General features: G+C 37.8%; 1 protein-coding gene across 2 annotated transcripts; it reads left to right on the top strand.

Moving 5' to 3' along the window:
- The first annotated feature begins 44,034 nt into the window (after positions 1–44,034).
- Positions 44,035–274,084, top strand: BNC2 (basonuclin 2). 2 transcript variants are annotated; one of them, XM_036403396.1, is made up of 9 exons: positions 44,035–44,149; positions 119,128–119,147; positions 135,481–135,488; positions 145,156–145,175; positions 149,599–149,630; positions 160,826–160,928; positions 177,862–178,097; positions 250,681–252,647; positions 273,424–274,084. In XM_036403396.1, the coding sequence occupies exons 1-9, from the start codon at positions 44,050–44,052 to the stop codon at positions 274,082–274,084; spliced, it is 3,147 nt and encodes a 1,048-aa protein (XP_036259289.1). In that variant the 5' UTR covers positions 44,035–44,049. The 2 variants fall into 2 exon arrangements, with proteins under 2 accessions (XP_036259289.1, XP_036259288.2); XM_036403395.2 differs by lacking the exons at positions 119,128–119,147; positions 135,481–135,488; positions 145,156–145,175; positions 149,599–149,630 and having other exon boundaries at positions 44,035–44,145.
- Positions 274,085–455,155: the final 181,071 nt, after the last annotated feature.

Below are 455,155 nucleotides of genomic sequence, written 5' to 3'. Positions count from 1 at the left end.
TTCATTCACAGCTTTCTTGGGTGTTTCTCCAAAAACTAGCTGTGAAAGATAGGCAGGCACTGAATTCAAAGGAAAACTTTGGTGCCCTGTCAAACACTAGCTTGTTTGACATCTGTTCTTTAATTCACTCAGCATTCACAGGTTTTCCTGTGTCTATCTAAAGCTGAGTGCTCCTGTAACTGTATATCAAGCACCTGTTGCTTCCTAGTGGCTTTACAAGTCCCTGAAGGGAGTGTTGAAATGTTGAGATCAATGTGGTTCTCACTCTGTAATCAGTTAAGAGTGATCAACAACTTAAAATACAAATGTCATCATTCACTTGTTAGAATCTTCATAGAATCAAAAGACTCAGGATAAGCAGAATCTTCAGATAAACTTGGTGGTAGTGAAAGTAAGAAGTGAAAATCTTTGGAGTTTTTCTGCTGCCGCAGAAGGGACCTAACAATGCATATATGCATCTCATGCCTCTTTCCCTTCTACATGATAACCTCCACATAAGCTCAGATATGCTGGGAGAGAATAATTGGTTTCATTCTTCTGACCCTTCAGTTGTTTTTTTATTGTTCCATGCCATGGTTTATATCTATTGCTTCTGTGAAGTGTAGTGAAAATTTAGGCAGTGAAGATTCTAGCATATGGTTTGGGTAAGAGTTTGAAAGAATAAACAGTGCTTGTTAAAAAAAAAAAATAGATTGGTTTCTAGATTGTGAAAGAAAATGAAACCTGAGTTCTTTAATATTATTATGATGTTGGTGACCTCTGTGCAAATTATAGTGGTGTGAAGCTTGGTCCACAAGCATGCATGCTGATGTAATGAAACTAGCTCACAGAGCACTGAAGATGAAGCTCTTTCTGTCTGCCTAAGTCGGGCCAATTGATGCATTTACAGTGATTTTGCCTCCCCATGGAGTGGTGTAAAGTCCTCAGTAGTTCTGCTTAGGAGGGAGATGCTGGAGTGATTTACACCTCAGTAATGCCTCCAAAATGCAGGTGAGGTCTGAATAGGGAAGATATGTACTGGGGTTTGTGTGTCTGTATGATTCTTCTGCTACAAACTTCACTACCATGGTGGCTGCAGTTACTACCAGGCAAGTGAAAATTAGTCCAGATAGACCTTAAACAAGAAGCAGGCTATCATTAAAAGAGATACAGAGATAGTAGGTCAGAGAAGTTACTGAAGGCTTTCCCAACACTGTATTATACATCTAAAGTGGCAATTAAACACATGAATGCAACAGAGAGGTTAATTGAAAAATACATGGAAGAGCTTAATGGTATGATTAGCAAAGAAGCTTGGGGTCCTGAAGTGTGCTGACAAGTAGAGACCTGGCTTTGGAATTACCTTCACCTGATCAGGTCACTTCTAACACCATTATTTCATGTTTTTTTACATGGTCTGCTCTCTGCAGAACATCTTTTGGCACATCCAAATTACAATTGACTGCAGTTGTTTTCTTCTGCAAATTCTAAAATTTACCATACTATCATAGAATCATTTCAGTATTTCATTTTATGCAAAACACTATTTCACTAACAAGATATTTAAAGCGCATGATGAAAAAAGAGATGATTTTTAACTTGTTAAACTATTTCATTTATATGGTACAGTGTGTGCTTGTGGGGAGGTCACAGGACATGTAAAATCATTATGACATGGGAAATAAAATTCCACTAGCAAATTGTACTAGCAAAGTTTTAAAACTGTGTTCACCCATCAGCAGGCAGCACAGAAAAGCTGTTTCTATTTACAAGATACTTTCATTTGTCTATCTGATCTGCAGAGAAATCACTATGCCTTTAACGTTGTTATGACTCAGTATTAACAGTTATAGTTGTATATTTGCAATACCAATGAATACTTAGGTGATGATATACTGAAGATAACACTTTATACTTTTCAGTTTAGTGGACAATGCCTTTATACAGATGCCTCTTAGTTTTTTAAGGTCTAGTTTGGACATATGAGATTGGAGGTACAGTCTGGTAGTCTTGTACTAAGATACGGTTTTCCTTTTTTTAAACCTAGCTGTTAAAAAGTGTTCATGTAATGACAAAGTTTTTGAAACTGTAATGCTTGAAAAAGGGGAGGAAATAGCTAGTGGACCTCAAATTGAGATTAACACTTGTATATTTTTGTGACTTTAGTCACATATCAGATGTGGATTCAGACTTAGTTGTATCTGTGAATGAGTTCATATTTAGAAGATTGGATCACAGTTAAAAGGTATTCTCTGTATCTTCTGTTGAGCACTGACATATACACAGAGCCATGCTACCATTCTCTGAAGTCAGGCTGTCATAATTTTTGACTCAAATACAAGTTTCTGGTCTGGAAACATAAATTTCCTGATTTCAGATACTTGATACTATTTAGCTCTTCTAAACCTAGTCATTGGAAAGTTATGCAGTGGCCTTCAGGTCAGCTTTCCATTTCCAGGTGAATGATCCTTGAGGAAACAAGGAAGTGATTAGACAGTGAAATGTGCAAATTGACTTCAGTCAGTCAGTATGTAAGAAAAGCATATCTCTTTCTGACGGGAAACTGGGTGCTGGGGTCTGAGACAGCATAGGTCTGAGGCAGAAAAGAATGCAAAAGACTCTTAGATGTAGGCCAAACTTGTAGTCTGGGTATAATGCTTCAAGAGGGACACATGACAAAATTAGGATAATCCTGCATGTTCTTGTGTTTAATATTATAAATCTGCATCCTATTCTTCTCATTTGCATTGCCTCTTTGTTTCAAGTGTGTCTTCTCATATCTCTGAATCACAGAGAGGTTATGGTTTTAATTTTGCTTCAGTCTGAAAATAATCAAGGAAAGTAATCAGCTCTACAAAAGATAGTCTAGTTTTTGCCTGCTAATTAACCATAGAGAAATGACAGCCATTGACTCTGCTGGCAGATGGTGGCCATTTTGCACAGGGAGTTACAAGAAACCTGACTCCTTTTTGCATGGCTAGCAAAAAATCATATCCAAGTACATTTAGGTGTGATAAAATCATTATAGTGTTCTTATAAATATGATTATAAATGGATCTCTGTTTCTTTTCTGCAGTGGAATGATCTAGTATTTGACGAGGAACAGGCTGGATATCCTATGCTGAGGCCTTCCTCCTTATGTTCTCTCTATCCTATTTTCTTGCTCTTTCTCCCATTTCATTCTAACTGAGTCTTGCTGAGTCTTTTGGAGTGGTGTTCTTTCAGCTTGCATAATTCTTATCCCTTGTATTTGTACATGCATATTTTCATGAAAGACTGTATATACATAGGAAAATTAGTGCCCAGAGAAAAGGTTGTGGGTTTGTGTGTGTTCACATACATATATACTTATTTCATAAATAACCAAGTTTTACAGGTGGATAATGCTGTGATGAAATATCTGCAACATCTCTTTTTTAAAAAATAATGTTGCCTGCCAAATGGTGAATGATAATTGCTTCATAGTCTATATTATTTATCACTACCTGAAAAGCTGTTATAATCCAGAGTCATTGTAATGGAGAAATTAAGGTTAATACAAACTATATTGCCTCTTACCATAAAAAAAATTAAGTAGATATCTAAGTCTAAGTTAATTAATCTGTAAGTTGTTCAGTTACACTAAATATGATTTTTGTCTTCTTTGATATTATGATCCTGGTTTTACTCTTCACTAATGGAAAATTATGTTGAACTTGATTTTTGCTCATGATATACTTGAAAATCCTATCTGTGCATTGAATGTTGGAAAATTGTAACTATAAAGCAGTACACAGCAATGCAATGATATTTCTGTTGCTAAATTTTTTTTTGTTTTCTGATGTGGTTTTCTCATCTAGTACTTTGATGTAGGAAGGATTCTCTGTGGAAGAGTAGGATGAAATATTCTGGGGCTCTCGTTACTATTAATCCTTGAAAATCCTCTACTTAACTAAAATTATATTTGCCTACAACACCAAGGAAGTGATAATAGTATGTTATAACTGGCAATGCAGTTGTGTGTTGTTTGTTGAGTGACAAAATTTTCAATATTTTATGTTGTAAGTGACATTTCTGGATTTTTTTCTCTTTTGGTAGACAGATGTTGTGGACAAAAAAGAAAAATCAATCTCAATTTGTGAAATTTTAATTAGTTTATTATCAATTATCATAAACTTTTAATTATTGAGTCTGATACTAAACATAATGACAGAAATTTAAAGAAACACTTGGATAAACATGCCTCAGCTTCCCTCTGCTTCCCTTTTGCTGGTCCACACAGTCACTTGAGCAAGGCAATGGCAAAGCAGGAGGCTGGGTTTTTTTGTAAAGGTTTCTTTGCTTCTTACACAGCTGCTCAGGCTGCAATCCTCTCACAGGTGGACTTCCTCCTGTGTCTCCCCTCTGTCTCGACTCATACAGCCTTTTGCATCAGCACTGGTTGGGTCTCTCTTTGCCCACCCCCTACTCAGCAGTCTCTTTCCTCTAGCCACACTCAGCTGTCTCCTTGCTCTCACCTTGTTCAATTGTCTCCTCTTGTTCTTCCATGTCTCTTTTCCTTTCTCTGAAGGAGGCAGAGGCACCACGTGCACTCTGGTAGGCACAGTTTGGCACATGATGGTGCATCTGGTCTTGTCCCCCTGAGGCAGGCTGAGGAAAGCCCCTGAAGCTGTTCAGCAGAGGCCATCCCAGACTCCCAGGCTCACCTCCAGCGCTGGCTGGATGTGCGCAGCGCAGCAGATAAATGCCAGAAGGATGGCAAAAGTCAGGCTGCCTATGAGCACACTGCCTTTTGGAGAAACCTTCTGTATCTTATTCATGCTTCGTTTCTGAATGAAAAGCCGTGTCACTAAGACTGTATAAACAACTTGCATGTATTCTTGTTTTCTGTGTTCTTTTAAGAGAGAATAATAATGGAACATATTTTTAATTTGTCTCTTATCTTCTTCAAAACTACCCAGTTTTGAATTTCCCCCCTTTTTCTCTTTGTAAAAACTTGCCTGTCTCTTTTCCTGGGTTTAACTTTCATGTTCCCTTTTTTTGTTTTCAGTAGAACTTGATACATACCAAACATAAACTAGTTGTTTTAAAAATAGTTAAATGTTTTTCCTCCTGTCAGAAGATGTTAATACACTTAGTTTTTTGAATGTGGAGATTGTACCATTCTTTCATCTGAAATCCCAGGGAAATAAAGGAACCTTGTCATTTGTCTTCTCCACTCAATCACCTAATTTGGGGTTTATCAGAATATTTTGTACTGAAACCACTGAAAAGTAATGTTAGTAATTGAATTGTACTGTACTCTCATCTGTGCCCCATCCTCTCACTTTGTTCTCCTTTGTTGTTATCTGCATTACCGTGTCTTCCACTGTTCTGTATCCATTTCCTCTTACCTCCGCTGTCTACTTTACTTTCTTCCATTATTATTACTCTTTGCATTGGCTCCCTCCTTGTCTCCTTTGGAGCTTAGTGTCACCTTGCAAACCCCTCCAGTGGACTACTGACTGCTTTTCTCATCTCAGTAAAATGACAAAATGTGGTGCTTCCAAGTAAGCATGGCAGCCTTCTGATGGTGCCAACTTGAAGATACCTGTTGGGACTGGCAAAGTGAACAGAACTTTGTATAATAACCTACCTCCATTTCCTTTTAAGAAGTGGCTAATGGAATATAGAATAGCATATTTTCACAGAGGTTCCCTTGAGATGTCATTACAGGCTTCTGGTGGTATTCATAGAAAATTTCTGAACAACCTTCACACGTATAAATCATGAATTGCTGTTTGGACAGATGTGTCCTGAATAACTTCCTTTTGTCTCTCAATAGATCTAGTTTTGTATCAAATGTCTTTTCTAATTATTCTGAATGTTTTGTCACTGCATCTTTATTAAATACTTTTGAAATGGAAATCAGGTTGATTTAGAGAACACACCTGTCATCAATCAAAAAAAATTAGAATTGGTATTTTAATATTGAAGTAATACTAGACATCTTTAAAATTTGGATAATCTTGCTTCAGTGTGTGTATTGTGGAACCTCAGTGGTCACTTTTTCTTCAAAAAAATGGCAGCAATGATATTCACTTCCCCTTTTCAGAAGGCCGGTTTTTGCCCACTTAACCATCTGAACACAGAGGTTGTTCTTTCCTACTGACTGATCAACCTACCAGTATTTGTTTAAAGCTACTAAAATTTATATACATGTGCTCCTTTAAGAGCACATGTATTTAAATTTTACTTATCCATTCAGAAAAGGGACTAAATTTCATTATTGAGGCATTTCTAATAAACATGCGTTGGTATGAAATAGTCATGTCTTTTTTACATGTAATACCTTGTATCCAGATATCCGCTCTAACTGCAGATGGAGTTGAAATTATATCTCTCACTAAAAGCTGATCACATTATAGGCTACTTGCAGTTGACTTATCTGTGTGTGATTAAGGTGAAAGAGATGAGACCAGATAAGAGGGAGTGATGAGTTCTCAGTGCATACTGCACCAGATTATTCCAGTATGAAATGTATGTTAATTTACATTTGTCCAAACTAACTTGGAGTGAGCTTTAAAAACAGCATTTTGCTATTTAATTGATCTGGGAGGCAGGTATTAGCATCATGTTTCCTAGTATTTTCTTCACAATTTCTGTAGAGAATGGTCCCTGTGAAGGAAATATTTAATCCGGCCATCAACATTGCATCATCCTGTATCTAAGCATCTGGTTTATACTTTAATGTGTTCTTTTTATCCTTTACTGTCTTCTTTCCTTTTATGTATTTGTAGAAAGCCTTATTATTCTTCACTATATTGCTTGCTGTCCCCTCTGATACTCTGCTTTTCTCCTGTGTAATTTTCTTTTTTCACTCCATCTAGCTCCCAACATATATTTTTCCTTTAAATCATTTCTTCTTGATGGTTTTAGTTGCATCTATACTGCATTTTTCATCAATATTTCTTCCATTGCCTCTTTACTTTTGCCATTTAGTCATCTTGGGATTTTTGTCCCCTTAAAAAGGATGCCGTTCCATTAGACATTTGTTAGTACATCTTTGAAACAAATCAATTCTTTTTCCACGCATTGTTCCTTTAAAGTTAATTCTTGACTTTGGTCACCTGCTATTTCTTTTGTCCTTAGAAACCTGTGATTTAAAAATTTCTCACTGTTTTGTTACCCTTCGCATTCTTCTTCACTTGAATTATGATGGAAGAATTGAATGTATTTTGTAGAGTTGTGTTTTCTTCCTTAATGTGTGGAGCATCAGACTGCAAGAGCAATCCTGTAGTCTGAGTAAAATCACTGCAAGTATGGGAGGAGTGGAAGCTAACAGAGACTTGTCAGCTTGGTCTGTCCTGGACCATTATGGCCTTTAGTGTGATGTGATGACATATTAGTTTATGCTGGCCTCTGGCCATCCATGACAACACTTAGATTTCCTGAACAACCCCTCCCATGCTTGAGGCTTTGAAGAGCATGGCACAGTAGTGCCATGAGCTGATTCTGTGATAGTTGTGGAAATTCCTTTTTATGCAGAGGGAATTTCCAGTGATCCAGTTAAACTGCTTTTATGTTTTTTAAGCTGGACTGGTGCTCACTTAATTTAGAATTTATTTTTGTATAAATTTTCTACGCTGCCTTCTGTACTGGGACTGTGACTGAGGACTTTAAATTATGCAGTAATGTAAATAGAAATAGGATCATGACAAGACATGGCATTTGGGCAAACAACTTTTGTAGGACATTTTTCATATGGGTTTGCTAATGGGCAATTTGGGAGAGAATTGTCACCTTAATGGCATTATAATAAAACTAAGTTCTTATGTTTTTTTAAGCCTTCTGTGTGAATTAAACTCATTCTTGATGTTTCTCTACTGAAATCAGTAGAGTTGGTGTACTACCAGCTTTTTCAAAAAAGTAAAAATACTACGGTAGGGAAAGTGTGAGGTGTTCTTTTTTTCTTCAGTGAGACACAATGCTTTCCTCTGAAAAAATTATCTTAATATTGAGAATGTTGACAGTGCAACATAAATTGCACTACCATAAATATTTTTTGTGTATATGTTTATCTAAATGCATGTTTAATGTTATATTATAGTGTGTCCAACAAAGTGATTTACTGTGGGAACCTGAAAAAGCAATTGTAAATGTAAGGTTCTGTTCACATGTAATATGCTAGGTGTTATGTCCATAATCCACAATTACAGATTAATGAAAAAAATTATACTATACAGTATATCTCTTCTTGCATTGTATAGACCAATAGCACTTTGGTCTACTAAGTTCTTCAAGTAGTGTTAGGTAATACAACATTTTGTGCAACCAGTACTTACGGTAGCTACACAGACCTGAACTTTGTCTGTCACTACAGTGCATGTCTTTGTGCTTTACAGATTGTGATCCTTTCAAAGCTTCATAGGGAAATCAGTGTATGGCTAATTCCTTTTGAAATACAGATCTTACTGTAAATCCTACTTCTTGTCTAAAAGTGGTATGAAGCATGTAGTAGATATCTCATCTTTTGAAAGACAGAGCATCAAAAATTCGATTTAAACAATATATGTGTTTTGATAGAGTGAAAAGTTTCAATGAAAGTGACACTTTTTGATTTAAGGAAGGCTCTGAGAGTGACCTGACTGTTCAAGGAAAAGAATATGTTACGTGTCAGGGCTGAAAGATCTGGATAAATTGCTGTGTTTTACTTGCCATGCAGAAGTAGATGGACCTTTTTAGTCAGTCACTGGTATTAGTCTTCCTGCATCATAATATTTGAATTTGATGTTGCTTTCAGGGGATACTAAAGGCAAATTATAGCCATAATTTTTGCCTGCCTGAGATTCTGTGGTACTGCGTTCTCTGTTCAAATATTTCACATGTCTCGGTGGATCTTTTTTGTTCCTTGATGAGCCATACTCATGAAAAGTGAGTATTACTTGGGAAGAATTTCTGGGTTTTGATATCATTGTTACTTTTAGCCCAGTAGGACAACTCATCCAAAGTGACAGTGAAGACATTTGAGGCTTAAACTTTGTACTGTATGAAAAGGGTCTTCTCAGTCATGCATTACATGAATGAAAGATATATCTTAGCAAGCCAACTCCTACCCTGCCAATTCCTCAGGTCTGAAGAGGTTTCTTCTGGGAAAAAAAAAGACAATAGGCACAGATATAGACAGATCTCACCTTCACCAGTATATAGCTGAAAGTATTACATGCCTTCTCATTCTGATTATAAATCCTCATGAACTTCTTCAGGCCATTGTTTGCAGACCTAATGAAGAATCACTGACTGGTTGAGGTTGGAAGGGACCTCTGGAAGTCTTTTGGCTCAGTGCCTTTGCTAAGAGCAGGGCCAACATAGAGCAGGTTGTTCAGGACTATTCATGCCCAGGACTATTCATGAAAATGACATTGCTTTGCTACATGGAGGGAAATCTCCCATGCTAAGGTAATTTTGTTCAGATACTGAGTATCACTGTCATTCAGCAGATGAAGGAAAATCACAAAATAAGTCCTAGTTGGCATATGGTCTGTGAAAGAAAAATCAAAATATTATATGAGATTTAAGCCAGCTCTGCACCACATGATCTAAGAGTTGTTAAGAGGACAAAATTAACTGTTTGCAACTAAGAAGGTTAACTTTCCATCTACTTTAGAATTCTTACAGTTCTTCATAGTAATGAAGCTTCAGCCCTGTATAATAGTGCAACTCTCTGTAGTGGTATTCCATGACAAGTCAGCCTCACAGCTGATGGATATCCTGCAGTAGCACGTAGTCTTCAGACTAAGAATCTCTCTTAATGATATAGTAGCTGCTCTGGTTCAACAAGTTTCACAGCATTGCCTTTCAAATACATTACTACTTTTTGTCTGTCTGTCAGGATCTATTTTTGTCTTGCCATCACTTCACAAGGACTGCTTTCTGAGCAAGGCAGATATCCATGAAAGAACCTTTCTTTTGTTACTATGATGACAAAATGTTTCCTTGAAAGTGTGATTTTTTTTTTCCACCTCATTTTCAAATTTTCTTTTTTCAAGTTCCCTTCTCATGCATGAAGGTGTTGTTCCATACTGTATAAAACCTTCATCCTGTAGCATAATCTGGCTTTTTAAAATAGTGTTTGAGATGCATAGTGATTTGTCTGCACCTAAAGTTTATTTTGATTGGTGAAGTGGGAAATAGGAGTAGTGATCTATTTTACTTAAGTTAATAATGTATGCTATTAGAAGAAGGTATTTCTGATTGACTTCCCATTCCTATAGCAAGTATCATCATGGAATGAACTGAATCATTCAAGAACAGTTTTTCTGCAACTGCTGTTCTTGAATTTTTATTCCCAAGTAGCTGAATGTGTAGACAAACTCTCAGTTAAAAAGTCAGTCTTCTGTTATCCCTTCTCCTAAAGTGTTTAAGTGTCTGGGGGACATAATGTATGTGGGTAGATAGCTGAGATGGTGAAGTACATAAGACATCAGTTAAATCAGATGGAAAGAAAGTAAAACTATTTTCAAAGGTATCACTCTGAGGAAAAAAGGTCCACTGCTCTGTAAAGGACACATCTGCTCTTTAAGGAGTGTCTGTGAACTAAAACAGCATACAGATCTTGTTCAGTGCTGATGGATTCTTTGGAAAAAGATATAGTGTATATGTTGAAAAAGTGTATTCCTTTTTGTTGGTTTTTTGTTTGTTTGTTTGTTTGTTTTTTGTTTTTTGCCCTTGAGCAAGAGTTCCCCATTTACTTCTACACCATCTTTAAAAAAAGACAAAGGAAAACACCATTGTCCATTTCTGTTGATATATGAGTTAATTTATATCTGTAATGAGTTAATTTATATCAATGGCAACGTGCAGAAATGTGACTGGAAGCAAATAATTCCTTCTTATCTTGGAGCTTCATTGCATATAATCTAAACTGGCCTGGAACCTGAATGTGAACTGATGTGTGTAGTTATGTTGGAATAAAACAGCATTAAGTAATGAAATATTGTAAAATTATATAAAGTCAGAGTAAAAATCCATTTTCTGTTGTCCACAGTATGCATTTCATATTTTTTTTTTTTTTTGTGAATGCTGCAAAGTCTAGTCTTTTCCTGGGTTTTTGAGAAGAAGAAAAGTTGAGCCTTTAAGTCATAATTAATTTGATTATGTTATCCTCCAGTTTCTCAAAAGAACAGGTAGAAGCCAATGTAAATCAGACTGGCTACACTGACATCAGAACAACTCTGTTCATTTACAAATCTAGGAAACTGTCTAAAATATGTCTTGAAGTTGTTCTTGTTTGGTGCTTGATCTTGCTTTGTTAAAAGGCTTACAAACCTTATAGTCTGGCTTGGACTCTAGTTAAGTTTGTGTAGTTTTTCTGTTTGTAAAATGATCAGAATTTATTTAGGCCTGAAAAGTAATTCACATTTGAACTGCACAGAACTTTGAATCTGGTTTTTTTAGGAAGCATTGGTTCAGAAAAAATCATTCTTTGGAGACTTGTGTTTCTCTCCTTGTAGTTTTCAAAGCACCAGATTTTTCTAAATGGGTATTCATGCCTTCATTAAAAAAAAAAAAGTCCGATTTTTTAAATACTTACATTTTAAAAATATTTAATACAAGTTTTTAAAATAATTTAAAAATGCAACTGAAAATAGTTCTATGATATCTGTGATCTTCTGTATTTTCATCTGTATATATACTGAGAAAATACACCAGAAAGAAGCACATGGAGAAGCTTTGCCAGCTGAAGACAGGCATCTCCTCTTTTGAGGTTAGTTAAAAAATAGCTGGATACCAAAGAGTAGACATTCAATAAGATTTTGGCTAGCTTCAGTAAGCAATCCTTCTTGAAATCTCACAGATTTTATCATGTGGACAGCAGCAACAGTGCAGCTCAAAAAGTCCCATCAGCTGATCTGTAAATTCCTGTCTATAACATAATGAGTTTAATGCATAGATAGACCAAGTTTGATGTGAATTTTTCAGACATTCTCATACCCAAGGGCAAGTTATATTTCATTTTCCCTAATGAAATCTTTGGTTATTAATTTGAACTTGAATCTAATGCATCGACATTCATAATTTTAACATATTGATTGTCTTGATTGTATGATTGCTTGATGGGAAGAGGAGCTTTTACAATTATGTTTGTATTTGGATTTAATTTGTATGGTAAGTTAAGTATGACACTTACAGAGAGCAATGTGAAGAATGTTTTATTTACTCTTTATGAGTACATTCAACCAAAATTTGATCTTTGTAAAACAAGTTCAGAAAATAAGGCATAACTTGATGCTAATGGTCTCCCTTAATAGCATCTTCTCTCTGGTTATTTGCTGGTTCTATATTTAAATGATTTCACTAAATATTACTTGATTTCTGGTTGTATTTTTTCTTTCCTGTGAGGTACCTATTGCATATAATATCTTTGTTTTACTTATGTATTATCAGTGTCCTGTTCACGTGAAAGACTATACATTTTACATTTTTTGGGTTGTGTTTGCCAAAATGAATGTATTTTCTTCTGTCTGAGAAGCCATAGAAAAGACATAATAATTTAGTTTTTCTATGTGGACAGATATGACATATTCTTTCAATCTGTTGATGTTTTGTAATTTTTTTTTCTTTTTTCTTGTGGTGCAAAAACAGTGCTTTGGAGCTAGGAGTCATAAGATGCCATAACAGACAGGTTCTAGCTGTTCATAAATAGTGCCTTTCACTACCAATTGTAATAAAAGAAAAATATGATTCTTCAGCCATATCAGATGCATACTTTTATTTCTAAGAATAACAGTTCTGGACAGATTCCTTCTATCTCTAGGCAGAAGAGGTTACTTGTCATTTCCCCACCATTTTGCTACCAGAAAAATTTGTATGAATGCTGTCATATTTATTTCAGGCAAGATTATCCAGGCTTAAGTTAATATGGCAGTTGGGGGTAGACCCATTATGCTTTTATTTGTTTTACGTGAATGAAGAACAGCCTTAGAATTTATTTGGGGAGCAGAGTAACTTCCCTTTCAGAGCTGATGGCATCATTCTGGAAGGGGATATCAGTGTATCGCCTAAGATTACCTTCTTTCCAGTTACGCATGAGGAAATCTGGAGGAAACTGGAAAATTATATCTTAATTCTGTGATTGATTAAGACACGTCTGAAGAACCTCTGTTTAAATACGTACAGTAATTTTAGAGGAATTAAAGTGGTATTTAATATGGGACCTTTATATTCTCAATAACCTTAGAAATTTTTTGTTTCTATAACTGCAGACAAAATGAGGCTCCATTTCTTGTCTTAGTGTGGCGATGAAGGAAGGATGAGGGGAGGAAGGAACCACTGCATTATGTGGGTGAAATTTGTTTATCAGTGTTATAGGACTAAGTGGATGTTGACATATGTGCATTTTTTAAATGTAAGGTTGTACCTGATTTGGCTGGGGTAGAGTTAATATTCTTCACAATGGCTGGTATGGGGCTGTGTTTTGGATTTGTGCTGAACACAGGTTTAATAATGTGGAGATGTTTTTGTTATTGCTGAGCGGGGCTTACCCACAGGCAAGGCCTTTTCTGCTTTTCGTATTCCATGCTGGTGAGGAAGTTGGGGGTGCTTGGGATGCTGGGAGGAGACAGAGCAGGGGCAGGTGACCCAAACTGACCAAAGGGACATCAGACCCATGATGCAGGATATATGGCATCATGCTCAGTGTATGAAGTGGGGTGAAAAAGGAGGAAGGGAGGACATTTGTGGCGGTGGTGTTTTTCTTCCCAAGTCACCCTAACCTGTGATGGAGCTCTGCTCTCCTGGAGATGGCTGAACACCTGCATGTCCATGGGAAGCAGTGAATTAACTCCTTGTGGTTGTTTGGCTTGTGTGCATAGCTTTTGCTCTGCTGTTAAACTGTCCTTATTCTAACCCATGAGTTTTCTACCTTTACCTTTCTGATTTTCTCCCCAGTTGTGCTGATGGGGGAGTGAGTAAGCAGCTGTATGGGCTTGGTTGATGAGTGAAGTTAAACCAGGACAAAACTAAGGCAGGCTTCAAGTCACACAGAACCTAGCTGAAATGGTTCAGTTAAAGGCCAGGTAAAATTATGGCGGGAATCGTAGAGAAACTTAAGAATGGCCACTTAGAGCAGGGACTAACTTGCTTTGGCAAAGAAGCAGCATTTGTGTTATCTAGTGTAGCAAATTTCACATTCACTTTTCAGTGTTTTCCTGTAGTTTTTGGAAGACTTACAGTTTACTAAGATTCTCTGAGAAGAATTGTATTGCAAGTAGAATTTGATCAATTACTATATAGATATGATTAAAAGTAGTGAAGGGATGACTTAAGCATGACTTAGTCTGTAGTAGAGACCTACTCCATAAACCATTTTGCTACAGGCCCTTAAAGCCCCATTGTCTGTTGTGGAGTAAAGCAGGGCTTCATGACTAACCTCTGGAGTGGAAGATACATTTTTCTTCCAGATAAAATTATAGCAAATGAGTTAGAGGTGTTCAACCTAGGGAGATCAGCAATCTTAATGTGTCCATTGGTCATGATGAAAGTGGAAATCTGGCTGAAGCTGCTCAACTGAAATGCTGTGTAAAAGTGAAGTTTAGATCTTTTGTGTTAAGCTGGTTGAGAAGACACTCTGAATGCTTTCATTTATAAATCTAACCTAAACCAGTCTATAAGATATACCTCCCTGCCAGGTGAGTGAATGTATCAGTATGGAAAAATGTGTACTGGGAGAAGGGCATGCATTCTTAAGGTAAAGATGGCACAACACAGGAAGAACATGTTTGTACATGGAAAATACAGACAGGAAGCCTAGAAAGACTTAATTATAATCCACAGAAGGTGCATAATACTTGCAGAAAATATTGTCAGTGGGTTGTTTGTTATTTCTGAAAATATTTATCCCACGTTTATAATGTGTATAATGTCATATGTCTGTTGGCCAAATTTGCCACTCAGAGAGTATTCACATTTCAAAGAAACTTGAATTTATTTCAGGAAAGAATTCAGCCCAAAACATTACTTTCCAATTTAATAAATATCTTTTATAGATTAATCTAGTGACTCAGGAGAGGAAATGAAAGGTTAATTATACTTCAGTCTTGTTGTTTTAGAACAACTCTACCTCTACCTGTTGTATTGTTCTGTCATCTTATACATAATACCATTTTTCATAAACAATCAACAGCCATATATATGACACTTCTGTATTGCTTAGCAGAAAATGATTTTGTGTAGCTTCTTCATTTGTTCAATGGCATACACTTTCTTGATGTGCATTTAATCCTCATGTCTCAGTTTCCTAGCTACAAAACAGGGTGGATAAGACCTTTTTTTCCCCCTTCTTCCTATGTCTCATCTGTCTATACCGGTTGCCCTTGGCAAGCAGGATTTCCTTTGTTCTGTGAGTGAAACCTAGAAACATTAGGGTTCCTTCCTTGATATTTCTAGGCACCTGCCACTTTTCTGAAAGCATATACAGTCTCCCAGGTAATATCTAGAGGAAAGCTTTCTGTATCACCTATGCTTTAGCTTCACATTTGGCATTTAAAAAGAATTTTCTTCTCCCTCATAGGTTTCTCCACACACTTTTTCTGTGTTCAGCTGGTAACATACTTTTTCTGTGTTCAGATGTATCGAGTGCTAAATCAAATATAAGGCATATATTTTTGATCTATGTTAGTAAACTAATAGTTAGGTCTTTCACATACCATACAGTAACTTTCTGTTACTTGTGCTTGGGGTTTGGGGCCTTCAGCTGGAGGTGGCAGTAACATTTTTCTTAGATGAATAAAAGGGTAAGACCACAAAAAAGTTAAAATGTAAAAAGGCTTCTTGCTTATAGTCTGTTTGACATGAGGTTCATGAAAGGTGAGAATAAAGCACATTAATTAGTGGCTAATAAGTAAACCATTGACTTGATAGATAGGAACTCTGAGACTTCATCAAACTACCCTCACAAAATCTCTTACAAAGGGACTAATTTAGAGAGCTGTAGACAGTAACAAAGTATTTCTGTAATTACTTTTGAGAAAAGTCCCTTGTTCTTTGCTGCTGTCACTGAGAGTAGTAATTCATGATGTTTTAGGAAGTCTTGTTTTTGTTTTGTTTATTCAGAGCAAAGTTTTTTGCTTTCTGATGACATCACATTTGTGGTCCTTTTCTACTGTCAGCAATTAAGCAGTGTTATCAACTGAGCAAAAAGGCTTTGTGACACAGGGAACATTTGCCTGAAATGCTCCCATGCGAGCCATGGGCTTGGTTACATGCTGAACAGGTGAAAAAAACATGACTTTTGTTAGAATGACAGGCAAGCAGCAGAAGCAGTTTAACCCAAATCCTTTTGTATGTATTGGAAAGTCATAAGCCTAGAGATGACACTGGCACATTCAATGTGCTGTGTGATCTGGGACTCTGTTGCTTGTATCACTGTGTGAATGTGTGTACAGTGTAAACATTTTATGAAGTGCAGTTTCTGATCCATCGGTCTGTCTGGGCAAGAATGTCCCTTGATACTAAAAAGAACAGCAATCAGGACAGAATTGGTCAATGCGGCATGTCTAATGGTAGGAAGATATTTGAAAGACTCACTACAGACACAATAGGCTCTCTAAATAGCCTCTTTGCACCCGGAGTCTTATTGCAAACAGGTTCATTAAGGAGAGACATTCTGACACACAGCATCACAGTAATGAAAGTAGCTCTGTTTTTCTAATATTGTGTCTTGCCACTTCAGTTATGCTGCTGGTACAAGATTTCCCTTGTGTTGTTGTATATTTCTCTAGAAAAAGAATCACTCTTCATAGAATATACAATTATTTTGTACAGGAATATATAACTCATACCTAAGAATCTGTCCTTCCTGTTTATGTGCACTAGTGCAAAAATAATTGGCAATCACATCTTCAAAACCAAAAATGCTTTTACCTTTGATTTGAAAGGCTTATATATGTTAAAATGGTTATAACTCAAAAAATATATATACATACAGTTGTAATATACTTTTGTGAATATACAAAATCAGATAAAATGTTGTTCATGACCACTTATAAAATGAATATTAGTAAACTTTTTCCCCTGTGAGGTACCATGGTTTGTTTTGCTTCTTTCCTTTAGGCTCTAAGTTCATAAGGAGGAAAATCAAAAGGTTATAGTTTATCCTACTTTACATATAACTGGTGTGTGACTTAAGGTGTTGGATTGGCATAATGTATACTTTGAACATTATGACCATGGGGGGAAAAAAAAGGTAATATTGGTTTTAAAGTGGATATGGAAAATTTAATGTGCTCAAGTGGGAACAATGGCATATTAAAAAAAAAAAAAATTCATGACACAGATCTAATAATTCACTTGCCCCTGTAGGAATGGGGTATCGGCTCTGATGCTGCTTGGTAGTTTATTTTTATATACGCTCCTGGTCCCTGCTGTATATCCTTCGTATGGGTTCCAGAGAAAAGAAAGAAAATAACCTGTAGGGAAATCAGCTTAGAAACCTTTCATTAAATACATTGTGTTTCATATCATGTCGTTCACAAAATCTCCAAGAAAGATAGAAAGTGTTATCAGACTGCGTGTGTAAAATACTATATTTGAATACTATAATTTGCTGTAAGATTAAGGACCAAGGGTATAGACATATTCGTTATTTCATTATTCACTTATGCTTGATAGATAATGCTTCAGGGGTTCTTTTCATTTTTTCTTGCCTAGCACAGATACGCAGTTTTAACTTTTTATTTGATGCTGCAGAAAACACTCCTGTTCCCCTAAGCTTTACTGTCCTGCTTGTTTGCTTTTTAGTGGTGTGATTATTATTCTTTTGGAGGGGTATTATATTGCTTTTAAGTTTGTTTCTTTCTTTCTTTCACAGGCATATGCATTAGTTAACACATAGCTAAATTTTACCATGTAAAAGAAATTTAGAATTATTTCTTTTGGCAAAAATAGAGATATGGTCTATTTGTGGTTGCAAGTAATTTTTTGTTTCATATCAAGGCAAGAAAATTGTAATACTTTTATTAGTCTGTATTGAAAAACAAGGTTGTCAGAGTATGTTTTATAGGGCCTCAAAAATTTGTAACCATTATTTTCACTTTTCATGAAGCATTGCTTCATAAAGCAAAATTTGGCTTGTGTATGCCTTCTGCACATAGAAAAAGTTCACTGAACTGCCAAAAGCAAACTTAATTTGCTGAATACATGATAATTTTTTTTAAGTATTATTATATGTTAAATTGTGCATTTTCTTACATGGATATAGTGGATGCAGAAATTCAGCTGCATTTGCGCAAAAGGCAGTGCTTGTATTACTGTTGTTTTAGTTTGTGAAGGGCTGAAAATGCCTTGGTGTTGTAGTGGTGTTACTGACAATAGGCTTCAAACTCCTCCCCTATTTTTCTTCCCACTTTTCCCTATCTGCTTATATGTAAGTAGATTTCACTTCTTATTTTGCCTAATTTAGTATTCATCAGATGCTCTCATACATAAGGAGTGGCACAAACTACAGAGTTTTGTCATTCCAAAGACCACAGGCTCAAACTCCACCTAATTCATATGGAAAAGGTGGCTTCCCTACCTGTTACCTCCTCTCTGGCTGAGTGGTATTTTCTACCATGTAAGTTATGATTCTATAACAGTTGTTTGAGCTCCTCTGCATTTTCTTCATTATGTAGTGCTGCAGGAAAGAAAATAAAAAAGATGTGCCAACATGCATGGGAGATGTTTTGTGCCCTCTTAGGTGTCCTGGTCTAGAAGACTGGTATCCTTTGAAGAATAATCATGACAGATGAAAAGGGAAGTAGTCTCCTCATGTCTCCAGAGCTTTTTCCCCAGCAGTAGTAATACTGCTGAATTCTGTTTAACCAGATGTTTGTCATCATCTCAGTTACTGAGTAATTTCCATGACTCCTCTGTTTAGCCATCTATATTGTTAAATCATTGCAGTGGAAATTAAATGCCATAAAAATTACTCTTTGTGTACTAGCAGATTGGTAGCGCTCTATCTGTGAGTTAGAAGGACATGGAATCTTTTTCTTCTTTTTTTTTCACCTGTGTAGGTTTCTTTGGTCTTTCATTGTATGAGAAAGGTGATCTCCAAGAAGCCAGCATTGTGTTTGGTGTAGTGAGACTCGGGCAAGTCTGGTTACTTTTACTTCCATGTTTGCTAGCCAGCTTCCAGGGTTTCTTAGTTGAGAATGCACACATTTTTTCCTGCAGACATTGACTGTCTATAGTAATAGATGCCTGCTAAAACAACCAGGGGAATTCTGAAACAGGTACTTGGACTGCTCAAACTTTAACATTATATTTAGTCCAATATTCCTTTGAGAAAATGTGAGGGGGGAACTACCTTGAGGTACTCTTAACAGTCTGTGCTAGTAAACTGACAAATGCTGTATTCTGTGATATATGTAGCTTAAGTATTTGGGTTTTAAATATACTGTGTTACTTGTCCCTGTGTTATTCAAATCAAGTCATTCATACAGAGGGCTAACCAGATGTACATAGATAAAAAGTCCCTGCAACATTCTGTGTGGGTATTTGGAGGCAGCAAGATGGAATTATAAAATCATGGAATAGCTGAGGTTGGCAGGGACCTCTGGAAGCCATTTTGCCCAACCTACCTCCTCAGACTTGCATCACCAGCATCCTGAACATCATGGTCACTGCAGACAAGGATGCCTGCAACCTTCACATCTCCTGGTGGTGTTACCTTTCCTTACGTGTGACTATGAGGTCCAGCACAGCACCTATCTATGTTGGCTCCTCTATCATTTGGGTCAGATAGTTTTTATCAGTGCTCCCCAGAAACCTCCTGAATTGCTATTTTGTTCCTCCAGTAGTTATTTGGGAAATATCTTTTGCATGAGGACCTTATGACTGTGATGCTCTTTCCAGCCATTTGTTGAGGTCTTCATCTACTTGTTCTTCCTGAAGGCAGCCTGGAATGGACATCTACTACAATGTCCCCTATATTGTCAGCTCCAGGCAGCTGGCCAAGCACCTTTCAGCATAGGCTGACAGTCTGTCAGATTACATAAAGTGTGTGCCTTTGCTTCGCAGCATGCTAGCACTCTTTTTAAAAGTTAATTTAACATCAGTGTTTTATTATGCAGTTGTTGCTTTCATACAAGTCACAGGAAGGCAGAAGGCTCTTTGCACCTGCTATAGCAAAATGATATTTTAATTTGTTTATTGCTGCTGGTGTAGATTTTTTTTTTTTCAATATCAGAAAAGGCAGTTGTGTGGGCTTTTAATTCTTGTGTAAAATTCACCTCTGCTGTGCTTACTAAGTGGAATTGACAACTGATAATGACAGAGAAGGTGGGAAGCAATAGCTACTGGTGATTATGCAGGTATAGCTTTTCTTTTCTCACATTACTACCATTCTACTTCTCTCTACTCCTTCTATTTCCTGTCTTCCTTTCTTTCCATTCCTACCTCCTCTATCACCCATCCTTCCTCTCTTTCTTAACTTTCCTCCTCCTCTCTTTTTCTGTTCTCCTCTTCACAGAATTTCAAAATTACAGACTGCTTGAGTTTAGAAGGAAAGAATCTCTGGAAGTGATCTGGTCCAAGGCACCCATACAGCCATTTAGCCAGGACCATATCCAGATGGCTTTTCAACAGCTTCATCCCTTTAGATAACGCTGCAGCCTCCCTGGAAACCTGCTCAGTCACTTCGACAGGTGATAGAGTGATTCCTGATGTTCAGAAGTAACATCCCATGTTTCAGTTTGTGCCCATCACCTCTGGTCCTGTAGTTGGGCACCAGTGAAAAGAGTCAAGCTCCATCTGCAATGTGCCTTCATATCAGCTATTCAGATGAATTCTTGAGATCTCTTCTGATCCTTTTCTACTCTAGGCTGAGCATTCCCACTTCTTTCAGCCCTTCCTCATAGCAGAGATATTGCAGTCCCTTAACTGTTTTGGTGGTCCATGCATTTCCGTCTTGTACCAGGAAGCTCAGACCTGGCCCCTGGATTCAGCAGTGCTGAGCAGAGGGAAGGTATTCCCCCTGTCTCCTGACAGTGCTTTATCTAATGCAGTACACCATAACCCTTTTTTGCTGCAAGGCACGTTTCTGACCGATGGTTAATTTGGTTTCCACCAAGACCCTGCAGATCATTTTCTGCAAAGCTGTTCGCAGCTAGTTGTTCCCTAGCATACACTGTTGCAGGTGGTAGTTCCTCCTGAAGTGCAGGACTTCGTATTACCCCCCTTTTGAACTTTGTGAGGTCCCTGTCAGCCCTTTTCTCCAGCTTGAATTTGTGCTGTATGGCAGCACAACCCTCTGGCATATCAGCTGCTCATTCCAGTTTTGTGTCGTCTGCAGCTTGCTGAGGGTACCTTCTGCCCCATCACCTAGATGATTAATTAAACAATTACACAGGGTAGGACACAGCATTGACCCATGCAGTATACTGCTATTGTTACCCTTCTTTTCATCCCACTTTTTCTTCCCCAACATGCCCCTTCCTAATTTCTCTCATCCCCTTATACCCTTTCTCTCCTGCTTCACACTCTCCCTTTTCCTTTCCTTACCCTTCTCTTTCCCTTTTCCCCACTTGATTTCCATCTGGTCCTAAGCTGTGAGGTCTTTGATAACACTTAGTGTTCGTGCAGTGACTCGTACTGCTCACATCTTTGATTTAGGATGCTTGACTTAGGCACTACTGTATTACAACAATCATCAGAACATCAGTGTGAAAGTCTGCTTTACATATGCTGCCTTGCAGCCTGATTTAGAGAAGCCAGGGGTTTAGCTGTCTAGGCTGGGAGCAAACTTTTAGAGTATTATTCAAGAGTTCTGTATTGGCATTTTCCCAAATCTTTTCACATTTTCTTTTTCCAGCACCTTGGTTTCCTTCCATTCACTGTCGCCAGTGGTAGTCAAGACATTCTGAAAATGTTTGCATAGAGTGGGAACAGGTTAATGATTGCCTACTGGAGCAATCAACTAAGTAGTTACTCTTTAAAAAATTCTTCATTTGACACAGTATGGACTGGTGCAGCACTAACACCAGGAGATCTGTTAAATTATACTGGAAAAATCAGAGCAAGAGGGGCATCCTTTCCCAATTTTCCTCATCGTTTCTGTCTTTTGGAGACACAGTGAAGATTTTCCTGTAATATGTTTAGTTTGTATGTGCCCATATATAAAAAGACATTGTTGTACTTTTACATTATGTGTACTTTAGAGGTTCTGCCCCAAGCTGGTACTAATAAATACTGCTGTAATGTAGTTGTAAGGGGTCTTTCACTATTCTTTTTTAACATGCTTTTCCCATCCTCTCATCTTCAGATGGTGTGGTGTCAGACATGTCTTTAAAGGTGTCTAAATTAAATCATGTTGTGTCTTACAAAACTTGGGGATGGCCCCATCTGTTAGTAAGATTAGAAGACACTTTTGGTTTTTGAAATAAACTTAAGCTCTTCAGCAGGTGCAAGAACCCTCAGTGCTCCAAGGGGAAGTTTATGAAAAGTTGAAAGAAATTACCCTCAATTGAAGGGAATATTGATTGATAGTTACAGAGTTAAATATGATACATTGCTCAAGAAAAAACTCTACGTTAAAAGACTGTTAAATTTCTGATGGAAAATACTAAACTGAAGAAATTTGCCACAGAGAGTGAAATGTAAAATTGTTTACATCTCTTTCTATTATTTAATAGAAAACAGTACAGAATTAGTTAAAAATATCCCCTATTGAGACAAGGTATTAGGATTCTTCAGGGTGTATTCTCACCTTGGTTTGCTGAAATCTTGTTGCTCTGCATCATTAAATATGTTAAACAGAAAATCTGGACCCCTTCAACTCTGAATATCTCTTTTGTGTTTTCCTTTAGATTGTGCTTAGTTTCTTAATTTTTTTCCTCTGAGATAAAATTCTTTGAAGTTCTGTAAACAAAAAATGATGGTTTAAGCATATGGTTATCAGTCATATAAGGAAATTATCTACTGGACAGAAGAAACAATCACTTATATATACAATACATATGGGTGTGACTGGAACCTTAGAACTTCATCTGTAATTGACACCAATTAGTCTAATCAATTGGAGAACACCAAAATAATCACTTGCCTTTGACAACCTAAATAGTCAGTTAAGTTCAGTATTTGTCCATGTGGATTGGTGATAACAGGTAACATTGTTCATACATTCACTTTCAATACTTGTGAGGCAGGCACTGCTCTGCTGCATCATCTGCTGACAGGTTGTGTTCAACAGAGCATGTTTTAGGTAGAAGCTTGCAGCTATGCACAGTAAGCTGTATCAAAAGCACTGTCCCTTTCTGCAGCCCAGGAGATAGCTCAGCCAATCAAAATCTAGAGTTGGTATTTTTAACTATTAAATGTATTGATTTCTTTTGAAATACATGTACTCAATTCTGATTAAAAAGTGAATGTAAGTAGGATAAAGAGGTTCTTTTGACTCCCTACTGTAAGAATCTGCTGTTAAGATTGGGAGTCAAGGACTCATCTTCTCCATTGGGAATCTGCAAGTTTTGAATTTTTTTTTCCCCTCTGACTCTGTCTAGAGCAAAGAAGAAATAGAAGTGATAATTCCTTTGGAAAGCCACACTTCACAACCATCTGTTAGGTGATAATGCATGTGTTCCCAGAGAATTAGCATGGTTGAATCCCATTGAGTGGAATGGCACAGCTATAAGCTCAATGAAACCTTGCTATAAAAAGTGACAGTCCTTTGAAATGTAAGTGGTGTGATGCTGTTTGTTCAGTTCATTTTAAGTGGAGTTTCTTTATGGTAATTTAACATCAAAATGTCTTATAATAACTCAGCATTACATAGAAATATCTTTATTTATGAGAAAGTCCTTAGCCTTTGCAGACAGGTGGTTTTGAAGGCCAGAGTAATTTTTAGTATACTGAAATGAGGCCCCATAGTGACAGAAGAGTGTATGACATAGCTGTAATAAATCTGCAAGTTGTGAAGCAGAGCACAAATGTTTACAAAATTAGAGTAGAACTGTAAATTGAAAATTGTCTTCTGTGTGTTAGTCCAGATTCAAGAAACTGAAGAATCTGAACAGAGACAATGTTTCATGGCAAAAGCAGGTGTTCTGCTCTGTCTTTCAAGAGTGGCTGATGAAGCTTTCAAAGTTCAAAGAGGGTTAAAATATGTGTGGCCAGAACAGATTGGGGATTAAGTTAGTATGTATGTATGACAGAAATATTTATTATTTGAAAAGGTAGCAGGGATTGTGGTAACAGCATGATGATCTGCCATGACCCATGTCAGTGCTTTCTGTCAGAGCAGGCAGCAGGTTATGCCTAAGTACTAGCATTGATAAAGCAAAGGAAAGCAGCCAGGAGGATTTTGTGTTTAGTGGTCAGGACTTGAGACTTTCTCTCTTAAAAAGAATGAGTTGGGAACAGTGGGAGTAGGGCAGAAAAAGATGGGGAAAGACAGAAAGAGAGAGAGAGAGAGAGAGAGAGAGAGAGAGAGAGAGAACGTCAGGGAATAAAGAATCTGAGACACTCTTGTTATAACTAACTTTGCTGCTATAGATCTGTATCTGTGATTTTCCCACAGCTGTAGGAAACCATTTGTTTCCATGACCTTTCTGCCATCTCTTTTCCGAGTCTCACCTAGAAAGTAGTGGAAAAATTACTTTTCTCAGTGTGTTGGAACAACTTTTAGAGTTTTCCATTGCTACTGTTCATCATCTATCTCCTGGTAAGCACTTAAATACTGCAAGCTTGATGAATGTTGCGTTTTGTACAGTTGAGTTTCTGAAGCAAGAAGGTGGACTGTTTGGCCTTGACTGTCAACTGCTCAGATACAACCTTGCTAGAAAACTGTGAACTTGTTATAACGTGTTATGAGTGTCTTTGCTTCACCTGTACTGACAGATCAGTATTACTTCAGATGGGATGTTTTCTCTGCATGCCTGCAATTGGCCTTTGAGGCGCCAGTGGTAGCATCTCCAAGGCAGGCAGGAAAGTAGGGGGGAATGGCAACCCTCCACTGGAGCATTGGCAGTTAGCTAAATCTGGATTCCAAAAAAAGTTTAGGAATCTCACAAACTGCTGTATGATCTATGTACTTTATTTAATTTTCTGTTATTTCAGTTGAACGAAATTTGAGACGTTATTAGACAACAGTGTGTTTTCTATGGTCACAGTTTAAAACTGGCAGTTGCAAAACAAACCGAATAGAAATATGTTTCAGGTAAAATAATAAATCATTAGGTATATGGAGGATTTGAGACAGATACAGCAATGCAACTATAAAAGAAAATATTCTAATGGGTTAAAAATTTCCTTATAAGTAAAAAAAAAGTATATCTGAATAATCTTACACCTGCAAAGTAATGGATTGAATAGCAATGCATATACATGGGGATATGGGTGTTTTTGCACTTTTTTTTTTTAAATAGGGAATGTTATTTCTGTCAGCACTTAGGCAAAAAACACAGCCATCTGCCCAACTGTCCATTTTCATGTGCTTTGTGAATGTACATCCAAACTTGTGCATGTAGCTCCCACAGCTTTACCCTCAATGTACATCGTTCTGTTTTCAATGGAAAAAACAAATGTTTAGAGGCTAAGAGTTCATAGTATATTAACTGAAAATAAAATTGACTTAGTTCTCTTAGATGAATTAGGGGAACATTCTGTGCTGTGTCTTTGTTTTCTATAAGCAAAAAAAAAATCTGCAAGCCCATTGGAGTTTTAAATATGATATAAATGTCATACATAATCATAACAAATATGCAAAATGTTTTCAAACATTTGTATTGTATGGAAGCAATTACTGGCAGGAACTGTATCACACACCCCTCTGATGGGCTAAGGCCAAAAGAAATGAAGGTCTCTAAACAAAATTACTTTGTGTAGGCGGGAAAAGAGTGAGTTTTAACTGTTATTGTGGAGCAACACAGAGTCATATTTTAATGAAAATCACATACTCTATAACACAGAGAATACTAAAAAAAAATACTCCATGTTAGGTTCCTGTTACTTTTTCTTGTCTTTCTTGTCATTCTCTTGCATTCTCTTGTCAAAATACTTGCAAAGAAATCTCTAGCTTTTTCATAGTAAAAATCTTTAAGCTATGAAGGGTATAAATACAAATCTAGCAGGAAGTTACTTCTCTATTTGTTTTGCAGCCAGCTCTCTTGTTGCTGAGATAGTACATTGCAATTTTTTCTCAACATGTTAATTTTACTTCTAGTAAACTAGCACTGCCTCTCATGCTTCCATTTCATATCTGTAAGTTATTGTGATTGTTCAGTGATGCATTTGCAATTGTGGGTGTTCAGGGCAGCCTTCTGAGGAGTTCTGCTTTCTGACACCAGTGAAACTGTCTGTAACACATGGTTTGCACACATGGAATGGAAACAAGTACTACATGTTTTCTGCTTCAAATAGATGCTTATTTTCATTCAGAGAAATAAGTTCTCGTGTGTTAACTGACTCACATTCATTACATAGCTTCTTCCTCCAAACTTTGTCTCTTGCTGATCTTTGTGAGCTTCTAATGCTTACTGTCTTAGTATTCATGGCCCTTGAGAAGCCTGAATGCCTTGCGAACATAAATTATGTCCCCTTCTTCCATGTCAGGTGGTCTAATGAAGGACATAGCCTTTTCTGACAATTTCTCTTTTTCTGTCTTTTAAAAGAATGAGTCTGTCTCTCCTCACGTTTTGCCCTCTTAATTGTTGGCAGCTGTGCTACCTTATTGCACACACAACAAAAGCCTCAGGAGTCAAACTCAGAACATTTTACCAGCTCCTTCGTAAAACTGCATCACTTCTCTGAGGAAATACTTTTTCAGGGTCTTTCCTGCTGTGACTTGTCATAGTAAAATACTGACAGTTGGGATTTTCCCCAAAAAGATGTAACTGCAGTGTTCTTGCTTTCATGCACATGCTCTCGAGTCTTTATGCTGCCCCTTTGTTGTCAGGTGTGATCATGTGTGGGGTATGTTCTGCATGAAGCAATGTACCAGGTGAATTCTGAATAAGGGACTTCATAGTGAAACTTCAAAGAAATTGTTAGATTTTGTTCCCTAATGTTTCCTGTGACAATATAAGTAATGTAATAAATCTTGATATGACGCTCATGATTCGTTAAAATCAACAATTAGGAATTCACAAGCAAAGGGCATTGTATGTCTTGACCTGTAGGTTAGTGGAGCAGCATCTCTCAATGCTGCTACTGCAGGCAGAGGACCTTTTCAAAGAAAATGCAGCAGTAGTGGGTGTCATGAACACTGTATGTCTGTGGAGACATAAATAAGCACTATGGTTAGAAAGTTTTGGATAAAATAGTTTTGTGACTACAGATTATGCATCTGAATACAAACTAGAAAGCTGAATTCTTTCAGAATTCTCAGACTTCTCAGAATAGAGAAGAAGATGAGTACTCCTGTTATTCATACAGAATATGTACCTAGGGCATGAGGTGCACAGATGAGATTGCAATCAGATTATTTTACACTGATACACTATTTGTGTGTGTATGAGCATTAGGAAAGTATGTGAGGATATAATGTCATACTGAAGACTACACTTTTGTGATTTTTGTGATCATCAGAATCCCTGAAAGTCTGTAATTTAGTTACCCATCTCAAATTATCAGAAACTATATAGAGCAGTGCGGGTAAAACAAAGAGTACAAACCCTTGTTCTGCCCCCTCAAAATTCCTTCTGAGCTTCAGGGTGAATTCCAGTTAATAAAAAAATAATAATAAAAAAAGGCACTCAAAAGCACTCCCTTTTGGTTAGAAAAGAGAAATTTTAACTTGTGTATGAGTGTCTGTTAACAGTCAATGGTGCTGTGTGGATGCATGTGCAAACACACATATTTTGATACATGTATGCACAGACAGATGTACTCACAGACACACGGGTTGGGCAGATACTGGAGTAATGCTGTTGAATTTTTTTCTAAATTTGGTGTGGCAAACTATCTGTGCTTTCTCTAGGGTAAAATACTGATTAAAATAATTATTAAATTGTTCTTAAAGTAATATTTGTCCCTTGCACAAGTAATTTTCATGTAACCATTTTTTTTGATGTAAATATGTATCTGTGTTAGCTGAAGCATAATTCTGACTTTATATACACCTTAAAGACACTTCCTCAGAAGTGACTTGTAAATTTGGTTTCCTGATTTAGGACCTGTCAAGCTCTGATTATTTTAACCATTCACCGCTGCGACAGAAGTCAGCTGGAACAGCAAATCAGTACCTACGAGTGTTCAATTAGGCTCCCCAAAACTGAATCCCTGTAGGAGAGATTCTGTATTTTTCTCTATGAAGAGGTTGCATGATATGCTATTAAATTGGCCTGGATTAGAATATGAAAATGTTTATTTCTTGGTTTCTTAATCTACTAGAAAAGGTACCTCACTGAAATATTTTTCTGTAGCTTCCATGCATACCCATAATGTTCAGGCGTGTTCTTACTGTCTACAAACCATTTTAATTGCGTGCAGTTTCATGATCATGTTATGGCAAGTGTGGTTGGATTTGGACTTATACCGTGGCTTTTCTTCCGTGCTCACATAAGAGGGAGTGCCCGTGGCAACTTTGTGAATGAAGAAGAAATTTGCTAGTTAAACAGTTTTGCTTCCTATATGATTCATCGATTCTGGGTATTTTTTCCTTTTTTTCTGAGGTAGTAGGGCAGTAGTGTACTGAATGTACAGTAAGTATTGGAGTTAAATTAATTTTATGCTAATAAATGATGTGTAGTAACACATCAGCATACAGAATCTTAGTTCTTTTTCTATTTGTCCTTGGATTAAAGTAAAATCTGGACCAGATTACAATTAACAGTGAAGTAACTGTAATAGTATAATAGTCTAAGAATTAGGTCATTCAGATTGTAATATCTTTATTGTCTTTAATGCTTATAAAGATAGGAAGTGTTTGGATGGTCAGCAGACCATTTTTTCCCTTTGCAAAAATCTGCTTGTCTCCTCGTGGGGTTAACTTAAAAATACGAACAGAAAACAGTTTTATTGATCTTTTTTCTCAATGAATAGATTTTTATGTCTGAGGTAAATTTTCTGGCAACCATCACCACCTGTACTAAATTTTGTAAGTTCAGTTATTAAGGTGAATAACAGTGATTATTATATTGCTATCTTTGATAAGCTTTTGTTGCTTCTCTTTTACAATTCAGTCCTTAGCAGCCTTCCTCTAACTGCAAGGTTCACTTCATTGAGCCAAAAAAAATGAGACAAGGAAAGGTAGAGAAAACGTTCATAATTGAAAGTTTTATAAATAGATTTTATATAGATGCATATGTATATTTAAAAAGCTTGACCAAATGATGACTTTGACAAAGATTTAACAAACCAGGAGTGTGAAGCTTTCTGTAGGCTAACAGTTTTAATGGGTTTATCTTAGACAGTTCCTCAGTTGTGAAAGTGTCAGTTAATAATTTACCCATCCCAAGACACAGTGGAAGCAATCACACTCTGGAGCGAGGTACTCCTGGGCCTGTCGCAGTGCTGCAGCTCATCTTGACTCCAGAAATGTGCCATTCAGTGCGACATCAGCACTGCATCTGCACTTTGACAAATGAAGTCTTGTAAGGCCTAAATAACGCATGGGAAGTTTCGGAACAGCAAATAGCTCTTCAGCTGATTTCTGCAGCAATGAATTACTGTAAATGTCCATCTGCTGCACATCAGAGGCAACATGGGTTAAAATGAAAGTATTAGGGGCTTTTTGGTACCATGTTTTGGGATGGGTTTGCTGGTGTCTTTTGTTGTTGGCCTGTTTTTTTTTCTCTGAAAAGCCCCCAACCTTCCTCCTCCTACCACCCCTGCCAAAACCCTACCAGAAGCTCCCAAACCAAAAAAACAAAAAGAACCCCCAAAAATCCCTAAGAAACCAAACGTACTTCCCACCCCCACTCAAAGAAAAAAAAAACCCAAACAAACAAAAAACTACAACCAAAACAAAATCCAATGTAGAAAGTATTTCTGAAGTGCAGAGGAACAGTTAGCAACATTTACATGGTATTTGGAAAGTAAATTTTCTGCTTTGATGATATATTGCAAGAGCCAGAGTTTTCTACCAGAAATGTGAATGTTTAACATAAAAAAGCTCTCAAATATAGTATGTTTACCATCACCCTTTACCATGCAATTTGTTCAGATGCAGTTGTTAACATGAAATCGCAATAGATTAGGCAATATTTATGTGAATTTTATTCCAGCATTTACTCATTGAATTATCCTGTACTACCAGGATGGTAAGTTCTGTAATTTGCTTTCCTCTACATGAAGAATGCTTCTCCACAAATATTCACTATTGCATGCATATTTTTTTATTAGAAATTATGCCATTCTAAAGATTTACAGTTACTTAATAGTGATTTATTACAGTAACTTATCCTGCCAGCTGTGGCACACTTTTACTGGAATTTGTAAATCAAATGTGTATTGAAATTCACTAGAAACATGCATTTCAGATTCTAATGAAATGTACTTCAAAATTGTTTTTAGAAGTGGGCATCTATATGAATGAACTGCAATTTTCAGTTTGTATTGTTGCTTATAACTTTTCATCCACCTGTTTTATTTACTTAGCAGTCTTGGATATTTTACCTACTACAGGTTTAGTGAATGTTGATGCTGCTGTGTGGAACAAACAGCAATAAAACTGTAGAGTCATTGACTTGGTCCTCTAAGGCATCAATATCAAGTCATGCACCTGACCTGCAGTGATCAAGTTGCATTAAGGATTAGGAGGAAAACCTGGGAGCAGTTTCCGGTGTACTTCTAATTGCTGTCTCTGTGTTGTGATAGAACTTGTATGTATTGAATTCGGTGAATCATAAGAGACACTGAGTGAAATTAGTATTTGAGGTGACAGAAAAATGTCTGTATGCTTGGGGTGGGGGTAAAGAAGGAAGAGAGCAAGAGCATCAGTGAGATTACAATATTTTGTAGAATGTTAACAATATTGTCACAAGAGTATTGTTTCATTTTCAGCTTAACTATAAACTCTACATTGATTTCATTTAAAGCTCTGGTGAAGCATCATGCCAGTAACTCTTTTCAGTTTGTATTCTGATACCTGCTATTCTTGGCTCTTTGAAAATCTGTTGTGAACTCTGGGTGTGAAGCACTTTTTAAAATTCCAGCTCTATGTATCAGTTTCCCAATAGTAAAAATCAGGATGAGATAATTCCTTTCTTCTATCTGTTGTCTCTTTTGATTATTCAGGCTATAAACCTTTCTAGACAGGAATTCTCCTTTCCTTTTGCTTGTACCGCACTCAGCACAGCTGGAGCGGGGAGATGGGATCAGCCTGGTTTTAAGTCTCTTAGACTTCACTTTAATACATGTAGGATGTAGCTAACAGCAATGAAGCCATCTCTCAGTTCTTGTGTAAGTAACCATGAGAGAAACTGTCTAGAAGTGAAAATTCAAAATATCTCAGCTTCTTAGAGAGTTTTATTTTTTGAGTTCAGTTCTGAACTACAAAAAAAAAAAAATCATATGTTGGTTCATACCTTGTGAAAATCAGCTGCTGATCATTTGTGTACAATTATAGGACTCCAGCTTGCCAGATAAACATGTTTTCTTGTTTATCAAAGATCAGAAATAAACTTTGAATGAATTTGATAAAACATGTTGGGATACTGAAAGATTGCTTTTTATTTTTTTGAAAGTAAAATTGTCATGACAGGTTTCAAAAGAAAGAAAGAATGGGAAGTATAACATTCCTAAATGAGTAGCCGAAGATGTTAGTACTATCTCTGAAATCATGAATACATTATAAAAATGCATAAGCAAAAAGATAATTTAAGTACAGTCACAAAAAAGCAATTCAGTATAAAAATAATGGTAGGTCACTGATTGAGAAACATTTAGAAATCTGTTCCCATTTCCTGTATAGGGATGAGATTACTTCTGTAGTGTAATTGCAGGAGCATTCCCAGTAATATGGGAGCTGAGTGTTCAAGGTTAATTTCTTAAATAATTTTTAAAAATGATAAATTTATTATTTTAAGGACTCTGCTTTATTTGACAGGAAACAACTGATTTTTTTTTCTATGCTTTCTAGGTGTTCTTTTTACATCAATTGCTTTTATGCATTTCTTCCTTTAAGTGAAGCGTATGACACTATATAGTCTTCCATGTGTTTACATTAATGCTTATCATGTATTCCGTTTGAAAAGTGACCTGCAAAGCAAATAAACCTGCTTGTGGTCTGATTTTGCTTGGCTTAGCATTTTTTTTTTCCTCAGGTCTTGTTGTATTAATCTTGTATGTGAGAAGGGAGTAAAAATACGGGAAAAGTTTTCATTGTTCAAATTTCTACATTGCTTTACTGTTTCAGTCTCTTTGATTTAAAACTCACCGAGATTTTTCTACTTTGGAAGGCTCAAACCTAGAGGATCAGCTCTCCAGAACAGAGAGAAAAGGCAATTTTTGGTATTTGAAAGTCAGATTTTCCATCTCCATCCAAATTTGCTCCTAAGACAAATTTCATCCTTTAAGCAAAACAGGACATATCTTCCTTTATTGCAGTTTTGCTTAAGATGATACTCTGTGTGCATCCAAGACTCCCTCTAAGAGTGACAAGAGAATTATCATCCACCTGCAAAAATTCTTCCTTTTCCTAAAATGAATCTAAGTTGAGTTTTGGATTGGGTTTTGGTTGAGTGTTGGAGTTGGTTTGGGTTTTTCATGATTGGCTTCTGACATGTTCTCAGGTATCCTGGAAGTGAGTTGGATGAAGGACAGCTGATGATAGTTATAATACTATAACGATCCTGTGCTCTAATGGCTGTCTCTCTAATTCTGTTTTCAGCATACAACCAGCCAATAAAACCTACACTAGTGTTTCTAATAGGTTACTCATTTTCTTGCTCAATACTGCTTTTCTCAATGGAAATCAAAAGAGTGGCATTAATTTTTTGGAAAAGGAGGGAGAGCACTGGCATCTAACTGCTGGCATCCTGAGGGAGCTTGGTAATTATCACTTATGCTCAGCCATTTCCTTTCCCTGAGTCTTCCTCATCTTTAGAGAATTAACATGACTGAGGATGAATGCCAGCTCTGGGTGAACTTCCTTCACTTCATATCAGCCAGCTCTGGGATAAATCTGTTGATGTTAGTGTCCTTCCTTTACATTTTCCAAGTAACCATCTTTTTTTGGGAACTATCACTCTTTGCTATGATTGAACCTTGCCAGTGTTTCCAAGATGTATTTGGCATAAAGTAGAAGAGGCTCTCTTGCAAAATTGGAGAGTTTTTGAAGGGACATTTATGTATCCCACAGGAACGTGCAAGCCCAGTTTTCAGATTAAAAGTAGTAAGAAAAGTAATTTAAACTCAGGTCATAAAATGTGTATATCCAAAAGATGAAGCTTCTGTTTGGTATACAGCACAAGTAAAAGGATGAAACAATCACATTTCAGGGGAAGAAAAAGATGAACAGGCATAGCCTTTTGGTTTAGGATCCATTAGCACACAATGGGAAATCTTACAAAAATTCAGACTAAAGTAACTTGAAAGTACCTGTCTTTCCTTGTTTGGTTTCAGAAATGTCTGAGATTTGTCCTGCAGAGGACAATACAAGGTATTTTAGTAAGGAGAGAGACATATTATTTCTTCTCTATTGTACATGTAATAAAGTTGCAAACACTATTGAAGTGTGGCACAGAGTTTTATTGTGAAATGCTGGTTAGAGCTGCCTTTGTGCCTTTTAGGTGCAGGCTAAACAGAAGAGGAATGTTCTACAGAGGAGAATTTAAGGACCAATGCTATTGTCTGGAAAACACTGCACTCCCTATTTCTTCCATCCTTTAACCCCATCCCCATCCCGAACCCCACCCCTCAAATCCTTGGTATTTCCATGACTTGTAGATACTTCTTTGGTGCCAGCCCTGTAAGTCTGTTGCAATTACTGTAAAAACAAAATCCAGTTTAGTCTTTAAATAGTGCTTTTAAGGTCCCTGTGGGTCAGCTTGTCCCAAGTAGGCTGTATGAGAAAGCCAAGGCAGGAACTGTCCATCATAATCTTCCTTTAGAGCATGTTTGCCCCTTTCCTCAAACACTCCTATTCTCTCTTCAATTGTGTGAATGGTGAAAACCTGAAAGCTTCAAATTCAGGTCTAGGTCCTAAAGAAAACCAGCATGGTTTATTTGTGGGTTGGGAATAGGGGTTTGAATTGGCATAGACTTGTGGGTGCTTTGGGGCTGGAGCACACACAGCTGTGGGTTCCAGATGCTTGCTATCCAGTATTAATGTGGCTTGTCTGTGAAACCATGGCCTCCGCAGTACTATACAAAGGTCCATGCCTGTGGTGGTTTGGGAACTACTCCCAGCAAGAGAATTTCAGTTTTTAAAGTTACTTAGAACAAATTTACAGACTTCCATTCAGAATAGATAATTGTATTCTAGCAAAATTCTGTTTATGTGTTTAATTTTAAGAGAGATTCAGACACTAGTATGTGTGAAAATTTCAGACTCTTGATACAGAGCATTTTGTTTTGCAGGTGAACTAAGGAAGAAACAAGTTTATTTGCCCTATAATGTCTTAAAATTATAGGAGCTGAACCTCCTACATTGCTGACATAACCAGCATGCAAATATTGTAGGAATATATTTATAGTGTTTATATGCAGCTACTGTGTCTTTGTCTGCTATGGTAGGAGCACAGAGAACATATTGTCTATTGGATGGAAAAGAGAACTACATATGCCCACTTTCTTCCAAATGTGCTAAACTTTTTCAGGTATATTTGCCTTTAAGAACTACATGATTTCCACAACTTTTGAAAAGTGAGCCAACTCATGTCTGGTTTTTTTGAAAGTATCAATGAATTACTAAAATTAGGAATATTTTTTCATTCTATATTGAAGCCATTTCTTAAGAAATTCACACAGCCTTGTATATTAAATTTAACAGAATAGGAAGTATTTCTAGATCACTTTTTATTGTAAATTCTGCCCCTGCAGTTGTGTGATTTAATAAAGAAATGGCTTTGTATAGTATCTTTTGCACAAAATTTATCTCCAAAACACTATGCAGAGTTAATAAAGTTAAAAGTTTTTTTGCCTTTTTACTAGAAGTTAAGAGACCCAGACATGAGAACAGAGACATATTGTTTCCAGATGAAGGCTGAAAATAGATGGAGAATTAGGGAGAGAAATGCAGCACGGTGGTTCCAGATGGCAGGCATTGCAGAGGAGAAGGTTCTTGCAGCCATGTTGGCCAGAGTATACAAAAGGACAAAAAACCAGTCTGATGCCAAGCAGAGGAAGCTGAAATATAAAGTAATGAAAGTAATAATGTAGGAAACTCGTCAAATATTTTCAAAGCAATTAAGTTTTCTTTTTTTTTTTTTTTTAACTGAGTGAAGAGCTGGATTTTTTTTTGTGTGTGTGTGTGTGTGTGTGTGCAATGAGGATATTTCACGTGAAAAGATATTATAAGACCTGAGTTTTACTGATGTTCTGTACTCATTAGGTGAGCAGAGTTTTTTGCTTGGTTGGTTGGTTTTGGTATGTTTTCAAACAAAATAGTAGCTTGTAAGTATTTAAAAGTTTATTGAGTCTTATTGCACTTCTGAGTATCTTATAAATTATTTAATTGTCTGATGGATATGTGGCTATCTAACTATAGGGCATGAAATATGCTCCGTTCCTCTAATACACTAGAGGAGAGACCTGTTTATAAAGTATTTAGTATTGGTTTTATAATGCACTGTTGTCAACAGGAGACCACGGAGCTCAAAGATCAATCTCATTTTGACCCACAGTATTAATGCTGCTTTATGAAACTCTGTGACAGGTCACTTAGACAACAGCTCTTAATGAAAGGACCTTGTGCCAGTGTGTGGTCGTGTGACTGTCTGTTAGTAAGGCATACTTCAGTCGCTGCCAAGGCTGCAGATGAATCTCTTCGTCCAAGTCCCTGAGGTGACTTTGTGGCTGCTGCTGCTGCTGGCCAGGTGATGGAGCTCATCATTTCCCCAGTTCTCCAGAGAGAAGTGAGACAGAGAATGCTGAGTTCTTACTAATGCAGCTTTTCCTAATTGTCCAGAGAGATAGTAGGACACTGGGCAGTTCAGGCAATTCTGTGTACTGTGAATGAGTCAGTAATTAGAAAAAAATAGCTGCTCTTAATTCAGTCTTGCATTTGTGCATGCAGTGTCTTTTCAGCTATCTAATATTCAGCTGTTCTATATGCTACCAACCCGTCCCCTCTCCTTTTTAGGTAATTTTAATTATTTAATTATGACAGACTTATTTTTTAGACACCAAATAATTGCAACTAGGAAATGGCACAATGGATTATACTATGAAGTAATTAGATCATAAACTTAGCCTACACTTAAGCCCTTTAGGCTGTTGTGGGATCCAAAGGCCTTGCTTTTTATAGACAGTTTACTAAAAGGATGAGAGTAATGAAATTAGCTACCAAAGAATAAATCGCTTTGTAAAGGTCTTGTACTAAGCTAGCATCCAATGGACAATTTCCACAGTTTTAGGTTGTTTTTCAGAAAATAAAGTTTCAGAGTTTATTATTAAAACAATAAACCTTGCTTAACACAGATAATCAATAGCTGAAGGATACTTTAATATAATAGTATACCTGTATAATAATATAGCAATAATCTGTGGATGTAAACCTATGTAAATGTGAGGTTTTTCAGACTGAAGTGTTTGAATTGTTTTTCTCAATGATTTACATAAATGAGGTTGATGTGGGTTTTTTTAACCATTGCTGTGAGCTTGGTAATATTCCTGTTGAATTTTGAACTTAAGTTCCAGCAGATACAACTGGTTTTGAAATATTTTATTTTAAAGGTGAAATACAATTATTTTTTGTGTTATACAACTTCCTATATTATATGGCATGTCAGGTGTCCTCTGTCTGCTTAATTCTGCTAAATCAAAACAGAATGACTAAATACCACTATTATTTCAGTGATGAGTTATATGGACAGTTCATTAAATGCACAGTTTAAATCAAAGTCTTTTGCATCTACTCTGCTTTGAACCAGATTCTCATACCTTAACATTGTTATCTATTACCATTTGCTGTAAACAATTAAGTAATAAATAGATAGTTTCTTGTCAGAAAAAGACACTGAAAAAACCACTGATGTGTCATGAAGAATGGATGTGAAACTGCCATATGTGCTGAACAAGCTGCCCTGTTTACCTGCCTGCAAATTAAGGAGTTTGCGCCAAATTTTTGCTGGACATGTAAAATTCTTTTGAGAAAAGCATGGACTTTTTTTTGTTTATTGCTTTATCCATATATATGTAGTGATTATTACTAGTTGAAAGCCATGCTCATGTGGAGAATACCTTTTAAACAGCAACTAATCACTTCCGAGATTTAATTGGTATATTCAGCAAACTGCTATAACTTGGCATTATGTTTGTTTTTATCAAGTTATTTATTTTTCTAACCTTTTGCATCTTCCATTTCACCTGCATTTTTCACTTATTTATGCGTAGCTACTGTAATTGTGATTCTTTGGTTCCTTCTGCTTCACATGTGTACTCCTCTGTTGTTGAGCAGACAAATTAATATATTTGACACATCTCCCTTACAAAGTAGAGAAACATAGATGTGAGCTCCCTATAAAAAGGAGTTGCAGGTGGCCTGAACTTCCAATATTGGCTTGTTTAAATAAAAAACCCAAACCAAACAAACCCACAAACAAACAAAATGAAACAAAACACCCCACAACCAAAGAAAAACAAGAAATCAAACTTGTGTGTTACTAATCACTTTAAGATTACAAGAGCTTTCCTCTAGTTTTTGTAATATCTGCCATATTTATGTTCTTCCCCCTCAAACCAGCAAGTAGTCTCCAACATCATGTTACATACTCAAGGACAACATACATAGATGTAATTGTCTTCTCAGTGTGCTTACTTTTCTGGATTTCACTTTTCTTTTTTTTCTTTTACTTGCTAAAATGTGGCATCTGCATGACTAAGATCACGATAATCTCTGTTTGATGTTTTATCTGCCAGCAATAGGTCACAGTTTTCCCCTTATGTTTGCTAGTGCCATGTCTCCATAAGGGCTCTGTGGTATGGAATGCTGATACTTAGTTTGGCAAAGATGTGACTAGGATTAGTTGCAGTGTGACAGCTTGCTAGGAACTACAGCTCATAACAGAAAGACTCATGATCAAAAGTTGTCTTTGAGGATAAGTGTCCTGTCACATCACATACTAAAGAAAAGGCTGAATAACCAATTTAGAGTAAATAGTGTTTGAAAATATGATTTTTAATTAAAGCAAAAATTCAGTTGAGGTTTTGCCATGCTTCAGTTCAACTTGAAAATTCTTCCTAACAAAAAACCAAACAAACAGCAAAAAACCAAAACAACCAAAACCAAAACAAAAGAAGAGATGTAAAATATAGATGTGGACACTTACAAATCAAAGTGAAAACCAGATTCATAAATGCACAATAGTTTAGATAAGATAGAGAAGGATTCAGCAAGGACATTTGGAACACAGGGCAGGGGACTTAAAGAAATTCAGTCTCATTGTTGCATGATGACATAATCAGTCCAATGCATTTTGGCTGAAAATCAGAAGGTGCCTATTAAAACTTACAGAAAAATGTTTTACAAAGTAAGGATGACAGGTCTCAGAGACAATACAGTGCTGTCAATATTTTTTCTTTAGAATGTGGAAATTTGGGTGGATTATCTGTTCAGAGGAGGTTTCTTTTATTATCCCCTCTGCCTTCTTCTTTTTTCATTTTAGACATCTGTTAACATTTCATAGAGTCAAACAGATGTTGCAGAGTGAGTCCCTTATATAATTCTTAGGGAGAAGGAGTTGATAAAGAATGACATTACCACGGGTGATTCACCACTTCTTTGAATATGAGCATCAAGATGGCTTTGCATAATTTTCAAGTATGAGATAATATTCCTGATAGGACACAATTCACAACTTCATTGTTATCCATGGATAAAGTATTTAATGTGATTGTTACAGTCCCTGCTTACACATTAAGGAGAAGAATTATTTCATACTTGGTCAAATATATACTTTTTTGGAGGCAATGTGGAATAGTTAGCTCCAACATGTCTTTAAAACAACCCCAACTATATAAGCTTAGTTGTTTCAGCACAAGCAAGGGCTGATTGTCATGCGATGTAGAGGACCATTTTCATTATTTTGGCAAGAACAGGGACAGTTTTGTCCTGATGAGCTGTTAGATGAATAGCAGAATGTGTCACATGAAAAACCACTGATCTTTAACCCAGCTATCTACTTAACCAAGCCTAGAAATGAATAGTGAATGTGGGAAGAGCAAAGGCCAGTTTGCTGTCATTACAAATTAGAGAAACTGTTAATATCTGCAGCCAAATGAACTCTGGGAGTTACAGGTACTAGACAGTAAACTGGTTGAGGGTAGAGACACTTAGGAGAGAAGTTCAGTAACTGTGTATGGTGGGAGTATCTATCATTATTATTGAAGATTGGTACATTTGTATAAAAAGACAAAGTTTTCTAAATCTTCTCCTGGTGACTTTGATGAATCCAGTGAATGAACATCAAATATAAGGACCTCTCCTTTGGAATAATCGATTGCTTTTTATCTTTAAATAGAATTGCAAAAACTAAATTAAGAGAAATAATAAATCTCTGCTCAGTGTTTTATCTTTTTTTTTCCCCAGGAGTCGTCTCGGGGACACTGCTTCATGTACAGTTAATATAAACATTTATACTGAACTCCTAGATGTTTGAAAAACAAATACTGTAAAGATCAGTAACATTTTAAAATGATCAGTTATGGGAATTAATGCTTACAGAAAAACACCATTCTTTCTTGCCCTGCGAGTAGAATCACATTGTCTCCCTACAGTCTTGTTAGCTCATACTAACTGAAATGCAAATTCTTTCCAACTAATTGGACCTCGTTGAACGTACATGTACAGTACATAGTTATATGCATGTAGATTTTTTTTACTAAATTCCTCTGTAATTATTTTCTTGATTAATATCTAAAGCAGAGACGTGGAACAAAAATCTCTTTAAAGAGTTTACATATTATTGAACATTAAGGAGATAGTAACTGTTGCATGTTTTAACAGCTTAATTAATAATAGAGAATAATTGGAACAAAAAGAAGAAAATATTTTTTCAATGTTTAGTCATTTTGAACTATTTGCATTAACCCTTTGAACTAATTAACACTTAAACTGTCAGAGTAATGGAAATTAGAAAAAAGTAGGATACATATACATTATATAGCATATTCTGCTGGCTAGATTTTCTTCTTGGCATCACCTGGATTTTCTGTAATCACCTTTCCTATCCTTTCTTGCCATATGGTGCATTTCTGTACCAGTAGTTTTCAGAGGAGAGATGAAATCAACAAATTATATTTTTAAACGATTCAGAAAGTCATGCATATAATGTAATTGTCTTTGAAAGTAAGTAATAAGTATTATTTAAAAGGAAAAGAATAAAATACCCTTAACACCACATACAGTCCTTTCAAAAAACACAAGCAGACAACTGCAACTGCACTCTGTTTTAAGTTCCATTAGAACGTGGATTCTGTAGGCACCTCTTCTATTCAGCATCTGGATATTCCCAGGAGGTGAAAATGTAAAATAATTCCACAGATCCTTTTATCTGTCAGCACAAATGCCATTGGATAGCAGTAAAATACTTGCAGAACATACTCCCTGATTAAAAATCTATTGAAAATGAGATATTTTTTAAATGCTTTTAAAAGGATTTTTTCAAATTCTTTTAGAGCCCTTACGTTGACTATAGTGTTTCAGATTCTCATATGAGCTAGCCAAAGAGGAGAGAAAATGCTTAGTTTGTGCCAGACTTGTATACTAAAGTTGTGGGGTTTGTTGGTTTGTTTTTTTTTTTTTTTTCCTCCTCTCCTTCTTTTCTTTCTACCCTCCCTCCTTTCGCCCTTTTCACCCCAATCCCCAAACTCATTGCTGTACAGTTAGGTGAGGCTTAAACTGCTACTTGAGGAGGTTGGCTTCTGTTGTATTTTTCCTGCTTGGTTACTTTTATCTCCTTATTGACTGCTACTTTTCATATCCCTGTTTGAAATTCAGGGATTTCTTGTTTTCTTGAATTCAGTATTTCTTGTTTTGGTTTTTCTGTGCTGGCATTATTTTGCCAAGCAAGATGCAGTAGAGACACTAAATTTAAGGATGACCTGAGCTGGACTGGGTCTGACAGAATAAATTTTGTTTCTTCTCTGTCATGTTAGTGGGGTTGGGGGGGGGTGGGGGGAATATATCTTTTTGAAAACGTTCTGAAGCTGGGATGTAGAAGTCACACATTTGACAATTAAATGATAGTCCTCCTTTGATACAGTGATATGAATGAGCTTAGATTTCTTCTAAGGTTGTATCATTCTGGCCAAGATTTCTGCTTGGGAAGACCAGATTTGGATGTATTAGCTAGTCAGCCTAATAACCCTGTACAGACTGTATTGATTTTCTAGGAGAGAGTTTATGAACTAAATAAACTTGGAGTTGGTGTCTTAATAAACTGCTTCTCTCAGTCTGTCACATTTCGTTACTTAGCTCTGCAGTTTAGGGGAAAAAAAGGCTAATTCTGTTACAGATTGTTCACAGCAGGGTCTCCAAATTAGCCCTTTGTTTTGTAATGCCACCTTGCTTGGGCTGGCTTTGAGCACATTTCTCAGTTTTACCCTAATGAGTTGCAACACTGATAATGTGGCTGATGATCTTTCATTGATTTCACTATCACTTGCTTGTCTGGTAATTGATCCGTTGCTGAGCCTCTAGTTAATTATATCGGCTTTGACATGGCCCGATCCACTGGGAATTTCAAGTCTTGCAGAATAACAGTTTTAATAAAAGAGTCTATTACTGCAGGTGCTTGCTGCTGCACTCCAGTTGATTTTGTGTGTTTGTGTGCACACGCATGCATGCGTGTGTGCATGGATGTGGGTGTGGGGGTGGTTTTTTTATTCTCTGGGAGAGGAGAGGACTGCAGGACAGGAAAACGATGCAGGGGGAGGGGGGGGGAGTGGGTAAGAGATGGAGATAAAGACTGTGAGCGAGAGCACACAAGAGATGCAGAACGGAGAGGAGGAAGCTTGCTATTGACAGTGTCCTTAAGCCTCCCACAAATAACAGCCATTAGTGGGAAGGTCAGAAGCTGAGCATGCAGCTTGACTGAGGCACTGAGTGCCACTTCAGAAATGAAGAGGCTGGCAAATTTTAGAGGGAGTTGGAGGGGCTAATAGCTAGCTGTAAAGGTACAGCCACTGTTGGTACAATTGACTCCTAAGTGTCATTTTCCCCTCCCCAGTAGAGAATATTTTTATTGACCACAAGTGGACTTAATATATTTTAAAGCAACAGTTCTTGGGGTTCTTCCTTGTTTCTTCTTGGATATTGAATTTGCTGCTTCTGAGACTTTTTTTTTTTTGTACTTAATGGTGCTGAACTGAAGGAAAGTTTAACAGAAAAGCTTTCAAGAGATGTAGGGTCTAGAGGGGAAGGCACATTTGTGTCAACATAGTGTACATCTTCTCATCTTTTCTCATTGCACACTAATGACACAGAGCTGCCACTGAAGCTCTCTTCTGTTTCTTTTGTTGTTTCAGAGAGTGAGGTTTATTGTTATTCCTGAGTTAAGAAAAAAGCAGTGAGTGGTACATTTGTCCTCCTAAATTTGTAGATTTTATTAGAAGATGAATGTTCCTTATGTTGGAAAGGATACCTTTTTTTTTTGTTTTGTTTTTTAAACTCTGGCCATTTTTTATAAGGTTGCATGAATTTTGTTTTATTTATGAAGTTTTTGCAGAGTTATGATTTCTGTATATAAAGGATGAAATGGGTAAGAGAATTTTTCAAATGAGATTAATTTTAGAAAGCCTTTGTAATTAAGAGCAGTATTGCAATAGTATTATTTAACTTGATGTATAGTACTGTACCTTAAGTACAGGAGATCTTAAAGGAAAAACATTGGTTTTTTTGCATTACTTTTTAGCTGTGTGGGACCAGATTCTTTTTTGCTGTGGTTAATTTCTTTGTTCTTTACTATTTGAAAGGTGTATTGTATCTGCTTCAACCAGCTTCTTAAAAAAAAAAAAAAACCTAAAAAACTACTTTTGATCTTTTGGGGGAGGGAAAGGAAAGGCTAGCTTTGTCATTTTTTCCATCCTTTCTTGCTCTCGATTCTGCTTAAGACTCTTAGCAGTGGGCAACAAGAGAGAGGGGTGTGAGAGATGAAATGACTGTGTGACTTTCTAGTTTTATTTCAAAAGAAGTTGGATCATGTCTTTTTTCCCCTCTTGGGTAAGAGTTTCTTTTGGGATAGAAGCTAACTTCTGCAATTCTTTTCTGACTAGTATTTAGAAAATAATCAGGCCAACTTTTATGTTTTATGTGTAAGTTAATATTGAATGTATTTAATTGCTTGCTTTCTCGCTTTTTCTTTTTTTTCTTTTCTTTTTCTTTGGATTTGCTAATCCTGTGTGGTAGGCAAGTGTCAGATATAACATGCTGTACATGACAGCATTGTTGAGAAAAAACAGAGAAAGACAGAGAAAGGGCCACAGCCTTTTTTTTCCTCCCAATTCACTCTAATCATTGTGCTTCTTAGACAGAATGTGCGTGTGTGTGTATCTGTGTATCTGTAGACTGAAGGGTTAGTGCAGGATGTCATTTGGTGCCTGACAGTGGAGCAGTGCAGTTGACTCTTTGCTCTGCTATCCAATGACATCCAGTGGCTGAGAGTTTGAAGCTGATGGTTGGGTCTCCTTAGTGCTGCATGCACACCTGACAGGCAGCTGTTAAACTGAGCAAAGGCGAGCTTGGGGAGTCACAATCTATGCATAAATGATAGGGGTCTCTCTGCTGAAGGTGCGAAAGAAGCTCTGACCCTCTCCCCTGAATCCCCCCTTCCCAAATGAAATGCAGAGTGCAGCTAGCTTCTTAACTACACTACACTCCTGCTACTCGCTGCCAAGAGGCTCAAAAAATCCACCTTCACTTTTCAGTCAGAAGAGGCAGAAGTGGATGTGAGAGACAGACACACACAGAGACACAGAGAGCGAAAGAGGGCAAGAGACTTGACTTTAAGAGACTCCTGCACTGACAACTCCATGCAGTTCGGAACAAGAACGGCAGCGACCGACTCTGGTTTCATGGGGACATGGCAGAACACTGACACTAACCTCTTATTCAGAATGTCCCAACAGGTACGTTACTTTCGTTTATTTTAAAACATGGAATTTTTGTGCTTTTTCCCCCCCTCCTTTTTCTCTTTCTTTCCACATTTCATTTTTGTTTCATTCATCACTACATAGTTAGCCTCTGAACTGTCATAACTATGTCATTGGAATGTGCATGGTTACTTCATTTCTTCCCTAAGGGCTCCTTTTTAAAAGAAGAAAAAATATTAAAGCCTTAAGTAAAAGCAGAGCATTTGTTTTAAAGTTTCCAAATGGAGCTTTGCTCTGAGTAAGATTGTTTTTCTTTCTTTCTTTGCTTTTGTTTTGTTCCAGCATTTTCCCCTTTGCTATCCCCCCGTCCCATAAATAAAAGTATCTACTATCCCAGGAAAACTCCTTTTTCTTCCTGAGTGCATAAGCCCCCAAAATCAAACTGATACTAAATTTAGGGAGCCCCTCAGAACGGCATAATTGACTTCATGTGGCAGAACACAGTTTTATTCAGGGGGAAGGAGCGATGAGCTGTCCTGCTGGAGCTGCTGCCAGCACGGAGCTGAGGGTCGTTAGAGGAGACAGTTTCAGTCCTCGGGTCTCTCTTCTCCCGCTCCCTCTCCCCGCTTGCTCCCTCTCTCGCTCCCCCTCTCTCTGCGGAGCTGAGCCTTGGCGTCCTCCCCAGAGCTGCTCCTTCACCGGGGGCCGCGTTTAAGGCAGCTTGGTATGCCGGTTCTGACGGGAAAGCGAAAATGTTACTGCAAGGCCAGTTATAACTGATAATTAATCACAGGAGCCAGTGTCTCTGTACCATGCACTTGGTGATACGCGCCTTGTGTGTTACAGTAAATTTTGCACAATTGCTTGGCTCTTCTGGGTGAAGGGGAAGGGAAAAGGGATTAAAAAAAAAAAGGGGGAAAAAAAGGAGAGAAAAAAAAAGAAAAAAGAGAGGGACAAACTTTCAGCTTGGATGGGGCTCAAGCAGGGGAGGGAAGTTCAACCTGGAGGTTTTTAACAGGGTGACTCCCGACCAGGAGATGTTTTCCCCTTCTGAAAACTAGTTTCCAGTTATGGTCTGACACTGATGGATAATAATTGAAATATTGTGTTAGCCAGAAGAGGAGTTAATACATTTTTGTAGTAATATTTGACTTTCTTTTAATGCTGGATACAAAATCGAATTAATTAATTTACCTGAGAGGCGTTGTACCATAAGAAAAGAGAGGGAAAGTAAATAGGTTTTTCTAGTCTAAAGGAACAAAGCATGCCTGAATACTGACCATAAAACAATATTTTAATATTAAAAAAAAAAACAACTTTAAATCCAAGAAAAACTCAAAAGCAGATAGTTTTTAACCAATAGCGGTTGTCTATGGGTGACCATTTAAGCAGTATAGCTCAGGACAGGATGAAGGCATTTGAATAAGGAATATTTTGATATATCCTGTAGAGGGACCCTGATTACTGCTGATACAGTATGCTGGTATAGAATGTAATCAACGTAAGGCAAATAAGCAACTCTGTTCAATTTCCCATTCTTGAAAGTAAGAAAGTTCATTTCCTGGTAGAGATGCACATTTCAAAAACACTGCTTGGCACTAGGAAGTGTGAATTGCTACCGCACTGCTTACAAACATTATCAGCTCTATGCCTGTCTGTGATACATAACATGTTTGGTTTCACTGATATTAGGCAATGGCATGGAAAGCAGTTATCCTAATTACCTGCTGTATTCTTTTAGCAAAAAGTCAGATTAAATTTTAGGGGTGGAGGAAAGGTTCTTTACATTTCAGCCACAAAAGAGTTAACATAACTAGATCCAGATAACAATCAATTAATAAATGATGATTGAACCACATAGATAGCACTAGAGTGCCTGTTTAGTATTAGATCTTTTTCAACAGATTTAGACTGTGTGGTCTTTTAAATACCAGAAAATGTTCAACACTGACAAAGAAAGAAAACAAAACTAAATAAAAGAGCATCACAAGGTGTAAGGGGGTAAAATAATTTGAGACAACTAGCTTATTAAACCAGACCAAATATGTATGCACTTAAGCTAGGCTATTTGGTTGCCATTTTTCTTTTTAAATAATATTTTTATGTACTAATTCTTGAATATTAACTGGATTTTGTACACTATTGAACATGAATGCTCATATATTCTGTATAGAAAGTGAGAAGTAATGTACTAAATGACTAAATGTGTGGTAGATGCTGCATCAGTGTAAATTGGCATACATACACAGTAGCACTGAAAAGGTGGTAACATCGAACAGATTTATTTCTTAAAAGTCTGCTCATGACACATTTGTATACTTGTTAATCTCCTTGTCATATTTTGTTTGTTTGTTTATCATGTGCTAAACAGATCCAGTGCAAATATGCTTTCATCATGCTTTTAAAAGGAGGATAAATTATTTTGCTAAATTCATTTCTCCCCTCTTTAATGATAGCATTTTTGCCTTAAATTTCTGATTTGTTGGGACTGTTGTAACTTGCTGGCTTGCACATACAGTGTGCAAGTGCAGTTGCGAATTTGTGTCTAACTTCCAGTGTTTCTTTGTAAATCACTAAAATTTTGAATATTGTTTTCTATTATCTATTTTCATTCATTTGCTAGTCAATTATTTTCAGTCCATCTTCTGGAAATGTAAGTATTTTTTCAACTTTTCCTATGCTTTAACAAAAATTGTTTTCACGAGTACAAATAACATGAAGTTATGAAATGTGCATAAGTTGCAAGCAAAGTTTGGCATGGTTTGAAAGAACTGTTTAGTGAAACTTTTCCAGCTATACACAGTAATGCTAGGGATATTTGTCTTTAAAATTTCTAAGTGTAATGCTGCTTTTCCACATATTTTTAGAAGCAAACAAACTCTGAGCACCATCACTTTTCCTTGGAACTGTAACTTAATCTCAAGCAGGTTTTTAGTGGAAAAATTGAAGCATAGCAAGATTTATTTAAAATAAAACAAAACCTTTCAATTCTTCCCTCCTCTTACCTCTCAACTCACACTGCATTGCTATTTGCATAATATAGGAGTGAATAACTTTCCTCAGAATAAAATCAACTTCATTGTGATATGTGTCTTAGAAAAATTAGGATTGATTGTACAAGTTTGGGCTATTGAAAACAAGTGTGATGGTACTTACTTTTGGACTATTTTCGTTCGCAAATGAAAGCATAAAAAATGGTATCTCCACATTCCAGAGTGCATTTAGATTTTGGTGGGGTGAGAGGGGAAAAGGAATACTATCCTAAATTACCTGTGAGAAGTTTATGACATGGCCACTTGACTGCATTGTTTTACCTATGTACCTTTTGTCAATGTAAAAGTCTGTGATTTGCTTGAAAGGGGTCATCCTTTCTGTATACAGAAGAATGTCTGATAACCTCAAGGGGCGTAAATCTTAACTTTTAAAAAGGAGTGCTTCTTTGGGTCACTTTGATCAGTGACAGGTCGAGAATGAGCAGAAACCCTTGGCTTCTTTTCCATGCTCATCTGGTTAGGTCCAGGGCACGCACTGCCCATTCTAGTTCTGGCAAGGAGTTGTTAACAACAGAAAAGAAGGTCTGGGCTTGATTGATTAAAAAAAAAAAACAAAAAACAGGCTTTTGTGATTGTCTGCTTTCATAAATGTTTTGTGCATTGGTCAGAATAAGAAATGCCATTTTTCTTCATCCACTTACCTTAAGGGCTGTAATGTTCTAAAATACTTAAAAGTCATTTCAGAAATGACACTGTAAGAGAAATGGCTGTAACCCACAGTGACACAAAATGCCAGAACCATCCACCTTTTTGTTGAGAAAAAGGTATGCTTAATCCATTTCAGATAAAAAGGTAATAGCCTTTCCAGAAGCTATTTTCAACATGAGAGTGAAAAAGCAGTATACAGAATTATAAATGGATCTGTACATCATTATATTGTAATTTAGGATTCACTCAATGATGTAACAAAATTAACAACATAATTTCATTGTGTAACTGTATCTTATTAAAGAACAACTGTCTGACATTCTCTTACAGTTGCTTTATTTAACTTCATGCAAATATTATTAGTAGTGACATTTCTCTATTGTACATTAGATTCTCTCATTAGCATGATGTGTTAGTTATCACCAGAGAAATCACTTCTAGATAGGTGAGCGAGAAGCCAAGAAAACGAAAAATTAAATCAATGATGTATATTAATATAGACGCATCTGTTCACAAGAGATATGGTACAGTAAATGCAGCTTTTTTTCCTTGCATAAATGCATGCTTATTCCAAGGAAAACTAAATAATACTTATAATATGTGGAGTATGCACTTATATTATTAGAAGTATTAAATTGCAGACAACATGCACTGCCTGTTTTGAGCTGTGCTTGTATTCCTGCATCTGATAGTTCCTAGCATTGATATAGGCATAGGCACATAAACTGTTTATTGAACCTGTATTTAAAAATAGGAGAGTAGTGTAATGTCTAATGGATTGAAGGTGAAAGCTTTTTAAATGTTTCCGGGTTGCTGGTCATAGAGGTTGTATGCAATTTTAACATTTATTAAGTAATTAACTGTTTTACTGTAGCATATAACTACGTACATGTGAAAAGAGTTCAAACTTAATTTGACAACAGGCTGTAATACCATACATTGATTTACTATGAACATTTTGAGAGGAAGATAGGCTTTGGTAAAACGCATTTCATAGCTTAAAGTAGCTAACAATCACCTTTGTAAGAATCAGCAAATATAATAATCTTTTAATTTTATATATATGTCACACCATTCTAAAGAATAGCTGAGCCCTGGTGGGGTTTACTCCTTTTTTATGCTGTTTGTGATTGAGTTCACTTGCTAATATGAATTTAGAAGATTTATCGGTTACATTGTCTTATTTCAGACACTTGCTTTAATTTTTTTGGGTATTTTGGTAAAGCATGGTTTAAACATGTACTTGTCCTTTTATCAAATCAAAAATATTTGCCTTAAGAATTTCTTGCTGTTTCAAATATACCTCAGAATAGAAACATTGGGAGATATTGTACCTGACAAAAATGCAGGATGTTTTGTGTAGCATAGACAACTAGACATACAAGTACATGCAATGATAGATACATAGCTATGTGCATGATACATGATCAAAAGTAAAAACTCCATTTTAACAGCTTCTCTCACTGTGTTCAGCATTTAAAGGAGAACTAAAATACAGCACATTGTTTCCTATTCTTTTCTATACATATTAATCTTGAACATATACATATACAGTGTTTGAACATATTTGAGCCATTCTATATCTGTTGATGATGTGCTAACACTGTCAGAGCTTTGAGATATGTATGCACAACATTGTAAAATCTGCATGAATCATTGAAGCATATTAAATCACATGTTTAAATATATATTATGCAATAAGTACTAGTGTTTAACAATTTAAAATACACAGTTTCATATTTTTTTATTTCTATTTTAGTAGTTATTTATTCATGTATAGTTTTATAGGGATTTGATTAATGTAGTGACAGAACAGATTTGGTATCAAACAGCAGCAGAGTCTCCTGCTCTTGTGTCAGGGTTAAGAGCCAAGGCAAATCTTCCCTAACTAATTAGATGCTGAGTAAGGCATCTTAGTGAAGTTGGGGCAAAAGTGAATGGGTCACAGCTGAGGCAAGATTGCAAGGACTGTAGTGATAGTGAAAGCATTCGCATTTGCCAGGTCATTGTGACACTGTGCTGATTGCTAAGGAACACCCTGTTCACTGATACAGAACTGCCGTCATAAAGTAGAATCAGAAACAAAAGCTTTAAAGAGCATTTGCTTCTTACTAGAAATGCTCAAAACCTATGCTGTGTGTGTAGCTTCCTTTGCTCAGTTATTTTTTTTGAACAATAGTGCTTGTGCTATTGTAAAAGGATTTGCTTTGTAGACTAATGTTTCTTCACAGTTTAGAAGAATTTCCAAACTTGGGGCTCCTAGTATACCCAGGAGGTGATGAATCATGCTGGCTCAAACAGGAGAAGGCTGAAACAGAGAAGAGGGAGAAAGGGAGAATTCCACTGTTACTGTCTCAATCATTTAGTTCAGAAAGAGAACCAGTAATGCAGCTTTTTGCTATAATTCAGAGAGTGTAAAGGCAAAATTTCAGCATCTAGAGAAACTCTGATCAAGGGGTTTATTTTATGCCCGGCTGACCTGTAGAAAAGAGTAAACTTAAAAAGTATTTTTATATAATGAATTTCTGTGTGTTTATGTACAGTTTTTCAGTGAGTTAAAATGTATTCTTTAGTTTAACATTAGTCTGTGTAACAAATGTCCAAGATTGTACATCAGCCAATGGACAGGCATCTGTTGCTTTACTCTTCACCCCACTCATTATCGTAATGCCCTAATACCTCCTTTCCTTTATTGAAATACTTGACAACTGTTTTCTAAATTATTTTAGTTCACTGACAGAGAAAACAGTGCCACTTACATGACTGTGTCACACAATATTTTGTCACAGAAAGGCCATCTCTTTTGGAGGGTGGGGAGGTGAGCATCTCAGAATTGCTTTGATCAGTGTGAACTTGCCAACAGTATACCATTGATGCTATTCTGACTCTCTCGGGAAGCCATTGCATCCCCATCCTCTACTGATGATGCGTATCTGTGCACTTGTGCAAAGGAAAGGAGAGTGTCATCTGCCACTTAGAGAACATGGGAGTTCAGAAAAGAAAATGTCATGATTACGATCGTGCTGTTCCCTCCCATGCACCACACAGAACTCAGCAATCTGCTCTTACAAAGTGAATAATAAGCGGTACTTCAAGAAGTTTTATGGAAAGTGAGAAAATTTATTCTGAGCTTGTCATTAAAGTTGAAATGTACTGTAAGTGGCAGGTAAACTTACTGTACTATTTGAGGTGGTTTTTATCTGAAAATGGACCACAACACAAATACACCAGTAGAGATTTGTGCTGCAGTCTGCCTACCTGTGGGATTTGGACTATTTCCCTTATAAAGGAAGTTGAGTGACGTGGTAAATGCCTGTCTATTTTTTGTGATAGCTACTGTAATTAATGTTGAAAACAGTGTTTTAATTGTTTTCCTCAGTAGTTTTTAACAACCCAGGGAACAACAAGACACACCTAAATGAACACAATTTGTTTATTTGTGGTATTTCTTTTCAAAATTTATTTTACCAGAATTCTAGGGAAAGAGATAGATTACCTGAATCTCATCATGTGTATTCTTTAGTGTATTCCTTAAAGATTGGTGTCTTTAAAATGCAATACTTCTAGCTTTGAACAGTTTAGTTCTTTTCATCTGAACAATTCAACACTTGGTGTGCTAGTAAGAAGAAAACAGAATATAAAGGATCACATCCTCACTGTGACCTAAGCATGTGTTTTCCATTCATGTCATTGAAGGCTCTGTCATGCATCAAGGACAACATATAGTTTACGTACAGAATCACAGATAGCAGTGTGCTAGCCTTCAGAGCAAGCTGTAAGCAGAGCTCAATTCTATAAGCCTTCTGTACATGCGTAACTTTTATGGAGCTAAATGTGCAGGTATTTTGCAAGACAAGATTCTGTGGTGGTAGAGAAGGTTGCTCTTGTGTATTTTAATCTCTTCTATTTCTTAGACACCAAGGAAAGGAACAAAATTAAAAAAAAAGTAAAAGAGCTATTGCACTTTCTTAAGGAAATCTAAACCTGCTTTCCTGGTTTATTAAAATCCAGAAATTAAACAAGGTTCTCTGTTAAAGTTGGGTCAGGTGTGAGCTTTTAGACATTATGGGCCTCTATATGGCTTTATGTCTCTTTTACTGAAAGCTCAGGTTTTTTGTGTGTTACCTTGGAAGCTACCAGTGCAAAGTTATGGTTGCTCTCTGTTTGTTGGTGAACTTTTGCATTTTTCCAACCGGAAATCACAGAATGAAATTTGGGCAGGGTAATTCAACATGAAAAAAATTGTAGAAGAAACATTTACAGGACTCTTTGCTAACTGAAATTGCAAACTTTTCCAAAGAAAAAATAGCAACAATAAAGGGTGATTTAATCGATAAGGTAGCATTTTGACAGGAATTATTTTGGTTTACATAAAAATTTGGCTTCCCAAAGTGTTCTTTCTTCTCTATTTTCTCATTAGAAATATATATGTGTAAAAACAAACCAGAAGATGTTATTGTCAGATCTTTTTATGCAGATTGATTTTCTTTTAGCATATTCATTGCCCTTTGCTTGCACAGAATACAAAACCTTGTGTACTGTACTGCAGTTTTATTGCTGCTTTCAGAGGGATGTCTTGTGAGATGTTGCGGCTCCTGCGGAAGTACAACGGCAAAATGTCATTTTATGATAGATCATTATTGATACCCTTTATTTATTTATGTCTTTCCTCATTTTTCTTTCCCTGCAGTTTTTCTTCCTCTGTATCTATATCTGAATATGTATTAAAAGAAGACCTCTTCTTGGTAGTAATTGAATAATTAAAGCAATCTTGATTATAAGGGTCTGTAGGAAGACATAAGGGGCAGAGAGGAGAAGCATCACTTCCAAGGATGGCTTAATGTAAATGCTGACATGGAGAGTTCAGTGTTGTTTTATTTTAGTATGTCTGCATGCAAAAAACATGGTAAAAATGTGTGATTTGCTGGATTATCACATGGAAAATGCTGAAAAGCATTTCAATTTGACCTCTACTTTGTACAATTTCTTAACCAAGGCATTGCTAATATTTGAAAAAAAAACCTCATTGTATTTGTAGTCTCAATATATCAAATATGTTTATTTTACAAAGAAAATATCAAGAAAAATGGGAAAAATTAAACTCATGCAATACTTGAATACTATTTTTTTCCACACAGACTTAGTAGACAAAAATAAATCAGACTGGATTTCAGTGAGTTATTCAAAAGCAAATTAAGCTGTTCAAATCAAACCTACAAAGCTCTATCACTGTGTTCAGAGTTAATTCTTAATTAAAAATGTGCCTTTTCTTTCTTGCAGGAATTCTCTAAAAATTTTATGGCAATCTGTAAAGTGCAATTCATAGGAAAACAGTCTCCTCGGAAGTGGTAGCAGAGTTTTTCTGAGTAGTGGATGTGTTTTCACACTTTGTGTCATAACTTTTAGTAGCTGTTTGTTCCCTGAACAGTTTACTTTTTAAAATACATAAATTTGATAAGAACATCTGAAATAGATGTCTTGGGGAGGAGGGAGGTAAAAACTAATGAAGAGTATGCAAGGGAAAAATAATTGCTTCCAGCTGGCTTTATATAATAAAACTACTATTAAAATGAGGAGCTCCATTAGCAAGGCTTTAATTATATATTTTCTTACATTTCTAAACAAACAGTCTAGTCTTTAAAAAAATAAAACTTAAATGAGTAAAGTGTGACAGCTCTTACAATAGCCAGGGAAAAATATTAAGAAGTACCAACTCATCTACCCTGCCTTAATGCCCCACAGCAGTTGACATTGCTGGAATGCCTCCTGCAGCTGGTGGCATATGACTGTCATTTGCAGGCAGGATATACGGAGAGTTTACACAATGGAGGCATTCATGAAAGTGTTCCTCATCTGGGACTCCTGCAAGCTCTCATTTTATTGACCCTGTCAGAATTTAACTGGTAGGCTGTCAAATTATGTGTTGCTTTATCTAATATTAGTTTTTCTTTTAAATTAGAATGCGCAGAAGAAAGAATTGTGGAAAGCAGGTATGAAAAGTAAAACCAACTTCTGGCTTACTGTGACTAAAACAGGAAAAACATAACTGTAAAAACTCTATTATTTGTTCTGAAAATTGTAGGGATTCTGTATCTTGCTCATGATTAAATAATCTTGCTTATTTATGGATTTTTTTCAGGATTTGGAGTAGAGGGTTTTTTTTTTTACCTTTCAAAGCCTTGAACAGAAATCCGTTTTCTGAATTACTGTTCCTCAAGTGTAACTCAAACATTGGTGTACAAACAGTTTTATGAAACAGCTCATTTTAATTGCTCATGTTCTTAAAGATGGCAGGAAAAGTGCTCTTTTTACAAACTTCTCCAGAAAGAGATTTTTTCATATGCTTTTCTGCATCTTCATGCAGAATGGCATAAAGAAATGCCCAGCGAGAACTACCCATTAGCAGTTTTGATTATGTTCTGTAAACAATGTAATAATCTGAAAGTTGATTGATGATTTTAAATATGTTATTTATATCACAGATTGGCTGCTTATTAATTCAGTGGTGTTGAGACATGACCTCTCCAAAGCCATAATTTGCATAAAAAAAATAGAATGCATGCACAGCTTCATTGATATCTGGGAGAGAACCAGTTACAGCAGCAGACAGCACACCAAAACATTGGCTTCATGCAGATGGAGCATACTGCAAAGGAAGTACCTTACACAGTGAGTTACTCATTTTAATAGATCCTCCTATCCGCTAGTCCATTGTTAATGCAATGTTGAAGTTCAGTTTAGGGTGGAGAGGGGAAGAGAGAGAAAGGGAATGAGTGAATGGCCAGATCAGAAGAAAATATATTTTAACCTGGGGTCTATCAATGGCTTCCTTTCTGCTAGGAAAAAAGCCCTCAACTCACCCTATATTTTTTTTTTTCATGTATAGAAATAAGGGACATCTGTCTGTCTGACATGGGATCTTATTATCATACATTTTACCTACAGCATTTTTTTATAATTGTGCTATTCTTTAAAAAAAGTTGGATTTCTACTGTAATAGTGACAGCTGAATAGTAAACGCTGTTTTAAATTTGTAAAATGTGTATGACTGGCTGTGTTTGTTCTAGTGTATAATATCCACTGTATTCATACTTTGATTTCCTCCTCCTATAAAACAAAATAATTTTGTCACAAAAGACAAAAATAATCTAAATAGAATGTTATTATACTATTTCAAAAGACCTCTTAAAATATTGCTCGGGAACCTACTGAGATGTTGATTTTTCTCTGCAGGGATAAATAAGAAATACAACTGAAACATTTAAATTTAGTTGAAAATGTGGGGTTTTTTAACCTTTAGATACAGCATTCTGAAGACATTGTTTCCCCTAAATATTACAAAAAATTGTTTGTATAAGCTGCAATATTAAATTAGTGTTTAGATAATTTATTTACAAGATAATTTATTTACAAGAACTTGACAAATGTATAGTCTCTCTCATGAGTGAATTTTCATTTGAAAGAAAATGGTACTTCTCCAGTTTTGGCATTGCAATTATTGTAAAGTGGCATTTTTTGTTTTCATTAAAGATTGAGAAAAAATAAAGCTGGTGCACATGCTAATGTATTTTTTTTTTTATGAGGGTAGTTTCATTAGTGGCTTTCCAGTCTGATTGTCTAAGAAGTGATGCAAAAGCTGGGGTTTAGAACATGGGTGAGAATATGGAAAATATTCAGACAATAATAAACAGGGCTAGTATTTTTTCAACATTGTCAGACCCATCTGAAAATTTATTTAAAATAATTTCTATCTATTTTCTTGTGGTGAAAGCTTCATTGAGTTAGTCACCATGTCAGTACACAATTATAGGTGAAACCCCAGGTATCTCAAAATTTTCTGCTTATGCAAAGGTTTTCTGTGGAAAACCAATCCTTTACAACACTAGAAGATTGTAATTTTAAGTGCCTAGTCCTTTTCTCATTGAAATCAATACAAGTATACTTCTATAATCACAGACTTGTTGTGAGGGTTTTGCTCACTGTCTTTCCTCAAGAAAAACATAATTCAGGTTTTGCTTCTTCTGTGATGGAGCATGTTAAATATTGAATGAAGAAATAATTGTAAAAGTAAAATTTGGGGAACAAATTGTACTCTAGTTTCAAATAATGTATTATTTGTAAAAGCATGACCTTTAAAGTCTAGATTCTTCAAAATTTTAATTATACACTTACAAGAGACTGTGTGGTATATCTAGTTTAAAAAAAACAATCCTCTGATAACTCAGTGCTCAATAGCTCTGATAGTTAATACATTTTAAAAATTTAAAGTGCAATTTTAATCTTGCATAAAAATGTATGGTTTCTTAATCTATTTCTTCATTTATGAAATCTTTCAGAAGGCAGTGGAAGAAAATTATTTAACTCATAGCATAGACAGCAATGATGTTAAAAAGGAAAACATCACAAACACCCAAAACAAAACTCACCCAAATTTAAACATCTTTAGTTGATATTTATGTAACTGTTGCATGAAAGGGCTTAGACATAAAATTATGTCTTTCTCCATATGCTTATTTTATTTTACTAATACTTATTGCTTTGTTTTAATGCTGAAGATAAAAAAGTCAGGTGTGAAAATGTTAAAGCAATTCCATCCATAAGCAGTTTTATAAAGAGGAAGTTGAAATTTGGTTATCTACAAAGAAACCCAAATAAATCATGATTCCTATGAGTTTTGAAATTTATGTTTTGAATGGCTTTTTTAATGATACCAAACTGAAATAAAACTCTTCTAACATGTAAAGTTAATGAAATACCTAAATTTGTAAATGCATAAGTAACACTGTAAACAGGGGACTGATTTTAAATGACTGTTTGTTTTTGGTTTTTTCTGAGCCTGTCCTTTTTATACCACATCCCTATCCCTTCCAAAATCCAGCAGTGGTCAGGTGTGGCATTTTTTTTCTATTTACTGACTTACATATGCATGTTTATACACCTACAAACTGTAAAAAGAAAACGGACTAAATGTGGCTTCAGGGAAAAGAAAGGAGTGGTGGGCGCAGATACCAGCTGGAGCTTGATGCATGTGTTCTCTTCTGTGGCACTGTTTTGTTGTTGATGTGGGAATGTAGCTAAACAGTGGCTACAGATGCTCCACTAAATAAGGATCCACATAAATTCCAGCTGTGAACTCGTGATTCATCCTTCCCTGCACAAAAGATATGTTTCCATATGTCCCATTATGTTCCATATTTGATTTTTATCACACACTGTGTGCCAGTCTGAATCTCAACTGCATGCTTTTTGTGAATTCTGTAACCCTTTCTTTCTTTTTCCTTTGAATTAATTATAACACACTCCAGTCTCCATGCAAAAATCCACATTGCAATCATACAGTGTCCTTGTAAATAATTTTTTTACTAATAAAGTATGTAAATAATGTATCCATGTAACCACTGTAACACTGAGACTGGACATATCTAAAAACATTATACTTTCCGCTTGGAAATGTCTCCAGAAGCTAACTCTGTGGTCCTTAAAACAATCAGAGTCCTAAATAATTCAATCTTAAAAATTGTCTGTATCTTGCTTTATCTACTATAAATGCATTTTTCTTATATTATCTTTAATAATTTCAGGTAGCTAACATACATAGCCTCTTTATATTTTTAAAGCATGTAATTGATTAATAAGGAATTTCATTTTGAATTATGAGTAGTATCAATTGTTAACTGTTTATGCTCTTTGAGACTCACTGAAAAGAATGGCAAAACCATCAGTGGTGCCACAGTACCAAATAAAATATGTAAATTCATAATTTTTTAAAAATATTGCTCTTATTCATGATATTCTTCAGATTAGAATTCAGGGTATTTTTCCTTCTGCTACCATATTGTAGATATGGAAATTGGCTTCTAGAAATTTAGGTATCCAGGCCCCAAGAGTATAGAAATTCCTGTAGTTTAAAATACTAAAAAATAAAGTGAGGGTTTGAAAATGCTAGCTGAATTTCAGTGTAGGCTTTTGGGTCAACTTTCTATAATATAGTTAGGGGAAACATGTTCCCAGAATTCTACTTGGACCGAAATATGTTTGCTGGTCACCTCTATAAGGAACAGTAGTGCGAGAGCTTTGCACTAAGTTTCATTTGTGATAGTCATTGACTACCATGAAACCACTCAAAATGTGAAGCATTATTTGCTAGATAGATATGGTCTAGAAAGTCACTGTCTTGGTGAAGATAAAACCTTGCTGTAATTATTAAAGTCATTATTAAAGCACTAAATTCGGTCATTGGTTTTTGCAAGTTGTTGCAGCCAATGCTTTTAGCTCCAGAAAAATTTTAAAATTACATCTCTGGAACTGGATGAAATGCTCTCCATCTTCAGAAGTGAAGTTACTGTGCAGATGTTACAGCAGTGCTGTAATTTCCGTACAGTCAATTACAGCACACTTGCTCATATAGATAGCTGTAATTCTGTTGACTGAAGAAAAGTGTTATGAGAGTACAGTTTTCTGAAACAAGGTATATCAAAACAAATACTGATATATGCTGTAAGGAAGCATCATTTAGCGGTGTGCAGAATTTGATGTCCAATGCCTTTTTTGTCCATTGTGTTCAGGGAAAGATAAGTTCTGTTCATAATTGAAAATCTCAAGGGAAGCCAGGTATCAGCATTATACCAACTTTTTTAAAAGGAATGGATAGTTAATTAGTTTGTAGTTTAAACTGAATTTGTTTGTGTTAGAGATTTCAATAGGAATGAAAGGGAGAATATCTAAATAAAATGATGAATAAGTGGGGTCTGTTCTCAGCCTCAGTACCTCTGTCTGAGGTACCACTGAGTTGAACCACTGGTCATTGTGAAATTCCAATCAAAATGCAGATAAGTTTAAACATAATAAGGTGTTGCTGTGTTTCCAGGACTGTAAAGAAGACTTTAACTGACAAAGAAGCTGGAGACTTTCAGTTTATTTTACAGCTAGTTTAGGAATTTCAAATCAAATGAGTGGTGCTGCTTGTAACAAAGCATCTGCAAAGTGTGTCGTGTGACATTGATATTCTGTGTTCAAGAAGTTTGATGTCAACACAGCTGTGACTTACCACTTTTAGCAACCTTCTCAACTGGGAATTAGATAAAATACTTTTAATTTGGGCATGAGGTTGGGTGAGAGTACTGGGACAGGAGTATAATTTCAGATGCTATTAATTTTCATAAAATAACATTTGTGTGCTTTGTCTTGCCAGATACTCTACAATGCTTTTCCTCATTTCATGTGCCAGGCTGTTTTTATGTTATCATTTCCTTCTCTGCTGTGTTTATCTTTTCTGAAAATGGTGAATGTAAGCTATTACTGACTGGGTGGGTGGCACACATTTTCACAGTAACTTTTAAAACACAGAGCAAGCATTTTATTTGGGTTTTAAAAACCACTGAGAGAACTTAATGCAGCTGCTTTCATGGCATCAAAGTGAAACATGTAAAAATCTCACTTTCTATTCTAAATAACCTTAGGGCTGTTGAGTCAGATATTTCTGGGTTGACATGTTTTGCACAGGAGTGACAGTGGCATTGAGTATATATAGTAAATCCTAGTGTTCCACTGAATCTCTTCACTCTTTCATGAGCTTCACAGGGTACTCATCCTTAACAAAATGTCAAGTTAAAACATGTCACTTTGCCATAGTTGAAATTACTTACTTGTTTTTAATCAAAAAGCAACTCTTAATGGGCTGTTTTACTGTAGGCAGTAAGGAAAGGAGCTTTTCAGTTTAGCAGCAAGTAGTTCCTCTGACCCATTATTTGCTGTCATTTCTACTTCTCATCCAACAATGTGAAGGAGATTAAAATCTGAGCATGCTGAATCAAGATGCTGGTGCTGCAAATCCTACACCAAATAGGATTAATGTTTTTAGGGAAAGCTAAGATTTTTTTAATGCATGTCTTTCTATACTATTTAGGAGTAGTCCTGAGTTTCCTAGGAACTTTACGGTATCTGTGATATCTGTTGACAGAAGACACTGCTGATAGTAAAAGTGATTTGTGGTACAGTGCCTCTTTGATTTTAGTTTTCCCAATCTCAGGATGAATCTAAGATGAGAGGTGCCATATATTCAACATAATCCTTGGATCATGTCCTGTGAAGTGGAAGGCTTTCGTAACCTTAGTCACATGCTCAGGCTGCACAGGTTCAATGAATTTAGTTCATATTCTTTTTAAGACTGAAATGGCTCTTCAGTTTCTAGGCTAGCTAATAATCCTCCTCTTAACTATGCTGTACATATCACAGATGGTGCTTGACAGACTAGTCAGTGTCTCAAAGGTCACCACAACACTATTAGCTAGATCACTATGCCCTTTGTTTCTTGAGGATGCTTCTGCTACAGTACTTGTTTCTTGAAAAAATTATAGGAGTAAACTTTGGGGTTTGTTCTAAAGGGAAACCTTAACCGCTTCTCTCCTCACCAACAAGTGCTTCAAATATGGAGGTTTTTGTTGTCAGTGAAGTGCTCTGAAGTTTGGCATTCTGCTAATCCAGGTATGGTCGGTGGTCTAGTCCTGTTCTTTGCTGTTCTTTTGTGAGAAGATGTAACACTGAGAATGACTGATATTTTAATTTTTTTATTATAGCTTCCTTTTAGAGCTTTCATTGTGTTTTGAGGGCTTATTACAGCACCTGACAAAGAGGAACATTTAAAGCCTTCTAGAAATTCTGGTGTCCAAAGCTGTATGTGTTCATTCAGTGTAGTTTGAAAACACTGAAATGACTAAAGGGTGTTTTCAAAGCAAATAGGAAAAAGTGAGGCTTTAAACACCATTGTTGTTGCTTTATTGAAATATTTACAACCATAGCCATAAAAATCAGCACACCTTTGTCATAGGTGCAGAAACATACCGTGAAAAATCTCATTTCTGTTTTGGGTAATGCATGTTTATGAATGTATTTTACAGCAAAAAATTTATTATTTCTACCTTGTAACTAAAAGTTTGCACTTGTGTGTTATATTATTTTCAAGGCCAGGCTCAGATTTGGAGAGATAGCTTGCAAATTCCAAAGCTACATTTTTTTGATCTGAGGCAAAGGCACTTCCTGAGGCAAGTTCATCTATACTGTTTATATAACTCTTACAATTTTTTTGCTCAAACTGATTGTGCAATGTGAGTCTTAATTTTAAAGTTTTCATATTATATGACTGACATGTTGCTTTTTCTGTTGCATTTAAGAAGTCAAGTGAAAGTATAGTCTCATAGAAATATTTTGTAGTCATTTGTGCATTTTCAGTAATACATGTTCAAGTACTTCTATGCTTCATTTTTTTTGGTGGGCACTTTAATTTATTTTGGATGTCTTGTTTCTGTAGTCTCCTTTTTTCCTAATTTATTACCTTTGATACCAGCTGAAACTCCATTTTTATATATTGTTTTAATTTGTTTTGTTTTTATGTTAGCAGTAGGAATTGCATTTGTCTGTCAGTCAACAAATACTCAGGAAAGACTTGATCTCTTTATGGGATTTCCATTGGTTTCCAGATAGTTAAACCATTATTAGAATTTAAAATTATTTTGCGAAGTGAGCAGTGCCATCCTGGATGAAAGAAATTTCCCATATACTAAAAATAAATTGAATACAATGGATGTCATTTCCAAACAGAAACACAAATGTTCTTTTGTAGTACATGATCTCTGTCATACAGGGAAGCATGCTGTAGAAATGATTTTTTATGTACATGAAATATACATTAAAAAAATGCAAATTCATTTAGCAAGCAACTCTGTAAATATTTTTAAACTACTTTTCCAGTGTAGGAAATTTCCATTTTAATTAGATTGCTACAGGTTAATAGAGGGATGTGAGAGATGCTGGAAGTTAATTTGTATCCAGGCAAACTCAGCTAATTTCTTATATCTTTATACTGCTGCATCTCTTTTTCCATCCTCTTACTCCTTTAAATTTCAAGGTTCCAGGAATATCAAGAAAATACTTAATATTTCAAAAAATATTCAGTCTTCACACAACTATTTGAATTGGCATTTCTTAGTGTCCTTGTCCCCACCCCCCGCCACACAGCTGTCACTAACGGAGGAAAAGGACTGGGGGGAGGGAATGAGGGAGCCCTGCTAAAATCGTGTCACGTAGCACTAATTCATCTGCTCTCATTAGAGTGAGCGAGGGACAGCAGTGATGGCCAAGAGCTGCACTCCACACATGACACACGAACAGTTTGGGGAATAGAAAATTGCTTTCTCAGGAAGCCCAGCCAATTAAGGACTTGACCATATTGAATGTCAAGTGTTAATTTAGGTTTTTCTTCATTTTCCCAGTAGTAATGCGGGTCCTGTGATGAGCAAATACATGTCAAGTAAAAGTTGATTGCATGAAGGACCTGGGTATTATATGTCACTGACAAGTCACAAATGTACTCTAGTCTTTTAACCCCTTAGGTGAGTCTAGAAAGGAGGGGAGGGGAGTAGTGGAGGGGGATTAAATGTACTATAATGATAAGAATAGATAGCTTATATTAGGGAGAAGTCTGGATGGGACAGACAGGATTAGAAATTTGTGCAAGAGGCTAGGATGCAGACTTTCTGCAATCAGTGCACATATGTGGTACCTTTCTGGGTTATAATTAATAAACAGACCTAAAGACCCCCTCAGGATCCTTTCAGGTTTTAAACAAGCCTATGAAGCATGCATGTTATATCCTTCATAAGGTTTCATGCAAGGAGAAGGAAAAGAGGTACACAGTGCCAAAAATATGAAGTGCTCCTTAAGGGATTTTTGTTTTGCAAGAAAATAATTTTGCATTCTTCATGGAAAGGAAAATATGTATTTCCAAGTTCTTTGTTTTAAAAAAAGTAACCAGAAAGAAAAGACAAAGCACCCATATGAGAGAATGAAATTATGAAACATTTTTCAGTCAAAACTAGATTTATTTTCCAGTTTCTGTACTTCACCAGGTTAATTTCACAATTATCAGAAATCCCCTGAAAGGCCACCTACCCTTATCTTATGTGGTTCCTGCCTCTACTATGGAAGCAAGGGATGGCAAAGGCGGTAGTACTGAGGTCCATTTAAGTGAAGTAGCATTTCCATTTACTAGATGTGGCTACTTATGTATCATCTATAGCATCTAATTTCCATTCATCAGCATATTATTTACATACGAATGTTCTGAAATTAAGAGAGTGTCTGTTTCTATTGCAATTGTATAATTGACCAAAAAAAATTTCCTACAACAATATATGTGTTGTGTAGTACCAATATAAGGAAATATAAATGGCAATTATGCAAGCACCTAGAAAGTTGTCCATGACTATTTAATTTAAGCTGAAATGGTACAAGACACTTATGCTTTCCAGGAATTTTTAGAAATTATTTCCTCTGCCTAAAATTTGTTTTGTTTGTTAATATCTAACCTACAGATGGGTAACTGTTTGAAGCTGGTCAGAAAGCACTATATCTTTTTGTAAAATATTACTGAGCTGATCCTAATTAGTACATGTTATACCTATTGCTCCTTCGGATTTTGCTTCTCTGCATTATGATGAAGATATTTATGTGGCAAGGTACACTGCCCCTGTCCATGATATATATGTTCAATTGACATAAACCAGACTTCATTCTCATGCGGGTAGCTTGACACTTTAAATTAATGCAAAGTTTACCAATAAATATATAAATTAAAAAAAAAACAACTTGAAAGAGACAAACAAAAGCAATTTAGCTTTGATCTGTTTTCTGGGCTGACATTCACTTCTCTCTGCATATGAAACAGTGTTGTCTGTGTAATTGAAACAAACACATCTTTTGTCAAGAAATAGTTTCAAGATCCCGACCTCAAGCAAATCAATAATACTTTTCTTATGACAGTTCCACTTCAAGTTTGCATAGAAGCTCCTTATACATACATGCCATCTCAAAATAAACCCAACTTACTTCTCCCTCCCCAGCCTCCTCTCCTTTGTATTTCAAGTAGCATCTGTAGATCTCAGCTGGCATTTAGAACGGCATTTTAATCGTGGCAGCTTCTCTTCTGCTAGGTGTGCAGAGGGATTTTGCCAAGTTTCCTTAAACTAAATTCCGATGATGGCATCTCAGGTTGCTGATTCAAGATTTTGCTGCTCTGTGGTGTCACTTTTGACGGATGGCACCTAATGCAATCAGCCACCACTAAGGCAAGGCCTTCGTTTGACCAAAGGGTCCAAAGGAAAAAAAAGGAAAAAAGAAAAAAAACCCCTCCAGCCGTTCACCCAACAACAAAATAGGGCAGACTGTTCCTGAATCGCTATTTCCCAATGCTTTAGCAGAAGATGCCTCCCTTTGCGCATGTTTTTGATAAATTTAAGAAGTCAAATCACTGACACAGATGGATAATCCAAGTGTATAGGGTGAAGAGTTATAAATTAACACATTATTCCCTCTTAATGTGAAATACTTGAGAATGCATTTTCTCAGTCCCCTGACATCTACCCAGTGAGGGCTCGCATTGTACTTTTCAAGTGGCATTGATTTGTTAAAGCGCTGAATTAGCATCTCAGGCCAGCTGCCTGTTCCACTGTTGTGTTGTTGGGTTCATTCTCTTTCTCTCTGCCTTGCTTCCCGCTGCCTTGGCCACACACAGGGCTTCAGCCTGCTTACCCCAGCTTTTCCCCTCTGTTATTTTAGCTAATCCACACTCACCAAATGTGCCTTGCCGTGCTAAGTAAATTAACATATTTCTCATTGCATAAAGCTGCTAATATGCACGTGTGTGTATATCTGTGTGCACATATGTGTAATATTTTTTTTGGTTGGACTGGGGAAGGAATGAGCAGGGGGCAGAGGGGAGAAGGCTACAAGGATGAATGTATGCATTTATCAGCCTAATTCTCTATTGAAGTTACACATTGTTCTTGTATTTAATTTGTGTTGTGACGAGGTCTTCTGTACAGCAGCTGAGTCAAAGGGAAAAGAGGAGTAATATATGTCAAGTCAGAAAAGCTATTGAAATGCAATATTAAACTGCATACCTTAGGTCTGAATTTAAGAGCCTCTATTACTTTGTCTAGTTGATCATTAGTGAATGCCTACTTGGATCTAAAGGCAGTTTGTGCTTACATGTTTGTATTGAAATATGTTATTTATAACTGGATTTTTTAGTCTGATTGTTATTATCTGGTTTAAAGACTTTCTTATTCCCATCCTTCATTTCCTCTCTCAGCCTGTCCCTATTACTGCTGCCTTGCTATTCACTTTTAATATTTTCAGTGTAACTCCCCATTTTATATTTCTCATGGTGGCACCTGATTTGTAGCTTTGGCCTAATTGACTTAATTGCACCAGTAATATGTATGTTGCAGTAATGAAGATTATGTACATGAAATTAATATTATATTTCATTTAAGATGACTAATAAAATGCTCATATTTTTATCTGTTGTTCCTTGGCATAGATGAATGAGACTTCTAGAGTTGAGTAGTGAAATGACATTCTTGCATACTGCACATTCATTATTCCTGTATTATTTTGATTATCTTTTCCTTAGCATTTTTTCTGGTGATAGTTTAAGGTAATTTCCTCACAAAGCTTTGCTTCTGATAATGGGAATTTCAGGAATAATCAACAGAAATTTTCCTTTCTGTCTTTTTATAGCATGACAAATTCTGTTGTTTGGAGCACAGTACTTCTGGAAAACATTTTCTTCTTGCAGTGATACATTTTTCTAGACATTGGAAACAGAGTGTGAGCTGGGTTTGGAGTCTCAAATAAACTGAATAAGATCCATGTGGGTCATCTATTTTGTTAATATCCACTAGCATAATCTTCTAATAATTGTATAATATTTAAACTAACTAAGAGCCAAGTTTTGTTAATCTTAATTGCCATTATCACAAAGAGACATTTCAACTGCATCGAAGTCTAGATTAGGTTTGTTGCCTATTTATCTTTTTATAGGTTTTGCATCTATTGGGCTTCCAACACAGTCAAACCAGAGTATTTGCTATTTGCAAAACATATATCACTTTTCAAATATAGATTCAAAAGTGTTTTTTGCCTTGAGATGCCTACATTTAAAACCTAAACTCAACAGACAAAGATTAAAATAATGTCCTGTCTGAGTAACCAGTCCAGATTCCATAGAGTTACTTTCTGGTTGATAGGCGTATTAGATTTATGGCTTCATAGAGATGAGGGGATTAAACAACTATTGTCTTTTAAACTGTGCTGTCAGATGTGAACTGAAACCACCAATAGAATAGAAACAGAAGACAGTGTGTCTCAGTAGCATGTTATTACTTTCTTCAGAGTAAAGTGCAGTGCCGGTATTGCCACTGTAACTTAGTGCAAGCTGCAGAGGACAAACCAAGTGTGCCCTACTGTATTTACTTTATGTAAACCAGAGTTGCTGTGCTGATGTGCATCTGATACATTGTGGATGCAGATAGATAAATTTCTACTTTTTTAGGCAAAGACGGTCTCTGCACCATTGGAGACTGGTTTAATTGTGCAAGTGGTACACTCAGCTTAGGGGCCCTGCAAAAATGAATGTTGTGTAAGTGATCTCAGAGCACCTAGTTTCAGTTAAGGCATAATTTAACCTTTAATAAAGGTTTTTGTGGAAGCTTCTGGATGCTATTTGAGGAAAAGGTGAAATAAGAGTAAGGATGTACAGGACTAATGAAGAAGTACCAGCTAGAAATAAAGCTACTCACAATACAGATACCAAAAGTTGAAAGAGATCAGTGTCTCCTTCATTGTCCCAAATTTGGTTCAAATCTGCAATATCTGATCTTTCATATCTGCAAGTCATATCATGGGTTAAAATAAAGCTACACATACCATCTTGCCATAGAAAAAAGGGTAAGATATTTGGCATTTGTTGCAGCCACAGATTTTAAGCAGGCTCTTTCTTGAGGCTGTGGAGCAGTGTCCTGATTGCAGTTTCCTATCTTCAGTAGGATTATTCCTTGCACTGGTTGAATCGAAACCTCAGTTGGTGCTGTGCTCATGCCTTCTGTTGTCATATTAGAAATCTATGCAGTCTTGTCAGACTTTAAAATTCAATGGGAGCACAATAAAGGAACAAGAAAATGTGGAGAATGAACTACATCTGTAGATAATCTGACTATAAGCAAGGCTGGAGTGGTCATTCCATACAATTAAAAAGAAAATTTTAAAAATTCAGTTTATAAGAAAGACTTCAATTCAATTTTTATGAGACACACATTAGAACCTGGACTGACTAGAATGAGTAAGCTACATGCATTTGACTGGAGATATATATATATGACCCATTTCACTTTTAAGAAAGAAATAGTGTTAAATAAATCTGTGTCATAGTACTTTATTTCTTGTGGAAGCTAGCACCCAAATAGAGAACTAAGTTACTTCCCTGAGTACTATGGCAAAGTAGAAACTGTATTTCTACGTGACACACCTGTTTGTAACCAAAGGAACTGGTATGTCTTTGTAGAGAATTTAGTATGAGGTATTGCTATTGCTCCACAATTAAATTCTTCTGGTTTTTAATATATTTGTGCATCATTTTTTTGCCAAAGATGCCAGGATCCTTACGAGTCCCCAGTAAGGGGAACAGTTCATAACTGGGGCTGTGAAATAAGAAAAAATTATGAATGTCAGGTTGAACTGCAGCTCTTTTGTCAGACTCTTCTCTACATTTTAGTTATTGCACTCCACAAACCTCTTTTCAGTAACAATGATTCTTCACCTGCCTTCTGAAATGAATGTCAGTTGTGTCAGGCCATGATCTGGTTCCACAACCCTTAGTGATTTGAAATAGATGCAGGCATGCATATTGACTAAGTTTTCAGGTTGAGACCCTGATCTAATGTCATGATGGAAGGACAAAGGAAAGGAGTGCTGGTGGCCAGGCTTCAGATAAAGAGTCTTTCGTATGAACTGCCAAATTTCCTGAACACACTGTGTGAATATCTGTGTAGGAGTCAAAGGGGGTAGTTGATGGAAATAGCAGAGTTCATGTAGCAGTCTTTCTGTGCCCAAATTCCCTATTCCCAATTTCCAGAGCATGCAGCCATTTTCTAGCATGTCAAATAAAGGCTAGTTTCTTCCAGAATTACGCATTTGTATGAATGTTTCTACTAATTTTGCCTGGGAAGAAATCTGTATTGAACCTCGTGGGAGGACTTTGTGCAGATGGTGATGTGGGATCCCCCAGAGCCAGACCCTGGCCACTGAATAAGCTGCTTCTTCCAGGTCTTTGGAGGAACAGAAGAGTTGTACTAGTTTGATACCTCAGCATCCATGCCCTATGAACTCAGTAGAAGACTGTCGTTTCAGATGCTTCTCCAGAGATACAGGAACCTGAACAAACAGCCAGAAAACATTTAACTGAAGATGTGAATTCACTCATTTGCTGCCTTTTTTAGGACTCTGCAGCTGTCTCCTCTGGCACTAGCTGCTCCATTGATTCCAAATCCTAAATAGCAAAAGATTCTTATTGTTGTGGAGGAGGAGCAGACAGGCACCCAGATGTTAATTCTCTTGCAACTTTCACTGCGTTTTTGTTTGTGCTAAATGTCCATCCTCCTTGAAGGCATTAATGTGATTTATATTTCTTAGAGATACTACCTTAGCTTTTCAGTTCCAAGGAGTCTGTTTGCTTTCTTCAGACCACTATCTTACTTTCTCTGGTTTTGTGCCAAACTCGCAATACTCAAGGCAACCTCCCTCAGAAAAATGGTTGAACTTTTTTTTCCCCCACCCCGTATAGCCCTGCTTTCTCACATATCCTGTATGGGCAGAATTCTGATGGACTGGGTTGATTTTCTGATACTGTAATATCTCTTTTTTACCCTGTCAGCAATATAAAGGTTAGTGGAGCACAGATATTTCTAGACATTTAGTACCTGCTTGCTAACTTCATCCATTCTATAATTCAAGGATTCATCAATTAACTTAGAGAAAATATAGCTTATAAAATGCAAGCCCATGGACAGAACTTAATATGTCAGGATCGCAGGATATTTTCTTTCTCAGTGGAAAGAAAAGGATTATTAGGAACAGCTCAAACCAAACCTTTTGTGAAACATTTAGGAAAAAGTAAGATTCTTGGTATGCTGTAGAAGTGTGTACACAATGGATACCTTTGATGAACTTTCTACAGAGAGAAGCTTCAGTAGAGATCCTTTGTCTTTCCCAGATGGACATTTTGTCATCTGGCAGAATGTGCAGGGAAATATCACTTTTTTTTTCCCTATCCTGCATCATGTTAATTTTAACTCCTTGAGAAATACTGAGGGACCTGAAAAAAAATAGATATGGTGCCTCATAGTATCTTTCTAAGCATTTTGTTTTGTTTTGGCTGGCCTAATGGCTTCTTGGCACTTCTTTGTATTACTTCATGATGTCTAGAAGGTCAAGGGCAAATAAACCACTCCTAAAATAGAAAAATCAACTGATTCTGTAATTACACTGAAGTTGTATCTAAGTCAGTCCATGAGAATGTCTGTCTGAAGTGAAGGCAGGAGTGTATGACTGAAATTCTTAAGGTATATCACCACCCATAGATGTTCTGAGCTATGACTTAGAGAGCCATCAGCTTGTGCTGTATATACATTCTTAAATTTTTGTTGCCATACAGATGTTGATATGATAAAAGTCCTTATTTCAGTAGTTGCAAACAGACAATTTTTGCATCTTTTACTCAAAATTAAATTGTATTCTTCAACTCTGCAGCCCTGAAAGACCTCTTGATCCCTCTGCAGCATAGTTCTCTCCATCTGTAGTCTACATGCTCCTTGAGATTTGTGTCTAAGCTGCCTGTGAAAGATAATTAAGGGAGGCAGATCATATATCCTAGAGAGCAGTCTGTATCTGTTTATACACTCACTGTAAGAAAATTTTAGGCATCCATAGGAAAAAAAATCAGGTTCAGTACTGGTAGTCTAAATTACTTGGGTATATATTAGAACCAAGTGACAGTTTTGTCACAAGCAAATCTAAACTCTACTACCTCTCAAGTAAATTTTACTCCAAGGTGTTTTGCAAGCACTGTTTGTTTTGCTGCTTTTTTGAATGGATACTATACAGCAGAACTGTATGAAACAGGGGCAAATCTGCTCTGCTATCTACCCATTACCCTCCTTTCTCTCAATGGATATAGTAAAATAAGGAAGCCCCTCTAGCTGACTAGTCTGTGCTATAGTGAACTGTTAACAGAATAATTTAATGGAAGAGCAGGGATATTTCTTTTAGGTGAAAGACCATTAGGAAAGACTCAATAGAGCTGTATAAAGCAGAATTTAGTAGAAATTAGCAAGTGCTCATTATCAGAACTGCATGAGAAGAAACCTTTTTTAAATGAGAAGTGATTATAGGCACAGACAGGTCATATTGAGCACTAGAAATCCAGGGCTACTTGTCTGTATATGAGCTTGCAGGCATAGGTTTGTGGAGTTTACAAGCCTTCTGTATAAATGCTGAATACACTTATTCTAGGCGAAGTTAAAAGGAGGTCTTTTAAAATGATGGCAGGTCTTTTACAGTTCATGGGTTTGGGTCATTTAGCTGTAGAAAATTTTCTAAATTGCAGAGTGTACCTCTAAAAGAACAATTATGGATTTCTAGCAGATTTTTCAGAACAGAAAAACAGTTTCTGGGAACTCTGTGTTCTGAGTCACTATATTATCTTCCATAGACTAAATTTAAAGGATTGTTTACCTTCAGCTGTGGAACAGCTTTGACTGCATATATGCATGCTTTTGTCTTTGCTTCAAATTAAATTCCTCATGACCAGTTACATCGCTGTATTACATATTCATGATAAGCATAAAGCAAACTTGACTCTTTACATCCAAGCATATTGGAAAATACTTTGTTTGTGTAAGGAAGTACTTTTTTTACTTCCATATTGCCTAACACAAGTACTAATTGCGATTTAAATGAAGAGTCAAGATTATTTGCTGTAATCAGAAGGAAATTCTGCAGACACCAGAACAGTATTTGCAAAGCAGAAGCTTTTCTCCCCAGATTATCTACATCTTCACATCATGCCATAAACCAATCCATAACAGGGTGGAGATTATAAAAATCTGTTCTGTGGGCAATCTAGCCTATGTTTGTCCAATAGTGGATTTCTTTCTGTGAAGTATGTGGTACTAACCACTGTTCACTGCGGTTGCTTTGGCATTTATAAAATCTCTGACATTCTAGAAAACAGCGAATCAAACTTGAATTTCCTATAAACATACACTTTATTCAGACAAACCTGGAGTCAAGAGGAATTGCTGCTTTCTTTTCAATTCTGGAAACATGATTCTCAATGGGAAATCACAGAAAAATTATTTTAAATGCCAATGACACAAGACATTCTTCATCAGCAAAGCTGTTAATCTGTTGCAGCACTTGGATGTTGTGAATTGATGGTATATCATTCTAACCTGTGTTTGTTTCCCCTGACTTCTGGGTGATTACATGTGAAGATATGGTTCCAGATGTTATGATGTAGGAATGAGATACTATCTGACTAAAGCATATCCCCTGGGCCTTCAGATGTGGTAACCACTTTCTCTTCCTCCTCCTCATCTATATGCACCCTATACTTGGTGAACAAATGCTAATGTCTCATTCCCTTTGTAAACTCCTTGGGCAGAGGGACCTATCCTCTTGGGTCATTCTGTAAAGCATCTGTGGAACCACAATGGCATGTCAATAATTATGATAACATTATAATCAGTCACGAGGGAGTGCTAGTTGACTCTCATGAGTTACAATCAATGCTGTGTACTGCAGAACTAGGAATGCTTTTATCTCCTTATATGGTTTACAGACATCTGTAATAATGGACAGACACCTGTATAAGGGACATAACAAGAGCACATGGTATCAGTGGTATCAGTTCCCTTTTTAGAGCAAATGCCAAAATGGCTAAAGGTAAAGTTCCAGTTTTTTGAAAATGTTTCCTTGCTTGTTTGTTCAGTGCACTCTGTCCACTTAAAGCAAAGGTAGTTCAACTGCAGAGGAATTAAAGGGAGTAATAAAGAAGGGTAAGGATCACCAAAATTCTTTTTGGTGAAGTTGTCTCTGCTGCTTGTCACTCAGAAGTAAGTACAACAAAGTAAGTAAATTCAGGTCTTAGAACTCTGTGTTCACTGTTTCAAAATCAAAATGACAGGTAAAGACTTCTTGAGTTTTCACTGGTGCCTTACAGTTTTTGCAGCAATCCTGTTACACAAAAGCACTAACAAAAGGCAAATGAGATACTCAATGTTTTCCTATTGACATCATCATTCTTTGTAAATCATCAAGGAAATGCTTCTGTCTTTTCTTTTTTTCTTCCACTTTTCTTGAATTGCCAAAAAAAAAAAGTAGGCCTCATAGTCACTGGCAATTGGAAAGGTTGGGTGGGTTTGGGTTTTTGTTGATTTTTAATTTTTTTTTTCCTTGGATGGAAGAGGGTGTATAGTTGCTGAAAGGTCTTTGGATTTAAAGAGAAGACATTCAACAGTAACAATAGAGTATATGTTAAAAAAAACTGCTGGAAAATGTAGGAAAAAAGAAGACGGGGGAAGCAACCACCCTCTGGCAGATGTTCAAGTGCGTGTTGAGACAGAGCAGCAAGTCAGTGAAAGGCAGGAGTTGCCTGCTCAGTGTTGTGACTCTGCAGAAGTCCTGAAGTGACACATGCATCACAGGGCTGTCACAGTGCTGACACAGGCCAGGGGTCATGGTTAAGAGCTGGGTGTTGCTGGAGAAGGCTGAGGAAGCAGAGGTGGCCCCTCTGTGCTCTGTGTGTGGGTCTGTGTACTCCTTTCCCGTCAACGCTGGCCCAGCACAGCCAAAAAAGCGGTTCCTTGGCAGGGCTTAATGGCAGGATGATGTAGTCTGTTGTGACTAGTGCATTCCTTTCAGGTTAAACTAGGGAAATGGCATTGTGTTAAAATTCCAAGTCGCATGAATGTTTTATTGCCACAAGTGCATTCAGGCCTCAAGGGGAGTGTGTGTGGTGGGGAAAGGAGGAGGGAGGGTGACTTAGTGACTCGAGAACTATCAGAAGAGCACTTCCCCTGGAAAATTTTACCCAGCAGCACGAAGCTTACGGGCTGCAATAGTCACTTAGACAGGTTTCACTTTTCCTAAGCTGTGGCTGTTTAAAATCTCTCAGTCCAGACAATTAGCAGCTGAAGAAAATATGACAAGACACACGCAAAGAGATTGGGAGGTAGAGGGAAAGGAATGCACTAGGAGGGAGCTGGGTTGCCTTCTGTAAACTGCCAGACCTCTCCCCCATCCCCCTCCTGCTCTGCTGCCCCAGCCCATGGCCTGGGACAAGGAGGGGGAGGTTTTTTCCCCTCCTTGTCTGTTGATGGCCAGGAATGATCTGTTAACTGTACACCCCTGGCTGAGAGGCCAAAGCAGCTCATGGTACTGTATGTTACCATTACTACTCCCTCATTCCTTCTTACATTTTTTAAACATCTCTTTGTATTAATGGTTGACATGACTCAGGAGGATTTAATTTTAGACTGCAAAAGGACTAAGTAACAAAACATAACAATACTGCACATTTGTGAGATTTTATTTCTTTAAGGGAATAAGCTTATCCTTCCAACTGGCGTTAGTTGTAGTAATAACTTTTAAGCAAAGTTTAAACAGGACTGTTTAGTAGAGCAAGAAAAGGCAACTTGGAACTAGAGTCCTGCAGATACAGTCCTTGGAAAGAAAGTTTGTCTTGAGTCATACTTGATTTTTTCAGTATCTCTGTGTTTTTATATGGTCTCAGGCTACTCAAGTCATGTGCCATGTGTGATTTTTTAACGGATTTTTAAAAATAAATTACTGTGAAGTCTTCAGAGCTCTTTGTCGTATAAAATTATAGTATATGTAATACATTAATTGGTTTTATGCACAAATTACTGGTGATTAATGTGAACGTATTCTGTGTGGCTATGTATATGGAAGTGAAGTTGGAACCTCTGTGACATTTGTGGGTTATCTCAATCTCTAAAAATCAGACTATTTTTACAAAATTTAGACACCTGTATTTGGCCAGTTTTGCCATGGAATTTGTGCACATGTGCACACAAATAAGCCAACTCCCTTGGCTTTTTGCATGTACTCTTGGGAAATTACTGAAGTCAAAGAAGCAGCAAAGATGTAAATAAAGACTTATTAGGTCTCCCATGTGACAAAATGTTCTAGATATTTATATATATTTATCTAAACATCTTAGGGTGGAAAAATTCAGTATGCATATTTTTGTTTACAGAAAAAATGACACAAGTGATGTGATGGGTTTTAGTTTTGCAAGTGAGAAATGGCCACAGAGGTCACAGAGAAGATTTAGTGTCTTGCAGTCACTTGCAATAACCATGTCACTTCAAAGGTTGTCTATGGTCTTAAGTTATTGTTGCTCATGTTAGCATTTTTACTGCTAGATGGTTTCCTTTCTTGCTAGGGTTCATTCAGGCCATGTATTATGTAGATATATAATTGATTTCTGAATGATATGCTATCAGTGATATCAAACTTTGTATGCAGGAGTAAATAAAAACTAATGATGCTTAATACTGACAGGTTAGCATGAAAGCATGAAAACAGTGAAAGCCTACAGTACTTAAAATAAGAAAAAAATTAATGAATAAAAATAAGAGGAACTTCTTTTATCTTATGTAAGTATGTATATAGTCTCTCTGTACAGATGTACAATTTATTCTTCCAGAATTTTGAAGGTAAAAATTAGTGAAGTACATTTTAGCAGCAAAGAGAAACACAAGACTTGTTTGAAATGTTTCACAGTATAGAGCAGATGCACACACTGTAATTTCTTATTTTTCCCTGTATCTCCCAGAAAATCCAGTTATACTCGACATCTTTCCTTTAAAGAATGTAGCACTAGGAAAGAAAAGAAATCCCTAAACAACCTATAATAAACTATATCCTGTGTTATATATTGCATAAGAGCTGTTAGGACATCTGTATTTGGCTTTACGCTTAATTCTTCTGCTTGCATAAAATGAGAAAGCTTTATCAATTAAAGATGTTAATTTGATTACTTCCCATTTATGAAGGTTTAGGGCTGGTGTTTTTAAACAGTTGAATTGACAAGGCTTATGGAAGGTTATAAACTCAATAAGCAGTCAGCCATAAAGGAAAATAATGATTCATAGATAGAATAATTACTTCAAATTTAAGAAACCCTTATTAGCACCTTTCATAAATTCTAAACAATATGCATTTTTAATATAATAGAAGTTTCAAACTATATTCAGAACAAACTCACTAAGAGTTTGCGGATGATGGCCTGCAAATTAAAATTTTAAAATTACTCTTATTGAAGATATATGGTGAGTGATCTATGATCATATAATGTATGTAAATATATTTATGCTACTATAGGTAACTGTTAAAAGTAGTTTTCCAAGTCAATTGCAGAGAATGGTAACACACTTCTATAAACTGTGGTGAAGAGAATTTTGGAAATTCCCTGCAATCAGATTTCTCAAATGATTCTTAAAAGAGGTAATTTGACAGAAGGTCAAATTTAGCTACAGGTCTGATGTTAAAATAAAATAAAGATCTTTGATAGTTTTTAAAACAGAAGATGCATTTTCTCTGTTTGCAAAACAATGTGAAAGTACAACTAACTTTCTACGTAAAGCAGAGCTAGCACTACATTCATTTTGCAGTCTTGTCTCAGGGTGAAAAATGATAGAGAACCATTTTGATTTTAGTGTTATATTATGAAGGGAATAATTGCAATACACGATGGTTGGGAATTTAGGAAAATGCTAAGCATTCATTGCTAAGCATTTTTTGGATTTCCCAAAACAATGATACTGGTGTAAAATGAAGTCATTAAAATATTACATTTCAGATGAATATTTTTGCTTTTTGATACTTTGAAATACTCTAAGTTCAGACTTTTATACTTTGGCTTGCAAATATAAAGTAGAAATTAACCCTGTATTTTACACTGATGCTTCCAGTAGTTGGGTCATTGTGCCGCTGCCCTGTCAACCCCCAACCAAAAAAAAAAACCAAAAAAAAATTCCAAAAACTTAAACCAAAAAGAAAAAGGTAATTTGAGGAATATACATGACCTAGCATGTATCTGTATATACACATCTATATACAGATCGGTAAGGTCTGTATATCCATGTACATACTCATCTAATTATGCTACTATAAGCTCAGCTGTAGGCTTACTTGTTTAGACCTGTTTAAATTTTGGTATAACTACATTGAACTAGACCAGTAATTCAATGAACAATGACTCAAAATATGATCTGGTCTTGTAAGTCTGCTGAGCCACACAAATTAAGTCCATCTACTTAGCACAACAAATGTGAAGTAACACATGTAAGCAAAGCCCTTCTGTCACTGAACTTTAATTGTCCACATTTTACCTCAAGATTACAGTGGGTGATAAATGCATGTGCCTTTAGGTATCATTGTTAAGCTGAGATGCAACAATTTTTTAAACCGTGATAATATGTATGAACTCAAAACTAGATTTATACTAACGTGAGTAGATCTTATCTAAATATGTCTAAATTATGGTTTTGAACTACTGTAATGATCCATTTTTAGATGAATTCATGTATTTTGATGCAACCTTCCTAATAAAGACAGACCTCCAAAGATGATAAGTTACATTATACCTATATTAACTTATAATCATTACAAATGTTATTATTTCTATTAATAAGACAGCTTAAATTGTCATTTTGAGCATTTTTCTTAAAGGGTCTTGAGATATCATTTAAGGATGAGTTTTTTTATCTCTCTCATGTTTGTGGTGTGCATATCATGTCAAGACAAGTTGATCAAAAGAGAAAGGTCTTGAAGGCACAAACCTGAATATTACCAGTTGTAGAGTTATTCCTTTAAGTGGGACTTTAGGTTCAGTCTTCATATACCATGACAAAACAAATTTAAAAAATCAGTGACTTCTTATCACTTAGCTATATTTGTTTTCCTGATTGCATCTCTGTTAAAAATGTGGGTTGTTTTTTGTGTTTTCAGTATATTCTTTTACACTTTGGTTAAAGTAGTTCCAGCTGGTTTATAATGTCAAAGATTTGCAATATTTTTTTCCCATATAGCTCAATCCCCACAACAATATATAGCTTTAAACACTGTTATGTAAATAATTCTTGTTAGCAGGTTCTTTCAAGGCCAAATTTGAAAAAAATTATTTGGATATTTGGACTATGAATAAGCAAAGCATTTATACATAAAGTGATGTTTCATATGTTTACACTTACATACTTGGCTTATAAATGTAATCTGAATTAAGAAAGAAAATGAGAAATAGACAAAGCAATATGTATGTGTATCTACAGGAAAAGTTTGAAAGGTACATAAATGATTTGTTGTTTCATTGTTGACTTTGTAGCAATATTGTTAGTTTGTTAGCTTTGTTAATTAAAAAAATTACCATCTGACTGTGCCTGCAAAAATCAGTGGCAAAATGAAACAGTTGCAAGGCCTAGAAATAAAATGTAAACTGGAGCAAGCATATATGCTTTAATTTCTTTTAACTCTATTTGTTCTTAACTCATTCAGAAAAAAAAAAAAAGACTGCTTGTAGGTATATTTAGAGTATTAGGAAAGATAAAATTTCCACAGTGGTTTTTGAAAGTTTCCGATTATTGCCTTGTAGAATTGTTCCAAAACTGCCTTAGAATGTAGACTGCTTGCTGGTGAACTATTTAGTTACTTATTTGGCCTGTTTCTAGCTGTTTTCTTGTACTTTTAGGTAAGCACATAATCTCAACCAAATAGTGGACTTTTAGATCCCCATAGAGGACAGTGTGGACACGGGGGCAGACCTAAGTGGTATCCTTTCATACAGGCAGTATGTTTTCAGCAGATTAGTCCTCTACTTTCTAAGTCTTGGATGTGAAGTGGAAGACAGAAATACATACATCTGCACCTTCTGAATATGGACTAAGCTTGATGCTCCTTGGCACTTGCTGACAAACTATTAAGGCCACTTTCAGACACTACTTTTTACCTGCACAAACCCTGACCCCCACCCATTCCTGTTTTATTAAAAGGCCTGTAAAAACATGTTTACAGCAAATAAATGGGTTTCTCCAGGGAGTAGGCTGATCTTAACAAAGAGAGAGAAGCAAACCAACAGGTTGCTCATTCCTTACATGGAAATTGAAGAATGGTAATAAAATGCTTAGAAATAAATTCATGTAGTTCTTGTTTTGATTTGCACATGAGATGGTTTTTCACAGCAGAAATGTTGCATAAGCACTGCCACTTGATTAGTGTTATCTGTGGTGGGATAAGCAGGGATAAGGACAATAAAACATGTGCCAAGTTGCACTGATTTACAGAGTAATGTATATTCCTCCCTTTTACATGTCTAGTGTTATCTAAAGGAATAAATTGCATGTTGAATGACTCAGGGTATTAATATTTAGTTATTTATCTAGCTAGCCTTCCTTTCCTCTCTGAAAAACAGTGGATGCTTACCTCAGTCTAACATTGAGTTGGTTGATTGGCACAGAACATGGGAGCCACCACATCATGCTATCACAAGTGTAAATTACTAGCCTCTTTAAGTTAAAAAAAAATACTTTTATTTGAAAACACTTAATAAATCTTCAAGAATTTTAATTGAAAAGAGCTATGTGTAGAGCTTAGAATAACAGAAACATAGGAAAAATAGAAATGCAGAGAAAAAAGAAAGAGAAGTCTGATCTAACATCTAATGTGAAGATTCTGCATAATGCTCACAAAAAAAAAAAAAAAAAGAGAATCCACTGGCTGTACTGATGTACTGTTGGAGAATTTTCCTGCACTTCTGTTCCATCTGACAGCATTTAATCTCCTCAGCCTTTCCAGGTGTCCCATTAAATTTTGACCAAGAATATAATGACAATTTTAGAAAAAGTAAAATACTTCTGGGTTTAGGCCTGAAAAGTTTTTATAATAGAGAAGAAAGTGTTTTTATATAAATGCCCATATTCAGTAATCAAGAAGTGTATTGGCAATGTTCTTATTTCTTATACAGCAAATCATATTCGCTCTCTTTTTTCTTCCTTTATCCACAACCAATTCATTCCTCCTTCCTATGGAGTAAACTACCTTAATTTATTGATCTTGCTCTAAGGACTGTATTTTCATATTCTGTCACTAATAACTTGTTGATTTAATGTTAGGATTTTACTTACATGCTGCCCATTTCTTAGAAAATTGCACTAGGAAGGAAGTTGGGTAATCATCTATTGAATTTTCTTGCAAAGTATGCTTTAGATAGTAACATTTTGTAATATTTTATATAACACTAACATGTAAAATAGTTGCATATTTGGAACCAGCTGGAAGTATAGCCTTTAACAATATATTTGTCACAACAGTGTTTCTTGAATCAAAGATTTTTTTTTTTTGTCTCCATGCTTTGTCTCATGGGATTTTTCTCTTCCTCCAGGCAACAACTTCTGTTGTAATTTTCTGGTACTGATGAAAACATTGTATACTCCATTCAGTGGCTCTCCATCTCAGTCATTAGTGCGTGGATATCCAAAGTGTCATTACACTACTGGTGAAATAGTATTCTTGCCAAAGTCCTTAAGCCTTACCCGTAGTTGTACCTGAGTTCTTTGGTCTGCACAGGTGTCTTCTCTGACTGTGTGTCATAAATGTCAGAACTAAGTAAAGTAAGTGCTGCAAGCTTTGCCTTCTGCTTCAGAAATCCTCTTCTTGAATTTTTTTTGTGCTACTCATATGAGTGTATGGACTGTCTGCTGATTTATCCTTATATTTGCTCTGTATTTCTGAAGGCATGCATGTCTCTCAAGGGTTCTGTTGGTGCTAATGAGCCACAGCAGAACCTTTAAATGAGGAAAAAAATCCCACTAGCATCAACCTTCATTCTAGCATGGTTTAGGTAAAAAATAAAAATTATTAGAGGGAAAGGACAGAAATTGCCTTTATGAAATAGGGAAAAATATTGAAAAGAAGACTGTACTTCCATCTTTTCCTGAACTTGCATCTGGTTTCAGTATCCAGACTCTTGGCACCATCTCTGGGACTGAAGAACATGCACTGCTTCCACAAGAGTTTCAGGGTTGCCTTCTGGTAGCCCTCAAATCCCTTTGAACTACAGAAAAATTTCCACAGTGTCAGTCACATTCCCACTCTGGTGACATGTCTTTGATCTGTCCATTGCCTGTTGCAGATTTTCCCTATGACCTGTTAAAATTCCATAATTCTTAACCTTTCCTTGACAGTCACTGGCTCTGGCCTGAAAAGGCATTCTGAGTCTCATTGTTATTTACAAGAAACATCTGGCTCTGGGCGCTTTCCATTAGCTGCACCAGTCATTGAAGTGTCTTTCACGTCTACCTCTTGTCACTTCTTCTCTCCCTTTGGCCTATCTTTTCAACTCCTGGTCAGAACATCATCAGTCCTATTTTATTCCATGTTCTTATTGCCCCTGGACAGCCTTAGTATGGAAAGGCAATGTGTATATGTGTGTTCATATCAGTGTGAGGAGGGAAGGAGTGAAGGATTTGGCAGATATTTCTCCCATAGCTCAGAATAACTCTTACCTCAAACACCCCTAGTTTACATAAAAGGGCCATGCCTCTACTTTCCTCTCCCCTTATTTCCTATATGGGTGGGAGGGATAAATGTCAGGAGGGATAGACAGGGCGAAATGCCTTTATGCTTCTTGTATCTTTTGTTTCTGCTGATGATACACAAGGCAAGTTGTAAATAGCTCCTTCAGATAGAGTTGTTATTCCTTTGAGAGAGATTCTACACAGTAGCTGTGCTCTCAGCACTGCTATGCCCCAGGGATCAGAGAGGGACACTTTAAAGATCTTTTCATTCATTTCTGCATTTTTGACAGAAAGAAATTTAGCTTTTTATCAGACAAATGTCATCCAATCATTAAAGCTTGAACATTATTTCAAAATTTTTAGTAGCAGTCAGCACAATATCAAACAATGTCAAACTATGAATTTGCATGACACTCAGAATCCAAAGCATTTGAATCCTCGTACACTGCCTGCCATGTAAAACATAGCACACAAATAAAAAGAACCAAAGAAAAAAAGACAGCTCAGGTACCAATTTTATCAGAGTAATAATGGGGTTTTATTCCATTTATTCACCCATCATTCAAATAAGGTTCAGAGACCTGGATAATATTAGAATTCATGAAGTGAAAGACACTAAATGCTTGGCTAATTATACTTGTATTCAACCTGGTTTTAATATTTTTACCACTTGGGAAAATAGATGACAAAGCAGATTGTAGTGTACATTTCTGTATTACATTTATTAGAGAATACTTTTGTCATTCCTGGGAGATCAACTTTATCTGACAGCTTTTTGTGTGACTTAAAATGTGTTAAGGGAGCTTCTGTGTGTACAGGTATCTATTTGCTAACATTCAGAGTAATAACATTCTTGTCTTCCTTGTTCTTGAAATATAGTGTATATGGTTGTATATTTAAATTTTAAAGTTTAAAATTGAAATCCTCAGCTTTTAATATATTTAAAACTGATGCAAAACTTATCATCTGCAACCCTGGAGTTCAGCAGATACCAAGCACCTTTCTGGAAAATTAAGGTCTAGTTCAGACCCTAATGGAATGGATCATTGGATATAATAATTTGGAGTGGAGGGAATCCATTGAGCCTGGAGAGCTAAGGTGAAGAACAGGTTCTAGAAATTACTTTGCGCTCTCATTTGTTGTATTGCTGTTTATATTAATTTGAACAGTTACAGTGATGATCATGAGTGGAAAAGTAAGATGGAGTCGCTTCCAGAGTCATTAATTTTTGATGATCTATGGAACACTTGCTGCTGGCTTACAGTCATCTGACTAGTTCTATGGTGTTGACTTTCTTCTTTGATTTCCGCTGCTGCATTGCATGCACACTTTCCTGCTTGTAGTCTTCTAGGACTCTGGACCACTCTGGAATGTTAAGTAACAGCAGGTGGGAGGGGATCCACATGACCATGAATGGGAGGAAAAGTTTTCCCACACAGCATTTTGTCTCTTAAGATGTTGTCCAAGCTCTTAAGCAGAAAGAGAATCCTTGAAGCATAGGAGAAAGGAAAGCTTGACTATAAATGCAGATGTTTACATAGGAGACCGTAGTTATGGAAAAACAGAAAGATGCAGAAATGGAAAATAAAAAGTCACTGAGGTTGAACTGGCCACACAGCAGAGGAAAGAAAAAGCTGAGACCTGGAGAAAGCTGACTTAATGGCTTGAAAAAGATAGTGAAGAAAGTCCCACATTCATAGAACAATGAAAATAGAAAGATAAAAGGACAAATAAAAGAAGTCAGGACTAAGACCATGCTATTTACTATTTGCACTGTGTTAAAATACATTGTCAAAATGAGTCATTGGAGTAATTTTGGATCCCTGGAAATTCAGATTTCTGCCTCCATGAAGACATTCAAAACTAGGATGGCAATTTCAAATCAGATATAGGTCAAAATCAGAAACTGAGAACAATGATGCAATATTAATCTGCTTTCTGTTTGGGATTCAGTGTTTTGGTCCTTATTAGATCAGAATGCATTGAGCTAGACTGTGACTCCAAAAGTGAGCAGGATGGTAACCAAGATAACCTAAGATTTAAGACTCAGAAATAAATCTGTGTCATATCACAGATTGAACTGACCGTGGGATGATAAGGTACAGGAGCTAATCATCATGCTAAAACCCACAATAGTCTCATTCTGAAGAGAGCAAAGCTTGTGACTCTGAGGCTGTGAGAGTTGACTAGACAAGAAAAATAACAACATCCTATAAAAGTCTGTTGCTCATTTAGGAAAAAAAGAAAACAACTCAATTTACTTTTTACAGTTAATAGTGTATCTAAAATCTTTTGGAGGTCTTGAAAAAGGTATTTTTTTAAATAATCTATGAGGAAATTTTAAATTCCACAAATGTTTCATTTCAAACCTGGAATTTTGTCTGTGCAGTATTTTTCTGGAAATTAAATACATTTTCTAGATTAAAGAGGTCAGTTTTAGTTGCCACATTGCACTTAATAGTGAGTTACCATTGTCAATGTTTCAGACGTGTGACTCCATTCTGTGATACGTTCTCGGATTTCAATTGGTAGACTGCCCAAAATGGAAGGGCTTTCATGTGAATGATGGATTCTCTATCCTTTTAGATGAGTTCTGAAATGAATTTTTTTTAGCTGTGAAATGGAATAAATGGTGGAGAGGGCAGGTGTTTAACACCATTTATGCAGAATAACATTCCATCCATAACAAAGGAAGCTGACTTCTAAGGCTGGAATATTACGACGGTATATCAGGTCACTACTACTTTTTAGTTCCTTCTGAGGTTAAGAGTTCAATGTAAACTAATGGTTTATGCAGAGGAAGCATAAACATTCAGATAGGACTTGGTACTATGTTTTAGCCTTCTTATCAAACTGCATTTCTGCTTTCATTTCATTGTGATAGCTCTGGAATTCCTTTATGTCCTTGCCATCTCTGTGTAGGTTTCTGTCCATGTCTCTGCTGTATAAAATCTCCAAAGCTGTTTGAGACATGTTATCCTTGTGTAAGTGCCTTCCTAAAAAGCTTACAAACTCAAAGAAACCCCCAAAATTATCACGACATGAGAATGCAGAAGGAAGTTGCCTGAAGATATTCTTTTTTCAGTTTCACAGTGTAAATTGTTTTTAGCTATTTTTCTTCCAGACTTTTAAATTTTTTCGACATGACAGGTCTCTTGCACAGTTGATACTTGACAAAAAAATGACAGTGAGAAAAAAGCTATCTTGCCTTCATATTTTGTTTTCTTTTTTTTTTTTAAAGGTGTAACATTTCAACTAAATTCGGTTCTAGCTTTATTTTCCAAAGGACTCCCCAGTCTTGCTCTTTTATTTCAGTTTTCTTCTTACAGGTGGGACTAAGATTATGTTCAGATCATCATTTTTTTTCTCTTCTAACATCTGCTCAATAATCCTGCTGCTAAGGACAGAAGATTGTTCTACTTTGATTGTTCTATATTTGATTGTTCTACTTTGATTGTTCTATATTTGATTCTAAATCTCTTAAAAATCCTAAACAGCACAGCTTTCTGATTCTTGAGAATATTTCAGCATAAATACTATCCTGTTAAGGCATCATTTACATTTAAAATTATTTGAACTCTTAAAAAAAATATAAAAATGTAACAGCCAATGATAGAAAGATTTATTTGTAGAAAAAGGATTTAAAGTATTAATGATGATTTTAAAAGAGTGTTTTATTGAAGGGTAGTTAGTATACCTAGCACTGTGTGAAAGAGCAGTAGTAGATGGCCCTCTCTTGTAAACATTCATAACTGAAACTGATGTTCAGAATGGTCCAAGTGTGAAACACTGGCCCTAGGTGAATGTCTCTCTGAGCTCTGCAGTTGACATTTTATGTAAGACACAGGCAACTTTTTCTATGTCACTTAAAGTCTTTGTGCTTTACATAAGAAAGCAGTTGTTTTAAAGGATGAGTGGATTGCAGGAGAGGAGGATTGCTGTACAGGTGTGAAAAAAGACATGGAAGACAAGAGATAGCTAAATAGGCGAGGGAGGAGGAAGGCTATTGGCTGCAGGGAGTAGAGTGAAAAGAATATGATGGAGAACAGAAACATAACCAGAAGCAGGGTTGTTCACAGCCTTGAAGTTTAGCATGAAGAGCCTGGACTTGAATCAGTTTCCTTTACCTTCCACATCAAAGAAGGGAGTGACATGATCCAGGCAATAGGTGAGAAAGCTCTTATATTACAAGTTTCATGCTACATTAATAGGAAACATACTTAAAAACTGAGGCATTTACGAGAGAGGGGGAAATAAAAGAGTATTAGCAAAATTTTCTGTAGGTGAGAAATATTAATTTGACAATCAAACTGCAGTTTAGTTAGTAGCCATCTTTTGTTTAGCACTACTTTTGTGGCAAAAGCAGGCCTGCACAGTAATGTTGACTACTGTACTGAGTGTACAGTGGAGAAACAGATCCACAAGACATTGATTTTATGAGGTGAAAAACCATGCAATGCACTGGCTTTGGGAATGTGGTGTGTTTTCTGTGTTGTTTTATGCTCAGAACCAGAAAGGGTAAATCATTAAAAAATGGACACAGCCTTCAGTTTTGTTTTAGCAGCCACTGGCTTTTAGCAGGTCACCAGCTTTTTGTTTGTTTGAAAGCAGCTTGAATAGTGTGTTTCAGTTTGCCTGTGTGGTAGTGTTCCTTGTATTGGAGTGATTCAAAATAGCTTACAGCCCAAAAAGCAGCCCAACAGCAAGTTCACAAAGCTCTGTGTGGGCTGCTTCTCTCTAGAGCAAAATTAAGTAACATATTCTGCCATTAGAAGGCAGAACTCATGGCTTCAGAGTTATTCAAGATGTTTTCTTCGCCCAAGTTCATTTCTGTCTTAGCTCTACTATCCCTGCATGGCAACCTGCAGTGTAGAGAACTCCAACAATAACTTTAAAATATGATTTGAGATGATAAAAAGATAAGTACTGCTTGGGACACACATGGTTTGAATTTTGGCAAAATCTGTATGTTTCATTATTTCATTCAATGGAGAGGATTTGTGCTGGACATTTGGAAGGATCTCGCAAGCAGAATCAGAGCTGGCAGTTTTGAGTGCGTCAGAAAGGAAAGCAGTGGGTTAGAACCTTATTTTCTCGGAGTCTTTGTTGGTGTTGCCCAGTGAACATTGTGAGCTGGGTCTGCAATTGTTGGAAGCTGACATTGTTTCCACTAAAAATAACAAAATATTTTCAGCACTGATAGAGATATGAATGTTTCCCTTGATCCAAAAGTCACCATATTTTAAAGGCTATTTTAAACTTAAGCTAAAGGTTTTGTCCAGCCCTCTCTTTGCCCTATTTGATACTTTTATGAAGAAAAAAACCAACACGAATAAAGCAAGAGGAAAAAACCAAACACCACATCAACTAATGGGCACATATTCAGTTTACTGGAGACTATTTGATTTTGTGATCCTCCTTAGGTAAGAGAATGCCATCTCTCTGTTGTCAAGCAATGATCAAGAAAGAGTATGTTCATAATGGACCTGAGACTTTCAATAAAGACATCACGTTTACTAAAATAAATGTTTGTGTGGGTGGACTTAGTGAGTGTGCTCCAGGCCTTATTTGTTTTCCTTAGTGGCTTAGGAGAGCTTGGAGATGATGCCACGATAGCTAGTGGCATTTCTTCCTACTTAGATTACTACACAGGACAGCAGAGAGCAGAGAGCAGAGTAAGAACCATAGAATCATTGAATGGTTTGGGCTGGACAGGATCGTAAAGATCCTAACTTTCCAGTTCCAACGTAACCTCCAGTTCTTAAAAACCTAAGTATCCAGTTCCAACCCCCTGCCATGGGAAGGGACACATTGCACTAGACCAGGTTGCTCAGAGACCTATCCAACCTGTCCTTGAACTCTTCCAGTGATGAAGCATCCACCACTTTGAGAAACCTGTTCCAGTGCCTCGCCACCCTCACAGTAAAGAATTTTAAAAAAGCATATCTTCTTTATCTTAATATGTCAGTGAGTGCATATATAATGTTTTATTAGTGTATAAAAGCAAACATAATCCTGAAGTGCAAGCAGAATGGCAGACTTGCAACAGTCATTAAAGTTTGCTTCCAGCTGAAATAGTGACCCTGCTGTCTTTACAGGACATATCTGGTAGAATAGTTGTTTATTAATGTTTAGACAGTTTTTTGAAGGTGGAATGCTTTTATTAATTGTTGAACATTGTCACTGTTACTTATCTCTTACTGTTATGTGTGGCTTTATGTACAGCTAGTCAGGGGGATCCACCAGCAAAAAATAATTGATTCCATTTGTATTTCATACAATCCTAATAGTGAACTTTTTGGTGTAACGTGTTATTTCTAATGCTTTATTCCTGCTTGCTGTGAAATTTTCAGAATTTTCTCTAATAGAAAACACATATTTTCTCCATCCTGGCTTCTGTACACCTTTGCTCAAACACCATTCCATTGCTACTAACACAATTGTTCATTGGGCTATGCTGCAAACTTGATCTCTGGAATGATCTGAGGTGAAATCACCTTCTTTGATGTTTTGGGAAACCATTTCAGGCTAAATAATCCCTGGAGTTATCTTTTGTCATATTTTGTGATATTGAAGTATTAGAACAAAGTTAAACCTGTTTTTGAGGCTCCCTACATTGCCAGGAATAATGATTCATGTAAATTTGCACTCTGAGGCCTATATTTGCAATTGTAGTGAGAGTGAGATGATAGCTCAGAGCATAAATGGGATGGGTACAACCACCATCTGATATATAGCTAATTGGTGGAGGAGCACTGAACGAAAGCTAAATCAGCAAATTTGTTTATTCACACATAGAAAGTAAAAGAGAAAAAAAAAAAGAAAAAAAGAACCTCTGTGCCCCAATGCTTAGTAAACTGTGTGTTTCCCTCCCATACCCACATGTGTGGAAGCATTTTCTTCCCTGGTGCCCTGCTGCACTTGCTTATGCCAGAGAGACTTCATGATATGGTCTTATTGATATGCTGATACTAAGGAGCTTCCTGAAAGCATCTCCATCTCTCTGCCCCTCTTTTCTCACTGACTGCAAGTTTGGAACCTGAAACTCCATTGCACTGTGGAGGGTATCAAGGAGAGCACGAGCCAGTTGTGAAGGATGGGTGCAATTTGTGCAACACTGCGCACAAAAATACATATGTACATGTTTGTAGATGAAAATACTTATCTGTCTATCTCTTTGTCTGCCTATATCTTTATAGCCACAGGTTTGGGTATTTTTTCTTTTTCAATTAAAATACATTTTATAGCATTTTGCTGATGTTTACAACTCCTATGATTAAACTAAAAAGAGTTGCTTGAGAACAATATTTCATGGCAGTTTAACTCAGTAAATATAATTATTGCTATGACTTGATCTAAATATCAAGGCAAAGTTTTTCTTCCAGTTTGTAGGTATAGCATCTTGAGTGATTCAGATATTTGAGGTCCTTCCTCGTGTGACTGGAGTTCTTTTCCCAGGCATACTGAAGTACAAGTGCAAATTTCCATAAAATTTAAATAAGGTATTTCCTGTAATAATGAATAATTGTGGCTGCTCTCTGGTCTGCATTGTAATTAACCATGATCAGACTTGTTAGGCAGAGATATTGCTCCTGTTATAATTTGGCAGGCTACTGTGATTTTGCCAGCTTAAACAAACTGCAGCTTTTAGTTGCAGAATCACAGGGACAAGATGTGCTTCTGCTGCAGAAGTTTCTCCTTAAAAGCAGAGGAATAAAGTGATAGCTAGGTATGGAAAGCCACCAGTGGTACCAGTAGCTATTCAATTTTTGTAATGACATTTTCCCTAGGAGTATTTGTAATATTGTATGGTGTGATAGCAGTGAGTTAGTTAAATATGGCATTGTGGTTCAGGAAAGAGAAAGTGACCCTTTTATGTTTTATTTAGCAGATATTTCTGCAGGGTAAATCTCTATGGAAAAAAAACAAGGGGGCAGGGGAAGGTAGGGGAGGAAACACAAACAAAATCAAACCCAGAACTATAGAAGAATCATAAAAATAGCCCTAAATAAGTTTGTTTTTTTTTTTTTTAAGAAACAGCAAGTGACCTTGTGCTCAAATACACAAGGTCTGCTGCTTGCACTAGAATGATCTCTGTGGACTAAGTAGCACTGCATCTGGACACTTGGTCAGCCTCTGTTTCTCTGTCTTTCTCTTTTTGTGTTAAGAACTGTTTGAAACATTACTGTCTAGTTACTGCGGTGTCTTTCATTTAGATTCTGTTTATTGACTAAACCACAAGGATTCCTGCCCAAAGTACCAGGCAGCCTACGCTTGAATGATTTTGATTTTCTAACATCAGCCCTGGAGTTTATTTGAAAAATGTACATACACTGCAGCTTTAACAAGTCAAGTGACTGCATGATGTTGACCATGGATTAAAGTATATCTGAAGATCATTAAATTAAAAAAAAAAAGGTGGTGCAGGGAAATAAATGTAGTAGTCATTGTACTAGTACTGTGCATGTGTGACACATGTTTTTCGTCTTTTCATCTTCTACAAGAGCCAGAAAGTTTCCTGCCGTTCTCTTTCCAGCTATTGACAAATGATTGCCAGATGTGAGATCTTTGCTGTGCTCTTTCCCGTTCACAAACCTGCAGTGATGGGATATTCGATTCTCCCTTGCCCATTTCATCTCCTTTCCACATCTGCCAAAGATACACAGGCTATACATCCCTACATGAGAGTTTAAAGTTTATTCAGCTCCTCCACTCCCCCCCAGTAAAACATTTAGAGACAACAGAATGAAGTCCATGTGACTCTCCATAAATCTCAGTGCATTTCAGGGTAGGTTGGTTTTTTCCATTTGTACATATCTAGGCAACTTTGCTTTATTTTTGGCCTGTATTTCACATATAAACTTATACCAACATATGTATATAAATGCACATATTTTGTGGAAAAAGTAATGCCAGTTTGAGACTCCTCAGGAGTTCCTGTCATTGTCACATTATATGCCTCTCTCCTCCTCCTGAAGCTGAAGCTAAAGTGTAAAATTTTACAGGATTGTCTGATGAAGTTATTGAAATAAGCAACTAAAAGAAACTCAGTATGATAGCTGTGCTGTGAAAGATTTTAAAATACTTTGAAAAACGTAGATGGAAAAAAGTGTGTCTGTTACAGACTGTAAGATGATGCGTTAGCTCTCACTTTCCTCCAGTTCTACTACTGGATTTCTAGGAAAATTCTGAGGAGACTTTCCTTCAAAGTAATTTTTTGTAATCTAAGGAATGAACTAATTTTTACCGTAGCAGAAATAATTCTGGGGTGACCACACACATAATCAGACTCACGTACAAAAGTTTTCTGGCACTGCTGTCTAGAGTTTGTATTGATGGAGGTTATTTTTCCCTTCCAAGTCTGCTTTTACAAATGTCTAGTGAAAGGGAAAAAAAAAAAAAAAAACCAAAACCAAAAAACTCAAAGCAAACATGACCCCCCCCAAACAAACAAACAAAGGAATGAAAACAGGGAGAGAGACAGAGGGACAGGCTTTCCAGCTCATGATCTTCCTATCAGGTGGGCTAACGCAGGTGTCCTTTCTGTTTTAAGACTATACTTTCTGGCAAACTGAGCAGATCTTCAGTCCCTGAGACAGATCAGCAATTTCTTTTTAATTAGAAAAAAAAGTCAGTAGAATGTCTGCCATATGTGCTCAAAATAGTGGATGGAACTTCAGGAACAGAGCAGACTTACTTGGGTTTTAATATTAAAAATGCAAGACACTTGCTGTTTTGTTATTCCAAAGGTTGTTGTTGTACAGTTACTGTTTCTGCCTATGCCTGTTGAGAAATGATGGTATATCCTGATCTTTAGCATGTCCAGACTCACTATTTCACTTTTGCCCCTTCTAAGATCTTTAGATACCTCCCATAGAGAAAAATACTTGAAACTTATGAGAAGAAATCTGTAAGGGAAAATCATCTTCCCACTGGGCAAAACAGAACCCAAACCTAAGCTGAATGTGACTAAAACTTTTCTAAGACTCCAGGTTTTTTGCATTCTGCTTTTGAAGATGATTTGATAGTGAGATAACGTTGGTTAGAGATCATTGGCCTTGTGGTTACCATTTAAATTTCTCCTTTATTTTTTTTCCCCCATTGAAGAAAGGAAAAGTTATTTTTGAAGGAACACAGAAAACTTCTCACCTTCAAGATCAAGACAAACAGTTGTCTGTCTTTTCATGAAACAATCAGGCTTGAAACTCCACTAGGAGGAGATGAGATACATCAAGTTCAGAATGCTTCACTTAATTTGTCCTTACTAATGTGCTGACTGGTTTCTCATGTCTTCCTTCTTCTTTCACCATGGTTACTTGGGGAGGTAGAGAGGTGCTAAGCAATGGAGGTGTCATCCAGCCTGTGCAGTGAGGGAAAGTCCTTCAGAGGACGACTTGTCACTAGCCGTCAAAGAAGAGAGTGGCTTTGTGGTCTCTGAACATCTGGCAGCGCTGCACAGGAAGCTGAGGGGGTGTCATTAGTTGTGATGAAATAATTTAAACCATCAGGAATAAATGAGGCTGTTAAGCTAAGTTCAGATTCCATTTGCTGTGCACATGTGTCTAGCAGGCTGTGTGCAGTTAAAAAAAAGAAATGAATTATATTAGCTTGTGAGTAGAAGTGAAACAGATACTGTAAATGAAGTGAGTTACAGTGCGATGACATCATGTTGAGCAACATTCAGAGAGTGAGTTTTGTAAAATCAGCATGCAGGAAAGTGGCATGTTACTTTGATAAAGTTTTGCTTAAGATTGCACCTGATGATGAGGGTAAAGCAAGCAATGGTTTGGTGTATGATTTGCAAAACTTACCTTGTAGTTTCCAAACAGAAGCCTAGCTTGTGAACAGAACTTTTGCCTACAGATTTTAGCACAACTTACCCATTATTCTGTACATATCAGTCTGATACATTTAGAACTGGGCCATAGCAGAGATATTTACAAATAAGGGCTTGGGACCCCTGTATGAAGGGGTGCTTTTAAAATTTTGTCAGCTTCATTTTGTTGGAGGTAGAAGGGGCATTTACTGATGTGATATTTTCTTCACTTTTTGCCACATGTCCTAATAAATGAAGAAATTATACTGCACCAGATTTCAGAGAAGTAGGAAAACACATAATCTTGATCTTGTTGAAAAATGAGTAAAAGCATATTGGGTAAAAGGTCTCAATTTCCTTTTTACTTGAATGTTCCTCAAGTAAAGAACATTCAGCATTCATAAAAATACAGAGAAAATGTCTGTTAGCCAAGTTATTTCAAATAGTTGGTAAATTCAAATGCAATTGTTTCTAAAAATGGTAGATACAGACTGACTTTTGCTGAGCAGTAGCCTGAGAAAGCAGAAATAGTTGAAAGTGATAGTCGTAGGCATCTCTAAAGTTAAGAAAGTTCACAAATTTACAGATTCATCCCAGGCAGATTTTTGGCATTTGGAATAATTCTACAAGACTCTGGCTGAAGGTAGGACACCCAGCCAGAGGTCACAGCCCATGCTTTTACTGTTGTCAGCATATGTACTGGTAGGCTGCTTGCAGTGATACAGCTGGAAGGCTGCTTTAAATTCTGACAGTTACCAGCAAATTATTGTTGGGCTTTCTTCCTGTGAGCAAAAGAGACCATAGATACATGACTGGGACTTTCTTCTGCCTGTATTACAGTCAGCTTCTAAAATTGTGCTCACTTCTGTTCCATTGTCCAGTTGCCTGTTTGTGGAATTCCAGTTTTCTTTGGTCAGTTCCTGTTTGGAATAGAGTACTATAATATCTGAGTACATGAATTTGCAGTGGATGAGTTTTGGTTAGATAGGTCTGGCATCCCTGGTAAATTTTTCCATTTCCCTTGAAGGAGTCAGTGTCGAAAATAGGAATTAGAAAATAGACCTTTTTTTAAAAAATAAAATTTGGTTATTCTTTTGGACTTTAAAACTATTTTCATTGCTAAAATTGGAAGTATTTTGTGTTAGTCACTTATATTATGTTGTCTAAGGGTGCCAAAACAGGATGCAATGGTACAGCAGTTGGTGAAAAATGATATTTGGTCACAGGAAAGGCCATGTACAGAACACCAGTGTTTCTGGAGTATAAACCTCTCCTTGCATACCCTGTAGGTGAAGTAACTGGTTATTTTAGTATAGAAATACTAAGGAAACACTTGTGATAAAAAAAGTTATATCCATACAGCTTTGACTCAAAAGATTTTAAAATTTTCAGCTGGGAGTTCTGTACCAGTCTTTCCTTCTGCCTGTAACAAGAAATCTGTGTTTTGTTTATCAGCAAATTTAGGCTCATATCAGGGCAGTCTGTAGAATGCTGGGGAGCTGTTTAAGTGTGTAGGAGCAGGAGTCAGAAAGTGAATGCCTGGGCCCTGTAAGGAAACTGGCAGAACACTGGAACCTGGAGGTGCTCAGCACTTTCAATCCCTGCTGAGACTCCAGGTAAAATGGAAAAATGGTGCATGTCAGATTAAGGGATTTTAATATATCTCTAGATGCTGAACTGCTGGTCAGTGAATTTGAAAAGTTTGGTTTTGGACAGTTAAAATATTACCATTATTTCTAAATGAAAAGCATGTTAAATGTTTTTTTCCCTAGAGTGCTTTAATAGCACAGAATGTACCCCACTTTGAATATATTTGAAATGTTTTTGCAATCTATTTAGGTCATGTAGTTTGCTGACATGAAGTTGCAGAAAAAATGAAAAGTTTTTGTTTTAGATGATTCTGCCATATCTGAGATACTGGAATTCTCTACTCATCCTTTCAAAAGAACTTTTACCTTTTTCAAGGCCTCTGCAACCTCTGCATTTTACTTACTGGCCTTCTAGACTGTCACTTTCTTTCTGCCTAATCCCTGTCATACATCAACCACATTTGTTTTCATCCTACGTAAAGCCATAAAGAAACAATTCTTCAGTGATGTCACTAGAAAATGAATAAATAAAAGCTTTGTGTTACCCAGACTAGCTTCTTTGAGCTAGCATACACTGAGAGATATTTCTGTGAAACACTCTGTGTGTGTATTTTAGATTACTTAAATAATTGAGTTAAAATATGACACAGTAGAGGAGGAGTAAGAAGGAACAAAATAACTACAGAATGAACAGATAGTGCTGCAGGCATTGTTAAAATTTAGACTAAATCTGAAAGTAAACCCTGAGAATAGGAGGCAAGGGTGGCTGTACTAGATGGGTGTAAATGTTAGTGGGCTAGCTGCAGTGTAATGGAAACTGCTCAAATTACTTTAATAATTATAAAATAATATTTTATAATTTATCTGACAGAAATAAACAAGCCACCCCCTCTGTCTAGAATCATGTTAGGTTAAAAAATATTCAGAGATTTAAATTGAACCCATTTTGAGCATGGAATATAAATGTGCTTAAAAGGCAACTTACCTTGTTTTGTAAAGCTCCTCGGTGAGGTTTTTGATATAATAGCACAATTATTGTGATTATCAAACAAGTTTCTGTGCTATAATTTTGTGATCTGTTAGGATCTTTGGTTTTTTTGCCACTTCTTATAACAGAACTCTGAACAAAGTTGCTCAAACTTCTGGATAAGACAACTACATGCTCTACTCTTAATTACAGTTAAGTTTGTTTTTTTTTTCTTTCCTAGGATGGGAATTGTACTCTTTTAACCCATTGTTCCCTGCCTCATTAAGTACAAATACCCTCCAGACACTGCTTTCTCAAGGCACATCAAAGTTTATTATAAATGCAGCTCAACCTTTGTGGGCAGTGCTGTTTTGTGCTGCTTTGGTACAAAAAAATATTTCACTGGCATGTTAAGTTTATTAGATATTCCTTATGTAAACCAAAGAGGTGTTCTTTGATGTTTAGACAAATCATGGTTTTAGCAACTAACCATAAAATCACTAGTTCAGTTGTACAAGAAACTTCCCTCAAATGCTGCATTAGTTGATTACAGATTTCTTTTCATTGCTGGAAAAAACAATAAGTAGAAAACAAAATAAATGAATTTGAGTAAATGAGAGGTCCACAGAACATCTCTACATTTGGCACCAACACTTAGGCTTGCTCAGTTACAGGCTGGGACCTCTGCAAGGATTGGGGCCTGACTTTAAACAGGAGAGCTAATGGGTGCTAGGTGGGTCCTGAGTTTCCTGCACAAGACACTGATTAATTTCACTGAAACTTTGGAAGCCAGGAACTTATGAGAACCAGACCAGTAGGGTTAATCCACATTAAAAATAATGAAAATTGTTCTGAGTGCCATTTCAGTGGCAGCTAGTAGACAATAAACAGTGCCACATTTTTCTACATCCCTGTATGCATCTTTTGTGTGTCTGATTACATCCTCCCGGTGCTTTCCTACCATGTGAATATATTTTCTTTTGAGAAACTGGTTTGAAACGTGCTGTTTTCTATGGCATCAACAGGTATCATAAAACACATGTGATATACTCACAAATATTATTTTTATGAATTGAGCAATTAGTGTCTGATGTAGCAGGCATTTGTTAGACTTGTCCTTGATTGTGTTTGATTTATTCCAATTTACAGTGAATTGATGCAGTAGAAATCTGTACATAACGTGAAGGGTTCTTTTAAATTTATTCTGTGCTAAGAAATAAAAAAATGGCCTAACTAATGCTATTAAAAAAATAAAAAGTAGTTACTGGAAAATTTAAGCATTGAGGCTGTTGCATCTGTGTCTAGATTTTCTTCAATGAAGCAACATTTTAGTAATGATCTCTTGCTTAGCACCATCTTTATTATTAAGAATATGTCTCATTTGTGTTTGTGAATCAGGATGAAGATTTCTGAATAAAATATCCATGAGTTATTTGTTCAATGTTTTCCTAATGAAAAAAGAGGATAATAAAACCACATTACAATAAGGGTACAAATTAATTGTGGCATTATACCTGGACTTCTGTTGAAGTACCTTAAGCATGCCAGTGAAACAAAGCACACATTTTTCACTTGAGCCATGTAGACAAATCTGAATTAGATTTCATCTGCTTTCTCGAAGTTGGTGAGTCTAGCTGTTATTTTGCCTTTCCTGAAATTGAATATATATATATATATATATATTAGAGCTGAGGTTTGTAGTGGAAAATAGAATGGCATAAACAGGAAAGGGGGATTGGCAAAGTGGTTTTTCTTAGATCTGTGATTAAAAGTTAAACAAATAATTGGATAGATATCACTGCTGGAACTGGGAAAAAATAATCATTACTATAATAATTTTTTTAAGAAGTAGTGAAAAAAAAAAGGGAAAGAAGTCGGTCATTTGCCCACATAAGCCACTGTCTTTTCTTTGAATCTACTGATTCCCACCTGGTTTTCAATTTTTTTACATGTTTTCAAAGTTGAATAGATGTAGATACTTAATTTGTATGGTGCTTGAGTTCTGTTCCTTAGGTATACTTTCTCACACGTGTAGGTGTGCTTTGTTGCCCAGAAGGGAGGTTTGAGGGAGCAGGTAAACCAGGACGGATAGGTATCAAAAGTTATTTTCTAAAGAGGTGGCTGTCACTCTGCCGCAGCGTGGCAACAACCATGTTGTATCTCTCCATCATTCTGAGACTTGTAAGTAACCACCAGTAAGAGACAGAGACTCATTTAAGCTGAAAATGTCTGAGGACAAGGTTTTCTCTTAATAGAATCATAAAATGTCTCATGCTTGAAAGGACCCATTGAGATCATCTAATCTAACTCGCTTTTTGCAAGTAGGGATGCTGGAGACTGGTAAATAACCTGGGATGTTCTACTTGGGGCATGCTTTTGGGATCATACGGTAGCTAGCTGAAGGGGATCTGCATATGATTTTGCATTTCAGAGGTGGGTGATCGCTGCTAAATTTTGCAAATGTCTGACTTTGAAGATGGAATTATGTAAACACTCTTCATGAATTATAATGGGAGTGAGGCAACATGATTTTTTGTGGTTTATTTTTTGTTGCTTATTTTATTGATTTCATAGTGGAATACTTTTATTTATGCATTTATTTTCATAAATTACCAGGTAAGAGACAGTGGATAAGCAGATGAAACAAGATCAAAGATTAAGTCAGAAGGCCTTAGGGTGAAACTAAATTCTTTAATGCTGTATTCGCTTGTGTAGCTGCAGAAACCACACAGTGCTTTTTCTGCTCTTTTCTGTGCTGTACAAGGAGCAATGAGGAGTAGCCCAGAGTCTCCAAAACTGGAAGCAAATGTCAGTGCTGGATGCTGTCACCAGCTTGAATAACTGAGAGCACTACTATAGAAATAAGTTTAGCTGCTTTATAAAAATGTTATTTTTCTTTATTGTTATGACTGTGTTCATTATTTGTATTACAGTGGTGCATAGAAGTTTCAGCTATGAGCCAGGAGTCTGGGTATTGTATGAGCATAGAACAAACCTTATTTTTACAATGTGTCAGTTCTAGGGTGGGATGCTGCAAGTACTGTAAATCTTCATCCCAACAATTTGTGATGATTTATCAGGAACTTTATATGCTCACTGATCTAGAAATAAGGAGAGGACTTCAGAAGAAGTGGAGCAACGTTAGCTAAAATTGCATATGCTTGATTCAATTTTCATTTTGCTATGCACATTATTTGGAAATTTCTTCTGTCATGTCAATGATAGCCAAGCAGGAAGATGCTGAGGAAGGAAACTACAAAGGAGGCAATATACCTGATTTTTTGGATGTGTTTGGGAGTTTTCTGTTTGTCAGTAGTAGTGGTGGTTCTGTTTGTTTTATTCACACTGAAATTTAGTAAGTATTTAGAAGATCTATGAGAGAGAGCTATGAGAGCTATTTCTTATCAGATAACAGAGTCTGCCAGCAGAACCAAATACTGGTAAGAAGACATAACAAAATGGCATCAGAGGCTTGTGACACAACTTTGTAGGCAAAAGCTTCTGCAGACAAAATAGAATCTGATGTGCACTTGGGAGGAATAAGACGCCTCCTGACTTCAAGTGTACTGTGGGAAGATGAGATGGAAGTTTCCTTTGAAAATTGTTGACTCTCAGGTTTAAAAAAGTGAAATCTATAGCTTAATGTTTGCTTTGTATCTTGTTCTCTGCCATCCTTTATCTAGTAATAATGAATTACCATATTCAATCAATCCAGTCAATATATGAAGTATTTTATATACGCCATAATTACTATATGACCTAAAAATGTGAAATGTGGTTTATGAAGATCTGATAAATTTGAAAGTCTTTTAAATACTGAACATGTTGATACTGTGACTAATTCTATTCCCCTCAGCACAGTCAGATATTTTCCTTTGTATGAAAATTCTGGGAGCGGTTGTAGAGATATTACAATACCATAAGCCACTAGGTCAAGTTATTTAGATCCAGATTTGATCCATTGTCATATATTTTTCATTCATATGGTTGTGAAATATCACATCATTTTGGCAGAGATCTGCTCTGATTTAAAGTAATTTTTAAAATCTGAGAATCTATCAAAACCATATTTCTAGCTGTAGCAAAATGTATATTTACATTACAGTCTGTCCAACATGAGTAATGTCAACAATATTACAGTGTACATTTTATTCCAGCTAACAACAGTAGCTTTATCCAAGTTCCAATCAGAGGTACAGTGTAAACACAAACCTAAGTTTTATGTCTTTCAGTGGTAAGCCAGTCATATTTTGTTTTTTGGTTTGTTTTTTTTTTTTAAGGTTGGAAGTATGTGTGTATATAACTATTACAATGCTTCTTGCACATGCATTTTAGTTTATTTTTTTGTAGCCAATGACTTACTCTCAAATATTTTTGCATTTTAGTTGTAAGCATAGAAAATGTGGGTTTTTGTAGTCTACTCCTTTTTGAAACTACCTGTGAAAAGACCCTAATCAAGAGAAAGAGTTGAACCCTTTTTGATAGCCCTCTGTAGTCCATTCCACAGCAGGACATAGACTTGGTCAGGGCAGTGCACAGAAAGATAGCTGTAATGATTGTAGCATAACCTAACTTTCTAGTAATAACAATAGCAAAATTTAATAGGATGTGATAATTTTGCTCACTGGTTATTGACTAAAAACTCATAATTGGGCTAAAATTATGTGGTATGGCAAGTCAGTTATTTGCCCTTTGGCTAGCAGCTGCTAGAAATGTCTTCACTCCTTAACTCTCCTGGTGCTTACTTGCTAAGGGTTATGTTTCTTAGAGGAGCAATAATGCTCTTTGCATGTCTTAGACTGAAAATCATTATGACATTAGACAAATATAAGCAAACTGTCTAGCCCAGACAGAATAGTTTTCTGAAGATTTGTGGCTTGATGTAGATGATTCTTCTGTATTTTTTTAATATCAATTTTGTTCTCATCTAGTTGGGACAATTTTACAATTTTACAAAGCTCAAGTCCTCATTCCATCATGATAAAGTCCTTTTGAGGATGTTTCTGTGCGGACTCTGGAATCTTGGTGCATGATCTGACTGACTTAATGTTTCTCTGAACCTGGTAAACTTGGGTTCTACTTATGCTTTACACTGTAACAGTAGATCTAAAGTGAGCCTAGAATTACTATTTTAACAATACATAATATCTGTGCAAATTTAACCAGTGGAATATTATAAAAATGCATTATGTCAAGTTTAGTGAATTAGGATCTTTTGATTTAAAAAGGAAATAAAAAAAAAGAGGACTGGGGAAAGAGTCATTGCTGAAAATATTTTTGAGGAGTCTGCTTGGGTTAGATGAGAAATATTGTTCAGGATGAAAGGTTACCAATGATATTTGGAAAAAATACAATTTTGATATCTACTATGGTAACATGTCTTTTATTATCAATACAGCACATACAAATTCAAATAATCTGTTAATCTTATAATGTATGTAATTATTTTCTTATGCTTTGAGATCTGTTACATAGTAATTATGTCTTTTTAATATTTTTGACTTGCAGATAATAGGAAGTATGTCCCCATGACATGGCACACACACACATGCACCCAAATTAAGAGGAGGGAGTGGAAAGAGAGAAAGAGAGGGAATTTCTGTAAGCAACATAGGATCAAGGGATGCCAAAATTACTAGAAGGAAGGAAAGCAGAGAACTGAAGATGAGATAAAAATTAGGGTAACATGTAGAAATCAGAGCTCAAGAGGAAAAGTACATCTTCTGATGCAAGTGTCCAAGAACACTATAGTGATTTGATATATAACTTAAAATGAAATTAAATAGAATCCAATAAAAGCAAAAATGAATATGTAAAAGAAATGTGAATCTCTTAATTCTAAAAAGTGGAATAATATATCCCTGAAGTAGAAAATAAAGTGAAGTGAAATCCATAGTCATTATGAGGTTACCAAGTGATACAAATAAATCTATAGTAATTAAGGTTTCCACATACTTAAAATACGCACATATATTTCTGTTTCTGATAAGCATTACTCATACAGAAGACTAAGGTCCTTATCATAGACAAAAATTCATAAAAAGAATGCATAGAGCCTGGAGACCTGTACTGTTATCTTAGTGTATAAAGTTAAATATGTTTTTAAAACTTTACAGTATTGAGGCCTGGGCATGTAAAAAACAAAGTACAGCAAGAAAAATACCATAACAGATTTGCCAAATATATGGCATCAGAATAACCTGTATTAAAATTGTTTATTCCAAATGTATTGTTCAATTTCAATATAAAATGTGAAAATAAGTTTGGATCCAGACTTTTTTTTTTCTTTTTTTTTTCTTTTTTTTTTTTTACAGATTTACAATTATCTGTGATGTTATGGTTTGGGGTACTATCTACCAGATATCTAATTGCAGAACAATATGCTGTGGAAAATTGTAGAACAATATGCTGTGAAAAACAATATGCTGTGGTGCTAATTGTAGAACAATATGCTGTGGAAAAACAACATGCATGAAAAAAGGTTACAGATTAAAGCCTACTGGGATTTAAAGCATGTGTTAGAGATGTGCTTGTACATATGTTTTCTGCAAACCATGAAAGTCTGCTGCTGTATGAAATGTGAGTTGAATTTGCAGCGTACATGTTGTATGGCACATTTTGAAAAGCCAGTATAAAGCTTCTACAAGTTTAGAGACACTGTACAAAGTGCTGTTGTAGTTTTACACATTTCTGCTACCAGTCTCTACACCCTCACATTCCCCTTAAGCTGAATTTTGATTGAGGTGCATTGTTACCAATGACTTTAAATGTGGGAGAAGAATTACTCGTTTCAATCTGTAAATTGGCTTATTTCCTAGGAAGACCATGAATGGTTTGGACAAATTATGGAAAACCTTCTTCATTTTTCATGTGGTGTTTGCCTTCTGAAAATCAAAAGCAATACACTGATAGTTAGGAAGAGCAAGATAGAAAAGTCCTTTACTGGACTTTAATTGGCAACCAGTGAGTTCCATCTATTTCAATGAAAAAGAGTATGTGGGCTATTTTGGTATATTCTTTGTGAAGTATCATACTTATGACTTCCATGGGACTTTATGATAACTAAAGAAAAAGAATGTGAGAATTCTTGTTTTGGATCATTTTTATTTGTTTATTTGGAGGACAACCATATGGCAAATGCAGTTCTTTCCCTGTAGACAGCTCCAATTATGTACAGATTCACAAAGCTTGAGGAAAGAATTGGATCCGTTGTTGAAAGGGTCACAGTGTGTAGCTAGTTAGCCAGATTTCTGAAGAGTAAGGGAATCATTAGGAGTTTGACATTCAGGGCTCTAATTGTGGTTTTTGAGTATTAAGTTAAAGGATCAAAAAGTGATATTCTCCTTGGACCATCTGGAGTTATTCAGGCCAGCAGTAAATGTTCAGCAGATTTAGGATTGTTGTTAACTTTCTAACATTGTTTTCTGTGGAGTGGTTTGGGGTTTTTTTGGTTTTTTTTTTGTTTTTTTTTCCTCTGTTTATTCAGGGGTGGTCTTCAGGTCAGTAATAGTAGGTACTTCATAGAAATATTGGTGTTTTGGGACAGTGACATCATTTCTGTTGTGTGTGGGCAAGCAAGAGTGATAGTCCTGTGCTTTCCTCAGTGGGAGAAATCAGCAAGTATGGTATGGGCAGAAGGTCAGTTGTTCCTAGTAAGAAAGTGCTGACCCTTTGCAAGCTCATCAACATGACTTTCATTTGTAATGACTGTGCTTAAATAAGTCTTTGTTCATTAAAATATGCAAGCAAAGCTGCTTGTTCTTTCTGTGAATAGTGAGATGCTGATTTAATAAGGAACAGCAAAAGGATGTATGTGGAAGCTTGCCACTGTTCAAAATGGTGGGAAAGTGCCAAGGTGAACAATGCATAGAGCAGATGTGGTGATCTCACTTCTCCAAAACCAGTACGAATTAAAAGCATTTGCTCCAGAGTGTGCCTAATCCTTGATTGTCTTTCCTTCCCCCTTATCCTGGGCTTCTTCCCAATCAGATCTCATCCCCCAGCATTAAATCCAGCATAGAGGCTTTGATCTTGTGACCCAGACAATCTAAAATATATTTTGCATGCAGACATGTTTCAATCCCTCACACAATGATTGGTGGCTAACTGTTGTTAAACTACAATTATTGATCCACTGCTTTTGCATTACGTGGATGAGGATTGGCCTCTTTGTTGCTGACTGGATCGGAAGAAAATTTGGAGCTTCTCTAACCAATGTTCTTTTCATGATGTCTTTACAGTGATGAGTTACTCACCCGGCATTACAAGGTGTTTGGTTTGGCTGAAATGGCTAAATTAACATGAATGGATGCATTTGATGTACTCAGAATGGGTAATAATTGTCCATTGCACTTGTATCTGTGTTGGCTAACAGGTTAACTGCTGAGAAGTAGTGTACCTGGAAGAACAAGCCTGGTGTAAAACTCTTTCCAAGGCAAATATACCTGTGTGATATATGTTAAATTTTACTGAGGAAATGTTTCCACCCAAATTATGCTGTTAGACAAAACAAATACATACTGCATAAACCTTGATTGGTTCAAGACTGTCCAATTAATTTTGTTCAAATTATGTTCAGTTAACTGTTTTGTTAGTGCTCGTTTTGCTTTTGGGTCATATTTATAGTTTTAACAGAACTGGCCCAATAATTCATATTCAGAAATTGAGGAATTAATACTGGCACTGACTGTTGGTGACAGTGACCCACAGAATAAAATACACGGTTATTCTGTTATCCAAGAAAAACGGGGGGAAAAAAAAATATATATATATAGTGTATGTGCTTATATATAGTGTATATATTTATATATAATTTTTAAAAATAGATATGGAGATAGATAGATAGATAGATAGATAGATAGATAGATAGATAGATAGAGAGATAGATAGATAGATAGACAAAAATAGGTCATCTCCCTAAACTTTGTGTTTTAGCTTGGAAGGATGATGAACAAGAGAATCTAAGATGGAAAATTTGTTAAAAATGAAACCTGAAGGACTGAAACAAAACTGCAATTCTAATAACATTTTATTAGTGCCTGGGAGCCCATGCCTTTGCTACAACCCCCTGAATGTTTTATTTTTGTTATAATTACAGTATCTTGCCTGCACTTTGTCCCTCTGATCCTTTGTTAAAGCCCAGATCACTATGTGCAGACTGTGCTTGTAGGTGTGATTTATTGAGTGACAAGTAGCTGTAGGGTAGAACACACGCCTCTGTACCTGAGTAAAGTATTAGACATCACAGAGCTGGGGGGGGCGAGAGAGAGAAGAAAAGCACAGAGCAGTAACACAGCAGCTCCTGGATACAGATCAGACAAGAGGTTCTGCCACAAATCACCTAGAAACATGTCAGACGCTGCATGTTTGTTGTTTTACACTGAGGGCACAGCCGTAGTCCAAAAGTATTGATTCTTTTCTTTGTACAGAGACAGAAACTGTCAGCTCTAGCAGGCTGACCTTGGTATGGCTCAGACAACTATTCCCCACCCTGCCTACCATATGAACCCCACAGGAAAAGTCCAGGCAAGATATGCCAATGTCCGTTTCACATAAACAGAGAGAAACCCAAGCCTGCCGAAACAGCTCCCGTCTCACCCTCCAGAGGTCCATGGTAGCAGTTCTGCACCACATTCCCTATGACAGAGAATTTGATTTTTTCCACTTTTTCAACATTCAAGAAACATTAATTCTACTTAATCATTCAGGAATTCAAGAACTGTCTACAGAAAATAACAACAACAACAATAATAATAATACTAATAACAACAATAACATCTACTTCTCACAAAGAAAAAGCACTGGCATTGTTTTTATGGGCCTGTTGTGAAGAGTGAGAAACAAGCCCACTTTGCACTAATCACAGGCAGAAATGTTTTAATAGAATTGTAATTTTTTGTGTTAGTATAGTAAAATCACCTAGACATATTGTACATATAAAAACATCACTGTACTTCTGGGAAATATTTGAGTTAACTTTAAACATTATTTTGCATTTTCTTACAATGTATGTCAGTGCAGTAGAATTATGTGGTGTCTTTTTCAAGGCTTCACTGTTTTATTGATATTATTTCTCTCCTTTTTGTTCCCTGCCCCAGCCCTAACACCCTCATTCATTCTGTGACGAACAGAAATCAATATTAAGGAATACTATTGCTATGCAAAAGGTTAAATTGAGTAACAAATTTGATTCCAAGTATATATGGTTTGGTATCTGTGAAAGTAGGAAAGCTTTGTAAAGCCTTAATGTATCTGTAGTAAACCTTCTTCATCTGAGTTTTAATGCAGCTCCGTGTTCTGACATTACGCATCACCAGGTTCCATCATCCTTTGCTTAATGATTTTTTGCTGTGGGAGCATATAGAGTATAAAACTCACCATAGATATCTTGGTTAATGCTATTTTTATTTAAAATCCCACCTTAAAACACAATGCACTTGGTCCTTGGACTATTTCATAACTTGAGCAGTATTTGCTATCTATTTTTAAGGTGCTTTATAGAATGGAGAGAGAAGTACTGTGTACGAGCATTTTACTTAAATTTACTTAAATGGTTTACTTGTGTTTTAGTTAAAGCAGAAAGTTAATGTAGTTGACAGACGAAGAAAATCCAAAAGGATAAATGAAGAAAGGAGCATATAGAGCTTATATGTTATTAGAGACTTGCTTTAATCTATAAAAGTTGCTTATTTTCATTATTGCTGTTATTTAGTTATTTTTTTAACTTGAAGGTACATTCCATATTTTTGCAGCTTTCCAAGGAAGAGTCTTGATCCAAACAGATTAATTCAGCTTTGTATTATAAACTGTAAGCTACCTAAATCTATATTTCTGCTGAAGTCTGTCACTTAACCATACTATGTGATACGGAAGCATTAAATCACCAAGTTGGAGTGGTTTTGTCATGTCAGAAAAAGGTAAAGCAGATTGGTAATTGAAGTCCTTTAAGGATCCCAGCATATTACAACTTTTTGTAAGTCCTGCTAAACAAAATAACTTTTGAAACTTGTGAGTTCTGAAAATTCATACAATGTTGTACACTTAACTGAAACCCCACAGACTTTGGGAAGTGCTATCTGACATTTTGTAAGCATACTACCATATTAGTATGGCTCTTCATTCAAAAAATATGTTACTTACACTGAAAAAACCTCCTTGCTTCCAAGAGACATAGGGCCTCGTAATCACTGTCATTGATCTGTCAAATGATAGCTATTGCAGTAATGAAAATATATTGGCAGAAAATAGTTTTCTTCTTTTGGTATTATTTGCGTTGTGCTTTTTATAGTGGTTTTTGCATGTTTATTCCCATTTATAGTTATTTTCCCTTTTTCACTCAGTAACTGCAAAGAAGGCATTGCAAACAGTTTGAAATTGATCGAAATTTATCTAATTGCCTAGGTTTTTGAGAGAAGGATGCAAATGAAACTTCCTAAATTAGCTGTCTTGCAGAATGTGTCATTTCAATGCTTTATGTAGCATTCTGAAAACCTTCCAATCTTGAAGGAAATTTTCAAGAATTCTTCCATACCAAATTACTTCTGTCACCAGGAAAATGAATAATATTGAAGCGGAACCTATGGTTTCTCCTCTTTAAACTGTTTCTATTTGTTATAAAAAGCACAATAAAACTGGAGAGATACCTTTTCTATTCCTTATGCCCTCTCTAGTGCTACTGTAACTAAATGTATTTTTCCATATTCTAAACTAGTATTTAAAAAAAATGTTTTCACTGTAACAAAAAACAAAAAAAGGAGATAAAATTATTTGTAAGTTTTTGAGGCTATAGTAAAATTATTTGTAAGTTTTTGAGGCTATAGAATAATATAATTATGCTATTTTCAACCTATTGCCAGGTTGAAGAAAAAATTATTTAAAAACATATGAGTTTTTTTATTATTCCATGACAAAACATTGAGTGAGGGTAGTATTCAGAGATGTAAATGATTCCTAGATAAAAAAATTTCTTTATGATGACATGGATTCACAGGGTGGGTATGCAATAAGAAGAGTGTATAACTCAAGTATTACAGCATAGACATAAAAGGAGCAGAGACTATATTAAATTTTTCTGGAACACCAGTGATGCAAAACTAAAAATGGTAGTGCACTGGACATTGCCAAGTCTTGTGAAACCTGTGTTATACTCAAGAACAAGGTCGTCTTCCCTTCGTGTATGTCACAGTCACATGATGTACTTCGCTTTTCAGTACTGTCGACTGGGTTATGCTTTTCCTTGTTAGTATGGTGTCAGGACAGGATCTATAAATCACTAAATAATATGCAGGTCTTTTGAAAATGCACCAAAGGTTTATTGCCAGTAACAGACCAGTGGCCTTATGTGGACTTTACATGAATAAAACAGATTGATGAGCCATTTTATAGCATTACAAGCTGTATTACAAATATATCACCCTTTTCAGTAAATTAACGTGAAAAACAGTCTAATGAGCTACCAGTTATAATCTCCCAGAGAACTGAAAACACTACTAAGCTCATAGACCAAGAGATTCAATTTTAATTAAAGACTAGAAATTTAGAAGTTTTAAAACGCTTTTCCTTGTTTTGTGAGGGTTTTTTTCCTTCGTTTTTGAATATTATATTAAACAGGATATACTATCACAAATTGTGTATAACATCTTATAAAATCTGGCAGGTGTGGGGTAATGAGAGAGGATATAAGGAAAGGTTTCAACTTTGATATAACTATGAAATAGATTAAGTTTTTTGTTATATTTGACAAAATTTGCCAAAAGTCCTCAAGACTTATGTTGAAATATATGGATTCAAGCTATTTAAGAAAATCATTAGACAAAGGGAAAAAATGAATAAATAAAAGGAGAAAAACCAATGAAAAATAGCAAGTTTCTGTGAATTTTTTTTTAATATGGCTAGCAAACACACTTCTACATGAGTGCATTTTTTACTGGTTTCTTCTTTGTCCAGATTTGTGTAGTAAGATAGCAGGAGTTTCTGCACAAATATATAAAATCAGGACTTTGTTTTTGTCGTGACTGTTCATAGGCATAATAATTTTGGGCAAATGAGTATTCATGCAGTGCATGGGAGAAATTGCTTAACAGCAAACCTCTGACAATAGGAGCATACTACATACCAGGTATTTGTTTTCATGTATGGAAAATGCCAGTGAAAGGAAGTAGAAAAATTGTATGTGAAGGAGAAAGGACAAAAACAAATTGGCAAGCCTCTTGCCACACTTGTTCCTGTAAATTCTTTGTTGTTAACAATCTTTCTGTCCTGCTGGAATTGTTAAGTAATATGATCTTTTCAAACCTTTTTTTTTACTTCTCTTGATCTCTAACTTTGCTGTCAAAGATCTGGTATCAAATCTTGATTATATCAAAGTGACAACAAAAGAAAACTTTAGTGGAGTTAGTCAGTTTCAAAATTTATGCACAAATTTTTATCTGTAGAAATTATTTGCTTAGATCATATTATTTTAAATACAACTTTAAACTCAGAATTTAAACTTAATTTTTAAATAAAGAGATAAATTAACAATGTCATCTATTAGTTTAAGAGGTCCTTGAGAATTTTTGAAATTGGACTACAGTTTAGAAACTAGTGTACAGTTAAGAACTCACAGGTAGATTTTAATCTTTTTTTAATGTGAAGTGGACAGGCAAGCAAGCGGCTCAGCAGTTCACACATAAAAAAAGCCTTGGTTACATAGTCTAGAAGGCAAAGCTCTGAAAACACTCTTTATAGAATTTATAACATTATTTTGCATGATAAGCCTAAACATTTGAGCAATGGCCAGATCCATAAGTGTCTTTGCCAAGGACTTATATACTGCGGATCCATATTCTTCACATAATTCAAAGGAGATGCGCCATTAATATCCTATTTACCCCTTTAAAAGTGGTTGAAAAGTAAACTCCCTTTTTTACAACAAATCTGTGCATATCATTTATGTTTTGGATTTAAGACAGCCTTCCAGTTTTTATGTCATTCCATATTTTGTATTCTAGTCTGGTTTACAGTACAACTACACAGGGTATATGAAGGGTAAGGATAGTTTTCAGATCTAAGTAAATAGGGTAGATCCTGAAGCTCCATGACAAGCCCTCTGTTGCAGATCCCATTTGAAACAATGGGACCGTTACCTGAGCAGGAAAGCTGAGACTGGGAAACTAGGTTTCTCAATAAATAGTCTGTTTAGTCCTTCAGACTACTGTTTGAAATGAGGACTTCAGGAGATCTTTACATTAGCCAAGATGTTTTCTGTTATCCATAAATATAAGGGTCTTCAATCTATATTCATAAAAATCTTGTGCCTACTTAGGGTAGCTGTATTGGCCTGAGCTACTCACCTTGCAAAAACTATTAAAATACAAAAATCTCTAGCAGTACTTTGGACAGGTCAGAGTCATATAAAATTTTACACTAATCCTGTGTGTATTGAGGAAATTACAAGTCTTAGCATGATGTATCAGCATTTCAATGTTGTGAATGTATAGGGTGGTTCTGAAAAGTTTCAATATGGCACTAAACTGGGGGCAGTGGCTGATCCACCTGAAAGCTCTGCTGCCATTCAATGGGACCTTGATCAGCTGGAGGGTTGGGCAGAGAGAAACCTGGTGAGGCTCAACAAGGGCAAGTGCCAGGTCCTGCACCTGGGGAGGAATAGCCCCAAGTGCCAGCACAGGCTGGGGCTGAGCTCCCACAGAGCAGCTCTGTGGAAAAGGACCTGGGACTCCTGGTGCATCACAAGCTGTCCATGAGCCACCAGTGCCCCTGTGGCCAGGAGGACCAATGTCATCCTGGGGTGCATTGGCAAGAGTGTGGCCAGCAGGTCAGGGAGGTGATCCTCCCCCTCTACTCAGCCCTGGCGAGGCCATTCCTGGAGTGCTGTGTCCAGTTCTGGGCTCCTCAGCACAAGGGAGACAAGGAGCTACTGGAGAGGGTCCAGTGGAGAGCCACAAGGATGATCAGGGGTCTGGAGCTCCTCTCTCATGAGGAGAGATGCTGGGAACTGGGAATGTTTGGTCTGGAGAAGAGAAGACTGAGAGGGGATCTCACCAATACATAGAAATATCTCAAAGGTGGGTGTCAGGAGGATGGTGCCAGACTCTTTTCAGTGGTGTCCAACAGCAAGATGAGATGAATGACCATAAACTAAAGCACAAGACATTCTACCTCAACATGAGGCAGAACTTCTTTGCACTGAGGGTGGCAGAGCACTGGAACAGCTGCCTGGGGAGGCTGCAGAGTCTCCCTCTCTGGAGACACTCCAAATCCACCTGGATGAGTTCCTGGGTCACCTTCTCTAGGTGACCTTGTCTTGGCAAGGGGGTGAGACTAGGTGATCTCCAGAGGTCCTAACAATTCCAAGATTCAGTGACATTTTGCAGTAAAGGGCATTACTCTTTTTACATAGTGTTTTTTTCTTATTTCTTCAGTGTTTATTTGGCTGAAATCATAGGAATCTTCTTTGTGATGTATCTAGACTGTGTAAATAGGGAAACTTAAACAGACTTGTATGGAAAAGGCACAGAGCTGCTATACTTTAGAAACTTAATAACCTGTTATAATCACATTTCCTTGTGATGTCATATTTTTCCTGCAATAATTCCTGCAAATGTAGATTCCTACATTCTTGGAAATCATTCCTAGAAAGCTGCCCCTTAAGTTTGTTGTTTCTGCAGACCTTCATGGCAGAAAACAGTCTTCAGAAAGTAAACACAAAGGAGACATGAACAGACAGAGAGAATGTTCAGAAGCATATTGAGTAACTGTTCATAAAAACCTGTTAATAGATACACATCTAGTTTTGTTAAAGAGAATTTTGAAAAATGCAGTGTTGAGGGACATGATCTTCCCTAAGAATTACTGTGATGCTTGGACAGTTCACAGATAACAGTATCCACAATATTTAGTGGAAGTATTTCTTTCAACTTTTCTTCTGGTCATTAGTTCTAGTAAAGTGTTATTACTGATATTGCGAAGTGCTATTACAACCCATTTGTGTTCAATGACTGTTTACTTCATGACATATGATCCTAATCCTTACATTTCTAGAAAAATAAATTGTTTCTATGTTACTCTTTGTGGTGGAAACAAGCAAATGAAACCCCTGTAAATCCCAAACTAAATAGATGTTTGACTGAATGAGGAAGAATAACTTAATGTGACCATCTCTCTAGAGCACTTATTAGGGTATGTTTGTCTTTCTGAGCAGTGGAGGATGAGGAAGAAGACATGCCTCCATATCCAGAGAAGGCTTGGAACAGTTTTTATCTGGAACCGTGCAGATAGGGGACTGCAGATTCCCCTGCCCATGACATCCCTTTGTGTATTTGCAGTGAAATGGAGATGCTTTTTTAACTCTGTCACTGGTTGTCCAGAATGGCATTATTATCTCAGACTTCCAGTGCTCATTTTTTCCCTTTCACTTTTTTCTTTTAATTGATCTTCTTATTTCCCACATCTTTGCTTCTTTCTTTTGTGACATCATTATTCTTTCCATTGCTGTACCATTTCTTGTTACCCTGTTGGCTACTGTTTTGTGGCAAAAACCCCAAAAAATTTAAAATTAAAAAAAAAAAAACTCAAGTCTGATCTAGGCAATCAGCACAAGAGAGCAAACAGTTTCCAGCACAGTAGTACTGCCTCTCTTCCTGAAGACTTATAATGTCTGTTTTGCTCCTTGACTGAGGTTTTCTCTCTACCTAGCAGAGACCAGAGACTGTGCTTCCTTTGTGTTCATGCAGTATTTTCTCAGTATGAGGCCAGGGTTCTCTTTGGGTAGGTTCTATAAGATTGTACTGCCTTGTCTGCTATTACCCAGGTACTACCCAGGTTAAAGAATAATAGTGACAGTTTTCTTTCTACCCCTGCCTTCTTGCCCAGCCATGTATGCATCGCTGAAGTGATGAGGGAAGTGATGGTTATGCAGAGGGACATAGTATTTAGCAGAGCTGTAATTTACTTCAGTCATTTATTTCCACTACTGTGAATCAAAGAGGCATCTTGGTTTTGTTTCAGAAGCATCAAGACGGCTAAGGGATGGCTTACAAATAGGGGGAAATGTTAAGAAAACATTTCAGTCATGCTGATTGCCTAATTTCAACGTGTTTATCCCAGTTACTGAGTTCTCACTTCAGTAATGTTTTTACAAGAGTTCTTAGGACCTTAACAGAATCCACTCCCTTTTCTTTCCTCTTTAAAGCACCTGAGGAGATTGTAGAAAACATTACCTAAACCATAATGTTTTCTAATCATTGTCATCACTAGTAACTTTTAACAGAATTGATTTATGAACAGCTTGCTCTCTTTTTCATTTTGGTATTTAAGTATCTAAACAATGATAATTAATCACTTCAATTTTTCTATTCACACATTACTGTGCATAGGTCTGATTGTTTGTGTGTCCACTTGCTTTTAATCAAAACTTGTTTTGTAGAAATGACCAGAGAAGCAGAAGAGAAAAGTTAAAACTGCTATGCTAAGAATGTAATACAATGTAGAAGTGATCAATGCCCTTCTGCTAACTGTAACTGTGAGAAGAGTGCTGAGTGGGGGGGGTCAGTGTTTTTTTTGGCTTATGAAACAATTAAGATAAATCTTAACTGTGAAAAGCAGGTTTAAGCCAAATGCTACATGTTGCTAAGCAACGTGTTGCTTTTAATGTTTGCTTATGGCACGAGAATACATGGCAAATACAGGAAAGTTCTCTTTTTTTCTTTCTCCCACATATTTGAATTTTAGTAAAGACTATATTTGTGCTTAAAACAGAAGCAGGATGTTGCTATGGGGCTGAATGCAGTTGGGTGTACATGTAATAATTTAATGTATGTTATACAAAGGTTTAGGTTGTATCTGGTGTTTTTATAATATGGGTGGATTTCCTAATTCCATCACTTTCTAAGATCTAAGGCTCGGTCTTCAAGGCAGTATCTATGGATAGTTTTCTGCAACCATATTCATCCTGATATATAGATATATCAGGATGAATATGGTTTATATATATATATATATATATATAAACATCTTCAAGTATATAGAGGTTCACCATTTTTTACAGCTGAGGTGTCAATGGCTTCCATGTAGTCACTCTCTAGATGTACTGAATCCCTCAAACGAACTTCAGCACTCAAAGGAGAGATTTCTGGAGGACTTTTTTGTCTGTATACATTTTGGGGTCAAAAAGAATGCCTCCCTTCCTACTATCCAGCCAGAGACTTTGACAGAGAGAATAATTGCAGTCACAGTTTTTGGAGTGTTCAAAAGTTAATTTGCAAGTATCTGTGTTAAATCTCTTTCTTCATGGGGGAAAAAGTAGCTGAGTTGTTTTATTTGTTTGTTTGTTTGTTTTTTATAAAAGGCTGCAATTTAAAAATATTTATTTTGATTTACAGGATAGTTTCTGTAGAAGGGAATGCTGACAGTACAGCAGTTAATAATGTTAAAATACCACACAGATTAAAACATGTAGTCTTTTCTTAAATGTTTAAATGTTTTAGAATTTTTCTGATCTGAAAATATTTTTTAATATGCTAAGAATTAAGAAGGCTATTTAGAAATATTTAAAATTGCTTTTCAGATTGGTACAATCAACAGAAATTGTAGCACTGGATTATTTCACAAGGAAAAGATCTCCCTAGGAGGTGCTTTTCAGTAGAACAAAGGTATCATTATCATGTGGGTAACCACTCAGTTATTGTAACTAGTCCTGTTTATTCTACATAATTCTCATCATGAGGACAAATAATCCATCAGCAAGCAAACAGATTTCTGATTGCCTTGTTGAAAGGCTGATGTGGTGTGTAACTATGCCCATTGTATTTTTGCCTAGGATTTCCTGGACATAAAAATGTCTTCACATTCTCTGCAGCACATGCTCAATGAGTCTCGCGCTTCCAAGAAATGCCAGGCCTACTGCACGTGCATTGAGTCTCTGCAAAGTGAGGAAGGACAGTGCCTGTGGGACCTGTTGGGATTAGTGCATGTGAATAGACCACCTGTGCTACTGACCCTTCCTGAAAAGTCAGAGTAACTATGTATGAGTTGTGCAGTAGTTTTTGAAAGCTTGCCAGAGAGATAAATTGTCCTAAAAGCAATCTGTGAAGTACATATAGAATGGGGTTGATCCTACCTGGAGGTGCAGGACATGGTTATGATTTATAGGTAACCAGGCGGCCTAGCTGAAGCACAGAAGTAACCAACTGACTTTGGATTTATCACAGATAAAATGGGATTGCAGGTGTTATGGTGCTTGTAACTCCCAAGTTCTTATAGTGACACCTTTGAATAAATCTCTTAATGGTGAGAATATCGACAAATAATAGGGGGTAAAAACAAAGCATGATCAGAAAATGGCTGCTGTCTGACAGTGGACTTTGTGTAGCTGGTGGGAATGCAGCTGCAGTAGCTTTACTCTAGTTAAGCAAAAAGTAGGTCAGGGAACGTGAATCAGGAGAGTAATATGGAGAATTTCAGAAAATGGCCTTCATAGTATGCAAGCATACAGGATACTTAGTTTAGGCAGCTGCCTTCTGAGGTCCCACATTTCTTCCAGAGTAATATAGGTAACAATTAATTCTTGGAACTTTCTAATGCTTCTGTGCTTTTGAGGATTAGACTGTTCAGTATTGAACTGAATAATTTTAGGAGGTACTGTAAAGGGAGCGGCCTCATACATCTGTATGTGATTTACCTGCTCTCCTTTCATGTACTGCCACAGATTGGTGGAACTGAAGGGTGCTGGATATGAAAACTATCCATTTTAATTGTGAGTTTGACATCATCGTGTAGCTGCTTTCCTGTGCTGTTTCTGTAGAACCTCTGCACTATGATATGAGGAGAAAACACTTTACAACAGCACATGTGAATGCTAGCTTACAAAAATGACTAGGAGAGACTGAAGTAAGGGTGCAAAGCCTGTGATGGTTTCTCTCTTATGGGTTGAGTTCATGTTAACAATTTCACATTTCTGTTACCCTAACAGCTAATCTCAGCTTCTGCAAAAACAGTGCAATTCAGAAGTTCATAAAACAACAATACATTTACCCCATTTTATAGCCATATGTTAATGAGTATGTAGAAACTGGAATGTAATAATTACTATTTTATTGGCTTGAAAGAATTATATTACAGTAGAGTGACTAAGTGCAAGAATAGACTTAAATCTGCAGGTTTGACATTTGTTAAAATACAGTTTTTTAATGTAACAAAACATTGGGCTGACTGAAAGGGGAGATCATCATTGTAGTTTCCCACTCTTTAAAGTTCAGTAAATGCACATTTTAAATTATCTCCTATACTAGTTTTACATCTCTCACACAGGTAACTACTCACTGTTGCCCCTTTGCAATTTTTAAAAATTGACCAAATTAGACATTTTGAACAGAAGTAGATAGATGTCTATACTTCTGTTTCAGAGGATTACATATACAGAACACATTATTTCTATCTGTCTTGAGAATTAGACTTTATTTTATGGTAACCACTTGATGACATGCTATTCATCAAAGCAGGTTTATATTCATGGCTTTTTATATCCCTGACTATTCTAGACTCCTGGATTTTTCCTTTATACTATATGTAAGTGTAAAATTAATTGGAATGCATGCCAAATTAAGATTTTGGTTTTAACTGTAGTTTCTCCAGTAATGAACATGCTAATCTGAAAAGAATCAATAATCAACAGCCCAGTTTTGGCCATCTCTTTGGTTTTCGTCACCTTGAACTCATTAATGAACTCTGTGTGTTTGACATCTGTGTGCAGAAGTCAATGAGCCAAGCAGTGAGCTTTTGTTCTGGTTTTGACATTAGTAATTAGTAGCAGAACACTGAAATTAGAAGTTAGAAAAGTATGAACATACTTAAATTTTATGCCAGTAGTAACAGACTCACACAATAACAGTGAGAAGTCTGCCAGGTTTTCTGTATTAAATAGATCTGACCCAAACTGTATATAATTATCTGTGAAAACAACATGTGATTTTGTTTAGAATTTAGTGATAGCTACACAAGGAAAAAATATGATTGTTTATTGATATTAGATACGTATTCTCTGTGAATAGGAACTCACAAGTTCTCCAAGAATTCAGATTGCTATCTGAAAAATAAGTAATCACTATCAGTGATTACACCTGGTTTTATAAAACAGAATCAATCATGAGGTTTTCATCTGGAAATTAAATATTGTTTGAGACATTTGCCTGAACTGTCCATGTAAAGTGCCCATGCTAAGTAGCTTTCTGTGTACTGCCCATGTTAAGTAGCTTTCTGAATATCAGGAATCTCAGCATATTATGAATAGCTGGATTCAAAGCATCAGTAAAACAGGAACCAAAAATTTGTGAAGTTTTGGATAAGAAATTCTTAGAAATTTCACAGGATGCTTGATTTAATTGACTCAACCCAGAAATTTAGAGCAGTTTAGCTTTACATAGAGATAATTTGTAGATGTTTATATAGTGTGAGGATGATTTTCTACTTGTTATATTAGAATTATAAACCCATTGCGATGCTGTTTATAGGTCTTTTCATCACCTGTGTATAAAAGAAATTTGTCGAGTAAAAGGATCCATAAGAATGAGTAGTACCATTTGGTTTCTGGCTGTTCTCTCTCACTGATTTCTGAGTTTTCTAAATCTATGAAGTTGAACTTTCCTAATGGGACTTTGGTTACTTACTTGCAATTTCCATTTGGTATGTAAATCAAATCTGTAAATTGTGTTTGTCTTTTCAGCATTTTCAAGCTTTGAGTGATGCATGCTGTCTAATTGTAATTTGTTAATATAATACTTTATCCTGTTCATGAGATTTCTCATTTAAGAAAATGTATTCTTCTATAAGAAATTTTGAAAAGTGCCCTTAAAGAGTAATTTCATTGTCTTCAAGTTGTCAGCACTTTTCTTGCTATTCCTCCCTACATTTTTACAATAAATGCTGCTGTTGGTATTTACCAGCTCCCTTTTGCCTTGCTGGAGTGCAGATTTCTTAATGGCCCTTGAAACATGGGGCTGATGACAGAGCCTGTGTTTGGGAAAGCTGTCGGTCTTTGATAGATAAAAGTCGTGTCAGAAGGCAGGTTTTGAGTAGTACCTGGATCCTACACCCACCAAGTATTGTCTAGTAGCTCATTAGGTTTGTGAAACAGCTCCGTCTTCAGGAAGTGGCCAAACAACTCTGGCTGTCCCAAACTGTGGAGAACACATCAAAGTATTCTGTGCACCTGATGGCAGGTAACTGTTCCCTCTGCTTTAACTCGGATTCTGCTTTTGATGAATCAGTTGGTCTGGAGAGAAGTGCTGCCTCTGAATTATGGTATTATAAAGCACTAAGGCACTACAGTAATGTTTGGGCAACTGAAAGTCTGTTTTGTTTACATAAACAGCACCACCTCATCTGCACCCAGGAGAGGTGTTGTTCATGTCAGTGTTGGCTGTCCCTTATACTTCAAAACCTTCCTCTTCATACTGAAGTGTCTGTGTTCAGGCAGTGTGAAGTAAGCCCTACAATTCAAAAAATTTTGTGTAAGTATTTATATAGTGGTCAGTAATTCAGTTATTAATCCTTGTTGGTCAGAAAAGTAGGCATAAAAATATCCTCATTTCTGGAGTCTGTGAAAGTGAGGCAGCTGGGAATTCTTGACTTACCAGAAATCTTAGATAGTCCACAAATTTGGAATTGGAACAGGAATTCCTGGCTCTCCCTCATGTTCTCAGGCAAATAGATTGCATCTCACTGAGAAGTGTGCGAAAGCTGATAACATTATAGTCCAACTGATAACTCTCTGGGGAGAAGGAGAGCTCTGCCTTGAAGTTCACCAGATGTTTGGGAGTTTACATTGTATGTGAACTATGAAAAATTGTATCCTTAATACAAGCTTTCTCAGTTGTATGGAATTATGTTATAGGTAGGAATTATGATATAGGTATTTATACACAGAAAGACTAAGTTTAAGATTTTAGCAATGTTGTAATTTTATATGAATTAATTCTGGTTTTCTAAGAAGATTTCGTCTAAGTTGGTGAGCACTACCTTAAAATAGCATTTCTTTTTTAATTTCCTTTTAACATTTGTTTTTCTTAGTTCATGGTTTTCATTAGAGTTCTCTGACTAGCTTATTAAGGTAAAATCCTTAAGCTTTTTTCTTATATCTTAAAGATTTAAATAAAGAACAGAGGAATGGGGTAGGCCTGGTCTTGCTGTAATAGCTTTTTTTATTTTTCTGGAAGTGCTTTTGTTAGAACTTGCTTTTTCTTCCTGCTAACTGATATATTAAACACTTTATAAACTTGAGAGTTTAATCTGGGCACAGCAAAAGAATAAAATTGCCATGAACTTCAAAAGGATCAGAATTGCAGCCTAAAATTTTACAGACCTGATAGAAAAATTATCTCTTTTGCCCTTAGCTTGGTAGAGAAATCTAAGTAAGCTTGAAATGTGCAAGAAGGCATTTATGTCTATCATTAGTATACAGTCCTCCATGTTTTCTGTTTAATGTATACCTTGTATCATGTCTAATGAAATGTAGAAGGTACCATAATTTTTAAACAGTAATACTGAAATGTTACAGAGGTACACAAAGTTATGATAAAATGTTGGACCATTTTGTGATTGTATTTCTTTGTGACCAGTTGGTTAATTAATTTTATATGATAGGAGCAGAAGTAAAGAGACTTATCATAAAGTAAACAATTACAAGTCATTAATAAATTAGATAAATAATGATGTTCATGCAGTGAATTGTTGTTATCAGCCTACGTTTGAAAAAACTTTTAGATGAGGATAATTTAGTGCACTAAATTCCAAAGAGGCCAGTCATCTTGTTACCAATATGGCATGGGATAAAATTAATCCCTTTTTAACTGCAGTGTGAATATTCAAATTGCTTGTTTCATGAGCTAAGTATCTTATTAAATCACAAGAATTGCACAGCCAGAGAGAGGCGAGAAAGAGCCTGCCTGTGTGAGAGCAGGGCAGAGTGTTCATTATTAAACACTGGTTGCTGCTAAAATATGGTTTCCATATGGAGCAGACTACATGTAATTTATGTAAACCACATTGGTAATAGTTTTTATCAAGTGGTGCTAAACACGAGCTAAATCCAGCATAACTGTTTATGTAGACTGTGTGTAAGTAAATTGTGGGTATTACTAGGGCTGGTGAGATATTTCAGGAAAATATTTCCTTTGCTGTCCCCATTATATAATAGCACAACTCACATCTGCAGCAATGCCTGCTTTGAATAAGATGATTTTGGAGCTTAGACAGGAAGTGAAAGAAACTGATTTGTAATAAACCACCAATAGCACTGATCTAAAATATAAAATATCTGTTAAACCTTCTCTGCACGTGAACTCATATGTTTTACTCTTCCTTCTGAAAAGATGGAATAAAGACATGGTAAAAGTTATTTACTCCAAACTATAATGAGGTACCTAATAGTGGTGGTCATTAAGAAAAGGCAAGAAATTAGGAAAGTGAGAAGAGGCAAGAAAAGGCGAGAAATTAGAAAGAAGATGCTTATACATGCTTTTGTTTTGGGAGAGAGTTTTGGACAATATATGGGAATATTCTAACTTAGGTTAAAAACTGTACAAGAATGCAGCATGAGATGGAAATAAATGTTCCCTTTTGAGGTGATAAAAAACTTTAGTATTAGCCCATAAATGTTTTGTATGTTCATTCTTTACTTGGAAAGGAGTACACAGGATTAGTTTGCTTCGCAGGTAAGAATAATGTGAAGTCTGTTTAAAAGACAGGAAAACACTGATTAGATAATAGTTTTTGATGGACTGAACTGCAAGCTCCTGGCCTCTGATTCTGCCTGCACCATCTCTTTATGGACAAGTTTTCCAAAACCCATGTTTATTTTTCTTACTGCAGATTGTAATTCTTAAAAAGTTAAGTAAAAAAAAATCTGTATTGGTAACATTTTAAAACTAAGTAAAAAGCAAAAACCATAATAAAATAATTTCTAGGAAAATTCAACCAGGAAAAACATGGAGCGAGCTGCTGAGAAGTATCCCGGCTTTTAGGACAGACTTGGACCACAGAACCTCCAGAGCTTCCTTCAATCTAAATTAGACTATGATTATAAAAATACCCAAACAAACCATTGAAAAAAAATACCAAAAACCCATACCAAAATAAACTGAAAAAAACCCACCTCCCAAAACTAATGGTGTATATATGTTACCTAGATCTGTTCTTGGGCAAAAGCACAAATTTCTTCCTGAAAACTTATATTTACACATTTACAATTAGGCAATTAGGAAGAAAAATCTTCAGGTTGGTGTTTTTGGTTTTGTTTTTTTTTTTTTCATTTAACTGTGAAGGAGCCATCAAAGTGTATATATAAAGGAACACAAACACAAAAAAAAACCAAATTGTAGATTTCATAGCACTCTATGGCTACTGTTTGCATGCCTCATTTTGAGCTGCCCATTCTGTTGCCTTACTAACATGTCCAGAGCACTGTTATGTCTGGGTCATGTTGAAGAAGAGATAGCCTCAAAGCATTCTCTACTGCCTTGGCTTCTTACTCCTCTGGGAGAGAAGGATAATTATTTCCAAAGAAACTCAAGGTAGACCTGAAGGTAGATTGGTTGGTGATTTTGATATGAATCTGCCCCTCAAAGAAGCAATGAGTAGTACTGTTGTTTCCAAATCTAAAATGATTATAATTATTTTTCTTAGAAAAAGTAATATGATTTTCATATATTGAATATTATCTAAGTACCAAAGGCAGCTACCACATTTTTATAATTGCTGCTCTTGATTATACTGTGGCCTAGTCAAACTGGTAAATTGTACTATAAATTCATTCCTTCCTTTCTATAAAAAGTGCATTAATGATTTGCAATTTGTAAAAATCATGCTATTGCTGGGAAAAAAACCCCAAAACTGTAGTTTTCACTTCAAACAGTCTAACCATCTCTGGAAATCACAGAATGAATTTTGCAGGTGACTAAGTCACATGATAGTGTTTTTGAATCACAGTTGATTGGATTAATGATTCAAAACTTTTTGTTGAGAAAAATATTTAGTTCTTCAGTTTAATTCTTCTCAGAAATTCTCCTCCTGTAATTTTTTAAGCATCTGAATGTAGAAAAGTGAACCATTAATTATAGGGTAGGGCAAACAAATAAAAGGAACCATTAATTGAAGTCAGGAAAACAGATTCAGATTTTTGTTCAGGGAAGTGTGCATGAATACATTTTGCTCTTATCAGGAAATTATAGTGGGGTGAGCTGACATATAGGGTACTGCACATTGTACGGTTATTTTTGAAATAATTTTAAATTAATTTTTATTTCCATAATATATAAATTTCAGAAAAAAATGGAAATGAAAATATTGTGAATATTATGAATAGGTGAATCATATGTTTAGTCAGTTCTTATTGTAGTAAAATGTAATAGGGAATTAGAATCAGCTGTATAATTGTACATGAAATTATAAGACACAGTGCAAAAGATATTCCTCCTGTGTTGATGCTGGATATTTCTAATTGTCCTCTCCCAGTTCTTTCTTTGCTGCTTGACTGATTTTGTTTTCTTTTGAATTTTAAAAATGAACGAGTCTCATTTTTGTACTCACAGAAAAATGATGCTCGCATTAGGAAGTAATGTAAATAGTAGAGCTAATTCAGTGATAGCTGCTTATTATTGTTATGACTATTCTTCTTTGGACTCTCCAAAGACCTCCTGAAGACCTTTTCCATTTTAAGAGGAAACATATTTTATTAGTTTTTAATTTGAGGTAAACCAGTAAATCATTAAAACAAAACCAACTTCTGCCCTAGAGTTAAAAAAAAGGTGATTTTTAAGTGTGTAAAGAGCTCAAGTTTTTTATTTCCTTTTAGCTTATGTTTACTAAAAGCATTAACAATTGATTGCTGCTGTTGCCGGGCTGATGTTAGGCTAATACACAAGATACCTTAAAGAACTTTTCTATTCTTTTCATAACCTGCTATATCTATTCCACCCAAAAACACCCCTTAGTATGCAGACCATCCAGTGCACCTCTTTGAAGGGCTTATGTCTGAGCTGTCTTCAGTCTATCTTATCAAGAAGGAGAAGATGGAGATGAATTTCAGCATCCTTTGATCACTCCTCCCCATTCCACTGCTGGTGAGAGCTTCAGTTGTACAGTAAGAACAGCATCAGGATTTTATTTGGTATAGGAAACTTGACTACAAATAGATTCACAGGCTGATATACATATAGAAGAAAGGGATGAATACAAATATCATGAAGGGGATTTGTTTACCCTCTGAAAATGGAGTAAGTTCATGCTTCCTTGTTGAATACATGGCTCATCTAGGAATGAACAGTCAGAGCAGTTCTTAAAATCATGAAGCTGTTTGGTATGTAAAAGCTGACTTGAATAATTTCTCATCACTTCTTAGTACTGTGAGTTGAAATTCTTTTTAGTTGTTTAGCTCCCTGATTACTGAAGCAAGTCTGTATAATTTGACTTGCAGTTCATGCATTACTCCTTGTATGTCAGCATGATATCACAGGTGCATTCCATAGGGAGAGATCACAGTCTGTGTATTTGTATATACTTCAAATGTATATTTAAGTACACATATTTTATATTATATTTATACTATAAAAAGTATATTTATTTGTAAACTTAAAATAGTTTTCCTACAAAGTATGTGTATACAAAATATATAATGTCATACTGCATTGAAGTGTTGTTTGCTCTTGATTGGGACTCTCTGAATAGCTCACTTAATGGCTTTATGGCTTGGGGAAATATGACCATCCCCAATGTGAAACAAAAGCCTGAAAGCTGCTAAACATGCTCACAGTGCCTTTGTGCACATATAGGCTCTGTACAAAAACCAGTCACCACAGGTAGACAGACTGCTGTAGGTTTTGGCCTTTCTTACCTGCTTCCCAATATATATTTAAGGGGGGATGTCTCTTTCTGCTGGAAAATCCTGTGATAGATGTGTGATGTACTGATTGCACTGTTCTCAAAAATCCATCATGAGACAATTACTTAAATCTATATTTTTTTCAAAAATTCTGAAAATTTATGGTTAATTTAAAATTTATTCCTTTAAAAAATTTCACCTTTTGCTGTGTGGATACTCTCTAAAATGCATACCTATGTGAGCTGTAAGGTAAAAAAATACCAGTCCTCCGCTTGAAATTTTAAAGAATATTAGGATTTATATCATGCATTTCTGCAGGCATGGAAACATGAACTGAGTTTTTGTTGAATGTGATAGGGGAGAAACAGGCTTCCCAATGTGATGTTCAGTACTTCTTTTTAATCCTGGGCTGGGAACACCAGACTTGCACTTCATAGCATTTCTACTTCTTATGTAAAGGAAAGCTACTCTAAGCCAATTATTTGTTGGGGTTTTTTTTGTTTTTTTTAATTGCCTAATTTTTTTCTCCAGCCTCTCTCAGTCAGCTACAGTAAGTTTATATTAATTTTCTTACCTGGACTTTCACATAGAGGAATCAAAAAATTGTCACTCTGAAAACTTGTAAAAATCTCTGAAACGCTGCTGGAAAGTATTCAGTAAAGTATGTGGCATTTACAGCACATAACATAGTTTGGTGGGCAATAGCTTTTACTGGTTTTCCTGTCAGGGTGATGTATGCAATTAGAGATTAATGAAATAATTTGTGAGTTTTGTGACCTTCCCAGATTTAATCTGATAAAATCTGAAGATCTCAAGCATCATTCTTCTCCAGATCCCTCTAGATTTGTGCAGAGAATTCTGTGCTTTTAAGTACAAACACAAATTTGTGGACATAGTGTGTTTTAAGTATACACGTGTCTTTTTCTGTGCTTTAAGCTGTTGTACAAGCAGAGCAGACGGGTAGATGCATACTCTGTCTCTTTAAATTTCCTGACTCGGGCTGCTTTGACAAAGACCTCCTTATCATTTTCTTGAAACGCAGTTTCCTGAATCAGCGGATTTTTTTCCCCCCCTTGAAACTTCTGAAACTCTGAACTCTGTCAAAACAACATGGCTGGCAAGTTTTAGGGACAGAGCAGAGACATAGACAGAGACAAAGAAGCCCCTGAGAAGGCAGACGGACTTAAATTGCTTGTGGTTTTTCAGTACAGCTGGTTTCAGATGTGTCGGCCTTGTTCTGCACTGGTTCCACTGCCAAAGCAAGACTGTCACAGCTGGTAGTACTTACTGCACTTGCGGGAAAGTATGTGATTCATTAGTTGGAACCGTATGTTTTTCACCAGTTCTGGTCATGTTTTTGTTAGGATGTGGTAAAAGCATAAGCAGGGGGTGAAGGGACAATGGAAATATGTGACTTGTTAAAGATTGGCCCCAACCAGTTATTAGCTAAATTGTATGCTGTAATAAAAAAAAAAAAAAAAAAAAAAAAAAAAAAAAGAAAGAAAAAAACCCACCAAAAAACAAAACAGCAAAACCAAAACAAAACAGAAAAAAAAAAACCAACAAAAAAAGGAAAAACAAAAAAAACCCAAAAAAAACCCCAAACCCACACTAAAACCAAAAAACCCCAAACAACAAAAAACTGTTGCTCTTATGACAAATGATTTCATTTTTTACTGAGGGTCACTTAGTCATATATAGTAAAGAGAAAAAAGAATTGTCACCATCAAATTCATTTTCTCATCTTTTCTGTGGAGTACCACAAACTTTTTAAATGAAAACTATAGTACAGGATGAAGACATGCAAGCAAAAAACAGTAATTTAGTAAAAAACCAGACAAACCGGCCAAAAAATTTGTATTTTTTGAGAGGAGGTAGTTGCTTCTACTGATAAAATACAACTGTGGCATGAAGGCTTGTGGCAAATGTTTGGTGTATTGAACTATTTGGTGAGAGCTGTAAGTGGCTGTTGCTGTGCCTACAAGTGATAAAACAGACCAGAATTGTAGGTGAGATGTAATAAGCTCTTTTGTTTATTTTTTTTTTCCTGAGTATTTTTGACTGCTGGAGAGGGTTTTTGTACTGATGTTTACTTTATCGCTGTTTGAATTTAAACATAATTGATGAAAGGAGAAAAAAAAGAGGGTTGTGGGAAAAACAGTTAATTTCAAAGAAACATTATTTTATCATCAAGCTGTTAATACAGTTCCCCCCACTTTCATAGCACCAATTACATGAAGAATTCAATTTCGTGTATTTTAGAAAGTACTTTCACACTTTCCCACTCCCCCCATCCCATTTTCCCTCCCAGCCTCTTTATATGTATACACAACCACTGGACTTTATAGAACTAGAACCAGGTCTGTCTCTGATAATTAGCTCAGTTGGCTGCAGCATAAATAAAGAAATGCACTTAGGGGCTGTAGTCTGTGACATGGTTTAACAGAGCATAAAAAGGTGCATCTGTTAACATGCCTGAATTCAGTCACCTTACTGTCACCCACAGAAAGATACCACCTCTGAAATCTGCCAATGCTATTTTGCAAACAAGAGGCCACTGTTGTATTAAATTAACCAGACTGTGAATGTGCAAAGTGCTGCCTCTTAAAAATCGTGCTGTCTTGGCTTACAGTGGTGTTGCAATGAGTCCCTCCAGTATCTATTAGGATGACCTGTGGCACTGAATACTTCAACACTCTTCTGGCTAGTATTGTTGACCTTTGTCAGCTTGATAAAAAAGCAGAGCCTAGAAATGTGCTTGTCATTTTTAGTGAACCAGGAGGCTGGAAAGTATGGGGAAGGGGAGGGGGCTGCAGGGAAGCACAGAGACGCCAACAGCCTGTTTTTGCTTAAATTAGGATGCTGAATCCAGGACAAAATTGCAGTCTGCTTCCCTTCTCCTCCCCAGCAGCCCCATGTCTCTCACCCCTTTCTTCCCCTGACTGTTGCTACTTGATTTGAGGTCTGAAATAATGAGGAATGTCTGCGTGATCAAAGTTACTGTCTGCCTCCTGATCTCCAAAGAAGCCCTGCTATATGTATTTGGTAGGCGACAAACAGCTTGTTGTAATGTATTTGAAGGTAATACAATCACACTTTTGTTATGTTCTTTGAACATTTATTTGCTTTCTAGTTTAGTAATCCTTATGAAAAAAATTAAAACTATGTAGGGTTTACTTTTATTTAGCTGTATAAAGATTTTCAAATTATTTGCGGGGAAAATATAATTTCAACAGGGGATACAGCCAAGCATACTTCACTGAATTTATAAGTTCTTAATTTCACAGACATGTAATTCCTTTGAAAATGTTGATGAAGATCTAGTTAGCTTTGTCCAGATACTTTAGAAGATAATAAGGTATCTGTTTTCAGTACACATTTGTGCTATGCATACTTTAATTTTCTATTGGTATGTATTATATATATATACACACACACACACATATATATATACTAAAACGTATTATTCAGATGGTCCAACTGTGTGTCTTATCCATTAGAAAGTGATGTAATGCCAGTGGGAGCTAGTCCCACACAACTTGAATCAAAATTTATTCCACTTGGCAGTAACAAAATGTGAATGACCAGGAGGGGTGATGCATTCTCTACTGTATTTTGAAGTTGTTACACTGGAAATATCCCACCCAGTTGTGCTTGGCCCTTTAGTCCTGACATTGGGCCGCACCTGCATTCCTGCTATCCAGACCCATCTTTGTTTTTGCCAACTGTCTTTACCAAGGAATATCTCCATGGAAAAAACTTAAAAATCTGAAAAAAGAACCCAGAAAACCCACACATTAACATTTACCTTACTGCTTGTAGAGAGAGACTGGGGAGGGAATGAAGTTGCTATCAAGAGAAATGATAGTGCTGCAAAATCCCTTATCTAAGTGCTGTGGAGTTATAATAAGCCAGCTGTAAAGCAGAAGAAAAAAAGTCACTAAGTTCTCTTCAGTTCTCTTGATTTTTTTTTCCCCAGTTATGACTTTTCCGTCTTTTTTTATTATTATTTTATTTTTTCTCCTCTCTTTTTAAGCTCTAGGGAATTTTGAGAGAAGCAAACCTAAAGGAAAAAAAAAAAAAGCTGAGGTTTATGTAAGAAGAAATTAAGGTTAATGATCATTGGCTTATTTTCCTAGTCCGTGGGCGTGGATGGAGGAGTAATCAGTGCAGGTGGCCTTGCCAGTTGGGAGTTTTTCTTTGTCATCAAGAAAATAAGGAGAGTGCAGGGATTGAATTACCACAACTATTTCAGGGCTAACCGTATTTTGTTTCCCCATTGGCTCAGATTTAAGGACAGAAAGCTGGCATTAATTTTATCCGAAAGAAAAGCACAGTTAATGCTCTATATATTCTGAGATAATTTGACTGGATATGTAAGAATCTGCTTGTTCAAATGCATGTCTAGTGTAATATTACAAATAATTTTGCATATAACACACTGAAAAGCAAAGTACTTCTCTTAATTTGTTCAGACAATTTATTCTTCTGTACCCAATTACCACTCACTTTATTGAATTTTTAAGAGCTGCTTATTAAAAAATGTGCTCCAACTGCTTCTGTTGGCTTCCCAGGTGCCTGTTATTACATGTCAAGATGCTCCCTTCTAAGTTCTAGACGATGTACAGAATTGAAGGAGTTCTAAAGAAGTGTGTGCCCTGAAACGATATCTAGTGGGCATTCATATCTTCTCCATGGAAGAGCAGTTCTTTTAAATAAAAAAAAAAATTATTGAAAAAGAATGAAATGACAGATAATTCAGGCAAACAATCCCTTGATAAATCCTACTTAGACATCTTCTACATCAATGATGTTTTGTGTATGCTGTTGCTGGAAAAGGTAATGGTCAAGAGATTTCAATTTCAAATACAGGAAAATGAGAAATAAAAGTCAAGGGGAGCCTGAAAAAGCTATAGAGTGGAGAAAACAGTAGTCAGAATGTTTTGATATGTTTGTGTGTGCGCTTATAACACATGCAGTTGCCCATCCATGCCCATCCATCCATGTTTGACTAGAAGGGGATTGTAACTACCAAATGGATAGTCTCACTTTCAGGACATGATGTAGCAACTTTCAGGACATCAGTAGCAACTGTTACTTTAGCACAAAATCTGTGTGAATTTTACATTACAAGTAATGTTGTTCCAGTTTAAAATAAAGATTTAAAACTGCTATGTATTTTCATTGTTGTGGGGATTTTAGTTTTATTTAATAAAGCTGATAGCAATCCCCCATTCACACTGTTAAAGGAACACCAGTGTTACAAATTTAGTTGCTATTATTCAAAATAAATTACAGCATGAGGAGGATTAAATTCAAGAATAGGGGTCCAGATTTTGGTTCCCTTAGTCCTCAGAGGTAAGTGTCAACATATAGCTGAATAGTCATGAGACATTCATTAATATGAATAGTTGGTCTGCTGCTGCACCTTACCATGGTTTATTAATAACTTATGGACAGACCACTCCCAGGCATGCAGAGGGCAAGAATACTTTAATGATTGAAGGATCCTCTCAGTAAAAAAGAAAGAATGAGATGTTTTATTTCAGCAGCACCATTTGAAAAGCTGTAGTTAAGATGTGTGTCATACACTGTGATTCAGGTTGTATCAGTAACGTTTGAACTACATATCCCAATTTTTTTTTCAGTGTTTAAAGTAGTATATAAAATTTTCTTCCAGGCTGAAAGATGACATAAAGAAATATTTGCCCTTAAGGAACTATTTTTTGGCCAAATCTTTTATCTTTTTTCTTTTTTTTTTTTTAACTCAATGAATGGAGGGGAAATAAAATGAATGTTACTATTTCAAGGCTTTCTTCCTCTTTACTGATGGAAGTCACAGGAAATTAAATTAAAACCAAAAATGCTGGCATATAGTCCATAGCAAGACCTAGTGTTTCTGTCACTGAAAAAGCAATGTTTCTTATTCATGCAAAAAGAAGTTTTTAAGAACTCACCTTCCGTTAAGTCACCCTGCTGTTGATAGATGATTGCAGTTATGATGCGTAGATAATCTCACTATAGAAGGAGAAAAACGTAGCAAAGATGGTGAATTTAGAATTTTTAAAAAAAAAAAGTTCTGCTCTTGAAAGCATTTAACCTTGGGCATATATTTTCTTAAGGTTTTTGAGATACTCATAGCATACTACTCAATAAGACTATGTAGTCGTATTTTGTAAATAGTATCTCCAGTATAAGCATATCATGCTTTCTTTCATCATTTCCTAGTCAGTTAGAAGCTTAGTAGTCTCTCAAGTAAAAGTACATGCTGTGATACTTGATTGTTATCCAGAATAATGCAACTTCAGTCACTTCAGAGAAGTAGTCAATTTTACTTTCTGTGTTACACTTTTACTCTAAGTTAGTAAGCGCTAAGGCTGTGTGGTGAACCCTCCATTAAGCTGAGAGTTGACAGTGTTGACAACACTGTTGTTACTTCTTCAGTGCACATAATTACATTCCACAGCTTGTACTAAGACTACTCAGCCTTTTTCCCATTTTTCCTTTTCCCTTTCTCCCTTTCTCTTCACTTCTCTCCTTCTCCTTCTCCTTCTCCTTCTCCTTCTCCTTCTCCTTCTCCTTCTCCTTCTCCTTCTCCTTCTCCTTCTCCTTCTCCTTCTCCTTCTCCTTCTCCTTCTCCTTCTCCTTCTCCTTCTCCTTCTCCTTCTTTCTCCTTTCCTCTCTCCCTTTTGTGTCTGTGTGTCTTTTAAAATTCTAATCCTGAAAGACCACTGACATAAATAAAAACTGAGTCATGAAGTGGAACTGAAGAAATTTCATCCATGAATCTATCCAACAACAGTGGGGAAAATATTCAAGAATTATTAAAAAGGTTCTTTTGTTTGGTGTTTCTCCCCCTAATTTTTGGCCTTGATAAAGTTAAAAGAGGATCATTTGGTAGAAGAAACTGCATGTTTTTTCATAAGCTTTAATTTTTTTTTTTTAGTATCTAGCATGCTACCTTCCAATGAAATCTCTTCTGGTACTGTAATGTTTCTTTTGTGATTAAAAGCACTGAAGTACCCTGGATCAGGGGATTACTAGTTAGATACAGATTCTTGCTGCTTTAGGTCACCAGTTTGAATTCAGTCCAGGCCATCATCAGACTGCTGTTAACATCTGAGAGCATCATGGCATTCTCAGACCAATTCCCAGTAGGCACTTTTTCTCCCTTCTTCCATTCTCTAGTCTTTCTCTCCTGGGTTGAATTCCTTGTGTTGGGAAATCATCCTGCCAAGTTTAAGTGAGTTCTGTCATCCATGCTTGGATCCAGTTTTCTTTCACCTATGAATAGTTCATCCACACTCACTTCTTTTATATTACTTACTCGGGCATGACATTACCATCATCACCATCATTGATGTGTCCTTTTCATGTTTTAAGACAGTGTGAAGTAGGCAGATACTTGCCACAGAAAACTGAAAAGGAAATAAACAAAAAAATGCCCTAAAATAAACAGTTCTCCCCTCTCCTTACTCCCCCCCTCCCTGAAACACAGCTGTGCTGTGTAGGGTTTTATGGATTAAATGCTTGGCAGAGGTGCTGGAGTTGATAGGATTTCTGTTTACAGTAAGACAGCCTCATCCATGGAACTCACTTAATTTCATTTGGCTGCCAGACTCTGGGCGGCTACCCTTCTGATCATTCTTATCTCTCAGGAAAGATGAGAGGGTAAAGTTAATATTAATATCTCAAGGGGAAGAGGCAATGGGGTAAAGTTAAAATCACCAGGTTTTTTGTATAGGACATGGGAATATTTCTCTTTGGATGCTTTTACAATCATAGAAAGTTACAGAGAATTTTTCTGTATCTTTGTGGAAGAAATAAGCAGAAAGACTTCTGGGTGATATTTGTGTAGGGCCACCCACTGCAGCCTTTTTATCGATATGACCATTATGTTATGTGCCTGTATCTCTGTATTTGGGTACAGACAAGAAATAAAAATAAATAAATACATTGGCTAAGTTGTCAGTAATCACAACAGGAGGCTGAAGGATGAAATGAGCCATGGAGGCTAAGCTACTTTTTCAGCCGTGAAATTGACCTTCTTAGGTCAGGGTTATGACATGCTGGTAGACCGAAGAGTGTATAGAAGCTGTACTGCTGCTGCCTGTGGTGGTAAAAAAAGGGGACTTGTAGTTCTGAGGTTACCTGTTCACCTCTTATTCAACCATTACATTTGCCCTTTACAGTCAGATTTTTTTTAATGCTGATGTTATTCTGAGCATTGAAGACATCAGCAGATTATTATTGGAAATGTTTTGTACAGGGCTAGGAAATATTAGGGAAATAGCCCAGTTTGGCAGCAGGAAGGCAAGGTGGTGTAATTGTCCATTCCTTTCTAGCATTTCTACGATAGATTTTATAATTACTGGGTATACTTCCCCCCCTCCCCCCCCCAAAAAAAAAAGAAAAAGTTACATCCTTTAGCATTAAAATAAATAATTTAGAGCAAGACATAATTGTGCTCTTAGATCTGAAAAGCAGAAGTCAGGTCCATTACTCTGCTCTGCCTATGTGTATGTTAACAGTGATGCCTAGACAGGATGGTGGGATGATGGAGAGTGGGACACAAAGATGGAGAGTGGGACACAAGTCTTTGCCCTGCAGGTTTAAGAAGAGTGCATTTCCTTTCCAGCTGCTGAGTTCAGAGTTTATTCACATCACAGAAACTACACTACACATCACTATATGCAAAGGTAAAGGGCATATGGGATAAGTATAGTTCTGAGTTTCCTGAAGTGTGACCATAATCTGAGTCTTAGATATCTACTTATTTTCTGGTACATATTTTGAAGCTTCCTAACTAAGTATATATTGCCTACATAATATTTTATTCTAAGAGCACAAGAAGACAGAGGCTATCCATGGTATGTTTGTCATACAAGATTTGTACCTGACTTCTTTGTCATGAATGCATATAAAAACCCCATATTTTTCCAAGCCCTTCGACTATTGAGAACTGGAAGTTATCACATATTTTTCTGTAAAATTTGGTTTTTTTCATGTCCCTAAGTGTTGCACAAATATTTTGTCACATACACTCTATTCTCTGATGCATAGTCAGACTCTTAGGGGTCAGAAGCGGGAGTATAGCAGTTTTACTTAAAATAACTAGTCTTAGAATTGCACTTGCACCACTGCAGGAGTAAAGTATATATCTAAATAGATACACAATTAAGTAACTGCACATTTAACAGTAATTTGCATAGGTAATGAGATTTTTTTGTAAGCAAACAGAGTAAGAGAAAGAGGATGAAGGGGCTCATGTCTGGTGCCCATCTTTAAAAATTGCTGCCAGAAATGTCTCAGTTTGCTTAGTGAGTAAGATTTAGCAGGATTTGTTTGGAATACTTGAGAGGCTGTAAACATACTACAAAACGATGTTAACACAAGATTATCTTATTAGACAAACCTCTTCAATTGCGTTGGAATGCTTAGTTTGCTAATACAAGCCAAAGTCTTAGTGTATTTATTTTTTTTTTTGCTATCCTTTTTTTTTCCTCCCTCTTGATACTGTTTTAGTGAAAGGGTGATTGAGGAAAGGGGAACCTCTTTTTTTTCTTAGGAAAAGGAATCTTGCCCTATTCCCTGACCACAGACAATGTTACAGACAATACTTTGTGAGTAGATAAAATTGCTCTCATGCTTTCTTTTTGAGGGTAAAGGCAATTGTGCATGGAGTTGGCCAGCCTGTGGCTGTCCACCATCTGTGTAAGGAATTCACAATCCCAGACAAAAGAAATTGGCAAAGTCTTCTTTCTGTCTGTTCTCCAGAGCCTCGAGATAGCCATAAAACACCTGGACAAAATCAGCAGGTGATGGCAGGGGAAAGAGAATGATCAGTCACAGGCATTGTTGAATCCTTTGAACATTACTTATAGCTTGGACACTGCTGTCACCAGACACAGTTTGATCTTTGGTGAGCTTTCTGGAAGTGTTTTTTTCCCTGGCTTTATGACAACAGGGGGAACCAGATAATACTGTGGAGGCAAAGCAGAATTTCCCCATCTTGCAATTTTTATCTCACCTTGTAACTTCATTTTTTTTGTTACCTGTATTTGTGCTTAAATAATCTTGCAGGAACAAAGACAGATTTTTATATGCAGGAAAAAAATGTATCGTATCTTTTTACCTGTGTTTCCATCCTGACAAGCAGTGTTTATCTGTGACCTGAAATGTAAACTTAAAAATGTCTTAAAAATTGAGATACATTACTGTATTTTTTTCCCTTTCATGCTGATTTGCACAAAATTGGAAATTATGACAATTTTAAATTTTCTTTCAATGTCTTCTGTTATCAAACTCACAGAAAACTCACTTTCTTATTTATTATTTCTTAGAACTTTTTGTTGATGATTAATTGTGATCTTTATGTAACTTCTGTGAAGTATGAAGTTTGTGAAAAATCTATGCTTTCATTCACTTAATGTTTTCTTGTACTCTTTCCACACCATGGGTATGTTTTTTGACCTGTGCAGATGTTAGCATAATAAAATTAATCTTAAATTTAAGAAGAGGATGAAGTGCGGTGACAGTTTAATATCTATAGAAGAGCATCTATACATTAAAAAAATACAGCCACAAGAACATGCCCCTTTTGACAGGAAAGGAAGAAGCTTCCTACCCTTTAACCTGTTGAATTGGAGTGAGAATTTCAGTGCAGGGATACTTAGCATTGAGACTGACTGTCTTCCCAGTGTCAAGGGGTAAGTTTCTAGCTGTTGTTTTGTTGCATTCCCAAAGTGAAGTCTAAACCATATCAAAAAACTGTTGGATCACTTCACACTTCAGCTGTCCCCTGAATCCTTCTCCCTCCTGGTGTTTTCTCTCTCTTGTCCCCTTTCTGTGCTCCTGTAAATACAACCCTTCTTCACAGAGCTGGTGTCAAGCTTCAGTGAATATAGCTCTGTCTTGCTAAGTGTATTAATGCTGCACTCTGCTTCAGACATGAACCTTATTGCTCACCATAAAGCCTCTGTGTGGGTTTGTGTGTGTATATGTGCAGGCATGAGTTGAGGTTGTTTGTTAAGGGAGGGCCTGAATGCTGCAATTGTTTGACTGTTTCTGTAGCCCATATTACGCCTTTTAATCAGCGTGCATGAACCTTAGGGAAATAAGGGCCAAGATTTAAGGTTAAAAAACGTTAATTAGAGAAGATTCTGTTATTTAACTGCAAGACAATTTGTGGGTAACTAAAACTAAGAAAACTTTATATTCATTCTGCTTTCTCAATGTGGATAGCATCCGTAGAATGAGTTACCAAAAAGTGTTAATATCTTTTAAAAGCAGTAACAATAATCCTTTCACTTTAGTTAATCATGTGCTAATCTCTTGGTAAGTCAAAAGTATTAGACCATTTTAAATTCATTGTGTCAGCTCAACTGAAGTAACTGGCACAGTAGTGTAAACATTTGGAAGAAAAATCCTTCAAACTAAAATAACAATGTCATAAAGTAAAGAATTTTGCTAGTTCTGCACAGGAATTCTAAAGATGTCTTTAGTTTCAGGTGCTGGAGAAAAGTATTTGAGTTTATACTGAAACAAAATACTGCTATTTTTTCCTAATGTGTACTATTTCTGAATTGAACTTCACTGTTTACTGCTTCTTACTAACCATAATTATTACCTGAAAGATTTCTCTACTTGTAATGTTTTTTCCTGTAAATGTATTACTGATGTTTTCATGAAGCTACTTGTTCCTGAGATTTTTTAAGTTTGTAACTACTGAGGGAATTTAGCATACATTATTTTCTTTTAAAATTTGTCTTGGTTGTGTAGCCTAAAAAAGCTAATACCTAAGCTTTTATCATAGAATCATAGACTTTTAAGGCTTGGGAGGGACCTTAAAGATCATCAAGACTCAACCCCCCTGCCTCAGGCAGGGACACATCCCACTAGAACAGGTTGCTCAAGGCCTTACCCAAGGCAGCTTTGAACACTGCCAGAGTTGGGGCACCTGCAACTTCCCTGGGCAACCTGTTCCGGTATAATGTGCCAGTTCACCACCCTCCTAATAAAGAATTCTTTCTCAATATCTAGCCTAGATTTCCCCTCTTTCAATTTGTACCTATTCCCCTTTTTCCTGTCACTACAATTCCTGATGAAGAGTCCCTCTCCAGCTTCCCTGTAGGCCCCCATCAGATAGGGGAAGGTTGCTGTGAGGTCTCCACACAACCTTCTGTTCTCCTGAACGGCCCCAGCTGTCTCAGCCTGACTTCATAGGGCAGGTGCTGCAGTCCTCTCATCAACACTGTGGCTCTCCTCTGGGCTTGCTCCAGCAGTTCCACATCCTTGTTTTGTTTGGGACCACAGAGCTGGATGAAGCACTCCAGAGAGGAGGAGAGGAGGAAAATCGCATTCTTCAACCTGGTGGCCACGCCACTTAGGATGCAGCCCAGGATTCCATCCTTTTGCTCAAGCTTATCTCCTTACAAATTGTTTTTGGATTTGTTTTTGTCCCATCTACCACTCTTCTTTACAGTATTCTTCAAATCATTCTCTGAAAAGCTAAATCAATTATTCAAAATCTTCATAATTAGTCTAGTCAGTTTGGACTCAATATAAATAGTGATAAAAGTTAAGAATTTAAGAATAATTTTTGCTCCCACTATGTCTTACATGAAAAATGGCAATATATTCTGTTTTATGTAGTTTTGCCTTTTGTAAAAGACTTCAGTGATTACCCATGTAGCAGTGAAAATCTCCTTTAAGGTATCAGAATGGTTAATACACAGGCTCTTTTCTATGTCTAAAACATTTTCAATGAAAACGCACATTCTGAGAAGAGAAATTGTGTTTCATATAGAAAATGTGAGTATATTATCAGAATACTGGAAATCTCAATAGGCCTGTTAGTAGGAAGTTATTTCTATGTTTGAAAAATTGTTTTTATATAATAAAATTGAAAATTCATTTTTTAAATTTTAAGTCATAAATTTGAAAAAATAATTTTAATTTCTTTTTATGTTCACCTAAATTTCTTCTCTGTCGAAATCATTCACATCATGTGCACAAATGAAGTTTGTGTATGACTGTAAAGATTTAGTGATATTTTAATTTCTATTTTGTGGGGAGTTTTTTGTTTTGTTGTTTTTTGGTTTTTTTTGTGTGTCCTGAGTATGTCTGAAGGGGCCACAGGTGACCTCAAGAAAAGAATGGATAATCATCTTACTTCTACTTGACTTAGCATGTGTGTGTTCTCTGGGTATACCATAACAGATAGTTGTATGTTTTGATTAGTTTTGATTGCTGAAAGCAAACAGAACCCACAGCTTGGACATGGTGCTTTATGTCTGTCAGGTCTGAAGCGCTCTAGGAATGAAGTCACTTTAGTTATTCTAATTTCTAGATGGGAAAATTGAGTGAAGGAAAGTAAGTGACTTGGCCAATGTAATCATGGTGGATTGTGTCAGGCATTATCCTTTGTGAAGCCTACAGTCAAATAAAATACTTGTAAACTTTCAGGTTTCTCTGTTTGCTGATCAGAGGTAATATTTAGATCTGGAGCTTGTAGGTGTAGTGAAAATGCAGATCATCTGAATCCATTTTGCTAAGTGGTTTAGTTAAACTATGATAATACTGTGCATGAGTGTTCTAATTCAGAAAGAGAGTAGCCTGAAGTATTTTTCTGTTTCCTTTAATGTCTAGAGTTGCATTCTCCCATCTCTCAGCATTGTTCATTCATTTGGCCGAAAGAGACTGTTGATGGAGCCTGATCACTCCTGCCTCAGTGTGCATACCTCAGCTCTCTGAGTTGTGTGAGAGGCTGACAGACAGAGATATGCTTTCAGCTTAGGCATGTTATGTTACTCAAATTATCCATTTATTTTTAAAAGCAGCATTTATTTAAGGGGTATGGAATTATGTATTTATACAAGAATGTGAGTTTAAACCAGTGGATATCTGAGAAAGAAAGAGAATCCCCTAAGCTAGGTACTTGGGTGACTTGTGCAAAGGTTGCCTGGATTGTAAACTTCTGTGTATGTGAAGTAATGGAAAATTATTAGTGACAGAATTACTTGTTGCAGTATTTACCAGGAGGTGAATGTTTGTAGTATGAGGGCTTCAGTTCGTAAAACATTAAATAAATGTACTCTGGTATATAAATATTTTTCAGTAGCTGTTATTCCCAGTTGATTCATGCTGCTGTTCAAGTGTCCTGTAAACAGCTCTAAATGGAGTAATAGTCAGTGTAGGATGAGCATGGAGGTTCAGGCACTTTCCCTACCAGCTGTCTCTCCCGACAGCTTCCCCCAGAGCCACTGCAGCCACGTGGCAGAGGGAAATTACACTCATTGATCAGCAGCTTCTGTTCATGTCCTGGTGAAAACTGGGACACATTTCTTCATCCTCAACTCTTTACTAGGACAGTAAATTATGGGAAAGTAAAAATGACAAAATACGGGTGGTAGCAATGTTGTGTCACAGCCTTTAACCAGTGAATGTGAGATGGATTTCTATAAAGCTGTATTTACCTTTACTGAGTAGAAATTATATTATGTAATATATGTACAGCTCAAGCAAAGCTGTATCATAAAAAAATCTACAGGTAAAATTTTTGAGACTAGAAGATGAGCTGAAAAAATTTTTCACAGAGCTTTCTTTACCTGACAGTGGGTAACACATAAAAAATACGTGGTATGGAAAGAGCGAGCAGTGTTTTAGTATGAGCTTTTGGTCAGAAGTGGTAACCAGGATTTGTTAAGTAGCTGACATCTAGCAGACACTTAACCTGCCAAATTGAATATTAATCATATTGAACAATTTTTCTAAGTCAGACCTCAGCACTGTAGAGTTTGTTTTTCCACCCTGTATTGGATGGTCAAATTAAAATATATTACAAACTGTCATAACTTCAGATATCTTCATTTGTAATTCAGAGACACAATCACAAAATAATACAACCTAGATCTGAAGTGTGAAGTGTGGTCCAGACAGTGATTTTTAGTGATTAAGGTGGAATAATTCTTTAGTTGTCCTACGCTTCTTTTGTTTTGTGAATATATTTATTTTAAAAGTGGAATACATTTTTTCTTCACCTTTGATTCCTAGTTAAATTAAACATGAATGGATATTCTTTAAAAAACCCCTTCTATATCTGGAAAAAGAATAGCACTACCATTAATGTGGGCACTGCGTCATGGAACAGCTACTTAATTTCAGGAAACAGTCTAATGAATATGAACACTTTAGAAATTAGTTGCCCATTTCATTAATTGTTTATCTGTGAATGAAAAGAGCTAGTCAAGCAAAGATACTGTTTGGTTTCTGGAAATTGCTCCACCAAACTATCTCCAGATGTTGGGGGAGATGGGGAAGGAGGAAACTTCATCCACTTTTTAATACATGAAACTTAAGTAGCATGCTCACAATTCATGACCTGTGTTTGGATGCCATTTTTGCTTTGTTTTCTGTGAAAGAAAGAAGGTCTTCCCTCTTTCCAGCCTTTTCCCAGCAAAGCAAAGTTTATAGCAAGGAGTCTGCAGCAATATGTTCTGCTGAATAGGAAGTATCTAGCTGGAGAAAAGAAACTTGTTGTTACATTTTCAATTTAAATCATATAAAATTTGAACTTTTCTCTTAACATAAATAATTGAAAAATTAATTAAACTTTATGATATTTTAGTGTAAATGATACGCATCTAACAAGAAAGGACAGATATCAAAATAATGAATTTCAGCAAAATACGTGGTAGAAAATGTATTTCTGGAGTGCCAGTGTGCTTTAAGATGGTCTCCTTCCAACTTCTTATTCAAGTGATTTCACTCTTAAAATAGATTTCTTTCTGAATATATGTAGGTGAACAAACAAGTCTGTGTTCTGTTTTCAATATTTCATTTATTTTTTCTCTTCCTTTTAAAAATGCAATTTTTCTGGACTGCGGGCTTAGATGCTTAGATTTTTTGTTACAATTTGTTTGCTCTTTTTTGTCTGAGCAGTATCTCATTCCTTACACACTTTACTCTTCCCAAAAGAAGAAATACAGCTTCTCACCATTTTTTTCTATTAAACATTAGGGGAACTCATTTCTGAGTGATAACCAGCCAAAAATAATACAGGATTTGTGTTCAGGGCTGAATTTTTCATATCTGTTAAAAAAAGCAATTGTGACACAGTTCACTTTACAGTTATTTTCCAGATTATTTTAAATAATTGAGCATTAGAAGAATCTGTCTATTCCCACAGGAAAAACTGTCCAATAAGCCTCTCCCTTCATCTAAGGGTCACAGAGGAAACCCTGGCTAGACGTTTTGGTGACTAATTTAAACTATCTGGCAAGACAATTGATAGCACCCTTCCTTTGTGTTGTGACAAATATATTTCGACTGCAGTTTATTAACATAATCCAGCACAACCACAGACATATTGTATGTATTATAGCATAGAATTAGAAACATTTTTTGCACATCACAGTCTTTATTCTCTCTCTTTTTTGACAAGGATCTGGATAATTGCCTCAGCAAATGAACTGCTGTGTTCAGTCTGTTTCTGTAATTCCATAAATTGTTTTCCATGCTAAAACTAAGCAAGCTTTTACTGAGTAAGTATAAAGAACCACAGTGTAATTACAGAGGCAATATTATTAAAAAGTGTGACAGAAATGGCATTTTAACTGACAACTACTTTTTCTTTGCTTTATTACTACAAATCAAATATCTTATGAAGTGCCAGTTAGTGAGCAACAGTGTCTTCTGCCTCTCTCGGTGTCTCTTAGCCTTTCATGCACACATGCACACATATACACAGGCTTTGAACTGAGACTTACCATAGAAGATTATCTCATAATCTGGATCATAAATTACTAGGTGAAGTTCCCACCATTCCAGGAACTTTTATTTAAAATTTAAAGTAAGAATGTTTATCTCACACTTACATAAGTTGAATATTTAGCTTTTGAGCTTTTGTCAGAATATATTGGTTCCCTTTATTGGTAAATGGAATCAGAATTATTCCCATTACATGGATGGAAAAAGTGAGATACAAGAAGTGATTAACTTTTCCCAGACTCAGATGCAGTGAATGACCAGGCTAAGAATGAAACTTAAATTTGCTGTCTTAATCATTGAACCATACTCCCTGCAATCAATATGGCCTTGATCCACAGCCCACTGAAATCAATGAAAAGGAAGGGTTTGACCAGGTCCTGTATGTAATGTAAAGTCCTTCCTTTAGTTTATTTTCCTTCTAATGATGTGGTTATTAAAGTGCAGTTTTTCCATACAATACTTTTGTAGGGAGTAATTAAATCAATCAGCAACAGTGATAGAATTTGAATTAGGAGTAGTGGCCAGCTTCCCTATTTCTGACTCCTGTCCTCTTAATTTATTTTAAGTGGGACACCTTTTTTTACATGAAATGTTTATATATTTAAAATCCATTCATTTTATTTAAATATGTGTGTATATAAAGGCACGTTTATATACATATATACATACACACACACACACACATTATATATGTAAGGAATCTGGTCTGCATTTCTTAATGGTTTCCAGGGTTCTGTATTCAGTCCTTTGCATTTAATAGTCCTCAAATGAGCACACATGCTGGTATGAACAACCCTATGTGAAACACTGGCATGTATCATTGAGTTTATAAAGTGTATGCAGGCTGGAGCAATGTGGGTTGTGAAGTTAACTTTACTAAAGAAAAAGTAAAAGGAAAAAAAAATAAAGGGTTTTGAGAAAATATTTAACTAAAAGCATGATGTAAAATTGTTTTTACTGATCTTCTGATACCTTAGAACATAATTATAGTTCTGAAGTCTGTAGCAAGTGTAATGTTTTCAACATTTTTCACAGCCTTTTTTTACTGTCTTTGGTGTGATATGTCCATAGGTTTTTATTAGTTTAATAGAATTGCTGCAAAAATGAGTGAGATTGTCATGAAAGATAAAAGGCCATTTCATTTATGTTTTGTAGTCTGAGAACAGGGAAAAATGAGAACAACTGCAGTACCTATTGAACTGAAACATAGTAATGGTATTTAGTTAATCCCCTCACAAAAATTACCTGCATGAAAACTTGCCTTGATTCATGTACTGGTCATTTGTGATCTTTAAAATTGGTTCACCTAACAGCTCAAGATCTGTGAAAACCTGAAATGATTGATCCTGTCTCATTGGTGAGTTCTGAGTTCAAGTGGCAATACTAAGGAAAGAGTTTAAACAGGTGTTCCTTCCAAGGAGCCTCCTGGTGAAATATTTTTAAACAATTTTTTTTGAAAATAACCTTTGAAACTTATATAAACATCTCATATACAAGTCCATAAATCTCTCTATTTTCTAGTAGGCTACTTCAAATGTGGTTTTAACATGTCTGATTTTACAGTTATATTTACCTTTTTTTGTGCAGTACTCAGAAACATATCTGGTGCTCCACATCTTGTTCATGTCTGGCAAAGGACCTGTACAATGTCATGTACTCAGGTAGTTTATTTTAGCATTTTTCTTAGATGAAGTTTGAGGTATTCTGAGTTCTTAGATGTACAATAATTCTTAGTTCCAGGCTTGGCATGATTAAAGGGATTTTTCTTTTCCAGAGTCGGAATTGAAATTTGAATTGCCTGTATCAGGCATACTGTTCAGTGAACAGCAGTGTTAGTGAAACCAAATCTACCGCTTTATTATTGTGCTGAAACTTATTAAACACATCTCTGATCTCCCCCAAAGCTTCTCTCCAGCCCACCTTCAGCAGCACTTGTCATCCAGAGCTACCTTTGCTTGGTTAAGGAAGATGTGTGGTGTGTCTAGGCAGGAGCTGCTGGTTGATCAGCTGCTATCTCCTCACTGTTAAGGATGTGCAGTGGAATTCCCTGGCTGGAAGTACCTGGCAGGCCAAAACAAAAGGGTCTAGGGAGTGCATGTAGCTTCTGGGCTATGTTTTGTGCTACTGTATTATAAGAATTAGGTACATTTACAAAGCCTGCTTTTCCACCAAGGACAGCAAAAGGACATTCAGGGATTCAGAAATTGTGGAAGGGTAAAAGGATTGACACATGGACTCTGGAACTGCTTAACTAGTATTTCCCTTGGAGACATAGTCAGATAGGTTGACAAGCCTTTTTGCTAAATCATGCTATAATTATTTTCTCAATTTAGTAGGACAAACATTTTCCACTTTTTGTCATACCCTGGACGCAAATGGGAGTTAAAGTATCCCTTTATCTGGCTTCCTTTAACCAACATGCAAGCTGGAGTCCAAGGGTCTTCTGGCTGAATCTAGTGGTTCATGGGGTGTATTTGTCCCATCTGCTCTCCATGCTGAGGTTTCATGCATGTGGAGTTTTGAGGAGTGTTTCCTATACCAGTTCATTATTTTTTGAGAACCTACTGTTCTGTAAAAAGCAATTCTTCAGAAAGCTGCTGATGTTGCTCCATTTTTTATATTCGTATTTTCTGTTCTTGAAAAGATCAGGAGCCTTTAGTTTATAAAAGGAATAATGTTTTATGAAGTAAAGATAAAGGATAAAAACAAAATACTTCTGGCCTTTACATAATTTTTTCTCAAAATATGAGTGGTTTTTTGACCTGGCAAGTTACAAGCCTTTTTGGAAAATTGTCCATCAGTGATACAGATAAATTCTCAGTAGTTAAACTCTTCTGGTTCAGAGCTGCACAGGTGAACCTCAAGAACTTGCAGGTGCATTACAAAATAGTTTAAATTAATTTGAGCTCCGGACATTTTGCTATAACCATTAGCTATCAAGGTAACATATGTACATGGAAAACACTAGAAAAATGTATTTGAAAGGAGTGTGTGTGTGTGTGTGTGTGTGTGTGTGTGTGTGTGTGTGTGTGTGTTTGGGGTATTTAGAAGTCATTAAAGTGAATTTCATACTTCCTCATTTGGTGATTAATGTCTGTCTGGATTTCAATAGGATGGATACACATGATGTGCAATGGCATGTTTTCACATGTGAGCTTTGCAGGGCTGTGGCAAACCAATCAGTTTGTTATTATGCCCATTACTCCCAAAAATGTGGTACTTAACCCTTAACGTATCAAATTTAAAATTCTTCTAAATCTGAGAGGTCAGTATTTCTGTCTAATTTTCCTCTAATATATTTTTTTATTTTTTCATATTTGCATCTTTGTTCTAGGTCTTTTGATTATTTCTGTCTCTATCCCTCCACCTTCTGCCTTTGTCCCTCCCTCCGTGTTTTTTCTCTGAATCTGAACCAGTGCTTTCCTTCACGTTTTACTTCCTTCACTATTGCTGGTGAGGTAGGTGTTCTGCTTCTCTCCACATATTTTTCACTCCCTTGAATTTTTACAAGGCAGTGGAATAGCTTTGCAACTTCTCCTTGTATTAAGTAAACAATTGAAAATTCATCACTTGCTCATAAGCAGTGATTTCCCAAAGCATGTCAAGTATTTAAGATTTAGGGTAAAAGGAACAACTTGGTATAATGCAAAATCTCACAGACTTTAAAAATTGTGCCTGACCAAAACCCCCCTGAAAACATTAGAAAAAATCACAGAATTAACAATTTTGTTTTGGGAAAATTATGTGAAAGTCTGTTCTCATCTGCCAGGATTCCCTTCAACAGTATTGAATTTGGATGCTGACTCTAATGAAGAATTTACAGGGCTCCCAGAATTACGGGTTTCTTTCAGTGGCATTTAATAATATTACTATCTAATTACTATTAGATACTGTCCTACTCAGTAATTGGGTGAGTGAGATGCCTTCTGAGTTAACATTTTTGCCAGTCTCCTAGGGAGCATCTGCTTTTCATCTTTCAGTCCTTACTCAATGGGGCCACTGTTTCAGAGAAGGGAAGAAATTTTTAAGTGAGGTGAAGAACATTACTATATATGCTTACAACTGAAAGGTGCATTTTAAACTGCTATACCAACAGACTTGAATGATAATTTTGAGAAGTAATACATCTGCATGAATGTATGGATATCTGCCAATCATGGCCTCCAATGGTTTCAGAGCAGTAGTTTTACAGAAGAGACCTCCTTTCTGCTGTTTAGTCAAAAATGGTTCTAAGCTTGCTTCTTTACCCTGCCACTGCCACTCACCCTCTAATGCTGCAGTGTTTCTCCAGTTCCTCAGTCCTGGTCCTCAGTTACCCTTTAAGCCAAGCCTAGCAGTTTTTACTGATGACTGCTGCTACCCCTGATTTATTCTTTCTTTTAGCCAGGCAAAATCCCAGCCTGAGAATTTCTCCTGATTCAGATGAAAACAGCTTTCAATCAAGGGTTCTGCTAGCTCTCCTTGTCTAATGAGCTCCTCCTTCAAACCCTGCCTCCTGGGAACTATCCACACTCTCTAGTCCCTTATCTTGTTTTTCTCCCTACTCAAAGGAGCCTTACATCCTGAGCCCTGACACCAGCCCAAGGGCTGACCAGCCTGCCCTGCTCTCCTGGGCAGGGTGGGATCTGCTCTGGGCAAGTTCAATTTCCCAAAAGAAGAGGTGTTTGAGAAAGAGGAGATGCCCTTCATGTAGCCAGAGAGATTGCCTTTGCACTGTAGCCCACTGTAGCCCATGGTCCCCCTCACCTTGTGTTCCCCTGCTTGCTGGCACAAGGTAAATCTCAAGATATCAGGGAAGGACAGAACTTGCATGTGGTTGGGAAAATGGGATAAGAGTGGAAGAACAGCACACACAGCAATGCCCTAGATGTAGCTTTTCAGACTTTGATCCTCAGGGTGTACATGGCTGCTTTTATTCTGTCTCCTAATTTGAGAATTTCTGCTTTCTAGATTTAATTCTCAGTCTCTCTTCCTGAGCTGGTAATTGTGATTGAAAGGAAGAGGAACTGAAGAAAAGATACATTAAGCCACTCAGGAAGTCAGTGAAATTGGTCTAGAAGCAACACCTTCATGCAGTCATGTGAGGGCCTGTTCCTTGTATTCATGTTTGGCTTCAGAAATTCCTTTGCTTTCTTAGCCACTGCAATTAGTAAGTGGAATTCAAACATGAGTAACAGGCTTCCAGTTTCTGTGTTGAGGACAGACCTGCTAGACTGATATTTTGTGCTGTGTGTCATGATGGCATCTCAATGCACTGGTCCTGTGCTGCTGGGAAATACCTGCCCTGCTTTTATAAAAAAATGCTTGGGTGCCAGAAGCAATGTGGCCAAATGTGTGTGGTGCGCTGCTTTTGCAAATCTCTGCAGAAGAGCTTTAAGAATTTCTCTATGGCATTCATTCCACTCTGCAATATGGTCATCACTGGCCCCCTTCCTGCCTCTGGCCCAGCCAGGCGATGAATCAATGTTTTCATTTCTCAGAAGTATGCTAACACCATGCTAAAGGCCACTGCCATCTTCTTGTGTAGTTCAGTCTTTGCCTAGGAAAACTGAGGTTACTCTCTGTACTTGGTGTTCTCACTCATTTCAAATTTGTGCAGATATATATATATATATACACAAAGAAAATAAGTAGGAAGGGAAAATAATATTAAATATCATTAATTTATATTTTTTTGATAACAAACAGATCAAGTTCTTTGACACAAAGACAAGAAAAAGTGTATCTAACCTAAGTTGGTAGGTCTTCTGTGACAATGTACTTCACTTAAACTGTTTAATGTACAGTTTAGCATTGAAAAAAAAGGCTAAAACTCAGAAGAGCTTATGTTTTCCTTATGTTTTATGTGGGTTTTTTTTTTTTTCAAATTGAAAAGGATTTACATTGATTTAAAGACATTTTTCTAGATTTTGCTTTGAAAACAAATCATGTCATAGAGCTTTGCCAAAATAAACTTGGCAGCTTACATTTTCTTTCCCTTTTTTTTTTGAGTGTTGGCATGTAATGAATATTAATGGTGCATCACTTCCTGGTTTTTGGAATGATACTTTCTTCATGTAAATACTGCTTTTTGAAATACCAAAAGCCCTTGTGCAGTTCAAGTCTTCAATTAAATTTAGATGAATTTATGAAGAATGTTGATTTTTTTAATTATGAATGTGTTGAAAATTTGTATTAATTTTGTTGAAAATTTAGGGGAAGGCAATTTCTTTAATTTGAATTCCGTAGCTACTTAGCACATCTTGTTCCTCTATGTTTGTGTTTAAACTCCTGAAGTTAAACTCCTTTTCTTTTCGAGGATTTCACAGCAGCAGGCACATTTTCAGCAACCAAATAATAATAGTGAGAAAAAGTGGATCAGTCTGAATAAAGTGGAACTGACCTGAATTTGATCCTCAAACTGAAACTAACCACAACTATTTTTTTTTTTTTTAGAAATTACTATCACACACCTCTGCACCATCTGGCTTTTCCTAGGAGTTGAAACAGATTTATCAACATACTGCAACAGACTCTGTTTTTGTGTTGTGTCTGGCAGAACTGTTACCCAAAAACTCTGGAATTCTTACCAGAAGGGTGGTTTTTAAGCAATTTCCAGACTAGTTTCCACACCAAAGAGTATTAGGTGGTAAGCAGAGTGGAGAAAAGAGCGTGTGCTTATGATTGCATCTTGTTTTTACCAATCACTAATTTGTGCTAGGCTAAATACTGCTTTTAATTATGAGCTGGTGGAACTCTAACAAAAAATGAGAGAAAAGTCTCCCATTTGTCTCATTGTGACTTGAACTTTTCATCATGAAAATCTGGTGGCTATAATGAGGTGACATATGAATTTCTTAGAGCTGACTTTAGTCCTCTCTGTAGTGCATGCTTGTTTAATGTTATCACGTTAGACCCCAAGGTCTACACAGAGGAACCCATTCCATCTGGTCTGTGCTTGTGTCCCACAGGAGAAAAAAGTTGCAGTTAAGGGTGGTGATCTAACTCCTTCTGCACACAGACAGGCATTTACTGTGCACCTAATAATGCTATACATGTATGTGTAGGTAGATGACAGCAGGAAATGGCATTTCTGATGGTGAGGATGGCAGCAAGAGCTCATCAGAACTGCTGCTGAGTTGGTCTGGGGAGGAAGGGCACTAGGGAGCAGCTACAGCAATGTCTGCAAATAAAGAGTACCAGCCATTTATACGTGCTATGATTACCACAGGTTTAAGCTTCCCTATGCAGCCTTCCTACCCTACAAGCATTAAAATGCTGAGAGCAGGATTTGTCCCCTCGGTTAGATAGTTAGGCTGATAGCTTTGTGCTTTACTCTCTTAGGCTGATAAATTTAAAGTGTACTAGAAACTATAATAATCCTCTCAATTTTATAGGTTGAGAGAGGGTAGGTTGTTACTGACACATTTTCCAGGTCACTATGTTTTCTCTTATTTCATAAAACAGTGAAAAAACCTATGAAGGGCTTACTTGCCTTTCAGTGAAACAGGGGAAAACGTCTTATATTGATTGCAATGGGAAGAGACTCTGGGCCAGTGTTTTGCATACACCAAGCCATTTCATTTTCTACCAGCCTGGTCTGCTTTTTCCACAAATGTGCACAGTATGTATATGTATTTTCTGAAAAGCGTTTGCATATTACATAGTGACCAAAGTAACTTTTGTCCTCTGATTAACTGGAGGGTGCTATGACAGGAGTAAATACAGGGCTTAGCATGAGCACAGCATGTTCTCATAAGTATACATGCTGGATTAGAGCCTGCAGGCTGGACTTTGCATAGGGAGTGAGAACATTCCTCTTTCTGCCGACTACACTTTGCGCTTGTGTAGCAGCAGGATTACTGTAGCTGGTGTTGCACTTGGCGAGGTCTAACACCAGCATGACAGAAGGCAAATGAAGGAAATACTAAACATGGAAGGAATATTGTATTCCTCTGGATGAAGGTGGGAGAGAGCTTGTAAAAGAAGCTGGGAATGCACTTAATTCACTTAACTTTGTCTATGAAGATATGAGTTGATTTTTAGAGGTGCTGAACACTGACAAATCAAAATGGACAGTCAGGATTTGATAAATATAAGGTACCAATGAGCACACTGTTTGCTTCTTATATTAAAATAAACTAGAAGATAAGTGAGTTCAAATACAATATATACTGCCAAGTGGGAAAACTTGCTGTTGCTTTAATGCAGCATATTAGAATACATTCTTTTGGATGGCGTAGCCTGATGGTTGCTGGGATATCTGTATAGCTGTTGTAATTTTTGGCTGAATGTGTGTGTCCAAGTAGATAAGTTTTATTTAATAAAAAAGCTTATGTTCAATTAAGAAGAAAAAAAAAGAAAAGAAAAAAAGAGAAAAAAACCAAGAAAATCTTCTTCATTAGTTTGTTTACTTTTTCTGCAGAATTTTCAAAGTTTAGATATGCTGGGAGTACAATTTTCCTTATTCCAGATCTGAGATACAGGAACAGATTGTCAAAACCAGGTCATAACTCCCATTGCCTAATCTGTCTTAGATCTGTAGATAAATGACACTTTATTTTTATTTTTATTTACTTTTATTTGTAGATAAATGACACAGGGTCCAGAGATAATATTTTAACATGCATTTCAAGGTATAAATTCACCTATTAGTGAGGAAGAGAAATGGATAACATCCAAGTCAGACTGGTGACCACTCCTGTCACTATATGATACACAAAAGCAACGGAAAATATAAGCAAAACAACTATGATTTTTTTTCCTTTGGTCCGGTGTAGCATCTGAGCTCTCAATTGATTTCAAATAAATATATGCAATTGCTAAGCTATTATAAGTAAAGATATTAGAAGAAAAACTGATTCTGTATTTAAACGTAAAATGTTCTGTGTGTTTATATGAAGATGCCTTCCTAATTGCAAAACCAGGAGAGAGCACATTGATCTTTCAAAAACAGTTTGAAAGTCATTTGGCCCAATTCAGGTACAATAACTGTGATCTGTGCAAGACGGTAATATTAAGGAGTTCAAGAAGCATTTGGACAATACTCTCAGGTACATGGTGTGACTCTTGGGGGTGGTGCTCTGCAGGGCCAGAATTGGATTCCATGATCCTTGTGGGGCATTCAGCATGTTCTCTGATTCTGTGACAAATTCGTAAGGTCGGAAGCAAGAAACGTAACATCTCTTGACTACCTACTTTGGTGCTCAGGGGCACGTTACTGTTACAGAAACTGTGGTAGCAGGCTAGCATGTCTTACCTAACACAGCAATAAATATGCAGGTGTAAAACAGGAGGCAATGGTATTTGTAGGACTGGTGACAAATATGAAAAGCATTGCAACACTGTGGTAAGCTTCATAGGCTTTGTTGTTCATCTTCCTGGAATTGTGCTTAAAAATGTGTTTCTCCTTGCTTACTGCTTCTTTTGTTTTAAACAGATACAGGATTTTCAGACTGCCATCAGTTAAAAAAATAAGAAAGAAAGAGTTTCTGTTCTCCCTCCAACACTGCCCCCAACATAAAATTTATTCTAGCTTCATTGTCAGCAAATTACTTTATGTTGTCTCGGGTATCACTCAGGACTATTGCCTTAAACTGCAGCCACCTGATTCTAATTAGTTTTATTTTTTGCACATGTCATCAACTGTTACACATAACATTATTAAAAGGAGGAGTGATAAGGAGAACAAAAGTTACTTAAGATCAACATCCTCAGAACTTCTGCAGGTATTGAAGGTCCTTTACACTTCCCAAAATTGAGCCCCAAATCAAACTGGATACTAAAAATTGGGAAGCATCGAGAAATAAATAATGAGGGTCACTGCCAATGATCTGGAATGCTTTCATTAGATAAAGCCTTTATCTCTAATTGTCTCACATATAATCTTTTTACACCCATTTAGTACAACTAATTTTAGTTTTCTAATTTTTTCTTTTTATGGAAAGTTGTTAAAAAGAGACATTGCTCACTTTTGCACATGACAGGACATTAAAAGGAAGCAATGTCTTTTTCAAATTGATTGGCATTTCCTTTCTGTGACTCTAGAAATTAAATGAAGGTTGTAGGTCAGGAAGAGGAAAGCTGCATTGCTGCATATTCATTGCAAAGATACTGTTTCTTCCATTTAGAAATATGACTGGGTCTGTTGTCTTCTACACAAAAAGGGTCATAATCTGGGATATATTGTCTTTGTTTCTCCTCACACTGCGTCTGAAATCTAGAAATAAAGTGATGTTTTAGCATAGGTTATGGATTTCAAGTCAAGACTGAGCTTCTATGTATCTCCTCTGCCCACCCTGAGACAGACAGACAGAGGTCACTGTGACAATTATGATGTACAGTGGTGAAGGTAGTTTCTGAGGATGAGTTTGTGTTACCTCCCATATGCTTTCAACAAAGACTTGCTGGCTGAGCAGATCCTAAGGATTGCATCAGCCAGGGCCACATGTCATATGGAATATAACTCCTATCCTGTGAAAATTACTTTTGTTACTGTGAAGAATGTTTACACTCAAAGGTCTGCTGGCACACGTGTTTCTCACTCTCCTAGCAGTTTGTGGATTTTAGAGTTAGTAAAATGCTTACCATGCATACACACATCAAGTCCTGTGCCTTTCATTAGTGTAGCACCCTTCCTCAGTCTGATGCTCAGTCTGATCTTACCAAACCTCCTAATTCTGAATGAGAATGACATTTAGTCAAGATCAGATTACTTTGACTTAAAAAAGAAAAAAAATTAAGTAATTCCACAGCCATTAACAACTCCCTTTTAAATGAAGTTATTTCACTGCTGAAAAAACACCTCTGTAGAGAAGATGGTTACCTCTGTGAGAAATTTACTCTCCAGCAATAAGGGAAATTAAAATTTCCAGCTCATGTGAAATTCCATGGGTTTTAAGTAAGACCTCCATGGAAGGTATCCTTAAAGGTCTTGTAGGAGAGACCTTCACCATCAGTGTTATCGTTTTCATTTGGCCTATGATCCTTTTCACAACCACATTGTGTGTCCTCCAAGCTAGGTGGCGCAACCTGGTGAAAATGCTGCTGAAAGAAATGCCAGGTAGTGTGGCTTGCTCTTCTGGCAGTTTTGAAGATGTGTGTTTTTACGGGAACTCCAGAAATGGGAATTCTTACCTGATTTTTTTGTGTGATGTTCTTAGTGCACACAATGATTTATTTAACGAATTGTGTGATATTTTTTCCTACCTGTATAGAATGCGAATATGAGTGTATGTAAAGAGCGATGGTGCAAGTATTTGCAGAATCAGGTGGTGCGGTTTGTTGATAGACATTAAGAAATAGTGGAGCAAACCATAAAAGACCTGGAAATATGGGTTTTTTTGCAAACTCTTACTTGTCTTGTACTTTGTTCTTGTTTGTTTGTTTGCTTGTTCAGATATTTTAACACATAGCTGTACCATATCATTATTGTATTAAAGATAAATGTTGTTGTATATATGACTTGGCAGTAGATCTTTGATTTCACATGTTCACAGAATAAATTAAATCTCTCTTTGTGTACACTACAAACATGTTTTGCCTGACAAAGCTTATGTCCTATCTTATATGAGTTGGACATTGTATGTTATAAATCTGTGCAATTAAAATAGTGCTTTTAAATGTATGTTACAATGTTTAATGAGACATTAACTTGATGATCAAAATTATTTAAATTTTAAGGTTGTGTAGAGGGGAGGCCTGGGAGAATAAAGATCTTCTGAATTCCTACATGGTACTGTAGGATGGAAACCAGCTTTGTACCAGTACATATATTAGGAAAACAACAACAATATCAACAACAAAAACAAAACAAAAGACCCTACCTTACTTGAAAAAAAGGACAGCCTGATAAAGGTTCTGCTTCAGATTACAAAAGCAAATAAATATATGTATATTATATTGTATTTTATCTATTTCTGTTCTTTAGTATAGCTAAAGGACAACTTCCCATGAAATAGTGCATTCCGTTAGAATTGCAGATTTTCATAATTCTTTTAAACATTCCTATTGTAACCTACATCAAAAGGGCAGCTATGTTTCTTGTGTCTGACTATACATATGCATTATAAAAAAGTGAGTCTACTGTAATTACCAGTTTGCAGAGCGAATTCCTGCAGGGTTTGTACTCTCCCCATTAGTAAAAGAGATAAGTTGAAATGTATTAAAATTTCACTGTACAACTGGGAGTTTTTGTTCACAGTAAATGTGGTAATGTTTCTTCATTGCTTGACTGTTTGTGTTTAAATTTAGGCAGTGTGCCCAACAGGGACAAAATTATAGGATAAAGCTATGTATAAAAGAAAATCCTTCTGAGAAAACCAATAACATTTCTCCCTCCACTGCCTGCCCTCCTTCTTCCTCTTTCTCTCTCTCTCTCTCTGGTTTTATTACATGTATGTATATATGTGTGTATATATATATATATATATATATATTTTTTTTTTTTTTTAATGTTCCATTCTGGCCAAAGAGACACATATTTCACACTTACTGGAATTCTTCTCTCTCCTAAATAAGGTGAAGGGATAGAATATACTTCAGCAAATATTCGTGAAAAAATATCCATTGCTTTGTTTTCAGGAAATACCAAAGAAGCAAAACTTAAAAGTTACATTAATAAAAGAAATGCATATTTAAGTAATTAATTACTTCATCTAATGAGGAGAACATTTTTTCACCAATTAGTCTGGCTTTTTGGGGGCAAGACAAAAAAATTGGGTGTTTTTTCTTATTATTATTTGCTTATAGTATCAGGTTAGTGGCTGACAGTGTTGGTCACTGAAGGAACAGTGCAGGATTGACTATTTTATTAATGTAAATAAGAAGTTATTGCTTTAGGGTATAACTTAAGAACAAGATACATAATATGGAGTTTTGACTTTGAAGAGAGAGAAAAGATTATTTTCTTTTTTGAATTATTTACAAAATTATAAAATCTTTCCTCATAATTCTTTTATTTCACTTCTGTAAAACCCATATTTATCTTCAGTGGCTAAAATTCAGCACAGTGCAGTGTAAATCCACACAATTCTTTTTGTCAAATTGAAATCCCATCATTTAGAATCCAGAAAGCAATAACATCTGAGAAAGAAAAAAAATCCTGAAAGAAAAACCTTCCTGAAGAGCAGATTAGACAGTAAACAATTTATTTGTGATTTTATTTAAGGAGAATTCCTGAATACATGGACAGAAAGAAACAGCTACTCCATGGGCCATGCTGCATTTTACTTTGTTTAAATCAGATCTTGCTTATTCTTTAAATTAATAGAAAAAAGATGGAAAATAAAAAATCTAACAGATTTTGCTAACATAATTTTGTGTGTACATTTACATTTTTTTATAAGGTTCCCTATTTACTTGTTAGAAGTGATATATTCACTTGTAATTTTTACTGGACAGACTAACTGAGATTGATCAAAACTAGTCTAGAGATTATGAGTTATCTGATCACCTTTAAGACTTTTAACATTCTCATCATCTTCTGATTGATTTGTGGAGAAACAATAGATGAATAATAGATATTAGGCTTAATAGATTTGTTATTTGATTTAATAGATTGAAGTAACTCCTTTTCAACCACTTAGTAATTACTGAAAAAATCCTCTTTTGTGGATTAATGACCCAATAGTCCACATAATGTTAAAAATTGTTGACAATTTCCTTCCATGTTCATGCTAGATCCACAGGTTCTATGTCTTTTTTGAAGATACTAGAGGTAAAAAACCCCAATTTTTTGAGCATATTTATTTTTAATTTTTACATCACAAGTTTTAAATTATTGGTTGACATACTTTATTCTGAAACGTCTCCTATAAGGCAGTAGAAGTTTGTTTTGAATGGCAAGGCTGATACCACACTATAAGAATATATATAGAGATATAATATATTTATAAAATATTACTTTACAGTAATCTATATAAAATAATATATATACACTTTATAGTATATATATATTCTTATAATGAGAACGTACTTTCTACAATTTAGTTGCCAGAAAGATCCACTTGTTTTCTGGAAAACTATCACCTGGACTTTTCATAGAATCATGGGCTGATGGAGAGGTTAGGGGTGGAAGGAATTTTTAAAGATCATCTAGTCCAACCCTCTGCCATGGGCAGGAACATCTTCAACTAGATCAGGTAGCTCAGAGCCCTGTCCAGGCTGACCTAGAATGTTCCCAGGGATGAGGCATCCACCACCTTTGTGGGCAACATGTGCCAGTGTTTCCCCACCCTCCTCAAAAAAATTTCTTCCTTGTATGTAATCTAAACCTACCCTCTTTCAGTTTAAAGCTCTTGTCCTTGTCCTGTCACTACATGTCCCTGTTAAAAGTCCCTCTCCAGCCTTCTTCCAAGCCCCTTTAGGTAGTGGAAAGCTGTCATATGTACTTTCTGGAGCTTTCTCTTCCCCTGTCTGAACTATCCCAGTTCTCTCAATCTTTCCTCACAAGAGAGGCATTCCAGCCTTCTGATCATTGTAGTCCTTATTTGGACTAGCTCCAACAGGTTCATGTCCTTCCTTTGCTGAGGACTCCAGAGACAAATGCAGTACTCCAGGTGGGGTCTCACCAGCGCAGAGTAAATCACAGGTCCAGGACAGGCCAGTAAAACCAGTGGAAGCAACTTGCCTCCTGTGGTCTCTAAAGGAGACAGTGAGTTGTGGTTACTTGAGGTGAGTGCCTGGGTGTAGCTTGCAGTGTCGTTCTCTAAAAGAGTCATGGTTAGAGAAGGGTTTCTGAAACATCCGTGCATGGATACCTATCTAACACTGACTGCTGCCTTGGCAACACATGTGGCTGAACTCCGGTGACTGACAATGTTGGTTTCATAGCAGAAATCTGGTTTTCATCTATAAGAACAAATATCTGTATTTGCTAACAGGCTCTTGGGCAGAGGGAATCTCATTCTTAAATCAACTGTGTTTTTTCTTCAAATTTTAAGCAAAGAAGCTCTTGTCAGTCTTAATTTTTTCAGTGCAAATAACTTTGATGCCTGAGACGCTCAGGCTAGTTTTGCATGCTATAGAAACATAGGGTGATACTTACCTGTAGTCTTTGTATAGGATCTGTAGGCAGCCCTGTGAGCTGAATGTCCAGAAGCAGCATAGAAGCTCTACAGACACCTCCTGAAAAATAAAACATATATTCGGAGTTATATTTCTCTAGAAAAGTCCAGGTAGCATTCCTTAACACAGGTTTCTACTTTTACAAGTGTCTGGGGTAGAAATGAAGAGCAGCTCCTAAATTAATGCAAGATTACAAACAATTTTTTTTCTTCTATTCTGATTCCCCATTCACTTAACCACTCTTTCTCAAGAAGACTTGAAAACAGTTTTTAGCATGCTTAGAGACTAGGCTTTCTTTACTCCAGGAAAAGCTGTTTTATCCTATTAACAGCTTTCTCTCTTGTTAGCATGCTTCCCTTCCTATTATATTAGTAACTGTTTTCTTGAATGCTACAGAGAAATATAACAATATTATTTGAAACAATATTTCAAATTGTATTTACTGAAAATAAATACAAGTAAGAAACAATACTAATGTAATGTGATGTGAAATTGCTAATAAAATACTGCAATGCAGTGAATAACTCAGAAGGTATTTGAGTATCTCTAAATGGGAGAGAGATAAAAAATATAATAGCATTACATGAATGTTTCAGACCATTCAAATGCAAAGTTAATCCCCCCTTGCTGTTTTTTGTTTTGGGCAAAGCATTGTTAGGCTAGTAGTATTGAAGTTAGTAGTGGTCATGTATCACGTACTGTCTCTAGGTGAGTCCTATGTATAAAATCATTCATTTCCTAATGATAAATCAAAGTGAACTTTTAAACTTTTATTATAAAAAAATCTGTAACATTTTTGTGCCAACAGAAAAAATAATAATGCTGAATGTTTCTGCCTTACCTGCTTCATCATTCCTCACCATGTTGTGTGAGCAGCTTATTAGTCTTATCTCTGAAAAGGTATAATATTAGCATTACCTATTATTTTCAGATTGGGCAGTTGTAAGTTGAGTGGTTAAGTGCATCTATTGGAGTGACAGACCTGGGTCGCTATCGAGGCATTCCCCCTCTTCCAGTCCAGTGTTTTGGTATTTTAGCTGAGTTTCAAAATTGTTATTTTTGTACCAGAATTGCATGATGAAGGAATAGTCATCCTGCATCATTCTGTCATCCTGCAGAGACTGAAATACTTCTGCATATTTCTGCTACATTCTGGAGAAAGTGTAGCAAGCATTTCCACCCCAATTTTTCCTGTTTCTTAGAAGTTAAGATGTAGGTGAGAAGGGGGATAATGAATCCCTGGTTTAATTTTGCTTGTGGGCTTTTTGCTTTACCTACCAAACTGTCTTTATCTCAACCCACCAATTTTTTTACTCCTCCTATTCTGATTTCTCTTCCCTATCCCACTGTGAGTGAAGTGAGCAAATGTCTGTGTGGGGCTTAGATTTCTTAGATAGCTGGGTTTAAACCAAAACAGTTCCCTATAATATTAGTCGCATTACAGGAAGGTGATATTGTGCATTTCCTAAATGTCAGTGTACAAATGATCCTCCTTTTGGCATTCATTTGAAAATAAATTGTATTCTGCCCTTGATTTGCCAGCTATTAAAAGTAGTGTAATTTCATTTGGATCTTTTTGCTATCTCTACAGCAGAATTTTTGCTGTGATCTTTTAAGTAAGTACTTAATTGGCAGGAAAAAAATGTTTATTTGGATTCATAAAGTAATAAAGAAGAGGAGTGACAGATCTTATAGGAGCTTTTTAAAGAACATATATGTGCTCTGAAAAAGAAAAGAAAAAACTCTGAACCTAAAACAATAGTATGGTACATTCCTGTCATATAGACATTATCTTCTTAGCTTTATAACAAAGAAGCAGAATGAAAAAATTAATGGCATAGGAGACTTACTGTTAATAAAGTGTTGGAACATTTGAAGAACTTTTCTGTTGTCTTCTACTTCATAACTTATTCTGTTGTCTTCTACTTCATAACTTATTCTGTCATGAGTCAACATACAGCAAAACAAGTGTGGATCTCTGTCTTACTCATTAACTTTGATTATTTTTGTGTGCCATCATGTCTCAAGATCATCTACTTTATTTAAAAGCTTAAAATTGTTCTTCTAATGACAGTGTTATTTACTTTCAATAAAATATTAATTGAAAATTATGTAATTTTTTATTTGCAATAGAGAGTAAAACTGTTTGACAATGGATAGAAAATGTTAATTTAACATGTTGTGTTTGGGTTTCTCTTAAAGTTGAGACATAAGCTGCAAAAAGTGCTTTTTGCTTCTAACACTTCCCATAGTTTCATGCAAATGTTTCATTCATTGGTATACAACACCCGAACTGTTATTAGTTTTAAAAACATAAATGAGACTATTTGCTCTGTCAATTAAATGTGGAAAGCTCTTGCCTGTATTACAAAAATACATAGAACTTGTGAATTGTCTTTATACAAAATCTTTACTGTACAAAATCTACATTTCAAGTATACATATGTGTATATGTATGTGTTTAAAACCCATGGCATCTTTGCTAACTAACATATTTGTGTAGAGTGCATACTCACTTAGTCTTATAGATTTTAATGCAGCTGCCAAGAACTGCACTTATGCACCAGTTTGCTTGTTTGCAAGTATCACTAAAAAATTTCACAGGACTAACCTACCTTCAAGCCTGATGCTTCTGTGGCTGGTAACAGTGGATTTAGATTAGGTAGCTCTGTGGTGTAAATGTACAGGAGATGCATTAGAAAGGTAGATGGAACATCAATGCAGAGAATGAGTATACTTTACTCCATTATGTATTCAGGTGCACAGTGATACAGACGTAGAAAGAAGACATTTTTAAATACCTTTTTAAAGGCATTTGAGAAAGGTGAGGCAAGGACACTAGGAATAAGACTCTTTAACCCTGCCACTGCATAGAAAGATGTAGTTGAGGCTTCAGTAAGATGCTATTCAACCTCACAGAACTCTTGAAGCCTCACCATGAGTTACATTACAAAGCTTTGTTGCAAAACTTACTCATCTCTCCAGAATGTTGCACCCTTTAAAATGGCCTCCATCTATTGTGATCAGTTGTGAGTAATCCAGAGAAGGAATCATATCTGTTCTTTACATGTTCTCCTTCTTCTCCCACACTGTCATTCCTTTCATGGCAGCTTATTGACTCTCATCTCTTGGAAGCTCTGCAGAATAGCCAGAAAGATTGATTTTTCCATTACTGCTGTAGGCTATTTCTATTAACATGTGAATAATAATTACTTTTTAGAAATAATAAAATCACCCAAACAATATTAAACTAATATCCTTGGTCTGGGAGAAACCCAGAGAAGTCAGATCTTTTAACAGCCATACAAACTTATGCATAGGTATACTGACATCATGCTTTAATATTAGGCAAACATCCTTTCTTTTTACATTATGATGCTCTTTACCGGAAGAGCATCTCAAAGAGAGCTGCAGGATATTTCTCAATGTCAATTTTAAAATTTTAGGATTTAGTCAGCAGTATAAACTATTTTAAATTATTCTACTGAAGTCAAGGCCATTTCCTGCATAGGTCCTCAAGGACCACTGTAATTTTGATACAAATACAAGAAGCAATATGTTAGGAACTCAGTGAAAGATATGTACTCCTGCTAACTGCGGGCCATCGACACATTGACATGGTAAAATATAACAGCATGTATGTTTCAAGGAGATGTATGTAGGAAACCATGTTTTGTTACGTACTTAAGGTGTTAACCTGCAGGTTGTCATCTAAATACATGATTGCTCATCAGCTAATACACAGGAGACTGTGTCTTCTGATTTTAGTATTCCTTTCACTATTCACTGGTTTCTTTGTGGCTTTCTTGGGGAAGCTCCTGAGGAAAATCTCAGTCAGGGAAAATTTCTGTTTCTTTTCCTAGAAAATAGTGTAGTATGTAAAGTCCTATTGCGTAAACTTTTTTATCAAAATCTTGAGAAGGCAGAATTACAGTGCATGACTTGTGGAATGCCTAGCTAAACTCTTTCAGAAGCATTTTCTGGCAAAATTCTAACATTGGTACACCCTTGGATTTTTTATACCTACACTTTTACAGGTTAGAACAATGATTGCAATATTCAGCTGCTACATTGAAGATCTTTTTATCATCCCCACCTCCCACCCCATCCCTTTAAAACTGAGCAGTTCCAAATGTCCAATTACAGTTAAACCAACCCACTCAGCTACCTACAGGAACACCAGCTACTGTACCTTAAAATCCTGCTGCTGAGGAATGGAGGTCTGCATACAAACTTTGGGTTCTTATGTTAATCTATGCCACATTCACCTTCAGCTGCCCTTCTGGCCTTCCTGAGCCTGTTGCACAAGCTGTCAGTGACTTGTATTCCCAAGTTAAGTAGTATTGAAAAACAGGTGAAAATACTGTTCATAATGGTGGTGCATATGTTTGTAAGGCTCAGTGAATTTGCTAGTTGCATTGTGGAGGTCTTAAAGCACAATAATTTCTTTCATGTTAATGAATGTTAGCGTTCTGATGCCATGTATACGATCACACACAGTTTTTGGCATCTTGAATCTTCCTATCACTGAGTTCCATTGGCTTCATGTTGGGTATTGTAGAGATCCCAGGTAGTTACAGTAATTCTGAATTAACTAACCAAAGTGAAAAAATAATCTCTGAAATAAAGAAAAAATTCTATTTGAGAGTTTCAGTAGTCTCTACTACTACAGAATGGCTCCAAATTTATGTCACATCTGCCCTGGCAACAATTAATGCCATTGTGTCTAGTTGTTGTTTAGGGAATGTGGGCATCAGGCTAACAAAATAATTTGCCCAAGATCATGCCAGAACATGAGTTACAATTAGTATTTCTGGTCCTAGATGATCATCTTCCAGCTTGAGGGGTAATCCTTATCATTCAGAAGTATGCATGGGATTCTCTGTAGTGGAATGGGAAACTACTGAAACCAAATTACATCCTGGCATCAATATACACCCTTGGCAGCAAAAGCAGCCAAGTAAGGCCAGGCTGAATATTTTGGCCATGCTAATTATGTTTTGATTTTTTCATACCAATTGGTATGAATTTATAAAAATGCATAGCTCTTTTTGAAGACTTTCTAATTTATTTATTGGAGGAAATAGCTAATATGTTCATGTTTCTAAAAAATGTTGGTGAATATTTTCAGCAATAGGTATAAAAGACAGACATCATAGCAATTAATTAGTTCAACACTTTACATCATCAATACTCTCTTTAATTCAGAGAAGAGGAAAAGGAACATGTAACCTCTAAACTTCCCCCCCAACCCCCCCCCCCCCCCAAAGTTTATAATCTATAGTGGCTAAATGGGTAATTTTTGAATGGGTGTAATGAAACATACTCTTAAGCTTCAACACTGTATTTCAGTGTATATTCAGGTCCAAGCTGAATCAAATTTTTACAGGCAACCTGTTGACCTCTAGGCCAAAAGCGGATAGGGTTGTAATGGAAATGCTGATGAGCCTTAATAAAGCAACTCTTCCAAATGTCAGAGTTTGATCTAGTACATGTACTGCACTATATTACACCTTTTACATGTACTGCAAATGACACATGAAGAAATCAAAATATCATCAAATACAAACAATGTATGTCATGTTGGTGCAGAGATCTGAAAAAAAAGTGGTGAATGTGAGAAAATTTTCTGTGGTAAAATAAAAATATCATTTTGAAAGACCTCCTTCTTGCAGTACAATTAATTACTGAGTTCATTAATTAATGAACATATTAGCAAAAGAACACCATTACTGACCAGTGTAGTCTTGATATATTACCAGGTCAATACACTATTGAACATGAAACAGGACCTTCCAGGAGATTTTTTTCCTCATAACCTACAAACACATATATTATTCCTGCACGGTCAGCACTTCTTTGGTACCCTTATATTTTGTATTACTAATTCTTTTAATCACGCATCCATAGAGCAATGCTTTATAACCTGGCTAATGAGTAATTGGACAGGTGACATTGGGACTGAGGCCCTGAAGTGTCAGGCATAATAGAGCAGGATTTTTTTCCCTCACTAGGTTTTTGAGAGTAAAAGGTTGTAAAGGAGCAGATAGGATAAGAGGAATAAAGGACTCTTTTAACAGAAATTTGTCAGAGAAATACAGATATTAAATGTATCCATGAACTATAAATGTCTTTACATTTCTTCTGATGCAGATAAATAAGTGAAGGGATCAAACATTTAAAATAGTTCTGAGGCTTTTTTATTTTCAGCAGCCAAGGAGCTTAGCCAGGCCAAGCTAATGCTGAATGTAATTTATTTAAAGTCACTACAGTTAAGATAATATTTTTTTTATGGAAAATATGTGTATTAATTCTTCGTAAAAGGCAAGAGTCTTCATAATTCTTTGGTTTCTCTGTGGCAATGCGTACCAAGCACCCTTCCCCCACTTTAGCCCCCAAGTAATCATTGATTGCATCTAATTCTATAGAGATACCTTTTCCTGGCAGCTCTGGTATTTACAGTAGATTGTTAATCTGTGAATGATCAGAATAAGCCTTTCTGTCTCAGAAATCTCCATGCAAATTACATCTAAATGCATGCCATAAATTTATCAGTAGCAGTTTGAAGTGCACAGGTCATCTTCTACACTGTTTAAAAACATATGTCTGTTACAGTAGAAAGAGTCTCATTCAATTTATATTCACTTTTCTGTGGCTGTAGCTAGCCCTTGTCAAAGTAAACCTGTGTAATTTTTGAAATAATTCTAAAAAGGAAGATGAGAAAGTCTGTTATTAAGGAAAGTGTGTTATTAAGCAAATTTGAGATCTCTGCATGGGACTGGAGTTTCACTATTCCTACTTTAAAACAGAGAAATGCATGTTTAACAAATGAGGAGTTTTAAGGGGTAAAAGGCTATTCCTAGGTATTGGCGAAAGTGAGAGATGTAAAGGCAAGTTACAGGATGTTTTTTGAACCAGTCCTATTCTTGTACCTTGATCAGTTTATTGTTTTGGGAACACATAAAATCCATGACTTCTTTTTTCAGAGTTATGTGTTAGGTGAGCCCAAAAAGGAAATTCAAAAATAACCTTTGGATTCCATGAAGGAAGGGGAGATATATTTGTAGTTTTCCTTTCCATATGTTTTTGCTTCCTAATTTTTATCTGGATTTGAAACTGGTATGCTGCTATGGGAAGACGTCCCTAGTTACTTTCTTTTCTTATGAAGTCAATGCAAAACCAGGATATTTATGGAACTCCTACAGCATCCTCATGCTACCAACTTTTTTTTTTCCTAAAGAAAATAGAGGAAATTTTTAAAATATTTCATGAATTTATTAATCTCCATGGGACCTACTGACATATGTTCTTGAAAGAAAATTAATTTCTACTTAAAGTAGGAGCTAGGCTTTGAATGTTAGAAGGCTGGGGTTTTCTGTGTAGCTCATATCATTCTAACTATCACAACAAATTTGTACATGCAGGAAGAAATACATTAACATGTGTCTTCTGTTTCTTTTTCCAGGCCATCCGCTGTACACTGGTAAATTGCACATGTGAATGTTTTCAGCCAGGGAAGATTAACCTGAGAACCTGCGATCAGTGTAAACATGGCTGGGTGGCACATGGTAAGAAATATCTGTTCTGGGCTTTTTTTTTCAATTCTTTCCATCCTTACCAGTATCTTTAAATAATAATAACTGGATTGATACATACAATAGTGGTACCTATTTGTCTACATATGCATGTGTGCACAATCTATGTTTGTCCTTATGTATGCATGCACATGCTTTTTTTAGAGCAATTTGTAGGATGTAAAAGTAAGAGTCTGTTATTCTGGCGACAGCTTCAAGTGCCACTTTCAAAAGCTTGTGGACAATTCAAAAGAATATTCTAGCCTCCAGAAAATAATGTATTTCCTGCAGGGCTTAACAGAAAGGTAAAAGGTTTACAGTACGGTTGCACAGCAGAGTTTGTATTGCAAAAAAGCATCAGCCAAGAAGTCATGGGGCCAAATGGAAATTTAAATTTACCAGTGTCAAACATTCAGATCTCACATGTTCAGAGTGTATCCTATATCGCAAAGAAAGTCTGCATATGTGATTTGTGAGCTAAACCTCTCTTCCCATGTTTAAGTATTGTAATAAAGATAGGAAGGATTAGAATTCCCAGATCAGGCATGAAAGGCACAATAGGCATAAAAATTCACAGAAGGACTTTCAATTTTATTTATCCTTTTCTACTTAATGTTCTTGGAAGGGTTTTTTTCTTGATAGTTATTATTAAATTAGCATGAGAGAGCAGGAGAGAGCTATATACACCATGAGAAAGCAAATAAGAAGGATACCTAAAATGATTTAATAAAAGAAAAATAGGGAGGGTTTGGGGGTGGGAGAAAGAAAGATTACTATATGTGTGGTAGAAATTGCTGTTGAAGTTTTCCTCTCATGCTCTAGAATATTCGTACCTAAGCAAGCACAGCTCTCATCCCCCATTTCTGTCAGACATTTGGGGGGTTATATTCTGTGAATTTGATTTTATTTTGATGAGAACTTTGGTGAAAGGTTAGTACTCTCCTCCTAAGATACATTTGATCTCTATTTATTTAGTTATATCTGTTTTGTGCTTGAGTATGCTGACATATGGTAAGTATGAACGCTGAAAAAATGCAACAGCATAGATTGACAGAGAAGTTTTTATTCACATGTATGGAAAGAAAAACAGGTATACAGGTACCATGGAGTCCCGTGTCACTGCCAAACATTGCTTCCAGACTGCCTAGAAATGCCCTAGCACCACTCATCTGGTAGCTGGTTACAAGTTTATTGTATATATGATTATCTAGGGACATAGTATATCTTTGTTTCCCAGAAAATGATATTCAGTCACTGTATAACCAGATTCACCTTTCTTAGAAGAATCACTAAACCTCACAAAATTTGTATGGCTCAGGCACTCTTCAGGTTTTGTGTAGAACCAGCATCTGAGGTTTTGATGACTGGAAAGTAGAGAAGCACTGTCTAGGTATTTTCCAGGGTGTCCTCCTGATAAGCAATAGAAACTGAGAGTCTAGCACTTAGATCCTGGCTCATGGCCGTCCTGAATTTTCTTTTTAAGGAGTACATTTTGGAAGAGTTTGGAAGAGAATAATCAGATTTTCCTCCCTGTGATGTGGTTCTTCTCTGTGAAGTGATTGAATTCAAAATCAGAATATTATGACAGTGATCTGAGATTACCACTGTGCATATAATGGAAATGTCCCTGTTTTACAAATCCAGAAAGTTGAAAGCGGAACCTGATGATTTGGAATACAGCACCTGCTCCATACCTAAATGCTTAAAATTCCAAAGAGAAAAAAATTTAAACAGCTATGCATTATAAGGAAGTGTTTATTTTGCTATTGTGCCAAGTGAATAATGCTCTTCTTTTTAATTTTTTTCTTTTTTTTTTTTTTTTTTTTTTTAGCGCACTTTGTGTACAATCATCTGGAGTACTTACATTTTATGGCAGAGTGAGACAAGTCAGATATATGTTTCACATCCATCAAGCATGGTCTTGTAAATTATTTTCTGGAGACAATTATGTAACTACTTCAATTCTTGATCTTAGCTGTTTTTGAGGATTATGAGGGCAGCATTCAGGAGACAGGTCAATTCACTGCACTCTAGCACCTGGATTTCAAAATGACTAAAATCAAGTTGCAGCTCGGAAATCCTTTACTTTAAAAATGTTAGCACAGTACTTTTAGAAGTTATTTCTTGAGTGCAAAGAATATTTCCTGCTGCTTTAATTAAAGGGTTTCCATATAATTTTTATTAATGAATTCCAACTCAGCTCCTTGACACATGATGTAGTGCTTTACTGAATGTAATTATCAAAGAATAGGTGTTTCCAAGAGGAAGTACTGTGCTTGTTCAGTTCTGATAACCTAGAATCATAATTAATTGTATAGCTCAAAAAATAGCTTAGAACTGCATTCTACTCATGCTGTACTTGACTAATCCGTGTGGAGTTAATTCATTTTAATAGCTGCCATTTAAAACTTTGGAATTCTTAGAGGGAAGAGGAAAGGGCATACAACCACCACTGTACTATTGCACTTAGCAACTGCTGGACTGTTTTTTTCTCCTGCTTCCATTGTCTTTCTCACATTTTCCCTCACTCAAATAAGCTGCACACATCTTGAAAGAAAAGGTTTCCTACAAGTTCAGATACACCTGTCTGGAGTTGCCAAACCTAGAATTGCAATTAAATGAACAATATTACATTGGAAAGTACTTTTGTGGCCGTCAAATGTTGCAGTTGTTGAAAGTTCAGCTTACCAAGTTTTGACTCCTGTACTACAGTAGCAATCCTACCATCAGTGTTTTTAACACCAAAGCCAAAATTGCACAGAGCTTTACAGCATTATCAAATACTGCTGTGCATCGTGGAGAGTGGGTTAGTCCTAGGATGAATCTCTGAGTATTTTAAGGGATTTGGGTGACTAGACTGTTTTCATTTGCTTTCAGCTAAAGTGAAAACAGTGTTTTCACAGAGTGTTTCACATATAAAGTGTTTTCAGCTGTCTTTCATTGTCAGGTTGGGTGGGGATTTATTTTCCAACCCAAAAATTAACTGTTTTAAATTAGATAAGCCATTTCTTAAACTTTAAGAAGTCAAACAGATAAGTGTGTGACTTCTTTTTTTTTTTTAATGGTAAAGATAGTTTGTATAGTCCATATGGAAAATAAAATCTCATTAAAATCTTAATAGTCATTTTTTAACGCAGGCAATTGGTATTTTGTGGCTTTTAAATAATATGGTACTTACGTGACTACAAAAAATAATACTCACGTTTTCCTTTGTTCTCCTGCTATTTTTTTGTATTAAAAGAAGCATACTATCCTGTGAAGATAATTATGGCATTTTACCCTCTTTAGCACAAAACCTGAAACTTTATTGGAAATAATGAAAAAGCCCCACTCTATTTGCCATGTATTTCCTCTAGCTGAAGTATCTTAGCCTATGAGGAAAGAAATTAAGCAATTCAGCAGTAAAAAGACATTAATTTCATTGACTTTGCATTTTGTCTTTTGTATTTGTCATTGATGTCAGAATAACAATTACCATACTGCTAGCAGGAACACACTTATTATATCTTGTCCAGCAGATCAAAAGACCCAATATAGTATTAATCAAGTACAATCTTACCTACTCTCATAACTGTTTTGCTCCAAAAAAATATGTTAAGGTGGCATAAGTTATAGTGGACTAAAGCTATTATTTCTGATATTCATTCTACTTATTTTAGTTTCAATACCCCCACAAAAAACTCAAACAAAAAAAACAAAGCAAAACAACCCCCCAGAGTATAATAATATTGCTAAGTTTGTGTGAAATCATTGTCTTCTTGTTTCAGATACAATCAGAAAATTAGAAATGACAAGTTTTTTTCTTACCCTGAAATGGGTCACTGGTAAATCTCAGAGATCAACAGCATGTTTCTGGTATACTGTGCATACTTGGACCAACTGAATTTTACACTAATCCATCTACTCTAGGAAACTAAGCATCCTCTAAATATTTTTGCTCTCCCCCTTCTTTCTTTCTTTCTTTTTTTTTTTTTTCCCTCATAGAAAAATGTAGTCCTTAGTCTTCTAATGGTCTTGGATGTCTTTTCATTTGCATCATGCCAATCAGCTCAGTTCAGGGCTCAGCTATCAATTCAAGTGAAGTTTAACACCCTTCTAAGGTATGGTGAGGCCACATACAGTCCCAAATAAGATTTGGTCAGATGTTCTCTCCAGTAACTTTGAGATTAAGTTCTGTTTGGTTGTTAAAAAAAAAAAAAAGAAATAACATTAACTAGTAGATTTTGGCACATAGGGCCCATCCATTATTTTTCTGATTAAAGCTGCCATACAGTGAAGAGTAGTAGTCAGAGACTTGCCATGTGAGTTACAATTTCACCTTGTAAAGGAATTTTTCTGGTGCTATGCTAGTATTTATATAAAGCAGGTGCTAGCTTGCTGTTAATGAGACTAAGAATGGAAACAACCTCCATTAGAAAATGGAGAATGTCGTAAAGTCAGATGCATTACATGACTATGACTACTTCATTTAAAATGGTTGAGTTTTCTGAATTTCTGCATGTTAGATCATGAAACTGTCAGTTAAAAGGAACCTGAAATGAAAACAGAAGGAAGGATAGGTGGAAATTTTAGAAATCACATCTTTCCCTCACCCTGAAGTTTGGACTTGATCTAGGACTTGATCTAGGAAGAAGGTTTAGTATTTAAATGTGAGTTGCATAGGGATGAGATGGGAATGAGTGCTATGTTGAAATAAAATTAATCTGAATTCCTAAATTTGTATCAGTCCAAAGATATTAAGTGAAAGAAAGGTTTGCAAAGTCAAAGATCATCTCTAACAAAGTAAAACAAAATGAAAACATGTCACTGATCCTCGAGTCTCTCTAAAAGCTGGCAGAACTGCCGTGTTGTTCTTTACTTAAAAATTGAGATTTTTAAGCAAAGAGTAAAATTTTAAAAAGCGGGGGGGGGAGAAGGAAATAAGAGAGAAATGTAATTATGGTTGACTAGTAAAATAATTGGGTCATATCTGCATCGTCTGGTAGGATATAAAAAAATTGTCACCATTTATGATATCAAATACAGTTGTTTCCTTCTATAAAATGTATTTAATTATTTTAAATTACTTGAGAAAATGAATTTTAATAGTTATTTTTAGATTATTAACAAATTTATTTTTAGACTTTTAAAAAAATCTAAAAAAAGTTATTTTTACCAAGGTAATTCTCTGCAGCTCATTGATAATGAAAGCTAGCCTTTCATGACTTTTAAAGTAAAACTGTTTTAGATGTAATCTGGATTTTCCTGTCTTTTACTTACAAGATCATTTTAATCCACGTGTTATAACTCTTTTGACCCTGAAGGTGGAGGCATAATTTTCATTACTGAGTTGCTTCCAGGAACCTTACAAGATTAACCTTTATTACTGGTAAATACTTTCTAAAGTGCCCCCCTTCTGCCTGCAATTCCTTTATGCTTCCCTTCAGCAGGACTTTCCAAAGCAGCCAATGCAGCACAGAGAAAATACACTCTGTTATCTGGTGGGCACTCTGACCCAGTATGTGGTTTTAAATCCTGTCACATTGATAGGAATGATGGGACGTTTGCTTTGTGTTACTCTGGTATCACCCTTAGTGTTGATCAAGCTGAGGTGAAACCAAATCCAAATATTAGGGCATCCAAGATAAATAATATTCTTTCAAAAGTTTATGAGACAGAAGTGACAGAAAAGAAATAATGCTTACATGCCTCAAGAACAAATAAGAAACCTTCCTTTTTCATCCTTCTATTTAGGTGTTACTTACATAACCATGTGGTCAAGAGTTTAATGCTCATGCAAATTTGACACCCTCAGGTGTCAAGTAATCTTTTCCTGAGGGAAAGCACAGGCTCTACTCTACATTTGCTCACACTTGCACCTCCTTGCATTTCCCCAGGAATCTGTTCAGTTTAAAATACTTTTTTCTTCTTCCCTGCCACCCCCAGGACATCTTAACTCAGTCAGGAAGAAGTTAGACCTTTCCGCTTTTGCCAACTTCATTGGCTTACATTCCTAGGTTTGAATAAGCCCATGTCTTTTGGACATGGCCAGGTGAGATTATAGTTGACCAGGCACTAAGCATTCAGCTAAGGACTGAGTGTCTGCTAAGCTCTAAACAGGCCATGACCCATTCTGAAGCACAGTGCCTGTTTCTGCTGGGTTGCCCTATATTCACAACTAAAAGTGAAATCTTTTCTCACTGTGAACATTTTATATTCTGAAAAACTTTTAAATTGAATCAGATACTAATTGGCAACTCTGAAATACATTTATAAAATTATTGTTGCCTTTGTGAAACTATAAAATGCCCACAGACATTTAGACTAAAAGTATTTCAAAACTGCAAGATATTCTTATTTGGGTGCCCATCATTATTGAATTTACAGTTTACAGAGAAGACTTATTTTCACTTAATACACCCAATACCATGGGACAAAATTCTAGGAGATGTCTCAGGTGATGATGTTTTACCCTTTCTTCTTAAGGAGAGAATCCAGAAGGAAACAAATAGACTTGCTATGTGTAAGATGGAAAAAAGGCTAAAACAATGATTTAAAATTAGCACCTGGAATTCTTCTTTCCAGTTGCAGTAGCAGCTGCCTTTTGGAAGTTAGTTAGTGAAATCCATGATTTTGAGCCCCTTAAGTGTGATGATAACAAGTTTGCCACATGGTGAAGCTTCAGATGGGAGCAAAAGAGTGTCTGGTGATTGCTGTCTGATTCCCAAATGAGCAGGATAAATTCTGTGAGACATGGGAGTTCAAATCACCAACAGATTTGTGGGGAAGCAGTGGTGGGCTTCTGCAACATGCATCCAGTCCAGGATGTTTGGGTGACAGTACCTGCTTACTTGTCTCTTTCAACACCTATGCTGCTGCACATGAATTGCTGTGATGTGCTAACCACTTTATCATTTTATTACATCATAAATTTTTATATCTTCTTAACGATCCTACAAGAAGCTTAATTGTTTATAGGAACATCCTAATTAACTAGAGTTCAGTAGGTTAAGCAGAACACAAATTGAAACAGCTCTAAATGAAACAAACCCTACTACTTCATTCCATACAACTTCATAAGGTTAAAATGTGATTTGACTGCAAGAATAAAAAATTCATACTGCTTTCAGATGTTTAAATGATAATACCGTGGGTAACTTTACCTCAGCTTTCCCTTTTGCAAATGTGAAATTGAAAGGAAATTTTTTTTTTTCCTACTTGGAGGAATTTTATTTTGAGCTGTGGCATTATGAGGACGCTTGCCCAGTTTTATTTAGCAAACAAGAGTGTTACTCAATTATCCCATTTCTATCTGGATTTTAGAAAGAGAACAGATTATACAAGAAATGTACAGGTGAGTCTCTGAAACTTTTCTAATTCTATCCTAATTGATTACAGTAAATTTTTCTGAAGTACATTTAACAGGAACTTTGTGAAATGGCAGAGTACCTGAATTGGAATGGGTAAGACTGATGTATGTGAATGGTAGAACTAGTTTTAAGAACCAGTCTTCCCAGGGTCTGAACACCTTCAGCAGTTAGCAACCTTAAGACAGCAGATTTTTCTGAAAAACTGAAGTGGTTTAGCACATGTGGGAGAGCATTTCATACGCTTTTACCAGAGCTACCCCCTAAACTGAAACACCACCATGGTGTTGGCTTGCCTTTGTGAAATACATCTATGACATGATTCAAACAGAATGATATTAACAGGTGGGCAGTGCCTATTGCATTTTCATCACAGTTTTCAAGGCTGCATAGAAGATGGAATAGGTTGTCTGAGAAGAGGTGAAATTTCCCCTCCCCCTGCCACAGGTTTAAATATAAAAGACAAATCTTGGCAGAACCAACTAATCTAAGGCCCTGCTTTCATTAGAAGGCTGCACCAGACAATCTGTAGAAATCCCTTCCCACTTAGAATTTCTGCAAAACTGTGAATCACAATTAATGGAATCTTAGGATTAAGATGGAAATCCTCCAAATACAGACCACAGTCCAGGACTCCCAAATGTGCTTATGTCTTACTGTGTATAATATGTCAACCAAATGATGTTACGATGATTAAGATACATATTAAACCCCATCTTACCATAATTAAGGGACAGAATAGTTTTAAGAAGGTGTTAATGGTTGATAGGAAGGGGACATTTAGCTTTGGAGTCAAGAGACTGGAAAGTTCAAAGTTGAATGATTAATCAAAGTAATAGAAAGAGATTACTTAGCATCTTCCATTACAGATTATAGATTTCAACAATGACATCATTAGTCTATGTTTCAAGGAGCAGCAAAAGTGAACTGTCTAAGCCAGTAGTCAAAGGCAATGAGAGCATTGGCCATGCCTGCACCATGAGCACAATTCCTTAAAGTCTGACCATGATAGACTGAATGAGAAGCTGGTAATTGTGTCCATTGACAATCTCAGGCATGGCAAAGGATTATAGTCAGGTCAAGGGTCCATCTACAGGCTTCAATCAGGAGCAAAAGAAGTGGGGGCCAAAGGTGGGATAGAAGACCAGGCTGTAACATGAATGTGAGGATAATCTAGAAGACAGGACTACAGCCAGACACACCTACAATGCAGTTTAGGAGGGCAGTGAAGGTCCAGGCTTAGGCTTTAGCAGGGGCTCTGTACCCCTGGACTTCGAATCCAGGCTGGTGGGCAAAATTGGTGCACTGAGGACTGTGACACCATGATCCATAGCTGCTGTCTTCAGCAGAGGAGACTGTTGATACCAAGACACACAAAAGCAGCTGTGTGTTGGAATGCTCACATGATTAATCTACATGTGTTTCTCCATCACTAATCATCAGATTAATCAGCTGAAGTCCTCTTTTGTGTAGGCACCAATGCACATACTGATGGAGAGTACTACAAGGTCCAAAGCCCACACAAGTGTCTCTGTCTTATCTTCTTTACCCTGGTCCCAATAGTTAGGTGTCTTCATTCCTGCAGTATGCCTATGCAGGAAACTTCTAGCCCAGAGATTTTTCTGAGAACTTGGTACGAAGTTTCTTTTCAGCATGTTCCTTTGAGCATATTAGTTGTGAAAAAGAAGGGGGGAGAAAAAGCGTACCATTTTGTTTTTATTATTAATTTAGATGGCCAATTCTGGATCAAAGACACGCTTTTGAGGTACCACTGCATAAACTTAGATATAACATGAATTTCTGGGGAAAAGCATTTGGGGCTCTTTTTTGTCCCTTTATTTTTTTTTTTTTCTCTTTGCAATCATATTTTCTACTATCAAAGAAAAATGTTTTTCTACAGAAAGAAAACATAGAGGAAGACACCTGTTTGGCTTGCAGGAATTGGCCAGGGAGGCTGTTTTCCTGACAGGCCAAAAGCAACTAGCATAGGGCCCCTTTAAAAAAAAAAGGTCAGGATACTTTTTTTTTTTGTTCCCCCCCTCCCCACCCCATCCATTTCATGTGAGCATTGGCAGAAACTCTGACAAGCAGTTCTTCATATTTTATTATGTTCTTGTCTGGCAGAATCTCTGTCAGGCAAAAACCTTGTCAGCGGAAAACCTGTCGTAGGATCAGAGGAGACAAAAACAGGTGTCACAGAGGCAGTCAAAACTGAAGAAAAAAAAAGATAAGGCTAAAGAGAGAAAGGCAGACAATTACATTAATGCCATTGCTTTTATCTTATAGATGTGTGTTATTATCTCGGGGTGCTGAGTGCGCAATTGCCTCAAAGAAAAGTAGACAGGAGACAAGGGGAAACTTGATAGTTATTAACTGAAGAGGCAGTGTGTCAAAGCTGGATGGGGTTCAAAGTTTTGTAAAGGGATAAAAAAATTGCAGACAGCAAGCAACGTCTGTGAACAAACTGTGGTTCTGCTTTCGGCTACATAAACCTAGTAGCATTCTAGATATTTTAACTTGGAATCAGATCATAGGCAGAAAAATTAATGAAAGTTTTCATTCAGTCTTTTTTTAATAACATTTATTTTGTGTACATGCAACTGAAGTGCTGGGGGGTTTTTTGTTAGAGCATGAGGCATGGTGAGGCATGAAAACATATCAGTTTAGTTGCTGTGTTGTTTGGGTTTGGAACACCTATTATCAACACATGTTTAATTTTAAAATGCTATTAAGAAGCCTTTTACTAAGTGTGAACATCTGTACATGCAAGCTGTAAATTAGCAGATCACATATGTGTCCCTCAGTCAGAGACTCAGTGTGTTTGGCAAGTGGTTTCTGTTATTAGTTTTTAAATACAAAAAACAGTGTTACCAAAAACAATTGATTTTGCCTATGAATTGGAATTTCTTTACTTGCTCTTCTTCCATGATTTTTGTCTCAGTGAACATTTATCTTCTATATGGAATTAATTATGAAAGCAATGTAAAGAGAGGTGAAAAAGAGATTACAAAAGGATGCTATGTTGTAGCTGGAACTTGTACTCAGGATTCAGGATGTTCACACCCTGATGAAAGTGTTCATGTCCCCCACTCTCTTGCTCCAGGAATGAACGGGATCATTTCATACACCATGAAAATATTTGAGTTCTTCAATAGATGTGGAAAATTTTTCTTATCCTTAGTCACTTTCTAAGCATGATATTTTTGAGGAGCAATTTTTTTCTGCCTTCAAAATGCACCACATTGCACCATGTTGGAGGTAGTATCAAATCTATGTACTGAGGGAGGCTACTTTAGACCACCTCTTCTGGTTGTGATAAGTGGTCCCTACAGCATTTTAGTCATTACTAAGGATTTGTTGCTATTTTTTGTGTGGTTGATGAAAAAGAAGAAAATCTTGAACTCTGAAAATGTGATGCTGTTCATCTTCACCACTAAAATCAAGAGTAAACTGCATTGCTCAACATTGCCATACTGTACCTGTTTTACCACACTCAACATACTATTGTTGCAATGGTATTAAGGAATAATTTTATATTGGTATTATATATTTCATCTGTCTTCTAATTTTAGTTTCTTTTGCTGCAAAAGGTGACCCAGTTATTTAGGTTTTTAAAATGTCTTGTAAGGTTTTTGTTATTGTCTAGACAGATACTACATTTTTTTTTTCATCTTCCTGTTCTTGAACAAATCTAGTAATCTAGAAAGAAGATGATGGTTGTAAAATTTTGTATGTGTTTGTGTACTCCAACATATTCAACAATATCCAACTTTGGCAAGTTGGTAAACTGGCTAGACAGTATGCCAGAAAATCCAGAGTGGATATATTGGAGAGCTCAAAACTAAAACTGAAATGGAATGAGATCCATAATGCCCTCTTGCAACCTACAGACTCGTCTCTGTGGTGTTCTGAGATACACAGACAGGCAAATCAGCCAAGACCTTTCACTAGACCTTTTCATCCCTCTCAGGTTAATAAAATATTTATCTAGGATCAGGAAATTAGCAAGAGGTAAGTGTATTTGCAACTCTAATTGCATTAAAACTAGGATATTTAAAATTCTTTTCTATTTAGTGAAGGCAAATTGTCATGCTTTTATTGTAGCTGTTCAAAAAAATAATATTATACCTCTAAAGTACAAAATTCATCACTGCATATTTGTATTTCTTTTACTTAGCAAAAATGGAATCTGCTCTGAGGCATGGCTTTTAATTTGGTTGACCTTTTTCACTGCATATTGGGAAGGAAGGGGTCTATGGGCAATGAGTAAATTTGCAGAGCTGAGCCTGTAAACTGGACACAGTATAAATGAAATTTAAAAGTTTCTTCTTTGTTTTCTGTCTTTTGATAAATTGAAAAAGAAATTGTGCCTTATTTTAATGTATCCTTTGTACTTAAATTCATTTGAATTACATAGTCTCAAAACTCCAGTAAAATATAAATAAGGTACATTTCCCCTCCTTACTTTACAACATTAAAAAACACCGAACAAAACAACCAATTAAAAAAACCCCTACAAATGGAACATAAAAGTTTGTTCATTGATTTATTGCAAAGATGTCTGAAGCTTTTTTTTTCTGAACTATTACATAATAAGAATACTGAAGGCTGTAATATGAATATTGACATTGAAACAATTCCAAAGTTTTTTTGACATTTCAGATTATACTGAGCAGAGGCTCAGTAAAAAAAATCTGAGGGATTTTTTTTTTTCTATTTAAGAAGCTAAAAACTGAATAAGCAAACGGGGAGATTCAGGCTTGACATTAGGAAACACTTCTTTAATGAGAGGGGTGGTCAAGCCACAGACTTCCTAAAGAGGTGGTCAATGCTCCAAGCCACTCCATGTTCCAGAGGCAATTGGACAATCCCCTCAATATGGTTTAACTGATGATCTGCCCTAGAGTGCTCAGGTAGCTGGATTAGATGGTCATTTTTGGCCCCTTACAGTTAAAATGTTCTCAATTATTATGGTGCATACTTGATACTTCAGAGTTGGAAAAACAATGTTGAAAGGTTCCTAATTCCTGTGCTAATTATCCAGTTAGTGATTTTTCATTGTTAAAGGCAATCTTTAATGTCCTCTACACAATCCTTGCTACTCCCCCCCTTTAAAACAGTTTAAATTTCTGAAACAAGTACTTGAAATTGGGAATTCACCACAGAAATGTTACTTGACTGAGTGTTGTCAGAGTAAAACACAGGGGTATTTTTAGGCCACTCCATGAAAATGTTGATTGCTCAGCAACTACGTAATTTTAAGATTAGAATTCTCTTCTTCCTGTATCAGAGAACACCTTTTCACATATACTGAATTAAAGAATATCAGACTATCAGGGCAGTGCTAACAATTAAATTACATTGTTAAAAAAAGGTGCCTGTCTTAAATACATAACTGATCTCAGTCATGGTTTTGGAAAAGATTGGGCAGGTTACAACTAAAAATGTCTCAAACATGCATAGGTGAACTTTTGATCCCACTGGAACTGTACAAAGGGTCAGTAATACCTCACACTGCACCAGGAATGGACTTCTTATATGTGCTTTGTGATATTCAGTCACTGATAACTTCTTAATAAAGACACATCTGTTTATGTCATTTTCAGGTAGGATAGAGCACATTCTTTTGTATAGCATATTTAATCTTGAAACCTTCTTAGTGCTTATGAAACCATAAACTGCAGATACTGTTGAATGTACTCACCTGTAAAACAGTTCATTGTTCACTAGCCTGTATAAATTAAACCAATGGTTTAGAGCAGAAAGTGATGAGGAATGCATTATCCACGTGAAATTATGTGGGCAATTCAGGGCAGCAGAATACAACTATTTATGCAGAGATTTGACAAGAATCAGAAATTTGTCGAGAAGGCTATAGCTAATACTCCTTTCTTTACAGAAAACCAACAAGATAGGTACTTCCTTACCTCTTATCTGAAAAAGTGTCTATCAACATAAATGGCATCTTGAATCCACCTAGAACACTAGCATTAGTTCACTAACGGTATCAGAAGAGAAATGAGAAATACTACAAAAATTCTGTCAACTACATTCATAGCAATCTTTTAAAGAAACACAAAAATGTTTGTAAGTTACAAATTAGAGTGAGAATTTTCATTCTGACAATTTGAAGGGATATCAATAGTTATTTTTCTGAAAGAATTTCAGAATTTTACAGTACTGTTATTTCCCATATGAACACAACTGTGTTTCCTTTCATTTAATTTACAACCTTTTTATTTTCATGTACCAGGAGGTTTGTCTTTAGCTTGCAAATGTTCTTGCAATAATGTATGTTTTGTTGTGTTATAAATTCCACATTTTAATGCATATCCTGACCTGTACTTGAAAAGGATAAAATTTGCTGCTTGTTTATTATTTAATACACATAATAAGGCCACAAATCAAAATTGGAGATAATATCACTGTCACTTGGAATGTTGTTCCAATATTATGCTAATTAGTATTTGTGTGTATGTGTGTTGAGAAGCAGATGTCTATAGATAATGCTGCTAAAAATTAATATTGCAGTTTAATGGAATAGTACAGATTAGATTGCAAAAATTTCTATCAGCCAGTCAAAGAGTGTGCTTAGTTATTTAAAAAAGATTTTATTTGTTTTTTCCCTCTTCCATTCCACCTCAACCTTTCCAAAGCTATTATATGGTCACCTTAAATGAAGTGGATATATGTCCACAGAGTTTCGTAATCTTATTGTTAGAGAAATTAAAAGCTATTAGATCTTTCATCCACCCAAGAATCCTTAGATAAAGATGTCTTACAGTCATTCTCACTTGGACCACAGTAGAATAATGATCTTAACATCCTCAGCATGACAAGTCTTCTTTAAATGAAAGAACTTCTTTTTTCTCACTGCAGGCATGGTATTTGCTGTTAAGAAGAGAGAAACAAAAACAAATATTTGGATACATTAGAAATACAGTATGATTCAGTCATTAAAAAACATAAAGTGTTCAGAAAATATCCATTCATGTCTTGGTTCTAGTCTAAATTTGCATAAAGTTGGAGAAGCCAGTTAATATCTTTGGACCCTTTTCTGTAAGACTGAAGTTGAAAAGCTCAGGGTGATGCAGATCTGCTCAATAATTTCAAGAGTCTGTTAGAAGGTGTTCTTACAGAGTATCTATTGGATACTCCAAACTATTTACGCCATTCCTACTGTGAGTAATGCTAGTATTAGAAAAAATAACATCCTTATTTTATTGCTTCTAAATGGTTGATTAGTCCCTCAGATACACATATTTACATATCACCACACATACTGCTCAACCTGCAGAATAAAAATATCAATTTTCTTGGCTTTTCTAGCCAAGAACTTTCATGACACATCCATTATGTCAGTAGCAAAATAACCATCTTAGAAAAAGATCATACATAAAATGGGGGGGGGGGAACAGAACAGTATTTAACCTGCTTAAGCTTCAACCAAATCTCATTCATTAGACCTTGTAAAAAAAATTAGTCCTACATCATGAAGCCTACATAGGTGTAGTAGTTTGGAAGAAGAGCTTTTGGAGGAAAAAATTCTGCTCTTCGTGTTCTGCAGTATAAATGTCCTGTGGAGAGACGTAGGACTGAAGTCCCTAGGCTTGCCAATTTCTTATCTTGTTTGAATGTGAAATTAATATTTAAAGCTATTTATTCAAAATTGACTTAGCCACTAGAATAGGAAAGATCAGACAATTCAGTTGCAAGAAATGAAGTATGAGGAAACTGGAAGTCTTTGACAATGTAGTCCTTGGAGTAAACGTGGTGAATGAAGCCAGCAAGTAAATGATAAGGGCCTTTGCGCTCTGGTTGTAAGAAGGCAATTTATCAACAGTACATGAACTCTCTAGTGACCATAAGACAAGAAGAAACCAAGTACAGGAGAAGTCCCTATAAGATTGTTTTAAATGCCCAGAAATTTCGTTTGGAGAAGAAGAGAAGCTTAGGTGCTGCAACATAGTTCATATATAGAAATAAAATTAAATATAAACATTTATACATCATAGAATGCATGATGTCATAGGCAATTCCATCTTTTTTAACTTCACAAGGGGATAAGAATTACCTTCCTCCTGCAAATTTCCCTTATCGCTGAATTATTCAAATCACAGTGAATAACATGGAATTCATAAAGCCAGGTAAAAGGAACTATCCAGCTCTAGTAGCAGTGAATTAATGATCAAATTTTTGGTAAATCAGGAGCCTTAGTTTTAACATGTTTAAGAGACTGGAGTTAAGGGAGTATCTGTTTTATTTTTTTCCTCTAGAGATTAAGTATCAAATCCTTAACAGTCCCATTCAATTTGGCATTGCTTCAGTTTTGGTCATTAGTTAATCATAAATTTCTCTTGAACTATGAGTACTGTAATTTCTGAGTCTCACCTGAGAACCCTTCTGCCATAGCAATTAAAATTACTTGTGACCTTTGGAAACTAGGGCTGTTTTGGACTGCCTCTGTGAAAAAGGATCCCTTAGTAATGACTGGCATCCATCAGGAGTCCATACCAGGACCAGTACTGTTTAATATCTTCATCAATGACATAGTGAGGCCATCAGCAAATTTGCAGATGACACCAAGCTGAGTGGTGTAGTTGACACAGCAGGATGCCATACAGGGGGACCTGGACAAGCTTGAGGTAGTGGACCCATATCAACCTCATGAGGTTCAACAAGGTCAAGGTGCTGCATCTGCGTCAGGGCAATCACAAGCCCAAGTACACACTGAGAGATGAACTCCTGGAGAGCAGCACTTCAGGGAAGGACCTGGGGAGCTTCAGTGGGTGAAAAGCTGAATATGACTCAACAGTGTGCACCTGTAGCCCAGAAAGCCAACCATACCCTGGCTCCACAAAAGCAGCATTGCCAGCAGGGTGTGGTAGATGATCCTGCCCCTCTGCTCCCCTCTGGTGAAATGCCACCTGGGGTAGCAGTGCCCTACTACTACTAGGAGTCTGGGGTTCTGAGCAAAGGGAAGATATGCACCTGTTGGAGCAAGTCCAGAGGAGACCACCAAGATGATCAGAGGGATGGAGGCCCTGTCCTTTGAGGAAAGGCTGGAAGAGTTGGAATCCTTCAGCCAGGGGAAAAGATGAAAAAAAGCTTAGGCGAGGCTCCTTGGCAACCTTATTAGGCTTTCAAAAGAAAGGGGGTCTACCAAAAAGCTGGGAAGAGACTTTTGGCAAGGGCACGTAGTGATTGGACAAGAGGTAATGGCTTTAAGCTGGCTTAAATCAGAGTAGATTTGGATTACATATAAAAGAGATTTTTCCAAAAATGTTGAGGCATTGAGGTAGTTGCCCAATGAAGCTGTAGATGCCCCATCCATGAAAATATTCATGTAGGATGAAGCTGTAAGCAACCTGATCTAGTTGAAGATGTCCCCATGGCAGGGGAGTGGATTAGCTGATTTTTAAGGGTCCCTTCCAACAAAAACTATTCTGTGACTCTATGTTTCTATGAATCATCCAGGTGATATTTCTCTGGAAAATAAGTGTATCTGCCACATGACTCTTTGGAGTTGTTTTCTTGTCTTTTCTTTGCTCCTTCCTTATACTTGACCCCTTTTCTTTCAGCCTTGGACAAACTTAGTACTCAGCACCTCTACCACCCAACCCAAGTGGAGATTGTGCAGTCCAATGTTGTGTTTGACATCAGCAGCCTGATGCTCTACGGTACTCAGGCTGTGCCTGTGAGACTGAAGATACTGCTTGACAGGCTCTTCAGTGTACTGAAGCAAGAGGAGGTGTTGCATATTCTACATGGCTTAGGCTGGACACTGCGAGACTACGTTCGAGGCTACATTCTTCAGGTAGGAAATAAAGCAAAGCATGTTTTCAAACCCAGTAAATTGATTTTTTTGTTGTTGATGTATGGATGTAGTGATGGTGCACCCAAGGTAGAAAGTAGAAGGATATGAAGTGAATTTAGTCTGGCATGTTGAAGCCTAATGATGGTGCTGGCAAAATAAAATATTCAATTTTTCCTAAGCTAAAAAAATACAGGTGCCTTCATACCATAGTATTTATTTGTACTTGCTTATGTTTACTGTAGGAAATGCCTTAAATACTGCAAATACTGAGGTTAGCTACCTGCAAGCATGATCTGGCCATCAAAGGCAGCTGGCAAATTTTCAAGGGCTACTGTTTGACTTGGGAAACTAAGATGCAAGTCAGCAGCTCTGTCATCTTTTCTCTCCTTCTTTAGAAAGATACCTAAAAATGTATAGATGGAATTGGGGTTGTGACCATGACTATATTGGAAAGTATCCTTATGTATAAACAGGAAAATCCTTTTAATAAGGCCATTTTTGAAATATAGCTTTAAATAAAGTATTGCGTGCATTTTAGTTGAAATAGACAATCAAAAGTAAAATATGTTCAACAAAAAGCTGGACAGACTTGTTTTATGGGTATGGTCATAAATATACGTATAGCTGCTTATCTGAAAAATTTCATAATCTATTAAATTCCATAGTAAATTTTTACATTTTGTAAGACTATTTCTGATTAATAACCTAGTACTTCATACTTCTGAATTCTCTTAATTGCTGCTGACTTTGTAGGAGCTCTTTCTTATCTAGAATGCATCCAGTTATTGAAGTGGACATGCCTAAAGAATTTTGAAAATTTTAGTTGCTGATTTATTTCTTTTTTTTTATAGGCAGTGATAGCATGCTATCACTTAGAACTTTATTGAAAATATGGGATTTATACCTGCTCTGAGAAATCCTGACTCTATTTCTTAATTTGTCTTCTGGTTTCTGTACTTTGTGTGGAAGAAGTAAATTAGCTGTATGTGGATTCCATGGAAAACTTTACCTTCTGTGCTTGTAAATATTTTCTTAAATGCCCTATATTTTGGATTTTCACAGAAAAATGTACTGAATTTTAAAACAGCCCTAGAGTAGGAGAACTAAAAAGGTTTACACTTCAATAATGAAATTGTTTTATTCTTGTTAGGACATATATGGAATGGAGATCTTTAATTGTTTCAGGGTTCTCTCAGGCATCTGTTTTGTTCTATTTGAATAAGTGCTAAGTGTTGCACCTATTCAAATAGAACAGAATCCATTTTTTCCATTACCAATCTAAAATTATCATATAAGAATATATCCATCATATTTGTACAGCAGATATCTATGATGTTTGTATGATATAAATGTATGATATTACATATTTATACATTTAACATATAATATATAATTAAGATGGATACATGAGAGATATCTACAGAGATATGTACTGGGATAATGTGCATATTACATCATATTTTAGATTCCTGGATTCTGAATGCTACTGATCTGGAGGGCTGAAGAAATTTGATTTGTAAAGGAATTAATGTAAAAAATATATAATTTTTAAGATATAATATTAGAAATCTGGTTACTAAATGTGATTAATAATTAGGGTTAATATATTCCAAGCATGGAATGTAATTCTTTGTTTCTTATAGACAAGAAGACGGACTGAAATCAGTAGTTTTCTTGTTTAAAGGCGGTTGAATCATGCTCATATTGATTTTTTTAAACTATGTTTTGGAATGACTCAATATATGCAAGAATGGCTTGCGATATGATTACATAGATGTTTATACAGACTGAGACTATGACCTATGAATCTGAAAGGTGTAAAGGCCTGTAATACCCGATTAGGTCACAATTCAGTTTATCCAGCTAAAAGTCAGTCACATTGTAGCCTCCAAGGCATGAATTTTGCCATTACTATATTCAACAACAGTGTATTGAATATTATGCCATTTAAATGAGAACAATTATCAGTGAAAGTTAAGGGCAGCTGTTACAGACTTGCCACATATTGACTTCATTAGTACTCGACTCTGGATTTTCTTAATGAGTGAATGAAGACCTATGATAGGTGTGTAGTCGAGCATCCCGTTAGTTTAGCTGTCTAATTTCAAAGAATCACACACTGCTCAAGGTTAGAAGGGAGGTCATCTTGTCCGAACCTTCTGTCCAAGTAGAGCCACCTAGAACTGTTTGTCCAGGACCTTGTCCAGATGGCTTTTGAATGTCTCCACAGGAGAGAGCAAAAAGTGTTTTGTTGTTTCCATTAAAGGAGAAAACTCAGTATATGGCAGAAAAGGAAAATTCTTAGTAAAACATACATGCAGAGAAACATTGGAAAAATGAATTAAATCGATTATAATAAAAATGTCTTCTTTAAAAATAGCTCTATTGAAAGTATCTGTTACAAAGGAGAAAGGGCTATGCAGGGAAATTTGAAAGGAAATGTGTAGTAACACTAGCACAGTATAAGTGCATACAGGTAATGTCTTCTTTGGGCAAAAGACATTGTTTCATGAAGCTTATCATTATAGACTGAAACTTTTCAGACTTGTTTGAGGCTTTCAGACTCAGCTTTTGCATACAGAAAACTGAATAAAATATTGTAAGCATCGTACAGGAGTTTCAAAAATACCAAGTACCAAAACAAATCATCCAGAGTATCACAAACTATGGGACTGTTGATAGGCTATCATGCAGTGAACTGAGGAACATTTGACTCTCAATCAGGAATTGCAGTTCTTTGTAACTTGTCTGTCCAAACCCACCTAAGTTATCACCTAATTGCAGTCAATTCTAGTAAATTTACCATACATTCATACATGCTCATTGTACACCAAATGCAGAAATAGCTATCTATAGAAAAAGGTTTACCGTGGTAGTGTAGTTAGAGAAGAACAATCTAGTAAAAATAATATTTTTCACTTGTAACTTTACAGAATCACCATTCTCCTGTTTTATCCTCAGGGGAGGAAAAACGGGAAGCTTAGTAGCAAGGACTAAGAGAAATAATAGAATAGAAAAAGATAATGTTTGTAACAGATTCCAGAATACTTTGTCCAGGTTTGAGTTCCAGTGTTCATTAACCACCATGCAAGAGATTTGTAAAGCTGGCACAAAACTTGAGTTTTATGCTTTGGGATGCTCTAAGACATCCACCTGTGCTGAATGTGCCCTCAGTATGATGAAAGTGTTAAAATATTTTAACATTTTCTCTAAATTGAGGTGTTTTGAGGAGTAGGGTAGATGTATCCACTCAAAATCAATTACTGTTGTCAGATGATTTCCACAACCAACCAACCATCCAACCAACCAACCAAAAAAACCCCAATAACCAACAAAATGAGCAACCATCCTGCAAACCTCACAACTTTTTCCTTGTTACTTTACAGAAAAAGCTCATGGTTTGCTCCACCAGAGAAACAAGAGAAAAACAGTTGTTTATTAATGCTGCACAGTGGGTGGAATCATTTGTAATACCTTCATTTTGATTAATAATGTTTCCAAATAGCAAATTAAAAAGCAATGGGCAGAGAAAAATACAGTATTTATGCCTTCATTCAGTGGATGCATTAATAGAGCACAGGAAGTCAAGGAACCCTGAAGCCACGGAGGTAATTTGATAACACCGCCTTTTACATTTGGGCACAGTCACAATATTGCCAGTAATGGCTGAAGGGCATTAAGACCTGGCAAGATTCTTTGGCCTCCATGCAATAAATTGAATTTCTAGTGAATAGATGCCTATCAATGAAGTGTTAGTGACAATTTGGTCACCAATCTCATCAGGCTGCCACAGGATTAATGTCTTGGCAGAGGAGCTGTTCTCTCATCTTTAGAACTGATCCTCAAAAATCTTTATGGCATAAAGGAACATTCTGGATTGTGTTTGCTCCATAGGAATTCAGAGTGCCTCAGATTTTAGACTTGTTTTTTCTACCTCAAGGAACTAATTTACTGTATTTGGTATCAACCCGTATGCGGTCGATAGTGAGCCTGTAAGTTTTCTCTTTTGGGAACACCTAAATTCCCATGTCTTTTACATGACAAAAAAATTATTTTTGTCAAAAACAGTGGGTGTTTTGGGTCAGATACTGCACACATCAAAGAGATGTATATGACTAGTCTCTCTATTGATTTGAATGATGTTACATCTTCTGTAAAGAGCAGCTCAACTGTGAGTCTCCAACCCTGGTTTAATTCCAGCTAAGCTGAGAGAAGAGGTAACTTTGCCAGCTGTTGTATGATCCACCAGAGATCACAGGGTTGGGGAGAATACTTTACCCCATCCATTTCCTAGTGTAGCTACATGTGTAATTGCTCCCTAGCCAGGTTCTCTTTAAACAAACCTGGTTAGAAAAATCCTCCTTCTAAGCATGTGTAAGTTAACGCTCATTATTCTGAGAGGAAAGGGCTAGAGTGCAATTATGCCACTAGCAGTGAACAGCTGGGGCATTCAGCTTTTACGCTAGTCCAGCTGCAGAAGACAGGACATGTGATTACAACTTAGAGGCCATAAACTGACTCAGTGCAAATAATGATTCAGTGTTTGAGTAACAGCTCAACACTTTTTCAACTGTTTTGTGGTCAAATAGTTGTACTCCCTTAGTGAAAAAGATGAAAATACATATTTTCTTTACAATACAAAGAAGGAAGCAGAGGCACAGAATAGAACATTGGCAGAATTAGCAAAAATGGTCTAGGAGTCCCATTCTTATCATCATGCCCTTGAAAAAAGTAGATTAGTCAGTAGCTCATAGGCAATGAGCTGCCAGACTCTCTGGTGCCGCCCACAGCTATGAGAAATTTTTAAAAATAAAAAACACAGAACAAAGTCAAAACTAAAGCCAGCTGGAAGACTATGGATATTTTATAGATACAAAAGGAGATTCACTCACAAAAGTTCATTTACTGGACATTGCATGGGGAATCACTAATCCTAAATGAAGGTTTTTTCTGTAGCAAAATCAATTCTGAAAAATGACGAAATTCAAATTTATTAGTTTGCTTTAGGAAAATTAGTCTAGTCTTCCATTGTTGTGCTTGTTCTGTAGTCCTAAAGCAACTGTAAAGCAAGAAGTCAGCTAGGAAGGCATGCTCTCAGAAGGTATACATGGCTCAGGGCAGAGAGTGTGGAGGTGCAGGCAGTTTAAGACATCTTTTCAAAAAAACCAAAATCCCATTAACTAAAACAAACTCATTGAAATTATTAAATACATAGCAGTGTTTAAGTAATTCAGTTCTGAGATTTTAAAATAAAAATTAGCTATATACATATTCAAACTACATGCTCACATATATTGAGATATATATATATATCAGCATATATATAACTAATATTGTCAGTTATATTTGACAGTTTCTCAAATATTTGTAAAACATTTTTTCTCTTGGTAGTATAGGTAATTTGGTTTCTGTATTAGTTTACCACCACTTGTTTGTTCATGCATACTATTTTTACATCCAGATTAAATGAAGATATTTGGGTAGAGACCAAAGAAGGAAACTTCAGCATATTCAATAATATCATTCCTAATTTCTTTTCTTTTGTTTCTCAAAGTAATCCCTTAGTACTTCACCTTTTAAATATTAACCATATGCACAGACAGAAATTGCTTTACCGTTCTTAAACTTAAATATTGCCCACCTTTGGCTTGTCTGTGGAGGATTTCAGAAAAGGATGGGTTCTGTCACTCTCTAACCTCTTTTAGAGACTTTATAGAGTCTTAGTTTTTCTGTCTGAAATAATTTAAGATCTTTCAACTTTTGCTGTAGAACCCAAGCGCAAGGACTATTTCATTTAACAGCTCTTCAAACAGCCTCCAATGCTTAAACATAGAGAACATTAAAAGGAAAACAAATAAAAAGAAGCTCTGATATGATGTAGTCATGGAATGTGAGGTTGCTGTAGTGATGACATCATACTTTCAGTTCAATGTAGTCTGCTATCTATAATCATGAATCATGAAAAGTTTCTGTCAGGCTTTTTTCCCCAAGTACTGTCAGGTGATTTTACACAACACAACAAGAACACCATTAAAATGTTGGTATGCTATATTATTTTTAAAAGAAAATTAAGAGAAATAGACAACTAAATTACAAAAAAAAAATGTTGACTGTTGTAACCCAGCAAATATTAATTGACAGTTACACATATGAATAATTAAAAAAGAAAATTTATTTGTGAAGGTGTTGTATTTATTTTATTGGCATTGCTTCCTCATTGGTCTATTTGCCAATACCTTAATTAATACTTTACACTCTTTTAGCTGTGGCCACTGGAGGATTTCCATGCGTTTTAAAGAAGTAGTCATTTGGTATTTCCATGCCTCTATGAGTAGCATGCCTTTTTTGTTAAAAAAACCCATACTTGTAAAAGTGATGCAGATAAAGATTAAGAAGTTTATCTGGTAAAGATTTTAATGATGCCGAAGTACAATGTACAATACATACAAGATTGTGTTACCCTTAATAACTGCCACCCACATTTAATTACTTGATAATGAAGAGAGCAAACTTTTTACAGATTAATACTTTTTTTCATTTTTGTTAGGTGCAGTTCTGTCTTGTTTTCTTCTCTTCCTTGTAGTTATTGTTAACACTCATGTGTGTTCTTTAGTTCTGATATTTTTCAACCGGGACCTCAGAGCAACCAAGACTCAAAGCTTGGTAGCATTTGTCCAGACATCTAGTCCTGCAGTATACATGGGATTTAAAAGTGTCTCTTTTGTAGATGCTCTGCCTGTTTCTTTTTCTTTGAGCCTCTCTGTTCCTTCATTCCTCTTTTTCCACTTCAACTTCCTTATCTTTTCTTTTGTCATTGCCTCCCATTTCCCTCCCTTTTTTACTTCTTCCCGTCTTCAGCCTCACCTTAGTTTCACTTCCTCTTGTTCTCTGATTTTGCCTCTCTAGCACAAGAAGATGAAAAGGATCTGTTAGATGTCCATCTCCTGAGTGTATTCTATTCCTCCCATGGCATCCCTGTATGCTAATATTTGACACTCTGGAAGAGTTTCTCTTCTCCCCCGTGTGTCAGTTTAGTATGATTCCCCTACACTTCTGTGGAACAGAGATTCTCTTCTATATTCTATACATTCTCTTCTATATTCTTCTATATTCTTCCCCTTCTGCATTCTTCTTAGCTGTTCTAATCTAGGTGTTACTATTCTATCTTTATCCTAAACAGAAGGTGGAAACAGCTCAGATAAATCTTAAAAGACTGAAAAGAGAGATAGGAAGCACTGTTGTGTGTTTGAGCAAAGCAATGCCCCTTTTTCTGTAGTGTGGAGTACTTTCAGATTTTTTCTGTATCTGCAGTATCTTGCCTAACACCTCTCTGATACTTTTGGTACTGTACCTCTAATAGTAACACTACTGATTACACTAGTACCACATCAGGATATGTATCATGGTTCACACTTTAACCAAGCAACAACAAAAATAAAGTCCAGTTTGATGACATTTCTGAATGCCAGCAGAACAAGTTACACGACAACAGATGTCTCAGTACATGCAAAGATCATTGGGTTTTCCAGAATATGTGCAGCTGGAGAGCTGTGCTATTGCTGCTCTGTGTCTTGCATCTTGCAAGGGTAATGAAGCAGAGGGCTGTATAACCCCTGGTAATCAACAGCAGTATACATCATGCTAGTTCCTAATGACTAGTATGAAATAGTTAGCCTTTATAGCCATAGTGCTTCACATTGCTCAGAAATGTAAAGGTGGCCCTTTAATGGAAAACATTTATGGCTGTCAGTCAAAAAAAAAAAGGGAGAAAGAGAGAGACTTTTGTGTAGGTGTGTTTTTGTTCTATCTGGAATGTGTACTGACCGTTTACAGTACTAGGGTGATCCTACTAGCTGTGATCCTACTGATGTACTTTTTGCACAGCTAATAGACTGCAGAACATGGGAATGTCTGTTACTGAAGGTCTGTCAGGCATGTGCCAGGACCATGTGTGCTTGCTTTTTAAAATGGAGCTGAAAATCTCTTCACCTGCCAAGGCCTGAGTTCATGATCCTGTGTCTCTCTTGTGATAGTTGATGAAATCACAAACACCCAAAGCACAGTGAAGAATGAAGGAGGTGGGAGGAATAGTTCATTCCCTAGGCTGTTTTAGGTGTGAGTGATGCCATCAAGCATTTCAGAAGAAACAGAGCCCTGAACTTGGGTCTTGGCAGGTAAGCCAAGGAGGAAACTATTTCCAGCTTTCTTGCTTCAGAATGTGGTTGAATTTCTATTAACCATTTATGATCACATTTTCCTTCAAATATGTGAGTGTATGTGTGTGTGTGTTTGTGCATATATACATGTACTTTCACAATCTGTAAATTGTATTTATATTTTTAATTGATTGTGATTGTGTCTTTGACAAAAATCTCTGGGTTTGAGATTGATTCTCTGTGGATGAAGGGAGGGGAGAGAAGGGCTTTCCTGGTAGCCTGGAAAATCACTTTTCTTGCTGACAATGCCATGTTGAAGCCTCTACCAGAACATATCCTGCACTATGTCAAACAAATATCACCACTGAGTTGAGGACAGGATCTTGGGGTTACTGTTCACCTCAATTTTCTTATGGGAAATGCAGTGACCTGTTACAAAATAAAGAAACCCACTCCCTTCCTGCCTGTGGAGGGGAGTGGGTTGTGCCAAGAATCTGAGGAATTAACATAATTCTTCTCACAAAAAGCAGCTCAGAGATTAGAACTTCTGCTTTTTATAGGCTACTCGCTTTGCAGAGAACCTTGGGCTGAATTCAAATCATGGTCCTGGAGGTGATAAGGTTGTGCTATTAACCATTCAGCTACACATCAATGGAGATTAACTCAATCAGAGAGTATGGAGTCCAGACCATGACACTTAAATGGGTTTAAGATTTTTCCAGTTTAGAAACCTCTTGCTTTGAGTTTAGATGTGGTTTTGATTGTCTGTGTGTCAGCCCTGACTTCAGGCACTTAGGAAATTTAGGTCCACAGACATTTAGGAATCAAGAAGGGCCACAGAGAATCAAACTTGTCATCTGTCCAGCATCAGTTGATTTACTGTTTTTCTTGAAGTCCAAGAGATCTCAAGGGGACTTTTTTCCCTTGCAGCACTGATCTTTCAATGAGGTGCTAGTGCCTGTCCTGAGCAATAACAAGGAATAACAGTGAAGTGTGAGTGACTCTTATTAGGAGGGGTAAATGTCATGAACACTTACTGTTGCCTTCTAGGCAGTAAGAGGACAGCATTGAATATAGACAGACAACCCCCTTTTACTTATCAAGGTACATTTTGATTCTAATGAAGATGAACTCCCATATTTTAATTAAGAAATTTACTTTTCTTTCCTGTATGGAAAAATCTCTGATTCACCTGTCATTTTGCACCATGTTCTAGAATGTTGAATACTTAGCTTGAATCCAGGAAGTGTGTATTATTCTACTGGCTCTAATATATTAACTTGCTGTACAAGTCCTTTGTGCTTCAGCTTGATTTTTTTCTCCTCCCCCACAGCTTTAACAAAATGTTCTAATCATCCCAATTTATACTTGGATGTTGTTAATTAATGTTTATGAAGTGCTTTGAGATCCTCTAATGAAATGGAATGTGTAATTATGATCATTCTTTAGTAAAATTCTAAAACATCACCATCACTGGAACAGTAATTTCAGTAAATTTTTAAAAATAATTTTTTAATCAAATAGAAGAGAAAGATTCCATGTCATTAGTTCATTTTTATCTTTTATAGTAGGGTAAGGTATGTCTTTTTCTATCCAGTCTTAGTGGGTTCTTCATGATGAATCTTGCCAGAATTGCACCCTGAAGTCTTGCATTCCATCTGCTGGAAAGGGCGTGGAAAAAGGGTGTGGAAACCTCTGTTACTGACTGGCAGTTCTCTGCACAGAAGGAAGTAATTTGTAGGACAAGTAGATTTTTGTATATGTATATGGTATATGTATATGCCCAGTATATGTCAGCTTGCTGGGTTTGTTTGTATCTCTGTAGCTTGAGTAGTGATGTAGATATGGTAGTAGAATTAACATAATTACACTTTTATCCATGCATTCTGGATTTTGGGTGTCCGTAAGTTGTGTCCAAGTTGACATATGGTGCTGAAAACAGGAATAGAAGAAATAAGGCCACTCAGCTGGTTGCTTTTAATGTAGCTTATGTTGCAGCAGGCTTTCCATTAAAAGCTCTCAGACTGTTTAGAAGTAGCTAGGGCAATGTCTGGGAAAACTTGCTCGGTTCATGCTGAGTATGTAATGTTGTGACCCACACAAATGCTTTTGTCCAACCCATCTCTTTTAGAAAGGATTTCATCTCATATCATAAATAAAACTAAATTTGGGGTGAGAGAATTTAACTAGTACTAATTTGGTTGCTTTCCATGTGGGAACTGGTTTCCTCTTGATAGGAGCTTTTCAAACTGTACCATAGGATGCAAAACAGAGCTCTTCTTTCTCATTTGTAGGTTCAAAGGGTTGTGAGGTAATACATATAAGACCCATGACATTAATTTTCTCCCACAGCTGGAGGCAGAGATATGTTTCTTGGTACAAAAAGAGTGAGAAATTAATAAGGTCCGTAGCAGATTGCACATGGTATTGTATTTGTTGTGAGGCTGCAGAGAACCTGGATGTTAGAGAATGCAAGAAGCTCTTCTGGGACAACTGACCAGCAGACGTGCGGCTGTCCAGAGATAGAACAGCAGCCCATTATGGTGTTCATACAATCTCAGACCTAGTCATTTCCAGTCTTCATTTGGGGGCCGTGGCATGAGAAGCCTGTGTTCCCCCAGCCACGTATGGCTAGGAAATTGATTGTACAGGATGAGCCAAAGTTTTTTAGTTTCTTTGGTTTGTTGTTTTTTTGGTGACTATTAACCTGCAGGATGAAATAATTCAATGAAAATATGATACCTTAGCATAGAACTGATTATTGTATCAATGATGAGATTTGTTTCGAGTGCGAGAGAAGTACCAGTGCAATGGAAAATTTTATAGGCTTTGAAGCACATTTGAAGAATTTTAATGTCAATCCAGTTTGAGGTGCTTAAGAAGTCCCTCAACCTGACAATTCAAAATTAAATTATACATATGCTCACATGCCTGAATAATAACTTCATAAACACAGTAAGAATTTCCAGTACTAGTTACATCAGTCTTTAGGTGTGTGTCTGTGGGGCTTTTCCCCACCACCAGTCTGCTTTTTGCTGTAGTACTCTGTAAGTTCTTTACTAAGGTACCCATTTTTACTTCAGCACAGTGTTTACCTTCAGTTCATACAAGATAATTGTATTAGAATTTCAGCAGCTACTGCGCTGTAGAAAATCTTTCTTTCTTCTTTCTTTCCCTTCCTTCCTTCCTTCCTTCCTTCCTTCCTTCCTTCCTTCCTTCCTTCCTTCCTTCCTTCCTTCCTTCCTTCCTTCCTTCCTTCCTTCCTTCCTTCCTTCCTTCCTTCCTTCCTTCCTTCCTTCCTTCCTTCCTTCCTTCCTTCCTTCCTTCCTTCCGCCACTTCCGCCACTTCCGCCACTTCCGCCACTTCCGCCACTTCCGCCACTTCCGCCACTTCCGCCACTTCCGCCACTTCCGCCACTTCCGCCACTTCCGCCACTTCCTTCCGCCACTTCCTTCCGCCACTTCCTTCCGCCACTTCCTTCCACCACTTCCTTCCTTCCACCACTTCCTTCCTTCCGCCACTTCCTTCCGCCACTTCCTTCCGCCACTTCCTTCCTTCCTTCCTTCCTTCCTTCCGCCACTTCCTTCCGCCACTTCCGCCACTTCCTTCCACCACTTCCTTCCGCCACTTCCTTCCGCCACTTCCTTCTTTCCTTCCTTCCGCCACTTCCTTCCGCCACTTCCTTCCTTCCTTCCGCCACTTCCTTCCGCCACTTCCTTCCGCCACTTCCTTCCTTCTGCCACTTCCTTCCTTCCGCCACTTCCTTCCGCCACTTCCTTCCGCCACTTCCTTCCGCCACTTCCTTCCTTACGCCACTTCCTTCCTTCCTTCCTTCCTTCCTTCCTTCCTTCCTTCCTTCCTTCCTTCCTTCCTTCCTTCCTTCCTTCCTTCCTTCCTTCCTTCCTTCCTTCCTTCCTTCCTTCCTTCCTTCCTTCCTTCCTTCCTTCCTTCCTTCCTTCCTTCCTTCCTTCCTTCCTTCCTTCCTTCCTTCCTTCCTTCCTTCCGCCACTTCCTTCCTTCCTTCCTTCCTTCCTTCCTTCCTTCCTTCCTTCCTTCCTTCCTTCCTTCCTTCCTTCCTTCCTTCCTTCCTTCCTTCCTTCCTTCCTTCCTTCCTTCCTTCCTTCCTTCCTTCCTTCCTTCCTTCCTTCCTTCCTTCCTTCCTTCCTTCCTTCCTTCCTTCCTTCCTTCCTTCCTTCCTTCCTTCCTTCCTTCCGCCACTTCCTTCCGCCACTTCCTTCCGCCACTTCCTTCCGCCACTTCCTTCCGCCACTTCCTTCCGCCACTTCCTTCCGCCACTTCCTTCCGCCACTTCCTTCCTTCCTTCCGCCACTTCCTTCCTTCCGCCACTTCCTTCCGCCACTTCCTTCCGCCACTTCCTTCCTTCCGCCACTTCCTTCCGCCACTTCCTTCCTTCCGCCACTTCCTTCCGCCACTTCCTTCCTTCCTTCTGCCACTTCCTTCCTTCCTTCCGCCACTTCCTTCCTTCCTTCTGCCACTTCCTTCTGCCACTTCCTTCCTTCCGCCACTTCCTTCCTTCCGCCACTTCCTTCCGCCACTTCCTTCCTTCCTTCCGCCCCTTCCTTCCGCCCCTTCCTTCCTTCCGCCCCTTCCTTCCTTCCACCCCTTCCTTCCGCCCCTTCCTTCTGCCCCTTCCTTCCACCCCTTCCACCCCTTCCTTCCTTCCTTCCGCCCCTTCCTTCCACCCCTTCCTTCAGCCACTTCCGCCACTTCCTTCCGCCACTGGAATTCTGTGAAATTATGCAAACATAATGGTGAGCACAAGATCCTTTCCCACCCCGCCATCCCCTCCCCAGTGTGTGTTGGTCAGCTATGGATGGCTGCTGCAGCCCCAATTCCTTTCACTCTAGCTGGGTGGCTCCAGTCCACCCTAGAGCACAAGTCTTTGACTCTGGCTGCACAGTGAACCAAGACCGTGACCAGACTGCTAACCTGATTACATAGTACATACATGTTAAGGTATGAGTTTCTGTTACCTTTGAAACATGTGGACATCATTTACCAAATACCTTCTGTGAAAAAGAGGAGGAGGCTTGCAATACTTGTTAATACATGATGAACCAGGGTAGCATGAGGAGTATACAGCACATCTAGAATCAAATACAGGGAAGGGAAAAGTCCTTGAATCTTACATTTCCAACAAACTTTGGCATGTTTAGAAACCAGCTCTCCTTTCTAGTATCCTAGCTTTTTATTTCTGTTGGCAGCTTGTCCTTTGTGTCACACAAAAACTTATAATGAATCCATAAAAAACCAAATAGTACTGCATTATGTTTGGAGGAAAAAAAGGAGGCCTTCTTTGGTGGATGGACTAAGTGTGTGGAGCTGAAAAAAATACAGTTTTCTGTATAATCCTTAGAGCATTAATTTTGACCCAATAACATGGTAAATAATGTAGACTGAAAAAAAACCAACACACTTATGGTTTGCACCATAAGCATTGTAGTAATCCTTGTGACTTTGTTGGTTTGTTTGTGTTTTGGTTTGTTTTTGCTGAAAGGTAGACAACAAAACCTTGAAGTTATTCTTTTTGCATTTACAGTTTTTAAAAATAAGTTAGTTTTCCTTTTTTGGGCATAATAGCAACAGGCACTGATATCTTCATGCAAACTTGGGTATTAAAACACAGGCTTCTAAATTCATAGGCCTACCCCTAAAGAGAAATTAAAGAAATTGATATTTCAATTTCTATCTGTGAATACAAGAAAGAAAATTCTCATTCAGAGGCAAACTGCTTGTAGCCAATGGAAAAAAACTTGTGCAGTAAGACACTGTTTAATTGAAATGTAGGGATCAAAACTAAGCTTACCTTGCTCACTGTAAATTCCATGCTTTTTGACAGTAAAGCTTTGGGAATTAACTTTTCAAATTTCACTCTCTGAAATTTGACTTGGGTTTCCTATGCCTTTAGACTAGGTTCTCTAGAATGCTACTTTTAAACATTAAAAAAAAATTAAAAGTAGGATGGAAGAGAAACAAAGATTTAATCAATATCTAGGGAAATAAATGTAGTATTTTCAGAATTATACTAATGGCAAATTCAACTAATGTTCAGTTCCCGAATCTCTTACTAAACCTTTAAAAATGATGTCATGTTTCTTTTATGCTCAAAAGTTGTGTGAAAAGCAGTTTCCACAAAGCATAGTATTTAATAAAAATAATGATCAATTGTAAAGATAAAATTTAACTATCTCACTTGCTTTGATAATATATTTAAGTATTGATTCACAGTGTGAGAAGTTCAGACACTGAGGAATCATAGCAGCTTTCCATAAGAACCAGAACAAAACAGAGGAGAAATACTTAAATATTATGACTATGAGGAAGAAAGTACTTAGTAAGTTTTACTAATGTCACATCCACCCCCAACACACACATGCAGAGGACTATTTGCCTTTTAGTGATGTTCATTTTGGAATGCTAAAACTGGAAGATTTGGACTAAATCCTGAAAACAGTTACAATGCTGAATCAGTTTCTGCCTTTATATTTTAAAGCCTTAGAAGCTTCTTGAAGTGTGAACCTTTTCTGGCTCGCATATCTCCCTCCTCTAGAGCATACAAGAGCACAGTCTGCAGTGTGCCTATGGTATAGAAATGAGAAGAGGCAGTAACCATAGATAAAAACAGTTTTCCCCCTCTACCTTGGAGAAACCAAGGTGTCGCTGACTAGCCTTCTTTTTTTCTTACCATTTTAGAGTCTGTGTGAGACTATTTCAAGTAAAACTGAATTTTAACGTTTTAAGCTTAAGCATTTAGATTGTTAATGCTTTTCCTCATTTCCGCCCCTTTCTTCTTTCTTTTTTTTTTTTTTTCTTTTTTTAAGATTAGTCATTTGGCACATTTTGTTTCAGGGAAAAGTTGCCTCTGTTCAGATATCTAGTGGGTGATTTCCAGCCTGTGCTTTGTGCAAACCTAGAAGTCAGTGAACCACCTGCTTATTGTCTTGGAACCTGGCTGATCTTGCAGGTATTTAACTCCTCTACTGCATTAAAAGCCCACAAGAAAAGCTATCAAATTATTTCTTAGGTTTTTTTCCTTGCATGTAAGCAGTTACTGCAGAGACACATCTTTGCAGTGGAATAGGAAAGGACTCAAAAGCAGTGGAATAGGAAAGGACTCAAAAACAGTTTCTTTCATGATCATGTTCACATTATGAAAACATTTCCAAATTCCTAATGAGGGGAGGGGTGTTTGTGCATTCGGGGGTTTTTGGATATTTTGGGGTTCTATTTGGTTTGTATTCCCTGCTTCTTTTTGTTCAGAATTGTACTAGAGAAATAGTTTAGAAAGGTTTTTGTTCAGGCCACTCATCATATACTCAGTACTACAATGCTTCATTCCTTTGGGAAAAAACTAGGTGACTATATTATTGTAGGTATTGTAAGAACGTTATATTATAAGCTTAACAATGCGTCTTTCAAACCTGGGAGGGGGCTGGAGATAGAAGAAATTATCTCCACAGTAGAAATGTATTACTTCTCATTTCAAAAGAAAACTTCTTTGAAAATATTTCTTTTGCATATCATATTTTCCCCCCATTTATTCATGTCAGTACAGGACATATTCAGCATCTGTTCTCTTCCAAAAGCCCTCAGGAAAAATTAAAAAGCTGTTCTTGCAAATTCATCATTATTATTAAGAACCATATTTCACCTCATGGTTATCTCAGCGCTTCTCTTGCTCTTATCTGCACTCTGTGATGACATTGCCTACTTGAGCAAGGCATCGTTCCAGCCTCGTCTCGTCTCTGCCACCTTAATTTGTACCGATGCGTTGCAGTTTGGTGACAGGCAGTTGTTCGTGCTTGAATAACCCAAGATTTGAATTCTACAGTTTGTGGCATCCATGTAATGCTTAGCAGTGGGTACAGCTGTTAACTATTCGCTTATAAATAATCTTTTTCCCCTCTCAACCTGTCTCCCAGGTAGTGTACCTGTCACCATTAATAACTCATCGGTAGCTCCCCAGTGATTTGGCCCATCACTTGTCATTCACAGTGGAGCACTGCTCCTGCCTGCTATTGAAGCTCACACAAGCTCCTTCAGCTATTCACTCATTCCAGCAGCTGTGCTGTTTCATATTCCTGACTTGCGGGAAATTGCACTGATGGTTCCAGTGCTAGGCAGCTCAATTGTCCCCTCTCATCGCTGACTGCATGCCAGGCCTTGCCTTCAGGAAGTATAATGTTGTCTGCTGCAGACAGTGAGACACCTCACAAACTGTCTTAAGTCAAGTCTCACTGAGCCATGTTGATTTCACTGAAAGTGTAACCCTGGAGTTATTTTGAGCCATTATATGTAGTAAGTATGTGCACACCTCCATTTAATGCTAAAAGATTGGTCTTACTCTTTCTTTTTACTGTGGTAGTGAAAACACCCTCAATGATGTCCATCCTCCAGAAATCTGTACAAAAAGACAGCTGAAACTGTACCATCTACCTATATAGTGGAAGGGGAGGGAAGATAGAACTGAGTTTGGTTGACACCTTGTTATAAAAGGTTATGTTTTTACTCCGTTACTCTACATAACAGAATACTAAGCCCTTTCAGAATAATGTGCTTCCTTTCCTAAGAAGCTCTGACTGGGGAATTTACTGTTACTTGATCTTCTTCTGTAGAAGAAACTTAACTGTAAGCATGGTGCAGTCTGTGAACAGGAAATCATTAGGGTCAAGGCGAAAAAGTGTCAGGTCCCATGATCAAGGGTAGTGCTTTGGAGAGGTGCTCTGAAGTGATACGTAGGTAGTTGCCACATTATTTTTTTAGGTGTGGGTAAAGACAGTTTCTTCTTTACTTATTTCCTAAATAAGGAAACTGACACAAAGCAACTTGCACCATTTAACAGCATTAATATGGTGATATTTGGAATACTGAGCTTTAATTATTTGCTAATGTAAAGTTATTTGCAAACATTTGCCATAGGTGGGGACATCTTTCACTTGAACAAGTTGTCCAGGGCCTGATCCAACCTGGCCTTCTAATAAATCAATAAAAACCAGAATTTTTCTTCAGGAGTGGCACTGGAAGATTGCCTTGAGCAAGGCATTATTAGGAGAAAGTGCCTGTATTGAGTTCGTTTGGATGGTGATTAAATGACAACTCTTAGAGGGAGGCATCCCATGCAAAGAAACCTGAAGGTGGAATACTCTTTCAAAATCTTTGTAGTACTGAAAACCCCTGATTCTATGGAGGCACATTATTAATCAATGAGCACCACTGATTCTTCTCATGTGTACTTAAGTCTTTTTATCTGGGTTACAAATTGAGTGATAATATCCTGTGAGGAACACTAACTTAGCAGAATTAACTTCCCTAAAGTAGCACTTCAGTGAGGTGAACCAGCAGTGGAATATTTGACCCCTAGTTATGGCATCTTTTAATACTCATTATCCTACTAGATAAATTAGATTGCTGACTTTATTGGTTTAGGTGCAAAGCCCATTGAAGTCACTGGGAGCAATTCCACTGCAGGCAGGGAATCACCACAGAAGACAGGAATCAGACGTTACTTGAGGATGCAATGCAGGCAGTGTGTTGAAGTGATCCTGGCCAAGTATGAAAGGGGAACTCCACCTTGTGAAGAACTGGCATGGTTCTTTTGGGCATCAGTATAGTGGACTGTTCCACTCTCATGGGGTTGCTGGTTAGAAGCCTTTCTTTTTGTTGAAATAAAAGCTTCTTCCTCACAATTAATTATTAAGTGTTCCAGGACTCTATTATATATTTATATGTTCTTGAGAGCTCTTCTCTTACATGTGTTCTCTCTCATTGGTGTTATAATGTCACTCTGATAGCTGTTCACTCGCTTCATTTCTTTCTGTCAGTTTCTGGTCCTGTCACACAAAAGAGAAGGATGCTGTATTGCAGAGAAAATCATGAGACCAACAAGGCCTGGAGGCTCATAGATAAATGAAACACTCTTTTTTATTCTAAAAAAAATCAAATTCTATATTGATTTGGAATATTTAGGTTCCACTTTAAATTTTAGAAATATTTTTACCTTACTGCAGACCAGCTATCCTGTGTTGTTTTGTGGATCCCTTTAGGTACAAAATGTCTTCCTAAGTCTGGCTCCAGTTGTTGTTTGTGAAAGAGAAAAGCATCTGTATCTAATTTTATTACCAATATATTTTCTTTTTTACTTTCCTCTCTGTCACACCTTTATTTTTTCTTGCACCTCTGTTTGTGTGAGGAGTCATTCATCAAAGAAATCTTTAAATGTACACACATCCACATGAGATCACATTGACTCACAGTCTCCCCTATCTCTTCAGAGGCTGCTCTTAAAAAAACAGGCATGATTTCTCAGACAGTTATGCACGTTACTGGTTTGCTCTATTGCTCTCTTTCTTTGGTTTGAAGTACTTGCTTTCTGCTGGACACAGTGGGGTTAAAAAAAAAAAAAAATTAGTGGTTTGGCACTTTCCAGCTGCTTCTCAGGAGAATATAAAGTGCTAGTGGATCAGGTCCAAACCAGTGGATGTTTAAGAGAAGGAGAAAAAAAACCTAGCTGAAGAGTAACATTCTTGTGTGACTTCGTTACCTTCTGTTGTGCTAAAAAAAATTGTTTTGCTTTACAGTTTTAAACACTCAAAAAAAAGTTAGAAACACCAAATGACCTCCAGGCCCATTGGCTCTCCAGACTCAGTTTATCAAGTCTCCTCCACCTTTTTGCCTGTAAAAATCCAAAGTGAAGTGTGAAAAGCATCAGAAAGTCTCATTTGTGCCAGTGCAGCCTTTTAGTCGCTTGCCAGCACCTTCATTTCTTCATATGTTTCTAGCTAAGGTCTAACATGGAACAAAAACCCGACAGCAATAGAGACCAGATGCCAGTATTTCTTCTCTGTCACTTGGCTGCTGAGCAGATGGAATTTATATCAATCGGGCATGCTAGGAGGAAGAGGCCGTGGCAGCCAACATGTGGAACTGGGGCTGAGTGACATTTTTGCTAATGTTTTGTCCTTGTAGAACATTATGCTTCCTCTTTGCTTATGAGCTGTGGTTTTCCTGACTCAGACGAGGTTCCAAGCCCAGCTGGAATGGTTGTCTGCCCACTGCCCCCCCTTTTAAGGGAGTGCTGGGAGCGATGGAGGAGTGGTGGGGCCCTGCACAATGGAGCTCTTTATAAAAATACCTGACATCTGCATGCAATGCACCAAATCATCTTAGCTGAGCACAGAAATTCACTGGGCATTACCAGTCACTTTTTGTCTGTTTTTGTATGCTTGTTTGATTTATATAATGAGTGAATGCCTCTGGCAAAGGAGTACTTTGAGCATGTTATTGGACAGGAGCAATTTTCCACGAGGTATTGTCATACATGGTCTCAGAGTAAGAGTATTAAAGGAGGGAAAAGAAAAAAAAAGAGAGGAAAAAAAAGGAGAACCAGGCTTTTCCTTTCTGTTTTCAATCACCTCTTGTAAGAAAACATCCAAAAAGCAAAACCTTGAGAAAACTTCATAAAGCATAAACTACTCCAGTATCCACTTGCTTAGACCATTCTGCAAGCAGAGATTGTGTACTGCAAGAGCCATAGAATGAACCTTGGCACTGAAGGTTTGGAAATTGATATGAAGGCTATGTATGCACAAAAATTAAGTTCCCAATGAGGCTTCCAAAATCAGCAAAGAAACAAAGCAACAGGAGGCAGTTCGTTTCGAAAGCAGGAGAAACAAAAAAGTTGTGGAGGGTTTGCCACAGTGTTGTGGTTTCTGTTCTAGCTCTGAAACTCTTGCTCCTCCACATGAGCGGCGTTGGTATTAGTAGAGAGATTCTTGTGGGTAAGGATCTGTACAATCAGACTTCAGTGCCAGGAATTTATGGTTGTGCTCAAGTTAAATGGTTTATAATCACTTGTGCAATTAATTCTAAATCAGGTTTAGATTTACATCTCATAAAATAAATGAAAGTATTTGAGCACTTTAATTTGACAGAATTCGTTGCAATCTTTAAAGGAGGAGTGGCACAGGAAACATGAGCTTTTGAATCCCTGAAGACTTTTGTTTGACCTGTGTGTCTCATCCTAAACTCTCCAGCCAGCTAGCTTCCCTTCATCTGAGAATGCCGCTGTAGCTTGTCAATTTCTCTTCTGATTCATCTGGAGGGGTCACTAGAGAGTTGGTGTGAGGTGGAACCTCCCCTGTCATGGTGTGAGTGAGCTGTCTGAAGGCAGCTTTGGACTGGTTTAGAAATGAAGGGCTGAAGGCATCTTTGAACTGCAGTCTTGTAAGTGCTATAAAGCATTTGCTTTCTGATTGAACTGCTATTTCATCCTGGAATTTTGCACATGTCTAATACTTTGCATACCAGCCCTGCCAGTTACATGGAATCTAAGATATTTAGCAAATCAAGTCAGGTAACAAGTCATCATTTTACATTTTTGGTGAATATGAATTAAAATAGTTTCCTTTTATAAGGCAAAGTGCTGTATTTCATAATAGACCACTAAAGCAATGTGTAAGTGTTAGGTGCTGGTAAGATGAACTGAATGTTGGTGCAGTCGATGCAATGTGACAGGTGGAGGCCACATGCATTTTAGGCACAGTCATATAATATTTCACTTGTCACCAGCTCAGTTATATTCATTGTAGTTTAAGCATGAAGCCCACCGCCTAGAACCATTTTTTTTTCTTTTCCTTCTCTTGGATGGCTGTCCTCTTCATCTAGTCAAACTACGACCATAATGGATACATATCCATTTGTGACCAGGAAAGTGTTTGGTGGAGTTCTTTTGGTTGGTCGGTTGCTTGCTTGCTTTTGGGGGTTCTTTTTTGGTCTTTTTTAGTCATTACAGGCAAGAACATGTAATCAATAAAACACTTTTAAATCTGATCCATAAAATCAAGCTGGCATAAATATATTACAGAATTCTCTTATGCTTTTTGTTAAGGGAATGCTCTGATAAGTAACCTTTCCACACTGATTTTATCACTTTGAAATGTGGAAGCCAAAAAAAATTTATTGCAGTAAAACCGTATTAATGATTAGAATGATTTCTCATTATTTTTATCCTGTGGTGTTTGAAAGTCATGTGAGAGTAGAGAAAAGAGGGGGATTTTATGATAGACTTTGCCAGTAAGCTTAGAATTATTCAATTGCAGAAGGGAAGCAGACTGGATGGATAACTCTGATTTTTTCCTTGAAGAATCCAGTGCATATCTTGACTCTCACCTCCTGAACTCTCGCATATACAGAGGTAAACAACTGCCATTGCAGTAAAATCCATAGCTCTTCACAAGGCTTAAGGAAATACCATTTTTTTTTAATCAATTAACCTGTGTTTATGACAGTATGTTAGTAACGGTTTTCTGGTACTGATTTTAATTTTTTCTGGTTGAAATTAAGAGATTAGTGCACAAGGAAATAAGACAAATTTGAGTCCCTCACATCCTTTTAAGTATCATTGGGGTAGCAGATCTTGGCTATTATTTAATTGTATTTTGCTTACATACAGTATAAGAGAAAAATTGCCATGTAGGGATATGTAAATTGCTGATGTTTCATAACCCAGCTGAATTAGCCTCCTTCTCCCTCCCATACACATGAACACTCGTACCACTGTAGAACACTACATAAACTTAAAAATCTGAATCTTACCTGAATCCGCAGCATTTGAGAGAATTGCAGAGAAGTCTGTCAGCACAAACAGCCTGTGAAACTTCATATAGATTCAGAATACAGATCCCAGATTTTCCAACAGTGACATTGTAGTTCAATTAACACTCACTCTTAAGCTCTGTGTTTTGTATATGAGATGTCACATCTCTGCTTTAGTCATGTCAGGATGTCTCTGATCAGTTTGAGCCACAGTAACAAACACGGCATATTAATACCAAAGGTGATGGAGTTGTCTTTAGTTTTCTCATTAGGGAATGGCTGCTAGTATTGTTTTTGACTCTGAGGGAACATAACCTGGCCTTTTTTTCTGGAGAAGAAAGTATACCTTGTGGCTAATATGAAATCAAGAAAAAGAACATTTTAGAAAAACATCCAGAAAGGCAAAAAACATGCTTGAGTATTCCTAAATGACTGTTTGCAGTTGCTACTCTTCCAGCTGTTCATTCTTCATGTAAAAATGCTAGATATTTAAATTTCCAAATAGGGTTAAATTCTGAAGATGCATTTTTAGAGACTTTTTCAAAGTTAGTTCTAATTTTTTCTAGTTGTACCAAGCAAATAAGTCTCTGCATCGGTGTTTCTATGATGCCATGTTCTTCATATAGCCTTGGAAAGATCTTCATTATTAATTGTAATGCTCCCTTGCTGTGAATAAGGAAAAGAAAATTAGACTGTATATTGTGTTAGGATTGTTCAAATGCAGCCTTTTATCTGTGTTAGTGTAGATGGCATAGCATAAGAAAGCAGTAGCATGAATATGTCAGAGAACAAAAGTTAACAGTTTTCACAGATTTTTAACAAATGGTATATGCAGCACTCTGTGTCTAGAAAGAAATCAATGCAAGAAAAACAGTGTAGTTTTTCTATCAAGAAATCCAAGCAGTATGAAAATAAATGGGACATGGCTATATATGAAACAGAGGGATAGTACAAAAAACCCCTACAATAAATAACAAGCTTTTTGCACTGGATTCACAATTCTCTTTGTAGCCTGACTGGGTGAAAAAATTTTAAAATCATGCTCACAGTGTTGAATATTTAACAGAAATTTGTGGCAGAGGACTGTAAAATACAGAAGAGCTCTTGTATTTACCAGGCCACCCCGAAAGGCAAGAGGGCATAAAGCACTTATAAACAGTGGCAGAGCACAAGCAATGTTGTCTTTGAAAAGTTTCATTTTTCCCTTGAATCAGCTACAGTCTCTTGCTTGAGGTCACCACAGTTTGCAATCTTTGGCAGAAGGCTTCTTCCATTTTTGGTAGTGGCAGTCTGAATTTTTTGGAAGTGTTTTCTTCTCAAACTGCCATTATCTTCCAAACCTGTTTCATGTTATCATTGTCAGATGCTTCTTCCCTGAGTTTCTCAGAACAAAATCTTGTGTTTTCCATGGATTGGGTTGTGGGATTTTTTAAGCTTGGAATTGAGAGTCATATGGTTATGATTTGAGAATGTCAAGCCTGATTTTTTTTTTTTTTTTAAAGCAGTACCTTTCTCTCTGGGCAGTGAACTCACTGCAGAAACATCAAAGGGAATGTGTGCTGTTGGATCAAGGTGATTTTTTTTCCTCAACCACATCATTGCCAGCTGTGGTGTTTATGATTAGAGGCAGGCGTTCCAGACACCTCTGAGTCCTTGCTAAGCGTCAGATCTTTAACAGGATCCATCCCAGCTGAGTGACACTAAACAGACAGCCGGGGGGAGTTGGTGGGATAGAGCAACAGAGGAGGGGGCCTTTGGTGCTCAGCGCACTCGCCAGCCAAGCTTATAACAAACTCAGCTAATGCTAGGCTTTAGGCTGCCTAGAGGCCCTGCATTATGCCTTTCAGGACTGCTTTCATTAGCAGAGGGGATGACTAGAGCCCAGCAAATGCTGTCATTGATCCTCTCACACTGAGTGCATGGACGTGCAGCATTCAGGTCACAGCCTACTCAGCTTTGAAGCAGCTCCATTTCACACTCCTGACAGCCACATACTGCCGGCATGCCAGAGCTGACACAATTCCCTCTCCGATCTGATTCTTTGCTCTTTGCAGCTAACTACATTGAATTCCTTATGGATGTACCTTCCACTAGAAATATTAACACTTGTTTACTGGTCCTGTTGACATAAGAATTCTGCAAATAGCTAGCACTTCTGATAGCAATACTCCATTTCATGCATTCTTGCTTTTGCTGCTCCTTACTATACAGTTCTAGAGAGTATTTTAACTGTGTCAATGCTAAATTGTCTCCGGGAGCAGAAAACAGGCTGTAACATTTTCCTCAGAATAAAAGTTAGATACCCAGATTAGATCCAGAGTCCCTACTCTAAATACTTCTCTCTTAATTGGAACTTTTTAGAGGAAAGCAAGTTTCAAATCCAGCAATTAGCACAGAAATCAGCTGGCTTGTAGTTGAGCTAGTGGTGTGGAAGCAGCTATTGTATATAGTCCCCTGGAGGCCATCCAGAATAAAGGTCACATAATAAAGGTGCTGGTTAGAGCAAAATCTAAAAGAATGTAAATCAGTCAAATGTCACTGTAACAGAATTTCAAGACAGTACATTGTGCTGAAATTTCTGAATATTTTCCAGTGCAATTGTAGCAGATTTTAAGAAATCCACTTTAAAAAATCTTAAAAATTTTGTTGTGTGAAAATCTTTCTTCCAACAATAAGTTCCTTTTACATTTCACTGTGTTTTAATTTTCCTGAGCTTATGCTAAAGCAATGGACATCCAAATCAGTACAGAGGAACTGCATTACTTTGTGGCATATAGTAGGAGTCAAGTCAGCCATCTCAGTGTAAGAATTTTTTGGTTTTGCTTTGAGTCAGAATAAACAATAGTAGCTGTTCTAGTGTGAAAGAGAAGAGTTCCTGAAATCAATCAAGTTCCATTAATCACTGCAAGATGAGGATGAAGTTTATTTGGCCACATGGTGAGGTAGTTAGGCTTTGCACATGACTTTTTGTTTCAGTCTTCCTAATGGTGGTAAGCGACCCTCAAAAAAGTTAGATACTTCGATTCAGAAAAAAGTTTCCTGCAGTGTCTGGAATTAAAGCTTTTCTACTTTTTTTTTTCTTTTAAATGAACACAGAAAATTTGACTTTGGAAAACAAAATCTTGATTATAAAATTGTGATTGTTTTCAGAACTGAAAACCTTGGAGTTCTATTTCAAAAATACTTACAGGTGGCTTCTGCTGTCTAGCCAAGTCTGGACCTCATGAGTCAACCACTTCTCTGCAAGGATTTCAGCCCAACATATAAAATTGAAAAAATTGAGATTATGGGGGCCATGATGCCGTTTCTTAGATGATTCCCCATTACCACTTGTTAGCCTTTTTTCTCTTTTTTGATTAGCTTTTGTCATTAACTCAGCTCTTTTCAGTCCCTGGTAAAGCATTTCTGTATTTTTCCCCTTATTGCCTGTAATCATCAACCTGCACAGTTCATTTTTCCTAATTTAACAACATTTTTTTTTCTTTTTTTTTTTTTTATTAATAATACTATTCTGTGAGGAAGGACATTGAAAAAGACAGGTTTGTTCCTGAAAGAGAAGACAATAAGTGAACAGGGTGCAGTTCTTTTACTTGATACCATACGTCCTGTCTTGTCTTAGTCACTTATGCAACAATCTAGAAATGGTGACCTGAGGGTGCTGACAACTGTTTTCACTGTCAGGAAGCATTGGTTGGGATGCTTGGAACTACATTTGGTAAGGAGCTGAGCTGTCAAGTGACCCACATATAAAACCTGTAGAAGTGAAATGGTTTTATTGATTAACTAATCTTTCAGTTCAACTCAAGAGTGTCGACTGCCTGTCCAGCATAATTATTCAGTAAAAAGGGGAAGGGAGAGGAAAAGAGTGAAATGGAAAGAGTAATTGGTTTTGTAATTGGCATTATTTTATGATATGATTTGCACCTTTCTGATGCACTAGCAGCCCCAAGTCTCTTTGCAGAAGAGTATGTAGTCTTTTTCCTTTTCACAGTTAATGATATATATGGAGAACTACCAGAATGCAAGAATAAATTTAGTAGTTCTTCAGTAGAGTAAGTTTTCAGTAGGACACACAAGTTTGTTAAGACTGAGTGAAAACATTCGTGAAAATATTCCCTTTTAATTAGACTTGGGGCCAAGACTCCTCATCAAGCCTTGAAAAGGAGTTAAATATGTCCAAAGATGCCTGTTCTCCAAAATTACCTTTCCCCTTAAGAATTAAAGGTCTTCTTCTGCCTAAGGAGAGCCACTACCTGAATCCACATATTTTTACCACCATTCTTTTGGACATTCAAAGATATTTCTTCAATAGTTTCATCTGCAGTTCTTGCTTTTGGAAAAGACAGTTCAGAGGTGTTGGATTACAACTTTGGCTAAGAAAGGGAAAGGGAGATATAAGATTCTAAAAGGGTTTTTTTTTGGTAAATGAAATAGTCAGCTCACAAAAACATAGCAGCAGTGTGGTGAGCATTGCGAGATAATTTAAAAAAAGGTAGAATTTAAAATACAAAAAGACTATGAAGAAGTTTCAAATAATTATTACTCTGCAGTGGAGACTAAAAAATTGGGACCTCTTATTTATTTGTACCTAACAAAAAACATTTATCCTCACCTTATCCTTGTGACTAAACTTGAGAGAATAGAAACATCTATGAAAATATGACTGTCCTAAGAAAGCAGGTGTTTGAAAGAATCATGAAGTTTCCTTCTCTGTCCTTTCAGATTTCCTTATCTGAAAATAATTTCAGATCTATGTATTTAATGATAATTTAATTTTCAGTGATTGTATTCAACAAACCAGAAGATTAGTAATTTTTCTTAGGAGAAAAAAGCAGGTAGAGAGGAAGTAGTGTAAAATATTTAAGATAAAGGAATTTTGGTAGCAGGAGAAAGGGATGTATTCTTTGTTGACATAACTGTGTTTTAAAAGGGTTGATGAGGAACTTCCATTTTTAGAAATCGGATGAAACACCTCGCTTTTGCATGCTCTAATTATCTTCCTCTCAGAAGTTATTGAATGTAGAAGACAAAGGGAATAGGCAAAAAATTTGGAAAGCTGCACATGTTGACTTCTGAAAAAGAGAATGTTTAATACTGGCATTAAGTCTCACAAACATGCCATACAAGTATCCCCTTGTGTTAACATTTCGTACACTAAGTGAGTTCTTTTGCTTCAATAGTATACAGGCTGATGGAGATGCCATAAATAAAACCAGAGAAAGAACCACAGGCAATACTTTGAAGTTACTTGGCAACAAAATTTGTTTGGGCTGCTAATGTCTCTTTCTTGAAATTTTTGTGCTTCATATTTCATTTAAAACCTGCAACCTATCCTTGAAAGTTATACAAAATATATATACATGTAGCCTGTTTGGTATGTGAGTATCACACAAAGCAGAATTAGAGTGTATTCAAATTGTTTTCCAGTAGCGAGGAAATTCTGTCCCTGAGATTGCATCTTAGCTTCAATGCCCTTCCCTTGGGCACATAAATGGATGATATGTTTCTTGATTCCATGAGCACATACTGCTGGTAGAGGATGGTGGTAGTGTTTGTAGTTTGTTTGTTTGTTCATTTACTTTTTAGGAGGTAGATTTTCCTTTCTTTGTTTGTTTTCCTGTCAATAGTGGCCATTCAGTATTTGTTTTGTCCTTTTAAAGGATGGTTCTGGGAGTTCCTTGGCTTCATAATTGAATTAACCTCTGGAGCAGAAGTACAGGTTCACTTTTGGTCTTTTCTGTGTTGATCATTAAAATAGGTAGCAAGCAAATAAGTAGCTCCAAAACCGTGATGATATATTTTGCCTTACTTCCGTAGATTGGTGGTTTTATTTCCGCTCTGTAAGATACTGAAAAGACTTCTAAGACATGTCTTAGAAAAGAGAAATATTTTTGCCCCGCCTTTTGATGTTGATTTTGCCAGATCTTCCAGAAACATAAAATAGTGTAACATTTGGTCCATTCAGAGTTTGTTTGATATCAGTTGTGAGCATTTTGTAGACCCTCCCACTCTGTCCTAAAGAGTGCAGTTCAGCTTGCCTAGCTCTGGAGGTGTATGTGATAGTCCTTCCACGCGAGTTGATCATGCACACTTTTCTTCCTGTCAGGGAAAAAAACCTTGTCCTTCTGTAATGAGATTTCTGTTATCCTGCAGCAGATCTATAAAATGATAGTTTGAATTGTGATCTAGGAGTGCCACATTTTCTGTAGGGACATGAGCAGGAGTCTATCCCATCAAGTTCTTTACCTTGTAGGGATTAGGAGAAAAGAATACTACTTTAAACACTTCATCCCTGCCACTATTTACCTGAATCACAGAGAAAGAAACAATCACAACAACCTAAAGTTCTACCAAGAGCCTTACAAGGGAGGAAATGCCATGACTGAGTATATGCTTGTGAAGAATTAACATCCCTGTATAAAGATGTTGCCATTTTTAAAGGAACATACAGGAAATTCTTATCCTCATGATTTGTGTGTATAGAGGAACCTTCAGAGCCACAATACAGTTTTGTTCCATCTGAGCTTTGTCCCTGTCTTGTCTTTGGCATCTTCTCTCTCTTGCTCATTGTGCAAACCACTTACTGAATCTCCAACTGAATTTACTGTCCTCACCACTAGTGCTCTTTTCCAGTCCTATTTTTTCCTTGACAGTGGTGTCAGTCCAAACTCCCGGTCTCTGTATTTGCCATAAATCTCATCTGTCTTGCCGTCATCAGTTTTCATTTCCTGGCTGTGAGAACAAACATTTGCAAACAACTGCCTCCTCAACCTCAGCCACATCAGGCTGGTGCAGCTTCTATTCAGACTGAAGCTTTAGGGAATGTAGGTCTGGAGTTCTAACATTGCTGCAAACTGCCTTATGTCCTGGCTTGACAATACTGGAGCTGGTTTTCACAGGTACCACAAGGAACATACTGGCAACATCCATATAAATTGTTCAGTAGATAACAAGAAATAAATTAGCTATTGATACTGAACCTCTATTACTGCTTCCACTACTGCAGTAGTTATTATTAATTGTTGTGAAACTGACACTTGGCACAGGCCAGAAGCTCAAGGCAGGCAAAATGAAACAGATGTTTGTAACAGGAAGTTTTCAAGATCTTTAATATGATCACCTCCAAAGTCATAGCTAGTGCTCCTGGTATCAGTGAGGGTCAGAGATAGCATTTTAATTTTTCAATATTGTGATAAATTTCTGAGAACTGCTTACTTTGGGAGTTGTGGGAGAGTTTAGGAGAGCAATAAGAAAGCAGTGCAGTAGGAGTATTACAACAAAAGCAGCTGTGTGTTCCTTACTCTATATAAATAATAGGATTTTTGGTGTCTACACTTTAATTTTACTTCAAGACAGTATAGCATGTGTGGCTGGTACTTACTGACTTGATCAGCAGAGTCTCAATGACCTTTGCAGCCTTATATGACTTGTACTTTCACATGGATGAACTGTTCCTGAACAGTGACTTCCAAAATACTGGGCACAAGCAGTCCTTTTACTTACTTTACTTCAGGTGCTCTTTCTGCTGATTCTTTTCTATTTTCTCTCTTTAGACTTTTCTTTAATTCCTTTTTTTTTTTTTTTTTTTGGTCAGGCTATGGTTCCTTTTGGGTGTCCATTAATTTTTTACCTTACGGACAGCAGAAGGAGGTTTCATTTTCATTCCCTCTGCAGAACTAAATATCAATATTCTGTTTGTGTGGAAGTCTGTCCTATCAAGACATACTTTAATTCCTTTATTTTATATCTGAGAGCAAAATCAGTTGTCACTAAAATATTTTTTTAAATAGTAGCAAATTTACCAGATGCCAAGGTAGGGGTTTTTTTAGTGCTGAGGCTTCACTAAATTTAAATTGTTACACCTGAAATTGTATGTGGTCTTTGGCTTTCTAATTGCTTTTTGGGGTTTGCAGGGTTTAGTAAAAATGGAATACAGGTTTTTTTGAGGTACCAAATCTTAGAAGCAAAGGAAGTTCTCCCAATTTAAAAGTTTGCACCTTTTTTTTTTTGGAGCAGCATATCAACTTCATGAAGAAATACTGTTTTATAATTTTTCCTACATCAAAACTGTGTTATAGAAGTTTTACGTGTAGGTTCTGCATTTAATAGTTATATTAAATTATAAATCCATAGAATTATAAATCCATAGAAGATAAATTTTTAATTATATAATAGCTTGTATGGCATTGTTTTGATTTAGTGGTCATATATCTTGATCATCCTGTGCTACTGAAAGAACTGTTTTCCACTTATTTCAAATTTAATAATTTAGTAAACCTTACTATAACATTTGTGTTCATGTACTGACATAAATTCATGGGTTTTGGCTATGTTGGCTTATTAAAGGCCATGTTAGATTATAAAGAACTGAGAAATTACCATGCCTTGCTGACTGCTGATCTTCTGTGCTGTACTCAACCAGTTAGATATGCTGAAGGGGACAGATAATTTAAAAAATAATGTATTTGGTTTTGATTCTTTCAAAAAAACTGTACAACAGTGAAAGAAATATCCTGTCTCAAAAAGGGGGTTTATATGTAGGGTTACATTACATTTCAATGAGTAACTGCCATGTGTAGGCACTCAGATAACTAACAGAAATAGTTTTTGAAAGGGAGGTACTATATTCAGGTGGCCAAGTTTTATAATGAAAAATTTGGTCACTTTAGTTGGTCAAATATTGGCAAGCAGATTTTAGTAGTTTAAATATTAATGATCATTAAAATAGTGCTCTAAAATATGAACAATTTGTATTTAAAATTCTATGAATAAAAAAATCCCAGAGCTTACTAGTGAACTAAAGGCAACACTGAAAATTAGCGCCACTGAGGCCAACATACCAGCTTTCCATTCCTGGTCTGACATGGCTCAAGATTGCAATGACTTGTCCATCTACAACAGGCTTGTAGTAAGTGAAAAGGAAGTTCATCTTGGAATTTCTTTCACCACCTCTCCTGTGAAATCATATTTGGGAAAGAACTATGTCTTGAGTGGAGTCTATTACATTTTTGATCATTATGAAAAGCTTGCAAAAATAGGAGCCTGTGCTCTCTCTGTGCCCAGGACCCTTTCTAGTGTTACAGAAGGCATAGGTGTAGTAGGAACTTGAACTGTGAAATAGGTCTTGTAGAAATTATAGTTTTTGGGAATGATTTCTAGTCTTGGTATCTGATCTCACTGGAAAAATGGTTAATTTGCACAGATTTAATAACATGGAAAGTTTTCTGAGATGCCTTCAAATTTTCATAGACCTAAAGTGGATTTAATTAAGATTGTACTTTGTGTGCAAGCATATTTGCATTTGGGAACTAGGATGTTGTAATTAAAGAACCTCAGTTATGTGGATTTTTGTCTTGCTGGAGTTTGATGGCCTGAAAATTCATAGTTCCATTTCTGGAATGTAACTGATTCTGTGGCACTGTTTATTAACTATCCTTCCAAGTATTTTTTTTTTCCTTTCAAGCACGTCCACAAATCCCAATTTATGAATGTATAAGCTACCTCACATCTCTTATGAGTACAGGTCTATCTGTCAGCTAATAAAACAGTTAGACTGCAAAAAGAATTGTCCAACACCAGTTTCAGATACTAAGACAGTAGCAGGACTGTACAATTTGACCAGGTCCACTGGTCAAAAAGTCACATGAATTCTGTGAGCAAGATGGTACTTATCCAGTGCTGGGGGTAGAGTTGAAAATCAAATAACATTGTTTATTAAGTGATTATTCATATATGCAAATATAGAACTGTCTTCTGCATTTAGGAGCTCTTTGGAAAAGGATTGCAGCAGTTCTCAGGGCTGCTTGCTATTAAATATTAACAATTGAATTAACTATTGGAAATACTATATGGAAGAACTGAAAGTCTTTTCAGTCTGCCTGAGGACCAGAGTCTCTCAGGACTTGTATACACAAGATATGACTGACACCAAAGGCCATGTATCATGTTGTATCTGGCATCGTAAGTTTTATAAGATAAATATTCATTATTTTTTCAAGCCCATTTATTTCTGTGTAAACAAAAAAAGGATTGATCTTAAATGGTTTTGTTTTTCATATGTTCTTTTTGAAGTTCTGTGTTCAATACAAAAATTGATCAGGAAAAATTCTTACATGTAGTATATTTAAAATTCAGATGTAAGGTGATCTTCTGATAACAAAAGTAACACGTTAGCCACTAGAGTTTTTCTTTAAAAAAATCTTTTTAAGTGTTTCTTTTTTTTTCTTTTACATGCCTTTTTTTCACAGGCTTTTGTATGGTGCAGATTTTCATGATTCAAGGGTTAAAAAGCCAACTTAAGGTCTATAAATCAGAAGACAGTTTTACTTATCAGAGTGCCGTTTTTTACCTCAATAGACTGCTGGCTCTGTCATTCGTGCCAGGCTCTGCCTTATCACAAAGCCATCAGCCCTGCATAGTGGAATGTTCTTTGTTTGGATTATTTACTTCTACTATAAACAAAGATTAGAGCAAAAAATTTCAACTACGGGGCCCATGCACTGTCAGACTTGCTGGAAAATCACTGTCGTGTGTTGCATAAAGCTGCTTGCATTTCAAAAACACAACTGGCAATAGAACATTTGTTTTTTAACACCAGCATATTTCACAGATGGTGAGAGTTATGACAGAATAGCCAAGACTTTTATAACTGTGGAACCACTCGTTCCTTTCTTTTCTTCAATTGTCAGATGTGAAACACTGACATGTTATATGTATAAAAAAGGAACTGCACAAAACTGGGATTTTTTTACTTGATGAATTAGCCATTATTTGGCTAATTGAACTGAGATTCTTTATATTATATATCATATGAGATTTCATGGCCAATTTTAGTTCCAATAGATTGATAATATTCCATTGTGTTTCAGCGTCTCCTCCTCTGATGTAAATCAGCAAATATTCAGAAAAACTAATGCTGAGAAGTCAAAATATTTTCAGTCTTGAAAATATGCTGATGTGTGTTACAGTAGCAGTTAATTCCAACATTACTTACTGAGTTCACAAACCTGGATTAACCATTTATGGGTTTGAATTTTTAAGTGACATAGCAATCTATCCCTGAAGATGTCTGTTCATGATGGAAGCCAAAGACATGAGAATCTTCACCTCTTCAGCTCATTTTTGGTAACACTCTTGACTTGAAATTCAGTAGTGAGTTTTCTGCTGTGAAATGTGACTAAAGCAGCAAAGAGAGTGCGAATTCCTCTTCAGTTTTTTCTGCTTTTCACAGAAGAATAAGATCTGTTTTGTATTATCTTGGAGGTTGGATTTTTCAAAGTGTGAGAAGTTTTGCTTTCCAGAGATGCCTTTTCTAAATTTGGCACAGAATTGTTAATCAGAAATGTGACTGGGTTTAAATGACCTTTGCACTATTTAGAGAAGTGTTCAGAAAAACTAAAAGGACTTTCCTATTCACAGGCTATTGGAAAAGTTCCTTCTATGCTTCCTAATTGAATCTTCTGAACATCCCTTTCTTGAGAGCTCAACTTGAAACTGTTGAATTCTCTTTCTAGATAAAACCCACAGAAATTAATAAGCTTCTTTCTAAATATATTTTATGGGTTTATTGACATATTAAAAATTATAGAACATATTATTGGTGCACAGATTGGCCAGTTTAATTGATTAATAGTGATACATAAATATTTATAAACACAGTACTGTCTTGATGTATATACAGACACATCATTGCAATGTCAAAATACATTAGTACATTAACCATTTGCTAATTTTGAGGCTAATAGAAATTATATATTGTTATATTCTGTACAAATTATGTATAATATATTACCAATACAAATATTACCAAATTGTGCATATATAATGTATTGACTGCTAAGGGGATTTAGCTGTATTGTGATAAGATTCCCCTATCAATATTGCTTAGGGAGTCATGTAAATATCAAGAATGTGACCGCCTGTCTTTTTTGTCATTGAAGTGGTGTGTTCTATTGTGTTTTAAAAATTCCTTTGGAAAAGGTGTGTTGTGATGGATATGTATTTCTTTAACTATTCCAGTGACCGTATTTTAAGTCTGAGGGGGGTTTTTTGACTGTGTGGAAGTGTTAAGTTAAAAAAAATACTACATCTGCCTAAAACAACTTAAAACAAATTTTTCTACTGAATCTCTCATTTTGTTGCTGCCATTTTGTAATTATCTATGCATTTTGCCTTGAGACTGGAGAAGACCATCTCCTTCCTCTGGGTAAACCATGATAGAAATGGGCTCTATTGCGTGGAATGCCAGATTAGCAATCAAATCCTTCTGAGCACAGAATGCATTAGGGCTTGTGCTTCTGTCTCACCTTCATCACCATACCCTTTACAGCTGGAGACAGCAATTTTTCAAGCGTCTTGCAGGACTTATATTTCCATTGGTGGAAGCCTGTGTAGCAATCAAGCCCTTTTTCCTAAAAATGTGTGAGGAAGAGTAACTGTCTTGCAAAATGATTGGGGAGATACTCTGGTTGCCTGTAAATATATGATAAAATGATAAAGTTGGCAGAAGTTACAAATTGAGTGGTACAAAGAATGGATCAGTAGGAGAAAAATGCCCAGTTAAAATACATGTTTTTCTTTACTTTGGTCAGTGTATATAGAAAACCTATTGTTTTTGGGTTACCACATTCAACCCACAGAGGGGAAGTGATTATATAGGCAGTTGGGTAATTTCACACAATTTTTTTTTCTTTTGAGAAATTATATATTTCTCACACAGGAAGATACCTTTTTCTATTTGCAAATGTTTTATTCTGTCAAGAACACTGTGTAGAACTAAGAAAAAATGCATTTTAGAGACTGACTTACTCTCAGTGTGATGCTTCTGGTACCTCTGTATTCCCAATTACCCCTCCCATGCCTTAATAATTATCACATTCTCTTGGCTGATACAGTGAACAAAATTGTGGTATTTGAGGGGTTTTTCATTTTAGGTTTTTTAATTAATGCTTTAAATATAATACATCTGGAAACACTGCAGAACAGAAAATTCTGACTTTGTTACCTATGGTGAATGGTTTGCCTGCATGCCAGTCGTGTGTGTATAAGGCCTTCTCACCCTCATTTTGTCAAGTTTTGCTTCAATTTAGAGATATCAAGAATCATGTGCCTTCTGGAAGGACTGCCAGAATGTACTCCAAAAGTTCTAATAAAACATGGAGAATTGTCATGTCTGTCTGGCTAAGCAGAGAACTTAAAATTGGATCTTTGAAAGATTTTGAAGGAATTAAGCAACCAAATTCCAATGAAATTAGATAGCTATGATGGTGAGTCATGGGATGTTCACATTGCTCGCTTTAGACACCTGACACAGATGCTACAGCTGGAGCTCTGCCTGCCTAAATTGTGGAGAGACAGCCGCAATCACCTGAGTTAGGTGCCCCCAGTTATGTAATAGCCTGATTTCTCTAAGGTTGTTTTGTCGAATGATGGCAGGGGTTTTTTGTAGACCTGATAAATTCCTTTCCAAGCCCCACATTTCAGCGTAGGTGAAGACCAAGTCCTTTCTTAATACTTTTTCTACTTCTTCTAAGAAATGGGGAGAAAATTCTAAACCATAACTTTACCAAGTTTCTCCCACCTAATTTTGTGCTCCCACAAGTGTTGAACTGGACAGAATGGCATATTTTTGGTGGGAATTTTAACCACCCATGGGATGATTAAAATTAACCATCCCATGGGTGGTTAAAGTTAACTGGGGAAAAAAATAGTTGAAAAGGATTAAATTAATTTCATGATTTTGCAGATGTTTTAGATATTTAAACAGCAACAGCAACAATAAAAAAGAGCCATCCAAAGGAAGACTGTTGTCATGCTCAGTGGCACAGAGGATTACTTTGGATTATTTAAATAACAACATTCTTTGTGTCTTGCTGGTAGTAATAGTTACCCAGGTCTGTCCAAATTTGCCTGAAAGTTGACTTGAGCTAAGATTTACCATATTCTCCTGGGAAATTCTGAAGCTCTTGTGGAGTAAGCCTGCACAGTGACATTAAATCCTCAGACAATGCTGTATGGTAATGCTATTATTTTAAAACTGGAATGCCTGAGAAATGCCTCTTTGGCCCACACTCTTCTCCCACAAGTCTTAAGATTGTCATATTTCAGTAAAAATTAAATATTAATCTTGCATTTATTTTGTACACTTACTTTTGATCAATAATTGTGACTTTTGAAGAGTTTGTAATTTTTTTTTTTTCTTTGAAATCTAGGCCAGGACAAAGTTCTTTGAACTTAAAACACATCAGGGGATAGTTTGTGGCTGGTTTCTGATTCCGTGCAAAAAGGACAGATTGCTGGTGGCACTATAGGCAAAAATACGCAGTTAAATAAAAGAATATTGTAGCTGAACCATACTGAGAATACTGGATGACAGAGCAAATGGGACTTAAAACTAATAAGATTTGGAGTGAAGATTTTACCCTGTAAAGTGTTCCCCAAAACAGCCTAGTGGGCCATGTATACCAATCACTTAATAAAAAGAATAAATGAATGACATTAAATTAATGAAATGAAACAAAAAAAGATGACAGGAAAAGCAATCTCGCACAATGTCAGGATTTTATTTCAATGTATTAGAAAAGGAAAATTGATTCACAGCAGATGATGTAGCTTTTCCACACAGATTAGAAAGAGATCTGTATTCTGCAGAAGTTGACTTACCCTAAGCCCTTATTTTCCTCTCGTTTTAAGTTTGTTCTGTCTCCACAATTACCAGAAGAGCTTAGGAAGACATATCAATTTTTGGGGTGGAAATATCTGTAGGACCTAGACAGGCAATGAGATACTACAGGCAGTGGAAAGCACATGTCTGTATGTTGTTTTGTCATTTTGTTTCACAGGACCACGTATATGGGGAAGTAGTTCCCATTTTCATTAAGTCAGCTGGGACAAACCTTCAATACACAAATTTCCTTTTTTGCAGAAGAGAGCAGAAGTATCTGTGCAAATAAATTCTGAGCTCCCTGAAAAGAAAACAAGGCCTGAGAAATGTTGGTGCTCCATGCTCCCGACCTTCCCACAGCTAGAAGGATTAGATGATGTCATGGCAGGTGGTACACAGAAATGGAATTCATTTTGGCTATATCTAGGGTACAGTGTAAGGCTATAATTTGGTCATATTATTTCAGTTTCTCATAGTAGTATGCCTCAACCATTTAGCTTACTGCTAGGATACACTCAAGCAGTTGCAGACGAGTTTTGTAAAATTGTCAATATCCTCATTACAGGCCTTAAACAAAAGACTAGTCTGTCAAAAATGAAGAATATCAATATACACAATGCATTTTATAGTTGTGTGGTGGCCTTCAGCAAGAAGTGAATTCAGCAACAGAACAATAAATGAATAGTATAGCAGCCTACCTATCAATAAAGCACAACTGTTCTTCTTCAAGATAGCTTGAAGTAATACTTGTGGTGGTTTTTTTCTCAGGAAAGGTCTCTGTTGAGTTTCAGAGCTCTCTTTGGTCTTATTTAAATTATATTTTATCAGTCAGAAAAAATAGTATAAGCTATAATATAGCTCTGCTAAAACAGATTAGAATAAAGATTTAATATGCATTTCTCTGTGAAAAATCTGATACCCACCATGTAGTGCTGTAATAAAACAGAAACAAATGAGCCAACTCGAAGTTATGACTCTCCATGGTTTTTAGGTCTCTCATACATTTTTATAAAACATATATGAAAATTTCTGAATTGTTAAATTGTGTGGGGTTTTTTAAATTAATTTGTGCTCCAACATATGTCTTAAACAAAATTCTGTTTGCTGTTCTGTGTGCATTGTAAAATACTAGTACTTCACCATTAATTCCCTGTCTGCTGAGCAAAATTTAAAACCAAATAACTATTTTACTTACATAAATATATGCTAAGATAATGATGTGTTCTTTAATCAGGAAGTTGCTGATCTTGCAGGTTAAATATTCTGTCCAAAAGTGGTTTTTTTTCTAGACATTGCTTTGTAGGGTTTTTTTTAGTTGGTTGGGTTTTTTTTGTAAATACTTATTTATGTGAACACTAGTAAAATCTTTGTGTAGACAGGCATATCTGAAACAAGCTAAGTGTAGCTCCTAGTGTTCACAGAAGGGTAAACAGGATGGCTTATGAGTAATAAACATACAGCTCACGTGAGTAATAATGGCAATGACTCGCCTCTGGTTTCAAGCATCAAGCTGGAAGTGGATTGCCATCATCTTCTCCCATAAAATTATTATTTTTGTCTTCAAGGAAGGCTATTGCAGGTTTGGGGATTTTGCTGGGTTTTTTTAAGTGATGGAATGTTCATCATTACACTCTTACTAAATGTCTTTTCCTCTGAGACACAAAAAGCTATCTAAAGAGAAGGTTATTAAGGAATGACTACCAACTCTGGTAATTTAAGTTTAGCATTTGGCATTCTTTGCCTTCCAACAGCATTATAAATGCTGGTATAGTTTATTTTTACTCGTAAGTTAGCTTCGCATCAGAACAAACATCCCTAAAATGCATTAGCCTTACAGCAAAGGAATGGAAACCTATGAAGCAGGAAGCCTTACAAAGTCTTCAGGGAAATCTTGAGTGCTTTTGAGAATGATTTATTTTCAAAGGGCTTAAGCAAAATCATCTCCAGAAAAGATACGAATGTTTCAGGCAATGTGCAGGGAAAAGACATTGTGACTCCAGCATGGACTTTGCCTTCTACAAATTATTTCACTACAGCTGCAGAACCTTCGTATTTTTACAGGCAGTCATTCACAGAAGAGCACAGGTTATCAAGGGTGTGACAGATTTACAAGCCGTTAGATAACGCATTAGAAACTGTAAGTCAAGGCAGTCTGTGAATACATTAGGCTTCTGACTGGATGAAACAGGTATTATAAGTGTACCCACAGTATTTTTAGGTCAGAAATCTAAAAATTTCAGAGCAGCAGATTCTGTTTCACAGACCAGAGGGAGCACCAGTAAACATGGGTAGGGGTGATACTGCATCAGGGCTCCCAGAAACAAGATTGTCTCAGCAAGGTAAGTGTTCCCAGTGAAATAATAGGGGAAACTGATTCTTAATTAGGAGTGATACCTGAGGAAACCAATATCACATAGCTAAAGAGACAATGAGAAAAAGCATATGTGTGGCTTGCAGTCAACATGTGAGCATAAATATATCTGCTCTGTGAGTCAGTCTGAAAAGTAGGAATTTCTTTCAGAGTTCTCGGATCTACTCTGCCTTTTTTTCCTCTCTTTTCTCTATTGAAAGAAGTAATTTTAGCCTGAAAACTATAGAAATTTTTACCCTTCAATTTTTAATTCACAAGTAAAATCTGCAAGTTCTAGATGAGAGCTTATATGGATGGTTATGCAAAAAAGTCCTTTTTTTTTTTTCTAAAAGGGAAGTGGGAGCTTCATTGAGTTTCATTTTTGAGAGTGTTTTAGACATTTGAGAGGTAAATTCCTGTTCACTGTTGGTGAGGGTTAGATTCCTAAATTAAGGCCCTTTATGGCCTTTTTTATGGTTTTCTTCCATATAATTTCTAATAATCTTGAGATAAACATTTTAGTTCTTGATAGGCAAGTCCCTTCCTTCTTTTCTTCTTCTTTTCAGTAGCAGCTGTTTAGACAGTAACTTAACTTGCCCAGATTCTTGTCGAATTCCTTGTGTCATCTGGGTATGTCTTTGTCCTTGCAAATGAAGCAGAATATGTTCTCTGGACCAAATGCTGTTGTTACTACAGTAAAGCTTGTTGACAGTACTGACATTTTTAAGTTTTGAGGAATGACATTAAAATTACTGAGCTCCTAATTTAGATTGTTATTACTCCCTAAAAGTAAAATTCAAAAACCATTAGCTGGGGAGAATAGGTAGCAGGTTTTGTAAAGCATAAGGTCAGTCTATCCCTCTGAAAGCTCCTTAAGTTCTTCTCTTACCACTTTCCCTAATCAGATCTGTATATTTACTGCTACTTAAGAGTACAATGTGGAGCTTCTTGCTTGAAGAAAATTGTGCAGAATGACCAGAGACCAGTGTATCTGGTTCTGATCTATTGGCTCAAAAGCACTATGCAAAGATTTTGAAAGAGAAGTAAACATTACTTGATAATTAGAAAGATTTTACCTTGAAATGTAGAGGACTGCAATTCAGTATCTTTAAATGGTATTTATCTCTTATAAGGAAAGGTGAAGACATTCACAGATTATTTACAAATAGTCTTTTTTCCAACTCCTGTATGGAAATACATCTATGTATGGGTGTGTGTGCATGTGTATGTTTAGAAACACAAGAAAATATATGTTTTCTTTCTATAAAATTGCAATTTCCAGGTTAGGAAACTCAGGAGTTGGAAATTATTGAGATTCCTGAAAGCTACTTGATAGCTTACTGTATAAACCACAGTCTACATTTTTTTAAAGTAGTTAACTAAAATAGTTGTAAGATATTCCAGACAATTAACTCATTCAGCTCTACTGTTCATGATGGAATGAGGTCTGTATGGCCTGAATTCTTTTGAAGTACACATGGATGACAAATAACAGGATGCTTCTCACTGTTGGTGGATGAATACAAAGTTCTGCAATATACATGGAGTTCTGCATCCTAGCATTCAGTCCTAGTATCTTCACTCTCAAATATTTGTATTTAGATTAATTTGTAATAAAAAATAAACTGCGAAGTATTGACTTGAATATGCTTTTAGCATTGTGACCACAGTCCTTTAACAGCACCAATTAAGATAGATGAAATTTCCCACTTAATTTTGAAGTAGCAACATTGATTTTTTTTCTGTAGATTTCTTTAAGTTTCGTTGATAGAAATTGGTGAACTCTCAATTGCTTTCTACTGTTTGACCAAATTACTTTTTAGGGTTTGGTTTTCTTGAAAGGACCTTAAAAAAAAAAGGAGAAATAAAATTTAATGCTAATGGCAATGAGTGATATGACTGTGTTCATCCTTCAGTAGATCATGTGAGAATGTACAACAATTTTACTAGGTAAATATCACCCTATAGTTTCCCTCATTAGACAAGCATTAGAGCACACAGATTTCTTATGGTGTGTTGAAATAATATCTAAATTTCTAGATTAAAAATATTTGTCTCATAAAAGTTAGGGGGACTTGAAAATATTCTCTATGGAGTTCACAAAGTTGAAAATACAGTATCTTCCAACCTGAGCAAAGGCTGGCAGAAATTTTAAGAACCCTTCAAGATGTAGAGTCAAATAAGTTTTACAGCCCTCTTTCTATTGAAATCTACTCCTTAAAAATGAAGGCTCTTCCAAAACAATTTCTTCTGGAGAGTTTACAAACAAACTTCATTTGTTTTTGTGCAAACATACTTTTTGAAGAGTTAATAACTCAAAACTTTCAAATATTTAACCCATTACCATAGAGATACCTGATCATTTTCATTATGGAATGACAGGAATATTGTCTGTCATGATAGTTTTCACAATAACATAATAATTTTCACAAAAGTCACGAAATGAAACATTTTAAGATGCCTAAATCATTATTTCATTAATAGCAAGAAATATTTGAAAGTGAAACAGATATTTTCAGTGGTACAAGTTTACTTTCTCTCATGTTCAAATAACACAAAAGAAATTACTCAACAGTTTAAATATTTTGCTCAAGAGAGTAGAAGGCTTTGTGGAGGAAAATGTCTGTTTCTTCTCTACAAGTAGTTACATGGATGTAAAACTGTGATTTTTTTATTAATGCTGTTTTAACTTAGAACTAGTGGAGTTGAATAGATGTTCTGTTAACAGAATGACCACCCAGAGAAATCTCTCAAAATGTTGTGATTGCAAGTAATTAATGATGGTGAAGTTTCAGAAGACATGATAAAGGGAAAAAAAAAAAACCCACAATTAATTATCTAGATTTAATATATAGATTTTTACATTTGATGTATATATTTAACTGTATAGATTTAATTGCAACCACTATAGATGAAGATATTCCTCTAAAATATAAGTCCCAGTTTACAGTTACAATCCTTCCAAAAAATATGGAGAGTTTCAAATATGTGTAAGATACAGAATGCTACCATGCTATAGGGATGTAGTCACCCATTTCAAACATATTAGGAGTATATGCTTTTTTCCTTTGTGGGCAACTTCTTTACCTCTCCTGTACTTCCTGGACCACAAACTGTGTCTTTAAAAGAAGAAATGAAGAAAAAAGGACAGCATACTGTATATGCCAGCTAACTCTGGTTTTTTTTTTAACACATGATTATTTTATTGGGGTGTACATTAATTAATCCTGAAATAAGATCCTGTGTGACATTCAAAGTTGTGTTGAGAAGTGCAGAGTTTAAATATTTTAGTTTTACAACTCTGTTATGCTGGCAGCAAACAATAGTATCTCAGTGAAGTCAGCATATGAACACTGCTTGTGATGACATCTGGAAGGCATGTTTTATCTATAAGCACAGTTGTAGACAAATGAAAGCAGACAGATGTAAGGCTGGTGTGGCATCTTCGCCTCAAGCATTCTCTGGCTGTACATTTTCCAGTGTGTCAAAAACAGGGAGCTTTTTTCTAGAATAAAAACATTCTGTCACATCTGTACACCAACTACTGTGCTGCCTTCTCTGAGCTCTGAGGTGTAAAATGGTAGATATTATTCAAAATTTAACACAAAGCCAAATTTCAAAATGCTGAGAACTACCTGGGTATTTGGAGTATGAGACACCAAGGGACAATAAAACTCACAAATTATGAGCTTACATTCCTAGTCTTTTTAATACTGCCTAGTAGGGAGATAGTTTTGGTGTTTATGGCAAGGATACGCAGATATTTCTAAAAGTGCCTTTCACACTGGTATTTCATTTAAGTAACAAATGCATTTGAGGGAGGATGAGAAAAAAATCTGTCTGTGTCGCAAGGTCTATAAATGCCTCATTCTTTGAAAAGTGTAGTCTGAGTCTTAGCACAAGTCATATTTGTTGGGTGTAGTGACACTTTAACAGTCCTGATGTTCTGCTGTGTAGAATTAATTTTCTGAAGAGAAAAGTACTATGTGTTTGCAGAAGATAAGCAGGAAAAAAGTGTAGGCATTATTGTGTGGGAGTTTTTATTTTTAGTTTTTTTTTTTTTTTTTAATGAGTTGCTTTCCCGTAGTTTTCACCAGGGATCTGAGCTGATACAAGCAGTAAAATGCACTGCACCTGCTATGGTGCATGCAATTTAGTCACAAGTCTCTGGAGGTTTGTGGGTTAAATACTCCATCCAGTGTATGTGTCACCTAAGCTTTTTCTAATTACATTTAAGTGTATTTTTAAGGAACTGGAAACTCTGGATAGAATCCAGCCTTTTCTAGAAAGCTCTCATTTATTGTACTATATTGTAAACTAAACAAAAACAAAACAAAAACTAAAAACAAACAAAAATCCAAAACAAACAAACAAAAAAACAACAACAACGAAAAAACACAACAAGAAAATTCTTACAAAGAAAGAAAATTGTGCATTGGTACATTTCAGTAACCAGTAGCAGAAACTGCAAAATTATAACAGCAATCAGAAGAGAAGTCCAGAATGACTCACCAAGACATTTTACTTTCGTGGTATCCTTTGCCTAAATAGAATCTGTCTGTTTTCCATTATAGCATATCTTTCTGCTCTGGAAAAATCAGTAGCAAAAGGTGGTGAAGTGCACAAGTTTTTTAGTAATAGAGAATCATTACGCTATTAACCTGGGAAATACAGTTGTCCATTTCCTGTTTGTCCCCACCGCAGTACCATCAATCTATTCAGAGTGCTTTGTATTCAGAGCCCAAGGGCCCCTGATAAGTGCCTTTGTGTACATAAAATGGCACTTTTTTGTTTTACATGCTGTTAGCATAGGGCAAAGGAAGTGAGTGTGTAATCGCATATGTACAGCAAATAGCCATTTGTACCTGCAAGGAGCAAATGGGCCCACTCAGATGGATTGGTTGGCCTTTAATAGCACTTGAGTGAGCTGATAGGCAGACATAGATGTACCTGTTACACCAGAGACCTGAGGCCCTTGTACCTTTGCATGACTTTTCACTTAAAAACTACTGTTTGTGGTTCAGTGGCTCCATCACTCTATTTGTGTTCCTTTGCTTGTAAGACCATGGACTGCTCCTGAGAGTCCTGGTTTCTAAAATTTTAATGCTGTAATGCTGACCCCTTGGAAATGCTCCTATATTGGAAAGCACATTAGCCTTAACTTGAAGGATGTTTTTTAACAGCCAGCAGTAAATATTTTACTTTGTTCTTCTCAGCATGTTTTTGTATAGGTTTTTGGGTTTTTTTAGTGTCCAAACTGTAACAGAAGTAGCACATCCTATAGTTTGACCACAGACCATCATTTCACAGCCACTAAAAATTCGTGTCTCATCACCTAGCTGATTGAGCAGAGCAGTGATGATATAGAGACTGCAAAAAATGTAGGTACTCTGTACACTGACACATCGTCAATCACCTACACAAAAGTAAGAAATTAAATCCAATATTCTGTGATTTGTTTGTTGTGTTGTTACTACAATAATTTTATTGCATTATGGTAGCAAACATTTTCACTGCTTCAGCTTAGTACTTCTGGTATTTTAAGCATATCTAGGGTAAGAATAGCCTTGACCTGTGTACAGTACATTGCAAACTTACTGAAAACCCATCTGAGACCAGGACTACTGTAATTTCCTTACAACTGAGCGATCTTTTACTTCCAATACAACAAATCCACCTTTTCCTGCCTGCTATATTAACTGGTTTTTGTGGTTTAGAAAACATTTTGGAAGTCTCTTTTCTGTAGCTCCTTTTTTTTTCCTTTTAGTGTTCCGCACAACTAACTGGCAGCAGATTTTAATTGCAAAACTTGCTGGGTATTATTTTCATAGCTGTATCTAAATTTATAATTTAAATTATGGTAAAATTCAGAGGTCCAAGCTCAGAATTTGTGCATGCCTATGCTAAAAGCAATGCAGATATAGAGTCAGTACAGGTCTACCTACATATGTCAGAAGTAAGTACTTTGATAAGTTTTTTACATATATGTTAATATGTATAAGTGCAAGAAATTCTACTCCAGTAGAATCCAAATGGTGGATTGCAGTCAGTGGTGTTCCCCAAGGGGTCTATACTGCATCCAATCTCATTGAATTTGTTTATCAGTGGCCTGGAGGAAGGGACCAAATGCACCCTCAGCAGGTTTGCTGGTGACACTAAACTGGGGACAGTGGCTGATCCACCTGAAAGCTCTGCTGCCATTCAATGGGACCTTGATCAGCTGGAGGGTTGGGCAGAGAGAAACCTGGTGAGCCTCAACAAGGGCAAGTGCCAGGTCCTGCACCTGGGGAGGAACAGCCCCAAGTGCCAGCACAGGCTGGGGCTGAGCTCCCACAGAGCAGCTCTGTGGAAAAGGACCTGGGACTCCTGGTGCATCACAAGCTGTCCATGAGCCACCAGTGCCCCTGTGGCCAGGAGGACCAATGTCATCCTGGGGTGCATTGGCAAGAGTGTGGCCAGCAGGTCAGGGAGGTGATCCTCCCCCTCTACTCAGCCCTGGCGAGGCCATTCCTGGAGTGCTGTGTCCAGTTCTGGGCTCCTCAGCACAAGGGAGACACAGAGCTGCTGGAGAGGGTCCAGTGGAGAGCCACAAGGATGATCAGGGGTCTGGAGCTCCTCTCTCATGAGGAGAGACTCTGGGAGCTGGGATTGTTTGGTCTGGAGAAGACTGAGAGGGGATCTCACCAATACATAGAAATATCTCAAAGGTGGGTGTGAGGAGGATGGTGACAGAATCTTTTCAGTGGTGCCCAAAGCCAGAATTTGGAATAATAGCCCTAAGCTAAAACACAAGACTTTTCACCTCAACATGAGGAAGAATTTCTGTACACTAAAGGTAGCAGAGCACTGGAACAGGCTGCTGAGGTAGCTCATGGAATCTTCCTCTCTGAAGACATTCAAAACCCACTTGGACAGTTTCCTGTGGCAGCAGATTGGACTAGATGATCTCCAAAAGTTCATTCCAACCCTAAAAATTCTGTGTTTCTGTGAAAATAATATCATAAGTAAACAGATATTGCAGTCTTCATTGACTATTATGGAGATGTGAGTTTTACCCTTTTTTCTCATTTTATAATGACAGTTGATTTTTAATTCATGTCTATTTTTGTCAGTCTTATCGGAGATTATCTAAAAAGCACAGTTTTCTGCAAAAGCAGAATACAGACTTGATTGTGTAGTAGCTAGTATTCAAGCTAGTATACTAGCATAAACTAACATTAACAAAATATACATTGATAAGAGCTTAGTGCTGAACTGTCTTTTCTTTGCACATTGACTGTGATTTTTTACTGTCTTATTATAAAGTTGTGGAGATTTTATTTCTTCTCAATAGAAGAACCAGTGTACCAGTGGTACACCTACAAAAATGATCCTTAAAGCTAGGGGTGGTTTTTTTGTGTTCATCAGCATGATCCAGTGGCCTGGCATAATTGATTCTAACTGCAACATATTTTGACAGTAGAACCTCAGGGCTGAGACATAGCAGTGGATACTACAGGTCATGCCAGGCAAATTTTCAGTACAGCTGACAGTGCCACAGTTAGTACCCACCCATGCTTTGGGTCTCATTCTTGCCAGACAGGTTGCTACTTGCATTGCCATGGCATTGAGCACAGCACAGATGATGCAGGCCCTGAGACTCTGATTCCAATCAGTTTCCCTCTAGTTAGTTTGAGCTTTCCCTTTCTGCTAACTTGGACTGACACCAAACATCCACATACACATTGTGACTTGGATTCTGGGAACTTGCAATGGAAAAATGGTCTTAGACCGTGTGAGAAAAGTGTTTGGGTTTTTTTAAATTCCCTTTTGTCATCACCAAACACCATGACACCATGACTAATTTCCCCTTTTTTTTTTTTTTTTTTTCCTAAACAAAAAAACCAATTCAGTATATGGCTTTAACTTTACAGATGGACTGTCAGGAGAGTTGAAAATCTGCTGCACCCTCAAGCATTATACTTAGTTCTTCTTCTAGTATATAAAGATGTATAAACTTACACACACACATGACTAATAGTAGAGTGTCATGCTTTTATGTTCCCCATAGTGGAAGGAAACTCACCTGTGTCTTCATCTATGCGCTCAGCTCATTTTGCTTAGCTGAGCTGATAGCTGTCAATAGTCCAGAAATGATATTTCTTCTCCCTTACACTAAGTGACAAGCTCTCCTTTCGTAATGCAAAACCAGATTTATTTTAATACATAATGTTATCATCTTGGTGGTATGAAACCATGCTTGCATACTTAAAATGTGCTCTTGTGCAGTACACCAGCATCCATGTGGCTAATTTAGGTCTTGTGCTTCCTCAGCTAAAAATCACCTGTACAGAAGATGATCTGCTCTTATTAGATCTAACAGTTCTTTCATCTTATAATTTAAAGCATTAAAGGATGTTTTTAGGCAGAAAATTCTGTGTTCATTGAAGGATAAAAACAGAGATTAAGTAATAGACCATCCAGGAAAAAGGTCACAATTTAAACCCTTTCTGCCTGAGTGTACTAAGTTTAGGTATTTTTCCTTTTTGTCTTCCACTGTTTCCATTCTTATTAATTTCTCCTTTGTGCTGCTATGAAACAGTAACAACTCACATGTCTGCAAGTGAGATGCACCTTAGCCTCAGTAGTTCCCATGGCTTGCAGAATTTTATTATTTTAAACAAAATGCAAGCAATCTCTTTAAGGAAATCAATGTTGGCTGGAAGCAACCCATAATGTAGTCTGGTAATCACTCTGGTGACCTTCCATTTTATGAATGAGTGCACAATTTTTATTCGTTTTGGCACATCTCTGTGGCTATCCTGGCAACTTTGGGAAGAGCATCTCTCACATCAAGATACATTTTGTGTTGAAAGTGTGGTCAGTTATTCTACTAGAAGTGAATAGCTGGCCAGAACATAGTGAAGAAGTGTGATGTAAGGAAAGTGCAGCAGCAGGATCAAAAATAAGGAATGAAGAATAAAAAGTTTATAAATAACAGTATTGCTATTACATTTATTCTTTATCTAATGAGACACTTCTAGGATTCAATTAGTCCACTGCGGTTCAGAGATAACTGGAGATGCAGCTTAGGAAGAGTATTACACTATTGAATTGTACTTATCTCCTGTTAATTAATCTATTATTTATCTGCATTGCCATTCACTTTGGCAGTGTGAGAGGGGGGTTTTTTGCCTGTAGGAAATCTCAAGATATTTAGACATTATTTTTGTCAGGGAGGAGCTGGATGACTTTTTCTTTGCCTTTCCTATAGCAGTAGGTATGGATGTTACCATAGCTCAGGTACAGCAGCTCACTCCACACAGGCCTGCCTCTCCTTCAGACACAAGGCGTGGTCTAGACTGGACCTGATTAATGTAGTCTGATTCACTGACAGGGGGTAAAAAAGAAGATTAGGTGAGTCAGATGAAACATGATTTTGAAATAAATCTCTCTTGTTTGCCGTATTGATGAGGGTATTTCATTCCAGATATCACACTCAGTTTTCCTTCATTGCTTTCCTTTTCATTGCTATACTTTTAAAATGTTTACTAGCCATATTGTCAGCCAGTGGGTACAGACTCACTGGGACCAGAGGATGCTTTTGATCCTTTAAGAATTCCTAATTGGTTTTGTATGATACATTTGGCAGAAGATTTATCCAAACCCATTAATTCAATACTGGTAAGGAAATGGACTGTAATGATGGTAAAGATTGTTATCAGAGAAAGGGTAAATACTCTTGGCATACATCCTTGTACTCATTATTTGCACACGAATATCAGTAGGACTTGGACAAGGAGCATAGGAGAACTTGACATCATATGTCCTTGTAGGCGAAATGATATTCTTTTGAATCTTCAATAAGGACTTGAAACATTAGAAGATTTTTATACTTACAAAGCCCAGCAGTGTCTACATATGGGATATTGCAGTCAAAATATGCAGTATGAATCCTATGCCAATCCCTTATAATTCTGAAAAAAAAAAAAAGTAATAATTTGGAAATAGTTTGAAAATAATTTGAAATTTGAAAATAATTTGAAAATTTTTTTTCCCCAGAACTCATGAGCTGAAAAATTTCTGAATTTTGAGTGGTTTTGAATAAGAGATCTGAAGCTAATCAGATTAGATTTTTTTATGATTAAGACACAGAAAATTCTAGTTTTAAAATTAAGTGAAAATAAAGTATTATATGGAGACCTTTTACTTGGAGATATTTAAATAAAATGTGAGTTAGTAGGGAAAGTCTTCCAGCCCTTATGCACAGCACAAGAAAACTAAAACTTGGAAGTTCTGTATTTGGTGACACAACAGCAGGTGAAAACACAATGATTTCCATTAAAACTGAGTGCACTTGATGTTGAATTCTTCTTGGAAGGGGCCCAAAAGGACTATTTCTACCTACTTTGGCCCATGCAAAATTGCCACATATGCTCTCTAGTTGTTTGCTCAGAACAGTAAAAACAGAATGTCACTTAGGCAGAAGAAAAGTGTTTATGTTTATGTAGAAAAGTATGTATTTGGGCCTGGACTCAGGAAAGCACAGGTTCAGGTTTGCTCTTCTGTGTTAATCCAAGGTAAGTCTGAGGGTATGAAATTGCTTCCACTGGCTTCATTAATACCAGATTTCACTCCTAATATTTTTTCATGTCATTAATAAGTAAAATCTTTAGCAAAGCATATAGCCATGGCTCAAGAACTCTTCTTAGAGATCTAAGTGCTAACTGTATGTGAATACTGATAAACTGTATCTTCAATGTTTGTTTCCCTTACCTTCCTAATACAAGCTTGAATTAAATACACACGTCTTGTTAGATATTTTTTACAAGAAAATTTTCTCATTTATATTAACTTTACCTATGATTTGCCAGTGTTTTCTGTAGTATTTACACACAAAAACCCCGTCTAGAAATCAACTCCAAATTACTTGGATTCTATCAGGATTGATTGTTAGTAGTAAGTATATTTACATGCTAGATAGTAGTATTTCAGTTAAGAAATTTTCAGTTCAACTGCAGCAGAAAAAAATCCTAAGAATAATGAACTCTACAGCTCTGATGCTTATGAGGGTGAGGTGAAATGATCTTAATTTCTGATATATAAGATAGCAAGATTTTTGAGATGATATATAGTTTTAGTCAGCATTTTGTCAGTTTACCCAGACTCCCATTGCCGAAAAATGACAGATAAGCTGCCGCAAAACATCTAATTGTTTAAGAGATCTCAAATTTTAAAAGATTAAGTCTTCAGATTTTGCCTAGTTACAAAATAGTCCAGTTATCTAATATACAGGTTTTAAGATGTCTTTAAAATTATGGTTGTACCACATGCAGTTGGCTTGCTTAAAGGACTGAGTAGTGATAAGCATTAAAACAATTATTAACACTGAGGAGTAGTTAAAATATATTGTTTCAGCTTTGACTTTGAATTCATAATCAGTTGCTATTAAAATATATATTCTACTGTTTATATAAAATCCAGGTGCCAGTATATGTTTGTACTCTTGATACTTGTCTCTATAGATGTGTACATTTGCATCTGTAATTTGAAACCAAAGCTTTAGGATTCAACCTTTTTTACTTTTTTCTATCATGTAAGTAAAGATTTGAGCCAATTGTGAAACATTATCAGGAAATTTTATATATGCCTGAACTGTCATTTTTTCTGAGTCCTTTTTACACCACTCATTGATTTTTTTTAAAAAAATGAAATGTAGTTAGTGTTTTCTGGGCTTGATATTTTTTTCCACAAGCAGAATGAAATTTTTAAACCTTTTCTGCTGCCACCTGCACTATCAACATTTGACTTTATAGCAAAAAAGCTGCACCCATGTCTACTGTTCCTGGAAAGATCTGGGGAAAAAATAAGAGCTAGAAAAATGTGAGTGCAGTTTCCTTTGGCATACATTGCTGCTAAACTGGGATGAAAACTTCTAGCTTCCTATCCAGTGAGTTGTCCTGCATTATTTATAATGTCACAGTTTGACACTGAAATTGTGAACACAGGCAGACAGTAGAGTATGGATGCAGTATGCCTTAAGTCTTGTTAGAAGACCTATCTGTGTATTTAGGAGAAATTGTGCACTATGATGATTGGGCTGATCTGCAATATGAACTAATTAGTGAAGTTGCTTAGGACAAGCACTACTCTCAATTTAGTTTGCAAGCTCTACATTCAAAAGTTGTGTGATTATTCAAAATCAAAGCCACTCATAACTTTACTCTTCTTAAGTGACCACAGAAGGCTAACAATGAAAAATTGTAAGAACTTACAGGAATATGACATTGAGAAACATCTCCTAGTATAACTTCAGGAATTGTGAGGCTGTCAGTATCGTGCCATCCTTTAGGTTCTCACAGCAGTACATTACAGGCTTTAGACACTGTTCTTTCCTTTTGAGCAGTGACTCTCAGTGTAGTTTTCTGTTGCATTGTAAAATATTCCCAACGTGAATCCTGAGTTGCACTGAGGAATGAGGATAAAAGACAATGTTTGGTTTATTAATTTCTAGTGGATTAGAACTACAAATGTTTGCTATGTTTTTAATTTGAGAAGTAGAGAGAATCACATCAGCTTTTAATTATGCATTTTGTGTAATGCAGCCTTGAATAGAGCAGAGCAAAATTAAAATTGTGGATCAAATGCTAAATCTGAGTAGTGACTGAAGTGAGCTGTAGTGTAATGCTAATGGTTTTGCGTCTTCTGGCATTATGTCAATAATAGCTCTAATCACATTAAAGAGAGAGCCCATTAGCTTATTCTCTTCGGCAGCATGCACCATAGCAACATATTGTGAGCCTTGAAATAACTGGAAATTTCTTTCAAAAGGATTGCTGTCTATGACTTAAGGAGGGTGTGGTACTAAGCCTCATAATAAAAAAATCCCTAAACCTAGGAGAGCTTCCTCTGTATCTGCTTAATTAAGCCTCTGTTAGCTTCCATTTAATTTAAGAACTTTAATTTCTACTTATTGCCTGATTTAGGTGGTTTTAGTGAGAATCCATGACGGTTTTGTGAGACAGAGTGATTCTTTGACTGACTGTACCTGAAAAATTAGCTTTTACAGAATTTGATCTTGAAGGCAGGGACTTATTTCAGTCACATTTATGAAATTATTTTTCTGCCAACCTGTTCCAGCGTGTATCATTGCTTTTATGTTATTACATGTGCATTGAAAAACTACAATCAAAATTGATCAACCTTCCCTTTTTATCCATTTCGCATTCCCTTCAGAATATACCATAGACTAGATGGTTATTCAAAAAACCAACCCAAACCAAACAAATCCAAAACAACAGTAAAACATGCCTTTGTTCAGTCAGACTGTTCCACAAAACTCAGTTTTTAGATCCAGTTTCACAGGAAAAATATTTTGAGATCCTGTGAAGATGACAGAATTGTTCACAATCTATACCAGAGAATAAGCTGAATTCTGAGGAGAGAGACAAATTCTGGCCTTGCATGTTCACATGTATGTCTTGTCTACTTCAGTAGAAACTGTAAGTCTTTATTGTGCTGGGGAAATTTGACCACTGTATTCCTTCCTTCTTTCTCCACTGGCTCAGCTCAACAGCGAATGATTTCCTCTATCTCCCACCACAGGCTGCTTGTCATGGCTCATGCAACCTCTTCTCTAGCTTTTGCTATTAGATATAGTCTATGCTTTGTTGGCATCTCTGTTTCTTCTCAGGTCTCAGTTGAAAACACTCCTTTTACCTGTGACTCTTAATTTCTCCCTCTGCTGTTATTTACAATTTCAGTGTAACACTAGAATATAAGTCTGTGCAGAATTTTAGGATACAGCTTGTTTGAAAGAGGCTATACTAAATAAAACTGTGTTTTATGTCTGCACAGAGAACTATATCCTGCATATCTCCCTAATATATCTATAAATCATTTGCCACATAAATGACTGATTCCATTTGATACCAATTTTAGTTTCACTTACTGGGTTTGTAGAGTGTTTTATTTCTTTTGCATCACAAATATTATATTACAGGAGAAAAATAGATACTTGAAATGAATACTGGTTACAGCAAGAAATTGTTGTAGGGAGAACAGTCTTCCAAATCAGGTTTAGGCATTCTCATTAACTTGCTTTATCCACTGGAAGGAAATAAGTTTATTTAGCCATATTTGGTGAAATTCACATTCAGACAGATAGCAGAAGAAACAAAAACAAGGATCTGAAGGGTCCAATCCAGAATGCATTTGTACACATGGACTGCCTCAGTGAATACAGTTGTATTCAGAAATACAACAGGCATGTTGTACCTCAGAAATATTCATGGACACAGAACATGGCTCAGCTATGTCTTAAGTCACATACATTTTGATTATTTGAAACTTTTTATCCATTTGCATTCATCTAACAATTAAGGTGCAGAACAAAAGACAAAATCCATTGTTTCAGATTAAATATGCAGTGTTTAACGTGGTACTTGAAGTCTCATTTTTCTTCTTTTACTTGTGAAAAAATCATATCTTGGTTATTTATGTAAACCAAAAGAAATGTAATTCTTAACAAAGAAGTTATTGAAAAAATATATATGTATAGTTTCTAGGGAAGAGAATTTTATCCAGTTCAGCTAAATTACAAGAATTTGTTTTGAGATTTTGTGAGTACTTACTATTTAATACAGAATTGAGGGTGTTAGAAAAAATACCTGAGAAAACAATGCACCCTGACAAATAATAGGTTATAAAATTCTGCAAAGTACTACACATTTCATATTTCTGCAATTTCTTTATCAACTAGTTTTGTATTATTTAAGTGAAACGGTGAGAATGAAATTATTTTCTGGCCACCACATGCCATAATTCTACCTATTCAAAAATGAAACATCAAGACAACCAAAAAATACCAAGCATGGGTAAGATTTCTAACTGGTATCACTTTTACTATCTTTATGGGCCAAACCTTTTCACTAATATATTAGTTCAGGAGATCCAGAACTGTCCTAGGGCTTGCAAAAGAAAAAAAAAACTTTAAAGAAAAAAAGTTGGAGGAATTTACAAAAAGCATGAGTGCAATAGTTTTCTTATTTTCTGACACGCATACGAAATGTAAGTAATGCTTATGCATCCTGAGTGTGCAGCTCTGAAATAATGGATATCAAGGTTCACACTTTCAAAGGGATCTCACCTTGGGAGGGAAGAGTAAAGGGGTTATTTTACTTTGTAGGCATATATGAAACTGATTCCCACTGCCTACTCATCATATAAAATGTATTCCTATGTGTTTAAACTTTGGATGTGCTTTCAAAAAACTCCTGTTCGCCATTTTAGATTTCTAACATGAGTATGTCTTTGAATGACTCTGAGACTTCCCTAATTCCTTCCATGAAGACCTGATAGAAAGGAGAGCTCCTGCTTCTCTGCACACTTGTAACTCTCATGCTGTCATATGCTACATGCAGCCACTAGTGAATGATGAGAAAAGCCTCTATGCCCTCAAGACTGTGGTCAGTAACACTCATAAAACCCAGACAAAATTCTTTCATGTTACATCATTTTGACAGTAGATTGCTACTTTCCTTTTCTTTTATTTTCAAAGTGTTGAATTTTTAACTGCTGTGTTTCTTGCCACATAACATTTCTAATGATAAGCATTTATGATCGCCTCTGTATTTCTACACTTAGGTCTTGGTGTGTATGCATAAGGGCCAATACTAAAATACTTCATTCCTATTGTATTGCTAAGCATTCCAGATTCCTACATTACTACCAAGTTATCTGTATTGATACTGGAAATATCGTGCAATTTTGTGAGAGACTTTTTTGTATAGTGTTTGCAAAAAGATGCATTGTTTCTTAACTATTGCATGATTTGAGGTGACAATGTGTGAAGACTGTTTTACAGCTATTGCTTGAAAGTAGGACTTATTTTTTGTTTATCTTCCCATCATAAATAATAACAGCAAAGTCAATATGCTTGAATGTTTCATTGTATCAGTATGTGATAAGGTTTGGACATCTGGGTGGAGTGTTAATGACAAAAAGTATATTTTTGGCTAGATAAGTTTATTCATATTAATTTTATCTCATAGATATATAGTGATTTTAAGAAAAAAAAAGAACACCTCTAAACAAGACACTTTGATAGTCTTTGTTCCTGACAGTACTATCAGAATTTAACCTGCAGAAAAAGAAGAGGCTGTAACACAGTGTAAACTCCATGTACTAATTTATCAGTCAGTAGTGGGTAAAGGACATTGTAGGCCACTAATGCATGCCATTAGCATGTTTTCTATTGATACCCAGCCTCACTATGCAAAGTGTAGAGAAATCTAATGTGATCCCAGAGCTCGTGCCTTTCCTAGCTTATGTCTGTATTTTATGTCTGCAGCTAAAAATTAACTGGTTTGGGTCATAGTTACATAAGCTAATGTGTGCAGTTCTACCTCAGAGTATATAATTTGTGCAGTTTTACATCAGCAAGTAGTTGCATTGGATGCTTACGTAATGCGCAAAAGATTTGAATTTTTGATTTTTGGAATTTTTAATATGCTGTCTTTTAAACAAAAGAGAAAAGGCAGTGAATGGGTCAAGAACTTTGATAGATAGCCAGTTTTCTATGCTTCCAGCACTTCTGAAACAGTGTTTGGACAAATATTGTTAGGTATGTAAGTGGATTTATTCTTAGAGCAATAGATAAAATGGAGATGGAAAGGCAAGTCTAGAAGAGTGTCCTCTCCCTCTCCCCTTTCTCTTATTTTCACTCTAATTCTCCCTGGTTTTCTTTTGCTTCCTCCCTCCTTTCTCTCCATCTTTTCCCCTTCTCTTTTTCTTTCATTTTCTTTCTTCTATTTTTTTCTCCCTCCCCCTCCCAACACATAAAATACCAGCAGTCATGCACTGTAGATTCATAAAAGGTGGGAATATTTCTAGCTCTCTGGCAGGTAGAAGACATTGTTATGGGCTGAATACACTTATATCTGAATAAATTCCCAGGGAGGCTGAGAACCACTGACATGGTAGGTATGTAAAACCATGTAACTGACATCAAGGCCTGTTGCACTTGTGTAGCCTTATTGAATCAGTGGAGCGCTCAGTCCCTAGTGAGGCAGATGTCACTAGCATCTGCATTCCTGACAAGCAGCTGCACCTGAGGTTCAGGGGACACTTACGTGGTTATGCTGAGCTGTGCGTCACTGAGACTTCATCACCAGCTTTGAAAAGTATATTTTTTGAAAACTAAGACAACAGCTTTTATATGTTGATTGAGTGTAGAGGAAGGAGTCATTAGAGAGCGAGTTCTGGGTTGTCTGTTCAAGTGTTAGGAGTTCTGTGCTCATGCTCCAAATGAGACTGGTTCTTCTTATGATAACATCATGCCAACATTAATTAATTTCTAAATACATGAAGTCAATTGTGACTCTTGTGTTTTCAGTTTATCTTAAGCATGGCCTAATATCTAATCCCTCCTTCTCTCTTCCTTCTTTTGTCAATTAGTTTTGTCTTGTTTCACAGCCAAGTATGGCACAAGACAGGAGAAGGACTTTTTTTACTCCAATATAATAGCAGACAAGTTACAAGACAAAATGCAAGCCAGATATGGCTTGAAGAGTTGAAGTGATGGAAGAGTACTTTTAAAAGCCACTGTATACCCTACAATCAAACAAACACCAAGACATCCATACATAATAAAGTCGAAGAAAAAATTACAATTCTTTCAGGGAATTCTGCCTCACATTCTTCAACTAGACAGCTTAACTTGGACAGTGAAGATGATGTGATGATCAAAAAACTTCAAATAATAGGTAGCGTTGTCTAGAAAATGTAGGCAAAATGTGTGAAATGTGTGTATATGCATATATGTGCAATTACTTTAAAGCTAGACACTTTGTTGTCTAAGTTTATTGCTCTTCAATTCTGTGGCTGACCTAACACTATGTCTTGCAGTACATGCCTGTATTCCTTACGCCCTGGCTAATACGTGGGCTTCTTGTGGTGAGTCTGAAATTCCATTGCAGGATTTTGAGCAGAGAAACTCTTGTGGTTATGGCATCATCAGTATCTTGAGATGGAAATGAGGCTTTATGGAGATCAATCTTCCTAAAGGGCTCTGTACAATACAAAGTGCTTAAAAAATAAAAAGTGAGTGCTGCTTTTACTGTTTTGGCATCAGCCCAGTCTGTGTTCACTTATGGATAGTTATACTATAGATGGATGCTCTTCAGCCACAGTGCTTGCTGCTCTGGTTGCAAAACAGGAAAAAAACCCTGATTGCAAAGGGGGTTTGCTATTGCTTTATCCTCTCTCCAAATTCTCACACACAGCTTTTTACTTCTTTTTTCCAAACCTCACCTGTCCTGTTTCTATAAAAACACAGCTTAATTCTAGGTCTGCTTATGTCTGTCTAAGTTATTTTTGACGACTGCACTTAAGGAAAAATGGCTTTAACTTGATTTGACAACATCTTGTGTTTAAAGGTTGTTCATATGTCATGCAGAACCAATAGTGCCTTTTTGTGTAAATTCAGTGCTTTTCACTTCCTCAGATCAGTGAAAGGACAAGTGTAAGCCACTGCATTTCTGCATGTTCTGGCCTACTGCTGCTGCTGTTGGCTATGTCCTTGCTGCTATGAGTGTACCACAATGTAATTGTCTAAACATGCTCACACTGCTGTGATGTGCCTATGGTGAATCCTGCCTAGTAATTTGATTTGATTAATGGACTTTTGAAGGGGTAGTCCCCTCCTTAAAACTCATGTGGTTTGAGACAACCATGTTATAGGTAACCTTGCTTGTTTAGCTCCACCAAATTGAATTAATTACTGTAGTTCACTTAAGAAAAAAAATTAAGAAAAAAATTCTGGGAGTTGATCACATAACAATACTATGTTGCATTTCTAATGACTTGGCAGCAATTATGTAGTGCTGAGAGGAGTGCAAGACATACAGGTATGCTTTTAAATGCTTATAAATTATAACTGTTTATTGTGAGTTTTGCAAATCCCTATAGATGTCTGATATTATTGTCCTATGTGGGCAAAATTGACATTGGCTTGTAGTCTTCAGTTTCCATTTCCCTCTTTTAAAGATTGCAGGAATATGGACTGAATATACAGAATCTTCTGTGTTATTGTCATGCTTGAGCCAAGCTCAGTTGGTCTGCCTGAAAACAATGAAATAGAGAATCTTACATCTCTCACAAAACTGTTTAAACAATTTCTTTTCAAACTTTGTCATCACTTAGGAACAGCTGAGGGAGACTGTGATTGCTGAGCTATTTCTTTGGTTCTTCTGTACACCATGATACTTTCTCTTCACTCTGTAGTGTAATTTACAATGCATTTGACTCCATGTAAGTGCTTACAGTGGTTGGCATGTTGCTATCCAGACTATTCCTTGTTTTATTTTAAAATGGACATTTCAGATCTGAAGTGCAATCTGTTAATTTTCTAGGTTTCAGAATGCATAGTCAGGATTGTGTTTTATTTATATATATATATATATGTATATATATATATATATATATATATATATATGTGGGTGGGTGTGTGTGTGTGTAGGAGAAAATTAATTTTATTTTAAATTTTATTTTATAATTTATTTCAGTCTTGCTGTAAAATGCAGTAAATAAATGGGATATAAAATATTTGCATCATCATGGCTGTGGCCTGAACTTCATATACCACCATAACCTTGTCATCTTTTGGTTTTGATATAAAAAATCAAAACCAAGAGACTTGTAGTCCTCCATATATTGATTTTTTTATTATTAAAAAGTGGAAGTTGAAAGGCAAGTCTAAGCCTGCTTTATCAACCACACTTGGACTGACTTTGGATGCCATTTCTAAGAGCTGTAGATGTGCCAAAGACATTAAAATTAACTTTCTGCTTGCATTTTGCCAAGGTATCCTACTTCTCTTTTTTAATGAAAATAATTCATTTTATTTGCTTTGCAACAAATATTTTTGTTCAGGGGAGTATCTTCTGCATTAGGCAGAGTCTGGCCCCTGGGGTAAGAGGGCAGCTTGTGAAGTTATCAAAAGAAACTTGTAAGTATGAGCACTGTTATTTCCTTTAGAATTTGTTGTGCTAGGCATGCTCTAATGACAGTTCATTGATGTCCATTTGGGGAAGAGGCTATTTTTATTTGAGAATTATTTCACTTGGGAAGCCTTGAACACAATAGGCATGAATGAAACAATTGCAACAAAGTGTAATAAAGGTTGTTCTCTGAGAGGATGAATTAGAAAAGGTGTTCACTGGCTGATGCAAGCTTACCTATCATAGAAGTGAATCCTTACAGCCATGTCCTCATCCTCCACTGAAAAAAGGAGTGTGAATGTTACTGAAATTGTCTAGTAACATTTTCTATGTCTTCATTTCTCTTCAATTCTTCTGTAGCTTAGTTTGCTTATAACCTTGATTTCAGGCAGAGTTTTTTGAATACTCATAGAGGCAGGTCAAGTTCACAATATAGAATTTTATTGAGGATACCTCGAATCACAAAATCAAAGAATCAGTTAGGTTAGGAAAAGCCTCTGAGATCATCAAGTCCAGCCTTTGACTCATCACCACTTTGTTAACATCACATCAAATGCCAGATCCATTTATAAATGGATATCTTGAACACTTCCAGGGATGGTGACTCTACCACTTTTCTGGCCATTCTAATGCCTGACACTTCTTCCACCTCTTCTCCTGTTGTCCACCTGAACCTTCCCTGGCACAGCTTGAGGATATGACCTTTTGTCCTGTCACTGATTGTCAGAGTCTCCCTGCCCTCCAGCAGAACACCAACCCCTACCCAGCTTGGTGTTGCCTGTGAATTTACTGTGGGCACACTTGATCTCCCCATACAGACAATCATATATTTAATGGGACTGGTCCCAACACTGATCCCTGGGGGACACCACCAATGAGCTAATCCACCACCAGCTGGATGCAGCACCGTTCCCCTCCACTCTCTGGGCCCGGCCACCCAGTGAAGGGTGCTCCTGTCCAAGCCATGGGCTGCCAGCTTTTCCAGGAGAGTGCTGTGGGAGACAGTGTCAAAGGCCTTGCTGAAGTCCAAATAGACAACATCCACAGCCTTCCCCTCAGCCACTAGTTATGTCACCTCACATAAAAGGAAATCAGGTTGGTGAGAAAGGACAAAATTCTGTCTTACATATAGAGTCATAGAGTAATGCTCCATAGACTTCAGTCTTTCAAAGGCATGTCTTCACAGGTCTGTGGCATATTTTCTTTACAATCATAAAGTAAGGGGAAATGTTTTCTATTTCCATCTTAAAAACAAGGATCTGAGATATGGAAAGACCATGATTTGTCCAGAATACACAAGAAGTGGCTGGTGAGTCCAGCAATTGAGCTTCAGTTTCCTTGAGGATACCCACCTCCACCTTTTTCTCTGAGATTACTGTATGACAAGGCATTAAAAACGTAAAAATACTGGTTTTCTTTTCATGTGATATAGATGATGAGATTTCTGTTTTATGTTTTAGATCCTTCTTTAAACCCTCCTAAGACTAGGTATGGTTTGATTGCTCACTTTGAATTTCCATGAATTTCAGTCATTTGCACACATAGTTCAAAATAGTAGATCTGAAGCTGTAAACTCATTAAAAAAAAAAACAAAACAAACATTTTTTGCACAAGAGTTAAGTTCTCTTCTGTGCTCATGTCCATCATATATCAGGCTCTTTAAATGGAAGAATGAGAGGGATGGCAGAGGCCTCAGCATGGCTCAAATTGAAAGAATTTACCCAGTCAGAATTTCCACCATGTTTTGAAAAAAGAAGTTTTACATGTATACGGGGTTAGGCCTGCAAATGGTGCTTGTTTATTTCCAACACTTAGCATTCTCTTGCTTTTTCTTCCATTCAATCCACACTGTCAATATGTGTCATTAGGTTCATTTTATGACAAGGTAACCCACCTAGATGACCAAGAAAAAACAACTGATATGTTTTTGATTTTCAGTAATGCTTTTGACAGTTTCTCTGCTATTTGCAAAAGTCAGAGGTCAAAGCAGCTTAAAATTCAAAGAGAAATATAGATAATTTAGAAACTTTTTTTTTTCCAAATAAGATTGTACATGGAAGTAACAGCATTCTGTGTCCTTAAGTTTTTTAAACCATGTGTTGCACTTCAACATCTACCACATAATTTTTTGGGGTTTTTTTCTTCAGCATAGAGAGAAAATAATATACTTAGAGGGAGGGTGAAGGGTTACTACAGCACTTTTATTTATTTTTGCAGTGGATACCCTGCTGAAAGTTGCATTGACTGAGCACAGGACAGACACAAAGATCAATCCTAGTGGGACCAAAACCCTTGAGGTAGTGCTTACTCAAAATTGATCAGTCCTTTCAGTTGTCCCTGGCAGTGATGGCTGTTACATTTTCTTACCATTTCACTACAGCTTTTTCTTCCAAGTTATATTGAGAGCATGGTCAAAGGTGCCGCCCTCATCTCTGTTCCATTCAAACCGCAGTGATTTCCTGTAATATCAGTAATTTTGCTACATTTCAGTCTGCCCATTCTTTCTGGATGTGACACTATCGTAATACAACAAAAGAAATTTACACTTTACATTGATAAAAGGGTTTTCAGTGTTGGTATAACCTCCTGAATTGCAGTAAATAATCACCATATTTGGAGAGTTCTGACATTTTCTTTTTCTTCTACAGTGGCTTAAACTATCTTATATTGCTACCATTCAGGAATCATAATTCTGCTCCAATTTCCATGTTGTCTTCCTTGCTTCAGATTTTTTTTTTTGTACCACATTGGTCAGGAGCTAGTGCTGGGCATATTTTAGTACATGTGTAGAATGACAAGGTTTACTACAGGAGGAGCTATACAAAATATAAGGCAAAATCTCATATAAATTTCAAATATTGTAGCATTATATTTGTGGATGTGTTGTATAAGTGCATAAATGGTATCCCCAAATATGATAAAATGTATAATGTGTAATCTCATTACTAACACTGTGCAATTACCATGTTTGCTAGCAATACAAGCCAGTACTAAAAGGCTTTCTCTGACTCAAGGAGGGACCTTCCCAAAACAGAGTGGAACTGCCCTGTCTTTGTTGTATGGTTTGCAAAGGACTGTGTTTCCTAAGACTATGAATAGGGTACCCTCCCAAGACCAATATAGGAAGAGGCATTATTTTTAAAAGTAGCTGCTGTTTTAATGTTCTTTACCATAGGCTAATTTTGTCTCTGAGCACTCACTATGTAGGCACTTCTGGTTGAAGACATTGAGATGTCTTTGATTAGAGAAGGGATCAAGCACAATATCAAGTTCAACCTTCTTTCTCAAAGAGGAACATACCTATCACAGCAATGTTCTACTAGTAGAGTACTCTTAACTGTGTCATCGAAGTTGCCTCAGACAAATGGAATATACAAGGAAGCTGGTATTTGCCAATTCTCCGTTCCTTTCCTGATGCAGATATTGTTCTGAAATGCATGCATTAAATTAGCATTGTTTGTGGTTTTATGAATGCTACTTCTCTTCCAAATTTATTTGGATTTTTCAGCTAAAAAAGTATCCCATGTGGCTGTGGTCAGAAACAATATAAATAGAAACTGTGTAATTCAGCACAGCCCTAAATATGAGATTGTTTGAGAAACATCACGGGCTCATCTATCAACTGTTAAATTAACAGAAGAGTTCTCAGGAGATAATCATCAAATTACTACTAGTGTAGCTTTCCATAGTTCTTCTGTTTTAGTGCTCTTAGACTTAGCACTTCAGAACCTTCCACCACAGTGTCCCATCCATGTCTTAATATATCTCCCAAAACATTCAATATGTGTTTGCTAATTGTGATCAGGGTGAAATTCAAGTGCTATGCTTGGGGGACATTTTTTTTATCAGAAGCTGTATTTAAGTGATGATACACAGTAATTTGTTCATTCTTCTGTCAGTGTAATTTACAAGGCAACGACAGATAAACATAGCTATACAAGATTCATTTACAGTGACACAATGGCAGATACACAGAGCAGAACCCTGCCTATGAGATAAAGTGGACTGAGTGACTTATGCAGTAATTAGGGGATAATTGTCATTAACCTCGCAAACAGTAGTTTACCCATATTGTTTAAAAGGCTCCAGGATGCATAATGACAAGGTAATCTGTCAAAGCGCTAGGGGGAAATATTAATAAGATTTGTGCAAGCCTGGATAGAAAATATGCAGAAAGCAGCCACATTAAGCTAATTGGTGGATGAATATACACTTGTAAAAGTGCTTCTAATGGCACGTTTGCTGCTCTCCAAATGACTACTGTTAATGTGGAGAAGTGGGCTGCCTAGAAAGTCAGGACTGCTGGGACAAGAGGGTATTAAGACATGAAGGCACAGTTATTATTACTTTGTACACTGTAATATAATTTCCCCACTTTCTCTTGCATTTCACTGCCTCTAATAGGTTCAAACTGATAGTTCGCTTCATGCCCTTTTATATTCCAGTGACCTTTGCCGTTTTGTTGTCACTTTGCACCCTGCTGCCTCCCTTTTGCATCACATTGTCACCTATGACATACCTGTGTTTTATTGGGGTAAATTTTTTCGGTAAGCAATAAAAGAAAAAAAGCCTCATTAAGATCTTGTAGTATATATTGCAAGTAATAATGCATAGTCCCCTAATGAATAGTAAAGATGGAAATCAATCTCCTGATTCTGCTGCCATTCATATATCCTGAATATAGTACAGCTGAATCCCCTTATTGAGACACAATTTGGGTTCAATCAGAAAACCAAGCATGTAATGAAATCCAATTTATGAGTATAACTCATTGGCACTTTCATTCCAGTGTTTATGGCCTTGGACAACTTCTCAATTCCTTGCGATGCTCCTGGTTAGGCAAATTTCTTCCTGACTTAGCTGGAAGTTTTACTGAGAAGCCCAGAAAGATTCAACTTTCTTGGTTATGTTTTCCAGTTAGGGTTTTGGCTTTAGTCAGTTTAGATTTAAAGTGAGGAAAGGACCGACTGATAATTTGATTTGACTTGACTGGTTAGATATCTTGCCGTGCATTTGGTGCAGTCCATGTTAGTAGAGCAAAGATATCAGACACGATTTGTTTATATTATCACATAGCTCATTGGGAAAAGTCTCAGCTGAAAAGAGGCTGGGTGTCTCTTGTGGCTGTGTGTATTGCAAATACAATACCTTATGAGTGCTCTTTGTGAATATTTCCTGTTTCTCATAAAAATTATGTGCCATTCTTTCAGTGTTAGTGAAACTGAGGCTAGGAGAATGCTTTGTACACTTACTGAAACACTGCCAGAGCACAGAAAACCAGAGAAAATATAATTTTACTTCTCAATGAGTTTTGCAAAAAGTAAAAACACAAGTGATTTTTGGTGACTGATAGTATCAAGGCAAAATTTTTTATGTACCGTACCAAAATGGGCAAATATATATGCAAAAATTGTGGAAAGTGAGAATTAAAATCAATCATTATTACATATGCTATTGTTATATGAATGATGATTATTTCCAATGCATTTACATGCAAAATTGTGTTCTAAAATTATTTTGTAGCTGAAATTATTTCAGTGGCTTGCCATGTTCATGTCTCTGTTTACATGGTATCTGAAAAGTGCCTGTGGCACCTCATGCACTCTAAATTTTACACACATACACCATGCGCTCGGTGATTTAATTACCTCTGGTAGCCATGTTGGCCTAAGGACAAACATGCTGTTACTTGCCACAAATTAGTGGCAAAGCTTCTTCAGATACTTCAATGAATTTTCCACTCTAGCAGGTTGTAGAGAAGCAAAGGCATCAAAATACTCTCTGTAATTTGGGTCTAAAGTTATGGACTCCAAAGCCATTTAAGAAATTTGAATAAACAACTCAATAATTCAGGAATGTTGAAAACAAATGCTTACCCTTAGAGTGCATTAAAAATATTTTAATATTTTGAGCAGATTCTGTAAACTATATATATTCACCTCACATTAGTTTCCCCTTTGCAAAAGTCTTTTGGACAACACAACCAGAACAGATGGTAAAGGGAATAAATGTTGGCATTTGAAAATTTGTGCAGTTCTTGGGGTTAGAAGGACAAAATACTTGGGAAATGTCCCTGGTACTTCAAAATAAATGAGATTAGGAGAACTGCTAAAAAATTGCTTTGGATCTTCTTAAAGCTCAAAGTGTCAATTTAGATCCATGCTAACAGGAGTTCTTCTGCCATCACATAGTGGGATCTTCTGCCTTTTAACACTTGCCATCAACACAACAACTGTAAATCAAAGCAAATGTTGTTGACATCACAATACCTTGTCCTGGCTTTGGCTGGGATAGAGTTAACAGTCTTAGTACTGGTGCAGTGCACTTTTTTGGATTTAGGAGGAGAATCTTTTGAACAACAGCGATTTCTATTTGTTGCTAAGTAGTGCTTACCCTAATCCAAAAGCTTTCTCAATGCACTGCCAGCAACCAGGTGCCCAAGAAGCTGTGAGGGAGCTTGGCCAGGACAGGTGGCCTGAACTGGCCAAAGTTACATTCCACACCCTTGAACATCATGCCCAATATATAAACTGGGGGAGTTGGCTGGGAGGGGCCAGTCCCTGCCTGGGGACAGTCTGGGTATCAGGCAGCAGGCAGGGAGAAATTTTATTGTGGATCACTTCTTTCTCTTGGGTTTTATTCCTCTTTCCTTTTCATTTCCAATAATATTAATATATTTTATTTTATTCACTCACAGAGGGAATAGTGAGTGAGCAGCTGTGTGGTGCTGTGTGGGGCAGCTGGGGTTAAACCAGAGCAGTTATACCACTGTGAAAACTAGTAAATGCAAGAAGAGTATCAGACTCTGGTTGTGCTTAGATTTTTTTTCCTCTACGCATGGAGAGACACCTGCTGTGAAAAAAAGTTGTCTGGCACCCAAATATAAAGAGACTTGATGTATTTGCTATGATTAAATAAAGCTCAAGTTGTTGTGATTAAGTACCTTGTAGCCCCACAGTGATCTATTATAATTTTAAAAATAGAAACACTGTTTTTTCCTGAGTAACACTGCGCAGTGTTACTCAGGAAAATACTCACTGTCTTGTGAATTATACATTTATACATATTATCTGGTCCATAATCATCCATAACAAAGAGAATATTTTATCACAAGTCAAACAATGTGTTTTAAAAATCAGAGAAAGCATTTAAAACTTGTGTCCTTGCATCCTAATAGTTTCACTGGAGTTGCAGAGGTGAATGAAGAGGGGAAAGAGTTCAAATTACTGGGTTTTTCTGGAATCAGTAAGAGACATTACCCCCAATCCATGTGGCTACTTTACAGCTGGCAAATGAGAGTCTCATCCTCTTTCAGGGCAATGATTTCAAAGGCATTTTAAGGTTGATGAACCCAAAAATGAAAAGGCATCCTGTGATTGGGGTACACAGTGAGTAAGTTCAGTCCCCAAAAGGAATCATGTATTCAGGATCTGGTGTTTTCATACCATTCCAGGCAGCTTAGTCCAGAACCAGCACCCCAGCAGGTTGCTTGTGCAGGGAGGGATCTGCACTGCTGGCATACATCTTTGGGATAAGATATGAAACAGAAGACCTGCATACTTTTGGTCAGTAAAGACCCTGAAGGCCATTAAGTGAGAGTGTGGGTGGTTAACGGCGGTGTCCTGGCCAGGTTTCCGCTGCAGTTATTGCATTCCACTGCCTTATGTTTCATCTGCAGTTTCAGCAGGACATGGTGTTCCTCACTTTCACTCCAAAACCATTGAGCAGCGCTCCTGTGCGTTGTTACACAGCTGCTGTTCTCCACCATGGTGGTACGCCCCCATTATATATTCACACAGATTTGGCTCCACATACTGTTTCAGGGCTAAGTTAGGTCAAAATTACTTTCCAGCATGGTCTGTGGAAGTACTCCAGGTTTATGGTGCAATTATTCTTGATCTAAAGTGCAGCCAGATTTGCCCCAGTGTCTACAATATCAGTTCATAAAGTTTGCAAAGGTCTTTGGGGGTCCTTTCGGTGAAAACACAAAATGTTTTGCTGCTGAATGCATAAAGAGATGTGGCCAAGAAAGAGGAACCAGGGCAAGTACTGTTACAAACCTGACAGCAAAGTAAGCATATATGGTGTGTATATATATGTGTGTGTATGTATGTATATGTATGTATGTAAGTAAATAAAGTCTCCTTCATGCTACTCTTCATTTGAACATACACTGCCACTGTCATTCTCAGTGAAACTTTGGGGAGGGACAGACACCTTCTCTTCTCCTGTAGCATGCAGGAGATATCCTTATGCTTACCCTGTGTCTTTGGGGCAAAGCAAAAAGTGGTAAGAGAAAGGGGGTGCCAGAAGGGAAGAATATCTATCAGTTTGTGCAAAATGGAGGCTGCAGTGAAGTCAAAAGATAAAGATTTCCATTATTGACTAAGAACTCAGTAGTGCTGCACTGTTTATTCCTGCTGCAGCAGTATAACTCAAGGAAAGGGCTGCTGACACTTAAACATTCATTTTTTCATACGGTTCCTGTTGGTGAAGGGAGGCTGGTGGGAGGTGGATGAAAACTGACAGCTGAGGGGAAAAAATTTCAACCATGCCTCTTTGCAGACTCAGTGTGTTAAATCTCATATTAGTTGCACATGTGAAATCACAGTGAGCAAGTATGCACATCTTTTCTTCATGTTTACCGGAGCAAAGGTGAGGGAGATTCAGCATGGTAAAAAATCCTATCAAGAAAAAGAGCATCTGATTGCCTGTGTGAGTGTATATTTCCATGGAAAACTAGATAGAGGGCTTACTTTGGTCCTACTGAGATCAGTGGGAGTTAGCCAAAATTAGTTAGAAATGTTGCCTACTGTCCCATCTGTACTAATGTGAGTTGGTGTGGTGCTGCACAGTTTTGGTAACTCTTACTCCAGGAGTAGTAGGACTACCCAGAGTGTAGCAGCTTGAAATTTAATTGTGAAGCAAAGAGATGCTTCTGGGAAATTCAGCCAAACAAAAAACAACAAACCCTAAATCATGGAAATTATGAAGGCTTTTCTTTATTGGAAACAAATGTGGATTTTTTTTTTGGTCTACACACTAATTAAAACCATCCTGTGCAATTATAGTATGACCAAATTAATATATTTCAGTCTGCTTTTCAACTGTTACAGCTGCATTCAAAATGTTTCTTTGAGATCAGCTAGAAAATACACAGATCCTTAGAAGAAAAATTCAGGCTATTCAGACCCTGAGCTGGCCTAATAATTTAATCAAACATGTATTTGTGCAATATTTTGTAACAAGGAAACTTCACTGATGTGCATCAAAATCCACTGTTTAAGTGCATATGCAAACTTACTAAAATATGAAGCCTAGCAATTGTTTCTTTTTTCTGAACAAGTTTGAGTGGTTCTCAGAAGTTATCACAGTAGTGCCTGAAAATAATCCCTGTCTCCCAGAACATAAAGCTAGTTTTAGAAGCAATTTATTTTTTAACCTTTCTATTAATCTCAGCCTTGTATGGGCATCTCTTGCTGTGTATCCAGTCAGGTGTATATATCGGTTTTTCCTATTCTAAGTGAATCAGTAAGATAGCACAGAACTGCAAAAAGTCAGTGTTGTATATGTACACCAATGTGTTTCTCTGTGTGTAAACATATAAGATTTCTGCCTGTAATGCAGTCATGGGAGCTTCTCACACAAAATTAAATTTAAAACAACTGATTTCATAATAGAAGTTCCAAGTTTACAGTGTATGTTTATGGTGTATGCTTGTGTAGACTGCCCTTATTTTCTAAATAGGCAGTTTTTAAACTGGGAGGTTTTAAAGCTCAGTTGAGAGATTTAAAGGCTGAAGGCCTTCAGGAAATGAAGACTCACCTTGACAACCCTCCCCAGTTAAGCTCCTAAAAATTAGAATGATCTTTGTGTCCATCCTCTCTTGTAGTTTGTGTCATTCAAGATAATCATCTTGATCGCACCATGTGTTCTTCTAGACACAGAAGTTTAAGACAAAATGTACCCTAACATATCCTGACACACACCTTTCTTCCTAACATATGGTCACCAAACTTCAGGAGGCAGGTTCAGGGTGATAAACCATGGCATTACTTTACAGATCTAATGTCGCATGTGTGTATGTGGATCTGTTTATTCAAATAGGCTTGAGTGTGTGGTTATAGTTAGAAAGGGTTATGGGTTATGTCCTGGATCTTTGGAGGTCAGTTTAATATAGTTTAAAGATCAAAAGATTTTCTCCAGCTGAAATTGTGAGAAAGAGATCTACACAGTAAAATAAAATTTAATAAATAAATAAGTAAATAAATAAAACAAAATCAAATTTATTAAATTAAAAATCAAAGCAAGGCTGTTTGGACAAGTAGGAAGAACATTAGTGTATGCTGTACAGATTTGGCTTACTTGTCTCCTGCCTGGCTTAGAGCTGCATGCATGCAGTGATATCTCTGTACTCACTGAGTTCCTTGTACACATTGTCACTGGAGGCTTGGCTTAATCAGTTGTGAGCTGAAAAAAGTAATATAAATTGGAACCCTTTGTCATGAAGTATTTAAATGTTGATATGCTTTAATGGCTTCGGGGAGAAAATTTAGCATGAGAGATTGTAAGAAACAAGAAATCGATTACATGTAAGAAAGGACTTGAACCTCTAATCAAGTATTACCATATACAGAAAGATCCCTAGCTAGTTATAGCTAAATTCAAATGGGATAATGGTTAGATTTTTTTTTTTTGTTAATTTTAAGTTTTATCAAAAAATGACATTCCTATTCACTCTTTATCTAGTTTTGCATAATACATGCTTACAATGATTTATGGAAAGTTTTCACTGTGTAAATATTGAAGCATATGCTAGACAGTATCCATAAGCAGAGAGGGTTTTATGAAATACAGGCATCTGCATATTTCTCTCTGTTTTTGTTGGGTAAAAAAGGCCAGAAAACTTCTTGCTGAAAATTAAAAAGGTAAAGCTTGATATAGCTAGTAGGAGTAGACAAGGAGTATTTAAGACCAACTTTATTGTTCCCTACTTTTTCTATGACAGCAAGGGTAACCCCATGACTGTCACATCCTTAACTGCCAGTTTGTCTGATCAGTGGGACTTAGCAGCTGCTGAAGGTCGAGTGCTCCTCCGTGTAAATTCTTAAACAAAGTGAAACAAAGGGTGATGGTGTCTCATCAAGAGGTAACTCATGTAGCTAAATGCCAGCTTTGCGCAGTTAAGATGTGGAGTAATTCCCTGAAAGCACGAAGGGAACCCCTGCATTTATAGGCTTGCCTGCCTGTTCTGTGTATGCAGAGAGCTGGCAGAGAGCTGCCATCAGGGAGGGACTGTGTGACACCACCTTCCCCTTACATGTGGGAGTCCGTTACAGGATCTCTACCTACTATTCTCATGAGCTATTGTTGTGCTAGCTGTGATTAACTTTTAATTACTTATATATCAGTTTTTGTAAAGCATATATCTGTTATATAAGCTTGATTTACAAATGAAAGCAAAACCAACATAAAATGTGGCAGTAGTACATTACAAAGCAGCCTGCAGCCAGTGGCAGAGAGGAATCCTAATTCAATGCAGGTAAGCACTGTGAATTAGACAATGTTATTTCCATCTTTAAACTATGGGAGTTACAGTTAGAAGGAATTAATATTTGTGATTTGGGATGGGAAATGTGTGCAGATAGATGAGGTCAGATATAACAGCGAAGGCCTAGAGATCAAAATCTGATTCAAATCGGTTTTGAAGCTCCATATAGGAATTATCCATATGTTGAGCTGCTATAGTTGGTTGGAAGTTGTTGAATTATATGTAAGAAACTTTAGATCTTACCACAGGGAAAGTAGCTAAAGTTATTTAGGTGGAAAAAACCAAAAATAATTTTGGATCTTTAAAATATGAACCTGTCCTTTAATTTTTTTTATGGCATTGGTGGTTTTTTCCTCCCACCCCTCACCTTATTTAGGTTTGGTTTTGTTCCATTATTTTTCTTGTTGGGGGTGATATTTGATGTTCCAGATGATTTCTGTTAGATAGTACTGACTGCCTGTAAACTACTGCTACATCAAGAACTGTAAGGACATAGAAATCAGACATGTCCACTGTGCTTAGGGGTGTTCAAAGGTGAACACATTTCCATACTAATGCAGCAAACCAAAACCAGCATCTGCATCATGATGTTTCATTCATCACCATAAATACAGAATGAACATTTTCTACACATATATGGGTTTTGGGGCTTTCCCCAAAACCTGGGTTGACTGGGTAAGATTTTGCAAGTTAATTGCTGTTGAGGGTTTTACTGTCTTTCAGGGTTTGATTGTAAAAGTTCATGTGTGAAGCATTTATAAAGATTTTGTAGTTGTTTCTAAGGTACTGAAGCATACATGGCATTAATCTTCAGCCAGAGAGGTGAACTGAGCTGAACATTTTCAAACTGAAATAATAAAACCAACTCTAATCAATTAAATACATGCTTTATTATTTGACATTGCAAAATTATATTTTTGGTACTCTAGGAAATGTGAGGGAAGAGAAGTATCAATCATCTGAAGACTGAAAATAATTAATTAATTTAATAAATAAAAAAATAAATCCAGGGGGTGAAGGGTCTGGAGGGGAAGAAAGGTATTTCAGACTTCATAATCAAACAAGAGTTAATGATTTTTGCAGCAGTGTGTAATCCAAAGTCTTCAGGTAAGGTTCTGAACCTGAGATTCAAGATGTAAAAAGATCAGAGGCAGTATGGTGGTCTGTCTTGTAAGGTTTTCAAACTGTCTAATGCATGAGGAAGCATTGGAATAATTCTGGTTTGATGGCCTTCCACATTTCTTGTTGGTTATAGTTACTGTGCTAATTTTATGTCCAGCATTTGCCCAAAAGGAAAGATGCCAATAAAATGATATATTCATTATATAAGTATTTTAATATGTTTTTATCAATACTTGCTTGAATGGATTGCCTGACATTACATTGCAGAATTTTTAAGTCCTACCTTCAGGCAAATCTCATGCTTACTAGCAAAAATGAAAGTGTGAAATGCTTTTTAATGTATATTTAACAACAGATAGTCTTGTGATTACTGATGTGTATTCTCTCTGGATTTTTCCCTTGCTATCAGAAGGCAATGTTAAGAGACAACATTTTTACACATTTATGCTATTTACATCCATCAGATCCTTACTTTTTTACATATTTTTAACTGTCATTTATAAGAAGGCTACAAAAAAAGTAATTTTTCAAGTCTAAACCATACCAAGGTTGCAAGTTTACAACCAATCAATTGCCAGTAATAGTCCAGGAAAAAAGGGATTAAGGTGCAAGTGTTAAGTGCTGTTTCCAAGACATTTTCCCTTGCATCAAAGTTTCTTATGAAATGGTTCAGTCTTGTATCTGCTCATATTTAAGGAGCAAATCTATCAATTGTATTTATTTAGCTCTTTCTAATAGTGTTATCATTTAATAGTGATTAAGGTACAATTTTCTGTATTTTAGAGTGGTGTGCACAACAGTTCATGTTTTACTAATTTATTCTAAACAGTAGCATTCTGCAGAGATCACTGTTTTTAAAATAAAAGTACTGAAAGCATTTTAGATCACAGAGTCCCAGGGTCTACATTTTGTGTACTCTGACACTGTTAAACTCAATCTGTTTTTTTTAACTGTGACTCTAATTACAGTATTTGCATGGATGGAAAGTTTGTGTTGTTTGGTCAAGTTCTATTAACACTGTTTGCATCTTGTTTTTTGAGCTTAGTGTTTCATGTTCAGGCTGCAGAGCACCTTCTTCAATAATTATGCAGAATCAATAAGCTTTTCTTTGTGTTTTGTCTTTGTTGTTTCTTTGATATGGCCTCTAGGATGCTGCAGGCAAGGTGCTGGACCGCTGGGCCATCATGTCCAGGGAAGAAGAGATCATTACCCTTCAGCAGTTCCTGAGATTTGGAGAAACTAAATCTATTGTGGAGCTGATGGCAATTCAAGAAAAAGAAGGGCAGGCTGTGGCTGTGCCATCTTCAAAGACAGATTCAGATATAAGGACTTTTATTGAAAGCAATAATCGCACCAGGAGCCCAAGTCTCCTTGCTCACCTGGAGAATAGCAACCCTTCCAGCATTCATCATTTTGAAAACATCCCGAACAGCCTTGCATTCCTGCTTCCATTCCAGTACATAAATCCAGTCTCTGCTCCACTTCTGGGGCTGCCTCCAAATGGCCTCCTGCTGGAACAGCCAGCAATGAGGCTCCGTGAACCAAGCCTTACAACCCAAAATGAATATAATGAGAGCAGTGAATCTGAAGTTTCCCCTACACCTTTCAAGAATGAGCAAGCATCCAGCAGGAATGCTTTGACCAGCATCACAAATGTGGAGCCCAAAACTGAGCCAGCCTGTGTCTCTCCTGTTCAAACACCTACACCAGTCAATGATTTATCGAAAACAGAGCATACAAAAAGCTCATTCCGAATTCACAGAATGAGGAGAATGGGGTCAGCCTCCAGGAAAGGAAGAGTGTTTTGCAATGCATGTGGCAAAACTTTCTATGACAAAGGTACTCTTAAAATCCACTACAATGCTGTGCACCTGAAAATCAAGCATCGATGCACTATTGAAGGCTGCAATATGGTCTTCAGCTCTCTCAGAAGCCGCAATCGCCACAGTGCTAACCCAAATCCCCGCCTCCACATGCCTATGCTAAGGAATAACCGTGACAAAGATCTAATTCGTGCTACATCAGGTGCCGCCACTCCTGTCATAGCAAGTACAAAGTCCAACCTAACTTTAACAAGCCCTGGGCGTCCACCGATGGGGTTTACCACTCCCCCTCTAGACCCAGTACTACAGAACCCTCTTCCCAGTCAGCTGGTCTTCCCGGCTTTAAAGACTGTCCAACCTGTTCCTCCGTTTTACAGAAATTTACTTACTCCTGGCGAGATGGTGAGTCCTCCAACCTCACTCCCAACCAGTCCCATAATACCAGCTGTGAGTGGCATGGAGCAGCATCCCCCTCCTCCTTCAGAGTCATCGGTACCTTCAGTGTTGATGCCCACCCCGGAGCCCAATGCAGATCTTGCCCCCAAGAAGAAGCCAAGGAAGTCAAGCATGCCAGTAAAAATTGAAAAGGAAGTTATTGACACTGCTGATGAGTTTGATGATGAAGACGAAGAGGTGAATGACAGGAGCACAATGGTGAATGACATTGGTCATGACAATCACTGCCATTCTCAGGAGGAAATGAGCCCAGGCCTGTCTGTTAAAGACTTTTCCAAAAGTGATAGAGGCAGATGTATGTCCAGACCAGACATAAGAAGGGCAGACAGCATGACATCAGAAGACCAGGAGCATGAGAGAGACTATGAAAATGAGTCAGAGTCATCAGAGCCCAAATTGTGTGAAGAATCCCTGGAAGGCGATGATCGCCTCCATGAACCTGGTGAAAAATCTATGATGCACAGTGACCGACCTGATGAAAACCACAATGACTCTTCCAACCAGGATGTCATTAAGGTGAAGGAAGAGTATACAGACCCTACATATGATATGTTCTATATGAGCCAATATGGACTGTACAATGGAGGCAGTGCCAGTATGGCTGCTCTTCATGAAAGTTTTGCTTCTACATTCAACTACAGCAGCCCTCAGAAGTTCTCCCCAGAAGGTGAAATGTGCTCCAGTCCAGACCCCAAGATCTGCTATGTTTGCAAGAAAAGTTTCAAGAGTTCCTACAGTGTGAAGCTTCACTACCGAAATGTTCATTTAAAAGAGATGCATGTCTGCACAGTGGCTGGCTGTAACGCTGCGTTCCCATCACGGAGAAGCAGAGACAGGTCAGTAAATATTAATTGATTTTCTGCATTATTAAATGTGTTGAATTATGGAAGAATAGGCAGTTTAGGCTATATGAAGAAATAGAGAGATGCACAGTAATGACAAGTGACAATTGTGTTCCCATGACATTGAAAGAGATTTATCACTTTAAGATTTTCATTGTTCCTTGGCATTCAGAATAGTATATATTGGGCCATCCTCTTAAGTGACTGCCTAGATAATAAATGTCATTATACTTTCTATATTCCTGTGAACATGTGTATTGTACTTCTGTTTATAAGCTACAGCCCTCATTACATTTATTTTCTTCTTCCTGTAACATTTAAAACAAGAAAATCTTCTATTAAGAAGTAAATATAGAAAATTATATACAATATAAATATCTCCATTGCATGCCTATGAAACCATAGAACTAGGAAGGAGGGCAAAGGTGGATGGGTGGTTGAATGAAAAGATGGAGATAGGTAATAAAGGACTGGAATTATTTCCATCCTCATAGGGTCATACAAAAGCAAACAAGAAGCATTAGAAGGTTGTTCTTTACTATTTTTAAGTTTTAAAACTAGGCGCTATGTTGTAGTGAGAACAAGTAAATATCAAGAATTAAGAAAATCATTGTCTGTTTCTTTAGTAGAACCTACACACATCTCTATCCACTATGGTCATTTAGATTACGTTACTATTTTCTGCATGTGAGCAACTGCCTTCTCCACCAGTTGAACTTATGCACATTCAGAGAGAAAAGGCTCCTCTACATATTTTTAAGATCAACCAGAGTATATTCTGCTGGCCCTTCAGATGACATCATGCCTGAGCTATGCTGCATCAATACAAAAGCAGTTGGGCTTAAACAGAAGCAGCTGGTCCATAAACTCTTTGGTTTAGGGTTTGGTTTTTTTGTTGTTTTGTTTGGAGGGTTTTTTGGTTGATTTTTTTATAGACTGTTCTTTTTGATTCCTGAGGAGAATGTAATACAAATGGAATTTGTCAAAGTGATAGGATAACACAGGTATTTCATACTTGTGGATAGCAACTCTCTCATTTGATGATCATACTGTCACCATAACAAAATCTCTCTGGTTCATGGAGTAATGGTGAAATTGGTTCACCTCTTTTCCTTTACTTGCATTTCATATTTTTTCATTAGGCTGTAAAAATTCAGCAGACACAGTAAGGAAATTAAAACTAGCTAAAAATTTCATACACAGCTCCTGATTTGTTTTTGTATTTTTTCATTGAAATTGATGTGGTTTGAAAGGGAATATTTCTTATCCTTTAAAATGAAAGCAAGTTAGTGTTAAGGATATTGAGGACCCAAAATTCACTGTTTTGATGAAGAACACCATCCCTAAGTATCTCATGTCTTCTCCTATCATTTATGAAATCCATTAAACAGAAAAATATGAACAAATATAAGAATACAAGTTCAAAACACCGAAGAGGGACAATCTAGGAAGCTTGCATTTCAGTAGGTTAAACTACTAGATAGAAAGCAGGTAGATCTAAATTAAGACTCAATTTCTTGCTGTGTGCTGATAAGTTTTATGAGTCTTGAATTTGACAAGGGAAGTATGTGAATCAGTAGCAAAATCTATGCTAAGCTTAGATGTGTGAAACCCCTTTCAGTTCCTGAAATCATAATCTTTGTTAGTCAAGAATTTGGTTTGGTCAGTCTGTTTCCTTAAATGAATTATGAAAAATCAGTCATGTAGTCCACAAAACAGCTTTGAATTGAGCATGAGATACAAGAGTTGATTAACTTTAGGATGTGGAACTTTATGCAGTGTATTAAATTTCAACCATAGTACATTGAAAGATCAAGGTAGTAATAAAGTTAGCATAGTAAAGTTTTAGACATTCTAAGAGTGACTGTGATGACATGCATAAAATTTTTCCAAGACAAGAACCTGCATATAGGACACATTTTGAATTTTTTTGTGATATACATTGGATACTACTATTAAGCTTATTGAAAGAAACATGAAATAAAAAACTGATTTAGTGTCTTAAATTGCAGGCTGCTAATTTAAAGATAAAATTGTTATTTCCATATCATTTTGACTTGTGTAGTGGACAAGGCCCTCTTCTTTCATCATTCCATTAGTAACATTCAGAATATGGTTCAGTTATGTGCTGCACCTGGGACAAAAGACTTTTTGCATATTATATTCTTTAATGGTTCTGTAATTCAAAAAATTTACAGGTAATTCAAAAATTCAAAGACAAAACTTTTCATTTTGTCTGTCTGCTACTTAAGTAGGATTATTCATTGCTCAGGTTTGTCTTTTAGGTTTAAGTTTCCTCAAAAAATGAGCATGCATGGTACAATTTGTGTGCCCTACTAGTTTTTATTAGTTGTTTATCAGTTTTGATTCATAACAGTAGTCAGGAAATGCCATTAAAGAACCAGGAAATTCTCTCATGGTTTATGATAATTCTTTTAGATACTTGAGCAAGAAACATATACAAAACTTCCCTGGGCTATCCATTTTTATCTAGAAGTGCAACATCTAGAAATGTGCAGAAATGAAAGCATAGGTACAGTATGTCAAAGAAAGCAAATGAAAGATTTAAGCAACATTATCTAATACTTTGTCCAAAAACTGGCAGTTTTGTTAAAAAAAAAAAACAGGAAGTAAAAGTTAAATCAATGTATTCTCTCCCCCTGCCCCCTTTTTTAATTTTTTTGGGTGTGTTTGGGTTGTTTTTTTTTGTTTTTGTTGTGGGAGTGATTTTTGTTTGTTTGCGTCTTTGTTTTGTTTGTTTGTTTGGGGGTCTTTTGCAAACTGTTTAATTACCCCCAAAATTTTTCCATTAAATTTGTTTTAGGTTTTTTTTCCTCATCATCCTTTTGAATATCTATAATTTTCTCTTTTTTTTTTTCCGAGAGAGAGATTATATGCAGTTCCCAGCCTTTCAGATTATGGAGACCACCAGAAAGATAACTAGATAATTAGATTAACAGGATTGCAAAGTGAGAACTTCTTCCAGCCACTTAAATCAATTTCACTTAAAAAGTCAGGAGTGTTTTGCTAACAATTGCTGTATGAGAAATAAGGGTTAGCTACCTACAGCACAAAATAATAACTCATGGATAATATTTGAAATGGATTTGCATCCCATTTTGCACTCATTACAAAAGTCTCTGTGATTTGCTTGTGCTGAGTCATATAATCTTTGATTAGCTGGAGTGTCTTTGCTTTGAAAATGAAAATGAATTTTTTTTTTCAGTACTTCCTGTACTATCTCTGAAATGAAATCAGAGTTCTAACTATTCCATAGCTTACAGTCTTGTGAAGTTTTTATCCTTTTTTTTTTGTCATTTTATGAAGCCTAATTAATTGTATTAATTACATTGTTAATCTTAGTATAACTAGTTATATAGCTAAAACTCAAAACTCCAGCTATGTTCTATAATAAAATACAAGTTTAGGTGGAGATAGATAACATTGGCTGATTATTTTTGTTTCCTTTAGAGGCATCTGATTTGGCTTAAGTCCTTTTCCAATTTAACTCTAGTTAATCAAAGGTTAATCAAATTTTCCCCCTTGTACATACACAAAACCCCAAATTGTTGACAGCAGGTGGAGCTACTGTAAAAGGGGCTTTGGAAAGCAGGGGTTGTGATACAGACTGCTTGTTACCAGCAGTAGCATATCGCATCAGGAGAAAAAGCAGTGCTGCTTGGACAACAGAGGGGTTTTATCTGTGTCAGAGCTGCAAACCCTGCCTTTGCAGAAAGCATCATGTAGCAATTTGTGCTAAGGTTGACCAAATCTACCTTTATCATTCCTGCATTGTTCCTGCCAAGGTCAACACCTGCATAAATATCCTTCTGCCTGCAGTGTTGGAATATCCACTGAGATCTTTGGCCAACCAGTGCTAATCTTTGCAAATTATGGTCAAGATCACCAGAAGATTTTAGAGTACCACTTTGCATATGGTTTTTTTTCAATTCAGGAGGAAGGGAAGCAAAGTAAGACTTCTTTTCCTTACTATCAAAGACCCAGAAATACTGTTATCCCTTCTAAAAATTAAACAGTACTGTTTTCCAATAGTCAAGCTCTGTTTACCCTAGATATTTTTAAAAGCACCTATTTTCATCATTCTTCTTAGTTACAAGCAGCATCACTCATTGAATCACCCTTAATGCCTAGATTTTTTGGTCTTTTCCTCAGAGTAGTCTTTCTGACTTCTTTAACTAGAAGCACTAGACTTGAGTAAACCACCTTTTCATCCATACTTCAACAACCACTTCCTGAATAGCTGTTCTTCCATTTCTGTTCCTGTATTTACTTCAGATGTCCTTTCTTCTGAAGACATGATGTTCAGACTAAGTCTTGTTGCAAAAAGACAATGGAGAATAAATAGGAAAAGAGACAATATTAAAAATTTTGTCAGAAACAATGTCATAAGCCTCCTTTTGAATGGAAAGGCATCTTTTCAAGCAACTTTTTAGATGGAAGAGAGATGGGAAGAAGGTACATTCCCTTGAGGACTGACTATTTGAATGGAATGATTTGCCCTTGGGGATTGAATTCTCTCTGGAGTCAGAGAAGATCTTGCCTGCAAGTGAGAAGAAAAGGCCAGTGGCCGCAGTAGTCAGATTCCCCTGGAATCTCTTTCCCAGCCTCATATATGAGTTTTATCCCAGCACACACTGAGTTTAGCACAAGGTGCAGCTGCTCAGAGAATGATCCTGAACAGTGGATGAGACATTTGGATGGGAGGAGGGAAGAATTATTTCCTGACCGAATGGGACAGCAATGCCAGAGTTTCATCTAAGTCTTAAGTAAAGGTCTGAAAGGTACAACTTAGAGTGGTTGGCTTCATTTTTGTCTATCACCTACGAGAGCCAAGACTTTTATGGTCAAAAACAGTGATGAAACAGGTGGTAGGTGGACCTCTTGCTTTCATTAGGTCTTGCTGAGAAACTTTTTTTTTTTTTGGAGGAGAAATAGAGCCATCTTCTCAGTTGGACTTAGTGCATGCTAAATCTCCATTGCACCTCACTATTGACACTACTAAAGTCAGTTTAAATAAAGGTTTAAGCTAGGACACAACATTAATAACAATAGGTGACTATGTTTTCCTTTCTCTCAAAGTATGGAAAATAAATAAATTCTCAATGTACCTGTTCAGAAGAACAAACCCAAACTTTTCATTTTGCCTGTCTGCTACTTAAGTAGGACTATTCATTACTCAGGTTTGTCATTTAGGTTTAAGTTTTCTCAAAAACTGAGCATGCATGCATATGCATGTGCATGTGTGCGTGCGTGCATGTGTGTGTGTTCCACAAGATGGGAAAGGTAATTGAGCCCCATGAATAAATTTTAAAACAAAATAATATCTGCTCAGGGTGACTTATAAATAAATATGAGGCAACTATTGACGTCAAGTGTGATCATGCCATTTGATTGCAAGTTAAATCAGTCCAGATTTAAAAACGTAAACTCCTTGATTTGTATGGAGCAAGACATCTGTAGGTGGTTTATTAAAACCTGCTGATGTTTCCAGAACTAAATTTGTGCAGATATGGGCCTCTGGGTAGCTGTATGGAAAAAGCAGAGAAATACTTTTTGTCTGGTTACCTGACTTCCGGCCTTTGTACAGGTGTGCTTGAATAAATTAACATCAGTTACCTATGATAAGCCACTGTAAACATTATCAAGGGAGGTGAAGATGTGAGAAATCTGTTACCTGCCTCCTGTTATCACCTCCTTGACACAATCATCCTACTGGGCTTGGAATCTTCTGCAAATAAGTTTTTAGAGAACTGTTTTCTATAAATGCTCTCAATTTTAGCTCCAAGAAATATAAGACTTTGCATCAGTCCATGATAATTATTACTGTATTCCCCAAATATAATTAGCTGTCACATACAACTTGGATTTCCTCCAATAAGAACAAGAAAATCCAATTTTAAGACATTGGGTGTTTGATGAACCATTTGTAAAGAGACAAAAATTGTATCTGATACATTTTAAAAAATATAAACACATTTTACACCTGTACTATTGCTTCTGGACGTGATGCAGTTCACAAAGAGACTAGCTGCATATCCAATACAATTGAATGAACCATTAGGTTTTCTCTTGCAGAGACACTAAGATGTGTGTCATTGCTAATGTTCACATAACTCTTCCTTACCCAAGAGAAGCTGTATCATAAAGAAACATTTTGTGCCACACATAACACAGATCTACTGATCTAACCTCTTCCATGAGTAGTCATGTTGAACACAGACTGCCTGTCATATTGCATACTCACCAATGTGAACAGAAGAAGCAGAATTAAAACTAGAATGCATATAAAAATGTCTTCACAAGATGTTTAAGTAGATTTTAAATAAGATTTTTAAATTTAAAAGAAAATAAAAAAATTGAAGCATGAGTCTATTTATGTGAGCAAATATCGAAGCATCAGTTCTGGTGTGGAGGGAGTTTTTCCCAACTACATACAGTCATTTATTTGGGATTTGAATTGGAGGTGGTGGTTGTTTTTTAAAACAACTTGCTGTCTACATTTTCTTGTTCTGCTTTGGTATACAAAACTATGTCACTAAGAGAGGGAGGATACAGTTTTTTATGCAGTTCAAGAAGCCTCATTTTTATATGAACTTGCAAATGAGCCAAGATATTTTCAGTGACCTGAAAAGTTTATTTAAACAAACTGCTAGACCAGGATTAACATAGGTGGGAAGCATAAGTAAAACATTGAAAAGACTAGCCAAAAGCAGAACATGTATTGAGCAATATTTTTGCCTGGTATTTATTGTGACAAATAGTGTAAATGTTTAATGTGTTTTGTCCAAGTTTCCTGCATAAGTTCTGTGTGTTTTCTGTTTGGTGAATGAGATTATCTGGGAAGACAGGACAGGGAACATAACAGCCTATCATAATATCCTGGTTGCCCCTAGGTTCCTAGAAAATACTGGAAGAACCACAGATTTTCCAGAGAGAGGGAGACAATTATTTTCCATTCATCTGAGTAAATGTAAAGCTGTTGCCCATTTATGAAGATGCCTCGTCTTCCCTCAAGTCTTTTGGAATGGGTTAAATAAAACATCTACCCACATAAGTTCCTGCAGGGAAAGCCTCTAGCTGTTCTTTTATACTTAAGAGCAGAAGGTTGTAAGATTTCTGCCACAGTGAAAGAAGCTGGAGTTTACACATAGAAGATAACACCAGGACACTGCATCCAAAAGTCTGCTTGGAACAAGACACTGCACACTCTCAGGTGCAGGAGTGTGGGGAGAAATAATGAACGGTGAGGGAAACAAATTTATTACTGCCCTTTGGATTTACAGCTTTCAGTGAAGGACAGAGACAGGCAGGTAAATGCTGTCATACATACAATCATGATCCATTCATTTGTCAGCTGTGCATGTCTGTTTGAAAAGAGAAACTCTCAATTCAAGAAGTAAACTTTTCATCAGCTCTTATACCCTGACCAAAGCTTATTAATAGCTGAGACCATTTTCTTTTCCCCATAATGACAATGCTGCTCTTTCCCCTAGATTTGAGCTGTTTCATTCATTGGAACATGAACTGAGTGACTGTGTTGGGACATATACGAATTAATGTGAGTAAGAAAATTGGTGAGGCAAGTCTTATGAATGAAAAAAACAAGCAAACAAACAAGCACACACACATAAAAAAACCCCAAACAAACCTGAAAGAGGGAAAATTTACCATGTGTAGATGCCTCAAAATAGCTATAACACTTTGTTAAATGATAGTATGCCAGTTCTGTCGGTATATCTACACAGAGATTGACATTTCAAAATGTATTTTGAAGTAGAATTATGTAGCAGGTGATCAGTATGTTAAAACAAAGATCATTTGGATTTCTATTCAATTCCTTTTTGACTACTGAGGCAGGTGAGACAGGAGAATTTTCCACTGAAATACATCATAGTAAAATATGTTACTCAAAAACAGTTGTCAGTTTATGGGCTCTGGGGAAAAGAAACTCAAAATCCAACTTCTCTAAACCTGGAACTTTTTTTATGATTATACAAGCTGCTAGTCATTAGCAAATATGATGGGGAGTAACAGCAAATTTGTGAAGTAGAGCCTATAGTTTCAGAAATATACTGTTCAGTTAGAAAATATTAGTGGTAAAGCTAAAAATACTGCTCACTGCTTATCTCAGAGTGATCCCAAAGGAAGACACAAAGAGTTATGAGAGAGAATTAAGTGCTCCACAGTGTCAAGGAAGAGAGCACTGTATAGGTACTGCAAGTGCACTGCAAGACACAGTGCACAGCTTTTTACTACCCCTTAATCCTGACTAGCAGTACTAGAAGTTTGCTATCCTTTGTCTTTTCAGGCAAGCAGTGCCACACATCATGTACCAGTATTTGTGATGCTATGCTGTAGTACCTCAGTAGAAACCACTCATTCACGTCCAGCACGTACGCATAAAATGTTCTCTAATGGTACCTCTAGAGGTACCTCAGATGGTCTTTTGGGACCTGAGGTAACATAGGAATATCTCAGGTGAGATACCTCTTACGGCTCATCACAAGTTAAAATTTTAATGGCAAACACTGGATATTTCCTGACAACAGTTTTAAGCCCACTGCTTCTAAAAAAAAAAAAAAACTAAGGCTTTTTGTAGTGCTTCCTGCTTTCCAGCAACATCTTTTAAATGAGCAGTTTGCCATGTGCTAAAAAAACTATTTTTTAAATTATTTTTTTAATTAAGAGTCTATTTCACATTTAAGCTTGCCCTGAATAGTATTGCTTTAAAAGATCTGTCTAAGAAATAATTTAACATTCTTGCCATGAGGCACCTTCAAGCTTCATATAAATGGACCTGGAAAAGAAATGAAAGGGTTTTAGATTTGCCAGAAATATATGCTCCCATAAAGGAGAAAGAATTGTAGGACTTTGTTGGCATTGTGAATAAATGTAAAATGGTTTGTTTTGTGTGGGGAAAGCAGGGGAAGAGAAGGAAAGAATAAGATTGTAATAAGAAGTTATTTTTTTATGTCACTTTGGTTTTCTTTTTTTTTTCTTTTGAGCAAAGAGGGGTAAGAAAGTCCCAAGCTGTATGTCTGTGTCAAACTATAAGAGGCTAAAACACAAAATGTAAATTATAGGGTTTATAAGTTGTTGTTCCAATGTTACTGAAATTTTTTTCAGTGCTTTACAAACTTTATTGCTTATTTTATTAACTAGGGAAAAGTGTTTCACATTTCCAGTTCAATACATTTTTTTCCCCTTTCTTTCCCTCTTCCTCCCTCTCTCCTTTTCTTTGTTATGCCGGAATAAAGAAAGTAATTACAGTTCAGCCACTTACAACAGAAAATATAAATGGGACATAGTTAATTTTGCTGCCTGTAAACCTTAGGTTGTAGTTTTGTGTTTTATACAATATGCGGAAATAAAAATAGACCAGAGGTATGTGTGCCTGTGGATGTGTGTACTGAAAAAAAGACATACATTATGTTATTAGATAAGGATGTAAAAGTACAATGGATAGAAAGAGAACTTGGATTCCCTCTCAGATGGTAAATGAGCCCTTTTTCAAGATGAAGATGCATACAGATATATCTACAATATATATATATTATATGTTATGCAAGACTGAGAACCAAGATTTCATGAGGAGGGGCCCTGGCAGGAATGATAACAGATCCTGCACTGGATGTCTCTCAGGTCTGATAGCCAGATAGGGGAACAGCACTAATTCTGTAGCCTTTTTAGTCTGTTCTGTCACAGAAGGGGCACTGCTGGGTCAGTCAGCTCACTAGTAATTGTGTTTTACAGACTTCTAAAGCAATTGGCTCAGTCAGTCCCAATTCAATAAAAGTGTAGAGCGAGAGTGAGAGCACTTTTGTTCTATTTTTTACTTGAAATTATTTCATTCAGCAGTCTGTCTTTTTTATTACCAGGATTTGACATTAGCACTCCAAGCTATATTAGCATCCATTTCAGCAGTTCAGTAATGGTATTAAAAAAACACTTAACTTCAACGGTGAATGGTTGTATGACAGTACCATAAAAATCCACATTAAAAAAAAAGTATGTATTTGTCCCTGCAAATTATTTTTCATTCGTTTAACCACTTCAAAACTACAGTCTCTTGACTGGTGTTTGCAGGAGCTTTAGCAGCAAGGAAGGCTTGAAAAGGGGCTGCAACTGCAGCAACAATGGCATAAAGAGAAAAATTAAGACATTTGAAGAAGAAGAAAAATGTGATAGGAACATGCAAGCATACATACATATACAACAAAGACCTTTCATTTTGAGTGGGTGCCTGTCATTCATCAACTGAAGTAAGATTTTTAAACTCAAATCACTCGAGGTAAAATCTTTGGCATCTTCCAGATTTCTGGGATTTAATTTTGAACCCAGCACTCTCCAAGCTTGGGACGGCAGCTTAACTATCTTGGCACTGCAGCGCATTCATAAATGACTGCATTAGGTTCTAAATTTTGATTAAACATTCTGTAATTAATCAATGGTAGACATGAAGCAGTTGGCAAGGTCCAGAGCTGCAAAATGTTTAAGACATAAAACATTACAAAGTAATTAGAATGTGCTCCTTCAAGAGAAAGATTGCCTTCAATAAAGAGGTAAATGATAGCATCATGTTTATTGTGGACGTAGGCAGCCAGTGCAATATGATAAACTGCAGGAGATACACGTATCAGTAATCATCCACATTATTAGTGTCATTAATCATAATTCTAAAAATATGACAGCAGCAGCCAGCTTTTTGACCAATTTTGCCTCTGCCTGTTGGCCGTTATAACTTCACTAATAGACTGCAGAGCTCCTGTGCCTGGCAGTTTGCATTGAGAATGGAAGGTTAATTATATTTGAGCTGCTGATTCCTTCTCTCCTCGGAAAAGACTGAGCACTTTGACAGTCCCAGGAGCTCACTGCTGTTAAACCAGTAAAAGTACTTTATTGAAATTTTCTTTGTTGGTCAGGAATGAGTAGATGTTTCAAATGAGATATAAGCACCAGGCTGGGACAGCCGCTAATGTTTCTTCCAAAATAATCCTTGGACAGCAAGCTGAACTTAGATACCTTTGCACATTCTCCTGTGGATGAGTAAAAAGTTGAGAATTTAATAAATGCTGACAATAGCACGTATGGAAGGATCTCAGAGGATTGAAATTATTGAGAAGTTGGGGCATCAATAAAAGGAGGTTTTAGGATAATCAGCTATCTGTGGACCTTATAGAGGTCCTTATTTAGTAATTTAAAATTACTAATAGAGGAACCCTATTGAAATGCCACATCATATTTGGTTTTATAGTTCCTCTGGTATTATATAAATAAAAACAGCGTTTTTAGACAAACAAACATTAGGAATGAGAATTACTATTGCATTTTCATCAAAATAAATGGTTTACAGATTTGCTGTGGCACCTGAAATTGTACAAAACTATCCCTGGACCTCAGGTTTTATTATTATTATTTTGAACTTGAGGTTCAATCAATAAAGAATCTGTAAAACTCCTAAGCAAACCATGAGATAATGTGTTGCTGTGCATCAATATCTAGAGAAAATATTTGGTTTGAAATAAGAGCTAGGGGAAAACTAGGAAATCTATCTGAATTTTTTCTTTATTTCTGCATAAACCGAAACTTGGAGTTCAGTAAAATTCATGAGTGGCATGCTGAACTTTAGGGTCTGTTTGTCAAAAACTTGCAAAATTATCACTTTTGGCTCTAGCAGTAAAATTAAATGAAGGATGAAAACTTCTGATTGCAAAACTTGGTTCATGTAAAATTTAGATCATTTAGGTTTGAAAATAAATGTTAATACATGTATTCTTCATCCCTTCAGTATTTCTTAAGGGAAAATGCATCTTGTGTCAAGGACTAGAAAATACTTCAACAGAGTGGATATGAGCACTTCATGCATGACTGCAGTACACTGCACCAGCTAAACTTCTCTGTAGAGCTTGTGTAAATTGTAGAAAAAGCTTTTGAGTGATAGACAGCAGTGCTAAGCACCTGTTATGCCCATCAAAGGACTTTGTCATATGTAGAACGACTTCTTGTGCCTGTAACATTGTGACACTGCGTTAGTTCACTTAGAAAATATTCTGTCAGACAAATCCTCTTATTCTAAACTTTCTCAGCCAGTCCAGATATTAGACAAGAGTTCTGGCTATTTTGTAATGAGTCTGTTTTGCTTCCAGGCAGCTAGTAAAGTGAGAGGTTGAAGTGTTGCAACACAGTTTTGATCGTTTCTCAGCAACTTTGGCAAGTATGCCAGTTGTTGTGCTTTTCATTTGTAACATTTTTTGATCTTTAATGGACAACAATAGTAATATAATAAAGAGTTCACCATAACCTCAATGCTTCTGAGCACGCACAACTGTTGTGAATGCGTAATTCTGTTCACGCCATAAGGACCATTTCATTAAACACCTCAACAGGTGTGTACTGAATTATTGCACCTTTCAAAAGTCCCAAGCCTGACAGATTGGGTTTTTTTAATTATTTGGTAGCAAAAATTGCCAAGAAATATCAGTTTCATATTTAACCTGAGTATTTGCCCACACAATCAAATATCCTGCCTTCCTAAATGCTATCACTGCATTAACATTTTTTATGCATTCCATGGTGATGATAAATTGTTTTCTGACTCTAACTGTGGATTAAGTATGCAAAAGGCATGTTTGCCACTGCCAACAAACCAATAATTCTCACTAACATCTTCAGAGTTACAACATTTATAAAGTTGCAAAGTGGAGTAAACAAACCATCTGTTTGGCTTTACCATATATGTCATGCTCTCTTATTAGCATATTACAATTCATTTAGTAAACAAATTTGGTGATTTTGTTCATGTCAAAGTTAGAGGGAGCTTGAAGATGATTAACATTCCTGGGACAGGCACATTAATACATTGCTTCCTCTGCAAAGTTAAATGGCTTCTCAGGAGAATCACCCCTTGTTGACAAGATGAGACTGTCAATTTTGTTTGCCTGCCACATTAGGGGCCGTAAGGGGATGGGAAGCTCTGAGAAAGAGGAGCAGTGTAGGCAGCATAATTCACTGTGAATTGAAAAAAGAAGTCTAATTCTGATAAATGGTCGACCCCAATACATCCTACCTGTTATTACAACAGACGTGCCGTATCTGTGCAGTAAATTAGTTAAACCCCTAAAGAGTTTGATAGGAGCTTATCTTCAAGTGAATAATTTGAGTGTAGAGGGAGCTGTCTTCGTGACCAGTGTGAGTGATTTGTTTCATATTGAAAGGGATTGAAATGACTGGGCTCCACATCTTTAATTTGCAAGAACTTACTTGTCCTTTATTTCCTGTATTTAATAAGCACTGGGGTTTTTTACTTTTTTAATAGGTGCTGAACTGTATTTTACCTTTTGAATTTTCTTCCTATGAAAGGTTAATATTTTTCAGATTCTATGCAATTATAGGCCTTAAGAGCTGATGCTATTACCTCGTTCATGTAGAAATGCCATGGTTTTATCAGGTAGTGTAGTATTTTTGCTTTGACTCTTTCTGAAGTGTAGCCTCTATACCTACTTTTCCCCTAACACTCAGAGGCAAATTAAATATGATCAAATACATGGAAGCACTAATGTACAGACTTAAACTTTGTCCCTGTTCAGATAAATGTGAATTTTATAATTTAGGTCAGATCAGGATCTCAAACTGTTACAATCTTTGCTTAGATTTATGGATTTTTTTTCTTTTTAATTAAAAGAATGCAAAATAAAACAAATCCTGTATCAAAGACTGCTGATAGAGTGCCAAAATTAGAACAGTAAGTGAGACAATAATTTCTTTAACAGTTTCTGTTACTAATTAAATTCCAGGAACTGTTTTATTGTTGGTTCTCGTAAACAAATGGGAGAAATGATTGCTGCTTCTTTCTTGAAGAAATATCAGAATTGAGGCCATTTCTTTCTCATAAATATGTACACTGTTATATTTAGCCAGAGTCTTACTTTCTGGTTCTTTGATTTAAGCTGCATGAAACTCAGCACTTTCAGTCTGCAGAGATTCTGAGAAAGCATAAAATTCTGGGTTTTCATAAAATTCCAGTTTTCCATAGTGTTCACCTATTCTGGGCCTTTCTATGAGTTTCAGGCTTAAACAAGCAGGAAAGGTACATGAAATTGAGATAAGAACATGTTACTAAATTGTGTTCGCAACTAAAATCATGTGAAAATTTAAAACAAAACCAAAAGTCTTAATTCTCTTTGCCTTTGAGGTGAAGAGAAACAAAGAACACTTTCCTTTTACACTTCATTATAGGTAAAAATGTAGGCTGAATACTGAGCTGAAGAAAAAAATCTCACAGGAGGGGCAATGAAAATTTCATTGTTTATATTTTAAACCAGATTGATAGAGCTTAGTTGTAAACTAAGTATAGCAGGAGGATAGCTTTTATGGGGCCTGTACAACCAGAGCAGTAACTTCCATATCTAGCTTTAATAAGAGGTTCATCAGTTTGTACATAAATCACCAGCCAATTGTGTTCTGGCCTTTGATTTTCTAACAAAATCTTCTCAAACTGCTGAAGATTTTGCGTTTTCAGGTTTTATAACCCAATAGTAGCTTCTGTCTTCTTTAAAAAAAACAAATCTACTATCACTTGGAAAAAACATAATTAGACAAAAAATAATTTTATGCTTTCTTTACATGCATTAAGTCTCAAAATATAATTTTATAATGTTACTTAATGCTGGGATCACTTCTTGATCTTGAAACAAAGCCGAAGACTGATGGCCTACTGCTGTCATGTTCTGTTTGTGATTTCTTTGCAGTGTTAGAATGGTAGGGCTAGGTGGTATTAATTTATCAAATCATGTGTTTGCCAGAAAAGTCACATTCAGAATATCTGAAATGTATGTAATTGGGATGGTGGCTTTCTTGGAAATATAGGAAGAATGGTTGTGGCTGGATGCAATTAGAAATGTGGAAATAGTTTCAGAATTTTAATGAACAATACTGTTTACTTCAATGATTGACTGAGATCTTTATCAGGGAGCTTTGTCATTTACAGTCAGACAAGAAGTAGTAGCTAGAACATTTAACTGGGACATCAGTTGGCTTGGCTTTTCTGTCTCACTGCATCAAGCAGTGGAAAATGGGTTTACACAGTCCCTAACAAATGTGCATCTCTTTCATTCTCACTCCTTTTTTCTCCCTCATCCCATAATATTTAAGTATAATCATACTTTCCTCATGCTAAAATAATTAATAAAATAATACTATATGCTTAATTTTCAACAGCCTGTCCTGTTCTGAGCTGTGAACATATTCAACCTAATTTTTCATGCATTTGGTTTTGTGCCCTCTATAATGCTCACATCTAAAAAAAACAGCTCTCTTAATCTGAATTCTCTCTCTCTGCTCTGTGCATCAGAGACAAGGTTTGCCGTGGTGCAGATAGGACTGCCGCTATGGGCGCATCCAAATTTGGCCTTGAGTCATCCATAGGACTCATGCCAATTTCTATACCAGGACAAATTCTACTCTGATAAATTCCTTCTCACTCACTTCAAAATGACATTAAAAGACTGACTAAATAAAAAAACTAAACTAAAGTGGCCATTTCATTTTTTCTTTCCAACAAAAGGACAGTAAATTTACAAAATCAGATTCCTTGACAAGTGTAGAAGGAAACTGCTAAAGAGATCCCAGTCAGGATTTTTATCTCTGTAAATAGAATGTACATTTAATTGACCATATTGCCTAGGCTTATAATCCCCTTCCTTCGGTTGGTGCATAGTGCATCTGTCAGTAAGAAATTTGCAAGTAGTAGGCGGGGTGTAACCAACAATGAATTCTGTTAAAGAAAGAATACTTCCATGAACTGTGCAAGAGAAGGAAAATAGTACCACAAGTGGGATCATGCCCAGAATCAGGGAGCTTCTGTAACTGTTGTAGGATTCTGCATTGCACTGCTGCTGATATTCCTGTCTGAAAAGGCAGTGGTGAACTCAGAGGTTGACATTTCACCACAACCACACATCTTATGTGTAAGATCATTATCATTATCATCCTCATGGCAGAACTGCTCCATTCTTATGGCCAAATTCAGTCTAGTGAGAGCTTTGCACATACTTTTGCCTTCCATCTAAGTCATTAATTACAATAACTTGGAAAGTGTGGTATTTATGTCAAAAAAAATCAGATATTCTGGGTCCTAGAATTTGCTCAAACTTCCTTGCCACAACAAGCTACATTTCAAAGCATCTTGGAAAAAATACCGTCTTCATTTTTATGGGTATCTGACATGTAGTACAGACCTCAACAGGTATTCGGAAATTCTTTGCCCCAGACAGTATTTTCAGAACCAACCCTCTTCACCATCCCTTGTTCCCTAGGAACTGATGGGTATAGTAACTGAAGCAGAGTGAGATATGCCTTTAGTTAAACTCATTTGATGGCATATTTCTGTCTGGAAGACTTCAATCACCAGTTCTCTCTACACAACATTTCCACTGTGAGGATCAAATGCCATTCTGGTAGTTGATGTACAAGTGAACAATCTGGAAAGTCCAGAGGCTTTCAAAGGATTTAATTAGGTCAAATATTTTGTTTCATACACATATATTTATTTCTCCCAATCATTTATGTTCTTTAAGTTCTTGTCCCTGCAGATACAGCAGCAGTTGAAGTGTTGCAAATGACACAAGAGATGGCCTTAAATTAGCTAGCTGAGGTATGAGAAGTAATGAAGCCATGGCAAGATGAAGCTCGGCAGGTTTTGGCACATTTTGCTTCAAGATTTTCTGTCTGTTTGATGGCAGTATTCATGTATTGGCACAAATCACTCTGCCTAAGCTGTGCCTCAGCTTACTTTGGGACCACTATTTACACATACCTTGGAGCAGAGGAGAAAGACGTAAGGAACTCTGTAAATCACATCAGGGAACAGAATAGCTGAAGCAAGAAAATTTAGGTGTCATGGGGAGGAGCGGATGAAGAATATGACAGGTGGTTAGCATTGGCTGAGGGCTCATAGGGGTCTCCTAGGGTTTGGGAGTGACAAAGCAGAGGAGAAGGGGTTGTATTAGGATGGAAAATGTCTGTTTGGTATGCAAAAGGGGGTCTGAGACTTTGGGGTTTTTAACAAGATCTCAAAACTTCAGTATCTAAATAAATGAATTTTTTTCACAACTTATACCTCCTTGTCCACTAGAATATTTTCACATATGATATTTAGGGACAGTATTAAGCACAAGTGAAATAGATTAAGAAATGAATGTAAAAGAATCAATTCTTTTGAACTGTGGTTGCATAATGGAAATCGACTGCTATGAATGAACCTATGTTCAGAAGTTATGAACAGCAGAGCTAATGCACTGCCATGAGTTCATCTTTATTATTGCATTACACCTGAATCAATTGATAAAGTAGCTTCTTTTTAAGGCTAGGAATGGCACTTAATTGAATAAAAGTCAATGTAATTATATTAGGAGAATCCAACAGTACTGCTGACAGCGGAAAAGGGACACTACTGAGCAGGGTGCCAGAACTGGTCCACACATTTCTGCACATCGTTTGCCTGACAGATATTATGGGCTGGTACATACTTTAACTAGATTACTGATTGTTACTGCTGTAAGTGAGAATTTAATAAGGGAGGCATCTCTTCTTATCAGAGCATCAGCAGAGTTTGTATCCTTCCACTGGTCTTTCTCAGAATGGCCTTTATCTATCTGGGGCTTGGTGTCCCCTCTTTAACATGGCACTTTATTCTCATCTCTTCATTTAGTGAATGCTGAAGTTTTTTTCACTGCATGCCTGACTGTTGTTTTTCTCAGCACAAAACCAAGGAAATAGAAGGCACAAATGCATGGAAGCAACAATTACAGTTTTCCTAACTAGCTTGTATGCTGAAACAAATTCCCATAACACAAGAGTGAAGAGGGGAGAGAAGGGGAGAAATTATAAGTACACACATGAGTACTTTATGAGTAGTTTTCAGTTAGCCTTATGATGATAAGCACAAATGTGCTTTTACAGTCATTTAATAACTCTGGTCAGTGTGGACAGGCCTTCACAGTACGCGTTTCCTGTACTGCACTTAGCAACTTTACACAGAGCTATATTCCATCTGAAACCAGAAAGGCAGGGGACCATCAGGACCACCGTTCATCATTCATGTATGTGCACTGCATGCATCTGTTCAGAACTCATTTGTGGATAATAATCGGTATGGTGTGAATATACTTTTATTAATTTGCTTTATGTTTTCTGTATTGTGTGATTGAGTCAGTATCCATCAGGACAACAGTATAAATGATATTACAGCTGACAAAAACCAGGTTCACAATCAAGACTTTTTTTTAAGTCTGTGTTTTATTGGTTTCAGATTTTTTTTTTTTAACCAGATATGTCTGGATTGGAATGTGAATTTGTTCTCTCTCTCTCTCTCTCTCTCTCTCTCTATGTCTCCTCCCCCTCCCCTTTCTTTCTCTTTTCTCCGCTCCTCTCTCTCTTTTGTGATCTCAATTTAGCAAAAGATTAGAAAGCTGATCTTATCACAAGGTAAGCTCAGCCTTCCTAAGTGCAGTGTGGGGATATGCATAATTACACTTCTATGCCTCAAAAAAGCAATGGTGCTATATTTGCTTGTGTGAAAAGAGTATTTCCCATGTGGGACAAAACCAAGAAATACTCTCCACTTTTTTTCCGCCCTTGCCCATACCTCTCAACTGTCTCTCATTAGGAGAGAAATCCTCTGTTCTAGATCACCCCCTTACTGGAATAATTGCAAGTACACACAATTCAATTAAACTACATTTTAGTATCAGTTTTATGTCAGAGAACAGTTACTTGCATTTGCAGATGAATGGGACAGATTAGTTCTATTGCTGTTTGTTTATTCCCTTAAGTTATGTGCAACAGATAAATTAATCACAAAGTGTTAGAAAATTACAGAGATTTACTCCACATCAATTTAATCTTCCTACATTTGCATTTGTTTTATTTATTTGCATTGTATTGCTGTACCATGTTTGGGACTTCAGTTGGTTGAGAGGTATGTTTTAAAGGGTTTCTTAAAATAAAAGCTTCCAATAAGGACATATTGCTAATAGCTATTGTTCCTCTTCTCCCTTTTTTGTTAATGAAGGACCTGAATGTCTGTAAAATATTTGATCATTGTTATGTCTTCCCTTGCCAATTTTGTACCTAGTGCTTTTTGCAAATTAAGCTATTCCTATGTTAAAATTCTCTCTTTCTCTCTCTCTTTCCCCACCCTCCTCCCGCTCCCCACCCCCTTCTTCTTTTCCCTCCTACATTTGGGCTCTGATCTGCAATTTATAATGGGCAGACAGACTGGTGAGTCTGCATGTTGTAAATTGCGGGTTTGGGTCCTTAGCTTGCAAAGAATGTTATGCAGTAGAACTTCGCTAATTCTTTTTTTGCTGACTCGAAATTCAAGCCACCCTCCAAAGAAACTGAATAAATATTTGTCATTTCCTTAGCAATACTGCACATTCTGAAAACTGAACCCTAAAGTTTTCTATTACTGAAAACTTTACACTGATTTCCTCTACTTAAGCACTTCAGCAAAATGAGCATGTTCTATGTTCAGAGGTCTTTGGTGTCCGTCATGTTTGTTGGTTGCATCATTAATTCAGAAAATGCGGTTTTTCAAAGAGGGTTTCCTGACACTGCTGCAAATCAGTGAGGTTCTACTGCAGTGGATGAATAAAGCCTTTGCCAAAAGTGGAGAGCAGAATTCAGTTTCAAATAATAGGTTATTTTGCACATTTACTAACCCAAAGGCTTACATTGTTTGCAAACGTAGAGCTGTATTTCTTGAGAGCAAAGGCCCAGATCCTGTAAAACACTTTAGAGTCTTTTAATTTGCAGCTCTTGGGATCTGGTTTAAAATCTACCTCCATCAGTGACAGTTTTCCATTGTCTTGAATCTCTGCAGTAACTTCAGCAAATACCTAAACCAAACTATGCTTAAGTTTTTTGATTAATTTGAGGCAAAATTCTCACTGCCAATAATAGGGATTTTTGCTGGACATTACACTGCTTGAGTCAATCAGCACTGCATGCAGACAGTGCAGGGAAAAGGAAAGGAGGAGTGGCAGTGACAACTTAGAAGGATGAAACCACTAACTTTGATTAAGATTTTCATAAACTTACATGTAGATTTCAAAGACTTGTTCTCTTAAACCCCTCAAGTCTTCTTCATCTTGGTTTGGCCTGATTCTGGATCCCTTTATACAAGAATTAAATTACCAGAATCAGGACCTCTGACAATGCCTTATTTGGTTACCTTTATTTTACTTTGCTCAGGTATTTCACTTACAGAGTTATGTGAGTACATATATATATATATATATAAACATCTTTTTATGTATGTATGTATGAATAAGTATATAAAGACATGGCTAGACACACATTCCATATATTAATATTTTTGCCTCTTGAAGAGAAAGAAAGTCAGCAGGGATTCAGGAATCAAGAAGATCATTTTGTACTTTCTGCTAGTACAATTTATTGTTTTTTAAATTTCAAATAAAAGGCCTGTAGCTGCTGTTGTAGTCTAATGTTGAGGAGCAGCAGCTAACAAGAAAAACAATAAGGGGGGGAATTTGCTTGTTTTGTTTAGTTTTTATGTTGCAATTTGCCCACTTATAGAAAGAGTGAAATTTCCAAGCAACATGGATAGAGGATATTTTTATGAGAAATTATCAGTAAATCATAATTTGGATTTGGTGCTTGTTGACTGTATGTTTAATCAAAAATACTGTACATTTTTCCTTTTCTCCCCTCCCTCTTCCTTTCCCAGACACAGTGCTAACATAAACCTGCACCGTAAACTGTTGACCAAAGAACTGGATGACATGGGCTTGGACACTTCACAGCCTTCTCTTAGTAAGGACCTCCGTGATGAATTTTTGGTGAAGATATATGGCGCCCAGCATCAGATGGGGCTTGACATAAGGGAAGACACCTCCTCACCTGCTGGCACTGAGGATTCCCATATGAATGGGTACAGCAGGGGCATGGCAGAAGACTATATGGTACTAGACCTGAGCACCACCTCCAGCATCCAGTCCAGCAGCAGTATCCATTCCTCAAGAGAATCTGATGCAGGAAGCGATGAGGGTATTCTCCTGGACGACGTCGATGGGGCAAGTGACAGCGGGGAATCTGCCCACAAAGCAGATGCCCCTGCCTTAGCTGTAGGTATGGGCACCGATGTCCCAGGATCCCTCATGTTCAACAGTGTTTCGGTGAGCAACGGTGGGATAATGTGTAACATTTGCCACAAAATGTACAGCAACAAGGGAACCCTCAGAGTGCACTACAAAACAGTGCACTTGCGAGAAATGCACAAGTGCAAAGTCCCTGGGTGCAACATGATGTTCTCCTCTGTCCGTAGCCGAAACCGGCACAGCCAGAACCCCAATCTGCATAAAAACATTCCTTTCACTTCAGTAGATTAGGTCAAGAGGTCAAGGATGGACACAGCATAATGCCAGCTCTCAGAGAGGGCCCACTACATCTGAACTGCCATATACAGTCTCCCTTTGTATGTATATATATATATATATATATATATATATATATATATATATATATATGTATGTATATGTATATGTATATATATACACACACTCATAAATATACATATATATATATAATCTTTTCTTTTTTAGCAAAAGAAAAAAACACCAGGTGCTTTTTCCCCTTTCTTGGTTGTTGGGGTTTTTTTCTTTTTTTTTTTTTTAATAGAAACAAAAACATAGGACCTTTAATTTGGGGGAAGAGATTCTTCATAAAAAAATAAACAAAATAAAACAAACAAACAAAAAAACAAATAGAAAAACTGCGGTTGTCCCTAGTTCTGTTAGAATGTTTTTGGTCATGTCCAAAGAAGCAGTTTGTTTTTCCAATAACTTTTGCCTGAGGAAAAAAAAGAACAAAAAAGAACAAAAAAAAAAAAAAAACCCAAAACAAAACAAAACAAAAAAATGAACAAAAAAACACACAAAAAATCCCCCCAAAAACACAAAAAAATTGCAAACAAACAAAAAGAGAAAGAAAAAACAATCTACTTAGTTGTCTTTGTGTCTTCTAAGCATTGGGGATAACGTTCTACTAAGCATGGCTGTTACACTTGTATATATATATTGAGCCTTGACAGGCCTATGATGTAAAACAATTGTATTGATGGTGGTTTAACTCTAATTTTTTTGCTTAATTTTTACAGTTACCTTCAGCTGTTAGATAAGCAGGAAAAATAGTTTGCTGCCTAGTTTTACTCATTTATGTTAGCTTTAATGCACATTTTTAAAAGAACCACGGTCTTGTTTTAACTACCTGCTAGATATAAGTAATACAGAGGTGCTGGCATGCTTTACAGTACCTGATTTGATACAGTTTTTTTGTCTTGTACTATTACATAAATCCAGTCATGCACTTTTTCGTACACTACAAGGGGATGTGTAATAATATCCATGCTTTTTTTTTCTTAAACTATTGCCATATTTTCAGTAAGTGTCTTTAAAAAAATACACTTAGATAAAAGTGATCTGGTCAGTATGAGGGCATGAATGCCAAACAAAGAGTATTAGTGTTTAGTGTTAATACAAAAGTGCCAACTTTGCACACATTTTGAAAAAAGAAAATGTAGTTGTTCACCATAACCACAGTTGTAGTTTTTGGACTACACAAGAAAAATACTGGGGAGGGAACAGAGGTAAAGTGAAATACAGAATTCTTGGTGCTTTTTTCAAGTGCCAATTATTACTAGAAATAATAGTGCATCCTTATTCCTTATATACTACATTGCATAAAAATTGAAAAAAAAAAACCCCAGAATTTTGTCATGTGAACCAGTAGAAATTTTGTTTTGTCAAACATGCATAATATTTGGGGATACAAATGCTGATACTACTTGTCACAGAACAAAGATGAATATAATTTTGTGTGCTTCTTATTATAGCCTGGATTTTTGTGGTGTTTTAAAAAAAATCAAAATGAACAGGGAAATAATGTTAACTATGTTGTTCTGTAAAGTTGTCTTTTTTGCAATGGAAAGTGCTGTAGTATGATTAAGGCATGTTTTATAGAAACAATCGAAACAAATTAATGACAGAAGCACTTAGTAGCTCTGAAAATATATGCTGGACTTTTTATTGGGTAACTTTCCCTTTGGATAAAATTAGAAAACAGAGAAAAAGGATGTCTAGTTGTGTTAATGTTTTGTGTTTCACTCGCATGATTTGTCAGAAAATAACAAAAGTCCAAGAAATATAGTGAGCAAGAGAGTGAGCCCAACCAGGAGACAGAGAAGGAGCAAGCATTTATGAAAGGCAGAGAGTAAGGAGGCTGCCCTCTGAATTTTTTTGCTTCCTGTGTTTACACATGTTGCTTGAGCTGGTAAACCACACTGGCAGCCTTAGTCACCACAACATACTGACAGAGGGATGGTATTTACTTAAGCTCAATCTACAGCCAAAGCCATTAGGATGTGTGTTGTAGACTCTTTTCTTTACAAAACGAATAATAACAAAATCAAAAACAAACAAACAAAGCAACCCCTAAGGGATATTTCAGCATACAATAAAATATTCCTTCAGTGAGAATGTGTTCCTTTTCTGTATTTACTGACCCAGAACATTATTCTTAGCAAAGAGTCAGAAATGCTCCATTGTTTCAGCTTGTCGTTGTATTGTTTTGCTGTGCATTTTGATTATTCTTACTTTTTAGGTCCACTTGAGTACTTAACTCCTATTACATTTTCTAGAGGAAACTCTTAATATAGATTTCCTCTTTTTTAGTACGTTTTATGCATTTCAGTATTTTTGTTTCCAAAAGTAGGAATCAATATCTAATATATCAGTATTTCCAGTTGTAGAAAATAAAAGAAAAGTATTTCTCTATGAATTCTCATTATGTTCCTGTGAGTTACAAGCCTCTGATCATTTTTTTATTTTGTGCACTCATGAAGCCCTGAAAATATTTGTGAATTCCACAGAAATGATAAGAAAAATTTACCTTCTGGTTTATCAAAAAGAAACTTTATAGCAAAAAAGTAAGCTGTTTCACTGACATTTTTCTTTCATCTTTTTTATTTTCTTCAAAACCTCGACTACTTTGCCTTGTTAAATTGAGTGATATGCTTTGTTTTGTTTTATGTTGTGCAAGCTCAGTGTGTTTGTGAGAAAGGGAAATTAGAACAGTAAGGGTGCATTTTTTCCAAAACACATGAACCTTTGTAGTACCTTACCTGTACTGCTCTCCTCTCTCCTCCCAGGCTAATAGGAACAAGTAATACAGAAAGTCTAAAAAAGAAAAGAACTAAAATGGAATTATATATACAGGATAAAACCCCACTCTTTTGTAGTATTCACGGTATAAATAAATATAATTTTTTAATGAAAAACGCATTTGAGATATATAAGAATTCCTCACTGAATGAATCACTGTTCAGCATTCTTATTTCACTATGGTTCTGTTAGAGGTCAAATGGGTTTGATAAGCTTGTTTGAAAATTTACACATCACCTGTAGATAAATTCAGAAGATCATTGATATAGAAGAAATAAAAATCTGTTTATTACATAAAATTGGACTGCACATACTAAAAGGTAAGGAAAAAGGGACAAACCTCTGAAAAACTGTTAGGACCTCACAAGTCCTATTTTTAATTTCATTCAGATTTTGCTTAAGCTATGTAGAAGATATAATTTCTGTCTTGTGGACAGAACACTACTTTCTGTTATTTTTAGGCAAATCTAGGCAAAAGTAGTTTCTTCAGTGTTAGTGATACTAATGTCAGAACAGTGACATTCTTTTTTTTAGAAGGGCACTTACACTTACTTTGAATTGAATGGCATTTCCCTCCTTTCACCTTAGCATGCATCTTTATGAGAATCTGTATTTATCAGAATTGTTCTTGTGGTGGAATTTATATCATCTGACATTATCTGAAAAATTCATAAAGGGGCTCTGGCATAGCAGCTTGGTTTTACTGAAAGTAGCATTTCTGGGTGATCTCAGCAGAGACTCAGAGTGCAGTAATAATGACCAAACATCTCATCTCTTCAGCACAGAACATGGACTGTAATGGAGTGATGACATGATAAGTATTGTGCAGTTGCTTATGTTATCACAAATCTGTGGCTATCCCTTTGGTTTCCAAACCTGTCAGTCTAAACCATTTTGCAAGAACTAGACCAGCTTTGAGGAAGATCCTCTTTCCTTTACGTTGAGTTTGTTCCTTCTTTTTTGGTTCCTGTAGTTATTGTGGTCACTCTTCCCATATTGTTTCACTGTTTTATTCAAGGTAGTTGTATTTTTCTGTAAATATCAAAAAACCTTGTCTGCAATTAGAAAATAACTGTACTGAACCTCCTTTAGAAACTGAATTATTTGTCTGAGGTTGTTTAGGATTTTTCTTTTCATTGTGAGAGTTGGAGGGTATGGTGGGTCGGGAAAGCATATGTTAATGGTTAATCACTAGGTATCTTTTGAAAAACTGTAAGAAAATTTGGAAGGAAAACAGCACAATCAAAGCACAAGAATGGAAACCATGAGTTTTAATACCCCTGGTAGCCCCTTCTAACTTTTTAGCCTCATACATATAATATCACTTACCCACTTGTGTTTCAGTCTGTTAGGCTATCACTAACACTAATAAAATTTTGCCCATAAGTGTGCTCCTGTGAGGACCAATTAGCTTGTATTAGTAAAGAGCTAATTTAACTCATAAATATTTTTGCACACCTTAAAATATTTAGTCAATTTTTCTGAGCTATATTTCAATCAGGTACATTTTATTATGTAGATGAGATTTTAATCTTGCCTTTTAAATTGTAGCTGATGCTGTGGTGACACTGTAGATGTGCACACAAGGTATAAGCACTGTCACCAAGTCACAACTCAATTCGACAAAATGTGAAAGGTATAGGTTAAAAACTTTAATAGCACATGGACACTGCTCTTAAAGATTTCTCAAAGGCTTTTCATGTCTGAGCTCATAAAATTTGTATGTTTCCTAGGGATCTGTAGATATTTTACACAGAAGAAATTCTGTAGCATTTGCCATGGGTAAACTTCAGTGTATCTTCCTTCCTTCCCTCCTTCCTTCCTTCCTTCCTTCCTTCCTTCCTTCCTTCCTTCCTTCCTTCCTTCCTTCCTTCCTTCCTTCCTTCCTTCCTTCCTTCCTTCCTTCCTTCCTTCCTTCCTTCCTTCCTTCCTTCCTTCCTTCCTTCCTGCCTGCCTACCTGCCTGCCTTCCTGCCTTCTTCAATCTCTCCCTCCCTTCTTCACTTTTAACCTCCCTTCTGCCCTCTCTGTCTCCCTTCTTCCCTGTCTCCCTTCCTCCTGTTGTGGAACTGAAAGTGTCCTTTTTCTGCCTGTTCCACAAGTTTATACATTTTCCATCACCTATATGTTTCTTATTCCATCCCCAAAAAAGGAACTGTTTAGGAAAAATTAGTCGAGTCAAGTTCTGTGAAGTAGCTGCCAGAAGTGGTCAGTACCTCAGTTGATTTGGTCTAGTACAATTAATAGGAAGTGGGGCTCCCAGGATGCACTTGAGTTTTCCCTGAGTTTTGGCCTTTTCAACCCAGTTGAGGATCTAACATAGCTAAATATATGGGGTAGGAATGTAAAAGCAACAAGACAAAGAGCTGTGTGGGTATCATGAAAGCTCTGAAATATGATAATTCAAGGTCTGATCTGTTCCAGAGATAGGAACCATTTTCAAGACCAGGGATTTAGTTCCAAAAATTTCTCCTTCAATGTGTATGATATTTTGTAATCAAAATGCTTGATGTGGACCCATTTTTCACATGGTGGTCATTAAGGGTGTCAGCTGCTGACAGAAAATAGGACATATTTTTAGAAATGTATTTGTACTCAATTCTGCAGGACATTTTCACAGCAACATTGGTGGCAGAGTAAATTATAAGGAAGGGAAAGTGTGTGGTCAAGGAGTGGACACATGCTCCTCTAAGTTTTTTTGCCACATATGTGAACAGAACTGTTCTTCAGTCACCAGAATGTTTTTGTCACTTTTCTCTTTGGGTTAACAGAATCACTCTTTTTATTTAAAAGGAGAAGCAAAGGTGTCTGTACTAAGGGCAAGAAGGCAGCAGGGGTTCTCTGTAGGGAAAAGGTGAGTGGCAGACACATGACGGCAGCTGGTATATTTCAGTTCTTTCTTAGTTTTGTCTTTTTTCTTATGTAGTGACATAAGGAAAAGACTTTGCTGCTATAGTAACTCAACAAAACAGTGACTGTAGTGCTACTTTGCTAGATAAGCATCAGCATATCCTGCTGTTGCCACATGATGAGTTTGGCTTTTTTCTCCCGTTCTGTAGGGACATAAAAGGAACTCTTTTCCATGCCCATTTCTACTTCAGGAACAGAGCAACATCATATGATGGACTGAACCTTTCACCCACATGTTCGCCCAAATACATGTCTGTTCCAGTCTCATGGTTTCTGTCTCTTCCTGCCAACACTGCAGCATTATCACTGCCTTTAAAATGGCTGTAACAGAGTGAAGTAGCAACTATTTTACATAAGTAGTATTATCTTGAGTCTGTAGTTAACCAGTCTTGTGTGGCTTGTTTTCTCTGTTCAAGTCATGATACTGAATGACAGCTTTGATTTTTGATCAAGGTATATTGATCATGTATATCCCAATACTGTTGCTGTTATGTTTGGCACTGACACTTAAATGAAAACGGTTCTGGACCACCAAAGGGTTAAAAAATGGACATGTTTTTGACAAGTCCTCTGACTTTTGCCAGTATTATTGTTCATTATGATGACACTGTGTTTTTTTAAATAGCAGCTGTAGTTGTCATGAAACTATTTTCCCATCCCTCTCCTTTAAAGTGTGATGTTGTAAATTCATGTGACCTTTCCTGCAAAGAATAAATATTTCTTTTTTTATATAAGATCTCAAGACAAGGCTTGTTTTGTAACAAATAGTGGCCCATTACAAAGCAGGAAAAAAACTGAGCTGAGCAGAAAGAAGCTTCAGTTCAATTTCACCTCATATCTTTCTAATAACTTACTTGTCACTTTATTACCTTCCAGTAATGTGAATGCTGCTGACAAGACTGTCACACTAACAGCAGACAACACCCTCTCTTCCTTAGCCCCAGCTCTCCTGGCTACTTATTGCACTGGCCCTGAAGGGACACAAACTAATAGTGTGCTTTCAAGTTCAGCACTTGGCCATCAAATATAAAAGGATGTGTAATTGCCTGTTTATCCCCTGTGAAGGCAAAATTGAGTATAAGAACCAGGCTTTCCCTCCCCATTCCCTAACACACACACGCACGCAGACACACACACACACACACACACACACACAAACATGCACATACATCTGCAGTGAGTGAAGGGAAGTCCCATCTGGAGCACTTTGATTTGTCTTTGGGAAGCCCAAGGCTGCCACTGGCTGCTCTATCGAGCTATCAGGTAGACAGTAACAAGATGGCTTCTTAGCAAAAGGTCAGCTGAGAAATACTGTCTGTAATGACACTTTTGTCTGCTTATGTAGCAACTAATTGCTTTGTATTGGCATAAGCCATACTGTGCCTGCTAGAAATAGCTGTTTGAATTTGCTACATGTCTTGCTGCATAGGTTCAGTGTCAAACAAGATGCACAGTCTATTTTTTAACAGGTTTAGCCCATCCCTGGGTAAATTTTAGATCAATCTCATCCTCTTGGGTTCCTATCATGAATGCCAATTCCCTATATCCCATTCTATTGTCATAGGAGAATCTCCTGCTGAGGTCACCATGAAATTCAGTAAAGTTTATCTTCGATAAACGTATCTGAGACACAATCTGCTGATCTCATGAAAAGAGGAAATTTTTTTCTCATTTATACCTTCATTTGCAAGAACGCTGCTAAAAGTACAGGCTCCAGAAGTGCTTCTCAGATAGACCATCAGAAGAGAGAGTTATATAGTGAAGTAACTTGAGACCACATGCTATGTTTTAAGAAATTCTAAGTGCATGAAGGCCAGTGTACCTGGCTGCATTCACTCCCCTTCCATTTTGTTGTGTGCTTTCTGACTGCTGAATAGCAGTTAAAAATTCAGGTAGGCAGAGGAGCTGCTGAAGCATGCTTTCCTTGTAGGGTCTGCAGCATTTCCATGCCAAGATCATAACGCCGGTCCTGTGTGTACCTGCGAGCATTGGGCACTATGGGTTGAACAGTGCTGGCAGCCAGTGCAGCACCAAAAAATCAAACACAGGTTTCAGACAAAGCCCAAGACCAAGAGATCTAAACGCAGCCATTTTGGGATCAATTCATGGCATTGGTTGGCTGCAGCACCTCTTTGCTGCTTCCAGATGCTAATGCTGTCAACAGTGCTGTGCAACAGAGGTGATGGTGCCCATCGTAAATATGCTAAGGTCTTTTACCAGTCAAAGGTCACTGATCTTTTCCCTCCTTTTCCTTCCGAGTTCATCAGAAGCTACAAGGGTGAAACCAGCAGACAAATTCCTGAGGCCTGTTTGTATCAGAAGTCTAAAGGCTGAGCCCAGACTCTGCTCCCCTGTCAACTCCATGTGTGCATGGCACTGACGGAGGTTGAAGCAGCTGGATGAGCTGACCTGCGATGATGAGCTTGGGCAGCCTTTCTTGCTGTACCATTTCCAAGGCTCTTTGTGAAAACTGAGGACTTTCAGATTGAAGAAATAATTTGTGTCCTTTGTGTGTGTTTTTAAATATGTGTGTGAGTGTGAATGCGACAGACAGAGGAGAAACAGAGTGTCAGAACAAGGAGCCTTAAGATTACAAATGAGCAAAATTATATAATTTCCATCACACTTACATAGGTGTATATATATATATATATATATTTCCTCATGCATTTAAAAGAACAGGAAGAGTCAGGTAGCAAATATCTAATGTGTAGAGAGATTTTTCTGGTGTTCTACAGATTTTGTGCATTGCTTCCTTCAAACGTTCGGAGACAAATATTTTAGGAAGATTAAGAAAAGCATCCAGGACAATTATATTTCTAGAGAAGAAAGAGAGAGCAAGACTAGCTAAGTGATGCATAAAGATTTTATAAGGCATCCATTGTCAAACAAAGGGTTGAAAATGATCAGAGGATAATGTACAGTTAGGATGGCAAACACATCAATAGTTAATTACAACCTGTCCAATTCTGCCACGAAATGCAAGAAGCTATGAACAGCAGCTCTGGGGCACCAGTGGCAGTTGTGCATGCATGTGTTCATGCCTGAGTGTGGAAACCATTATGCAGTCGTCACATCCAGATCAAGACATTCTCACATCCCCACCCCCCCACCACCTCCTGTACTGATGGGGCGGAATGCATCCCGCCCCAGTTACACCTATGAAATGGTACAGTAGCCACATGAACTGTGATTCTAAGGATGTTCTTCTTAGTTTACCCCATGACCTACAAAATAAATAGGGACACCTAAGCTGTACACAGGCAGATTTATTCGTTATTTTTCAATTATACTTTTACATTTTGGAATTTTTTTTTAAGTATTATCTTTAACAAATACTTGTACAACCTTTAGCCATTGTCTTTAATTTTCCCATATTCTTTGCCACCCTTTTCCTTTCATTCCAGGAGCGTGTCACATTAAAATTCTCTCAGAAAAGTAACACATCCTCCTAGTGTTCTTCATTTTGGAAGGTTTTATGCATTCCATCTGTAAAAATGGTTACTGTTTGTAAAGTGGCAAGTTAATAAAATGGCCACTATTATGTGTGTGTGTTTCATTTAGCTATTTAAAAATAAAAAATTCAGCATGCTGCTTTTTCTTGTGCAAACTTTGGTTCCTATATCATATGGGATTCCTTTCCCAGAACATGGCTTGTCTCTGATGGGCAGCATTGGTGTTCTCAGTTCATGCCTCCTGCCTCCAGTTTATAAGAGTGATCTGCGTTCCAGAGCAATGTATGTGCAACAGGTGTGCAAGTAAGTTGATCTGAATCTGAACACAATCTAAATTTACCCTGGCTGAAATTCCACACACTTTTACTTACCACAGACAGCTCACTGCAACCTGTTTGTACCTATAAAAATAATGCATTGTAGAGATGGCTGAAGCAATTTGAAGTTTCATTGTTTGACTGAAGGCTCTTGCTCACTGTCACAGTTGACATTCTAACAGCTTTTAACATAGAAGGTCAAGCACAGTGATTTCCTCTATAGCTGTCTGCTGTGTTTCAGTTCTCCTGAACTGGAAAGATCGGAACCTGACTGAGGGATTCATGTGAAGATGTAAACTGAGATAAACTGGATTTGAACCTTCATGTATTATGAAGTTCTTAGTGGTCTGGCAGTGTGTTCAGTCACAGAGGCATAAAGCCTGGAAACCCCTCTCTCAGTAGGCATGGGAGGGCTCTCACAGCCTGGCTGCAACCCCCTGTGCCAACCAGTGATGCATCAGCAGCAGCAAGAGGACTGCTGTGTAGAGAATGGAGAGCTTGCTGATGGCTGGCAAAGCTGGGCTTGTTCCAGTGGACTTTGTCAAGATGTGCTCCTGGGGTACCCACAGCCAGCCACAGCCAGGAAAGAGTGGAGTCAAGGCCTGATGGACATTTTTTACAAAGGTCTTTCTATGTTTGGAGTCGAGGAAGTTTTTATTTTTCACTGTTTGATCTCAATGTGAGCAAAAAGTGAATGCTCTGCTGTCCTGCCTGCAGAACCAAAGCATGCACTATGGAATATAGCTGTACAAGGGGATACAAAAATTTGCATCATGTTGATCTAATAATCGTGACATTAGTAACTTCATAAATATTGTATGTAGTCTAAACAAGTTTTTTCCATTAGTAATCTGAGGGAATTAAAAGTCCTGTTTTAATTTGACATTTCTTTTCTTGTATTTTCTGTACTGTAACAGTCCTACAATATGTCTTTTGCATAAAATGCATAAGGTTTTGGGGATATAAATGGAGTTTTACTCATACTTTGTCCAAATACCTCTTGTAATTTGTATCAAAATTCTTGTACAATTTTTATATTAAAAATTTATCACTCACTGATCTTTTTGTCTGTCTTTTAATTTTTTTTCATTTTTTACTGATTCAAGCAATGCATATTTCCATGGAAAGGCAGATGGTCACAGAGGGATGCTCACCTGCAAGGTTTGCATATGGCCTCTTGCAGTTTGAAAGCTCTACACTGCATTTGAGAGTTTTGCATAGTTCCCAGAAATTGAATAGGTTAAAGCTTTTTGGAAAGGAGATAATTTTTTTTACCTCCTAACTTTTACACATTTCCTTAGAAATGTCATACTTAGTGTGGCATCCAGAAACCTACAGCCTCATTAATTTAGTCATCTGACCGTCTGCAAAAAACCCTTAAGATGGACATTGCTCACACTTAAATATGTCTGACAGATGAAGTGAAAGGTCTTGACAAACTCTAATTGGAGTCCTAGTTCAATCCAGGTTTTTGCTTTAGAAAGCAGAGGTACACAGCTCACTAATCTCAGTATTTGGGTAAGAATTCTCTCATACTTTAAAATGGTGAGAACACTGGCCAAATGTATCACCCCACCAAACTTTATCTGTAAATCTAGGGCAGTAACATAAAAATTTATCACCAAAGGATTCAACTTTGAGTCCTTGGGATTGGCTTGTGCTCCATGCTGACTAGAAGAGGGTGCAGTGTGGGGAGATGTTTCAAAAATCCATTTGCATGGCTGAATACTTCCTTTGGCTAAGAAATCTTGGTTTTCTTCTAAGGGACATCTGTGTCAGCTAGGAAAATGTGTGCAAGGTTCTTCTGGGGTAAGCACTTTTGGTTTAGCTTCCACTCTTATGGTGCTAGTAATTTTCTACATACTGTACCTCTTATCAATAAAAGCAACAAAGTAGCCTCATAATAGGATAGTTTTGTCCATTGCTCTGCCCTCATAGAGACAAAAAGGCCATGTTACAAGTATGTCGAAGACAACGTGTTGGAATAAGATTCATATTCATTCATTCTACAAGGGAAGACCGAAATAAAACTCAGCTTGTTAAGTGCCACAAAACGCTGAGCACTGGGGTGGTGATGCCTCAAAGCATGCGGGTATGTGCTGAAATTCCAGCAGTCCTGTTGGACACAATGGGAACAGATATCTGCTTGCAAATGAGCCCCTCTTCAAACAGCGTCTAAAGAACCTACTCAGTGCTTGGCTAGAGTCAATAACACTTTTTTGGTTGTCTCACATTTCCTGATCAGCAAAATGGAGGAAACAGGACTCACCAGCTGAATGTGGGGGTGGGGAAAGAAGGGGATGTGAAAGCCAAATAACCAGAATTTGCTAAGCACTGTGAATTGTGAAAAGTTATTGGTGAGTAATACATACTCATCATACTCATATGTATGAGTATACATTTAGGATTTTCCTAAAGTGTTTTCAATTCAGACCCCCAGCCCTCCCCAGGAGGCATTTTTCTGCAAAATATCTAGCTCTAAAAACAGGACTTCACCTTCTGATCCAGCTACTTCACAGCTGAAATTTAGTTTATGTGTTGAGTCATGAGCTATGATAATACAAGACGTCTGCCACAGGTACACTAAATAAAGTCTTGAGAATGTTTATTTAATTTGCCTGTTTTTAATCAGCCTGACATAAACAGCTCAATACCAGGCTGAATGCCTTTAATCTATTACTGACTTGCAGTTGTCAGCTTCCCTTCCCTTCCCTTCCCTTCCCTTCCCTTCCCTTCCCTTCCCTTCCCTTCCCTTCCCTTCCCTTCCCGGAACTTCCCGGAACTTCCTGGAACTTCCCGGAACTTCCCGGAACTTCCCTTCCCGGAACTTCCCGGAACTTCCCTTCCCTTCCTGGAACTTCCCAGAACTTCCCGGAACTTCCCGGAACTTCCCGGAACTTCCCAGAACTTCTCAGAACTTCCCAGAACTTCCCTTAACTTCCCTTCCTGGAACTTCCCTTCCCAGAACTTCCCGGAACTTCATTTCCTTGCTCCTTGCTCCTTCTCCTTCTCCTTCTCCTTCTCCTTCTCCTTCTCCTCTTACACATTCTTTCTCCCCTTATTTTTTGTCTTTTTACCCCCTTTCTTTTCTTCCTTACTTTTCCTTTCTTTCTCCTTTTTTTTTTTTTTCCAAAATACTGCAAGAACATGCAGCTCCTTATTTCAGCAGGCAGGAAATAGAGGGAAGAAGGGAGAAAAAAAAGTTGAGCAACTTTGGGTGAAAGTCAACCTTTGTTGAGGCATGTGGTTATCCTCCCGTGTTATTAAATGTCATAGATGTGTTAATGTGGTTCTGCATGGAAGCCAAGCATAATTATAATATTTTAATCTGTCATAACACATCTATAATTGTCATGAATTCCCCTAAACCAATTTTTTTCCTAGCATAGGGTTTTCATACTCAGAGAAGAGATATTACCAGGCATCCAGAAAGACTGCTTTTGGCAAGCTCTGAGCTGACTGCTTGGGTAAGAGCCCTTTGAAGTACACTGGGCCACTTGAAACTTGCTGTCTGCTTGTTCACTCCCTGCAAGCCAGCAGTATGACAGTAGATTAACTGCTACTAATTTTAAAAAGCCACTCCTGCACTGATGTTGATATACCAACAATGAGCAAGGGGTGGTAAGAAGAGAGGAGGATAAAAGGTACATTATTTTGCCTGAAGTGATACTGGGAAAAAAAAACAACTCCTTCTATTGATCTTATGTGATGTACAGTTATTTTTAAGTCACCTGACTCATGCTTATCCAATCCTTACCCATATTCATCAGAGACAGTATAATGAACAGATATTGATTAAATGGGGTAGCTGGAGATATTTCCCAACAGTGCTAGTTCACATTGATAGGTCTCCAATGGGAATACATGGAAGTGCAGCCCTGAACATAACTTACTGTGTTCTAGGTCCTTCAATTGATTTTATTTGAAGAAAAAATATACAGTGGCTCTTCCGTGACCTTTAGCTGAAACCTCTCTGTAAAGAACACGAAATGACAGTCAGACAAAATAAGCATTGCTGCTTACACTCCTGTCTGTCGTGGCAGAGCCAAGGTAGCTAGGTACTGCATGTGTGCTGTGGTTTCCATGGGATCCCGGTACATGGAATAGCCCTGCATTCAGGTGGCATCTTCCAGTAATTAGCAAAAATAATAAAAATTGTATTATAGCCTTTATGTTGCTCTAGTGCTTCAGCTAGATTTCCATTCTGTCAGCAGTTTTCTGCTGATCCTCCCACAACAACCAACACAGAGTTCAGCAAAATATCCTGTGAATGTAATGCCTTTGAACTGGTAATGCAGTGCAGTACTAGTCCTGAATGCTGGCTTCCCAAGAAGTTTAGGCAATCTGAACAATATGCCACATGGAACTCATTGAATGCCCCTTTTGGCATGTCTTGAACTGCTCTGGATTGCTTTCTCAAGGCAAGTTCTTGAGAACAGGGTGCTACTGATGTATGGTCTAGATCCCCATTTTCAGCTCCATTCCTAAACACTGTAGCAGTAGCTAGAGAAAATATCACCTACCAGTATGTGTCAAAAGGAATGCTAGTAATAAGAAAAAAAGCCTAAAAGGAATTTACAAAGAAGACCAAAACTGGCAAGCCCAAAATGCACATTTTAGAAACCTTAGGAACTTGCCAGAAGTCAAACTGACTCTAGCTTTGCAAAATTAAAGCAAATAGCAAAATCCTCTTTCAATGGATAAATGAAGTGAGACCAAGCAACAGCATGAAGATTCTTTCAGATGAAGTGCAAAGGCTTTCTTGATCAAGTATGATTCCAGAATTTATCAGAGAAGTCATCTTCATGAGAGTCTGGACAGCACTACAACAGCTTCCCCAAACTCAGTTACAGCACTGCATATATTTCAGTTGCCCATGGACAAAAAAGAAAAATTCAAAGAAAGTCTGTGGGTGCTTCAAGAGACCAAAATAGGCACTTTTACAATGGTAACTTAAGAGAGCTTGCTTTCCATATCCAAATAAATGAGAGCTGAAAGAGAGGAATGATTGTGCTGTAGAAACATATAACAATGGATCAGGGTGTAAACACGAAAGACCTATGTATGCTAACCAGAACAAATAGTTATATATAGTGTTATGCTGGAAAGTGGAAACAAGTTTAACTGCTGGAGCACAGACATTCTGGACCAGCACTCCAATATCAGCAGAAGAGGCCAAAATGAGAACTAGTTAGATGATAGAAAATCAGTTTATCAGGAGATTTAAAATATGGTTATCTGCAAAAGCAGGGCTTGGACTTCCTTTCGGTCTTATTTTATCTATACCCAGTGGTGTTTAACTAAGTAACCAGACTGTTACAAGGATAAGTTCAAGGCCCTTTGGTATTCCCATCTGTACCACAGTGCACAGTAAATGCATTCATCTTGCCAACTCATGTCTAAAAGAAATATCTACACTTCTACCATATCTGATGGTAATTTTTGCTCCTTATCAGCACTTTTTTGGGTCAGTAAAAGTATCCTTGCTATATGAGATCTTTTTCTCCTTCTTTCCTAGATGGTATTTTATGCAGCTCTCTCTCCTTCCTATCTTTACCCTTTTTAATAATGCATTTTAAGATCACTGAAATTTTTCTTGGTTAGAACGTTTGATTTAATTTGTCCCATATGTTTTAATCCCCTGTAACAGAATTGCAGAATTTTGTTGCACCATAGTTTTGTGAAATTTTAGAATTAAGATATCTAAGGCAAAGGACTTCCACATAGACTGTACTCCTCTAGAAGTCCTGTCCTCAGTGTTTCACAGGAGCTTCTTGCAGTGGAATATACTTTAGATAGATTCTCTCTCATTGGAGATTAACAAAATTAACAACATATCTTTTCCAATGATATGGAAAAGATGCTGAGAGGCATCAAATCAGACATTTGGTATTGCAGGTTGTCTGATCTATCTTCCTTGACTTGAGAAAAGATAAAGTTTCTCTTGAAATTTGTATTTTAAAAAATATTTTTCTAGCTGCTCTGTTATTTTGCATTATGTAAAACATTACAGTTGCTGTATAAAATTTTCCGTCCTGTTTCCATGGCCTCTGGCATCCATTCACATAACTTTACACTCACTGAGCTCCATTTTGGCCTGGGTGTGTTCAACACAGCCTGGTGAAGAAAGGCTCTTATCAGTTTGACATGCCTGGAGCTGGTAGGAAACTGTACTCAGTATCCTACCCCTGGTCTTGTAATTCACATCAAAATAACAATGGTCAAACCCTTGATGTGCTACAGCAGTCAATGTCCACTGATTCCAGTGATAAATGCTACATGAATGAAATGCAAACTGCAACTGAAGAATTTCATTATGGTATATATGCATTGTATATTGGTTTACAAGAATTCAGGCCAGGAAGTTTACAGTGTTTCAAGTTTCTCTATGAATCCACTTTATTCTGAGAACTTGATGTTTCCTTAAGCTGGCCACAGCCCAGAAAAAGCTTCACAATAATTTTTTTCTTTTTTTCTTCTTGATGTCTAAGACCCCAAAGCAGATATTTCTAAAACACGGTAAATTGCGAAAATGCAGGTGAACCTTTTGTTACACTATTGCAAGCTCCAAGAGCTAAGTCATACAGAAAAGTCAGACAAAGCTGTTAAGTCACAAAGAGGATGTCAGGGATGCCAATTTTATGCACATATTTGAAATGAATAAGCTATAGCAAGAATTTGCATGATTAAAAATGCCAGGTCACAAGAAAACAGTGTCAACAAGCACAAGAGAGACTCATGGACTCTGTAAAAGAATTAATTCACTGAGATCAAAGGGTCAACTATAGCTAATAAAACAAAAATAATGCATGACTAAATAGCTTGCAAAATACAATCATATAACATGTTAAGACAAGTTCTCAGGAGGAATTTTTGTACACACTGAACTCCTGTATTCTAGAATGACTCTTTCTGTAAAACATAAAATGAGAAAACTTCTCATCTTAATTCAAAGTAACACATCAGTGCTGACTTGTGAAATAGCTTTAGTCTAACACTAAGTAATCACAATCCAAATATAATCAGCTTCAGATCTTCTAGAAGAAAGTTGTTGGAGGAGAAAAATGATCATTCACAGTTAAGTTTTAAATCAGGAGATTGTTTAGAAACATTATCCAACAAAAGCATAACATGAACATTTCTAGATATTGCATAGAGATTATTTTAAGCTACCATAACTTTCAAAAGTAGGAGAAACTGAGAACAGGAAGGCCTGAAAAAAAGACTGCTATTTTATTTCTAACCCAGTCAATGAGTTACACCATCTGACTGCATGCATCTGGATCTGCCTGGCTGGGTGCATTTCTTCTCCCCAGTAACATGAATGGATACACTTATTTCAACAAAATTTAGTAAAAAGCTAGAAACTCCAAGATAGTAGGTGTAGTAGTAAAGGACAGGACAAGAAAGAGAGTTTTTTACCCTGGGAATCACTACAGGAAGGGGAACAACTTTCCTTTCTGCTACTCTCCAATCCAGGAATAACACCTTGGAGAAAATAGACTTTGAGTTAATTCTCACAGAGCTATTTGCCTGATAGAAAACGTCTTGGACGACTTAGGCAATAAAAATAATTTTTCTGGGTTGTTTTGTTTTGTTTGGGGTTTGTTTTGGGGGTTTTTGTTTGTTTGTTTGGGGTTTTTTTGTTGGTTGATTGGTTGGTTGTTTTGTTTTGGTGTTTTTGTTTCTGTGTTAAGGCTCAGCCCTTCTCTTCTGAGGAGTGGTGTGGTAAGGCTACTTGCTTAGTTGTAGTTAGGGCTTGGGCAGCCATCCACAGATCCAGAAAGTCTGGGAAGCTCTGGGCACCATCATTTCAGCACAGTGGACATCTGGGGCCAGCTATATCAGAGTCATTCAACTGGTTCCCACCTTTCTCAAGAAGGAATTGATAGCTCCTTAGGCTATCATGGCTGGCTATTGAAATGTTTTGATCCCTGCTTATCATCCAAAAGGTGAGGACAGCACTCACACCCAAGACCCACTGCCATGAGCTGAGGCAAACAGGGGGCAGAGGAACAAGGGTCACCTGCCTTTTCTACCACCACCTCCCTCCATATCTCACAGCTTTCTGGGCAGGTCTGAGCCACCAAATCCAGCTCAGCTGAGCTCTGGTGGAGTAGCATATTGCCATCCACCAAGCCTGACCCTTTCAAGGTTTCCCAACTGCTAGCTCACCCAGCCCAGCATCCTGTGGCTGACAGGCTTCCATCAGGGAAGACTGGCAGTTTCCCAGCTTTGGCTGACAGCAATTACTGCTAATGCTCCCCCAGAGGTTTTGTTGTTATTGGGTTGGGGCTCTTTTCTACTCATTATTGAGTCCATTATTGACACTGCTAGCTGTTACTGAATCTATATGGCCACAGTTCTGCATGGAGAGTAGATCCCATGAAGGAGTTTTAACCAACAACCTGAAAACCAACAAAATGCAGGCCCACCTTCCCTAGTCACCACTACATGGCATTACAGCATCAGGCAGCTTGTTTACTGTTGCATCCCTATGCAAGCCACAGTGTCTCAGCAATGATTTCAAGAATCAAGGCCTGTATGTGCTAAGTCATTAAAGCCAAATATATTTTAATCTATAATTGTGCAAGATTTATTTAATTTAGGTGTTTTTAATTTATAGTTCTATTGGAATTGTAATGTATTTTCAGCTTCCCATATGAAGATTTGTCAATTTTTACTGCATCTTTTAACTGTGTTCTTCCAGTCCAAGTGCCAGCAGTTTTCCAAAGCAGGTGCTGGAGGAAAAAATTGTTTCCAGCTTTTACCTGAATTACTTGATAAGATAGCTCATTCTTTTACTGACGGGTGTATGCTCCATACATGGCATTACTGCGGCTGGCCCATTGAACCCTGAATGCCGCAACTGTTGTATCAACTGTACTCGTCTTCAAAAAGAAGGTTTTTTGTTGTTTTTTCCAACTCAGATTTGCTGCAGCAGCTTAGATTAGCCCTCTCTCAATCCTGTTTATGGCCCTTATCTCTCTCTTAGCTGCTCTTTGCTGGAGCTCTGTCCCTGCTCCCCTTCTCCCAAGCTCATCCTCAACGGGAACCTGGGCAGGAATGCAGCAGACTGACATTTCAGCTTTCCTTGCAGTATACCCACCTCTGGTGTCCTTTACCACCTGTCTCTCATCAACCTTCCTGTGTGCAGCCTCTTGTGTGTTATCCTCTCTCTGGCTATCAGGGATTGGCTTCCCAAAAAACATGGTACAGCCCTGCCCTTTCCTTTTGGAGTAGGCAGGGTTCAGGGAGGTCTGGATCCTGGCCCTGATCCCATCCCTACAGGCAGAAGGATGGCAGAGTCCCAGGTTAAACCTCCTGGGAGGTTTGTCAGTGTGCTTAGTGCCAGCAGGACAGTGAGGCTCAGATTTGGTCTGCCATGATGTGGGAACCTCATTATAAGGCTATCAGAACAAAAAATACCAGCACAAACAAAACAAGACAAAACATAAAATTAAAATCTGACGGTGACCACCATGGGAGCAATGTGATATTGAATGTTATAATGCAGCCTCTGTGTGAAGGAATGATTCTGAGGGACTTACTGGCTCAGCAGCTTCACTGTGTGTATCCAGGAGTTCAGAAAGTAATGGAGTGAACATCCTTTTCTCATAACTTTTAATAAGACAGCTCATCAGCTGCGTTCACTGCATCCAGAGCAGGAAACTTGACAAGGTGCTTTGTACCAGGAAAGCACATCCAGTAAGCTCAGTGTCAGGTCCCAGTAAAGGCAGCTGTGAAGTATTATACAGATTTACCTTCTGTGTAGTTAAGAGGGCAAGCTGGGAATTCCAGGGGACAGAAAAAGCCACCCCAACTGAATAGCTGTCAAAGTGATAATCCTTTTAAGAGAGTATGTTTGCTGTGTGCTGCTTATTTATACAGAGCCTGTGTGCCTGGTGAAACTTTTCAGTCCTCATGAATTCAAAGAGGTAAAGTTTCCATTAACACAAATGAGGATGTTATACACCAAGATCCTGGGGCTCTGAGAGTAGAATATTCCCTTGAATCACTATAAATGTTGGAATCTTAAAAAAATTGACTGTTCTTTTTTTTTTACTTTAATAAACCATTTAAATTAATGTCACAGTATTAATATTCCATAGCAGGATTTCCATTTAAAAAAAAGTATAAAAGATCTAACTGACTTTATGTTTAGAATCAAAATTAGGCTAAAAGCCCCTTTGTTTTCTTCATGCCGAACCAAAAAAGACAATCACAAAACACACAGATCCTAGGTTAATTTTTCCTGCATTGTTTTTTTTTTGTTGTGTCTTATTTTTGTCAATCAACATTACTGGGAACTTAGAGGTGAATTCTGCAACTGAGAAACTACTTCAGTATGGATGTGCACTTGACCCTGACTCCTGGGGATGAAGAACTTGTCTTGTCTGTGCCCATTGCTGTAGATCTCCATTTTGACTGAAACCCATAGTTACTATTCTAATATTAAAAATCCAGAACAATATGCCCCCTGTGATGAAATCAGTAGAGAGTATGTATGTCTCCATATATGACTCAGAGGGAGAAAATGAGACAAAATTTGGCAGTGTAGCTGCTCACTGCTAGTGACAGTATTGCATGGACTGGTAACCCTGAGAGTGAAGGTGTACCACTGCCCAGAAGGTAACCAGATTTGTCACATCAAACCGATGTGTTTAAATACCACTGACTGGTCAGTGAGCATCAAGGCTCTCCTAGCAGTGGCAGAAAAGCCTTAAGCAAATTTTCTGTTCCTGTCCTCATGTCCAGTCTGTAAAGGCCTCTACGCCATTGGTTCTTTAGCTTCCTCTGATTGTGTATTCAATTTAAACAGACACTTAACATGTTTCATGATTTTTAAATCTTTTTAAAGAGAATTTCCTAGCTATTTTATTCTAACAAAGTGGGATGGGAGTAGTTAACATGTCCATTTGCCCATTCACAAACAAGCTATTTGACTCCAAAATGCAATTACTTTCTTTTACCTGTTAGGAAATAACACTGCTAAGTATGTCTGATGTAGGCGGGAGGTTGCCTCCAAAAAAATGGCTGAGGCATGGGCCTATTAACCTGACCATGCTGCACTAATGATTTCACTAATGCTTTACCTTCACATGATTGAACAGGGTTTCCCTCAGATGACTGGACAAATGAGAACAGATGATCAGCCGAGTTCATAAAAGTGAAATATCTTATAGCTGCACCCCTGTTGGTCTTGTGTTATGGGTGAATCTGCATGCAGAGGGGTGAGCAGGAAGAGAAGGGGAGTTGATTGTAAAACAGCTCCATAATTACCACATAGATGAAGCTATGCATCAGTGAGAAACTTGTTTTAAAATATGTACATTGCCATAGGCATGACTGCCAAAGTCTGTTTTCACTTACACTGATAGAAACCTGGAAAAATCCTATTTTCAGTTAAGTGTCTTCAATTTGTGCAAGTAAAAGTAAGAGGTGTCTCTGCCCCTTCAGAGAAAAAAAAAAAAAAAAGAGGGTGAGAAAACCAAATGCAACACAGCCAGACAAAGGGCATGAATCCTTTTGTCCAAGTCCTTAGACTAATCGTATTTCCTAGTGACATAGCTTCCTTTACACATTGCAAAATACCCTATAAAGACTCTTTTCATCTTCCAAGGAAAATGTGGGCAGTGTTTTCAGAGTCCATTCTTTATTATTATTTTAATATTCATCGGAATTATTATTTTGCTATTACCAGTGTAAGTAATGGCAGTGCTAATAAAACAAGAAACAATAAATCTTTGTCATGTGTTCTTGGTGTGGGGTGAATAACCAGTGGTGATGCTGATTCCTTAAGAAAACTCATTTCTTGTAACATAAGCTCTACTGAAGATGGTCATGTCAACTGATTAGACTTTTTACTTGGCCATATTGATTCTGTTCTACACCAATGCAGCCCATAATGCTGGCTAATGTTATTGACGAGCCATCAGTCCTGCAGAGACGTGTGGGGCATGCAGCTTTCTCTGAACCACAAAAACCTATCCGTGAACAATGATGGAGAGGAAGAGGAAGATGCAAGCAAAGCACTCAGGCTGGCTTCATTCAGCCTGTAATACATTAATGAAAGACATACACTCTGTTGGAAGAGACAGATGTGGCTCTCCAGAAGCCATTTATTTATAAAATAATTATGAATGCATGGTCAAGTCATGGATTTTCATTACAGTGTGCACGTCTAACACTCCTTCTTTGTTCACATTGTGCTCTAAATGAAATATAAAAGGAGAGTGATAGCAGCAGACGCCTAAGAGAGATTACTCTGTCTTTCCCTTTACTACCTTTTTTTAAACATTGAGGACAGGTGATACCTGGCTTTGTCAAAGTAATGCAAAGCTGTTTCTGGAAGGCACACTTCCATTGCAAGCAGAGAGGCGGCCTCTGGAGAAGTGCAGTAGAAGGCAGTATCCCAGCTCCCTAAATGCTGGAACTTGTTTGAACAATGCAAGATCATTGATACCAGCTGCTGCATGGAGAGGAGTCAGTTTGATCTTGAGGACTGCTGAGCACAAGGCCTAACCACTTAAATCTCCATTTCATTTCCTTTTTGTTTCCTTTTCTATTCTTCCTTTCATGCTCTGTCTTTTTGAAAGCCCAGAGTTGGGGCTTTGAAAGTTAGTCTGCCTTTTTCTGTCTCAAAATGAGAAAAGCAGAATAGAGTTATGACCTAGTCATTCAATGAGTTCTGTTTCTTGAAGAGGAGGAAGACTGTGAAACTGGTAAAGAAGGCAATTATTGTACCACACCATTCAATTTCTGGCATAATAGTTCCATTGTAAGCTGTACTATAGTAATAGGGAGATAGGTAAACATTAAGAACTTACAGCTTAGAGTTTGCTCTGTGTGCCTTTCTAGGGAGAAGCCATAGGATCAGGCCATAGAAAGCATACAAGAAGAGGCCCTTCTGCTCTAAATTTTGCTGTAAATTCAAGACATCTTTACAGTCTTCCATTTGCTTTTCAATGTATCTATACTGTACAGGCTGTTTAAAAAGACACATTTCCTTCTTTAATCTGTTTGGATTTTAAAGTACAAATATTACTGAGTTTACATCATGTCTTTGGAAAACCATGCCACTTAGCATGCTCCTGTAAGTTTGTGAAACAATGTGTCAAATACACTGATAGCCCTTCCAGTGTTCATCAATTATTAGCACCACTGATTCCAGGACAGGGAGCTGTATGTTTGCAAGACAGGAAAAGTGCTATGTAAGAGTATAGATACCAATATTATTGCTGGCAATCTACCGAGCAAGTGACAGAACAGTTCAGGCAAAGTGTGATGACCTGCTGCACATATCACACGTGTCAAAGGAAATGCCTGCAACAGAAAATTAACAATAGGAACAAACAAAGCAGAGGATCTGAAGTAACCAACTCCTCTTAAAAAAAGCTGGCAATTATTCTTGAGTGAAAAGACAAAAACTACATTGGCTGTGGGGTTACATCAGAAACATGATAGTCGGCTCTTAATGAAAGTTTTGCTTACAATTTAAATGAGAGACAAGGCTGGGAAGGTGGGTCAGTAATACTAAAACACTTGAAGAATTTTTTTACATTTTTTTTGCGAAGTTCAAAACATGGATGAATTTTGCAGAGCGCAGCTGCAGTGGTCTATATATATTATTACAAACAAGATAATAGTGTTCATAAGCAGAAATGAAAGTGAACAGGAGCTGGCAAAATAAATGTTAGCTGAAACTGAATCCCACTAACCTCCTGTGGAACATTTGTGATATTAACCCCCTGTACACCCACAGCAGAACATTCACAGCGGGAGGCTGAGCACAAAGCTTGGTGATGTTTAATTTTAATTTAACACAGCTTATCCAAGAGAGACCATACTGCTCTGTGGCATCGCTATAAGGCTGTTGAAGAGAATGTGAGTGCATGTGTGTGGGTACATGCATGCACAGTTGCAGTCAAAACTAGGTGTCAAAGCAAAATGATCTGGTTTTAGGCTTATGATAAAACAAATGATTACACTTTGGGACGCATTATGTCGGTGTAAATCCATAGAAAACTTTCATAGCACTGGGTATGTTCTGTACTCAGAGATCAGAATTTGTGTATTTCTCAGGCTTTTACATGGCCTTTTCTTTTTATCTATTACCAAGGTCTTCCTTTTGAACATTATAGTTCCCAGGACATTAAAAATTTGTTTTAAGCAATTTTTTAAATAATAATTTAAAAACCCATAATGACAAAAAAAAAAGCCAAAGAGAATCTTAAAACCATACCAAACACCAAAACCCAAAAAGTAATTAAAAAAAATCCCAACCTTCAATCAAATATTACTATATTCAGCATTTTATATTGTTTCCATTTGACTAGTTGAGAGTTGTCGCTCCATGTACATTAGCAGATGGAATTGACCTCAGTGTGCTATCCTCTTCTAGGACACTAACAGTAGCCTGAATCAACACATTCAATCATGATCTTCAGTTCACAGCTAACATGAGTGAAATCTTGACCCTACTGAAGCCATTGGAAATGCACTGGCACCAGAAATTCACTGCATAACTGTCAAATATTCTGACTGAAGCATATTCCCTATTAATTTAACCAATCCTAGGCATCACTGAAGCCTAATTTCTTGTGAATCTCTGAGGTAATTAAATTACACTCTTTTGACTCTCACGAGTATTTTCTCTGGAAGCTCAGGAGATTAAAATGTAGCCTATTCTTATGCAAACGGAAGTATATCCAGCACACAGATTTTTTAATTTCTTCAGCTGCCCTTTACAGTTCCCCTTTGTGACAAACTGGTGATTTCTGACATGAGAGAGCTTAGAAATAAAGTGTAAGTAGACACCATTTGCTGAAAATTGTCTTACATGCAGAGTTTGAATGAGTTTTCTTTCTTCAAGCATACATTTCTTCTTTCAGAAAGAAGGAAAAATTGCAGCCTATTTCATAACTGACTATCAGCACCATATATAGTGTAAGGTCTACAATTCCTTCAGCTGCAGATGCGAAAATCCAGCTTACTAATTTGATCCTTGCAGGTGGAGTTGTAAACATGGGTTCCCATCTGAGTAATTACACTGAAGTCTGTGGTATTTCTCACATCCTTCACTATCATACCTGTACTTCAAAAGAAGAGGATATTTCTATCTCTGTATGTGCTACAATGAGAACTGAAACTCTACATGTATACTAAATAGTCTATTCTTGAGAGTCACTTAAACTTTATTTGCTTTCAGCTGTGGGCCTGGTGCACCACAAACTTAGGTCCATTGTCACTCTGGTAGTCACATTCTATATAAATTTACTCTCTGTACATAAAATTAATAACCTGTCAAGCATTTTTCTTTTAATTCTTGCTCTAACTTCTCTTATAGGTTCCCCTGGGACTGAAGAGACCTCCAACTTGTTCTGTGATTTGGGGAAACTGATAATCACCAGCATTAGCCCACGTAAAATTTTTGATGGTGGAAGAAAAGAAGCCATCCTAAGAGTAGTATTTTCTCTGGACTGGTGACTCAGAGACTTCTCATTATTTGTGTAAAACTCATGCAAAGCAAATACATCGATAAGCATAGTTTTCTTTCATTAGTTGCCCACTTCTGTCTGAGCTCCCCTTAGGCCTTTATGTACCCAGTAAATAATTCTCAGCACAGTATATTGCAGCTCAGGAATTCCCCAGAAGTCTTATGCCAGCATGTTGTATAGTATTACCTGGGTTACTATTCAGGCACCTTTCACCTTCTGCCCTGCAGCAGTGAGTCTGAAACAGCGGAGTCCTGTGCTGATGCTACTCAGAAAATGTTCAGCAAACTTTTTGTTGGAGGCAATAGCACAAAAGAAGTCACAGGCTGAAAACAATAATCAAATATTCTCATTATATTGTAAGGGTGTAGAGAGTTCGATTTCTAGCATGTGGCAATATAGGAAGAACTCCTGGGCACTCCCTGCAGAACCTAAATCAAGGGTATTTTAATTTGTAGTTCCTGCTTCCCTTCCCACAATGAGACACAGGACAATAAGAGGGAACATATTTCTCTTGCAAGTTAACTCAACATGCAATATGCAGAAGATTAGTCAAGCTTACTCAGTGCTAGCAATCCACAGTTTATTGATCTCACCCTATCACTGCTTACATTTTTTATTCTTTAATTTTCTTTCCTTATTTGCTCATTAGTTCAAGAGATGGAGGGAAGGGGGAGGGAGTGTTAGAAGATCTAATCATTTTTAAGTTGCATTGGAAGAAGAAAAATCAAACAGAGGAATTGTCAAATAGCAATCCCTGAGTAAGCACTAACTGTCCAAACTTGTTCTAGGTTATTTGTCCCAGCCCACACAGCACAGCAGCATCTGGCCAGCTTTGCAGCACTCTACAGAGGTTATATTTCCAACCTATGTGGTTCTTGCTGTGAAGGGATCATTCCTGCTTCTTAGACAGGCATAGCCAAGTTACTAAAGAGGTACTTGAGAAACAATTCCCACTGAGTGACTAAGAAATGGATCTTTCTTTGCTGTTTTCAAGACAAATGTCATTACATCTTTTTTCAACTTACAGTATCTGTTAGAGTTACACAGCAACAGCTTCTGAGGAATTACAGATGTGTAATTGTTCAGATTAGTGGTTAACAGTAAAAAGCAGTTACTTTCCCCTTACACTATTAAAAGCAGCTAACAAGGGTGGTAACTGTGAGAATTAAGACTTGTCTGGGGAGAGGGAAAGCAACAATATCTTTTTCACAGATCTGTTTCATTCGTCTTTTTTACCATCTCTCAAAACTCCTCACCTTCTCATTATTGTTTACTCTATTTTTTTCAGATTTGCAAAGCTTGGCAGAGGATAGTGATGAGAAATTTACACAGAATAAACATCTGATTTTCAACATAATAAGTAAATGAACACAAATTTAACTTCATGCCATTCAATATTAACTATTTTCTAATGCTGAAATTATGGCCTCCAGCCATCTCTGAAGTGTGCAGAGAATAGTTAGTCAGCAGCTAAGCACAGCTTTCTTTAACCACTATGCTATCAAAGGGAAAGTGGGCAAAGATTGGGAATTTTAATGAACAAATGGCATTCCTAAAGTTTGCAGTTCAAAGCTAAGTAAATAATGAATAGCTTGAATGCAAATTACCCCTAATTAACTTTGCTAAGTCTGTTTTTAATAAGGATAGATATGAAAGAATCACTAAGACTATAATATATTACATGCACCACAAACATTGAAGCAGTGATTTTTTTTTGGAGGGTCGTAAGTGGATGAGAATTTTTCAGCATCTTGGATAGCAGTGTATAGGTTGTTGGAGAAACAAACATTAGTGCCTACTGTATTCAGGAAACAGATGTATCCATGATAGTAGCACATGCAACATCTTAGATGCCACCCAAAAAAAAGGAGGGAGGGTGGGGGGAATGGGGAGGAAGTGAGAGAGAGGAAAGAGGGTGCTGAACTCAGGAAGAGGAGCTGCACCTCACTTGGAAAACACAGCAGAGCCCACACAGGAGGCATAATTAGGAGAAAGCTCAGTAGATCCCAGCACAATATATAGGCCTGCCTTTTGTACCTCCATCAACTACCGTGAATGTTGGGTGTGCAAGGAATGCGAGATAAGGCCCTGAAGGCACAACGCATTACAAACAAAATAATTTAAGGAAGAACACCCACAGAGCGGGAGTAGTCCAGCACCTGGCATGCCTCACAGAAAGGTGGGTTTTCAGAAGTTTTCTGAAGCAGGGGAAGGGTGTATATCCAAACACATTAAAAGGACAGCATGAAAGAGAATAGCTTGAATCTAAATAGATTATATCTATGCTAGAAATAAAATTAATGTTGTATCTCTACAGACTTTATTTACTGAGAAATGGGCAGTAAGCCCCTGCATTTTTAGGGACTGGTACACACATTAGGCTCCAGATATTCTTGCTGATTTTAATGAAAGCATAAATATACTGGCATAGGAAAATAGTCCAGACAAGAAGTACTTGGAGCAGCTATTCAGGCATTTGTCTGCACTCTGGAGCCCCAAGAGCACAGATGGTTCTGAGTGTTACACAAGTCTGATCTCTCTGTTCTTTATTCAGGAATTACCACTTGAACTCTGAGCACACGGCAAGTATGTTTGTAGAGAATTGTGATTATGTACAGCTCTGCATGAGTGCTAGCTATGAAACAGATGATTACTATTGTATTTATGGTGTGCACTAACAACAGAAATAATCCGTTAAAATATATGTTTCACAATGAAATTGCGAATCAAAAATAGATACACAATATGGCTGTATAAATCTTGCAGAAAAAAAATCTGTTTATGAAATTTACTGACTTTTGAGTGCTTGGTTTCAGTACCTTTGCCTTGCAATAATAATAATAGTGATGATGGTATTCCTTTAGGAACCTTGTTACAGTTTCTTGGTTTAAAACAGAGCAAAATATTTCACATCTAGCTGGTATTTTCTATGCAACAAGTAATCCAGGAGCTCTATCTTGAATTACAACACCATTTTCTGGGTTCAGACCTGCCTGTTGAACACGACTCATGTTGTTCTTACATACTTGAATTCTTTTCAAACCCACTTCTCCAAAGGGATACAAACATGTAATTCCCTTTATTGTAACTTCTGTAAAATCTCCCTACATTTTGACAATATCCTTCTTTCTTCAGATGAATATCACATTGCAGATAGAGTGCTTGGTTTTCCATGTTCTATTTTTTGGGTTCCAGATATTATTCCATCTTTTTCTTTTCTTTAGTAAGACAGAATTTTCTTTTTTTTTTTTCTTTTTGCATTTATCTGCTGTATGACCTAGGTCACAATCTGTAATCATTTGTTTTGTTCTCCAAAATGCAAACAAGACCCCCAAACAAAAAACCAAGCCAGCCAGGTTTGATGGCTGTGTGGAAATATTCTCAGATCTGAGTGGTCAGGCCAAAAGCCTGGACTCCACATTTTATCTTTTGTCTGTTATACAGGACAAAAAGAGCCAATGAAAGTGCTTTGGACTGGGAAAGATACTACTTCATGTTTGCTCTACAACGACCCCTCCAAGTGAGCAAGAAGCGTCCCACACTTAGTTATGGTCAGCCAGCAAAGAACATTTTCATGTATTGGAGAACACATCCAAAGGAAGAGAAAATCTAAGCACAGACATATTGGAGGATCCCTTCTCATCCTTAAGGACAAAAGTCAAACTAAAGGCCCCAGAGAGTCCAGAAGAACAGTTAAAAAAAAAAAAAAAAGAAAGAAAGAAAGAAAGAAAGAAAGAAAGAAAGAAAGAAAGAAAGAAAGAAAGAAAGAAAGAAAGAAAGAAAGAAAGAAAGAAAGAAAGAAAGAAAGAAAGAAAGAAAGAAAGAAAGAAAGAAAGAAAGAAAGAAAGAAAGAAACCCAACAAAAACTAAATAAAAGCAATGGCTTTGAAAAAGGACTTCAGAGAGATTTGTTTAGAGAGAGGAGAACATCTGGCTTAGGGTGAAAAGAGAAGTGGTGTCATCTGGGCAAAAAATAAAACCATTCTTCTCAAATGTGTCCTTAAAAAAGGAGGGAGAAAAAAATTAAAAAAAAAAAAAAAACAACCAAAAAAACCTAATCATGCAGGAAGAGAAAGCAAGTTCAGGGAAAGCCAAAATCTTGTAATGTTTTAGGAGGGCTTATTAGAGTGAAAATTAAGTGTCATGCAGAGCTTTGCTTCAGTCCTGATGTCTTTTATTCAAAGATCCAGCACCCTGTAAACCAACTTTAACAACTCCCTTCAGATGAAATATAAAAATTAAAGACATTTACAACACAGCTTAGTAGCAGATGTAGTCTTACTGTGGGGGTTTAGATCAAATGGTGATGTAACCCCACCAAAAGGGGTTATAACTCTAGTGAAAATCTCTCAGCAGAAAAAAACCTTGGATATCTGACAAAATATAGGCTTCTATTTTTGCTTTGAATCCCATTTCCCATTGTCAAATGGACTTGACTTTTTATTTACCTCTGGAAGATGGAAAAAAATTTTGCAATTTTGTTCCTGGATAGATTCCCTGTTTCATAATCTTTCTCCAGCTCTGTGTTAGGGTGTAGCATAAACAGCAGGGCCTCTGCTGGGTCAAAGTGGAGGTAGGCAGGAGTTTACAGGAAACTTATAAGAGAGACAAACTTAGGCAGGTTTGCCTTAGACTATGTTCAGGCAAGATTACCCTAAGTGGTCAGAAAATTTAGCAAATGAAAACAGTCCCTGTGTATTTTTCTTATTTTCCTCATAGTGAAGTCTTTTCAGTAAAACCTGTAGAAAAAAAGCAAACCAAAATTAAGGACAGAAAGTAAAAGGAGATCTTGGTACTCTCTACAACTACCTGAAAGGAGACTGTAGCAAGGTAGGATTTATCTCTTCTCAAAGTAACAAGGTAGGTTACTTGTGTACTTCTCACTTGCAGGAGATGAGGAAAAAGTCTCAGCTTGAAGGGAACTTTTACGTTAGATATTAGGAAAAAATTCTTTACAAAAATGGTTCCCAAGCAGTGGCAGAGGTTGCCCAGCAAAGTGGTTGAATCATCATCCCTGAAGGTATTTAAAAGACCCAGACATGCAACTTAGGGATATGGTTTAGTGGTAGACTAGCAGTGTTAGGTCAATGGCTGGACTCAATTATTTTAGAAGCCTTTCCAGCCTCAACATTCCTATGATTCTACTATCATTCTGTATTAGTCTCTGTTAAGTCAGGTAATTTGAAGTTCTGCTCTCTGACATGGTCCTTTGATGTAATGACCATGACACTCTTCTTTTCAAACTAGTGTGCTTAGTGCTGTCTGTATACAGTATCTGGTACCCCAAGTTCGCATATGTCAAACTTTCCTTTTTGGTCTCCCATTCTTGGTTGAGCTAAGGCATAAGTGTTAGATACAAATTATTTTTCATGGCAATATGGTAACTGATACAGGACAGAGAGGACTTTAGAAAACTGGGCCATCACTCTGTTCTGATTGTTGACTTGTGATGGTGAAACTGGGCTTTCTGCTTGTGACATTCCATCCTATGGCATGGTTGAAATTCTGGCTGACTGGTATCTGCATATGCAGCAAAGCACACTGGTAGACTTTCTGCTGAATGGATTTGTTTTTACATTAAATGTCCTCCTACAAAGGTTAAAAGGAAGAGGAGTGGACATGCTATTGGGGAGACAAGTTTTTTTATATATGTCACGCAAGTATCCCTGTACAAAATCCTAGTGTGGTCTAGATTTATTCTCTTGCAAAATGTAGAGCCTGTGAAAAAATTAATTTCTCAAAAATGATTTCATAAATAGCTCGCCAAAATGAAGTAAAAGATGATGACAAAAAACACTATCTGGGAGAATAGTGTTGAAAATTCTATGTCTGGTATGATTTCTCTCTTTGTGTAATAAAAAAACTTGTTTCTTTTTTAAACTTAATTAACACATCCATACATACACCAGTTATAAAATATTAAATGATCTTTTTTCTCCTACTGTTTATTTCTATTTTGCTGTGGAAAGTGCACATGTGGACACCCACATTAGAATTTTATGTGTATGTGTACATGTATATGTGCGCTCACTTATCAAGGGGTGTAAGTTAAGGAAATTAGATATTTGGGTTTGTTTGGTTGGTAGCTATCCCAGGGCTGAGCTAGAATCCACCATCACAACACAGCACAAAAGCTCTACTGCAAGAATGAGATGGGAGGCTCACTCGGGCACCCAGGCTTTCTGTGTGGAACTGTGCTTTCTGCAGCTGCCAGCAGGAGGAAAGAAAAGTACCTCTGCCATATTTGTAGTTCTCACACCCCAGCAGCTGGTTAGGAGCCAGTTCAGCCCACAACACAATTAAGAGGAACCTTGGGGCTGTTTTAACAAACAATAGCCCCCAGGATTATGCCACAGTTCACACCCCTTTCCTCCCTGCCTCCTGGACATATCCCTGAGATGTCCCCTATGCCAAGAGCTGGGAAAATTCCCCAGAGAAATTCTCAGCTTTCTTGTTGAGCTAGTTTTATGGAACTTTTTCTATCCTTATACCCTTGTTGATAATTTTCCTATTGAAAATATACTATTTTGCCATTCAAATTGCTCAGCAAGTTTAAAGAAGATGACAGTTTGTATAGGAGTGATATGAGCAGAAGAGTGAAAATGTCTTTAGTTCAGGTATGACTACCATCTGTGTAACTGGGACAATGGCTATTTGTCTACCAGAGACAAATATAATTTGGCCTATTGTTGTGCGATTTTTGTACCTGAAGGGGATATATTTAAGTCTAACAGGACTCCAAGTCCTTTTAAGTATTCATATCCTTACTCTCCCTCCCCAGGAAGGTAAGGATAGTTGTGGGGAAAGACACCCAGCACAAAATCCTGCTGTTCTTGTGGATAGAGCCATCCATTTAGCCCCCCCTTACCTAAGAGATATTTCACACTGTTCTGACTTCCATCTGATCAAATTCCTTCTTCTATGACCTGATTGTGCCTGTGTCCCAAGAAATTCTAATCCACTCACTCAAAGAGTGAAAGCACAGAATTTCCAATAAGCCCCATAAATGATAAATCTCAGTCCAGGTGTGAAGGTTTATGTTATCATGCATGGGACCAGAGAAACTAAAAAAGCAATCTAGGAAAATAAGACTTTTTCTTAGTTTTTAATTTAGGATCATGCTTGAACATGTTGTTTTAGGTTGATTTAGACTGCATCTTCCCACCTGTTCTAGACCAGCACTTAACACAACCAGTCTTTATCAGCAACAACAGAGCAATGAGTCTTAACCAAACCCAGAAAATAATACATGCCCAAAAATAACAGCGATCATAAAGCATCTTGTTCCAAAGATGAAAATTCTCCCTTACCTTAGAGGAAAAAGTGTGAGAGGAAGAATTTCCATGAGTCTAAATGCTCTTTGTTCCCAAAACAGAATGCACCACATGAGAGAGGAAAGATTTACCTGCTGATCTTCATTGATCTTGACTAATACCTCATGGACTTGCTCTCACTTAATGGCAGAAAAATAGATGCTGAAGACCAAAATAAGGGTGGAAGAGCGGAATTTATTTGCAGGTTCTATTTCTGGCTCTTATTAAAACTACCATGCTGTATGTCCTTAGTTTCCACATCCATATAGGGATGATAGTCTCCACACCTCACAGAGCTTAGCCTCTAATGCCTATGAAAATTGTCATCGTCTCAAGTGAAAGACTCTGAAACACAAAAGAAAATGGATTTCTGTTTCAGGTTCCAAAAATAAGAAGCTCTGTGGGCAGTTCTGCACATCATAGTGAGGACTCTGCATAGTTCCTCTGCTACATGGTGGGAAAGGACATACCTAGAATGAGTTCACAGTTATTTAAATGCTCTGCTTTATCTCTCAGCTTGCTCATATGAGCAGCCTGGCTGCTTTCGGTGGGCAAATGTACTCAAAAATGAAGGACGAATGAGGAAGGGGTTTTTAATGTGTTTGTGTATTACACCATGACAAGCACAGCATTCATCTCCCGCAGTCCAAACTTCACCAGATTTAAGATTATGCACCAGTGGTAAGTGCTGTGTTTTCATTCCTCTTGTATTTGGACAAATGTGCTTTGTTGATGAAGCATACCTCACTCACCCCATCTGTTTCAATAAGCTGCGCTGTGCAGGGGTCTCTGGGGGCCGTCGCAGGAGCATGCTTTACTCAATATCCCAAGAAGCAGCAGCTGCAGCTCCTCTGTGCAATATGGCAGGGTTTGTAATTGTAAAAATGGCAGCATTCAACTAACCACAGTGCTGAGAAGAGAGAATGCATATCACCTTCCAAGCCCTATAAGATGCAAAGACTCTGGGAGTCTGCACAGATCAAGCCTTTGACAAATTAATTTGGTTATCTGCCCGCTGGTGGGATCAGCTTTTCAGCCCCTGGGAGAAGTTTTTAAAAAGTAGCCAAAACAATTAGCTGTATATCTAGTCATTTCAGGCCCCTTTTCTCCCATTTCTTACCCAGATTTCAATTGTTACCCAAAAATATAAAAATAGTAATAATTTTTAAATAATAATTAAAAATAAAAAATAAAAATAGAGGCATGTAAATAAAATGGCATTAACTGGAGAAATCTGGGCCTTGAAGCCCACCTGAACACTTACAGTCTGTGAAGGAGTAGACAGACAGAATGTTTCCTGCAATGTAGCCTATTTTGTCCTCAGAGTTCCTTGCTACATGGTTTGATATTTTAAATAAAGTTAAAAAACAAAACAGAAAGAAAGAAAGAAAGAAAGAAAGAAAGAAAGAAAGAAAGAAAGAAAGAAAGAAAGAAAGAAAGAAAGAAAGAAAGAAAGAAAGAAAGAAAGAAAGAAAGAAAGAAAGAAAGAAAGAAAGAAAGAAAGAAAAAGAAAGAAAGAACCAAAAAATTGGAGAAAATTTCAAGACAAGAACTTGCTTGTTTTCCTTTAATTTTAAAGGAGATCTTCACAGCACCTAAAGCTGAAATAGGAAATGTATATCCTTTTGGACAGGAAAGGATACACCGAGGTTGGACTAGGTACCTGATGTCATGAAAATTGAATAGTGTGTTTTGTTTTGCCTATACAGACATACGTGTCTGTAATATGCAGACACTCTAACTAAAGCAACATTTGCAGGGTTTTTCTTCTAAATTCTCTAGAACATCTGGGTCATTTCAAAATTCCAGGGACTTGAGACTGAATTGTTTTGCTTTCTCATCATTAAGAAATTAAGTCTGCTTAAGTTACCAAGGGTTATGTTGAACAAGGGGTGTCAATGTATTTTGTGTCAACTGCAAGAACTTAAGAGATGCTCTTACCAAGTATTTCAGCAGTGTTTGTCACTGCAGATCTGTAATCTTCAAAGCAGTAGCCAAAATTTGAACTCTATTAAGAGCTGACACTGTCACTCTAAACCATTTAATTTTCCAGACTTATTTCTCCTCATTTTGTTCATTAAAACAGAAAGGGGCAGTTAATACATTTACTCTCCGAGCAGAGAATACATATTTTACTGACTGGGCATTAAGGTGTAGTAAATGGATGTCACTTCATATCTTAAAATGGAAAAGATAGATTTCAAAGCACCATAAAATCTTAAAATATTCTGAGTTACAAGGGACCCACAAGGACTATCAGCTCCTGGCCCTTCACAGGACAACAATCACACTGTGTGCCTAAGAGCATTGTCCAAAAACTTCTTGAACTCTGTCCAGCTGATGCTGTGATCACTTCCCTGGGGAGCTATTCTGTTGTCCAACCACCCTTTGGGTGAAGAAACTTTTTCTGATATCCAACCTAAACCTCCTCTGACTCAGCTTCATGTTGTTCCTTCAGGTCCTGTCACTAGTTACTGAGATCAGTGTCTTCTCTTCTGTTCCCATTTTAAGGAAGCCATAAACTACATGAGGTCTCCTCTCATTCTTCTCTTCTCCAGGCTGAGCAGATCAAGCAGACCTCATACATCTTCCCCTCAAGGCCCTTCATCATCTTCACGCCCTCCTTTATATGCTCTCTAACAGCTTCATATTGTTTTATATGTGGCATCCAAAACTACCCCAGCACTCGAGGTGATGCTGCCCCAGCTCAGAGCAGAGCAGGACAATCGCCTCCCCTTGATGCCCCTCAGGGCAGGGTTGGCCCTCCTGGCTGCCAGGGCACTGCTGACCCATGTTCAACTTGCCATCAACCAGGACCCCCAGGTCCCTTTCCATGGCACTGCTTACAGCATTTTATTCCCAGTCTCTCCAAACATCCAGGACTGGCATCCAGGACGTGCAGGTTTCAGGACTGGCTCTTGTTAAATATCATTCAATTGGTATCTGCATTTCAGTCACTGCCATGACTAGAGAGAAGGAAGGAAAGCAAGGGAAAGAAATATGAAGAGAGGAATGAGAGGAGGGAAAAGAGCCCTATTCCCCCAGATCAGATACCAATGTGTTAATGTATTCTCTCTGAACATGATACCAAATGGAGGTGCATGAATCTCAATCCTGAAAACTCAGTGGATAGAAAAAAAGCTGACTGCTTAAGCCTACAACATCTTCAGTGCATCTCTAGACACAGCCTGGAGCAATAAAGTATGAAAGAATTTTCATTTATTTATTTATTTTAATATTAGATACTTATTCTACTATTTAGCACATTATTTTTAGCATTTGGAGACTCTAACTTGTACAGTTAGTAGGCTTTAAAAGGCAGACATATCAGCCACAAGAAGAAAAATTGCATCCACAGAAGAAAATGAATACACCTCAAAGATCTGTAAAAAGGGCACAAAGAATGAGGCATATGCTCTGGGAACCCTATCAGGAGGAGCACAAAATGGAAGCATGTATGTTGGACGGACTGTAGTTCTTGCTTTTGCCCCACAGGAGAAGTTCTTCACTGGGGATGAGGGTAGGGAAATATTTTAAGGAAGAAGCAGCCACAAAGTAGGGTTGGAAAGTAGGAGAAAGTTGCTTTAGGCTATGAACTGGCTTTCTGGGGGGTCTCAGATGCCACAGAAAATCTTTCAGGTTTGTATGTGTGCATGGGTGGATGCACATCAACCAAACCTGCATCTAAACTTAAAGGGTATCTTCTTTCTTGACTGATCCCAGGCCACCTGAAATGGGACACCCTCTCTATGCGCTATTGCAGTACAAAAAAATAAACAATATCTGCAACTCTGGAGCTGGACACTGCACACATAAGAGACACAAGTCCAACAAGAGCTCTTTTTGGTGGTTTTGTGTTGTTTTGTTTGCTTTTTGGAGGTTTTTTTTTTTGTTGGGGAGGTGTTTGCTTATTGTTTGCTTGTTTGTTTGGGGGTGTTTTGTTGTTTTGTTTGGGTTTTTGTTTTGTTTTGGTTGGTTGGTTGGTTGCTTGCTTGCTTGCTTGCTTGCTTGGTTTTTTATTGTTTTGGGGTTTTTTTTTTGTTGTTTTTTGTTTTTTAATTTGGCTTGGTTTGGTTTGGTTTGGTTTGATTTGTTGGGGTTTTTTTGTAGGAGTGCTAGCAAAGGTTCCATATTTGTGGCTGAAAATGTAATCTGCATGTGCAAAATAACTCAACCATCACCCGAAGACTCTTCCACTGATTTTGGAGCTGGAGTCCAAGGGGGACAGGATGATAAGACTGACCTATTCAGAAATGTGTTTCTAGTGTGGGCAATAACCAGCTGAAAAACAATGAATCGATGCTTGTGAAGCAGAAGCTTCCCTAAGTTTTACCAGGATATGATTCCAGTGAAGACATGGTGATCAGCAGTATGCTATGCAGGACTATGTTCCCACATGCCTTACCCCATGTGATACTGCTCTTTGCCAACCCCCTTTTCCCCATTTGCACCAGAGCTAAATATTTGCCGACCTCTAACAAAATAAAAGCACACACAAAAATGAGGTAAGCAGAGCTGTTAGTTCAGATGCTGCTATTTGAGAGCTCACATAACTCTGGGGAAATAAGTACTCAGTATGTAATCCCAGCAATGACACTAAAGGTAAATGGATTTGGGGATTTTTGTCATGTACTGTGGTAGCAATAACAGCAGTGACAGGGCATTTGTATCCTCACATCACATCTGGTGAAAATATTTCATCTGGGAAACACAGCTTTTACCACATAATTTGCTCCCATTATTTTAGTGGCTAATGTTTCACACTGCTGGTGATCCTCACCTGAATGGTGGCTGCAGGGTGTCACTTCCACTCCACTCCAGATTTGGGAAGCTTGGGATATAAATTGAAGTCAATACATCCACTATTGGAGAAACATGTATTATTATTAAAGCTCATTCATCACACACTGAAGTAAATACCTTGCATGGGGGAATTGGAATCATTTTCAGTGAACTAGATCCATCACCTTCTAAATCAGGTACATCAGCTAGTGAATCAAATGCATCACCTTTGAATTACATGGAATCCCAGTTGAATTAGATGCATCACCTATTGAATCAAATACATTACTATTGAATCAAAAACTGTACGTCACCCAGTAAATCATGTAAATGTTACCCATACTGCACGTTGAACAGCTGCATCACCAATAAGTTTAACAGATGACATGTTAAAGCTTCTATAACATTTAAACAATTACCATAAGAGCCAAATTCAATATGTCAGTTACCAGTCCTGAAAGATCAACTTTTCAGAGCCAGTAAAAACGCTGTAAAGATTTTCTTTTTTTTTCTGTTATGTTAATCCTATGAGTAGGCAAAATAAGAAGGACTAAGAGGGAAAACAAGATGCAATTCAATAATATTGCCATGAGATGCTGACAAAATCAAGGCATAAGGTATGGTGGGTGCTCCATAATATCTTTAACGGCTATACCACATGACTCAGAGAGGGCTAAGCCCATTGCTTAATACAGTGACTACCTTCCATCTTTCACAAGATTCTCAGTCTCACCAACACCATAGAGGTTGAAGCAGAGACTATTAAATTTTTGTTTTTTCTTTAGCACAAAATTTATTCCTGGGATAGGCAAAGTTTGTAAGGGTAGCAAAAAGCAAAAATGGACAACACAACTCTGAGCACAGAGCTATGCTCTGGAATGTAGTTTGAGTCAAACTCAGATCTCAGAAGATATAATCTTTTATGAGCTATTATGAGCTTACAAATGTTTTGTAAGCTTTAAAAACAGCCTTATTATCAGACATTTTTAATAATTTTTATTGCTTCTTATCTGGAATTGTAAGCAGTGGGAAGAAATCAAAATATTACTCTTTCTGACTCCTGACCCTCTGATAAAAACATGGACAATCCCATTTTAGAGACTGGCAAAATGAAGAAGGCAGCCTTTTAGTGAATCCATAATTTCCATCCTCTTTTATGTTGCACCACTCATACAATGAAAGCATCATATTTAGATGGAGGAGTTTTTGACTTTGTGACTGACTGACACATTTTTGGCAGAAGAACATATCTGCCTTAGTTTTCTGGAGTGGTGGAACTCTAGTTAGCCCCTGCAATATCATGATTAAGAGGCAGTCGAAGTTTTGTCTTAAAGGGGGAAGCACAGAGGACATATATGCTCAAGAGCACTGCAGCAGGATTGCTGCAAATGAATGAGAGCTGGGTCTGTGCTCCCAATTTAGAGGAATTTCTTGATGTTTTCCTTTTGCTGAGGAACCCACATAGGAGAAGCACAGAAGACCAGAATGAGAAGGGAGAATAGATAAAGGTCTGGTGCAGGCTGGGTTAGTAAAAAGGAGAGGGGGGAAAAAAAGGAGGACAGTTCAGTAAGGATATAAATATACAGAATTACTAGAATACTAAAATGCTCTGGTAATGGTGGCCAAAATCAGCAGCTCCTTTGTTTATGATCTGAGAGAGGATGAAGCAAATGTAAATGAAAGAAGTGTGCTGAGCTGAGGAGAAGCTGACCTGTAAGATTAACTTCATATTTTCTGTAATTGTCATTTTAACACGAGAACATCACTATGAATTCAGACTTACTGACACTGAGGTTATGTAAGCATTCTCTTTTCACTGCAAGCAACACCCAGGATAATGATAGAAGGATTTCTTGACTTAGATGCATGTGTGCACACTGAGAATGTTTTTTGAACATGCACAACATTTAAGATCCTTTAGATAGTTTAAGCTAAGCATACTGTACCTCGCTTTTTCAAGCATTGTGATATTCTAGAAAAAAAGAAAGTGTAACACTCAACTCACAAAAACCTTCTTTAAAAGTTCCCAATGAGAATGGCTTGTCTTTCCCATCCTTTGTTATCCTTGTGATAATCATAGTATGGAAGTATTAGGAACAAGACATCCAAATTGCAATGTCCAGTCGTCCGTAACAGAGAGAAGTTTCATGCTCTACTCCTTAACCTTTTAAATAGACTGGGGTTTTTTTGAGTGGCTGGTTGTTCCACCTTTTTTCTCCCAGGTTTCCAGGGCTGCACAAGGGGAGAACAGGAATCAGTCAGCCAGTCAGTCCAATTACAGCACATGGAGACTACTGCTGTCTTTCATGAAGGGCATGAGTGAGGAATGAAAAAACCCCTCATTTGTGTGACGAGAGTTTCAGAGAGAAAAGAGAATGAGACTGTATCAGCAGGTGCCTCTGAAGGTGGCCCGCACAAGAAGCAGGTGAGCCTCTATCTATTATTTCCACTGTATGGGGGAAAAGCATATCTTTACATTCCTCTTTTGATGTATGTTATGCAAATATCTTTCTTGAATAAAAATTTCTGGTCTTTGTACCCAAGGATCCTGAAAGGCCTTCCCTGGCAAATCAAATTCTATCTGCTAAGTGTGATACAGGCCTCACTATGTGTGCCATTCCTGCCACTGGAGATAGTCTCACTGCAGGGTCAGCAAAATGGACAAAACAGCGGGTGTGCCGATGCCTCAGCTGATGCAGTTCACAGCTTAGTGGTTGCAATTAATACGCTAGACATGGACTGGAACACCTGATATATGGGCACACATCCCTGCAGCTGGAGGGGGTGATTAACTGTAAAACTACTGCAAGTAGGTTTATGAGAGAATATCTGTCAGAGCAGTTATCATAGGTCTTGATGATCTTCTTGTCTTCACAAGCAGGCCATCAACCTAGCTCAAGAGGGAAGACATCTGTTTCAAAGGGTAACTTAGAGCAATGGAGTGAGTAGATGATGTATCTGATTTAGATGGCAACTTGGACACGTCAGTATGAAATACTACATCTCCATTGCAATTCCTTGTGCAAAGCATTTCCTTCCATGCAGGAGGTATATGTGTGCCCTGGGGTGGGTGTGAGGGTGAGAGCACATCCAGTTTGAATAGTTAACAGGCACAGCAGCCTTTATGGATGTTGTTCTGTATAGAATCTTTGCTGGGGAAAGCAAACTGGCAGGCATGGCACTGAAAGGACATGGAGGATTAGTCCAGGCTTGGGGAAAGAATTTTCTGGTTCAAGTTTCTGTTATCAGGGCCTAACACCACTTGATGCAGACATCACATTGGAAAGAGCTTCAGAAAGATGTTGACTGCAACCTGAGTACTTCAACATATCATCCAGACAAAGGCATGCCTTTCAGCTCCAACACCACAGAACTCAGCTGTATCCAAAGATACTGCTCTCAGTGAGCACAGACTCTTGAACAAAGCTGATCGGTAGGAGTAATTCCCATTTCCAAGATCATATGCATGCTGCAGCTGTTTCTGGGTGGGTCACATGCTGCTGATGATTTACATGCAGAAGATAGTTAAGTACAGCTTGTAGAGACACGTTCTCCCAACAGCAATATAGTGGGTTTTGATGGACGTTCAGGAAAGGAGAAGCCACAAGATTTTTCCACCAGTGCACATCTCAGCTAGACTTTGAAATGGGAGATCAAGAAAAGAATAGTATAAACATGATTTTTAGGAGCTGGCAGGTCCTCACAGATGATAATTTTTCTTGTGACTGTGGGCAACTCATTTTTCCACATTGACTCTTTGTTGTTTATGAGATAACATATATAGTACAGAACATATTTTACTGGGCTTTCATGGTAGGTTATGGACCAAAGACATTCTAATACAGTCATAATTCAGTGTCATGGAAAAGCCAAAGCTAACAATGGTGGAAATAGTTATGCAAATCAAGCAGAATTTGGCCTCCAGCAAAACATCTGTAAATGATGTGGTAAGATCTGCAAGCTAATCACTTTTTACAAATAAGAAGTGTGTACTTAGTTCAGCTAAGGGGACAAATTTGGAGAAATCATTCTTTTACCTGAGCTTCTCTGAGCTTATCTCAGGAGAGTGAAGTACAGACCATGACCACATGCTGTGGATGGCCTCCATATTAAAGGAGAAAGGCAAAATTCCCATAATTGGCCTACAGAATTTTTCACTCTTTCATCCTCCCTTGTTGCTACACGTCTTTCTTGCTTTTATTGAGTCATTATGTGATTTATAGAACAAATGCAACTGCATTTGCAGCACTGTACTAAGTGATGTAAAAAAAAAAGTAAGCAAATATTTACTTTTCCAGCCTGCTTCTTCTTTATCTGCAGGCGCCCCCAGGAGAAGACATGTGGAAATCTAAAAGTCCTCCTGATATTATACTGCTTGTTGCTTCATAGAAATGTTTCTCTAAATGGGATCAGCCATCACTTCCTATTAGTACAACCAGCCTTTTCAGTGATGACATTACACAACAGGCAAGACTGTGATTACTTAGAGTCATAAGACTAGTCTTGTGAATATACTCCTGTGTCCTACTGCATTCTGAGGGGAGAGTGCTTTGCTTTGCAAAACTGCTGCAAAGATTTGAAATCTCAAGTGGATGTAGAATGCTATACAGCCGCTCTCAGTTCTTTGCTATCCTCTCTGGTATTGTGCACCATATCTTAATCTCTTCCATGTCTCTTTTTCATAGACACTATCTAGCTGGCCTTCTCATTTTGCCTTCTCAATAGAGACTGCCATGCTGTTGTGAAGACTAATAAGAGTTTTTCAGAGGAAACATATTAGGGCAGTGGGGAGAGGTTGTAAATTTCAGTATCATTCCACTGACAAGGGAGTGAACTAAAGGTTAGACCATATGTGTTTGGTCTGTGGTACTCCTTCTCAATGCTTTCCACAGTTCACCCTTTCTAAAATCCTAGCAAAGTCTTTGTCACTCAAAAATCCCTAGCTGATGTAATGCTTCCAGATGAGTGTGTCTTTGTGAGGTGTATGAGAGAATATATTGCTCATAAATGACTGGAAAAGTAACAGGAGATCCAGCTAGGTAGATAAGGCAGTGATGGACATTAACCACAGAAAAATAAACCAGCAAGCACTGGATCTAGGCCTGAAAGAAAAAAGTAACTGCCCTCTCTCAGGGGCTTACTGTGGCATGGGTCACCTCCTTTTCTGAAAGGCCACAAGGAGATAGGGCTTTTTAATCTATGCTTAGCCTCTTATATTAACTCCTTGAGAAAGTGGGTGACTTCCATGCAGCTGTTCAGAGGTAAGATATCCATCTACCCTTCCTCTATCGCATATGAAGTGTATTTCTTGTAGTCACACTGGAGCTGTGGTAAGAAGAGAAGGCACTGCTAGTGAAAGATCACCTTCAAAATTTGGATTGTTCCTACACCAAATGTTGGGAAAACTGCAGACAATGTAGGGAGTTCAGGCTGAAGCCTGAATTATATTGAGCAGCATTTATTTTAAAACTTTGGATCAGAACAAAGCATTATCTGGGGCAGGAGTTTCTTAAAATTCTGATGTGCCTGAGCTGTTTTAGTGGATTAATGGTGAGGTATTATCAGTGAAGCAGACGCCCTCAGTTTGACTGGTTTTGTCTGGTCTCCTTTTCTTCCAGCTGGATGGAAATATGGAATGCTACCTAGGCAGAAACAATATGCTTGATGCCTTTTATGGAAAAGTGGGTACAGATCTGCAAGTCACAAAAAAGTATTTATCCTCCTGTGGCATTTGAGTGCAGTCTCACATTGTGCTTGCTCTTTGCCCTGAGGAGAATTTTGTTCTTTGCAGAGGTAGAGCAGAGGATTTCAGCAAGTCCTCCAACAATGAAACTGTATAAGTGACAAGCTCTGGTAAGAGGGGATCCACCAAGTAGGCTCATAGCTGCCACAAAGTAATAACTTTGTCAAGAAAATGTAAGAATTACCCCAGGAAAAGAAACCCAAGTGTCTAAATTCTTCTCTCATAATGAAACTTAACTATTACAGTTTTAAATTGCAAGACCACTGCTCTAATTTTGCTGTGGGTTCCTCATGCTGTATAGGCCTTTTTGAAAAATGAAAAACCACCCCTGTCCAGAACAGCCCCATTCTAATCTCACTATACAAACTGGGGAGAGATCCAAGGAAGTCAGCGACCTAATGTGGATGTAAAGTCAGAATGAGTGAAATAACAGTCCAGCAGCAGCTAACCTAGCTCTGTGGATGCCTGGGTACACAATCACTATAGTGACCCCAAAAGGAAATATGTTTGAGGAGATCACTTCACAGAATATACGTGAAACCTTTCTCATAAAAGTTTAAATTCAGCATTGTGGTACAGTCCCTTCAGCAAAACCAGTGCATTAGCAGAGAAGAGAGCAGCTCGTAAAAGAGGTAGAGTATTCCCTCCTCCCCCTTGTTCTTCTCCACTCTCATGGCTGTGACAACCCTTCGCCCCTTCAATCCTTTCATGCTAATTTCTTTTTTAAGGGCACCAAGAAAAATAAACAGTTGGTTTTAAGTTAACAACAACAACAAGAAAGTGGAAAATAAACCCTTGGGATATTGCTTAAAACCCAGAGGTCATAAGCCCCATGACAATGGCATTCGGTGCACCTGGAGTAGGGGAGTCCACATCTCAGCAGCAAATTTGTGAGTTCTGTGTGGGGCCAAGATGAGAATGATGGTGGTACAGGAGGCAGGAAGCCCTCAGTCCAATTGCTGCAGAATTCATCCCATGATCTGGATCTGTCTGCAGAAACTCCAGATTTAAAGGTGGCCACTGTGACTGTGAATTGGCTCCATTTCCAGGTGAACCTGCAAACCACACAGAGTATCTCCAGGCTGCTGCTGCACAGAGTATCAGAGAGCCCCTCTGTGCTAGTGTGGGCCTGCAGATGTATCCCACAGAGTGTTACTGCCTCAGGTCTTCAAAGTAGGATAATTATATTTAAAAAACAAACCTTGCCTCTAAGTATAACTTACTAGTTTGAGCTAAGTAACACACAGATCTAGCTTTACTATTTTCCATTCTGGAGCTAGGTAAGGCTGCAATAACTTGAAGATACCTCCACTGTCTCCCACCTCTAATTTTTCTGTGTACAAAGAAACAACTCTCAGCTGGTTTGTTTCCTGAAAAGCCTTTTTTGACTAGCATGAGTGGAATTGATACACAGAAAGTTACTTGGGCTGTAATAACAGAGTAAACATAGATGCCTTTGATGGATTAAAAAAGTTTTGTGCTGTGTTGTCAACTATATCATTAAATGGCTCAGACTCTAGAATGAGTACACTCTCTTTCCATGACAATGTAGGTAATCCTAAAAGAATATCCTAGGTAATTGTGTAAGAGTGGGCACAAGGGTCCCTGAGCTAATATTTCAAAAACAGTTATCCATCCCTCATGACTTTGGGGTGGGATCAGGATCTTTGTGCAGCAGGTAATATTGTGCAACAGTTCCTACAGCTTCTCAGGGAAGCAACATTGATGTATGGAACATTTACACTGCCAAATGGGGACATCTAGTGCCATTTCAGCCACTGTCTGGCTTGCACCTGCAGGTTTAGATGGTCCCAGGTCTCCATAGCCATTGTGTCAGTTCTGCCAGCTCTCTACTGATGTCATGGGTTGCACTGATTCCAGAATGGATTACACAGCACCACAGAAAGTCCTGTGTTAAGCAACTGAAATGTGCCAGGGGTGCTGGGGCTGCTGAGGTGACAAGAAACTGGTGATACCTACAGCAGAACTAGAAGAAAGTAGAAATGAGAAATGCAAGAATGAGGAAGGAGCTGGGGCTTCAGGTGTTGGGTTAAGAGTTGGGTGGCCTATATCCAGTACCCTGTCACAAGCTTTTGAATAATAGGAGAGTAGTTAAATTATTAAATAATATTTAAATAGTCTTTCTTCATCTTCTTTTGCCATGTGTTTAACAACAGGTGATACTTGTCATTTCTTTCCAAGATATTTAGAAGATATTTAGTTTGGGGCTCCAGCTGTTACTGCGTGTCTGCAAAGTACAACATGGATTCTTTTACAGTTCTCACAAATAAGAGAGGGAGGACAGAGGGAACAATTCCTTCTTCAAGTTCCATCTCTTTCCTCTTCATCTGACTCTCTGGCTCTCTTTCTTTTCTAGTTAGAAAGAAAGCATGCCTGTCCTCCATAACACTTATTTCTGCAGTTTGCACTAAAAGCATTAGGATAGGTACTTATATCAAAACCACAGAGTCTCACTTTTTAATTTCTCTCTTGATTATCTGATTTTTTTTAAACTAGAACACCCCTCCCTCCTTCTCTGATATGTTTTTCCCCTTTTAAAAGTGTATCTGTTGCCCTAAGTGCAGCTGAAATGAGTGAACATGTTATGTGGTGCTTCAGGGAATTCCTGAAGGATTGATTCAATTCTTCTGGGATCTGCATTCTGAGAACTGAGAGCACAAGTGCTGCAAAACCTGTTTGTGATACAAACCCAAACATTAGTATATATTAATGTGTGTGTGCATGCATGCATGCGTGTGTGCATGTGAGTGTGTTAAGGGAAAAAATAAAGGTTGACTCAAAGAAAGAAAATCAGAGGCAGAAAAAAAGACCTGGTTCCTGAGGGTTTTGGGGTATGTTTTTTTAAGTGAAAGTTAATGGAATCCAATATAACTGCTGAAACCTTGTCATCCTTGCTATCAGTGAGAGCCTTTGAATAAGCTAAATCCTTAATCAGTATAGCCTAAGACCCCAATGACTATGTGTAGAAGTGTTAGTCCAGATAAATCCTTGAAGGTTTCAAAGATTTGAAGAGCACTGGCACTTTTCTGTGTAGTGCCTGCCCTTTGTCCTTTTCTCCATGATGTCATTATTGAAGTTTTACACTCACTATGCATGGTGTAAGTTGACATTGACAGTTTCAACACTTTCACACTGACTCTGGAGGATTTTTAGCTTTGAAGCTATTTGGCCTTGAGCAGTGAATTCTTTTTTTGAGCTCATACTGGCTTATAATATCTGAGAAGGTTTGCATCAGTATAGCCCCAGCTTGAATTATGAGAGACGGCTAGTTTCCAACTTGGAACTGATACCCACATGATAGAAATAGTGAACATTATACCATTTCAGATGGGCAGCAAAGTCAATGTTCCTGAATCCCCCCGGGATGCAACAATGAGTTTTCATTTTAACATCACAGTTAAAGCAACCTCGGCAGCATGGCTTTTCTTGTAATCAGAACTCTGAAAAGCAGCTAGGCTTGGAAATGACTGTAAGAATATGCGATCTTCTGCCCTGTGATCTGTTTGTTATTAGGCTTTTTGGAAACATCTGCATGGGGCCAGAGGCATATTTCATATCAGTGTAATTTAATTCAAGTATTTTATGAAAATAAAAACAAAATGCTGTGTGGTGATTTAGACACATTGAATATCAAAGCACACAAGCACTAACAAGCAACACAAAGAAAGTGAGCTGTTCAGACACTTACTCATATGAGTTGTCCCATGGAACTTTATCAAGATGACACACATAAGCAAAGATTTAAAGGCTGGGTCCAAAGCCTAAGGCATTGATGACCAGTTGGTGGTAGGTTTTGAGACTGTTCCAGCTGCAACAAAGAGACTTCTCTACATGTCAAAGAACCTTTGAGGCACAAGGCCCCAGCACCTTCAAGGATAAAGGTCTCTTGTAACAGGAGAGCTATGGGAGAGAGAATCTTCCAGGAGTTTTGAACTGAGTCTGTATCTGTCCTTAACAAAATTTCTAGTTTTTTCATGCATTTCCTGGTAAGAATAAAATATGATAGTAGGAAAATCAGCTACCTGAAAATTTCTAGCTCAGGAGATGAAATGCCATCAGCTACCATCCTTGAATACAAATGACATCTAGAGGTTCAAAATACAGTGTTCCTTTTGAAGTTCTCAACAGACCATATCAAGACAAACCCAGCTGAAATACCAAAAGAGCAGGAATGGAATTCCTGAAACAGTATACCTGTTTCTTTTAACTAAGGATGAAAACAAAGTCACTAAATCAGGATAAAAGTTTTTTATCCACCTGTACGTATATTCAGCTTCAATCCTTTAGTCAGATATTGTGAGTAGTCACAGAACTTATTTGAGCAGCCTTGCATCTCCTGTATTGTCAGAAGCCTAGCTATCTTGAGCCCTTCTCCCAAAATGTCTTGAATCAGTGAAAAGTTTTGATGGATATTCTAAATGGCAATATTTGGCCATTGCTAATCCCAGAGCTATGCACGGAACACATAAAATTTTAGGGTTTGAGAAGGTACCAAAACCTCAACACAGAAACAGTTGTATGAATAATAGATACCTCTTCTACTGAAATTTTGGCTGTGGTTCATGCCCTCTGCTCTCACATCCCAGCTGTTGCCTTCTCCCTTGCCATCTGGGTTCAGGCAGGCAGAGTCTTAGAGCGCACTTTGTCCCTGTGAGTGACACAGGGTGTGTCACTCAGCAGTGACACAAGTCTGTCTCAGTACTTCCCCACTTGAGCTGGAGTCAAGTTCAACCAGTGTAATCACGGGAATGACCACATTGGGTTAACACCAATTAACAGTTTTCAGGGAGAAGTGCAATAGGGAGTCTTCTTCTCAGTAAGAAGAGAGATAGTAAGAGTTGCCAAAACGTGCATTTCAGCCCTCTAAAAGAAAAGGTTCTTTCATTTTCTATGGTCAGTTCTACTAGCAGAAGCTATGAGGGATTCATTCTCAGACGAAGCAACTTCTGTAACCTGCTCACCAAGATGTGTGGGCAGAGTTCTTGAGCTCCTGAGCTTCAGTCTCTAGAGTTTTCGCATCCTTCTTTTTTGTCTGGAGGTCAAACTTCCATATATTATTTATACTTATAATTTAGGAGATTCAAATTTAACAACCAGTCTTAAAAGACAACTCAATTTTCTGAGTTCTGGATGTAAAAAAAAAAAGCATTTCCAAATATTTTTCTCATGCTGTCTTGCAAGGACAAATAAATGAATGATATTAACAAACACTTGAGTAAAGGTATTTTACTTGTTTTGGCAACAGAAATCCACATGAAAGGCAATAATCTTATATTAATATATAATCTCTGTAAGGTATGAAAAGCTCATCAATAACTTCAATCAATTTCATCTCTGAAATTGCTTAAAACTTCCATCAGTGAAAGAATGAAGGGAACTTAATTTACTGATTTTGCTGGGCTCTTTTCTACTTGAGCTATAAACTTATGGGTAAGGTAATGGGTGGGCTTTCTGAAGGACAGATGGAATTTTAAGAATTTTGAGAGTACAAATAGGTACAAAGAAATATTACAGTCTTACCAAGTACAATCTTATTCTTATTAAAATGGTGTAAAATGATAACCTGCATTTTATTTACCTCTTTCACTTTCATACCAGAAAAAAATTAACTGAAGTCTACTGCTGAAAGTGCTTCAACCCAGTTCCTCAGTCAGTATAAAATGCCCTAAGTCACTGAAATTAGGGGGCTAGTACTGAATTTCACCCACATAGGTAAGGTGGAGCAATTGCACTGAATTGTTCTTGAATTGTGTACAACCTGTGGTACTTCTCTACTAGTGCTCTGGAATCTGCTGGTGTTACTGTATTTATAAATTGCTTCTGGCTACCTACTCAGTAGGTCACCATAAATGTAACAAAAATCAATATAAGAAAAAAAATTCTTGTTGCTGCTATGATTTTCTTCTACTTATATAGGGCCTAAAAGGTTTGCAGGAAAACTACTTCTGAAGCTTCAAATCATAATTTTTCTTTTCTGTTACCTAGTTTCTTGACATATGGACTCACTTTACTTTGAGGTAGAATCGTTCTAAGACACAGTTTTAGTCTGCTTGGTTTACTGGTGCTTTTGTGGGCACAAAATATTCACATCTCCGTTCTGATGAGAGCCATTGTTCTCATCTGTAAGTGACAGTTTTTTGAGTGGTTAGGTTAAAACTTGTCTTAAAGCATCCTGACTTGGCCCTACATGATTCTGGTCCAGGATCTAGCTGCTGATTGGTAAAGATTACATAAGGCAGGGTAGTGTGTCAAAATCCCTAGTCAGGGTGAATATCTTCCTCTTGGTAGGTTAAAAATTAAAGTATTTGCCAGATAAGGACTTAGTAATATATATATGTTGTTGTTGAGAGGTACAATAAGATTCCTATTGACTTTCCATGACAGCTACTATATCATTTACTACCAAAACTCTCAGTCAGTTGCTCAGTGATTTCTCTCATGTCCTGGTGAAATATTTTGATACAGAACAACTGTTCCCCTACAACTATTTAATGCAGCATTCCCACAGGTGGAGTGTGGGCAAATGGGTAAAAAAGAACAGTAGTGAACATTTCTCAGCTATCAGTGTGGATTGACACCACCTCAGACTTGAAAAAAATGCTTTTTCCCCAAAGTCCCAACCCTTCCTCAAAAGAGAGAGGATCATTTACTTATTTAATTTTGCCCACAATACATTTGTGAATGACAAAGCAACATGAAAAACAGAATGGAACAAACACTGACTGATGCAAGGTTCTGAGGGGCTTAGATCAGGATTATTTGAGCTCTGGTGCATCTTTGGGAGGCAGAAGAGCAACTTGAAGTGGGTGTTTAGCAATCAGCTACCATTGACTCTAAGCACAAAGAAATTAATGAAAATTAATTACCTTAGAGCCAGAAAATGATGTGGATTAAATTGAGTTTTTCATCGTCTTGCCATTTTTTACAGCCAAGTGGTGTGGGAGTGGGTCAGAAGACATCTGAAATATTTACAGAGTTTGGGAGTAGCAAAGGGAGCAAGACAGGATAGAAGGTTAATGCCATCTTTAATATGGAAAAACTACTCTCTTCCTGTGACATATGCCTTTGGGATAATCTTGATAAATGCATGAATATGATCAAAATGTCAGCCAGACTTTCATTAGTTTCTATCTCCCCCTTGAATGCTCTTCTACAGTCTAGAAGTTACCTGCAAGAGTCTAGAAGTGGAGATTATCCAGATTACACAGCTACAAGGACAGTTTTTGGAGAGGGGCAAAAGATATTTCTAAGATTCTAATTTGCTTTCACCCCTGTAACACTAATCAGAGCTGTGAGGTTCTCACTGTGTGCATGTGCACATATATTGTCTGACACCCATATTGGGATCACGCTACATAGGATACACATTGCATCAGCCTAATGACTTGGCAGAGTTCAGCTTGGCAGAGATGAACTTTTAGCTAGCAGGATATTTTGGGGTGTTTAATACCACAAAATTATGGTAAATTATGCCTCTAACTTTTCTTCTTTCACTGTTTCTAGTTAAGAATCCTGCTGGTTTATTCCATTTTGCAGCATGATTGCATAAGAATATTTAACCATTTTTTAAAATACTAGAAGTGACATAGTAGGAGGAAAGCTTACCTAGGATCTTTGCAGAGAGTCCTGGGTGGCCCTTGGTTGACAGTCTCCAAATATTAGGGACTTCCCTGAGAGAGGATCTTCCTCTCCTGAGAGAAAACAGCCTCTTACATTATTTGTCCTAAAAGGTCTCTCTGTGTTCTACTCTGACAATCCACCTGCCTTATCTGGACAGGTTTATCTCATCATACACTGATTTCATTGAACTCTTAGGTTATACTTGAGGAGCATCAAAAAAAACCAACCAACCAACCAAACAAAAACCAACCAACCAAACAAAAACCAACCAACCAAACAAAAAACCAAAAAAACAGGAGTAAACTTTTAAAGCAATCTCCTTGTTAATACCATAGCAGTGGGAATTGGTTGCATCTGTCTGCTGAACATTGATAGATCACATACAGCCTTGCTGGGATGCTGGAGAAGACATTCCTATTACTTTCCTCTACCTGCATGGAAGCCTTCTGAAGGACCTTATGTCAGATAAACAAACATAAGACAGTTTCTAAAATTTTTGTAATATTTATACTGCCAATCTTGAGGCTGCCTTATCCCAGACCTGTACAGCCAGTTCCTGAAAAATAAGGATCTCTTGATGTTTTTCTTATTCCAGATCCTGGTCTCCCTTCAAAATCCACATTGCAAAAATTTTATATATCAATGGAGGAGTGAAGCACATTTAGAATTGCCTAGCCACTGCCCTCAGCTATTAATGCAAATTGTGTCGATGTCTTATAAAGATTATATTTTTAAGTAATAATAATAATTATTATTATTATTACTATTTTTATTATAGAGTTATTTGTTAGTGTTTTGCATTATATGTCAGCTGGCCCCTGGATCAATGGGTGCACTGTATCACTCACATGACAGAGAGATTTTTCTAAACAAAATTTGGATTCTTCTCACAACAAAGAGAGTCAGAGTGTGCCCAATTGGAGTTCCCTGGAACACAAATGAAAGCACAAAGGAATTACAGGACCAAAGGAAAGCAAGAAGATATCTGAGAAAGAACACAGAAGCTGAGTTTGCTGCAAATCCATGGAGCAGTGTTTTGGCATTACAGAAGATGGATAGGAAGACAAGAAGATTAGAAAAAATCGTGGCAATGAATCTTGGAGCAAAGTGCAGAAAAGGGGGCCAAATACAAGCAAAGTGTTGGTAGTAAAAGTGACCAATAGTAGTTTCTGGAGGAAAATGAGAAATTAGGGGAATGAAAACAAGAAATTTTACTTAGAGAAAAACTAAGTGGATACCTGCATATATCTACATATGTCAAACAAAGGAGTGTACCTCTTCCTTATCTGTGTACACACAAAAGCCAACAGTCCAAGCCAGAGTTTCTGTCAACATAGCTATTATATACAAGAAGGGATGGGTAGCTGGGAGAGTGGGATGAGAGAGTTACAATGCATTAGAAAAAAAATATAGAGGGAATTTCTAAAGCCCGGGATCACATACTTCTCACAATAAAGCAAACAAGGCAACTGGCAGAGTTCTATAGGGAAAATGACATCACTGCAGATTTTTAGGGATAATAATTTAACTGGATTAGTCCCAAAGTGCTATGTCTAAAATCAGCATCCCTGTCTCTTTATGTACTCCAGATGAAACACATTAGCAGAAATATGGCAAGGGACATTCACAATGCACTGTTCTACATTATCAGCATTTTTTACAAATCTGCAATTAGTCTAAAGGGCCTGGGTAAATTAGGCCTCTTGATAAATGAAGCACCTAGACAGGTCTCAGATTTATTGGATCTAGCTGTCCTGCTGTCCAGAGCCTGTCAGCTAGGCTGTGGAACAGAGATGGTACAGTGGGAAAGTATATGAAGCCAACATACCTGCGAACTGCTGAGCAAATGGTGAAAAGCCCTGACTAGTGCTGCTGACTGACTAGATTTGAAAGTTTCTGCCAGGAATTGTGTAAGTTTAGGGAAAATGAATGAATAAGTTAAGAGATTCTGTTTAAAATTAGGTATATATGTGTGAACTCCTCTGATATTATAGTGGCAGGGACATCTTTAACCTGAGACAGAGGTGAACAAATATGTACAATCAGAGAGAATTAGAGAGAGAAAAGCAGGGAAGGAGGGGGGAGGCAGGGCTGGGGGGGGGGGGGGCACTGGGGGAGAGGAACACTTAGTGAAGACACAGCTAGTATTTTCGTATTGTACAAATTCTGGAGAAAAAAGGATTCAACATTATTAACTCTTCTTCTTACCCTGATCCTAAATAAGTTCATCTGAGGGGTGAATATTTGCACTCCTGAAGGGAAGACTGGTAGCTTTTGCTACTTTTCACCCCCAGAGTAATTTTAAAGAAAATAGTATATACTATGATAGGGCATCTTTGATACACATAGCTATTTGCTTACATGCGCAGCCTGCTCTTAGCTATTTTAAATACCTCCCCAGAGCTAACTATCACACAATAAAGTTGCTGTCACTGAGAAGCAAAAAAAAAAAAGTCTGGAGGGAAGGAGGTATAGGGAATGTCCAGAACATTCTGATTTATATCTTGAGATCATCTGCAGTGATTTCCATCTACAGCATGGTGACACCTGCCAACTCCTCTGCTTTTGCTCTTGCTGAACTCAGCTGAACAAGCCAGTTAGGATTTTCCAGCAGATGTTCAGATGTTTCTCTTCTCCCACTCTCTGTCTTTGTTGCCTTCTGTCTTTAAAAGCCCTGTAGGACCCCAGGCTTGCAACTGTACCTAGCTTCTCAGAAACAGACGACATCCAAAGTTTCACTTATTGCAGTGCTAAGATCAGCAGAGCTAATAATTGAGCATAAAGACACTTTATATTGGTTGTGAAAAGTAGGAAGAGCAGTAGAAGAAACTAAAATGTCTGGATCTGTTTGTTTCTGAAGGAAGTGCAGAGGGGCTGCCACTCCTGTCTGGCTGCTTCTTTGCTCCCTGATCACTCAGCGTTCTTTAGTAAACCCACATTGATTTCCCTGTCAATAGTGTTCCCTCCAATCACAAAGAAACCATCAGTGCCAAATAAATGGCCAAGTGTTTTCCAGCAGCACACTTAGCTAATCCACCTTATAAAAAGCTTACTTTGCTGCTGCATCTCTCTCCTTTCAAATGAGTACACTCTGTGTGATCTTAGAAGAAAGAAAGAAATCTCATGTGCCTACCAGGGACCCAAATTCACACTGGAAGTGCACAGTGTATCCAATTACACTGCAGTTTGATCCTGCTACTTTTCAAGACCTTCTAAATTATGGAATTAAAATGGTTTAGTGGAAAAAAGGACTGGTGACACTAGCAGTGTTAAGAATTTAGAATGTGCCTTCTCATATATTAAAAAAGGCTCTTTGAATGTCATCAAAGAGATTTAAGAATTTTTATTCCTTTTTAAAGCTGTTTTAAAACTGATTAGGCTTTTTAGAATATGTCTGTCTCTCGCTCTCTCCCTATCCCACTGCCTTTTCTCCCAAGTATTCCCTCCTGCTGATTAATCAAACTTTTCTTTGTTAACATAGGGCACTTCTGCCAAAATATTATCATTTTGCCAAAGAATGAAGCAGGCAGCCCAGCACTGAGACCTGGCACTGTTTTGTATTAAGGTCTCCTAAACGCTGTAGGTGTAAAATGACTAGAGAGAATCAGCACTTTTCCAACTACTTAACCTTTCCAACAACAACAAAAGCGCCTGACACTATTCTCATAAGAATAAAAAATAAATTAAAAAAAAAAAAAAACGTTTTTTTTAATGGGGAAAATACAGAGGGAAGCTAAAGGTTCTGATGTCCTGTGCAGTTGAAAATCATAAAGGAACTTCCTTGGGAAATGTCTGTGGGTTTTTCAGTGAGGAGGTGAAGTGAGATATATGTCAGTTTGTCCATATGTGAATGAATGTGCACTTATCTATGTTGAGGCTGAGGGCTTCTGCATCCATGCATCCTAGCCTATGCTGCACCACTGTGAAAATGTTGGTATTCACCATTTGAAAGTAATTAGCAGGGCTGTTGTCTTTAAAGTATTCCCTATGTTGAAAATGCTTACAATAATAAATACTAATTGCTTTCAAAAGGCAAACTGGAACCACTGCATCTGGGTGGTGTTCCACAAGTGAGCACGAAGGCACATGCATCTGTGGGTGTAGAGATATATATCTATATATCTGGATATGTGTGTATGCATGTTTGTGTGAGCATATGTGTAGATGTGAGTCTAACATAAAACACACGGCCATGCCTGCTAGAAAGAGAGAAGTTCTGCATATGTTATTCCTGTCCAGGAAAGAAAATCAGAGATAAGGTGACATACAAAGGGCTAAAGAGAGAGGAAAGCTGACAGGCTATCCTGCAGTATCTGAAGGGAAGAAAGCACAGTCTTGTGGTTCAGGCATAGAACTGCGTATGGCCAGCTCTACGTGCTGGAACCAGTCTTGCCAGAACAAGTCCCCTGCTGGAGACCACCTGGCTGTCAGGGACATTTACCAATACACTGGGACTATGACAGAGGGGTTTTCAGCAGCCTTGATCACCAGCAGGAGGAAAGCTGAAGAGATGCCTGATTTTTTTCCCAACCTAGGATGTGAAGTTGGCAATGAAAAATAAAGCGTCTAAACCTAGTAGTGCTTCTTTAATGGTGTAGCTGATGACCTTTTTCCACCATAGAGGATCTCCTGAGGGTAGCACTGAGGCTCTGTTCATAAATGCTTATCAAATATATTGATATTCTCAGCTGCTCTGAGCTAAGTTGCAAAATGTTCTCACTCCACGAGGGATGGGCTGCTAACAAGCCTGTATCTCTTCTCACACCAGTGTAAATCAGGAGCAACACCAAAATAGTCAACGTAAGCCATGCTGTCATCAAATTGGAATGAACAAAGGGAAAATCATGCCTGATTCTGCTTGTCAGTTTACAGCTAAGTTGGAAATCACATGCTTAGCCCTAATTGAACAGTTCTAAATGAAACAGAGCTTCAGTTCAGCTTGTTCAAACCCCACAGTAAAAATTAACCTAGCCTGCACTGTCAGCAATAATCAGGTAAAATCCTGTGGGACTGTAAAGTTGCAGATGAAAAAAAAAAAACACATCCTCCCAGTGAGGATGGTATTACCCTTTCTGAAGTATCAGAAGCTGGGATCAGAGCTCACCCTCAGGACTATGGCTCCCAAAAATGCACAGCCCTTGCACAATTCATCCACTGCTCTGTAAAATCCAGGGCAAGATATGCTGTGGCTGTCTCTGGCAGCTGTGTTAGGCCAAACAACGAGTGCTTTAGAAAATCATCCTCACATCTGTGAATAATAATTGGAACACAGATTGGAGACGTCTCTCCAGCACAACGTCTCTCTGCAGGGAAGCTTGCAGTTTCCTGCAGTGAGAGAGCAAGCGGGAGGTCCGTCAACTCCTGGAAGACCCATTCTTGGAGATCCCAGCTTGCTCTGGTTTGGCAGGAGAGGAGATGGCCGTGAGCCCTCTGGGTTGGCGGGGCTGATGCTGAGTGGATTTTCAGAGCTCTGCTGACTCTTGGAGCTGCACCATGCAGAAATTCAGGAGGGAGCCACTGAAGGGCAGACGCCCTGCCCGGTAGTGTGCTCCCCAAGAGTAGCACCAGAGTCCTCCCCTTGCAGAAGGAATCTGGGGCCCACAGACCCACTGTCACCCCAAGCAAGGCACAGCTCTGGCATGAACTCATGGGGAGTCTTTGCATGAGAGCAGAGGATGAGCAACCCTTCTCCATTTCAATGTGTGGGTACTCCAACACCTCAGCCTGTACCAGGTCAGGTTTAGGTTAGATATCAGAAAAAATTTCTTCACTGACAGGGTGTTTGGGCATTGGAACAGGCTACCTAGGAAAGTAGTGGAATCACCATCCATGGAAGTGTTTAAAAGGCATATGGCACTTGGGTAAATGGTGTATTCTTGAATATGGCAGTATTAGGTTACCAGCTGAAGTCAATGATCTCAGAGGTTTTTTCCAACATTAACAATTCCATGATTACATGGTACAACTTTTTTCCAGCTGTGTATGGAATGTAAATTCTGAGGGAAAAGAGCTTTGCATGAAACACTAATAATTTTTTGGTAAGAAGGAATCCTTAGAAACAGTAATGTGACCAACTGTGCATTCCTCTGATGTTGTCACTGTCCCTATAAAACCTACTTGCCTCCCTCTTGGCCTCTCTGCATCTTTGCTGGCTTTGACTTTAGACACTAGAGCCGACAGAGTCTTTGTATCTCCCCCATTTAAAGTACTGTAAAACATGACCGAACAGGGAATATCAGAGGCCGTTAAGCATGCTTTAAAAGTTCTTTAATTTGATGTATCATGATAACTGCACTTTAATAAAAGCAATCTCTGGTCTTAATAGCCATACAATAAACTGTTATTTATATGAGTCAATGTGCCTGGCTGAGCCTTCCAGGTGTGCCCCAGACTTTGAATCATCGAAGCAATCCAGAGGGAGGACGTTGTCTGACAGAACCCAAACAAGGCTTATAAACAGGTGCCATTTTGCCTAGCTGCATCAAGGGGTATGCTGGCTATATTAAGCGCCTGGCACAACATGGCACTTTCAGTGCTTTGATTTATTTCAGTATTACATTTAATTGTTTCCTTCTTGCCGAAGCTTTAACATGCAATGCTTGTAAATATAACCTGCGCCCTCCATATGGCATGCTGGTTTTCCATTTTCAAATGCAATCGTCCTGGAATAATGACTGTGGTATAACTCAATTTGAGTTCTGCTGCTGGGGACTTTATTACATAATGCTTTCTAATTGACCCTCATAGTTTAATAAGACAGAACATTTCACCAGAACATTGACAAAAGTTATTAATTTTCACTTCAGCAGAGACCAGTGTCCCAATTAAATCCCATGATAATGCCTGACTGACTGACTGACCTCATTATGGCTAATGCTTATTAGTCCTGCAGAGAGGATAACATCACACACTGTTAAAATGGCTAAATGAGCACATACAACTATTCAGCATGATTATAATTTACATACATGACTAATTTTACTCCACCAGTCCTTGTCTGGTGAAACTAATGCTGTAAACTCTTGTCACACCACAAGATAGCTGCTGAGAATTTTGAACCTATCATGAAAACAGACCTGAAGTGTTTTAAAAGAAAAAAATACCCAGTTAAATCCTGCCTGCCTTTTTGAAAAACAGTTATAAGTATTCATACAATGTGTATTTCAACTTGTAATGTGCTTATGCATGTTTCTTTTTAAAAAGTAATTACTTCATTTTCTGTAATGAACTAAAATTGTGGCTAAGATCAAACTTTTCTGAAAGCATTTTTATGTGCATTACAGTTTAACTGCCGTTCTTTGTGAAGGGCTGTGATTTTACATTTTCTTAGGAGATGTTAAAATATAGTGTACATAGCAATTTTGTGTAATATGTTAAAAACTATAGAAAGCACAAAGTTTAAAAAAGTTACCTGTTTTGACAGAGACCTTCTGAAAGAATGGCTGCATTTTTTGTGTGCTTTCAAGAAGAAGTAGGGTAGGTGAGTACAGTACACCCTTTCACTATAGTTTTAAATTGTTATAAATACGTATATCTCATGATATGAAGCATGTACCAATACTCCGTCCTCAAGATTTTCTGCAGGTTTATTGCATCCTTTTCCCACAGGACTGTATATTTGACAAAGAACAGCAGTGAAGGCCTGTCTCCCGGGATTTGGTTTGTTCAGAAGCAGAGGAGTGTGAACTTTCAGAAGACAAATTGACAAGACAGGACAAGACTCATAGATGCTGGTAGATGAAGATAACTAGAAACACCCACTATCACACATACCCACATATGCAATCTCACCAGGGCCAGGTGATGGCCCAGATTTTCAGGTTAACAAGGTTAACTTTCTCAGACACACCTCAATGACACCACAGTCTACCACAGTCTAGGTCCCCTCACCCTCCAGCAAGACTTATCCTGTAATAGTGTGGCCTCTTTGAAAAAGTACTGCTGAGCCTGGTGAACATTGGCTCAGAGGTTCTTCTTCTTCAAAATGACCAGAAAAAGAAAGTCAAGGTCAGCCAGAGAAGTCACTGCCACTGCATAAAGGCTGCATGCATGAGAATGGCTGCCAGGGAAGAGTCCCTTTCACTATATCAGTTCCTTCCTCCTTTTATTTCAGACATATCACTTTTTCATTCATAACCCCTTAACTCATGAAACTTGGTTGAGTCTTTCAGCCTTGTTTTCAACTACATTTTCTGTGTTCATTGCTTGCAGTCACATACCTCACACTGATGCCTTCAATATGCTTCTTGCTCAATCCCCATCTTAATCACATTTCATCTTCTCTCATTACACCTTGGAAAGGAATATAGCTGACACCGTCTATAAAAATGAAGTGCAAACACAGCAGAAAATTAACTCTCAGAAATATACAATAGGTGTTTGCATGGTTACAACTGAGAAAAGAATTTGGCCCAGCATGTTTGTAAATAAAACCTGGAAAGTGCTGCGAATTGCTAATTAAGTTAATAGTGTATTCTTAATTTAAAAACAAGTATTTGTCTTTTGCCATTTAACTGTCATGTTTCATTTCCAGTATTGTGTTCTGTTCACTAACAGTGTGATGACACATAACATAGCACGATCCTTCACTTTGTAAAATAAGCCAAGTAATTGTGAATGCATTAAAGAAACATCTGATCACACCATGGATTATATAAACAATTACTCCAAACAGGAAATAAGATACTGTAAAACAGATCTTCAGTCCTGGTAAAAATCTTCTCCATACTCTATTTTGGTGCTGCTTTTAATTGTTGTTTTCAATGCTTGAGGGAGGGAGGGAGGGAGGGAGGGAGGGAGGAAGGGAGGGAGGGAGGAAGGAAGTGGCGGAAGGAAGGAAGTGGCGGAAGGAAGGAAGTGGCGGAAGGAAGTGGCAGAAGGAAGGAAGGAAGGAAGTGGCGGAAGGAAGTGGCAGAAGGAAGGAAGGAAGTGGCGGAAGGAAGTGGCGGAAGGGAAGGAAGGAAGGAAGGAAGGAAGGAAGTGGCGGAAGGAAGGAAGTGGCGGAAGGAAGGAAGTGGCGGAAGGAAGGAAGGAAGGAAGGAAGTGGCGGAAGGAAGTGGCGGAAGGAAGGAAGTGGCGGAAGGAAGGAAGTGGCGGAAGGAAGGAAGTGGCGGAAGGAAGGAAGGAAGTGGCGGAAGGAAGTGGCGGAAGGAAGTGGCGGAAGGAAGTGGCGGAAGGAAGTGGCGGAAGGAAGTGGCGGAAGGAAGGAAGGAAGGAAGTGGCGGAAGGAAGGAAGTGGCGGAAGGAAGGAAGTGGCGGAAGGAAGGAAGTGGCGGAAGGAAGGAAGGAAGGAAGGAAGGAAGGAAGGAAGGAAGGAAGGAAGGAAGGAAGGAAGGAAGGAAGGAAGGAAGGAAGGAAGGAAGGAAGGAAGGAAGGAAGGAAGGAAGGAAGGAAGGAAGGAAGGAAGGAAGGAAGGAAGGAAGTGGCGGAAGGAAGGAAGGAAGGAAGGAAGGAAGGAAGGAAGGAAGGAAGGAAGGAAGGAAGGAAGGAAGGAAGGAAGGAAGGAAGGAAGGAAGGAAGGAAGGAAGGAAGGAAGGAAGGAAGGAAGGAAGGAAGGAAGGAAGGAAGGAAGGAAGGAAGGAAGGAAGGAAGGAAGGAAGGAAGGAAGGAAAACAACACAAAATCAGTAGAGACAAAGGACAAAAAGGACTATATACAATGAGGAACAGAAGCAACTATAATGCTGAGTTCAGGCTAGGAGGAAGGAGAGTCCAAAGATATATCTAGGGAAATAGTGATATGCACATAACAGCAGAAGGGAATAAAGTAGCAAGGTGTGTGAGCAGCTGAAAAATAGAGAAATAGAAAAATAAAAGGCCATAGGGAAGGGTGAAGAAAAATGAATGTTCATGGATAGTGCTCAGGGAAGGTCTTGTATACTTTAGATCATGCTGGGACAGGCTAGTAAAGCAGGTCTTGTGTTCAGGAAGTTTGAAAAAGGAAAAAAAGGAGGGAAAGTAGTATGAAAAGAAGTTGGTTCTTTTTCAACATCTCAGAAGTCATAATGCTACACTGTAGAGTCAAGGGAAAAAGAAGTCAAGGAATTTCTTAAAGAAAACTTCTTCATCTGGTGTCAGTCACTTTTACAGTCCAGTCAGATCATGGTAGGAGCCATGTGGACAGAATGTGGCTGTTAGTAACAATAGCAATTCAGACAGGAACACTTGTGTCCATTTATTTTAGAACAATAAAGAAGAGCATAAAGGTCACAAACCAGTCAAGGGAATTGAACCTAAATAAACTGCTTCCTTATTAGTTCAGTCTCAACCTTTAGGGATCAACATTGCTTTCAGCACTCCTAGAAGTGTTTTCTCTCTGGTTCTTGTCATTCACGAAGCCTTTCTCAAACACCTATTCTGAGGAAACAGCTTGTTGCTTCCATTTATACTATATGGACTGACAACACAAGCTTTATACCCCAGTGGACTTTCTTCTCCTACTCTTCCCTCGCCTCTGCAAGCACTTACTTGATACATGAAATCATGGGATGAATATTTTGAGTTTAAAGCTTTCTATGAAGTTTGCAGTTCCTTTTAAATACATGTACCTGGAGGCCACTGCAAGAATTGCTGTCTGAAGCTGATTTTGCTGTGGTGGATGCAAGGGGTCTGACCTGCACATCATCTGGACTGTGTAAGAAAAGAGTGTAAAGAGGAGAAAATAGGGATGGTGTATGTCTCTTTTCAAGCAGTATATGTGGGGATGGAGAAAAAGAGGAGGAAGGAAGTACTGCTGAACACTGCCTATGCAAGAATTCTGTCTACAAATTACTGGAATAAAAAAAAAATTGAACAAGAAGGGAAAGCAGTACTTCCTCTCAAAAAATTTTGCACTGTGAAATTAGAAAATAACATCCTGTAACAGAAAAATAGCCTCCCTTCTGCCACCTTTGGTGTGGCAAGTTGTACATACTGATAGTAATTCTATGCTACAGGTCAAGTAAAGATTAATCTATCCCATTGAAACTGTAAGGGGAGTCTGGTAGGCAGTAAGTAATCATTGCATTTGGAATTGGTCCAGAATGTGGGGGTTAATGCACCCATTCTTGCAAAATATATTGTAAGACCTTTAATGAGCTGAGTGGTCAGTATCAAATCTTGGAAAGGTGTCTAAATGCTCTCCTGACATCATTCTGGGCTGTGGTTCAGCACGGACTAGGGATGAGGGAAGGGAGAGGAAAAAAAGTAAAATGCCACCTACAGTACTGAGTTGCCAACACCTAATAAAGAACAAGGAAATGAAAAACTAATCAAAGGTGAAGAAAGGACATGTGAAAAATTTAAAAGATCAGGTCCAGGGTAGACTATGGAAAGGACTGAAAGGAATGGAAAGGAATGGAAATAATGGAGGAAAAAAAAACAAAATAGAAAATTATATCTGGAAAATTGAATATATCTTGCTATTGATATGAAAATTAAGAAGACTTTAAAAACCAACAAATGAACCAAAACAAAACACGAAATACCGCCACAAACAAACAGACAAAAAAAAGAAACAAGCAACACACCCATAAGAAATACAGGGATGAAAGAAAGAAGAGATAGTTGGCCTCCAGGATGAGGCAGGAGCAATTTATTGACAGAAGAAGACTTCACTGTGGAAGGGAGAGAGAGAGAGAAAGAGAGGGAGAGAGAGAAAGAGAGAGAGAGAGAGAAAGAGAGAGAGAAATTAAATTAATTCTTCCCCTCTGTGTTCACAAAGGAAGAAAAGAGACAAATGCCAGGAACAGACATAAATTTCCCTGGGGTAAAAGATGAAATATTGAAGAAAATCAGGATCATGTCAGACCAGGTGATTGAGAAATTAGAACTTCTGAAGACTGACAAAGCTTTACAGTCAGATTAATTCCAACAAAAAACAGTGAATGAAGGATGGGGTAAAGAAATGAAGGAAATCTTTAGATTGTGTTGTGGTTCAGCAAAACTGAGGTAAAATGGTTCACAGAAAGTTCAGGAACTGTTGAACCAAGTATCTCAGGACCTGCAGGATCAGTGTTCATGACTGTGACTCCACCCTAGAGGGACAGAAAGTAGGGGAGACTTCAAAGGTTTTCCTCACAACCACAGAAGTCACCGTCTGCCTGTTTCTCACTTTTATGTACCTGGCACTTGAGATCTGCTGGCAGCCATTTCAGTGCGGCTCCAGTGACAGGGTGGGCCAGTAACTTCACATTTGGGGTGTCAGAAAGAACTGTGTTCCCTCTACCCTTTAAATCAACATTGCAAATGTGTCAACATCACCCATAGGAAGCATTAGAAAGCGCTATTTTAAAGTGTTTAGAAGGCAGCTTGGATTTTTTCCATTTGAGCTTTGTGTAAATAAGGGTTTTCTACAACCTGGGGCTCCTGTGAGAGTCACCCAGCCATCACAATGAGAAAACACATGCTGGAAAATACACAGCAAAGCCAGAACCAGTGAAAACTACTGTATTTGCCATGTGTGCATTTATATCAAATTCATCAGTAAAACAGTAGCCAAACCTTGCTAGAAAATAGTTGTAATGGGATACATTTCATGCCGTATTTTGGCATTTAGTGTTTGTAACATTCTGTGCTGAAGGAAAATAAAGGTGTGGAACAGTCAATGTGACTGAGAAGATGTCAGAATAAAAGATATGGAGCAAATTAGAGATTGTTAGGAAGCTTTGATTAGTTACAACTTCTCAGAAAATTACCCTCTAGTTATTTGTTTGGCTGCTGCTTATGTCGCTAGTGTGTTTGCTCAGGTCTAAAAGACTTGCACACAAAAACCCCAAGCTCAAGTTAATGGGACTGACATGCTGCAAGAGACCAGATAATTAATACCAGGGGTTTGGGTGGAGCAGGATAGGACTGCTCCAGTCATTTGTTTTGTCCCACTCATTTATTACCCATTGTATGAAGCAGCTGTAATTCTTTAGCAACATGTAAACAAGATTTCTGCCAATTAATTGCAAGGAATCTCACACCACTGATTGTTGCTCTGTGTCTTAGTCTGCAAGGTCTGTCTCAGACACCATCCTAAGGAGTAGATGCTGTTCATGGCTTTGCTGGGGGTTAATAAAATATCCCAGCCTTATGATCTTAGTAACTGTGAAGTTTCCACTTTGCCAGGGCACTCAAAATTCCTGATATTATAAGATTTCAGTAAATTCTTTCGTCACACTTAATTATTTTTTATGTAAAAGGCAATATAAATGTAGGTTGTTCATGGCAGTGCAAAGTCTCACACAGTGGATTCCCATTACAGCGACAAAAGCCTTTTCATTTTTTGTCTCATTTCAGTAGAGGTGTTATGAAATGGGTCTACAACCCATTGGAATGACAATGTCTAAGTATTCAACAAAATCTCTTAAGATCAAATTTTTTCAAAACTGGATTATTATATAGGGCTTTCATCTTCCACAAATAAGTAGTTGCCTGCACAACAACCAAATTGCCTTATGTAAATCTGCAAATAGCCAGCAAGCTTCTCTCTCTGCACATTACCTATGCATGCAAATAAGTCTTTCGAGAATAGCTCCATTTTCACTTCTACATATATATATGCAACAGTCAGATTCTTGCTCATATTGCCTAAGAATGTTGATCAAATACTAAAAGTTACAGGATATTTTTTTTCTTTACAAACACAACCAAAGACTGAGATTTGTGTATATAACTGTATATCACTTTCACTGGAAGCAGGAAGCTTCAAAAAGAACTGCTGGCAATAGGACAACAAAGCTCATGATTTTAACCTTTGCCCTGTAGTCTGTAAGTCAAAGATCAAAGTTCCCTAGTTCCAAAGTTGTTTGCATACTATCATTCAATACAACACATGCTTTCAAGGAATTTCTTTGTAAATACAATTATAATGTGCAAAACCCAGCAAAACAAAACAGTCACGTATGTTCATGTTAATTGAAGGTTAAAATCATAGGTCACTTTTAGTTTCAGTTTCCTGAGGTTTGGGTTTGCTCTCTCAGATAATAAAAATTATGTGCTTTGCAGAACAAAGTCTGCTATAAATAAATTTTAAAGGATGTTTAATTGGTAGTTTCTAGGAAAATGTGAATGTAAAAGTACTTACACTATGCACAAACTTGATATGATTTTAATAATATCTGCACAAAAGGGGAATCTTGTTTTTACTTTCACCTATGGTGGGAAAGTCTGTATTTTCTCAGTAAAGGTGCAAGAGCACCAGGCGCAAAAATGTTGTGTTAGCTCTTGGCAAAACTTTTGTACTGGTGATTTCTGTGGCTGTCTTTGGAAGTAGTGACTTAAGGCTCATAATATACTGCTAGTTTAGTGCAGACAAATGTAGTAGGTAGTTTTTCACCCATCACCTTTAAAAGTGGATTGAATGCATTGTGTGTTGTGTGACCAAAGAGCACAATGCTGACAAGGACCTTCAATTGCTGCCTGTATTTTTACTGCTTGATTATCAGCAGAGCTGTATGGACCCTGATGTCTCTTCTAAACAACAGCAGCTCTAAAAGTGCACCACATCCTTCATGATGACATAGGCAGTGAATGCCTGTTGCCAAACCAATGTCCTGAAGGAGGACACAAAGCACTGGGGTTTTTTTGTAGCGTCGGTGTCAACGAGCAGATTGTGCTTCTCCATGATGTTAATCTAATTTGAGAAAACAGATTGTTCAAAACATCTTGTCATTGCTTATAGTGCTGTAAGCATAAATGTGCTATATTTTCAGAATGCAATTTGCAAGAACCTCAGTTTGTGTGTTTAAAATTGTGCAAGATTTGCAATAAAGTGCAAAGACAGTTGTTTTGCGCTTGTTCCAGTGCCAGAGGGACTGGGGGGAAAATGTATTCTCCAAATCTTATATTTGAACACTGTCTTTCAAGAAGCTGAATAAAAATTTTAAAATAATGGTGGTTTTCTATTTTTTTTTTTTACAAAGAATAATTTATCAAAGATTTTAAGGTGGTTTAAGAGTAGATTCAGTTTTCTTCTTCAGATAAATAAAAAAACTACCCAAATTCTAATACATTTTTGCTTTTCTTCATAAATTGCTACTAGAGATTTCATTTCCTGGTAAGCATTTTGTTCACAGTGTCTGTTCACTAGATCTGGATTTCTGCAAAGTTTTAAAATTTTTGCATATCTTACCCACTCATAAAATGTAGCACATTCCTATTTGGCATTGGAATAAAAAGTACTTAAATACCAAAAGAAGCTCTGGTATTTCTGGCCACAAGTTCAGCTATGAAGTCTATGAATCTTCCAGGGAAACTTATCCCAGCTAAATATCCAGCCCAGTTTTGCAGACTCAACAGATGTGGACGATTCAAACAAGCATCTGGACTTTTGATGTTTACATAAAACAAAGCGCTGGTTTTCTGAGGTTCCCCAGATCTAGAGACCTCCCTGCACCTACTGACAAATTCTGACTGAAACCTGAACCATTTGTGACTAACCAGTATCAACTGTCTGAACCAAAACCAGGGACAGAAACCATCTCTGTCATAAAACCTTTTCAGGGTGTTAAAGTCATGAGGCAAGCCTAGCATTTTAGCTACATGTCTGATTGCTATCAGGGGCTAACACTTCAGCTGGGACAGATGACCATTACACCATTGCCTCCCTAGATTTCTGGATTGCTTTGAAGTGAATTTATCACTTACTGAATAACAATATCCTCACAAACAAATTTTGGGAAGAAAAAAAAAGAAAAAGAGAGGTCTTTAGTTGTATTACCAGGCTCTGGATCCAATTAATTTGTAAGAGTTGAGAAAAGCCCTTTTCTTTTTTAAACCAGACATTTATTTTTAACAAGGGATGAAATCATTGGAGAACAAAAACTGAGACATCTGTTGTTTTATATCTGTTTATTGTAAGTACTTAAATGTGAGTTCGGTTTCACACAGTTTTGACATTGTTGCTTCATTAATAATGATTACGTAATTGCAACCACAAAACAAGCTGTAAGGCTGTAACATTTTCATTACTTATTAGAAAAGAACTTGAGACAAAAGACAGATCAGCAAGGAGGTAGCAAAGATTTTTGTGTTGAAAGTGGTTCACACATAGAATTTCATGGCACGATCAAGGTGATGAAAATACCTAATAGACATTTCTGTTAAATAATTTCATTTTTAAAAAATAATTTAAAAAATCTTCGAAATGCACAATTATATTAGTGAAATTTTGGGGGAAGAAACCACCACTTCACTGTTGCTGTTTGACAAAGTTGACAAACATCACACTGCTTGAATAAAAATATTTTTCTGATGCTTTCTCTAATTTTGAAATTTTTTTCTCTTAATATGTTCATACAAATATTAAGTCTAATGATTTCTGAATGAGTTCAAAATGTAAAGGAAAGCACTCAGGTTATTTAAGCCACTGTAAAATTTTACATTTTTAAAGTACAACTCTCCAATACATATTTTTATTTTATTAATGTTACTAAAAAATTAATTTTTACTTTTTTTGACAGTTAAAATTTTGAATTAGATTTTTTAAATAACTTTCACTTTTTTCACAAGTGGGAACTTAAGTTTCTTACTAGCTGCCATGACATGACCTCACCTGCACTGACCTCTTGGAACAGGGCCATTTTCTTCATACATTTCCTGGGCAAGGAGGAGTGTGGTACAAACAAAGTGTAGTGGTATCATTCAACATAATTGCAAAGGAGGAATGGTATCTCACAAGTAGATACATCATAGCCACGTAAGCAGCAGAGACACCATATCCCAGAGTAGTAACAGACCACAGTGTACACTATATTAACCACAGCTCTATTTTTATATCTGTGATGGATGTCTTCTGGTTTTTTGCTTAGTATTTACACAGATACGTAAGTTTTCTACCCTGAAGGAGTCATGCCTTGTTGTGGACAGTTGTTGTGGTACTCAGAATCAAATTAGCAGTCAAGTTTTTTCCCCCACGTACTTCACAGGTTTCAGGACATTCAGGCCTCTGCTGTATTGGCATCCCTTAAGTTGCCATGCCACACTGACAACACCTTGGGCACAAAAGCCTTCCTGTCCAGCAGTAAGCCCATAGAAATGCACAGTCCATAACTGCAATCACAAATTTTAAATCAAATGAAAGCCAAGATGCTGTGGTGTTGTATCATCAAAACTTTGCAGGCTCAGATGGAAGGACTAGGGAGGATTGGCAGGCATGTGGAAACAGAGCTGTAATAGAGACAAACAGGGAGTCTTAAAACTGAGGACAGAGAGCAATTGATTCTGCTAATGGAAACACATGCAGTATTAAATGAAAGTGTTCTGCACCTTCCTCATAAGGTGACACTTGGGAGCCCAGTCTCTCCATCCTGTAGGGTACATTTTTAACACGGTGTGAGGGGGAAAACAGGCGAGTGATTCCAGCTCCAGTTAATGGGAGCTGTGCTCCTAATCCATGGTGTGCAGTGTGAAATATTTACCTATGCCTTTCCAGTGAGACTACTTAGGTAATTTCAAGGGAGGAAGTAGCCAAGGGGAAGCTGCTTTATACCAATTAAATGGAGAGGAATTGGATGGAGGGCAATTCAAAGCATTCATCCTTATAGGGAGATCTGTGTTTAAACATCTCGATGGGACATTTTTTAATGAAGAACTAAACTGCACGCCCTGTGTATGTCAGAAAGGGATAGCTGGGGCCCAGAACACTGAATTTCTCTCTCAGGAAGGAGACTAGTGTGTAGTGTAGCTTCCTGCTGGGTGATATATTTACCTTATCAAGATGATCACTGAGAACTGTGTAAGTATGTATATTCATAAATCACTTCACCTCCAGACTATGTTGGGAGAATGTTGCAAGGTTGGAAGGTTTAGAAAACACCTCCAAGTATCTTGAGGCCTTTGTCAAAGTTTATCAGATTCTGTCTGACCCTGAGAAGTCTTCTTACTCCTTGTCTTCATCTTGCTTTTAAATTTTTCTTCACACTCCTGCCATTTCCTCCATTCTCCATTTGCCCTTGTCCTTCTTCAATATACTACAAAGCTGAAGCTCCTGTCTCTTACATATAAGCAACTCCTGTGCAGATCTTCAATCTCAGTCCAGACTGAAGGGATCAAATCAGAAGATTCTGGAAGATATCAACAGCTGTGTAATATTAAGTCTCTGTGACCCACTTTGCTAAGATCTAAGTGAGTCAAAGTCCAAGCAGTTAACATCCTGAGGACGTAAATGAAAGTCTCACTTAGATATTGGGCACTTTGTCGCAAAAAACAGAAACTCTCCCTTATGTTTTGGAGAGAGACCTGGATACCATCTGATTTACCACTTCTGATGATGGTCCTGTGTATTCTACATATACAGATCAAAAGTCTTATGAGAAGATGTTGAATAGAGCATCCCATTTACCATCAGATCCAGCAAAACTTTACTCTGGATCTTTTGGAGTTAACAAAACAAAACCAACCACCAGCAAACGAATAGCTACACATTTACTACAAAATAGTTTAGAATTTTGCCTATGCTTTGGTTCACAATTGTCTAATTATTATGTTTTCTCATGCAGACCCCCCTGCAGAAAACAGTTTAGATGCAACTTTTTCTCATGCTGGACATAAAGAAAACTCCAGCTGAGGGTACAAGCAGACAGCTTTTAGGCCCACATTTTGGCATCAGTGTAGTTGCTCTGTGTTGGTACGGGTGTAAATGAATCTGGCCTGTGCCATACCGCTGCAGTCCCACTTGAGAGCTGAGCTAAGATTCACAGGTGAAAATGTGCACACATCTGCTAAGCCTATTGGCTTGTCAAACCTCAAGTTACCTATATTTGCAGATTCTCTATCTGACCAGTAACAGACACAATCATCTGGTGTTGGATGGTTGCAAAAAGCGACCTTGTACAGTGAGCTCTGGTATGCAATTCTTGCCTCCTATGCTGTGTGCAGCTATAAAGATATTGGCCGCTTTTGTCTACAAAGTCCCTCTAGTTTTCCCAGGAAGCAACAATCAGAGCAAGAACAAACTGCCAGATCCAAGACCCACAAGTAAATTCTGCACTAAGAGCTCCTGCCTGTCATACTCCAATGCCAGAAAAGATTTGTAACTGTTCTCATGGAGTAAGAGAACAGAAATAGCTACTGGATGGGTGGAGAGCAATTAGAAAAGTTGATAAGGGTGAAAAAAATGGCTGCAACTCTGGGTCCAACTGTATTTGCCCAAATTGTTTCTCTTCTGTGGCCTGCCCTTGTGTTCAGATCTGTACTAGATTGCCTAGGGCACTACTACAATCTACTCTCTCATGCACACTTTCTTTCTTCTATTCAACTCTTTCATTTGTTTCTACATCTCAAAACAAGTGATTCAGAATTGTGCATCCTCTCACTAGAAAAGACTCATCTTTCTTTGGTATACCCCTGGTTTAGAAACAGCATCTAGTACTTCCAAAAAAAAAAACCCTGGGAAGTCTGAGGAAGCAGAATGAATATGCATTTTTGGAAATTGCTAAGACAAGAAGCTAAGACACTGAAGGAAAGACTGCCTTACGCTCCTTCCCAAGCCCTTTCCTGAGCAGTACTTTTCTCTCTCAAGAATTGCAAGACAGGGCAGAAGAGAATGAAATGGTAGTTTTGAGAAGGTTGCAATACATGGATGTCCCAGCATGTTTTTGATCAATTGCTCAATTTAAGATCTTTGATTACTAATGCAACCCAGTCCGGCTTCCATCCAAATACAGTGAAGAGTGGAAAGAAGACAGACTTCCAGTGGAGGATAGACTATCCTAGGCTTTCCTGTAAAGCAACACAAAATTGTGCTCACAAAAGGCAAAATTATGAGTGACACTAGAAGACCAGGAGGAATAATAAAAATGTTGGGAGAGATCTCAAGTCTTATAATTAAAAGTTGTCTGCATTCTCTAATCCCAAGATATGCTGAGCAGAGCTATCTTGAAGAAATCCAATGAGGACAGAACTTCCTCCCAATGAAAATTCAACCTACTTTTCACCTATTCATTGCCATAAGTTATTTCAGTAAGAAGTCTTCTACATTCTTTTCCTCGTAAGCTTATTCTTGCTAGTGCCCAGTTTTAATCACCTGCCCTCTTTTAAGCTGGAAAGAATTGGGTCTCCCCTCCTGTCCACTCTGATACATATAAAGACATATATATTGCATACATTAGGACATATAAAGGCTCACATTGTGACTCTGTCTTTCCATCTGTGGCAGACTGCAGTGTCATGACTGCAGGGTGATAGGAAGAAGTAAGTTATGGAGCCTGAGGTACCAAGAATTTCAGAACTGACTTCCATTCGCCTTGGGCAAGAAGGCATAATTAAGAAGTCTGTAATAACTTGGAAGTATGTATTCTTCTTCAGAGAAGAAGAGAAATGGCAGTGTTCATTTCTGGGGTCTGCTGGGCATGTAGGCAAGACTCACATTTCTACGCCAGCCACACTGCAGGACTGCAGCCATGACCTTCTAATGACAAGAAGGAGTCCTTGCAATGCAGGGATCAAACAATCCATATGGGGAGACACAGAGATGGCCACACTAGTCCTGTCCACAGTGGCCATCATTCTCCTGCTGAGTCAAACTCCTGTAAAAAAGACATTGCTCTCCTGGCCCAGGGGTCCTAACAATGCCACACAAGACAATCTTAAGAAAGATGTAGTTCATGCGAGTTTGTAACATCTGTATCTCTTGTTGATGCCTGTAGGCTAGTCTGTACCAGATTCCCCTGCTCTGCTGCAGAAAAACTACTTCTTCTCCCTGCCTGGGAACTTAAAAATATATATATTTTTAATGTATTTCTTACCATTCAGCTATGGTGGTGTGAGAGTGGATGATTCCCTTTTCTCCTCACAACAGTCATTGCTTCAAAAATGCTCCTCCAGGAACAACTGCTCCCTGTTCAACCAAATGCAAGATGAACATCAGTGCTTCAAGTACTCAGTTTTTCCTGCATCACCTCTTTAATATCTTTGTCATCTGCCTTGCTCTGTGTTCTTATAAACCCATAAAAATTATTTATGCAATGACCCTACTAGGCTTGTGTCCTTGAACCCTGCCTCTCCCTATAGAAACTAACAATTTACTCAAACATGCACCAGGCATGGGCCCCTCAAGTGCACCGTTCTGTGAAAAAGTGCAAACAAGAAAGGAAAGAAATTACAGGAATAAACCCCTTCCCCAAGGTTTGGAGGTCCAGAGAGGTGAGATACATGCTATAAAGTGAAAAAATATTCTATTACTGTCATGTGAAGAAATCTCTTTATCTTGTGAAGTGCAAGCAAGTTGGATTGGCTTCACAGGGAGAGACTTCTAGTTAGCAGAAAGTTCTGGAAGCCAGCTCACACTTTAACTACTCTCCAGAGTCTGTCTGCCCTCCTGGGAAGCCAAAAAAACAAGATAAAACATTTAAAAGCTGTCCATCGCTTCTCACTGGGAGCTGGCTCAAGAAAGCCATAGCACAGTCACCATGTACAAGGAAAGTCCCCACACCTTGTGTCTTAGGCCACCTTCAGTTCATCAGAGGCCTGCAGGAGAGCAAAGAGATGGCTTTCCACCACATATCTCTCACTCTTGGGGGCTGGCTGGGGCTGGGGACAGGTCTGCTGGAGGGCTGAAGGGCCTGCATGAGGCAGCTGCAAACCCTCTGCATCCACCAAGGTTCAGCATATCCAGGGCCCAAGGACAGACTACAGGGAAAGACAGGGAACATAAACATTGTCTGTGTTCTGGTCTGGCCCTCAGAGGCATGTGAGAGACAAAGAGCATTTCCCAGGGGTGTCATCCTTACGTGTCTGCAGGAGCAGAGCACAAAAACTGAGGGCTATGAACCCTCTCTGTCACACAGGTTTGGGCCACCAGACTGTGTGCTGGACATCTCTGTCTGTGTGCTTGTTAGAGAGCCTGGTCAGGAAGAGAAGACACACAGCACATTCTGTCTTATGTAAAAAAAATTAGTAATAATAATTGAAAAACTTCCACGAAGCCACAAGGCTGACAGCAAACCTCTTGGTTCTTGGCCACATGTCAACTCATCCCTTGTTTTGCTTTTTTAACCCTCAGCTAATAGGCCATCCACAAGAGTGTGTTGGGGTTCATCAGCATGGCAAGGGGTGCTCTGAATGACGTCAGACCCCATGTGCAGCAGTGCACACACGTGCTGTGCAGGGACCTGCCTGCGTGCTTGTTTGCTACTCTGGACAACACTTGTAAGGGCAGCTGGAGGCTGTGCAGGGGTGCTCAGCACTGGCAGGTCACAGGAGGTTTGGTTTGGCAGACACAGGTGGGAGCAGGTGGTAGTGATCCTGCTCTCTGGTCCACCCCACTAAGGACTCAGGCTGGAGATTCCTCTGTGCTCTTATGAACAGCATTACTGTTGAGGGGCCTCAGACTTTGAGTTCCTGTTTGTTCCTTCCATATGCTTCTGGTGGGTTTTTCTCCTCTCTTCCTCTGGGGAATATTAACTTCCATTGCCCTGGGTGAAATGCTCCAAGGTGCCTTGTTGGAGGCCAGAAGGCCCTGCAGACCCCCAGTGTGGTGGCACTTCCCCGCTCTTATGCTCTCCTGCCCAACAGGAGTTGGGCGAGCATGTCTTGGGGAGCAGCAAAGCATCCATGGCCTTGGCAAAGACTACACAGAAGGGGCTGCAGGTTTCTTGGGCTGGATTCTATTCTCACTCTGTAAGACACAGTGCTTGGTGTTTCTAGATGTAGCTGCAGGGCAGATGTATCTGCTTGTCTAGTCTGAACCCCACACCTGGCCTGCAAATACTATTCTGAGGCAGGCTGGAATCCCTTCCTTCTTTCATCTGTAAAATCATGGTGACACAGAGGAGGAGGTGGATAGCAATCAATTGCTCTATTTTTCACCAGAAGAACCAGAGAGTAGCAAACATATTTAGTGGGAAGTATAATCAAAACAAGTAAAAGGTATTCATGTGAAGAGTACAAAGACCTCTTACGGAGCAGGACCAAGTCTGGGGAATTCTGTTTCCATATGGGATTTTGGGGTGAAGGATATAATCTCTAAAAACTTTTGGGATCTCTTCTAAAGAAAAGATGCAAGCCAGACTAACTGCTGATCCACTATTTCCATGTGGATCTAACTGGGATAATTTAGACATTTTATTTTTTACCCAAGACTCTGTGAAATAATTGGATTAATCCAGAGCTCTGCTTCCTGCAGGAAAAAAAATCAACAGAGTATGGTCTGAAAAACACACAGGTGTGTGTCCCCTGCCTTAACCTATAGCCTTTTAGCAAAAAAACAATCAGCAAATACATGAGTGACATTAAACAATGTATTGCAGGAAGATGCAAGCAAGTAAATTATCAAAATGTACAGTGGTTGTGCTTTTACAGCCACTTTAGACTTCTCAATCAGTTTAGCTAAGCATTGCCCTGTAGCCCTGAAATGAGGAGTCATTACTAAATGGTGTCTGAGCAAGCTCTTGTCTGCTTTCAGTTCATCTCTGAACTGCAGGGCCAAAGAAATTGTTCCAGCAACGTATTTTTGCTGTGTTTTTGATCACCTAGTTTGAATTTACATTCTGGGATGGGAGGAATGGAGGGAGGGAGGAAATGAGGAAACAAGGAAACGAGGGAGGGGGGAGGAAATGAGGAAACGAGGAAACAGAGGGAGGAAACAGAGGGAGGGAGGGAGGGAGGGAGGGAGGGAGGAAGGAAGGAAGGAAGGAAGGAAGGAAGGAAGGAAGGAAGGAAGGAAGGAAGGAAGGAAGGAAGGAAGGAAGGAAGGAAGGAAGGAAGGAAGGAAGGAAGGAAGGAAGGAAGGAAGGAAGGAAGGAAGGAAGGAAGGAAGGAAGGAAGGAAGGAAGGAAGGAAGGAAGGAAGGAAGGAAGGAAGGAAGGGCTCTTTTAGCCTCCATGTGAGGTCTAGAAAGTTTCATTACCAGTGATAATTCAGCTAACATCTGACCCAAATCAGTTTATGCAGCTATTTGGTCCTCTCTTCACTTTAAAAATAAATCCTCAAACCCCAGTTGGATAAGCTTGCATGGCAAGGGAGATTTAATCCATACCAAGATTTTGGTCAGATATTTTTCAAACACTGGCATAAATTTTTAATTTGGACTTTGATATCCAAACAGGCCCAGCTGTAGTCCTCCTGGGGATCCTTCCAGAGGCTTGGACTTTGAACAGGCTCTGCAGCAAACAGCAAAGACTACTGAAAATTCTGACGACTGCTGCTGAACTACCAAGCCCTACAATAAACTGGAAATCAACACATCCTGCCATTTGGAGGGACTGTTTAAAAAGAACTTCTCAAAGGAGAGCAAATGGAAAGTACATAGAGGCAGGAAATACTGTTGCATTTGTGTCTCCATCTGGGAAATATTCTAGGAATGTTCTCAGTAACACAGGATTAACACCTTGAAATGAGAAAAGCAAATAAACACAACTGGATATGGTTTCATTATTTGCTTCGTTCTGTTTTGATTTTCTCTTCATGTTGCATATACTATGTACCCTTTTCTTCTAGATGTGGCCCTAGATAACTATGTGTTAACTCTTTGGATTCTGACCAATAAAAAAAACCTAAAAACTGATTCTTCTTTTCCTATAGCAAAGCTAAATTTTCTCATGTCTTCCAACATGTCACTTCAGTGCAGTCTGTGGCCAGCTGCTCTTTTGTGAGAGCAGCAAGTCAAGAACTTGCAACACCTAACATAAAAGACATTTTCCTACTGCTTTGGATCCAATACCCATTAGAAATGCCAGGTTTTGATATGCTAATATCTGATCTTACCAGCCCAAATTAATGCAATAGATACAATCCTTGCACCATCATTATAGTAAGTTCAGCACAACCTAGCTGACCTTAAAGTTTCATTGGAAAGCTGCACTTTGGATAAATAGGAAGATCAATGTAATTTCACCTTGATTAATTAAGAATATTTTAGCCACTTAGGCTTGAATCAGGAAAATTTGACAGTTCTATAGCAGCCCAAAACTGAACATCTCTGGATAAGTATATGCTTATCATTCACTGTCACTTCTAGAAGATGGCAGACTCTTCTTCCTTTATTAAGGTCCTAATGAATGGGTATCTTTTGGATTGATTGTCATGTTTCATTCCTTCCAAAACAAAAAGGTGTTTTCCTAATGGTAAATCTATAATCCACCATGGAAACATCACGTCACTGTGAATACAGCAAGAGATATCATAAGACAGAATGGAAACATGCTAGGAAAATTACCTCAGAAGGTTGTTCGCCATCTTTTTTTCTGCTAGTCCTGACTTTAGCCAACCATTACATGTGTTGTATTTCTTGAACACCAAATTCACTGAAAAAAAAAAGAAAATGAAATTGATGTCAGCTACCAAAGGAAAAAAAAAAATTCATTTTACAAATAGGCTGCCATATGGGGAAGAGCACTTGTTTTTAAACATTCTGGCAATAACTAAAGGAACTAGAATCACTGGAGAATTAAGTTCTTGTTGCCACTGATTAATACACAATATACTGTCAGCTTCTCCAGCAAAAAGACAACATATATCATTCTGAGAAGGGAGATCATTTGCTGCATAGGCCTTCTTGCTAAAATTGTTGTGTTCTGCTTTTGTGATATGAGCTCTTATCTCCAGAAGCTGGACTGTGTCCATCAGCTCACTTCAGGGGTTCTGAAACAACAAGATATATAAAAACTTTTCGTTTGAACTTAATCTGAGGATCAAAATGTTTCCTTGCCTGTGATGGTCTACTAATTGCCTGTATTTTTGATACTTTAGTTGGAAAAACAGACAGCCTCAAACCAATCTAAATCATTTGAGTTTAAACCCTGCTTCCTCACCAACTACCTTTCATTGAAGATCTTGATTTTTCTCATGAATCTACAGTGAAGAGAAAAAATGTCAGGTCTGTATAACACAGGAAATTCCCTCGAAACAAGCCAAAGTTCTTCAAAATCTTGTAATGTGAAGAGGGCCAAGAAACTACTGTAAATGGTAATCAGGCTCGCAAAGTAGCTGACTTTATGCAAAGCAGGCAAGTGCAGTCAAAACACTTACAGTAATCAATTGAAGTTGTTGGGTAAAGTTTTTTCCATGTCCCATAAATTATTGAACAGTTAATTTTGTCTTTGTGCCTGCAAGACATTCTAGCTTTAGGATGACAGCTTTATCCATTAAAGGGAGTGTGGTGACAGCAGTACAGAGAGTGCTGAGAATGCAGGGAGAGAAGGCCCATTCTCAGCTGCATTACCACTGAACAATGCTGGGATACGTCAACATCTTAATCAATATGCGAGAGTCAATTAATGGGGAAGCAAGCACATGGCTTAAGCAGGATCTCATTATTAAGTTCGTGTTTCATCCACCAAATAGGTGAAATCAATATAAAGCTGAGTATAATATACTAAATACATAACCATCCACTCTTACCCAGCCTTTCTTCCCTTCTTATTCCCTCCTGGGGCAGATTCACACATGCCTCTTCTCTCTTTTATATTGCAAGGGCAGCTATTGAGGCAGACAGCAAAACTGCCTGAAGTTGAACAGATTGCAAGGGCCAAATTCTGTCTTCAGAGCCAAGGAGAAAGCTCCTCTGTGGCTCCAAAGGTATCCCTTTGAAAGAAAAGGTGTCATCCTTCAGAAACCTATGCTTCTGTTTTTCTCCCTGTTGGAGGTTTCATCAGATCAATGCTCTTACTGAGTCCTGGAAATGCAAGCAGTAGAGAAAACTGCTTTTTTACAGAAGGGACCTAGGATGCTCTCTGGGTCACTCACTGTCTAGATTTATATTCTGGGCAGTTCCATAGTTTTGAAAAAGGGATCAGGATGCATGAATGAAGCAAGCATATAAATGGTTGATTTAATATCTTTATCGTAGAAATTACTTCAGCTATTTTATCTGCTCCTGAGCTTGTCGGTTTGGGGTTTTGGGTAGCAAAGTCAATGGAGCTGAATCAGTCCTTCGGCAGGCACAGCGTGAATATGTGCAATATCTGGATTTACCAATAACAGGGCATTTTATATTCATTTTTCGGCCAGTTGTGGTAGTTCAATTTTAAATGGAAATGTCGGAAGGTGAGAGCAGTGACTGAACATTGAGAATTGAATATTTCACTTGCTTGATTTACAGCGAAAGCACTTCTTTATGCCCTTGAAGATTCAGAAATATATAGGGGAAGAAAAAGAGAATTAAGAAAGGTGGCTTCTATGAATTAGTGTGAAAAGAATGAATAGTGTAATCTGATCAGACAGTACGAAAGACTGTGTATGGTAGGTGCTGGTTACACTAAGGTAAAGATGTATGTTTGGAAAAATGTAAACAAAGTCTTTAGAGAGGGCATTATGGACCTACCCTGATATCAGCTGTAATACTTGGAATCATTTCCATGGCACAGCTTGGGCTGTCTATTTAGCCTTCAAAATAATCTTCGATGTGACTGTATTCTCAGTGACACCCCTGCGGAGCAGAGGGAGTAGAAAGCATTGGTCTCTCTATAAGGAGGCCTCAGCCTTGGGAATGCCTCTGAATTTAGACTTGGATTTTTAAATCCCCCATCTTGGGTGACAGAGAATAGCATAACAGAAGGAGAAAATAAGAATGGTGTTATCAGAGAGAAAATTCCATGTGGTGTTTGACTTTAGGAGGAGAAGAGCTGACTAACTCAGCCACAGTACAATCTTAGTATGTACCGTGACAGAAGCCAGTGTGGACTGATCAGAAGATTCAGGGCAAGAGCCTGAAAAACATTCTGTTTTCACCTATGCAGAGTGGGAAACTTGCTCTGGTGTGTTCAGGATGTGCATATAGCTGGCAGATAATGTGCTCCTACTTCTGTTTTTGTTACCTAGTAGGTAATTAGAAAGTAGTGTCATGGGCGAAGATGTTCAACATGTTCAGGTTGGAAAAGGTGTGGCCTAGACATTTGAAAAGAAAATAAAAATAGCATGATGTCAGTCACTGCATCGAACTTTCTCACCTTTGTTTTTATCAGAGAAAAAATGTGAGGAAAAACTGGCAGTGTAAAGGGATATTGAAAGAATGACATATTTGTCTGTTAAGTATAAATATGAACAGCTATGGAGATCTGGTGCTATGGTGCTAGGTTTTAACTCTAGTAACATTCATCTAGTGCCAGGAAACACTAGATTTAGTACCTGAGGGATTGCAGTCTCAAATACCTTCTACATTTTGTTTTAATATGCTGCCAAGAATTTAAATTGGTAAAAGCTGGGGACTGACAAAAACTTGATCCCCAAGAGTTTTTCTGGCACAGATTTATCAGGGAATATGGTGCCATTATTTTTATTATAATTATTTTTTTTGTGGTGGTTGGGGAGCTCATTTATAACTCTGTGACTTCTATTCCCAAATGTATTTTTAAAAATCTTAAATAAACAAAGGGTTTTATTTTCTTGGTGGCGCTAGGAGCTGTCATTCATTTTATATACAATATGCCTACTTGGATTGTAGTTATTTTAACATACTTCTTGAAAGATCAAGAGCAGGCAACAAAAAAAAAAGAAATTGAAAGGAAAAGAAAAAAGGAAAAAAGAAAAAAGAAAAAAGAAGAAAAAAGAAAAAAGAAAAAAGTAAAGTGGAAAAAAATAATAGACTGTGGGGCACATATTCCATCCACTACCACCCATGTGGTGCCTCTTGTTCCAGTGAGGGATGAACTTATAGTGTGTAGTAAAAATAGGCAACTCTCTTAGTCCCAGTCCTGCTTTCACTGATGTCAACAACCAGCATCTGTTTTGCAATAAATATGTAATGGGAGAAAGCATTTCACAGGGAAATATGGGCTTGCAAGGGAAAAGCTGGACTTCTCTTGGAGACAGACATCTAACAAAATAACATTTAACCTTTATTGGACTTATTTAACCTTTTTAGCTTCCCGCTAGATAGAAGATCCCTATGATGCTTGAATGAAAAGCAAAGCTAAGAAACTCCCTTTTATATTGCAATCATGATGGAAGGACCCAAATTAGTTGATGTAAGATCTAGATAAATTTTATAACATTGGATAGGAAGGCAAAGGGGGAATCTATTTTGAATGTGAATTGTGTTGTCTGTTTTGCAGGCCAGAGAAACTTCCTTCCCTTGAGGAGGAGACTGCTAGGATAGTTTTAGTGCTGTTCTGTGAAGGTGAGGAACACCTTCACTCTTGAGCCTTTGAGGTTTATGCAACTGACCTGCAAACCCTTTACACATATCAAACAGGCAACTGCAAAAAAAGCCTCTGCCAAATAGATTTAGTCACTTAAGGTGATACAGCAAATAAATAGAACAGAAAATAAAATCAAAGTTTCTGGTTCCTAGATTTATGCTCATTCCATCAGGTGAGGTTGTAGCCAACAACAGCACATTGAAAACACAAAAGTAATATATACAATAGTATCTTTATGGTTCCGCATTGCTCTCACATACCATAGCCAGGTCTCCCTAAATGTACTTTAAAGTTCACTAAGTAACAGTTTATAGGGTTTGATGTTTTTTTGTAAAAAGAATTTGTCATCTTGTCCCTTGAACAGACACAGCATAGCTTGCACTGCCCAGAATGCCTTCAATTTTACTATACAACTAGGTTAGATCTCTTAGGACTTGTACTCTTTCTTATACCTGTGTTACAGATAAGATATCCACCAGATTTTTTCTTCCCTGTAGCTCAAAGTACAAGATAAAATTCCTTCCACCTGTTCGGTAAAAAAAAATACTGTATAGAAGCTATGTTGGTTTTGGTCTTCTCTTGAATTTTGCTTATAAAAGCACAAGCACAATAGTTTTCTTATTAAAAAAATTATTGCTGAGGTTTATAGTCTGCCTTTACCTTGAAGGAACACAAAACACTTTTCAAATTGCAGCTTGGACCTGGCAAACTTCTGTGCCCTCACAGCGTCCTGTTGACTTGAATGATGTTCCCAACACATAAAGATTTCTCCATATGGATCCACTTGCAGATCTGGCCCTCAAGGCACAATTTGTCCCTATGCCAAGAGAATAAAAGCACTTTGAAGAAAGGAAATTTTATACATTTCGGGTCAGAGTTTCCACCTGGGCTTTGTTCCTTATGGAAGAACAGGGGTTGTGAGTTTCTAAAAGTGATGGATCTTCTAGGTTCTACTGAAGGCTCCAGCACTAGAGCCCCATTCCTTTTTGGGCCCCAATACAGTACTGTTTTCTGAGTAGCCATATTGCCTTTTCTGTATTCCTCTGCACATGACATTTCTGTATTTCTCTGCACATGAAATCTCCATCTCCTGCATGCTGCTCCCATTCATCTGAGGGAGTAGACCCACATGTGTCATGCACTTTCCATCCCTGGCATTGAGGAGGATGGGATTATTCCCCTTTCTCAAGGGGACGCTGGCAGTGCTAGGGATGACAGTGCTGTAGCTGAGAGTCTGTCCTCAAAGGAAATATGCCTCAACAGATGACTGAGCATAATCTCAGCAAAGGTCCCTGAGCAGTCTTCTACAGAACTGAGAGATGGGGAGGACACTAGTGCAGCATCAGTACCATACCCATTCTCCTTCCCTGAGGTATACCTTAAGGATGTGTTTCTCCTGTTCTCCAAAAGCAGAAATAAAGCCCAAGTACTTTATAAACAGTGTTCAGTCTGTATAACACCCTGTAGAAATTAAACCACCCATTGACAGGGAGATTTGATAAGTAATGTCCCTCATTTCTGTCATGGGTGGAATTCAGCTGGTTAAATACACAGATTAGGATACCTAGATTAATATGCCTAATCATTTAAGATTTGCATAAAATATCTGGAAATTATAAGGGCAAACACTTTCACTTTAAGCTAACTTCCAACTACAGCCCACATGACCAAAGCTCCAGATATTTGTTCATTGCTTTCTCTGTGTAAAGGTCATGCATAGCCATTACTATATGTCGTTGGTCATGCACTATATATGTAAGTGCATAAACTACAAAAAACAATTTCAAGCACTCTTCTTCTACACTGACAATTTCTGCTGCAATTAGGAATAGGTGCACCTCACAATTAGGGGCTCTGAAGAGATCACAGAAGTAAAAACTAGGCCTTTAGCATGGAAGGGTTAAAATCTTAACAACCTACTTGCAAATTAGCAACACAGAGAACAAATTCTTAAATTTGGACTTCTGAAAATTGCTTGCAGGCGTGACATAGTGCAGCTTGTCCCACACTAAATTGATAGTGAATTTATGTTAACTTGCAGAGCCATTTCATTTAGTAAAAGCATCTAACAAATGTTTTCACACTGTTCTAGAAATACTCAATATATGATTTGTAATGGGAAAGGTAAAATACTCTAGATAGGTAAAATACTCTATCAAAACAAATGCATAAAACTGTCTTATTTTAGACTACATTTAGTGCAAGAAACATGCACATCTACTAAAATCCCCTGTTCAGCCTTTCCACTTGAAGCACGTGTTCATTAATTGCTTGAATGTTCTACATTGTCTTAACTAGCTAGAAGCATCATAGCTGAATATGCTCCCCACAATCACCTCAGATCAATGCAGTGGTAGGTCTCCTTTCATCCCTAGTCCAACAACCCCCCTCCAACAACAGAGGTCCTTTGCAGGCACAGGGCCCTGATTTATGTTTAATGCAGCAGTGTTTTTACTGCTTTTGGCACAAGATATTTGAAAGAGGTGAAAAAGACACACAGGCAAAAGTCTGTTTAGAAAACAATTCCAACATAAGCACTATATGCCTCCAACTCATAGGCTCATTTCCAGGCAAGCCACCACAGCAAGCACAACAATTAGCCCAGGTTTAATTTTTTTCTCCTTTAAGAAGTGGATGAGGCTGTGGGGGAGGGTAAAGGGAGCAAGTGAGTAGGGAAGTGTTGCTTCCTTCCTATAGGAAGGAAAATCCTATAGGATTTTTTATTATTATTTTTTTCTAACTGCTTTTCTTTCCTTTTGCTGGTTTACTACCCTGTATCTATCTATCCCTAAGGAGTTTAAAAGCCCCAAGTAAGTATTATTAGGTTTTTAGTGTGTATTTTCTAATTTGGTGTGTGGGTGTGTGTGCACACCTGTGTTGGAAGCAGTTAAACCCTCATACAAGAAGGAGCAGGCTGGCTTTTATTGACACTGGTCCATTGGTGGGGATGGCAGTTTGCACCAGCAGGGACCATGCCTGCACACTGTCCATTCATTCCCACAATTGCAGACACCAAGATCGTGTTACACATAATTTTCATATTTGATCAAATCTTTTGATATGCACATGAACTATATTTATCTGGGCTGAGAAAAGAAAGTCCACATTGCTAGAATAAAGGTAGTAGCTACAGCAGTAAAAACAGTTTTGTTGTCCCTTGGTCTATGTTATTGGTGATCAGGATAAAACCTTTAATTGACTTCACCAAAATGAGGCTGAGAAGACCACGTCAGGGCACAAGGGAGATATGACTTTACAAAAGGGTGCTATCACTATCTCTACAAGAACTGAAAATTTAAAGGCTCCTCTACCAACTTCAAGATTGAAGTAGTTTTTATTTTTCCTGTAATTCAAAGTCCTGTGATGTCTGGAGCTTTAAAGGAACAGGGAGCAAAGAGAGATCATCCTTGTGGTTCACACCAAGAGGAGGGGGCTTAACCACAAGCAGTAGTCATTATCATCAGACACCTGGAAAAAAACAACAAGATTTAAAATTTAAACAGCATAGTATCTACAGCTGAAGATAATCCATTCCTCTAGCACAAGATGTATATCATTATTATTTGATGAGTAATGGCTGAAAGAGCTCAAATTATGAGTTTGAAATCAAAAAATTGTTTCACTCAAATAATTCAATGCATAATAAACCATTTTCATAATTCAATCAAAGTATAGATAAATATATTTACTGAATATTTTTTGCATTGAATCTCAATAAATGTTTTGCAAATGAGTTTTGAGGTTTCTTGGCCAGTTCCATTGCTTTTAGGCTGTTCTCCCAGGTTATCCAAAGGGTACCCAAGCCTTTACAAGTGTGCCTTTCTAAGGTGAAGGAAAAACCACCTCTAGGAGCATGTGAAATCATGTTAAGCTTGCTGCTAGATCTTCAGAAATAAACAAAATTTCTGCTAGAAGTGAATGAGTCTGTAACAGGAAAAGCTTCCTGTATTCCCTCTGTCATTATCTGTACTTAGAAATTATCAAATTCTACTCCAGGTCTTAGTAAGGGACAGACCCTTTCTCTTATTTAAAAAAAAAAAAAAAAAAAAAAGAAGAAGAGCATAGAAAAATTCATACAGAATGAGGGTCGAGAGGAGGAGGACGTATGGAAAGGTGGTCATTCCTTTTTTTTGTTAAAAGCAAATTGAAAACCCCAAAAGCTAATGCCAGAGACATCATCTGCCCAAAGCTCCCAAGGCACTTTACAAACATTAGCTGACGTGTCTGTCACTGAGGACAGCATCATTAGCAGGAATTTAGCTCAAGATTAACAGCATTCTGGGAAGTTAGTTGACACACTCACAACCATGGTTGCCCCACCATTGAGGAGTTTCCCACTCTGACAGTGTCATCCTCCTTGGACACCCTCCTCCTCCAAAATCCTGCCTGACAGCACACAATCTTAAGAAAGAATGAAATTAGGTTTGTTTTAAAGATGGGATTTCTTTTGTGCAAAAGCCAGTGATCCTTTTGTTCAGTATTTCCTTTGTTTTGGTACAACAGAGATGTCGGCCAAGGGAAAAATGAGACACGATCAAGATCCCAAGACAAGTCAATTCCACTAGTGTGTGATGACTGTGCCAGAGTGCTCTGTTAGACCAGCAGCTAGAAGGGGAAAATATTTGTGACAATAACAGTGTGGCACCAGAAAGGAGAGGAGTCAGGGGAGGAAAAATTTCTGGAATGAAGAGAATTAGCCGGGGGTCAAGGGCTGGGAGCATGAATGGCAAGGTGGAAGCATAGAAAGAAATGCATCTGGGAGAGAGATCTTTTCTGGGCTTTTTTGTTGCTGGTTTTTGTTTTAGTTTGGGTTTTGGTTTTTTGGGTTTTGTTTTTTTTTTTTTTGTGGGTTGGTTTTGATTTTGGTTTTTTGGGTTTTTTTTTTGGTTTTTTTTTTTTGCTTGGCTTTTTGTAGGGTTTTTTTATTTTTTTTTTTATCTTTACATTTTAATATTGTGGGGTTTTTTGCTTTCCTTTGTTTTTCTAAATACTGGAGGTGGGTAACTCGAGTTTGGAAGTTAAGATGCAGACCTAAACAATACAGTACTGCTAGTGCAAAATCAAATTTCCCTGTCTCTGGACTCTTTGCCTGCCTTGGCTTTTACAGCCTCTGGCCCTTCTTTGTTCCATCTGCCCTTCAGTCACATTTCAGTCTGTATCTGGACAATGCTTTGTGTAGGTTCATGAAATCCTATCAATCCACTCTTTTCAAAGTATCAGGCTAGCAGTCTATCTGCCCCGTTGAGTGCAAATTCATATATCCTCCTGCCTCCTCACCCTTTTTCTTCTTTCTTTTTTTTTTCCCTGGCAATTAAAAAAGTAAAATCTAAGACCAAACAAATCAATGTTTACGGATTTGTAATAAGTTTCTTTCTATTTATTTATTTATTTATTTCCTCTTCAGTCACTAAAGAAGCAGCAGCAACTTGCAAGGAGCAGTTGTTGCCAGAGGGTGAATCATAGCTATATTGATTTGATTATGTAAAAGCTCAGAGGAACCTAAAGCCAGATACAGAAATATCTCATAGTCCAAACCCTGTGGGACACACACTAGTAAAAAAGCAATCTTTATATTGTTCCTGATAAAAGCATCATTAGTTTCCTCACAGTGAAACCATTTCTCTGCTGATACAGTATATGGTTTTCCTTTTCTCTAGAATCCACTCAGACATAATTAACACTCAGTTACGAGACTTCAGGTTTCCTCTGGAGTGTGCACTTTGAGGCTGTTGAGAGCGTGGGTGCACAATCCTGAGCATCTCTGAGTCGCTCGCTCTCCCCTCTGCAGAGCAGGGTCTGGCCTCCCGGGCAGGGCGTGTGGTGCACTGCACCTGAGTTTCAGCACCCTCATTTGCACCCTCGCTTGCACCCCCAGTTCAGTGGGGCTGAGGAGGCCCAGCACTGCTGCCAGTGCTCTGCCAGAAAACATCTCTCACCCAGCTCCAGGCTTCATACCACAACAAAGGCACAAAATCACACAGACACATGGACCTGCACAGATAGACTCCTTCCCTGCTTTTCACAACAAAATGCTTCCATGTGTGATTTTCTGCAGAGCAGCTCCTTGGGGAAGAACTTTGCTGCCATAAGTGGCTTGAAGGTGGGCTGGAAAAAGCAGGGGCAAAGAGTTTCAACTAAAACATCATGGAGAGATAAGGCTGTACGTTTTTATTTACGCTTCTATTAATCACGCAGCTAATATCTGGGCAGACTGAAACTGGGATAGGCAAATTCAGCAACTCCAGGTCTTTCTATGTACTGTGAAGAAAGAATACAACTCATTTTTTTGAAATCAATCTTACAAATTAATGCCTTCATTATAGAAGAAAAATGTATTGTAAGTCAATCTACTTCATTCACCTCTAGTTCACTCTTTCTTACCAATTTCAGTCTTCTTTGGCCCAACCAAAGGAAAATACCAATGAACTTTAACATCCCTTGTTCAAATCTGCAATGTGGGCCTTGGCTGTGAGATAATGTAAAGTGTTACCATGATACTAAAGGTGATATGAGACAGATATGGCACAGCTATGCTTCTTGCTAAAATACTATGTGCTTCAGAGAGGAAACTTCATGTAGGTGAAAGAAGGGAAAGGACAGAAAGAGTCATTTCAACACTTGCACCTGTCTTCTCTTCAAATCAATGTGAAGACTCCTCAAGGAAACTTTAAGACATCTGGGAGTTTTGCTGACAACTTTGAAGGATTCATACACATACAATTTGAAACAATGCCAGAAAACTCAAAATGTCTAAATGTGATGATTTTGGGGGATCATTTTACCTAGTTTCAAAACCCTTTAACCTTATTTCACTAACATAAGAACATTTTTGTCCCGTACTCTTGAATTGCCAAACAATTGGGATTATTATAAACCAGAAAATTATCCTCTTTTTTTGTCTGTCTCTCTCTCAGAGCTCAATTCATGTCTTTTTCTTTCTCAGAGCTGTTCCATTGGCTGCAATCCTGGCTGGTGTGTGCCCTGAACTCTTCATACACCACCACATAGTTACATACAGGCTAAAGCATATTTAGGAGACTTGCAAAAATGCAGCCTGCTGAACACTTTGCATAACCAGTGCTTGAGTAGAAAGGCTGTTCACATAAATTATTTATTCAGCCTACCATTTGCAGTGATTTTTCGTTATCAACACAGGAATAATTCCAGTGGTTTCAGGTCTCTTCACCTGCTTCTGCAGAACCTACAAAGGTAGGGGTGCGACTGTATAGTACACCAAGTGTAGGATAGCAACCTGTCTACCTGATTGATTTGTTCAAGTAGGATGGATCCCTGCTGTTCACAGCTATCTCTGTCTCCCATTGCAATGTGGTGCTGATTCCAGAGAGCACCACAAAATACTGTCCTCAGCAGTGAGAGCTGAGACCACTTCAGGTCTCTGGGTTGAACCTGGTGCATAGTCCCTGGATGTCTTTTAGCACAAAAGTGAAAACAAATCTCATGAAAAGAGAGCTTCAGTTATTGGAGAAGCAAGTGATTCACCCATCTTTTACACATTAGCATAGGAAGTTTCTAATAAAATATTAAGCACACTGTGATATGGTGTTTTTACTCTGAATTCTGTACACATTTACAGTTGAACCACATGAATTAGGAGTCTTATTCTGACAAACCTGTGGTCTTTGGTGGTTTTAATTGTAACTTAAAAGAATACTTAACCTTTTTCATGACCTTTGCAATCTGAGTGATCTGCTAGCATGGCTTACAGCATTACAAGTCTGTTCAAACCATACACAGATATTTGTCCCTTCAGTTCTCAGCATTCAAAACAGGTGAACGTGACACCTCACTTGCGACCAGCAGAACTGCTCACATTTGATGGATGACATCTAATTTGAATATATTTGTGATGAAACAAAACCTAAGACTGCCTGGATCCACTCTCTCTCTCTGAAGTCCTCAAAAACTTTTACCAAAAGCAGCTGATATGTTCAGAAAAAAGACACATGAGAGAACCTTGTGTGGGAAAGAGTAAAAAAACCCAAATTATTTTTTAAGCAAATGCTGCAGTTTTGGAGTAGCTGACACACAATTTTGTTTTTAATAGATTTACTGACTGAAATACTTTTTAATTAGAAATGTTTTAATTAGAATTCACCTTCATACATTATATACCAAAAAGATAGAGTTCATCTTAATTTATCTGAAAATATAAGCATTTCTGTTTTAGAGAGAACTTGTGCTTACCACTCACTGGAATTAAGTTATTATTATTATCTTTCTTGTCTGTAGCAATCTCGGTGTTTTTTCTGTACAAAAACCAGGCATCAATGTAAGCATCAAAGAAAACCTAGGACAAAAACCACTGACACAGGTGAAATTACTAGATGGCTAAATGTGAAACCTCATTTTGATAGTCTTGCAACTGAAAAAGTGGCAAACAGAATTGGTTAACTTCATATAACAACATCCCTATGTTTTGGTTTTTAGTCTACATCTATTCATCAAGAAACCCTTCTTGTACAAAAGGTGTTCTCACATTGAAAAGTGCTCAGTTCATTGGCTTATTCTCCTCAAGAATTAATAAACCCCTGAAAAATTGCTGTGCACAACAGGTTTAATAGCTCTGTCCGGCTGCTTCCCAGTCTCTTCCTCTGGAAAATAAAGCAAATTCTATCTATAAATCAAGGCCACTGAAATGAAGGCCAGTTGCACATCACAGAGAATGATTTTATTGGTGGAACGTGAGCTTGCTAATTTCTAGAATAAATTATTGTGCTTTATTGAAAGCAGTTCCATTTACACTTTTAGTTGCAAAGACTTAAAAACAAAATCACAAGCCCTATTATAGGCTAATTTTAACACGTCTTTTTTTTTTCAGGCAGCTCTCAGTATAAAACATTTAGCTGACAATGTGCCAGGAAATCTGTTTCATTAATATAAACACCGATACACTCATTGTGAAGTTATCTCACTTATAATATCAATGATCTTTAATAGAGTTTTTTTATTACTGGAATAACATTTCTGTCTAACAAGTCTGGAGTCAATATGTAACAGATTTAGGTCAGATTTAGCAATAGAATTTTGCAAAAACCTGGGAAGACTGAATTCCAACTGTAAACTCATAAAGTAGGTTTAGAGATTACAAAATGAGCATTTTCATAAATATGCATGTCTCATAAATATTTGAGAAAAAAAATGAAATGAGATCCAATATCTAAATGATTGTCTAATTAATAATTCTTTTGATAGGGTAGTCTTGAATACATATTAAACACATGAGAAGAAAGAGAAAAGAGAGAAAAAAGGAAACAAGGAAGAAGGGAAACAAACAAGGAAATGAGGAAACAAGGAAAGGAAGGGAGGGATGAGGGGGAGGAAATGAAGAAAAGAGGAAACAAAGAGAGGGAGGAAGTGGCGGAAGTGGCGTAGGTGGCAGAAGGAAGTGGTGGAAGTGGTGGAAGGAAGTGGCGGAAGGAAGTGGTGGAAGTGGCAGAAGTGGCGGAAGGAAGGCAGGAAGGAGGGAAGGAAGGAGGGAAGGAAGGAAGGAAGGACTTCTCTTTGAAACAGTGGCAAGATTTTTAAATCCTACTTCTCCATTTTAAAACTTTAAAATCAGTCAAGAAGACCCTTTAAACTCATCAATATTATATGAAAGTCCTCACATGTACAGCCTGTTGCACATGAAAGATTGCTGTTTGATTCCCGGCACAGCTGGGGTCCAGGGCTTCAGGCAGCAGGACTGAATGAATTTAAGAACTCTTCTACTTGAGGAAGTGTAAATCCTGAGGAAGAGGATGGTGGAGAAGCATGCTGATGATGACCCATTGCATTCTCCTGCAATTCAGCTTTGAATGGGATTTCTACACTGGCTGCTCAACCTATAAAGTTATAGTATAGCCAAAATGTATTAAAAGCAATTCCCAAATTATTTCACAAAAGCAAGTGACACAGTCATTCCACAGTCAATTAAAGGCCTCAGTTTCCTGTTATTTGCAAGTATTTTGATGGATACTTTGTTGACAGAGCCAAGCAATCCCTAACTCTTGGAGGAATGGTCATTCCCTGTGGAATTTGAGAGATGTATTTATTATTTTCTTTAGACTGTAGTTCCACTGCAAGGGTTTTTATCACCCACGTAGAGAGGAGGAATAATGATGGCAAATAACTCATGTAGTGAGATTTTTGTGTAGTTAGTCATCTGATTAGGCAGCAAAGCATGTTTATGAAGAATAAAAGGAAAGCAACAAACAACCCCAATATCCTCTGCGCATCTTTGAGCAGTTACAGTGAAGGGTTTTAGCAGGGGCATGGAGGGAAACACCTCTCTTGGTTGGCAGAATAGAGGCAGAGGTGTATACCAGTGGAGCATGTGGCTAAAACCACTTTTTTCTGGAGGAAGCAACAGAGCTGTGATTCATAAACTGGCGCTCTGGCTACTGCCTAATTCCTTTAGCTGCAGCAAGATCTTCATAGTCCCTCACACCTCACTGTTCACCCATCATTCCCATACCTAGGAAATCACATCAGAAATGCAAAGTCCATAAAATCAATGGAAAAAAAGGTTTGTTTAAGTCTGAGTCATCTCTCTAATATTGTGATTTTCAACTAACCTGAACAACTTTTTTTGCCATTGACGAGTACAGCTATTTATGAAGTTACTGTACTTGTTCATCCATGCTATTATTGACTACAAGAAAGTTTTGCCTTTTCCTCATACCACATACACATAACCCTCCTCATCTGTTCCCTAGTGGAAAAAGAAGCTGTAATTTTACTTAGAGTCACTCAAGAATTACAGCTGCATTTTCAGAATACTTAAGAGAATGTGTTTCTTTCCAAAGGAGTGGTGTTAAAGATTCAAGATATGATACTAAATCTCTGTTTCACATACATGCCCAGCAAAATGCAGCCAAGGTGCATTAAAAATAAACAAGAGATAAGCAAGGAATGCAGCTATTGCTGTTTTCAGAAGTTCAGAAAAAGAACTCCTACCTTCATGATTTGTGAAGAAATAAAAGCTTTGCAAGATACCAAGAGTAAGAAACTTGGCATTTTCTGTCAGGGACATGGAGCCATCTTAACTCATCAAGGTGGTCAAGTATTTGCCAGGGTGAGGCCAACACCCCTTCTTTGTTATGAAATATGAATCCAGCATTTCAAGTTATAGCCAGAAAAATGATTTCTATGAAATGGTAAATACAAGGATCACATCTGCTCTCCAAGGTGTTTTTATCTGAAATACTATCAGTTAGCTCAGAAATTATTTTCACTATAAACTAAGATGGCTAGATTTTGTGAGCACAAAGGTGAATTTGTATAATTTTAGAGATGCAAAGTTAGAATGCAGTTTTGATCATTTTGTCCACGGTTGTAACCATTGACTTTTTAATATCCTTAACAGCAGCAAACAGAGTTTTTTTTATCCAGACAGAACTGAGCTCCCTGAAAGTTGCACAGTGGCTCTCCTAAATTTCCCTAATAGAAGATGAATCTTGCTTTTGGTCTCATCTCCTCAGAATCTGAAAAAAAAATCCCTAGTAAGTCACACATACTCAGCACTTAGATGCTGTAGTCAAAGACATTTTACAAATGCTTAGGTATATTATTTACATATTAAGAAAATTAATTAAATGTTGGAAGCAGCTCTAGACATGTTATGTGTAAAGAATGGATGTTTTGGAACATGAAACTGATCAGCAAAAAATAACTAATAGAAAGTATAACCGGGTGGTCTCAAAGTATTGCTAAATTCTGTGGAGATTTCACATGTTTTAAGAGATGTAAATATGGAGATTTCACTTGTTTTAAGAGATGTAAATGTTTTATGGCTTTCATGCAATTTATTGATGAAGTGCATCATTCCTGGACACAAAAAAAGCAATGTCCTCAAAGCATCTTCCACTACTGCAGTGTAAATAAATAATAGTACTTCACATTATTATATTCAGTAGTATCAAATACAGAAAAGATCTAAGTGGAATGGCTGAGTTTCTTTAATACATTAATATTTATCCATAAGGAGAAGGCAAACCATAATCAAATTGTGAATTAAATTATTTCAGGAGACTTAAAACAGCAGGAGGGTAGGCAGCAAAATTTGGGGGCAAATGTATGAAATTTATGGCAAGTAAATATAAAATTAGTGCTTAGCACCAGTGCAGAATGAGCCCAGTAAAGTCACAATGTTCACATTTGACAGCATTAGAAAACTTCATAACAAAACCACCCAAATAACAGTAACTGCCATTTTCTCTGGGAATATAATCAGCAAACAAATTCCATAAGATATGAAGTCTGAAGTATTTGCATGAATTAGCAGCACTTCAGCTGAAACAGCAAAATTGCTCTGCCATTATAGTTGTGGAAATAAATTGAATACCTTTCTTTAACAAAAGGAATTTTGTATTAACAAAATCCATACAAAAGTTTATTTGAAAATTAAACAAAAAAAATCAAAAAGGATATTATACCATATATTTGCATGTACCTTACCACATGTAGATTAATACCAGATCTGTTTCTTACCCCCCTTCAGGGGGGAGAAATGCGAAGTTGATGAAAGACCAACTACAGAAAAAAAGTTAGCTGTCTGAAGAATTAACAAATGTTTGTCAGATTCTTTTACCTATAATCTGACATGCAAAACCATAAAGCTAAAATACTTCATACAAATAAGGTCCCTGCCCAGCATCCTTTGCTGATCAACAGTGGTTTTTTTACAAGGGTTTCATTATCATATGCCTTTGAAAAATTCTGAGTCTTAGAGGCTCTGGAGGGCATGCAATATTACTTAATAACACTTGAATTGTATGTTAGTATATTGATCTACGATGTGTGCCATTTGTACAACCTGGCAATTAGTTTAAAGTCTAAGCAGCTGGGATTTCTGTTTCAAATTCTGATGTTCACTTGCTATGGGACATAAGGACAACTGCTTATGTATTTGTTATGGAGGTGAAATTAAAAGACTTATTTGACTTAAAAAATTTCAATCGGTCTAAAGGAGTGTAGGAATTATTGGGTAAAATCTTCAATACTTTCTAATCTTGGTAGCTATTCAAATAGCTCCCAAAGCTATACTATCTGAGTGTCTAAAATACATAGGTGCTATTTCATCTATTCTGATAAGGAATTTATATGTAAACCGATAGAAAAAATCAGGAGTTAAAAAATTTCTATGTAAAGAAATAATAAAACCACACACAGACAAATCCAAGCCAAATGAAAATTAACTTTAAATGTTTGCCTTCTGCAGTATATCGCGTTCACACAACCAATTAAAAGAAATGCCATCTCGTTTGGAAAATATCTATTGATTTCCCAGTTCATCAGATCAGCTTGATGTGTCCGGCAATGGCTCCTATGACATCATCAATATTTTTCTATTTAGAATAATGACTTATTTTATATGCCAAGAGCTATAAAAAAGTCTATATACATATATTTCTAAAGACATCAGCTTAAAAACCATCTTGATTTCCCTCCTTAACATACAATATTTTTTATCCAACTTTTAAAAAAATTTGGGATCTTGCCATGAGATTCATTTATGAAACTCAGTAAATTTGTTTAGTTTCTAAACTGACCTCTAAATCATGTTTCCCCTATTAGATGCTGTCGCTTTGGCCTGCATTTGGGGTCCAAATTACACACATTTTTCTTTTAGATTATGCAGAACACATTTCAGAGAAATTCTCCCTGCCCTGCTTCCCCCCTCCTTCTTTCTTCTTTTTCAGCCTCCTGTATCTTTTAACTGCTACATATTACCTCTAAATCTTTCTACAGAGTCAAAAAGGCATCCATTCAGCTAGATGTTTATTCTGTTCAATTCACTCATGTGTGTTTTTAAGATACAGCTGACTCTCAGCCCAGTTTCTAGCAATGGGAAAGAATATTTATATGCCCTGGACATAGATGCGCCTTTAATCAGATCTCTCCATAGGGCCAATTGGCATATAAAAACTGGGCAAAACCTGAGCCAGGAACCAGCAATGGGACAGTTCTCACATCTAACCCCATACAATTCTTTCTCTAAGATTCTCATTCTGGGAATGGGGGAAGTGGAAGAAATTCCTTATCTTTCCCAGCTTTTTTCCACACGGTGGGCTCTCAAGTTCCCCTCGGACAATATTTCATGGTGCGCCAGGATGAAGTTTAGCAAGCTTGAAAAGCTTCCTTCCCCTGGAATTGCAGAAAAATTGGGTGGTATTGCTATTTTTGAATATTCCTGGTTTGGACTACTTCTGTGGAATTCAGCCTGTTTCAAAGGACGCGGCCTGTGGGAGCCTGTGCAAAAGCACTGTGCTAAAGCACAGTGTTTCTACCCTTGCAGCAGAGCTGACTGACGCAGCACTAGCTCTTCTGCCACTGGCAACGCCATCACCTACTCAAACTCTGTCTGGGGCCCACCACAGCATTCTGAATACTCAAAACAAAACACGTGGCTCCAAACCCAGTAATTTATTTTACCACTTCGGTAATCCCTGGAATGTGGTTTGCTGACCTCTGGTGGTTATCCAAGCTACCAGAGACGTGGCTTGCCTGTCTGACCTGGAAAGTTAAAAAGAAAAAATTATTAACTCCTGACGGGGGAGTGCAACCATGGTGTTAGACAGCGGGAGAAGCTGAAGATTTAAATTCCAAATTTCAGAAGCTACTGTCCTATGCTACTGGCAAATTAAACTGCAAGACTTAATCCTGTTGGTGTCATTTTACCCAGCAAAAAGAACTGAAACAAACAAAGCAGAGTGGTAGCTTCTGGGCTTCATAATCTCTCATCTGGGTTGTTTCTTTTACTCTTGCTGTTTGCATGGCTCATCACTCTAATTCCTGACGGCCCTGTGTTCCCAGGGGAAGACTCTGATGCCTTCCAGCACCAGACTCAGAAGGGATGACTTCAGCCTTTGTGCTTAAAGTCACAGAGGCTGAAGAGCAGGGGCAAGCCATGTCCTTCACAAGGTTACACATAGTCTGTCCCAAGAAAACTCCAGGTAAAGCTAAGGATTACCTGTTTTGGGCTTAAACCCTTGGTTTGAACTTGTCTTTGAAAGAAAGTCTAAGGTGAAACTGAGTCAGCAACAGTGTATGCAAGGTCTGACGAAGGCCAAGTCCCCAGAACCATGTTCAGCTGGGGGAGATGCACTGCTTCCCCCTCTGTCTCTAACAGTCCTCCCTACCACACACTGCCCAGCAAGTCAGTGAGCAGCCCAGGATTACACTAAATTCATCCTCTGAGAATGAAAAAAAAGCAAGCCCTTCATCTCAGACATTATTAAAGTCTGCTATGAGTCATGTTTGTCCTTGGTTATATTCCTTCCAAGGAAGTATTTTCCTCAGCCCATGGAAATGTACACTAAATATAAACACAGCTTTCTCAGTGACATTTGACCAGTTTAATGACTATACCATTTTCAAGGACACTTTCTGTTCTTAGGTACTGAGTCCAGATTGTTTCTATTTGCATTTTTCTGACAGAATAGTGGCTAAAACAGACCACAGTCTATTTGAGTCTGAAATAACTTCTGGTTACATGACTGCCTGAGAATTTCCATTTAAAAAGTGACAAACATTCTCTCCTTTTTCTTGTTAGCAGTCAACATGCATTACTCAATTCAACAATGTATTGTCTTATCTATTTTTCTAGCTTTGTCACTGATCCCCTCTACTCCCTACCTGTTAGCAGTGCTTCTCATGATTTGTTGAATAACAGTTAATTATTTGATACAGCCAATACCAAAAAGGATTCCAATGAGTATCCTTTTAAGATCAACCTACTGTAAAAAACTTGCTCCAAATTAATTTTTTCAGCCCAGTCCTGACTTAGATAGGAGGGGTAGACTTCTGTGTTAGAAAATAATGTAGCAGATGGTCAAGAGGATATCTGGGTATCATGCTTCTAGAAAATGAAAAACCACATCCACACTAACCATTCTATAAATGACACTAAACTCAAGTTGTGCTAAAGAAATGCAAAAATAGTGTGTGAATATGGCTTTGGGGTGAGTACCCTGACTTAATTTACATTACTTTTCTGGACTGAGTTTATAAAGAATCTATAGAATACCACCCTTGCAGGTGACTCTTAGGACAAATGATCTATGTAAACAGTTAGATCTCAATTCTCTTGTGTGACCAGGAGTAAGCCAGCATTTTCAGTATCTGCTTGATGAGACAATAGTTAATTTCTTTATTAAGGGCTAAAATTTGTCCTCTGATATGTGTGAATGGCTCCCAATGAAGTAAATGAAAATGACAATTAATTATTTAGCTTAGTTTCAGGGGTATAACCAGAGCAATAATGAGAAGAAATTAAAAGAAGAAAAATTTAGATTGACTATCAGAAGAAAATAGCAGGCAGTAAGACTATTTGCATACATCCCTGTCTCAGTTCTTGAACTAGATTTGGACTACGCTTCACCCATCATCATCATCATAACATTAGACAGTGCAATAGTTTCTCAAGGGAAAAGAACACTTGGGAACATTTAAAGTAGATTGGAAAAACATCAGGAAATATAGCACGGAAATCAATTCCACATTAACAGGAAGATATAGTGGTTGATCTTTATCATCTTTGCATTCCACATCTTACAGCTTATTTCCAGCTCCAGGATATAGAAGTCTGAGGAGGTGAAAGGAGGCAGTTGTAGTTACTAGGTAAATAAATACTTCTGCTCCTTACAACAAGTAATCTCTGATATGGAAAGTGCCTTAAGCCTACAGAACAAGGTTTGCCCCTTCTTTCTCAGCAATGAGAAGAAGCAGATTGATCAAGCCAAAGCACTCCTGTTTTTCAACCTAGAGTGTCCTTTACATGCAAGTTACACAGTTGTTACAAATACTGAAGGCAAAGTCTGATAGTGACAGAAGGTGGCTCCGTATGTTTCCATGATGTGCGTCCACGGATGAAGGTAAGACTTGCCCTACTGAAGCTGGCCAGAGTAAGCCTGCTGATCATTGGGATCATTCAATGATGTTTAAATGAGAAGCAAGGGACACAGACAAATAATGCAGCAGTCAGACTCTGGAAATTTTGCAGTCAGTTTCCATGTGATAGGAAAAGAGTGCACTACATTTGTGCAGCTTGGGAAACTAGAATGCCATTCTAAAAATTGCTTCCACTACCTTATCTTCAACAGAGATTGTGGACATTATCTTCAGCATTTGAATGAAACCTTGAATCATATGTCCCTAGTATAAAGAAGTTGAATGTCAGACGCAGAGGGTAGTGTGTGAACCACACAGAGCTAAAACCTGTCTGCAAATACACACTCACATGCATATTCTAAACCATGGCAGCAGAAATGATGGCATAGCCTTTATGTTTTTTCATAATACAGCTCGTTGAAACATTGTTAGCTCCCTCTGTCTCCATCATGTCACACAGGACAAGGAATGGGACAGGGTCCCGGTGGTTCTCAATTCATAGGCATGCCATACAATCCAACAAGCCAGCTTTATAAAGGCATCCTGAATGAGGCCCTGTGCCTGCAAGGGAACTTTAATTGGATTTCTTTACAGCTTGCAACAATCCAATGAAAAATTATGTAAGAATAGCATGATTAAATTTCAGCATGCACTTGAATAATAATATTTTCTAAAAGAAAGAATTCTTCATGCACACACAGGATTAAAAAAAAAAAGTAAAAATGAAAACAAGGTAAACCAGCAGTTTTCAATCCAAGCAGACTGCATGGCCTAACTTTATTCACAACAGCACAGACATTGTGTGTGTCATTGTCCCAAGTCAGGATATAAAAGCACAAATTATATACCATTTGATGTGAATATATAAGCTTTCAGAGCTTCTGAATTTGACTTCTAGGAATAATAATGGAGTCTTTCATTTTGTCCTCATACTCTGAATCAAAGAGACTGAGAAAAGAAAAGAAAATATTTCTTTATTCAGCTATCAGATCCACCTCAATGAATAATGACAAATTTCAAGCTTTACAGATTTGCGCTGCTTGGGTGTAACTTAAATATTTATCTGCTTTTCATCATAGTTTGCATACATTTTTCACATTAAATAGTAGCCAAATACAGCCTTTGAGATCTTTGGGTTTCCTAAGGATACATGGAAGGTGCTTGCAAGTGTGCTTCTGTGTGTGTTTGTGTAGCTGTACAGCACACATACCTAACGATTGTACCTAATAGGGAAACGAAGCTGGCAAAGGATCTAGAGAATAGGCCATATGCAGAATGGATGAGGGAGCTGGGGTTGTTTAGCCTGGAAAAAAGGAGGCTTGGGGGGACCTCATCACTCTCTACAGCTGCCTGAAAGGAGGCTGTAGCAGGTTGGGTGTCAGCTGCTTTGCCCAGACAGCTGGCAACTGGACAAAGGATAGTGGCTCCAGGCTTTACCAGGGAGGTTCAGGCTGGACATCAGCATAAATGTTTTCTCTGAAAGGATGGTTAAGCTTTAAATGGTCTGCCCAGCAAGGGAAGTCACTGCCTCTGGAGGTGTTCCAGAAGCAACTGGATGTGGCACATAGTTCTTGGACAAAGATTGGATTTGATGACCTCAAAGGTCTTTTCCAACCTAAATGATTCTGTGATTCTAAATACTATGTGAAAAGTGGCACCTAAACTGACAACTGTCTGTGGATTTCTTTCACATCCAGATAGACCAAATTACTAATCTGATGGTAAATTCAAATGATTTTATTGTATTTAATGAAAAATGAGAAACAGGACTCAAATTATAATCATAACTGCTACTTAATTTCACTTAAGTTTGAACTTGTGTCTCTTATATTCTTGTCTTTCAGTGCACAACAAGTTCTGGACAGGTAATATAAAAGTACTTTGCACATTTTCAGTGACTTCAGCACACAAGGAGGGAACAAATGTGATTTATGATCCAGAAGAGCAAAAGGAAGTTTCAAACTGTAGAATGAACATGTTAGTTTTACGCTTCTGGTAAAATTATCATTGGTCTCAATAAGAATTATATTGATAATAAAGATTTATCGTTACTTTTTAAAAAGAAGGCTGTCTTTCATACATGACTGAGCACTTTCTTGGAAATCACAGTTCAAAACCTAAAGCCTTTGAAATAAAATGTAATATCAAGTACATAATATTGCAGGAAACAGTAGATTTTGTGATCAAGTACATAACATTGACTCACAAAACACACAGACTGGTCAGTATTACAGCAGATATTCCTCTCTTCTGTAGCTCTCTTATTAACATTCTTTATTTTAAAATTTCTTCTACTAAGTTTTTTTTTTAAAACAGCATTCTTATCCAGAGGATCCTGGTATTTGACTTGCTTCAGATTGATGCCAGGATGGTTTATGGCCTTATATTTATTGATACTTGAAGAAGGATTTCCTCAGACAGCCTGCCCCCACCTTTCAAGTACAGAGACTGTCTTGAGGCTGACAAATTCCTCTAGTATGTTTTGACTGCTGATCTGAGGGTTCAAGCCCCAGAGGTGCCTATAACTGGCCTCATACTTTTGACATTTTCCCCACCTAATATTTAATTTTATGCCCCTTCTGAGCCCTCACTTTGGAGGAACTATATGAAAATTATTATTCCTAAAAGAGTTAAGATTTCAGGAAAAAATAGCAAAACTGAGCCACAGACCAAGTGGGATACACCAAGCCATTCACCACCCAAGCAGCTAAAAGGCTTCTATACTGGTGGCTCAGCTGGTGGATCCAACATGGACCTGCTGTGGCTTATTTTATATTTAGCATTAACATCCTTGGATTTGGGTGGGGGAGGGAGGGAAATTAGGCTTGTTGGTACAAAGTCATGCTGTCAAAAGGGGATTTCTGAATTGTTTTGGGAAGAAATCTAACCTGACTGCAGTGAACCTGTGGAGTGAGGCTAGTGGAGGGCCATGAAGATGGTCAGAAGGTTGAAGCACCTCTTCTATGAAGAGAGGCTCAGACAGTTGGGGATGTTCAGCCTGGAGGAAAGAGGGCTCCAGAGAGACCTTAGAGCAGCCTTCCAGTGCCTGAAGAGGCTCCACGAGAAAGCTGGACCTTCTGACAAGGGCATACAGAGATAGGATAAGGGAGAATGACTTTAAACTGAAAGAGGGTAGGTTTTAATAAGATGTGAGGAATAAATTCTTTACTGTGAGGGTAGTGAGTGAGGAGGCACTTGAACCTTTACCTTTAGAAGCTGTGGCTACTGCATTTCCAGCAGTGTTCAAGGCCAGGTTGGATGTCAGGTTGAGAAACCTGGTCTACTGAAAGGTGTCCCTGCCCATGGCAGAGAGGGTTAGAACTTTAAGGCACCTTCCAACCCAAACCATTCTATGATTCTGTAACAGGAAACTATAGCATTCAAAATGTACAGGGGAAAACATGTAAATGTCTTTCTGTAGACAGAGAAAAGGAACACCAACAGGAAGTCCCTAGATTTTCACAACTTTCCCTGGGAAAGCTTTAAGAATAATGGAGATTGTAAAATTGCTCTGGCATTTTAGTGGAGAACTGTTAAAACTTAACTGTCTTCCCTAAGTTAACACTTGTGGCCTTGAATACTTCTGGGGATGGGACATACACAACTTCTCTGGGCAGCATGTTCCAATGCCCCCTGTATTGCAGTGTGTTACTGTCCTGTAATGTTTCATACATATTCACATTTTTGAGAAAAATTCTTCTGGTCTGGAAAAGTCAGCTAAGTGGTTTTTACATTCTCCAAGGCGCAGAATAATTTATTGAAATATAAGGAGGTAAAGGTCAGTTAGCATTTAAACATTGATACTGCCCTGTGGAGGTGGATGAAAACTTTGCCATGGAATCTCATGGGTCAGCACTGGGCCTTATGAAGCTCAGAACTTTCTAGCTTTAAACTTTATGAGTTTTCATTTTGACTTGTTAATGTTTTTTGTTTAGAAAATTATGGACAAAGTCAGGTTTTTTCTTGATCTAATTCTATCTTTAAAATATTTATCTGCAAGCAGGGATCTCTGATTTTGTTGACATCCATCTACACCAACCTTCCATCCACAGTATCACTCTCAAAATTGCTGTTTGTTACAAAGCACACAAGTTATCCTATTAATGTCAAAGAATAAGTCACTTGAGCCCTTGCCCTCTGCTAGGAGTGTTGAATATGGGTTTCCATTTGTCTTTGTCTGTCGTGGCAGACACAATTTGATTGGAGGGTAGATCTGTAGCTTGATACTTTAATAGTTTTCTGTATAAATGTTGTCTTGAGAGTAAAGCATTCAAAAAGCATAGTCTGAATCTGGTAACTGGGCAGATCTAGCTTGTACAAATAAAGCATTTACATATTAATTATAGTTGTGAAAGAATTCTTTAGCACCCCTACTTAAAAGCAGACACCTGCAATTGAAACTATGTTCCTTTTTATGTTATTTTGATAAGCATAGATTTTACGATACTAATATTTTGTATTACATCAATATGCCCTAACCCTCATTCTTTAGATACTTTAGACTAAGATACCTCAATTTAGAGGAAACTCAAAATAAATGGACAATAATCTTCACACACCCCCCCCATGAAGATCTTTGACATTGCTTGTTATATATGTAACAGCAGAAATAAAGAGCAAATTGTTTTGCAGATATATTTTTGTTTACTTAAATAAGTGTTCTATGATGTAAAACACAATTTTGAAGATACAGATTGCTCACATGTCTTTAGAAATTTAGACCACAGAACCTTCACCCAGCAGTCATTTCTTTTCCTTTGTCAAAATATTAGTGTAGCTGGTTTTATGTTAGGCAAATATACTTCACCTGACACATACTTTAGACAGAACTGGTGATTAAAGACTACTGAACTGTTGTTTTATTTTGTTACCAACACTGATGTCTTTCTTGAGAATTTGCTTTCTCCTCCTTGACACCTTCCGTTTTTGTTTCAGTAGCAAAGCAGAAGTAGAATGTGAGTGGATGGAGGACAAGTGCTGAAGATTTGCAGCCCTTCCATTAGCTCCATTGGATGGAAAACACCAGGAGTGGGGTGGGAGTGGGAAGGCTGGGTGGACCATCAGCTCCTCAAGGAAATGGAAGTTCAGAGCCAAGTGGAGGTGCTTCCAAGTCAGGGTGCTTTGAGCAAACTGCAAAGATTTTGAGCAATTTCCCCCTTAGTTTCTGCTTGGTGCTCAAGTCAGCAGAGGCTGAACAAAAGCAAACAGACAAACCTGTGGCTTCAAGGAGAAAGCTAGTAAATGTGTCTTGAGCATCCCCCTGAGGATGTACAATACTAGTAACAGCAAAGGCAACAATAAACCCTGAAATAGATGGAGCATATAGTGAAATTTATTCATATTAGGCATGTAGAAAATAATGTATGAATAATTATACAATGCTAAATTTGTCTCTCAGGGTAAATCACATCCATAGTGAATGAATTCTCCCAGCCTCCAAGAAGAGTGAGTCAGCTTGTGGTAGCTCCTGCAGCCTTCCTGGTACTCACCTGAGAAAGCCATGTTAGCCATGAACCAGGGACTGTGTTGAAACATTATTTTACTGCATTTACTACAGTTTCCTGGCACTGTAAACTAAATGATGAAGATTCACTAATGAAATCCATGATAATAAATCCATGCCTCAAGGTTAGATAAGCCCTCAGATCTGTTCAAATGGCAATAGTTCTGCTATTGCCTCCTATACAATCTACTTGGCAGTACATTGTTTCTCTTTTAAAGCTGAGGGAAGTAGCTGGAGCAGGAGACACCCTTTAATAAACTGTGGTATTTTCAATTTGTTCAAAACCAAAGCTGAAACCTACCAGTGATGGAAAAGAGGACAACTACCAAGAGAACTACAGAGGCTTTGCCAAAACATGCAGAAATGCAGTTAGAAAAGCAAAAGCTCCACTTAAAAATTGGCCAGATATGTCAAAAACTATGAGAAAGGGTTCTTTGGGTACACAAGGTATGTAAACAGCAAGCAGAAACAGAAAGAAAATATTGGGCCTCTCTTAAACATAAGAGGGGGAATTAGTCACCAACAACACTGAAAAGGCAGAGATTCTCAAAAGTTCCTTTAACAATGTCATCACCAGCACAGTTGGGCCCCAGACCTTGGGAACAAAAGCCCAGGTTGCTAAGTTTGGTTAAGGAGTGTTGGGATGTGAACTTTTACAGAAGCTTGGCCCCTAAAAATTTATGAGGCTTCACCATATCCATGCAAGAGTGTTGAAGAGCTGGCTAGTGTCATTATGAGGCTGCTTTCCATAATATTTGAGAAGTTGTGGAGGCTGGAAGATGTCCATAAGACTGGAAGACATTTAATGCCACCCTCATCTGTAAGAAGGGCTTAAAGGAGGACCCAGGAAATTATAGGTTCATCAGTCTTACCTCATTCCCTGGAAGTTACATAATGAATCCTCCTGGGAGCCATCACTAGTCAAATGAATCATATGATTTGGGGGAAGCCAGCATGGATGCACCAAGGGCAGACCATAAGACTGAGTGCCTTCTGTGACTGAGTAACCTGCTCAGTTGATGGACAGTCTCTACTCCTATTTTTCCAAGGCTTTTGATATAGTTTCCCACAGCCTCTGGCTACAGAAATGGATCTACTGTGGTCTGGACAAGTGGTTCATGAGGTGAGGAACTGGCTGAAAGGAGATGCCCAGAGTGGGATGGCAAATGGCTCATTTTCCAACCAGCAGCTTGGCACAATTGGGGTTCCCCAGGGACTGATTTGGGCCCAACACGGTTTCATATCTTCATAAATTATGTAAAAGATGTGTTCAAATCTACCCTGGTGAAGTTTGCTGAGGCTATTAAACTAAGTGGGGGGTACATGCTGTGAAAGGGACAGCCACTCTGCAGGAAGACCTGAATGGGCTGGGAGAGTGAACCACATGAAATTCAGCTATGTCAAGTGTGAAGTTATGCATCTGGGAAAACATAATACAGGAGTGCAGCACAGGCTAGGATCTATCTGGCTGGGGAGCAGCTCCATGGAAAGGGACCTGGGGATCCTGGTGGACATCGAACTCAGTATGAATGAGCAGTGTGCTGCTACAGCAAAGAAAGACAGTGAAATCCTGGGCTGTATCAACAAGAGCATCACCAGCAGAGATGAAGAACTCACTGTTGTCAACACTTGTCAGGCTACACCTGCAATACTCTGCTCACTTTTGATCTCTGCTATACAGAAAAGATATGGACAGGCTAGATAGGGTCCAGAGAATGGCCACAAAGGTGATCAGAGGACAGGAAAGCCTACCATATGAGGAAAGACTTTGAAGAGCCCTTATCACCATGCTTCAGTATTTGAAGGGTGGCAATAAAGAAAATGAACACTTGCTTTTCACAAGGAGTTACACAGAAAAGATATGGGGCGATGGGTTCAAGTCTCTCCTTGGGATATCCCAATTAAACACAAGAGGAAAAGTTTTCATAATGGGAACAGTCAGCCACTGGCATAATCTTCCTAGCCCCAACACTGGAAACTTTTAAGGTTTAGCTGGACATGGTGCTGGCCCATCTTGTTTGAACTGGGCTTTTGCCAAGAAAGTTGGATGAGATGAGCCTTGAGGTTCCTTCTAGCTGATGTTCTAGGAGCTTAGGATTCTATGGTTCATACCTAGTACACTCCCATCTCGTCTGGGGAAGATTCTGTCACCTGGATCACAACATTGCACCAAGCAAAGAAATGTGAGAGAAGTAACTGAATTGGAGAGAGCTCTGTTTCAAATGGGATGAGTCAATACACCATTTTGTTGTTGAGAAAAGGGTATGGCAATGGTCTCCTTCCTTTTTACATTTTTCCCTGCAAGGGTCACACTCTAGCTGTGTACCTTCTGACAGCTCAGTCACTCTCCACTCTCCAATGGTAGCTGGTACCAGATGTGAGCTTGGAGGATGAGCAGGAGAAGTCTAGACACCTCATTTGACAACAGTGGTAGGTTGTTATGATGGATGAGCATTTTGGTAAACTGAAGCCTGAAATACCTTAAGGATTATCTCAGTCTTTACCTTAACAAATATGTTCCTTGGAAAAAAATGTGAAATAAATGCCAACTTAAGAAAATATTTCATCCATCTCATAGAAGCCAGACAACACAACTGTGGTTATTTTAGCCTATTAGTTACCCATGTGTTACCCACACAGTGATTCAAGCTTATTTCCATTACTGCTGGCCCACCACAAGAGATGAAACTCATCTATAGTGTATGTGGCCCTTTGGAGAAATAAAAGGGAAAGACCAGCTGTCTAAATTATTGGTAACTACCATAAATATTTTTATCTGGTGGATGTAACTGAGAAAGTGAGATATATAACAAAGGATTTCACAACACTGGCAACTTGAGCTGCAATCAACTGAAGTCAGCTGCTTGTGCTAGAATAAACGGGCAAAAAGCAGCCAGAACCAGCATTCCTTTGGTTCAATCCCTCTAAAACAAGAGGGCTGGTTTTGGTGAGCCTAGATCCAAGTGAATCAGTGGGGACATCTCAATTTACACTGAGTAAAAACAATTTAAAGGTAGGAGACACTTCTTGCTGCTCAGACAAATTTTCCTGCTACTCAGTTTAATGCTTCTGCCATTTTGCCATCTCTTACAAAACAAAACTCATTACAAGTTTTCTGGCTTGAGTTGCTCAGTTTTTTTGTAATCTTACAGCAGGGGTCTGGAAATTATTAATAGAGGAATGCTGATCAGCTCAAAACTGATTTATCTGGAAGAGATTCTGAAAATGGTAGAGTTAATAGGATTTAGGGAGGAAGGGACTTGGAATAGTTTGCAGGCACCAAGTGACCAGCAGTAGGGCTTTTCTGATGCAAATTGTGCGACCTAGACACCCAGTTTCCATTAAAATACTCTTAAGATTTGGTCTCTCAAGGCTTTTTTGCTTAAAAAGACTCCCTTCCCTTTGGCCTTCAAAGTTCTCTACAGGAGCTAGTAGCTGCTGACAATGTTTTCACATCAGCCTCTTTTTAAAGAAATCTGAGTTGGTTTTTGAAAGCTGTTGTTAAAAACCTTTAGAGTGCTTTGACAAATGAAGCAATGGTTTCACAAACTGTTACATTGGAAACAACCCATAAAGTTTTCTTGACTAATTTGCCATTTTTTCTTTCTGGAAAGTAAAAAAAGGTATTGGCATGCTCTGGTCTTTCCAGCCCTCAAAAAGGTGAAGAATTCACCAAAAGACTGCCATCCATGGTGAGAAAGGAGTTCCTCTCCTCTAGTCCTCCAAGGCTAGGTGTGTTACTTTGAGCATAGGGTGATGCCCACCTGTGTGCTCAGCACTGCTCTGTCAGACTTCAGGAACTAACATAAGCAGCAAGGTGTCTTTCCAGACTGAAATAAAAGTTAAAATCTTGTGCATGGCCACATGAATGATTATTTACTTCAATCAATCCATCATACACAGATTTCCATTCAAGATTTTAATGGAGAAATGTTTAATATTTCATACTAAGCCCTCTTGTAGGTCTTGTTGCTACAAAACTAATTCATCCTCTGGTTTAGCTCAAAGATACACTGAGCCTCTCCCTAAGTGATTCCTTTACAAGCAAATCCATCACTTTCTAAATATAACTTTTTAAAGGTGCAGATCTTTCCTGCTGCTGACATGTTTTAAAACATGTACCTTTTCTTTAATGAGAAACATCCCAACTATCACACAGTCTCCAATGGAGAACAAAATCCTTTTCTATTTTCTTAGCTTTCTTGAGCTCAAGATAATTGTAATAGAGAGCACACACTTCACAGCAGCTGCAACATTGAAATCACTATAGGAAGCAAGTAAGTATGTAAGGGTTGGCGTTTTCTTTTTTAAGGTGTACTGGAATATTAGAAAAAATGTGTGATGCAGTGAGTGGAGTCTTTATAGGTTGTAGCTCACTTTGGTAAGGGTGTGGCTGATAGCCAAGAGTGCTCCAAGAGAGCAGTAGTTCTCTATGTTTCCTTCTAGTGAAAGGGAGATGGAGAACATGGCTTCTCCTTCTCACCTTCTGGTTTAGCTGCTCCCTTGTGGGGTGGCTGGGAATGGATAATTACTGCAATATCCCCAAGTGTAAGTGTTCTCACAGAAGCAATTCCATGTCAATACCTGGCACGCATCTTATGTTCTAGGACAAAAGACCATATCCCATTTGGTATATATCCCTGACAGTAGGAAGTGACAAACTCAAAGCCAGATTAATTTTAAATTGCTAAAGAAGGCAGGGCAGAAAAGGTATGCTGGCTTATAATGAACATCTATTTTTTGGGTATCAAAGATATCTACATCCCAGAGAGAAAGTTGAATTTTTCTTACTCAGATCTCCTGGGTTATAACTTCAGGCCCTTAATTGCAGCTCAGAACTGGATTATACTTGGGGTCTCCATTAGTTTTGATAACTTACTTTCTTCTTTTTTTTTTTTAGGCAGCTTATTTGAGGAATACCATTTCAATGTTTTATAAAATCTGTGTTAAGGCAATAAGGTGCCTTTAGTGTGAAGATAGATATTTCAAAAGCTTTTCTCAGAAATGGATGCAAGATTTGTAAAGCTGTTTTTGGTCTGTTATAGGAAGATGGAGAAGTATGAATTGGCATATGTGTTTTCTTTTAAACAGAGACCTCTTTCTTTGCTCTAATTGTCTTCTGACTTCCAAATTGGAGAAGTCAGCAAGCTTCACTTTCAGGGCTACTGGATACCTTTGTCACCATATGAAATCAGACCCTGTTTATGCCTTTTATATGCCAGTATAATTTATATATCAGTGACTTTTTAAAGAAAAGTTGCAGAATAGCAAGGAAACCTCATAATTCCCCAGAGAAGTATACACAACCCATTTGTTTTCTCACAAAACCAAATAGAATTAACGGGCATTGTGGAGCCGCAGTCCCTGGAAAACATCAACACTCTGACAGTTTCTTCCAGTTAACTGTTCTGAACATAACAGTTTCTTCCAGTCATCTAATCAGAAATTAAGTGTCTACAAGCCAGAGCACAGAATCCCTTAATCTCATTTACGGAGCAATTGTGCGTCAGGACATCAGTATTTAGACTAATATTGTCCTGTGATTTTTTTCCTAATCTATCAATTTCAAAATGATGGGCTAGGATAGGATAATAGTAGTATTTTTGGCAATTGCCGTCAGCTAAAGACCATTCCTAATTTGTATTTCATTCTTTTATATTACCAAAGGAGGAAGGATATGTCTATCTATATCAAAATGTTACCAGCAGGTGCCTGTCTGTTAAGCCAGGTGTTGTTCTTTGTTATCATGAAAGACTGTATTTTAGCAAAACAGTACATATCCGTAACCATGTGTACACACTGAGTTAATATACAGGGAACTGTATATTGAAAACAAATATGCATTTCAAAATAATGCAGTACTTTGGTTATGTCAAACTGCTTGACAAATTTTGACTCTTCAGCTTCACTTTTTCTATCAGCACAAACCAAAATGGATGCATATAAAAGCCCTTATGAAAAGTGAGGTGAAATTTAATGACACACACTTGTCTACCACACTTGTCTAATAAAACCTACTTCCTAGGAACAAGCCATGAAGAATTAAATTTTCCACAACAATTTTTTTTCAAGAAACTGAGCTGTGCAGCAGAGGGAAAACACATAATTTCTGCTTTCTTTGGAGAAATACAAAGAAGGAAAATATATACTAAATTGTCATCATAATCCTCAGCATTCATCATCACAGAGAAAGATTCCTGTTTCACGTTTCACTCAATAGGACCTTGAAGAACTGAAAGGATATAGGACTGGGTCCCATGCTTGCAGAGCCACTGTTGTGAGACATATAGAGGGTCCTTCACAAACAGATAATGAGAAGTTGCAGGGTATAAATGTTTAAGATTTAGATTGGTAGTTTTCTAAAATGTTACAAAACTTTGAATAATTCACTATAATACCCTATGAGTGTATTTTTCTCAATGATACTGGAGATTTCTGCACCCAAAATATAATTCATTACTCGGTAGACACATGTGACTGACTCCTCATGTGCTAGGAGAAAACCTTGCAGAAGCAGAAATAGCCTCTGACAGCTGAGGCAGGAATGAATCGGAAAAAAAAAACCTCTCTGTTGTGAGTGGCAGCTTATAAACTTAGGGTTTTTACCCTTTTGTGTTTCCTTTTTTTTTCTGATTTTTTTGGTTTCTTTGATTCCTGGTGCTACTCTGGTAAATATGTGTTATTTCCATTTTTGGTTGTTCTTGCATCATCTTAAGGGTGTTACTTTCATAAAGTCAGTTTTCCTGTGCTCTACTAATGGGTGGCAACTGTGTGTTTTCCTAAGAAGGGGTTGTCATTGATCAAATTTCTCTTTATACTACAGTTTGCTTGTTCATTTGGTGGCTGTTGTCACCAGTTTTTCAAAAGAACCCACCTCTTCTAGCAGAATAAAATTAGAGAAAGGTGTTTAGTTTCAAATGAAGAAAACTGAACTGATACAGGCTAGTCCAAAAGAACTTGAAATTACTGAATGAGCCTTGGCCAGCCATTTTGTGTTGTAGCCTACCAATGACTGAATTATTCTGTCCTGTCTTGACTGTTCAAATATTCTGTTTTACTATAGAATTGTGAATGGGAAAGGGATATATCCCTGGATATCTATACATTTTTATGGAGAAGTGACTGTGTGTGTGAGTGCATGCACATGTGCATTGTAAAAATAAGTTGGTTTGGCAATTTCAGACTCTTTCCCTTACTGATAGAAATTATCCAACAAACAGTGAAATGAGATATAAATTATAAATATTACTGTCAATATACTGCTTTAACTGTTAAGAATTATTAAAAGTGTATGAAATAATAGAGGACCTTTTTTCCAAACTATTTTTTACTTGGAGTGGACTTGAGAGAAAAAAATGGCTAAAATGTGGACATGGGCTCTTTGAGAAGGCAGAAGGATTAGAGGAAGGTTAGGAATGTGAATTTGCTTTTCTACAGAAATTCCAAAATATCTTTGTTGTGAGAAACAACACTAACATCACACTGGCATTTACTGATAGATCATGCTAGAGGGGGAGCCTGTCTTATTACAATATTATTATTAAAATATTCCCTACAAGTTCGGTGAATAGAGACAACTTCTTAAGGAAATATCTGTGGAAACATGGCCAGAATTTCTCTGTATCATCCTTCATTAGGGAAATTTAACAAACTAACAGTTTAGAGCACAAAAATTAGGCATCTTCCTATGTGGTTTGCAGCCTGTTCAAAGAGTTACTAAGTACTTTAGAAACTTCAGTGATATGCCTACAGAAGCCTGCCTTATTATTTGTCAGCTCTTCTCTGCTGTTTCTGTCAGATTGAAATACTACTAGTTACAAAATGATCCCAACTTAAGATCTAGTAGTACGATAAAATGGCCATCAAAAAATCCCTTAATACAGATATGTGAAGTGAAACCAAAATCCTTGCATCAAAAAGGAAAATATAGTTATTGTTATCATATCTGTCAAAGGAATTACCCTGTTTCAGTCAAACTCTTTTGCACTAGTTCCTGTAATAAAGGATCTAAAGGATGACTCCAGGAAGAGATCAACTTGTTAACAGAACACCATATATTGACTGTGTTCAAAAAGTCTGTATATTCAGCAAATCTCCATTGTAACATACCCTCTGCTATTGTAAGAACAGTAGTTCCTGTGGTGAGTATTTGACTCCAGTCTGAACTGTATCTTTTGCACTACAAAACTTCAAAGTCAGCCACTTCAGAGAAACGAGATGGAAATGCTTTTCCTTTAACTCTGTGCTTCACTGTTTAATGAAGAGTTCGGTCTTTAAAAGGCCAGTGGAGCTACAGCAACAGAAAGTAAGGATAACAGGATAGAGTTGGTTCAGACAATGTTTAAGAATAGCAAGTTTATCCTGGTGATATTGAAAATATTATCTATTCTGTACATAAATTAGGACAGGTTCAAGATCTTCATCACTTGTCATTGTAAAAGTTGTGCAACTCTGCTGAATGCAATAACTTTGGGGGAGCGCTTGACACTAGATTTATGCCTGATCTTCCAGCATCCGTAGAGTTTTTCTAAAACTACAGAAGAAAAATAAGTGTTTGGTGTACTCCTCCCAGACTTCACCTTTCTCTACAATAGGAAGGATTGAGGATTAGCTAAATTTAATTTGCTCTGGCTCAAAGGTCAGGAACAGCAGGTATTTGCTGGGTATTTGACCTTTAGCTTGTCACTTTATAAAGGAAACATAAGGAGGACACTAATGTAGAAGCTGTAAACTGTTGGCTCATCCTTTTTACGCATGCATTTAATTTTCTTGTTCTACAGTCTTACCACTCCCACAAGTCTACTACTTTTACCATACAGGCACAAGGAATTGACGTATGTTGATTGTGATGGCAACATGAAATTGGCTACATTAGGATGCTCTGGTTAATAACAGATGAAACTCTACACCCTTTGTCAGCAAATGTTTGTCTGCAGCAAACATTACAATTGTTTTTACAAAATGGAAGGTCTAAAGTTAGAGGTAGAACATGATTCTGTCCTGCTTATCTTTCTTTTACAAAGCACCTAGATAAGTGAAAAGCTTAGAAGAGGAATCAGTATGAGAGCTGGCATTTGTGTATATGTGTGTGTACATATGTATAAATACATATGTCCTGATTAACATAAGATTTCTTATTATTGTTGATCCTGATTGAACAAAATTTTACAGTTATGAAAAACATCGTAATTTTGCCAAGAAATCCATCTAAGCGAAGCAGCTCCTTTGGGGTTTGGTTGGTAATTCTTCAGGTTTACTCTCTTTTCAGCAAACAGGAACTGGTTATCATAATTAAATAAACCAATGTAGCCTAATGTGATTACAAAACCACTTACATAGAGCATGGTGTGTAGGACATAGGACGTCAAGTTTCTAGTCTCCAGACATTAGTGCAGTCTTAGAAAAATATCTTTGCCATGTGAACATATTTTTCCATTGTAAGTTGTGCCCGTGTTCACAGGGGTTCTTGGATGAGGGAAGAGACAAGAATGTTGACTCCATGATCAGAAGGCTTGATTTATTATTTTATGATATCTATATATTACATTATGACTATACTAAAAAGAAAAAGAAGGACAGGTTTTCTCGGAAGGTAGCTAAGCTAAGAATAGAAAAGAATGATAACAAAGGCAGCTCTCTTGGACTCTGTCCGAGATAGCCTGGTCCTTGATTGGCCATTAATTATAAACATCCAAGATGGGCCAATCACAGGTGGACCTGTTGCATTCTACGGCAGCAGATAACCATTGTTTACATTCTGTCTCTGAGGTCTCTTAGCTTCTCAGAAGGAAAAATCCTAAAGAAAGGATTTTTAGTGAAAAGATGTCTGTGACAGTAAGTATATTTTTAAACATCAAATATTGAGACAATGTTTGCTGATGTGTGTGTGTCTGTGTGTGTGTGCGCACATGCAACATGTAAATCAGAGCAGTTTAATTTAAACTAACAGAGCTATGCTAACTGGCCCCCACTGGTAATCAAGAAACAATTCTTTTAATGCTGAAGATCCTGCTCAGAGTGCACTTATCACTGGGAGAAAAAAGATTGGACAAAACATAAGACTGTTGTAAGTGAAGATAGCTGTGCTGATTTCAGTGGAGCTCTGCCAGCATATACCACCTAAGGGTTTGGTAAAATAGTTTCAGGCAAAGAAGGTACATTCTTTTCAGAGGATTAATTATGTTTTATATGCACCTACTGGGTACTTTTGGGGTAAGTTGGCTACATTATAAAAAGCAGGTAATAAAAAGAAAAAAGTAACCTGAATTTGTAGGTGGTCCATTTTATTGGACTAAAAATAAAAGGCAAGCATTTGCAAATCACTGTGTCTTCCTTAAGAGCAAGAGAGAAGGGCAAGTTGAGGCAGAAGAAATGAGAGCCTGGTTCTGATTCAGACTTCATAATTATATTCTGAGACAGAGATCAAAGAAGGAGTTGAGCAGGAAATGGCAAAGAGAAAGTCAGGTGCAAATATCACACCCTTCCCTGTCGTTGCCATGAGCCAAAATTTGGAAGCCAGTCTAGCATGGTGAATGCATGTGTTTGTTTAAAATAATTGCCTTGACTGAAGCTCATTATTGTTTTCTTCTGACTGCATTAGGTGGGAGCTACTGCCAGCATGTTTCTGGTGGTACAGGTAGCCAGTTTAATGCAGCTGCCATCATTAACAGTTGACAAAAAATCTTGGAGTCTTAATTCAGCTTCTTGTCAGGCTTCCCCAGGTGAAGTGCGGCTGAAATGGGAAAAGTAGGCTTGAAGTCAATGGAGACTTACTCCCATCTTCCATAATACCCTAGTGGAAAAAGAAAACACCATCCAGAGATTTCAGGAGGTTGATTCACAATGAAGCAGCAGGATGCTGCTTCAATGACTGTGGATAGGATCTTTTTCTTTCTTCTTTTTTTTTTCTCTCTTTTTTTTTCTCCTACTCCAACTTTGCATATAACAGATGAAAAAGCAGTTTTGGCAAGACAATAGTGAAGTGGATCAGTCTGCACACACACAATTTTCTAATGGGTATGAAGGCTGTCAAAAGAACATTCTGGATGTAGGTTCACCCTCCAGACCAGCATCAGTGTAAAATTTGCTAGCTATCCCTGTCCTTATTTTATCCAAAACTGTTTGTTCCATGGGGTCTCTGTCCTACCAACTGCACTAGGTAGACATGCATAATTAACTGATTCGACCAGGGAAGATGAAATTGCAGTCCTTGTCTTTGCAGCTAATGGAAATGCAGCAAAGTCTGTTGAAACTGCAGAATCTTGATATTTGTTTAAAATTTTTAAACCTTGCACATGGAGGCATAATAAATATATATAATTCAAACATACAAATTGGAATTTGGTTTTATTTTCGTTGGTGTCACATTCATTTGCTAATTTGTGGGTTGGGTTTGGAATAACAACAAGTCATTTGCTGAGAAGGAATGAATAGCTGGCCCTGGAGGTAATATGTAATCTACTCAGTTTTAATAGTTGCCTGATGGAGGGGAAACCCCACCTAGAGGGGCAGATGTACTGTACAGACCTAGCTAAGCCTCTGCGCAGTTTCTTCCTGTTAAGCTTTCCCTCTTGAAAACAGTCATCTTAAAACTCTTTGTAGAGGGGCACAAGGGGTTTAGAGCAATCTCTGAGATCTCTGTGCATCATACAGCACAATGTACTCTTATAGAATAAGTGAGGCAGGAACTGCTACATATAAAAGGCTAAGATGTGTGATAAAACAAGGAGGCTCAGGCAAAATGGGGAATTCTGATAGTGGGTACAAGTGAAAAATCTGAGAGGACAGGCAGTATTCAGCTTATAGAAGAGGTCAATTTTATAAATTATCAGAACAATAGTAATCACATTTTTTAATGTAAAGATTTCACTCTTTCGCTTACAAGAATATAAAACTTCCAGAGGCTTTTGTGATGGGTCCTGGAGCAGGTTTCATTTCCATCCCATTTTCAAGCACAGTCCATACAAAGCTGTACAGCACAAACTCAGACTTAAAAGGAAATAGGGTTTTGCTCACACAACAGAACTTGGACAAACTTTCCTCTTTGACTTCACATAATTGCTCGCACAGTTGTTCACACAGTTGTTCTGAAACATTGCTCCTTGCTCAGTCTGTTCCTCAGTCTTCCCTTCCCTTCCCTTCCCTTCCCTTCCCTTCCCTTCCCTTCCCTTCCCTTCCCTTCCCTTCCCTTCCCTTCCCTTCCCTTCCCTTCCCTTCCCTTCCCTTCCCTTTCCCTTTCCCTTTCCCTTTCCCTTTCCCTTTCCCTTTCCCTTTCCCTTTCCCCTCCCTCTCCCCCTCCACTCCCACCGCTCTAGAGCAAGATTGCTGCTTTTAGGATCAGGACAAAGGAGCCATTTGGCTCATCAGGTAAAAACGTGCATTTCTAGCCCATCCTTGGGATCAACATCTCTGGTTTTTGCAGAGCAATGAAGGCTGCGTAACAGAGCCAGAACCACCACAGCTGCCCAGAGACAGGTCAGTCCTTTCTAAAGGCAATCTGGCAGTGACTCTTGTGAGGAATCAAATTTTCGGTATGATCCGGTAAATCCTCCTGACAGGAGAGTCACCTGAAAGCTGTATCAGTTTACCTTGTCTCTCACCCACTCCTGTGCCAGCCGAAGCTGTTTCCTGCTGGAGAGTGTCAGAAAAGCATGCAGTGTACCCAGCAATCAGCTCACACTTGTCTTTCTCTTCAGTGTGAAGATGTCATAAATTGCAAAAGAAATAGTTGCTGCAAGTTATGTCAAAATGTATCTATTTCTAGTTCATTTCTCTTCCTATTTCATTTCAACTGATCATCTTTTGGAAACAGAAACAGCTATCTAACTATTCAGGTACCAATGACCAGAACTCCAGCATTCAGGGGACAGAATAAGATAAAAAATGTTTTATGTTCATTAACAAAACCACATGTCCTGACTAAATGCTGGAAGTGAATGTGAAAGATTATGGCCTAATCTGTCAAGATGTTTGAAAGTCTATTCTTCTTTCAGCTGACAAAGTCCAGGCTGCAGTTATAACTGCAGAAAACTTTAAATTTCTTTCTTTCTGTTGCTTTAGAGAAGACTTGCCCCTTTCTAGGACACTGATGTGATTCTCTTGGGTTTTTTTTTTCCCTATATAAGAAATATTCTTATATTTTTCAGTTTTCTAGACTTCAAAATCACTCACATATCTAAATTTCACATTCTTAAAGGAAATTCTCAGCACATACACCAGCACTATTTCATCTTCTATGTGTGCACAATGAATTAAAAAATTTAAAGAATTATAGAGAAATACAGTCTTGTAAAATTAAAAATCACACTTATTGGAAGACTAGAAGATTGAAAGTTATTGTATATAGAAGGGCACAGTTTTCATAAGGTAGTGATTTTTGTGACTTGTCCTCACTAAAATAGGCTAAGCAACTTGTGTTATCCAGTGTGTTGTGTGGGGAGGCACCAAAGTTTATTACTAATATTTTAATTAAATATTGCTTGCAATTAAATGTATTAAATCCTTTCATTATCTCCCTCTGTGCAGATTTTAGCAAGTTCAGCATAGACCAAGTGTGTGGACTTCTTGGGACCTAATGACATCAGACAAACCCAAGATCCAGCTGTGAAGGTGTCAATGGCAATTGTGCCAGATATGCATTTATTTTCACAGACAACCCTCAAGTTTTTTTGCAAACATTCAGACTAGCCATTTGGCAAGGGCTGGTTTCTGAATTGCATTGCTCAGTGGAAAAGGAAGGGTGGATCCTAGAAGATATTCAGTGACTGAAGATCTACAGGGTTAGAATGAATGCTTTGATTCCTAGTAGAAGTTGCTTCAATTTCTGCTTGTAGGACTTCAGGATCAAATAAATTTTAATTTAAAGCTCTTAAAGTCTCTCAGCAATGCACATTCTTGGCAATTGAATCTGGGAATTTCACAGCTCTGGCTGTTATCCCTGATCCCATTTGGCTTTCACCAAATGAATGAATGTCTGAATTTCCGCTCTTCACCTCACTCAAGTGTTTCTCAGGGGTGTTTTTGGGGGGGGTTGGTTGGTTGGTTGGTTTTGGGTCTTTGTTCTCTTCCAAGTAGATTGTGGGATTAAACCTTTCTCTGAGAAATTATCCATTTGAATCTCCTAGATAGGATTGCTTCTTTCCTTTTCAAGTTTGTTGTGGCAGTGGTGGAAGGGGGCAATGTGTCTTGTTTTCTACTTTTGAAGATGTTTTCTCTTGGCCTCTGTGGTTTTAGTTCTTCTTTCTCTCACCAATCAAAATTCCAAATGAGCCTTTTATTTTTGTCCCAAAAGCTCTGTTTATCATCAACGTCTTTCAATCCTTCATCATTAGCAAGGCATGCTATAGGCTAGGTGCATCACAAGTGAAAAATACAAATTTTTTGCCCCAAAGATTTTGCATCCTGCAGTCCCTACACCACAGTCATTTAGGATTATATGTATGCAAAGGCCTTTAATTTCCTCCAAATAGTACATAGTCAAGGGATTTTGCTGGGAAATAAGAACTCTATGTCTGGAAGAAAGGATGAAGAAAATATAGGCTTGCAGGTCTTGAAGATAGCTTCTGACTCTCCAAGCTTGGCCTGCTGCATCCAAAAAAGACAAGGTTTGCTGTGAAAGGCCCTTAAAACATCCATTCCACACATCATCAACTAAATATCACAATACATCACAGTAAACTTCTGAGCTATCAAATGGACTAAAAAAGCAAATTTTGCCACAGGAAAGAAAAATGGAAGGGATCAGAGGAATCACAGTCTTGTAAGTAGTGAGTACTTGCCCTAACTAAACATTTACTTGCTTTTAGGTTGTAGGCTGCACTTGCCTTCTCAGAGATGAGTAGCAGATGGGGGGAGAAGTGCCTCTCAATTTAGGAAAATGAAAATGCGTCAGGAAATAAAAATCTCCTATTCTAAAACTGTTAGCTGATGAGCTGACAAGTCCAGCAGTGCACTTTGCTGGGAGAGGATGATGCCACTATAAGCAGCAGCACAACTCAGAATCAAAAGAAGTATTATCTTTTCTTTGTCTGAGCTTCATAGTGCTGATTACTTCTGGTTTTATTTCATAGAATTATTTAATTCAAACCGCACTTAGGTAGCTTTTTCATAAGTTATTTCACTTATGTAGTAATTTTCAAAATGTGTTAAGGGTTTAATGAAAACTTCCAATGTAGAGATAAATGCTGCTGCTTAGAATACCAATCTGATTTCATGATCATGAAATAAAATATACTTTAAATGCAGTTTTTTACAAAATAGCCCTTTGCATGTGAATGAAGTGACACCTTTCTGCTGTGTGTGTGTTCACCTCTTAAAATGGCAACCACTGCTATGAATGCAGACCTTCCACAGATTGTAGAAGACAGATTTTATCTAGTTCCAAATTCCCAATGAGATACTTCTAAACACACACACAGAGAAAACTGACGTATTTGCATGACTTCTCTGCACACATGCTTAAAATAGTACGAAATTGGACACTGTTCAGATGAGTCAAAATAAATGATAGGGCCAGCAATAAAATTATATTAATATGTCTAAATAGTGATTTCCCTCAAGCTCTGCAACTTGTGAGACCAGGCCAGCAGACCACCACCCATGTCCCTGATGCACAATCTGCTCATATCAAACTCTTCACTGCAATGCTTGAAAGATTCCTGATCCCCAAGGAAAATAATAGATGGTCAGGAAACTGTGTGCTAAGTTCAGAAACTATTTCAGATGTAGTGTAGAATGCCTGAAAAGAAAGTGAACTTATTGCTCACAGCTGCATTGCAGCATATTCAGAGATGAAGTTATTGGGGGCCCCCTCATATTTTCTTTGGCCTCCACACAAATTGTTGACATCATTTATTCATTGCCATTCATCTACTGTTGTTCTGAGTTTAAAGCTGTATTTCAAAAATGTGGGAAGGTCTCATCAATCAGTGGGGCAGTTCCTCTGGGAACTCCTGTACCTTTCTTATTGCCTGATATTACAAAAATTAAATCCAGTAGTCATGGATACCTCCAAAATTTTCACTCAGTGAATTCAGGGCACTAAAAATTCAAATAAACAAATAAACAAACTCATAAGCAGAAAAAGAATTGCACAATACCTTCAAAGATATTTATGCTTTTCGTATTGCCTCACAGAATTGCAACTGACAAAGTGACTGAGGTTGGAAGGGACATCTGGGGGTCATCTGGTCCAACCAACTTGCTCCAGCAAGGACAACTAGAGCTGGTTGCCCAGGCCATATCTCCAAGGATGCGCACTCCACAACATCACTGGGCACCAGTGTTTGTGCTTATAGAATATTAGTATTGAGTTTGTGCTCATAGAATATTAGGTTTTCTTAAATCTGGGCTATCAGCCTTCCATGGGTGCTATTCCTAAAGTGTAAGTACTCATGCTGACTTTCATAATGCACCATGAAGAGACAGTGAGAAGACAAGGATGGCAGCAGACACAAGGAGACAAAACTTCTGAATTAATGTTTTTAACATTGACTTGCACAAGATATTTACAACTGTTATGCAACCACTTTACAGAAAAGTCATGACTCAGAAGTGAGTTAAGCCACAGGCTAAGATACAACAGCTCACCTGTGATTATGAATTAAGTGCTTGAAGATCACTAGAGGTCTTGGCCTAGCTGGCTAAATTGCTATTTAGTTTAAACTTCAGCACAATGGTAACTCTGTACACCACACTAATGTAAGTGGTTACTGGTTCTTTTTTGGGGATATGCAGTATCATCCTTATGTTGATGAAGTTGCTTTTGATATGGAGAACCAGGACAAAGCTCACTTAGCAGAGTTAGGCAGCAGCTTGCTGTATTTCACACTATCATCCACTTAACTAGACCTGGGACTGCATGGAATTTTACATATCGAAACTTCAAGCATGGTGGAAAAGGGTCACCAGTCTAACATAGTAGGCTTCAATCACATTGCAACAGCAAAAGAAGTACAGCTTCTGCACTGTGCTTTGTCATTTCAAAAGGTACACATAAAAATCTTACCCCTTGTCCCTTTTGGTCAGACAAATTTTCTGAGATGTCACTTTTTTCAGGACTTCTTTTTCATTGAAATGTACCCTTTTTCTAATAGATATATGGTATATGTTTGCAGTAATTACAGAAGATGTTGTCCTTTTCATTTATGCCTGCGCAATCCAGTTTGACATCATGTCATAAAAGTTTATGTGTTGTGTTCTCTGAGCTCCTTACTAATATCCCTGGCATTCTCCCTGACTATCCAAAATCAATACCATTGCTCCTCTCTCAATAAAAAATGGAGCATTGAACAGGGTCCAAATGTGCTCACTGACAATTTCCAGCAATTAGATGCTGTGCTAACAAATGACCTTCCCATGGGGTGATAAAGTAGGACCAGAAGAATCACCAATGTCTTTCTCAGGGGAGCTTGCAAATAACTGGGACCTTTAAGAAGTGGATTCAGTCTCTGTCCCTGTTTCTGTCATTGGAAATTCACAGAAATATTGAAATCAAGACAGAGAGGCATTCATATTAGGAACCTTAGCAATCAATTTTTACTTGCAGATGGTGGATTGTAATCAATGTTAATTAACCAGACTCCTTTTCAGACCAGGCTACACTGAGAGACAACTGTGACCAAGACAACTGATTTTGCTGGCCTTCAGAAAAGGATAGTGATGGCTTTGTGAGCCACACCAGAAAACAAGTATAGGGAAAACAAAATAAAGAGACTGTAAGTCCTTTATGGCAATGTGCCTTATATACCTTCAGAGATAGATGAAGCAGCAACAAGTCACAGAATCACAGAATATTCTGAGACAGAAAGAATCCTCAAGGATCATCAAGTCCAACTCTTAAGTGAACAACCCATATAGGTTCACATTTGCAACCCTGGGATTTGTGGTGTCAGTGGGATAGTGCAGGGCAGACCCTGTGGCTCTTAACTCAAATTCAGTTTCCTGGATGTGAAGAACTAAAGTTCTTTCCTTCTTTTTTTTTTTTTTTTTTTTTTTTTTTTTTTTTTTTTTTTTTTTTTTTGTTTCCCTCCAATGAACTATGCAAAATGGATTTTTGTTCTCAGGTCAAGTTCAGGAGAAAAAGAGCTGAATCAGAAGTGTCAGCCAAAATGTTAAAGTCTTCACAGATTTGTCTTGTGAATTTCTTGCTATCCATAAAGCCTTATTTCTTTTAAGGTTGCAATTAGGCAGGCATTTTAAATTTCTATATTTAAAAAAAAAAATTTTCACTGCTGCAGAAATTCCATACATTTTCTGAAAACATGGAACCCTGAAAATTACTGTAAACTTATTTCCTTTCCTACTTTTAATAAAGAGTGAGAGAACAGTAGGACAAGGGCTGCACAATGAACTCCTGGAAAGATAGCCAAGGCCTGAACATGCTGAGTTATCGTCTGTTTTCCAGAAATTCGTGCTGCCAGATGGGTGGACACAAAGAAAGCTGATACTGCTTTTGGTCTGTACCTGTTCTTCAGAAAAGAAAAGGAGCACATTTTCTAGTGCTGTCAGATGGTTGCTTCTCCTTAACACAAGATGTTTAAAATTTTGCAGTGCAAGAAAAGGAAAATCTACTGCAAACCAGGATTTATTTACTCACCTATATGCAAATCTTGTTGCACTGATCTGTGAATTTTATAAATAAAGCTGTGTTTTGTGGCATCTTTGAATGGAATGAAGATTGAGGCTTTCAGTGATCTCTGAGAGGCACAAGAATGAACTCCAGATAACACCAGAAAATACGATTATTCCTCAGGTTCAGCAGGGGTCTTGGTTGCAAAATCACTCTGACGGGGCCCTTTTCTGTTCCATGTTTGTTCTCTGGAAGCCATCAGGATACAGTTTCCAAATAGTTATTCTAAGTGCAGCAATGACACATTGGTGTTACTACAAAACTGGTGTGAGTGACTTGGTCTAGGAGAAAGCAAAAACATGAATACAATGTGCTGCGCTACATGTAGGGTAGCAGGTAAAGCTCTGGTTTCTTGGACCCAGTTATCACAGGCAAGTCGCTCAATGACTGTTGCTCTGCTCCTTTTACATGTGGTTATTATAACAGTAGTTCCTTCTATCTGTCCTCTCTTCTGTCACTTGAGATACAGTCTTGCAGAAAACAATACCTTCTTTATGGATTTGCTGAGCAAGGAAAAGGGTACAGATGTCTTGACTCCACAGGGGTTGGTTTGGATTGCTTAGATGTAGGCAATATTATCAACTAGGGGGGAAATGTTTTTAAATTAAACAACGTTGACTAGTGTATGAAGTTTTATAAAACAGAATTTCTTTCTCATACTTCAGATATTAAGGGGTATTTTTCTTTTTTCCTAGGAAGCATAAAGAGTATGGTGTTCATATGCCAGGAGTGTCATTGAGTCCAGTTTTTTTACAGGCCTGGCCTGCCACTTCTAGTAGAAAAAGGTACTCTCTGTCTAGTGTTGCTCATACAGGAGGCAGCAGTACATGCTTCATGCAGTGTGGCTACTCAAACACACAGCAGAATGATCCAGTGGAGAATTCGGTGCTACAGGAACAACAGTATATTTAGACTGTTGTCTAGTGCAAGATCTGGAAGCCATCCCTGCTTCAAGAGAAGGGGGGAAAAAACCAGCCCCACACATAGAGAACCCACACCAAAAAAACACACAACCTAATTTTCTAAGAACATATTTGCTGAAAATAATTTACCACTCCAAGTATTTCTAGTGCAGTGTGTATAAAGAAAGAAAGCCTCCTTTTCTCTTTCTCTCTTTAAAGGGGCTGGTTTCTAGCTTTCTATGAAGCAGAAACTTCAGTCTTAACTGAGACTGGGAATTGTACAGTGTGGTAAAATATATGCAACCCAGAACCATAAACATAACTTCTACTAAGGACGAAAGAAACAAAACTGATCTGGAAAATAGATAATTTAGGTTGTGATTTATCATACAGAACAAAAATTTTCACATAATATAATATTGTAAGTCTTGGCTGTCATCAACCCTCATTCTATCCTGAGCTGTAAATAGCTGGCCTTTAACAGGCCAGTTAAAAGTTTATAATAAGTTTATTACTTACAGAGGCAGCAGTGAAACTGCAATGCAGGTGAAGCTTTACTGCTTTTCTACCTGTCTTGCTTCTTTTGGGGAGTTTTAGTAAACACTAAAGAGCTGAACTCTGCTCTTGAAACTTCTCAAACAAAAATACCTCAGTTAGTGCATACTATGTAATAAGTCAACAATGCATCAGCATTCCATATAAACTTCTCTAGATGACAAGTTTTTTGCCAAATGCCACATCAGCTGAAAGGCAACTTGCAGCAACAGTTTAGGCTGGTGAAATGATTGAATGCCCTACTGTATGCAAAAGGTCTTGCGCCTGATGTAAAGAAATAATATCATAATTTTTAGAAAGTTGAGCAAAAATCTATTGGCAATTACATTTGAAAAATAGTCTTGTTTTTTTCAGACTGAGCACTGAAGTGATATTCATCGCTAAAGTTTGAATTCTGACTTATTTCTAAGCAAACTTGAACGAGCTTCTATGTCTAATATGAGGTTCAAGAACAGACCTTCACATCCTTCATTTAGAATTTGCTTAGAGATTTTGAATAAATTTGAAAACAGCAGCAGTCACAGAATGCCAGACTCCAACAGTTCTGAATCAACAGTGGTTTTGAAGAAGAGCAGCTTCAGATGACATGAGCCATTCCATGCAATTCCAGGAGTCAGCTAAGCAGGGAAGTGGATAAAAACACCATGAACCTTCTTCAGTGCAATTGTGATCTGACACATGCAGGTCCACCAAGGTAAACCAAATACTTTCTGACTTGATTTGAATTTCAAGTCAAAGAATGATGTATATGCTCTCAGGAATTTCAAACTTGTGGGCATAGACGAATTTGAGACTTCCACTGAATCCTCACAGAAGCTCAGCAGTGCAGAGGTTGAAAACATTTCACATTTATGCAAGTCACCCTGCCCTAAGAGTGTTTGCAATGGTGGAACATTTTGCTGAACTAAACTGAACTCAGGAAACTCCACACATGAGCATAGACTAACACCCCAGAAGTGCTAGAATAGCTGAAGCCTGTATCTAAGTACTAGTGAAGGATTAACATAGTACAGTGAAACTTGCATTCAGAGGAGTCTGAAAGATATCAAGGATTTAAGAGACATTTGCAAAAAATTCTCATTTCTTATTTGACAAAGACAGCATTCAGTACCTTGAAAGACTGAGACAGTAGGTAACCTTCTACTGTCTCATAGGTATCACATTGCAGCATCTCCAGTGGTTCCATCTATCCTGAAGACTGCCTTGTGCAAAAAACTGATGTATTTCCTTGTCCCTTGGGTAGCTCCTTAAGATAGTGGAGTTAAAGGATCATTTTATTCAAGACTGGAATAGAGCTTCTCTTACTGTGTAACCTGCAGACAGCAAAGTTGTACAAGAGGTTTAAAATGGAAAGTGAAGGCCATAGGAAGGAAACCCTTCTTTAACAGCAAGCGGCAAAGATACCTTCCTGTTTGTACTAAAAACATCCTTTTTAAAGTGAGTAAACTCAACATCATGATGGGTGAAACACCACGGCTTTGCAGATTTAATTAACTGAAACATGAGGAATCACTGAGAATTGCCCTAAATACGGCTCTGGATTAATACTATGTTACTTAAGCAATAGACTCAGGCTTGCTTTCTGAAAGGTTACCAACAGGTAGATTAAGCATCTTGAGTTTTTTCATAGAAGTGATCTGGCCTATTTATTTGGATTGCAGTGCTAGTTTTTGAATGCCTTCACCAGCAAAAATTCTCTTGGCATAAATGTGTGTTATGTTTGCCATTGGATGAGCTCATTGCCATGTATCTGTCCAAACAGAATTCCAGTGATACTGTGAAAGACACAAAGTAATGCAAGTGAATTTTACCTTGCTGACACAGTATTTGGTGTTAACTGCAGGTTCTGTGGAATGGCAAACTTATCTAAATGTAAAAATCACAATAATTTTTGATTGTGTGACAATTCTTTTTTTAGGGCTTACATGACAGTCACACCTTCTCACAAGCTAGCTTTCTTTCAACAAACTCATTCAATGTTGGCTGGAAAAAAATGGCAAGTCAGTGTCAGACCTTCTCCTCTACTTTCTTTTCTACTTGCTTCTTCACAGGTCTTGGTCACTGAACAGTACTGATGGCCAAAGCAAGGGATCTGGAATCTAGTACCAACCACTTAACTTCCAGAGAATTCAGAAAAGTTAGGAGATAGATCTTAAAGTGCTGAACAAAACTGGATCTTTTCAAATGGCAGTTCAGACCTGTCAGGGGCACAGCTACGTTTTCACTGTCTACAGTGAGAGTTAACCCAAAGTGAGGAAACCCCTTAATTAGATGCTTCTACGAATGTCTTAAAGTAGGTAGGGTGAACAAAGGCCAACATGTAGGTTACCATTTCAGAACTTGGTCTGGCTTCCAGAAACTCAGGAGACAGCTTTTCACATTCATGTGTAAAACAGAGGTGGTATTGCCAATCAACTGTAAAGCAGTCAGTTTTCCAACATAATGAACAGCTCATTAAAATGTATCTTCAGTATCTTACTACTATTGTGTTGTGCTATAAGTAAAAAGCATTAAAAGCAGACAGGGAAATACATTCAGAAACAATTTCATCCAGAACACTTAAATGATGACAGTATTATCTGCACTTATGGATGGAGGAATGAAGGAGATGTCAAAGAAAAAAAAAATCAGTCCCCAACATTGTTCCAAAAGTTTTCTGGAATAAAACATGCAATAAGACAAGGAGAGTCTCTAAAAATGTCGGATGCAGATTTGAGGGGTAGAGTAATGGAAACGGAGTTTTTCTGGAACAGAAAAAAAAGATCTTTCTTGAGAAAGAAGAGTGAGTGGAGCCTGGCAGCGACACAGGGTTTGGTTTGTAGGAAAGTGACAAAAACAAGACCAAATAGACAAGTTGAAGCTGACAGTGCAGAAAATTTGTCTGCAGAAAGAAGCTAATGGTAAAGTAACCCCATAAAATTCCCAAACATGAGTATTCTGAGGCTGAAATTTTATTTTCTCTTTATTTCACAAGATGTAAACTGGTCTTTCAGTTAGAAAACACATTAAATAAGTTATTTCTAAAAAGACTAGTTTTCTTATTAAAATTGCAGATGGTTTCACAGACCCCATGAGCCTTTATTGGGTTTTTGTGCTCTTGCTCTCAAGTAAGGGCCAAAATCTCTGTTAATTACAAAGCAGATCCTGGAATATGCATATAGTCTGGTGCAAAGTAATCACAGGTTGTGCTGCTCACTATATCTAAAAACTAAAATGCAGATGTTGAGAAATTATAAACTAACTACAGTAGCCTGCAGTGAAATATTTATATTAGTAAAGACTGGCCAAGCTCTTGAGTTCCTAGAAGATCAGAGTTAACTTTCAGCCTGTGACTCAGTTGTAAAACAATGCCATTTTCTATTCTCAAGCCAGCAGACAGCCCTAGACAACACCCCTGGGAAGACACAATGCTTAAAATGGGAGAATTTCTTCACTGAGTTTGAAGACCAAAGTGTTGAGATGATTTTGTGTAGGTCTCTATTATTTAATGTTTCCCCAATGAAAAAAAGTAGGTGAAAAATAATAAAGACAACGCATCTGCTACAAATTATATCCTAAGTCATTATATCACTTTGCTTTAATTTTTGATAAAGAGTTACTGGTGTCAGGGTACTCCTGCTCATACAGCCAAAAAAAAAATATAGCATAGTATGCAGCAAAATAAAACAAAATAAAAATCCCAAACAAATAATCCAAACTAAAGTGTCAAAGTAGATAAGAATTTCTGTCCCCCATTCCAATTATAACATGATTTAATGACATTGCTGCATTTTTTGTAATCAAAACTAATCATATAGTTGGGTGAAATTAAAGTATTATTTTAATCTGAAAAGGAAACTTTGTGTAACATAGCTCATGTAGAACAGGAGTCAGTATCATGAGTAAATATATAAAGGGACATTGCAAACTCTGATACAAAACCCCCTCCTATTTACACTTTCCTGGACAACCAAGGAAAATATATCTGAACTGTCTTATTAACAGAAAAGAGAAAATATTAAACTTTGCTGGAAACAGCACAGATATTCAAAGTTATATAGACTTTTAACCTTATTTACAGAAAAAAATTGTTAATGATTCTTTATGTTCGGGCAAGACTAGGCCAAAGTTAGAAAGGCCAAAGGCCCAGAAGGCTCATGGCCAAATGTTTAACCTGTTAGACTACAAGTATCACAAGACTCCATTTAGAAATATGTACAGCCAACAGAACTCAAGAAAAATAACTCCACATCATCAGGGGGCAAGTTTTAAGGTTCTTTTTGCCTGTATGGCTCACTGGTGCTAGTTTAGGGCTAGTTTGGAAGTCACAGTTTCAGGGTCCAGATCAGATGTTGCAAGAGCTAGCATTTGTGTTCAGTGGTCATCATTTCATTTCAGTTCAATGTACCTCCTAAATTCTCTTTATTTTCTGAGTCCTATACAAAGGTAAATCAGGAGCTATTTTCAAACCAAAGTTTGTTTTTTCAGGATGAAGTCTACTTCTGAATAAATAGTTTTCTATTTTTAAATTAAATTCATAGTGTTTTGGGATGTTTGTATTTGACTACTTTAGGGGTGAAACATGCAAAAGAAAACAGAAAGGATTATGTCTTAGGTTTTGCAAATCACGAACAACATCAGCTTCTTTTATTTATAACTTGTTCATAAAAACTAGTTGCATCCAAAAGATTTCTCCAGGCACACTTTTTGGGAAATGCTTGTGATGGGTTTGCCATTGAATGACCTCACTCCCAGAATTCTGTTTGTAATGAGTAATAACAACAATGAAGATGTCATCAAACAATAAAATCCCCCCAAAGAACTGGAGCCTGTTCTCAGCTCACAGCGTACGTAAACACTGGAAACAAATGTAGCATTGCGATACCTTATAGTCCTGCCTGTAAGAATGCAACAGGATAACTTTTCTTCCATATAGAACCACATGAAATTGTGAGAGGACAATTGTACTTTACTTTTTTTTCTTATCCTGCAGCACTGGAAATACTGGGCTAATGTCTAATCCTTCAGGCCATGGCCAGCGTCCCTTGCCCATTTCAACAGTAAGATATGCTCTCTTCAAATGCATATGAGGGGGCTGCAAGTCAAAGACACTGACAAAAGCCAAGTCTCCTATCTGTCCTGTGTTAAACACTAGTCTTTCTCCCTTTATTTGGCTTTCTGTAGTTTACAGTTGCTGCAAGGGAACAGCTTGTCAATTGCCTTTTTTTCCCTCAGCTTTCATTTCATAGCATATGTGTTCTCTGCATAAAGACCTAGCTATCAGGGCTCTAGAAATCCATGAACACTCATGACTACTAATTCTGTAAGCAGCACTTTGCCTAAAACCATATTATCATCACAGCTTGTTCAAGCTGTCTAAGGGATGTTTGTGAAGGGGCAACAGGACCAGGTGAAACTCCTGCAGTCTCTTTTTCATGCAGTTAGCAGCAGCAGTTTCACGTCTTTTTGAAAAGTTGTCCAAGCTAGTTATATTGCAAGCTCATGGGCACCAGTGAGTTGGAGATAAGTGAGGTGCTAAGATGAGAAAACTTATTCATGCCTTTATCCTTGGCAAAGATGGTTACAGCTGTTATGGGTGGGAAAAATGCAATCCTGGTTTAGGAGTTTGTGTTTCTGGCACCATCACCCAAGAGTGTCTTGGCAAGTTTGACAGATTTCACAAAGGAGAAAAATAACACTGAAGTCAGTTTTGAAGACGTCTCCAGGACGAGTAAAGGGTATTTGAGAGGAGAGATTTAGCTGCACCAAGCTTCTGGCAGGAGAAATGAGACAGGAGGAATGCAGCAGTCTGCTCATGAGATGACTGTGGCCATCCCAGCCCATGACACCCAGTATTTCAAGCACCTGATGGACTGAACTCACGTGGACAAACAGATGTGGAGATAAGTAGGCAGGGCTGGGGCTGGTCCACATCAGAGTCCCACAGGAGCTTCCATACAGGATGGAAGGTGGTTATCTTTCCCTCCTCTTTTGTTGTCCACAGGGTGAAATTCTTTTTTTACATCCTTAAAGAATAGCAGTCATAGCAGTTGAGACTGGTCATAGCAGTCTCTTTATTTATAGAATTAGGAAAAAAAAATCACAAAGACACATCCAACAACCCCCTTTTTGTGGCTAAGCATTTCCCTCTTTTTATTTGCTCAATTTGTGTGAGCACAGTCTAGTGTTGCTGGGGAATCCTTTGTTTCTCAAGTGCTTGCAGTCTTATTTTTCTGAGCAGACAGTCCCGGAGTGCCATGAACTGCGAGCCAGTTTTTGGGGATTAACCTTGTAAAGAGACTCTTTCTGTGACAGCAGTGCCATATGTATGCATTTGAACACAGAAAGGATGTGTGCGTTAGACACTAATGAAGTGAATTTTCATCTTGGTTTTTAATCTATCTATTCCCTCTACCCAGTGGTCTCTGGAAAGGTCATGATTCCAGTTGTCCTGCTTGCCTTATTATTTTACATGACCCACAAAAGCAAGCCACTTTGTTGTGTTTTGTTACATATACAGTGGGGTGAGAACTGTTGCAGATGTGGGGCTGTATAGGGAAGGCCATCCAAGGAGGAAGGTGTCCCTGAGCCAGGTTCCAGAGAAAGGAAAAATGGTGGGACGTGCTCTTGGATGAAGATGTCAGTTTAAGAGGGGAAGGAGTTATAGCTTCCAGGCTGGTTGTAAAGAGGTTTTCCAGTGGAAAGGGAAGCGAGTTCAACATAAGGTTGTCTCTCAACCCTTTATACTGATCAAGAGCTTCTTGATAGAGATAATGGCCTTTTCAAAAGTGAGTATCCTTTGCAAGACTAGTGTAACCTGCTGACACAGAGCTGAGAAGGTAGCATGTAGCAGCCTGAATTGCTGCTAGTAAAGTCCAGGGTAAAGAAGCAAAAAGGGCCTTTCCATGATATCCACAGATGTTTAATTCAGCCATGCGGTGAGATGTTCATGTCCCAGACACACACACAGGGAGAGTCCAGATTTCTCTCCCCCAGGGCCTAGGGGCTGACCCTGGTCTCGAGGCAGTACAAAGATGATCAGGGAATAGGGAAGGAGTAGCTCAGGAGCATAGGAACAGACGTAGGAACAGGGGAAGGAGCCCAGGGTGTAACTTAGGGGATGCCCCCCAGAGCCTTCTCAGTACCGTACTGTTCTACAATTTACACTGGTCACTGCACAACCAGGGGAAGAAAGGACCTGTCAGAGAGGCCAGCAAGGTGTGGAGAGACAGATAACTTGGCACTGGGGGCAGCCAGGGCTTCCAGATGCTCATTATTTCTGCTGCTTGCTTAGCAGAGTGCCATAGTACACAGGCAAGTGTCCCTTCCTGGGCCCCAGACCACAGAGTGCTGCAACACCTCTTTGGAGTGAGAGGAATACCTCTCTCCTTGTTGGGCATCTCCTGATCCTTTTACTGCACCCAACTCACCCAAACCAAAGTTTCTTATATGTGAAGATAGAACAAAAAAAAATATCAGCCCTCTGGGGTGGTAAGGCACTACAGGGAGAACAAAGATGAGGACTTGTCAAAGACACTGGAAAGATTTCCTCTTAGTGTGCATGGCAGGCAGAATCAGGGCTCCTGGGAACTGCAGTTGGACACTTGCCTGTTTGCTGACCTGACCCTGGGCAGCATTGCTGTCGACAGACAGAGACAAGTAGCCACCTGATCACAACATGATTTCAAATCTGAGAGACAAGTCAGATGTCCTACTCCTGCAACTGATTGTATTCATCTACCAGCCACTGATCTAAAACTAATGGAAAAGTCTTCAATTCTTCTTTGGCTAGCCTCCCCAAGACGAGAGCGAGGTGGAACTGAAAGACCAAGTCAGGTGTATGTCAGCATTTTTTAAAAGGTTCCTTCATCACCCCTCAAACTCCACTGACAGTCTTTTAAATTAGGATTTGCCTCTAAATTAGGATGATCACCTTCAGTTCAAGCCTCACAAAGAGAGGGAGAGTGATGAATTTACAGATCACATTTGCTCATTCCTTTACATAAGAAAAGAGATTTCCAGCACTCTCAAGGAGTGCCATTGTGAGTGCACAGCACAGTAGGCTTCAAGAGAAACACAGAAATACTGTCCCTCTGCTAATTTGTCACAAAGCAACTCCTAATTCATGCAACCCAATCAATTATAGTTCCAAAATATTTGCTTCACACAAATACATGAATGATTTCCAGGGATAAGGCATTTCTTATGAAGAAGAAGAGAGAGTAGGGAGGAATAAACCAATTAGCATTAGAGAGAGGGAAGAGATTTTTTCAGTGTGAGACTAGAATTCATTAAAGCAACCATAGGAGCCCAGAGAGTGGCTCAGTGTGGGTGCATGAAGTGAGAACATGGATTATGGGAGAGAGATGTCTGCCATCATCCTTCACTAACCTCACCAAATACTTGTGCTTCAGAGCAAGGTGTAATAACAGTGTAATGGACTAACCTAGAATAAACTGACCCCAAGAGAAGCTTGCACCTAGCCCCCTGCTCAATTAGTGAGTGGTTTTTGCTCTAGAGCTTTAGGGTTTATAAGACACATTTGTTTTTCTTGGCTAATAATGATGGATCTTGTAATTATCCCTGTGCAGTCTGATGCTTTGATAGAGCTTATTATGCTCTTAATCTCAGTGATATGCTGCATTGGCCCAGACACTGGACAGTGCTCCAGGTAAAGTTGCATGCTCTGATGTTTTTCAGAGTGGAAATTTGAATTCCTCTTCCACAAACCCACCCAAAATATTATCTTAAAGGAGCAAAGCCTACAATAGCCCATTTTCTCCAACCCTGTGCATAGCCTTGAAAGCTCCCCTAAGTGTCACTCTGTCCCTCCACTCCTTCCCAGGGTCCCGGTGCCCCCCATCCTCTGACACAGGCCCAGGGGTCCCCCATTTTTGCTATGGAACTTTAAGGTATCTCACAGCCTGGCAGTGCCCCATGGCACCATGCAAAACACCTGGCCAGCACCAGGAATGCAGATAAGTGAGGCAGGGCCAGCTGGCTCTCCTCTCCAGAAAGCCTCTCAGGGACTCCCAGGATCACAGAATAGTCTGTGAATTCGGAAAGGATTGCTTCCAGGCCTTCATGTCTGAGAAAAAGAAACAAAACCAACAAGAACAAATAATAATGACTAAAATGAAAGTTACCACAAAACACTGCCATCAGAACTTCCACCATGTAAAATTCTGTTTCATTTTGAAAAAAAAACCTTTTTTTTTTTTAAAGAGAAAGGTTAAATAGGCAATTTAGTTTCTACAATCCTTTCAATCTTCATAGATTTGGCTTGTGTTCTTCCATTGTGGGCTACTTTGTAACCTATGTCATGGCCTTCTGCTGCTTTTTGCAGTGCATTTTTTTTCAGTACATGTTAGCAGGTGTTATCCACACACTCGGCAGACAACCTGCTGATCACATGGAACTGCTTTAATACCTTGCTTCCAGCTGCTTGGTCATGTTAAAGAGCAAAAGGTACATTTCTGAATACTCATCGCCCATGTAAGGAAATGCTGTAAGCTGTGGCAAGGATCCTGTCAGCTCAAGAGCAGGAAAAAAATCTAATCAATGAAATATGCTATTTAAACCACAGTCTGCCATATTAAAAAAAAAAATAAAAAAGGCCATTCAACCTTTTATATGAAATAAAAGTGCAAGTCAAAAGAAAAAGTAAGATAATGTTTCTTTTCATTTTCATTAAATGTTTATTAATTTAGATAGGGCTTCTTGAGGGTTTTCAGTGGTTTTTTGCTAGGAAATTATTTGGAATATTTGAAAAGCATTTTAGAGCCATCAAAGCTACTTAGGAAGATTTATGAAATATTTTGAGATTGTGCATGCCTTAATTGCTGTCTCACCATAAAAAAATTCTTCACCCCATCAAATTCAAGAGAGTGGTCAGACATGCTTCTGCATGGGTACAACCTCCTGCTGAAACTTGGGCTACAGAACCAGGACTTTGACATGACATGAAGGATAGGGAGATATTAAGAGTTGTCTTTTTGGAGCAGACAGATAATTTCTATTCTTTTGGCAGCTTCTCAAATACTTAATATGGTATCTCCAAGACAGCATGATCAGTTGAGAAGCAATGATTTTTCCTTGGAGCTGGCACTTAATAATTTTTTAGGTCCACAGTCTTAGTGATCCATTTTCTTATCAAGTCATAAAAACGTTAAAAATGTTTTGCAGGCTACCAACATGTTCTTATCTTACCAAAACCAAGTACAAATTCATAAAATCTGCTTGCATTTCTAATTCTGATTCTAGTCAAACTATTGTCAGATAAAAAGGCATCTTCTTCATTCCTTTTTTCTATTCATAGATTTATTGTTTTACTTCGGCTCCTTTTTTTTTTGTTTTACATTATTCACACTACGCTGCTCTAAAACTAGTTGCAATTTTAGTACTTACTATATATTTTGCTGCCATATCCTGGGAATAATCAATGACCTTTCTTAATAATGTATCACTTTATTGAACATTACACGTAATTAAAAAAAAGAATGCATTATAAAAGAATATATTTATATTTGGTAGTAAAAATTCCTGCTCAAATAATATTGCTATCAACACAATCATATAGGCAGCCATTGCTACTCATGGTAATGTATGAACAAAGCCACAAATGTCAAGATTCAAAGGAACAGACCTTTTAGTAGTGTAATCATAGCAACATGCACTTTTTTTTCTTGTTGATAGATTCCAACTCACAGTATTTTCCACTGGTTTGGATACAACCTGTTATGGTGCTGTATCTTCATTGATTTCAACTGAATATTACCAGCTTAAGATAGCAAAGATTAGAATAAAGAGCCACAGGTAAATGAGTCTACGTGTTGTAATAGAATTTGGAAGGTGGTAGAGGACCTCTCAAGATCATCACGTTATGATATAAAAAAAGCAACTTCCTCCATGTAGGAAGTAGTGGAACTTACTGCAAAACCTGAAGCCTGGATCCTTTTGCTTTTTTTAATACAGCCATTCTTACTCATATTAGCCCATGGAGGGAATCATCTATCATTCCTAAATGTTCTTGACACCTAGGGCTATATGAAAAAGCACATTACAGGAGTCCATGAAAACTGGTCAGTCACTTTCCTCCTTTCGTAGCAGATCCTCACATCATTTTGCAGCTATTCCACAATGCATTCCCTATTGTTCAGCTTCCTAGTAATTAACAAGACTCTCATGAACCATGGTTCACATCTCTGCATGTGCAGCCAGCCAGCTCACCTGTGACTTTTCTGGGGAAAGAGCTTGTGATAGGCACCATCTCACAGGGACCTTCTCTTTCCCTGTTGCAACATAGCCTTGATGTGTTGTGCCCTGCTAGAATATAGGAAGTTTATTTTGAAAGGTTTATTAGCTACAGTTTTATGCAAACTTTGTATATATATTCATGTCCTAAATTACCTGGCATATTAGACAGACATTTCATATGTTGCAATACTGTAAAATTTTTAAGGAAAGGAAGAAACACTATCCTTGCCTTTTCAGGTTTGATTTCCTGTTAATGATTATTATAATGTTAAATTAAAAGAAATTGAAAGAATGTATTTTTTAAAAGGGGATTTTTTCCCCTCCATTGTTCATTAGCCATGCACAACTACTTAAATGGCAGGGTCACCTTTGCAGATCATGCATTTTTGCATAGTAAATCTTTGTGTAAAAATATATCTTGAGTGCTCAAGCTCCAGCACACACTGACTCATGCTGCTGCTGATTGTTTCCTTACTACAGGCATTCCATTTTCAAGAGTGATGCCAAAGATCTCATGAAAGAAACAGCAAGATGCCTCCTCCTCTTAGTGCAGAAAGGGCCTGGCAATGGCCATGAAGTAAAGTGAATTTAGAAAATAGTCAGGTCTTTGTAATAGGTAGCCTTCATTTTTCTGCCAGTAATTCTGGGTTAGAAAGCAAGCAGTAAGAAATGGCCTGTGCAAAATATCCCTGCCGTATCAGCTTGGATGAGCGCACACTCCTGCCTTTGGCAGCAGGGCTTGGAGTTCTCACACATCTCACAGGGTCACTTGGGCACACGCAGGTTATTAGACCTGACAGTAGCCACCCCTCTCTTGTGACATGTAGCCTGCATAAAGAGATGCTTTTTACCACCAGAAATTCAACTCGGGCAGATGTTCCAGGTATCTTCTGAAGTTTACTGCTGCCTCTTTTTCATTCTGTCATAAGTACATCACACTTACCTGTGATCTGGTGAGGTGTTATACCTCTTTCTAGACACAAATCAATCTACGTTTAACCAAGAGGCCCTGTAAGTGAGCTACCATTTCTTCCCTGGCAGCTGGACTTCATCATTGGCTCTTTCCCCTGAACCATGCTTTCTCAGGGTGGTAAATAAGTGCATGCACTCCAAAACTGCAAAGGAAACACAAGCATGGTGTGTGTATGGATTAATTTAAGAGTATTACTAGAGAAAGAAAAGCACCTAGAACTACTTTATCTGCACAATTTTTTCACCGTTCAAGATTTGGGGTTAGTTTGGGGTTTTTTTTCCCCCAAAAAACACAGGCTTTCAATAAAAGTTGTTGCTTTGAAATTAAATAATTTGACATCTATATGATGTTACTGGTACTGTCTGTGGAGTTACTGTTACTGTTCTAATTAACACTAAGTGTGGTGGCAGGGCTCAACACATAATAAATGATAATAGAAAGTTTGCTTGGTCATTTTCAGACCAGAAGAATGAGCTCAAACTGATTTGGGAGTGTATTATAGCTGATCTGTCAGTGTATTATTTCATCTCCCCTTCTTTTTTTTTTTTTTAACTGATGGGAGTGATCCATTGTCTCTAAAATCAAGCTGCTCTTTGCAGTTGACTTCCCACTAACATGAGGAGCAAGCAGTGATTTTGCTTCCAGATGAAACCTAAGGAGAACAAACATCTGTGAAGAATGGAGAATGTGGCAGCACAGTGAAGTGCCTGGGAGCAAAGTGTTCAGCACGCTCACTAATAAGTGTCAGCTTGATTTGAATCACTTGCTAAAGTGCAGTCTGGCTGAAGTCGAAAGAACATACCTTTCCTCAATGAAATGGAATCCCAAGGCATAAATAAAAGATTTCACCTGGGAAGAGTGATTTATAATCTCCATCCCAAGAAAGATGCCTGTGATTTACCACACTTCCTTGTTTTAAAGCAGAAGCAAAAACAATCCCTTCCCCCAAAATAACCCCTAACCAGCAATCACCAGCACTATCTCCATTAGCTGGAAGAGAAGTCTAAGATGCATTTATACCAGTGATTTAGTTGAAGTCAATGGAGCCATTTGGATGGGATAACAGACCAAGGGACCAAATAAGGGACAAACTGGGGCCATAGCTACAAAAATCTTGAGAAATTCAGTAATATTAAAAAAAGAAAAAAGGCTGTATCACGGTGGCTGCTGTCCAATCTAAGACTCTGATCACATATCCCAGTCAAAGGAGCCAACTAATTCATTCCTGACCATATGGATGTTGTAAAGTTGCAGAGATCAAACCCCTCCCTGACAGAATCTTGGATGAACGAAAGAAAACATTTCTGCTCCCTCTTGAGCAGCCATTTCAGGTTTTACAGGGAGCCTGATCCATGTTGGGACAATGGTTTGAATGGTTTAGTCAATGCTAAAGAACATTCACACAGCAGACACAATCAATAAAGCTTATAATTTATTTACTTCATTCCTGAGTCTGAAGGGTTTGATTTAAGGAGCTGACATGGGATCTCAAAGTGAGCAGTACGTTTCTGGTGTGAGTGGCAGGTTTCAAATACTGTCTAGGTCTTAGGAGATCCTGCACAGACTCTTCCTAAGGACTCCATTGAAAGTAAGACACTATTCATACATACTCTCAACAGATCACTACACTATCTGTGTCTGCTTCTAGCTTTTCCCCTAAATTACATACACAAAATACAAAACCACCAGGCAGGAATGACTGGGTCCCTTTTGATTCCATTCAGTCATGAAGTTTGAGCTTCTGTGGGTTCTAGGGGGTGGAGGCACAAACAATTATAATTGCATGCAGTTTCTACTCTCATCTTCCATCCTTCTACTGACTGAAGGTGCAAAAATGAAACAGGGTAAAGAATCCGAGGTGGTTGCAAATTGAGAATAATTGGGACTACTCTTCTTTTTCAGCTGAGTACCCCTCTTTTTCCCAAAATTAAAATTTCACAGAAAACCCTAAAAAAATTATTATCAGGGTCAGTCAGCAAACTGTATGCTTCTCTCAAGTCGACAAGTTTACTCAGTTCCCCTACAACTTTACCCTTCTTTCCAGAATGAAGTAAATTATCTGTGCTACTTGCAGTGTTGGAGTGCAGAGCACTTGCTGAGACAGTAAAACATTCTTAGGTGAAACAGTGCTTTACTGCAAAGCCTGTGCTTTAATTTGCTCAATCTCTAAGCCAAAAATGGAAGCCACTTCTGCCACAGGAAGTGCTTAGTATCTTTCTCTTTTCAGTCCTCAGCAAAGTGTCAGATTTAGCACAAACTGGTCGAGGGTAGGGAGAGCTGTGAATGCATAGAAAGCCTGGAAAATTTTCATGCTGCAGTAAATAAGACAGTGTCTTGAAGACACTGCAAGAAAAGATCATTGAGTGATCCCCTTGTTTTCTCCTTCTATGTTTTGATGACCTCTAGTAAAGATGCATACGGGGTGACTGCATAACACGCCTATTGTACATTTTTATTTACATGATGCTAGCTATTGCCTAAATCTCTAGTCCCATTTACACTATAAGACATAAATAAACAGCTTAAATTCAGTGAGGTAAAGAAATGTGAGCTTTTGTATGTGCTGCATATATACCAATGTTGCCCTAAGTTAATTTCTTGGGATTCCCTGGTGATGGGAAAAATTCCACGGGGGTGTGTCCTACAATGTCCCTTAGTCCAGGGAGCAGCGTCCTCACCCTATGGCTACATTGTCCCAGATCAGAGCCTGCTGCTGGTATCCAGCCAGAGAGAGCCTGCACACAGCAAACTAGACTGATAAGACAAGGGAAAAATAAATGAGCCCAAGTCATCCCTGCTTTCTACAACAGAGCAAGAGCTACACCAGAGCATAGGAAGCAGGTGGCACTGAGGCGTTTCTGAGATCCATTCTGAGTATCTTCTGAAAAACTCACAACAGGTTTTTGAGTGTCTAGGTGGAGCCCACACCACTGTGTAGCACTCATTTTTCCCCATGTGCTGCACAGCAAGGGCCATTACTGATAGTTGTAAAGGCACTAGAGAAATAAGTTTATTGTTGGAGTTCATTGGCCCTCTGCTTCTGCAGCTTTTCTACATTTCTCACATCCTGCAAGAACTCAGCACAGAAATTATCTCTCCTCAAGGTGAACAAGGTCAAATTTTCTTCTTAATGAACTCAGAAAGCACATTGTCCACCCCAAGTACTTGGCAAGGACTGTACAGTACACGTACATCAAAACCATAAGCAACTTTCGCACTCAGAAAGAAATGTTAGCATTGGCTGCCATACAAAAGGAATTATAAAACAACAAAGAAAAGCAGAGACCATTTGGGATATTCCCAAATGGCAGGAAATACAAATGGCTGGAGTAAGGTAGATAAAAGATTCATGCATCAGACCAAAATATACTTTTTCTGTTCATAAAATTATACTTAAAAGGTATACATCATGTTTTACAACTCAAGCCCACATTGATAAAAATGCCATCTCTCAGCCATCTCTTGATATAAAAGATGCTCTTTGGTCCTTCCTGAGTGAGATGAAGGATGATTTATTTGTCAGTCAGAGAATGATCTCAAGAAGAAATTTTGCTCTTCTACTTTTTCTCTGGAAGAACAACGAAAGAAAAGCACCACTCTTCAGGCTAATGTACCTGTGCATAACATGGTCACCCATCACTGACATCTATTCTGGCATTCACCATCAGAGATGTTGAAATTTCTGAAGGAACTGGAAAATTGTAATGAATTTTCAATTTCTGGAACCAATACAGCATGGAGAAAAAAGTGCCGCCATCCTGCATGACCCAGTGCTGATTCTATTGGGAAAGACTGTGATTGACTTTAAGAACAAATTTTCCTTTTTCTAAGTAGTTTTACTTTGCAATAACATCTTTGCCTGCTTATGTAAAAGGAATGTTATTCTGTGCTTGAATGAAATATATTTCACCCTTGGCAAGAAGTCACCAGATTATTTTGGGGGATGTAAAGTTCTGTTTACAGAAAAATGATGGGTAGAAAAAAAGAATATCTGCTCTCCTTTTGAAAGCTTTGGAAATTTTGGAGCTATTTTCCATTGGAGAGAAGAAGGAAATCCCACCTCCGTGTAGTCTGATAAACCAATGTAATGCAGATCTGCTTGCTGTTTTTTATATTATGTTGGGTGGGTATTGCATTATTGTTGGATTGCTTCCAAAAATCATCAACATAATAATAAAAGAACTTGTTCAGAAGATGTTTATCCAAATACCTAACTAGTTTTTTGAGGAGAAAATCCATATTGAGCAGAGATATCATTTGCAGCAATAATGTCTGGAAGAAAAGAAAAATGAAATGTGTCAGTCAAAGTAAACAGACTCTATAATGCAGCCCCCAGGAGGCTGAGTTACAGTGTTTAATATATTCAGTTGCATACACCTAGCCCTATTTTCAAAGTCATAAACCGGGGTGGATTTGTCAGAGTTTCAACAATATAATTGTTTAGCTGTAAATTTTCCTGCTGGCAAGTTCCAGAGTTTTCAGAGAATCCCAGGCAGGGATTCGAGCTTGCCGTCACATACACAATGGATTGCTCACAAGCAGCATGAGGAGCCTGCAAACCATGCTGCCACAGAAGTGTGCTGGGGATCACAAGCTCCCTCAAGCACACAATTTAATTTGAATATATGATACACAGATACTTCCAATGTGGTGCACAAAGAGAGTGCCATTGTTTTGGATTATGTATGATTAACAGAGGAAGTGCATCTTGAGCAATAAGATGCATTCCCACTTGAAGCCATGTGCAGAGGGCTTGGCTGAGGCCTTTTTTCAAAATAGTCAGGGGAAACACCTGTGTCTCTGTTAACATGAAGCACGGCCCACAGTTTCTTATTTTGGCTATTTTTGTCCTGACTGCACAACTTATGTCCTGGCAGAAAGATCTCCTGAGGTTTTCTGTTTCATTTGAATGCTTATTTGCCTCCATCTAAGTTATACAATGGGGCTTGAAGTCTTTATAGAAAAAGCTACAAAGATAGCATCCCTACTGAAACCACTTCTTCATGGGTAAACATGATGGGAGCGATGTACATAAACTAATGAAGAGGAAGGGAAAAAGAAGAGCATTTCCATTTCTCACTAGATTAGGAAGTCAAAGACTATTTGCCTAATTGAACTGGAGCTTTCTCTAAAAACACCATTCACAGAGGCATTTATTTATCCTAAGATGGAAGCACAGCATGCTGGAAGACTCTAGAGAATGGTGCCGTGTCCCATCTCTCACATAGACTTCCCTCTCTCTTGCTTGAAGGGCAGCACAAATCCTGCCAGCACAGACAAAATTTTCCACCCCTGAAATTCACTGTAAATAACATTTACCCATTAATTCTTAAAAATCCCAGGACCTATAGCAATAACTATAACCATCTGTGTCCCTAAAATTGCTTTATAGTGTGAGAGCAAGACAGTGAAACTCTTTCCTTTATTCCTTTTTTGATCTGCTGCTGATCCATCAGAAAGGACCTCCTAAGCCATTCACAGTGAGTTGCTGCAGCTGCTGTTGTGGAATTTACCTATGCATCTTAAAGGACCACGTTTTTGACTGCACTGTGCTGTGGCACAGGACCTGCCACTTTACCTTCATGACTTTCTCTCCCTAGCCCTATCTGATCACTGCAGTTCAAAGAAACGTGTCTCACAGGAGGTCATCCAGAACATCCTCGAGAGCTCCTCTCCTAAATCACTAACTCTCCATGTTCAGCTCAGCTTGGGAAAAAAATAAGAGAAAAAGTGGAACCATTTTCGCAGTGTTTTGAATAGGAAAGATATGTCAAACTGTATTCACTCCATGCTCAAAAATTTGTTACAAGGCATTATGCAGATACCAGGAAAAGCTGTGAGGAGACTGGGTAGCTTGAAGGGCCAGCATAAATCATAGAACAAAGAAAGCTGAGGCTGAATCAGGTTTGCAGGCACTTTCCTCAGGTGGCCCAGCACTTCCACAGCATCCTGCAGTACCAGGTTTGCTACTGACCTCAGTGGTGCAGGCAGATGAAGCACAACAGGGCACAGACACACAGGGCCTACCATGATGCTTACTCTGCCCTTTGCCACCTCTGCCTTGCTTATATGTGACAGGGTAGTTTGCAAACACAGTGGCACAGTTCAAGTGCTGCGGTTCGGTGAAGGGCAAGTACTCAATGTTAAATGCAGCCAGTTGTTTTTGCTGAAAACTTCCACAGTTCTTCAAAAGTAATTGGAAGTAGAACGCAGCATAATACTGAATGCTAGAGAGAGAAAAATGTATAAGTATTTGCTGTATAAGTATTTCCTGTCTCTTTCTCTTAATAACACATAGAAAGAATTGCCTTATCTCTCTCTTCTTTGAATACCCCTGAAGATCAAGAGGCCGATGCCCAAAGGTATTATAAATCCCTCTATAACACAGTTATCTAGCTGGTATCTGTAACTCTGTGCTTGCCTCAAGCATTATCCAATAATTAATCAGATTGCCTTGGTCACACATACTTGGGAGTGTAAAATTCCTCTGCAAGAAACACACAGGAGTCCTGATTCCACAAACACAAGGCTCTGATTTATTCATCCATTTGGTCCAACTAGAAGCAAAGCTATTGTTTTTCACCTGGGGTGTGATCCAGCACTCATTGATGTCAAAGGCATTGCTCCCATTGACTTCCATGGGACACAGGATCAAAGTTTTTGCCCACCAGCGAGTGAGAGTAAGTCATGCTGGCAAGGAGGACAAGATTCCCAAAGGCAATTTAGAGTGAAACAGATTTATCATTGTGTGCTAGGTTACAGAAGATGCTCCTTATAATCAAGCCATCGAGCCTCATCATTCAGTACTTGTGCTGAACAGCCATGCCACACTGGCTAAACTCCCAAAATTTTCATTCAGTCTCTGTTAAATTCCGTGTAAAACTCAGAGGTAATTTTCTTACTTCCTTCCCTCCTTCCTCTCATCCCTCCTCATTTCCTTCCTCATTTTCTTCCTTCCTTTCTCATTTCCTTTCTTTTTCCTTCTTTTTTCATTTTTTTATCTTTTCCTTTCTTCAATTGTCATAACTTTATGATTCTCTTTCTTTCTTCTTCTTCCTCATTCCTTCTCTTTTTTTCTTCCCCCTCTCATTCTACCATTTCTCTGACCCCATCTCTCTTTCATTTTTCTCTTTTTCTTCTTTGTTTCATAATTTTCTTGTTCTTCTCAGTTTTCCTTCAAAATACTAGGTATCATGACTTTGGTTATGCTTTCTACAACAGCTGAAAAAAATGTGTTCATGCAGCATGAGAGAACATACAGGTTCTGGAATATCACATATGCAGTAGCTGGACCCTTCATTCAGACTCCCTTGCTGCAGCTCCCTGCTCTCCAGAATATGTTGGGGGAAAGCAGTGTAGAGGCAATCTGCCTGGCAGGTGGACACTTTTCTTGGTACTAGACAGGAGCTCACCTTTATAAGATAAACTTTTTCAGTTAATGTTGGAGTTCTTTAGAATTTACAATAACTTATTTGAGAGCAGAATTAGTCCTCCTGTAGCCTTTGCTTTCCACAATTACCTTAAAACTGGCTTTTCATCTTTAAAACTGGCTTAACATCTTGATTGTTAGTAATTTCTTCAATGAAAATGTGATATCGTTTCTTCCACACATTCCTTAGGGCTAACTATTCCTATTCCTGCTTTTTCTTCTTTTTGCTTGGCCCTAAATGCACTGAAATGTCCCATCTCCCATCATTTGAAGGTTAGGGGTGACTGGTTTATCTAGAGTTCACTTCAGTTGTATTGACATATGAATGCAGCAGCTGGCATACTTGGGCCTCTGGGCTCCAGCTCTGAAAGCCATTTCCACACTGTAAGAGGACAGGATGCAGGCTGTGACCCATCAGCAGGCTGTCTATACGCTAAAATAATGGAGATAGTGATACACTGTCACCAGAATATAGTCTCAGTTCCCCAACTCTTAATGGTAGAACAACACAATAGGGTCAGACTAAAAAGGTTTCCTTATGAAAATTTTATCAGCAACTTTGGTAAATTGCTGTGGGAAAGGTGCTTTGCTCTCAGGCAGACCTGGAACCTGTTTTTACAAGGTACAGCTCTCATGCATTGCCTCACTCCCGCAAGATATTAAGGGCACTCAAATTGAATTAACACCAAATCAGGCCGGTGCACTTAACAATACAAATGCACTTAAGGGACGCCTCAGAATGATTTGTGACTAAGGAAAGCAAAGAAGAAATCAGCCTTGAAGACCACAGGGGTGGTGTTGTGTGTCATATACAGGAAAAGCCATAAGTAGGAACTTAGAATACCGGAAAACCATGAACTTCAAGGGCTCTCAGATACCTTAGACGCAGCCATAAAGTAGATGGTCTCTTTTTGTGGTATGCAGAAACAATTGATAAATAAATTACAGCCAATTTTCTTAGTGGCATGCTCTCCATTACCTCTGACAGCAGTGTAACTGCTTTGCTAAAATGATAAGAGGTGAATAATGGTATATCAGGTAACAGCAAAGGAAATTCTCTGAGTTGCCTGTTCTCTCCATGACAGCAATGACACAATGCAGAAGTGAATGAGATGTGACGTGGCAACTGACAGGGAGCTCCATGTAGACTGATGCTAAGGCCAAAGCAGCTGAACCATAACCTAGTAAGAGCAGGGAAGTGGTGGAGTTTTGTTTTTCTGTTAAACTGTCAGAGTCATTCTTTTCAGAAAGCCACCTCTCTTCACCACCATTTTTCATCAAGTTACTTGATTGTGTCTCTTTCTGACCCTGCTGGCCGTATTCTCCCATAAACTAGAGGACCAATCCTGCAACGTTTAGCTCAAATAAAGTCCACTAAGAGCATTCCACACTTCATGATTTGAGGTTTACAGAGGGATAACTAAATCATGGGGTAATTGTTCCATAGCTCCCTTCTGGTCAAAGACTGGTATTGGATTAAAAGTGTCATGTGTTAAAGCTGTCTGTTACATGGATATTCACTTCAGCAAGTATGATGTTGGAAGCACTATTAATGAAGCAACATTAGTCTTCCCTCTTGACTTGGCAAAACAGTGGACTTGGAGTCTTAAGCGTCTGGAAATGATAGTGAAAAGGAAAGTGAAAGAATCCAGACCTTTTTCTAAGTCCAGAATCTCAAACTAAAATGGTGTGCTGGTTTTGGCTAGGATAGAGTTAATTTTTTCTCAGTAGCTGGTATAGGATTGTGTTGTGGATTTGTGCTGGAAGCGGTGTTGATAACAGAGGGATGTTTTTGTTACTGCTGAGCAGCACCTACAGAGAGTCAAGGGCTTTGCCTCTGCTCACACAGCCCCAGCAGTGAGTATGCTGGGGGTGCACAAGGACTTGGGAGGGGACAGAGCTGGGGCAGGTGACCCCGACTGACCAAAGCAATATTCTGTATCATATGGCATCATGCTCAGCATATAGACTCGGGGACAGGCTTCTCCTGGGAACCAGGGAATGTTCAGAGTGACAGCTTTTGTCTTCCCAAGTCACTGTTAATCATGCTAGAGGCCTGCTTTCCTGAGGAGGCTGAACACCTACTGACCATAGGAAGTGGTGAACAAATCCCTTGTTTTGCTTTGTTTGTGTCTGTGGTTTTGTTTTATTTATTAAACTGTCTGTATGTCAACCCAAGGGTTTACTCATTTTTACTCTTCCAATTCTTGCTCCCATCCCACCAGGGGGAGGGAAGTGATTAGGTGCCTTGCTGGGGCTTAGTCCTCATCCCAAATGAAACCATGAAAAAGAGTGGTGGCTGTGGGGGCATTTCTGCCTATCAATTCTACAGTTGCTGCTTTTGCTGCTATTAGAAAAATTAGCCAACTCAATCGGACCTTCTGATTTGGTATACAGGACTTTCCTTGTCCTAGAAGGATGCTTTATACCAACCATTGAAACAAAACTCTTGTAAACTCATCACAGTGCTGTGGAAAAGCAGGGCAAAGCTTGGGTTTATGCTCGTGGCAGCCATATCAGGACACTGTGAACCAGTGAGGGGTCTCTATGAGCTACGCTATGACTGCTGAGCAACGCACTTATGTACTGCAGAATTTACTGTCAAAGGAAACATGACATAGGGCTATTTATTTGAGCCTGCAGTGGCAGAACAGCTGCAGGCTCAAATAGTGTTCTGGCTGTGGAGTGCACTCTCATCTTCCACATGAGTGCTAAGAAGTAGGAAAGAAATGTCCCACATGCCTACAAAGCCTGGTGAAGATTATAGCAACCTGTTGTCAGAGAAAAACATGAAATCACCACTATGAGCAGTAGGAGCTGCAAAGGAGAGAACCATTCCCACATATATCATTCAAACAGTCAATGGTGCACTTCATGGAAAAGGTCTCCTTCCTACATGGCCTAAGGGGGAGCCAATGGGAGACACTTAGGGCAGAATAGACCTTTCCTGCATCTCAGAATAAAGCGGAGCAGCCAGGACACAGGATGACAACCTCACACAGTCAAACTCCCACCACAGGAGGACAACTCTTGACAATGGCAGAAAGCCCTTCTTTTCCAAAGATTCATCCAGGCCTTAGTCTGGCCAACTGAAGATATTTCTATAATTCTGTTTATTTTAGTAGGGAAGGAGAATAAGTCAAAGATTTTTCACTTTGTACTATTGCTACCTAAATAGCATCAAATGGAAAGCAAAGTATTACTGAGCCTATGTCTCTACTTCTGAGATGGAATCAACATCATCTGAACACTCTGAACAGAGAAGAGCTTCAGGATTGAGAACAGGTTTGCAGGCAAACCTTTGTGCTCACAACAGAGAGCTGGAGAGGGAGAAGAGGTATGCTGGGCAAGCAGTTCAGCCTCAACTCTGTGCCTTCTGTCCTTCAACCCTCCTACCTTTCCACCCAGTAGGAATTCAACACAAATAACACCACTGTGGCTGCTGAACCAGATGACCCACTAGATGTCCTTCTTAACAAATGTTTTTGTAAAGTTAATAAATGGACTGTACAGCAGATTCCCATTAAATCAGGCCCCTGATCAGCATCAGTTTGTCCTCTCAGTGTGCTTATAAACAACTCCTCTTGGAACAGTAATCAAACATATTTGATTAAATAGCAAAGCTTTTTTTTTTTTGCCTAACTTCAAAAAACATCTCTCTTCACTTTTTTTTTAAAAAAGGATTACACCCTAGATTCTTAACCAAGTTTTTTATTGCTGGGAAGAATTCCTTAATTCCCTTATAAAATGAGTTCTTGAAAAACTTCTGGGGACAATTTAAATTTTATAAATTCAAGTACTGAAATGTGCTTGTATACCGAATAAATGTTTGTGTGAGTCAAAATTAATCACACCTACACATCTTGGTATAGCAAGATTGAGACACAAACAAAGAATAATTAAAACTCAGTCTTTTCATACATTAGCCAGACTCTAATATTCTGCATTTACCTTAGTTGCTTTATTTTCATTGAAGTTATGATTTTATATAAAATTTCAGTTTAAAAACAGAAAATTGAAAGTTATTAAATGGTTAGAAAAAATAAATTAATAATAGAAGTTGTAATAAATAATCAATCACTTTAAAATCTAGGCAGTCAATAGGTTGCGAACCACTATTAAAAAATGTGCATTACACCTCATTTAGCATGCTTATAAGCTTTAATATCACTTGTTACTGCAAGGCTTATACTTTTTTTTTACCTCTAGTAAGCATTTATTAACACTCCATAAACTGTCTAAGAATAAAATCGTATTGTAGAATGCAAAATAAAATACCATGTGTTAGAAGTCCATCAAAAATATAGAATATCAGTCCCGGTGCAACTGATCCTTCTTATGAAGATACTAAATTATTTGGAGGCAGTTGAACTAGATTTTCTATAGTGCAAGAAATAAATAGCCTTCCAGGAATCTCTCACATGCATCAGAATTATAGACTGAATGAGGATGGAAGGGGGTGTCTAAAGGTCAACTGGTGCAGTCTCCCCTGCTGCCACCCAGAGCCAGTTACACAGGACCACACCCAGACACCTTTTGAATATCCCAAGGATGAAGACTCCATTACTTCTTCGGACCACCTGTTTGAGGGATCAGTCACACTCACAGTGAAATATTGTTTCCTGATGTTCAGACAGAACCTCCTGTGTTTCAGGTCACACCTACTGCCTCTGGTCCTGCCTCTGGATACCACTGAATGATGTCTATCTGCATCTTCTTTTTGAGGATAAGATCCCTCTGAGCCTGCTCTTCTTCAGGCTGAGTGCCAGCTCTTTCAGCCTTTCCTTACACAAGAGATGCTCCACTTCCTTTATCACCTTTGTGGCCCATTCCCAGACTCTTTCCAGTATGTCCATGACTCTCTTGTACTAGGGAGTCCAGAACTGGCCACAGTGCTCCAGGTGTGGCCTCACCAGCACTTAGGAGAGGGAAAGGATGACCTCCCCTGACCTCCTGGCAGCAGTTCATCTAGCACAGCCCAGAATATCATCAGCTTTCTTTGCAGTAAAGGCATATTTTTTCATGTTCAGCTTGATGTCCCTCAGGATAACCAAGTCCTTTTCTGTAAAGCTGAGCAATACATAGCTATAGCAAGCACCTGACCCAAATTTGATGTAATGCAACCTGGTTTTCAGTATGTTTTAGATGAACTTGAATTCACAGTAGAAAAGTATCCTCTGCATAGAGAAAGTTCAAAATTTGGTCTAGGGAAAATGAGTGAGAACTTCAAGAATCTAGCTGCTCCCTTGGATCTTTTCCGTACTTGAGAATTGCTTAATTTTATGCCTAAACACACTTTCCTTACTAAGAATTTAGCAGACGATTGGAATATAACAATAGATTCCAGTAACTTTCTCCTCCTGAACCAACTTCAATGAACACAGCTATGGAGGCAGATGTTGGCTTTGCCCTCCCTAAGATTTAGCAAACATTAATAATACTAAAACTTAATAATTGCCAAACAAGTAGACAAACAGTTGTTTGGTTTGAAGTCAGTCAGCTTACATATCCCCCGACAATTTAAATGAGTTCATTGTATTTTATGAGCATTAAAGCTTCCCTCTTCAACAGTCAACTCATTCACTCGATTTAATTTTAATACATGCTGTGAAGTTATATCCCTTGAAATTATTGTGTTGTTTGAGGATCCCCAGATGGTCCTTCCTCAGTTCTCTCTTTCAGTCCCACTTGCTCCCCTCCACACACCTCTTATGTCTTTGCTCAGCTGATGCTAGGCTACACACATATATTCATCACAACAGGAGAGTTTTCTCTCTCACAGACTCATAGTCAGCAGAACAATATAGAATAAATTTCCCCTACTTACATATATTTATATATATATGTATGCGTGTGTGTATGTTCATAACCTACAGTCTTCAGTGATTATAACACCTGACTTAGGACTTCCATTGAACCATGAAGTGAGGTTTTCTCTTTTTATTTTATTGGCTTAAGTTCTCATTCTAGCCTAGAAACAGGAAATACAGTTTCCTGTATTTCAGTTTCTCCCATCCCTGAACACATAGCTGGGCGAGAGTTAACCATTACATTTATCACATTGTGTATGGAGTTAGGTTTCCTATTATATCCATAATGTGATCAGCAACTGGGTATCCTTGCACAGGCTGCCAGTCTCTCATAAAGCTCACTAATATTGAAGTATAACTATCAATGCCCCCAGAAATACTTGTGATTGCAATGGTCTAATTCAAGAGCAGCAAGCATGGCATTGAGCAGATCAGTCAATGCTCAAGCATGGCATTGAGCAGATCAGCAGATTGTAACATGAGGAAAGGCACATCCACCTTTCTGTCATGTATGAAGGTTCTAACAGCAGGTCCTAAACAGAAGTGGTGGGTTGGATTACATTTAGTTACCTGGTTCTGAGAAAAGAAGACGGATGCCTAAATGTGACACCTGTGTACAAAACTGCGAGAAGGACTTGATTTCCACTCTATTTCAGATAAGAAAGCATTGCAATGTTTTTGTGTTTTCAGACTGTGGAGAATAAAAAGGAAAAATGGTCATGAAAAAAACAGAGTTCCATTAACTAAATCATTGCTAAAGCAGTGGGGTTTTGTCATGGTTCCTGAGAGAGTCAAGGAGTTCATGTTTTTCAGAAAATTATCTGTGACTGATGATACTTTGGGACTTTTTACATCTGAGTGGGTGGATGCAATCCTAACCAGTTGAATTCATTTCAGAAAAATCCTTTGCTGCTGTCAGGTCCCAGACTGCAATGGAATATGACAAAGAGCAGGAACCTAGCAATGCCATCACAGAATCACAGGCTGTGCTGAGTTAGGCAGGACAATGTTGTGGTAGAAAAGTGTCCTGAACAGCAAACTCTACGAAACTGTCTGGAGCAATGAGCCATCTCTCTTCTGTAAAGAAAACAAAAGATCTTTTATTCTTTTTCTCTCTTCCCATCCTTCTCCATTTCCCATGTTTAGAACCATAGCCTAGTTTCAAAGTTTAGTTCTGGCATAGTGACCAACTGAATCTCCATATGATAATTATTTTTTTTAGTTTGTCTCAAATGCTTTTGGCATAACATATTTGGATGAGCTAGATGGTGTTTATAGAAAACTTGAATACTGGTGTTCATAAAAAAGGTCATTGGCTCATTTCTTCTCTTATTTTAATTGAATTTTCCCCACTTTTGTTTCTGCTGCTACTCATTTTATTTTTTAATAGATATTGATTTCTCTTCCAGATTTTTGTTTATTTTTTTGCTTGCTTTTTGTTGTGGTGGTGGGGTTTTTTTTCAGCTTGACTACTCATGACTTCAGACAGTAAAGCTTTAGACAGTCTTACTACATCGGAGGAGTGTGGTCTTGTCTACGATCTTGTCACTTGGAGCTACTGCCCATTTCTCCTCAGCATAAAAGGCTTCCCTTCAGTTTCTCTGAAAGAGGAAATTTATTCTGATTGAGTTCTCATATGAAGAACAGCATCATCAAAGGCTGACATCCCATTCACTTCCTTTAACAACCTATTTCCTACTTTAAGCAAACAACTTGTGCTAAAACTGCTCCCATTTACCTGCTTGTAGTATTTGTGGAAAACCTCACTTAACACATCCTCCAGTTCAACAGAGGGCTGTGGCAAAGCTCCAATTCAAAAAAAGCATTAGCTGCCTGTTTCCTCCTTAAGTGACTCAGGCTGTGTTCAACTGTGTAGGAAGCCTTTTCTCATATCCACTTCTAAATAGTGCCAAACAGTGCTTAGGTTTAATTGCTCTGTTGTTGTACCTTCTGGGTCTTCAACAGAGTTATGTGAAGAAATAATTTTTACTGGTCATCTTCAAATTTTAAGACAACCAATCCCAGAGTATTGGCAAAGGCTCTTGTTGGAGGCCTGTCACAAGTGGAGACCCCCCAGATTCAGGAGTGGGCCTGGTATTGTTTCACTTCCCCATCAGTGCCTTGGATGAAGGGGCAGGTGCCCCCTCAGAGAGTTCACTGATGACACAGAGCTGGGAGCAGTGGCCGATACCCCAGAGGGCTGTGCTGCCCTTCAGAGGCTGGAGAGAGGGGCAGAGAAGAACTGCCTGAAATTCAACAAAGGCAAATGCAGGGTCCTGCACCTGGGGAGGAAGAACCCCGGACACCAGCACAGGCTGGGGTCTGATCTGCCGGGAAGCAGCTCTGAGGAGAAGGGCCTGGGGTTCCTGGTGGACAGCAAGCTGTCCATGAGCAGCAGTGTGTCCTGGTGGCCAGGAAGGGCAATGGTGTCCTGGGGTGCATTGGGAAGAGCAGTGCCAGCAGGCTGGGGGAGGTGATCCTGCCCCTCTACTCAGCCCTGGTGAGGCACAACTGGAGTGCTGTGTCCAGTTCTGGGCTCCTCAGCACAAGAGAGACACAGAGCTGCTGGAGCTGGTCCAGTGGAGGTGACAAAGATGATGGGGGGACAGGAACATCTCTTCTGTAAGCAGTCAGCTTAGCAGCCAGCAGTCAGGAAAGGCAGAAAGAGATGGGAGAGGAGAGGAGAGGAGAGGAGAGGAGAGGAGAGGAGAGGAGAGGAGAGGAGAGGAGAGGAGAGGAGAGGAGAGGAGAGGAGAGGAGAGGAGAGGAGAGGAGAGGAGAGGAGAGGAGAGGAGAGGAGAGGAGAGGAGAGGAGAGGAGAGGAGAGGAGAGGAGAGGAGAGGAGAGGAGAGGAGAGGAGAGGAGAGGAGAGGAGAGGAGAGGAGAGGAGAGGAGAGGAGAGGAGAGGAGAGGAGAGGAGAGGAGAGGAGAGGAGAGGAGAGGAGAGGAGAGGAGAGGAGAGGAGAGGAGATTGAGAGGGGACCTCACCAATGTCTACAAATATCTGAAGAGAGGGTGCAAAGAGGACAGAGTCAATCTCTTATTGGTGGTATCAAACAATAGGACAAGAGGCAGCAGGCAGGAACTCTGCACAGGAAGCTCCTGCACATGAGGAAGAACCAGGTGACCATGCACTGGCATATATTGCCTAGGGAAGTTGAGGAGTCTCCCTCAATGGAGATAGTCCAAAATTGTCTGGACCCAATCCTGTGCAATGTGCTCTGAGATGACTCTGTTTGAGCAGGGAAGTTGAGCCAGACGACCTGCAGTGGTTCCTTCCAACCTGATCTGATCTGTGATTCTGTAATGACAGGTGACAACTTCCTTTAGCTATGCAAACTATAAAATTTTCCTGAATCTGGACTTGATGGAGCACAGCTGCCTTCAAATGCTTCAGATTTACCCCAAGACCTAAATTGCTTGAAGATAAATTCAAAGATCAAGCAAATTCTAATTGGCCACCTTGATTGATTGAAAGGAAAATCCTGTGGTGCTTCTTCCTAACCTGTGCCTTATGATGATGACAGTTTCATCCACAGGCTTCAAGTATCTGACTCAACTGACTGTGTATTTCAGGTTTTTTATTATATAATATAATTCCTAATCTATCTTGAGAAGGAAAGCCCTGGGTTTTCTTTTTAGTGGGTATTCCAGCTCATTGGCAATGGAACATCACTAGTGATATCAGAGGCTGCATGATGACATGGGGAAGTGGACCTTTTGCTCTCAGCCTATGGGGAATTATTCTGCAGCTGAAGGGAAGATTTTCAGGTTTTTGGCAAAAGGCTTGTTACACCCATCCTCGAGAAATATAGTACTTAAGCAGGTAACAATTTTACACACCTAAAAAAGGAAATATTCTCTATCAGTGTCATGTTCTTGTTTTATGAAATTGAAACTATACAATATCATTATATACAAAACTCTGGACACATGAAATTCTACTTCCCTGTGATAACAGTACAGATAATAATTCAGTAGTCAAAATCACTAATGCTGCCTCATCCTTCTATATTTACAAGTAATCAATGAGAAGTAGAGTAACATCCAGAAGTTAAGGTTAATGAAATCAAAAGAAGAATTTTGAAAAGTCAGATGTGTTATTGATATGCCTAAATATTGACTTTAGCCCCTATGATTAGATCAATAGGGTTTAATGTCAGAATGGACATGTCATAACAAAAGACAATAAACTTCCCTTAGGAAATGCCTGATTCTGCACAATGCATGCTCTTGAACTGAAGCAGACTTTCAGAAAAGAAAAAAAAAAAGAAATCTTGACCAAAATAATTTTCCCCAGTGTGAATCATGGCCTATGTTGTTTCAGCAACTATTACTTTGAAGAAATGTCCTCATTTTAGCCAGAATTTGCCTTCCTTCAATTTCCCATTCCTTAGTCTTGTTAGGAGTTTGGTGAATAGAGAAAATGGTCATTCACATCACTCCACACTGCAGATCACACTGAGGTTCCAGCATAATCTGAGGCCTCTCCTGGAACTCTCTCCATATCACAGCTTGAAACCACGAGTCCAGTGGTGGGCAATATTCCAGCAGGCTCAGTGCCAGCCTTACAGGTGGTGAACACAGTACAACACTCTTTGTTCATGAGTACCACAAGCCACCATGGGTTTTTTTCATTACAGAGCCCCTTAATTATAAGATTACCTTTAATGAAAGAGCCATGGAGATGTCTATTGCTTTCTTGGATCCTAGCTATAGTAAATAACCAATACTGCTATTTGTTCCCTCCCCCATTCTTGGAGAATGAACAGCTATCAGTTATGGTCATTGCTGAGGGAAAAGTTAAACAGCACAAGGCTGGGTCATACGTCTGTGGCCAGAAAAAGGAGATGTTCATAACCATGTTCTTGAGACCTGTCCCTTGTCCATTATCTATTTGAGTGCAATAATGGTGTGGCACCATTCTGGGCTTTAAAATGAATGACATGTTAGTACAAATTAAAATGCATCAGAGATTTCTTAGTTTATTAGATTAACAAGCTGTTTTTATCAAACAGCATTTTTAAATGTTTTTAACATATCAGTTATTTTCTTAGACCTTTTCTCTTGACCCATGCTGATTGCTAACAGAATTATCATGCTTTCATTTAGGACCTAAGCTTATTGTCAATTATTTTATGTGGTACAAATGTCCAAAACAGCTGGCTGATACTGCTTTTTGTTCTTGCCCAGTATTTGCTTTAGTCTCTAGGAATGGCTATGAGACATGGTAAGGAAAAAAGTCAGTGCTAGTGCCTCAGAAGAGTTTTAAGCCATCTTGCTCAATAGGTGATTAAACAATCTGATTTTCAAAGCTGTTCTGTAACATCATCTTTCATTATCACTGGAACTGAGAAGTGTTTAATAGTACATGAGAGAAGGAGGGGCTTTTATCAAGTCTGCAACAAAGGTAATTATTGAATTGTCATGTTTTCTGCACTATAAATAGTAACTGGACCAATTAGCAATGGATTATTGCAGCCTTATTTTGTTTGTCAGGAGATTTTTCCATAAACACCTCTACAAACTTTTGTTTCCCTCATAATTTTTCTGGTTTTCCCACCTTTTCAGTCACATTCAACAGTGCTATTTTCTATTTCTCTAATAATTTTTATATCTTACGAAAAAAATATTTTCAACTCTACTCCTAACAGTTAAGAAACAACAAGAACAATAATAATAATGATATTTTCAAATTCCTAGATCATTAAGGGTGACATGTGTCACCTGCTAGGTGCTAGGGCAGTGGGATGGTAGCTGCTGAATACTAAAGAAAAAAAAAAGCTTTAAAAATTAAGGAAAACTAACAAAAGAAGTAAGATATTATCCTAAACTTCCCAAGAAAATGTTTTTCAACAGGACAGTTCAGTTTGAAAGATTCTTGAAAGTTTTACCTAACAGCATTGTTCACCTGACCAAATTTGTTCATCTGTTCCAAGATGCAAATATATTTAACACTCTTCAGACACTCAGATAAAAATATAAAATATCCCAAGCTTATACATGCAAGGCATGCAAGGCTCTTTGAAAAGAGCTCCTTTGAAAACAGAGAAGTTGTAATCCAATTTTTGGAGTCATGGAGTCGTATAATTGTAGGAAAGCTATGTAATTTTTTTTTATTTTTTCACTTTTTTTCCTCAGAAAATGAAGAAAACCAAGACACAGAGAAGCGAAATTATTTTATCACAGTGTCATGCAAAACTGTTAACACACCAGGACTGATTCCTTGAGAGCTGAACAGCAAGTCTGGGTTGCAATTGACGCAGAAGATGTAATACTGCAGGTGTGACCCTTCAGTCCATATTTATGTGCCATATAAAACCAAAAAAACAATTTTCAAGTAAAAGAAGTGTCAGCTAGTTTAACATTACTTAGCAGCTTGTTAGCAAGGTTCTTGGTTTGTAGCATATTTGGTGCCTACCATAAACAGAGTAGACAAAGAGACACCCTATCATTTGTAACAAATCCACACCTGTGAGCGATCTGGTGGTCTGGAATACCCCAGTGCTTGATGGCAATACATCTGAACGAATTGCTCTGCAGAACTGAGAAGCTTAATTCCTACAAAACCTTTTCAAGGAATTAAGCCCATCACAACAAGAATTACAATGCACCAAGGTCTTCCAAATACTTGAAATCAGCAATCATACTTCTATCCACTGATGTGCTGTCAATGGTGAACTGACAGATGCAAGACTTCAGGCAGGAATGCCATACCCATACAAACTGGAAAATTATGTCCTGCTGCATGAAAATGATTGCATTAATTTACAGGCAGGCAAGGTCATCATTTCGTTGAAACTTCTTTTGTGTTTCACAAGTGGAAATGACAAAGGCAAAGCTTCATTAGTGACCTAGTAGTGCCAGACAGACAAATCAAGGTCCAAGGGAGATGAAAGTCCTCCTGCACACATTGCAGGTAATCAATCATCAGAGGTGCACTATCATTAGGAAGGGCCTGCACTCACCAGATGCTTTGATGCACCTCGTTTCTTCTGCCACAAAAAACAGCTGTCATCACTGTAAGACAGTTCTGGCGCGCTAGCATCATTGCCAAGCTGGGTCTCAGGCTAGTTTCCCTCCCAGAGTGATTTCTGGTTTAGCACCAGGCATCCTGTACCCATAGGTGTTGACAAGTGAGCACATGTGGCTCACATAACAAATGAAGGCATGACCCTAGGAGAGAGTTTGGGAAGACCACAGGTTACCCTGCCAGTGGCATCACTGAGTCTTAGCTCAACACAGAGCTCAGCAGGATACTGTGGAGTCACAAAGCTACAGGGGCCAGTGAGGATATTGGGTACCAATAACTTCGGAACCACTGTGTGATGCTCCACCATCAGGCATGTGTTTACAGCTGCTGAGCTTGCTTGAAGATTCAATTTTTTCTGAGATCCTCATAAAATTTTTCATTTTAAATCAAGGGAGACCCTTTTCCGAGATTACTATCTTAGCCTGTTCAGTATTTTGGAATACATAGTATAGTGGCTTGGTAGTGGGGCCAAGAAGCCCAATGGCATCCTGTCTTTTATCAGCAATAGTGTGGCCAGTGGGCCAGAGCACGAACTGTCCCCCTATGCTGGGGGCTGGTGAGGCTGCACTGCAAATCCTGTGCGCAGTTTTGGGCCTCTGATGACAACAGGTACCATGGAGGTACTTTTATACAAAAATTAAAGTTATTCTGTGACTATACAGAGATAAACAAAAGTAAAACAAATTAGTCACCTGATCATTGAAAGGTTTGTTACAGCTTAATTAACTAAACCAAAGCTCCAGGCAGACCAAAAAGACCCCCCACAAAGTCTGGCAAGTACAGTACTGAGGCCTTGGAAAGTTACTGCAAGGTCTTTGGAAAGTTACTGCAAGGTCTAAGGCTTTACTGAACTATACATGACTACTAAGAGTTTCTTGTCAAGAAAGGAAAAAAAAATAACCCCAGAGGAAGAGGCATAATTCCAACAAAATGTTCCCTGTTACTGTAAAGGGAAAAGTAAACACATAAGTGTACTATCAGGAAAATAGAGCTGAACTGACACTGACCTGGGTGGGTGGCCCTCATGCTCATGCAAGCTTATTTCCAACAGACAATCCCCTCCTTTCACCCCAAGAAACAATCCACGCCCCACACTTCAGATTTTACTGCTGTATTTCCTGTGGCATATTAATGAACAAAAGCAGAACTGCCTATAAACAGATTTCTGAAATAGTGTTTACAGTGCAAGGGCATTCAGCTCATTCACTACTAACATATTATGAAATAGATACTTCTGAATGTGCTGTGTATCAGCCTGAAAGTGATGAAAATACTTAACAGTTTCACATAAACCTTTTTTTTGTTGTTGTTTAGAGGAATGAATGTCTTTACAGTACGCCTTGTTATCCTCAAAACATTATTTTGTTCTACTCCATACTTTGTAATGACACTTGTCTTTTTCAGGCTTGAATATCTATTTGCATACACAACTAATTTTTTTCCATTTTTCAAAAAACTCCATATAAAATTCTTTCCAAGTGGGAAGGCACACATATTTACATGAGTAGGAATATATATCTTGTATAGAGATCTTTGAAAACATTATTTAAACCCAAAGTAAATTTTTTTGATTGGGGTTAAAAGCCTACAAAATTGCAGATTACAATGGAAATAATGCAACTGTTCATCTAATAGCAGCTCTGCAAGAGCTCTTCTGTAGAGCACAAGTAACATTTAGACAGCAAAGCTACAATGTTACATTAGGTCATTTGTAGTTTTAATACCATATTTGCAATGAAAATGGGAAACAGTAAACAGCAGTACAAAATGTTTACTAGCAGTATTAATATCAATGACTCTTGTAAAACTGATAGCATAAATCTTGCTCTTAGCACTGTAGCATAATTATTAATCAGGCCTGCCATCCTCATATGCCCTTGACTAGGTTTCACTGATGATTACCCAGTGGAAAATTCGGCCCCCTAATGCAAACAATATACTTTTTAACACTTTCTTTCCAGTGGCTGACTTTTGAGGCAGGGGCATCTTCAGGGAAGGAGGCTGGAACTCCATTCTTGGCTCCAGACACCCTTCTGCAATTTAATGTTTCATACAGATTAAAAACCAGCTCAGAAGGAATTGCTCTGCTCAAACAGAAAAGCTTCTCCTTCAAGACCTCTTTTCTTTTCCTCTCAACTTTAGTCATAGGATTACTGCCAAATATTTATGCATCCTTTGATTGTGAGGCAAGAGATGTATTAAGTGCTAAGTTATTCTAATTTATTCAGCTAAAGAAACCATGTGAGCTAGCACAAAGCCTTCCCTAATTTTGCATTTTAGGCCAGTCACAAGTTTTACTTGTAAAGGACATCAGAATTATATTTTCTTGTTGGTAGTGCTAACCAGGAACGAAAGAGAAAAATCATCTAAGAAATGAAACCCTTGTAAATAAAATATAATTCACAGAAGGCACAGAATTTTCCTCTGGGTCATTATTAGTGAAAGCCAGTGAGGGGATAATAAGGACATGAGACCTGATTAATTAAACATTTGCACTATTGTGCTTAATTACATTTTTGTGAATTATCCCATGGACATCTGTTTACACAGGACCACGGGACTCGCCACGCTGCGCTTCAGCGGGACCTCAGGCAGAGCCCAGCATGGGATGCCCAGCCGCTGGCCCCCGGCTCCTTCCCCAGACCAAGCCATCCTTCTGCCTGCCTGGGCAGCACATCACAGCCTGCCAAGCTGGCAGTGTGCTCGCTGCAGCTTCTTCCCAGAGGAAGTCTCCAAACTGGCTTGGTTTACTGCTCCGAGCTGATTCTCTGACACACATCAGTATGTGAATTTGCAGCAACAACTGCACGTTTTCACACTAGGTTATCAGAGCGCACTGTGGCATGCTCCTGCTATGTACTCCCACTTACCTTACACTTCAGTCTACATTCCAAGTCATATTCAGCTCACAGGAATTAATGCCTATGCTTCTATTTAAAAAAAATTTTTAAAGATCCACACCATGACATATTTGCAGTTTAAAGCATTTTTTCAGCTTTTAGATGCTAATTAACTGATCTGTGGGTTTGCAACATTCTGACAAAAAGCTCTGAGCTCCTGAAACATAGTAAAAGCCTTGGCACCAGCATTATCAGCTAGATTCTTCAGAGTTACTAATAGAGACAGCTTTGGTATGTTTAAAATTTAGTGTCATAGAAACACTGAATTGCCATGACACATACTTCCCCAATAACTCTAAGCTGCAGCAGATTTCCACTCCAAACTATGATTGAATGTACAGCATTCGGGGAATCTGCTACTCTAAGCTGGCAAGGATTGACAGTGCTCCAAGCAGTCCTGCCACAACAAAATGATCCCTCTTTCTGGGAAGACTGGGAACAGCTCTGCTGCCTGTTGGACACACTACATCCCGCTTCCCTAGGAAAAGTTCAATATTTTGGTTAATTCTTTGGCTTGCTGGTGTAATTTGGGGCATCTGAAAATGCTCTATTTTTCTAGAAGTGTGACTCTTCAGGAAAGCACCCCTAAGGGAAAAGAAGTAACACGTAGGAAGACAATACAGTTTTGTATATTTATGCAATTTTTTAATTCAGATTAGCAACTTTTCAATCTTTACCTCATCTTTCAGTTGATAATTACACTTGAGCGACTTCACAGCACTTAGGGTTCTCCTTCCTCTGCCCATGAAAAAACAGCTATTAAATCAGAATATTTCTGAAAAATGCAGACAAAGTAACACACAGGAATAGCTCAGCTAAATAGGCTATTTCTTGCATGATAGTTGAAAGGTACAAGAGGCTTTACAGCAACAAGACCTAGATGTACATGATCAGAAAGAATAAAAGAGAAACAAAGTCATACAGTTGAAAACTTCTGCTTTGTTTTCTGTTGTAAGAGGAATGGGTGTAAAAAAATCCTGTTAGCAGAATCCTGCCAGGCACTGTGGGTGTCTTGTGTATGCAAACAGATAGTTGGGCTGTGTTCTAGTGCTACAGAAAGCCAACTGTCACGGGTCAAAGAGACATGCTGAGTTGGCTCAACATAGTTTTACAAACTCATTGCTAGTGCTTTCCCCTTGCAGTAAAACACTGTCTTCCGCAGCACCACCTCATTCTTGCACTAAAGGAAAACATTTGTGTCTCATTAGTGCCTAGTTCCCCTTCAGTATGTCTTCAGCCTGCACTATTCACGGCCCCCAGTCCTGGCATTCTGTTGCAAAAAGCAACAAACTTTGAATGTCCTCTAAGTCTGACCACTAGTAGGACTGGTTCCTATGTGGGCCTAAGAGTAGGAAAAAGCTCTTTCCAAGAAAGATAGGTACAGGCTGGACTGAGGGTCTGGCACTGAAAGGTGAAAACACACCTGTATCTTTGAGTCACGTGTTCAGACAAACATGAGATGTGTGGCATCTTTTCAAGGAAACAGAATGCCCAAGAGCTTTTCCTGCATGTCTTCTCCTTTTTTTCTCTGCTCTGAAGCATAACTAGATGATTTCACAGAATCACAAAATATCCTGAGTTGGAAGGAACCCACAGGGTTCATCACCGCCAACTCCTGGCTCAGCACAGGACACCCAAAAAATCAAACCCCCTGCCTAGGAAAGTAGTTGTCCAAACACTTCCTGAATTCTGTCAGGCTGGTGCTGCAACCACTTCCCTGGGGAGCTGTTCGAGTGTTAAATCACCCTCTGGGTGAAAAACATTGCCTAATATCCAACCTAAACCTCCCCTGACACAGCTTCAGGCCATTCCCTCTGGTCCTGTAGTGACCACTAGTCAGCACAGAGAAGACATCAGTGCCTGCCCCTTCTCAAGACGAAGTTGTAGACTGCAAACACATCTCCCCTGCATTTCCTCTTCTCCAGGATGAACAGACTCTTATAAATGATCAATCGAGAAGCGAAATTATCAAAAATGCGAAAATATTTATTTATCTTTTTGCGCGATCAAATTACGGTTCTCAAAACCACCATAGCCAAAGATACAGCATCGAGCCTGGGATCAGCGCTGGGTGAACCTGGATCTGACCTCTATCACACCCCCGCCCCCCCACGGGTTCAGGAGAGCCGCTTCTAGTGGGGATGTTTTATACAGTTTATTGTGCCCGAGGTGAAGGAGTCTTAAGTTTCTTTTGTAACTCTGCATATTTGTAGTTGGTTCTTTCACTGTGCAGAGCTGGACAAAGATCATCTCCTGGTTGATACCAGCGTTGATCCAATCCTGGGAAGTCTCGTATTCACATGTATCTTTCTGGCGACTTTGGCTATCTTGATTGATGTTATCAATAGGGTGATGATTGCTCTTAAGCGTCTTCTGATGGCTCAGAATGGCAGTGATCATTGCACTGGGTGCGTCTATTCTTGGGCTAAATGCCAATTGCTCTCCTGCCGCCTTCCGGAATCTCAGAATTCGAATAGACGTCTGCCTTTTGGGCTGCTTGTGGTCAGAGACTCGTTTGGATTTCACAATCTTTATAAAATACATTCTTTTTATAGCATGAATTATTTCCCAACATCTCTTACAATACCAATTCACTTCTGTTGCTCCACATATGACCTCATCTCAAGGCCCTTCACCATCCTCATTGCACTCCTTTGGATGATCTCTAACAGTTTAATTTCTTTCTTATATTGTGACACTCAAAACTGCCCTCAGCACTCAAGGTGAAGCTGCCCCAGCTCAGAGCAGAGCAGAACAATCCCCTCCCTTGCCTGGCTGGTGATGCTGTCCCTGGTGCCCCCCAGGACAGGGTTGGCCCTCCTGGCTGCCAGGGCACTGCTGACTCACATTCAGCTTTTCACTGACCAGGACCCCCAGGTCCCTTTCCATGGCAATGCTTTCTCACTTTCTCTTGTTGAACTTCATATGGTTGGTGATTGCCCAGACCCCTGATTTGTCAAGGCCTCTCTGCAGGCCCTCCCTGCCATCAAGGGCATCAACTCCTTTGGTTTTGTATCACCTGGGAACTTGCTTAGTATCCCTTCCAGTCCTACATCCAAGTAATTTATGAAGATGCTGAAGCACACTGGGCTGAGGATGCAGCCCTGTGGAACCCCACCAGTCACAGGTCCCCAGCCTGATGTCACCCCATTCACTGTAACCCCTTGTGCCCGTGAGTCAGGTGCTCACCCATCACATGATGTGTTTATCCAGCTGTGTGCTGGACATTTTGTTCAGAAGGATCCTGTGAGAGACAGCATCAAAAGCTTTGCTGAAGCCTAAAAAGATTACATCAACTGTCTCTCCTTGGTCACCTGGAGGTGTTACCTTGTCATAAAAGGACAATTTAGTCCAAGGGTCTCTTCCTCTAGACTGTGTGATGCCCTAAATGTAAAGAAATAAATCAGTTGTGAATACAATTTTTTTTTTAGGAGCAACTCCTCTTAGGTTCTCTTAATTTGATAGATTTCATCATAATTGCTCCTAATTATTCCTCGAATTAGCCTGGTGAACATCAGGCATTTAAATACAATATGCTTGAACACCTCCAGTGGGACAAGCTGCAGTGTGTACAAGGGGAAGCTTGACAGACACTAGAAGCACAGGCCACTCCTTAACATGACAGAACAAGAAAACCAAACAAAGATGGGAACTGGTGCCAATTTCTAAAGTGGATTTAAAGGGCAAGCAAATGCACTTTGCTCCATTCAAAAATATTTATTCACTCATAATTTTCAGGCAGTTTATTGTAAAATTACACACGGGTTTTCCACTCATACCTCCTGATGGTCCTCACAAGAAACTAAATAACCAAATTGAAGCACTAGGAAAGACACAACAGGAATAATCCTAATTCCCTCCTTTATACAACTACATTTAAAAAAAAAGAAATGGAGAATTAGTATGTCTAACAAATTATAACATGGCTGTGTGAAGAATCCAGTTCTCTGAAACACTGAAGAAAAAGGTGATAAAAACATTGCCAGGGCTAAGTTTAATCTCTTATTTTTCTTCCAGGGATATCTTAAGTTCAAGTTTGATTGAAACTCCCTATGAATAAAACAGTAATTTTTCTTAGTTGTCAGTAAGGTTTCTTGGTTGTTACAGATCTTGACCATAGATTATGACTGAATTCGATGCATTTTTTTAATAAATGGAAAAGAAAATGAATTAGCAATACAAAAAGACTCAGTGAAATCTGGTGTCTTGAAAGGAGGCTGACAACATGGATCCCCACAAGCCTATGTTGAACAGTATTTGGGGCTAGTCAGTTAACCACTGTGTCCCTCAGCTTACTTCTCCAAATGACAGATTTTGATATTCCACTGGCTTTAATGCACTAGGTAGGCTCTCTAGATTAAAAGCACTAGGTAGTCATATAGTTATGATAGCAAAAATACAGAAAACCTGTTCAATTTTCTGATGAGATATGATTGCTAATTTGCTAATTGATGCCTTTGGAAACACATGCCTAAGCACTGCCAGCATGAAGCTCCCCTCCCTCATACCTATTGGCATAATATGGAGCAGTGCTAAGTACTGAAAACAGTGTGATAATCAGTTTCCTCAGGTTTTACAGGAACTTGGGCAAAAGAAATAGAGAGAAATCTTCATAGTTATGCTACCACTGCAACTTTGCTATTGAGCTAATTGGCTTTTCCAGAAACTGCACTGAATGTTTTGTGAAAACAAACAGCAGGGAATCCAGAACAGTTTACAGGCAACAGGGGGTAACCAGGGCACTTAAAATCTTGTACTGGCCAGTGCTGACCACATGATGCAACTGCAGAATCAACGGAAAACACTCAGGGCATCAGATATGATGCCATCAGAAAGGGAGCAGGTGAAAAAGATTGCAAATAACATAGCACTACTGTTCGAATATGTGATGGGAATGCACAAAGCAACAAGCAGTTCACAATGGTTTCAGTCCATTTGAGCCTCACAAATGCTAGAGCAATATGACACTATATGGGATAGCCAGCACTTCAGAGAAGATGACTGGCCAGCTAAGACAGCCACAGCCTCCTACCTGCAAGGATCCCCAAATGCAAAAATGCATCAAGGCTTGACTGAAAAAGTGCCTGGTTTAAGAGGGGATGGCTTTGGCAAAGAGCTATGACAATTTTCAGTCAATGCTTGCAGAGACCACTCAGTGATCAAGGACAGCTCTCTGGGTGAAGCAGTTGTTGCATCAACAAAGGCAGCAGTGGGAGGCTGCAGCCCTGCAGCTCTCTCTGGATCTGTGCTGTGGAGATGGCTCAGCTGGGTTTCTGACATTCTAGGAAACTCAAATTTTGCTTAAATTTAAAAAAAAAAAAAAAACAAAACCCAAAACCTACCCTAATTAGTTAGTGGACAGAGCTTACTTATTCAGCTTGTATTTAAATTAAACCTTTTTTCTTAAGGACTTGGCTAAACTGTAAAAATACAGTGCTTTCAGCTGTGACTCACTTTCTCCTACTGTATTTCTTTGCTATGTGTGACATTAAAGACTATTCCATCATGGAGTTTTGCACAAACAGAACTTTACTGTTTGTGCAAAACTCCATGATGGAATAGTCTTTAATGTCAATAAAAGATATTTTTGAAAAGACATAGAAAGGGAAATGGGGAAAAGGATATATAACCTTTGCCATATATAACAAACTGGAGACACCAAGTAGTCATGAGGCAGACACTTTTTCCTCTTCACTGAACCCCTCTAACCCAGGTTTCATTCTTCTACTTTTAAAATTTTATTTCAACTTCCAAAATGTGAGGCAGCAAATCTAAGAAAACCACAGATAAGGGAAAAGGAACCCACATAAGATAAGGTGCCAGGATATGTGGCTCAATTTGTCTCACAGTAGGGAGTGTTTTAGTTTAGACTTTAAAACTCTTTTAGGCCGTAGTTAGAGAAATCTTAAAATGAGATAAGGCATTTTACAAAATGTTTTCAGTCTCAGAGAAAATAAGTGCTTAGTATTGCTATTAATTCTCCTAGCAAAAAGATCTTGAGCCAAAGCAGGAGAAACACTGAAAAGCACATACTGCCTGAGCAGTATTCCTTAAAGCCTTGTGCATCTAGAAGGCAAGTAATCCAGCTTGAGTGCAATGGTCTTGGTGAATAAAAGGCCAAAGTTCCTATTCACTTCAATGGGGTCAGGATTTCCCACAGGAAGCATCCCACCTTAATGCTTGGTTTTTTAGTCAACCTCCAAAGCGCCAACATTACAGTCCTTTCTGGCATCTCCACCTTTGCAGGTTTAGTCCAAATATTTTATAACCAGTTATATCTGATTATCAACAGCTGATCAAATTGACAACATATTTAACTTTTCTGTGTCATCTGTCCTCATGGAAGACATAGGTATTTGTGGCAAATGTGTGCACTTCGGGGCCTGTCTTATCAACCCACTCATCTTCCACCCACTATATACTTCCCACAAAATCAGCAGGGAAACTCAGAATTAAAACCATGCAGTAGAGAAGATCATGTCTTGCAGTTCTCCTGAGCTGCAGGGAAAGATCCTTCTGAAGGTGATTTCTGGTTTACATGGCATATACCTTTGAAGTACACTCAATCTGGAATCAATTCAGGAATTTACAGATATGGGTTATCCGACCTTGTTTATTCACAATGATGAGAGGAGTTTAATTAATACCACACATATTGGTCAATTCTTTGCTTTTAAACCTTACCTTTTGCCCATCAGCCAATCAATATGTATTTTAATCTTCTTTCCTTTTCAGACATGGTTTTAACATCTCACAGAACACAGTAGCAGACTTCACAATCATTAATTGCTATTACCAGCTCTTTCATTTTCTGAACATCAGCAGTTTCTATAAAATCCACTTTCATCCATGTGTTATATTACCCATTTTTATTCACCACTTGTTTCTGAAGTAGTCTTCTTTAAAACTGCAGAGGTTCTATTAACCAGGATTACAAAATAGTTCTTTTATACAATTTCCTTTATATTCTCAGATTTTCTCATTTGACATGGAAAAAAAATAGGAATTAACTTCAGTTGTAGATACAACTCCATATCTATCTACAAAATCTAAAATATGGATGAGGGAAACATGGTAATTTTCCCTGACATAAACACAATTAAGATGCTTATTTTGGGATCTAGTCTAACATTTTAACCTGAGGAGACAATTAAGCCCATGAAAATGAAAATGTTTAAAGCTCTGTCAGTTATAGCCTACTAAAAAGCAAGCATATTTCTGCTGATCTTTGGTCACATGCAGCACACAATACCAGTTGATATGGCTTCATATTTGTCTCCCTCTCTATTAATCAACAAAATCAATAGCTACATCCACTTTCACTGCCTTTCATTTCAATGTTTTACATGCAACTGATCTCAAACATAGAACCAAAGTGAGCAACAGGCAGGAGCAGAGTCAAGTGACTAAGGAAGAGTATGGTTTTGCTGTCCAGTTGGGCAGGGATGCACTTAGAAAAGTGAAAACTCTACTGGAGTTGAATCTGGCAAGAAATATGAAAGACAACAGGGAAGTATCCTACAAGTATAAGAAAAGGAAAAGGAAAATGTGAGCCCAATGCTGAATGGCGCAGGAACACTGGTGACAACTGACACACAGAAGGATAAGATGGTTGATGCCTTCTTTGTCTCAGTCCTTGCCAATAAAAACTGCTATTAGGAATCCTAGGCCTCTGAGGCCAGAGAGAATTGGAGCAAGGAAGACTGACTTAGTGAAGATGGGCTGGGCTAGAGAGCAAATAAGCAGCAAATACAAGCTCAAAAGTGCTGAGGGAGCTGTGATGTCACTGTGAGGCCACTTTCAGTTGTCTTTGAATGGCCATGATGACCAATCAAACAAGAGGTTCCCAAGGACTGAAAGAGAAAAATATCACTCTGAGAACAAGGGAAAAAAAAATGTAAAATTAAAAAAAAAATTAAAATAAAACTTTGAGAACAGGTCTTTTAGCATCACCTCAGCCTCTAGGAAAGCAATGAACAGCTGCTCCTGGAAACTAGAATGAGGCAGCTGGCTTGGTGGATGAAGGAAGAACAGTGGATGGTTTTTACATTGGCAGCATGTCTGACACTGACTCTTGTAACATCACTACAGACAAGCCAACAAGGCACAGGTTAAATAAATGAACGGTGAATTAAAAAGTGGCTGAATAATCAACCCTGTGCTCTTCAACATCTCCACTAATGGCCTTGAGGATGGGTAAAGCGCATCCTCAGCAGGTTCACAGATGATACACAACTGGGCAGTGTGACTGATACACCAGGGCATTTTGCTGACAATCAGAGGTGATTCCACAAGAGAAAACACCAGAACTACAACAAAGAGAAACTGGAAATCCCATAACTGAGGAGAAATAACCCCTAAGTAGCTAGCACAAGTATATGCTAGCTACGCAGATGGAGATCAGTTTTTCAGAAACAAGTTTGGAGTTTCAACCAGCAGCAAGCTGACCATGAGGTAGCAGTGCATTCTCACAGCATAAAAGGTCAACAGTATCATGGGCTGCTTTGGGCAAAGAGTGGTAAGTGGGTTGAAGAAGGTGAACCTTCCACTCTGTTCAGCACTGGCAAAGCCACATGTAGCCATATTGTGGCCAGATCTGGGCTACCCAGTACAAAAGAGACATAGATACACTGGAACAACTTGTGCAGGGTAACAAAGATACTGTATGCACTATACTAACTTCCATATGAGGAGAGGCTGAGAGAGCTGGGCTTGTTCTCCTGAAGAAAAACCAGCCCAAGGGAGACCTTGTGCACATGTATACCAACAGGACAGAATGAAGATGAAGCAGCTAGATTCCCCTCTGTGGTGCCTGGTGACAGGACCAAAGGCAATGGGCACAAACTGAAACACTGGAGGTTCAAGATTCCCTTGGAACATCAGGAAACACTTTTTCATTGTGAAGGTGACATAGATTGTCCAGAGGGGTTCTGAAGTGTGGATCCTTGGAGATGTTCAAAGACCAACTGAACACAGTCCAGGAAACCTTTAGCTTTAGCTGACTCTGCTCTGAGCAGGAATATGGAACTAGATTTTAGACGTCCTATCCAGCATCAGCCATTCTGCAATTCAGTGATTTGTAAGCCAGAGGCTTGTTTACAGTTATGCAGTTATAGCTGCAAAAATTTATTAATTTGGTAATTTCTGTGATTTATGAGAATGGTCACATCACTCGTGTAGTAGTATCATGGAATAGATAAGTAATTATTGTAAAACAGGAAAATTACCTAAACAAACCAAATGCTCCTGGGTACTGTGAGCTACAGAAAGAGGGAATGAACTATAGAACCTTAGGATATGCTCACCATCTCATTTGCTGTGGATACAAACCTCAGGTTTCAAAATGATGAAGTTTCCCCTCCAATCTTTTACTAGACTGACAGCCATTCATATACGTATTAGTGCGTCTCATCATTATTGTGTGTTATACACAATATTTTTCATTTCTGTATCAAGTGAATGAACAATTTTTAATGACCTTAATTTTTCTGTCACCTTTGCCATCCTTTAAGCTCCCATCTTGAAATGTTTTCGTTAATATGGTCAATCGGGAAGGCAGCAGTGACTGAAAGAACTCTGGGAGTGAGGGTCAGATCAGGCTGTACAGGAAGAGCTCTATTCACAGGAGATCGGAACAGCTCCAGGGATCATGGCGAACAGGGGTGTGGCTCGGCAGTAAGGGCATGGCACAGCACTTTGCATGGCAACTCACATGAGCAGGGCAAACAGTAGGGCTCCTCTCCCACCATCTGGGAGCAGCCAATAGAGGCAGCAAACAGACTGAATAGGTGGTAAGGAACAGCATCTTTTAGCCCCAATCCTTTTAGCACAGTAGTTCAAACTTCCTCAGCTAAGGTGTTGACACACCAAGCTTGATCATGTGTAGCTGCAGGAGTCACTGAACCAGCCACATCAGAGGCCTCCAGACAGACAAACCTGCTGATGAGAGATGGAGATCTCCACGTCACAGGCTGCCAGGTGTGCCTTTCTGCAAGGCTGGGGGCTGGCAAACACTTACTTTGCAGATGTTCTGTGGTTCAGGAGCTGTGTCCCCAGAGGAGGGAGCTACAGGAAGAAGTGAATAGGCTGTGTAGTTGAGCACACGAGGAAGGGGCTGAGGATTATTTTCAGAGACATTATGGTCTCAAGGCTCTTGGGAGTCTCTAAATTACATTGCAGTGGAGAAGCAGATGGACTTAGAACCCTGCAGAGTAATTAGCCCAGGGTCTGTTAATCCAGGGTCTGTTGAGATGAAGACTGGAAGCAGTTCACAGTGTGCACCAGGAGGAAAGTTCCTCCTCCTTCTCAGAATCTGACAAGTAGCACTGGCACTTTCTATAGCCTGTGTAAGGCTTTGGAAGTAAGAAGGCCAGACAACTGAGGAGGTAGGTAAAGGTCCTTCGGGGATCAAGTGGCCTCCTAATGCAACACCATCTGTACCCCACATGACAACTTCCTGTTAAGAGGAAAAGGAGGGTAGTTGTAATAGGAGACTCCTTTCTAAGGGAATGGAGGGCCTGACATGCAGACTGGACCCAGCTCATGGGGGCATGGATAAAGGACATTATTGGAAGATTCCCCAGTATATTAAGGCCTTGTGATTACTATCCTTTATTGGTTGTTCAATGGAACAGTGATGATATAACAAAGAGAAGCCAAAGGGCAATCAAAGAGACATCAGTGTTTTCAAAAGACTGATAGAAGGATCAGAAACACAAGTTGTGATTTCCTTGATCCTTCTGGTAACAAGAAATATTATTAATAGGACCAGGCAGATCCATCAGGTCAACATGTGGCTCTCAGGCTGGTGTAATCAGAAAAAAATTGGTGCTTTTGACCATATTGTACTCAAAACCTGGTCTACTGACACCTTTCAGAGCAGGAATATGGAACTAGAGATTCATATTTCTCAGAGGGGAAGAATTCTAGCACAGGAACTAGCAGTTGTTGATAGAGCCTCAAACTAGCTTTGAAGGGGAAAAGGGACCAAACCAGGCCTGCTATGGTGAGCAATGGGATGGTATGACAAAACTTAAGGAAACAAAGACTAATGGAATCTATTAATCAGCTTCATTGACTACAATGTACCACACCTGAAATGTTTCTACACTAAGGCATACCCCACGGCAAACAAAGAAGATGAGCTGGAAGCCTGGCTCTGTCCCAGAAATTTGACATTATTGGCATATGTGAAACCTGGTGGGATAGGTCCTGTGACTAGAGTGCCCTGAGGGACAGTCACATGCTCTTCAGATGGAACAGGGGCAGAAGAGGCTAGGGGATGGCATTGTATGTAATGAAAAGGAAAAAATGTGTGGAGCTGAAAGGTGGCAATGGCACAGTTGAGAGCCTCTGGATAAGAGTCAAGAGAAAAAAAATAATGTGGATGTTATTGTGGGACTCTAATATAGACCTCCTAGACAGGACAATGATGCTGACAAATTATTCTTTGAGGAACTAAAGGAGACTTCCAAGTCAACTGCTCTTGTCCTTATGAGTGACTTCATCTTGCCAGAAATCAGCTGGGAGCATCATGCAGCAGGTACAACCTGGGCCAGAAGATCCTTAAAAAACCTGGATGACAACTTTATGGAATAGGTCCTAAAGGAGCTGACTCAGAGAGATGTTCTCCTCAATCTCCTACTTGTCAACAGAGAGGATCTCGTGGATCAAAGTGGACACTGGCAGCTGTCTTGACCACAAAGAGATCAAGCTTAAAATCTCAGCTGACAGCAAGAAAAGTTCAGGCAGCAATTCAGGTATCAGGTGAGAAAACTTCAAGCTGCTCATTAGAGAGAATTAGAGAGTAATGTCCCCTGGGAAAATGTATTTGCAGATGCTCAGGTCCATCAGTGCCAGTCACTTCTTAAACATCACTTTCTAAGAGGACAGGAGCAGGAAACTCCCAAATGTCTGAAGTCAAGCAGACGAGGCAAAAGGCTGGCTTGGCTGAGCAGGAATCTTCTCTTGGAAATAAGACAAAAAAAGGAAGATGTATGCCCTTTCCACTGCCTAGTGGAAGCAAGGTCAGGTGGCATGAGAACAATAAGAGATGCTGCTCACCACTTTAGGGAGAAAATTCATGTGGTTAAAGATAGCTGGAGATTAAGCTGACCAGGATTTGGGAGCAATAAAGAGATTTCTCATACATATTAAAATAGCAACAGGCAGCATAAAAATAATATTGGCCCATTACAGGATGAGGATGGTCACCTCACAGATGGGGACAGGGACATGGCAGAGGTGTTCAATGCATTCTTTGTCTCTGCCTTCAACACCAATGATGGACTATGGACTAAGGGGGTCCCAGTGTCTTCAGCTGGAGGACCAGGACTGTGAGAATTATAAACTCAAGTCAAATCTGAACTTGTGTGGTATCTGCTGCTCCAGCTGGATCCCTACAGATCAATGGGGCCTAATGGGATTCCTCTGAGAATCCTCACAGAGCTATCTGATCTCATAGCAAAGCCTCTCTTAATGATTTTTGAGTGGTCTTGGGAATCCAGAGCAGTACAAGCTGACTGGAACCTGGTGAACTGTCTTGGTTTCAAAAGACAGGTGTCTGCTAAGACAGGCAGGAGTCTCTCTTGAAATAGAAAATGAACCCCCTCCCTCTGACAGTTGACATAATCATTGAATCCTTCAGACATAATCTGAATTATTATAATTTTGAAATTAGGGGCTCTCAGGCAAAGATATGGGAGTAAGAATAACAGTTCTTCATTAGGAAAATAAAAATAAAAATGCAGTATTATAAAACAACACTGACAGAGTCAGAATACAAACTGACACCCTGTTGGTCAGGGTGTTGGTAGCAGTCTGATTAAAGGGTGGCTGCAGTTCCTACTGGAGTGACAGATGTAGTTTTGTTGAAACATTGACCCTGTAGAAAGGGTGTAGTTTTCCTCTGAAGGTCCAATGATGGGCCTAGTCTTCCTCTGGGAATCCAGTGGAAAAAAGCTGCTCCTCCGGGAATCCAGTGGGAAAAGGCTGCCTGTGGTGTTCCAAATCTCAGATTATATCCAGGTAGGAATGCTTGGCTCCTCCCCCTGGGTGGATCATCTCTCAATGGGATGATGTAATTTTATCAGTCATGCAGTGAGACTCAATGGCCCATTAAGAGAAGATATCTTCCTGGAGGGAGGATGGGTTGTGGAAGAGATAAAGAAAACTGCCCCACCTGGTTCTAACAGATGGCAATAGAATACACACCCCCAGCCACATCCTTCATTGCAACCAGCACATGACCATTGTCCTAGTTTTCAAAAAGGGCAAGAAGTAAGACTCTGGAAACTCCAGGCCTCTCAGTCTCACTTCAGTGCCTGGTAAAGTTATAGAGAACATTATTCTGGGAGCTATTAAAAATATCTAAAACATAATGCAGTATTTGGTCATAGCCAGCATGGCTTCATGAGAGGAAATACCTGCTTATCAAACCTGATTTCCTTTTATGACAAGGTAACACCTCCAGGTGATCAAGGAGAGACAGTTGATGTAATCTTTTTGGGCTTCGGCAAAACCGTCTGGACAAAATGTCCAGCACACAGCTGGATAAACACATCATGTGATGGGTGAGCACCTGACTCACGGGCACAAGGGGTTACAGTGAATGGGGTGACATCAGGCTGGAGACCTGTCACTGGTGGGGTTCCACAGGGCTGCATCCTCAGCCCAGTGTGCTTCAGCATCTTCATAAATTACTTGGATGTAGGACTGGAAGGGATACTAAGCAAGTTCCCAGGTGATACAAAACCAAAGGAGTTGATGCCCTTGATGGCAGGGAGGGCCTGCAGAGAGGCCTTGACAAATCAGGGGTCTGGGCAATCACCAACCATATGAAGTTCAACAAGAGAAAGTGAGAAAGCATTGCCATGGAAAGGGACCTGGGGGTCCTGGTCAATGAAAAGCTGAATGTGAGTCAGCAGTGCCCTGGCAGCCAGGAGGGCCAACCCTGTCCTGGGGGGCACCAGGGACAGCATCACCAGCCAGGCAAGGGAGGGGATTGTTCTGCTCTGCTCTGCTCTGAGCTGGGACAGCTTCACCTCGAGTGCTGAGGGCAGTTTTGAGTGTCACAATATAAGAAAGAAATTAAACTATTAGAGAGTGTCCAAAGGAGGGTCATCAGAATGGTGAAGGACCTTAAGAGGAAGCTGTACAAGGAGTGGCTGAGGTCACTTGGTCTGTTCAGCACAGAGTAGAGGAAGCAGAGGGGAGACCTCACTGCAGTCTTCAATTTCCTCCTGAAGGGAAGATAAGGGGTAGGAACCAGTCTCTTCTTTGTGTTGACAAGTGATAAGAGTCAAGGGAATGGCCTGAAGATGTGTAAGGGAGGGTTTAGGTCAGACATCAGGAAAACGTTCTTCACCCAGAGGATGATTGGGCATCAGAACATGTTCTCCAGGGAAGTGGTCACAGGACCAGCCTGACAGAGCTCAAGAAGCATTTGGACAGTGCTCTGAGGCACATGGTGTGACTCTTGGGGATGGTGCTTACAGGGCCAGGAGTTGGACTTGATGATCCTTTTACATCTCTTCGAACTCAGCATATTCTGTGATTCAGGGATTCTGTGTAATGTGTATGGCAGAATTTGATTCTTCTAAGGAAAGCATCTGAGTTCATGTAATAATGGCAAAATAATGCCATCTTTGGGGACATGACACCTGTTTTAAGACAAAATCCTCACAATATGAATAACTGGAGCAAAGACAATGCATTAAAATATTACTTAGAATTGACTTATGTTGGTGGTCAAAATAAGAAAACTGTATTATCAGGTTTACAACCCAATTGACTAATGCTGTATTTCTGATAGGATGTTTCAACTCTGCTCTAATATAGGAGAAATTCTAGAAACACTCAAAAGTTGTATGACCTGGATCTACTTTCTTCCTTCATTCATTCTCATGGAGTACTCCTTCATTCTGGCAAAGAAAGAATCTTGACTGTGAAATAGATATACATATACATACACAATAAAAGAAACAAAGCAGACATACAGGAAAAGGAGAACAGGAAATTAGAGCAAAAAAGAAGCCTGTGGAAGCCATGTAGAAATTTCTATAACAAGATTCTTCTTAGGATAACAGTCCACATTCCAGTCTAAAGTCAACCTAAGTATCTCTATATACTTCATCTTCATGTCCCTAAGCTTCATATCTTCTTGAGGTCCTCAGAGTTGTCTATAAAAATCATAGTATCTAAATTGGATATGCATTAGACAACTGGTTTAATGGAAAAGATGACTAGTGCTAGCTCAAAGAAATAAGTTTGCATTTGACTAGCTCACATGGTGAACTGTAACTGCTCTGTGAACTTTCTAAGAGGTTCTTGTAGACTCAGACAGAGGTAGAAACTATTTAAGTTATTAAAAGAAACCAAGTCTTTTTGGGCAGCAGCAGAAAAGAGGAAACTCCTCCCTTTCGAATTATAAATCTTTATAGTGCAATTCTTTATGGCTAGGAAGAGAACTTCAGACACTTTTCATATAACCCCAACTGTTTAATCTGTACCCTTTTGGAAGTCAAGCTGTGTGTGTACGTGAGACAGAAACATTTTTGCTGAAATAGAAGAATGATACGGTTCTCCTCAACCCAATGTAAAACTATGCGATTCTTACAGGGGAAGCAAAGTACATTTCCTTGGCAGAGAATGGCATTATACAGCTTGCGAGTCTTCATCCTTTTGTAGTCTAGTTAGAACCTGTGATCACAGGGGACCATGGCAAATGGACACTACATCCATTAACAAAGACACTAAATTTTACCTAAGTAGAAAAGCAACTTAGGGTCTAAGTTTAGCTTACAGAAAAACAAGTCTGAGCTATTCAAACAAGATCCTCTTTATCACTTCCTTTTAAATTTACTATTACTCCACAGTCAGTCCAGTTAGGCTGTCTGCTGCTAGGTTTTAAGCAATTTGTTTGAAATTCTAGCAAATATCTAAGTAGTAACATTTATTAATTTCTCAACCATTCCCTGTGCAGTGCTCAGCCACTAACACAGACACAAAAGTGCAATACAAACAAGTATTCCACAAATACTTAACGAAAACTTTTGCCGTAGTTACAGCTGAAAGGGTGTTTCATACTGGAAGAAATTTGCATTTTCAGTAAATTAAGATACATTCACAGACTTCAGGACATTAATACAGTAGACATAACAATGAAAAGATGTTGCAGATCAATAGCATTTTTTATCTGAGAATGAAAACATTTTCTTATGGTATTGGAGTAAAACTGGTAGAGTTTAGTCTTAATGAGAATTTACAGTCAGACTCCTGGACAAAGGGATTCCATCTCTAAGGGTAAACTGGGAGGGTTTTTGTTTGTTTCTCTTTTGTTTCATTACTGTCATTGTTGTTTGGGCTTATTGTTTGTTGGTTTGTTTTGGTTTTACATGTAGCAGTTGACATGAAAGATAAAGGGTTTTTTTCTCTTTGTCTTACAGGGTGTGTCCAAACCCTGATTTATTGATAAAATCACAGAAGCCTCTTCTTTAGAAATAATCAGAGCCTGAACAAGGCTACAGATGTCCTCTGAACCTAATCAGAGATCCATTGGTTTTCTTTTCTTTCTGATCCTTCACAATAAAGCTGCTTCTAGATATTGTCTCCTGTTATAAACTATTTTCCTAAATTAGTGTCCACTAAGAAAATATTAAGACAATTTTTTAAATTGGTTTTACATACCTTTTTCTTGGAGCTTTTTGGCCAAAGCTATGCTTTGTAGTTAACCTAAGATATATTTGGCTCACTCCTTTAAAAATGGGTTTATTTACAATGCCAAATTAAAAAATCATCACACTTTGCTGTTAATTTTTGAGTTTCCCTATTTTCCTTGATAATAATTTAATACATTATGCCTGATGGAGTCCTAAGAGTTCACTAAGCAACAGCTGGCTCTATCTGATGGCTACAAGAGCTTCTGGGAAAAGTAAGTAGTTAAGGGCAAAGGCACACAACATGTGCACACACACCAGAAACTGCTAAAAAATACCTTAAATAAAATATAGCATTAAAAAAGTGAAGACCCAACTCAAATGTTAATATATAAATGCGTTGTACAGATAATTGGACTTTGAACTCCAGGGGATTTCCACAAGTCTCCTTATGGCTTCCCAATTCCATATTGCTTAGCATAGTTGTGAGTTTCTGGAAGCTAGAAAGATCTACCTTTTTGCCCTTGAGCTAGTGGTAGAGAGAATTAAGTCTGCAGGCCAGAAGTCTATAGGTCTTGCCTGCTGAATATATAGGTTATCATAGTATACAACAGACTCAGTGCAGATCTTGGAAGAAAACATAGATCTGCAAATGTCACCGGCCATTCTGATGTGAAGCAGTTAATCTGCTTCCAGACACTTTCATAATATCTCAGACATGAGGAGAAAACGAAATATATTTAGCTAGACACATTAAGGCAGGCTCTTAAATGAGCTTAAATGCTGCTACTAAAAAGCTGACTATAATGACTTTCCACAAAATCACTCTTTGTGATTTACTTGTGATTCACACAAGATTAAAACACTTTGTTTTTCCATTGGAAGGCCAAGTGTGATGTACCAATGCCACCTAATAAGACACTATAAGGATCAGGAAGTTCCCCAAATGCATCAAAAGTTTCACACAAGCTAGGTCCATTTACAGTTGCATGCTTCAACCAGGCTGGCTGATATCAATTTGAAAAATAACACTAGCTTGAAAAAAAAAATTTGAAAGTCATAATTCATGAGCATTTGCAAATTCATTTCCAAGACAGAATTCTAATGACTTCCAGAAACCACCCTGCAGTCGTGAGAAAAATCCTGGAAAGCTCAGAGTCCAAAAGTGTAACTAAGTCCTACAGGATTAGACAAACAGCACGCAGACTTCTCCAGCCAAAATAAAGCAGCTGTCCATATGATGGCAGTTATGTTGAAATTGCTATTCCGTCGTGCAAAAGAACACCAAATATATCCTACCCAGTGCACACACTGCTCTTGAAAACTCACTAGTGTTTGTTCCTTCCTGTATTCCTCTTCAAAAGCTTTTGAATGCACAATTTGCACTATTTTTTACATCTCAATTGCCAAGCCAGCATCTATTCCCTCTTGGGGGTTTTAAGCTGGCAGGAAGAGTTAACACTGAGAAGTATTCAGAGAAATAACATGAACTTAACTTTTTCCAAAATTAGACAAAGTCAAGAGGAAAATCTACTGGTGTGTCCTAATGCCAGATTACAAAAGCCGTCAGAAGGCACTTCTATAACAAAACTCTCTTCAGGAGTTGGATTGTACTTTTCAATGTACATTTACTAACTTGTGTGACACGCCCAACAAAAAAAACCCTTGAGATTAATTTCTTTGTCTAAAGACTCAATAATTGTCTCACCAGTTGTCTCAAGAGGCAGCCTGAAAACATACAACAAAAGCTAGCCTAGTTCACGTTTCCTGTCAGTGTATAATGGATATTGCCACCATTTAGACAGTACAGGATTCCCATGCCAGCAGAGTATGACTATTCTGTCTTGCACACTGGTTTTTCTATAGCACTATGATATGTCAGTGTATACTTTGCTAAAGAGAACTTTCTGTCAACAATCAGTGTTTTATTGGCATTAATGTGCAGTAAAAGACAACGAAGCATGACTCAATTAAACCACCAAATACTGCATTTAAATAACATTAACCCCTGACATTTTAAAAGAACAGTGCAGGATTTTAGCTGCATGACTCTTGTTAAGGTCAGTGCTTTAATATATACAGCTTCCCACCCCAAATGTCTGACATAAATTTGTTTCAGTAAGCCAATTGAGAATGAAGCCTGAAACCAGGATTTATCTACCACTGCAAACATTACAACTAAGGTTTCTCCCATGCTATTGTTTATGGGAACAAATTTTATTAACCTTCATATGGTGTTCAGGTAGGAAAGGATTTCATATTTAATTCACAATTCGCTCACTTTTCTTTTGATAGTTACCTTGTGAACTGAGGCTTACAAATTATTTTCACAAGCTTTTTAGTCAGCAAAAATCTAAAATGCTATATATATGAATGTCACAGGATAGAGTGTAGCTTTGGGCTCCTCCCCATAAGTGCCAGTAGAATACCATGCATTTTAAGGACTTTTTGTGTGAAACTCTAATGGCAAGTCAACACAGCATACACTGAAGGTTACTGAAACTCTCGCCTGATTCATACAAAAGTTGCCCCCACTTATTTTGCAATGCACATATGCCAGATTTTTAAGCCTAACAGCATTTTTCCTGTAATGTGTAGAAGGTACATGCCTTTCTTAACTGTACTGCTCACAAGTACAGCATCCATGATCCTTGTTTCCACAACTTTTAGGACCACACCATCAGTGTGGACTAAACTATTCAGATATCTGCAAGTCAGTTAGTGGGACTGCTTTGTGGGCTAACTGTATTTCACAAAAATTAAATGTAATTATTTAAACATAATTAGCACTGCTTTATTTTTGAGCAATCTCCTGTTACTGTCATGCAGTGGAAGATTAAAAAATGTGTTTACCAAGAAAAAAATAGGATACTTATACAATAATGGTGACGGTACCTGTGCTTAAAATCTAATCTTTAAATCTAAAGTTTTAATCTAATATCTTCTATTTTTTACTTACTGACTTTCATGAAATTAGTCAAAACGAAGTCCAGCCACTTATGAAGCTTTAATTTGGCATAGTAGAGCCATGAGAAGGCAAACTGAGATCAGTAATAATTTTTAGTACTATTAACTTATGAAGAGACAGGAAACATGGTACAATAGAACTGGTAAATAAAGAACTGAAGAAAATTATTTGGTGGATCTCCCTACCTCCTGCTGAGTATTCCTTGGAAACAATTTCATTTTCAGACACTTCCTCATATTTTGCTTTGTCCTTGTTCAATTTTATTCATCAGTCACTGGACACCAGAAATAGCAGACAAAGATTCAGTTTCATATGCATAGCTGAATGGCTGGTTTGTAAAGCAGTGAACTGCAATACATAAAATTACATAAATTGCCCAAAATTCCTACATGATGCTCCCCGTGACAGCAATCAGATCCATGTTAGCATGACAAAGAGCATGTCACCTTCCATCTCCATTGAAGGACAATTTGCAGAGACCTAAGTGAAAGTCACGTCTAAATCTGTAAAACTGAAGTCATAGTAGAGTCAGAGTACCTATAAGAAAATGTAATTTTTCAAGTTTCATTTTGTACGCAAAGATGTTAAACAATTTATGCAAAAATCACTGTAGGTTCCATTGGTTTAGTTGAATACTCAGCAAAGAGGAAAGAAGACAGTGAAACACTTTCTGCGTAAATACTGAGGTACATTTTTAGGCCACATGGAGAGTATGATGCAAAATGATTGTCCAAAAATGGTCAGATTACAAAGACCAAAGTGAAGTCAAGTCAGACAAAATCTAGTAATTTCATACTGGGCAAGATTAAAAGATAGGATAGAATGTCCTAATAGATTCCTTTGTTAGTTTGGATTTCAAGGCTAAGCAACAACAGAATGGAGAAAGAAATGCTGAGTAAGCTTGGTGTTCCATCACTAGCAGTAGGATAGGTGCTCTTCACGTATAGATTTCATCCAAATCTTGAAGCTGCCAGGGGCTTTTTGGGGTTTATTCACTGGAGATTAATCAAAGAACTACAAAAAGCAAGGAGAAAAATGCTACTAAAGCAATTTTGTATATCAGAAAAGAGTTTAAAATTTTTAGGAGCTTAGTTATAGTACATGCAAATTCATCTTAAATTTAAAGCATTGGAAAACCTTTCAAGTACAGAATAACTGCAGAATGATCAGATGCTCTTATAAGTGATCAAATGATCAGACTGACCTAATTGACAAAGAGGTTATGTAAAATATTGCCTTTCACTTAATCCAGGGTTTTAGCAGTGTTTGGAAACTTGGAGAGCCCTTTACAAAATAAAATGTCCCACTTGTTGAGTAAGGAATTATGGACTAGATACATGGACAGTAAGTCAGCTGAAAAACTGCCCGAACTAGTGTGCTCAAAGGATGGTGATCAGTGCCACAAAGTCACCTGGAGACCAGTCACTAGTGGTGTAGCCCAGGGGTCAATACAGGGACCAATACAGAGTCATAACATTGTTAATGGCCTGGATAATGGGAGCCACTGCGAAATCCTCAAGTTCGCAGATGACACTAAACTGGGAGAAATGGTTGACAGATCAGAAGGATTTGCTGCCATCCAGAGGGACTTTTGACAGACCAGAGAAGGGCTGATAGGAACTTGATGAAATTAAAGTAAACAGAAGAAAGGCTGCTCTGCCTGGGGAGCACTACCTCCAGCACCAGGACAGGATATGGGGAACCGAGACTGACTGGGGCCCAACTCTCTGGGGAGCAGTTTGGCAGAAAAGTACCTGGAGGTTATTGTTCTTCCTGTTTACTATGAGGCAGAAATGTGCCCTGGCAGCAAAGCAGGCCAACAGCCCTTTTGGGCTGCATCAGGAAGAGAGCTGCCAGCAAGTCAAGTGAGGCAATCATTCCCCTCTAATCCAGCATTGATGACTCTGTATCTGTAGTAATGGCTCCAGTCCAGACCTCCCTAGCACATGAGAGAGATGGAAATAGAGAAGTGAGTCCAATGAAGGACCAAAAAGATGACTGATAAAATGACTGAAGCATAATCTTTTCTCATAGGAGAAGAGGCTGAGAGAGCTGTGATTTTTTTAGCTTGTAGAAGAGAAGGCTCAGGGACATCTTACCAACTTGTGTAAATACCTGTAAAGAATATGGAGCCACAATATCCTCTGTGGTGCCTAGTGACAGGACAAAAGGCAATGCTCAGCAACCTGCTGTAGCTGACTAAGCAAGGGTGCTGAAACAGATGATCTTCAGAGCCTTGAAACCTCAGCTCCCTTGGTTTAACTTGGTAAAAGCATTCAAGACCTTTTGCAATGGAGGATACTCCCATAAATGCCTATTTGACTTGACAGTCATTGAATTCTGCTGAATTAAAAAAATAGCTGTGGGAGACAGGAGCCAAAAAAACCCTCTGTACTACTAGTGTAGTAGGAATTGCTTAGAGTATGTGGAGTGATAATACTGTCAGTCCAATCACCAAAATCTTTGCTGAGAAAGATATACATAGTGTCCACACAGCCACAAACACAACTTGTACTAAGAGCTATAAAACCTACAGCAGGGAAAATAATGTATTGTACAATCTCTTTTCAGACATGTGTTCCTTGGTTGGTAAATAAATTAATATTAATTTTGCGACTGACCAGGAACCAATAATTTGTTGCACCACATTCAAAAACCATGGAGATTATTTTAACCCCACTAAATACAGTCTTTCTTCTAAGGAAACTAGTTGTTCTTGCGAAGGAGTGCTGAGATGAAACAATTGGAACTAGTCCTCTTTAAATTCCAGGCTAAAAATGAAAAGCTTTGAAAGTAAGGATCAAGACCTAAAGCTCTGTAATTTTCAAAGCAAGGCAGAGCAGATGGTATAAAACAGGATGGTCTGTTGAAAGCTACTGTTACTGTACTGTCTTGCCACATTCTATACAAGCATGACTTTTATTGTGTCCCCAAAAGATAGGGAAAAATATGCTTTGGTAAGCTAAAAACTACATTTGTAAACTACTAACAGGGAATCTTCTACATATTTGAAATTTATATCAAATTTCACTTTACCAAATGGAAGGAAAAGCAACTCAGGAGTATCACACTAAAGATAATGCAGTTTACTACTCTCAGCTTCTTCACAATGTAAGAAAGAGGAGATTTTGATTACAAATGGGACCTCTGACAGCCAAATAAAATATATTTCAAAGTCTCTTCTAAGTGGATAGCTTTAAGAGAAATGGTACATAATTCACAGTTAGTCAATATTTAAATAGAGTGAATGAGGTAGATGCTCTCCTTCAATGAAAACTTACAAACTAGTTCTTGTGAGAAATGATAGCTTGTTAGATCATCCTATTAACTACACTCAGTTTGCCATTGTTATGATCCCTGTGAAATGACATAAAACCATGCCTGGAGCTGTAACTAGAGATCCTAGATACTCCTAATCTCAGTAAGATACAGATTTCAGAAGGAAATCCTTTTCCTGTCTCTACATGCACAATACCACATAGACTCACAATGATGGGAAAGGTACAAGTAGACTGCAAATCTTCAGCAGTTTGAGACCACACGGCAAAAAGTAGGCACTTTCTTTCTCGAACTATAGAGTGCCATGAGAATATACTTTTAAAAGTGCTTAAATGCATCTATACACAGTAGAGAGGAAAATGATCAGTGAAATATATTCTTTTATTCTTCATATTAATAGATCTTTGACATTAAATTTGGAAAAGCAGAATACAGTACTTGTGGTGACTTTAAGAACAGTCACTGTCATGAAAGAGTGGAGCCAACCCACTTGGATGAAAATGAAAACTTCCTTCCCTATTCAAGACTAAATACACAAAGAAAATTAATGTTCTTCCTCTGTCAGCTGACTCTTACATGTAAGAGTTCTTCAAGATTTATTATTTGGCATTTCATGGCTCTGTATTGCTATACAAACATACATGTACAAGAAGGCTATGAGCAATGGATGGCACAATAGAGATTACCTGAACATTTGAACCTCCCTTAGATTAAAGATTTCTGTTGAAAATTAAAAGGCCTATTAGGAGTGCCTTGCTTTGCTCAGTCTGGAAAAGAGAAG

The sequence above is a fragment of the Molothrus ater genome, chromosome Z, assembly GCF_012460135.2.
Source record: "Molothrus ater isolate BHLD 08-10-18 breed brown headed cowbird chromosome Z, BPBGC_Mater_1.1, whole genome shotgun sequence".
Lineage (NCBI taxonomy): Eukaryota > Metazoa > Chordata > Aves > Passeriformes > Icteridae > Molothrus > Molothrus ater.
The sequence above is the reverse complement of the archived record's forward strand: the minus strand, read 5'-3'. Positions and strand labels throughout refer to the sequence as shown.

Excerpts from the sequence above, each read along its gene's own strand:
- BNC2 (XM_036403396.1), top strand. The coding sequence starts at position 44,050 with ATGCAGTTCGGAACAAGAACGGCAGCGACCGACTCTGGTTTCATGGGG. Across the intron at positions 149,631-160,825 it reads TAAAAGACCTGGAAATATGG|GCCATCCGCTGTACACTGGT; the intron begins GTTTTTTTGCAA and ends TTCTTTTTCCAG. Across the intron at positions 178,098-250,680 it reads TTCGAGGCTACATTCTTCAG|GATGCTGCAGGCAAGGTGCT; the intron begins GTAGGAAATAAA and ends TATGGCCTCTAG.